This window comes from Balaenoptera ricei, chromosome 3 (assembly GCF_028023285.1).
Source record: "Balaenoptera ricei isolate mBalRic1 chromosome 3, mBalRic1.hap2, whole genome shotgun sequence".
Taxonomy (NCBI): Eukaryota; Metazoa; Chordata; class Mammalia; order Artiodactyla; family Balaenopteridae; genus Balaenoptera; species Balaenoptera ricei.
Window position 1 is genome coordinate 92,630,753 of NC_082641.1, and position 576,716 is coordinate 93,207,468.

Consider the following 576,716-nt stretch of genomic DNA (forward strand, 5'->3'; position numbering starts at 1 on the left):
TGCTCTCCTAACACTGAAAATGTATCATATACCTTTTGTTCTAACCATACAGGCTGTGCTCTATATATTACCTTAATGCATATAGTGTTCTATTTTTGCTTTAAGATCTTTTTTCTAAGAGCAAATAAAAAATAGTTAACGGAATTACAAAGCAAAAATTAGAATGCTTTTTGGAAACCACCTACTTAATGCAGGAATCTTTTTTTTTTTTTTTTGTCATCCTAAGAGATCTAGGCTCTGTTTAAATCTCTGCAGTGATAACACCTATCCTTCTGAAACTCTTCCAAAAAACTGCAGAGAAAGGAACACTCCCAGACTCATTCTATGAGGCCACCATCACCCTGATACCCAAACCAGACAAAGATACCACACACACAGAAAAGAAAATTACAGGCCAATATCACTGATGAACATAGATGCAAAAATACTCAACAAAATACAATGATACATTAAAAGGATCATACACCATGATCAAGTGTGATTTATCCCAGGGATGCAAGGATTCCTCAATATCCACAAACCAATCAATGTGATACATCACATTAACAAACTGAAGAATAAAAACCATATGATCATCTCAGTAGATGCAGAAAAAGCTTTTGACAAAATTCAACACCCATTTATGATAAAAACTCTCCAGAAAGTGGACATAGAGGGAAACTACCTCAACATAATAAATGCTGTATATGACAAACCCACAGCTAACATGATTCTCAATGGTGAAAAGCTGAAAGCATTCCCTCTAAGATCAGGAACAAGGCAAATATGTCCACTCTTGCCACTTTTATTCAATATAGTTTTGGAAGTCCTAGCCACGGCAGTCAGAGAAGACAAGAAATAAAAGGAATCCAAATTGGAAAAGAGGAAGCAAAATTGTCACTGTTTGCAGATAACATGATACTATACATAGAAAATCCTAAAGATGCTACCAGAAAACTACTAGAGCTAATCAATGAATTCAGTAAAGTTGCAGGATACAAAATTAATGCACAGAAATCTCTTGCATTCCTATACACTAACAACAAAAGATCAGAAAGAGAAATTAAGGAAACAATCCCATTTACCACTGCATCAAAAAGAATAGAATACTTAGGAATAAATCTACTTAAGGAGCCCAAAGAGCTGTACTCTGAAAACTATAAGACACTTATGAAAGAAATCAAAGATAACACAAACAGATGGAAAGATATGCTGTGTTCTTGGATTGGAAGAATCAATATTGTCAAAATGACTACACTACCCAAGGCAATCTACAGATTCAGTGCAATCCCTATCAAATTAACAATGGCATTTTTCACAGAACTAGAACAAAAAATTTTTAAATTTGTATGGAAACACAAAAGGCCCCAAATAGCCGAAGCAATCCTGAGAAAGAAAAACGGAGTTGGAGGAATCAGGCTCCCTGACTTCAGGCTATACTACAAAGCTACAGTAATCAAAACGGTATGGTACTGGTGCAAAATCAGAAATATAGATCAATGGAACAGGATAGAAAGCCCAGAAACAATCCCACGCACCTAAGGTGATTTAATCTATGAGAAAGGAGGCAAGAATATACAGTGGAGAAAAGACAGCCTCTTCAATAAGTGGTGCTGGAAAAACTGGACAGCTACATGTAAAAGGATGAAATTAGAGTATTCTCTAACACCATACACAAAAATAAGCTCAAAATGGATCAAAGACCTAAATGTAAGGCTGGAGACCATAAAACTCTTGGAGGAAAACATAGGCAGAACACTCTTGGACATAAATTGCAGCAATATTTTTTTGATCCACCTCATGGAGTAATAAAAATAAAAATAAACAAATGGGGTCTAATTAAACTTAAAAGTTTTGCACAGCAAAGGAAACCATAAACAAAATGAAAAGACAATCCACAGAATGGGAGAAAATATTTGCAAATGAACTGACTGACAAGGGATTAATCTCCAAAATATACAAACAGCTCATGAAGCTCTATGTCAAAAAACCAAACAACCCAATCAAAAAATGGGCAGAAGCTTTACATAGACATTTCTCTAAAGAAGGCATACAGATGGGCAAGAGGCACGTGAAAAGATGCTCAACATCACTAATAGTCAGAGAAATGCAAATCAAAACTACCATGAGGTATCATCACCTCACACCGGTCAAAATGGCTATCATCAAAAAGTCTACAAACAATAAATGGTGGAGAGGGTGTGGAGAAAAGGGAACCCTCCTACACTGTTGGTGGGAATGTAAATTGGTACAACCACTATGGAGGACAGTATGGAGGTTCTGTATATAACTAAAAATAGAACTACCGTATGATCCAGCAATCCCACTCCTGGGCATTTACCCAGACAAAACGATAATTCAAAAAGATACATGCACCTCTATGTTCATAGCAGCACTATTTACAACAGTCAAGACATGGAATCAACCTAAATGTCCATTGACAGAGGAATGGATACAGATGTGCTACATATATACAATGGAATATTACTCAGCCATAAAAAAAGAATGAATTAATGCCATCTGCAGCAACATGGATGTACCTAGGGATTATCATACTAAGTGAAGTAAGTCAGACAAAGACAAATATCATATGATATCACTCATATGTGGAATCTAATTTTAAAAAATGATACAAATGATCTTATTTACAAAACAGAAACAGACTTACAGATATTGAAAACAAACTTATGGTTACCAAAGGGAAAATGTGGGAGAGAGGGATAAATCAGGAGCTTGGGATTAACACACACATTGTTATATATAAGATAGATAATCAACAAGGACCTACTGTATAGCACAGAGAACTCTACTCAATATTCTTTTATAACCTATATGAGAAAAGAATCTGAAAAAGAATGATTACTTGTATATGTATAACTGAATCACTTTGCTGTACACCTGAAACTAACACAACATGGTAAATCAACTATACGTCAATAAAATTTAAAAAAAAAATCTCTGCTGCGACAAGGAGCTCACTATTCCATAATGTAGCAATTCCATTATTAAACTAATTGTTGGAAAGTTCCTTCTCTATTTCCGTTTATTCACCTAATTGATATTTATTTAGCACCTCCCACTGTGCTGGGCACTTCAGATTTAGCGGTGAACAAAGTCAACTCAGTCCCTGAATGTACAGAAGTTAAAATCTGCTTCCCTGTATCTTTGCTGTGAGTATGTGCAACTGGAAACAATGTAGAAAAAGACCAATGTCTTTTTTCTATAGAAGTCCGCTGAAGTTTGAAGAGAAGCTTTAGATTTTTCCTTTACCAGCACAGCTTGTGGAGTCGGTGAGGATTCCTCAGCTACAAGCAAACAAACTAATGAACAAAAGCCCTGGCTAAACATGGATCTATTTGAGAGAAGTGGGGTAGCTCAGAAAATTGAAGGGGGAGTGGAAGAATCAGGCCCGGAGAGAACAGAACAGAGGCAGCTTTGGGGATCCAAAGAGCAGGAACCAATGGACAGTATTTTCAAGGTGCTGCTTTTGTTTCAGCAACAATTGTTTTTAGTCTTTTGTCTCTGATCAGGGATTCAAATTTTAAGGAGAATCTGATTGGCTGGCTTGGGGCCCATGCTCACCCCATGCTGGAGGTGGCAGTGGGACTTCTTGATGTTCACAAAGAATGTAGCCAATTAAGCAAAGCATGTTCCTGCAAAGAAAGATTAAGGAACTGCTGCCAGAAGGAAGAGGAATGGATGCTGGTGGCGACACCAACAAATGACCACAATGGTCGCCATCTTAACGACTTGGAGACAGGGACGCAAAGAGAAAACTGAAGCTCCTCCCTTAGAAAGGAACACTTGGCTGCAAGGTCGGATAGATTTATCTCATCTCTCTAGTAATAATCCCTGGGTTTGCTTATCTTCTGTATCTGATCATCAGGATGACCTTGATGACTTCTTCCTTGTTGGTCTTACTTCATCCTGGATTCATTACCCTGGGAGGCACAGGAGGAGCCTACCTGGCAGTGATGATTAAGACTCGGGTTTGCTCTCTGCTCTGCCTTTTGAAACCCGCCTGCTGGGTCCAGCCCAGGCACCAACACTGCCTTGAACTTACTTGCCTTACTTCCAAACAAGCATATTTACACACCAAAATTGTGAGCCTCATCCATTCCTTATTTCACCGTTTTACCCACGAGCATGTTGTAGAGCACTTTGCAAATGTAAACGAGCTTAGTTGGTTCCACGTGCTTGTTCTTGGGAATCAGGCAGTTTTGGTAAATGTCACAAGGAACGTCCGAGACTTTTGCTGGAGATTAATGTGAAGACTAAATATTCGTATACCCATTTTGAAAAGGGAAAAATCTTTAACGTCCTCCACTATTCTAGTTTTTTCTGGAGATGACTACAGTATCCCAAATCACATCTGCAGGTTCCTTCAGTGCCTTGGAATAGAATTCACTTGGGCCCAGATGTGCTCACTCTTGCATTTATGTGACATACCTTGCTTCTACCCAGTCTAATTTGAATACCAGTCTCCTTGCTGAAAGAGGCCAGAAGCTATTACCTAGATCTGCCTTCACCTTGCAGAACTGTGCTATTTAAAAGAACAATGGCTTTGCAACCAGAAAGACCTGGGTTTAAGCTTATTTCTGTCTCATACTAGTTTGTGTCTTTAGTTCTGTTTCTCATCTATTCTATGTTTCCATTTTCTCATCTGAAAAATGGATATACCCTCACAGGGTTGTTGGATTGATTGTATCAGTCAGGAGACAGAAATCACACCAGGTATTTTAACAGAGAATTTCATATAAAGATGCATCAAACAAATACTGAAGAAATGAAAAGGGAAAAAAGAAACACTAAGGAAGTAGCTGTCTTAGGACGCAGCTACCACCCACCCTAAAACCTGGGGAATAAATGGCAGAGTTTGGGACTGTTAAGGTTAGAAGCTTGAGGATGGGTCCTAGAAAGCTGAGACTCAAGCCTCTGAGCAGGTTCACTGCTCAGCTGTACTGTTGCCTCAGGAGCTTGAAGGCGGCATCCTTGGGTGAGGCCCAGACCTCTGAGGAGGGGGCACTGACTAGCTGGTGCTAGGGTCTCTAGGGTATGTCATGGTGCTGGTTCTGTGAGTGCTGTTAAAAACGATCATTACGTGGGATCCTGAAAAGGAACAAACAAACAAGATTCTGGATAAGCTCAAATACCAAGGATAATTGATTTGTAATTATATAAGTATATGGGTGCTTTTCAATCTAATAAGAGCAGTAAGGTTTATGTGTTGCAAATTTTCAATGTTTCCCAGTTTGTAGTTGGCCTTTCCATTTTTATATAAAAGAGTTTAAAATGTTTTATTTGAGGCTAATTTGTTGGTCATTTAATCAGAAACAAACTCTATAAATATCCAAATAACATTTCTTATACTTCTTTGGATTCTTTGAGTCTTCGTGCTGTAGAGTCAGGGCAGGGCTGGCAGGAAGTCAGAAGCCAGTTCCAGCTGTGCTCCCAACACTACCTAACACGCTGTGTGTGACTCTGGGTCTCAGTTTCCTCATCTGTAAAGTGAAATGAGTAGGTGAGATGATTTCAAGGTCTTTTTCATTTTAAAACTATGATATGAAATGACAAATGGTATGATTTCATATGATGTGACTGATAAAAGGATAAGGCAGGGACTGAATTAGCTAAGGACAACCATAACTTTCACATTTAAATTCAAAAATTTTTAAGCCTAACAGATTTTTTAAATGCTCAAGATAAAGCAACCATCAATTAATCTGAAATAAATACGGTATATCTGATCTCAGTAAATCTTGGTTCTATTTCTCCAGAGAATTGGCAAAAGATCTCCAATATTTACTGGTAGCAGAGAAATTCAGTCTGGGAGCTGGCAGCCAGAAGCACATGGCTGGTTACTATAAAATCCATACAGCCTACTCAGATTACGCTGAAGGGCGTTACAGTGGGTTTTGTTTGATTCTCTATCTTGTCATGGCCGGATCAGAATGCCTCTTTTAATAATAAACATAAACAGTGACTTCCTATACTCAACACAGTGTAACTTGAAATATGAGTAAGAAGATGGAGCTAGAGAAAGGTAAGGAGGAAAAAAAGAAAAAGGTCTTCGATGAAGGGTGTCCTGTTATATAGTTTTATGTGTGTGTTGGGATCTGGTCCAGCACTCCTCTCGGGAGCTCAGACGCTTGGAAATACTTCTGAAAAGAAAAGCAGAGACTGGTGTGGGAAAAATGTGGCTCATTCATTTCTTGTCCTGAGGTACCTGTTCATGTTGGGTATGTGGATCCAGGGAAGCCAGACACACAAAGTAAAGCAAGAGGCACAAGGAATAACTTGACTGAATTCTGGGATTCTGGCTTTGAGTTGACAGTGTGAAGGACAGTGTCTGAATCAGACTCCCTCCCAGAAGACCAGGGTGCTGGCCACGAGGCCCAAGTGGGGATTGGATTTAGAATTCCAAGGTGGCAGGCAGGGCTCATGCTTCGCGAGCTTGCAACCAGTGCAGATGTGCAAAGTCTTCTGCTCAGAAGGATGCCATGCTTCAAGTTTAACGCTCTGTGATCGCCATCTTGAAATTTTTAATAATTTAATTTTTGAATTTATGTTTTATAAGTGACGTTGGATGGGACAATGGAGCACGAACCAGGGACTTGGGGCTTCAGCTCATAAGCCATCTTGCTTTTCACCACTTCTTGCTCCCTGCTTCTCAACTGCCAGTACCCCCAGCATCCATTGGTTGGGGCCTGGGCATGAGGCAGGAAGGGCTGGGGCCAGGCATGCCACACGCGGGTCACCTGTTGAGTTGTGGCACTGGGTCACACTCGTCCCTCAAGTGTCCTCAAGCATGAGGGAGTGCAACATCAAGCAGCAAATAAAAAACACCATGACGAGTCAAGAGGGGGACCACAAAAAAAAGGGGAAAACTTTTTCTTCTGCTTTTTAAACAAGAGGCCTCACTTTTTCATTTTTTCATTGGGCTCCACAGATTATGTAGCCAGCACTGGTGAGAGGGTAGATGATGACTGTTCAAGTAGTGAGGGACTGATGTCAGACACAGCGGGGAGGAAAGGCGAACACCAAATCCATGGGGCAAATATGGAGGCCGAAGCTGGGCAATGGAGTCAGGAGTTTGAAGCAGGGGAGATAAGAGAAACAGAAGGAAATTGAAATCGAGATGAAAGCATGGCTAGGGTATTCTGAATCCAAATTTAAACAGTGCTTCAATCTTGTTTATGTGTGGGTGAGGGACCGTCAGACTCATATGGCCAAAAATGAGGCCGAACAGTTCTAAGCCTATGCTAGTCATTGAGAGGGGAATTAAAGACAGTTATACATTTCTGATTCTGAAGGAGTTTATAGAAGGCTGAAATTTTTTTTTAGCCCTCCTTTGTGATGGAATGAATTATCATCATGAAAATTCAGTTGTCTGTTAAGCATTTAATATGAATGTAATTCTTAAAATGAATGACTACTGTATCTCTTAACATTCTTTTTTTGTGTGTTTTAATCTGTGGGGAAGGAAAAAAAAAAACCCTGATCGTTTCTCTCGTAAGCCTGTCATCTTTAGTCATATATGGGGGACATTGATGTGGGCTGTTGCTCCTGATAACGAAGGCTGAAAGCCAGACAGCAAACTCTCCCCATCTGGGACTCCGTGATCTTGCCTCTGAAGTTGTGCAGAGATTGGGAAAGAGGTGCAAACAATGCTCAGTATCTCCACTATTTTTAACAAAACAGAATTTAATTAAACACAATTTTGCTCTCTATTCTTTGGAAACCTTTATAATTTCAGTTGCTACTGCTAACTTCAGGGTAGTGGTAGGACAGTTTTTAACCATATTTTGAAACGGAATTTACTTATCAGGAGGGCGGGGGAAGCAGAGAGGAAGTTTGGAAGGAAGTAACATCTGGCTTGTCCGACACCTTAAATTTTTCTTTATTTAACACACAAGCATATCGTGCTTATGATGGTGTCAGGCACTGTTCCAAGTGCGTTACAAACTCTCATTAATTTTGTACTCATAACAATCAGGGCCGACTTACCCAGTAGGCACAGTGCCTAGGGTCCATGCAAAAAAATGTTTTAATTTTAATTTCTTTTAAAGTCCAAGAGGAAAAAAATTGAATGTAATAATAATGAATACATAAAAAGGAATCTAGCCTGGATTAAGTTTGTCTTTAGACCAGTGCAGTTGTAAAGTACAATTTTTAATATTATTTTATGGAAGAAGGGACCCGTGAAAGCAAATGTATGCAGGGCCCATGAAAATCATAATACGGTTCTAGTAACAACTTTACTATTATCTTAATTTGATAGACGAGAAAACTGAAGCATGCTTAAGTGACTTGCCAGTGTCCCAGCTGGTGATAATAGCTGAGCCTCGGGCCAGGAAGCCTGCTTCCCGTGTTCCCTAGAGCACTGTGCTAAGCTAGGCTGATACGTTCTTCAATGAACTATTTCACTTGACTTTTCCAGATAGCTAAAAAATGAGCTCTCTACCAACCAAAACTTTTTGTTTAATAATTTTGGGAGAGGGTCTGCCATACATTTGTTACTTACTTCCTGTCTTATTAATTAGATTATCCTGAACATAATCTACTCTTTTTCAGGGATGACACAGTACCCTCACCCAGAGATAACCTTATTGAGTATTTTTTATGTATGTGGCACCCTTCTAAGTTGTTGTTGTTGTTTTTAACAAACGTTAACTCATTGAATCCTCATAACCCTATGAGGCAGGTAGATTTTATAGATGAGGAAATCCAAGTTAAGAGAGGTTAACACACACACACACACCGATATACATAAAAATAGAAAATAGATAACCAACAAGGACCTACTGTATAGCACAGGGAACTACACTCAGTATTTTGTAATAACCTATAAGGGAAAAGAATCTGAAAAAGAATGGATATATGTATACGTATAACTGAGTCACTTCGCTGTACACCTGAAACTAACACAACATTGTAAATCAACTATACTTCAACAACAAAAAAAAAGGAGAGGTTAAGCTACTTGTCCCACTTCAACCAGCCAGTTGGTAACAATGGAACCCAGGCATCGGGCCCCAGAGCAGACCCTCTCAACCAGGGAAGAGCAGCAGCTTGACCCTGTGCAGAGTAGAGTGAGGCTTTCAGGAGCTTTATTCCCACCCTTAATATCTTCAGACCAAGGTGTTATTTTTAAGTCTGTGTCAACTCTTCAGGATATCTGCCTTCTCTCTTCCTGTCAGGCAGTTGGCTGATAGTTTTAGCTGTGTTTTGTTTCCAGTATTCATATATATCACTTGATAAATATATGGAGTGCCTACTAAGTGCTGTGTTGTATTCATTTGCTGCTTCCAACTTCCTTGAATTGAAGAAACAGAGAGTCCATTTTCTCAGCGTTGTGTGTCAACTAGTCTCTACATGTGCTGCGTGGAGGGAGAGATGCCCCTCTAAACAGCCTTGTGGTCCTTATTGCCTGGTCTTGCAAAGGTAATTTTGGATGCTTTAAGGGCTTTTGTTGGTTAATGTTATTTATTTCTTGGTTTTCAGTTAAGTTTTCAATGGCGAGTGCTGGTAAGTGGTATGGCAGATATTGTTATCTGTAAGGGGGAAATACCTGGCATGAAACCTTAATTGAGCAAGTGACTTGACAGAATTCATTTGCAGGGTAACTGCACTATCTTCATGGTCTTTATTGAATGGTGATAAAAGTGATTTTAAGTGAAAAACAAGACTCCATTGGGTTATTCTGAATTATTCTTCCCTTATGGCTCAACCTGAATACTAAGCCTGAAGCTGGGAGGTATTCATCTTTTTAAATGTGTATCTGCCTCCCAATGTCTTTATGTGGAATAAATGCTTTTTATTTGTCTTGAACCCTGCTGAAACCCATACCCAAACATCACATTAGGCATAACCTAAATTTGGCCCCCATGACTATTTTAAAGTTTATAATCCAATTGGCCATAACTCTAAGGCTTGAAGACCACTCCAATTTGATTCTTTTCTATCAACCTCATTTCAATTCTTGGCCTTCACAGCCTTCTCAGGAAAAACTGCTATAAGGCCTGAGACCTTATTCTTTGTGACTGGCCCCAGAATGCTATGCTGATTGGGAATCAGTTAGCAAGTCTGCAGAGGCTTGACAGTTTCTGGGTCCTAATAGCTCAGTCATCATGGCAATACCTAAAGCCTTTTGTATGCTCTGGAACACTGACTGATATTTTGGATAGGAGGAAAACAGGCAACAGATGAGTAAATTTCCTGAAACATCTCATCTGTTTTTAACAGAACAAATTATTCTAAACTACTACCTAAGTCAGAGCTTGCAAACTGGTGATCCACAGGTTGAATCTGGGCCATAGACATGTTTTGCTTGGTCTGCATCTTAAACTACAAAAAATTTTAAATCAATTGCTTTCATTTAAAAATCAGGAAATTACACCAAAAATTTTCCAGACCTCTAACTTCCTTTGAAAATTGAGTGATGACAGCATTGGACCCATATTCCTGCATAGCAGCCATTAGCTAGAGTTGCTAATTGGGTAGCACCTGGCCACTTTAGACAGAGCAGGCACTGCCCCCTTTGCCATAATCTATTTGCAGCCCAGTTTGCTTACTTACATTACCTGCCTGTGCTCTGGAGGCATTTGTTTTTGTGTCCCCCACTATGAGTCAATGAAGGCTATAAGCTCAAAAGTTCAGAACCACAGTACCTCTGCTTAGCTTTCTGCTTAGTTAATATAATCTTAAAAATTAATATTGAGGGGCTTCCCTGGTGGCGCAGTGGTTGAGAATCTGCCTGCCAACGCAGGGGACACGGGTTCGAGCCCTGGTCTGGGAAGATCCCACATGCCGCGAAGTAACTAGGCCCGTGAGCCACAACTACTGAGCCTGCGTGTCTGGAGCCTGTGCTCCGCAACAAGAGAGGCCGCGATAGTGAGAGGCCCGCGCACCGCAATGAAGAGTGGCCCCCACTTGCCACAACTAGAGAAAGCCCTCGCACAGAAACGAAGACCCGACACAGCCAAAAATAAATAAATTCATTAATAAATAAAAATTTTTTAAAAAGTGTTTTAAAAAAATTAATATTGAAAAGTAATACATGCTCATGAAAAATTAAAACAGTACAGAAGTGGGAATTCCCTGGCGGTCCAGTGGTTAGGACTCTGTGCTCACGCTTTCACTGCCAAGGGCCCAGGTTCAATCCCTGGTTGGGGAACTAAGATCCCACAAGCCGCGTGGCACGGGAGAGGAAAGAAAGGAAGGAAGGAAGGAAGGAAGGAAGAAAGAAAGAAAGAAAGAAAGAAAGAAAGAAAGAAAGAAAGAAAGAAGGAAGGAAAGAAAGGAAGAAAAAGAAGGAAAGAAAGGAAGGAAGGAAGGAAGAAAGAAAAGAAGGAAAGAAGGAAAGAAAAGAAGGAAGGAAGGAAAGAAGGAAAGAAAAGAAAGGAAGGAAGGAAGGAAGAAAGAAAGAAAGAAAATTAATTAATTAAAAAAACAGTACAGAAGTATACACTGTAAAAAGTGTAAGTCTGGTGACCTCATTGATCAAAAAATTCCCTTTCTTCACTCTCCAGAAATAATATTGGTAACAGTATCTTTTGTATTCATTTAGAAATTTTCCATGAATATGATTTTTAATCCAACTGGGGTTACCTACTTTTTGTAAGACTGTATGTGTATATAAATATTGGGTCCCACACATGTGCAAAGAGTGATGTGGTATATTAAAGTAATTATCTGTATAATTAACAAAAACTCTTGCTGAAATGTCCAAATGTTAGAAAAAAATGTTTGTTTTTTTTAAAAATTTATTTTCTTATTAGTCATCCATTTGATACACATCAGTGTACACATGTCAATCCCAATCTCCCAATTCATCACACCCCCCCCCCCCACCACTGCTTTCCCCACTTGGTGTCCATACGTTTGTTCTCTACATCTGTGTCTCTATTTCTGCCCTGCAAACCGGTTCATCTGTACCATATTTCTAGGTTCCACATATATGCGTTAATATATGATATTTGTTTTTCTCTTTCTGACTTACTTTACTCTGTATGACAGTCTCTGTATGTTTAATTTAAAAGGTTTTAATTATCTGGCTAATTGCCTTAATTCATCATCCTTTCAGCTTCTTTCTTTATGGAAGGAATCCATCCATTCATTAGACATTCACTCATTTCCTATTACGTCCAAGGCACTCTGCTAGGTAAAGTAGGAAATGCAGAGATGAAATGGAAATAAGATCAACAACATTAACATAAGAAATAAAATGATTAATTTTCTCCCCAAAAGGAATGAAATGAAGGTATTGGATTTTGAATTAAACATGCCCTATTTTTAGTGGACCAAGTCTAAGATTTGAGGGATTGCAAAAATCCCAGGAAGAATCCAAACCTGAAAAGATAGATCAAAAGAAGAGGTTCAGCTGAGTGGAGAGGACATGGGTGATGCAGAATTGGCAGGAGGTGGACCAGTCAAGCACTGAGCCATGAAGTGAGGTACAAAGGCGTTCTCAGTGATAAAGTATGACTTGCCAGGGTACAGACCTGCAGGCATTTGGTCTGTGTTCAGGCAGATAAAAACCACACTGAGCATATGACTGCTGTTCCCCTTCTCTCCCAAGTAGATTTCAATGACAATTTTGCTAAAATGAGAGAGCTACAAAAGTAGAAATAACATCAGAGATGTGCTCATGAGAGATTTAAAGAAAAAGAAATTTTGCCTTTGAAGTCTTGTATCACAGTTACCTGGAGACAATTTTTTGTTGTTGTTGAATATTCTCCTTGAATTAGAAAATAGTAAAAGCTGCCAATCTTTAAGGAAATAAAAAACCAGTCAAACCAAAAACCCATATGGTCACCCTAAGGTTTTATTCTCCTGTAGTTTTCCAGACAGTTAGGGCCTCTTAGAAATAATAGAAAATAAAATTTGTTATAGATCTGTGGTCGCTTGTGGATGAAGCATTAGGGGGGACCCATAGCATACCCAGAGGTTTGTTTGTTTGTTTTTTGATTGATTGATTGATTGATTTAGCTTTTTATTTATTTATTTATTTAAAACATCTTTATTGGAGTGTAATTGCTTTACAATGGTGTGTTAGTTTCTGCTTTATAAGAAAGTGAATCAGCTATACATATACACATATCCCCATATCTCCTCTCTCTTGCCTCTCCCTCCCACCCTCCCTATGCACCCCTCTAGGTGGTCACAAAGCACCGAGCTGATCTCCCTGTGCTATGCGGCTGCTTCCCACTAGCTATCTATTTTACATTTGGTAGTGTATATATGTCAATGCCGCTCTCTCACTTTGTCCCAGCTTACCTTTCCCCCTCCCCGTGTCCTCAAGTCCATTCTTTACATCTGCGTCATTATTCCTGCCCTGCCCCTAGGTTCTTCAGAACCTTTTTTTTTTTTTTAGATTCCATATATGTATGTTAGCATATGGTATTTGTTTTTATCTTTCTGATTTACTTCACTCTGTATGACAGACTCTAGGTCCATTCACCTCACTACAAATAACTCAATTTCATTTCTTTTTATGGCTGAGTAATATTCCATTGTATATATGTGCCACATCTTGTTTATCCATTCATCTGTCGATGGACACTTAGGTTGCTTCCATGTCCTGGCTATTGTAAACAGAGCTGCAATGAACATTGTATACCCAGAGTTCTTTCTAAAGAAGTATTACTCTTCAAAAATCCTATATTTTGATCTCCAGCAACTTGATGCTTTTATAGGCTCAACATGGATGAGGAGTTTAAGAGTTATGCAATTCTAGTTTTGACATATATAATGACTATATAAGATATTAACATTATATAAAGCTTGGTGAAGGGTGCATGAGGCCCTCTGAACTATTTTTGTAATTTCTTGGAAGTCTTGAACTATTTCAAAACATAAAGTTATTTTTAAAATGGTCATACAACCAATTTTCACTTTGCTTTGAATGTTGTATCTTTTTTGTTTTGAATGCCTCAATTAGAGGTTCTAATTTTAAAACTTCTTACTTAAATGATTTTATGGTAATGCTAATTGAAATATCAATGAAATTGTCTGAATTATTCAGCCAAAAAATCTGTTATTAAAAGAAGAGCATTTTATTCTCTCTGAGTCACCTAGGCTAGAGGTCTTCAATGACAAACTTCACAGGATAACTGGGCAGCCTCAATTTCTCTTTGCTTTGCTTTAGAACTTTAGGTATGAATGGCTGTCTTCATTATAATTCCATAAGTCTAAAATTTTTGGTTATTTTTTCTAAATAGTATATGAAGAGAGCTATTCAATGATTTTATTTTTATTTATTTATTTATTTATTTATTTATTTATTTGACTGTGCTGCATGGCATGTGGGATCCTAGTTCCCCAACCAGGGATTGAACCCGCGCCTCCTGCAGTGGAAGCACGGAGTCCCAACCACTGGACCACCAGGGAAGTCCCAAAAGAGAGCTGTTTAAAATATCAGCAGTACCATAATCAACAACTGTTTATTGGTATTAGTTTCCCAACAGTTTTTTCTTCCACAACACGTTACACCAGTCTATAAATGCATTATGTTGTATAAAACCAATAAGTGTCCGATTTTCTTAATTCTGTACATTAAAGATGCTCTAAATCCATTTAGAAATAACATTATAGCCCATTAAAAAAATTTAACGCTATGGTATCCAAAATAGGACTCACATGTCCCAGGGGATGTTCAGGTTGATTCATACTAATTGTCTAATTTGAAAAACTTAGATATAATCCAAAGCAGTGGTAGTATCAATATACCTGTGCCAATGGTCTTCAAAATTCTTAGCCAACATTTCTCTACAAGAATCTTCATAATAGATTAAGAAAGCTTTTCTTAATTCATATTTCTAGTAGGTAGTGACTATTCTTTGGCGGGGGGCATGTATCAGTAATTTACATATTTCTATAATTTTGTAAAAAAATACAATGGCCTTGTTAGTGAATCATCGGAGTAACTGTTCATCCTTTTCATTCAAGAAAACATATAATTTCTGGTTAGAAAGGGTTTTGATGTTATCCAGCCCTATTGACAGCCTGCTACTTGAATCTGCTTTCTGAAATCCCCACCAAGAATTCCTCTGCTTTAGAATTTCATGCTATGATCTGCAGAGCCTCAGGCTCTCAGAGGCAGTGCTTCAAGGGCTACTATAGGGAGGAGGTGGGGGGAACTGGGAAAAGTGAATGCTGACTTGGCATAGATCCAGTTCTCCTCATTCACTCATTGAACAAGAGCAGCTGGGATAGCATCTGATTCCCTTAATCAGCTTCTGCATCTGATTTAATTTACAGAAAGTGTTCCATTGCTCAAGGAAGGGGCTCTTGAGCTGAGTCCTAAGGATTTGTAGGAGTTAGCCATGCAAAAATATGGTAATTGGATACAACCATTTGAGTGGCAAAATATGTCACCTTAAATAAGCTACAGAGGAGTGATGTTAGAGAAAATGGCAGAGTAAGGACCACCACAAATTCTTTATAAAAGGAATAAGAAAACTGCTAAAAATTTTCAGTCCACTTTTTCAGAACTCTAGACATAAACCCCAAGCCTTGCAGCAATCTGAGGAGTGTTTATTCAGGAAAAAAATGGCTCAATCTCAGTAAAAACAGTGAGATTTGTGGCCTTTTAAGCTTGCCCTCTTCCAACCCCCTTCTCTAGCTCCATGCTGCCTTGAAAACAAACAGCTTGCAATCATCTCAAAAATTGGTAACCTGGCAGCCACTGGAAGTTGCTGAATGGAGTTAGACGCCCTTCAAAGCCTCATTTCCAGAGAATTATCATCCTTTGACTTGCCTGGTGGTTCCTGGAAGATCCTACTTGCAAGGCTGTCTATATTTGACATGACTCAGTGTGGAGTTCATCTAGTGGGAAAAGCATTTTCCACAGGGGTGTTTGGCCAAACAATTAGTGGCAATTGTTTAACTCTCTGGCTGCCATGAGTGACAAATAAAGTTGGGATAAACAATACGCTAACCAAAAAGCTTTAAAGGAAAATATGAGGAATAAGATGTCCATAGGGACTTTGAAAGCTCTGACATATACCTAAGAATCTAGAAAGTCAAGTGTATGTATGGGGCTATGTATGCCCAGAACGCCATGCATGCTGTGGAAAGACCTGAGGAGGTCCTTAGCTCTCAGTTCTGGATGACCTTGAGGGCCCACACAATAGAAAGTGGAAGCTAAGGCAGAGTTGTTAACTTCCTGAATGAATGTTGAAGGCATGCTCCAACACGCACACAGAGCCCTTTGGCAAAGACTGGGAGATTTACTGGTTCCAGGCATCTAAGGAAATCTCTGCCCAATGATTACCTGACCACTAAGTTAACTGAGCAGAGACTTCAGCAACCACACACAACAAAGAATACAGAACTTATTGTTCAGAAAAGTCCCTAAAACAAACAAACAACAACAAACAGCAACAACAACAAATGCTGGGAAGGGGAGAGAATCTGATTTTCAGAGTTGCCACAATTTATTATTTAAATGTCCAGTTTTTAACAAAAAAACTACAAGTGTGCCAAGAAACAAGAAAATATGGCCTTTTAAACAGGAAAGAAAATAGCAAACACACTGTAATAGGAACGGTCCCTGGGGAAGCTCAGATGTTGAAATCACCAGACATAGACTTTAAATCAGCTATTAACCAATAAACAAGTGAAAAGATGCCAACATCATTAGTCATTAGAGAAATGCAAAGCAAAAATTTCATACCCACTAGGATGGCCATGATAAAAAAGACAGGTAATAATAAATGTTGGAGAGAATGTGGGGAAATAGGACTCCCTCATACATTCCTGATGGTAATGTAAAATGGTACAGCCACTTTGGAAAACAGTTGGAAGGTCCTCAAAATGTTTAACATAGCATTACCGTACAACCCAACAATTCCACTTCTAGGTATATACCCAAGAGAATTAAAAACATATATTAAAGCAAAAAATTTTACATGAATGTTGATAGCATCATTATGCATAGTAGCTAAAAAGCTGAAACAGCTCAAATTTCCATCCACCGTTGAATGGATAAACAAAATGTGGTATATACATATAATGGAATATTATTTAATCATAAAAAGGAATGAAGTACTAATACATGATACAATGTGGATGATCTTTATGATAGCTAATTTTATGTGTCAACTTGACTGGATCAGGAGGTGCCTAGATACTTGGCTAGACATTATTTCTACATGTGTCTGTGAGAGTGTCTCCAGGTGAGATTAGCATTTGAACCGGTAGACAGTAAAGCAGATTGCCCTCCCCAATGTGGGTGGACATCATCCAATCTACTGAGGGCCTGAATAGAGCAAGAAGGCAGAGGAAGGAAGACTTTGCTTTTCTGCCTGACTGGATGAGCTGAAACACTGGTTTTCTCTTGCCTTTGGACTGGGAATTGCACCATTGACTCCCCTGGTTCTCAGTTCTTTGGATTCAGACTGAACTACACCATTGGCTTTCCTGGGTCTCCAGCTTGCAGATGGTGATCATGGGACTTCATTTATATGACATGTCCAGAATAGGCAACACCATAGAGACAGAAAGTAGATTAATGGTTGCCAGGGATCATGGAGGGGGTAGGGGGGGAGAAGGGAATGGGACGTGATTCTAATGGGCATGGAGTTTCTTTTCGTGGTGATGAAAATGTTCTGGAATTAGACAGTGGTGATGGTTGCCCAACCTTATAAATATACTAACAACCACTGAATTGTACACTTTAAGAGGGTGAATTTTTATAACTTGTAAATTAATATCTCAATAAAAAATAAATTAAATAAACTACATCCTAAATAGACCACACTGAAATTATGTTAATAATATGAGAAATTTTGCTTTTTAAATGTGACCTTATGAAAAGGATGAGCAATGAAGAGAAGAACAGTAAATATTCAATGAGGATCTTTTACATGTCAGGCATTGTAATGGGTGCTGAGGACATAGAGGGAATAGTTTATAGTCCATGCCCTTAAGGGGTCCAGTCCAGAAAGTCTAAAAGGGATGAATTATGATACAAATCAAGAAATGCTGTTGGGACTTCCCTGGTGGCACAGTGGTTAAGAATCCACCTGTCGAATAAAGAGGTAGACATAGAGAATGGACTTGAGGACATGGGGTGGGAGGGCAAAGCTGGGGTGAAGTGAGAGTAGCATCGACATATATACACTACCAAATGTAAAATAGTTGGCTGGTGGGAAGCAGCAGCATAGCACAAGGAGATCGGCTCGGTGCTTTGTGATGACCTAGAGGGGTGGGATAGGGAGGATGGGAGAGAGGCTCAAGAGGGAGGGGATACGGGGACATGTGTATGCATATGGCTGATTCGCTTTGTTGTGCAACAGAAACTAACATGGTATTGTGAAGCAATTATACTCCAATAAAGATCTATTAAAAAAAAAAAAAAAGAATCTGCCCGCCAATGCAGCAGACATGGGTTCTATCCCTGGCCTGGGAAGATCCCACATGCCGAGGAGCAACTAAGCTTGTGCACCACAACTACTGAGCCTGCGTTCTAGAGCCTGCAAGGCACTGCTACTGAGCCCGTGCACCACAACTACTGAAGCCCGCGTGCCTAGAGCCCGTGCTCCACAACAAGAGAAGCCACCGCAATGAGAAGCCTGTGCACGGCAATGAAGAGTAGCCCCTGCTCGCCACAACTAGAGAAAGCCCATGCACAGCAACGAAGACCCAACACAGCCTTAAATAAATAAATTTATATATATATATAAAAAGAGAATGAGAAACAAACCACATACAGGAAGAAATGCTATAAATTATATATCTGATAAAGAACTTCCTTGCAGAATATATAAAGAAATCTCAAAGCTCGAAAATAAGAAAATAAACAATCCAACTTAAAAATGGGCAAAAAAAAAAAAAAATGGGCAAAATATTTCAACACATACTTCACCAAAGAAGATATATAAATATAACTAAACACATGAAAAGATGCTCAACTTCATTAGCCATCAGAAAAATGCAAATTAAAACCATACTGTGATACTACTACAAACCTGTTAAAATGACTAAAATTAAAAAGACTGGCTGTGGTGGGCTGAAAAATGCCCCCTGACCAAAGCTATCCACATCCTAATTCATGGAACCTGAGACTGTTACCTTACATGGCCAAAAAGGGGGAAGGGTGTCTTTGGAGATGTGACTGAGTTAACAGTCTAATCCTGAGAAGATTATGGACCCTGAATGGGTGGACCCTGAATGCCATTATGAGTGTTTTTATAAGAGAGAGGCAGAGGGAGATTTCACAGACAGAAGAGGAGGAAGCAATGTGATCACAGAAGCAGAGACCAGGATGATGCAGCCACAGGTCAAGGAATGCAGGCAACCACCAGAAGCTGGAAAAGGCACGAAACAGATTCTCTCTTACAGCCTCTCTTACAGGGGAATGTGGCCCCACTAACACCTTGATTTCAACCCAGCGATACTGATTTTGGACTTTTGGCCTCTAGAGCTGTGAGAGAATACATTTCTGTTGCTTTAAGTCACCACATTCATGGTAATTTGTTTCAGCAGCCATAGGGACTAATACACTGATCACACCAAATGGCATAATCACTTTGGAAAACAATGGCAGTTTCTTAAAAATGTTAAATATACACCATATGATCCAGCCATCCCACTTATAGGGAAATGAAAGTATATATCCATAAAAAAGACTAGTACATGAATATTCATAGCATATAGTTCCAAACTGGAAACAACCTCAATGTTTCTCAACAGGTAAATGCATTTAACAAATTATGGCATATCCATACAATGGAATACTACTCAGAAATAAAAAGAAACCAACTATTGATATATACTACGATGTGGATGAAACTCAGAATATTTACTCTGAGTGAAAGAGGCCAGACGCCCCCCCTCCAAAAAAAAGGTACACACTTTATAATTCCATTTATATAGAATTCTAGAAAATGCAGACTAATCTATGGTGACAAAAAGCGGATCAGTGGTTATCAGTGCAGGGAGGTGGAGCTAAGAGGGCATGAGGTGATAAATATGTTTATGATCTTAACTATGGTGACAGTTTCACAGATGTATATGTCAGACAAAATTTATCAAATTCTATAGTTTAAATTTGTGAAATTTATTATACATCAATTATGTATCAATAAAACTGATTTAAAAAAAAGTGCACTATAAAAATCATACACAGGGAGCTGTGGTAGCATAGGAAATGAGGGTTTCCTGCAGCTGATGGGCCATAGGTCTGGGACTGACCTAGGGTCCTGCTCGGTTACGTATTGAAAATTAAGCCTGATAGCTATTGTAAATCTACCAGTCAATTTTGATTTCTCCTGAATGGCCTTATCATTCCATCATTTCATGCGATATTTCTAACTGGGAGCAATAAGTCACTTTTTATTATATTAACGATTCTGTTGGTGATAAATGTGGCCGTTGCCCTTGGGGTCAGAAAGATGGATTCAGGTGTTGCCAGGTGTTTGACTAGTTGAATGTGTCTCATTCTGCTTTTTACTTAGGAGAGAGTACATTTTCTTAAATCAGACAGATTTCTTGTTTCTATCTTTTCCAGTTAGTCATTGAAATAGTTGTTGGTGACTTTCAATAAAAATTATCATTGTTTTTATTTTTCTTCTCTGTGTTATGTCTCAGTCAGTAGTTACTTCTAAGTACTTGAATGATATCTTCAAACACAAAGTACAAAACAGGAGATTCAAATTGGTTTTAATCTTGAGACATCCAGAAAAGCAAAAGTCAAGAGCACTGTATTGGCATAGGATTGGTGTCAAATGAGTGATTTTGATAATTGCCTCCTATCTTCTTATTTGCATATCTTATACTGCAAAAAAAAAAAGTTTAAAAATAGAATAGAATATTGTATATGTTTTTGGCATGTGTACCTAATTGAATTTTTGGTACTTCCTGAGGCAGTTCTTTACTTTGTTACATTTAGAGATTTTTATCCTCCAACCAACTCATTTAATGAGTGGTCTTAGAAAAGGTCATCAGCACCTTCCTTTCCTTCCTCAAGGCCTCAGAGCCCTACATTGCTGGAGCCACCGGGATGCAGAAAGCTGGCTGCCTTCTCTGGCAGATGGTCAGCCTGAGCACACCCCACAAGCCTATTCTTTATTGTTTCTTGTTCTTTTTCAAAATCTCCAATCAAAGAAACTGAAATTCAAAACAAAATCAATTGGAATTCTTGACTGAAATAAGATTGGGATGATAAGCCTCCAATCTAGAGCTGCTTTCTAAGCAGAACCTATTTTAGTGTCTGATTAGTCAGATCACTCAGTCACTGCAGGTTTGTACTGGAGTGGAACATCCTATCCTCTTGAATGTAAAAAACTAAAGAAAGAAAAAAAGGTGGAGGAATAGATGAGTCAATCTTAGGAGACCAAAAATATACCTTGAGAGATGATCAGTATTTCAAAGGATCGTTTTAATTCTTTCTTAGCAAGTTAATAAACAGGCTTTGGTGTTAGGCTCCAGAAGCCCTACCTGTGTTAGCAGGGTTTTCTCAGCTGAGAGCTGTTTTCTTTGGTGGATTTGGGGTTTGTGTCCTCTCGCTGCCACTACAGGTCCTGCTCCCTAATGGTCCCCTGTGGGGCCCAGCCACAGTCATTTGCTTGGCAGCAGGGACTTTGGCAAGTCCCAGCAAGGATGTCAGAGAGGAGTCATGAAAATATCCAATTTGGGATGAATTTAATTGTTGTTAAAGTCCATTTTCTGATTGGAAACTCTAGTAGTTCTAGACCTGCTGTCCTCATCTCCAAGCCCTAAGAGTTATGTTAAATACCCTGCATGTGACCCTATCAATCCTCCAAAGGGAGTCTGGGTTCTAGCTGGTGACCTCAAATTACTATCATGAAATTCACCCTTTATCATTCCTTTCTCTAATCAGAGCTTTCATATTTTAGCTCTGTAGCCGGCAAATTCTCAGTTTTGCTTTTAACAACTAAGCTTGACTGATACTTTCATTGAAGGATAGGAAAAAAAATTAACTAGAAACTTGATGATTGAAAGGGGTTAGTATCAGCTGCAACACAAAATCACCTGCCAGTTACAGAAGGCACCTTCGGTTCAAAAAAGCCAAGAGTCACAAAAGCAATCTCTCTGGACCTCAGTTTCCTCATCTGTAAAATGAAGAGGTGGACTACATAATTTTTTAGTTTTCTCTGACTTCTAACATGCTAAGAATCAGTAGATTCATTTTTAATTAGGATTTTAGGGTCTCCTATTTGCTTAAATCATACACCTTTTTTCTATCTTCATTCTCATTGATTTCTCCTGTATTAGAAAATGGCTCTTTATTAATTTGGTAAATATTTATTAAATGCCTACTCTGGATCAGGTACTCTTGTAGCTACTGAAAGTACAAAGACCCTGCCCTCAAGGAGCTTGTGGTCTAGTTAACAGATGCCCTTGTCCTTTCTTTCCTCATCTCACATGGTAGTAAATTACTACTATTTACCCATCTCTTTCATGATCCCTTCTCGCTCTCCTCTGATGGCTCCCCTTCCTTCTTGCACGTTTAATTAATCCTAAGGATCAGTCATCCCTCTGTCCTTATTTCCCTACACCTTTCCCCGAAGACAGCTCTACTAATGGATATTAAATATATATCTTCAAAAATGCTTATGCCCTTGATTTCTCTGACCTTTTGGCCTTAAGTCATTCTGTCAAACCCACATGCCAGGACAATAATGCAAGGCACAGACACTCTAGTTCTATTTCTTTACCAAGAAGATTCATTACATCTCCCCTGACCTGCTCTAGTCAATTCCACCTCATTCCTAGTTTTTAGTTTTGTCTCCATTTTTGGATCTTCACCCATCTTTCACACTGCTCACTGAACCTAGTTTCTGTATTAGTTTCCTAGGGATGCTGTAACAAATTACCACATACTGTGTGCCTTAAAACAACAGAAATTTATTCTCTCACAGTTCCGGAGGCCAGAAATCCAAAACCAAGTTGTTGACAGCGCCATGCTCCCTCCAAAGACTCTTGGGAAGAATCCTTCTTTGCCTCTTCTAACTTCTGGTGGTTGCTGCCAATTCTTCACACACCTTGGCTTATAGATGCATCACTGGAATCTCTGCCTCCATTTTCACATGGCCTTCTCCCCTGTGTCTCTATCTGTGTCCAAATTTCCCTCTTCTTCCCTTACATTGGATTTAGAACTCACCCTAATCCAGTATAACTTCATCTTAACTTTATTACACTTGCAAAGACCCTATTTGTGTATGTGTGTGTATCTCTCCCCCTCTTTTTCCCCTACTGGATATATCCTACTGGTTCTGTTGCTCTGGTGGAATCCTTACTAATATAGCATGTAATAAACATTGGTTGAATGAATGAATTAAATGCAAAATGAACAAGCAAGCTTTCTATAGTTAGGCAGTGATCTCATTTTTCCAGCTTTAGTATATTCTGCCTTCCACTAATAGATCAATCTCCTTTAACATCAGTTTTATCAATTTATTCATTTTCCAAGGCATTGACTTCAAACTCATTGCTTGGATTTCCAGGAGCTCATAATGTGAGTGCTCTATCTTATCTGCAGTAAGACCTAGTGATTATAAACATGTTCTATGGCATTAAAAAGACATGAGTTCAATCCAGGCTTCACTGTTTACTAAATATGTGATCTTGGATGCATTATGTTATTTCTCTGAGCTTCATTTTACTCATCTGAAAAATGCAAGTCACCTCAAAGAATTATGAGGAGTAAATAAGACAATATATCTCAAGTTCTTAGCTGAATGCATGAAAGGTACTAAGTACCAAACAAACGTAATAGTCTCTTATTATCATCTCTGCTCTACTCCAGTATGAACTCGCCATTCTAGTCAAGCTGGTCTGCTCACAGCCTAGAGATTCCCAGCCTCATGTCCTCCTAGAAGTGCCCTCTTTTTTTCCCCTCTCATTTCTCCTCTTCTTTCTTACTCTCCTCATTTACTATTTTTGAAAGCTAGATTCAAACCTGTTTCTACCATCTCAATCCTCATTAGCTCAACCTGCTTCTCTGTGGACAACATCTTATTTATACTGAAAATGTTAGTTTCACTTCCAGGGAGAAGGAGTAGATGTGTTTTTCCAACACATCAGAAGACTCTGGAAATTACAGAGAAAAAGTCAAAACAGCTAAAGACTTGGGGACACAAAGAATAATACAGTGGTGAGTTCCCTGGGTTTTCTTTTTGTCTCATATGCCCGAACTTGGAGCTGAAGCAGCGAGGAACTTAGAAATGCTAAATAGGCAGACTGAAACAAAACAAAACAAAACAAAACCCCAACAAAAGACTATATCCAAAGGACCAAGAAAAGGGAAATCTGGCAAGACAGAAAACTTCTAGATAATAACAGCTCTACTCCAGCCAAACATCACAGAAAACACTACAGCTTCACTCCCACCCATGCCAGCAAAGGCCAAATGGGGAGTCTAGGCTTCCATACTTGTGAGGCTGTAATGAGACACCCAACACTCTGAGTGGGGTGGTGTCAGAGAGGGTCAACTAGGGAGTTTGGGCTTCCATCCATCTCCCTTTCCCTGGAGAGGTCTCAGAGGGGGCCTCGAAGAGAGTCAGAACTTTCACAATTATCCAATGGTAATGAGGTCATTCCTGTTGCAGTGAACATGTGAAAATCAAAATTTAAAATGCAATACCATTTGTAAATGCTCAAAAAAAAACTGAACAAACAAAAAACACTTACTTAGGTGTAAATCTAGCAAAACGTGTATAGAGACATACCAGGTTCATCGATTAGAAGATTCAACATAATAAAGATGTCATTTCTCTCCTATTGATATACATGTTTAACACAATTCCTGTCAAAATCCCAGCAAGATTTTTTGTAGATCAAGACAAAATTATTCCAAGATTTATACGGACAGGTGAAGAAACTACAATAGCTAAAAAATTTTTTGAAGAATAAAGTGAGAGGAACCAACTACCTAATTTCTAGACATTATATAATGAAAGTAACCAAGACTATATGATATTGGAAGAGAGACAAACACATAGATCAATGGAAAAAAATAGAGAATCCAGAAATAGACCTACACAAATATGCCCAACTGTTTCTTGACAAAGGTGCAGAAACAATTCTATGGAGGAAAGATAGCAAAACAAATCATGCTGGAGCAAGTGGACATCCATAGGCCATAAATAAATAAATAAATAAATAAATAAATAAATAAAAGAGAAGAAAAGAAATTTGACAAAAGTCTTATGCCTTATACAAAAAATAACTCAAAATGGATAATGACTTAAATGTAAAATGTAAAGTGATAAAACTCTTAGGAAAAAAGCATAGGAGAAAATCTTTGGTATCTAGGACTTGGCAATATGTTCTTAGACTTGACACCAAAAGTATGATCTATATAAAACAAAAAAATTGATAAATTGGGCTTCATCAGAATTAAAAATTTTACTCTATAAAAGACCCTGGTAAGAGGATGAGAGAAAAGCTACAGACTGAGAGAAAATATTTGCAAGCCACATATCCAAACAAAGCACTAGTATGTACAATATGAAAAGAACTCTCGAACTCAAAAGTAAAAAAGCAGACAGTTCATTTAGAACATCAGCAAATACATGAAGAGAATTTTCACCAAATAATATAGAAATGGCAAATAAATACATGAAAAGATGTTGACATCATTAGCCATTAGGGAAATACAAATTAAAACTACAATGAGATATCACTACACACCTATTAGAATGACTAAAATAAAAATAACGACAACACCAAATGCTGACAAGGATGCGGGAAATGGATCACTCATACACCTTTGGTGAGAATGTAAAGTGGTACATTTACTCTGGAAAATGATTTGGCAGTTCCTTCAAAAGCTAAATGTGTAGCTACCATACAACCAAGTAATCCAACTCCTGGGTATCCCAGAGAAATGTAAAGTATGTTCACAAAAAAATAATTTTACATGAACATTTATTAGCAACTTCATACATAATAGCCCCAAACTGGAAACAACCCAAATGTCCTTCAACAGGTGAATAGTTAAACAGTGATAATCCATACCATGGAATATTACTCAGCAATAAAAAGAACAAGCTATTGGTACTCACAATATCCTGGATGAATCTCCAAAGAATTATGCTGAGTGAAAAAAGCCAATCCCAAGTTGCTACACATTATATGATTCCATTGAAATGACATATTTATAGAAGTGGATTACAGATTAGTGGTTGCCAGGAGTTAAGGAGGGGGTGGTATCAGGAGGAAAATGGATGTGTCTATAAAAGAAAACTTGAGGGATCCTTGTGCTCACAGAAATGATGGAAATGCTCTGTATCTTGACTGTTTCAATGTCAATATCCTGGTTGTGATTTTGTACTATGGTTTTGTAAGATATTGGCATTGGGAAGGAACTGAGTAAAGCGTTTTTCTTACAAATGCATGTGAGTCTACAATTATTTCAAAATAAAAGGTTTAATTAAAAGAAGTTATCATATATTATAATCTCTTCCATATTGTTTACTGTTTGTTCCAGGTAAGATTATCTTGGCTCCGTAGTAGATTTTAAACTACTGAGAGTAAGGACTATCTCACCAATCTGATCTCTGTCATGGTGTTTGGCACAAAATAGGTGTTCAGACAGCTGGGTGAATGAATACTGTTGAATGAATGCTCCGCTGTGCCTAAGATAGGTAGATATAGCATACGGCTTGAGCTCATTTGTCAAGCCAGATGGAGGGAATTGGGGGAACAGATGTACTTTTAGCACTGCCAACATCCATGTTACTACCAAGGATAAGACATAGGAAACAAAGCAACACAGAGCCATCACAATATCCATGCCCAGACAAACCCTCTTCAACACCACCCCATGCCCCATTGAAATGCTGAAGAAAGAGAAAATGAGCTAAATATCTCAGTAATCTTTCTCCTGCTCAGAGAAGCTGAGAAGAAAGTTGTAATAAAAATAATCCAGCAGAAAGTTCATAAAAACCCAATGTTCCAAGTTTCAGCAGAGAGTAACCAAGTAGAAGTTTCTCTGTTATTTCTTGCTGTGCTGTCTATGTGTTTTCCTGGTCTGGGTGCAGCCCCTTAAAGGGGCTAACTGAGCTGGATATAAACCAGAACGTTTTTAGGACATAATTAATAATACACCTTCTTTTGATTCATGTTTCTAAGGCTCAATTTAGGGAAAGCAGGTTTTGTTTCTTTTGTTGTTGTTTGTTGTTATTTTTTATCTCTTGTTGCTTAGCTTTTAGTTTTTTATGCATGTCCATATTAAATGTTAATATCTGTCTCAATACTGATAAGAGTAAAAATACTAATTGGGTCCTAAAAGACGTAACGACTAGTGACAATCAAATCAATAGAAATTCACCTACGTTGTGGCTAGCTGCATGGATGGCTAAATTAAGATATGATTAGATGGATATTTATAGGTTAGATATTAATTGGTCCTTCATTGAATGTTCCATATTGTAGAGCATTAATGAAGATGAATAAGACATAATTTTTTTTCCTTTGAAGAGCTCACAGACCAGAAGATAGACATATAAAAACAATTACAGCCCTGTAATAAAAGCTATAACAGTGGTGTATTCATGGTGTTAATGGAAAGATAGAGGAGAAACTAACTTAAACTGTATACAGTAGCTAGTTTCTAAGAGTCATAGAATCCTACGGTTTCCAAAAAAATCTGAGTTTGTTCCCCAGCTCCAAAATGGTCTCTTTACTTAACTGTGAGAAATTACAGGACACCATGTGGTTTAAAATTTAGGATCTGGCATTTCTAACATGTGTGCTATGCCTGAACCTGCCTGAGGTCCAACTGTTTCCAGGTACCGCCCGGAGAATCAGTGGGTGAAGGTAAGAGCCCAGAATTTGGAGCCAGACTCCTTGAATTGAAATCTCAGCACTGCTACTTATTAATGGCCAAGTCACTTAACCTATCTGGACTTTACTCTTCCCAGCTGTAAAGTGGAAGTAATAATGCTACACTTATCCCTCGCTAATTTCTGAAACCACCCATGAATTTAAATGGTACAGCATTTACCTCATTGCATTCTTATCCTATTACTTTCGAACATTTACATGACCTTTAGCTGTATAACAATAATAATACACTCAGCTGTATGATAATGGTGATCCACAATTTGTTTGATTCTCCATCCACTGTATAAGATAAATTTCAAGTTTCTCAAAATTTTCATGACAGTATGCAATTTTCTAAAACATATATACCTACATACACATTTGACCAGAAGCAAATAAACTGGAAGTTGTAGTAATTAGAACTCTGGCAGGAAATGGAGAGCATAATGCATGTGGGTAATTTGAGGGGAGTTTTTGAAAGGGACAGAGATATGAGGAGGGTGTAGGGAAACCACAGGGGACACTGTGGCCCCCAGGTGGAGTAATGGCAGGGAGCCATTGCCACTCTTAAACCTGAAGGGCAAGGGGAGGGAGCAGTTATCGGAATTCAGAGAAAGGCCATTCGACAGGAGCTATGACCTTTGATAGGCCCACGGCAACCCAGCAGAAAGCTATCTAGGGGAAAGATACCCTGATTTCCCTCTCCTCTCTCTGTGACCTTCTACCAGATTCTCCCTACCATTGGCCAAACCCAACAGAAAGCCAGCCAGCAAGGGGATCATTGAGGCCATGCATACAGGTCAGCTTCCCAGAGCACAGAGCAGGGCTGAGATGAATAGAGCATAGTTCTGGAAGGCAAATGATAGAAGCTAATGTAGAAGACTATTTTATGGTGAAATTCTATTGCAACAACAACAACAGCAAAATGAAACAAAAAACAAACTCAAGACTGGTTGACAACTGGTCCCTAACTGGCCTCTTAGCCAGAATTTAAACCTAGAGAAAGATTTTCAAAAGCTGAGAAACCTCTAGGAAGAACATCCTCCTAAATGCTCACGTCAGATGTGGCCACAAGAGACAGTAACTAGGGAATGTCTTCTCCAAATGTATAGCCATGGGGCAAAGGAAAATAAACAAAGAGGATTTCCCCAGAGGGCAGAGCCAGGGTCAGAGGAAAGAAACTCCATTGCCTAAGCACAAGGGCCTCATTCTTACTCTTACTGTCCAGCAGGATGTAATATGGACTGTGTGTTTCCCATCTGTACCTTCCCAAATGGGAGTTTTTAAAATTGTAGTTATCCTGTTTCTTCCTCCATCATCATATACTCGGTGTATTTGGATCAGATATCATTAATTTTAAACTTATGTTTACCAAGTCACAGGGAACTACAGCCAGAACTATTGAAAAGGACTGGATCTTACATAGAGATACTAGACTTTGACCTGAATGTAGTAACTAGAGTTATATTCCTTGGGAGAAGAAGTAGATGTATTCCACATAAAATGAATACATGAAAATAAGGAAATGTGTGAATTATGTGTAGCCAAGGGGGTAGACTGTGGTGGACACCCTGGATGGACTATCCAAGAGGCTTTCACAAACCCCCTTTTCCTTGCCTTTCTCTACTAAAGAGACTGAAAGCTAAAATACACATCTTTCAGACTCCCTTGCAGCTATAGATAACATAATTGTGGCTACTGAAATGTAGAGACTTCTTTCTAGAAGTCTGTAAGGCTGGGTTGCTGTTCTTTCTCCCTAGACTATAAACATGATGCCTAAAGTTGGAACAGTCATCTTCCGACCATTAGCATGAATTCCGTGTGCTAAAGATGATAGAGCAAAACAATAGATGAAGCCTCGTTTCCTGATTACTATTTAGCAAGAATTTTGGTCAATGTAATTAATACAGACTTACCTCACAAAATGACTATTCAGTTGGTGCTTTTTTACTATATAGCTCTTTAAAACTCATCCATTTTTGGGCAAAGACTCCTTTTGTTGTCTTCATGACTTTTTCACTCCAGATGCACTAAGTAGATATACTATAAGAAGTGATATTTTGACATTACAGCTTCAGGCAAAGACATACTCAAGTAAATCCTGACCATGAAGCTATTAGTCAGAGAATATCATATAGACCAAATATGAATTGTGCACCATATTGAGAGGGTTAAATTCATTAAAATAGGAAAAGCATTGAGAACAATGACTACTACATAACACAATCAGGGCCAGCTTCATAAGGCAGCTTCATGGGCAAGCAACCTGTGGAGTCACACAGGGCTCAGTGCTTAGAAAGATACCATGCTTGGTTTAATGCTCTGCTGCTACTGTCTTGATATTCTTAATAATTTTATCTTTGAATTTTTGTATTGTAAATAAACTCTGATGGAACAATAGAGCACACACAGGAGCAGAGGAGATACTTGCAAACTTGGGTGTCCTCCACTCCTTGCTGCCTCATTTGCATATTGTACCTGTGGTACACCATGAGCACAGAATGCTGGTGGTTGGGAGTTGAGCAAGACTCAAAGCAAGAACAAAGTAAGCATGCTACATCTACAACAGAGTAAATGATGGCATTGACAGCCCCAGGAGACCATGTTCTCTGTTTGAACCAAAATTTTCTTCAAATGCGGAAAGAAGGCAAAGGCATTCTAAGAAATAAGAACAACCAAGGAACTCTATCATATCCTTCTTATTTACCAATATTAGCCAACCTGCACTGAAAATTATGACATAGAAGAAAAGAGAAATATAGGGCAACCCATAGTTCCTTTTCCTTTCAGTCCTCCTTCCCTCAACAGAAGGCTTAGGTAGAGAATGTTAATAGAATATGTAGGTATCAAGAAGCAAAATAAAAACAGTTGAGTTAGTTTTGTGCAGTGTTCCACTGTTCAGGTAAGAACAAAATGCATATACATGTATAAGCTGCAAAATGCAAATGGTATAATTTCAGTAATCCCATATACAAGTTAAATGTTCTTGTATTTGCATTTAAAACCGGCATCACACAATATAAAAATGAATGGCAAAAATTCATGCTAATAATTTAAAATCTTAATTTTTCTTTACTTAGAATAAGTAGAAATTTATAAACATAGGGTAAGTTGAGAGAGAGCACACAGAAGAAAAGAAAAAGCTTTATATTGTAGTACCTTTAATAGTATTTTGTTTGTTTGTTTGTTTGTTTTGAACAAGGAGCGCTATATTTTCCTTTTGTTCTGGACTCTGCAAATTTTGTAGCTGGCCTTAAATGATACACATTTACACACAGAACATAAACTGTAACTATAAGCTAGCTATAGTAAACACTAATTAGACATCCAATTAATAATGCCCCAATAGGGCTTCCCTGGTGGCACAGTGGTTGAGAATCTGCCTGCCAATGTAGGGGACATGGGTTCGAGCCCTGGTCTGGGAGGATCCCACATGCCGCGGAGCAACTGGGCCCGTGAGCCACAATTGCTGAGCCTGCGCGTCTGGAGCCTGTGCTCCGCAGCAAGAGAGGCCGCGATGGTGAGGGGCCCGTGCACCGCGATGAAGAGTGGCCCCCGCTTGCCGCAACTGGAGAAAGCCTTCGCACAGAAACGAAGACCCAACACAGCCATAAATAAATAAATAAAACCAAAAAAAAAAAGTTATAAAAAAATAATAATGTCCCAATAAATGGCCTTTTAATAGAGGGGGAAGAAAACACAACTTTGCTAAGAGAGCTTATTCTATCTGTAAGTGTTTAGTCTAGCTTAAGACCCAGATCCTGTAATATTTGTGAAAAAACAAGTTCTCTCGCAAATCCAATGTCAGAGAAAAGTGGAGAGACAAGAGCCATAGGTAGGGATTAATACGGGACCCAGGACTTGACTCCCTGAGCTCTTCCATGCAGCTCCTGCCCTCTGCAACAGGGACGATCACTCTCACCGTGAATGTCACCTTGGATGTGGCTGCAGAGAAGGGGCAGATTAATGGTTTTTGCCTTACCTCTATTGTTTTAAATTGTCCTGGGGCAGAGGCCAAAGGGGTACCATAAAACTAGCATAGGCACCCAGGCCTATTGGTAGGCTAAAAATTTTTGAAGTCCAGGTTCTATATCCAAAGTCTATGACTCGCATAGATCTAAGGCATTGGTTAATAGTCCATGGGATGGAAGCCTACTATGTTTTTTTAAGGAGTATCATGGTCAGAAAACCCCTAAGCATGGTTCAACCTGCTCGAGCCTCTAGGACTCGCACCAATAGAAAGTGGTTTCAGAAAGACCTACAGCCACCAGAACAGCCCCAATTTCCATTGTTGTTCTGGGTTATTAGACGAGGGAGGTCTTCAGAAAGGAGAACGAGTGGTCAGGGAAATCTATGAGCCAAGGAGATGCCTCCCAAGATCAGAAGCTGGGGCAGCTGGTGGATAGATCAAGGACCACCAGGGCACGGAGTTCCTGCTATTCCTGTCCAGCAGGAGAGAATATACGCTATAGTCCAGGGACTGCTGTGTTCTCTCTTTTCCCAAATGAGAGATGTTATTGAAGTTATTCTCTTCTCTTTCCACTATTTTATATAGGGTTGCTTGACTTGGTTAAACATGAAGAGCTACATTTGAAGGGGGACTGGACAGCACTCAGAGAACCTGAACCTGGAGTTGCTTGAAGCACATAGAAGATACATGATTTAACTTCCGCTCGGGAGTTTGCAGGATCTGGCTTGTTAATATCCACTGCCACTGTCACAGAGGCTCACTGAGATTCTACTGATGTCCTGGCCGAGGGGGCTGTCTCCTGCCTCCAAAGCTGCCCGTGAATGGCTATGCTGCCCTCTTTGGGATGTTTTGTGTTCTGAAGGCACACTGTGGCCTGTGCCGGACTGGGGAGAAGGTGCTTCCCCCTTATCTGGGCATAGAAGCAGCACTGCCTACATCCTCGCGTCTCAGTGTCACACAGAGTCCCTTATATAAACAGCTCCTTCAGCCTCTGCCTGCAGCCACTCTCTCCATTGACTCAACCCCTGCCCATGGGGCTGGCCAAGGAGCATCACCGAAACTCTACCCCGTTCCCCCACATCACCTTCCCTCTGGGACTTGGGATCCTGCTTCTCTTCTTTTTCAACCAACAAAACAAAGCAGACCCTCTGGCAGGCCTGCCTTACCAAATCAGCAGACAAGTCTGGTCCCGTCTGAATCCCCGGTACGAATCACTGCAGAAAACAGACTGACCTGAATATTCGTATAGTCTATTTAAGAAAGTCTTAGTATCTTGGAGTGATTGAGCAGAAAACCAAAACTACTTGAAACTGACTTGCCATTTGATTTTTAGGGTAATCCACTGGAATTGAGCAGAGACAGTAGAGGAATATTATTTATTAACGAGCGAGGGGTATTGTGCATAACAGCAAAGAGGATTTTTCTTAATTTCAGTTGAGAACAAATTCATGGCAAGCGGACCCATGTTTTAAAGAGAGGTGCTAGACCATCTCTATAGGACTTGTTAAGAGGTGACTCCAAACTGGCTCTGCTGCCTCTTCCAGGTTTAGCGAAGGATTGAGAATGAGGCTTTCTTGGAAGTCTGCTGGGCGCTGAGCTCTGTGGCATGGCCCTCCCCTCCCACTGGGACAGAGATGGTGCTACCCTCTCCCACCTCCAGCCAAGTGAGGGGGCTCCTCCGTAAGCCCTTACAAAGCTATGGTCCTGGAATGGCCACTGGTGAGAGCGTTCACAGAAGACTGTGACACATGACTCCCAGCGTTTAGAGCATCTGGGGTCTGACTCCTGCCCGGAAACTTCTAAGGTTCGAGGTTCTCTGGACCTGCCCCTGAAGCAGGGCAAGGGGAGCAGCTGCAGTGAGGCAATGCTGGCTGTCCTTCCCTCGAGGAACAGTAGATTCCCTGGGCCGGAGTGGCCATCGTGGGACATTGCAATGGAAACAGGATTTGGGGAGGCGGGAACAAGTAGTCGTCTGGGGAGTGCACCACCCACATCAATGCACACATAGTGCTGGAGGTATTTGAGGGCAAAGAACCTCCCAAAAGAGAGCCAGCTTTGGTGCATCTGCCACGCAGGAGTCACAAGCACCACATTAGAACAGCACCCATTCAGTCATAACTGTTTACCTCCTTACCTGTCTATCTCCTCTCCCTGCCATCTCCTCCAACCCTGGAGGAGCCAAAGGGTGCACACTGAGTAGGAGAGGAAAAGTGGAGGAGCCACGTCGGGGAATTGTGAAAATATGGAGTAGATCAAGCCCCTTCCTCACTGCTAGTCTGTGGATGGTGGCAGGGAGAAGCTGGAGAGATCAAAGTTTTCATTTTATCCTACGGGATTTGTTAACATTGTGCCTGAAAGTAAAACCTTTTAATCTCTGAAAGGGACTGCAAATCTATAGGATCTGCTTAAGCTCTCATCCAGGGGCCAAGAAGGGAAACCAGATGGGAGATATCTGAAGATCAAAGTGGGAGAAAAATGAAGGTGCTTCCTGCCTGCATCCCCTGGAGTCCAACACATTCTACAAACATTTTACATCTGGGATACTGGGGAGAAACTGGAAGAAGTAGTTAACATGTATGGATTTCAAGTAAATGCCCTGCTGGAGATAAGTGGAATTGATGTTTGCAATGTTGTAGCTCACTATTAAATTTACAGCATTAGATTGGGAGGCATTAAATATGGCTCTTTCTCATCGTTTCTATCAATGACAACCAAAATTATTTCCCACCTCAGTAATTCATTCCTTTGGGAGAAAAAAATCTAAGAACTTGCTTTTTATACTTAACATTATATCATAACTATTTTCCATGTTATTTCATATTCTTTTGAGTGCAGTTTTAAATGACTTTATAACTACATCCTATAAAAAGACATTTTGATTACTAACAGTTTTTTTTTTTTTGATGAATAGCAAAGCATGTAGATAGGACTTTTCACATATTTTAAAGCTTAATTCCTTTGCTTATATTCCAAGAACCAATGGGACTCTTAAGTCTCATTATTATTTCATTTTCAATTTTTGACAATTCAAGGTATAATTGATTCCTATTAATTATGATTGAAAGTAGTTTTTGTTCTATGAATTTCATGGCCTTACTGGTTAGAAAAAGCAGTTTAGTCTAAAACTGATCACTTTTTAATTTTCTAAATCAAGTGCTCATAAATTAACAATTTATTTTTGGAGCCTTCAACTTCTGATTTTAGCAATAAATTATTTTGTGTTAAATGGCTTGTGTTTATTGTCCAAAAAATACTAGTTTATTTTAATCCTCATTTACATATTATATGTACTACATTAAGAGTAAATTATCTTTAAAAATATTTTGTGATTAAGAATTCTCACTTCGTAGAATAGCCATTTCCTTACTGTTGTCAGTTTGTGAGATTTTATCATAACATGCTTATAGCAAAAGACTCAGAGTTGTTTTAAGAATTCAAAGTAATTTGAATTCATTGGCTAGACAGTTCTGTGGAAATAAAGTAACTCATACTACATATGAGAAAGTTTGAGTGAAGTTATTACTTATTAAAATTCCCTTATATTTAATAATAAAATAATACTAAATACATTGTATGAACAGAATAAAGCATGTTCCACATTATTTTACTTATAAATGTAGTTTCATAAAACAAATAAGGTTTCAATTGTCCAAAAAGAGGAAAGAGAAGAGCAATGATAATAAACTATGCCTGATCTAACACAATGATGTGGAAATTTTAAACAATGTCCACACATATGACTAATATTTAAGGACCTGCATTTGGCATCGTTATTTTTAATGTGTGCAGGATAATATGCATAAAGGTAACGTAATTTTAAAGCTTCATTAGAATTTTTGGCCCTATGTCTTTCAGCAAACTAAACTGGACTCTTTCCCCAGTTGCCTTTGGCAATAAACACTACAGTGACTGATCTTCATGACCTCATCCTGGAATTTGGCTTGAGTGACCAGTTTTAATCAACCTGAAAATAATGCCTCTTTGTCTATTGGAAAACGAATGGCGACAGATTGGCTCTTTCTGCTATAACCATAGCTCATCTGACTAGCTTTGTCCATGAAAGCCTTAGAAAAGTATGAAATACAATTTGAGGAGTTAGTTGTGTGTGAAAATCTTAATGAACTCAGTCACCTTGTAATTTAATGGCCAAGAAGCAGCTGTCTGAACAGATTAGCCATTAAATCTCAGATGTGGGGCTGTTTGACCTGAATTTACATATTTTTAAAATCCAGTTTTGCAGGATGTGGTCGGCTCTCTGAGTCAAGTGGGGAGTCTCTGAGCAGTGCCTCACTCCTATCACGTAACAAGGCTACAGAGCAGAAGCTGAGCCAGTCACTAGTAGAAAAACAAAAGGTGACACTGCTTTCCTTTGTTTTACGTAGTTTTAGTAAATTAAAATGGTTTTATACAATTAGCATTCCCTCACCGGCCACTTGTGTTCTCTGAAAGGCTGAATTAACATTCAACTACAGCAATGGTGGGTAATAAGAACATCACTTATGTTGGTCTTTACAGTGTATTTATTTCTGAATACAGATATGACTGTTGTTGGGATAAGGAAAACTGAAAATAAAATAATGAAGACATTCAAATAGTGTCGCCAAAGGAAATTCCCAGAAGAACTGGGCAGGTGAAAAGTTGGGTTGTACGAGAGACTACTAATGGACCTCCAGGATTAGCAATAGAATCCTGCTCAGAACATACACTACACTTCTCAGGCTCCCTTGCAACTAGGTGAGGCCACGTGTTATGGACTGAATTGTGTCCTCCCAAATTCATATGTTGAAGCCTACCGCCCTCCACCCTCCCCATCACACCAGCACCATGTGACTGTATGTGGAGATAGGGCCTTTAGGAGGTAATTAAAGGTAAATGAGGTCATAAGTGCGGGCCCCTAATCCAATCGGACTGTGGCATTCTAAGAAGAGGATGAGATCTCTCTCTCTTTCTCTACCATGTGAGGACACAGTGACAAGGCTGCTGTCTGCAAGCCAAGAAGAGAGCTATCACTAGAAACCAAATCAGCCAGCACCTTGATCCGGGACTTCCCAGCCTCCAGAACTGTGAGAAAAAAAATTCTGTTATTTGCACTGCCTTGGTTATGGCAGCTTGAGAAGACTAAGATACCTTGTGATTAAGTTCTGGCCGATGTGGTATGAGCAGAAATGATAAGGGTAACTTCTGGGTTGTGCAATTATGGAGAATGCACACACCCTCCCCTTCTCCTTCTCTCTTTCTCATCAGCAGGAACCTGTTCCTGGTGGTAGTCAGCCATCTAGGACCACCCAGATGAGGACAATACCTTGGCTGAGCAACAACACAGAAGGGACCTGGGTCTCACACACAACAAGTCTGTCATCCTAGCTCTGTAATGCTTATGCTAGAATTATACTACATGAGAGAAAAAACAAAAGCATTCCATTTAAGTCACTGTTACTTTGGGTCTTTGTTTTAAGAGCAGAATCTATTTCTTAATTCACATAGTATATAAGTCAGTTGAAAGGAGGGGTTAAAGTCCTAAAAGCATAAAAATACAAGCTTTAGGAAATAATGTGCTTGCAAAAACAAAAGCAAACAAGAAATCTGTCTTAGGATAGATTGAACTAGTTTGCAGTTCTGGCTGTCATTTTTCAGTCTCTTTTCTGAAGCCCAGACTCAAGAATCCTTAGAAAGCTGCCACATCCCACCCTTTTCCAGGCTGTTCAAAGCATCCCTCTCACATAGCCTGACAAAGGTGATTCTGCCTGTCAATCCTTTATAAGATTTAGACCTAGGGGTGGGAGCATATAGTTTAGGTCCTTCATTATTGACTGGCTGATTAATTGTGAAGACAGGAAGTTGAAAACCAAGGACCATGGGTGTATGAGGTGCCAAAAGAAAAGGAGTTTGAGGATGGATTGGAGAGAAAGTACCCCTGGAGGGGATGGGCACAGGACCACCCCTTACTGTTGTGTAGATTGTGTATTGCACAACTGTAAGGGAGCCCATTCATGAAGAAGTCAGAGATTTGCATGTTCTGACAATCTCCCAACAAGTTTTAATGAAGTGCCTTGGAGCCAAGGCTCCCTTTGTCTAATTTGTACACTGTTGCAGTAAGGGCTGCATTAGCTATAGGGTGGGTGTGATATGCTGGCTGGAGCTGAAGACCAAGAGTGGGAGACTTTCTGGGAATATAGAGAGAGAAGGTGGCAATTGCCCCCGAAAGGAAAAAGTGACTTACCCTTTGTAAAAATCAGTGAGGTTTTGCAGTGCCAGGAGGGCCTGAGTTTCAGCATACACATCCACTATGTAGATCTTGAGACAGCCATGGGGGGAAAAAACCCACAAGAGGACCAATGAAGTGTGGGTGGTAAGGACACTTGATTAGAAAGGTTCCTATCTTTACAGTCATTTCATAGGAAATCCCAGGCACCCCAAATGGTGCTAGGGGATTGGGGTAGGGAGAGATTTCCAGTAACATATTCCAAACATTTAAAAAAACTTATTTTATGTCAACATATTGTAAGAGTAGCTGTTCCATGTTTTAGATATTTCCAAAAGTTGAGGGGAGAGGGAGAGGGAAATGGCAACGCTTTGTGAAATTCACTGCTTGTGTTTTAAATATTGTACTATACTATGTTCTATTGCAGAGGTTGTTATCTGGCTGCTCAGGTCGAATTTGGCCTTGCAGTCATATTTTGCTGACACAGTATTTTTTAAAAATTGTAATTAGTTGTCAGTTTTTAAACAGAAGAAATTTCTCAATAAAATTGGGATGCGAGGCTTTTTTAAAAACTGGAAAATGTGGCAATACTGAACTCATGCTCCCTTATGGTAATAACCAATGGAGCTGAATAAAGGCAGCCTCTTTTTTTTTTTTTTAATTGAAGTATAATTGATTTTCAATGTTGTGTTAGTTTCAGGTGTATGGCAAAGTGATTCAGTTATATATATATTCTTTCATATATATATATATGTATATATATATTCTTTTTCCATTATAGGTAATTACAAGATATTGAATATAGTTCCCTGTGCTATACAATAGGTCCTTGTTGTTTACCTATTTTATATATAGTAGTGTGTATGTTAATCCCAAACTTCTAATTTATCCCCCTCACCCCCTCTTCCCCTGTGGTAACCATAAATTTTTTTGTTTTTGTTCTGAGTCTGTTTTAATTTTGTAAATAAGTTCATTTGTATCACTTTTTAGATTCCACATATAAGTGATATCATATGATCTTTGTCTTCCTCTGTCAAGGCAGACTCTTTGCGATGGAGCCTCTACTCTTCAGGCCACCACAATTCCCAGTTCCCCCTAGCCTGCCTCATTTACGTTACCTGCCTGCTTCTATTGGCATTTGACTTGACTACCTCTGCTAGATTTCCAACAGGGACTGTTTTTCCCCACGAGGACCTAGTGTATTGCTGATGGAGTATGTGCTCGATAAAGCTTCATTGAATAATGAATGAGTGAATGAATTGATCCTGCTCAGGGTTCACTACAGTCTGACGTCAGTGATCATCCTCAGGCTAGAATAAGTTATGGACCAGTGTTTTGATCTTCCTGCCTGGACCTCTGCTTCCAGCCAGGAGACAGGTGAACCGTTGAAGCCAGATGTCATGAATCCATCTCCAGGGAGGCAGCTTTTGCAGTTATTCAGGATGAGTTTGTGGGACTTGGGGCTGCCCTTCATTTTTATTGAAAACTTTATTTTCTGACAGCCTACAGTCCTGTATTTAGGGTCTGACCTAAGTGATTTCTCAACCGAGGCCTTTCTGTTTGTGTGTCTTTGTAAAGCTGCGTTAGATTCTTTGGTCAAAAAAGATAACTTTTGCCTGGTGACCTGATTTTGCTTATCAGCTTATTCAACAATTCCGTGATTTCAGTTATTTCCTCAGGAAACTGTGTTTGATTCCGAGTGAAACACTGAAGTGCTTTATCTGCACGTAACACACAATGTGGCCCAAATGCACGGACTTTAATTTATGAGTCATTTAAGAGAAAGGTCTACTAAAGGAAAACTGGGGTGGAGGGTAGAGGGAGGGAAAGAGTAGACAAGAAAGGAGAGGTTGAGGTTGTTTTGTAGATTCAGCAGAAGGAACGGGGTGGGGATCTTGAAGGAATAAACTAATCTTGAATTACACTGGGGTATACAGGCATAAATTCAAGTGCAAAGCTCTTCTAAGATTGAAAGAAAACCATCCAATCCATGCGTTGGGGTGAAACCTCTCTGATTCTGGTTTAATATTTTTCGGCCATTCTACTTCGCCCAGTTGTTGTGGACTCTGCTCCTTTTGGTGGAAACAAGGAAGAAGTTCCTCTAGAGTTCTGCAGGCTGGTTGGTGCTTCATAAGCCAGGAAGGATTTTATAAACTCCTCCCAGAAGGATACAGTATATTAAAGAAATAACATTAAAATTTTAGTTGCCTCATTGCTAAGATCTTTTATATCCCTATGTGCTAGGCATATTATTTCCTGGTAACTAAAAATGGCTCCCTCCATACAATTCATGAAACAAGAAGCATTTCCTCTTCTCACCTTGAGTGTGTATTTCCCAAGTCCTTTTCCAAAGCTTAAAATTTAAGGCAGAGAAAGGCATTCTTCTCATTTTGAAAGCATTTATTAAGAGTCTCTGGTGTACTGTACTTATTACCTGGCCAAACAAGAGGCAGAGAGTGGTGGTTGGAAAGTGATAAAGGGGCGCAAGACAATACAGAGAAATCCTACGATGAACTAGCTCCTGATCAAAAAGCCAGTCTTTGGGGGCAAATAAAACTTACATATTTTATTCTTTCAATTCATTCACTCATTCATTTATCCATTTTTCTTTAAACATTTATTAATTTATACTTAGAAAACTGTAACATGAACAAAATCAAAGACCTAGAACTGACTGGGGAAACAGTGCCTGGCACATAAAAGCATTCAGTAATGGTTAGCTATTATGTTTACTAGAAAATTAAAAAGTTAGTATCACAGAGAGCTTCTACAAGTTAATGAGAAAAGGATAAACACTCAAAGAAAATTGAGCAAGGATTATGAAAAGGCAATTTATAGAGGAGGAAATCTTAATCTGTAATAAACATATAAAAATATGTCCAGCCTCATTAGAGGTCAGGGGAAAACATCGATTTAAACAACAATGAGATACTAGTTTCAGACATCAGGCTGGCAAAATTTTAAAAGGCTAGTGAGGATGGGGAGAAATAGTTGCTACAACTGTGGGAAAAGAAATCTAGTAGAATCTATTAGAAATAAAAGTACACATATCCTCCTTGGGCTATGGTTCATTTTGGCTAGAACTTGGTGAGTGTGTGTTTGTGGGGAAAAGTACACAGGATGAGAACTGGGTATGTGGTGGGGAGCTTGTATCTGCAGGGGGAACCCCTGGCAGAATTTTACCTGGGGAGTGGAACGATGAGATCTAGCAGGTGATGAAGATCAGATGTAGTGCTTCAAAAGGATGCTCTGGCCGCAGTGCAGGAAGAGTGATGGATAGTCACAGGGCTGGAGACAGGGAGACGAGTAAATGGCTGTGAAGAGAAGTCCGATGCAAGAAGATGAGGGTCTGGCACTAGGGCAGTGGCTGGAGAGGAGTGGGTACTATCAAAGCAAGCATTCAGGATGCGAAATCGACAGGCCACCTACATGAATACTGAAGGTCGGGGTGGTACAATGCAAGTGCCTCAGGAGGCAGAGGTGAGAACAGACTGAAGAGTCCAGGACACAAGACTACCCTAGACCAAACGGTGAAATAGCTCAAACGTACGTTAAGCTCTTCCTCTTACCTTTTGGTCTGAGCCCTCATGCCATCCTGGATTACCCAGAACTCTTGACCACAGGGTCTCCCACTGGCAGTGCTGCAGGCTTCAAAAGGCTCTAGGCATTAAGCTGTGAGCCACTGGAGGGCAGGGATTGCAACCCATTCGTTACTGTGTCCCACCCTCTAGCCTGTCTGTCACATTGTAGGTACTCAATAAGTATTTTCTTATTTTGCGCTTTCAATTAGTTATTGAGAGGATAATTAACTAAGTCATACCAAAATACGCAAGAGAGCAACTTAACATGTGACCTTCCTAGAGTCGGTTGTTAACCCAAAGGAATGTATTAGTGATGGTGAAATTTCTGGGAGATGGAGAGGTTTTGGAATCTGTGTCTTCCTGTCAAATCACACAACACAGGCTATCACCTAGATAAAATGTATTAACCTGGAATGGCAGGAGAAAGTCCTGATGCCATGGCTGGTTATGAGAATCCAATGAAATAATCTACCAAAAAATGTTTAGAAGACGGTAAAGTAGATCAGAGATTCAAGTTCTGTCACAATCCAATTCCTGCTCTACACAAAGTCACATATGGAATGGCAGAATCTGGGCATATTTGAGGGTTTTGATTTAGTTACATCAATCCGTGGTACCCAAACATGAAAGTTTACGTTAAGAGCTCTCTAGCTTGGTCTACAATTTCATATTGTCGCTGCTTTGGGCTTTCCACGATCCAAACTTGCCCTGGGCTGATGAATTGCTCATCTGATTCCACTGACTGTTTCTTTATTTACCCCTTAGTGTGTTCCCAGCTCCCCTGGGACCAGCGATGGGTCTCCTCTGGGTCCATACTGGTGTGTGTTAGTCTTTTCCCTGTGAGCAATAGAACCAACTCCTGGAAGGCAGAGGTCTGTTCTCATTAGTGTGTCTTCTACAAGGCACACAGTGGGAGCACAGTGGGAGCTCAATAAACGTTTGCAGATTTCAATTAGAATAAACCATGGACAAGGGCAGACTTTCAGCATCTTCTGATTAGGTTGAAAGGGAGCTGTATCTAGAGATAGAGCAGATCTATTGCTGGTCCCCAGAGAGGCCAGGCTCTTGCCTGCAAGGTACTCCACTTTTATATACCTCATTCATGTCACCTGCTCACAACTTCCTTGGTGGTCAATAGCCACAACGATATCATAATGTAGCCATTTATTGTTTATGGGTCAAGCAATATGCCTAGCATTCTTTGTATATATTAATTGTATTCTCACAACAACCCAGCAAGAGGAATTATTATTCTTGTTTGATCACTGAGTTAATACCAGAAAGGTTAGAAGACTTGCCCAAGGTCACTGGACTAGTAAGTGATGGAGTTTTTTGGTCTCCAGATAAAACCTGTGCTTGAGTCACAGCAAGGAGCTGTTCGTTTGCTTCTTCCCATCCCCATCTCCACTCACATTTATTTATCAGCGTGTCAGGCAGTTTCCTTGATACTGGAAAGGTAAAGGAGTGTAAGCAAATCATTTATAGTAAAGTGCTTAGTGCTCAGATAAAGCAATGTAGAAAGTGCTATGGAAACCAAGGCAGAGATACCGAAATCAGACTGGGGTCGGGAGTAGGGCAGTCTTCTCAGAGGAAGAAATCCATGAATATAGTTCTGAAAACAGTAGGAGTGTTATAGCTGGAGAAGGGAGATAAGACTTGTTTGGGGAACTGCTAAGCATTGGGTTTAAATCCTGATTTATTTCTGCACTAGCTCTGGGATCTTGAAAAAGTTACTTAAACTTTTTGAAGTCTCAATATATTCATCTTAAAATGAGGCAATGATTTGCCTTATGCAGGGCTCTGGTGAAAGCCAATGGGAAAACATAGGTAGAACACCTGGCTTATTGCCTGGTGTGCAGAAGGTGTTTGTAAATGGCAGTGATGGGGGATGGTTTTTATCAACATGATCGAAGGAGGAGGCTTGTGTGGAGCCCCTGGACAGGCGAGACTGGTGAGGGGGCTACTGAGTAACCAGAGGCAGGAATGATGAAGCCTGGACTCAGGCAACAGATGTGGGGAAGGAGAAGAGGGGCAGATTTGAGAGAGATTTCAGAGGTTGTAGGTGAAATAGGAATAATCTGGTGATTGTTTGGCTAGATTATGAATTGAGGGAGAGGGAGGAGACTTCTCCAAGTTAGTGGCTCAAGTGCAAGGGTGGGGGCAGCAGAATAGGGAGAAAAGATTTTAGCGCCTCCACTGTTTAGAGCCTACCACCCTTTAGGGTCAGGAGAGTCTTAAACCCAGTCACTTGGCATTTACACAGTGACTATGAGAAGGGGCTCAGCATGACCATAGGGGTTGGGAGGAAGATGGTGCTGCGTATTTCTAACCCCTAACCTCATGTCCCAGTTAAAATCTGTGATCTTGAAGAAATGTTAGCATGTTGAGACGGTAATCCCAAAATTACTTGGGATGACATTGTTTCCTTAGTTATAAAGCATCTTTTACTCTCAGGAAGATTCAGAATTAAATACAGAGACAAATTTAGGACATCAATAATTTTTGTCTTAAGGGACCTGTGCATATTTCATACTTTAAGTATTTGTTATATTTAAGGGAACTGAGCCTGTTAGAGTCAACAAGTAACCTTGTTTCTTATATAAATTTATAATTGAATAATTGATTTAAACCTGTGACTTTAAGTTGGAAAATATAAGGATATGTTAGTAAGTCTAAAAACAGGATTAGAAATCTTAAAACATTTAAAAAATATGCTTAATAGCCATGTATGAGTAATTTAGGTTCTTAAAAAGGGTTGGCTTGTTCTTTAGATAGTTGAAATACTTAAGATGGAAATAAAATGTATAAACGCTGTTTAAAATGTTTGAGGGTTTTTTTTTATGAACTCAGTTTGTATATTAATTTAATACATTAATCAAACCTTCCTTAAAAGTGACTGTTAAAATTTGTTAGTTGTATGAACAGAATAATAATATTTGTAAGTGAACTAAAAGCTCTAAAAAGACCTAGACTTCCCATATTTAATTTTAATACATAACTTATCAAAAAAATGAAGTTCCTCAATAATCTTTTCTATTTACAAAAGCCTCTCAAGGTACCAAAAAACACCAGTAACACACTGACATGATGTATGCCTAAATTAAAAAGAATATTATATAGAGTTTCTCAGATAATATATTGTATATAAAAATATTTCTATATATAAATATATATTAAATATATTATAAATATTATATATAGAGATATAAATAAATATATAAAAATAAATATAAACATATTTATATTTACTATATTACTAATAATGTATACTTCTGTACATAATAATATTGTCCAAATATATATTTGTGTGCATATGTTTGTGTATTCCTTTTTCCTCTCATAGAAGAAGCAATGGTATGCAAACATTGCACACTAAGGGTTGGATGGTCTTGTCTGAAAGCTGTTTGCCACAGCTCTGATATCCAGTAACCTAAGTAGAGAACAAAGGGGTTTTGCTCCATGAAGCTTAATTGCCTGCTGAATAAATAAATAAATAGATGAAGTGCTGCAGGCGTCAAATGAAGGTAAATATTGACCTGACACCATATGTTTGCTGGGGTGCCAGCTGAAGTGTGCTGGCAGGTTTGATCAGTCAGGGGGCCCGCCAGCCCAGCAAGCAGGGGCCTTGGTCATTCAGAAGCACAGTCTGGGAAGAGACTGAAATATCAACAAGGCTCTCCTGTTGGTACCTTAATCCACCCCCACGCCCAATTCTTTCACCAAAGTCCACTTGTGAAATCTGAAATCCAGAAAAGGAAAAATAGGATGGATATTGATTGCCTAACCTCAAGATGGTCCCATGGGAGGCTTTGTTAAATCAGACTGAGGAGAAGCATACCTTTGTTTTATTTCACCTTTACTTTAAAAAGGAGGAATTACTTGATTGGGTCAGACCCATGAGTGTGTAGGCAACTACAGCACGTCCAAGTGGAACAGACCCCCTCTCCCCACAACACCACTGGCTGGGGGAGTCCTATCACCTCTCTGAGCCCCAGTTTACTCAACCTTACAATGAGGATAATACTGGCCCTGTCTTTGTCACAGGGTGTAGAACCTCAAGTGAGGTTAATTATACAACAGGCCTGGGGAAAAGGGCTGTGGATTTTAAAAAGCTACTTAAAACGATTTCTGAGTAACAAGAAGTAACTCTGGAGTATCCCCTCACCCACCTTTGCTTTCTGCCCCCGTTCCCGTTTCCCAAGTCCAGAGTGGCCAAAGGAGGGGCAAGGATAGTCAGGCTGCTGCTGCAGGTGGCCATGGTGACTTCTACAGAGGAAGCAATCCCTTCTTTTCTCCTAATTTTTTCTGAATTAATTAAGAAGTCTGAGTAATAGATTTTCAAAGAAATGGAATTTACAAATTTTAAGGATATACAGAATCAGAGAAGTTAAATATTTTCCTTCAATCATAGACAAAACTTATTTTCAAGGAGTGGCAGAGAGCACATAAGTAAGTGGTCCTTAAAAAAAAAGGTGTGTAGGTTGTTTATTTAGTTCTTTGCTATCCTATACAGTTCGAAACACGGCTGTGGGTTTCACACAGGATTACATTTGGCCACCTGTAACAAAAAGGCAAAACAAACCCCAAACAACAAACAACAGGGGTTTGAACAGGTGGACGTTTCTTTCTTCCTTTCTCATAAAGAAGCCAAGACAGGCTGCCCCAGGCTAGTGTGGTCCTTCCATGTGTGCTGGGTGTAGGCTCCTTTCTTGTTCCCTGCCATTGTCTTGACCTGGCTGTTTGAGTTCCAGCCATCCATTCAAATGCCAGCCACCAGCAGGGATGACAGATGGTGTATGTCTCCTTTCTTCTTGTTAAAGACTTTTAGGAAGACTTTTAAAAGGCTCTCAGGAAGTGCCATTGAATACTTAACGCTTATACCTCACTGGCCAGGTCTGAGCCACATGGATGTATCTACTAGCAAGGGAATTTGGGGAAAATGCCCAGTTAAAAACTGGGGTTTAATTTCAGAAGCAGATTATATGCCATATTTTGCTTTGATATATAGGTAAGGGGAAGGTAAACTTTAACCTCAAGATATCATAAACTGCAAAATCAGAAGTATCTTTTGGATAAATACTCAGGAACTACTTCTTCCTCCCTAACTCTAATCCACTCCAGCCATGCATACTACTCGTTTGGAGTAGAGACTAAATTGATTCATTAAAAGCTGGGGATACATATGATGTGCCAGGCAGTACTTTAGGTGTTACAGGTAAGAAGCGGAATAAGGTGCGGCCTCTGCCTTCAAGCAGCTCATAGTCTAATAGGGAAGACAGGCCCATAAAAACATTTATAATTATAATACTGGAGTCAAAAATAATCTACTCAACCCCCAAAATTCACATAATGATCTTCTAGAGTCTTATTTGCACTTCTATCTTATACAATAGTGATCTAACTAAAGGAAGATTAATGCTTGCTAAGAACTATCATTCTGTGAGACTGCAAACTCCATGAGGGCAGAAACCATGTGCAGTTTGCTCATTGCTAAGCATGGTACACAGTGGGTTGTCAATGTCGTGATTGAGTAGTAAAATGAATGGAAATATGTGAGGAAAAGGGGAGTCTGAGTACCATTTTTTAAGTGTATATTTCATACAACATGGAAGCTTGGTACATGAAAATAGGTATTTGTCAAAGATATAAGGCAAAGGATGATTATTTATCTTGAACACATGGCCCTCATTTCCAAATATGATTTGTCAAGCAACCCTGTGTATTTAAATCATGATTTGGGTAGTGGACATTTGTTGGTTACTCCTACCTGCTTTCTATGCTTCAAATGCCTAATTATTCCTTTTCAGTGCCCCTATTTGGGGATACATGTGATTCCAGAGAAGCAAATGCTGCCTATCACTCGGGAGGTGACTTCTGACCTAGGCTAAGCCTTTCAGTACATTCTCCCTCTAGCCACAGTGATTGTTTCAGGGATGAGCAACACCATCATCATCATCACCACCACCACCACCACCACCATCACCATCACCATCATCATCATCATCATCAACATCATCATCACCATCATCATCACCACCACCACCACCACCACCATCACCATCACCATCCTCATCATCATCATCAACATCATCATCACCATCATCATCAAAAATACTTTCATAGGATGTACTAAGTGCCAGGCACTGTTCTAATGACTGCATTAGTCCATTTAACCCTCACAACAACTGCATGAGGTAGGTGCTATTATAACCCCCTCTTTGTGCTGCTCTGAGTCTCAGAGCTTGTAAAGAGTGAGCTGGGTTGGATTCTGAACTCAGGTGGTTTGGCTCTGGAATCTGTGCTCCTAATAACTCCACTGAACTGCGTGTGACTCAAGCTGGTCCATCAGAGTGAACCCCGGGCCTCCAACTAAGAAAGTTAGGATGGTTTACACCCTTTTCTCTGTGTGGTGTGGAGAACAGATGTGAGTATTGGAATTACTCCAGCATCTGATTGCTTCAAGAGAAAACAGGCTGAGTTAAAGACCAATACATGGAGGTGGTATAGGTAAAAGGTCACAGGGAATCAGAGTGAGTTCTTGGATGATGCTTGAAATTTGTAGTCAGCAAGGCAATAAACTCTATTTTAAAGATTGGTTTAAGTTGGGTTTTCAAAAGCATCCTCCTATCATTTGATTTACAAAAAAAATTACATACATGTATTTTTTCTTGTATACATGTTACATGAAAATACTTATATCTGTGTCCTTCACTTATATTTACCAATGAGCATGGTATAAATACAGAGACATTTGTAACATTAATCAGTTATTTTAGCAGAAAAGAGTAGTATAAACATGATCCTAATTATCATCATACTTTGTTAGTTTTCAAGATGACATTTTTTCCCACAGGTTAGTATTTCTGAAATTGGGATATCTCTCATAATTGATAGTGTCATCAATTAATTCTTTCTTTCTTGGTGGTAAAAAAATAAGTTACTAATGGAATCAGTGGCATCTTAGAGTCAATGAAATATTGTAATTTGATTATGGTTGGATATATACCCCCTCTTAAATATTGCTTTATCTTACCTACAACCTGGACTAAGCATATTCACTGTTCATATACACTATTGGTATATATAGTATATGTATACACAACAAAGCTTAACTTCATACTTTCCTAGAGTTTGGGGTGATGTTATATTGCATGTAATGGTAAATTATAAATGAAAAAATTAATTAATTAAGACTTAAGGAGAGGGAGATCAAGATGGTGGAGTAGGAGGACATGGAACTCCCCTCCCCCCACAAACACTTAAAAAAAATCTACATATGGAACACTGTCATGGAAAACTAACTGGAAACTGGTAGAAGAACTCCTATACAACAAAAGCTACAAGAAAGCTCTCAGTGCAAGTGGGTAGGATGGGAATAAAAGGCATCAGGTCAGGACCTGTGTCTCTAGGAAGGATCTATAAAAAGCAGAAGGTCCACATGGGTGGACCCTTGCCCTGGGGACTGAGCAGGATAAGCTATAAACTGGACATCTCAGTCCAGGGGTCATGCACAGAGACAGCCCCCTTGCCTGCTGGGAAATCTGCTGAGACAGATAGAAGGGCTGGAGAAGCTGAGGCTCTACTGAAGAGGAGTGCATATGTGCTGGCCTGCTAAAAATCAGGGCAGAGAGAGCCTTGCATTGGCAGCTGCAACCTTGTGATACCTACCTGACACTACATCCCCCCAAACCAGAATACACATTCTTTTCAAGCATGCATGGAATGTTCTCTAGGACAGACCACATACTAGGTCACAAAACAAGCCTCAACAAATTTAAGAGGATAGAAATCATTTTAAGCATCTTTTCTGACCACAAATATATGAAACTAGAAATCAACCACAGAAAGAAAAGTGAGAAAAGATGAACACATGGAGACTAAACAACATGCTATTAAAAAAAAAGTAATGGGTCAATGATGAAATCAAAGAAGAAATTAGAAAATACCTCAAGACAAATGGAAATGAAAAAAACCCCACAAAATTGATGAGATGCAGGAAAAGCAGTTCCAAGAGGGAAGTTCAAAGTGATACAGGCCTTCCTCAAGAAATAAGAAAAATCTCAAATAAACAACCTAAACCACCACCTAAAATAATTAGAAAAAGAAGAACAAACAAAACCCAAAGTCAGAAGAAGGAAGGATATAATAAAGATCAAAGAAGAAATAAATGAAATAGAGATTTAAAAAAATAGAAAAGATCAATAAGACCAAGAGCTATTTTTTTTAAAAGATAAACAAAATTGACAAACTTCTAGCCAGGCTTACCAAGAAGACAAGAGAGAGGACCCAAATAAACAAAATGAGAAATGAAAGAGGAGACATAACAACAGATACTACAGAAACACAAAAAAATCATAAGAGAATACTAAGAACAGTTACATGCCAACAAATTGGACAACCTAGAAGAAATAGACAACTTTCTAGAAACATACAGCTTGCCAAAACTGAATCGAGAAAAAACAGATTATTTGAACAGACTGATCATTAGTAAAATAGAACTTGTAAAAACAAAACAAAAACAAAAACAACTCTGTGCAAGCAGAAGTCCAGGACTAGATGGTTTCACTGGGGAATTGTGCCAAACATACAAAGAAGAACTTATACCTATCCTTCTCAAACTATTTCAAAAAACTGAAGAGGAGGGAACACTCCCAAATTCATTCGATGAAGCCACCATCACCCTGATGCCAAAACCAGACAAAGACATTACAAAAAAAGAAAATTACAGGCCAATACCTTTATGACTATAGATGCAAAAATCCTCAACAAAATATTAGCAAACCAAGTCCAACAATGCATGGAAAGCATCATACACCATGATCAAGTTGGATTCATTCCAGGGATGCAAGGATGGTTCAACATATGCAAATCAATCAATGTACACCACATTAACAAAAGTAAAGGTAAAACCACATGATCATCTAAATAGATGAAGAAAAAGCATTTGAAAAAATTCAACATCCCTTCCTGAAAAAAACTCTCCCCAAAGTGGATATAGAAGGAACATATATCAACATAATACAAGCCGTTTATGACAAATTCACAGCCAACATAATACTCACGGGTGAACAGCTGAAAGCCTTCCCACTAAATTGAGGAACAAAACAAGGATGTCCACTCTCACCACTTCTATTTAACATAGTATTGGAAGTCCTAGCCACAGCAATCAGACAAGAAAAGGAAATAAAAGGTTTACAAATTGGAAGGGAAGAGGTAAAACTGTCACTATTTGCAGATGACATGATACACTATATAGATAATCCTGAGGTCTCCACATGAAAACTATTAGAACTAATAAATAAATTCAGCAAGGTATCAGGATACAAGATTAATATACAGAGGGCTGTTGCATTTCTTTACACTAATAATGAACTATCATAAAGAGAAATTTAAAAAAATAAACCATTTAAAATCATATCGGGAATTCCCTGGCGATGCAGTGGTTAGGACTCCATGCTCTCACTGCTGACAGCCTGGGTACAATCCCTGGTCGTGGAACTAAGACCCCACAAGATGCACGGTGAGGCCAGAAAAAAATAAAAATAAAAGTCATGTCAAAAAATATTTGTAGGAATAAACTTAACCAAAGGTGTGAAAGACCTACATGCTGAAAACTACAAAACACTGATAAGGGAAATTGAAGATGATTCAAAGAAATGAAAAGATAACCCATGCTCTTGGGTTGGAAAAATTAATATTGTTAAAATGGCCATACTACAGATTTAATGCAATCAAAATAACCATGCCATTTTTCATAGAACTAGAACAAACAATCCTAAAATTTATATGTAACCAAAAAGGGCCCAGAATTGCCAAAGCAATCCTGAAGAAAAAGAACAAAGCTGGAGACATAAAACTTCCACACTTCCAAACAGCATGATATTAGTACAAAAACAAACATATAGATCAACTGAACAGAATGGATAGCCCAGAAATAAACCCACACACCTACAGTCAATTAATCTATAACAAAGGAGGCAGGAATATACAATGGAGAAAAGACAGTCTCTTCAACAAGTGGTTTTGGGAAAGCTGTACAGCTACATTTAAATCAATGAAATTAGAACACTCCCTCACACCATATACAAAAATAAACTCAAAATGGTTTAAAGACCTAAATATAATACATGAAACCATAAAAATCCTAGAAGAGAACACTGGCAAAACATTCCTGGACATAAATCGTAGCAATATTTTTTTAGATCAGTCTCCCAAGGCAAAAGAAATAAATGCAAAAATAAACAAATGGGACCTAATTAAACTTAAAGCTTTTGCATAACAAAAGAAACCATAAACAAGCGAAAAGACAACCTACAGACTGGGAGAAAATATTTGCAAATGATGTGACCGACACGGGGTTATTATCCAAAATATTAAAAGAGCTCATATAACTCAGTATCAAAAAACAAACAACCCAATCAAAAAATGGGCGGAAAACCTAAATAGACATATTTTTCCAAAGACGACATGCAGATGGCCAACAGGTACAGGAAAAGATGCTCAGCATCACTAATTATTAGAGAAATGCAAATCGAAACTTCAGTGAGGTAACACTTCACACTGGTCAGAATGGTTATCATCAAGACGTCTATAAATAATAAATGCTGGAGTGGGTGTGCAGAAAAGGAACCTTTCTACACTGTTGGTGGGAATGTAAATTGGTGCAGCCACAATGGAAAACAGTATGGAGGTTCCTTAAAAAACTAAAAATAGAGCTACCATTTGATCCAGCAATCCCATTCCTGGGTATATATTCAGAAAGGATGAGAACTAATTCAAAAAGATACATGCACCCCAATGTTCATAGCAGCACTATTTACAGTAGTCAAGGCATGGAAACAACCCAAGTGCCCATCACTAGACAATTGGTTTAAGAAGATGTGAAATACACACACACACACACACACACACACACAATGGAATACTACTCAGCCATAAAAAAATGAAATATTGCCATTTGCAGCAACATGGATGGACCTAGAGAATATTATATTTAGTGAAGTAAATCAGACAGAGAAAGACAAATTCTATATGATATCACTTATATGTGGAATCTAAAAACTAATACAAATGAATCTATATATAAAACAGAAACAGACTCACAGACATAGAAAACAAACACGGTTACCAAAGGGGAGAGGGAGGGAGGAAGGGACAAATTAGGAGCATGGGATTAACAAATATAAACTACCATACAGAAATAGATAAGCAACAAGGATTTACTGTATAGCACATGGAATTATATTCAATATCTTGTAATAACCTATAATGGAAAATAATCTCAAAAAATATATAATTGAATCACTTTGCTGTTCACCTGAAACTAACACAATATTGTAAATCAACTATACTTCATTTAAAAAAAAAAAATTAAGGGGCAGGAGTCCTGTGGTTAAATCCAACTCTGCCAAGAGTTAAACACTTCATCTCTTTGTGTCTCAATACATTCATCTGTAAAATAATTAAAAGGTAGGATTAGGTTATCATTAAAATTCCTTCCAGATTTCACATGCTATAGGTCTTACGTAATTATATTGCTTGTCGCTGTTTTATAATATTACCAACAACAACAACTCCAATCATAATATCAATACAGCATCCTCTAAACCCAGATTAAATGACTTATTAGGGACTTCCCTGGTGGTGCAGTGGTTAAGAATCTGCCTGCCAATGCAGGCGACACGAGTTCGATCCCTGGTCTGAGAAGATCCTACATGCTGTGGAGCAACTAAGCCTGCGCGCCACAACTACTGAGCCTGTGCTCTAGAGCCCGTGAGCCACAACTACTGAGCCCGCACGCCACAACTGCTGAAGCCCGCGCGCCTAGAGCCCATGCTCCGCAACAAGAGAAGCCACCGCAATGAGAAGCCTGCGCACCGCAACGAAGAGTAGCCAACGTTTGCCGCAACTACAGAAAGCCCGTGCGCAGCAACAAAGACCCAACCCAGCCAAAAAAAACCAAAAAACAAAAAAAACGCTTATTAGAGATTAATCCTCATTTTGGGGAACTCAACCAAGCTTTCTAAAGGAACAGATTATTGTAACTCTTTTATCAGTATCATCTTGGATATCAGCTCAACTGCAACTTCTAATAGTATTTGGTATTTATTTAATACACCTTGAGCATAAACTCTGGTCTGTAAGTTTGCACAAAGAAAGCCTGACGTTTTCACCACTGCCCTAATTGCTCATTCAGGTTACTTTCTATGGAAAATAAGGGGATATCTCACAACACTTCTGAGATCCAAGCGCCAACCACAAAACCCAGTAATACACAAGGCAATGAGAAGCCTCAAGGGTAAAGTGCACATTTCAATATATGACAAAGGTTGTATGCTTACTCCAACTCTTTATTACCACATCAATAAAAGCTGCTTTTGGTTGAGAATATAGATAGCTGGCAAAGTAAGAGTTTTTTTGCAAGGGAATCAAGTCCAGTTGAGGGTGCTCAAAAGAAATGTGCAGGTAGCATGCCACAGATGCAGCTTGTACAAGCGATCTCATTCATTCATTCAACACATATTTATTGAGAGTTTACTGTCAGTCAAGTACTGTGACAGGTGCTTGGGACATAACAGTGAACAAGCCAAACATGGCGAGATTTGAGGAACTACAGTCTAGTAAGGGGGTGGTAATAATGCAGATTAGATTGGGACCCAACACAGACCCAGGAGTCAAAGGAGTTTCCTGGAGGAGGGAGGGCAAAGTGGATACCTGAGCAGAGAGTGGACTTACTGAGCTGAAAATGGGGCAGTGGGTGGAGACTTTGAAAGAGGAGGATTTTAGGAAGAGGAGGGTTTTAAGCTAGGAAAACGGCTCATATTGTGAAAGGGGATGAGGACTGAGGGGCTGAAAGTCAGTGATTCCCAGGCCATACCCTGAGAGCATCACCTGAGAGCAGGTGATGTGGTTGCTAATAGAGATTGTGGAGATTGTGTGATAACTTCCCCCCTTGTTTTTTTTTTTTTTAATTTATTAATTTATTTATTTTTGGCTGTGTTGGGTCTTGGTTTCTGTGCGAGGGCTTTCTCTAGTTGCGGCGAGCAGGGGCCACTCTTCATTGCAGTGCGCGGGCCTCTCACTGTCGCGGCCTCTCTTGTTGCGGAGCACAGGCTCCAGATGCGCAGGCTCAGTAGTTGTGGCTCACAGACCCAGTTGCTCCGCGGCACGTGGGATCTTCCCAGACCAGGGCTCGAACCCATGTCCTCTGCATTGGCAGGCAGATTCTCAACCACCGCGCCACCAGGGAAGCCTTCTCCCCTTGTTCTGATGTGCTCATTTGGCCTCCTTTTGCTCTTTATTTCACATTTTTATTTTGTAAGATTAATGCTTAACATTAAAAAGATTTATCTGGCCACAGGGGTGATATTCATGGAAGAAAATTTACAAAAATAAATAAAATCATAGAAAAGAAAACAAAATTCGCTCACAGTTCTACCACAAAGAGATAATCACTGTTATTTTCACATATATAAATCCAATCCTTAATCTATCCGACCCATTTAAAAAGATGAGATCATAAACTCTACTTTGTCTTTTTAAAAGTGACTTTAAAATACTTATTTCTGTAGTGACTAAGTAACACATGCACAGAATGAGGCTACAAAACTCCAAATGTGTAAAAAGGAATATGGTAAACGTTGTCTCCGTTCTAGTCCTGTCCGCCAATCTCCCTCCCTGTAGAAAATGACTGTATTCAGTTTTTCTTGACAATTTCCTAATATCAGAATCAGAAGGTTAGACATGAGTACAGAGGCCATCTACTCCAGATGTTTCTTTGCCAGATGTTACACTGGGTTGTTCCTTTGGGAAACCTTTGTCATATATTGTTCCTTTTCCTTACAGAAAGAGCAATGTGTCGTTTCTAGAAGAGAGGGATGGGAAAGCAGCATGCTGGGCATGAAGATCAAGAGGCACCATAAGTCCCAGGTCCCTTATTTTATAAATGATGGGACTTCTCTAAGGTCACATGGCTCATCTAACGAAATCAAAATAGTTGCATGTAACTAAAAGCTAAATTCCTTATCCTTTTCCTCAAATTTGTTTAGGTGGATTAATACCTGTATCACTAAATTGATGTTAATAAAGTTAAATTGATATGCCTTATTCAGGGTGCAAACCAGAATATATGAACCAGGCAAAATAGTCAACACATTGTAGAGTCCAGGTTAGGACATAGAAAAGGCATTCATTCTTAAATGAAGGCCAGTTTCACTAACTGGTAATTTGACAATTATTCCATATAAAAATTGATTTTTGTTTTAAACTAATTCATGCTCATTGTAAAAAATCCAAACATTCTTTTAAAAACAAACAAAAATGGATGTTTCCGTTTGCACTATTATACAAGCTGCTCTTTTTTTACTTCACTGCTTACCTAAGAGAACTTCCATGTCAGTGCATATACATGACTCTCATCTTTTCTAACAACTGCTGGGTATTCTATTATATGCATACACGAAAATTAATTTAATAACTCCCTATTGTTGGGCACTTGGATTGTTTAAAAAGTTTTAATATTATAAACATGCTGTAGTAAATATCTTTTTACATACATCTGTGTCTATTATTTGATAAGGATAAATTCCTAGAAATTGAATTTCTGGGTCAGAGTGTATACATATTTAAATTATTGTATTTATGACATATTGCACTTCAGAAAGCCTGAATCAATCTATAATTCCACCAACAATATATCAAAATACCCATTTAACTCACACTTGCCAATCTTTGGAATCTCAATCCAACAGGCAAAGATGTTAATCTGTTGTTTAAAAAACTCAAAAAATATCCCCAAAGGAACTAGACTTATTGACTAGCTCCCTTGCTTCCATATTTTGCTAGTATATATTTGAACAGATAAGGGGAGACTACGGTATTTCAAAGTCAAGTTTCCAAACCTTTTATACCAAATACGAACCATACTGATGCATTCACCAACAAGGATTAAAAACTGTGCAAAAGGGACTTCCCTGGTGGCGCAGTGGTTAAGAATCTGCCCACCAATGCAGGGGACATGGGTTTGAGCCCTGGTCCGGGACGATCCCACATGCCGCAGAGCAACTAAGCCCGTGCACCACAAGTACTGAGCCTGCGTCTTAGAGCCATAACTACTGAGCCCGTGTGCCACAACTACTGAAGCCCGTGCACCTAGACCCTGTGCTCCGAAACAAGAGAAGCCACCACAATGAGAAGCCTGTGCACCGCAACGAAGAGTAGCCCCGGCTCGCTGCAACTAGAGAAAGCCTGTGCAGAGCAACGAAGACCCAACACAACCAAAAAAAAAAATCAAAACTGTGCAAAATTAGAATTTCCCCTAAACCCCAAAGAACATTTATATGGAGATCACAAGGATGAAGAAACAGCTTAGATAACTATCTTAGGACATGATTTCCCTTGAAATGTGAGTAACACCTTTGAGGCATTTCAACAAATGGGATCTAAAGCTTCACTACTTAGAAGAGAGGCTAGCTGGTTAATGACATTTATATGAAGTGAGTCAGAAGGCAGGATGGGCTTAAAAACTGGATGCGCCTGGGCACATACTATATGAGAAAGAAAAATGAGGAGGGTATCTGAATAGACTAGGCCATAATATGATGAAACTCAAACAGGGATATCTCCCTTCCTTAAAAACTACTCTTTGTGATGTAACCTACTTGGCAAGGTCTTCAATACTCTTTTCTTTGACAGGCATTATTTTGATGGATGAGGTAGAGTAAGAGGGAGGCTGCTGGTAAAGAATGAACTTTCCCCTTTTAAAATACTATTTGTAGGTAATTAGGAACAACTTTTATTATTTTTTTTGAGAGATAAGCTCTAAAGCAGTGGTTCTAAGTGTAGTTCCCAAGCAGCAGCAGCAGCATTCAGCTGGGAACTTGTTAGAAATGCAGATTCTCAGGCCCCATTCCAGACCTGCTGAATTCAAAAATCTGGGGATGGGGCCAGAATCTGTGCTTTAACAAGTCTTCCTGGTGATTCTACTGCATAGCCTTCAGGTATTGAAGTAATTAACTTATTTATGTCAATGTTTTAAAAGTGTTTTTTCTTTTTTCAAATTAGTTAACTTTCTGAAATTTGGAAAATATAAAATTATAAAAAGATGACAGAAGACATAGACTGTTTAAACACATCTTAAAGAGAATATGGTGCTTTAAACAGAATGCTGTGTCTGGCATTTTGAAGTGCATGTTTCAGCAAAGGGTAGGGGCCTGTTTTATGTAAAGTGAAACTGCTTCTTCCAGGATGAGATTCCTGCAGTCCTTCACAGATGGTCTACATATTTCCATTAAATTGTATCTACTCTGAATTTGTTTGTCATTTGACTCATCTACATGGGCTTATTACGACAAAATGTCATCTTGACCAAAGAAAATATTTTCTTAAAAATCTCTGAAGAGAGATCAAAGGTTTTGACACGAGGCTTTAAATAGACTGTATTATGTTATGCACATGTTGAAAAACTATATGATTTTCCTGGGGAGAAAATGTTTGAGTAGTACCTTGTTAATTTGTTTCTCTGGATAGGCAGAGAAAGTTTTCCTCCAAAATCCTGTGGATGGTTATATGTTCAACGTTTTGAGAAACTGTCAAAGTGTTATCCAAAGTGGTGGTACCATCTCACATTCACACCAGCAGTGTATGAGAACACAAATTGTTCCTCACCCTCACCAACACTTGGTATGGTGGTGTAGTAGCCATTCTATTAGGACTGTAGTGGTATCTTACGGTGATTTGAATCTGCACTTCCCTGATGACAAATAATTTTGAGCATCTTTTCACGTGCTTATTTGCCATTTGTCTATCTTCTAGTCCAATGATTCTATTCTTTTCTATTTCAAAAGAAATAAAAGCACATGTCCACACAAACACAAGGATCCTTGCTATGGACTGAACTGTGTCCCCTCCAAATTTATATGTTGAAGCTCTAACCCCTAAGGTGACTGTATTTGGAGACAGGGCCTATAAGGCAGTAATTAAGGTTAAAAGGATCATAAGGGTGGGGCCCTGACAGAATAGGTTTAGTGTTCTTATGAGAGAAGACACACAGAGCTCATGCTCTCCCTAATAGCTCCCAGCAAAGAGGAGATCATGGGAGCACGCAGTGGGATGGCAGCCACCTATAAGTCAGGAGAAGAGGTTTCAACAGAAAGGAACCATGCTGGCATCCTGATTAGACTTCCAGCATTCAGAACTGTGAGAAAATAAGTGCCTGTTGTTTAAGCCACCCAGTCTATGGCTTTTTGTTTTGGCGGCCGGAGCTCACTAGTATAGTCCTGGTAGCAGGATCTGTAATATTTATATTATTTGTAATAGTCAAAAACTTGAAACCACACAAATGAATGGATAAACAAATGGTGGTATACACATGTTCAAAGGAATATTACTGAATAATACGAATGAACAAACGATTGATATACACAACATGGATAAATATGACAATAATTACGCTAAATGAAATAAACCAGACCAAAAGAAAAGAGTTGGCACTATTATTCCATTTATATAAAACTCCAGAAAATGGTGATAACTGATAGTGACAGAAAGAAGGTCTGTGGTTGCTGGGGAGGTAAGGTGTGGTGAGGAGTGACAGGGAGCGATTACAAAGGTACCGGAGCAAACTCTAGGGGGTGATGGACAGGTTTACTAGCTTGACTGTGGTGATGGTTTCATGTATGCATAAGTCAAAACTTACAAACTGTCCTTCAAATATACACAGTTTACTGTGTGCCAGTTATAGTGTTCCTGAACCAAACTTGGGTCCGCTAGCCCACCCAAAGTAAAGCCAATCTCCCAACCGGGTTGTGGTGAATGAAAGTTCAGTGTTTATTGCAAGGCCCCCAACATAGGGCCAAGCAAGGAGAATGGGCAGCTCATGTTCACAAAGACCTGAACTCCCCGATGGCTCTCCTGGAAGGGTTTTTAAAGACAAGGTGAGGGAGAGGGTGGATATCCTTCTGAATGGTTGGTGGTGAGGTAACAGGGTGGTGTTTCAGAAGCTAACATCACCAACCTTCTGGTTTGAACTGGTCTGGGGTCTACATGCAGTTAACTTCTTCCACCTGGTGGGAATTTTAGCATCTTCAAAACAACTCAAGGATATGGCTCAGAACATTATGTATAAGCCCTTGAGGAGGAACTAAAGGTCCTTTGTTTTATGGCTAAACTATTATTATTTTGTCTTGCTTCACTGTTTTCCTCTGTTTCTGCATTTTCTCACTTCTCTGATTAAATTTTCCCTTTGGAACTTGGGGAAGGCCTAGGAGACTAAAGCTTTTCTATAATATAAACAAGAGGCGAGGGGACATGAGGGTGGGGTCTGTTCCCAGGAAGGCCCCACAGTGTCCTGCTTGGTTTCCATAGCTCAATAGGCTGTTTAACAACAACAACAACAAAACACCTGTGGAATTCCTATTTTCTCCAGGAAACTCTAATTTTGTGTTAAGTGGATTTTGTTTTCTCCATCCCAATAAAGACATGGAAAAGAAATGTGTCATCCAGAAAACGCTGTCATATGTACAGGACTCCATGGCTTTGTACTTTCCCTTGTGAGGAGCCTAGAACAGAATCCCTGCCCCAGCCCAAACCCCCAGCCTTTCCATTACCATTGGAGGTAAAGCGAAACAAAATCACAAAATCAAAGAACATAAAACAGGGGGCAGCAAAACTCAAAACTGGCAAGCAAATGATTACACTTGGGCCTTATCTTTTGTTTTTGTAAGCTTAGGTGGCTCTATTGGATATTGTGGTAAAGAATGAAAATCTGTTACGCAATCTTTCAGTCACATTTGGTAATTTGTGTGAGGAATTATATTACAGAAAAGAAAAGCTTCCCCAAGTAAAGACACTAAAATCTAGAATAATAAGATGTCAGCTCATGGGAAGCAAAACTTTGCCAGTGCAACCCAAAGTTGGACACAGAATTTGGTTAGAATTTCGAAACCTGCTTCAATTTCACAGTAAGTTTGAAAGATAAAGCAGGGTTTGATTCTTAGCTTTAGGTAAAGTTCATACCAAACATAGTGGGTTTATCACGCTTTGGGGGTTGTGCTAATTTATGTTAGATGGGGCTGAGACAACAGGGAAGGAGGCTTTCTACAGAAGGTCCTTTGTGGCAAACCACTATGGGAGGAAATTCCTTCTAAAGTTGGCATTGTGCATTTCCATTCTACTGTGCTGTGGATGCCAGGTGGGTTTTTTTAAATTAATTAATTAATTAATTAATTTATGGCTGTGTTGGGTCTTCGTTTCTGTGCTAGGGCTTTCTCTAGTTGTGGCAAGTGGGGGCCACTCTTCATCGCGGTGCGCGGGCCTCTCACTATCGCGGCCTCTCTTGTTGTGGAGCACAGGCTCCAGACGCGCAGGCTCAGTAATTGTGGCTCACGGGCCTAGTCGCTCCGCGGCATGTGGGATCTTCCCAGACCAGGGCTCGAACCCGTGTCCCCTGCATTGGCAGGCAGATTCTCAACCACTGTGCCACCAGGGAAGCCCAACCAGGTGGTTTTTGTTTTTTGTTTTTTTAAGTAGTAGCGTCCTAGGCTTTAAGCAAATTTTTCGCACTTGGGCTCCGTAGTTTAAAAGTGGTAGAGTGGAGAACTCAAAACCGTCTGAAACCCAAACTCTGGCTCTTTCTAATACTCAATGTAAAGTAGAGAAGATTTCTGGGAGGCCTACCGTCCACCCTGGCTCGCGTCCTCCCCTTGTGCCTCCTATTTCACTTGTATTAACTTGCTTCTGGTTCCCAGCTGGAGTGCACAAACTGCACCTGCTCCGAAGGCCAGCGGGGGCTTTGCCTCACCCGCTGCTCAGCCTCGGTTGCTTGCGCACGGACACGAGTTCCCACCAGGGGTCACTGCAGCCTCAGAGCTATTGTGCCCGCCAATCCTGGACACAGCCGGTGCCGCGGAGGGCGTGGGACTGGGAGCACAGAAAGCCAGGGTCCGACCCTCGCTGCGCCTGCCTTCCTAGAGCAAGCCTCCAGGTCTCCCCGGGAAACCGATACAGCGAGCCGGGCCAGGGCCCGCGACGGCGAGGCGGACCCGCTCCTGCGTAGCGCAGGTTCCTGTGCGGACCTCTCCGCACCTCGCCATTTGACCACCTCCGCTCCACCCTCCATCCCCGGCAGAGACCCCGCCCAGAAGGGGCGCCCCCTTCCCGGCCACTGGGTCCCCGCTTCGCTCCAGGGCCGTTTGCAGACGCCCGGCTCAGCTGCACCTGGGCTATTCCCGCCCGGGGCGCCATCCCTTGCACCGCCAAGAGAACTTTCCCGGGAGCCGCTGCGGCCTGGCGCGCCCAGGGCAAACCCCACCAGCCCGCCGGCCGCGTTCCCAGCCGGGGCGGCCGCTCCTCCGCCCGCAAGTTCCCCGACTGCCCGCTTCTCTGAATCTCCCGGGGAAGCAGCACTCCGCCGCCCGGGCAGAGGGTTCTCGGAGGGAAAGCTTCAACTTGGCCACACGTAGCCCCGTGATGAACTCGGGGATCCCCAGACGGGAGCTGCGCCCCGCGACGAGCTGACCTCCACTCGCCGGTCGCGGTAAGGAGTCCAAACCCCTTTCCGACCCTTTTCGGGCTTCTCGGTGCCCGCGGGTTGGGGAGGTGGAGGTGGAGGTAGCCGACTGAGTGACGACCCTCGCCCACTGCCCCTGCAGTGGGGCCGGGACGTCGTGGGTACCCCTGACACAAAGGAACAGCTGAGTGCTCCCCAGTCGGCGGACCGGACCCGGGGCTGCGGGGTGGGGTCGGAGCTGGAAGTGCGCGTCCGCTGGGGACCCCGGAGGCGGAGAGGAGGTCGGTGCGTTCTGTAGCGCTCCAGGCGGGCGTGGGTGGAGGCGGCTGCAGAGCTTCTAGGGGCTTCCAAGTAGGGGGACGGCCTAGAGCTCTCGTGTCTCCCTTTTCTTGCCTCTTGTCCCCTTTGACAGGCGATTTTTGTCGTCTCCAGGGCTGCGGTTGGGGCCGCGGCCCCCCCGCCTTCGGAGGAGCCGGAGCCGCAGGATGCGCGGGGACGCGCCGCCGCCCTCTGAGCCCAGTTCCTCCGGCGCTTCCCTGGCCGCTCGCGGGCGCTGACTCTCTCCCGGGCTTCCCCGCCCTCCTTACCTTACGTCCGCGCCGGGCGGCTGGTCCGCGCCGCGCTGGACCCCGCCGGGAACTGGTCCTCTCGCCCTCGCCGCGGTGCGGACAATAACTTAATGCCTCGCGCTTGAGGGGAGGGGGCGGCTCGGCGCCTGGGTCGCAGCTTTCTCCCCTGGCTGAGGCCGGTCACAGCCGACATGGGCTGTTTCTGCGCTGTTCCGGAAGAATTTTACTGCGAAGTTTTGCTTCTGAATGAATCCAAGTTAACCCTCACCACACAGCAGCAGGGCATCAAGGTAGGCGCGGGCCGGGGGCATGTTCGGGGTCGGGGGTGCGTAGCCGGGCAGGCTCGGGGGTTCCGCGGCTTTGTCCCAGGGCTGTCACCCGGGCGGGGCGGACGGCGGTGGCGTCTCTGCACGGTGGGAACGAACGGCAGCTGCCTCCCGCGCTCAGGTGGAGGGTGGACGTGTCAGGGTGAGTTAACTTTGAGTCCTTCATAAAGGAAAGTAAGTTTGACGCCTTGTAGGAGGGTCCATGCACCAGCTCTCAGCTGCAATCCACTGTCCTGCAGCTGAGACCCAAACTTCCCTACGTCGTTTTCCTCCAACAGCGTTTAAGGCCCCCGCAGCTCCCAAAGAGGCGCAGAATCGATTGTACGGGCAGCATACAGTGTTGAAGGCACGATCTCCCTCGGCTTTGTTGAAGACCTTTTTTCTTGATAGGATTATTGGGGAAGTAAAATAATTCACTCGTTGAAACACATTTATTGGGTGGTTGTGATTGTGTCGCCTGTATTTGTGGTTAGGTAATGCTACGTTTGGCCGGAAAATAATTTCCTTTTCCAAAAGCAACCTGGTTTATCCCAACATTTAAGTAAACATCTCTCCAAACGAGGTAATAACTTTGCGCCTCTTCGTAGGTCATTATAATGCAATTACTGGTATTAACCTAGAGAACCCAAACAAAAAGGCTGTGGGAGCTTACAGACATTCACTTCCTTAATTTTGGCGAGCTCTTATGTTTACGGTTGACAACCTGACCGACGCGCCTGCGCGCTAGTTTTTCTCTCGCAACAACGTAGCTACCTAGAGATGATCGGAATCCCGAGTGTTTTGTTTCCCTTTCTCCTTCAGTTTTAAATCATTTAGGCATTTTAGATACCTCAGCAGCTGAGTCTGATGAAGGGAAACTGTCCCCCTCCCCCCGCCAAGGAGGCTGTCTGAGAAATCAAGTTCAGGCTGCCAATTGTCTTGTCGTAGTCTTGTCATCTCAGAAGTTAATCCTAATGGCGTAGGCTCTGGGCATTTCCTTGTGTGAATCAGATTTTACATAGCTTTATGCACACTAGAGTAAATGTTCTTGGCCAAAAGCTTCAGCTTTGTTATTATCGTTCTTGGTGTATAGAATTTTAATTTTACAGCTGTCTTTTTTTTTTTTTTTTTTGCCGGAGAAAGAGGGCAAAAATGATCAATTAAAGCCACAAGATACAGTTAACCCTTTAGGAAATTGTTTTGAATATTGTTTCTCCTGTAATTGTAATAAGCAAAAGTCAATCAGATTCTCATTTAGTGTTTCCTTTCAAGGACAATAAAAGACTCTTTGGTGGGGAGAGTGTTCATTGTATATTTTTAGCTTTTTATGTTCCAACTCTCAATCCCCCCCACCCCTATGAAATCAGGAAAAGAACTTACTTTACAAGATGACGTAACATTCTTTGGAGTACTGTGAGCACAAAATAGACAAAAGTAAAAAAAATCATACATTTTTGATAATACAGAGATTCTCTTTGGCTTCGAAACAATTAGAGAAAGATAACTGATGATCTGATACTAAAAAAAAAACATAGAAATCTTTCTGAAGTCTAAAGTCATCTGGTGTGTGAGCTTCCTATTTAATCATGAAAGCCCTGCTCCTGTCAGTTGTGGAACATGTACATTATTCTGTCACGAGAGCAGCCAAGACTTGGAATCAAATGGAATAATTTTGTCAAAGAAACATGAATTAAAAATCCTGATCCATAATTACTTTTTATATCCTGATGGTGCTTATCTTGTTTTACAAATAGGTTGAAAATTGGTGAGGGATTCAAATGCAATAGCAACTTTATAATGCTGTTATTTTGGATATGTGCCATTTAACTGAACAATAATTCAAGCATGCTTTTGTTGGAAGTAATCATTTTGCAACAGGCTTGCCCTCTTTCAGTGTCACAAAAGCATGCCACAATTATTTTGATGGCCATATGTGTAACACAGATGTCTGCTGAAGTTAACCACATTATCTGTAACTACCATGCTACCATAAAATGCATGTGTTAAGCACCTATCTGCTTGTGGTATGTACTAAATTAAACACATATATATATTTACAAATGGTATAACGTATGAACAGCATCTTGCACGTAGATGGTATTCAAACATTGAATGAATGTATGTATATTATTGTTCTGTACATACTTGGCATTTTCTTTAACTCCTACTTTATTATTATTATTATTTTCTTTAACTCCTATTTTAGTTTGTAAATGAAATAGTAAGCAATTACTCCAAACTTAATAGCCAATAACTACTATTACAGTGTTTTTCCTCCCCAGGATAGTACTCTTGATAATTTTGATTATCACTAATTAAAGTCGAAGTTAAGCATGTGACATTTTTCCCTGAAATTAAAATAGAAAAATCTTTTTTCAAAAATATTTATTTTGAGATGACCCCTTTTCACATTTTATCTCCAATGAAGATATCTAATTTTGTGTTAAAATTATTCACAAATTTATCCCTTAATGGAAGGAATTTTACTGATTCCTAAATGGTTACTTAAGAATTTGCTGGCATTACTGTTATAATAATGCATTGTAGGTTAAAGAAGATTAACTGTAGTAAATTTAAGTAGAAAACATATGAGAGAAGCTTGGTAAAACATTTTTTTCTGTGTGCTATTTTGAAAAACACTCTCTGGATTTTTAACCACCAAATTGCTCATTGAAAAGTTAGTTATGAAGTGATTTTTCTGCAACTCAGATCAAAGTTTTTCATCGACTTTAAAAAAAAAATCAATGTGTTTGTTCCCATGGAAAGCATTTCAGCCTGAAGACAATAGTTACGCATCTTATGTGTTAAGATGAGTAGCATTTAAATGGAAAATAATTTTCTTTTTCAAAAATAATTAGAAAAATAAAACCCAGTGTCTGTATTCATACTAATGTGATGTAGCAGTTTGCCTTCTTAAATTGCTTTAGAGCTAACCTCACCTTGTCAAGCAGAAAGTCTTTTGCGTGCAGTTTGTAGTTTGAGCCCTATGCAAGATTTAAAAACCCAAGTTTATATAAACTGAATGTTATTGGTTGTGTGTGGAGCCACACAATAGCTTTTAGCTGTTTGTTCTCTGCTGCTATCTCTGTTGTTTATTTTAGTAAGAATTTCTGCTGTGGTTGGTCTCTTGGTTTTTTGAGCAGTGTTTGTTCAGGGAAACTTTTGTTATGTCCTGGGGGAGGTAGAGATCCTTCTTTTTGTTCTCTTAGAAAGCAAAACTTGAATGTGGCTCAGACTACTTTTATAAGTTGTCATTTGATTAGCAAAAGATTTTTAGGGAAAAAAATCACAAGGTTTGATGATTTAGTCCTCATAATTGCTGCTGCAAATGTGAACTAGATTAGTATTTTCATTTCAGCAAGATTTTAGTCCTCTGAGTAGTAATGTAATAAACACTGAGGTGCTTATTTTTCCCTCAATGTATTTGACTAAATTAATGAAACCAATATGACAGCAAGATGGAAATTCCATTAACTTTCTTAAAAAACTGCTTTATTGAGATATAGCATACAATTCACAAAGTTAAATTCATCCATTAACTTTTAAATGAAGTTATTTCCTAATCATCCTGAGGTTCCTGAGGGAATATTATGAGTCAGTTTTGATGTTTTGATCAGAAACTTCCTAATAAACTAGAAAAACAGAAGTTGGGGACTTAAATTATATGCGTCTCCCTTACCAAGAATTGTAATTTTCACTCCATTTGGACTGGTAAAGAAAACATCTGAGAAGATTTGGAAAAAGTGAAAAACAGTAGTTTTTCACAAATCATATTAAGTGTATATCTATATCTTTTAATATCAGCTACATAAGATACACATTCAAGGACCTTATAAACATAGGTTGAAGCAAGTAATCATACACCAACATTTCTGTTAATATAAGATTGGCTGTGGGTCTTGACTGGTTAGTAAATTAGATGTGACTGGGATAGAAGTACCCCTCTTCCACACTGCATCTAGGTTTCTAAAATTCAGATATGATATCCATGTTGTGACTGTTTAAGATCAGCTACTGTATAAATGCTCCTTCATATTTTTTTGTTTTTAAAAAATGAAAGTATTTTTTTCAGCTGTATTGAGGTATAATTGAAAATGAAACTGTAATATATTTAAAGTGTGCAACGTGATGATATAATATACATATATATTGTGAAAGGATTCCCACCATCCCACCATTGAGTTAATTAACATGTCCATCACCTCACATATTTACCTTTTTTTGTTGTTGAGAACAGTTCAGTTCTATTCTCTTAGCAAATTTCAATTATACAATACAGCCTTATCACCTATAAATACCATGTTATACATTACATCCTCAGACTTAAATGCCCCCTCAATTTTACAAGAAGTTTTTCTTGAAAAAAAATTTTTAAAAATGTCATTTATCATTTATGGCTTAAAAGTGATTTAAAAACAATATAATGGGGAAAGAATTGTTTGTTACCTCTAGCAAGTAATGGCTAGCTATCCTTTTATAGGGACTTATACTTTTCTTGGTTGATGGTGAATCACACTTTTTGCAGCACCATTAATATAATTGTCCTTGAATTCTGCAATGTTAAGGTTAAACGAACTTTGAACTAAACTTAAACTAATGCAGAGCTTTTGTTTCTTTTGAGCATGGGTGGTGTCTTAGTCTGTTCAGGCTGCTGTAAGAAAATACCACAGGCTTGGTGGCTTATAAACAAGAGAAATTTATTTCTCATAGTTCTAGTGTCTGGAAGTCTGAGATCAGGGTGCCAACATTGTTGGGTGACGGCCGTCTTCCAGGTTGAAAACTTGTATCCTCATGTGGCAAAAGGGCCTAGGGAGCTCTTTTGGCCTTTTTTAAAAATAAGGGCGCTAATCTCAAAGGCCCCACCCCCTAAAAAACATTACCTTGGGAGTTAAGTTTCTGATATATGAATTTCAGGAGGGCACAAATGTTCAGACCGTAGCACATGGCGGTAGAGTTAAACCTAAGTTGCAGGGTCAGAAGTCCAGACTTGACTGTCCATTAGCTGTATGGACAATGGTTGGTTATTTTTATTAAAAAACAAGATGGGAAACTCATCTTTTCTTCAGTGGTTTGTGTCAGGTTGTATCTTAGTCCGGCCAGACAGTTCTTTGTTGTGGGATGCTGTCTGCTCCATGTCAGGATAATTAGCAGTATTTGTAGCCTCTGCCCATGAGATGCCAGTAGCACCTCTTGCCTAGTTCTAACAACCAAAAATATGCCTAGATGTTGCCAAATGTCCCCTGATGGGCAAAATCACCCTCATTTGAGAACCACTGCTGTGGAGGGTAGCAGTTTCCTTTATTCTTCTTTATTTGGTACACATTGGATGCAAACTGACTTTTGGATGCCTTCTTGTTTCTCTTTTGGAGGAGTGAGTCATGTGCCTTATAGGTCAGTGAAAACAATATGAAATGTGTATCTTTAACTTGCTTAATATTCTTAGACTAGGAGCAATATACTGAAGTGATGAAAAGCATGGGCTGTAGCATCAGACCACCTGGATTTACATTTTGGCTCCACTGATTACGTATTAGCTGTGGGGCCTCCAGAAAGATACTTTTCTTCTCTGAATCTCAATTTCCCCATCTGTAAAATAGGAACAAAGTCATACCCACTTCATAAGTTCAAGGTGCCTTGCATGTGGTAAGCCCTCAGAAAATGTTGGTCTAGGTTCTTTCTCCTCCGTTCCTCATCCTCTCCTTCTTCTTTTAGTGCTTCATTCCTGTCTGCATATAAAGTCCACCCTTCACTGTCTGATTTGCCACCCTACCTGCTCTAGACCTTCAGCAGTTCTGTGTGCCTACCCAAATGACTTGCTCTATATGGGCATGCACAACTGCTCAGTCTCCCAAACATACCAGACTTGCTTGTGCCTTACGCTTGGGATTCCCACTGAGTGGTACTGTTTTGTGTTTCCCTAAGCACACGCTCATCTGAGCTCATCCTTTAAGACTTGAACCGAGTGTCCCATCCGCTAGAAAGCCTTAGACCCAGCGTGCCCTCGCAAAGTTAAGTGCTTGTCAGTGTCTTGCGGGCTTCTTGTTATAGCCCTTACCACGCTGCAGGCATTATTTCTGGACACGTCTGTCTCCCCCAGAAGCCTGAAAGCCCTTGCCCGTGATCCCCAGCAGCTAGAGCTGTACACCACATGTAATAGATGCTTATTCACTGTAATTTGAATAGAAGAATGAATGGAGTGTTACCGTTGGAATAGGCCATAGTGAAAATCTTCTGGATAATGAGGTTCCTTTGCCATTTTATTTTTACTCGAAAAGACCTAGAATAAAGAGAATCTCACTGTGAAAAATCTGTTGCCAAGATACTCTAATTTTTATATTGATAATGGGTAGAAAATGAGATGGTGCAGTGGACTGAGTGCATGTAGCGCATTGAAGAGCTGACTAGCAGCCAGTTTAGAAAACATGAGTTACCAACATCTTTGTAGTGTGGAAGTAACTACTGAATCCTTCCCTCTCTCTCTCTTTTTAAAAAGTGTAACTTTCCCCTTATAGCTTGAGAGTCTTTTGGAAGAAGGGCGTATCTCACGAATGGATAATAGATCCTCACACTTTGCTTTTCTTCCTTGTCTCCTATTCTGTAAACCATTGGAGAACAGTATCAGTTGGTTTCACAGTGTGGGTTTACACCATCGGGGACCATTGGTATAATTTTTAATCTTGCTGTACCACCCATTTTACTCCTGAACCTCGTCTGACACTGCTCTAAGGCATGATGGAAAACACAGGGTCAAGAAGTTAAATACTGGGTTTTTATGACAAATGTTAAGTTTTTCATTCCGATGCACAATGGATTTTTCTGCAGGCCTGTTATAAACAGGGCACATCAGACATCAGATTTGTCATAACCCTTCAGCTTCTCTGGGGTTGACTGCTTTGACCGAGCTTTGTCTCTGATATTTTAGCCACGCGTACAGCTTATACATAATGCTCCTGGATAGCCTGCTTTGGGTGGTAAGAGTAACTGACGTTTGCTCCTGCGTAGCAAGATTTGTTTCTAAGTCTCACATGTTAAGTTGAACCAGGCCTCTGTTATCACTTGTTTGGGTCTCGACTAGGTGTGTTAAGGTCAGGAACCAGCCAGTTTAGTTTGTGACTCAAAAAGCCTGTTACCACACTTGGGAGAGTCTGTAGCATTCTCAGAAATGTGGATTGCATTCCTGTGCCCTCTGAACCATGATTTCCTGTTTTGTTTTGTTTTTCTTTTTTTTTTTTTTTTTAAAGTGAAACCGTCACTTTTCCTTAGTGCCGCCTATTGTTAATCCATTTCTCTGTAACTAAACACTCTTGCTGTATCCCCAGAGGCTGAGATGGCTCTCTGCAGAGGCTCTCCCAGTAATCGCTGAAGTCATGAGAGGGCCTGGCAGTGGCTTCCAAAGGGGTAAGAAGTTTGTTTTCAAGGATACTGACATGCCAAGTGGAAGTTAAAACAAGGGAGAGCGAGGCAGGCAGGGAAACCCGAGAGGTGCTGAGTGCTAGCCCCCATGGTCAGTGACCAAAAGTTCAGACGGCAGAGGAGGAATCAGCCGACTGAGGCCAAGGAGGGAACCAAATATGGCAGCAGATCGTCGAGAAATGCCACGTTCTGAGCACGTGAGGAAGCGCAGTTAGTGATGCTGAGCGCTACCAACTCTGTGGGCACAGCGTCCCGGAAGTTGGGTAGAAAGTACCTTGTGTAGAATACAGCTTTCCGTAGGAACAGTGACGTGACTGGGGGTCAAGTTCCTGAGCTAGCCCACGGAGACCTTGAGCTTTTAAACCACTCACGTCCCACTTTGCCCTTCATTCAGAGCCGTGTTTGAGAAGCGGTCTTGGAGCCTCTGCTGCCTTAATTATCACTTGTCAAAATTGGTTTTTATCCACCATCCTCACTGCTCCCACTTTGCACCAACCAGCCTCCTAACTGGGGCGCTGTGTGGTCATCTTCAATCTCTCCCCTTCCCCTATCCTGCCCTGTGTTTAAATCCTGGTTTACCATGAAATTATTGGTCTTGGGATGGACCCCAGGACTCTTCTTTGAACTAGCCTCCCTTTCCTCATTTGTAAGCTGAGGAGTGTGATAACTGCCTCATGGGATGACTGTGCAAATCTGAGAAAAGAATTTTAGGCATATAGGATAAAAGGTGCTCAATAAATGATAGGTATCATTATGTGTGATCTATTATTTGCTAATAATTTTTTTTCTGAATTCCAATTTGGGATATCTAATCCCCCACGCCTGCCCAAAGTGACACTGGCTCCCTGAGAGACATGGGTGGTTGTTAGAAGTGGGGGGACAGTGGTGGTTCGATATCCATAGATACCAGTGACTTTTCAGATCTCTGTATTTTTATTCACATTGCCTCAGCTACCACTGGGATGCTGAAACTTCGCATCTGTACCCCTAGTCCAGACTTCCTCACTCTTATCTGACTTGTATTTCTGATTGCCTACTGGAGGTCACACTAGATGTCTAAGCCCTGCTATTCACTCCAGACTCTCTCTCCTTGTGCTGCCTAGTTTGGTGAATGAGGCCACACTCCGTCTTCATCAGTTAAGATGCTTTGATTCTCGGTTGCAGAGATTCCATTGCAGATTCTCTTAACGTGAGGAAGTTTGTTTGTTCACATCAGGTTCCCAGCTTCTCTCCATCTCTTCTGGGCTCTGTCATCTTGGGAGACAGGGTCATATGCCAGATGGGTAATGGTTCTAGAGATGATATTTGCACATGGCAATATGTGAGTTGGGAACAGAGACAGGCTCTTCTTTAGAAAGGAGAGAAGACTCCTTCTCCCCAAGTTCCCCATCAGACTTTCCCTTGTGTCTTTTAGCAGAACAAGTCTTGTGGCCATTCTTGAGCTATAATGGCAATGGGATCACCTTTAAGGCAACAGATTCTCCCTGGGACTGGGTGGGGGTGGAATCCATTTTCCCAAGGCAACTGGCAACTGGGGGAGGGGTTCAGTCAGGAGGAAAGGTAGGAGTTGTGGGTGCTATTGGCCCTCTGCCCCTCTGGTCAGGATTCTGGCACCTGGGCTCTCCTTAAATTTCCACAACCTTCCAGGTGTTGTAATTCCACCTCTTAAATATATTCCAGATTCATCTCTTCTCCCCTCCTCTGATTGCTCCTGCCCTGATCTGGACCACTCTCAGTTCTCAGCTGGACACCTGGAGTAGCCACCAGCATGATCCCCTGTGACTGCCTCTAGCGTGGCCTTTCTCACCCTGGCTTGGATACTCCCACGGCTTCTCAACCTCCGTGGCTTAGTTTATATTCCTGAGCATGATGGCCCTTCATGATCGGACCCCCCCCCCCCCAATCTGACCTTCCTCCCACTGCTACCATATACCTCTCACGCATTCTAGCCAGACTGAGCTGCTTTCTAGTCTGAATTCTCCACATTCCCTCTCACCCTGGTCTTTTTCTGCCCGGAAAGCCCCACCCCACCTCATCTTGTTTGAGTGAAGTCCCAGCTCTCATCAAGCAGGGTTTTGCTCAAATGCCACCTTCTCTGAAGACTTCTCCTTGGTGAAGCACTGGAGAGGCCCTCTGCTGATCTGAATCAGGCCTGCATTTCATTGCAGGAGTTTCCGTACTTTCCTGCCCACCTTGCCCTGGGAGCAGTGTAGTAAGATGAAGAGAGAATGGGTCTAGGTCGTAGATAAATCTGGCTTCAGGTCTCCTTTCCATGTGTTAGTGCTGTAAATGTGGCCAAGTCACTTACCCTCAGAGTCACCTTCCTCATCTGTAAAATTAGGGTCAGGCTCTCCAGCTTATCCTGAGATACTGCACGTGAAACCCTGAGCCCTATGCCTATTGAGAGGGAGCTGTTGTTACTAGAGATGGAAAGCCTTGAGGGAGGGGACTATATCTTTTTTATGGGATCCCCAAGTCAAGCCAAGTTCCTAAGGAATCAATGAACGATTGTTGACTGGGTGAATTAATCTGAATAAGAAAAGTACTTCCAGCTCGACATAAGCAATGAATCTGAGAAAGAAAAGACATCTTTCACCTCTTTACTTTCTAGGTTCCCTGGTACAAGTAGTGTACCTCCTTGACTCCTTAATTTCTCATTAAATTTTTAAAAACAGGTTTATTGAGATATAACTCACATACCATACGATTCAGCCATTTAAGGTGTGCAATTCAATGGTTTTTCATATATTCACAGAGTTGTGCAACCACCATCACAATCAATTTTAGAACATTTCATTACTCCACAAAGAAGCCTTATACTTATTAGCAGTCACTCCTCATTTCCTCCCAACCCTCTTACCTGCTCCTGCTAGGCAAACACTAATCTTTCTGCCTCTATAGATTTGCATATTCTGGACATTTCATATAAATGGATTTGTATAATATATGGTCTTTTGTGACTGGCTTCACTTTGCATAATGTTTTCAAGGTTCATTCATAATGTATGTATCAGTATTTCAGCCATTTTTTTGCTGAATAATAGTCCATAGCATGGATATACCATGTTTGTCCATTCATCAGTTGATGGACTTTGGCTATTATAAATAATTTTGCTATGAAGATTCATGTGTAAGTTTTTATGTGGACATGTGTTTTAATTTCTCTTGCATATGTACCTAGGAGTGGAATTGCTGGGACATAGGTTTAACAGTTTGAGGAACTTGCAAACTGTTTTCCACAGTGGCTGCACCATTTTACATCCCCACTAGCAATGTCTAAGGGCTTCAATTTCCCCACATTCTCACCAACACTTGTTTTAATCTTTTTGATTATAACTACCCTTTTGGATGTGAAGTGGTATCTCATTGTCATTATTTTTTTAAATTAATTAATTAATTAATTAATTTATGGCTGTGTTGGGTCTTTCGTTTCTGTGCGAGGTCTTCCTCTAGTTGCGGCAAGTGGGGGCCACTCTTCATCGCGGTGCGCGGGCCTCTCACCGTCGCGGCCTCTCTCGCTGCGGAGCACAGGCTCCAGACGCGCAGGCTCAGTAACTGTGACTCATGGGCCCAGTTGCTCCGCGGCATGTGGGATCCTCCCAGACCAGAGCTCGAACCCCTGTCCCCTGCATTAGCAGGTGGACTCTCAACCACTGCGCCACCAGGGAAGCCCTCATTGTCATTTTGATTTGCATTTTCCTGAAGAATAGTGACGTTGAGCATCTTTTCATGTCCTTATTGGCCATTTGTATATCTTCTTTGGAGAAATATCTATTCTTTGCCAATTAAAAAAATTGGGTTATTTTTCTTTTTATCAGTGAGTATAAGTGTTTAAAAAAATCTATCTATATATATATATTCTGTATACAAGTTTTTTGTCAGATACTTGATTTGAAAATGTTTTCTCCTATGTGTTGTTTTTTTTTACTTTCTTGACAGTGTCCTTTCATGTACAAAAGTTTTAAATTTTGATGGAGTCCAATTTATCCTTTTGTTTCCTGTGCTTTTGGAGTCATATCTGAGCAGCCATTGCCTACGCCAAGGTTATGGAGATTTACTTGTATATTTTTAAAGAGTTTTTTGGCTTTAGCTCTTACATTTAGGTCTATGATCCATTCTTCGTTCTTTTGCGTGTGGATATCCAGTGGTCCCAGCTCATTTGTTGAAAAAACTATTTTTTCCCATTGAATTGTCTTGGCACTGTTATCAAAAATCAATTGACAATAAATATGAAGGTTAATTTCTGGACTCCCAATTCTGTTCCATTGATTGACATGCCTATCTATGCATCTTGTTTAGTTTTACTAATTCCTTGGTAGGGTAGGTGTGTGTAATTCAGCAGAGAAAACACTCCCAGTTAAAACAAATTTGACATTTAATATTTTGAGCAAAATTTCCTGTAAACTTCCTGGTGGCAGTTAAGTATTGTATATTTTATTCACTTTTAAATCCCTGAGAGCCTAGAAGAGTGGCGGGCACATGGTGGTGCTCAGTAAATATTTGTCATATTTGAAGAGAGACTGATAGAAGGATTGTTTTAGTCATGCTGCTGTTGCTTTTGTAACTTGAAACCTTGGTTGTTGAATATTTAGATCTCCAAAATCTTTTCTGTATAAGCTTTTGAGTGTTGCTGTTTATGTTGTGTAAAGGATTTGCCTTTGGTCCTTCCAGGCTCTTTCTGTAAATCACTTGATGGAGGGCTGGAAAGGAGTATTAGCATATGTTTTATGAATAACTTTCTTTGTTAGTTTTGGTAGGTGAAGATGTAGCATGTTCAAAAAGTTAATGTCACTTAAGTAGGTATGTGGATTTCATCTATTACTTGGCAACACACTGAATTTGCTAGAGATTTGTCCTGAGAGTGCAATGTGCAGTGTTCTCCTCCTGGGAAAATAATGTAGGTGGCTAGAAGACCACTTCTGAATGCACACATCCTCCCCAATCCCCATGACTTCCTTTCAACCTTGAACTTCCAGGATTTCTAGTGTGATTGCAGGTTAAAGCCTGGGGAGCAACTGTGGCTTCATGGAATTGAATTCCCTATGACTGAGGGAAATGGTAGCAAATCTTAGTGGTATTGAAAGTGGCCTAATAGAAGCTTTACAGCTTTTGTCTGGATTGTGCATTTTAAAATTGGTAGTATTCAAACACTTGACAAATCCCAGTACATATGCAGGCTACAGGCAGTTTCCTCTGTGAAGAAAATTTCAAACATCTAGAATCTAGATAATGCCACAGCTGTGTGTGTCAAAATCTTTCACACAAATTGGTTTCTACTTGTCATTGCTTTTTTTTTTTGCCAGCCACTCATTCTTTGCCCAGTAGTTCAACTGTCTGGTTCTCTGCACCAAATCTGAGTGTGGTCACACGTCCTTAGTTAATTCAGCCCTGTGATGCTGCTCCAAAATGCAGCAGACACCCGGGGAGAACGTGGAAGAGATGACATGAGTGACAACAGACTGGCTTTCACTTACCGCAGAAAGCTAGACTAGGCATGGGCATTTAGAATCATCTAATCCTGTCCTCCTATTCCACAGCTGTGGGAACAGGGACCCAGGGAGGGGCAGTGATTTGCCAGAGCCCAGCACATGGTCCTAGAACCCTGTCTCTTGGTTTCCTGTCTGGTAATTTCTCAGTGCTCACCCACCCTCAGTTTCTTTGAAGTCTGCAAGGGAGGAAGGGCTGAGAGCTGATTATAGGGGAAGAGGTCAGAATTTATTGAAAATCATCTAGGTTTATTGCCAATCCCATCTCTTCCATGCTCCCAACCCTTCCCCGTTTCCTTCCTCCCCCCCCCCCGCCCCCCTTAAATTAAGTCCTTCTAGGCCTACATCTGGCTTGATTGCCTTCTGCAGTCTTGGCATTTGGATTTGTGGAACTCTTTCTGGGTAGATTTTATGAGGGAGAGACTCTTTCGTCCTAAAGAATCTTTTTTTTTCCCCCCTCCCAATTTGGAAAAGAGTTTGCTTATGTGGAATTTCTTTTCAGAATGATACCAACTGCATTGCATTTTAATTTTTTGGCTTTTTTGAAAATGCTTATTTATTTAAAAGGCCTAGAATAATTTATGGTTATGGCCATGGTTTTAGAGCTCGTATCACTCAGAGTTTTTCCTTGGTCTTTATTTGTAAAGTCTTTATCCTGAATTCTTATAGCTCCATTCTGGTATCTCTCCAGGAAAGAGAATTAAAAACTGATTAGTGACCCTTCTTATTGCCTGAGGGAGGGTGCAAGAGAGGAAAGGTAAAATTGCTCTTTTGCTGAAAGGTTTCAGATGGGCCAGTCATCAGGAGGCTAATAGATCTTTCCCCCGATAATGATTATTTCATGCATCTGCTGCTGTTTACAAGGGCACTTGGAGGATGTGCAAATTTTCCAGAATTCCTCAGAGAGCCAGCTTCTTTTTCTTTCAGACGCTGTTTTTACATAATGATCTGTGGTAGTTATATGAAGATAAATAGGTTTTGAGTGTGAGGGTGTATGGGGGTCTGGACCAGTGCTGTGTGTCTGTAAGTGTAGGTATTGCTTTGTGAACTCACTTTTAGGAGATTTTATTCAGAGCTTGTGTACCCAGTAGCACCCAGGATTTCTGGTAGGGATGATGAAATAGAGGGAACACTCTTGCCTTTTTTTTTTTTCTTTTTCCTTCAAACATAAGTATGGGTATATTTAATTCTTTCAAGTGCATACAAGACAGTATTACACAGCAACAAATCTTTTGTTCAACAGTGATTTGATTCATAGGTATTTGAGTGAAATTTACATAACTTCACATCCAGACTCTTGCATTTTTAAGTACTCTAAGTAAAAAAGCTCCCCAAATAACCAATTCTTATATTTCCTACTTATCCCTCTCTATATCCACACTTTAAAAAGTTACAAACTGAACATTATACAGAACATATAAGTCATGTTTAAAAACTTGAGGTTATAAAATCATTGTACTCCAGTACAACTCAAAAGAGTCCCCATGCTAACAAATGCAGTCCTAGGTGGTAAAATAAATTGGAGGAGGGGAAGAAAGAAGAGACAGACACAAGTTTGCTGTCTTAATATTTTCCTAATCCTGTCAGTTAAAAATGGTGATGTCATGAGAAATGACAGTTTAGGTTTAATATGAGGAATGGAGTTTGCCTCACAATTAAAAGAAGTTTAAAAAGTTAAAAGAAATTTAACTTTTAGGTGGAAAGACAAATATTTACTTATAAAACGACAGAATTCAATACAGTTCATAATCAAGTACTGGGTTATATGGTGGAGATTCTAAGAGGTATAGACATTCTTATAAGAAATGATGTTTCTTATATGCCGAGGTGGGATTAATCAGGAAAGGAGTTTTAGAAAAAGTGAATATAGGTTTGCAGTGCCTTATCTGAAACCCTTGGGGTAGGTGTGTTTGAAGATTCAAAATTTTTCAGATTCCAGCAAGGTAATATGGTATATAGACCATCCGTTATGCAACATCCCTGGCCAGGTTTGGGGTGATATCTCATAAAACAAGCACAGTAATACTTGCACAGCTTATCATTTGGATATTCACAATAAGTGGGGTAAATAGAGACTATAAGTTGCCTTCTGCCAGTTTATAATAGATTTTGTCCCTGTATTTAGTTATCTATTGCTGTGTGCCACGTTACATCCAAAACTTAGCAGCTTAAAAGAACAAACATTTATCCCAAACAGATTCTGTGGGTCCGGAATCCAGGAGTAGTTTCGCTGAATGATTCTGGTTCAGGGTCTCTCTGAGGCTGCACTCAGACTGTGCCTGAGGCATTGGTGATCTGGGGACGGTGGGTCTGCTTCCAAGCCCACTCGCGGGCATGTTGGCAGGCCGTGGTTCCTCACACCACATGAGCCTCTTCATAGGCTCCTGAGTGTCCTCACAACGTGGCAACTGGCTTCCCTCCGAAGCAAGCGATTTTAGAGAGAGAGAAAGCCCAAGATGGAAGCCACAGCCGTATATAATATCCTGTTACTTCTGCGGTATTTTGTGGGTCACACCAGCTAACCTTGGAGTGAGAGGGCGCTGGATAAGGGTGTGAGTACTGGGAGGCGGGGATCACTGAGAGCCGTCTTGAAGATGGACTGCCATAGTCATCAAGTGAGTTTTGGCGTCAAACGTAAAGCTTTCAGCTTTCATATCTTTTTGGGTTCTGGATTGAGGATTTATGTAGACTCTGGCCTCCTCAAAGTGATGACTTGAGAGGATGAACCGTGGCTCTGAAGGGGGTCAAGGACTGCAGGGTAGCGTGAACATAGAGAAGTGAGTTTGGTGGAGGAAGATGAGCGTCTGGGGAGTACGCAGTCTCATAGTGTGCTCTGTGCCAGGCACTGTACCTGACGTCGGGGGGTAAAAAGGTGAATTAGATACATTTTTAACCATCTGGAGCTAGAATTATGCTTTGAGAAGTCTAGAGTTTTGTTTTGAAAATACTTGTATTGAGGAGTTACAGTGAGAAAGAAAGCCTGCATAGTGAGAGAAGCAGAGAATATAGACTCAGAAAATCTGGATTCCTTTGCCAGTTCCTTCATTTCCTACCTTGCAAAAGTCAAAGTTTTGGAGCCTTAGTTTTTCCATTTGTAAAATTAAACTGATGCTTATGTTATTCCATCAATATCAAAGTATTGTGAGACCCAAAGGAAGATAATGGCTGAAAAACCTCTTGCAAAAGTTTAAAGTGCTTTGGAGTGTTAATAATTATTATCCTGTGGCTCTGTCATTTACTAACTAGTGACCTTTTGCCTCAGTCTCATCATCAGTGAAACGAGGATAATACTACTATCTACTTCATAGATTGCTATGAGGTTTGAATGAAATAATACACGTAAGGGCTGAGAATAGTACCTGGCACATGATAACATGAGAAATAACAAATATTAGCTGTTATTATTATGTCATCATATAGTGCTAAACCTTATGAGGAATTAAAAGAAAAGTGAAATGATGACTTAGAATGTCCTTAGAAAGTTTTAAACAATGAGAAAAAAACCCAGTTTTCCTTAAAAGGCCTTTTATTATTTGTATTTGCATTTGCTGACTAGAAAACTGATTTATTTGGTTGGACAGAGATTATTTTGAAAACAGCTACCAGCTTCCTCCCTCCTCCTTTTCTTCTCTCTCTCTCTCTCTCTCTTTCTTTTTTGATGTTGACCTTCACGTACAGCTTTTCAAATTTTTAAAGGTCATAACTGAAAATAAATCCCTTTGCACTTCCGGTAGCATAGTAGTCAGCTTGCCTGTCCAAGCAGAAAGAGCTAAGTTCAATTTAGATAATCCTCATCACTTGATAAAGATGTGTTTCAAAAATGAAGCTTAGATTTGGAAGCCTGGCAGGATTTACTCATTAAAATTCCTTGTTGGAGTAAATTATGAGTCAGAAATGAAGACTTGCAATTCTTTTGTTGAGTTCTGTGATGAAGACATTTAGTTTATTATGATTTAGCCTTTGTAAGAATCTGAATAGCCATTTTTTGAGGATCATGAGAACTTCAACAAATCATTATTTTCTAAAATCTTTGTCTGGCAAACCCTGAAGAACTTTCCCTTAGAATGTCTTTATGCCATTACATGCACCCAGGGATAGCAGGCTGTGACAATGTCATGGAAACATCAGTATTGACACAGCCATTATGGTGACTACCAAAGAACAGCTATAAAGGAAACCAGACCCCAGGCTGACAGCAGATCAATCCCCTTAAGTCACGAATTTCCTTTGTGAATGGTGGTGAAAAAACTTGAGCTTCTTGTGTGTTTTCAGGTTAAAAATTCTTGAGATTTCCTTCTGCTTGAAAATGCTGAACTGTGTGTGTGTGTGTGTGTGTGCGCGCACGCGCACGTGCCAGAGGGAGAAAGATAAGTGACCTTGTGTTTAACTACCATTTTAATATTTGGGTAGTTGTGTTTAAGAGTAAATGTATGTAGAGAACAGACTTGTAGTTGCCAAGGGGGAGGGGATGTGGGAGTTTGGGATTAGCAGATGCAGACTATTACATATAGAATGGATAAACAAGGTCCTATGTATAGCACAGGGAACTATATTCAATATCCTTAAATAAACCATAAATAAAAGACTATGAAGAAGAATATATATGTGCATGTATAATCACTTTGCTGTACAGCAGAGACTAACACAACATTGTAAGTCAACTATATTTCAATAAAATAAATTTTTAAAAAAGTAAATGTATGACTGCTCTCTAGGAAACCATTTTTCTTGCTTTTAAATGTTGTTTTCAAAAGATGAGCAGTATTTATGTTCTGAAACAACATTTTCTTCAAGTGTGAGCATTGGGGCTACTGAAAACAGGTGTGCATATTCAACAAGATGTACCTTGCTTTACTTAAAAAAACTATTATTTTGAAAAGTTTCATTGTGAATTGATTCTTGTTTTAAAATGCTTCCCATCTGGTATAATTGAAAAGTTGAAAACGACACAGAGATTTTTTTTCCCAAGGGAAGGGTGGTGATTTTGTGTCAACTTGCTTACAGATCACTGGGTCCTCCTTGTGCTTTTCCGTTTGCTTCAGTTAGTGCTGAGTTGAGCAAAGCCAAGTTCCTGACAGAGACTGCTGTGGTTTTCAGCACAGGCCTACCTCTGTGTTGGCTTTACCAGTGTATGTTTCCACTTTTGTCCTCAAATGGTTAGATAATTTTGTGCTTTCTGCCTGAGGTTGGGATAGCAAAGTGACAACAAAATGTACCATTTCTCCCTACATTTAATAAATTCTGCTGCTCTGAGTGGAACCCATGGCTTATTAGACATGTCAAGTTGCTAGTTTTCTAAGCACGTTCAGCTAAAAATGATGAACAAAATGGCTTAAACTGGAATATTTTGGGTCTCTCTGCATGTATAATATTTGTCAAAGAGTTTGGCTCTAGTTTATTGGCCAATCTCTTCACGGAAGATTCATTGACACCACTTGGGTCAATTTGGCTGCCATTTCTTGTGTTAGGTTGTGTTAGAGTCCTCTTGCAGGAAAAAAAAGGAGTAAGAGCCAGTAAGAACCCAAATATTTATTATTTTTAAAAATTTATTTATTTTATTTTTATTTTTGGCTGTGTTGGGTCTTCATTGCTGCATGCGGGCTTTCTCTAGTTGCGGCGGGCGGGGGCTACTCTTCGTTGCAGTGCGTGGGCTTCTCACTGCGGTGGCTTCTCTTGTGGCAGAGCACGGGCTCTGGGCGTGTGGGCTTCAGTAGTTGTGGCACGACGGCTCAGTAGTTGTGGCTCATGGGCTTAGCTGCTCTGAGGCATGTGGGATCTTCCTGGACCAGGGACTAAACCCATGTCCCCTACACTGGCAGGTGGATTCTTAACCACTGCGCCACCAGGGAAGTCCCAGAACCCAAATATTTAGAAACATCTGTAATTTTTATACCGATTACTAATAGATTTTCCACTTCCCCATAAATTAAAACTTTTGGGCTGAGAATAAAGCATATACAATCCACATGTATATTTGTTATTACATGAATCTGGTATTTCTGGTTGTGTCAGTGCATGCACGGATAATGTTTAAAAAAAGATCTTCAAAATTAATGAGACAACCTTGACTGAGAAATAGTTTCCTTACACAGGAACTTTTAGCTCTTAACTGAGTGAAGTGTGAGGAAAGGATTCTGCAGACCCTGGGTAGTGAATACGTTAATTGTATGTTTGACACAAGCATTTGACCATCAGAATAAATAGCTGAGCTTCCTTCTAGCTCTGAAAGTCTGATGGGTTGTGTCTAAGGTGGCTGTGATGACAGGTGCAAGTTTTCATATCTGGAGGTCGTGTCTGTGGTTTATCTAGTCTGGAGCCACAATCAGCTTTTCATTACTCAGGTTTCACAGATTACGGTGGCTTGTTCAGCTCCCCACATAGAGTGGACAGGGCCCAGGAAAAACAATTAGATTTCCTGTTTTGAGCAACCTGAATGATTGATTTGGTAGTAGGGAAAGGAGAGTGAAGCTGCCTCTTCTTTCTCAGACTCATGAGCATTTTGGATTTTTGGTTACTCCATTTTTTGGCGGGGTGGGGGCATTATTATTTTCTTCTTTAAGGCTGCTTCATAGAGTAAGCGCATATGCCGTTAAAGGCTGCCCATAAGAAAATGTGAGCCAGTCAATTCAATGGATGTTTTAGCAGTACTTACCATGCACGTGGATATTTTATACCACATGAAATGTCTAATACCCAGTGATGTTCAGTAAATGTGACCTTTTCCTTCTTTTTGACACTAGTCAGCCTGTTATGGGTGATACAAAATGAACATAAGTGAAATTTTAAGAGAACAGTTAAATCTATACTAGGGCTGGAAGTATGATATTGACGTGTGGGACATGAAGGGTCTCATGGAGAAGTGTGTCTTGAATGTAACTTCTAAGGATAAGTGGGCTTTAGATACACAGAAAGTGAAGGGTTGCCCAGTAGAACTCCTGGGACACTGAGGCTGGCTGAACCTGGAAGCAAAGGGGAAAACCAGATGGCATCCAGTTGGTGTTATTCAGTAAGGGAAGGACTTGAAAACCATGAAAAGGAGTTAAGACCCTGCTGAGTGATAAGTCAAAGCAGAGGAGAGTCCTGGTGGTATTTTAGGAAGATAAGTTGACAGGTAACAACTACAGACTGGACTGGAGCGAGAGGAGCCTGGAATCTGGGAAAGCAGTCAGTGGTGAGGTGATGAGAGCTGGGATTCCACTGTGGAGTGGAGTAAAAAAAAAAAAAGATAGTAAGGATGTTTTGGATAGTCATTCACAGAACAAATATATTTGGAGAACCTTCCAGGTGTCAGGCACTGGGCTGGGCCCTGGATGCAGTGATGAGGCCGACTCACACAGTCTTGACCTGCATGGAGCTTATAGCTTAGCAGGGGAGCAGGTGTGTGAGCGCCCAGGTGTGTGAGCACCCAGGTGTGTGAGTGGCCAGGTGTATGAGTGCCCAGGTGTGTGAGCACCCAGGTGTGTGAGTGGCCAGGTGTATGAGCACCCAGGTGTGTGAGTGGCCAGGTGTATGAGCGCCCAGGTGTGTGAGCACCCAGGTGTGTGAGTGGCCAGGTGTATGAGCACCCAGGTGTGTGAGTGGCCAGGTGTATGAGCGCCCAGGTGTGTGAGCACCCAGGTGTGTGAGTGGCCAGGTGTATGAACGCCCAGGTGTGTGAGTGGCCAGGTGTATGAGCGCCCAGGTGTGTGAGCACCGAGGTGTGTGAGTGGCCAGGTGTATGAGTGCCCAGGTGAGTGAGCGCCCAGGTGTGTGAGTGGCCAGGTGTATGAGCGCCCAGGTGTGTGAGCTCCCAGGTGTGTGAGCGCCCAGGTGTGGGGAGGAAACATTGGCAGTGACACGAGAGTGTACAACAGGGACTCTGATGGAATGGGAGGGAAGTTTCCTGAGGGAGTCATACTTGGGTTGAGTAGGAGTGATAGGGAAGCAGAAGTTCTAGGCAGAGCGAACAGCTGGTGCAAAGGCCCTGAAGCAGAAACAGAAAGAACCCAGTGTGTCTGGAGTACAGTCAGGAGGATAAATGAAAGAGATGGTGATATGTTACTATCCGAAGTGAGGGAGGGTGTTTAGAGAAGAATATTGATGGAAAATGAGTGGCTTGGAAGGTTTGATTTGGGTAGGGGTGAGAGTATCTGGTAGGGGAGGTGGGGAGAGGATGGATTCAGAATTCCATTTCTGCTGATTGACTGCTTCTTGCTTCCCTCCTCTCACCTGTATACTGGTCTCCCTCTAGAACCCCACCTACATGCTAAAGCTCATTTCCTGGGATGACTGATTTGTCTAATTATAATTTTACCTTCAGCAGGTGTCTTACTGAATGTGACCTACCTGAGATCAAGGTCACAGCAGTTTTATTTAGGTGTGCTCGTTAATGGGTGTCCATTTTCTCGAGAAACGTGCCCTCAAAACGCTGTGTTTTGTGTTTTTGGATGGCTGCTTTAAGCATGAAAGGCTTTAGGTTTACTTTTAAAGAGAATTCTTAAAAGACAGGAACTTCCCTGGCGGTCCAGTGGTAAAGAATCCGCCTTCCAATGCAGGGGATGGGGGTTCGATCCCTGGTCGGGGAACTAAGATCCCACATGATGCAGGGCAACTAAGCCCGCGCACCACAACTACTGAGCTTGCGCGCCTCAACTAGAGCCCGCTTGCCTCAAACTGCAGAGCCCACACACCCTGGAGCCCGAGCACCACAACTAGAGGAGCAAAAACCTGCACGCCACTACTAGAGAGAAGCCCGTGCACTACAGTGAAAGATCGCGCACACCTCAACGAAGATCCCACCTGCTGCAACTAAGACCTGACGCAGCCAAAAATAAACAAATAAATAATAAAGACATCTTAAAAAAAAAGAGAATTCTTAAAAGACAGTAAAATAATTAATGTTAAGTACTCTGAGTTCTAAGGCTTAAGAGTCATGAAGATGTTAGGAGTAAAGTCTACTTGTTTCTCATACACGCAGCTGGTCTCTGCCTTCGGGCCTTAGCTCCTGCTGTTCCTTCTGCTGGGAATGCTTTTCCCTAGAATTCTGCCTGTCTTACCCTCATCCCTTCAGGTCTCTGCTCAAGTGTCTCCTTTCTGAGACCTTCCTTGAGCCCTCTGCATACACTTTCCCTAAGCCCCTTCTGCTTTATTTCTCTTCATCATACCTACCACCTTCTAACGTAGTGTATAATTTACTTACTGATTTTGTTTGTTGCCTGTCCTCTCCACTAGAATATATACTTCATGAGGGCAGGAGTTTTTTTAGGATTTGTCCACTGAGATCTGCTCAACATTGACTACAGTGTCTGGCACATAGTGGGCTCACAGTAAATACTTATTGAATGAACACCTCTTTTTTTTTTATGCTTTCATTTTTTACATTTATTTAAAAATTTTTTTATTGAAGTATAGTTGATTTACAATGCTGTGCCAATCTCTGCTGTACAGCAAAGTGACTCAGTTTTACACATATAGACATTCTTTTTAAAATATTCTTTTCCATTATGGTTTATCCCAAGAGATTGGATATATTTCCCTGTGCTCTACAGTAGGACCTCGTTGTTTATCCATTCTAAGTGTAATAGTTTGCATCTACCAACCCCAGCCTCCCAGTCCATCCCTTGGGAGCCACAAGTCTGATCTCTATGTGAGTTTGTTTCTGTTTTGTAGATAGGTTCATTTGTGTTATATTTTAGATTCCACAGATAAGTGATATCATGTGATATTTGTCTTTCCCTTTCTGACTTAATTCACTTAGTATGATAATCTCTAGCTGCATCCATGTTGCTGCATATGGCATTATTTCATTCTTTTTTTATGGCTGAGTAATATTCCATTGTATATATATACCACATCTTCTTTATCCATTCATCTGTCGATGGACATTTAGGTTGTTTCCATGTTGGCTATTGTGAATAGTGCTGCTATGAACATAGGGGTGCATGTATCTTTTTGAATTATAGTTTTGTATGGGTATATGCCCAGGAGTGGGATTGTTGGATCATACGGTAATGCTATGTTTAGTTTTCTGAGGAACCTCCATACTGTTCTCCCTAGTGGCTGCACCAACTTACATTCCTACCAGAAGTGTAGAAGGGTTCCCTTTTCTCCACACCCTCTCCAGCATTTATTTGTAGACTTTTTAATGATGGCCATTCTGAGTGGTGGAACACCTCTTTTTAACGTGGGCTAAACACATTTCTCTTCTGGCTCTAGTCAAGATGTACTGGAAACCGCACCCACCCCTCCACCCCTTTTTTAAGGCTAGGCTCACAATAGCTTCTTCCTTTCAGAAAACACCCTGACAGTAAGGAAAAAAAGTCTCAGAGGTACTGGATGAGCCACTTAGAAGCCTATGTTTTAAAGCCCATGTACGTTTTACTCCGAGCCTATGAACTCAAATCAGCAACAGTCACACAAGTTAGTTGTAATTTCTGACTCTATAGCAAAGACAGGCCTCCTGGGAGGACCATATGTGAAAGAAAGAAAACCCAAGTTCTAAAAATGCATTTATTTTGGGGCTGTTTATTATAGAGGCTGATAGACCTTCCCTCCCATTAAACTCCTGAGTTTGGAAATTGGGCAGTCCTAGGAAAAAGTAAGGAAAGGCCATTTTTTTTTAAAAGAGTCCCCCATGTCTCCCCACATTGGGGAAAAAAAGTTAGATTTTTTTTCATATTGAATAATCATCCCTGTACAGTGAATGGGTTGGACTAAGTAATCTCTAAAGCTGCCTTCCGTCTTGAAAACTGTATGATCCTGTTCTAAATATTCCACTCTGGCCAGTTTATTTTATACACCACTGTATGAACATGCTGCATGCATTCCTTAGCTTAGTGGCTTAGTTTATGATTGTCTCCAGCCTGAGTACTCTAGAAGGGGGATTTCTGGATCCAAGTGCTTGGAGATTTTTGAGGCTCTTGTTTCATAGGGCCAAATATTTTCTAGATAGGCTGCACTTTAGGGTAAGGTTTAATGTTTAGGATATTGAGTTAGCACAGCTGTGGTCAGCCCTGGCCATGTGCAGAGTTTACCAGATCCCTTTGCCAGCCATGTGCAGAGTTTACCAGATCCCTTTCTCTTCATTTCTTTCATACCTTCCTTATAGGATAGTGATGAAGATTAACTGAGAATGCACCCTGGCTGCTATTATTATTATCATTATTATTTTATTTTGTACTCTTAGAGTTTTCACAAGCATAGAATATTAGCATATAAAATATGCTTGTCAATTTGTTAAGGAAAATGTGAAGTTTTTATATTTTTGATTACTTTTGAGTGTTTTTTCATGTTCATTGGTTATTTACATTTTTTTTAATTAAAAAAAAATTTCGACTTCATTTTGGTCACAATTCCTTTCTCTAAGTTTAAATCCTTATTACACCCATCACTCAGTTTACATGCATCTGGTGTTCTTAAGATCACCAAACATAGCAGGAAGAATGCACAGGTGGTGTTCAGGAGATACTGTATACATTTTTTAAACATATAAGATATGTGTATAATATGTGAAGATTATTTTGTTTTGGTAAAAATTGTTTTTTGATCAAGTCTATCGATAGCTTATTAAATAAATGAATATATATTTGGTTTTAGAAGAAAATCCCTTGCCAGTGGCCTGGTGAGTGAGCCATTTTGGAATTTAGTCTGTTGACCCATTCAAGCCTTCAGTGGACTGCAACCGTGGCTGATAATCTGACTACAGCCTCATCAAGAGACCATGAGGCAGAACCACCCAGTTTATTAAAAATGCCAGTACAAATCTATCCCCATACAGGGAAGTAATTTTGGATGAAATATATTTCTCATATTAGAAAATGTTAGTTTTGCTTTTTAAATTATTGTACTTTCTTTTGTTTTTTTACCCCCACTCTTGTGCTCTGAACCTCCTGCTAAGCCCCAGACATTTGGGTTTTTTCATGTCCAACAGTTCTCTTCTGGGATGAGAAGTTACTTTAGCATAAGTTCACAGCTCATTAATTTAAGAAGCAACTGCTTCAGAGACCCGCAAACCTATAATTTACTCTTAAGTGTGTGTTTATGTCTGAGAACTCGTAGCAGGGGGCTAAAAGGGGAGAGTAATGAGCCTGGAAACTCCCTGCTCAGCTGGCTCACCAGACCCCTCACCGGCAGTGTTTCCACAGTCCCTCTCTGTTTTCTGGGTTCCCACTAAGATGCCCTTTGGAAGATTACAGACAGTTGTTCTGCATGGCACTTAACGATAGAGCAACAGAGCAAAGAGAGAGAAGAGCTTGGAGCTGACCCTGCACACAGAAATGGACCAGGTGGATGTATGGCTGGGCCAGGCCTTAGAGAGAGCCTTCTGCTGCCCAAGTGGGCACGGAACAGCCTTATGTCAGGGCAGCCTGTGGACTTGAGGTTTTTTGAACGCAGGTTTTCTGTTCCTGCCTTCCAGTTTCCTTTTTCACTCCTTCTCAGGCCAGTGGGGCTGACCCCTGATTGCACAATAGTCACTTGGGGGAGCCTTGAAAACAACTGGAGAGGTTCTGATTCAAGTGGTCTGGGTGGGATCTGGGCTTGGATAAAGTTAAAAAACCTCCCGCTAGTGATTCAGATGCACTCCAGGACGTGAGAGCCAGGAACCCAAGCCAGGTTGGTCCACTGATCTGTTTCCAGACTTAGCCTTTCCAGCTCCTCCCCTACCATTTGCCTTCCTTAAATCTGCTCTAGCAACAGCTCTGCCCTGCACTTTCAAACTTCGACCTTCGGCTGCTTGCCCTTTTAAATGATGGGAAGGAAGGAGATTGGTGAAAATTCGCAGGTTGTAATCAGGTAAGGGTAAGTTGTTAGTTTGCTACCCTGTTGGGTTTTGAATTAATTTAATGATCTGTGAATTTCTGCTGAAACAACTAGAATATCTAAGTCTCCTTTGTGGCAAAGCCCCTAGTGAGAAACTCTTGGGTTTGGTGTCTTAAAACTTCTCTCTGCTGGTCCTCATGTGCTGGTAGAAGATTCAGGTGGTTTATTTCCTTTTCCCTTTATTATTGTTGTTATAAATTGGGCACACAACTTTTAGATTTCTTCTTAATGCAGTGAAGGTGGAACATTAAGAATGTGTTTCATGAGTTTTGAATCAATCTCTTAGGGTTAATCTGAATTTCTAAGTTTTCTCTTTAATGTGATTGTACAGGAATGCCTCAGCGTTCTAATGAAACCTATAATCTGCAGAACTGTTTCATATAAAATCTCATTTATAGATAATGTATATTTGATGATGTAGAAACTTTCCAAATCTACAGTTCGGAGGACTTTGTGATAAATGTTATATTATTTGGCAACTCAAAGGAAATTTTGCAAATTATTTAACACAGTTTCATTAAAACATAGCCACTTAGTAAGAAACTGTTATTAGCCCATTCTAGGCAAAGTTTGACACTTATGTTCTAGTGGTGGTTCATTACCTTTGAGATACTTAAAGTGATGGGAAGGCTTTGGAGCCCTGATGGAAGCTGGGGTGTCCTGTGGGGATGGTGGTCGAGGTGGGCTCAGGGAGGGCCCCTGTGTTGGACATGGTCAGCCTCAGGTACCCAGACTTCATGCAGCTAGCTTAATCTCTTGTTGCATCTGGATCTGGCCAAAGTCTGCAGCCATGTGAGTCAGCCTAGGGACTTTTTTGAGCAGAGTTTGAGGGTTGAGACCATCGAGGGTCTCCAATTCAGTGAGCTTCATCCACAGTAGCGCAGGACCCTGAATCAGTCCCTTGGGGCACTTGCTGACAAAGCTGAAGGGCAAGCAGCCTTCAGGCCTTCCTCCCCCGTGTCTGAATGGCTAAGTCTTTGCAAGTCAGTGCTTTTATGCTGTAGTTAGTCCCAGTGGGAAGGTAATTCTCTTCTCTGGGCTTTAATTTTCTGTATCAGGTGTGAGGCCCATGTCTCTTGGGGTAGATGTGGGCCCTCCATGTGGACACACACACTTAAGGGATCCAGGTGGCAATTTGCTCTTATTTTCATTTTTTTTTTTTCTCTTCCTTTAATCTTTTTAGCTAAAGTGGGGACCCACTGGTAGGCTCTCTTAATGGTAAGGTCAGTGTCAAGTAGGGTGGTGGAAGGGAAAAGGGTCTACCACCAGTGTTTGTCGTCTCTTAACTCACTTGCTTCTGCTTTCTCCGTTTCCACTGAGCCTCTCCATCTATTCAGTCTTCCAGTGTCATGTGTATAGTATCTTCCTTTACTGTCCAATCAAAGTAACTGGAATCTATAACCTCAATTTTGAGATGTGTCCTATATTTATGATCCTAAATATGGGATTAAAAAGAAAGTTGATATCAGAGATTTGTTTTATGTTTTATTTTTTAATTTTTATCAATTTATTTATTTATTTTTGGCTGCGTTGGGTCTTTGTTGCTGCACACCGGCTTTCTCTAGTTGCAGTGAGTGGGGGCTGTTCTTCATTGCGGTGCGCATGCTTCTCATTGCGGTGGCTTCTCTTGTTGTGGAGCACGGGCTGTAGTCACACGGGCTCAGTAGTTGTGGCTTGTGGGCTCTAGAGTGTAGGCTCAGTAGCTGTGGCACACGGGCTTAGTTGCTCCGTGGCATGTGGGATCTTCCCGGACCAGGGCTCAAACCTGTGTCTCCTGCATTGGCAGGTGGATTCTTAACCACTGTTCCACCAGGGAAGTCCCAGAGATTTGTTTTAAAACTTTATTTCTACAATCTGTCCTGAAGTTAGAGCTCAGTCCAATTTTTTATATCTTTCACAGATCAGAGCCTGACAGTTAAATTCAACAATCATTTATTAGATTAAAACAACCTGGAAAATTCAATTACCCAGAAAACCCATTCCCTGAGCATCCTTTTAAATCAATATTGGGCCATATAGATGAACTGGGAAGTCTCTGTATTCCTTAAAATAATTACTGTGGATGTGTAAGCCTTTTAGAATCTATCAAAATCAAGTGTTAATTTTTAAGCTAATAAAATGTATTACTGAAGGTTTGATGTCCCATTGGAAATAGTTTAGGATCAGACAGGAGTAATTTGCTGTAAGGATATTCTACATAAGGCTTCAGCAATTTCATGGAATGGGTTATGAGGCTGGTGCTTCAGGGGCTGTTTCTTCACTGTATGTTTGCAGGGTTTAACATATGATGCCCATTCGTGGGTGATAGTGCCTTCGTTAGGTCTTAGTGCAAACAGCTGTGCTTCATAAAGACAGGCCTCACAGCTGAGAGGATGCACGGCATTTCTTCATCCCATTATGCCTTTTAAAAATATAAAGCGCTGGGGCTGAATTCTTTATTAAAGTAGCTAGAAGTAAGTGTAACTGAAAGGACTAATTAAGCCATATTAAAAAAGTTAATTTGGCTAACAGTGAGCTCACAACTTTATTTCTGAGACAGTAAAGCTTAGGGGGAGGAAGGAGTAATGTTCTAGTGACAAAGAAATCAATACATGGTGCTCACATTGTTTTCAGAAATTCTACCAATTTGAACACCTACCACAAGCTTGTGAGGCTGAAATCTCCTCTGAGTGATATATAGTATTTGAAGATTTGAGAAATACAAATTTGCATCTTAAAAGTTCATTGGTGAGGTTAGGTATTACCCATTTGTTTCCCTCTGTTGAGGTTTCTGTCCTTTGGTCCAATGGAGTCTCTCTTAACATCTTCTGGGTTTGGGGCTGCCTCATCTCTGTCACTTAGACTATAATTTTAATTCTTTTAATCTCAGTGAGGAGATAATTTCAGTGAATGAAAAAACAGAGACTGGTCAACGGATTTTATTTTTTAATTGATTGTATTTTGGCTTTAGGTAACAGGTTTATTTTTCTCTGGAGGCAGGCAGTTCAGGATTGGTTCAAGGTTAACAGCTCTGGATTGGCTTTTCTGTGTTTCTTGGCTTTTTTCATGGTTGTCTGTGGTGGTTACAAGTTTGTTACCAACTGTGGGATAATGCACTCTCTAATGGTTTTCTGTACCGTACCAATACTCTACAATACCCTTTGTTAGACTTTCCCAAATTATACAACCTGAGTCCACGCTGTGTTTCTTCCAGGGACCCTGACTGAGACAGGTACATCTCTTTTCATAAGAGGGGAGCATTTTCCCCAGAAGCAGCACAGCCCCATCAGACTTCCTTTTCTGCAGGTTCCATTGGCTGGGACAGCTCACACTGTCAAGCTGTAGGCTGTCGGGGGGAGTACCTGGCAGAGTTCAGAGGAAGGTAGCTTCTGCTGACAAGGGCTTCTCCAGGTCTTTATAAAAGGTAGAGATGAATCCATATCCCAGGATCATATGTGCTATTTACAGCTTCTTCCTGAAGGTGGGAAGCTTCAGTGGATTGAAGGGTCATGAGGTCATGGAATGATCAAGACTGACCACAGAGGCAGTTTCAGAGATACTACCCTAGCAAATGGATGGGTTTGTTCTTTGTATTATTTTTCCCAGCATATATTGAGTCCTAGGGAAAAATTTATTTACCGCTCATGCTGAAATGTCTTCAAACCCAGGCAAAATCCCATCAGGACTTTTGTTTTGCCTTTTTAAAAGAAATTTAGATAAAGCCGCTTCAGTCAGGGTTTTGACAAATTACTCATTCTTCTTTAGTTTGATATCTAGGAAGTATATACCTTCTACACCCATCTGCTTCCATAAGAAGGAAAAATTCATGTATGTGTGTGGCAGAAATTTGGCTGTAGTCGAAGGTTCTCAGCCTCTAAATGGGCATTTTACTGATAGTCCGCTTCACAACAGGATCATATTTTTATTATTATTTTTTTAATAGTAAAGTTAGCCTTGGTTTGCCATGTTAATTGCAACACGTTTACCATTATTTTGCCTTTAAACTCAGGTTAAAGAAGTTGTAATTTTTTTTTGTTGAGGTATAATTGATGCATAACGTTATATTAGTTTCAGGTGTACAACATAAGGATTTGATATATGTATATATTGTGAAATTATCTCTACAATATTAGCATCCATCACGCATAGTTACACTTTATTTTTTCTCATGATGAGAATTTTAAGACCTCTCTTAGCAACTTCCAAATGTGCAATAAATATTAGCTATACTCACCACACTGTGCATTATATACCTGTGGCTTACTTATTTTAAAACTGGAAGTTTGTACCTTTTGATCACCTTTACCTGTCTTACCCATGTGCTACCCCTGCCTTTGGCAACCACCAATCTGTTCTCTGTATCTGTGAATTTGTTTATTTGTTTTGTTTTAGATTCCATGTGTAAGTGAGATCATGGAGTACTTGTTTTTCTCTTTCTGAATTATTTCACTTAGCATAATGCCCTCGAGGTCCATTCATGTTGTTACACATGACAGGATTTCCTTTTTTAGTGTTGAATTACACACACACCCCACACCTTCTTTGTCCATTCATATATTGACGGACACTTAGGTTATTTCCATGTCTTGGCTATTGCAAATAATGCTGCAGTAAACATGGAGGTGCAGATATCTTTCGAGATAGTGTTTCCGTTTCCTTCGGATAAATACCCAGAAATAGATTATAAGGTAGTGCTGGATCATAAGGTAGTTCTCTTTTTAATTTTTTTGAGGAACCATCATGCTGTTTTCCATAGTGGATGCACCAGTTACATTCCCACCAACAGTGTGTGAGGGTTCCCTTTTTTCCACATCTTTGCCAATACTTGTTATCTGTTGTCTTCTTGATGATAGCCATTCAAACAGGTGTGGAGCTATATTCATTGTCGTTTCAATTTACTCTTCCCTGGTGATGAGGAGTGTTGAGTGCCTTTTCACGTGCCTGTTAGCCATCTGTATGTGATAGAAAAATGTCTATTCAGATCCTCTGCTGATATTTTAATTGGATTGTAATTTTGCTGTTGAGTTGTATGAGTCCTTTATATATTTTGGGTCTTAACCCCTTATCAGATATATGATTTACACATATTTTCTCCTGGTTGGTAGGTTGCCTTTTCATTTTGTTGATGGCTTCCTTTGCTCTGCAGAAGTTTTTAGTTTGATGTGATCTCACTTGTTTGTTTTTGCTTTTGAGTTGTTTGTTTTTGGTGTCAAATCCACAAAAACATTGAATAGACTGCTGTCAAGGAACATATCGCCTACGTTTTCTTCTAGGAGTTTTATGGTTTAAGGCCCTGTATTCAAGTGTTCAATCCATTTTGAATTAGTTTTAGTGTATAGTGTAATATAGTGGTCCAGTTTCATTCTTTTGCATATTGCTGTCCAGTTTCCCCAACATCATTTTTTGAAAAGACTGTCCTTTCCCATTGTATATTTTTGGCCCTTTTGTTGTAAATTGATTGTAAATGTGTGAGCTTATTTCTGGGCTCTGTTCTGTTCCATTGATCTATGTGTCTTTTTTATGCCAGTACCATACTGTTTTGATTAGTATAGCTTTGTAATGGAATTTGAAATCAGGAAGTGTGATGCCTCTGGCTTCTTCTTTCTCAGGATTGCTTTGGCTATTTGGGGTTATTTGTGGTTCCATACATACTTCAGGGTGTGTTTTTTTTTTCCCTCTATGTCTGTGAAAAATGCCATTGGAATTTTGATAGGGATTGCATTCAATCTATATAGATGGCTTTGGGTAGTATGGGCATTTTAATAATATTCTTCTGATCCATGAATAGAGGGTATCTTTATACGTGTCTTCTTCAATGTCTTTCATCAAGGTTTTGTAGTTTTCAGTGCACAGATCTTTCACTTCCGTAGTTAAATTTATTCCTAAGTATTGTTTTTGATGCTGTTGTCAATGGGATCATTTTCTTTATTTTTCAGATATTTCATTAGCATATAGAAACAAAATTGATTTTTTGTGTTAATTTTATATTGTGCAACTTTATTATATTCTCTGCAAAGGAAGACAATTTTGCTTCTTCCTTTCTGACTTGGATGCCTTTTATTTATTTATTTTCTTGTCTGATTGTCCTGGTTAAGGACTTCTAACACTGTTGACTAGGAGTGAGTGAGGAGAGTGGGCACACTTGTCTTGGTTTTGGAGGGAAAGCTTTCAACCTTTAACTGTTGAATATCATGTTAGGTGTGGACTTTATATGGATCGCCTTTATTATGTTAAAGTATGTTCCTTCTTTACTCAACTTACCGAGCAACTTTATCATAAAAGAATGTTTGTCAAACGTTTTTCTGTGTCGATTGAGATGATCATATTTTATGATATCATAAAAATGAAAGATTTTTATCTTTCTATTAATGTGTATCACATTTATTTGAGTGTGTTGAACCATTCTTGCATCCCAGGGATAAATCCACTTGATCATGGTATATGATCCATTTAGTGCTGTTGAATTCAGTTTGCTAGTATTTTGTTGAGAATTTTTGCACCTATATTCACTAGGGATATTGGTCTATAGTTTTCTTGTTTTGTGTTGTCCTTATTTGGCTTTGGTATCATAGGAATTCTGGCCCCATAAAATGAGTTTTGAAGTGTTCCCTCCTCTTCAATATTTTGAAAGAGTTTGAGAAGGACTGACATTAAATCTTCTTTATACGTTAGGTGGAATTCACCGGGGAAACTATCTGGTCCTGGAGATGGACTTGTCTGGATTGGCATGTGTCAGCTCTTGCTCTGGACTTTTCTTTCCAGCTTCTCCATGGGTCACTTCTAGCTCTTCAGACTGCTTTGTCATGCTTCTGCAAGTCTCTGTCCAGAGCATTTCCCCCTCTGCACTGAGCTACTTCTAATTCAAGTCTGGATTGGTTGTAGTTCTTTTAAAAATATTTTTTATTCAGGATAATAGTAATATATTTTTTATATATAAGCATATTATATTATATATAAATATACAATATTTTTTAAATTGAGGATAACCTAAAAGAATTAGAACGCAGGTGAGGAAATTTGACAACTTTGTATCAGACACACCTGTTCCTATAAGCTGTTTCTTTTAGCTGCAGATGAGAATCCCCTCTCCTTTCCTCTGTTGAATCCCTGGGCACCAATCAAGTTTCATATGCTCAGAAGAAACCCAAACATTCAAAAGATGTCATAATTATTCTTAAAGAGATTTTCCTGCATTATAAAATGGAATATTTAACGCCCAGCCTGAATAACTGCATTTGAATTACTTCACCGGGTCAGAATTTCCCCAAGAATAGCCAAGTACTTGACTTCCACAGACAGGATTCTTTCAAGGGTAGATTTTAGCCTCTGTGCTGGGTTGCAGACTTCATCCTCCTTACAGGTATACAGTGTCCTATCATTTGCCAAATAATGACGGTTTGCTTTCTACTTTCTGGCAGTTGTAGCCCTTCTCTTCTGACAACTATTGGTTAGAACTTTTGAATGACATGGAGAAATGGTGGTGAGTGATTAAAATGTTTTTGTCTTGGTTTTTCAAATATGATTAAATTGAAGTGAAGAACATCAGGTTAATGAAAGAGCTTTCTCTTCCTAACTTACTAGAGTTTAAAAATCAAGAATGGATGTTACATTATATCAAATATTTTTTAAAACACCAATTGATTTATTTATTTAAATTTGACTAATGTGAATTATCCTATCATAAATTTCTTAAAATTAAAACAATTTTATTTCTGAAGAAGTCCTACTTTATTGCATGCCATTGAGTATGATTTGCACATATTTTATTTAGAATGACCACACTGTTCTCCCCACACCTTTTAGGGGGAGGTTGCCCGTCTCCTGACACTCCTTCACTTTGGGAAGAGCCCTTTTTTGGTGTGGACTTGATGAGACATGCTGCCTTTCACATTATGAAAGCATGGAGGCAGCTGGCTGAAGCTTAACCAAAGTGCTGGGACTTTGAATCTGCCAAGACAGAGAGACAGGTTAGAAAGTTTTCATAGCTGTGCCTGGTTGTCTAGAGTCCAGCAGCAGTAGTGATGTGTGTCCTGCCATGGCAGGGTAAAGACAGCAGTAGAGGTGAAGATGTCCATAGCAGTATCCTAATTTCAGGACTTGATGTTGGTTGTGGCTTCTGCAGCTTAGCCTTCCTTAACTTGTGTTCACTTGATGAGCTTGGTTCTCCAGGTTTCCCATCTATTCTGTAAGCTATCAATATGCTTTCAGAACATTGCTTCTCTGCTTAGATTTGCTAGAGTTACTTTCTATAGCTTGCAATCAAGAACCTGACTATCGGACTTCCCTGGCGGTCCAGTGGTTAAGACCCCATGCTCCCAATGCGGGGGTGGAGGGGCACGGGTCCGATCCCTGATTGGGGAGCTAAGATCCTGGAAGCCTCATGGCGTGACCAAAAAAAAAAAAAACAAATGTGACTATATAACAGCATGGTGGATGGACTTGGTGCAAGTCCTGTGCATGGTGGAAGGACAGATCTTGATTCAAGTCCTAGTTATTTCATAACCGGCTTTGGGCAAGTCGCTTAATCTCTCTGAACCTCATTTGTAAAACCTTGCTGAGTGGTAGAAAGAGTTATTTGCCAAGTGCATCATCCCTCAGAATAGGCATTTGATGAATTATCGGTAATTAACATTATTATTTATAGAATGTTCTGTAACAGGTCAATAATCCCTTCTCCACAATTCTGAAATCCAAAAAGTTCTGAAAACTTTTAAATAACTCATTTGAGGGACTTTCCTGGTGGCACAGTGGATAAGACTCCACGCTCCCAATGCAGGGGCCCCGGGTTGGTTCCCTGGTCAGGGAACTAGATCCCACATGCATGCCGCAACTGAGAGTTCACATGCCACAACTAAGGAGCCTGCCTGCTGCAACTAAGACCTGGCGCAACCAAATAAATTAAAAAAAAAAATTAAAAAAAAATAACTCATTTGGTTGTAAAACCTGACCTGACTTGCGAGTATTTAAAGACCTGACTATGATGTGAGGCAATTTAAAGTTTTTTATTTATCACATTATTGTAAACATTCCCTTTTGCTGCAGAAATACTGTAGCTGCCCCAGGCCCTCTGAAGGGTGAGAAATATATTGCATATGCCCCATAGTGTCTTCCCGGGAAGTTTTTGAATCTTGAAACGTATCTGGCCCCATGAGTTTTGGATAAGAGATTTGTGAAGGATTGTTGACTTATACTGATTCTCAATCAGGGAGAGTGTCAGAATGGTCTGGGGGAGTTTTTAATTTTATTTATTTATTTATTTAAAAATATTTATTTATTTATTTGGCTGCACTGGGTCTTAGTTGCGGCATGCAAACTCTTAGTTGTGGCATGTGGGATCTAGTTCCCTGACCAGGGATGGAACCTGGGCCCGCTGCATTGGGAGCGCAGAGTCTTAGCCACTGCACCACCAGGGAGTACCCTGTGAGAGTTTTTTAAAGCATCGGTGTCCTCTGGGCAAATGAGACAGGTACTTTCCTTTCCCTTTGGCTGAGTTGTGTGTACACGTATCTGTACGTGTAGGGCGATGGTTTCTCTGGCTGTTTTGGTACCGAGGTTCTGCCAGCATAAGAAAATTAATCGGTGACATTTCAGTCTTTCTCACATGCTTTGTAATACATTGTATAATGAGAAACTTACTGTCTTAGTGTATGTTAAACTATCTGAAACTAGAGGGTTTTTTATTTGTTTTTTTTTTTTTTTTCTGTTTTTGAGGTTATTCTCTGGGAACTTACTTGAGTATGCCAATTATTAGGGAGGATTTTTTTTTTTTTTTGGTCAGTTCCCATAAATTCATCCATTGGTCAAAGAATTTTCAGGTGGTCACATTATGGATGAGAAAAAGTAAGTATCTGTGGTCAATTTCTATCTTTATAGTTATTTTAACATTATTTTACAGAACATCATGAGTAAAGTTATAACAACTAAGTAATATTTTGCTAAAATATAAAACAAGTAGGGAGAGAGGAAGCATTATATTTAAATATAGGTAAGTACGTACTCTGGGAGAGTTTTCTTACTGATCCTTAGTTGTTTTCAGTCACTTCTTAATCTAACTGTGGTTTTTCCTCAGGATTCGGTAGCATAGAGTGATGCTGTTTTCTAATTTGGCATGAGACCCTTTTAACTACTCCTTTATGGTTCCTGCTCCCTGGGACCAGGGCTGAGCTCTCTGCTAGTGGGGACACTTTTGATTATATAGCCCTTCTCCTTCAGGTAATGATGATTAATCTGCCGGGAAGAGTAGATTCCATTTTGATCCGAAGATCATCAAATAGAGAAATTCTATGGCTTTTAATTTCCTTAAAACAGTCATCTCAACATCTACTGGGTCGGTGCTCTGAGCAAAAGGCACCTCAAGTGGCATCTCCCTGGCCTTGTAGAATTTCAGTAACTAATCGTATGTTGGCAAAAGTGATTGGTTCTAGATTTGGACTGATTCCATTATGCAGCAATCTTGACAACTCTCCTGTGAAATACTGGAGAAGGTATTGTGCCTTTGGGTGAGCCTGAGATCAAGGCTCTCTAGGTTAGTATGGGAAATGCTGCCCCATAGCTTTTCAGAATGGCTGAGTTTCATCTCAGAGTAGATGGTCTTTCCATGCAGTTTGCGACTGGCGAGATCTCTTGCTCCCTTTAGATGAGAAAGTAGGCGTGATGAGGCTCATGAACATTCCAGTGTTCCTCCCTTACTCTCGTTTATGGGCAGACTCCCGGGATGGTGGCAGAGTGTGGTCTTAGACTCGGTTCCTGATGCCAGCTCTCCTCCTCTTCCTGACATTTCTTCAGCCTGGTTTTTGTGTTCTTCACCTCTTTGTTTCATCAAAACCAGTCCTTAAAAAAGGCAATTTTAGGGCTTCCCTGGTGGCACAGTGGTTGAGAATCTGCCTGCCAATGCAAGGGACACGGGTTCGAGCCCTGGTCTGGGAAGATCCCACATGCCGCAGAGCAACTAGGCCCGTGAGCCACAACTACTGAGCCTGCGCGTCTGGAGCCTGAGCTCCGCAACAAGAGAGGCCACGATAATGAGAGGCCCGTGCACCGCGATGAAGAGTGGCCCCCGCTTGCCACAACTAGAGAAAGCCCTCGCACAGAAACGAAGACCCAACACAGCCATAAAAAAAAAAAAGAAAAAAAAGGCAATTTTAAACTTTCATACTCTTTCGAAAAGTATTTTGATATTATGCCCTAACTTTATTTATGGAACACAAGTCCTTTTTTTTTTTTTTTTTTTTTTTAATAATGAAGAAATTTTAGGTGTTCAGAATATGTGGGGGAAATATTTTGGCACTGCCAATTGCTTTTTAGGTTTATTACATAAAAGGAAGTGCTCAACAAACTTCTAATTGTTTTAAGAAGAACTTTCCAAATGTTTGAGGGGAGATATATATGTTCTTTTGCCTCCATTCATGTCCACTGAAAGCTGGGGGCTGCCTTGGCTTCCCCAGTGTACTGGCCCCTCAGAGAATGAGTATCTGCAGAGACAGTGAGGAAGCGCTGGTTTGGTGCTGGCCTGGTGTGCTCTCCACTTGTGTAAAGGTGTTCATGGATGCTCACACCTGCACACACCCAAGCCACAGTAGGACAGGTAAGGATTTACAGGGAGCACATCACAGTGGAATGGTTTCCATATTTAGCCCTTGACGTAAAATAAGACTTAATTTTAAGTCAAAATTAGACTTAAAAAATACCTTTAGAAAGGTTCCCCCCTGGAAACTGCCCTACCGGCCGTTAAACACGGCCCGTGTTTCCTCTTGCTTTGGAACTATTACTGTATGTTCAATTGCGCATCAGACAAATGAAGAAGGAAGCTTGTGTTTAGAGGCTTTGTGTTGTTAAAAAAAAAAAGAATGCACCTGAACCACTAAGATCAGACTCTGTTTCAAAGCACACCTGAGAGAGGCGTCGGGGAACTGAAGCTGCAGGAACGGGAACGGCCCCTGGAATTTCCTTGTCTTTCAGATTGATCTAGTTCAATGTGCGTAAGTCAAATGCTGAGTACTCTCTGACCCAGCCAACCTGGCATTCTTAGGAGTGGCTAACATTGTGTGAAAACGAATTCCTCCGGTCATGAGAGGGAACAGACACAATTTTTACCAAGATGTGATGCAGAAGATAGCATGGCTTCACAAATGAAGGTTGTGAAGTATCAGAATAAGCAGTGGAATGAATTGTAGATATTCCCTCTCTGGAGTGTTTTAAATTCAGGGTAAGTTTTCACTTTCCCATGTTGAAATAAGTTACTCCCTGTGGATGAGGTACATGGATTCTTATGTCTTGGAAAGTTTTAATGACTATCCTTGTAGGTAAAAAGTGAAGGTGGCAGTTTTTTGTATTTGGACCCAATAATTGTGGATTCAGAATCCTCCAAATGTGAAAATAGATGAATTCTTGTTGTCCTAAATACACTGTAGAGTAATATCCTTTTTGGTTTCCCCTGAGAATTGGGTTTGTGATAGGAAAGATGAAGCATTAGGAGTAGTGACTTTTTTTCCAGTTCATATGAAAATGTTATTCTGAAAGACCGGACTGGAAAGGTCATAGTACTGGACAGATGGGCAATTTGGCATCTTTCACTGAAGAGATGGAAGAGAACAAAGCAAGTAGCAGCATAGAAAATGGTCACTAGAGGCTGTGTGTGTCATAGGCTTGATAGCTAATATTATGTTGAATGTCACCAAGGAAATATTAGTCTTGGCAAGGCTATGGGGTCCCCTCCTTTACTGAATAAAATTAGTTAGGTTGCTGGGACTCATGAATCATGGATGAAATGTTAGAGCTAAAAATGGCCCATAAATAACAATCTTGAATATACATAAAGGTCCCTTCCAGGTACTTGCTGTTCGCTGTATGTTGCAGTTAATGTTCAGTGGGCCAGTAGCCTTTTTTTTTTTTTTTTAAACTTTTTATTATGAGAGAATTCACATGCAGTTGTAAGAAATACTACACAGAGGGCTTCCCTGGTGGCGCAGTGGTTGAGAATCTGCCTGCCAATGCAGGGGACACAGGTTCGAGCCCTGGTCTGGGAAGATCCCACATGCCGCGGAGCAACTAGGCCCGTGAGCCACAACTACTGAGCCTGCGCGTCTGGAGCTTGTGCTCCGCAACAAGTGAGGCCGCGATAGTGAGAGGTCCGCGCACCACGATGAAGAGTGGCCCCCGCTTGCCGCAACTAGAGAAAGCCCTTGCACAGAAACGAAGACCCAACACAGCCAAAAATAAATAAATAAATAAATAATAAAAATAAAGGGAATTCCTTTAAAAAAAAAAAAAAAAGAAAGAAAGAAATACTACACAGAGAGAACCTGTGTCCCTTTATTCAGTTTCCCCTGATGGTAACTTCTTGCAAAACTGTAGTCCAGTATCACAGCCAGGGTATTGACATAGATGCAGTCAAGATCCAGAGCATTCCCATCACCACAAAGCTTCCTCATAGTGCTCTTTTACAGCCACATCCACGTCTCTGCCACTTCTACCTCTCCTTAAGCTCGCTACCACTAATCTCTTCTCTCTTTCTATAGTCTTATCATTTCAAGAACGTTCTGTCAGTGGGGCCATTTGGAAAGGCTTTTTTCATGCAGCATACGTCTCTGGAGATTCATCCAGGTTTTGCGTGTATTCCATGGTTTGGATGCAACCACAGTTTGCTTAACTATCCACCTGCTGCAGGACACTGAGTTGTTCACAATTTTTGGCTTTATGAATAAAGCTGCTACAAATATTCATACATACATTTTATGTATGAAAATAAAAATTTCATTCCCCTGGGATAAATGCTGAAGAGTACAATCACTGGGTCATGTGGCAGGTGCATGTTTAGTTTTTTAAAAAGCTGCCAAACTGTTTTCCATAGTGGCTATACCATTTTATAGTCCCACTAGCAATATGTGAGCGACCCAATTTCTCTGCATCCTCGCCAGCATTTGGTGGTGTCACTATTTTTATTCAGCTGTCCTGTTTGGTATGTAGTGATATCTCATAGTAGTTTTTTGTTTGTTTGTTTGTTTTGTTGTTGTTGAACAGAGAATTGCTCATTGTAGTTTTAATTTGCGTTTCCCTAGTAGCTAAATATGTGGAATATCTTTTCATGTGCTACCTGTATATCCTCTTTGGTGAAGTGTCTCCTTCTGTCTTTGCTGACTTTCTAAATGGATTGTTTGTTTTCCTACTGTCGAATTTTTCGAGTGCTTTGTGTATTCTAGGTATTAGTCCTTTCTTTGGATATGTAGTTTGCAAATATTTTCTCTCAGTCTGTAGCTTGTCTTTTTATCCTCTTTACTGGATATTTTGCTAAATAGAAATTATTAATTTTGATGAAATCCATAGCAGTTTCTACTTTCATTCTTACTTTCTGTGTCTAGTCAAAGCCAGCCCCTGGGGTCAGTCCTCTTGTCCCTTCTTCACATCTGAAGCCTTTGGAGACACAGACACTGTCAGTCAGTCCCCAGGGGGGTAGCTCCCCTCAGTGGTCCTCATCTTTGACTCATTCAGCAGTCTCATTCAGAAAGTCAGATTAGATCCATTAAGACAAAGGCAACTTGGTCCCTGGTGGCGCAGTGGCTAAGAATCTGCCTGCCAGTGCAGGGGACACAGGTTCGAGCCCTGGTCCGGGAAGATCCCACATGCCACGGAGCAACTAAGCCCGTGAGCCACAATCACTGAGCCTGCGCTCTAGAGCCCGCGAGCCACAACTACTGAGCCCACGTGCCACAACTACTGAAGCCTGTGCACCTAGAGTCCGTGCTCTGCAAAAAGAGAAGCCACCACAATGAGAAGCCCGTGCACCGCAACAAAGAGTAGCCCCCGCTCGCCACAACTAGAGAAAGCCTGCACGCAGCAACGAAGACCCAACGCAGCCAAAAATAAATAAATAAAATAAATAAATTTATTAAAAAAAAAAGACAAAGGCAACTTACAGTGAACAGGCCCTAGGAGACCACAGGCCAGTGTACAGCTGGGATGGAGTCCCATGGGATCCTTCCCCCAAAGAAGCTTCCCAGCCTATACCAGCCCACACCTGTACAGTTCTGTCTGGGCTAGCGATGAACGTACTTCAAGGACCTGAAGAACGTGGTAGCATTTCCCTCAGTTTATCTAGCGTCTTCATAATGGCTTCTTGAAGAATTTTTATCGTGGCTACGTAAAAATCTTTGTCAGATAATTCCAACATCTCTGTCATCTTGATGTGGAAATCTGTTGTTTTGTCTTTTTTCATTCTGTTGGAGATCTTCTTCGTTCTTGGTGTGATGAGTGATTCTTGAACAAAACCTGGACATTTTTGTATTACGTTATGAGATTTTGGATCTCATTTCAACCCTCTGGTTTTGATCCCACTTGAAAGGGGAAGGGGGGAAGTTGTCACCTAATTACTATCTGTGTCTCCAAGGGGTTCTTAGGAAGAAGGGGCAAGAGGATTGACCCCAGGGCTTGGCTTTAGTGGTCCACCATCACTCTGGGGCCTTGCTATTTCTTTAGTATCCTCTATTCAGTGGTTCTCAACCCTGTCTACCCGTTAAAGTCCCCCGGTGGAGCTGAAAGCAGCAACTATACATGATGGTCCCTTCTTCTACCCTGAGATTTTGATTCAGTTGATCTGGAGTGGACCTTAGGCAGTGGTATTTTTATAAAGCTCCCCAGGTAATTGTAATGTGCAGCTGGAGTTGAGAGCTGCCATTCTGCAGACAAGAAGAACCTGAATATTGACCATCACATTATGGATTCTTAAATTTTTTAAAAGCCTTGGCCTTAAACTCAAAGTTTTGTTTATATCCATTCTCAGTGGCAGGGATGGGGGGTGGGGGAAGATGTGAAAAGTCACAGGATAAACTTGACCCATCTTCCTGGAGTGCCAGTTCTGCCCGATAGAAAAATCATGTTTTAAATTACCTTGCAAAAACGGGCAAGAAAATCAAAGCAGATCTTTTTTTAGAGTAGAATGTAAAGTTTGCATGCATTTTTAAAGAAAAAAACCAAACTAGGTAGGACTCTAGAGAAAGCTCACGTTAGTGGTAAGCCCCAGCGCCCAGGGATGGGTGTTAGGGCTCTCTTACTGGTGGAATTGTTTTGAGATGCACCATGAAGGCCTGGAAGGCAAAATACCGCTGTCTGTGAGTGATGTTTATAACTCCTATTGTTAGGTAACCTAGGTGACTGGACTAATGCGATGCTTTATAGTATGAATCATGTTTATTTAGAAGACTTTACCCCTTTTCATCATCTTTAACTGTCAAAAGTATTCATCCCCCTGAATACTGATATTTCATACACACACACACACACACACATATATATATATTTTTTTTTGGTCTGGAGCTCTGGGTGATAAGAATCCCATGGTTCTGAATTCTAAATTTAGGAAACACTTCTGCTCATTCTTAGAGGGTTAAAGCAGGGGGCTGTTGGATAATGAGAATATTCTCGGGCTTTTGTTTCCAGCCCCCATCACTGTCAGCGTGGATGAGCTCCTTCTGTATGGCCATAGCTTGTAACACCAGCTGAACAGTCTTGTTGGGGGCCTGTGCTCTTCCGTGTGGAGGCTTCTGACATTTGAAGAATGCCATTTATTTCTGAACTGAGCACTCATTCCACACTAATAATTCTCTTTGTGGGACGTTCTCACAGAACATGGGTGCTTCCTCCCTGCAGACTTGCGCTCTGGCAGAACTGACAAGTACGTGCCTGCGTTGCTCTCTTTACCACATACTCAGTGAAAAATGAATGTTTTCTCTTCTTCCCCTATTAACCTGATTTTCTGGAAGTGATCCAGAACTTGATGGAAACAAACTCACGTAATTTCAGCACTATAGAAACCATATAAACATTCACCTCTACATTTCCCCATTAAAATATACAAGTTGGATACTCCCTCTTTCCATTGAATCATGGACCTTTCGGTGGTTGACTGCGGTTGTTTCAGTTTATTCCTGAAGAATGAGTAACTAAAATGAGGCTTTGAAGAGGCAGCTCAAGTGGTTAAGAGCCTGGGGACCATGGGCAGACTGGCTAGTTCTAATCCTGCCTCTGTTGCTTGCTAGTTACTTAGCTTTTTAGTTTTTCGGTGTCCCCTTCTATAAAATGGGAATAGAATTTTTCTGAGGATGACATTAGTTAATACATTGAAAGCTCTAAAACAGTTCAAGGTGTGGATGAAAAATGTCGCCTGACATATCAGTAAACAAAGGATGTTGTGACCACCCAGCCAGCAGGTACTGCAGCCATCCCCAGCTGTGTGCACCCTGAGGGGATTCAGGATGGAGAAGAGTAGGATACTGGCCCTAGATAGTTAAGGTGTATATCAAAGGAATGATTTCAATTAGCCCAGCCTCTTGCATCTACCCAAACATAGAAAAGCGCTAAATTCATTAATTTGAGGAGGTGTCTGGTTTTCTTTAATTAACAGTGGTATTTTGATGTTCGATTACCTGGTTTTTGTTGCAAAACTCCTATTCCTGGTTCTTCCTTCACCTCTTTGAAGCAGTCCCTCAGAGCTGTCTGAGAGACTGTCTTCTGGGCTTAAGTCCTCAGTTTTGTCAGCCAAATAAAACATAATTCTCAACTTTCAGGTTGTATAATGTTTTTTTAGTCGACAGTGGCATATGACAGCAAATGCTCAATAAATTAGCTCTTTGTATTGTTTAAATGGACATGAAATATGGGTGGCTACCAGTTTCTGCACGTTTGACATATATGTGAAAAAAATTCCAATTCCAAATTGGGCGGCAGGTGACTTTGTACCTGTAGCTTCCTACACTTGGGACGTTCTCCTCGTCTCATGACTAGTGCACACTCAGCTCAGATATCCCCTCATGGAAGGGCCTTCCTTATCATTTTGCTCATTTCCTTCCTAATAATACCGCTGTTGATAGTTACTTATTTACTTGCTGTTATCCATCTCTTCTACTAGAATATAAACTCCACGAGGTCCGTGTTGCAGGCTGACTTAAGTCAGTCTGTCCTTCCAGCCTTGTTGGGTTCTTTTGTTTAATATTGGAGACCTCCAAAATCTAGAAATAAGTGGGTGCTCTACAACCCTCTCTCCAGGCTTTGGCTTCCAGCTGGGAAATTACAACGAAAGCAGTTTCTCATCTTAATTCTGCCAGGCTTACAGTCATTTATGAGAAAGCAGTGCCAGCAGGTCCAGAGCCACATACCATCTGGTCACTCTGGATGAGTCCCCACACTGTCCTTGGGCGCTGAGGTTCCTCCGGTACAAGTGCAGTGATGATTTTCTGATGACGAGGCTGGCGAGCTGTGACTCAAGTCAAGCAAGAGAGTCTCCTGAGGGGTGGAGAGAAGCGGGACAAAGGTTCCAGATCTTGAGCTGCACATTACAGGTGTCAGATTTTTGGCCTTGCCAGAGTTTTGATGTCTTGGCCTTGCAGAGATGGTGGAGTCCGTATAATCTTAACCAACCACATATCTCGGACACCACTCATTTCACAAATCAAACTTACTTCTCATTCCTTCACACAGTTTGCTAATTAACAAACCTTTTGTTGTATTTTAAAATAATGATACTTAAAGCGCTAAGCAGGAGTGTGAACTCCTGATAACAGAACTTGAAACACTAACTAACGACTGCTAGGGTGTCCCTAAGTCATTATGTAAATATACAATACACACAGTGCTCGTTGTTTTTACCAAAGTTTTCCTAAATTACAGGAATTGTAATAGATGGGGACCTTCTCTGTTTTATTTCCTACAGTATCTCCATCACTTAAAACAGTACTTTGTACATGATAGGTGTTGCGTGAATGAATAAAATTATTGCTGATAGGAAAAAAAAAAAATCTATGTTCTAAACGACCAGTTTACAGACTTTTGGAGCATAACTGACTTTTGAGGATTTGTAACTTGAAAAATTAATCTTTTTAAAGAAATCCATGAATATTTTTATTTAATCTAGACCAAGTCGATGATTTGGTTATCAATCAAATATCTAAATTGATTAGGAGGCCATTTTATGAATATGGGAAACACATCCATTACCATCCATATGCTTAAAAATGCTGTGAAAATGACAGAAAAAATACTTTTTGAAGAGAAAAAATCTGGGAATTCCCTGGCGGTCTATTGGTTAGGACTCGGCACTTTCACTGTGGGGACCTGGGTTCGATCCCTGGTCGGGGAACTAAGATCCTGCAAGCCTCACAGCACGGCCAAAAAAAATATAAATGAATAAAAATTTTAAAAAGGAGAGAGAAAAAATCTGTAAAATTCAAGAAAGGTATAGAATGCCACTGACAGATGAAAACTATGGAGTAATTCCTGAAAGATGGAAAAGTTACCAGTTCTGTAGAGGAGCAAAAGTGATTAAAAGGAGCCAAGGATTGCTACAGAGTAGAAACAGTTCTGCAGACCTACATCCCAGAGTAGGGAAGCAGCAGAAGCAGGTAAGCAACCCCGGGTGTTCATCAGAGATTAATGCAGAGCTTAGAGGCCAGGGAGCCTTCCCCAAGTTTCAGTACCTTTTGCTCCAGGCTAAGTGGACCAAGGGGTCTGTGCCCAGGTGTCCTCTTGTCCCATCAGAAAGCTCAGGACTCCCAGAGGATAAGCTGCCCCACCTCCCTGACAGCATTTCTGCTGCCTCCCAGCAATTTCCGGTGGCACGCCGGTTATTTCTCAACATTTCTTCAGTTACACAATAGAGATAAAACAACTATCTTAAGAATTTGGAAAATATTAAATAAATGAATGAAAAAAACCAGCATAGCACGTGGTGCTCATTATATTATATAAAGATCCCCAAGTTTGTAAGCGGTCTGTATTCAGTGCTGTGTAGAAACACTTAATGTAGTATGAGGACATTGGCCTTTCTCAAGTAGTGGAACACATGTGGATGAATTAATTTAGGTTTTTTGGAAATCATTTCATGAGCCATGTTTCTTAACATTAAACTAGGATCATGTTGTCATAAATCATCATTTAATATAAGCAAAGCATTTGAAAATAAAGTCACAAGATTTATGGCTGCTGCAGATAAACTCAAATACATTCCTAAGTTTTTCTAATTCATTCATTAAAAAAACATCATATCTAGATCTGATTATGCAGCTGTTTCTTCAAGTCCCTGAACAGAAGAATGACTACAAGAGAAATAAGTCTCCTTTGAAAATCTATTGCAATAGAAACAATGAACTGTGCTGGTCTGATTTTTGGTATTGTTTTGTTTGCAGTTATAATGAAGGAAAAGATAGTGTTCTCAGGGCTCACCAAAGCTTTTACCTCCAAGAATTTTTCTTTAAGTCCTCTTTATTTACCAGTAATTTGATCCAAATCTAAATGATATTCAAAATACCCCTCAGATGTTTTTAATCATACTAACTTTTGCTTCAAGTCCAATTACCTTCATTAAGGCTCTTTGATTCAGTAAACATTTCTTGTGCCTCTGTGCTATGCTATGCCCTGAGAATACACCACTAAGTAGGACAGGGTCCCTACCCTCTGGAGGCAGCACACAAACAGGTGAATTTAATTAGTGAGGCCAAGAAGGCTACCTAGAGGAGATGTCACCTGAGACCAGAAGAATGAATATGACTTTTTCAGGGAAGGGAGGGTATGAGGAGAATTCCACAGAAGATCAAATAGCATGAACAGAGACACAGAGCCATGGCATAGCCCTGGGGAACACAGGCAGGTGACAGCAGTCAGTTCTGTATTGCTAGAACATGAAACCAAGTAGAGACTAGGTGGGACATAAAGCTGGGGAAGTAGGTGGGCCTGGAACGGGAGTACCTTTATGCTGTACGTGCAGAGTTAATGGAAGGTCCTCTTAAGGGTTTTGACTGGGCTGCTAAGAGACATTTGTGTTTTCAGTAGATCTGGCAGGGCTGTGTCAGGGAAGTGAAATGAAGGAGGTTCAGAATTAAGGAGAGCCGGGTTCAAAATAAGGAGAACCAGGAAGCTCTGTTAGAGACTTTGCAGTGGTCCAGGTGAGACAGTAAGAACCTAAATTAGTATTGGGAAGTCTGTGTGGAAAGGAAGGTGGGGGGATGGGTTTAAAAATACTTAGGAGGTAAGACTTGCAAGATTTGGAAAATGAGGAAGAGGTTAGGATGATTCCAGATCCCTGGCTTGCCAGACTAATGGCGACTAGACTACCCTTGGGTATTCATGTTGAGTCTGAAACACTGTAGGCATCAAAGCTGCCATCTAAGTATATTTCTGTAGCTGGAGAAAGGACTTAGGGAGCCTTTAGTGAAAGGTGAGAGTTAGAACCGTGGAAGTGGATACAACTGTCTACTCCAAGGAGAGCTTGGAAAGAGTGAGGAGTGGGCAAGGCAGTGGGAGGGATGAAAGAGAATTGTTGACAGAGGGGTGAGAAGGCAGAGAAAAAGACAGAGGCAGTATCAAAAGAGAACCATTAGGGACAGTAATGTTTAAGGAGTGGGCAGAGAAACACCGAGAAAGCACAGTAAGCAGGAATGGTTAGAGAACTCCAGAACAACCAGAAATGAAAAAATTGCATTATAGTAGTCACGGGAAGGAGATGTCAGTGGTATCAAACATGGCAGAGACGGCCAGCAAGACACAGGCTGAAATGTATTCAGTGGGTTTGGCATCTACAAGAAATTGGTGGCCTTTGGGAGAGCAGATGCAGTAGCATGATGGTGTCTGGCCTTGGCTCAAGAAAAGGAGGGGCATGAAGTAAAGATGCAGGAGGCCAGAGCACCAATAGTCTTTCAAGTGAGAAGGAGGAAAGCAATGGCAGCAACTGGAGGGACTTACATACGGGCCAGGGAGATTATTATTGGTTATTTTTTCATTTTCATTTTATTTATTTATTTTAATTTTTTGGCTGCGCCACGCGGCATGTGAAATTGAACCCGCACCCCCTGCGTTGGAAGCGCAGAGCCTTAACCCCTGGACTGCCAGAGAAGTCCCTATTGGTTATTATTATTTTTTTAAAGGATTTGAGTGACTAAGGGGTATATATGAGCCATAAAGAAAGTGTGAGTCAATGGGGACAAGATGGTGATAGAAGGGAGGGGACAACAGATGGCCAGAGGAGATGAGAGAATGGTGTCAACCATAGTATGGAAGGAATGGTGTCCAAGAAGAGACAATCCATGCTCTTAGATCAATGATGAGGAGGGAATAGAAGTATTTTACAAGTGAAGGCAGAGAGATGAGATAGGTATGAAGACGTTCCGTTAGAAGGCCAATCTGTTCTGAAAGTTTACTCCTCATATCTTTAAAAATGATAATTGAGTAATAAGATTAATAAAAGACTTAAAAGCTACAAAAATTATTTATTGTTGGCTGCTTTTAAATTATTTTATATCATAAGCCTTATGAGCTATTTTTTCCTACCAAGTAGTCTCTGTACAAACCCATTTTGATAAATTAAATGCAATTATTGATCATCTCCTTTTAGAAAGAACAATATTAAATCATCTGCTTTGTATTCCTGGTAAGGTGAACATAATAGCTCGTTGCCACACCACTGCAGAGATTTGATTGTGGGTGATGGTATTTGGTGTTCTTTGTTTGATGGCGCAGGCTGTTCATGGTTTGCTAAAATAGCGACTTGGAACTTTATTGACGGCACGATCGTAATGAAATGTAAACGTCATTCCTGTGGTCCTTCAACCTTTCATATTTTCATTGCATTTCTGAAAAGAGGAACGGGTGTTTTTATTAAATGCAAAGGCATTTGTGCACAGCACATTGAGCGCATGAATTCCTTAGGCACTTACTGTGTTGCCTAGTACAGTGCTGGTCTGCAAGGAAGTCAGAAGAAATAAGGAGGCATCTACTTATCCTGGAAGGAGCTGCCAGGTAGGGAATGTGGAGTGGAAAGTACCACCGCGAAAGATGGCAAGGGTCCCAAGGCAGGAGGGCAGGGGAAGGATGGGGAGGGCGTTGCAGGGCCTTTATTCAGGGAGCTTTATGCAAGTAGTGGGTGATAAGGGAAGTCTGCTGTTTATATAAACATAGAAGGTCTAGTACCTCATTAAAAGTCTCCAGACAACTGGTTTTATAGGCTCTTAAGCAAGACAAATTATTTGGAGAAGTGGAGTGAAATGTAAATGAAGTTTTATTTTGTTCTCAGTCTATCAAGTGTAGATTCAAGGTCCAGCCCTGGAGCTTATGAAGTATTGGGCAGGATGATCCAGTGGTTAGGTTCTTCCTTGTTAGAACATAGGTGCTGGCCTGGGACCACAGGTGCAGACTCAGTTCTGTATTGACATGGGGTGTGGGGCAGAGCTGAGCGGTCAGTCTGGGTGCTTGTGAGCCTTCCCTGCAGCAGAATCATGCTGTCGTGGACCCAAGTTCCATCCTGACTAGTAGATGAGATGGGTATATTGCATCTCTCCTTTCAGATAGACCTCCATGGCCTACTAGGAGGTTTGTGTTGGACCTAAGATTATTTCTGTAAATCCCCGTCTTCCAGGAGTTCACAGTACAGTAGTGGTGATACGACAGACGAACAAATATCAAAACGCAAATAGCTATCTGAAGGGTGCCTTCCTTCCGAACTGCCTGTCTTTTATTGGCCCCTCCAGATCCTTCCCCATCCTAATCCACTCTGTTCTGTGCTCTGGGATGCTGACCTATGTAGTCAACTCGTTTGCCTTCTGGTCTCCTTGGTTCTGGCCGATGGAAGGCTCTAGCAGGGTGGGAGGACAGGAGAGTGAGGTGGGAAAGTCTGTTCCCTGAAGCTCCTGTCAAGTAGCCCTTCCCCAGTCACTATTCTCCCAGGATTTTAGCATTTCCTTTCTTTCCTTGTTATTTCAAACTCGGTGTGGAGCAGCTTCCCATGGTTGCATACCCCAGGGTACTGTACCGTCTCAGGTTGGTTTCTCTGCCCGCATCTCTGTAGATGCTCCTTGATTAATCTCAGTTACTCTGTTGGTAATGCTCTTTCCTGCTGGGACCTGACCACTTTCTCTTCTTTCTCTGAAAATGATTAGAGACAGCTTACAAAGAAGGACAGGCTGCAATGAATAGCTGCGGGAGAGTGGGGCAAAGGTAGGTAGTGGCAGGGGGGCAACAGTCATTACAGTTCCTGTAGTTGAACTCTAGCTTCAGAGTGATGCCTGGGGCACAGTAGGTGCCAGGTGAGTTTTCTCCCAGCTCTCCCGAAATGTTTCCTTGGCTCTTAGTCTTTCTCAGTCTCACTTTCTCTAGGTTTCTTGTGATTTGTCCCCCAGCAACACTCTTCAGCTTAATTTCCTATTGCTTAAGTTCTCTACCTGCAGTCTGGAATTTAAAGCTGTAGTTGGCTTCGTCCCAGAATAGTGCATTTTTCATTGAATAAATGGGGAGATAAAGGACAAAATGTTTGCTTTGTACTTTGTCCTGTCAGAAATCTTTGAGTTGAATATTTTGAAATTTGATGTTTGCAAAACCAAAGCCTTCTAGGAAAAACATAAGACAAATCCAAATTGAGGGACATTCCTCAACTCAGTACTTCTCAAAATTGTCAAGGTTATCAAACTTAAGGCAAGTCTGAGAAACTGTCACAGACCAAAAGCTAAGGAAATGTGATCACTAAATGTAATATGGTGTTCTGGATAGAGTCTCAGACATTAGGGAAGAACTAGTGAAATTCGGATAATGTCTGGAAGTTTGTTCATAGAAATGTACCAGTGTTGGTTCTTTAGTTGTAACAAATGTACCATAATAATGTCAGATGTTAACGGTAGAGGAAACGGGGTGCCAGGTTTATGGGAACTCTACGTCATCTTTGCAACTTTTCTATAAGTTTAAAACTATTTTAAAATAAAAGTTCACTTAAAAAATCAGTCTTTCAGAGAGAGAAAAGCAAGTATCGTATAATAATGCATATATGTGGAATCTAGAAAAATGGTGTAGATGATCTTATTTGCAAAGCAGAAGTAGAGACGCAGACGTAGAGAACAAATGTATGGATACCAAGGGGGAAGGGGTGGGGTGGGAGGAATTGGGAGACTGGGATTGACACATATACATTATTGATACTATGTATAAAATAGACAACTGATGGGAACATACTGTATAGCACAGGGAACTCTACCTAATGTACTGTGGTAACCTAAATGGGAGGGAAGTCCAAAAGGGAGGGGTTATCTGTATATGTATGGCTGATTCATTTTGTTGTGCAGTGGTGGCTAACACAACATTGTAAAACAACCATACTCCAATAAAAATTAATTAAAAAAATCAGTCTTTAATATCTAAATAACCTCAGTGGAATTGATATTAATGGTAAACTGAGGTCAGTGTTTTGCTTGACTTTTAAAATTAATGGTCTGCTTGTTTTATAAACTTAATAGTCTAATGATACACAAGCCCATTTGGTTTAGTATAGTAAATAACCTAAGAATTTAAAAGTTTGCCTTAATGGCCTGGCTTATCAAGAAAGAAGAAAAAAAAATGTCAACATAATAAAACATTTTTAGAATTGGATTTGCTTATTTTCCTTAATTACTTTTGTTACCCTAAAACTGAGTTTCCTCTTGGTGGGTGTTGAGCCAAAAGACACAAGCAAGCCAAAGATGGGGAGAAGGAAGGATTTATTATTTGCAGCAAGTAAGGAGAACACCAGGAATCTCTCCCAAAGCAGTGTCTCCCCATCAGCAGAACTGGGGAAGTTTTAAGCTAAGGGTACATGCATATTCATGAAGGGGCTTGGGTGGTAGGCAGAGTCCAAGCTTTAGTTGATTGAAGTCATGAGGGTCAGAAAAGGTCGACATCATCATCCCTTAGATTTCAGTTGATCTGGTGAGTGAGCCCCCAAGGGGGGGGGTGGTGATTTAAATTCTGCAGAACAGCTCAGACAGTGCTTTAGTCTCATCTTTACCACTGATACAGAATTGGGAGTCTTTACAACTGATTTGCTATCTTTGCTATTGTTACTTCTCTTGCCTGATAAGGTTGTTTCTGCATTCTTTTGTTCCCATGAGATCGTTGTTACTGAGACCTGTTCAAGGACAAGCTTTGTGGCCAGGCTTAAATCACACTGGCTTAGGCCAAAAATGACTTCTCTTATGTCAAGAAAGCCATGCCTGGTTCTCTTTCTCCGGGGACGCCGCTACCCTATCTGGTTACATTTTTACAAATGTATTGGATTTCTATTGGATCTAGTCTGGACAAGAGTTTTTTTAACAAAATGTAATTTTAAGTAATTACAGAGTTCAAATATATACTTTGAAATTTGAAACATAGTATGTTGAGATAGAAAGGGAAGATGGTGTATCATAATAAGGCTAACATTTTAAAACATAGTGATACATGACATATTTAACACAAACTCATCAAGGCTTTCAAGGACTTTTTTCCTACTTATCCTTGAAACTGAAGCAGCAAGTAAGTTGTTTCAAATTTGAAACTCAATCATTGTTATTCCAACCACATTAAGATTAGAGAGCATAAGGAAGTGAAAGCTTTTGAAATCAGCTATAGTAGATAATTGGCTGCCTCTGGCTATGTAGAGAGACAGAAGTTTCTCTAAGTAAGCACTAGGCTGAAAATTTGAATATCTCTGGCTTTCGTTATCTTTGTTGGACCTATTAGAGAACCTGGAAAAAAAAAAAAACCTCTGGATTCTCTTCTAAGAATATGTACATATACATAAATCTTTTAAGAACAATTTTATGAGGGTATAACATACAGTAAAGTACACAAATCTTAAGTATATAGCTGGATAAATTTTTACATATAAATACAATTGTATAAACACTGTCCAGATCAAGATGCAGAATATTTTCAGTTCCCAAGGAGGATCCCTTGTGTACCTTTTCAAACAGTACCTCTCTCCCCCTTTCACTGACCCACCCAGAGGTAAACCGCTATTCTGACTTTCAGCTCTGTACCTTAATTTAGTCTGTTTTTGACACTGCATAAGTGGAATAATAAAATATGTACTCTTTTGTGTGCTGCTTCTTTCACTTAGCATTATGCTTTGGGATTCTTTCATGTTATTGCCTGTAGCAGAAGTTCTTTGCTTTTTTCTTTTCAATTTCTGTGTGGTATTCCATTATATGAGTATAATACAATTTATCCATTCTGTTGACAGTATTTAGCTGTTATATATAAAGCTATTCTGAACATTCTTATACATGTCTTTTGGTGGATATGTGCACTCACTCATCTTATGTGTATAGCTAAGAAGTAGAATTACTGGGTCGCAGAGTACGTGTATGTGCAGCTGATAGTTTTCCAAAGTGGATATACCAATTTATGCTCCAAATTGCAATATATGAGAATTCCGGTTGCTCCACGTGCTTGTCAAACCTTGGTATTATCAGTCTGATAAATGTTTGCTATTCTAATGTGTGTTTTTTCCCCCCCATATGATTGCAGGGGGATTTTAGGTTTCCTAATGATTAATCATGTACTCACATCAGGATTTCAGATTAAGAACTTCATAGTTGGGTGATAGTTAACAGTATCTGTCTCTGGGTGTGGTTATGATCTCTTCTAATTTATTCACAATTTCATGGAATATTCTGTAATCTAGAAACTAAACTGTAAAGTTCACCACCATGGCGAATCCTTCTTAAAAAGGATAGAGAAAGAAGTGAGGAAAAGCAAATAACATGGTGTATATGTGTATATGTGTGTGTGTGTGTGTATAAGTTGGACAGAAACAGGACAAATCATTACCTGCTCCTTGATGGAAAGGGTCCAGTGTAATCCATCTTCCACCCAGTGGCTGCCTCATCCTTCAGGGGAAGGGGGACTTCCCTTGGGGAAGTCTTGGGGACTGAGGATTGGTTTCTTCTATTGGCAAGTTAGGTACTCACTGTTGGCAGGAGCCAGGTTAGCCTTTGTGAGAAGTCCTTGTGTGGAATCCATGCGTAGCCTCTGCTACGGTCACCATGGCCACTTCTAGTCAGTCTGTTGAGGATGTCCTGGGGGTGGCTGGTGACAGAGGCTAACTGACAGCCAGAGATTTGTAATTTTGTTTACTTGATTATTGAGAGGCCCCTCTGCGGTGGATGCCCTTCAGTGTACATCCACACGGGAGAAAAACATTTGTCACATACTGTGATCATCCTGAGAGGTCCCTCCATATATACCTCTTTCTAGATCTTCTTGTACCCTCTCTCCCAATACTGTTTTTTCCCAAGTTCTTGACCATCCAAGGTAACCATTAGCACTTGCCCATGATTCGGTGTAGATCCATAATTCTGGCCATTTCTCAGTGTTGATCAAGTGGACAAGCGAAAGTAGTGGTCGCAGTTGTGTCTGCTAGGATGATTTCTCTTCACAAAGTGTTTCAGGGATGCTGTTCATTGGAGATGTGAGGCTGCAACAGTCCTCTTTTGCTTGGTGCCAGATACCGTACAAACTATCTCTTAACCAGGCCCAAGTTTCCTTCTCAGTCAGCTGATCATAAGGAATTCTCCATGAAGCTCTAGGTGTGGTAATATAATAGGAGTAGGCATTAGAGGTGTCTGAGCCATCTGCTTATGTGATTTCTTGTGCCCCGTAGACCTGCTTTAGCCCAGTCTCTTTTACACCATTCACTTTTGATGGTTGATTGCTTCTGCACAGGCCCAACCTTACAGTCTGGTGGGTCAGATAACATTCAGATCATTATAGGCACCTCAGGTCACAAGTCACTTGATATCTTTTCATCAGGCTCTGCCAAAGGCTAGTTGCAAGCCAGGAGTCTTTTCTTAAAAAGACAGTTATCTGCAGAAGAGGGCATGGCTTTGTTCAAGAACCTTAGAGGTTTGTGCTGTGATTCTCTGGATTTTATTGGACGCAACTAATTGGACCTGCTGCATCTTAAGACCCAAGTGGCATAGCAGTTGGTACTGCAGACCAGACATGCTGCATAACCACCTCTTGCTCTGGGCCCTACTCACCACTGGTGATCTTTAAGGTTACCTAGTAAAGGTAACCTATAAGTGTGTATAAATGTATTGTCTTTAAAATGTAAAGAGGCTCATGAAGTGTTGTGCCTCTTTTTCAATAGTAAGCGGTTCCAGGTTCAGCAACTTGCCTTTCACTTTGGAGGGGATGTTCCAACATGTTCTAGACCACTGTATCTCCAGAAACTTTACTGACGTTGCAGCCCTTGAATTTTCATGGTGTTTTTTTCACCATCAAGCTTGGATGCATTATACTAAGACACCAAGGAATTTATGTCCTGTTCAACAAGTCTAGTCTGCATGGTGTAATCAATGCAGCAGACCAGTGTGATGGTCTGTAGGATGTGAAGACAAGCAAGGTCTCTGTAGACTAAGTATGGCAGAGAGGAGAGTTGTTAAAACCCCGAGGCAAGAATGTTGAAACTGTATTCTTGACCTTGACCTGAAATAAAAGTAAATGGTTTCTTGTGTTCCTTGCATATTGGTAGAGCATTTTCCAGATGAGTAGCTTCCTATCAGGTGTCAGGAGCTGGATTTACTCCAGAGAATGTACCTCATCTGGTAAAGCCAGCCACATTGGAGCCACTGCTTGAGCCATTCTCTAAGATCTGTCTGTTCTCTGCACGGACCAAAGAGGTGAATGTGATCCTTGAAAATTTCAAGTTTTTGGTGGTGGTATTAATGTCTACAGTTTTCCCATGGATGTAAAATTTCCTTTGGTTTACTATCCTAGTAGGGAGGTCACTTTGTCATTCCTATCATAATAGCCCATACCCAGTGGTCATGGAGCCATTGTGGGAAGTCTATCAGTGGTCGAGCATGTTTACTCAATAACACATTCAGAAACTGAAAAATAACCATAGGGTGGGTCCATGGATTTATTGGACCCACTGTGCGATGCAGGAGGCCAAAATATGATTCACCTGACTACAATAAACTTGACTTTGACTGTTAGTGTGGTGTTTTAGGTCCCTAGGATTTAGTGGAGCTCTAACTTTTCAAAAGTGGAAGGGGAAGGATTGCTGTCTGAGGGAATCAAAGCAAGTGGAACGTGGTTTGTTATGCTTTTGTTTCCAGCTCCAAGATCACTCAGTATACCTGTAAGAAGGGCAACCCTAGGAGTCGGTAAGGGCCAGCAGGTGAAGGAGTGGAATTCTTCGTGGGTGGTGGTCTGTTGCAAAAGGTAGTTCCTGCGGAGCTTGTAGTTGTGTTAGGAGAAAGCTTGAAAGAGCGTGTTTGTTTTCAAACATTCTTAATGCTCTCAGACCAGCTCCTAATGAGGAACCAGAAGTGACCTTCATCATATTGGAAATTGAGTTTCCGTTGTGAAACTCAATTTGTGCTGTACATAAACACATGTAGCACTCCACAGCCAGTGAAATATCAGTTTGAAGTGTGAAACATGCTTGTAGAAAAGAGGTGGTTAGGTGTTTCTTTTTCTGATGAGGAATAACTAGTTGTAAAGAAATTTCAGACTTACTATTTTTTTATTCAGGCAGTAATCTAAACGCAGTGGATTCATTTGAAACACTTGAGCTCCGGGCATTGCATTGCTTGAATTCAACCACTTTAGTTGCGTAGAAACTGTCTTTGAAATAGCTTTTGACTTCCAGTAACTTATCTTACTAGTTGCAAATAAATGTGAATACTTTTTAGCTTCTTTTCTTTTGCAAGTTGATGAAATAGATTATCTGGTAGTGACAATGAAATTTGAGTATAAATTTGTGTTCATTAAATTAATGTCTCTATGTGAAATTCTAGGGAAAAAGAAAAAGAACCTGCGCCCTAAGGCATTTGTTGGTGGTCAGATTTCCCTTCCTCCTACTTCTCTCCTTCTATTTTAGGGTTTTCCCTCTTTCTTCTGTTTGTTGTGTTACCTGTTCTTAAATCAAATTAAAAAAGAAAACACAAAGCTGCTTTCTTTAGTCATGAGTAATAGTTTTTCTTACCTGATGGTAATATGCTATGCTTATTAATGGCATTAGTGTTCTCTGAGACTTATAAAAGACATAGTTAAAAATGAAGATAAAACAGGTTTGCTAGTAGCGTCTTGGCATATATTTTGCAAAGACTTCAGCATCCATAAGCCATGTTTGAACTAGACCAACTATGAATCATGAAGTATTTATTGTTCACTTGTGCAGAGGCGGCTGTTTGTTTTGGAGTCCTAATCAGAAAATGGGATTTTCATCAATCAGAAGCCTTTCCTGGATATTTTTTGTACAGGGTAACTATATGGCAGGGAAAAACAAACAATACAAAAAGCGGTACTTGGCTGATAGTTAACTTATGTTCACTTTTTTAGGGGAGTGGGTGGGGTTTTGTCAAACTGAATTAAATGTTTCTTCCATGTCCTTCCTTACCTTGCCTCACATTTGGCTTTCTCCTGACATGCCTCTCCCCATCCTCCCTTGCCCGATGGTAGTATATCACTTAGCCAGGGAGTGCGGTCTGCTTTTACTTGCCTTATCACTGCCCCTTCCAGGTTGTTTCTCTTCCCTTCGTTTAGTGTCCTCTCTTGCTTTCTCCTTATCTTCAACTCAGTCTATTCCTGACATGTGGGTTCCTCCTCAACACAGATTTAGGTGGTCGGCAGCTCACACCCACTGTTTTCCCTGTAGCTGTCAGCCTAGGTGACTCCAACAGCCACCTGGAATCATAATAACTAACATTGAATGAGTTCTTGTTATGTGCCAGGCACTGTTTTTATTTTTTTTTAATTTTATTTATTTTATTTAATTTTTTTGGCCTCACTACACGGCATGTGGGATCTAGTTCCCCGACCAGGGATCGAACCCATGCCCCCTGGGTTGGAAGCATGGAGTCTTAGCCACTGGACCACCAGGGTAGTCCCCAGGCACTATTTTTATTTTTTTTAATTTTATTTATTTTTATTTTTTTGGCCTCGCTAAGCAGCATGTGGGATCTAGTTCCCTGACCGGGGATCGAACCCGCGCCCCCTGCATTGGAAGCACCGAGTCTTAGCCACTGGACCACCAGGGAAGTCCCCAGGCACTATTTTTAAAGCACGTTTATATAAAAGTCAATCCTCAGAATAGCCCTCTGAGGTAGGTACTGTCATTATTCCCATTACACAGATGAGGTTATTTGCTTGAAGTCACAAAACTCAACCAGCAGGTGTGGGTTTTGAACTCAGGTAATCTGATTCCAGAGTCCATGTTCTTAACCAGTGTATCCTGGGAGCTTTAAAAAGGGCTGATGCTTAAGGCACATGCCTGAAACTAATAAGAATCTCTTAGGAGCAGGACCCAGGTAGCTGTACTTAAGTCTCCCCAGGTGATTCCACCGTGCAGTTAAAGTTGAGAACCATTGCTCTACATCTGCACTACTTAGTATGGTAGTTTCTAGCTGATTGTGTTTATTTAAATTTAAATAAATTAAGGTTGGGGGCTTCCCTGGTGACGCAGTGGTTGAGAATCTGCCTGCCAATGCAGGGGACACGGGTTCGAGCCCTGGTCTGGGAAGATCCCACATGCCGCGGAGCAACTGAGCCCGTGAGCCACAACTACTGAGCCTGCGCATCTGGAGCCTGTGCTCCGCAACGGGAGAGGCCGCGACAGTGAGAGGCCCGCGCACCGCGATGAAGAGTGGCCCCCACTCGCCGCAACTGGAGAAAGCCCTCGCACAGAAACGAAGACCCAACACAGCCAAAAATAAATAAATAAATGAATGAATGAATGAATGAATGTTGAAATAAGTAAAAACTCAGTCCTTCAGTCTGCTTGGCACATCTCAAGTGCTCCGTTGCCCCCTGTGGCTAGTGACGGCTGTATTGGACCAGGTAGATACAGAATATTTCTGTCCTGGCAGCAGTTCTGTTGGACAGTGCTAGCTATACTATGACGCCTTCCATCCCTCACACTGTCTGCTTCCTTGACCCCATGAGCTTCACTGTTCCTTATAGCACTGACGTGGCTTAACCCTGGCCTTGTCATCACTTGGAACTTGTCTGCTTTGCAAAACCTTTAACTCATAAATCCCTCTTTAACCAGAGCCTCCTATTCTGTCTTCTCTCTAGCTCATTTACTTAGTCAGCCTCTCCGCCTACCCATTTTCCCCGTCAGCTTCCTCCAGGCTTTCACTCTTTTTTTCCATTCAGTTTTGGACTCCAGGATCGGTAACGTCCTGGACATTTCCTCTGTGTCTTCTGTTTTCTCTTTCTTTTCCTGCTGTGCCCACAGTGGCCAGCTCTGATGCTGGATGTGGAGGTGTTGACGTTCCTTGCTACCCCTGGCTCCAGTGCTGCTAGAGAAAATCATCTGTCTTCAAATAGATGTTGCCTTAATTTTTCAGTCTCATTTGGAAACTCATATCTGCACAGCAGTCCTTTAAGTCAGCGGTCCCCAACCTTTTTGGCACCAGGGACCGCTTTCATGGAAGACAGTTTTTCCACGGACTAGGGGTGAGGGGGTGGGGGGATGGTTTCGGGATGATTCAAGCACATTACATTTATTGTACACTTTATTTCTGTTATTATTACATTGTAATATATTATGAAATAATTAGGCAACTCACCATAATGCAGAATCAGTGGGAGCCCTGAGCTTGTTTTCAGTTGCCACTTGCTGATAGGGTTTTGATATGAGTCTGCAAACAATTGATTTATTATGGTGTCTGTGCAGTCAAACCTCTCTGCTAATGATAATCTGTATCTGCAGCCGCTCCCCAGCACTTGCATCACTGCCTTAGCTCCACCTCAGATCATCAGGCATTAGATTCTCATAAGAAGCGCGCAACCTAGATCCCTTGCATGTGCAGTTCACAGTAGGGTTCGTGCTCCTATGAGAATCTAATGCTGTGGCTGATCTGACAGGAGGCGGGGCTCAGGCGATAACCCGAGCCATGGGGAGCGGCTGTAAATACAGAGGAAGCTTCGCTTGCTTGCCCACTGCTCACCTCCCACCTCCTGCTGTGCGGCCCTGTTCCTGACAGACCACGGACCATTACTGGTTCTTGGCCCAGGGGTTGGGGACCCCTGCTTTAAGTCACACTTATACAGCTCTCTCTTTTCCCCCATAGTGGCTGCTGCAGACCTTTCCACCCCTGGCAGCCCGATCTCCCACCTCTGCCAGCCTCAGCAAATGCCCCCACCTCTCACCTGGAGGCAGTGCAGTGTAAACTCCTGTGCTTCCCTCCCCTCCACCTTCACACACCTCAGGAGCAGCGCCCACTCTTCGTTCCTTCCCTCATCTCAGAAGAGAAGCCCCACTCCTTTCTAAGGCTCACCTCTCCAGCAGGTCACCCAAGCCCCATCTTCCTATACTGGGGCTTTGCCAAGTCTCTCCTATCCTCTCCAAAAAAGTGAAAACAATGATACAAATGATCTTATTTACAAAACAGAAACAGACTCACAGACTTAGTAACATTATTGAACAGGGTGAGGCTCTAGGATGATTCTGTACTGGGAATACATAGCTTGCTTGGAGATAACTTGAAACATTCTTGATTTGCACATGTGTGCTTCTGAACGGACAGATGGAGTCCCTAATAGATGTTTGGGGGCTCACTGTCGAGGTTCACTTTCTCTGTCCATAGAACACCTGACCGCTTCATTAACACCACTGTCACATCACTCGTCACGTGCTGTCTCACTTTGCAGGTCTGCCTTGATCTCAGCCCCCTGCCCCCCACACACCTGCCTCACACACCTGCCTCCCCACTGTCCCTGCAGAGGGACTCATGGGACTTCCCAGATGTTTTAGGTTTTGTCTGCAGCTAAGAAACATTGAGGACTATTGTGTTTTTACATCACATTTTCTAATAAAATGGCTTTTCATGAAATAGGATTTGGGCCCGTTATTATTGATATCTGAAAATGATTATTTAGCAGTTTAGGAGGACTATCTTTGTTCTTAGAGATATAAAGAGAAATAAATAAAACATGAAAGCCATGGCTTTTGGGGTGATTATAAGCTATTAGGAAAAGAATATATGTGTACCATTGATTCTAATACAGGCACAAGGTGATAAGTGGACAGAGGTGGGGCATTTTATAGAAAGTTTCATGAAGGAGGTGGTTTGAGGAGAACCTTGAAGGACAGGTAAGAATTTCAGTGGGCAGAGACTAGAGTGAGGCTGAAGCAATCCAGGTAGAGGGACACCGTGAGTCGTGGTGGTAAGAAGTGTGGCACATGCTGGCTTATGTTGGATATTTCAGTTTGATTGATGCAAAGGTGTATTGGGATATTCACACAGAAGGATAATTTGAGTCACAGAATGGGGTGCCAGCCTATATAGTGCCGATGTGGTAAGTGGTAGGGAGCCTTTCAGGGCTTTTGTCAGAGGAAAAGTGTGAAGATGGGGTGCTGGGAAGATGCTCTGGCAGCAAGAAGGAAGTTGGAGGGTTTATGGGAGGGTTTGAGGCTGGGCATCTGTGGCTGGGTGAGGAGCCCAGGGAGGTGATGGTACTGGGACTCCTTTATTTTTCTGCTGGAGTGTGGGAGGCACAGGCTAGCCCTTGTCTGTGCCCCACTCCGATCTGACATTGAAACTATGGCCTTTGGATGCTCAGCTTCTCAAACTTAAGCTTTTCTCCAAATTTCTGCTAGTTCAGTCTTTCTGTCACCACTCTGCTCCACAAGTATTCAGTTATATTTTAAATGGATGCTCAAGGGTCAAGCAGTGAAAAGGGGGAAGAAGAGAAGCCACTTATAAAATGGATAATTAAAAGGAGCATGAATGGCTTTCATGGTGGCGCAGTGGATAAGAATCTGCCTGCCAATACAGGGGATACGGGTTCAAGCCCTGGTCCAGGAAGATCCCACATGCCGCGGAGCAACTAAGCCCGTGCGCCACAACTACTGAGCCTGTGCTCTAGAGCCCGTGAGCCACAACTACTGAATCCCACATGCCTAGAGCCCATGCTCTGCAACAAGAGAAGCCACTGCAATGAGAAGACCGCACACCGCAACGCAGAGTAGCCCTCGCTCGCCGCAACTAGAGAAAACCTGTGTACAGCAACAAAAACCCAATACAGCCAAAAATAAATAAATAAATAAATAAATAAATAAATTTTAAAAAAAGGTGCGTGAAGGTCCAAACGCATGTTTTTAAAAAAATATTTATTTATTTATTTATTTATTTATTGAAATATAGTTGATTTACAGTGATTCAGGTATACAGCACAGTGATTCAGTTTTATATATATATATATTCTTTTTCAGATTCTTTTCCATTATAGCAAACAGAAACATTTTTGAGAACAGAGGATAGAAATAAAATTATATACTTTTTGAGATATTTATTGTCTAACAAATTGGTTTATTATTATGGTGAACCTAAAAAATAACATATCTGATATAATGAAGTTTTTTAAAAAAATGTTTATTTATTTATTTATTTATTTTCTTATTAGTCATCCATTTTATACACATTAGTGTACACATGTCAATCCCAATCTCCCAATTCATCCCACCCCCCCACCCCCACTTCCCCCCTTGGTGTCCATACGTTTGTTCTCTACATCTGTGTCTCAATTTTGATATGAACAGAGCAAACACATGCTCTTAGCTGAAGCAAGTTAATGGCTCCAAGATGCTTGCAAAGTCATGCCTGTAGGCGATGGAATTGGGGGAGTGGAGAATCTGTAATTAAAGTATTAGTACTTACCTAAATTCTGCACTTTAATAAGCAGATATGAATTATCTACACCACTTGGTGAATTGCCAGCGTTGCTCAGTTTTTAAAAATTCAACTGATTCCTTCTGTATTTTTTTCATCTTTTTACCCACCATTGCTTTTCCACCATCAGTGCAGGTGTCAACACAGTGAAAGAGGCAGATAATGTGGGCCCTCTTAATGGATCACACTTTGAAGATGTTGGTGTGTGTGTATGTGTGTGTATCTAACCATCTTTTGGTTATTCCAGCTCACTTTTGTGGCTAGATGCTGCTACTCGTAGCTTTCACTTGCTTTGCTATTTGCTTATTGTTTCCTTACAGAACTATTTGTAGACCTCAGTGGTTCTATCCATACTGTGGCTCAGGGCACTGTTGGTTTACTGGTTTTGTGCCCAACTTTGGTTTGGGATTAGGGTCAGACATACAGCTGGCTATTCAGGCTGTAACTGTCAAAATGCCAAATGTTGGGCATTCACTCTCAGGTCTTCTGGCTTGGTGTTAAAAAGCTGTAAAGAGCACTGGGGATTTAAGAATTCATCTGGATGTAGCTCTCCTTTTAAAGCTGTGGCCTGAGAAGTCTCAGAGAGGATTTCTGTGCCTAAAACTTGTGTTCTCTGATGGAACAGGGAAATGATGATTTGCAAGTTTTGTTTCACTAACATTTATTTTTGGTTATGACTATAAAATAACATTATAAAGTGTTGATAGGCTTGTACATGGTATACAGGCCTATATATAGTATGCTGGGCTGCCATACCGTAGTATGGTGTACGGCTGCCATATTTCTGTTTATAGTGTGGTGCAGGGCTATAGTATGGTGGGCGGCTGCCCTGTTTCTGTTTATGAACCTCTATGGATAACATATTTTTATGAAAACCATAAGGCAGTATCTATTCTCACAGTTTAACTTCTTTCAATTTCTATTTATTAAGCTTTAGGCATCGTACAAGTTCTTTCGGGTTTTTTTGTTAGGTGAAAAGTATCTAATTTATCTAACTTTGAAGATCTTTTCTATCAGATATTTGATGAAAATATAACATATAGTTATATCTGTGTGAATAAATGATGAGGCATTCCAAATTACTGGAAATCTTGGAAAGAGAACGCAAAAATAATTGTGGATTCTTGTGACTAACAGTCTTGTTCCCAGTGTTTCTAGTAACCTAAGATTTCTGTGCAAATGAGTTGATCTCCCTTGTCCTTGTCAGTGAAATCAGAGAACTGTCTATCAACTCAACTCTACAAAATAGCTTCACAGCGACACCTAGATAAGTGATTGAAAAACTGGGGACTGTAGACCGGCCATGTTGACTCATAAAGGTGTGACCGTCACACAGAATATGTTAATGAACTGCGCTCATGTGCCCTCATTTCCCCCTGCAACGACCAGAAACCACTTTTACCTCACCCACACCTTCATCCACTTCTCCCCTCCCTATTTTATTTTGAGGCGGATCCCAGTCACCATACCATTTCATCCACAAATGATTCAGTAGGTATGTATTTCTAGCCCAGTGCCGTCCAACAGAATTTTCTGCTATGACAGAAGTATTTATTCTATATCTGTAGCCACTAGCTACATGTAGCTATTGAGCAGTTGGAATGTGGCTAGTGAGACTGAGAAAATAAAATTTTACTTGTGTTTAATTTTAATTAATTGAGAGTTAAACAGCCACAGGTGGTTAGTGGCTATGGTACTGGAGACCATGGCTTAAGAAGGTAAGAGCTCTTTTCATATAACATAATCCTGTTATCTTGCCAAGAATTTAATAGTTATTCCTTAATATTATCAAATATCCAGTCAGTATTAACATTTCCACTTTTTTCATAAGTGTGATAAAGTATGTATTTTTTAATAGTTTGGGTCAGACAACAAAGAGAAAGTACCTTGCAATTGGTAGGTGTGTGTGTTTTCAAAACTGTAGGTTCTCTTTCTCTGATTTACTAGTTATTTGTTGAAAATGTTGGGTGATTATCCTTTTTAGATACTGTATCCTACTCGTTTTATAGATGACACGGTCACGGGTCGGTTGTGTAAGCTGGGCTCAAAGCCAGGTTTGTCTCCAAATTAAGGTTCAAAGTGGGGCTGTCTGGATCCAGAGTTTGAATTCTTTTTTTTTTTTTAATTAATTTATTTATTTAATTAATTTATTTTTGGCTGCTTTGGGTCTTTGTTGCTGCACACGGGCTTTCTCTAGTTGTGGTGAGCAGGGGCTACTCTTCATTGCAGTGTGCGGGCTTCTCATTGTGGTGGCTTCTCTTGTTGCGGAGCATAGGCTCTAGGCGCGTGGGCTTCAGTAGTTGTGGCACGTGGGCTCAGTAGTTGTGGCTCACGGGCTCTAGAGCTCAGGCTCAGTAGTTGTGGCACACGGGCTTAGTTGCTCCGCGGCATGTGGGATCTTCCTGGACCAGGGATCAAACCCGTGTCCCCTGCGTTGGCAGGCAGATTCTTAACCACTGCAGCACCAGGGAAGCCCCAGAGTTTGAATTCTTAATCACTATGCTGCATGCTATATTTCCCCTTAAACACAGGGATGAGAAATTAATCTTGGTTGCCTCTTAGGAACCTCAACATGTTTGAAATTATGAAGCCAAATTTTACTGAGGACTTTCCAAGGCTATTGGGAGAATGAAACCAGTTAATGCTTGAAAGCACTTGAGGACCCTTAATGTAAAAGACTGTTACAGAAAGTGTTTACTTGTCTGTGAAGTCAACTGCCTACTATTCCCAGATTCCTATTTGTGTTTTGTATGTCAGTTGCTTTAAAATGGAATCTGTTCCTACAGGCCGCATTCTGAATATGACATTTTTATTTTAAATCGCTTAAACGTTATAGAAATCCTCTAAGAAACCTGTTTAGAAACTCTTCTGTTTGAAGTGCCTTGTGCATTTTCTAGATTGTTTTTCTCTCCTGGGTTAGGAGAGATTTGTTTGTGTCCATAAGGTGGAATGCTAAAATGCACTCTTGGGACTGAAAGCCTCTGAAGTTTAGCAACTTGACACAAAACCTGAGTGTCTACGTGTGCTGGAATTTTCCTATTTTGTATGCCCATCTGCTAGCTGGAAGCCTGCAAGCTAATCCCCGTGAGTCTTAGTGGCCGCCCTTCCCGCAAGACCACCCCTTCCTTCCTCAACCCAAGTGGCCGTGGAGCCTGCTGCAGCTCAACATGCCAAAGAGGAGGAGACGCCTCCAGCTCTAATTCCTTTCACGTGTATTGGATTAAACTGGTACCTAACGCAGCACACGGGGACATTGCCTGGCTGATAAACGGGTCTGGAACATGTGCCTGGTGCAGTTGCTACTCTATGAAACCCCCTGTCAGCCCACCCACTCAGGACTGCCGGGCATCTCAAACCCACCCCACTGGATTGGGCTGATCACAGTTTCTAGAAATACATGGCAGTCAATGCTTTAGAAAAGTTATCTGGAGGTACCAGTGATAAGATAAGGTATATTTCATATGTCTACAATTCAATGGAAAGAGAGATAGAAGGAGAACGAATAGTGAAAAGGAACGAAGAAATGGAAGGAAAAGAAATTGACAAGCCAGCTGGGACAACATTTATTGTGTCCAGGAAACATGGTTGTCTTCCTGCACACTGTATGTGGTATTTCTCTTTGTTGCCCACTATCTTTAAGGAAATGGTCTTTAATGGAAAGGGTTACTTTACTGATTAACCTCTCTTTTTAAAAAGTAAAGTTTTTAACAGTTCTTATTTAAGTGTCTCCCAAGAATATATTTCTCTGACAATTTATAGTTTCCAATTGCAGATAACTTTGCATGGTGTTTTATGAATTATTTTGGTCCGTTCTATAAGATGGAATTGATATTTGGCTTTAAATAAAGATATTTGAAGGAATTTTGACATAATTAATTGCACATTCAATCCTGTTATACTGTCTTCCCTAAGCTGATATACAGAATTTTAGATTACTGTCCAGAAATATTTTTCAGTATTTTTTTTAGATACAGGATTCTGTCTTTAGAGTGCCCTACTTTTCAAGGCATGTAGTTAAGGATGAACAATATAGCTTTTAATATTTAAAATGACTTCCTTTCAGATAGTTGGATGTGAGCCATCAACAAAGATGTTTATAATAGTTTACATGCTTTGTTCATTTGTGAGGTTATGAAAGAGGTATTAGAGCATCCTACTACCATGATATGACATGACATGACAACTAAAGCGTCAGAGCTACATTTGATGACCTCTGGTATTAAAATCATTGTCTGTATGCACACAGAAAATATGTATTTTTGTAAACTTATTTCTTGAAGAATTGGTTGTGAGGGAGGTAAGCAACATTTGTATTAGTTTCAAGTAGGAAGTTTAATGCATTATAATTGAACACAATGAATTATATGTGGGATTTTTGGAATCTGATAAGGATTTATTCAATAAATTCAACTAAAATTTATGAAGTGCGGTATCTGCCAGGCTCAGGGGACAGAGTAATGAACTAAAACAAAGTCCCTATTCCATCTGGCAAGAGGAGACCTATTACAGAATGAAAAAATTATATACAATAAGTGTTAAGAAGAAGAATAAAGTTGGGTGAAGGGGCTAAGAGTGATGGGATGTGGGGAGGATTGCTGTTTTAGAGCAGTAGTTGGGGACTTTTGATGAGATAACATTTGACCAGAAACTTGAATGAAGGGAGAAAACCATCTGGCTATTTGTTAGAAAGAAATATTCTTGCACAGTGAACAGTAGGTGTGAAGGTCCTTGTGTATATGTAAATGGATACTTATTTATGAACAATACTTAAGTTTATATTAGGGCTGAATGAATGCTATGGGCTTGCTGTCTAATTTGGATCTTTATCCAGGGAGTACATACAGGAGTAAGATAAACTGTACATCATTTTAAGTGGATCATTTGTAAGCAAAATTCACATCACAAAATAAAATTGGCAGACATGCATATATAGTTGTATGAGAACTAGTAAAGGTGAAAGGTAAAAATAAAACCTTAATATGTTGTTATTTAGCATTGAAAAAATTTATTATATTCAGAGCAGGGATCTGTTTTTGTTACTATTTAATCTTTATATGAGAACTGGAAAATCATATTGAAGGAAGCAATCTAAGACAGATTCCCTGTTAGGCGTTGGAATGGGTTGAATTGTGTCTCCCCGAAAGATACTGAAGTCCTAACCCCCAGTACCTGTGAATGTGACCTTCATTGGGAATAGGGTCTTTGCAGATGATCTAGTTAAGATGAGGTCATTAGGGTGGGTCCTTATCCAGTATGGCTGTGCCCTTATAAAAAGAAGGAAGATGATGTGAACACAAGGAGAATGCCATCTACAAGTCAAGGAAAGCCTGAGGCTATGAGAATCTAAGAGAGAGACATGGAATAAATTTTCCCTGTAACCCTCAGGAGGAACCAAGCCTGATCTAGGACTTCTGGCTTCCAGAACTGTGAGACAATCAGTCTCTGTTCTTTAAGTCATCCAGTTTGTGGTACTTTGTTATGTCAACTCTAGGAAACGAAAACCAGCATTAAGAAATATTTCGTTTTCTTCTCAGGCTGTCAAAAATGAGAAGATAAACCTTAAGATGCTTTCTGTATCTTGGCACCTTGACAGTTAGGCGTATAGTAGGGCAAATATAAATGCCTGCAAACCCCAACTGGATCAGAGCCTTTGCCCGTTCACTGTCTCCCTACATGTGACGGATACTTCGTACTTGGTTATTGATTTCTTTATCTAAAATGGGTAATGTGATTTTTGGTAACGTGGCAGCCACATAAAACGTATAACAGTTGAAGAATCCTCAAGAGAAGTGTAATACTTTTCCAGGAATTCTGTCTCTCTATTATGTATTTACCATTTTCTGCTTGTTAGTAGTGCTTTGCAAGACTACTGCTCTACACACGGTGTCCTCCTGGCCACTATTATAGGTTCAGGAGTGAGTACATACATCCTGAATTGGCTCAATCTGACTGCAGAGGTGGACTTTTCTTTCCAGGGCTGGAGGAGAGTGTTTCTCCCTCTGCCTCTTTCTCCCTTACCCCCTCCCTCGCTGTTGATTGGCAACAAGAAAGCATGGTGCCCCACGTGCCACTGACAATGCCTTACGACCACATGAAGAAAGCAGTCCAAGAACACAACTCATACACCAATGGTGGTAGAGCAGAGAGAGAGAGAATGAACCTGAACTTTATGATCGAGCTACTGGATCGACCAAACCTGAAACACATCTTACTGCTAAACTTATTACATGAGATAAATAAATGCCCTAGTTCTATGTTAAAAAAAAAAAAAAAAAAGACTGCTGCTCTGTTATAACACATGAGAAAAATGAACTGAATAAACTTTCTTCTCACTGAGAAACTGAAACAAGCACATGGTCGTGCCTTCAGAAGAGGCCAAATTTTGCCTTTCGGAGGGAGGGAAGGGAAGTGGTAAGTTGAAGTTTTCTTAAGAAACAAAACTTGAAGATGCATGGTCCTTTTTTTATACTGGGAAATAAAGGCCTGAGGATGGAGGCTGGGATCATTGCTGGATGTGGTCAGGCAGCTTTAGAATGCTTGTGACTTGGGATCATTGAAATCTGGTTGTACGTTTGTATGAGGAGGTGTATAGTTAGGAGCACGGGCTCTGAATGACATGGCTTGTGTTTGAATCCTGGCTTCATGGCTTGTTGGCTGTGTGACCTTGAGCAAGTTGTTTGACTTCTCTGTGTCTCAGTTTTTCCTCCTCTGAAAACTGGGATAACAGTATTTCCAACCTCAAAGGGTTGTTGTGGAAATAAAATGAGATGATCCCTGTAAAGTGCTCTAGAATAGTGTCACATTAAGTTCTCAGTAATTTATGGCCATTATTAGTAGGAGGAGGAATAGAAAATCAAGTTAGAAGGCAAAATGTAATAAGATGGAAAGATAGGGCAGATGAGGCAGATCTGTGAGGAAGAGGCATAGATGCATTGGCCAGAGGAGCTCTAGGGAGGAGATGGCTCTAGCCAGCCCCTGGTGACTCCCCAGGGAGTGGGGACCTCAACGATGCTGAAGAATGGAGGCCTTAGTTGGTTCTAAATCCTGTTTGGAAGAAGTAGGATTTGTAACAGTCCTCACTGACTCTCCCAGGTTTCTGGAGCTGGCTTTAGTCTTCGTGATAGGATAGCGGGGGACGGGGCACGGGGCACGTCCAGGCTCCACAGGGGCATCCTGACCTTAGCAGATCCATGAGAGCGGTGACAGTGACAGCTAGCATGGAGGACACCTTAACGATGAAGCAGCACGTGCCAGCCACGCACAGTACAGGATCTTGTCATTTAATTCTCAAAGCCATCCTCTGAGGCAGTTCTTATTACCAGTTGTATTTTTTTATTTTTTTTATTTTTTTTGGCTGCGTTGGGTCTTCGTTGCTGCACAGCCTTCTCTAGTTGCGGCGAGCGGGGGCTACTCTTCGTTGCGGTGTGAGGGCTTCTCATTGCGGTGGCTTCTTGTTGCAGAGCATGGGCTCTAGGCGCGCAGGCTTCAGTAGTTGTGGCACGTGGGCTCAGTAGTTGTGGCTCGTGGGCTCTAGAGCGCAGGCTCAGTAGTTGTGACACACGGGCTTAGTTGCTCCGCGGCATGTGGGATCTTCCCGGAGCAGGGCTTGAACCCGTGTCCCCTGCATTGGCAGGCGGATTCTTAACCACTGCACCACCAGGGACGTCCCTACCAGTTGTATTTTTAAAATGGGAAATCTTGTGCTTTGGAAGGTTGCTTTTCTAAAGTTACACGTTAAGGAAGTGGTGGAGCTGGGTTTCGAACGAGGTCTGTCTGATTATAGAGCCGGAGCTTCCAGCCAATTTCTCCCCCTCCCCAGCATCTGGTTCACCAATGAAGATCTTTTCTTCCTGAGGCAGGGACCTGATGACCTAGATTTAGTGCCGCAACACTGTTGGTTTCATGGGAGGATTATAACAAGAGGAAGGTGATGGCGAGTCAGTCTCTATCATCTGTTCTTTTCCATATGTATACATACATACATACACAGAATATATATATTCTGTGTGTGTGTGTGCGTGTATATATATATATACACGCACACACACACACACACATAATTTTTGTTTGATGACTTAGACCTCAATCTTGCAGTTATAAAATCGAGAAGACCAATTTTAAGAATATCATAACTTATGTATCTATGCATATTTTTCAGCAGACTTTGTACATATAATAATGGTACTCCCACTATTGCTTAAAGAAATCAGTCTTACTTTCAATGTATTTCTTGTTTTTTAACTAAGAAATATCGTGTTATTCAGTGTACTCAACTCCTTTACTAAGACTGGTCTTCAGATAATTTTTTGGACTTTTCCCAACTTACAGCCACCCTCAAATGGCCATTTGCAAAAGTTGAGGATATTTAAAGAATGTGCTACATTCTCACCAGGCAATTCTAGAGGAAGCACTAAACTGTTTTGACAGTTTGTCTGCCCTATTGGCAAAACAGCATAATAATCACAGGAGTTGTTTGGAGGTAGACAGCGCTCATTTTGAGACATTCATCCTGACACACTTGCAAAATTATTCATTGCTTGACCTCTAGAGCACTGGGCTTGTCACTAATGTCTGGATAGATTCTGTGCCCTTCTGTCTGCTCAGACGTCTGCCATTCTTTCCTGTCCCCACCTTCTGTGCTCCCTCACTAAGAGTGGCTCTTTCCTCTGATGTGTTGTGAACAAGCTCAGGTTCTTTCATCTTCCTTGAACTTACAGTTGCCACTGCCCTGTTTCCCCTCTTCTTTTCATAGACAGACTTCTCAAACTGGTGGCCAAAGAGAGAGGTGAAGATCCAGGTGAGAGAGGAGTCAGGAAAGCCACAGGACGGGTCAAGGTCAAATGCTGCCACAGTGGTTCCCAGAGTGTGATCTCTGGACCTGCCGCATTAGCATCACCTGGGAACTTGTTAAAAGTGCACTTGGGCCCACCCCAGACCAACTGAAGAGGAAACTCTGGGGTGGGCCAGCCATCTGTTTTAACCAGGGCACCAGTTGATTGTGATGCAGCCTAAATTTTGAGAACCACTGTGCTATAGGAAGGTCAAGTGAAAGGTGGGCCAGAAGTCCCCATTGGCGTTCCTCATTGGACAGTTCTTTGTTTCCCTCATTTGCTCCCTCAGTCCTGTGCAGTCTTGCTTCTGTCCCCAGTGCTTCAATGAAAGTGCTGGAAGTCGGCAGGACCTCCCTCCTGACTCCTCGTGCTGCTGTGAGCACTGATGATGGGAAGAGCCCCGGGCCCCTCGGCAAGAGTTCTGGGTTCTATTCCAGCCTCCTCCTCTTAACCAGCTGGGTGACTTAACCAGTCTGGGTCCTAGTTTCTCATTTGTTAACCCAGAGAGTAAGATTTGCTAATCATTAAAGGATCTCCTCCATCAGGTCTAAGGTTTTCTATTTGCTTATAAACATTTACGCATTTAAAATTTATAAATTGGCTTATATGTATTTACTTGTTACTCTGTTGTTAGCCGTTCAAATTTAAGCATGTTATCTCTGGTTACCAAAACTTTGAATCTCCAGTATATATTTCAATCCCATAATAATGGAGCCAGTTTGTTAATAGGGGCTGTGCTGTGGGGCATTGACCGACCTTGCCAAGGAGCCTGACACCTTCATTTCACACCCATCAATGGGGAGACAGCCAGCCCTGATGCAGAACTTGTGTTTGTGGCTTGATTAGAACCTCGTCCTTTGACTAAGGAACACAGCCAAGTTCGAAATCCTTCTGTTGCGTGATTCCTTCTCTTTTTGCTGGCAACTGCCCGCAGTCACCAGGCCTGTTGATTTCCCCTCCGGCCTCTCTTGCATCCATTTACTCCTTTCCTTTCACACTTCCCCCTCCATCTCCCTGTCTTCCATTTAACAAATGGTTTCTGAGTGCCTGCTGCTTGCTAGGTAATGCAACAGTAGGTCTGGAGGTAAACTGTGAGCACAGAGGGAGAGAGAGGCAGATTGCTTGACACTCGAGAGCATGGCTGGCAAACCTTTTCTGTAAAGGATCAGGTAGGAAATATTTTAGACTTTGTGGGTCATGAGGTCCCAACTATTCGACTCTGCCATAGCAGTATGGAAAATAATGGGGTGCCTTTGTTCTAATCAAAGCCTAGGCGGTGGGCCAGATTTGGCCCATGCATTATAGTCTGCCAGCCCTATTGTGGAGATTGAGGTAGGCCTTAAAAAATACACAATAAAAAATGTGTGTGTGTCTTTCTGTGTGTATATCAAGTTGTGATAAATGCTACGAAGAAAATAAAGCAGTGTGAAGGGAATGAGGCAGGCTGGGGTATGTGTGTAGGGGGTGTTCTTTTTTACATAGGCTGCAAGAGGAAGCCCCTTCATCTGGAGAAAGTGTGGGAACAACTGCAGAACATGTGGTGGGAGAGGTTTTCTGGTGCTGGGAAGCCAGTGCAGTGCCCCTGGCATGGCCACGTGGTAGGCTCGTTCAGGGAACAGCAGGGAGGCCGGACTGGCTGAGGTGAGCCAGGGCGAGGGTGGGCAGCGGCTCTGGGACAGCTGCCAGGGGAAGGGCTGGTAGGAGTTCACCAACAGACGAGAGAGGAAGGCCTTCCAGAGAGAGGAGGTAGCCTGTGGGAGGGTCTGGGGCGTGAGAGAGGACAGTCTGCTTAGGGGAAGGAAGAGATTTGGTTTGGCTGGGGAACAGGTTAGATGGGATATTTGGGAGTGAGAGGCGCGGAGACATTGGTAACTTGGCTTTGAATATCATACCAAGAAGGTTTGACTTTATTTGTGGGCAGGTTTTTCGGGAGAGGAACACTGTCAGCGTGTGTATTAGAAAAGGGGACAAGGGGGCAAGAGGCGGGGACGTGGGCTGGAGGAAGGATGAGGGCGTGACCTGAGACCGAGGGGATGGAGAAGAGGTGATGTGTTCAGGAGGGACCTTGCACTCGGCCCAGTGGAGTCCTTTTCTGTCTCTTTATGTGCCCCGTGCCTTCCTACAGTGGTGTCTTTGTTCCTGCTGTTTCCTCCTGCAGGAATGCCTGATCTTGACCTTCACTTCCAAGGAGTGGCCCAAAGGCTTCCTTCTCTGAAGAGCCTGCCCTGATTATGCTAATGAAACAGTCCACTTCCTCCTCCCAATTCTGATAACATCTTCTTGCTGGCAGTTTTTAAAAATTAATAAATAAATAAATAAATAAATTTATTTATTTATTTATGGCTGCGTTGGGTCTTTGTTGCTGTGTGTGGGCTTTCTCTAGTTGCAGTGAGTGGGGGCTACTCTTCGTTGTGGTGCACGGGCTTCTCATTGCGGTGGCTTCTCTTGTTGAGGAGCATGGGCTCTAGGTGCACGGGCTCAGTAGTTGTGGCTCGTGGGCTCTAGAGCGCAGCCTCAGTAGTTGTGGTGCACGGGCTTAGTTGTTCCGCTGCAGGTGGCATCTTCCTGGACCAGGGATCCAACCCGTGTCCCCTGCATTGGCAGGTGGATTCTTAACCACTGCACCACCACGGAAGTCCCCTGGTAGTTTTCTTACAGTACAGGTCAGAGAAGGCTATTTGTTTACATGCTTTCACCACTTCTTAGGTATTTTCACATTCTTGAGGGCAAGGGATACTTTACTGATATTAGGATCTTAGGATATAGTATAGTGGGGAATATGAACTCAGGAGGTTTGCTGTCCCACCACGTACTGTGGCACTGTATGTGAATGGCTTTGCTTCTCTAAGCCTGCAGTTTCTCATTGGTGAAAGGAGGTAGGAGTATTATGAGTCTCACAAGCCTCCTGTGATAACTGAGATACTGCATGGAAGCACTTAAAACAGAGTCTGCTCATTTTAAGTGTTCAGTAAATGTGTCAGTTATTAGTAGCGTTACTGTTACGTTACATTAGTACTTAACACAGTGCCTTGAATAAAGTAAATGCTCAAAAAACATTGGTCGACGGAGGGAATGTGGTCCAGATAGAGTCTGTGCTAGATGGATACAGACCAACCCAAATTGTGGCAAAGCTGACTAAAACGGATCAGTTAGGTCTCTATTAAGATCAAATTATAGGCTTTAAGAGAAACTTAAATATAGTTAGATATCTTAGAAAGTTATAACAGAGGAAAAGCAATAAATTCTAATTCCTATGTGAGTGAAAAATCTCAGTATACATGCATCATCAGTATTAATGATCAAATGTTCTTGCATCTTACAAAATCTGCATGTGACAGGTTTGAAAGACAAATATTGAGGGATAATAATGTCGTCAATGCATACTGCTTCCGGGTTGAGAGAGCTAGCTTCTGTGCTTGGGCAGGAGACCAGCTAGGAGGCAGCTGCGGTAGTCTAGATGGCTCGGACTGGGTGGTGGTGGTGGAGATGGAGAGCCACAAACAGATTTGCGTCAGGAGATCTTGTCCTGATCATCACAGTGTCTGGCTGGTATAATGGGGTAAAATGAACCATCTGAGAAATGCCAATTTGTGGGCCTGGGTTAATAGACTTGAATATCTGGAAGCATCCAAACCTATTTGAGTGATTTTATCATATTCCTCATTTCCTTTGGTTGTATAGATCTGTTTTTTTTTTAAAAAAGACAAGTTTCAAACAAAAAGTAGTGGTGATATTTTTCTGCCTATAAATCTATATTATGTTTACCTTTTCCTGGTTAAAGACAATAGATTAATTCTTTATAAGACTGAAAAGATTTCTAACTGCTGAGGAAGGAGTGTCCTTCTGTGAGTTTGGTGCTTGGGTGGATTCATACTCTAGTGGAGGTGCCTTTGGTTTTCTGCCTTTCAGTGATGGAGATCTTACCCCTGCTCTCAGGTCCACCGTGCAGGGCCTTGGTCGGGTCCAAACAAGGCATCCCGTGTCCAGGCCTCTTGTGCCCAATCAGTGCAAAGCCACCCTGGCTTTTTTTTCTGATGACAGAGTAGTTCTTGTGCTACTTAAACTTAATGGAAATGAAAAATCCCATTCTAGGCCAGAATTTAGTAGTATGTTTCCTAAGGTTGTCACAAATGTTTTTTGCAGTTCTTTTCCCTTTCAGAATTTAATGTTTGGCTTTGCCCAGTGGGGTGTCTGTGAAACACTCACACCCCTCATCTCTTACTTTTCATTTTCTTAGACTCACTGTTAATCATGCTTTGTGGTCCTTGAGATGACCTGAAGTGGGTGCTGAGTAAGCTGTTTATGTATACCTACAGGGGAAACCGATGGTAACATCACGGAGTGTGCACATAGAATAATTCAATGTGATACCCCTCCTGGCTAATCAGGGGCCCCGGCAGGCAGCTAGGCTGCCAGAGAAGCATTTATGCAAAAGCCGAGCTGGTGACATGTGTCCTGGAAAGAGTGGGATCAGAATTGCTGTCAGTATGTAGCAGTCAGAGAGAGACTCTCTTAACAGCGTGTATGTGGAGGAGAGAGTGGGGGAAGCCAAGAGGACCAGAGGAAGTCAAGCAATTTGGGGAAGATACATCTTCCCCTTGTGGCCAAGCTATCCATTTCTGAGAACAGGGAGTGCAAACATAGCGTCTTGGATCATCTCTGCTTTGTCTTGTCTGTGTGTGTTTGTTTAATATTCATCAACACCCCGTCTCCTGGGGTTTGGTGTCACAACCATTATCCTTCCGTCTGAGGCTGGCTGCAGCTTCCCGTGGAGACCAGCAGTGAGGCTCCTTAGTCGGCTGGTGGGGTCAGCAGAGCTGACATGCACATTCCTATCATTTTCCCATCCCCCCTGCTCGACGTCTCCCCCCACCACCATATGTTTCCTAGAGGGGAGGACCCAGCAGAACCAGGAGGAGTTAGGGGTCTTGCCTGGGAAATGAAACCTGCTCAGGGATGTAGCTCCTTAGCGAGAGGCTCATTCCCAAAGTGATATACTTTAAGCTTTTCAGGGATGCCTCCATTTTATTATTATTATTATTATTATTTATTATTATTATTTTGAAGTGTCGTTGATTTGCAGTATTGTGTTAGTTTCAGGCATTAAGCTGATGGAGGGAAAAACAGTCCTGCAGTTAGGGCTCCTGCTCAGCAAAGCGGCTACTAATGATTTCAGTATTCTTAGCATTTGCAGGTGTTGGGAACTCTATAGTATTAAGAACAAACATGAGTTATGCTTACATATCAGTACCCACCATCTCCCTGTTCTTCCTCTACCACATGCTGTGAATGATCTGAGTCTGTGAAGAACCTTTCCCCAAACCTTGAACACTAGTCTCTTGATTGGTATGTTGTGTTGCTTTTAAAACAGTAAAGGAAGAAAGCCTTCCACTGTTCGTAAAGAGCCACAAAGTACATAAGCAAAAGTACAAAAATAATCATGTGCTTTTTAAAAATTAGGTCAATTTTTAAAAAGCTATAGTTCTACCATATCTGTGTATGTTTTCAATTCCTAACGTTAACTGTACTATTGGTAATCCATGTTGTTCTGAGAGCTATCAGTGGGGCTTAAAATATAGCTTGGGTTGTCAGTCAAATATAAGACTTATTAGGAAAGAAAGAATGCACAAAGAAAGAGAGAAATGAAAGACAACCAGAAGTGGAAAAAGAGTGCCTGGACTGGGGAGTGGAAGGGTGATTTCAGAGAGGGCCTGGTGTCATTCAGGAGCAGCAGTGCCCACATCTCTTGTAGTGCAGAGTTTTATTACAGATGTTATATTTATTGATTGATTGATTGATTGATTGAAGTATAGTTGATTTACAATGTTGTGTTAATTTCTGTTATACAGCGAAGTGATTCAGTTATACATATACATACATTCTTTTTTTAATTTAATTTAATTTATTTATTTATTTTTGGCTGCATTGGGTCTTCGCTGCTGTGCACAGGCTTTCTCTAGTTGCGGAGAGAGGGGGCTACTCTTCGTTGCTGCGCGTGGGCTTCTCATTGCGGTGGCTTCTCTTGTTGCTCTAGAGCGCAGGCTCAGTAGTTGTGGCTCATGGGCTTAGTTGCTCGGTGGCATGTGGGATCTTCCTGCACCAGGGCTCGAACCTGTGTCCCCTGCATTGGCAGGCGGATTTTTTTTTTTTTTTTTTTTTAAATTTTTATTTATTTATTTATTTATTTATTCATTTATGGTTGTGTTGGGTCTTCGTTTCTGTGCGAGGGCTTCCTCTAGTTGTGGCAAGTGGGGGCCACTCTTCATCGCGGTGCGCGGGCCTCTCACTATTGCAGGCTCTCCTGTTGCGGAGCACAGGCTGCAGACGCGCAGGCTCAGTAATTGTGGCTCACGGGCCCAGCCGCTCCGCGGCATGTGGGATCTTCCCAGACCAGGGCTCGAACCCGTGTCCCCCGCATTGGCAGGCAGATTCTCAACCACTGCGCCACCAGGGAAGCCCCAGGCGGATTCTTAACCACTGCGCCACCAGGGAAGCCCATTCTTTTTTATATTCTTTTCCATTATGGTTTATCACAGGATATTGAATATAGTTCCCTGTGCTATACAGTAGGACCTTGTTGCTTATCCATTCCATATAAAATAGTTTGCATCTGCTAACGCCAAACTCCCAGTCCATCCCTTCCCCCCCTTCCCCCCCTTCCCCCTTGGTAACCACAAGTCTGTTCTCTATGTCTGTGAGTCTGGTACAGACTTAAAAAAATAAAAACCCATAAGCAGTTATTTCATGGCAGACCTTGTCACACTGAAATGGTCCTGGGTGGTCCCTAAGCCAGATGATTACTCCAAATAACAGAAGTGGTACCACCCCACCTAAGGCTGTGTGTCAGCAAGAATGGTTCAAGAGTAAAATAAGTTGATGAGATCGTTTTGGATTCGAGAGCTAAAACCAAGAAGACTGTTTTACTTTTCACCTTCTTAAGATTTTGGAATTAGAGCTTCAGAGGCAGAACTCTTGTAATGTTGTGCCCGCCTCCTTGGGGATAGAAGTGGAGCTCACGCATGTCTTTGCTTTCATTCCTGCTCCCACAGACCAGATCCCTTAGGTTTCTTCAGTTTCTGTTCCCAGTTCACCTGTTTGGAGAGGGAGCTGCTTGGTAGCATCCTGTTCCTTAATAAGAAATACTTGCTGTGATTCTAATGCCTGTCTGCCCATTGGCAGTTGCCTGGACGGCTCAGGGTTGGAGGTGAGGGATCAGTATTTTGCAAAAGCAATCCAGGCCGTTCTCACATGCACCCAGAAGCAGGCACCCCTTGGGTACCATGGACAGCAGATCCTCTGTTGAGTTAGCTGCCCCCCAGCTGCTGCTGCCCACATTGGTTGGGGGACTGGTGGGTGCTTATTCCTGGGGGCTGAGACCCCTTGCCTGCCAACTCCTGTGGCTGTGCTTGTGAAGATCTGCTGACCCTACGCCAGAGTGGAGGCTGACAGCTTTGCTCTGATGAGACTTATCAGGATGCAGCAGCAGTACCCAGAGGGCCCTGGATTCCCAGTATTTCTTTGGTTCAGCACCCCAGTGGGAAGCAGGACGTACCAGCCCTCTGAAACCCCAGGGAACCCTCACTTCTCCAATGCTGGGGGATCCTGAGCGCATGTGTCCACTGCCTATTATAAATAAGGAAACCAGGAAGCAGAGTTAACCTCCAGTTTGGGGCCATTTGTCTGGTGCAGCAGGTCAACACATCTCACTGTTTTATGTGTAAAACCAGCAGATCTGAGTAGTTATAAAGGGGGATGGAGCGGAAGTAATATTCTTCAGCGATGGCTGGGCACCAATTTGGGACCGGATTCTTGGCATGCATTGATCTTCACAGCAAGCCTGTGAGGAAGGTGGAGTTTTTTCCTTGTAGAAGAAGCAGCTGAGCACAGAGGGCTAAGGAAGTTCTCCAAATGTCCATGAGTATTAAGTAGTGGGAATTGGAATTTGGGCTTGGGTTTGTTGACGCAGAGTCAATGGCTTTCCTGCTATGTTGGTTTAAGGATTTGTAAGAATAGAAAGGTAGCTCCTTAGCGTGTTGAAAGATGACTTCCCTTACTTAAAATAGTCTGTGGACATAAACAAGGTGCACAAGGTCAGAAGCTTGAACCAGCACAGGAGTTTATAGAATGAAGAGTAACAGCCTCTCACCCTGTGCACACCCCATCCTGCTAACTGCTCTCTCTGAAGGTAATCACTATTAATAATTTCTTCCAAATCTATATAAAATATGCATATGTTGACACTTAACTGATACATAGACGCATAAGTATTAGGCCTTTTTATTTCTACCAAGAGAGTATACTCTGCACGTTGGCAGCAGGTGTGAGCATGGACTGCATAGCCAGGTGGCCTGGGGTCAAGTCTTGTTTCTTCCTACCACATATAAGGCATAGTTACTCTCTACACTTTAGTTTCCTCATCTCTAACATAAGTTGTTCTGATCAAATCTGATAATATTAAGAATGTGGAACAATTCCTGGTGCATAGTAAATGCGGGATGAAGGTAAGCTGTTTATTACTTGGCATCGTCCTGTTTTTTTTTTTAAACTTAAAAAATAAGAGATCTACATCTATTCTTTTTTTCACCTAAAAAATAAATGAATTTAGCCAAGTATCAAACTGTGCCCTTATTATCTTACAGTGCCGCAGAGCCCGGTTAGCGCGGAACACGCTGTGATTGTGCACAGGCTAGCATTTTATGAAAGGAGTGAGACCGTGACTGTGTATGTGGTGCTTTGTGCCTTTCAACAGCTTCCAGAGAGGTTTTATTTGATCTTCCAAACCAGCCCATGATGTGGGTTGGGCAGGTGTTATTAATACGTTTTGCTGGTGAGGAAACTGAGTGTGACCATGATTCATCAGACTTGCCTTAGGTCACACAGCCTTGCCTGGAGCTCTGAAGATGCCCAGTACTTTGCCTCCCTTTGATGTTGCAAATAGTCCCGTGGGCCACCCACTGTGGGAAAGTCCTCTCACTTTCAGCTGAGGAGGGGGTCGGGGTGCTGAAAATATCCCCCGTGGTGGGATAGGTCTGCTCAGTTTCATCTACACTCTCCTTTTCCTGTAGAGTGACACCCATTTTCAGGCCGGTCCCTGGGATTGGAGATGCAGTGTGGGGTCACTGAACAGATAAAATCAGGAAAGCGGTGTGATGCAGTTGTGCAGTGAAAGGAACAATGAACTGGAAGGCAGGAAATGTGGTCTCAGTGTCTTCATTGTTTAAAATGATGCCTTGGTATTAGTTCTCCAGGTTTACAGATGAGGATTTAGGGCTGGAGAGGTTAAGGGGCAGCTTTGGGTCACCCACCTAGTTAAGATCAGAGCCAGGACTAGATAGGGAGGGTCTGTCATAAAAGAATTAGTTATCAGGACTGTCAGAACCCTTTGGCCAACCCAGGGAACCAGCTGTCAGCAATTGTGTTCCTTTATCAAGAAAAGCTTCAGTATAGTGCTGTCCAAAAAAAATATAATGTGAAATACATCGATAATTTAAAATTTTCTAGTAGGTACATTTAAAAAGTTAATTTTAATAACGCTTTATTTCATATAACTAATATATCTAACCAATATATCTAAAGTATTATTTTGACATATAGTTAATATAAAAATTATTCTGTTTTTATATTGTCTTCAAAATCCAGTGTGTATTTTATACTTACGGCACCTCTCAATTTGGACCAGACACATTTATTCAATCGCCACATGTGGCTGGCGGCTACCCTATTGGGTGCATAGCTCTCAGGGGATAGGGGCTGCTTAAGTGCACATTGTTCAAGTTGCTTTGAAACAGAGACCATGCCTCTTGGCCCTTGTCAACATTTCCCTGTGCATTTTCGTTAAACTCCCTTAGAATGGAGAAATTGGATGAACTGTGCTTTAATAAGTGCCACAGAAAAATTTATCTGTAAGACCTGTGATTTAGGAGTTGGTGGTTCACATTCTTTTTATACATTTGTATTTCCTTCTAATGTATTAACTGTTTTACCACCTGCCCCCCCCCGCCCCAAAATCCAAGGAATTGAGAAGTTTTATTAGGTGCTTTGCTACTTGGGGATTAATGAGTTAAGTATTAAAATTTCAGGGCTTCCCTGGTAGCGCAGTGGTTGAGAGTCTGCCTGCTAATGCGGGGTACACGGGTTCGGGCCCTGGTCTGGGAGGATCCCGCATGCCGCGGAGCAACTAGGCCCGTGAGCCACAATTGCTGAGCCTGCGCGTCTGGAGCCTGTGCCCCGCAATGGGAGGGGCCGCGATAGTGAGAGGCCCCGCGCACTGCGATGAAGAGTGGCCCCCGCTTGCCGCAGCTGGAGAAAGCCCTCGCATGGAAACGAAGACCCAACGCAGCTAAAAATAAATAAATAAAGCTATAAAAAAAAAATTTTTTTTTCAGAAAAAAGTCAATGGTACAATATAGTTTGAATGATGAAAATTTGATTTTCTTGAAACTTTTTAGGGCAATATTGGTTGCTTACAAAGTGTTTACAAAGTGACCAACATTTTAAATGAGCGGGATATACATTGAGCAGTTAGGAGAATTGGATTCCAGTCTCAACTCTGGTTATTACTCAATTCTGGGGCATTCTTAAGTTAGCTCTATTTCATTAGTTTACAACAAAATCCAAAATCACTTCATTAAAAAAAAAAAACAGTTTAGATACAACCATTAAAATAGTTATCAGATACACAACCCTTTTCTGCACAAGGACTATCAGATACATAACCTTTTCTGCAGTAAACAACTCTTTATTCACAATATTATTTCTTTGGGAAACTTGAATTCAACTAAGATTATTTTGATTCATAGGATCTTTCTCTCCTAATGTTTTACAGCATCTTTTTAAAGGACTATAACTTGCCCAAATATTAGAAATAAAATGAAGATATGAAGAAGAAATAAAATAAACTGATAGTGGAGACTGCACGTAATTAAAAGTTGTAGAACTGCAATGACCATGAAGGGTGGATTGACTGGACAACCAGACCCCACTTCGAATCCAATGCTTGTCTGTCCTCCTTTCATTTCCTATCTTTCTTTCTGTATCCAAGAGTAGTTATTGAGTGTTCACTATATTCAAAGTGCTTCTATTTACAGCTGAAGTTTGTAGCTTACAATTTCTATTAAATAGAAAAATGTCTTACTGAGTAGGTACAGATAGTTTTGACATTTTCTATCCTTAAAAGGAGCTTTAGAAGATATTTATTTCTTAGAATCATTAAATTTAAACATGGAGGGTCCTTCTGTAAAAAAACCATGTTTACTCCATAATGTGTTGAATTTCTTTTCTTTAAGGAAGCCTTTTCTAATTGTTCTAGCCAGAAATACTGTCTGCTCTTCTGAACCTTAACATCATGTTCCGGAAGGACCATGACCATGAGCCCTTCCTCAGGTGAATATCTCAGCTTCAGCACTTAACTGGTTCCATGGCTTTGGCAAGTCACTCAGCTGACCTTCCTGAGCCTTAGTTTCCCCATATGTAAAATTGAGGTTACTACTGACTTATGCACTTGTTGTGAGGGTTAAATGAGCTATTGAAAGTCTCTAGCACAGTGTATGGTAGATGCTCAGTGAATGTTTGTTCAGTGAATAGATGATTGATTCTGTGATCCTGTTAGTGCCCTATTGCCTCTGAAGGTTTTTGGTTGACTGTAGAACTTACATGGTGTAGGTGTGTAAGTGGCTTTAGTCATTTGGTTGATTCTTAAAAGTGGAGAGCAGGGACAAGAAAAAGGAAGTAGGGATGAAAACAAAGGAGACAGGGTGAGTTGAGAGCACCAGCCTTTGCACTGTGAACTGCTGTACATCGCATACTGTTCAGGAGTGCTGAGGTAAGAACACTAAATGAAATAACAGGGCACTGGAACAAGACCCTGTCTTTAGAGGCGTGGTGAGTAGAAAGCTTTCAATGACTAAAGCCAATTTGTAAAACTTTTTGTTTTTTCTTTTTTTTTACTTCTGTTCTGATAGTACTCCCCTACCCCCTTTTTTTTTATATATCTTTTTCAGAAATTTGAGACGAAAAGAAACATAATTATTTTGAATTACCCCTTGGCCAGTAATACCAAGGGGTATTGCCGCTTCTATGAAACTGGGAGGACCCTGTTTGACGAAGGGACTCCAGTGAACAGTTTCTGTGCTGTCTCTGTGTGGATCTGGCTGTTCTCTTGATCACCCCCTCGTGGAATTTCCTTCTGGTTGGGGATTAGGCACGGCTTTCAGGTGGACTGGTGACACTCACCCTTGCCTAGATTTTGGATGAGTGTAAGTTCACAGAGAAAGAGGCCGACAGTGTGGGTTTCCAGAGGATTCAGTCTACAGCTTTTGTTACATATTCATTGACTGCCAGAGCCGGAAAGGATCTTTATTCAGTTCAGTGATCCCATTTCGCAAATGAAGAAACTGGGACCCTGCGTGGTTAAGCAGCCTGCCTGAGGTTCAGTGAGCCAGGAGCAGAGCTGGATAAAAGCCAGGTCCCTGATTCACCTTCAGCTGCCTCTGAACACTGATCTGTGCTGTTCTCTTGCCAAGGAGTGACCTCCCTACCACCTTTTCTTTTCTTTTTCTTAGATGGTTTTGAAGTTACAAAATTTGAAATTGCAAAAGTAAAACATACTGTTCTAATAAATTAAAAAAATGTAGAGATGCATAGAGAAAAACTTAATTCCTCATCACCCACTTAAAACACAACTCTGCTTTTATAAGTAAAATATCTTATGAATATCACTTCAACTTAGCACATATTTATTCAGCCCTTTTTAAAAAAAATTAATTAATTTGTTTATTTTTGGCTGTGTTGGGTCTTCGTTTCTGTGCGAGGGCTTTCTCTAGTTGCGATGAGTGGGGGCCACTCTTCATCGCGGTGCGCGGGCCTCTCACTGTCGCGGCCTCTCTTGTTGTGGAGCACAGGCTCCAGACGCGCAGGCTCAGTAGTTGTGGCTCACGGGCCCAGTTGCTCCGCGGCATGTGGGATCCTCCCAGACCAGGGCGCGAACCCGCGTCCCCTGCATTGGCAGGCAGACTCAACCACTGCGCCACCAGGGAAGCCAGTTCAGCCCTTTTTAATTGTTGCATAATTTCTCATTTTGAATGACTATTGTTTATTCAGTAATTCTTCTGTTGGTGGCCATGCAGGTTGGGGGATTTTATTTTGCCACTCGCAGTGCTGCAGTAAACATCCTTGACTATATAGCTGGTGCTTTTCATTTCCATAAAATAGATCCCCCAGAGTCAGATAGCTTGTTCTAAGGGTACCTGTGATAGCTACTGTCTGGTTACTTTTCAAAAGGTTGTCACTCCTTCACCACCATGTGATTTTATTCTTGCCATCTATTTTTTTTTTTTTTAAGATTTATTGATTGATTGATTGATTGATTGCTATGTTGGGTCTTCGTTTTTGTGCTACGGCTTTCTCTAGCTGCGGCAAGTGGGGGCCCCTCTTCATCGCGGTGCGCGGGCCTCTCACTGTCGCGGCCTCTCTTGTTGTGGAGCACAGGCTCCAGACGCGCAGGCTCAGCAGTTGTGGTTCACGGGCCCAGTTGCTCCACGGCATGTGGGATCCTCCCAGACCAGGGCTTGAACCCGTGTCCCCTGCATTAGCAGGCAGATTCTCAACCACTGCGCCACCAGGGAAGCCCCCCATCTATTTTTAATTTATCATTTATTATACTTTGTTGTTGTTTGCTCTTCTTTTCCTTTCTTTTGCTCCATGGTCACATTTCTGCTCAGTTCTCTACCAAACTCATCATTAACATGGACATTCTTTGCTTGTTCATCCTTTTAATGGTTCCTTTCCCACTGGATACTTCCAGAGCAGCTACAATTAAAAATTCTATATTAACATACAAAAATTAAATAATAAATATCCCCCCACCTTGGGTTTTACCTAGACAGGTTAGAATTTTTTATTCTCATCTGTTAAGTTTCTTCTTATTGTATGTCTCTTAATAAACATTTAAATTATAAACTATAAATTCCAAGTCATAGTAGCTTCATCCCGTTACATTGTGCCACTTCCCCCCTCTTCTTTGTCTTGCCCATCTTGAGGTCTCTGTCTAGTTAGAGCACATCTTCCAAGATCTCCTCAGGTTGCGTTCATTGGTTAAGTAGCTTCTTACTTTGCCATATTCAAGAAAGGCTTTTTGTCTTCCCTGACAGGTGAAGAACAGCTTGGTTGGGCTTTTTCTCTCAGTAGTCACTCTTTAAGTGTGCTCTAGTTTTCAGTATTGCAGTTGAGAAATCTGATGCTAATCTGATCCTTCTTCCTCTGTTAAGTCCTCTGTTCAACTTGTTTGAGTGACTATATGATTTCCTCTTAATCTTGAGTCTCTGACTGCTGACTCTGAAAAGGCTGCAGAATAACCTATAGATAAAGAAAAGCCAAGTTTATTGCTTACTGCAGTGAGGGGGACCATGCCACTGACTGAGTGTTTCAGAGGAGGGAGGACAGAGATGGGGGATTTATGAGGTTCGTTAGGGTCTGGTTTGAGGCAGGCTGTTCAGTGCAAGGACATAGAATTAGACCAAGTTTTTGATAAAACAGTTTAAGAGTGGTGGGCTAAGTAAGGGGTATTTACTCTAATAAGGATTAGTTGAGCTGTCTATTATTTAAATAAATGGGTTTTGGAAAGTTCCTGAAACAATAAAATTATTTATAACTTCATCTTTCTGGGTAAGGGTTTCTTGAAATAGTAAAGTCATGTTAATGAACACGGTAAGATGTGTGGTTGCAGATGATTTTCCTTCTCGGTTTAAGTATTTCACAAGCCTAGGCATGTGTCTTTTTTATTCCTCATTAATGCTGCCTGAGCTTTCTGTGAGCCCTCTCGGTCTAGAGAATTATCCCTTCTTTCAGTTCAGGGAGGTTTTCTTTTGTTTTGTCCTCTCCCACTTTCCCTTCCAATTTATTTCTTTTTTGTTTGTTACTGTTTCTCCTCCTCCAGGAAAACCTGTTTTCTGCATGTTCTGTCTTCTGGTTATGTCTTCCATTTCTCTAGTGTTTTCACTTATGCTTGTCTGATCTTTCAGAACACTGAATGTTCTCAGTACTGATCATGCCCTTTTCCACTGTGTCTTTTGAAATTTTAATTTGATTTTAAAAGGCCTTTTTTGGTGTGTTCTAATAGTATCTCCTTGAAAATCCCCATTGCCTTTTCTCCCTTATTTTCTTTGGTCTTTTTATAGACACTGTTCTAGTTGTTCATCTTGGTCTCCCTCACTCAAGTGGCTTGAGACTTCTTACTTGGGCTGTAATTTTTCTTTGTCTTTTAGTGGATGCCTTGTCCTCAGACAGGCTAAGAGGACTCTTGGGCCATGGTAAATCAAGTACTGGAAGATAAAAGTGTGTGTGTGTGTGTGTGTGTGTGTGTGTGTGTGTGTGTGTGATAATGGATGAGTATAAGCCATCAAACTGGGACCCATCAACTGAGGTATTTGGAGGAGATGATTTGGTCCTTGAGTGGTTTAAGTCACCAGTACAGTGACCCTTGATGTCTGCTGGCATCAGTAGGGTGAGACAGCCCCTCCGAGGACCAGTCACAGTGTCTTTCCAAGTAGAACCAACTTAGATTTCTGGCCAGGTCATTTTAGGGAGCTTTAAAATCTGTGGTTAATCCAGGTGGGTCCTTTGGCTCTGACACAGATTTTAAGAAACTTTCCCTAGGAGTTTTGAGAGAATTCTGGCCTCACACCTCTTCTTCAGCTTTCTCAGTACAGTGTGAGGGCGTTTTGGAGCACAGGTTCTAGAGCCAGACAGCCTAGGTTTTAATCCTGGCTCTGTCATTTACTGTTTGTGTGCTCTTACTTAACCTATGGGTTCTAATGATCTTATCTGTAAAGTGAGGATAATAATAACGTCTATTTCCTTGAGTTGCTATGAGGATTAAATGAGTTTGCCCTTTATGGAAAGATGTGGTGTTCTTAGAACAGTGCCCCAGTGCATGGCCGATAGCAAGTGTCGGCTACAGTATCATCTCCAACTCACAGGGCGGCTGTGAGCATTGAGTTAGTATATGTAAAGTACTAGTATGTGCCAATAAGAATTAGTGTTAGCAGTTTTGTTGTTTTATGTGATTTTGGCTTATATGACTTTGAATTATTATGACATAATAAAATATTACCAAAGCTTCACTTTATCTTTTAAATTTGGAATTTCCCCCAAATTAAACAAATTTCATAAAAAATCATATAATCTTAAAGTTGGGAGGCTGAGTGAATTCTAAACAGTGTAAATTCAATTACCCCTCACCCATAGATGCAGTTATCATTTTACCACATAGGTTTTATCATTACTTTTTCTCTCTCTTACTGAACCATTTGTAAGTTGAAAACATGACTTTTTACCCCTGAATGCCTTAGTGCAAATTACCTACAAACAAGGACTCTCTACTACATAATTGTGGCACAACTGTCAGCATCAGGAAATGAGATACAGTCTGGCTACTTAATCCAAGGCCTCGTTCAAATTTTGTCAGTTATCCCAATATTGTCCCCTTTAGAACAAAATAATCCAGTCCAGATTATTCATGGTATCTTGCTAACATGTTGTTTAACTCTCCTTCAGTCTGGAATGGTTACTCAGTACTTCCATGACCTTATTATTTTTGAAGAGACTAGGCCAAGTGTTTCGTACAGTATCCCTCAATTTGGGCTTGTCTGATGTTTCCTCAATATTAAATTCAGCTTAAGTATCTTTGGCAGGAAAAACACAGAAGTGGTGCTATGTTTGTTGCATCCTTTCAGGTGGTTCATGGTGTCAATTTGTCCCACTATTGGTAAAAATAACTTTGTTGGTTTGACTGCCAGGTTTTTTTTTCACTGTAAAGTTTCTCTTTTATAATAAATAATTTTTTGGGGAGATATTCTGAGACCTTGTGAAATATTCCATTCCTCCTCTGACTTTTCACCCATTCATTTTAGCATTGCTGATGATTCTTGACTGAATCAGTTATAACTGATGGTCATTTTCTAATTCTGTCATTCCTTCTGCATTTATAAGTTGGCATTTTATTATAAAAAACATTTTCTCTTCTGTTTATTCATTAATATGTTTGTATTTCACATGGACTCAGGGATTCCTCTCAGAGTATTATAATCTGATGTTTTCCCTTATATTGATGTTCAAATTGCCCCAGATTTGACCAGTAAGAGTCCCTTCAAGCTAACACCTCTATTCATTTGAAAGGACCCCATCATTCTTTGAGCACTCCATTCCTTTCTGGTAATAAAAAAACATTTTAGGCCTTTTACTTCCCTGTCCCAGTCTTGAATCAGTCTGTTTTCAGAGGAGTAGAGGATGATATTTAGAAACCAAAGATCTAGGCACCAGGTTGGTCCTTGCTATCCGGGTGTCACTGCTCCCATGCCATCTCAGGGGGCAGATCTAGAGGAGTGGGGTGTGTACACATACACACCTATATTAACCTGACCATACTAAGTCATGTACTCATATTGGTACCTCCATGTCCACAGTTTTGTTTTCTCGTTTTTGTAACTCCCTTCTCGAACAGAAGAAACCTGGCTCCTATTTTTCACCGTATACTTAGGTATTGCTTAATTCCTCTGTGTGTAACCGGCCTGCCAACTCTGGCCGCTGCCTTCCTCAGCGGCCATCCCTACTCAGACAACTGTCTGGCTCAACGTCCAGCCGCACCAGATAACCACTACGTATCCCTAACAAGCATTGAGGAAGGGACCCTAGTGGCTTTTCAATGGAATGTTTCAGTTATTCAGGAAGGAAGGGAGAAGAGGAGGAACTAATTTCTTCCACCCCTGTAAGTGTTTGAGACATGAAAGTAAAAGTCATCATTCATTTTGGGGTTATGCATTTTAAATCTGATACCACTTTGTGATTGTACTGTGGAGTCACAGCTGCATGTATGGCTCAGTTATAATGGAAATGTAGGTTATATGACAGTTGTGCAATGTGAATAGAATAAAATAAATGCATGTAAAATAGAAAAAAAAAACCTACAAAAAGTACAAAAGCCTAATCTACTTTCTAATACCAGATAAGAGCTAAGTTACAAAAAAAGAACAGTATAGTAAGTTACAAGAAGAGTTTGGGTGTCCTGTACAAGTCATACTGCCTGTCACGTGATGTATTTAAAGCTGATGGAAGAAAGGTGATCTGCTCTATCCAAACATATATAGGTGTACCTTGGAGATATTGTGTGTTGGGTTCCAGACTACCACAATAGAGAGAATATTACAACAAAGTGAGTCATGTGAATTTTTTGGTTTCCCATTGCATATAAAAGTTATGTTTACACTATACCATAGTCTATTAAATGTCCAATAGCATAAAGTCTTAAAAAAAGGACATACCTTAATTAAAAAATTCTTTATTGCTGAAAAATGCTAACCATCATCTGAACCTTCATCAAGTCATAATCTTTTTGCCGTATAACATCGAAGATCACTAGGACAAATATAATAATAATAAAAAAGTTTGAAATATTCTGAGAATTACCAAAATGTGACCAGAGGCATGAAGTGAGCAAATGCTGTAGGAAAAATGGTGCCGATAGACGTGCTTGATGCAAGGTTGCTGCAAACCTCCAAATTGTAAAAGACTCAGAATCTGCAAAGCACAATAAAGGGAAGTACATTAAAATGAGGTATGCCTGTAATTTGAAACATTACAGTGAAGATGAGTTCAGCAGAGGAAAAAAAAGAATATAACAGGTACAGAGAGAGATCAGGAAGTGAAATATGGTAGATTGTCTACAAAGATGACCACCAGCAATTCTTCCAGTCACTCCCTGTGCGTTCATGTCATTCCTCCTTTCAAGAGATGGAGTCTCTTTCCCTTCCCTTTCCACCTGGGCTGCCCCTGTGACTGACTCTGACAGATAGGGTGTAACAAGAGTGACGCTCTGCTGGGCCTGGGCCTTGAGAAACTGGGCAGTGTCTCTTCTTGCTCTCTCAGAGCCCCCAGGCAACATGTAATGAAGTCGGACTGCCTTGCTGGGAGAAAGGCCTTGGAGCAGGAGAGACTGTGAGGTCGGGGAGAGAGGCCCCACCAGCCCCCAGCCATATCCAGTCACCTGAGGTGAGATGTCACTATTGAATGAAGCTATCTCAGGTACTTGAGCCCATGGGAACCTCTTTAGCCAACAGCAGACAGAGCAGACACTAGCTGTCCCTTCTGAGCCCTGCCCACATGGCATAATCATGAGCTAATTGTGGTGGTGGCTTGAAGCCACTAAGTTTGGAGGTGTTGGTTACACAGCAATAGATAGAAACATTAAAGTCTGAGAAAAGTTCATCAGTGTGAACGAGCTTTTATGTATGAAAACCATAGGTAGTACCTTGAAAAATAAACACATTTTAATTCCTTCACCTAAAGTGAAGGTAACTCATAGTCAAAAACATTCAGATGGGGACTTCCCTGGTGGCACAGTGGTTAAGAATCCGCCTGCCATTGCAGGGGACACAGGTTCGAGCCCTGGTCCGGGAAGATCCCACATGCCACAGAGCAACTAAGCCTGTGCACCACAACTACTGAGCCCACGAACCACAACTACTGAGCCCGCGTGCCACAACTGCTGAGCCTGCGTGCCACAGCTACTGAAGCCTGTGCGCCTAGAGCCTGTGCTCCGCAAGAAGAGAAGCCACTGCAGTGAGAAACCTGCGTACCACAACGAAGAGTAGCCCCTGCTCACCGCAACTAGAGAAAGCCTGCGCGCAGCAAGGAAGACCCAACGCAGCCAAAAATAAATAAACTAATTAAAAAAACAAAAAACCTTCAGATGGTGGTTAACAGTACTTGGTCTGAGAAGCAATTACCATTGGTGCCTGAGGAGTGTCTCCTCCATTGCCCCTGCTTTACCTTATCCTAACGGGCCTGAGCTAAAAAAAAAAAAAAAAAAAAAAAAAAAAAAAAAATATATATATATATATATATATATATATATATATATATATATATAACGTCGTTTCTGCTTTCCCAGAGAAACTGAAATCTATTATGTCAAAAATATTAAATAAAAGTATAGTGAATTTTTATAGGCTTAACATTAAAGAATTTTTCGAAGGGTTCATTTCCCCTTTGTGAAGCAGTAAGCTGTTTGTGTGGAACGTAATAGTTATCATTCTGTGCAGCTGGTAAAAACCTGCCTTTCTGGTTTGTAATGTCATGTTAATTTGCAAAGGTGTTGTTACTCATTTGAAGAATCCTTTGTTCTGGTTGAAAGCCTCACGGATGGTATTTTCAAATAAACTTACCCTGCCTGGGAGTCTTTCTCTGTGATTATAAGGCTCTTGTAGCTCCATTCTTTCCAGAATGTTGCTAGGATGTCAGTAATGAAAGTAATCTATTTCTCTATTTGCTGAGCTTTAAGTGGCATATAATTTACCATCCAGAAATATGTCACAGGCATTTATTTACTTTCATTTGAAATGTAAATTAATAAATTGTAACATTTAAATGAAGTTTTTCTGAATGGAGTTATAAAAAGTCAGAAGCTTCCTTTATTTCTTTATTTTCTTCTTAACTGCCTCATATCAAATCTTTTTTGTTTTCCTGATGATGGAAATCCAAATTCTTGTCAGATTGATTTTATTGCATAAAGAAAACTGTGTATCTTCATATTTTATGTATAAAAATTGAATATCAGGCCTCTAATTTTTTTGTATCTTACAAATTTCAAATGTAAGATACTTATACCAACGTCATAGTCTATTGAGTCTTTTGAGATTATATTAACACTGAAACAAATGTATGTTTTTCAAATTAAACATAAACTAAGTAGCTTTGAATCAGTGATTATACTGAGGTCAGCAGGATAACTGAATCCATCCATCTTTCTTCACTGTCATAGGTTTGATTGGTCAAGAAAAAAGGAAATCTTCGTTGAGAGACAGGAAGAGAAGTTTAATTCACAGGCCACCACGTTTCCAATACTGCATCTTTCTCTTCCTTGTTTCTTGGCCCTTAGTATTTATTCAGTGAACTTTCGGGAGGTCTTACTGTGTATGGGTTATCGGACTGACATGGAAAGGAAGTGGTGTGTAACGTTCAGCACCTGCTTTCAAAATGTCTAAATATTGGTGGCAAAGTTAAGAGAAGTATCAAGTGTCTTTAATAAAGGCAGAATAGTGTGAGTCTCAGAGAAGGACAAAAGTACGACACTTTGTAGGTCCAATGGAGGCCGAGGTCATAATGAGGTTAAGGGAATATGGACAGGCTTTATGGAGAAGGTGGTATTTGCACTTGGTCCTGAAGGATAAGTGGGGCTTTGATGAGGACAGAGAGGAGGGAAGATGTTCCACAAAAAGGGAACAGTACAGACAAGCCAAGATGCGGGGAGACCTCATGAAATTCTTTTTCTATTATTTGTGTTGGCACTCAACTCATTCTCTCAAAAGTCTCATTAGTGGATGTTCCTTATCTGTCTATGACAATATTTTATTCATTTTCCAGAAAATCCTTGGGCATGTTGCCAAGTGCTTTGGTTATAGTTATGTCTTATTTTATAGCATCTTGTTGATTTTCTCATTTTGGCAGAGATTTCTTCTAGAAATGGTCAGAAAGACTTGGAATGGTGCTAAATACAATCACATTCATGAGTTTCCTTTGCCAAACACTGAAAGAAGTAAAGTTAAGAAATAAGTTTATATTAAACTTAAGGTGAAATGAACCATCTCTCTTGGAAGTGAAGCCCGTGTCTCAGCGTTTCAAGGACTGGGGGCACTTGGCCTCCACACTGGTATATGATGGCCTAGAATAGTTAGGTCTGCCTGCTCAAAGGGCTTGGGAAGAATTCAGATTAAAAAGTCTTAAAGTCACTGTTTTGAAGGATAGGAGCGTGAATTGTTGGTGTAAACGTGGTCAGAATGTTGACAGCTCACCATCATAGTGCTATCTTCTCTCTCCGCATTTTCCGTACTTAATACCTCATAGCACATGAGCCAAATCTACAAAATAACTATAGCTGTGAGCAAGAAAAAGATAACGACGAGTTCCTACTTGGCATATTTTTGCTTTAAAAATTGTTTTTACTCAAATAGGACGTGCATAGTTACTAGACAAATGTACAAAAAAGCTTCTGAAAACCAAGTCCTTCCTTGTCTCACTTTCTAGAAGTTTCTTATTGCTCCATAGCCCCCCCGGCTTCTCCAGGGTTCTGATAGGGCAGTCACCTGCTTCTTCCATCAAGGTTCTTGGTATTATATTCCAGGTGCGTCTGACTCTCCTACGGCAGTCTTTTTTTTTTTTTTTTTTTTAATTTTTTATTATTATTAAAAAACTTTTAAAAAAAATTTTGGCTGCATTGGGTCTTCATTGCTGCACGTGGGCTTTCTCTAGTTGTGGCGGGCGGGGGCTACTCTTCGTTGTGGTGCGTCGGCTTCTCATTGCGGTGGCTTCTTTTGTTGTGGAGCGTGGGCGCGGGCTTCAGTAGCTGCAGCACGCAGGCTCTGTAGTTGCGGCACGCAGGCCACAGGTTGTGTGGGCTTCAGTAGTTGTGGCATGCAGGCTCAGTAGTTGTGGCACATGGGCTAAGTTGCTCCACAGTATGTGGGATCTTCCCGGACCAGGGATCAAACCCGTGTCCCTTGCATTGGCAGGCAGATTCTTAACCACTGAGCCGCCAAGGAAGTCCCTCCTCTGGCATTCTTATTAGTGTACTTTTTCCATCTTATAGATATTAATCACTTGCTGGCATGTAAGAGGTACTCAATAAATGTTTGAATGAAGTCATGTTTCTTTCATAATATCCTTGATGATATTTTCTTTTCCTTTTCTAGTAATAAATCCTGGACTGGCCTGTTCCTTGCCCAGTGTGTTTCTAGTTTGTTCTTTGGCTCTCATGTCAGTTCTCTATCAGTTCTTAATTTCTTTATTCAAGGATGATTTCTTCAGAAACTGAAGACTTTCAACTCAAACTGCAACATATAGCCCACAGGCAGTCTCTGTGAAGAACCCATGTGAAGAATGAAATTATCCGTAAGTGTAAAAGCAGAAGACATCCCAATGGAATACAACTGAGGAGGAAGGGGACTGAAAGGGGTCAGTTAGTGTAGGATGGGCAGAAGTGTGAGCTGGTGGTGTCACCCTGCCCCAGTAGCTGATGTATTGCTGGCATGCAAGCTTTCTGAGTCTTGTCATATTGCAGTATGACAGATGAGAAGTTAAGCAGTTTTCATGTACATGTTTGCTTGAAGAAGTGACAGAAATATAGTATTTCCGAGGTCCACCTGGCTCTGTTCCAGGCATGTGTGCAGACACACCTGTAACATACAGAAAGCTGTAGAGGGAATCATGAAACATCATGTTTTTTTCTTAGGTCAGCTCTGGATTCATTGCATAACAATGCATGCTTTCCTTGTGGTTTCTCTGTAGAGGATAACATATGCTAAAGGCTAATATTTGTAAAGTATTTTCAGCACCAGATTCTATATAAATGCAAAACTGTCACAGAGGATCAACAGACTTACGTTCTGGTATTTTTCCAATGATAGTTTTGGAGACGGTGATTCTTGCATGACATTTTTGCAATCTCCATAGACTTTCCAAACTTCTAAGCTGGTTTTCCAAGCTTGCCTTTGTGTATTTTCTTCATAAGCAGGGCATTTTTTCTTTTTTTATGCTTTTTGAGTAGATGATATGTGTGAAAAGGCTAACATTTCTTGTGGAAATAGAGGTATAAAATGTTTTTGTATAAAGACAGCCTTGATTTAGATGTATATTTTTAAAAATCTTCCCCGTTTCAGTGCTGTAATTTCAAGCATAATTCATTCCTCTTTTTTTCGTGAAGCACTTTTTTACCTGCTTGGGACAGAAGGATTAGGTGGAGTTCTGTGGCTCTACCTGTTCCTGTCTGTGCCTGGATAGGAGAACGGACCCAGAGGGGAAATGAGATCAAGGTGGAACACTGGCTGGTATGCCAGCCTTCCAGAACTATTTTGAATAGGAAAGATACAGGTGCATTTTCCAGAACCACCTGAAAAATAGGCTGGTCTCAGTTGGCCAAAAATTGTTTGAGAAAAATTCCTGAGACGAAAAGGCAAATGTAAAACAATTGAAGGTGAAAACCGTAGCCCAGAACATGGGCAGGAGAACCATGGGAGGGCGTATTGATGGATTAAGGATTGCTTCAGGTTTAGTGGCTGTGGATATTAGGATGAAGAGAAGACCCAAGCAACTGTCAGGTGGTATCTGTAGAGCCTGCAGGGGAGAAAATCAGTTGCTTTCCAATAGATTAACAATAGCCAGTCAGAAAGTATAATGTAACAGTAAAACTATAAAAAAGCTAAGAATAAGCCTGTATTAGTTTTCTATTGCTGCATAACGAATTACCACTAATTAGTGGTTTAAACGTACTCCTGTTGGTTATCTCACCATTCTGAAGGTCTGAAGTCCAGGACTGCATGAGTGGGTTCTTTTCTCAGACTCACAAGGCTGAAATCAAGGTGCTGGTCAGCTGGTCTCTTATCTGAAGGCCCTGGGGAAGAATATACTCTCAAAGTCTTCCAGGTTGTTAGCAAAATCCAGTTCTAGTGGTTGCAAGCCTGAGATTCCCATTTCCTTACTGGCTATCAGCTGGGGATTACTCTCAGCTCCTTAAGGCTGCTTAACATGGCCCCCTCCATCTTTCAAGTGGCAAGAACCTATGGAGTTGTTCTCATGCTTTAAATATCTCTGACTTCCCTTCTGCCTTCCTCTTTTGCTGTAGAAAGTGCTTTGCTTACAAGGACCCAAGCGATTAGGTCTGACGCACTCCAATATTCTTCCTATTTTAATGTCAAAATTGTGACACATAACACAATAAGAGGGCTGATATTTTAACATACTCACTGGTTCCAGGGATTAGAGCAGGACATTTCTTTTGGGGGGAGGGGGCATTTTGTAACTTTTGCCTACCACAAAGCCTAAGTAGAATTTTGTAAGACCGACATGAAAAAAGTATAAAATTTCCTTGATGAATATAAAAGAAAACCATATAGGTTTCACTTTGTAAATATCATATCATTACCTCCCAAGTTGTCCAGTCTGTCAATTCAATTTAATTTCAGTCAAATTCTTAACAGAATTGTTTATTAAATTGGCAAGCTGGTTCTAAACTTCCTGTAGCAGAGAAAAATGTCTAAGAATTGGCAGAGACAAATTGGAAAGAGAATGATAGATATCAACAAACTATATTAAACTAAAGTTAATAAAATCTTGGAGGATTAGTCCAGGAATAATCCATGGAATAGAATGAGGATTCATTTAGTAGATGATAAAGTTGCTTCAATCAAAAGGGAAATGATGGCCTTTTAGGTAAATGGTGGTGTAGTTGTCTATCCATTTGGAAACAAAATTAGGCCCTTATCCCAAGCACAGAAATAGTTTCCAGATGGAGTGAAGAACTAAATATACTAAGTGAAATTGTACAAGTATTAGAAGTATTAAAGAGAATTTGCTTATAAACTTTGGGTTAGAGAATAACTAACCAAAATGCTAGGAATTGGTTAGTCAGCACATGATAGAGCACTTACTTCTATCAGTGTTAGGAAAATGCAAATTAAAATAATTACCCCCTCCCCTCTTTTTTGCTCAGTCAGATTGGAAAAATTTTGCTCAATCCAAATGCTGGCAAGGGTATTGAGACATGTACTCTCATTGAATGAATTGTAATGATCTTTTTGACAGTACCCATTGTAATTTTAAGTAGGCCTATCCTTCGAATAAAAATTTCACCAACAGATTTTTACCTTAGTTAAAGACATAGGTACATGAGCACAAAGAGACATTTTCTGGATGTGGCATTGTTATTATAGCAGAAAATGTCTAAGAACCTGAAGATTTATCATGGAAGGGCTTTTTGTTTATATATTATCTAATGGATTTTGAATAAAGGACCAATTAAGTTTAACCAAGGTAATTTAGAGTAAAACGAAATATCTGTGGGATTTTTAACAAGAATTGTCTTCTCACAGTGTGTGCTTTTATCACCTCTTATCACCCATTTCATTATATATTTAATCAAAAACATTTCCCTTATATTACAATACATTTTCTAAAAACAGTGCAGTGTTCTTATCATACGTGACTAAGTGTGTAATGGTAATTCTTTGAGGAAAGTGCAGCTGAACGAAGCCCTGCTTCATTAACATAATGTGTGACATCTTGGGGATTTCTTTTACAACCCTGTTGTACCTGTCATTGATGGGAAAAAAGAAAGGAAAATCTGTATCTGTACATACACCATCAAAATGGATTCTTTTCAAGATTAATGTGTATATGGAGTAATGTTTGCTGATTAAATGTTTATCTTATGTGTGAATAACATTTAATGTATTAGATGATAATCTTCATTTAAAGACGATGTAGTGAGAGGGGGAGAAGAGAGATTAGATTTTTTAGACAGGTATTAGCATTTACCAAGCAGATAAGGGAAATATTTTCCTTATGTCTGTGCTTATGTGAAAGAGATAAAGTCAAATATCTTCACAAGGGCTTTTCAGAACGTTAACTTTGGTGGTTTTTATCTTTAGGTTTATTAGTTAAGGATTGAAAATAAAAGCTTTGGTGATAGTGGCCAAGATGGTAGAGTAGGAAGACGCTGAGCTCACCTCTTCCCATGGGCACATCAAATTACAACCATTTACAGAGCAACTACCTCTGGGAACAACCTGAAGAGTTGCAAAAAAGATTTTCCACAAGCAAAGATAAAAAGAAGGAACCACAATGAGATGGGTAGGAGGGATTCATTACAGTCAAGTCCTACACCACTGGGAAGGTGACCCACAAATGGGAGGATAACCACCATTGCAGAAGTTTTCCCTAAAGAGCAAGGGGTCCAGGTCCCACATTGGGTTCCCCAGCCCAAGGGGTTTGCATTGGGAAGACAAGCCCCCAGAATGTCTGGCTTTGAAGGCCAGTGGGGCTTACATATGGGAGAGCTGGAGGGCTGTAGGAGACAGAGACTCTACTCTTAAAGGGTGAATGCAAAACCTCATATGCTTTGAGTCCCAGCACAGAGCCAGTAATTTGAAAAAAGCCTGGGTCAGACCCACTTGCTGATCTCAGAGTGTCTCCTGGAGAGGCAGGAAGCAACTGGGACTCCCTTTGGTGACATAGATGCTGCAGCAGCCATTTTTGTTCTACCATGAAGACACAGGTGCTGGCAAGGGACATTTTGGAGTTTTCCCTCTAGCCTGTTAGTGCCAGGTGTTTACTTGCTCACCAGCAGGCCAGCACCAGTTCCAGAACCCTCAGGGCCACAAAGCCACCTATGCTGGGACCCAACTCTGCCCAATGTTGGGCTGGCAACCACAGCACAAGGCAGGACCTGGCAGCCAACTGAGCTGGAGGCCAGTCTTGCCTATTACTGCACCCACAGTAGTTGGACCCACCACCAGAGAAGGGCAATGTACAGGAGAACCCTAGAGCAAATTGCTCTGGTGACTAGAGGGGACTATGCTGCTGGGACCCACAGGATGTCTCCTATATAAAGCTACTTATTCAAGACTGGGAAACATAATCGACCTACCTAATAAATAGGAATAAACACAGAGAATTAGGCAAAATGAGGAGACAGGTGAATATATTCCAAATGAAGGAACAAGGCAAAACCTCAGAAAAAGAACTAAATGAAGTGGAGTTAAACAATCTACCTGATAGAGTTCAAGGTACTGATCACAAAGACGCTCAATGAACTTGAGGGAAAAATGGATGAACACAGTGAGAAGTTTAACCAAGAGTTAGAAAATATAAAGACCCAAGCAGAGCTCTGAAGAATAAAGTAACATGAAAAATACATTAGAAAAAAAAAATACATTAGAAGGAATCAACAGTAGATTAGATGATACAGAGGACCAGATCAGCAACCTAGAAGACAAAGTAGTGGAAATCACCCAAACTGAATAGAAAAAAAACAAAAAAGAAAGAAAGAAAGAAAGAAAAATGAGGATAGTTTAAGACACCTCTGAGACAACATCAGTTGTACTAGCGTTTTGCTTTATAGGGGTCCCAGAAAGAGAAGAGAGAGAGAAAGGGGCAGAAAATTTACTTGAAGAAATAATACCTGAAAACTTCCCTAACCGGAGAAAAGAAACAGACATCCAGGTCTGTGAAGCACAGAGTCCAAGCAGGAAGAATCCAAAGAGGTCCACACGAAAAAATATTTTAATTAAAATGGCAGAAATTAAAGATGAAGAGAGAATGTTAAAAGCAGCAAGAGAAAAACAACTAGTCATATTCAAGGGACCTCCTGTAAGACTGTGAGCTGACTTTTCAGCAGAAACTCTGCAGACCAGGAGGGAGTGGCATGATACATTCAAAGTGATGAAAGGAAGAAACCTACAACTGAGACTATTCTACCCAGCAAGGCTATCATTCAGATCTTTTTTTTTTTTTAAATAGGAAAGCATTATAATGTGCTTATTCTTTACTTGACACATGAAATTTCATTATTTTAACTATTTTTAGAAACTATTAACTAATTAATCCCTGTACAGTGTTTTAATCAACACATCCCTCTTTCTTCCAAGCTCAGATTCATTTCAGTTAAGAAAGTTTAGAGTATTTGTTGTTTTAATGCAGCTAATACCTGTGTTTTTTTTTAAATGTTTATTTATTTATTTTCTTATTAGTCATCCATTTGATACACATCAGTGTACACATGTCAATCCCAATCTCCCAATTCATCACACCACCCCCTCCATCCCCCACCGCTTTCCCCCCTTGGTGTCCATACGTTTGTTCTCTACATCTGTGTCTAAATTTCTGCTCTGCAAACCAGTTCATCTGTACCATTTTCTAGGTTCCACATATATGTGTTAATATATGATATTTGTTATTCTCTTTCTGACTTACTTCACTCTGTATGACAGTCTCTAGATGCATCCACATCTCTACAAATGACCCAATTTCGTTCCTTTTCATGGCTGAGTAATATTCCACTGTATATATGTACCACAACTTCTTTATCCATTTGTCTGTCAATGGGCATTTCAGTTGCTTCCATGACCTGGCTATTGTAAATAGGGCTGCAATGAACATTGGGGTGCATGTGTCTTTTTGAATTATGGTTTTCTCTGGGTATATGCCCAGTAGTGGGATTGCTGGATCATATGGTAATTCTATTTTTAGTTCTTTAAGGAACCTCCATACTGTTCTCCATAGTGGCTGTATCAATTTACATTCCCACCAACAGTGCAAGAGGGTTCCCTTTTCTCCACACCCTCTCCAGCATTTGTTGTTTGTAGATTTTCTGATGATGCCCATTCTGACTGGTGTGAGGTGATACCTCATTGTAGTTTTGATTTGCATTCCTCTAATAATTAGTGATGTTGAGCAGCTTTTCATGTGCTTCTTGGCCATCTGTATGTCTTCTTTGGAGAAATGTCTATTTAGGTCTTCTGCCCATTTTTGGATTGGGTTGTTTGCTTTTTTAATATTGAGCTGCATGAGCTGTTTATATATTTTGGAGATTAATCCTTTGTCCGATGATTCATTTGCAAATATTTTCTCCCATTCTGAGGGTTGTCTTTTCATCTTGTTTATGGTTTCTTTTGCTGTGCAAAAGCTTTGAAGTTTCATTAGGTCCCATTTGTTTATTTTTGTTTTTATTTCCATTACTCTAGGAGGTGGATCAAAAAAGATCTTGCTGTGATTTATGTCAAAGAGTGTTCTTCCTATGTTTTCCTCTAAGAGTTTTATAGTGCCTGGTCTTATATTTAGGTCTCTAATCCATTTTGAGTTTATTTTTGTGTATGGTGTTAGGGAGTGTTCTAATTTCATTCTTTTACATATAGCCGTCCAGTTTTCCCAGCACCACTTATTGAAAAGACTGTCTTTTCTCCATTGTATATCCTTGCCTCCTTTGTCATAGATTAGTTGACCATAGGTGTGTGGGTTTATCTCTGGGCTTTCTATCCTGTTCCATTGATCTATATTTCTGTTTTTGTGCCACTACCATATTGTCTTGATTACTGTAGCTTTGTAGTATAGTCTGAAGTCAGGGAGTCTGATTCCTCCAGCTCTGTTTTTTTCCCTCAAGACTGCTTTGGCTATTCGGGGTCTTTTGTGTCTCCATAAAAATTTTAAGATTTTTTGTTCTAGTTCTGTAAAAAATGCCATTGGTAGCTTGATAAGGATTGCATTGAATCTGTAGATTGCTTTGGGTAGTATAGTCATTTTCACAATATTGATACTTCCAATCCAAGAACATGGTATATCTCTCCATCTGTTGGTATCATCTTTAATTTCTTTCATCAGTGTCTTATAGTTTTCTGCATACAGCTCTTTTGTCTCCCTAGGTAGGTTTATTCCTAGGTATTTTATTCTTTTTGTTGCAGTGGTAAATGGGAGTGTTTCCTTCATTTATCTTTCAGATTTTTCATCATTAGTGTATAGGAATGCAAGAGATTTCTGTGCATTAATTTTGTATCCTGCAACTTTACCAAATTCACTGATTAGCTCTAGTAGTTTTCTCGTGTCATCTTTAGGATTCTCTATGTATAGTATCACGTCATCTGCAAACAGTGACAGTTTTACTTCTTCTTTTCCAATTTGGATTCCTTTTATTTCTTTTTCTTCCCTGATTGCCATGGCTAGGACTTCCAAAACTCTGTTGAATAATAGTGGTGAGAGTGGACATCCTTGTCTCGTTCCTGATCTTAGAGGAAATGCTTTCAGTTGTTCACCATTGAGAATGATGTTTGCTGTGGGTTTGTCATATATGGCCTTTATTATGTTGAGGTAGGTTCCCTCTGTGCCCACTTTCTGGAGAATTTTTATCATAAATGGGTGTTGAATTTTGTCGAAAGCTTTTTCTGCATCTATTGAGATGATCATATGGTTTTTATTCTTCAATTTGTTAATATGGTGTATCACATTGATTGATTTGCATATATTGAAGAATTCTTGCATCCCTGGGATAAATCCCACTTGATCATGGTGTATGATCCTTTTAATGTGTTGTTGGATTCTGTTCACTAGTATTTTCTTGAGGATTTTTGCATCTATATTCATCAGTGATATTGATCTGTAATTTTCTTTTTTTGTAGTATCTTTGTCTGGTTTTGGTATCAGGGTGATGGTGACCTCACAGAATGAGTTTGGGAGTGTTCCTTCCTCTGCAATGTTTTGGAAGAGTTTGAGAAGGATGGGTGTTAGCTCTTCTCTAAATGTTTGATAGAATTCACCTGTGAAGCCATCTGGTCCTGGACTTTTGTTTGTTGGAAGATTTTTAATCACAGTTTCAGTTTCATTCCTTGTGATTGGTCTGTTCATATTTTCTATTTCTTCCTGGTTCAGTCTTGGAAGGTTATACCTTTCTAAAAATTTGTCCATTTCTTCCAGGTTGTCCATTTTATTGACATAGAGTTGCTTGTAGTTGTCTCTTAGGATGCTTTGTGTTTCTGCGGTGTCTGTCGTAACTTCTCCTTTTTCATTTCTAATTTTATTGATTTGAGTTCTCTCCCTCTTTTTCTTGATGAGTCTGGCTAATGGTTTATCCATTTTGTTTATCTTCTCAAAGAACCAGCTTTTAGTTTTATTGATCTTTGCTATTGTTTTCTTTGTTTCTATTTCATTCATTTCTGCTCTGATCTTTATGATTTCTTCTGCTAACTTTGGGTTTTGTTTGTTCTTCTTTCTCTAGTTTCTTTAAGTGTAAGGTTAGATTGTTTATTTGAGATGTTTCTTGTTTCTTGAGGTAGGCTTGTATAGCTATAAACTTCCCTCTTAGAACTGCTTTTGCTACATCCCATAGGTTTTGGGCCGTCATGTTTTCATTGTCATTTGTCTTTAGGTATTTTTTTATTTATTCTTTGATTTCTTCAGTGATCTCTTGGCTATTTAATAATGTATTGTTTAGCCTCCGTGTGTTTGTGTTTTTTACGTTCTTTTCCCCTGTAATTCATTTCTAATCTCATAGCGTTGTGGTCAGAAAAGATGCTTGGTATGATTTCAGTTTTCTTAAATTTTCTGAGACTTGATGAATGTTCCGTGTGCACTTGAGAAGAAAGTGTAATCTGCTGTTTTTGGATCGAATGTCCTATAAATATCAATCAAATCTATCTGGTCTGTTGTCTCCTCTAAAGCTTGTGTTTCCTTATTAATTTTCTGTTTGGGTGATCTGTCCATTGGTGTAAGTGAGGTGTTACAGTCCCCCACTATTATTGTGTTACTGACGATTTCCTCTTTTAGAGCTGTTAGCAATTGCCTTATGTATTGAGGTGCTCCTATGTTGGGTGCATATATATTTATAATTGTTATATCTTCTTCTTGGATTGATCCCTTGATCATTATGTAGTGTCCTTCCTTGTCTCTTGTAACATTCTTTATTTTAAAGTCTATTTTATCTGATATGAGTATTGCTACTTCAGCTTTCTTTTGATTTCCATTTGCATGGAATATCTTTTTCCGTCCCCTCACTTTCAGTCTGTATGTGTCCCTAGGTCTGAAGTGTGTCTCTTGTAGGCAGCATATGTATGGGTCTTGTTTTTGTATCCATTTAGCGAGCCTATGTGTTTTAGTTGTAACATTTAATCCATTCACGTTTAAGGTAATTATCAATATGTATTTTCCTATTACCATTTTCTTAATTGTTATGTGTTTGTTTTTGTAGGTCCTTTTTTTTCTCTTGTGTTTCCCTCTTAGAGAAGTTCCTTTAGCATTTGTTGTAGAGCTGGTTTGGTGGTGCTGAATTCTCTTAGTTTTTGCTTGTCTGTAAAGCTTTTGATTTCTCCATCGGATCTGAATGATGTCCTTGCCAGGTAGAGTAATCTTGGTTGTAGGTTCTTCCCTTTCATCACTTTAAGTATATCATGCCACTCCCTTCTGGCTTGTAGAGTTTCTGCTGAGAAATCAGCCGTTAGCCTTATGGGAGTTCCCTTGTATATTATTTGTTGTTTTTCCCTTGCTGCTTTCAGTAATTTTTCTTTGTCTTTATTTTTTGCCAATTTAATTACTATGTGTCTCGGTATGTTTCTCCTTGGGTTTATCCTGTATGGGACTCTCTGTGCTTCCTGAACTTGGTTGGCTATTTCCTTTCCCATGTTAGGGAAGTTTTCGACCATAATCTCTTCAAATATTTTCTCGGGTCCTTTCTCTCTCTCTTCTCCCTCTGGGACCCCTATAATGCGAACGTTGTTGTGTTTATTGTTATCCCAAAGGCCTCTTAGACCGTCTTCATTTCTTTTCATTCTTTTTTCTTTATTCTGTTCCACAGCCCCGTGAATTTCACCATTCTGTCTTCCACGTCACTTATCTGTTCTTCTGCCTCAGTTATTCTGCTGTTGATTCCTTCTAGTGTAGTTTTCATTTCAGTAGTTTTATTGTTCATCTGTGTTTGTTTGTTCTTTAATTCTTCTAGATCTTTGTTAAACATTTCTTGCATCTTCCCGATCTTTGCCTCCATTCTTTTTCCGAGGTCCTGGATCATCTTCACTATCATTATTCTGAATTCTTTGTCTGGAAGATGGCTTATCTCCATTTCATTTAGTTGTTTTTCTGGGGTTTTATCTTGTTCCTTCATCTGGTACATAGCCCTCTGCCTTTTCATCTTGTATATCTTTCTGTGAATGTGGTTTTTGTTCCACAGGCTGCAGGATTGTAGTTCTTCTTGCTTCTGCTGTTTTCCCTCTGGTGGATGAGGCTATCTTAGAGGCTTGTGGAAGTTTTCTGATGGGAGGGACTGGTGGTGGTTAGATCTGGCTGTTGCTCTGGTGGTCAGAGCTCATTAAAACTTTAATCCGCTTGACTGCTGATGGGTGGGGCTGGGTTTCCTCCCTTCTGGTTGTTTGGCCTGAGGCGACCCAACACTGGAGCCTACCCAGGCTCTTTGGTGGGGCTAATGGCAGACTCTGGGAGGGCTCAAGCCAAGGAGTACTTCCCAGAACTTCTGCTGCCCGTGTCCTTGTCCTCACGGTGAGCTACAGCCACCCCCCACCTCTGCAGGAGACCCTCCAACACTAGCAGGTAGGTCTGGTTCAGTCTCCTATTGGGTCACTGCTCCTTCCCCTGGGTTCTGATGCACACACTACTTTGTGTGTGCCCTCCAAGAGTGGACTCTCTGCTTCCCCCAGTCCTGCCAAAGTCCTGCAATCAAATCCCACTAGCCTTCAAAGTCTGATTCTCTAGGAATTCTTCCTCCTGTTGCCAGACCCCCAGGTTGGGAAGCCTGACGTGTGGCTCAGAACCTTCACTGCAGTGGGTGGACTTCTGTGGTAAGTGTTCTCCAGTTTGTGAGTCACCCACACGGCAGTTATAGGATTTGATTTTATTGTGATAGAGCCCCTCCTACCATCTCATTGCAGCTTCTCCTTTGTCTTTGCATGTGTGGTATCTTTTTTGGTGAGTTCCAGTGTCTTCCTGTCGATGATTGTTCAGCAGTTGTGATTTTGGTGTTCTCGAAAGAGGGAGTGAGAGCATGTCCTTCTACTCCGCCATCTTGAACCAATCTCCTAATCCAGATTTTTTAAAAAAAATAAATTTATTTATTATTTATTTTTGTCTGCATTAGGTGTTCCTTGCTGAGTGCGGGCTTTCTCTAGTTGCGGCGAGTGGGGGCTACTCTTTGTTGCGGTGCGCGGGCTTCTCATTGCTGTGGCTTCTGTTGTTGCAGAGCATGGGGTCTAGGCGCGTTGGCTTCAGTAGTTGTGGCACGTCGGGTCTAGAGTGCAGGCTCAGTAGTTGTGGCGCATGGGCCTAGTTGCTCTGTGGCATGTGGGATCTTCCCAGACCAATGCTCAAACCCGTGTCCCCTTCATTGGCTGGCAGATTCTTAACCACTGTGCCACCAGGAAAGTCCCTATCATTCAGATTTGAAGGAGAGAGAAAAATTTTTACAGACAAGGAAAAGCTAAAAGAGTTCAGTACCTCAAAACCAGCTTTGTAAGAAGTGTTAAAGGGGCTACTCTAAGCAGAAAAGAAAAAAGACCACAAATAGAAATAGGAAAATTATGAAAGGAAAAATCTAATTGGTAAAGGCAAACATAAAGTAAAGGTAGTTGACCAACCACTTATAAAGCTAGTAGAAAGGCTAGAAGATATAGAAAATTATCTATATCCACAAGAAGTAGGTAAGAGATACACAGAACAAAAAGATATAAAATATAATGTCAAACACAGTAAACAGTGGGGGGGGGAGAAAAATGTTAGAATGTGTTCAAACTTGAAATCATCACGTTAAAATAATCATGTGTATATAGGTTGTTAAATATGAACCTTATGGTAACTGCAAACCAAAAATCTATCATAGGAGAAAGGAAGAAAAAAGAACTACAAAAACAACCAGAAAACTTAACAAAATGGCAATAAGTACATACCTATCAATTACTTTAAATCTAAATGCTCTAGTCAAAAGACAGCTTGGCTGAATGGATAAAGAACAAGACCCATGTATATGCTGCCTACAAGAGACTTAATTGAGATCTAAGACACACAGACTGAAAGTAAGAGGATGGAATAAAGTATTCTATGCAGAGGGAAATGAAAAGATAGCTGGGGGGTAGCAATGCTTGTATCAGGCAAAATATACTTTAAAAGAAAGACTGTAACAAGACAAAGAAGGACAGTATATAATGATCTAAGGGATCAATTCAAGAAGAAAGAAAATACAACAATTGTAAATATATATGCACCCAACATAGGCACACCTAAATACATGCAGCAAATATTAACAAACATAAAGGGGGAAATTGACAGTAACACATTAATAGTAGGGGACTTTCACATCCCACTTTCAGGGAATTCCCTGTTGCTCCAGTGGTTAGGACTCCACTCTTTCACGGTAGGGGGCATGAGTTCGATCCCTGGTTAGGGAGCTAAGTTCTCACATGCCGCTGGGCACAGGCAAAACAAAAACCAAAACAACACCCCACTTACATCAATGGACAGATCATCCAGACTAAAAATCAATAAGGAAACAGTGGCTTTAAAAAACACATTAGATCAGAGAGACTTAATAGATACAGTTAGAACATTCCATCCAAAAGCAGCAGAATACATTCTTTTCAAATGAACATGGAACATTCTCCAGGATAGATCACATGCTAGGATACAAAACAAGTCTCCATAAATCTAAGAAGATTGAAATCATATCAAACATCTTTTTCAGCCTCACTGGTGTTAGACTAGAAATTAACTACAAGAAGAAAACTGCAAAAAACACAAAGACCTGCAGACTAACCACTATGCTGCTAAACAGCCAATGAGTCACTCAAAAAAATCAAAGAGAAAATTAAAAAATCTGGAGACAAATGAAAATGGAAGCATAACAATCCAAAATCTATGGGATGCAGCATAAACAGTTCTAAGAAGGAAGTTTATAGCAGTACAAGCCTACCTCAGAAAACACAAAAAATGTCAAACAATCTATCCTTATACCTAAAAGATCTAGAAAAAGAACAAACAAAGCCCAAAATTAACAGAAGGAAAGAAATCATAAAGACCAGAGTAGAAATAAATGAAATAGAGACTGAAAAAACAGTCGAAAAGATCAATGAAACTAAGTGCTGGTTCTTTGAAAATATAAACAAAATTGACAAACCTTTAGCCAGACTTATCAAGAAAAAAAGAGAGGGCCCAAATAAATAAAATCAGAGATGAAAGAGAATTTACACCTTACACCACAGAGCTACAAAGGATCCTAAGAGATTACTGTGAACAATTATACACCAATAGAATGGACAACTTAGAAGAAATGGATAAGTTCCTAGAAACATGCAGTGTTTCAAGACTGAATCAGGGAGAAATTGAAATATGAACAGACCAATCACCAGTAATGAAATTGAATCAGTAATTTAAAAAAAACTCCCAGTAAATAAAAGTCCAGTACCAGATGGCTTCACCGGTGAATACTACCAAACATTTAAATAAGAGTTAAGGGCTTCCCTGGTGGCACAGTGGTTAAGAATCCGCCTGCCAATGCAGGGAACACGGGTTCGAGCCCTGGTCTGGGAAGATCCCACATGCTGTGGAGCAACTAAGCCCCTGCGCCACAACTACTGAGCCTGTGCTCTAGAGACCGTGAGCCACAACTACTAAGCCCTCATGCTACAACTACTGAAGCCCGCACGCCTAGAGCCTGTGATCTGCAACAAATGAATCCACCGCAAAGAGACGTCCATGCACAGCAAAGAAGAATAGCCCCCGCTCGCCACAGCTAGAGAAAGCGCACACACAGCAACGAAAACCCAAAGCGGCCAACAAACAAACAAACAAATAAATAAATAAAATTTAAAAAAAAAAGAGTTAACATGGGTCCTCAAAGTATTCCAAAAAATTTCAAAGGAAGGAATGCTTCCAAACTCATTGTACAAGGGTAGCACCATCCTGATACAAAACCAGACAAGGACCCCACAAAAAGAATTAGAGGCCAATATCACTGATGAATATAGATGCAAAAATCATCAATAAAATATTAGCAAACCAAATTCAACAATACATTAAAAAGATCATATACCATGATTAAGAGGGATTTATCTCAGGGATGCAAGAATGGTTCAATATCAGCACATCAATCGATGTAACATACCACATTAACAGATTGAAGAATAAAAGTCATATAGTTATCTCGATAGATGCAGGAAAAGCTTTTGACAAAATTCAACCTCAGTTTATGATTAAAAAGAAAACTCTTCACAAAGTGGTTATGTAGGAAACATATCTCAACAAAATAAAGGCCATATATGACAAACCTACAGCCAACATCATACTCAATTGTGAAAAGCTAAAAACATTTCCTCTGAGATCAGGAACAAGACAAGGAAGCCCACTCTTGCTGCTTTATTCAACATAGTATTGGCAGTCCTTGCCACAGCAATTAGATAGGACAAAGAAATAAAAGGAATCCAGTTTGGAAAGGAAGAAGTAAAACTGTCACTATCTGCAGATGACATTATACTGTATATAGAAAATCCTAAAGATGTCATCAGAAATCTATTAGAACTAATAAATGAATTCAGTAAAGTTGCAAGATACAAAATTAACATACAGAAATCTGTTGCAGTTCTATACACTAACAATGAACTATTGGAAAGGGAAATTAAGAAAATAGAAAACAGTCTCACAGTTATATCAAAAGAGTAAAATAGGTATAGGCCTAACCACAGAAGTAAGACTTGTACTTGGAAAACTATAAGACTTTGATGAAAGAAATTGAAGATGACACAAATAGATGAAAATATATACTGTGGGACTTCCCTGGTGGCACAGTGGTTAAGAATCCACCTGCCAATGCAGGGGACATGGGTTTGATCCCTGGTCTGGGGAGATCCCACATGCTGCGGAGCAGCTAACCCCGTGTGCCACCACTACTGAGCCTGTGCTCTAGAGCCCATGAGCCACAACTACTGAGCCCTCGTGCCACAACTACTGAAGCCTGCGCACATAGAGCCCTTGTTCCGCAACAAAAGAAGCCACTGCAATGAGAAGCCCGTGCACCACAACGAAGAATAGCCCCCACTCGCTGCAACTAGAGAAAGCCTGCATACAGCAATGAAGACCCAATGCAGCCAAAAATAAATAAATAAAATAAATTTATTTAAAAAAAGAAAATATATACTGTACTTATGTACAGAAAGAATTAATATGGTTAGAATGACCATACTCCCCGAGGCAATCTATAGATTTATCACAATCTCTATCAAAATACTAGTGGAATTTTTCATAGAACTAGAACAAATAATTCTAAAATGTGTATCAAAATACAAAAGACCCCAAATAGCCAAAGAAGTCTTGAGAAGGAAGAACAAAGCTGGAGGAATCACATTCCATGGTTTCAAGCTATACTACAGAGCTACAGTAATCAAAACAATATGGTACTGGCACAAAAACAGACATATAGATCAATGGAACAGAACAGAAAGCCTAGAAGTGAACCCACACTTATATGGACAATTAATCTATGACAAAGGAGGCAGGAAAATATACAATGGGGAAAAGACAGCTTCTTCAATAAATAGTGTTTGTAAAACTGTACAGCTACATGTAACTGGACTACTTTCTCACATCATATACAAAAATAAACTCAAAATGGATTAAAGATGTAAATTTAAGACCTGAAACCATAAAACTCTTAGAAGAAAACATAAACAGTGGGCCCTTTGACATCAGTCTTAGCTATATATTTTTTTGGATCTGTCTCCTCAGGCAGGGGAAACAAAAGCAAAATAAACAAATGGGATGACATCGAACTAAAAAGCTTTTGCACAGAAAAGAAACTGTCAAAAAAGTGAAAAGACAGCTTACTGAATTGGAGAAGATATTTGGAAACAATATATCCAATAAGGGGTTAATATCCAAGGTACACAAAAAAGTCATACAACCTTAATGGCAAAAAATCAAACATCCCGATTTAAAAATGGGAAGAGGACCTGAATAGACATTTTTCCAAAGAAGGCAAACTGATGGCCAACAGATACATGAAAAGATGTGCTATATCACTAATCATCAGGAAAATGCAAATCAAAACCACAGTGAGAAACCACCTCATACTTGTCAGAATTGCTATCATCAAAAGGCAACAAATAACAAATGTTTGTGAGAACATGGAGAAAAGGGAACCCTTGTACACTTTTGGTGGGAATGTAAATTGATTCAGCCACTGTGGACAACAGTATGGGGGTTTCTTGAAAAATTAAATGTAGAACTGCCATATAATCCAGCAATTTCACTCTGGGTTTACCTGAAGAAATCAAAAACACTAATTTGAAAAGATATATGCACTCCAGTGTTCATCGCATCATTATTTACAATAGCCAAGATGTAGAAGCAACCTAAGTGTTCATTGATAGATGAATGGATAAAGATGCAGTGTGTATATACACAGTAGAATACTGCTCAGCCATAAAAAAAAAAAAAGAAGCCTTGCTATTTGTGACAAAATGAATGGATCTAGAGGGTATTATACTAAGAGCAATGAGTCAGACAGAGAAAGACAAATACCTGTGGAATCTAGAAACAGAACAAACTGATAAGACAAAATGAAGGCAGACTTGTAGATACAAAGGACAAATGGATGGTTGCCAGAAGGGAGGGGGCCAAATTGGCGAAGGGATTAAGAGGTACAGACCTCCAGTTACGTAATAAATAGTCACTGGGATGTAATATACAGCACAAGGAATATGGTCAATAATATCATAGTAACCGTATGGGAAAAGATGGTTGTTAAACTTACTGTGGTGATCATTTCATAATGTATGCAAATGTCAAATCCTTATGTAGTACACTTGAAACTAACATAATATTGTATGCATACTATATTTCAATTAAAAAAATAAAACATAAAACCTTACTAAGGAAAATAAGAAAAAATTTTAAAAAGCTTTGGCTATTGTTATTTTAATTTTATATATCTTCTGCATTAGTTGTGAGAGTAATGATGTAGGTGAAAATCGCTTTTTTTAAAAAAAAATATTTATTTATTTATTTATTTTTGGCTGTGTCGGGTCTTCATTTCTGTGCGAGGGCTTTCTCTAGTTGTGGCAAGCGGGGGCCACTCTTCATCACTGTGCGCCGGCCTCTCACTGTCGCGGCCTCTCTTGCTGCGGAGCACAGGCTCCAGACGCGCAGGCTCAGTAGTTGTGGCGCACGGGCCCAGTTGCTCCGCGGCATGTGGGATCTTCCCAGACCAGGGCTCGAACCCGTGTCCCCCTGCATTGGCAGGCAGGTTCTCAACCACTGCGCCACCAGGGAAGCCCGAAAATTGCTTTTTAAAGTGAAAGAACTGTGGGATTTTAAACCAAAGTAAGTTTTTTTGATGAATTTATTAGATGTACTTCATATAAACTGTTATCTTTATTAAAATAATAATTTTGTCTTAAAGGTATTTTACAGTCCTGTAAGAAAAGAACCTTATATTAGTTTAAAATGTACAACAATTAAAAAATTGTTTTCCAAAGCAATTCATTTAATACTGAAATCCCTTTCTTTGTAATTGAGGCAAAACTTAAAGAGGGAACTATGGGCTAATAAAATTGTTCCCATGTGAACAAAGCTAATAAAAGATGAGAACTGTGACTGTGTCCCACTGAGAAAGACAAGGCACCTTATTAAAACAAAACAAAACAAAACTGTGAATTATTTTTGCAGAAGTCAACGAAAGGTTCCGTTGTCCTTGAGCACGTATTCCGTCACATAAACCTTGTGGAGATAGATTATTTTGGGCTGCGTTACTGTGACAGAAACCATCAGACGGTGAGTACTATGACTTCATATTAAATTTTTCTTGTATAAATTTCACTGTATCTCTGGCTTTTCCTGATCTTTAGGTTTTTGTAACTGAAAATGACTGAAAAACTTAAACATGTTTTCCATTGCTAATTTCTTTGCATTTTTTCCACTTCTGCCAAAAGTTGTAGAGTTGTAGGATTCATAGCTTATGTGTGTGCAGATTTCTTTGTAGGTGGCTTACATAGTTTCTGTTTTTTCGCAGCCATATTATAGAGAGTACTTTCCCTTTGTGCTGTTAGGAGGACTGAATTAGCCATTTCATGTGTGTTAGGAGCCAAGTGGCTAGTCTCTTGAAGTGATAGGCATTATTGCTTTTTAAGAAAGTAAATGGTTAAAGAGTATTTAAAGAAATACAGTGTAAAAAGGTGCCGATCTAAGTTTTATAAGTTGGACGAGCAATTATAAAATAAATAGGGGTTTTCATTCCTGAGCTTCATGGAATAAGAGTAATAATGGCAACCAAACTTTTGGTGTAGGATGTCATTTGTTCATGAGGATTTAACTGAAGAATTCCTGACTGGTTGGATGGTAGAGAGGTACTAAGAAACCTACCACATTGGTTAGTATAGATTCTATTCGGTAAGACTGAAATGCTGTCTCTTGGTGATGAACAGAGGAAAGACTTTGGAGGTGATGATTTTGAGGTACAAAAGTATATTCATTAATGTGACTTTTGGTTTAAAAGTCTAAGACAGATCTTAACCTCAGATAGACAGTCTTATTTATGCTTATAATGCTTATATGCTTACCTTAAAAATACCGTATTTGACATATCTTTTATTTTTTATCCTGTTAAAATAGGTTTCCTCCTCTTTCTTCCTCAGTTGTCCCAGCCTCCACTGGGTCATCTGGGTCTGGGGTCTGTTCATTGAGATGCATGATTGTCTAAGTGGGCCTTTTCTGTCCTGTTCCCAAGAACGTTCTAGGATGAGAAGAGGCAGACAAGTGGAATGCTATTGATGGCGGTAACTTGTGATTTTTCTTGAGCTTGTTCCATAACCTATTTTGTTTCACATGAGCATTTCACAAAGTAGGAATAAAAGATTGGGTGTGTTGGTTAGCTTTCCATAGGAAGGAATTGCTTTCTAAAGGCGAGTGGTCATTAATGCATAATGCAAAGAAAGGGAGCGGACATACTCAGAAGTTCACTGAATTCTGTCTTGTACAGGCCATAAGTCAATATAGCAGAACTGTAAATCTGTACTGAGAGATTAAATTGAAGGCTATAGAAGATATCTTGCATTACATTCATATTTTTGAAATACCATTTTTCCTAGCAGAGGGAAATTCAGTTTCCTGATTTTATCTAGTATGTCAGACCTTGCCTGGAAAGATCGACTGTCTTGCTGAAATTATATAGACCTTATCTGTCCTTTTTTTTTTTTTTTTTTACATTCCAAAGAAAAAGATGTGAAAAGCTAGAGAATTTTAAACAATGGCTCATATCATTGCAAAAGAATTAGCAGTTGGTATTGGTAGTTAAAGTTTTCTAGGGCTTATTCAGAACAGAGTTTCTTTTCTGTTACCTTTATTCCTAAGGGTTCGCGTCTGTGATACAGGTTTTAGGAGAAAATAAATTACACAATTAGAAGGAGAAAAATGTTAAGTCATGCTTTTTATGTGGTAAAAACATCAGATGTGTAAATCACATGAAAAACTATTTTTTTTTGCCTCCTGAATTTATTTCTTTCTAGTAAACTCAGATAAAATAAAGGTGATTTGTAAACGTGACTTAGTCTTTGTACGTTCAAATGTATTCTCTTATTTTCCTTTTAATTGTAGGAAGCTATGAGAATAAGTTCATTAAAATTTACTCTTACTTTAGGTAACCATTTCTTCAAGGCCTGTCATTTCTGCAGCGCTGGGAGAGTGTGTCTGGGTAGGAACACATGATTCCATTCCTGATGTGCTCCTCTTGGGTTCTGAGGTAGAAGTTGGGATCTCCCTCAGGAAGAAGTGCAGGCAGCCTTTTCACTCTGGAAGGGCAACCTCCCCAACTGTAAGTTTCTGAGGAGATTGTTGGTAAACCTAACTTCATATTTCCCTGTTCACTCTCTATATCCCATAGTTGCTTATGGTAAATAAGAATAACTCTATGTTAGAATAGCACAGGCCATGGGGAAAAGTCCTTGTCCTAAAAATAGAGGAATGATTTCTGTGAATATGCCTGAATTACTGTCCATTAGATGGGATTTTGTTTATTGCTTTACTCTTTCTGCACCCGAAAGTTGATTTTAATGGGGAATGCCTGTGTAACAATCTTTAGTGTAATTAAGATCTACATAGAGAAGACTTCGAGGCCCTAATGGGCACCACTTAGATCAACTCTTGAAGCAAATAAAAAGAGATAGTGGGAAGAGGAGCTGGGGATAAAATGGAAGAAAGATGACAAGGAAAAAGAGATGGTTACATCAGTGAAAAGCTCTCCCTCCTCCTCCCTCCATCAGCAGTGGACCATGCCTTGGGGCCATGCCTGAACTTTGGCTGGGGGTGGGGGAATAAACTGGGCAGCCTGCAGCACTGATAGTCAGCCTGGTGTGGTCGAAGTATAAGCATGCAGATGTAAGTGAGTTAGACTGGCAGTGGCTGCAGAGCTGGCAAGGAAGGGTTAGGGAGGGCTTTATGCCCACCTCAGAGAATTAGTGTGTGTTGCATGAGAAGATGGGCAGCTACCCTAGAGAATTAGGGCGCAACATGCCTGATGAATCTGTCCCTGGGACATGTGGACTCCCACATGGCAGGGAGCTTGTTGTCTGTCCTGGAGAATGGGGGTAACCGAGAGGCCTCAGCCTGTATCAGCCATCACCATTGTTGTCATCAATGTATCAGGAACTGTTGAACATTTTCTTGTGTTCATTACATGCTCAGGACAACTGTACAAGTTAAATATTATTATCTTACCATCACAGATGAAGAAACGGAATCTAAAAAGATTAAACAGTTTCTCCAAAGTCACATAACTAGCAAGTATTAAGATCAGAATTCAAACCCAGTCTTCATGTCTCCAAGACTTTTCATCCACTATAATATCCTGACTTGAATGTGTGTAAGATAAAGAGGTTTTGCATACTTTGGGCACTAAAGAACTCTCTTTTGGGCTTCCCTGGTGGCACAGTGGTTAAGAATCCGCCTGCCAATGCCAGGGACATGGGTTCGAGCCCTGGTCCGGGAATATCCCACATGCCACGGAGTAACTAAGCCCGTGCGCCACAACTACTGAGCCTGCACTGTAGAGCCCGTGAGCCGCAACTACTGAGCCCGCAAGCCACAACTACTGAAGCCCGTGCGCCTAGAGCCCATGTTGCACAACAAGAGAAGCCACTGCAGTGAGAAGCCCGCTCACTGCAACAAAGAGTGGCCCCCGCTCACCGCAACTAGAGAAAGCCCACGCACAGCAATGAAGACCCAACAGAGACAAAAATAAATAAATAAAATAAATAAATTTAAAAAAAAGAACTCTCTATGCAATTTACATATTAATGTTTGTTGAGAAGAGTTACATGGTAATTTCCAATAAGCAAACTTCTCAGATTAACCTGTGGCAAGAGAGCTCATTTAGGCCTTTGTGTGTTGCCACATTCATGTGGTCGTTCAGCTGTTATTTAATGAATACCTAATATATGCAGGCCATGTTCTGGAGCTTTCTATGTTTTTCATGTAGTCTGAGGAATTCTGAGGAAAGTGAATTTACTGCCTGGAATATTAAATGAAAAAATACAGATTTTATGTACATTCCATGGAACCAAGTCCTGGGAAATTCATGTAGCAAACGCATTGATTTAGGTGTTATGTATGTGTAAAGAGTAACAGCTGGACAGAAATAAATCTTGTTAAAGCTAACGTCTCTCTAAGGGTACAGCTGACTTGATTTGGAACACTCTGGGCATCATAATTTCTTAACTTCACTTCTCAGGATGGGTCTGTAAAAGAATCTCTGGAAAATAAAAACAGTTCTTTGTGAAGACACGGTTACTGAGACTGAATTAACACAGTGCCGCCTGCATTACCTCAGGCTTTTTTTTTTTTAGAAAGCACCCTCTTAAAGATGAACCACGGGGGAGACTTCCCTGGTGGTCCAGTGGTTAAGACTTTGCCTTCCAATGCAGGGGGTGTGGGTTCGATCCCTGGTTGGGGATCCCACATGCCTCGCGGCCGAAAAACCAAAACATAAAACAGAAGTAATATTGTAACAAATTCAATAAAGACTTTAAAAAAATGGTCCACATCAAAAAAATCTTTAAAAAAAAAAGATGCACCGTGGGCTTCATGTACTTGCAGTTTCTTTCCTTAAAGACAGCAATAGTGAGAGCACTTAGCCTGGGCCTAGAACCTCCGTTCTCTTCTGCTCTGGCCTGTGTCATCAGGTTCGTTCTTAATCCAGACTGGTCTGTGCGGGGTATGTCTCTTTTATATCTGGGCCGTGGTTCAACTTACAGAAAATTTCCAGCCGTGATGGAAGGTGTCTGTGAGGCCGTCTGTCATAGGGGTTACAAGAACACACCAGCTTTGTCGAATGACCCTGCCACTTACTAGCTATAAATATTTAAAATTCTCTTAAAGTACTGACCCTTAATCTAGAACAGCAGAACTGCCGGGAGAGTGGGCTGCGTCCAGTGTGTTCTAGGCCTGCCTATCCCCAGTTGAGGGGCCGTTCATTGGGAGCACCTTCCTGTTCTCCTCATGGCGGGTGGCCAGCAGCTCAGCTGGGAGTGTCTTTACTTTGACTGGGTACCAGCTTCCTCTGCTCAGTGTCCTAATCCCCAACATCTGTGAATATGTCACCTTATATGGCAACAGGGACTTTGCAGATGTGGCTAAGGATCTTGTGATGGGGAGATTATCCAGGTGTGACCAATATAATTACATGAGTTCTTACACATGAAAGAGGAGGCAGGAGAGTCAGAGGAGATGTGACAGTGGATGCAGAGGTCAAAGTCATGTATTTGCTGGAAGGAGGCCTTGATGCCAGGAAGGCAGGTAACCTCTAGAAGTTGGAAAGGGCAAGGCAAGGGTTCTCCCCTGGTTCCTCCAGAAGGAGCACAGCTCTGCCTACACTTAGGTTTTTAATCCCGGTGTCTTAGTCAGTTTGGGCTGCTTTAACAAATTACCACAGACTGGGTGGTTTAAACAAGCAACATTGATTTCTCACAGTTCTAGAGGCTGAAAGTCTGAAAGCAGGGTGCCAGCATGGTTGGGTTCTGGTGAGGGTCCTTTTCCAGGTTGGGGACAGCTGACTTCTTGTAACCTCACATGGTAAAAGAGTTCTTACAAGAGCACTAATCCCATTCCTGATTGACCTAAGCACCTCCCAAAGACCCTACCTCCAAATACCATCACATTGGGATTAGGGCTTTAACATGTAAACTCCTGGTGGACACAAACATTCAGTCTGTTATACCTACTGAGACCATTTTGGACTTTTGGCCTTCGGAATTGTAAGATAATAAATTTCTGTTGTTTTAAGCCACCAAGTTTATGGTCATTTGTTGCAGCAGCAGAAAGAAACCAATACAGATGGTTACTGTGGGAAGCATTTTATCTTGCTTGCTCAGTGGAAACTTGAGGGCCTTCTTGTTTGGTTTCACCACATTAGGCAGAAACCTGAGCTGCTGTTACTTTCCTGGGTAATAATAGCATATATCCTTCTGCAGGTGCTCAGGATTTCTGTGATTAGGGCTGCATGTTTATCTGCAGATGTCTATGAGTAATATTAGTTGCTGCTTCAAGATTATCTAGATTCCTTATTATGAGGGAGGGATGGTAAGATCTGTTAATGATGGGCAGAGAATTGAAATTATGATACAGGCCTATCCCCTTTAATAATTAGGTGAATTTGAAATTACTCTGAAGCTGGAAGGAACATGAGCTGCCTTTGGGTGTTCAGAAGTTATTATAAGTGGGGTGTGTGTGGTAGAACAGACAACTGCCTTTGGAGTCACAAGGTAGGTCTGAGTCCTATGTCTGCTTCTAAGAATGGTCAAGTCACTTCATTTTTCTGAACATTGAGAATAATGCCTTCCCTGACCCGACATTCAGGATTGTTGTACGACCAAATTAGAGACCACACATATTGTATAAGGTGTTAAACCTTTTGAAGGCCTTTCCTGTTGAAACTAGGATGGAGGAAAACATTGCTGGTGATACATATTTTTAAAAGGTGGAATAGAGGAAAGAAGGAAACAGTCTGGGGGAAAGAAGAGAGAAAATCAAATAAGCTTTGGACTCTGAAACAGCTTTGGAGATTTTTGAAGATGAGTTTTGTTGATATTGAAAGCAGTAATAAGAATAAATGTGATATCTCAATACTACTTCTGGTTTTAAAATTAGTAGTTATAATCACATCCCATTTTAACGTTAGCACTTGAGGTGTCTTTACAAATTACTCCTTCAAATGCAGATTCTATCCAGGTAGAGCTTTTCTCAGAATATGGCATTCAACCTGCTGAATCTGCTGTCCTATGACTTCAGAAGTCAAAGAAGGAGGGAGACAGGTAGCATACAGATTCAGTCAGCATGTGAATGTCCTCTTCGCCAGTGAACTCTTCTTTTCTTCACCAAGACAATAAAAGAAATCAGATGGAAGCCCCCTAACTCCTTAACCCTTCTCACACACTTAGTTGCTCCTTACCCATCCTTTCCTCTCCTCTCAGTGGAAGAGCCCCAGTGCCTCTCCCCTGGATTTTATCACCTCTCATTTCTTCTGCATCTTCAGCCCTCTCCCTCTCTGTTCCCTTTCTTCTGTCAAGGTTTGGGCATGTTTAAATCTCTCACTTTTAAAACCACCCTTCCCCCACTCCCATGTGATCCTTTGTCTACTGCCGTATTGACTCCCTCTGTGTCACACCTAAACTCCAGAAAGCTTTGCCTAAATTCATCACCTCCACTTCTCAAATCTAATTCATCCTTTTTTTAAAAAAAAAAAATTTATTTATTTATTTAGGCTGCTCCGGGTCTTAGTTGCAGCACGCGAACTCTTAGTTGCGTGCGGCACGCACGTGGGATCTAGCTCCCCGACCAGGGATTGAACCTGGGCCCCCTGCATTGGGAGTGCAGAGTCTTACCCTCTGGACCACCAGGGATGTCCCCATCAAATCTCATTCATTCTTAAACTTCTCACAGTTCAGCTTTGATGTCCATCATACACTGAAACGGTCCTCAGGGTCGTCACTAGTTGCTACATCCAAGTGACGCTTTCAGCCCTTATCTTCCTTTCTGTTGTTGCATTGACCCTTGTTCTTAAAATCTTCTCATTTTGCTCTTCTGACAACACGTTCTCCTTTTTTTTCTCTTTTCAAGTTTTCTTCTGGTTATTCCTATTCAATCTTCTTTATGATCACTTTTCCTCTGCCTTTTCCTAAAAATGTTGATATGATTTTGTCCATAGTTTTCTTATGTTCTGACTGAATATGCACACACTTAATGCTACTTCTTCTGGCCCTATTTTTTTCTGAAATAAGTTCCTTAAAAATAATAGAAACTAAACTGTGTATATATTTGTATCCTCCCCACCGCCCCCAAAAGCTCTGAGGATTATTGAGCAAAAATGATCCCATCCATTGAGCTCTAGCAGGCAGGCGCTGCCATGAGTAATGGTATTCTTCTTTGCATTACGATTTGTTGTATTTTGCGGTGTGAGTTTGAGGTTTCACTTTCTGTAACTTTAGCTTCTGGCAAATGCCTGTAATGACTGATAAAATGTGTGTAAGTGATCACACAAGTCCTATTGCAAAGAGAGAAATTAAATTTGTCATGTTGGATTATTACAAATTGAAACTTTTATAGCCAAGACATGGAAACAACCTAAGTGTCATCAGTGGATGAATGGGTAACGATGTGAGATATATGTATGTATAAATAAAGTAATGGAATGTTATTTAACCATAAAAAGAAGGAAATCCTGCCATTTTCAACAACACAGATGGATCTTGAGAGCATTAGGATAAGTGAAATAAGTGAGACAGAGATAGGCAAAGACTGTATGATCTCACTTATATGTGGAATCTATAAAAGCCACACTCATGGATGCAGATAACAGATTAGTGGTTGCCAGAGGTGGGAGGTGGGGGATATGGGTGAAGGTGGTCAAAAGGTAAAATCTTCCAGTTATGAGATGAGTTCTGGGAATGTAATGTACAGCATGGTGACTATAGTTAACAATACTCTTTGTGTATTTGAAAGTTTCTGAGAGACTAGATATTGAAAGTTCACATCACAAGGAAAGAAGACTGTGTGAGGTGATGGATGTTAACTAAACTTAATTTTGGTGATCATTTCACAGTATATACATATATCAAATCATTATGTTGTATGTCTTGGACTAATACAGTGTTTTTATAAACAAATTTCAATGAAGTATAGTTGATTTACAGTGTTGTATTAATTTCTGCTGTACAGCAAATTAACTCAGTCGTAAGTATATATATATTCTTTTCCATTCTGGTTTAGCACTGAATATAGTTCCTTGTGCTACACAGTAGGACCTTGTTGTTTATTCATCCTATATATGCTAGTTTGTATCTGCTAATCCCAAACTCCCAATTCTTCCCTCCCCCACCCCACTCCCCCTTGGCAACCACAAGTCTGTTCTCTATGTCTGTGAGTCTGTTTCTGTTTTGTAGGTATGTTCATTTGTGTTGTATTTTAGATTCCACATATAAGTGATGTCATCTGGTATTTGTCTTTCTGACTTACTTCACTTAGGATGATAATCTCTAGGTCCATCCATGTTGCTGCAAATGGCAGTTTCATTCTTTTTTATGGCTGAGTAATATTCCATTATATATATATATATATATATATATATATATATATATATATATATATATATATATATATATACACACACCATATCTTCTTTATCCATTCATCTGTCGATAGGCATTTAGGTTGTTTTTATGTCGTGACTATTGTGAGTAGTGCTGCTGTGAACATAGGGGTGCATGTATCTTTTTGAATTACAGTTTTGTCTGGGTATATGCCCAGGAGTGGGACTGCTAGATCATATGGCAACTCTATTTTTAGTTTTTTGAGGAACCTCCATACTATTTTCCATAGTGGCTACGCCAATTTACAATCCCACCAACAGTGTAGGAGGGTTCCCTTTTCTCCACATCCTCTCCAGCATTTGTTATTTGTAGACTTTTTAATGATGGCCATTCTGACTGGTGTGAGGTGGTACCTCATTGTAGTTTTGATTTGCATTTCTCTAATAGTTAGCAATGATGAGCATCTTTTCATGTGCCTATTGGCCATCTGTATATCTTCTTTGGAGAAATGTCTATTTAGACCTTCTGCCCATGTTTCAATTGGGTTGTTTGTTTTTTTGTTATTGAGTTGTATGAGCTGTTTGTGTATTTTGGACATTAAGCTCTTGTCTGTCGCATCATTTGCAAATATTTTCTCCCAGTCTGTAGGTTGTCTTTTCATTTTGTTTATGGTTTCCTTTGCTGTAGAGAAGCTTGTAAGTTTGATTAGGTCCTCTTTGTTTATTTTTGCTTTTATTTCTATGGCCTTGGGAGACTGACCTAAGAAAACATTGGTATGATTTATGTCAGAGAATGTTTTGCCTATGTTCTCTTCTAGGAGTTTTATGGGGTCGTGTCTTATATTTAAGTCTTTAAGCCATTTTGAGTTTATTTTTGTGTATGGTGTGAGGGTGTGTTCTAACTTCATTGATTTACATGAGGCTCTCCAACTTTCCCAACACCACCTGCTGAAGAGATTGTCTTTTCTGCATTGTATATTCTTGCCTCCTTTGTTGAAGATTAACTATCCATAGGTGTCTGCGTTTATTTTTGGGCTCTCTATTCTGTTCCATTGATCCATGTGTCTGTTTTTGTGCCAATACCACACTGTTTAGGTTACTGTAGCTTTGTAGTATTGTCCATAATCTGGGAGGGTTATGCCTACTGCTTTGTTCTTTGTCCTAAGGATTGCTTTGGCAATTCTGGGTCTTTTATGATTCCATATAAAATTTAGGATTATTTTTTCTAGTTCCGTGAAAAATGTCTCAGGTAATTTGATAGGGATTGCATTATATCTGTAGATTGCTTTGGGTAGGGTGGCCATTTTAACAATATTAATTCTTCCAATTCAGGAGCATGGGATATCTTTCTGTTTCTTTGAATCACCTTCATTTTCCTTTATTAATGTTTTATAGTTCTCAGCATGTAAGTCTTTCACCTCCTTGGTGAGGTTTATTACTAAGTATTTTATTTTGTTGTTGTAGTTTTAAAAAGGATTGTTTGTTTGCATTCCCTTTCTCATATTTCATTGCTAGTGTAAAGAAATGCAACCGATTTCTGTATGTTAATCTTGTATCTTGCTACTTTGCTTCTAGTAGTTTTTGTGTGGAGTCTTTAGGGTTTTCTATATTTAGTATCATGTCATCTGCATATAATGACAATTTTACCTCTTCCTTACCAATTTGAATACCTTTTATTTCTTTTTCTTGTCTGATTGCTGTAGCTAGAACTTCCAATACTATGTTGAAGAGAAGTGGTGAGAGTGGGCATCCTTGTCTTGTTCCAGATTTTAGCAGGAAGGCTTTCAGCTTTTCACTGTTGAGTATTATATTGGCTGTAGGTTTGTCATAAATAGCTTTTATTATGTTGAGATATGGTTCCTGTATATACCCACTTTGGTAAGAGTTTTTATCATGAATGTATGTTGAATTTTATCGAATGCTTTTTCTTTTCCTTTCTTTTTTTTTTTTTTTTTTTTTTTTTTGGTTGCGTCGTGTGGCGTGTGGGATCTTAGTTCCTCAACCAGGGATTGAACCTGTGCCCCCTGCATTGGAAGCGCAGAGTCTTAACCACTGGACCACCAGAGAAGTCCCTACATTTTCTGCATCTGTTGATATGATCATGTGGTTTCTGTCTTTTCTTTTATTGATGTGGTATGTAACATTGATTTGCATATGTTGAACCATCCTTGTGACCCTGGGATGAATCCAACTTGGTTGTGGTGTTATATGTCAATTATATCTCAATAAAACTGGGGGGAAGAACCTTTACTATCTAAGCATCTTCAGGTATCTGGTGAAGGAATAGGGCAAAGATCAAGAAGCAGAAAGGTTTTCTTCAGTAGCCCTTTGACCATCATAAACAGTGCAGCAGCCTGGGAGTACTGATGACAAAACATCAAGGGTACCTGGAAAAAAAACCCACAAAAAACATGGCTGGAGGCTCTTCATGAGTCCAGAGGCCTGGAAGGGAATGCCAGAAGCATCTTCATAGTGACCCCCAGCAGTGAAGCTTCTCATTTTCCTGCTGTTGATTATGTCACTCTTCCTACATAATCTCATCTGCTCACCAGGGCTTCCCTGGTGGCGCAGTGGTTAAGAATCCACCTGCCAATGCAGGGCACACGGGTTCGAGCCCTGGTCTGGGAAGATCCCACATGCCACGGAGCAACTGAGCCCGTGTGCCACAACTACTGAAGTCCACGTGCCTAGAGCCCGTGCTCCATAGTTTAGATTACTATCTAAAGGCTCAGTTGACCCTCAAATTTGTATCACCAACCCAGACATCTCAAGACATTATACTGTGTACAGACTCTCTGGATTCATACAACTCTATACTTGGGAGAGGTGTGTGGCATTGGGTGAGTCTTCTCATGGGGATAATAATAGTACTAGCTTCAAAGGGTGGTAGTGAGGGGTAAAGGAGTCTATAAACACCCAGACTAGTGCTTTAAATGGTGTGGTCAGTGCAGTATAAGTGTTTGCTCTTATTCTATACTTGGATATTCCTAAGGTCCCTCCAACACAACATATTCAAAACTGAAGTCATCATCTCTCCCTCCAGATGTGCTCTTTTTTTTTTTTTAATGTTCTTAAGAGTAGTGATTTTCCAGAATTAAAGAAAAAAAACTATGTACCTGTGTATAATTTTAGGTTGAGAATAAAAATTTTATCCTAAGTTTAAATAGATGCAAATTTTTGGTTTATCATGAGTACCAACATTGTAAAATCTGTCACATTACTCTTAAATGTATACTCTTAAATGCATCTCTATATCATAGCAATTTTGGTACTCATCGTCAATGTTTAAAAAGTAAACATGAACAAGTTCTACATTAAAAGTCAGAATTGTCTTTGTTCCTTTTATCTTCTTCGTATTCTACTTTCTTCATAGAATTTTCTCATTATATTTTTATTAACAAAATATATTTATCCATAACAATATTTTTTATAGAAATTGAAAGTTAAAAAGTTTATTTCATGAGACCTTAAGGCTTTATTATTGAGCCATAAGAATAGTTATTATTACCAAGGTTTTCAATTAAAACAGCAAAATGTTATACATTTTAATAACTCTTAAACATAAAAAGTGAACATTTATTGGAAGTGCATCTCAATGAAGTAATGGGCTGCTTCTTCTCAGTTAGTTCATGTACCCCTGAATGATTATAATATATTCCTGGAGTGAGATAGGGCTCAGTATCAATTTTATTCCTATTTCTTGTCTTTATAAGGATGAGCACTGAGTAACCTTATCTACTAAAGGAGTTAGATTGAAAAGGAAGAAGTTTTGATAAAGGAAGATCACTTACTTCCTTGAACTCTCCTGAGTTACACGCCAAAAAAATCACATAGCGATCTGTCATCTAAAATTATTTTCAGTAATCTGTCAGGTATCTCCAAGGCACTGTAGTCATCACCAACCCCTCTCAATCTGCTCTGAGAGCAGAGATTTCTCAGACCACTCACTGGGTTCTCCTTCAGTTTAGTTTGAAAGCAATGAAATCAAAACCTCTTGAGTGGCGAACAATTTGTTAATCGTTATAGTAATTCAATTTCAGAATTTCTGGGAGATGTATTCAAAATGCTTTACCAAGATTTATCAAAACAGTATTAATTATGCTTTTTCTCTTTTACTTAGAAGCATCTGATGTAATCTACTTTGGTTTTAAAGGATTAGGAAAATTAAAAATGGTTAATTTTAACGAACATTTGCCAGTACATGATTTTTGGTAAAATGCTTTTATCTATATTTATGTACTTTATGTTTTTATCAGAATTGTGGAGCTGCAGATTTAGTTAATCCAGTTTATGGAAAATGTCCTACATATTACTTTGGCAAAGCCAGTTACTGTCAAACCACTGAGCTAAACCAGTGTACATTCTGTCATTTGTCAATTTAAATAAAAATGTTAACATGTATTCTGTGACGAGTACTTCACTTTGGAATTTGATTTCTGAGATGGGTAGACAGATAAGGCACAGTGTTTTGTCACTTAGATGAGATAGACTCACTAGGGCTTTCATTTGTTTTATTCTGTGGGACTCTTCCTCATGAGCTAGGCATATTTTTATATATTTTGATAGTAGCTGGACAATGGAAGTTGCAAGATCATTAAACAAACTCCCTTTGCTGCTTTGTTCTATAATATCCCTGAATTCCCAACAACCCAGCCAAGGACCAAAATACCATGTTTCTTTCATCTTGCCTAGTCCTCACCAGAAAGGCGTGTAAGGTAGGGAAAGACGGAAAGCCCTGTTTTTCTGGTTTAGGGTGTTTTATTTAAGGCAACTTTGCTGACACTGGTATTTAAAAATGTTTCTATCTTTCTGCTCAGGAATTTTCTACATCCTGGGGCAGTGCGCCCTAGAGTTTGAAAGGGTGAGAGGTGCCTTCCTGCTGTAAATGGGAAAAGAGGGTTGTGAAAGGGGAGGGCAGAGGGGAGAGCTGGCAGGACCTCTCATCAGGTCTGTGCTCACGTAGATCAGGTCTAGAAAGAGTATGTGTGTTAAGAGGGTAAATAAATCCTGAGAGTTCTCATCACAAGGAGAACCATTTGTTTCTTTTCTTTTCATTGTGTGTATATGAGAAGATGGATGTTAGCTGAACCTATTGTGGTGATCATTTCACAATATAGGTAAATTATACCATTGTGCTGAATGCCTTAAACTTACACAGAGATGCCAATTATTTCTCAAGAAAAGTGGGAAGAAAAATGTATATGGAAGTTGAGAATCTGGGAATTAAGTCCCTTAAAACTATCTGTTGTCTTTGTACCTTTTAGGAAGTCCTCATGGTTGCATCCCTGAGGTGCCTGCCCCTCTGTCTGAATACCTTAGTGAATGCCACCACTCACGCTAGGGTGTCATCCTTAACTCTACCGTCTCTCCTTCTCCTCAGAGCTAACCCGTCACCAGGTCCTGTCAGTTCTACTCCTTCATAACTAGCATGACTTGTGTAATTCATCATCCAACCCAGGGTACTTTTTTTTTTTTTTAATTTATTTATTTATTTTGGCAGAGTTGGGTCTTCGTTTCTGTGCAAGGGCTTTCTCCAGTTGCGGCGAGCGGGGGCCACTCTTCATCGCGGTGCGCGGGCCTCTCACTGTCGTGGCCTCTCCCATTGTGGAGCACAGGCTCCAGACCTGCAGGCTCAGTAGTTGTGGCTCACGGGCCTAGCCGCTCCGCGGCATGTGGGATCTTCCCGGACCGGGGCACGAACCCGTGTCCCCTGCATTGGCAGGCGGATTCTTAACCACTGCGCCACCAGGGAAGACCCCCCCCCCCCCAGGGTACTTTTGAGAGTGAAAAGGGTCACTGTTCGTAACTAAGCTAGGACAGCAGTTGTCAGCAGGACTTACGGTTACCTCTTAACCTCCCAGCCCTGAATCCTGGTTGAGGTGCCAGCACGGGAGCCTGGATTTCTGCAAAAGCTTTCTGACTGGTCTTCCTGTCTTTGCTCTTGCTTCCTCCCATGTTTTGCCCCCTGCAGTTGCAGTTTTCTTTCAGAAAGACTACTTTAAGGATGTCTCCTCTGTGGCTTCAGATTCTTTAATGGGTCCCAAAGGGAAAATGCAGGAATTCCTTAACAAGGATTACAAGGTCCTTCAAGAAATGTGACCCTTGGTTGCTCTAGAGCTTTTCTTGCATGGTAATTCTTCAGCCCCCCTCCAATCATCCTCCACCCAAACCCACACTCCAGGTACATGAAAGCTACACTCAACTACCTGCAGCTCCTTACCTGAACTGTAGTGTCTCCGTGATGTACCTGCTGCTTCCCCGGCCTGAATACCCTCCTCGTCTTCCACGCCTCATATTTACCTGTTGATCCTGTTCTTCCTTGCCCCCTGATTGAGCAGTCTCTGATATTAGTCTCCTCCTGAAGCTCTCTCTCACCCCTGCAAGTGCCCTAGGCTAACCACTGTCGTCACACATTGTATTTTTCTCTTAAATAATATCCCCCACTTGACTGGAAACTCCTTGAGGGGAGGGATTATGTCCTGTTTCTCACTATGTTACCACCTCTGCCACTGCCAACTAAGTGATCTCTCACCTAGACAGATGGCAGGCCAGAGAGAGGTCAGGCCTTGACAAGAATGCTTCTGCCTTGCCTTTCTGTGTCTGCTTGCTGCCTCCTTTCCCTGCTGTTCTTTGAATTTATTGCTTTGGTTCTCTTAAGAAAGACCTCTACTGCTATTTATTTTAACCAGACTTCGGAGATATATATATCTATATATGTATGTGTGTATTTATTTTTTTTAAAGCTTTACTGAGATGTTAGGAAGTTACGTTGGAAGTATCTGGAATTGCAAGAAATTGCAGATACATGCTATCCTTAGTGTGCTGGCAGCTACTGGGTGCTGTTGAGAGTATTCCTGTCTAGTAAGAGGCAGCGTAGTGTGTGGTAGAAGGAGGTGTATGAGGATTTGAGTTCAGGTAATGACACCGGCGGCTGTATGGTTGTGGGTCCCATGGTTTTTAAAAATTTGTTCGTAATAAACTCTTCTTAATAAGACAGGTTTTTCTCTTTCTCTATAGTTGTTGAACAGTTTCTATTAAGAAAGGAAGTGATGGTGCTCTTCTGGAGCCGGTTTCCGTTCAGAGTGGGTCTGATCTCTTCTGAGCTCAGTCATGTGCTGCCTGGTGAGAATTCAGGAGCGGGCCTGCTGGAAAGAACCCCAGGAAGTGCTGAGAGAGGAACCTGTCCACCTGCCAACTGCTCCTGCTTTCCTCCCTGCTCTAGCCCTTAGGGAGAAGCAGAGCTTGCTCTGATTGTTTGTTGTGTGTGTTGATTTTGCCATGGTTTCAAAAATGCTTTTGAAGGACCTAGATGTGTCTAGAGTTGGCTCCATGGTGTATCTTGAACCTAACCCTCTTGTAGTTCTTTTTTTCTCTTCCTTTTCCTTCAGATGGTTGATCATAGTAGGCACAAATGTGTCTTCCATGGGTCATGTATAATGAAATATTTTATCCTGCGGCTTTCGTAAATTTGTCTTCCAGCTTTAGCAAGTTGAGACACTGAATTCTATCTTTTTTCATTAATGGCACCAGTGTCTTTTTTTTTTTTTTAAACCAAAAATAGATTAAAAGGAGAAACACTTGGACATGATAAAGGTACAAAATACTTTAAAACAAAACTATCTGGAATGGTACAAACTTCACTGTATATACATATCCACATATATTTGCATATGTAACAAAGTATGCAGGTATGCTAAGTGTTCTTCTTGTCAATAAAACAGGTTTTCTGTGACCAGTTTCTGTGACCCACACCTGCTTAGCTATATAAGTGCATGAGAAGAATATTGCTGATTTCCTTACCATGAAGATTTTATTAGATTATCCTTCTACCTGGTTAACTCAGAATGAGCTATACAGGATGGAATTTCAGACAGTTGATTGGCTAATGGAAGAGCAGCGGTTTTAGAGTTAATGATTCTAGACATTTTCCTGATAATCATAGGAAACTAGGTTTTTTTTTTTTTAATCTAGTGTTTTGATACAAACCTCTGATAAGTTGACCTTGATTTAACCTTATGCTGAATCTTAAGCGGATTTTCTTCATGAATATAAAACAGATTTGATTGGGATGTGCCGGAAGCATACTGATAAAATGCACTATTTTCTATATTATTTTGTCTTGAATTTCATAAAATGTCAAATATATTGCATGTGCTAAAAGCTAAGATGACTTGTTTGTCCATTTTTGTGTGACCTGTTCCAGTGGGAGAGATGCTCCAGGAATTGCTCAAAGTTGGGCAGGTACTTTTTGGGGTGACAGAGACAAGACTTACCCACTTTCTCTTTTGGACTGTGAATTTTGCAAGTAGCTTTTTGAGTTAACTAAAGTAGGCCCTTTAAAAGCTGACGATATACAGGAGCTTAATTTTTTCTTGCCCGATGCTCACCACTTTTTTGGGGTTGCAGGATATTTTATAGAGAATATTCACTTAGGAAACTTCTTGTTTACAGTGTGATATCCTTACTGTCATCAACGCCCCTGACCTGGGGCTGTGAAGAGATAAGAGCATTTGCTATTTCTCATCTCCGCTGAGTCATGGAGCAAATACTTACTGGGTAACCACTGTGTCTCAGCAACTAGGGTGCAGTGGTTGGCAAGAGACAAGGTCCCTGGCCTTAAGGAGTTTATATTCTAGGGAGAGACAGATCGTAAATATGTTTTCAAATATCATGTAGTGATGAGTGCTTTGAAAGTAATATAAGATGTGCCAGAGTGGCTGGGAGGCTCTTTCTGTTGAGTGGTCAGAAACAGCCTCTCTGAGATGACATTTAAACTGAGACTTGAATGGCAAGAAGGGAGGGGCATGGCAGGCAGAAGGAACAGCTGTTCAGTGGCCTAAGGCAGGGGCAAATATGAAGTCTTCTAGAACTGAAAAGAAGACCAGTGGTGCTAATAGTAGTGAGAAGGAGGGTGACAAAGTGACTGGTAGGCAGGGTCTGTATTACAGAGTGCCCAGCAGCCTATGGTAGGCCGGGTGTATGGGAATCTATTGAAAGTTGAAGCTAAGGAGTGATGGGACCTGATTGAGGAGCTGGATTTTGGGAGTGGGGAGTCAGGTGAAGCTTGAACAGGTGAAGCTTCATATGCCCAGTGGACATCCGGGTGGAGATGTTAGGCGAGTAGTTGGGCTCCTGAGAGGTTAGAGTCACATTTGGGAGTCCCTAGGTTTTTAGAGTCATGAGACTTTAAGGTTTTTAAAGGTCATTTAGGGAGAAATAGACTATAAATGCAGAGAAGAGGGGCAGGGCTGCCATGTACACCTTTGCTAACCGTGTAATTCGGGCCTCTGGAGTTAGGCACAACTGTGTGTAGTGGTGCTGAATAGGAACTCCAGGTCCTATTTACTGCATAACCCCTTGGGTTGGCTTGGCTTCTCTGTGACAAATTACATGGTTACTTAAAGCCATGTTTACATTCAGTTACTAGAACAGAGTTTAAAAACAAACTCTAGTTTAACCACCTATGTATTATTTCAGTTACTACAGTTTCAGAGCATGGCAGATTTAAGATTTTATTTCAAGATGAAAATGATTCCATAGTGTAAGCCGTGATGCCTCACTTATCTAGATGTTAGAAATGTGTAGGTAGCAACTTCAGTTACCAAAAATGTAGACAAAACTTCTTGAAGAAGAACTAAAGTCTCTTGAGCAGCGCAAAATTGATATCTTAAAGTTCACTCACAGGATTCAGGACTTTTCTCATAGAATCTGTCATCCTTAAGACCTGTTTGTTTTTATTTTTAAGAAGAAATCCAGGGACTTCCCTAGGGGTGCGGTGGTTAAGACTCCGCGCTCCCAATGCAGGGGACCCGGGTTCGATCCCTGGTCAGGGAACTAGATCCCACATGCATGCCGCAACTGAGACCCGGTGCAACCAAATAAATAAAAAAGAAGAAGAAATCCAAACTCACTTGTGATTCGATACACTGGCCCCTGAGAGATTAGGACAGCCTGTTAGATGCAATTGTAGAGCAGCCTCACTGGAGATAGTCGTGACTTGGCAGGAAGGCATGTCCAAGGGATGATCTGTGGACTTCTAGGAGATAGAATAGTTGGTCCCTATAATCCAACATGGTTCTATTAACAACCAAAAAACCAACTCATGTCTGACCTCTTTATTTGTGATAAAACTAGTATATTTAGAATTCAGAAAGATATACAGAAAAGTTGATATATTTGTGGATTAAATGAAAAAATGATGGTTAGATTGAAAGATAGTTTAGTTGGTTAAGCCTTAAGCAGAGAGAACTGATTTTTGAATTATACCAACTTAGAAGGACGTCTCTAGGTACGTTCCAGGGCTTACAACACTGATATCAGTACCTGGCATGAAGCTATGGAGGGCTAGGGCATGCTCACCAGGTTCACAGATGATTTAAGCACAGGAGGAAAAGCAAGCATGTTGTATGCAAGAGTGAGGAATCAAAGAGATCTTGATGAATTGGCACATGTTCCTGGTAATCATGGCTGTATAACAAGCCACCTCAAAATTTAGTGACTTAAGACAACTCCGGGAATTCCCTGGCAGTCCAGTGGTTAGGACTCTGCGCTTTCACTGCCAAGGTTGCGGGTTCAATCCCTGGTTGGGGAACTAAGAATCCCACAAGTCATGTAGTGCAGCCAAAAAAGAAGAAAACATGCAACTCTACTCATAAACCTGTGGTGAGGACAGGGCTTGGCAGGGACAGCTCAGCTCTGCATCACTTAGTCTCAGCTGGAGAGGCTCAAAGGCTGGAGGCTGAAGTTATCTGAAATCTCAGCCATGTGTCTGGTGGTTGGTGTTGGCACTGGCTTGGGCTTGGCTGGTGGTAGAACACCTACATCTGGACTTTACATGTTGTTGCTTGCCTTCCTCACAGGGTAGAGTTTGGGTTCCCAGGGCAGGCATCCAGAGGAAGATAGGGAGGGAGGAAGGGGCAAAAGCAGTATCACCTTTTATGACTAAGCTCAGAAGTCAGAGAGTATTACTTTTGCTGTATTCTACTGATTTGAAGTAAAGAGAAGGCCAGCCTGCATTTAAAGGGAAGAGAGATTAGATTATCCCGTTTGATGGGAGGAGTGTCAACTAAATTTGCACACATGTTTTAAAACATGAGAGTCTATCTTCCAGACAAAAATTATTTCTCTTCCTCCTACATATAAAATGCACCTATCCCTCCCAAGGCTTTCGCAAATCTCATTTATTATGGCATTGGACTCAGACTTAAGGTCCAAGAGCTCACCAAGTCAGACTCTTTGGGTATTGTTCTTCAAGTTCAATCTCTTGATCTGAAGACTTGTGAATTAAGAGGGTAAGAAGTATATATCCACATACCCCCACCACCATTCAGCATATAGTGATGATGGGACACACATGGGATAGGATAATTGGTGTAAAGAGTTGCATTTAGAATGAGGGAAAACAGGAGGCACATAGCAATCACTAGTCCATAACAGTTCTGAAATCTAGCTAGGCACAGGTAGCCGTTTCTTTGATTAGAGCTGGGTCTTACTTCTTGTGACAGTTGGCTCTGCCCTCTGGGCTTTTGGTTCTGTTCTCTGAATTTTCCTTCCCTTTCTATAAAAAGTAATGTATGTTTGCAGCTGAGTAGTATTTTCAGTCTGCTTTTTGCCTGATGAAGACTGGGGTCCAAAGACCTCTTTTCAGTGTGTAGGATCTCTGTCCTTTCAACTCTAGCTGATATAATTCCTTTTTAAAAAAAAAATTATGTGTTTATTTATTATTTTTGGCTGCGTCAGGTCTTAGTTGCGTCACTCAGGATCTTCCGTTGCGGCACACAGGCTTCTCTCTAGTTGTGGCATGCGGGCTCAGTAGTTGTGGTGTGTGGGCTCTGTAATTGTGGCATGCGGGCTCAGTAGTTGCAGTGTGCGGGCTTAGTTGCCCCGCAGCATGTGGGATCTTAGTTCCCCGATGGAACCCACATCTCTGCAATGGAAGGCGGATTCTTAACCATTGGACCACCAGGGAAGTCCCCTGATAGAATTTTTTTAAAGAACTTTGTGGATTTCATATGAATCAATTTATAATCAGCTTTATTAGACAAGGGCAACATTGACAAATCACTTTGAAATAAGCTCTTCTATACCTTAGATTCCTAGTAAAACTTTTGGGAAACAATGCCCTTAAGATTCTTAGAGGACCTTTTCTTAGTTTATGAGGCATCATATTAGATCTTTTGAAAACTTAATAAAGTTTTACAGTTACATTCATAATTTCCTGAGAGCACTCTGGATTCAGTCTTTGCCCAGGAGCCATTTCTTAATTGTAGCATCATTTGCCTTCTGATAAGTCTAGGGGTGAGAGAATTTTATTTCAAACCTAGTAAGTCCTGGATCCTTTATATTTCACAGTTTGTTTTCAGCTTATCTCTTTCCTTTTAGATTTCATTGTCCGGGGCAAAAGAAGTCAATCAGCACTTTCTCCAGTCTGCCTGGAAATCTTATCTGGATCATCTAGTTCATTAGGTGCATCTTTTATTTTCCATGTTGCCCCAAGCAACAGCATTGCTGAACTTTCTGCCTGAAGAGTCAGGTCTTCTTTCTTCATGCTTCCAACAGCTTTCTCTTCTCTTTCCTTTAGGCCCCCTTGAAGGCCCTGCGCCTTCCACTAACAGTCTCCTTAAGGTCCTACCTGCTGCCTCATTCTCAAGACACACAATGGAGAGTGAAGGGGAGTAGGGCCAGATCATATAGGGCCTTATAGACCATCATAAGGACTTTGGATTTTAGTTGAGTAAGAAGGGAAACCACTGGAGGATGTTGAGAAGGAGAATAAACTGATCTGATCTACATTTTAAAGCATTCCTTTAAATGTAGAGAAGAAGAGATACCATTAATGGAGTTGTTTAAGAAATCCAGGTGAATGGTGATGACTGCTTGGACCTGGGAGTGGTAAGTATTTGACAGATCCTATTTATATTTTTAACATAAGCCAACAGGATTTGCAGATTGATAGAAGAGATAGACGATAAAGAGGCATTGACTGGAGCCAGTGGAAGAGTTTTGTACCATTTACTGAGATGGGGAAGACTGCAGGGGAACAGGTTTTTCTGGAAGGGAGTAGAATCATCATTTCCTCTTTGAACATGGAAACTTTAAGATTCTAATAGGCATCTTAGTGGAGACGTCAAGTAGGCAGTTGGCTTCAGGGGACAATTCTGGTCTGGCCATGCATTTGGGAGTTGTCATGTATAGATGTCATTTAAAGCCAGGAGCCTGGTTGTAAGATGTGAGCCCAGGGCAATCCAGCCTTTCCTGGTTAGGAGACAGTGAACAATCAGCAAAGGAGATTGTGAAGATGTGGCCAGAAAGGTAGGAGGAAAGGACAGAGGGAGTGGTGTCCTAGAGACCACATGACAAAGGTATTTCAAGACAGTGAGTGAAGACTCTGCACCTGTCATTAGATTTAACAACTATTGGAGGTCATTGTAGTAGGAACTAGAGTGGGTTCTAAAGTGGACTGAAGAGGGGGTGAGAGGCCTTAGCCCTTGGATAAGAAATTATGATCAAATTTGGGAAAAATAAATAATGAAGACTAGAAAACAGTTCACATAGCAGAGTTATTCCACTTGAGTGAAGGCATAGTGAGAGAGTGGAGATGATGTATATTTTGGATACAGGCATATTTGAGTTTGAATCTCTGCTTCCCAGTTGGCCCATTGTGGAACTTTGGGCCATCATTCTATGTCCATCTATAAAATGGGGATAAAAGTACTTTCCTTAAAAGGTTGTCAAAAGGATGATGTGAAAAAATAATATGCAAAACATCTAGTACAATGCCTGGCACAAAGTAGGTGTGCTAGACATGTAAAATACCATTGTTTTCATTTTTCAAACTACAAATTAGAGTTTTCCATGACCCTGATTTTCTTCTCTGGGTATTACTGGTGTGCTAGGGCAAATAATGATGTTAACCCATAACTGAGACTGTCTAGTCCACCCCACTGCACTTTTAGTCTTCCTTTTGGCTTGGTTGTATACTTGGCCAGTGGTATTAGGATTAGAGGAAAGGGTACTGACCCATTGTCAGGAGACTTGAGTGATTCCCTAACTCATTTGCAATATGACCTTGAACACATCACTAGGCCTTTCAGAGACTTAAATACCCCATCTGTAAATAGGGACTCATAATCTAAGCTCTGTACTCTATCTGTTTTTTTAAAGTCTTCTCTAACCTGAAACTACTCCCCAAATTAGCACCGTACATGAAATTCCCAACACTCCCCATATGGCATTTTATAATTTAGAAAATGATTTCACATTCATAGATTCATAACAAGCTCTATCAACTGATTTATCTGCCCAGTACTGTGATGTGAAGAAAAATCAAACTTCTGTTCTACTTCTGTTCTACTGAACCTTTTCAATTGAACCAATTAAACGAGATAACAAATACAGAAATGGGCTTAGAATAGTTCCAGACATACAGTGAGGCCAATAAAGGCAAGCTACAGTTGTTAAATCTCAAATTCTAGGATTTTTGATTAATGGGGCCATGTTTTTTATCTTGCCATGTCTTTGCATCTGTGCACATTCCAAAGTAGATAGGACATTGCTGGGTATAGAAGGGATGCATCCAATAAATCAATACTGACCAAATTGAAAAAAAAAAAAAAAAAAGAGGGGGTGAGAGGAAGTAGACTATAGAATTTTTTTCCCAGAGATTTGATTTAAAGTACAGAAGTAAAATGGGTAGATATAGGGATCAAAAAGTTGTGTGTGTGTGTTTTAATATGGGAGAAATAAAAGCATGTATTTAGCCAGGAATGATTCTATGGAAAGGGAAACTGATGGTGCAGGGAAGAGAGCGGAAAATTTGCTGGAACCGAGTTCCTGAATAGATGGGAAGGGATGGGCTTAAGTGGAGCGTGGCCATTCATCCACAGTAATAAGGCAGAGAGAAGACAGGACACCAGCACAGATGCAGGCAGGTTGGTAGATGCTGTGAGAATGCATACATGTTCTCTCCTCATGGCTTCAGTGTTCTCAGTGAAATAAGCAAGATCATCAGCTGAAAGCGAGAAAGGGGGAGGAGAAAGTGTGAAGGAGTTATCCAGGCAGGTGAAAGAATAAAATATGGTAGGACTCTGGGTGGTACCAAGGGTTCCCGATAATGACTTTAAAGTGAGCCCATCTATGATTGTACAATTTGAGTCTCCAGTCATGGTCAGCCTCTCAGGTTCTGGCGTGGAGAAGGCAGAGAGTTGGCGGGTGTTTTTTTCGGTGGATATCATGGAGGGAAGATCGTTCAAGGGAACTGACGACAACTGCGAGTGAACGAAGATAATGGATCGCGAGCAAAGTGAGGACATGGGTTGGGGCAGGGAGGAGAGACGATGAAAAGGTAGTAGGATCTCTGACATGCGTATCCTGGTGGAATCAGATTAGTAGGGGTGAGCTGGGAAAGGAGGAGTTGGTAGTGAGTTGAATGTACAAATCTTGAAATTGAGATTATGCATTCCTTTTAGGACAATATTCTTGAGAAGGGCTTGGTTTGAGTGTAAGATGGAAGGGGCTTCAGTTCCTTGGACCTGCTGTTCTGTATTTTGGGGCAAGTTGTTTAATCAGTGGTTCAGTTTCCTCATTTGTCAAGTGGTAATTATAGTAGTTCCTAATTCATCGAGTTTTTAAGAGGACGAAATGAGTGAATGAATGTAAAGTCTTCAACAGTGCCTGGCACATGGTAAGCATTTAATAAGCTTTAGCTGTTACTGTGGTTACTTTTCTAGGTCTTAGGTGGCGCCAGGGTCCATGGGAAAGAACTGAGGAATAGTCCCTGGGGCCAGTGACACTTCTTGAGGAGCCAGATGGTCCAACAGTAATTAATTGGAATCCACTTTTGTTGAAAAAATGGGGCCCAGTTACGACCCCCCACACACACACTTCCCTCAGTGATGGCCTAACGGCAAGCCCTGGTTTCTGTCCCTGCTGTGAGTTAGCTCTGTTACGGTGGTTTTACCTGAGGTCCTAAGGCTTCTGTGATTGATGCCGAGGAGCAAATTAAAACCACGTCCTGTGAATGTTGCTTAGAGGGCCTGAGATGTGTCTATACAGGGGCATTGGAAAATGGGTGTGGACAAAGCACAAATAGCTATCACCACAGTCCTGGATTTCTGGGAACCTATGTGCAAATTATGTCGTCCTAGAACTCCCCAGGAATGAGCCGTAGTATCCTTTTTTGAGATCTTTTTGGCTCCATTGTCACTTATAGATTGTCAACTTTTCATAGTCCCTTAGATCAAGAAGTTATTTTGTTATATTGATGAAGACTGTGTGCTTTTAAAGTCTTTTTTCTTTTTTGATCTACAGGAAACATTATTAAATATCATTGTGGTATTCTTAAATTCTCCAAAGGTGAGTCAGAATTATACTCCATGTTAAATAAGATGTAGCAAAGCTCTTTTTATTTGATGCTGTCCATGCTTTATGTAAGATGTTTTAGGGCTTATTCTACTATTAGAGCTCTAGGAGACTCCAGAAGAACAGTTGACAAATGGAAGGTTGGACCCTGAATTTAATACATATCTTTTGAAGATTAGGATATTGGTTTACTGGACAGCGTTAGAGTTTTAAAATCTAATTTTGAGACTGTTACGTAGGAAATTGATGAAATCGAGACATGATCAGCCAAGGTGGATAAAAGACGCTCAGGGCATTTAGCCAGGACTGTCAGAGAGTAAGAAGGAACTTGTGCCCATCTGTCATTTCTCTTCGGGTTGCATAAATGCCATTATTAAGATTGACAGGACTGAAGAGGTAAGGCCACCTAACTACTGGACTCCTGCACCCTGGCAAAGAGTCATTGCCAAGGAGGGCTTGTTATCTTGACTCCTTAGCGATTGGGTATTGAGGTAACAGTTTGTTAACGTTCTCCTGTGTTAGGAAGCCAACTGTAGAAATCAGGATGAGAGAGCAGGGTCTGTTTTGGTTAATTGTCACCTTATCTTCATGCAAAATAGGATCTAATTCAGCTTGTGAGGATACACAGAACTATAGGATATAAGTTTGAAATAGGAGAGAGAGAAGAGATGGGGGACAGGAAGGGGGCAAGATGGAAAGATTTTCCTAGAGACTGAACAGCTTGAATGTTGAGAGATGATGAGAGAGAGGGGGCTGTCTCTCCTCGTGACTGTCTAGGTAGCAAGCGCAGTTCAGGAAAGCTGTTCTGTAGCCCAGCACCACAGTGACCACTGCTCAGCTCTCTGCTTCTCTCTTTCCCCCAACCCAGGACAGATGGGAAGACTGAATGGGACATTGCTTCTGGAAGTCCGTCAGGTCTTCTTTTTCTGGAAGTCCTTCAGGAACATTGATTTCTTAGCTGCATAGTTACTAGCTATCGGGTAGCACTGATTTCAGGAAGTCCTCAGCTATAAAGGACTTGGAGTATTATGTTCTGTGTTGTCACTTAAAAATGGATCCATTAGCTTTAAGAGCAGTGGAGCTGTTAGATATCATTCTTATAAAAACTTAGGGCTGTGTTCTCCATTTCTATTTTGGGAAAGTTTTTTTATTTGGGAGCATGCTGTTCAAAGGTTTTCTCTTCAATGATGCCTTCCTGTACTTACCCTGAAGAGCTCATTTTCTTTTTACATCATCTTTTTATCTCATATGTATTCATCTTATACACATGATCATCTCACCACATTATATTTCAACTCTGTGTCTATGTGTCTGGTAAACTGCGGGTGCCCCACGGTTAGGGAAAAGTTTCAGTCATTTGTGTTTTGCTACACTCCCCAAGACAAGATCTGACATGACATATAAAGAATATATGTAGTGGGTATTCCACAAATGTTAAGTGAATGAATGGTGTCACAGTTTTAGAGCCTACATCCATTCTGGATATAGGTGAATATTCTGAATGTAGACCCTAAAACTGAAACTGTGATACTGTGTTCATTGCCAAATTCTGTGCCCTTTTTTCTCACTGGTGATGGAGCAGCTGCCTGACGTGTTTCATGGTGATCACACATGTGCTATGTTTGATTGCTTGTTGATAATGTGTGGTGACAAGTGCCATCATGGGATGGCTGCTTTGGTTCCAAGGTCATTTCTTTCCTTTGGCTGAGCGTAAGTGGGTTTTACATTTTAAGATGCTAGCTTATGGAACCTGGTGGCTCGTGTTTTATTATGTACGTTCTGGGGCATTTATCACTGTCTGACCTCTGTAACCCCTGGTTTCCATTTAGATCAAATGCAATGCGTGCGTGGCGAGCGCTGGATTGATATTTGGCGTATCTAATGTGCAGTGAGCCAGCCTTTGGCTGAGTCTTGACTCTTCCTTTTTTGCTGCAAAATTGTAATTTCTTACTCGTCTCAGAAACTTCATTATACTTTTTCACCTCACAGATCTGATTGCTCTCAAGGAAAGATTTATTTTAAAAGTGTACAGACTATCATTAGGTGAAAAATTTTAAGAGATTAACCAGTCTTTCCCATTACATTTAGTTTAAAATTTCCTTCTTGTTTTCTTTACCCAGCTTTTTAATGACTGAAAATCATTCTGGAGGGGAAAACAAACAGACAACGATTTGGTTTGAGGAAAATGTTTGTAAAGTTTGTTTTGGGGGGGAGGATGATGTGAAATCTTTTGCAATTTCTGTCTTCTACTAGTTTCGAGATGAGATTAGACAGAAGAGGAAGACCAGAGGCCTCTTCCCTCCCCTCCTTTCTTGCCCCAAGCACTTAGTGCAGTGTAAGGCCTAAAATTAAGGCCTAGTATTATGTGTGCCTTGACATCTGGAGAAAACTGGGAAGGCCTCTCATGGCCCAACTCCAAGTCTCCTCCCAAAAGTGCTCTTGTGGGTAGGGTCTCCTCCCCAAATAACCCTCCAGGACCCCAGCCAGCTGACATCTTGATTTTGGCCTTGTGAAACCTAGAGCAAAGAAACCAACTCATCTGCAGACCTTGGAGTTAATAAATGGGTGGTGTTGTAAGCCTCTACATTTGTGATAACTTGTTATGGCAGCAATAGAAACCTGATGCAAGTGTTTATGGTTGAGTGTGTTTTCCTTGGTTTTATCTTACTTGAAAAATCCAGGGATAGTCAAACCCTTTTGTTTAACATGAATTGCAAGAAACAGTCCACCCACCTAATGTTTCCATTTTGTGGGAAGCAGCCATAGCTTTATATACCTAGAGGAAGGGGTCTGCTCTGTGTCCAACACACGACTGAGCATTTGAATTGATTTTACTTGATTTGGATGAATCAGTGTTTCCCTGGGAGCCATTTATTTTAACACCAAAGCCACATCTTTAGCCATTGTGGGCTTCAAAAGCAGTTCACTGATTATGGCCTCTTCTTCAAATATATCTTTTTTTACTTTAAAAGTGAGTGTTTCTAGACCTTCAAAAATTGAGACACGATAAGGAGCGGAATAATGAACATTGTGTCATAAGTTGCTACGCATTTATATTGGTTACCTTTTGAAAAAGTTGGAAAATCTGAAACTGCTCTAGGAGTTGCAAATAGTGAAGATTATGTGTACCTGAATAGAGTTAAGTATTGTACTAAAATCTTACAATAAAATGATTATGACATTCATTTAGGGTGAATGATTTTTATATGTAATTAAGAATAAAAGGTAAGGGGATTGTATAAAATATTATAATTACTATTTATAATTACTGCTACTGTTATATAGCAGAGCAAGCATTTCTGCCCTTAGTGGAGGGGCAGGGAAAGGGAAGCTGGGCAGGAAGGTTCTCTTAGACTCCTTTTGTGGCTTGTGATTCTTGACCCAGTGTGGTCAGGAGAGTGTGAATGATTTCACCAGGACAAACACAAGAGTGCGAGGAATGAAGTGGCTCAAGGTGGACCAGCTCCTACCTCCCTGCTATGAGATTTGCTCCTTCTTCATCCAGGAACATGAGAAGATGGAAACTGGTTAGCTCGGCCCATGGAATCTCCAGCATTTGGCAAGAACATCAGGGTGAAGGTTCCACCTTGCCCACCACCCCCGACTTTCCAGGCAGTGGAATCCCTTCGACTGTGTGCTTCTATGGGAGCCCCGGGTGCCCCCTTTGTACTTGGTTTGCTTCTCCCCTCCTCTTCCTCCACATGAAGATGAGGCAGAAGGCTTGTTTCTTTTTCTTTCAGTGATTTTATTTCACAAAGGTGAGATTTAAAGGAAGGCCTCTCCACAGAGCCCCAAATTCTCCCATCACTGTCTAAAATTCTATTCGTCAAAAATTAATTTGAATTAATAAGCAAGTACCTTAGACTGGCTAATGGCACTTATTAAGAATGACCATCACACCTTAATAATAATCATCACTAGCATGTGTTGCATGCTTAGTGTGAGCCAGGGGCTATTCTGAAGACTTTGCATGACTTAATTGATTTAATCCGCCTAGCAAGCCTATGAAGAAGGTTCAGAGAGAGAGGTCCAGTAACTGGTTCCAAGTTACATGGTGATGATGAGGGGAGAGGCAGGACAGCATCCAGACCGGTCTGCTCTGGGACTCGAACCCTCAACCACTGTGCTGAGCCACCTCTCCTGGATACTTAATGAGGATTTGATTTGATTTGATTGCTTTCTTCCTTACCTCTAGCAGCAATACCTGTAAGGGATGGGACTGGACATGAAAAGAGTAAAGACATTTTAGGGGTAGACACGTCTGTAGGGGAATTGTTATAGGGACTCTGGAAAGAGATTGGGGGGCATTCTCTGCAGCCGTTGTTTTCCCACCAGAGGCGGTAAGAAGCTCACTCACTAGCATCTTGATGTTACTGATCTTATAACCAGTACGAGAATTCAACTAAGAACCCGGCATAGGTTCTCTCCTGTTTCTCTTCTCTGCTTCTCTCCAAACACTGACATTTTTCTTTTCTTTTAATGTTCTAGCAGCAGAAAACTCTTATGTAAGTTTACGTGTATATATCATAAATGAAATGTTTTACTTATTATTTAAACGTTATTTAAAAAAATAACACTTTCCAAATACTCTTGAAGCGAAGGCCAATGAAAAGCAACTAATTTCTGTAATTACCCTTTTCTTCCTCACACAGTATTGGCTGGATCCTGCGAAAACCCTAGCTGAACACAAAGAACTGATCAACAGTAGGTATTTGATTTTAACTTTGTTAAAGTTTGAAAACAGTATAATGTCCATGATTAGATGGGTGCAGAAATAGGCTTTAATACTATGTAGGTGAATATTAGCACTTGAGTGCCAGAATATGGAGATGGGTGTTTGTACATCGCCAGGTCTCTGCAAACTCTGATTAGATTTGTGTAGATAAAGACTCTGAGTGGATCTGAGTATTGAATTTGGCTTTTGTGTGCACCTGGCCTGAACTTTTGTCTGTGACTTTTCCATTGTCTTTAAAATTTCACCTTCAGATAGAAAAGGCAGAGAGGCACTGGTTTGAAAAAGAGGTGGACATTCGACCTTTTAAAGTGCTTGGGTTTCTTGGGTTAAGGAGTGGTTTTGCCCTTCACAATATTCAGTTGGCTGAGTCGGTAATTAAGGAGTGCCCTCGTAACCTGAAAGATTGCTATGGCTTCAGAAAGGACCCATCTGTTTTGGTTTTAATTTTATCAATATGAATCTTACTAGGTGACTCAGAGTCTAATTAAGGTTATATTCATTAATGTTACTTTCCATAACCCAAGTTTTTATTTATAAATGTGCATGTGCACACACACTTGCAGCCCTTAAGTATGCAGAAGAGTAGTTATTTTTAAATCGTCTTTATGAAAATTATGGTAAAATATCAGTATATAACATAAGGTGGACCACTTGGACCACTGGGGGGTGTACAATTCAGCAACGTTAAGTACATCCACATTGTTATGCAACCTTTACCACTGTCCATCTCCAAAATGTTTTCCATCTTCCCACACTGAAACTGTATCATTAAACCATTTTGCTTTAATGTACAAATTATTGCTAATAAGATCTAGTGGATTCTTCTGGCCTTTCTTACCCCCATTCTGAGTCTGTACTTTCCATATGTATTGGCTCACTCCCCGTGGTAAAATGGGTCACATGGTGCTTTACGGACCCCAAGGGCAGGAACCGAGCTGTGCCTCAGAAGGGAATTGGGAACTAAGAACTGCAGCACGAACGGTCAGGAACTCAGTACTGTTTCTGTGAACATCAGCATCATTTTTGTTTCTGTCTGTGGCCTGGTTCTCTTTGCCCCTCCATCTCTGTGGTGGAAGCCTCCTCAGTTTCCAAGTTACAGCTCTAGCCACAGGCAGAAGTGCACTGGCTGTCTCTGAATTGCAATTCCGAATTCTAGGGCGGGCGTCGGACCAGCCCGGTTTGAGTCAGTAGCTCACGTCAGTCCTGTCAGCTATGTCTAGGCTTTTTGCAAGGTCAGTGCACACATAGCTGCTAGGGGGCCAGCATTCTGGATGGGAGTGGGCAACAGGTTTCAAAGATGGGACTGGAGGCCTATGAGATGAGAAAGGACCCTCAAAATATATACCTTAGACATCATCAAGTTCTGCCTACTCCGCCTACACAGGAGTAAATCCTAATCAGAAACAGCTTATGACCTGCCATGGATGAGAAGCTGCTTGACAGCAGAGGGATGACTGAAGTCCTGACCTTCTGACTTCTAATACCACGTGCTTCTTGAGTGAGCAAACTGCCCATTAAAGGCTGAGGGGAAGCAGGAAGTTCATGTGATTAGATGTGAATGCAGATAACTTCCAAGAGGTATCCTCGTGTGAATGGTAGGCACTCCAATTTAACAAGTCTCATCCCTTGGGATCTAGAAATCTGCACTTTTCCAAAAGATTCAGGTATAATAATAAATACAGTAAATATCTGTCTTGTCTATTTGAACCACTTACTTTAAAAATAGCAGTTCAACTAGATAAATGGTACAGATGAACCGGTTTGCAGGGCAGAGATAGAGACACAGATGTAGAGAACAAACGTATAGACACCAAGGGGGGAAAGTGGTGGAGAGGATGGTGGTGGTGGTGTGATGAATTGGGAGATTGGGATTGACATGTATACACTAATATGTATAAAATGGATGACTAATAAGAACCTGCTGTATAAAAAATAAATAAATAAATAAAATAAAAATACCAGTTCAAAAATTTCAGGAATTGTTATTTTAAAACAAACGCAAAGGTTTTTTATAAGAAAAAAGTTGAGATTTCTACCCAAATGATGAAGAAAAATACAAATTATTTTATTTAAGGTGTATTATTCAAGTGTTCCTAAGAGCATTTGAAGTATATATTTCATTACATGGCATGAAATATTATGTTTAATATCTATAATCTGTAATGCAATTACTTTCTCATCCTAAATAAATGTCATCCTGTTAAAAATTTGATGTACAGGAAGAATAAAACACTGATATTACAATCGAAAAGTTATGTAAGTGAATAATGCATAATTTTTTATCTCATAAGATAGTTTGATAATTAATGAGGGAGAATGGCTCTCACATCTCCAGCAGATAAGTCAGAAGGAATATCTGTAAAAATGACAGAATATTTGCTAGTCGCCAGGATTCTCATAGGTGCCTTATGATTTAGTTATCCTGAGCTAATGGGAGACTATTATCATTAAAGGCCTTGAAATTAGTCTTCACAAAAGGTAGATTAGAGGATTCCCAGTTTCTGGCTTCTGTCTATTTTGCTAGAGTAAAACAATATTAACTTACTTTACATAAGGATTTCTTAAAGGTAGGCTCTGTGGAAAGACGTAGATCAAGATGATAATCTAGGAATTTACTTCACCAGCACCTGATATGTATAGTCAGTCTTAGGCTAGGAGGCCAAAAAATACTTGGGTAGACATATCCTTGCTCCAAAATCTCCATTTCTTTAGCCTTTGATTGATCTATAAAACAGTGATGTATAAATGAAGTATTTGCTTGCTCTGAAGGTGTTACATTTTTTCCCTGAGAGCCTGTATGGAATAGTGGCCAGCAGGCACTGAACTCTAAGTACTAGCAAACGTGGTTCTCATCATTGGGATCTTGGGCGAGTTGCTTTACCTCCTTGGAGCTTTTCCTGCCTTGCATATGTTACCAGATGCTTGTTGGGAATCAGATGTTTAGGAAACATTTTTGCACATTATCAAATACAGTCGAATAGTAATTTATATATTTGGACCCCAGACACTTTGTATGTAAGTGGGAAAGGGAGGGCTGATTTGGGCCAAAAGTCCTAAAAGAAAATTAGTCCAAACAATGTTTTTAATTATATATATTTCAAATTTCTGCTTAACTGCTCGTCACTAAATACATTTCGACTATCTAGGCTTGGTCAATAGGGTGTAATCTGTCATGTTCCAGAGAATAAAAGCAGCTCTGGAGTCTGGACAAGGCCTTCCTCCCTTTGTGCACCATCTCAGCAGCATCTGTGCTCCTCCTGCCCCCACATGCCAACCCTCGTGTCCTGCAGGTGCAGGTGGACCCATCTGCTCAGTAACCCAGAGCTTGATTGGCACAGATCAGCAGCGGGTGGACTTCCTGGCTCTTCTAAATATTTAATAGTCAGTGCCTCCTTGACATCTGTGTTCACGGGTAGAGGTCTGTTTGTCAGAAATAGAAACACAGGGATTAAGGAAACATAGAACTCAGGACATATGGAATCAACTCTAATGATAAATTGTAACAAAGTTTCTTTTAAAATTTAGTTTCTAAAAAAGCTCCAGCCTAGGAGTGCATTACACAGGAAGGCATAGCTTAGGGGAGCAGGGCGAGGCCCTAGTGTTGCTTGCCTTCTGTGTGCCAGGAACAGGGGTTTTATACACATAGCTTGTGTGTCATAATAATAATAAATAATAACATAGTTCATATATTATAAATTCATTATGGCTTTGTTATCTGTTGTTCTATGTAACTTCCTCTCCCCAGCTTCTAAATTGGTGACTTTATTTACTTAGTTAAAAATGAAAATAAACTGTATGTCTGTTATACAGTATCAGAGACTTGGGATAACAGTGTGTGGGTGGAAGTATTTTTACACAGGTGCCTGTTTTGTATCTTTTTTACTTGTGTGAGAGAGCTTTTGTTGGAGAAAAAAATTAGAAACTATGACCACCGATTGGTGCACCAGGTAACAGATCCATTTTAAAACAGATTTAATATAAGATCTAGTTACCACATTGCTCAGAAGTATGCAGTTTTGGAAACAGTGCAGGTTATATTTGTACCTTCTGAAATAGAAATATTTCTAGTGAAAATATAATGTGGTTGGCAAACGAAGGGGCTTGTGTCCTCTTGCACAGTATGAGTGTTTTAATTATATTTTATATTTTCCCAGGTACAATTCCAGATTTTGTTTCATATATGTTTGGTATTTGTGCATGTAGTTCTTCTGTGTGGGGTAAATGACTGAGATGAGAAATGTGTTCTTAAATATATAAGAACATATTTTTAGATTCAGAAAAGTTTAAGAATGAAACAAATATTGCTCCTAATCCTACCACATAGCCTCACTGATAATTTTGTTTTTAAATGGTAAGAGATATACATGGTAAGAAGTTTCTGACTTATCAGTTTTGCTAAAAGTAGAATTTAAGTGTCCTCACCGAAAGGAAAAGTTAGTATGTGAGGGGATGGATGTGTTAATTAACTTGCTGGGGAGAAATGCTTTCACAATGTATACTTTTAAATATCTTATAATTTAATTTGTCAATTATACCTCAATAAAGCTGGGCAAAAAAGGTTTACAGCCCCTCTTCCCAAAGTTTGCCACTCTTGGTAATTTCTTATGCATTCTTCTGTTGGGGTGTGGGCCCATATTTTAACAGATAACTTTCTTTTACACACAAAAGGCGTCATATTTCTGCAGTCAGAAATAGAGCTTGGTGATCTTTTCCCATCAGTACGTAAAGTTCCCCTCTGCCCATTTAAACGGTTGAATGGTACCCTGTGTATGTCCTGTGGTTGACTTAAATGGCCCACCTGCTGCTGAGCATTGAAATTGTTTCCACCATTTTGCAGATTTTGGGGGTTGCTTTTTACAATAGTTAGTGGTAGGAGGGTGGTTTTTAAAACTATTCATTTTGTTTATCAGTAATCTTTCTTCATTATGAAAAAATACATATGTTGTAGAAAAAGTGAAAAATGGAAAAATTAGAAATAAGTAAAACTTGTGCTTATCTCACGAACCAGAGATGAGAAGAACTGGCAATATTCTAATGTATTTGGTCCTGTCTTTTTTCTTGTGTTTATGAGCACATAGACCCATACTACATAGATAACGACATAGTTGAAGCCTTACTATTGCCCAATTCTGAACTCTTGTTTTTTCATTTTGCATTTTCTGTCTTTAGAAATTCTTGGTGAGTGTAATTTTTAAAACAACTTTGTTGAGGTATCTTTGACATAAAAAATTTGTATATATTTAAGGTGTACAACTTGATGTTTTGACAGATGTATACATTGTGAAAAGAGCACCACATCAAGCTAAATAATTTATCTATCACCTCTGCATAGTTACCGGGGTGGGCGTGGGGTGAGAAGATTTAAATTAAGATCGATCCTCTTAGCCAATTTCAAGTATGTAATACAGTAGTATTATACAATAGTTAACTATTATCCCCAAGCTCTACATTAAATCCCCAGAACTCATTCATCTTGCATAACTGACATTTTTTACTGTTTGACCCACAGCTTCCCATGTCTCCCTCCTCCTGGCCCTGGGCGGCCACCATTCTGCTCTCTGCACTTAGGCATGCGACTGTTTTAGATTCCACATATAAGTGAGATCAGGCAGTATTTGTTTTTTTGTGTCTGGCTTGTTGCACGTAGCTTAATGTTCTCCAGGTTCATCCATGTTGTCACAAATGGGAGGATTTCCTTCTTTTCATGGCTGAATAATATTACATTGTGTATGTATATCCCATTTCTTTGTGCGCATTCATCTACTGATAGGTTGTTTCCATGTCTTGGCTTTTGTAAATAATGTTGCGGTGAAAATGGGGGTGCATACATCTCTTGGAGATCCTGATTTCATTTCCTTTGGATAAATACCCAGTAGTGGGATTGTTGGCTCATATGGTAGCTCTGTTTTTAACTTTCTGAGGAACTTCCATACTGTTTTCCCTAATGGTTTGATTCATTTCCATCCCACCAACAGTGCACAAGGCTTCCCCTTTCTCCACATCCTCACCAACACTTTTGTCTTTTTGACAATAGCCCTTCTTGCAGGTGTGAGGTTGGCATCTCACTGTGGTTTTGATTTGTGGCATTTTTCTGATGATTAGCCATGTTGACTATCTTTTCATGTATCTTTTGGCCATTTGAATGTTTTCCTTGGAAAAATGTTTATTTAGGTTCCATTATTTTAATTGGGTTATTTGTTTTTTGCTATTGAGTTGTGTAAGTTCCTCATATATTTTTGGATATTAACCCCTTATCCAGTATATGGTTTGCAAATCTTTTTGGTGAGTGTAATTTTTAGTAGTTGTGTAATATTACACTACTACTTTGACTAATTTATAATGTGAAACTTAATTTCTATTTCTTATTTTTAGCTGGACCTCCGTATACTTTGTATTTTGGTATTAAATTCTATGCCGAAGATCCGTGTAAGCTTAAAGAAGAAATAACCAGGTATAGTACTGACTTTGCTTTTGATCAGTACATGTATGACATATACAAAAGGCTTTATTTAAAACAAATTGGGGTCAAATATTTGGATGGGTGTCTGCAGGCATTTTGTAATGGGACTCCTGTGAGAGTTAAATTTAAACTAGCATTGCGTGAGGCAGTTCAGTGTCTGACGATAGATGTGTTTGAACAATGGCATGGACCTGGGTGACATGATAATAGATTCTGCATCTGCTGTGATGGGATATTTCTGTATTGTTACTGTGAAGGATGCATTCAGTCTTTGTAGTCCTGTAAACGTAGCCATCTGAACTGCGTAAATGGAGGATATATTTTTTTTTTAATTTATTTTATAGAAGTACAGTTGATTTACAATGTTTTGTTCGTTTCTGCTGTACAGCAAAGTGATTCAGTTATACATATACATATATATTCTTTTTCATATTCTTTTCCCGTGGTTTGTTACAGGATATTGAATATAGTTCCCTGTGCTATACAGTAGGACCTTGTTGTTTATCCATTCTATATATAATAGTTTGCATCTGCTAATTCCAAACTCCCAATCCCTCCCTCCCCCACCCCACCTCCCCCTTGGCAACCGCAAGTCTGTTCTCTATGTCTGTGAGTCTGTTTTTGTTTCATGGATAAGTTCACTCATGTAGGGACAATATTTTGATGCTGAGTTTGCATACGTAATTATAAACTTGAAGAGCCACTCACTTGTCTTTAATTGTTGTAGCTTAAATATCAGCTGTCCAGGGATTTCATTCATCTCTATGGAAAATGAAAAGATAATTGCTTTTAGTATTAAGGGAGAGAAAAAACCCAGTGTTTTTTAATGCATTACTTTACCTTTGTCATCAAATATCTTATTTTCAGTTAAAACAGAATTTCTGATTGGTATTGATTATATTGTTAAAGCAGCCCATGCCAGCATTTGAAAATGGCTTATAAAGAGCAGACAATAGCATTATGTTTTCACTTATTCCACTAGTGACCTGCCTGCATGTGGTAGCAAAAACAGAAGCGTTTTCCCTAACTTAACTCTAAATGGTCAGTTTTCCTAGTGAACCCGTCATTGGCTTGAGTAAAGCCTAATGCATTGCTCAGAAAATTGGAAATCATCTCCTTGATAACTAAGACAGTCTATGGTCTTGTTTCTATTCTATCCTTTCATCTTTTTCCTTAGACTTTCTTTTGTCTTGATTCTGCACCGCACACAGAAGAGTGAGAAGAGGGTCAGCTAATCAGACCTTTTCTCTTCCGCTCTGAAGTGCTGTAATTAGGCCTCATTTGTAGAACTGTGCTGACATCTATCTGCTTTGCAGCGAGCACTTGCAAAGGCAGGGCTGCCTGTCCAGGGTTTCTCCGAGCACTCCTCTATGGGAGAAGGGACACTGTGTTGGGGAGAGGTTGAGGTGAGGGGTCATGTTTACATTAGAATTTCATGAAGAGTCTTTGCATTCAAGAGGGATTTCTGAGTTGAGGGCTTATGGGGAAACTGAGTCCAAGTGGTATAAATGCACATTTATATCTGTAACTCATTAGGGAATTACAGGGCACAACATTATATGAAAATACAAGGAAAGTTCTTCATTTTGATTTTATCAGTAACCTCTCTGTGCTCGATTTCCTCACCTGTAATATTGGAGATGTACCTGTCTCGTAAGGTTTTTGTAAGCATTAAATGGAATAATGTTTGTAAAGCTCTTATAAGTTGGTTGTTTCGGCTCATAGTTAAGTGCTTGATAAATGCTAGCACTTATTATTTCGTTCTCTCTTTGCTCTGGTGGTTCAGTCAGTTACGTCTTTTTTTTTTTTTTTTGGCTGCATTGGTTCTTCATTGCTGCGCGCGGGCTTTCTCTAGTTGCGGCCAGCGGGGGCTACTCTTCGTCGCGGTGCTCGGGCTTCTCATTGTGGTGGCTTCTCTTGTTGCGGAACATGGGCCCTAGGTACGTGGGCTTCAGTAGTTGCAGCACTCGGGCTCAGTAGTTGTGACACGCAGGCCCTAGAGTGCAGGCTCAGTAGTTGTGGCGCAGGGGCTTAGTTGCTCCGCGGCATGTGGGATCTTCCCGGACCAGAGATCGAACCCGTGTCCCCTGCACTGGCAGGCAGATTCTTAACCACTGCACCACCAGGGAAGTCCCCCAGTGAGTTACATCTTAAATGAGAGTTAGATTCCAAAAGATACTTGATTTAGTATTAAGAAGGGGGGAAAAGGGCAGTGTTTTATAATGCATTACTTCACATCTGTTTACCAAATACTGATGATGAAGAGAAATTTCCCTTTAGAAACTACTAACAGCTCATTAGCAGAATATATGGATTTGTGTGTAATCTACAACCCCACAATATATTGAATACAACCTTGTTTTCCTCAAGTTTTAGACCATTTCATGTAAAGAACCAGATGATATTGTTGGCTTACAGTTAGTGGCCATGATCTATAATAATTTGTTTTTAGTGTACAAAACATAGAGTCGAATTTAAGTAAGTTAAACGAGCATTTAATGTGATATTATTGTACACTGACTCTTAGTATATCCTAGAGATAAAATCATTGATTTGCATGAATATGCTAACTTAAATGGTTAGGCATAATGGACTTTAAAAAGGGAAGGGAGTCAATTACATGAGATAATTTTGGCAAAAGCAAAAACTGAAACCAAAAGACAGAATCCCCCAAAATAAGCTACTAAAGGAAAAGCATACTTAGGCCAGCATTTTCAAGTCGAACATTTATCTTGCTTCAGTTCGTTGGAAAATTGTTCCAACCTACTCTGTACTGGCTCTTAGGTTGTTTGTAATTTTTTTCCTTCACTTTCTCTCTTCTATTTCTTTTTTCTTTTTTATGAAATTTAATTTAAAAAATTGAAGTATAGTTGATTTACAGTGTTTCAGGTGTAGAGCAAAGTGATTCATTATACATACACATATATATTCTTTTTTGGATTCTTTTCTGTCATAGGTTATTACAAGATATTGAATATAGTTCCCTGTGTTATACAGTAGGTTCTTATTCCATCTATTTTGTACATAGTTTGTAATTTTTTGATATGAAAAATAAAGCTACAGTAAACATGCTTTTTTTCCCTGAATTTTATTTTATTATTTTATTTATTTTTTCTTTATTGGAGTATAATTGCTTTACAATGTTATGTTGGTTTCTGCTGTACAACAGTGAATCAGCTATAAGTATACATATATCCCCATACCCCTCCCTCTTGAGCCTCCCTCCCATCCTCCCTCCCATCCTCCCTATCCCACCCCTCTAGGTCATCACAAATAAACATGCTTTTTTTAAAAAAAAAATAATTATTTTTATTGTGGTGATTCCATCTAAGAACAGTTAAACGACAAAATACAGTAAAGAGTCAAACACAGCTCCCTTTTTTTTTTTTTTTTTTTGGCACGCGCATGTGGGATTTTAGTTCCCCAGCCAGGGATCAAACCTGCACCCCCTGCATTGGAAGCACAGAGTCTTAACCACTGAATTACCACCAGGGAAGCCCCTAAACATGCTTTTACTTATTCTTCCATGTACAGTTTTTTTTGAAAGTCACACAATTTCCTACATACGGTTAAAGACATCTTTCACCATCTAACCCATTTGTTTTACTCCTGCCCTTGTGGATGACTACCCAACTTGTTTCCTTTTTAAAATTATATGTGATGCTGCATTGAATCTTCTCATGTAGATAAGTTATCATGCTAGATGACGTATTCCAGAAGGACATTGTATCTAGGGGGAAATTTTTTTAGATGAATGGGATGCATTAAAAAATAAGGCTCTAGACTATGAAAAATATAAGTTAATAGAATTGCTTCAACTTGGAGTACCTGCTATGTGCTCTAAAATGTTTCCTGAATAGATGAAGTTGGGGGACTCTGAGGTCATATATCCTACCCTCCATTTTTATAAAAAGTTCCTGAGATGTTAGCCAGCTTCTTTCTTCTTAAACATTTTGAAGAGAGGAAACCTTACTGCTTCACAAAGCAGTGGAAGTTCAATAAGAAAGAAAAGATCTCTGGAACTTCTGACATCAGCACTAGGTTTTCTTTCTAGGTTTATGCGAAATAAATCTAACCTCTTTTCTCTTTATCAGTTTTTTAAATAATTTGTGTCCTCATGACATCTGTTAAACTTATTTTCAATTCTGATTCAAAATATTATGACAGCCTTCCATGTATTATGTGTCATTCATAGCTATCTTCTGCAGATTCGATAAGCATAATGCACATATTCGTTAAGAAGGCAGACTTTGGAGGCAGACAGGCTGGGTTTTGCAGCCTTGCTCTGCCACTCACTGGTTGTGTTATCTTGAGAAGATTACATAACCTTTAAAGTCTCAGTTTTCTCATCTGTAAAATGGCATTATAGTATTTCTTCAAAAATATGATGGGGGACTTCCCAGGTGGTGCAGTGGTTAAGAATCTGCCTGCCAATGCAGGGGACACGGGTTTGATCTCTGGTCCGGGAAGATCCCACATGCTGCGGAGCAACTAAGCCCATGTGCCACAACTACTGAGCCTGCACCCTAGAGCCTGTGAGCTACAACTACTGAAGTCCGCTCACCTAGAGCCCGTGCTCTGCAACAAGAGAATCCACTGCAATGAGAAGCCCGCGCGCATCGCAACGAAGAGTAGCCCCTGCTCGCTGCAACTAGAGAAAGCCCGCGCGCAGCAACGAAGACCCAACGCAGCCAAAAATAAATAAATAAAAGATGATGGGAGGAATATATAAGATAATACATGCAAAGTACTTACCATAATGGAAAAATGAAGTGTTCAGATGGTGGGGGTAGCTAAAATAGAAATAATGATTATCTTATATTTTCAAATTACTGACTGAAAAATGAGGGAGGAAAAGACCAACTTGGAGCCCTGGCGATAGGTCTTCCGGGTTAATGTCAATCCATTAATCAGAATATCCTACTACTGCCCTCTAGCCTGCATTTCTTGAATTTGTGCATAAAGACAGAATTCACTCACTCATTCACCCTCCGTTCAATAACTATGTGGAGCATTGTTGTCCAGTGCACTGAGGACAAGGAGATTCCATAGTGACCAAAAGTGAGCTATGCTTTCAGTCCTCCAGAGAGCGAAGACGGAGAATGAGTGAGTCTGAGTGCGTGAGTCTGCCTGTTGCTTTGCTGACAACCCTATGTGTGATGACACTGACATTTTAACTCTTTCTAAAAAGAGAATAATGTTCGTTCCAAATGACTTGTTCATGATGAATACATTTTAGCTTCTGAAAACAGGTGTTTGTTTTTAAATATTTTATTGTACTTTGTTGGGGATTGACATTAAGCTCGTCAATTATTTATTATTATTATACTGGGTAATCAATATCCTTCTCTTTGTTAAGGTTAGTGTGTTTTAGCTTCTTTATGAGCTGAGTGGCCTTCAGTCACACAGTCTCTTCCGGTGTCCCTGTCTCCTTCTCTAAGTGAAGTTAATGGGTCTCAACACATCAGAGTTGAGCTGTGGGTCACATTTCAGTATGGATGCAAAAGACATTGTGACCTTTAAAGGACTATATAAATACAGGGTGATACTGCTACTCTTTGCTCCTGTATGTTTATCATCAGTTTTAAACTGCAAAAATGTTATTCCCAATCTTTGTCATTTTCTCTTGAGAGTCAGTGGGTGCTTTCTCTCCTGCTTTTCTTTTTCTTAAGTCATACATGCTATTTCCCCCACAGTGTTCAGTACTATGTTATTATTTAAACCTTTCCTTCTGTCCTGCACATTAAGTTTCACCCAGAATGATTAGGCTCCTGTCACAGGCTGCATGCATCCTTCTCTGTTGGATGCAGGAAACCGTCCTGCCTTTCCTGTAGGCAGGTGCTCTCCTCTCAGATGTCTCAGTGTCACATTTTGCTGGCACCAGAAATCAAACTTCTACTTGTCCTCATATCTTTCAGTTTCCTCACCAGGGTCTCAAGTCATTGGAAGGTGCACTTCAGCCTTCGTTGCTGTGAGCCTTCCTGGCTGTCTTGGGCCCCAGAAATCTCAGGAGGACCTCATGTTTGGGCTCTGGAAAGAACAGCATTTCTGACACTTGCTAAATTGTCTATGGTCCTTAGCAGCTTGTACATCCTGGGTGTCAATTCAGCTCTATTCTATGAACATCACGTAAACGCAAAATGGTGAGACCAGTATTTCAGGCCCTTCTCTTGTGTTGTACTGGTTGTACTGTTGTGATGAGTGAGGATGGGGTGCAAGACGGAGGGCTTCTCCCCCAGGGCTCATAATCTAGTTTGGGCCACAGTGCATGTACACCAGTTTGGTAATTTACATACAAAGATAACCAGTAATTGCTTTATGCGGCCTCTGCTTTGTACCAGAGTGTGTTCTGGAAAGCTTCCTTATTAAGAGGATCATGTTAAATCAACATTTTTTTTTTCCCCCAATGTGGGTACAATGTAACTAGGGTTACAATATAATTTATTGTTCAAACCCTAACACTTGGGAGAATGATGAAGAGAGTTATTAATAATAGGGAATGTGTAACAGACTTAAGCTAGAACTGTCCTAGGCAAACTGGGATTTATTGGGTTAAGACCAGAGATAAACAAGGGCTCACACATGCAGTGATAGCCTTAATCAGAATGATGTAGAAGGAAAGACTCAGGAACTCTAAATCTGTAATTTAAATAAAAAATTGTAGTCTAGGTCCCATAAATGGACAAAATAAGTTATATATAGTTAAAAACAAGCCCTGAGATAAGATAAAATGTTCAGCATATAAAGATATGATTTTACCATATCATAGGTTTGTCTTATACACAATTAATATGATGCTTGCTGTGATAAAAACTAATAAAATTATTAGTTAAAAATAGTTTACTTGTCTTCTTTGATTTTAGTGGATTATTTTTTTTTAAGGAATGACTTAAAGATCTCTAGTATCTTTAAAAGGCAGGCTACCCAGGGAAGTTTGAACAGATGTCCTTTTTTTCTTCATGAATTTCTCAGAGACAACAAAGAATGTTCATTTTTTTCCATTTTCATCTGTCTGTCTATCTGTTCATTCATATGTCTATCATCAAGTCAACAGCTATTTACTGAGCAGTTACTGTGTGCTAAACCCTAGGTACTGGGAGTACAGTCACCAGTGGGGTCTGGTTCCTTTTTCTTTGTACCGGCTTGTCTTTCTCTGTTTCAGCTCTGTCTTTGTAAAAGCAAGGAGAAATCATCTCCTTGGTTCTCTTTACCTTTCTCTCTGAAGCAAAGTCTTATGGGATTAGGTCCCTCAGTTTCTTTATTTGGCAAAAGATTTTACTATTCAGTCAAATGTTATAAAAGTCTTAATGGAGCAAGACAAATATGCCTCTGTGACCCATTTACTCAAAAAAATACACTTTAGGAAAAGAGATTCCAAGTTAACAATAGAGGAAGGGAGTGCAGCTAAACACAATTTTCCAGCGAGCAGTAGTAATTCTGGGGAAATGTCTCTATATTTTTGCATTTCAGTTCTGCTAATGTCACTTTACTCTGCTTTTCTCCTCTTCAAGAGGAACCCAGATGATTATAACAAAGTGGGTTTGATATCTAAGATGAGCATTCAGGGAACGGAAAGTAGTTAGTATGGCTGGGAAAGTAAACGCAACTTAGGGAGTGGGGTTAGCCATTGGTAATGGCAAGAGATTTGGCTCAAGAAGTAAGCAAGTCTTGTAAGCTATCTTAGGGATCTTGAACTTTGTCCTGAAGGCAAAGGGAAGTGTCTTAAGTTTTGTTTGTTTTTAAATCAAGGGAGTGACATTATCCTAGTTACCTCTTGGAAGTGTCATTTGCAAGGGAGATAAGTATGACTAGTGGCAAGGATAGTGAAGGTTTTAGAAACCCAGTGGTTAGTGACCTGGACTAGGAGAAGGAGGAAAGTGTATAGACTCCAAAAAACAGGTTTAGTGATTGAACGTGGGTGCCTGGGGTTACACATTGTCCTGGGTTTCCCTTGCTTATGTGTCTGGAGAACCGTGGTGACATTTACTAAATGAGTAGTGGAGAAACACAGGGTGTTAGGCAGATTTTCACTTAAGCCTGTGGGTACAAAGTTGATTATCAGTCTTCTAGAAATAATCAGAGTAGCATCTAAAATTCACTAAGAACTTTGGTTGTGAGCCTTGGGTGAAGAAAAACTTACCACGGTTGATTTTTATAATTAATTTCCTATGCTTTTTTCCTGCCATTCCCAATGACAGCAAGCGTCACCTTGCAAAGAAAGAGAAATCACAGAAGACAGCCTGGTGTGTGTGTGTGTGTGTGTGTGTGTGTGTGTGAGAGAGAGAGAGAGAGAGAGAGAGAGAGAGAATAAGTGATGGTGGCTGAGGATGGCATGGATGGTTCATTGTATTGGTTCATAAACCTCTGGCCTCTTTCACCCACTGGCAGAAAGGCTGAATGGGAGGGGTAGGGGGAAAGCTAGCTAAGGTTGCATAACATCCTGACTAAGAGAGTGCTAGGGTCACATTGCCTGGGTTCCAGTTCTAGCTATGCTACTTAACTAGTTGCAAGATCGTGGACAAATTTTTTCATCTCTTTGTGTCTGTTAGCTTCTTCATCTGCAAAATGGAGATAATAATAGTACTAACCTCATTTTAAAGTCTTAAATAAGTTATTGTCTGTAAAATACTTGGAATGAGTTACTATATTTACAATGTTTAGAACAGTGGGTAGCACTATTATTTATTTATTTAGTTATTCATTCATTCATTCATTCATTCATGCATTTATTTATTTATGGCCGCTGTGTTGGGTCTCCGTTGCTGCGCGTGGGCTTTCTCTAGTAGTGGTGAGTGGAGGCTACTCTTTGTTGTGGTGCACGGGCTTCTCATCGCGGTGGCTTCTCTTGTTGCGGAGCATGGGCTCTAGGTGCATGGGCTTCAGTAGTTGTAGCACATAGGCTTCAGTAGTTGTGGCACGCAGGCTCAGTAGTTGTGGCTCACGGGCTCAGTAGTTGTGGCTCACGGGCTCAGTAGTTGTGGCGCACAGGCTTATTTGCTCCATGGCATGTGGGATCTTCCTGGACCAGGGCTCGAACCCATGTCCCCTGCATTGGCAGGCAGATTCTTAACGACTGCGCCACCAGGGAAGCCTGGTAGCACTATTATTATACAAGGTTTTCTTTTAGCAGATGGAATGAGCAAAGCCGCAGATAATGGGCAACATCTTAATAAGTGGGAGGATTGATGGAATTACATTATAATGGCCTTTCTGTCCTGTATCCATGATTTTAGACCCTGATAACACGTAGCATATTGGCTGGGTCCTTGTAATTTGTTCATCCCAGTGAGAACATGTTGTAGTGTTAGTGGCAGTGGCAGTGATGAGAATGGTGAGACTAGCTTGTATGAAACCTCCACGTCAACCTGATGAGGTGTAGATACTTCATGATCTCACTTTTACCCTTGAAGAGCCTGGCTGTTATGTGAAGCAGCTGCCCAAGGCCAAGAGCTCGTGAGTCCTGGAGCTGGGATGCAGTCCAGCTGGTTTAACTTGAGAGCCTGCACTCTTTAGCCACTACCCTGATTGCCTCTGCAGTGTGTGTAAATAGTCCTTGTTCACGCAACGGCCCCCTCTCAAAAGAGCAGAAAGTGGCTTTATTTTCATTAAAGGTGATGTGTTTCAGGGTCTGAAACTACAGGTCAGGGTAGTGGAAGATATCATTAATCCCTCTTTTCCATTTCTCTTTTAGATATCAGTTTTTCTTGCAGGTGAAGCAAGATGTCCTTCAGGGCCGGCTGCCCTGCCCCATCAACACTGCTGCTCAGCTGGGAGCGTATGCCATCCAGTGTAGGTTCCACTTCAGCAAATTTGCTTCAGAGCTCTTGAGAAGAATGTTTGAATTTTTCTTTTTAAACAAGTTTATAAAGTTCTTGTTATCAAATGACATTTTGCTAAAAAGAAATTGAATTTAGTCAGAATTCAAGTTTTAATCAGTGTGCCTTCAGAAGGGGTAAAAGTGAAGCCGGTTACATATCCCTTGTAGTAAGTTGCATGGAGTTTTAGTCACAGGAATAGCACTGATTCTTGATTCAGTGGAAGGTCTGAAAATTTGTTCTAGTCTACATTCCACCGGAGTTGATTGATCCCTCTGAGCTGCTCTGCCTCAGAGATCCCACTGCTTCCAAGCGGCTGTTGTGATGACCCCACGTGGGCAGGTGCCATCGCCAGTTTAGAGCGTGGCCCACAGTCCGCAACCATTGTCCATCAGCTCTTGCCATCAATATGGCGGCCATGGGGGCAGCTCCAGGTTGCACTGTCGTTTTGGAGGCTGAAGCTGAGGCTGTTTCCACTTATATTTACTGAGCCCCTTCTAAGAATCAAGCAGGGTATGGAGGGGATAAGACAGCATGTTCCTTGCCTGTGTGATTCTTGCAGACCATAAATAGTTTAGAAAAAATATTCTAGGAAAAATGTTGCGTAAATGCACTGGGGAACTGGTTGGGTTTGGAAGGTGGATTAATGTAGGGAGAATTTTTATAAGCATAACATAGTGAGCTCTCTGGTTTCATTTAGTTTCTTTGTGTAAACTGTAATGGGGTTATGTGTAGCATTGTATTATATTTCCATGACCATTATGTGGGGCAAATACGTTTTGAACCACATGATTTATCTCTTTGTGTCATAGCCTGAGAGAGGATATGGTTGTTTTTCACCTCAAGCATTTCCATTATATGTACTTTAAATTCTGTTTACAACATTTTACTTCATATAAACTGGTAAGAATAACTTAAATGAAAATGATAATCATAGTCTTGCCGAAAGCAAAAATTTTATCTTTTTAAGGTAAGATTTTGTTTATACTATCCATATATTCTCATCAGAGTTGTTTTAAACTAAAATTAGTTATTATCTTATATAAATTTATTAATAAAACATTTGAAGAAAATGTTTAAGCATGAGAAGAATACTTTTATTCCTGTATTTTTAGGAATATTTTCCTAAAATGGAAAAAAATTACAGTTTCTTTCTTTTTTAGCGGAACTTGGAGATTATGATCCGTATAAGCATACTGCGGGGTATGTGTCAGAGTACCGGTTTGTTCCTGATCAGAAGGAAGAACTTGAAGAAGCTATAGAAAGGATTCATAAAACTCTAATGTAAGAATCACATTTTATTAACAATAATCAACATGTTGTACATTAGGCCCCCAGAACTTCATCTTGAAACTAGAAGTTTGTATTCTTTGACCAACATCTCTCCATTTCCCGCACCGCACCGCACCGCCCCGCCCCATCCCTACCCACCCCAGGCCCTGGTAACCACCGTTCTAGTCTCTGTTTTTGTGAGGTTGGCTTTTTTAGATTCCACATACAGGTGGTGTTATACAAGAATTTGTCTTTATCTGTCTTACTTCACTTAGCATTATGCCCTCAAGGTCTATCCATACACTTGAAAGTTGCTAAGAGAGTAGCTCTCAAATGTTATCACAACAAAAAAGAAATGGTCATTATGTAACGAGATGGAGGTGTTAGCTATGCTATAGTGGTGATCATTTTGCAGTATATAAATGTATCAAATCAACATGTTGTACACCTTTAACTTATATACTGTTATATGTCAATTATATCTCAATAAAGCTGGAAGAAAAAGAATCCCACTTTACGTCGCGTCGCCCATCAACCATCATTTTATGCTATTGACAGGCTTAAGAAAAGTTTCTTAACAAATCCTTCATCTGTGCCTTGAACATTTTTTAAAGTTTTTTTTTTTTTTTTTTACTGCTTATAACACTAAAATGCACATAGGAAACCCAAACAGTTTAAAAAGTATAAAGGAAAAAAAAAGTGTAAAAGAGAGAGTAAATCCCAGTACCTAAAGTCAACATATTTTTAGTTAATGGCCTTTCAGACCTCTCTCTTTGCATGATTTCCCATAGAGAAAATTTATTTTATATAGATTTATGTATGTATGATTTTACAATGAAATCATTCTGTACATACTGTATTTTGCAATCTTCTATTTTTTTCAGTCATCAGTACCTTGTGAAATTTATTTTTTTTAAACTATAAATATATGTTATTACCACAAAAGCCTTAATGTATTCTGGATTTGCTCTGTCTTAAGTATGTAAGTTCTTCACAGTTACAAGCAAAGCCCTATTCAGTCTCTAGCGATGAATCTGGAGATCATGATGCCAGTGTGGAGCCTCAAGGGGTATTATGTTAACACCACATGCGCTTCTGAGAAATAAACACACTCCACTAGTAGGATTTTCAATTAATGGCCTGCAGCATTGAAGTTATAATTTAATTATAGTTATTTTGGTTAAATCCTCTATACTGATTTTTGCTTTATTGCCTCTTATGTAACATTCCCCTTTGAATTTGCTTGGTTTCTTTCAGATGTATTATAGTTCAGGTGAAAAAAATGTAGAATTAATCTGGTCAACAAAAAATGTTTGCCTAAAGGATCTGTTTCGGTGAGTAGCACCAGAAGTCAGTTGCTGAATTGCAATCAGAGAAACCAGGCTCTCCACCTTGTATTAACATGCCCCAGAATGCTCTCCAGCCTGGTTCTAGAGTCCTTCGTTTTAAGGTTTCACTGAAGTGGGTGCTAAGAGAGTACTTGTTATAACATTATGAAGGGCACCGTGATTGGCACATTCTGAGAATACTGATTCTGCTAGGAGTTTCCAAGTACACTTATGTTTTGAAATTATCAGGGAGCTTTGATAAAGGGCCTTATCTGTTATATGGCATGGTGTTGACAGCGTGACTGCTATTTCTAAGAGACTAAAGCTTGATCAAGGTTTGGTAGCTTTCTTGTGTCTAATTTGTGGTAAACATTCTTCTTTATAGATTTCAAAAGTATTATATTGCTGGACTTTCCAGGGTACCATGGCTGAAACATGGGATTGCATCGAAGCAGGATTTCTTAATTTTTAAAAATTTGTGACTCCTTTCGTTAACCATTAAAAATCTCTCTCTCTCTCTCTCTCATACACACACACACACACACACACACACACACACACACACACACTTCCAGTCATCCATGGGGATTCCTGGCAGATGCTTACCCTCTTTAGGGATGAATGCTGTTTTCTGTATATTGTCACCAATGGAGATTTTGGGAAGATTTTTATACTTTGTATTAAGAAAGTGACAAGTACTTTTACAGTTTCTAAAGAACGACACGTGTGCTCAGGAGATGCTGACGAGCCCCGGTTGGGTGGTGAGGGCCCATTCTCTTCTTCCCTCCAACACTGCTCTCCTTCGTTTGCCTCCCGGTGGAGAGCTTGCCGGTACACAGAGACGTATAACTGTCTGTAAAGTGTATGCTTTTTAATTTGAGTGCTTATATGCTCAGTAATCTCTTTGGGGGTTTCTGAAACTGAGACTTTTTAATATATGTGGGGCTACTGGGATCAGCTATAATGAGCAAAACTAGATTTGGTAAATGAAATTAACTTACAAGTATCACCTCGGAGTATTAATTCTGTCACCACGAAGGCAAGAGTCTTCTTGAAATACAAAGGCTTATGTTTGCATTAGCACAAAGGATTATTTATTTTTCCAGTGAATATAGTGAAAGTGGCTTCTCTTCCCTGTGAGCGCAGTAGCTATCAGTAAAGTAAGGCTCTTTGTTTGTTTTTATGCTGGGCATAGGGGTCAGGCTCCTTCTGAAGCAGAGCTGAATTACTTGAGGACTGCTAAATCCCTGGAGATGTACGGTGTTGACCTCCATCCTGTCTATGTGAGTAACATTTAATTAACACAAAGTATTTTAAGCTGATGACATTTTCTTAAAAAGTCACTGGAACTCCCAAAGGAAAGCAGCAGTCCTGTTGTTTAACGAGCAGATGATACTTCTTCATCTGTGTTTTTGAACACAAAGAATCTCTTGCATGGATTAAAGCCTAATGAGTTTTGCATAAAAGTCTGTGATTATATTTCCGTGTGTAGGAAACAATTAACGGGGCTTGAAAACACAACCTGGATAACAGCTCCAGAGGGCTTAGCTAAACATCAAAATCGTTTTAAATTGGTCTGTAATTGATTATATTGGACAGAAAACAGGAGGATTTTCCAGAAAATAGATTTTATGGCTGAAAAACAGTCATAAAATCACCTGCCTGCTAAAGTAGACTTTAGGCAACAGTATATGTGTAACTGTTGGTGGTTCTATGTTGGATATGCAGGTTCTGTCAATATTAGGGTTACTGCCTACTGTAGTTGTTGCCACTGCATAAATAGGAGAATTTTTGCAGTTTTTCTTCAGTGGCTGATGAAAACTTGCGGAATATGATCAGTGGGCACTTACACTGAATCTGTACTGAGTGTTCAGGATCCAGGTCTTCAACTTTGAGCCACTTCTCTAAGGTTATCAATTGGTTATTCTACACCAGTGAGATTGTAATGTCATTGTCTTTGATTTTATGAGAGTTCACTTACCAAGAGACAAATCTGATTATTTGAGAAAATGGACCAGGTGTCTTATTCTTTACATGAAGTGAATTGCTAAAGATTATACGTAGATTGAATGTTTGTCATTTGGATTATGGAGCTCAGTTGGGTTGTTTTGGAACTCAATTTTTAAGAAACACTGATAAGACTTACTGTAATGCAAACAGCTCATTGACGTATTCATTTTGTAATATGTCTTTTGCTCATCAGAGTTTCCTAAAACAAATCATCTCATATTATTTGTAAAGAATTAGAAGCATCCCTGGTTATACTGTTAGTATGGCAGTAAAAGTTACATATTTGGGAGAAGTAGTAGTTCCCTGATAAATTACAGTCTAATCTCATTAAACCATTAAATGCTCCATACTACTGTCCTTTAAAAATACTTCTAAAACTTTGTGGAGTAATTTTTTTTTTTTCTTCTAGCCACATTAATCTTGTTAGGTTTTCAGTTTTTTAAAAAATACATTTTATAGGAAATGTATAAAGAGAGTCTTCTGCAAAATGCCTCTGCATTTGTATAATGTTTATTCTAATTCAAAAATATTTTTTTTGTGGGAGGTGGAAATTTATGGCAAATGAACTGAATTCGTTAGAATCTTCCATACATTCCTTTAAAATCGAATTTTTAGAACTGAAAGTGGGCAACAGCTGATATTTTTTGAAAATATATTAGTTATCTTATGTTCCTTGGTAACTTGACTTTGCAGGCTGTTATTTGACCTTAGGGTAGAAAAAAGATGGATACAAACACAATTCTCTGTGTGTTCTTGGTATCCACTCTGTTTGTGACCTTTTCATTTCAGAATCCCATTTTCTTAATTGGGATTTGTTATTGCCCAGAAATGAAGGGTTTCCAGTCTTTACCTACCAGAAGAGATCGTATTTTAAAATTTTTGAGCAGTCTTAAAGTCACAAATGGAAATAGGAAGCAGCATGCTGGAGACCTCAGAAAATCCATGTGTATGTCTGCAGGTGGCTGCCTGAGGTTTCTGGGGAGGGTGGTGGTGAACCAGGACTCATGATTGTCCCGATCAGAGAGTAAGATCAAGACGAGTCCTTGGAAGGGGCCCTTGAGAGCAGCCAGTGGTTGTCAGTTCTTGGCTGCACAGGAGAATCACCTGGAGCATTTATGTGTTTTTGATACCTGGGCCCCTTCATTACACATTCTTATTTAACCGGTTTTGATGGTACCCAGGCATCAGCATTTTAAGCTGCATGAGGGATTCCAGTTAATGTGCAACCAGGGTTGAACACCACTGTAGAAGCAACGTGGGGTGAATCAGTCAGTGGCTGGATTGGTAGGTAGTCCAGGTTCTCTTAATGAACTGAGGTGACCAGTTAGAAAGCACTAAGAAAAATTTTCTTAAAAACTTTGAAAAAAATGAGCAGCACATTAGCTACCATGATAGCTTAGCTAGCTTTCTAAGCTGATGTCTTTCAAAAACCAGATCTAGTATTTATGCAACAGATTATGTGTGTATGGCTAGTTACAGTTTGAGAAAGAGTTTTTACATGAACAAATTTATGGTTATAAACATATGTTTGTTTTTGTAGGGAGAAAACAAATCTGAGTATTTCTTAGGATTAACTCCGGTTGGTGTTGTTGTCTACAAGAATAAAAAACAAGTGGGGAAGTATTTCTGGTAAGTTTAACTTGAGGGCAGAGTTGGTATTAAAGTTGTACACTGTATGTATTTGGCTTATGGGACTTGTATGTCATCGAAAGCGTTGGGGAAAGGCAAACAGGTACATTTCCAGTGGTTGACAAGTAAATGAGTGAAATTGGGTATAAGTTTTCTTCCAATGCATATCAGTGTATCTTTTCTCTGTAAATTTCAGGTATTTTGATTCTGGACTCTCTTGTCCATGGAAGCTGTGTGTAGTAGGATTTCCTACCCATTCCAGGGTAGGCTGTGGGCCCAGGACTCCTCTGAGTTCTAACTCTAAATGGGGAGGGATCTGAGAGAGATAGGGGAGCCCATAGCACTCACTATGTCTGGGAAGGCAGCACCACCAGGGCCTGGGGACTCCAAGCTTGTCTGCATTTACTGGAGAAGCCCAGGAGAGTGAGAATGGAGTTTTGTTCAAGCAGGTGTCCAGAATAAAGGATGTACAGGGAACTCTCTACAATTACAGTAGCAGTCTATAAACCAGTCTTTTTCTACTGAATACTTCCCACTATCTGTTTTGCTTTTCAGGCCTCGGATTACAAAGGTTCACTTCAAGGAGACACAGTTTGAACTCAGAGTACTGGGAAAAGATGTAAGTTTGTGTTTAGTGCTTAGCTTCCTTGAGACAGGAAGTCTTGTCTACTCATTGATAACTTAGAAGACACGGTGAAGTAAAACCGCCATGTTTTCTTCAGCTGCAGCCACATGGAAGGAGGTTAATTGACTCATGTGAACAACTTGTCAAGGAAGGGAAGGGGAAATGAGTAGAAATGAATGAGTTGATAATGGAGAAATGTCACTTCAGTTTTAGCAAAGGAGAAAAAAATAACCTTTCTAGGGCACAGGAGAGAATAGGATGTGATTATCATTATTAGTGTAATTCGATCTTCAGTATGGTCTATGAAGGTAAGATTCATGTAATCAGAAGGGTGCAGCCTGCATGCAGGATAAAACGTGTCCTGATTTTGTCCCGAAGTCAATTGAACAACAACCTGTAGGGAGTCACACTTCTGTTCTTTCCCTAGTTGAGCGTGGTAGATAAACCAGATGGGAAATTCTGGATGCTTTCAAGGGACAGTGGAAGCCAAGGGTGCAGAAATGCTGACGGTCACTCTGCAGGTTGGCAGTGACCTCCAGGACTGTTTGGGTAGTGGGTACAGTGTTTGTCAGAGCCTCAGGGTGCTCTCGTGCATTGACAGGTAGCTTTTAGGAAACTGGGCAAAAGAAGACAGGATGTGAAAGCTTCCTTTTAATCTCCCTGTGAAAATAATGCTCCCTTGAAGTGCTATTCCTATAATTCATGTTTATGGGATATGCGGGTGAAAATATGACGTAGGAGAATTCATCCTTCTGTCTCTTTGATGTTAACTTTATGCTGAAAAAAAACTTAAGTGAATAGTGTTGAATTGACTTTCTAATAAGATACTTGTAAAAAGAAGTAAACAAAATCTGCTGATGCAGCCACAAGCTGGGATACAGGAAGCAAAGTGGCTGCAACCACAGTTGGAACCTGGTATCTGGCTTAGTGTCCCACATGTAGCAGGTGCTCGGTAAATACCTGTGGCCTGATAAGTGAATTGATGTACTGGGATGGTGGGCTGCCAGATCAGAAAACCTGATACTACTATTGGTTCTTCTTCTAGAAAAAATACAGTAATCCCTCCCAGAACTGTGTGATATGCTGCCAATTATTGATGAAACTAAAATTGGATTTTTGACTTGAGTTTTAACTTGTAAGGAGGGGAAATTCCTGGTTTTTAAAGGAACAAATAGTCTAAAAAGCTTATAGTAGTTCTCAACAGTCTAGTCTGAAGAAAGTCCAGTTTTCTTCAACCTTAAAAGATGTGCTGATAAAAGATTGAATTAAAATTATCCAAAAGTATTATAGAATAGCTCATTAGATAGTAGTGTTACACAGTTTTCTTCCTATCCTGCTGCTGGTTTCACGTGACTTGATAATGCAAGGAGTAAGGTCTGTTTAATACTTGGAAATAACATTTCAAGTTTTTAATAAGAATGTGATATTGGGAATTCCCTGGCAGTCTAGTGGTTAGGACTCCGCTCTCTCACTGCTGAGGGCCTGGGTTCAATCCCTGATCAGGGAACTAAGATTAAGATCCCACAAGCTGCACAGCCAAAAAAAAAAAGAGAAAGTGATAATAAAATGATAAGGCTTTTCATGAAAACAAAATAAACAAAGGGGTTACATCAATCTAAAAAGTTTTGGCACAGCAAGGGAAACTATCAACAAAACAAAAAGGTATTCAGGAATTCTGAATAAGTCTAAAATTATTTTTAGACTAAAATTAGTTTAAGTCTAAAAATATTTAAGTCTAAAATTATTTTAGACTTAAATTATTTTTAAGTCTAAAATTATTTTTAACTTAAAATTAAATCAATCAGTAGCCAAATTCCAACTCCTGTACTCCAAAAGAAAATAAAAATAATAATGTCATCATTGCCATGGTAAAACTTGTACGTATTACATTAGATTCTCCTCTCAAAGAATTCATTATTTGTTGGGGGGGGGTGGTAAAAATGGATAAAGGGGGTCAAAAGGTACAAACTTTCAGTGATAAAATAAATTGTATATATTTGAAAGTTGCTAAGAGAGTAGATCTTAAAAAGTTCTCATCACAAGAAAGAAAACTTTTCTGTAACTATGTAAGGTGACAGAGGTTGACTTACTGTGGTGACCATTTTGCATTGTATACAAATATCAAATCATTATGTTGTATACCTGATACTAATATAAGATTATATGTCAGTTATACCTCAATAAAAATATAAAAAAGAAAAAGAATTTTCATGGAAGCATTACTATTATTCAAAGTCATTTTTCCATTTAGACCTAAGTTATTTTTGTGAATGAGGCCCTTTGGTGAACTCCTTGTACATTATTATTACAGTGCCTTAAAATGTCTTCTACTACCTTGGGATAAATATTTGGTAAAGTTGCAGCTAACTCGAACTTTCAGCTTCTTACATTTCTTCATTATTAAGCGAAAACAACAACAAAATTGATGTCAGCATGTGATTTTTTTTAAAAAATGGCAGTCTCCACAGGGTGGCCTGGTTTCCTACACACACAGCTCAGTCCCTTTGCTGTAGCATCTCTGAGAAGGCACGGATGTTTGTTTGTGTGCAGCCTGAGGCACTGCGTGCTCCTGGGTCATTAAGCTTAGTGGCAGTGGTCTCTAGTAAGGTGCCAAAGCAGGTCACATATAACTCAGGCTTGAATCAAAGGAATTTTAAAATTTATTTTATTAAATAGCACATTAATTTAACCAAAGCACTCCATTTTCTGAGAATTCCGGCTTTGCAGACTCTTCTTTCTCCACCAGGGTATTTTTGTGAGGTGGTGATTTACATAATGGTAGAATGAAGTTGATTATTATGGAGGCCTAACTGTAATCATAGATTAAATAAGAAAGGCCCCTGAAACCCATTACCTGGAACAATAATCACAGTCAGCTTGAAAAAGGATTGAAATCTTTATTCTACTGGTTTTCCAGTCAGCTGGTCCGGTCAGAGAGACTTAACTGTCTATGTTAGGAGCTGTTAGGGCCAAATTCAGAGATTCAGTTACCAAAAGAACAGCAATGTCCTACAGATAAGAGATTTTCCTGGTGCCACACTATGCCACTAACACTGTCCAATTCCACTTTTTAATATTTACCATGTCCAACAAAACTCATTGACATATCTTATTAGATAGTAATAATGTCTAACATCTGTTTATATATTGCTTTGCATCCACAAATAACAATCTCATCTTTTTTCTTTTCAATATCCCCACCAATATTTTCTTTTTTTTTCTTTCTTTTATAAATTTATTTATTTATATTTTTGGCTGCGTTGGGTCTTCGTTGCCGCGTGCGGGCTTTCTCTAGTGGTGGTGAGCGGGGTCTACTCTTTGTTGCGGTGTGCGGGCTTCTCATGGTGGTGGCTTCTCTTGTTGCGGAGCATGGGCTCTAGGCACGTGGGCTTCAGTAGTTGTGGCATGTGAGCTCAGTAGTTGTGGCACACGGGTTTAGTTGTTCCGCGGCATGTGGGATCTTCCCAGACCAGGGCTCGAACCCATGTCCCCTGCATTGGCAGGTGGATTCTCAACTACTGCACCACCAGGGAAGTCCCAGGAGCCCCATTTTTAACATGATGAGTCTGAGGTGTCTGTTAGACTTCTGAGTGGGGACATTTAATAAGTGGGCTCTGTGAGTCTGGAGTTCAGGACCAAAGTCTTTGTGCAGAATATTCAAATTTGAGAATCACTGACATATCCCTGGATTCAAAGCTATGACGCTGTATGAGGTCACTAGGAGAATGAATGTAGATGAGAAGAGAAGAGGAAGAACCAGAAAAGGAGGCTGAGAAGGAACAATCAGGGAGGTAGAAGGAATCCTAAATTGTCCTCACCTTTGCCAAGTGAAATTCATGTATTAAGCAAGGTTCAAATGATGCTGAGATGTCAAATTAGATAAGGACTGAGAATCAACCTTAGGAATGTAGGAGGTCCTTGATAAGACCAGTTTCAGTGGATTGAAGAGTGAGTTTTAGCAACTCCACTCTTAGCTCTTTGTACCCTAGAGAATCACAAGGGACATGGATATTCCTTGCAACACTTACGTGAAAGTAAAAAAGGAATAAATAAAAAACAGAGACGTTCATTCATAGGAGAATGGACACCTAAATTCATGCATGTTAAGAAAAACAAAAGAGGTAATAGGAGGAGTGGAATTGGAGATGGTGAGTGTGGACAGCTCTTCTGAGGAGTTTTGACACAAAGAGGAACAAATAGGGAGATACCTGGCGGGGGAAGTGGGGCAAGAGGAGGTGTGTGTTGTGTTGTTTTGTTTTGTAAGTTGGAAGAAATAATAGCACATTTATACCCTAATGAGAATGATCCAATACATGGTGAAAACTTGATGTAGGAGAGAGAAATGCTGTAATGATATTTGCTGAGTAGAGGATAGGAGATGCCAGCTGTTGTACAAATGGAGGCATATACATGGTTTCAGAGAGCAGCCAAGGCAGTTCATCTCTGGTTTGCAGGCAGGAAGAAGGAGTGTGGGAATGTATATTGGGGAAGGTGGTTGTTCTCTTATGACCATTCTGCTTTTTATTTTGAGGGAACTAGGTAGCACGGTCTGCAGTTGAGACTGAGGTTGGGGAGGATGTGTTGGGGTCTGAAGGAAGAGGAAGCTATTAAATAGTAATTTGGGAGAGAAAATGGACATGGGACGTGTGGTTTGATGATGTCCTATGATAGTTTCATGGTGTGAAGTGGCATAATTTAAAGTGAGCCCACTCATGGTGTGCTTTTCTCCAGCCACATTCAGTGGCACTGGGGCAGGCACGGAGCAAGTGGGGAGTTGGTTTTGTTAAGAAAGCAATACGAAGAAAGAGAAGGGCAAGGGAACCCAGGGGGGCCAGGGGAGTGATTATAGTGATTTGCCATGGAGTTGAAACTGGATAAGGAGGTAACTGAGGACAGTGAAAGAGTGGTCGAGTCTGTGGGTGGAGGTCCTGGTTTGGTTGAAAGATTGTTGGGGGTAGAGTATTGGAGGGAGTTAGCTGGAGAGGGAGGTGGTGATCAGAAAGTTGGGTGCTAGGCATTGAGATTAGGGAGGAGCTTCAGTTATTGTAAACGGAAAGTCCTAGGGCAGTGGTTCTCCTGGGGGCAATGGCCTCTCATCCCCTGCTCCCCAGCCCTGGGGATGTTTGGCAACATCTAGAGATACTGTTGGTTGTCACAGCGCTGGGTTGGGCAGGGATGATGCTGGCTTCTAGAGGGTAGAGTTTGGCTGTGCCGCTAAACTTTTCCCAGAGTGCTGGGTGTTGGTACAGGAAGGCCCTCCTCCCCCAACAAGTGTCAGTAGTGCTGAAGCTGAGAAACCCTCCTCTGGAGTTAGGAGCATGGCGGTGAAGGGTGGAGAGAGGGGGCAAGACAACCTTGTTGGAGAAGAGAAGTTCAGGGAACTGAGATGTCTGGGAGTGGGAGGGATCTTTTTTTATATATTAAAATTTCCAGTAGTTAATGCAAGAGTAGTATTGGAGAGAGTGACAGAGACTGTAGTAGCATCAGCCTGTGAGGGAGATGACTTAAGGGCGACAGCCACCATAGAGATCACAGGTGATATGTATTATCTGATGAGATTCAAACCTGGGAGTCCTATGGGGAGGGAGAGAGAATGGTCTGAAAGTGGCAATGGGGAGCAAGGACGATCCTCCCCCGCTTGCAGGCCCAGTGATGTGAGAAGAGTGGGGACAGAAGGCACAGCACCACATCAGCACCGCGGTGCACACTGTCCTCAGGGGAGAGCCTGGGTTGACTGGCTCAAGAGGGTGAAGAGAACAGATTGGAGCTGGGAGATTTTGCTGTTGGTAGGCTATGAATTCCAGAGGGCACCAAGGAAGTATTTCAGGATGTGGGTAGCAGTGGAGGAGGGGGACAGACAAGGGGATATGCTGAGCATTATTTGGGGGTAACTGACATAAACAGATATAGGGGACATAGTGAGATGGGGTCCAGTGGGTTCCAGGCAGATGAAGGCGAAGAGGCTATGAAATTCGAAAGGGAGTGAGGGTTGGTTTTCCAGGTCTGCTGTCCACCCTAGTGATGAGGGTAGAAGGCCTGAGGGAAGTGAGATGGTCCCAGTGCACTAGTGCAGTCCTCCCTTTCTTGGGAGAGGACTTCTCTGATCTGTGTGCGTGTGCTGGGTCTTGACGCTGACTGATGGACGGGAGGACTGCTGGGGGGACTGGGTGATGCATCAAGCCTAGGGCCTCACCCACTGTGACCAGATTTACCTTTCAGAAAGAGTACTCTGGCTGCAGGGTGAACGTGGAGGTGAGAACAGAGACAGACAAGTTAGGAGACGGCAGACTGATCAAGGGGAGATGACGAGGGGGTAGTCACCACAAGGAAGGAGGCAAGTGGACAGATTTGAGGGGCATTTAGGAGGTAAAATTGCTTCTGATTGGTAGCAGATTGAATTTTTTTGTGCAAAATAGGGAGAAATTCAGGATCATACCTGAATTTCTTGGTTTCATTAACAGGGAAAGAACGCAGTCCCCAGAGTAGGCCCGGAAGTTGGCATGTACTAAGCACATTTGTTGAATAAGTGGAAAAAAATAATGCTGTGATTACATTTACATGAGATGCATCATGGAACTAACCTCAGCCAAACCTACCCAGCGTGACAGGATGTAGAACCAAAAGGTTTCTGGCAGCTCTGGCCACGAGTAATTAGATCCACTTGGCCGAACTCTCAGCCTGCATCGAGAAGAGGAAGTAATGGTGGCCAGGAGTTGTCACTGTTTGTCAACAAGCCCAAGAGGTTTTGCTTACGTAAGCTAGGGGTTCCTTTCATGTTTTTAATAGAACTACAGATTTAAAAAATTTTTTTTTATTTGAAAATAATTCCAAATTTACCAAAAGTTGCAAAGATTAAAATATTACAAACAACAAGTTTCCCTCATTTTACTCACATTCACTTGTTAACATTTTACTCCATTTCCTTTTAACTTACCTCTCCACACACACACACTTCCTTCTGAACAATTTAACAGTAAGTTTCACATGTCATGTGTCTCTAAATACTTCAGTGTGTGTTGCCTAAGATTAGAGATGTTCTGTACTGTGACCATAGACCACAGTACAGTTATCAACTTAATTTATGTTGGTAGAATACTTCTTTTTTTTTTAATTTTTGAATTTTATTTTATTTATTTTTTTATACAGCAGGTTCTCATTAGTTATCCATTTAATACATATTAGTGTATATATGTCAATCCCAATCTCCCAATTCATCACACCACCACCCCTCCCCCACCACTTTCCCCCCTTAGTGTCCATACGTTTGTTCTCTACATCTGTGTCTCTATTTCTGCCCTGCAGACCGGTTCATCTGTACCATTTTTCTAGGTTTCACGTATATGTGCTAATACACGATATTTGTTTTTCTCTTTCTGACTTACTTCACTCTGTATGACAGTCTCTAGATCCACCCACGTCTCTACAAATGACCCAATTTCGTTCCTTTTTATGGCTGAGTAATATTCCATTGTATATATGTACCACACCTTCTTTATCCATTCGTCTGTTGATGGGCATTTAGGTTGCTTCCATGACCTGGCTATTGTAAATAGTGCTGCAATGAACATTGCGGTGCATGTGTCATTTTGAATTATGGTTTTCTCTGGATATATGCCCAGTAGTGGGATTGCTGGATCATATGGTAATTCTGTTTTTAGTTCTTTAAGGAACCTCCATACTGTTCTCCATAGTGGCTGTATCAATTTACATTCCCACCAACAGTGCAAGAGGGTTCCCTTTTCTCCACACCCTCTCCAGCATTTGTTGTTTGTAGATTTTCTGATGATGCCCATTCCAACTGGTGTGAGGTGATACCTCATTGTAGTTTTGATTTGCATTTCTCTAATAATTAGTGATGTTGAGCAGCTTTTCATGTGCTTCTTGGCCATCTGTATATCTTCTTTGGAGAAATGTCTATTTAGGTCTTCTGCCCATTTTTGGATTGGGTTGTTTGCTTTTTTAATATTGAGCTGAATGAGCTGTTTATATATTTTGGAGATTAATCCTTTGTCCATTGATTCGTTTGCAAATATTTTCTCCCATTTGGAGAGTTGTCTTTTTGTCTTGTTTATGGTTTCCTTTGCTGTGCAAAAGCTTTGAAGTTTCATTAGGTCCTCTTTGTTTATTTTTGTTTTTATTTCCATTACTCTAGGAGGTGGATCAAAAAAGGTCTTGCTGTGATTTATGTCAAAGAGTGTTCTTCCTATGTTTTCCTCTAAGAGTTTTATAGTGTGGTCTTACATTTAGGTCTCTAATCCATTTTGAGTTTATTTTTGTGTATGGTGATAGGGAGTGTTCTAATTTCATTCTTTTACATGTAGCTGTCCAGTTTTTCCGGCACCACTTATTGAAGAGACTGTCTTTTCTCCATTGTATATCCTTGCCTCCTTTGTCATAGATTAGTTGACCATAGGTGTGTGGGTTTATCTCTGGGCTTTCTATCCTGTTCCATTGATCTATATTTCTGTTTTTGTGCCAGTACCATATTGTCTTGATTACTGTAGCTTTGTAGTGTAGTCTGAAGTCAGGGAGTCTGATTCCTCAAGCTCCGTTTTTTTCCCTCAAGACTGCTTTGGCTATTTGGGGTCTTTTGTGTCTCCATAAAATTTTTAATGTTTTGTTCTAGTTCCGTAAAAAATGCCATTGGTAACTTGATAAGGATTGCATTGAATCTGTAGATTGCTTTGGGTAGTATAGTCATTTTCACAATATTGATTCTTCCAATCCAAGAACATGGTATATCTCTCCATCTGTTGGTATCATCTTTAATTTCTTTCATCAGTGTCTTATAGTTTTCTGCATACAAGTCTTTTGTCTCCCTAGGTAGGTTTATTCCTAGGTATTTTCTTCTTTTTGTTGCAATGGTAAATGGGAGTGTTTCCTTCATTTCTCTTTCAAATTTTTCATCATTAGTGTATAGGAGTGCAAGAGATTTCTGTGCATTAATTTTGTATCCTGCAACTTTACCAAATTTATTGATTAGCTCTAGTAGTTTTCTGGTGGCATCTTTAGGGTACTCTATGTATAGTATCATGTCATCTGCAAACAGTGACAGTTTTACTTCTTCTTTTCCAATTTGTATTCCTTTTATTTCTTTTTCTTCTCTGATTGACGTGGGTAGGACTTCCAAAAAACTATGTTGAATAATAGTGGCAAGAGTGGATATCCTTGTCTTGTTCCTGATCTTAGAGGAAATGCTTTCAGTTTTTCACCATTGAGAATGATGTCTGCTGTGGGTTTGTCATATATGGCCTTTATTATGTTGAGGTAGGTTCCCTCTATCCACTTTCTGGAGAGTTTTATCATAAATAGGTGTTGAATTTTGTCCAAAGCTTTTTCTGCATCTATTGAGGTGATCATATGGTTTTTATTCTTCAATTTGTTAAGATTGTTTATCACATTGATTTGTGTATCTTGAAGAATCCTTCCATCCCTGGGATAAATCCCACTTGATCATGGTGTATGATCCTTTTAATGTGTTGTTGGATTCTGTTTGCTAGTATTTTGTTGAGGATTTTTGCATCTATATTCATCAGTGATATTTGTCTCTAATTTTCTTTTTTTGTAGTATCTTTGTCTGGTTTTGGTATCAGGGTGATGGTGGCCTCATAGAATGAATTTGGGAGTGTTCCTTCCTCTGCAGTTATTTGGAAGAGTTTGAGAAGGATGGGTGCTCTTCTCTAAACGTTTGATAGAATTCACCTGTGAAGCCATGTGGTCCTGGACTTTTGTATGTTGGACGATTTTTAATCACAGTTTCAATTTCATTACTTGTGATTGGTCTGTTCATATTTTCTATTTCTTCCTGGTTCAGTCTTGGAAGGTTATACCTTTCTAAAAATTTGTCCGTTTCTTCCAGGCGGTCCATTTTATTGGCATAGAGTTGCTTGTAGTAGTCTCTTAGGATGCTACGTATTTCTGCGGTGTCTGTTGTAACTTCTCCTTTTTCATTTCTAATTTTATTGATTTGAATCCTCTCCCTCTTTTTCTTGATGAGTCTGGCTAATGGTTTATCAATTTTGTTCATCTTCTCAAATAACCAGCTTTTAGTTTTATTGATCTTTACTATTGTTTTCTTTGTTTCTATTTCATTTATTTCTGATCTGATCTTTATGATTTCTTTCCTTCTGCTAACTTTGGGTTTTGTTTGTTCTTCTTTCTCTAGTTCCTTTAGGTGTAAGGTTAGATTGTTTATTTGAGATTTTTCTTGTTTCTTGAGGTAGGCTTGTATAGCTATAAACTTCCCTCTTAGAACTGCTTTTGCTGCATCGCAGAGGTTTTGGATCGTCATGTTTTCATTGTCATTTGTCTCTAGGTATTTATTGATTTCCTCTTTGATTTCTTCAGTGATCTCTTGGTTATTTAGTAACGTGTTCTTTAGCCTCCATGTGTTTGTATTTTTTACGTTTTTTCCCCTGTAATTCATTTCTAATCTCCTAGCGTTGTGGTCTGAAAAGATGCTTGATATGATTTCAATTTTCTTAAATTTACTGAGACTTGATTTGTGTACCAAGATGTGATGTATCCTGGAGAATGTTCCATGCACACTTGAGAAGAAAGTGTAATCTGCTGTTTTTGGACGGAATGTCCTATAAATATCAGTTAAATCTGTCTGGTCTATTGTGTCATTTAAAGCTTCTGTTTCCTTATTTATTTTCATTTTGGATGATCTGTCCATTTGTGTAAGTGAGGTATTAAATTCCCCCACTATTATTTTGTTACTGTCGATTTCCTCTTTTATAGCTGTTAGCAGTTGCCTTATGTATTGTGGTGCTCCTATGTTGGGTGCATATTTATTTATAACTGTTATATCTTCTTCTTGGATTGGTCCCTTGACCATTATGTAGTGTCCTTCCTTGTCTCTTGCCATATTCTTTATTTTAAAGTCTATTTTATCTGATATGAGTATTGCTACTCCAGCTTTCTTTTGATTCTCATTGGCATGGGATATGTTTTTCCATCCCCTCACTTTCAGTCTGTGTGTGTCCCTGGGTCTGAAGTGGGTCTCTTGTAGACAGCATATATATGGGTCTTGTTTTTGTATCCATTCAGCAAGTTTTTGTCTTTTGGCTGGAGCATTTAATCCATTTATGTTTAAGGTAATTATCGATATGTATGTTCCTATGACCATTTTCTTAATTGTTTTGGGTTTGTTTTTGTAGGTCCTTTTCTTCTCTTGTGTTTTCCAGTTAGAGAAGTTGCTTTAGCATTTGTTGTAGCGCTGGTTTGGTGGTGCTGAATTCTCTTAGCTTTTGCTTGTCTGTAAAACTTTTGATTTCTCCATTGAATCTGAATGAGATCCTTGCCGGGTAGAGTAATATTGGTTGTAGGTTCTTCCCTTTCATCCCTTTAAGTATATCATGCCACTCCCTTTGGCTTGTAGAGTTTCTGCTGAGAAATCAGCTGTTAACCTTATGGGAGTTCCATTGTATGTTATTTGTCATTTTTCCCTTGCTGCTTTCAATACTTTTTCTTTGTCTTTAATTTTTGCCACTTTGATTACTATGTGTCTCGGCGTGTTTCTCCTTGGGTTTATCCTGTATGGGACTCTCTGTGCTTCCTGGACTTGGTTGGCTATTTCCTTTCCCATGTTAGGGAAGTTTTCTACTATAATGTCTTCAAATATTTTCTCTGGTCCTTTCTCTCTCTCTTCTCCTTCTCGGACCCCTATAATGCGAATGTTGTTGCATTTAATGTTATCCCAGAGGCCTCTTAGGCTGTCTTCATTTCTTTTCATTCTTTTTTCTTTATTCTGTTCCACAGCAGTGAATTCTACCATGCTGTCTTCCAGGTCACTTATCCCTTCTTCTGCCTCAGTTATTCTGCTATTGATTTCTTGTAGTGTAGTGTTCATTTCATTTATTGTATTGTTCATCTCTGTTTGTTCTTTAATTCTTCTAGGTCTTTGTTAAACATTTCTTGCATCTTCTCCATCTTTGCCTCCATTCTTTTTCCAAGGTCCTGGATCATCTTCACTATCATTATTCTGAATTCTTTTTCTGGAAGGTTCCCTATCTCCACTTCATTTAGTTGTTTTTTTGGAGTTTTATGTTGTTCCTTCATCTGGTACATAGCCCTCTGCCTTTTCATCTTGTCTGTCTTTCTGTGAATGTGGTTTTTCTTCCATAAGCTGTGGGATTGTAGCTCTTCTTGCTTCTGCTGTCTGCCCTCTCAGTAGAATACTTCTATCATCTACTTTCTATATCGCAATTTTGTTGGCTGACCTAATAACTTTCTTTATAGTATTTTCCTGCTCCAATGTAGAATCAACTTATCTTCCTTTAATCTGGAACATTTTAGTAGCATTTTTGTTTTTTATGACATTGAGATTTTTGAAGACTACAATTCTACCCAACTTTTTGAAAATACAGTTGACCCTAGAACAAGGAGTTTGAGCTGCGTGGGTCCACCTGTAGGTGGATTTTTTTCACTGGATAGGAAGTACAGGTAGTTCTTGATCTGTGGTTAGTTGAACATGCTGAGGCAGAACCTTGGATCCAGAGGGCCGACTGTAAAGTTATACCAGATTCTTGACCGTGTGGGGATTGGCACTCCGAAGCCCCTGTTGCTCAAGGGTGAACTGTGGAAAGCTGCTCAGTTCATATTTGTCTGTTTCCCTGTGATTGAATGAGGTTCTGCGTTCTCTGCTGGAAAGCAGCACAGGTGAAGTTGTGTCTCTCCCAGGGTGTCACATCTGGAGGCGCATGGTAACCGCTGCCAGCCTCCCATCGGTTATGTTAAGTGTGATCACCCAGTCGTGGTTGTCCCAATTTTCCACTCGATAATTACTAGGTTTTTATTTTTCTCCTTTGCAAGTAATAAGCGATCTGTGGAGAGATAATGTAATTCAGTGCAAATGCCCTGCTCTTCAGTATTTACCTTAGGTCTAGCATCCATTGAGGACTCTTGCCTGATTCGAGTTTTTACTATGATGCTTGCAAAATGCTGATATTCTAGCTGTCCTGCTGCCTCCATATGTATCAGTCAGCCCTTGGCACTCCGCTGTAGGTGAGAGCCTCACCTTCTCCCCTTTTTATTTGTTATCGGCATGGACTGACTCCTATTTTTTCACTGGTTTGTAATACACTACTGTACCTAACTATTCTGGTATTGAAGTTGTTTGTCCTAGATTCGGCCGGTGGGATTCCTTTGGGACTCCTGTGCCCTTTTGACCTGCCCTTACCATTGTTTTGGTCACTTTCTTCCTTTTTTGATATAGCTTGGTATTTCAGGTGCATCTTGTACCTACCCTGCATCCAGTCTGTTATCAGCCATTTCTCCAAAGAGCCCTGGTTCTTTCTACTAGGGAAGGGTCAAGATCTGGGTGTTAAGTGTGGTCATTGCTATGGGGGTGACTTTGCGTCTCGGCCTTTCTAATGGACAAAGCTAGGGAATACAAGCATGAATATACACATGTGTACAAATATAAATACATATGTTCACACACACGTGTGCATATGAACATGCTTCTGCACATTTTAGAAATCATAAGTTCATGCCATACCTCCAGTTTCCATCCATCCCCACGGAGCTTGCTCTTCCTTCCCTCATTTCATTTTTTAAAAAAATTATTATTGTATTTAATTGAACATTTCCACTTTTTTTTAATGATTGCTTCAGTAGTTGTGGCTCGCGGGCTCTAGAGCGCAGGCTCAGTAGTTGTGGTGCATGGGCTTAGCTGCTCCGCAGTATGTGGGATCTTCCCGGACCAGGGCTCAAACCCGTGTCCCCTGCACTGGCAGGCAGATTCTTAACCACTGCGCCACCAGGGAAGTCCCCCTCTCATTTCATTTTTGTACAGGCTTCCTTTGGCCTGGGAGAACCATGGCTCCCAATAACCGTAACACATTTACTTGTGTGCTCAGTCCTAAACTGCATCTCAAATATTTTCAGAATTGCTTTGGTCAAACCACTGAAATTGACAATTTTTTTGTGTGATTCTTTCACTCATGTATATCACCTTGCCAAGACAGTATAGAGTCTAATACCATGTTCAAAATTTACTTGGGTTGGCCCTTCCTTCCTTCCTTCCCTATTCCTGTGGCTTTGGGGTTCATTTGAGATCTAGTTAGGTTTACCTGTTTCAGTTTGCTTTCAGTTATAGGCCCCCCCTTCATATCCTCTTTTCTTTGATTTTAATTTTTGAAGATGTAGAAGATTAGCATGCTTCCAAAAGGCAAAAACTCTGCAAGAAGGCACACTCGGAAGTATTGCTAACTCCCATATTCCTTCAGTTCCGTTCCCTTACCCTTCTTTGTAGGTAACCACCTTCAGTGTTTTATGGTTTATCCTCCTCCTTGTATTTCTATTTATAAAGATAAGCATGTTAAAATTTTTTTCTTTCTTACATAAAATATAGCATACTCTATGTGGTCTTTGCACTTTTTCTTTCATTTAGTGGTATGTCCTAGAAATCTCTCTATATCAGTTCATTGGGAGCTTTCTTGTTCTCTTGTACATCTGCATAGTACTCCATTGAGTGTCTGTAAAGTAGTTTATTCAACCAATCTCTTATGCTGGGACGTTCAGGTAGTTCTTGATAGTTTGCAATTAAAAATTTTCCTTCAGTCAATAACTTGGGGCATATGTATTTTTATATTGTTGGAGGGCCACCTTCGGGGTAAATTCCCAGGAGTAGGAATGCTGGAAGGGTGAGTGTATGTGTAGATATGTTAGATATTGCCTTATTCCCCCATCCCAACCTTCACCCGCAGTTTCTGTGCCATTGTACATTTCACCTACAGTGTTTGAGTGTACCTGGAACTATAGGTGTTATATTTTCCCCTAAGTGTTCCCAAGTGTGACTCTGTTAGTAACATTTGGATCCTGATTCCATATGACAGTGTGGTTTGGAGTCTTTTAGATTCAGTGATGGATTACTAGACTAGTGGTCAGATAGCATGGTGTAAGTCCAGATCTCCCACTTCTCTAACTTTGGACAATTTCCTGAACGACATTTAGCCTACATTTCCTTATCTAAGAAGTGAGGATGATAAAATCTGTCTTACAAAGTTGTTGTGAGGTTGAATGAACCCAGTCCAAAGTTGGACTTGTAACAGGCACCTGGTACACATCTCTGAGTCAGAAGTGTCTTGCCTTCACGCACTTAGAGCTCTTGAAGTTTTGCACAGGAAAGGGCTCAGGCAGCACCTTGTTCTTGACCAGTCTTGGCTGGTGAATAGCTCTTGCCAAGGCAACAAGGGGAGCTCAGGTCTTGCAGGCCCATGGAGTTTCCTTTGCTTCATTTGCTAGTATGTTTCTCCATAATTAAGTGAGCCATTTGTTTGGAAGGAATGTCTAAATTCTGGTGTAAAATTTTTCTACATTAAGAGTATCAATAGATCTTACCAGATATGCCTTCATTTTAACAAGCTTAAGTAACATTTGTTATTAAAATTTTTTAAACATTTGTAAGACTGGCAATAAAGATTAGTTACCATTAAAAAATGAAATCTGCAAATATAAGAGAGAAATGCTGACATTTTAGGAAATCCTACAGTTTCTTTAAAGAAAAGATGAGGAAAAGATAGAGTAAAAACAACAATAACAAAAGTAAGACATCTGGAATCCTGGGTTTGCATCTGTGCATTTTTTCAAGTAGGAAGCAGAATAAGCTCAATGAAATAATTTTCAGAGTTTACTGAAACATGATATAAATATTCTCTAACGTTTTGGCTCCTATTTTCTCCTTTTGAATTCTTGGGAGGAAAGGGAGAAACGGGGGATGCAGCACAATTTAACACATCCTTTCCAATTCTATAATTTATGTTTCTGTGAACTAGAAAGATTTATAAACAATTATTCATCAAGCAATTAATTTATTCATCTGTAAAAGAGGTAAAAAGGTTTTTCATCTTTAGTGTATAGTTTGAAATATAACCCACATAGCTGATGAAAGAGTTCTGGAATATTTTTGCGGTTTTTGTTCTTTTATTGTAGAATACAACATATAGGTAGGAATGGAAATTAATGTTATTCTTCCAGTGCTCTGTTGAAATGCACAGTGATTTTTGATTCAAACCATATTATGTGCATTTCAAAAAGAATTTAAAAAATAACTGGTGTGTGTGTAGGGATGTTTATACTTTCTAAACCAGAGTAGTTGAAATAAAGTTTTTGCTCATATAGATCAGGGAAACACCAGCTACCTTACCAGCTCTTGGAGAGTCACAGTACGTATTAGCTCAATAAAAGGTCTGAGTGTTTAACCCAGTGTTTCCCAAACTTTTTTGACCATAGAACTCTTTTTATGCCAATATCATAAGACATTAATGTTGTAAGAAACACTTTTTAGGGAGCACTCTGTAAAGAAAAAACTTGAAAGAACAAGATAATATTTTACTCAAGTGTTTTAAAATTCCCTTCTAACTTCCCTTTCCAAATAATAACAAGATTGATAATTTTTTGGTTGCAGGGGTTACTCTGAATTCTTTATCTGGCTTTGTACTCGGGATGAGAAAGCAGTGGAAAATATGGGGAAAGTGATTAAAACAAACATCGTGCCCACTGTCTCACATACACAAACGTAGTTAAATTTTTACAACTGCAATCATTCAGGCTTACCATTTATAAAGACAGAATTTCTCTAATACTTAAAATTTTGTGATATTTCTTTGGTATTTCTATTTAGTTCAAGAATAAATTTTTTTTCTGTTCCACCATTTGCCTTCCTTTGCTTTATCAGTAATTAAGTTCTTTCAGTCATTTGCTATTAGCCCCCTGATTTTTATTTCATCTAGTGTCTAAAGTAAGCTAACAATTGCCAAGCACATATAAATCTTATAGAGACTGAATATTTGAAAAAAGATCCCATAAAACTGTAGGCTTGTAATCTTTGCACTTCTTTTTAGCCTCTCCTCTGCCTTTATGGATCATTGATAAGAAAACTCTCTGTTGTAGGCCTTTCCAACATTTATGTAATGATTGCATCTTACTATTTTTAGAAGTACTACTCTCTCTACTCTTAAGTATTTGACCTTTGCAGTATACCTTAGGTTACTTCTATTGACCGTGGAGGTGGGATGAATATATAATGACAGGATTGAGAAAATGTTCGTCCTCATAATTCTAGGGAAGCTGGGGAAGGCAGATTGTCCAGTTGTGGCTGCTTCCCAAGACGGAAGCAGAGGGACCAGCTAGAGTAGGGACTGTGTGTGGCAAGCCCATTGGGCGTGGGAGAGGCAGTGAAGCTGGAGCCCAGGGAGAGTTAGCTGCTGTGCATCTTGCAGTGTGAGCCCCTCCATGGCCCTGTCAGTAAACTCAAGACGCTTCAGAGAAGCCAGGCTAAAGTAGATTGATTTCTTCAAGGTTGCAAAGAGAAACATAGCCAGCAAAGATGGGAAAAGAGTGAGAAGAACAGAGGGAGTTAGGTTGGGAATTCGTCCATATAATCTAGGTCCTGAATTCTCACAAATGATGGAATTGGGACTTTGAGCCCAGTTTACCTAGAGATCCACAGTGTGATGAAGCCCCATGTGATATCTGAGTTAGAGGTGACTTAAGCTTGATCTCTTTATAAAAGAAAAAGAAATAGATTTAGACCATAGCTTTGCTTCTGGCATAAAATGACCAAAACTCTGAAGGTGTTTGAGGAATTTTGCCAAAAGCAAGCATTGGATGCTTGGATAAAGTATTTTAGCGATAGGTTGGAATGAACTTCTGAAGTTAAGCAGCTACTTGTCTTTGTGTGAACGAATGGAAAGGTGCTAATTGTCCATGTTCCTTGAGAAGAGGTTTAGTAGGTAGCAGAGTTTCAAAAAGAAAGACATTTGAATGCCGCATCAGTTACATTCATGCCAGCAGTTATTGTATGTGGCAAAAACACACAGAATTTATTCCGAATACCTGGCTCTTTTTTAAATTTATGTTAACTTGCCTTTTAGTATTTGGATCATTCTGCTAACAATGGGACAAAAACCAGGCAGCTGGTGTTCAAGCCCTGTATGAATGGGGGAATGAGTTTATACTTGTCATTTGCACAGGGCAGAAGTAATTAGGGAGCCTGTGGGAGGCTCTTTTTTTCCTTTAATATATTTATACCCACAGAAACTTGAGAAAACCCAATTCTGGTTGGATCTTAAATACCTTTTATCCTTTCATTAGGTGATGGTAGTTTTAAAAAATATATTAAAAGTTAGATTTCCTGTGACCAGGTCTCTATTTGAAAAGCAAAAGAATACAGATGTTTATGTGATGAATAAAGTGAAAACCAGTCCTAGAAAAGTTTAAGGAGATGTACTTTGTTTTCAAGTTTGAACATTTTTTTGTTTCTCCTCCACTTTTGGAAATCTGGATGATAATATGTAATTAAATCACTTGGTGAAAATTCGATTTAGTATGTCAATTCCACCTTATTTGTGATGCTCTTGCTAAAATGTGAAGGTGTCTGTGTCACAGAATAGTCATTAGTAGCCACCATTTCTTGTCAGTGACAATGCCCAGTACGTTAGTCCTAACACACTTTGTGTTTCCGTTGTTGACAGGGAGATGGGTGCATATACTGAGGAAGGTGGTAGATTGGGGAGCGGAAGAGCAGCCTGTCCTGTACTGGCTTCTTCTTTTTTTTTTTTTGGTGAGGCTTGCTGGATCTTAGTTCCCCTACCAGGGATCGAACCCATGTCCCCTGCAGTGGAAGCCTGGAGTCTTAACCACTGGACCGCCAGGGAGTCCCACGTAGTGGCTTTCTCTTATTTATCCTGATACACAACCAGAAGCAAAATTATCTTAAAATTAATGACCTGTGTATTATATATTCAGATAATCCAGTGACTTTAAAACACCGGCATGTTATATGACAAACTCTTAATAGTGGTTGCCTCTGAGGAGGGGAATTGGGGACAGTGGTAGGAGGGAGATTGAGTTAGAATTGTGTTATCCACTTTGGTAACTTTTGGTGTTTGTACCATGTGTATATATTTAAAAAGGAAAAGTAAAAGAAGAAAAATTCCCCTCTAAGCGTTCCCGTCTCCTGACAGGAGGCTTGGTTTCTCACTCTGCCTCCAAGGATGTTCTGTGATTTCCTCTGTGCCCCCTCCTTCTCACCTCCCCCCTAGTTTCTTTTGCTTTTGAGGAAAACACTTTCTGAATTGATCACCTTTTCTTCATCACCTCTAATTTTGTAATCCTTACCCCTTTCACGAAAGCCAATGAAGATTTCTCCCCATAAAATGCAGTGACCTCTTTTCAAGCCCTGCGACCTTTCTGGGTCACTTGAGACTTGCCCTCTCTTCCAGCCTCTCTGACACCACTGCCTTGAGGTCCCTTTTGACCTCTCTCACTTCACCTTCACAAGCATCTTCACTGTGATTCCACCGTTATCCACTCTGTGCTCTCTCCCTGAGCAATCTGTTTTAGATTCTCAGGTGAAATTATCTGTGCCAGCAGATACGACCTCTCTCCTCAGCTGTACCCTTGCATGTTTACTGGCCCATTAGGCGTGTTGAGTTCCTAGTTCCATGGGCATCTCAGAATCAAAATAGCCTGAACTTAATGTCCATTCCCACCCCCCATCCAATTCCCCAATTTTTTTCCACTTACTGTATTTTACTACTTAGCAGCACCCAACTTAGAAACCTGGGACTTGCTCTAAGTTCCTTCCTCCACCTCACAAGGTTTTGGAATTACAAAGCCTTGCTGTAACATGCATATATTGGCTCAGTTTCCATCACACCCTTTCATTTTGCAAATAAACTCCTAAATTGGACAGCCTCATTCTAGGTGGACTTGGGAGAAATTTCATGCATATAAATGTTCTGTCCTTGTTAAAAGTGTGTGTATAGGGGGAGGAATCGTTTCAGTTATTCTTCTGCATTGACAACTTTGTCTTTATGAATCCATGGAAACCTTATTCCAGGGACACTTCTGCATTTGTGACTTGAGTTTGGTTTTTATTTGAGACTAAATTAGCAATTATATAACTTCACAGAGCTTGTGGTTTATTATTATTTTAGTACGGATACTTTATTTTGCTTGGTTTCCTATTCAGTCACTTAAAAAAAAATAGTATCTTTTCCTGCACAGTTAAAATTACCTCTAATATTGCCTTTGTTTCTTATGTATTAAAATAGATAAGTAGCTGTGAGATTAAAATGATAGTTAAAATTAATTGTATACCTAATATATGGAACTTCACATCTGTCATGTTATTTAATTTATTTCCCCCAATAACTTGATGCAGAATGGAGAAACTCAGTCCTGAGACATTATTTAACTTTCCCAGATCACACTGCTGTGGTGGTCACACCTCCCAGCGACCCCTCTTGAGATTCTTTAGTTTAAGTGTGGCCTGTACTTCCCTGAAAAAAATACAGTTAAAAACCGGGTTTATGAGTGTCTTCTTTTTTTGGGGAGTTGATTTTCACACGGTCAGTATTTTTCCTGTTTTGGTGCCCATTGATGACAGAAGAGTTTGCAGTGCTTCAGTGCCATCACTCTGATTATCCGTGGTCATGGGGTGTTGTAGAAGAAGGTAATAAAGGTGATGGCACTAAGATTTACATGGAACTTATATTTTGTATTTTTATCAAGAGATAATTATTTTTTTAATATGTTAACAATAATTTCTCTGCTTACTTGAATTTTTGGTACCTAGAAGGGTGGCTGTCATCTGAAGAATGTTGTGGTCTGTAATTTATATTCTCTCTCTTTTTCTCTCTCAGTGCAATGAAACCTCATTCTTTTTTGAAGCTCGAAGTAAAACTGCTTGCAAGCATCTTTGGAAGTGTAGTGTAGAACATCATACATTTTTTAGGTATGTTAATGTGAAACCTTTGTTCATTGTCCTAATAAATGAAAATTGCATTTGTTTTTGTTTTTTTTTAAATTTTTTTTGATGTGCATTTGTTTTTATAACAAGAATTCTATCTTGTCTACAAGAAGAAATTTACAAGTGTTTCTCTTTTATTAACATTTTTACATGCACACATATATAGATATTTTCTTTGCTCATGCTACAAGAAAGGGTCAAGGACAATTGCTTTTGACATTTATGTAATAAAAGTGCAGCTTTGGTATTGGTGGAAATTAAGTGTTCTACCGTGGACATACTAAATTTGAAATGACTGTTAGCTTGGAGGTACGGAATGGGTAGCTGGGTATACAAGGCATGCAGGATAGACCAAGGTTGGTCATGTAAGTTTCATAGGTATTAAGGCAAAGGGGATTGGATGAGGTCACCTGTGGAAGAAGTGAAGAGAGAGGAGCAGAAAGCCAGGGACTGAGCTGTGGGACCCTCCCAGCATTTAGAGGCCAGGAAGAGCCAGCTGGGAAGTATGAGAAGGAGTAAGCAGTAGGGTGTGGGAAAATGGAATATGAGGAAGAAAAATGTCTTAGTGAATAAGGAGCTAGCAGCTGCGTTGCATGCTCCTGGGAGGTCACGTAAGATGAGGGTAGAGAATTGACCATTGGGTTGTGGGGATCCTGTTTGTGTCACATTGTGTCACATGGTGTAAAGATAAAACTCAATTTTATCAGATAATACTTGAAACTCTATTTTTGGTTTTTAAATTTAAAACTAGATTAACTCTTCCCCTTATTCTTGTTTGATTTGCATGGAACAGTTTCCCCAGATAGCATGATGCTAGAGAAGTAGCCTTATAAAATGACCCATGTCCGTTGTGGAGTTTGTATTAAGAGAGGGATATAGCCCAAAAGGTCTGAGGCATTGCCTCTCGTCTAGTGGGGCTGGGCCTAGGAACTGCACGTGGAGGTGTGTGTTGAAGGTACCCTGGAATGGAAAGTACAAAGAAGAGTGAGCCACCCCATCGGATATGATCAACTGCCCTGAGAACCTTGGCTTGGGTAAATCAACGTAGTGACAAAAGTTCCCAAGATAATTTAGTAGAGAAATTAAATTGATTCACAATAAAAGCTTCCTTGTGCAGGCAGTGATGTATCTGATAGTCTTCAGGAAGTATGAGTGTTTTGACATGATACAGATATAAAATACTAGAATGTCAAGTATTAGCTTAAAAATAATCGATTCTTATTCCTACTAATATGTAGAATGAATAAAATATTTTGACTGTGTTAAGCAGTGTTGCACTATTACATATTTCTACACAGCTTTTGCTCAAGTGTTGCATAAGTATATTTGTGAGTCTCTATCTAATTTTCTTTTAAAAATTCATTAGAATGCCAGAAAATGAATCAAATTCATTGTCAAGAAAACTCAGCAAGTTTGGATCCCTGAGTTATAAGCACCGGTATAGGTAAATGGCATTTTTTTTCCTCTGGTGTGTGTGTGGGGTGTGTATGAATAAATATTTAATGCAACTGTCCACATACATGCATGCACATTAAAGTTTGTGATCTAATTTTTTCCTTATTTTTCCATGTGCCAATGAATTTGATAAGCAATAACAGTCTATTAAACTGTCTTGACAAAAATGATTTTCTAGGTTTAATTATTTAAATTCTACATTAGCTAGATTAAGCTTAGGGTTTTTAGAATGTAGTAGAGCTTATTATCTTCAGAAAATCATTTTGATCCAATTATCAATTATCTCTAATTATGTTGTGATTATGAAACAAAGTAGATATTCTGAATAGTAGTTTTTTGGTATTCTTGGGACATTCAGTTGATCCCCTATTGTAACACAGTGTATACTTTATATCAGCGGTCCCCAACCTTTTTGGCACCAAGGACCGGTTTCGTGGCAGACGGTTTTTCCATGGATGAGGAGGGGATGGGTGGGGGAATGGTTTTGGGATGATTCAAGCACATTATATTTATTGTGCACTTTATTTCTGTTATTATTACATTGTAATATATAATGAAATAATTATACAACTCACCATAATGCTGACAGGAGGTGGAGCTCAGGCGGTAATGCAAGCAATGGGGAGTGGCTGTAAATACAGATGAAGCTTTTCTCTCTCACCCACCGCTCACCTCCTGCTGTGTGGCCCGGTTCCTAACAGGCCACAGGGATTGGGGACCCCTGCTGTATATTATGGATCAACTCAAATGTTTTCTGTAGCATAACGCCTACATATAGTAATGCTAGCAAGTATATCTTAACTTTACAGAGCAGTTACTAAGTGCCATGTATTGTGCTAAATGTATTCCATTTATTGCTTCATTTAATCATTGCAGTCCTACTAATGTTATCCTCATTAATATGTGAGGAAACTAAGGCTCAGAGACGACAAGTCACTTCTCAGGGAAACCCAGCTAGGAAGAAGTAAAGTGGGGTCCAATCCCTGGCAGTCGAACTCCAGAGCCCTTTCCTTTTAACCATTAGTCAGCCTGTTAGCATGTTACAGGAAAAGCCTAATTGTCAAGCAGGCAGGCAGGTGCCTGTGTCTTTTTGAAAATGGGAGCCTTCTGTGTTTTGAAAAAGAATTTGTTTTGTTTCAATTCGTTCTGTTAAGTGGAGAGCCTGTGATGTGGAAAGCAGGGTGTTAGGTACCCAGAGGTACAAAGAATTAGATCTCACCATCTCTGCCTTCAGAGAGCTACAGTATTATTCAGGCAGTGAGGCGGTCCCAGGCCCTGTAAAACCCAAGCAGGGTGCAGAAATGGCCCTCGGGAGGTGGGACACTGTTCTTTCAGTTCCACTGGAGACATCACCAAATGAAATGCTTACTTAGGAGACTTAAAAAAAAATCCAGGTCAAGTGTTTGCAAGATAATGATATGCCAGATTTTAATTCCTCTTTGGTGAACCACTTTTTTTGTCTTGCTTGAAGCCAGAGATAATCAATAAAGGAGTGATTAATATTAAATGTTCAGTGCATTAATCTTTACATATTATTCACTTGGATATTTGCTGATTAGCTGACTTAAAGTAACACTTAAGTATTATTGTGTTACAGATGTTCTTGATATTTGTAGGAAAGTATTCATTGAAATCTAAAAATTTAAACTTCAGGTTATCAAGGTTCTTCCCTAGATAGTGATATAATTACAGGAATTTAAGGAAAGAGTATTTACTTTTATATTGAGAAAAACAGCTCATAGTCAGTATTTGGGCTGTTCTTCCAGTTGGGGCATAACACATTTCAGGGGTTATAGAGTGAATGTGTAAATCTGTCTCTTTGTCACTGAAATGAAGCTGGTGAAAAAGCATCTGTCTTAATATCCTTACTGTTAAAAAATGTAATTATACTGTTTAATGTATGCTGTAGTTGGTTTCTACAAATTTACCCATACCTGATTTCTCAAATTTATTGAAATGCAAATGCTGTGGTTACTGGGAATTATTATTAGAAAGTTATTGGATTTTGCATATTGAATATCATTTCTTCCACAAAAGTAATTAAAGGTAACCTTTGCAAATTGGAAGCTCTGCTAAATCTATTCAGTTTTGTGGCTGGTGTTAACTGCTTGGTAAGTCTTAATGAAATCCAAATCTCAGTGTCTGTATGTAGGAAGCACTAACATTACACCATCTCTGAAAGAAAGATGTTTTCATCCCACTGCCCAGAGCTAGGCTTACGCAGAGATGGGTCTCTGACTGCTGGGTGGTCGCCAGCACATGGACTGTTAATTGGCAAAAGAGTAATAACAACCAAACTTTAATAAACATCATATGCCTGTTCCTTTATTTTGAGGCGTTCTAGAGATATCCTGGAATGAAGGAAGAGCTCTGGAAACATAGGTAGCTCCTTCCTTTACCCTGTAGGGTTTTAGAGCATGGGGCATAACGAACGGCATAACCAGTGGCTGCGGTGTGTGAGTGTGGGTGTCTGTGTGTATAATTGTATATGTGTTTATAGTGGGATGTATGTGATAGAGAAAGACAGAGTTCTAGTCTTTACTCTCTCTCTTGCATCTTAGGGCTTGCAGAATACCAAGGAGAATCCAACAGAAAAACTAGTCATTACTTAAGAGAGGGGCAAATTAGATAATTTTAGTGAAATGTGACAGGCAATCCTTTCAAAATTTAAAATTAAATTTTGGGGAAAAGGCTGAGCTTAAATCTGACAGTTGAATTCTTTTGTTGCTTTATTATCAGTCACCAATAATCTGAAATAGAGATTGATTAAATCTTTGGTTAAATATTTTGTTACACTCTGCTCTCTCTTTCTCTGAGCCCCTTAAAAGCTAATCTTGCCTCTACCTTTTGTTAAGTTTGTAGGGGACCCCTGGTTTTGATGAATGAATGAGTTATGTAGAATTTATACTCTAGAAATGACACTTAGACCTAAGAACCACCCCTCAGGAACCCTGATGACCTTCTTGTAGAACTTAAATCACACGATCTTTCCACATTTCTTGAAGTATGGAAGAGAGACCAAGTTCTCCTGAGAACCTCCTTTGTGTCAGATACTTTCACCTGTGTTATTTTATTAAATCCATTCAGTGACCCATCAAAGGAGGTATCATATGCTCATTTGTATAGACGAGAAATGTGAGCCCCCCAAAAGTAAGGTAACTGAACTAAAGACCTTTAACCAGTAAGTGGCAAAGTTGGGATTTGAACCCAGGTGTCTTTCCTCTGGTTCTCTTCCCTCTACCCCACTGATGGCCGATTGTATCCTCACTTTGAAGCTGAAGGGCTGCTGGCAGTGCCTCTCATCATAGGATGGGAGTATGTGTGCCACAGTGTGAGGGGCAGGGAAGTGGGCGATCCTGGGGACAATGCTCTGTCCTGTCACTTTGGAGAGCCACCGGGTGTGTAGAAGCTCTTACACCGACACTGAAAATCTCTACAGTTGTCAAGCGCTTTTTGCTACAAGAAAATACTAAGAATACCGTACAGGAGTATTTCTGCTAGGAAATAGTCTGAACAAGTATAAATAAGGAAAATGAGGCTCTAGGAGATTTAAAAAATAATCTGCTGAAGACCACACACTTATAGCAGAGCTGCGTTTTAAACTGGGCTTGTAGCTTTAAACCAGATGGCTCTGCACTCTGTCCCTTTTCCCAGGCTGCCAGGCTCTGCCACACTGGCCAGCTGGAGGGCAGAAAGCTTGTTCCAGTCCCAGGTCCCGTACAGCCTGTGCCAGATCAGTTTATGTTTCCGGACTTTAGTTTTATGAATCTTGTGATATGATTTTCCCATTTCTCCTTTATTCCTGAGAGAGAAACCATGAGGAAAAATTGAATAATAAAGTAAAATCTCATTATAAAATGCCTCAGCGGTCCACATATTATTGGGTTATGTTTTTTTTTTTTTTTTTTTAATTTATTTATTTTTGGCTGTGTTGGGTCTTCGTTTCTGTGCGAGGGCTTTCTCTAGCTGCGGTGAGTGGGGGCGACTCTTCATTGCGGTGCGCGGGCCTCTTATTATCGTGGCCTCTCTTGTTGCGGAGCACAGGCTCCAGACGCGCAGGCTCAGTAATTGTGGCTCACGGGCCTAGTTGCTCCGCGGCATGTGGGATCTTCCCAGACCAGGGCTCGAACCCGTGTCCCCTGCATTAGCAGGCAGATTCTCAACCACTGCGCCACCAGGGAAGCCCCTGGGTTATGTTTTTAGGGCAAATATTTTTTCCTCTATGCAGTGAAGTACATACTACCCAAGTCTTAGAGTAAGTTTGTTGTAAGTAGATGTTATCTTCATACTCCAAACCATTTCTAATAATGGAATTTTGTTCTCTATATAGAATTTTTTTAACATTTTCAGGGGGGGAGATGTTGCTATTTGTGTTACCTTATGTACTACCTTTAAAACAAATAGTTAAAACTGTAGAAATATTCTCAAATTGATTATTTTTAAAAAATTATTTACTTGTATTTAGTAAATAATGATATAATATTTTTATGTGCCTGGCATTGTTCTAGAAACTGTATAAATATTAATACTTAACATTAATAATAAACCTATGAAGTGGTCATTGGTATTATTCTTACTTTAGTAATGAAGAAATGGGGATACAGAGAGTTTGAATAATGTTTCCCAAGGTCAAAGAGCTAGGATATGACATCGCTGGGATTTGAACCCAGTCTCCAGAACTTGTCTATTAACAATACATTAATATGTAAAAGAAAACAGCAAAATGAAAGCTGGTAAATGATAATTTTCTTATCAAATAACATTATTAGATTTTTATATATTTTCATTATATATAAGGAAAAAAGAAAGTAGTTAAATTTCAAGTGAAAGAAAACCTCTCACAGTTTGCCCCCTACTCCCTCCCCTCCCCCTGGTTTCCATGAAGTCTTGAATATGAAGTACATACACTCATGGATGGAACCTGTCATTTTGATTCCTCATATCAAGTCATGTCCTCACTTAGCCTGATGAGAAACTGCTTTTTATGAGTGTTTTGGGCCTCTCTTTATTTCTAATAAAGGTGGATGAGGTAGTAAGGAGGGGAAGCTTTCACAGAAGAATGTAGGAGGTGAATTTGGCTTTATAAGTCTTATTTAATCTCTTTTAGGGAGAGAGCCACCAATATGTATTCTGTAAATGTAGGATGAATGGGATTTGTGGCCAATAAAAGACTTTTTTTCTTCCCATTAGGTGGCTCTTACTGTGGTGAATCAAATTATTGATAGATACTTAGAAATGCATTTTCTCTGTACCTAAATGATACTTTCTGTCATGAAAGCCAGAGCTGTTCATTGGCTCAAATTCAGCTGTGTAATAAACTTTTCGTAGGATGAATGTTGACTGAAATACAGCAAATTAAATTACATAGTTCCTTGAGTAGATTAGTTTGTCCCCAGGGAAAGCTCTCCCTGTTGCATCCTCACATACTCTTAAGGAAGCGGTACTGTGCATGGGGTTTTAGGCTGCTTTAAATCTTCCTGGGCACTTCCTGACTCAGGTGAAGTGGGCGTAATCAATGGTTGATTGTGTCACAGGGTTCAGAGTGAAATCACACTAAGTGGTCCAATTGGGGAGGCTCTATGACTTGCCTTATAAGTACAGCACGGGGATGTGTTGATTCACGTAGAATCATTGCCTTCTGTAGTTTAGCCCAACACAATTTCTTTACGATTTAGTTGTAGAGCTGGAAGACCATCAGCAGCCTCTATTTCTAGCCTATCGTTCTACTTAAATCAAAACCTAGCTCCTCCTTTAATAAATCCTTTCTTTCCTGGTTCTCCCTCTGAAAGATCTTCCTTGTGTCGGCTGAGGGAAAAAAGCGCAACGTGAGAGCTGTGAGTTGTCTTATCTGGGGCTTACTGAGGACTAGAGGCCGAGAGAGAGCCTCTCAGCTCTGAGGAGCTGCTCCTAGGGGAATGCGTGCAGTCCAGCCCACACCTCTGTAGAAGGTTGCTGCTCGTCATGAGGAGCAGATGTCTCCATTAATGCTTTTAGCGCTTTTCTAAGTATGAGAAGATGCAAGAAACTGGGTTCATACAATTTTCTCCTGAAGACACCTAACTATCTGAAGGCCTGTTTGGCCACTTTTTCCCAGCCTCATTCCTGATCTCTGTCCTGACCTCCTTTCAGAGTGTGTTGAAGGTCAGCGACTTTAGTGGCTAGTGACTTCATTCTTGTAGAACCAGATGGCGAGCGACATTCTTCAGTTGGCGCTTCTGTCTCACCTAAATCTTTCCTATTAGAGTTTATTACTTCCTTGGTTAACATTGCAGTGAGAATCAGTTGAAGGCCCTATATACTTATAACCTGTGTGAATCTGTGTTTTTTCTTCTCTCCATACATTGCAGATATTCTCCATGAGCTGTGGTGTAATTTTGTGACTGTGTGGTTTTACCTGTGTTACTCAAAATGTTGTTTTTTCAAGTGGCAGGACAGCGTTACAAATGAGTCGAGATCTTTCTATTCAACTTCCCCGGCCAGATCAGAATGTGGCAAGAAGTCGAAGCAAGACTTACCCTAAGAGAATAGCACCAACACAGCCAGCAGGTAAGTCACAGAGCGCCCCCAACTCCTCATTGTAACCTTGTGTTTCCTTTTAGGCTCCTGGTGTAACATACACTTAAGTGGTGACTGTAGCCCTGGAGGTTTTTAATTGTTAACACTAGAATTTTTAATTTGACCCAGAAAATGTCCACGCAATCAGAAATTATTAATAAGCAGGCAGGTAAGCAAGTTGAATCACCATAGCCTGCTTAATGCCTACACTTAATTCTTTTTTGAAGGGATTAAGTAAAATCTCAACTGCGTAATTTCTTAGTTTGGTGCAGCTGAGATTGGAATCGAAACAAAGTCTTTGGCAAAAGTCTTAAAAAAAAAAATACCGTTGACATAACAGTCTGTAAAGAATTTAGTTTTTTGTTATCGTTGGTCTTTCTTTTATTGTGAACTATAATAAAGTGCATAAAGTATACATAGTATATACCTGTGCACATACACATAAGTGTATGTGTGTTTATATACATATATAAATTTTTACACGGGCGTGCACATGCACACACGCACAATTTAACATAGCCTGCAGCCCCTGAAGTCCCTGCTGTTTGCTTGGTCACATCCTCACCTTCTCCTCTCCCCCCAACCAGTGAAAACCTCTATCTGACTGTGTGATAATTATTTCTTTACTTTTCACTATAATTTTACTACTTATGTAGACTTCTCTGAACAAAGTAGTTTGTTTTGCCTATTTTTAAAACATTATATAATTGAATCAAGGGGTGTGTTCCTTTGTGTCTTGCTTCTATCATTGTTATATGTAATATATACTAAAGTGCATTCATTTTTCTTGCAGTGAGTTTTCTATTGTATGACAGCTTCTTATCCATTCTACTCTTTTTTTTAAATTTAAATTTATTTATTTTTATTTATTTATTATTTTTGGCTGTGTTGGGTCTTCGTTTCTGTGTGAGGGCTTTCTCTAGTTGCGGCGAGCAGGGGCCACTCTTCATCGCAGTGCGCGGGCCTCTCTTGTTGCGGAGCACAGGCTCCAGATGCGTAGGCTCAGTAGTTGTGGCTCACGGGCTTAGTTGCTCCGTGGCATGTGGGATCTTCCCAGACCAGGGCTCGAACCCGTGTCCCCTGCATTGGCAGGCAGATTCTCAACCACTGCGCCACCAGGGAAGCCCCATTCTACTCTTGATGGACATTTGGGTTATTCAGGTTTTTTGTTTTTAATGCACACCACTTCTTTAATAAACCACCTCATCAGTCAGTTTCAATCCATGTTCAGTGTTCAGAGCTCACGGAATTTTACTCTAAAGTGATCTTACCGACTTTGGTTTGTGGCTTGCTTACAGATCAGCCTTGTCTAACACTCTCCACGGGCTTTTCACATATATTATTTCACTTGAGCCTCACAGTAATCCTGTGAGGTAGGGCAAGGCAGACACTACGTTCCCATTTTACAGATGAGGAAGACATAGTCCCAGTAGCTAGAAAGGGGTGGGGCTGGGACGAGAGGCCAGATCTCCTGGCTCTTTCTGCCATATTGTATGAAGAGAATGGAATTTTTAATAACAATAATTAACATCTGGGGGGTGGTGGTGAGATGAATTGGGAGATTGGGATTGACATATATATACTAATATGTATAAAATAAATAACTAATTAAAAAAATAACATCTGAACATCGCATGACAGTTGGCAAAGCATTATGACAGCTGTTGTTTCATTTAACCCTCATGACAAGCCTATGAGGAACGTGTTTTGAGTTTGCTCCACCGCTGCTGGCTGTGGGAATGTCACCTGACTTACAGTTTCTAAAGTGAAATTAAATCTGATTGTAGGTCCCCTCCTCTCACTGGGCTGAGAGGAAATTAAATTCTTTCTGATGGTTCTACAGTGGCAAAAATAAGACATGATTTAATTTTGCAATGGGTTACCTGCCACATAAGTAATATCATTATCCCTATTTAGCTGATGAGGAAACTAAGATTATAAAGGTAATTTGGCCAAGATTACATAATAAGCAGGTGGCTTAGGACAGAAATTCTAGCTTTAATATTTAATATCTTTATCTTAATATTTTGTGATTATCTTTGAATATGATCAGTCTTAAATCCCATTTGGATCAAGTGCAACGTGGTATAGTTGATAAGCAAACTTTCAGATCCTTTGCTATTTCTTAAACACCAGGCCTCATGAAATTATTCTGAGACCAACCAAGAATTTCAAAAGCATTCCTCGCGTCAAATCAACATTTCATTCCACTTGAGATGCTGGAATCACACGTGCTTTTTACACAGACCTGCTCAGGTTGTTCCTTTTCTTCTCTCCTCCTGTGCTCTTAGAAAAATATCTGCCTCTGTAACATTGTGTCTGTCTGTCTGTCTGTCTGTCTGTCTCTCCTTGGAAGCCGAAATTCCAGAAGCTGATTTATTTAGGGACAAGGGGTTTTGTTTTTGTTTCTCTCCTGGCTTATGTAGATCCAGCCAAATGCAGTTTTCACAGAGTAGCCTGGAACTGTACTGAGCCCTGGCGTCCGTCTCCCCTCCCCACTAGTGTTGTATTAAAACACTCTCCCTCTAGGGTGGAGGCTGAGGAAGTGGGAGGTGGCTAAGGCACAGCCTGGAGTGCTCGAGGACAGCCTCTCAGCATCAGGCTGAGAATCTTTTAAAAAATGCGGCACATGTTATGCTTTTACTATTATAAACATACATCCTTGCTTTAGGAAATTGAGGAACCTCAGAACTCCCCCTCCCCTGCAAAAAGAATATCTTTCATATTCAGTTCCATTCTCTTAGTGCTAACACTATTTTATATAGCCTTCTGGTCGTTTGCATATCTTTTCTGCAAAAATGATATAGCAGTGTTTTTATTTACCTTTTTATTTAATAATATATCATGAATATGTTCTAACAAATTTTAAGTGTTCTTACATAGCACCATTTGAATGTCCAAATAATTTTCTGCTGCATAGATGCATTGATGTGACATAATTTATTCAACCAGTGGTTAGTTTTTGGATATTTAAGCTGTTTCAAAATTTGAAAAATATAAATGTAACTAAAGTGAATATTTTTGTAGTGATATCTCTAAGTATTCATGCTGATTTGTTGTATGTATTTTAAACAATGATATATTTTTATAATTTTTACTCAAAAAAGAGGATCATACAGTGCTGTGTTTAAAAACTGAGACTGGCTGTGTGTACATTTCACTTTGATTTTGAATTACTTTTCAAGCCTGTGTTCCAGAAAACTGTGATGTGTTCTGGGGACCCAGAGATGACCCTGCCCTTGACAGCATGATTGTCCTGGGTGGGGAAGGACCATTTAGCAATGCCTATGGTGCAGAGTTATTTCAGTTGCTGTCATGCACATATGAAGAATGCTCTGGGGGCAGGGATAATGTTCTATGTTTATTTGAATGTTACATATTCTTTTTTTAATTTAATTTAATTTATTTATTTATTTTTGGTTGTGCTGGGTCTCAGTTGCGGCAGGAGGGCTCCTTAGTTGCAGCTCACGGGCTCATTAGTTGTGGCATGCAAACTCTTAGTTGCAGCATGCATGTGGGATCTAGTTCCCCGACCAGGGGTCAAACCCGTGCCCCCTGCATTGGGAGGTGGATTCTTAACCATTGTGCCACCAGGGAAGTCCCTGAATGTTACATATTCTTTTTCCTCTAATTCAAATGTACTCTCTGCTTTGAGCCTCAGTTGAACCCAGCTGGTAGAGAGACCCAGTCTCTAAGGTCATGGTGGGGTTCAGACTTGGAGTGGAACACTTGAAGAGGGCAATCAGTCACTCTGTGCTCCTTATCCCACCCAGCGGGTCCCATGAAGCAGGGCAATTCTGTGTGAATCTGGGCCACTGTGAGTATGAGAGGGGAGGGGTTATTGGTAAGCCCGGGAGCCTCCTGTGCTTAGGGTCAAGCCTGCACCTTTAAGGCTCTGCTGTGGCGGGTGGTGGAGGGGAGGATGATGTGAGGGAGTGGCCTGTAGGTCCCTAGGTTGCTGTAGCCCTCAAGCCTCCATCTCCTTCCCACCAAGCCTTTTCTGCCACTCCAGGCAGCTCCTGCAGCCCTGTCACTTCTGATTCCCACACTCTCAGCTCCAGAGTAGCCTCCTTGCTCCAAAGCTCCCTGGTCCTGAGATTCGTTCATGGGTGGCTGGGCAGGAAAGGAACAATAGCTCAAAACAGGAGTTTTTTTTTTTTTTTTTTCTAATTATTTTTTATTGACCAAAGAGAAGCAAAAGTATTACCTTACTAAATATTCCTGCCACAATTACTTAAATTTTTATTTGAAAATTTTGACAATTAAAATGGTAGAAAGCTTATTTTAAAACATAGAAAAAGTTTATTAGATTGTACTGCGTTTGGCAAAAATGGAGTTGTGGTTTAAAAAGAAGATAGATTAAAAAAAAAAAAAAAAACTCTAATGAGGCCAGCTATGAATTTTCATAAATTGAATTCTGGTAGGCTCTCTAAAATAAAACTTTAGAACTACAGTTCCAAGAGTCATTGGCATAAATTCTCACCTCTCATTGAACATTTATAGATACTAAAAAACAAGTTGTGATAGAAAGGAGACTTTAGCTTTTTGTTAGTTTATATCATTAATGTATACTACATGACCTGTAACTTTAGAAGACGTTATTTTATTTCTTCTGAAGTTAAAGTAATTCAGTCAAACTTGATGACCACTGCCCTTAACCTGCATCTCAGTTCTCTGCAGATTTAAAAAGCCTGTGTTTTCATTTCTCCGTCAGGAATAATAAATGCCCTGGTAGCTCAAAAGCCATTGTGTTTAGAATCCACCAAGATTAGACCTTGGCACCTCTATGAGGAAGTGCATTCCGGAGTCAGGAGCCCTGCGCCCAGCCTGCCTTCTGCCCCACCCCCCCCGCCCCGCCACCCCAGAGGAGTTCAGCGCCAGGGCAGGCAGCCAGAGCATTCCTGCAAATCTGCTCGGCAGAGGAGCTTGCGGGTAAAGCAGGAGGCGAGATGGCAGGAAGGAAAAGTGCATGTTTTGTACAGCCCTTTCTCTGACAAGCTCTTGGCAGCTCACGTAGGTGGGTTCCTGTCAGAAAAGAGTTTTTGCTGTAAGAAGACAGCAGTAAAGACAGAATGTAAAGACAGGAAAGACAGAATGTTTAGCTATAATCCATAATGAGCTGTAAGAAAAGTAATGGGTGAAACCATTTACAGTGGATAAACAATGCTGTGATTGTCTGATGCAGCATTTTGAGTTCTTAAGCATATCGTACTGATGAACAGAGAAATAAATAGTTGCAGTGTAGTCTTCAGACAACTGAAAAGCCGGTTCGGGTGACATTTTGGCATTCCCACTCTGCATCTGTGGAAGACGCTGCAGACACAATGCCCGAGGGATCCTGAAAATGAACTTGTGAGTGAGGATGGTTTGTGCCTGGTCTGGAAGCAGAGAGCTACCGCTCAGGCCAAGCCAGTGTTTCTGTGCAAGAGAGAGGACCCAGTGTTGTCAATCTTCCACTGTCTTAAGGGAAGCACGAAATTTAGATATTTATGGAAACTTTCCAGAATTTTAAGTTTTGGCAATTGATTTCAGTTTGAAGAAAGTCTCTGTGTGCTAAATCAAACATTCCTAAGGGCCCAGTATGGCTTGAGGGCTGCCTCTTGAGAACCTCTGATTGACAGAGCTGGTATGAATGGCCAGTCCACCTGTCCTGGGGTCTCTATGGGTTTCTGCGGCATCCCCTGTGGAGGTCACTGGATCAGGTTCTACGCTCCATGACTCCCAGCAGGAACACTTTGTAGTTGGTAGGTCGGTTGGCCAACTCTAGGGGATGATGGTGCCACACAGGTCTGAACCCCCTAGCAAATGATTCACATGTGGGTACCTGACTGACATTTACTGGTGACCTGAGCTGGGTGTAGCCCAAAGCAGGAGAGACGGAGAAATGCTTTGATATAGCGAAGTACAGTTTCATCAATTTGATGTAGTGTAAAGCTCTGGGCTGCTGAGACATAGTAATGTCAAGAGAGTAATAATCACTTATTGAGCGCTTGCTCTGGTTGGCACGTTGTGTCAGACATGAGGTCAGCAGAAACCCAGCTTGGCTTGTGGCGATCAAAAATAGATTAAAAAAAATTTTTTTTTTTTTAAACACAGACAGAAGGCAAGCTATGTGAGTAGAGACTGGCATATCAGACTGAGCTACATCTGATAAATCTGGGTTCAGCCTCAGTCATCCCTGTACTAACTGTGCAATGTGATGAAGTCACTTAAGCAGGCTGAGCCTCAGTTTCTTTGTGGGTCCAGTGGGGGTATTACCTCCTGCCTCACTGGTTGTTGTCATGTGGGTTGGTGTCTGCATTGGGCACAGCATCGTGTCAAGAACGTGGAGGGGCTTGGCACACTTTAGTTTCTTTCTCCTAAATCAAAAGGAGTCTTTCTATACATAGTGTGGACCAGCCTGTGAGTCCACCTGACAGTCTTTGAATTATGTTTACCATATAGCATCAACTTCACATGCAAAGGATAATATAATTATATGAGGGAGGTGTGGTCTTTTGAGATTGATGGGTGGAGAGAGTCATTCAAGTGCAGTGAATGGGCTTTGGAAAGACATCAGTTACCCCTGATTTATTCTAGAAGATTGGGTATAAACAAGTATGAGGGAAGTGGACAAGTCAAAGGGCCCCCTGTGTGTAGGTTTCTTCTTTCCTGCGTGCCTGAAGATCTCTGGGTACACGAGGGCAGCTGTTGTCAGGCAGTATTGGGAGCCCAGAGTTGGGGATCGTCCTACTTACCCTGTTCCTACTTCCCAGAGTAATCATTTTTCTCACCTTATTTTTACCCCCACTCCATGCTCACCACTCTCCAGGCGCTCCAGCACCACTGGGATAGTCTATGGCTATGAATTGGGAATAACAAACGCGTTACAGTGAATCCATAATAATGATGAGATTGTATGCTGGTTTTAAAGTTCACATAGTTGATCATTTCATCTTCTGTGTAAGGTGGTTTTCCCTATTTGAGGTAATCAGGTACTAGGCCTATCCAAGTCCACTTTTCATGTCAGGCAGGCAATGGAAACAGAAGACAAAGGGCCAAGCTGAAAGGGCTTGGGGAGGGAAGCAGAGTTGTTGAATGAGGAGTAAACAGAAGCTGGGGCTGTGGATCTGTGATTTCATAAGTCAAGTCCCAACCTCAATAAGCTGTTAGATCAGCAACCTCACTTCTGCAGTATGAGCAGGGCTGTTGCTGTGTTTGTCATCACAGAGACTGGAAACTACCTAAATGTCCATTAGTAGGGAACTGGCCTAATAAAATAATAGATCTGTACCCCTAGGAAATACCATGTGTCTCTTAGAAGAAATCTGAGGGCAGGATTTGACGTTGTGTTGGTCCGATTCTATAGTCCCACCACGTCTGCCTTGAAAGGTCAGATCCCCTGAGGAGCTCCACAAGGCAGAGGAATGTTAATGACCAACAGTCATTGAGCCTCACTGCATGCCCGGTGCTGTACTAGGCACATGCAGATAGTAGCTCCCTAATTTCTTTTAGAAGGTGCTGTGACTCTCAGTGTAACAGGTGAGAAGACAGAGGCAAGGACTTGCCCAGGGCCCCAGAGCTAGAATATGATCCCAGGTCACTTAGAGTCTGCAATGTGGAGAGGAGGAACAAAAAAGAATGTGATAATTTGTGTTGATATGGAATGATCTCCAAGAGATAGTATAAGCAAGAAAAAAAAAAAAAAAGCCAGGGGTGGGGGCCAGCAGCATGTAATACGCTCCCATTACATAAAAATACAATTAAAAAAAATCAGAAATCAGGAGTGGGAGAGAGATTTATTTTTACTCTGTATTCTTTTTCTTTTTTTTTTTAATTTTATTTATTTATCTATTTATTCATGGCTGAGTTGGGTCTCCGTTTCTGTGCGAGGGCCCTCTCCAGCTGTGGCAAGCGGGGGCCACTCCTCATCGCGGTGTGCGGGCCTCTCACTACCGCGGCCTCTCTTGTTGCGGGGCACAGGCCCCAGACGCGCAGGCTCAGCAATTGTGGCTCACGGGCCTAGTTGCTCTGCGGCATGTGGGATCCTCCCAGACCAGGGCTCGAACCCGTGTCCCCTGCACTGGCAGGCAGACTCTCAACCACTGCGCCACCAGGGAAGCCCCTCTGTATTCTTTAATAGCATTTGTGTTTTTACCATGTTGTACTTTAAAAAAAAGCCCTTCAGATACTTGTCATGAATGCCTTAAGTTCACAAGATGATTTCAAATGTCCATTCAAGTTTCCAGATGAGGACACTGATATTATTCTAGGAAGCGTGCATCATAATTTATGGAAAAAGTAATAGAATGATACGAGACAGATCATACAAATTCAAATGTTAGGATTTCTACTGTGCTGTTACAGATACAGCTCAAGTCTTCAAGGCAAAGGGCATAAGACATTTTCATATCTGTACATTTAAACGTAGGCCTTAAAGTGTAGGAGATTGCACTGTAGATCCTCAAGTCAGAGCATGCTTTGTTTCAAAGGAGGAAGACTCATGTAGGACCCACAGTCCTTGGATTAGATGAAGTAGAGGACAATCGCTTTGTGTTGTAGGCAAGGAAACTGAAGCCCAGAGAGGTGAAATGATTTGCAAGTGTAGCAAGTTCTGGAACCTGGAGGGTATCTGGATGAGAATCACTAGGCACTGTGAGGAATGTCTGGAAAAAGACAGTGACGTAATAGCTCTCACACCTATTGGGCACTCGATGGGTATTGTGAAGTGTTTGCATGTTTGTCTTCCCTAGGTCAGCTGAAGACAGGAAGGGAAGAGATTAGTGAAAATTGTCATACAAGGGAATTGGAACAAGGCATTCTGACCAAGAGTTGTTATGTGGGTAGTTTTGGAGAGGATTTCTAGAAAATTTAGGAGAGTGTTAACTTTGTTTTCGAAAGAGTGTGATTATGACTGTCCTCCTTCAAACCTGATAAGTCAGAATTAGGTAATCAACTGAGGTGTGGTCCAGATCTGTGACCTCACTTTCTCTTCACCCTAAGAACTCCAGCGACTGATTATGTAAGCCTTTGCGTTGAGAAGGCATGTGGTACGGTGGCAGGAAAAAAACAAAACAAAACATGTCCCTGATTTGAGTAGACTTGAATTCCTGGTCTAACTCGGCTGTGACTTGTAACACATCATTCAACATGTTGAGCTTTCATCTCATTGTCCATAAAGTGAAGCAATTCTTTTGGTAAACCTGTGGGAAGGTGGGTGGTATCCTCATCTTACACATGAGGAAACAGTAGCTCAGAAACATTGAATACTTATTCAAAATTACACAGATAGTAAGAGCAGCAGCAGGGTTTGAACCCAGGTCTTTGGAATATTAAGGCACATCCTTGGAAAGTACATGGAAAACAAAAAAAGTGAAAGGTGATTTGAAAATAAGTATACATCCTCTGGTTTTCCCACTATTGTGTGATTCCTTTACTTCACTAGATCTGCTTATTTCAGCAGATACTCTTGAAGAGAATGCATTTATAGAGGAGCAGCAAGTCAGTCTGATATTATATCAAGTCATTTTTTTAAGAAAATATTTAAGATCTTTGGGACATTTTACCCATGAAAGAGGGGAAATGGCAGTAACCGTGTTAATTGCAAGGAGCATTAGGTTAGGTCACAGAGTCGGGTGTATGGTTTGTTCAAGGCTGTCTTCCTTTGTTGACACCCTTTTCTACTCTGCCTTGAAGCTGATGTTTATTTTCATTCTGTAAAAAATGTCTTAATATATGGCAAGCTGGTTAGATTTTCTCTAAAAAGTTAATGATTCCACTCTTTCTGGGAGTGTTTAGCATTCCACGCATAGCTATCAAAATTAAAAAAGCAAGCAAGGCTAAAGGCGTATTGTATATTCCAGTTAAATACCATAGCTTTAGTGAGTTACCATAAATGACACTTTTTATCCCCTTTACCTTCTCATTCAACAAGAATTTATTGAGTGCTTCTTTGGCATAAGACCTGTAATGTTGTAATTAATAATAAATAATCATTTGATGAAATTAGAACACTTCCTAACACCATACACAAAAATAAACTCCAGATGGATTAAAGACCTAAATGTAAGGCCAGATACTCTAAAACTCTTAGAGGAAAACATAGGTAGAACACTCTATGACATAAATCACAGCAAGATCCTTTTTGACCCACCCACCTCCTAGAGAAATGGGAATAAAAACAAAAATAAACAAGTGGGACCTAGTGAAACCTAAAAGCTTTTGCACAGCAAAGGAAACCATAAACAAGACCAAAAGACAACCCTCAGAATGGGAGAAAATATTTGCAAATGAAGCAACTGACAAAGGATTAATCTCCAAAATATACAAGCAGCTCATGCAGCTCAATATCAAAAAAAACAAAACAACCCAATCCAAAAATGGGCAGAAGACCTAAGTAGACATCTCTCCAAGGAAGATATACAGATTGCCAACAAACACATGAAAGGATGCTCAACATCACTAATCATTAGAGAAATGCAAATCAAAACTGCAATGAGGTATCTCCTCATACCAGTCAGAATGGCCATCATCAAAAAATCTACAAACAATAAATGCTGGAGAGGGTGTGGAGAAAAGGGAACCCTCTTGCACTGTTGGTGGGAATGTAAATTGATACAGCCACTATGGAGAACAGTATGGAGGTTCCTTAAAAAACTAAAAATAGAACTACCATATGACCCAGCAATCCCACTACTGGGCATATACCCTGAGAAAACCATAATTCAGAAAGTCATGTACCACAATGTTCATTGCAGCACTATTTACAATAGCCAGGACATGGAAACAACCTAAGTGTCCCTCAACAGATGAATGGATAAAGAAGATGTGGCACATATATACAATGGAATATTACTTAGCCATAAAAAGAAACGAAATTGAGTTATTTGTAGTGAGGTGGATGGACCTAGAGTCTGTCGTACAGAGTGAAGTAAGTGAGAAAGAGAAAAACAAATACCATATGCTAACACATATATATGGAATCTAAAAAAAAAAGTGGGTTCTGAAGAACCTAGGGGCAGGACAGGAATAAAGACACGGACATAGAGAATGGACTTGAGGACATGGGGAGGGTGAAGGGTAAGCTGGGACGAAGTGAGAGAGTGGCTTGGACATATATACACTACCAAATGTAAAACCGATAGCTAGTGGGAAGCAGCCACATAGCACAGGGAGATCAGCTTGGTGCTTTGTGACCACCTAGAGGGGTGGGATAGGGAGGGTGGGAGGGAGATGCAAGAGGGAGGAGATATGGGGATATATGTATATGTATAGCTGATTCACTTTGTTATACAGCAGTAACTAACACAACAATGTAAGGCAATTATACTCCAATAAGGACATTAAAAAAATAATAATAAATAATCATTTGGCCTTCATCCCCATTTCTGGCACAGAGCTCCTAAAACACTTGGAATTTCCTAAGTGGTAAGAACCCTAAAGGTGAAAGGAGCATCTTTTGTTATTCATAACAAGCCCCTTTTAACCACACCTGAGTTTATGGTAATGAGATGACTTCTGGAAAGCCCCAAACAGGGAGGGGGCGCTTGTTGCCAGGGAAACTAAACGCGAATAGAGGGTTGGAAACTTCAGTTCCACTCCTTGATTTCTGGGGAGGGGAGAAGCACTGGAGGTTGAATCAATCACCAATGGCCAGTAATTTCATCAATCATGCCTATGTAATTGATTTCATCAATCATGCCTAGGTTTTTTTTTGTAATAAACACCTAGAAAGGATGGGGTTCTGAGGGGTTGTTGAACGCGTAGATCTAGATGTGGAAAGAGTGGCGTGCTTACAGCATGGAAGTTCTGTGCGCCTTTCCATGTACCTTGCTGTGCATCTCTTCGTCTGGCTGTTTCTGAGTTACATCCTTTTATATATAATAAACCAGCAATCTAGTAAGTAACTGATTGTCTGAGTTCTGTTAGCTGATGTAACAAATGAATTGAATCTTAGGAGGGGGTCTTGGGAACCTCTGATCTATAGCCTGTTGGTCAGAAGCACAGGTGGCAACCTGGACTTGTAACAGGTATCTAAAGTGAGGGCGGTCTTGTGGGGCTGAGCCTTTAAGCTGTGGGATCTGACACTACCAGGTAGATAGTGTCAGGATAGAGCTGAATTGCAGGATACCCAGTCAGTGTCTGCTGAGAATTGAAGAATTACTTGATGGTGCTGGAAAAAACACCCAGTGCAGACCCTATTCCATGGAACATGGGAAATGAATAAAACTTGGCCCCTGATCTAGAGACACTTCATCATATAAAAAGAATACAGCAGTTATTTAGCACTTGCTAAATGCCAAGCACTGTGTAAACGCTTTCTAGAAATTACCTAATGTAATCCTCATATCCACCGTATAAGGAATTGGTGATACCTCCATTCTACAGATGAGAAAACTGAGACCCAAAGAGGTTTAATAACTTGTCCAAGATCACACAGTGGGTAAATTGGCAGAGCTGAGAAACATATTTGGGTTTGTATGACTTGTATGCTTAACCACTTTGTCAGACTGAAGAGGTAGAAACTGAAATACGGGCACACGTGTCAGGTGTCGTGGATTGGAGCACAGAAAGAGTTGTAAGTGTCCAGGAGGATAGTTTGCGTATGGCTAAATGTGTAATCCTTGATGCTGTTGTGAAGGAAGTGGATTTTGAAGGACGGGTGGATTAGGACAGAAGATTTCGAACTGAGTGTGCAGCCCCTGGTGGGGAGGAGATACAAGAGGGCTTCCAAAGGGTTATGTGGGCCCAGGCAGTTTTGATAGAATCAATTTCCAGATTCTCTTTCCTCAAAGCAGTCTGCCTGTGATAGTAGGCTTGCCCCTTCCCAATGGACGTTTTCCCATTTTCCAAAAGAAAAGCAGATGTTTTTCCCATTCAGAATCTGTTATACTGCTTTGTCTTTAAATGTTAAACCTCCTGGGTTGGTGTTGGGAAAGTAAAATGACCTGAATTGTCAAGTGACACATCCTTGCATGTCATTTTCTCATTTTGACTTTCAGCAAAATTGGTGGAGGACCCAACTGATTTGCCACCTGATAGAAAATTCGAAATAATTTTAGATGATATATCACTACTTGTAGAGTTATAGGTCTACATGTAACTCTTAGAAGTTCTTTGGGACACTGGTGATATCTTTATAGCAGAATACTTAACAGAATAATATATATCTCTACTTAATGTGAACAGGGTTTCTCAGCATTGAAAATCTTTCCAAATAAAAATAAGAGCAGAATTGTTGCTAAACTGTTTCATTTTAGCACAAAATAATATTCTTGAGTGGGTAGATCCATGTAATCATTGGGAAAACAAAACTACCCTGTTTATCTCACTAAGAATTACTTTTCAATAAAAACTTACTTTTTATATTTAATAATTATTTATCAGCATTCATATGGTGTGCTAATAATATGCTGTTAATAATTGTAATGATAACTTGGTTCAGAAAAAATTTTTACTATGTAGAGCTTTATGGTCATGGGAAATAAAACTTTTACTTTATTTCTATTTTTTTTGTCACAGAAGTAAGAGTGATGAATAAAAACTTTCAGGTATGAAACATATTACTTTGGGATACATTTTTGCAGAGGAGATGGAATTGAATTGCAACTACAAGAGAAACATGCTATGAAATTTCCAAATGCTAAACTCATTTCATGTATTTTTAAAATGAATGACTGGGTATCAAATTTCTATGGTATTTTATTACACTGGTTATATTCAAGAAAGTCATGAAACGGTTACATTTAATTAATTGATTTTTTTTTCAGTTTTAATATTTTTATTGAACTATAGTTGATTTACAATGTTGTGTTAATTTCTGCTATACAGCAAGGTGATTCAGTCATACATATATATATATATAAATATATATTATTTTTTATATTCTTTTCCATTATGGTTTTTTATAGGATATTATATGTAGTTCTCTGTGCTGTACAGTAGGACCTTGCTGTTTATCCCTCCTATATATAAAGCTTACACCTGCTAACCAACCTCCCACTCCATCCCTCCCCCAGCTCCTTCCCCCTTGACAACCACCAGACTGTTCTCTATGAACATAGAGATTGGAAACAGTTACCTTTTAAAATGTCAATATTTACTGTATGCTGCACATGGCATCCTTTGGTACTATTTAAACTTTTGATGCAAAATGTTAGATATCATCTTACAAACATGCACTGAGGTACATCATTTTCCAAATTCTTTTAGTGAGTACTTGTGTAAAAAGCTTAAAGAATACTGAGTTAAGGCCTCCTAGATATGAACTCAAATATGGAAGCAGAAAAAAACAAAAATTTTCTCAATTTTGCCTGAGTCAAATAAGCCTTTTTAAAGTGATCTTTACACACAATTATACGTATTTTACATTTGTATATACTTTATATATTACTGTAATTACATCAAATAAAACCTCTAGAGCAGTGGCCTAGCGCACTCCTCTGGAACAGAAGCAACTTTAGGTCAGCTGTGGAACTGTCCACCTGCCCTAGACCAAGTGAGCATAAATGGGGGGCTTGAGAAAAGATGGCTGGAGAAGGTTTGTTGTATGTTGCTCTAAACTGTGTCGCTTATGGGGGTTGTGGGTGGTAGGCTGGGGGGAGTGCAAGAGAGTACCAGGATAGGATGTGAGCATTTATTCCGTTTTCTTCCCTCAAACTGTGTCCTCCTATGACAGGAAGAAAAAACTTGATATCTAAGAGATTTGCCATGCTTCTTGCTTCCAGCCAACCATTCACAGAGAGGTGTTGGCATTGGGCCTAGGAGGGCTGAAAGGAAAGACGGGCTCCCCTCTGCTGTTAGTGCATCTGGCAGCCCCTCAAGCATACGCAGGTGTAGATCACAAGTTCTTCAGTTGGTACAGCCCTTTCGTTCTACCCTGAGGGCCTGAGGGAGTAAACAGATGCTGAGAAGGGCCTTTCTTGGTTTTGAACCTGGCCTTCTGACCTGCAAGGAAGTGTGTTTGTGACCACCTCTCAGTGTGTGTGCCTCTGTAGCTCGGGCAGAGGATGAAGTGCCTTCATCTCATGCCCCCACGTTGACCGTTTTGGTCATGAGGAAAGCAGAGGGATCCAGGAGAGTGCTGCGTCAGAGAAGAAGAAATTGGAAGCAGACCAACCAGGGAAGGGATCTTTCGTGCATAGACATACTTCCCTAGCATCTTTCTCATCCTCACCCACTCTTTATAATCCACCCTACAGCTTTCTAGCAGAATGCCTTGTTTGATCTTGCAGTTGACATGTAGCAAAATCAGTGTCTTAAAAGTCTGTATGTTTATGGTAAAGAAGTAACTGTGTTTAAATATCACCCTTGGGACTTCCAAATACAGAAACAGAGAAGCAGGGGTCTGGCTGCCTCTTTGGGATGAATGGGCTGATGTCAGGCATTTGAACTTTAAAAAATTAGCCACTGGACACTGAAACACTTTTATTTTCCAAATCGTGTGTTTTGAAATTTAATTGTGTTTTACGTAATTTAATGAGTGTCGGTTCTGCCAAATATAAAACCTTTCATGATGATAGGAAAAAAAATATATGAATATATGTGAGGTTTCCTTGGTCATTTTACTGTTTGACTGTAATTCATGGTGTTAGAAAAATATGTTTTATTTTTGCTAAGTTGCTCTACCATCTGCCATTTTTTTTTTCATAGGAACCCAGTCTAAAGTTGGTGAAACCAAGGCAAAGTGATTTTGTACTATCAGTATGAAAACTAGAGCTAAATTTCCAGTTATTAGCTCATTCTTAATTCATGAATATCACATTTCTTCTGATAAGTCATTCTGGGTCAGATAATATGAAATCAGATTGTCTTTACTGAAACCTAATAATCTGTTGTGTTGGGAATAGTTAAAATCTGTCCTGATTATTTGTCTCAAGCATCAGATACAGTTTTTTAAAAATATAGATCAGAAAAGAAAATGCAAAAAAGTGAGATGAAATTTAACCTAAAAGTTTACAAATGTATCATATTTGAGAGTTTTAAAAATGAAATCATGTATATATTACAATGCAGCTTAACTTATTGGCTATTTGTTCTTCTCCCCATTTAACAGAAGAAGGCATTCTCTATTTTTTCTTTTAATGTCACACGTTCGTCCTCCATGCCCACTCTGTAAATTCAAAGCAATGGCAACATTTAAATAACATCAATCATTTAACTAAGGTTGACAGGTGTAAAACTGAGCTATGAACTTTGTGAGACTCATAATAGTATTTAAATGCAAAGTGTTTTTGTAACTGAACATCCATGTGGATTCAGCACCACATCTTGAAATCTTGATATCACCGGTTGACTTTTAAGAATTGCCCCCAGACCAAGTAGCTAAACAGATCCTGGGAAAGTTGATTCTGTTTCAGACAGCCACTCTTCTTGAACCAAAGGCGAGGGTCACTTACGATGAGGGCGCTCAATCGTGAACAGACCCAAACCACACAATAGCCTGGTCGTGGTCCGGTGCACACAGGCTGGAATCATTTGCATATAGGGTGTTAAAAAATTAACAGACAAGACCATGGAGCTATGGACACTGGCACTGCACTGCTGCCTAACTGGTAGGGAATTGTGTGGGCCTGTATTAAGCTGTAGTGTCTAACAGTCCAGAGACAAAAATGATCACAGGTCATGAGCTAGATTTGGCTCCTTAATAAACTGTAGCAGTCTCCTGATAAACTTATTCTTCTAACATGTGACCAGTCTCGTGAATAAAGCCCTTTGTCTCTTCCCCAGCCCGGGCCGTGCCGTGCAGCATGCGGGATCTTAGTTCCCCCACCAGGGATGTTCCCTTGCCCCCTGCAGTGAAAGCGCAGAGTCTTAACCACCGGACCGCCAGGGAAGTCCCATGTCCTTTGTCTTTTTAGTGTGAACAATATGGAAAGTGAACTGGATGCTTCTAATTCTAACTGGTCTTGCTAGTGTTGATATTTTATGTGAAATAAAATACAGATTAACCTAGGAGCCTTAGTAACCATATGTCAGTAACTGACCTTTGTTGTAGGTGATCTGCGACTTTCATTTAAGAGAGTAGAAAAGAATTGCATGCTATGGTGGAAGGCTGCTTTTAAAGCTCTAAGAAGTAGCCCAGGCTTGTAGGATGTGGTACATGTCATCTCTCTTCCCGAATTTCCCATACGGCCACATCCAGATGTGTTTTTTTTTTTTGTCTTGGTTTTGACACATTTTAAACATAATATCATTATCCTGAATTTTCCCTTCTAGTGGAAAAAAGAGTAGAAACAGAAATACATCCTCTGTAATAACAGACCTTCACTGAGTACTCACCATGTATACGACACGGTACTGGCAATCACCGGAGCACAGTGATATGTCCTTCATTTTATTAAGATTTTGAGGGCTTATTCACTTTCATTAATAATTTTAAATTTCAATAATTGTATTATGTATATTATAAATATTTTATGAAATATGTACATGATAATTTGTGTTTCTAGATATTTTAGATGGAAAACAACTGTTTGGCCTTATCTGAAAGGAAGAGTTACACCAAATGGAGTGATTGTGTAGCGTAGGAAAATTTCCCTTAATGTTTTATATCTTGACGTGGGTAGTAGTTAAGTAACTCTTCACTTTATAATAAATTTGTTAAACTGTTCATATATGTATGTTATATTCTTTTCTGGTGGTCCATTATAATTTACAATGAAAAAGGAGTGGTGAAAAACGATTTCTTCAGCCTCAAAATTTCTCCTGGAGCAATGCCTGAAATTCCATTGTTATCAGTTAATTATTTTAGTTAATATTTGGCTTCTCCTTTTTCTCTTTAAAATGGAGCTATGGGACTTCCCTAGTGGCGCAGTGGTTAATAATACGCCTGCTGATGCGGGTTCGATCCCTGGTCCGGGAAGATCCCACATGCTGCAGAGCAACTAAGCCTGTGCACCACAACTACTGAGCCTGCGCTCTAGAGCCCGCGTGCCACAACTACTGAGCCCGTGTGCTGCAACCACTGAAGCCCATGCGCCTTGAGCCTGTGCTCCGCAACAACAGAAGCCACCACAATGAGAAGCCCGCGCACCACAATGAGAAGCCCACGCATCACAAAGAAGGGTGGCCCCCGCTTGCCGCAACTAGAGACTAGCCTGCGCACAGCAACGAAGACCCAACGTAGCCGGAAAAAAAATAAAATAAAATTTAAAAAGTACAGTTATTACTTTTAAGTGCGCATTTAGTAACATAAAGCTAATAAGTATTGCCTAATTAGGGCTTTTTAAGAGCCCTACGTTCATGAATAGAAAAGAGTAATTTATAGTTAGGATATGAATATTATGTGAATGGATACTTCAGAAGTGCTCCCATTGAGTTAAGGCTTGTAAGTGGCTTTTCTCCGTATAGTCTGTTTTCCTAGTAAGGCTTTTACACCATAGGCTTGTCCAATTCACATAGCTATAGAGGAGGAAAATACATATAAACAGACTTTTTGTTTAGTAGTACACTGTTTTGAATATAAAAGAACCATAAATTAAATTGTATTACCCTATCTAGTTATGATGTGTATATGAGAGTTATATGACTGACATATATACCATTTTATGTTAGTAAAATAGTCTTGTCAGTCAAACAGTTTATTTTGAAGAAGCCTGGCTATGGTGTTTGTGAGTGTCTGAGAGAGAGCTTGTGTGTGATTTTTTTCCCTGAAATTCTTTGGGAAAATCATAGATCTAGTGTTTGATGTCAAGAATTATGGTTTAGATATTGTGAATAACCCAATGTTGGTTTCTTTAAGAAAAAACGTATGCATATATAGTTTGAAATTTTTCTATTTTAAGATAGTGCTCAGTTTATTATCTGTTTTTTAAGTTTTTGGAAGCTTCGGAAGGAAACCAGGTGAAAGTGATCAGGCAGCCTCACTTTCCCCAAGGTTGTTAGACTAAGACTGCTCAACAATATTATGGTTACCAGGCGGGAGAGGGAGGGACGGGTAAATTGGGAGACTGGGATTGACATAGACACACTACTATATATAAAATAGATAACTAATAAGGACCTACTCTGTAGCACAGGGAACTGTACTCAGTACTCTGTAATGAAAGAGTGGATATGTGTATATGTATAACTGATTCACTTTGCTGTACAGCAGAAAGTAACACAATATTGTAAATCAACTACACTCCAATTAAAAAATAAACAAGCAAAAAAACAGAAAAGACTGCTCAGTCTAAAGAGATGAGACTTGGAGCAAACCCAGGCCTATCCACAAGCTAGTTGTGCAGGGATTCAGTTAACAGTAATGCTCGCCTTCACTCAGTGCTTCTTCCACTGCTCTTATTGCCACTGGGCATTTGAGCTTTGGTCTCCCTGCTGTGCCCCCCGCCCCCTGCCATACCCCCCAGCCTGGGAAATAGCCTTGGGTACCTGAAGGTCCCTTGCAGTATAAATTAGTAATACCTGCTGAAAACAATACCCCATTTTAAAAACATGTATTCAAAACAATTAAAAATATTGATGTTGGGGTAATTCTGTCTGGGGAACAAATGAATTAATCCCTCCTGCCACTGTCCCAGGGCCATGCCACATGGAATTCCACTTTTGAGAAGCAGCTCCATCTCCAATCTGCACCTGCAATTTTGGAATCTGCCTAGGTGATTTTTATTAAGGGTTATGGCAAAATAGACAGTGACTGGCCACTCTGATGTCTGATAGCACATGGGGTTGTTCACGGGAGTTGGTTGTGTTCCACTTATTATACCTGGTGAAATTTTCCGTAGATCCCAATGTTATTGTCTTCTAATGCCTGGATTCTGAATGTTGCTCCCACATGAGTGTATCTTTAATGCCACATATCTTCAGGTTCGCCTTTTCATTTCAGGGTTCCAAAATAGGAAAAAAATTCAGATATTGAATCCATGTCAAATTCCTTGTAATTAATAGTTGTTGGAGCTCTTATTTGAAACCACTGTTTTCTTTCTGTGTTCAAGATGTATGCCTTAATGTTTATCATTCTTGATGAGTGGCCAAACCTGCCTCCAAGTGTTCTGGAGGGAATGGCCAACTTTGGGGTGCTCACTTGTTTCTCTTGTTGTCTTTCTGTGTTGGTTGCCCTTGAGAGAGAATTCTTCTCTTAGTTGGCTATTAAATATTCTGGACATTCTTTTTTTTTTTTTTTTTTAATATTTATCTTGGCTGCGCCGGGTCTTAGTTGCAGCGTGCATGCGGGATCTAGTTCCCTGACCAGGGATCGAACCCGGGCCCCCTGCATTGGGAGCGCGGAGTCCTACCCACAGGACCACCAGGGAAGTCCCCTCATTGGACATTCTTTTCACTTATCTTCTAAAGAGTCTGTTTCTCCCAGTGGACCCTTAATTTAGACTGATTTTTGAGGATGAGGTGCAGGTGGTCATGGAAGGCTGTGTATTGTGGTGGCTTAGAGCTAAGACTCAGGAGCCGGACTGCTGGGTTTTAAAGCTGCTCCCCTCCCCCCAACTCATGACCTGTAGGACCTTGGCAAAGTCCTGTTTTTCTTATCTTTAAAAATGGTGATAATATTAGTATCTACCTTAGAGGATTATTTTGAGGATTATATGAGTAAATAGACCCGGAAGTACTTGGGACAGCACCCAACACATGGTTAAGTGCTCAGTAAATATTAGCTCTTATTAGTATTACAAACTCACCTCACGACTCGAAAACCGTTAGGGGTGATTACTCTTTGGATTGAAGGACCTGATCCGTGGACATACAAGATGCCTTTCTGAGGAAGACACACCTGCTTGCCACATGGTTAATTTAACAAGGGCTTTGGACATCCCCTCCCTGGTTTCCCCTGTACCTTGCAGAGTGAGGGGCACGCCGCTAGAGAAAAGAAGACTCCTCATCAGTGCTGCACATCTCACCCCTGCAGGCTTATCTGCCTCCCTCCCAAGAATGGGATCCAGACTTCCTGGATGGGCCCATCTGCTGCACTTTATTTGGATCATGATTTCCAACATTGTGTCTGCTGGGGGCTCCCTCTGCTGGTTCATCTAGCGTGTATGCAAATCTGCGGAATAACAGCTTTTTAAAAAGTCAGTTTTAGACTTTAAGGGATATTTACATTAAAAAACACATTTGAAAACTTTTTTTTATGTGAGTGGTACAATTCACATCTATATTACTCTGGTTTTGCCATTTGCATTATGAGTTGGAATATTTTCAGGTTCGAAATATTTTGGGTAGGTTTGATTGAGAATGAGGGTTGTCATGGCATGCCAAGAAACAGTAACTTTTTCACAACGTAGTTACCAAGGACCGATTGGAATGGCTTACATTCCAATATAATAGTACTAAATATCTTAGATTCTTATTTTAACAGTTGATGTGGGGACTTTTTTAACTCTTAAAGTCTCAAAAGGTACGATTTTAAAGTGGTGCCATAACCTAGACCCCTTTGGACATTGTTATGTTGAGGGCTTAGTACATTTCAGAAAATAGTAACTCAGATTTATTGGGCAATTCATTGTGTATATGGAATTAAAATTTATCAATACAATGTGCCATGACATCCCTAAAGTTACATTTTAAAATATTTTTTTGCTTCTTTGTGTTTTTCTGACCACTATCTCCTTTCTTTTCTTTGCCACTATTTCTTTCCCCTCTTTGCTGCTAGGATCAGACAGCATAAATCGGGTAACTGCAAACATGGAAAATGGAGAAAATGAAGGAACAACTAAAATTATCGCACCTTCACCAATAAAAAGGTCAGTCAGTTAACTGAAACGACACACCACTATATGCTGTCACAGAAATGCTTTTTTTCTGTTGGCAAGGTTAAGAATCTTTTCACTCTGATAATTAACTAGTACTTTTGATGAAAAAACTGTGGGCCAAAGAATACTTTAAAATGCCAGTGAAATATAAAACATCAGGATATGTCCCTCTCATTTGAAGGAAATGCTCCTGCTGTCATAGCATGATGAAGTCAGAGATAGTGTGTGGTCTGCCTTCTCTGAGCAAAGTGAAAATTCCATGGGATTTTTTAAATGGCATGATATAATGGACTAACTCAGAGGGACCTGGGAAGTAAAGTAGATCATATTCACATTTATTGTACTGCGTTCATTACAGCGGTGCATTGAACTGTGGCCCTAGAAAGAGGGTTTATAGCATTTAGAGGCGCAGGGTTTCAGAAGGCAGTGATTGCATATGTATAAAGAGTTGTCATGGTCCTCTGCACCAATTTTCCCAGCAGCCTCCCCCAGCGGAAAGACCTTCTCTTAATATATTACGTGGACTGTTTCCCTGAAAGATCAGCCTTGTTCTCTGTTAAGGCGCTGTTTCAGCATCACTTTTTCCTATCTCGAATTATGTTCATGGAACAGGATGTTACACATACAATGAGTAGCTTTCATCAGCTCACTTCCTAAATAGAGATTGCTCCACATGCATCATGGAGAAGTCCAAGCAGTCAGAAATACGTGACCTTGAGAGACTTCTTAGATCATCTACTCCATCTTTCATTAGTAAATACTGGTGTTTTCATTCAACTGGGTTGTTGTTACTTGGAGGGATATAGTTTATGATTTCTCAGCAAAATAATTCTAAGTTATGAAAGTTCTCAGAGTTGCAGTGTGTCCCCAGGGTTTTGCCATCATTTTGTTTTGTTTAGTTATAGGGCGCTCCCTGTACAGGTTTTCTTTTTGGAATGACAAGTTCTTTGCTTTTGCCTACACTTTCGTTTACTGTGCTTCCCTTAGTCAGCCTCACGGCTGTGGCTAGTGAGTCATCTTAATCTGTATGTACAGGATATGCTTATGGTAAGTCCAACATAAGAACAGTAACCTTGCATGAAATTCAGATCCCAAGCCTTTTTAGAATGTACAGAAGGAGTTCAATCCCCTCTGTAACTGCATTCTTGCCGATAGGACTGATACCTGAAGGGCCGCCAAATTTTCCCACTCAAGCTCCAGATGAGAAATAGCTCAGGCAGTGAATGCAATTAATTTGCCCCCCAGGTTTTCATTATTCTTTCACTGCTCTCTCAATTTCCCTTTCATCTCCCTGCTGCATTTCTCAATCTCCCTTTTCTCTTTTCTTTCTGATTTATTAAACACAAACTCTCTACTGTTGTATTAAATCTACCATATTTATTACTTTTCCTCATTTCAAAAGTAAGGTTTTACTTTAGAAATTTGATCTTCCAAATATTTTTTAACCTTTATAAGAATAATATATTGCTCATATATAAGTAAAACATACCTACTATCTACTAATGCTCTGTTACGTGCCTTTGTCAAATATCTAATTTTTTAGGCTTAGGTTGTATTAATTCCTTTATGAATATAGTATGCTAGAGTACAAGTTTATTTTCATTTTTTGAAATAACCTTGTTATTTTCTCTCTCCTCTTTCTTGACTGTTACAAAGAACTCTGCTATGACCATATTCCAGGACTATTAAATAGAGGATTCCTCAAAAAGCCAGGGTTAAAAGTGGATTAAGAGTTAAGTAGATCTATCTTTTTCTGAAGTGGAGTCTCCCGGGGAAGTGAGAGGTGACACACCTCCCCTCCTCCCCTGGTGACGGAAGAGTTCTGATGAATCCTTTCCTTGTGTCTCCCATGTGTTTCTAAAACAATTTGTTGGGATTGAATAACAACTCAGTTATATTTACATTCTTAGGGCAGAAAGATAATACTAGGTCAGGAAATAGCATTTGAAAGTCATTCTGATTTGGAAGGATGAAGCCAAGATATGGCAGAAGCTGGGGGCAGAGAAAGTCAGTTCGGGTAGCCTGAACCTGGCCAGAGCTGACCGGCCTGCATAGATTCAGACCCAAGGCCAAAGCCAGTGGTCTCTGACCACTGCTGAAAAGAGGGAGCCAGCTTCATGAGCCCAGATACCCAACTTTCTTTTCTAATCAGCCTTCTTTTCTTGGCTTGCTGGTGCCCTTTTTTCCTATCCTGCAGGTGGACTCTTTAGAAAGGTTCTTAACAATTGATGACTTGGCATTTGGTTGACATAAAGAAATAAAACTAGAAAGAAAGAAGGGGAAAAGAGACCCCCAAAGTACTGCTGGAAACAAGTATTTTTTTAAATTAAGGTAGCCACTTTATATTCTTTCTGGAATGAGTCACAGGTATAAATAAAAACACATTTTAAAACATTTGTTAAATAATTTTACTGGCGAAATAAGTATGTGAGTTAATTTCCTTTTATTTTCTAGCTAATTTACTTTCTACACTCTTTTTATTTTTTAATTGAAGCTTTAAGAAAGCAAAGAATGAAAACAGCCCTGTTACCCAAAGAAGCAAATCTCATGCGCCGTGGGAAGAAAATGGCCCCCAGAGGTAAAGAGAATCATTGTTTTTATAAAGGAGAACAGTATAAAAGGGGTTAGCAATTGCAGCTTGTTAAATAATGGAATCCAACTGCTTTGTGGCTGGTGATGACTAACTGTGGACAAGTCAGTCAGATTCCTCAATCTGTGTGACCGAGAACTTCTGAAGTAGAAGTCAACAGGATGTGTCCTAACGTGAAACTTTCTCCCGGAAAGACAGAAAGGAAAATTTGTATATACTAAGAAACTGCCTGAAAGGGCATTAGGATGGCTTGGTGGTCATTAGAATTTGCAAAATGACACATTAATGGTAATTTTCCCAATTTCATAGTTCTTGTAAAAACTTGAGTTGAAAACTATAGCTCATGAATAGTGCTTCTGGTAGACCTTTATTCCTAGAAATATAGAAATATTTAGTTTCTTTTGTTCACAACTACCATACCAGGAACAGACCTGCATCATAACTTACTGGCCATATAGTTACGGTGGTTCCAGGTCTGACCACGCAGTGGTTCAGATTCTAGCTCTGCCTGTTTCCTAGCTACTTTACTTGGCTGCTTAATTAAACATTCTGTATTTCTGTTTTTTCTTTTCTGTTAAATGGGCCTAATAATTGTACTTCGGTGATTAGGGTTGATCTGGAGAAAAGCTGAGATAACGAATATAAAGCCCTCAGCTCAGGCAGCACCCGGCATGTGGTAGGTTCATCATAAGTGCAGATTGTTGTTGTTATTGCCACCATTTGTGTGTGTTGATTTCTTACTGTTGAAGGCCAGTGAGACAAACCCGTTCCTGCAAAATGAAGATTTTTATGATTTGTTTACTTCTCCTTTCTTTCAAGAAGTCTTGTCAGCAAAGAGAACCATGTGCCCATGACCCAGTATTCCCCTGCAAGTAACAAATGTGCAGTCATGAACGCTTCCCTAGATCCAGGTTAGGGTGTTGCTCCTCCAGGCCCTCTGCAGACGTCCTTGACCTTTCCTCTTCCACTCCAGCGGACTCTACAACTCCCCGAACGACCGCACGAAATCCCCCAAGTTCCCCTACGCGCGCCGCCGAAACCCCTCGTGTGGGAGCGACCATGACTCTGTACAGCCCACCAGGAGGAGGTAAGCTGCACGACCCTTGGTTTTAAATTCCCAACAGAAGCTCTGGATCCCAGCTGCATTTTAATCACAGGTTACTCTCATAGTATCGTGATTATTTGTCTCCCCATGGTAACAGAGAGCTTATGTTTTGAGTTTTTTCTTTTTTTAAACATCTTTATTAGAGTATAATTGCTTCACAATAAGGATATATGTTTATGTTTTGTTTTTAATTGAGATAAAATAAGCTAGGGGTCCTGAAGTATTTCTCTTAAACAGCCAGAGTTTCAGAGAATAATTTCATAAAATATTGATGGGAACTCGCTTTCTGTATTGTAGTTATGACTAAATTTACAAAAATGTATATAATGTATTTTGAGAATAGATATTATATAGTATATATAATATGTGGTGTATATAATATATATTGTATTAATGGTACATATTAATACATAAAAGATTTAAATGTTTTGATCTGAGAAGATAGGATTATGTTTAGAGAGAAATCTCTTAGTTGAGACTGAGTGCTTTGCTCTCAGGACTGATATTGTTGCTTAAACTTGAGTAAAACCCCTTTCAAAGAACAGAGAAAATGAATCCTGTTACACTTTACCCAGCAGGTCACATTGTTTGTGTGATTATATTTGCGTGTGTGTACTTAACTAAAAAAAATTCATATCTAGCAGTTTTGGACTGTCTCTGCAAAACAGCCTGGGCAATATGACAGGTCCAAGAGAGGAAGACCTAGAAATCACTTACCAGAGAACCTCATTTCATTCCTACCTGATGGGGACTGTGCTTTACTTTGGGTACCTACATAAATGGTATTTTATAAGTGACTTATAATTATGAGAAGTTCAGGTCATGTTTTCAGATAACTGTCAAGGTTCTTTTTGTATACACTGTAGATTTAGAAAGCAGAAGCCCTTCTCTTTTCTCTGCCCTTGTTCGTACTCACTTGCTGGTCCATCCCTGTTTGATGTCTTCCACTTCTGCCAGTTTCCCAGAGTCTTCATCCCCAGCTTTCTCAAACCAGGTCCAACTTCACTGAAATCCTTTGGTGATTAAGAAGGGAAAGGTCATCACCTTCACCTAGTAGGACCGAGAAGGGGGAGATAGGTCGTGAGCAACATGATTAGATAGAATAATGGAAAAATAGCTGGCATTTACCATGTTCCAAGTACTGAGCAGATTACTTGCTATGTGTTATCTCATTTGATCCTTGTGATACCCCTATGGAAATTGGCATATGTATCATTCAGTCACTAGGCCTTTCCAACAGAGAGGGATTAATGCAGGGATTGGTACACAAATGTGAGCAGGACTGAAGGAACAAAAGGCAGAGAGTGGTGCACGTCTGCGACCTGGACACTGTGCGGCCAGGAGTAAGAGGAGAGACGGGGGTGTCACCCAGAGAGTCAAGGCTGCTTCCACCTTTCAGCTGGCCCTCAGGTGCCTGTACTTGCTGCTGGCACTGCCGGGGGCTCCGCCACTGTAGGAGTGACTCTTGCTGCCACTGCTGGAGGTACCACCGCCATAGCTAACACTGTGGAACCCCCAGTTGTAAGGAGTGCAACAGTGGGTGCCACAGGTGCTGCCAGAAGCAAAATCACTTGCCCTTTCCTCCTGCCTTCAAATCTCTCCTGAGTGCCTAAGTGGCAAAGGAATCCAGGAAGATGTGATATTAAGGCCTCCAGTCTTGGCAATACAGGGGAGATTAACGGTGGGTCCAGATGGGACTGAGAACCGATGGAAAATCCCTGGCCCAGCATTATTATCTCACTTTTACAGATGAGAAAACAGGCTTGGGGAGAAAATGGTAGCTGTTCCTTGTGGGTAACTGTTCCAGTCTAGAAGTGGATCGAGGTCTGTACATCTGAAAAAGGCAGGGATAATGAGTCATCACTTAAGGCAGGGGAATAGATTTTCTGCCCTCCTTCCCTACCAACAATTGGTTCATCTTGGACAACACTTAAAACCAAGGCAACATCACTGGGAAACACTTTAAAGTGTATTTGTGTGTATATATGTGTTGAGGGGATGTGGGTAGTGGGAATTGCTAAATATATTAAGAATTTGGCACTGTTTGATTGTTAAATAGATAGGTTTTTATAGTTTTTCATCCTAAATTATTAGCGTACTTTTTCAGCATTCCCTAAATAAAATAATTACACACATTGAGCAGATGGTCATTTTTATTTTAATATGCTTGAAAATGAATTTATCAAGTTTTTACATTCTTTATCAAAATTTACATTTTTTCCCCCTGAACTAATTGCTTGAAATAGTCGGGAGCACACATATTCCCAAATCCAGACTTAATGACTTTTATACTGAGATACGTTTTCTGCTGGCTTCCTGTGAAATACAGAGAAGTAATTGTGGTGCGTGGACACAGGATCCTTTCATTGGCACCATCCAGAGGAAAGGCTTTTGATTTTATAGAGAGTCTTTTTGTCTGAGCATCAGAGCCTCTGTCTGGTTCTGTGTGGTACTTGAAAGGTCTCTTATTGGGCATGTGTGTTTTGAGGAGACTAGACATTGCTGCATGTTGGTATAAAGAGCTAGAGCTCATTCTTTGTTTCTTTCCACTCTAAATACCCTATCATTGCCCTGTCCTTCTCAGTCTTGTTTTATCTTCACACATATTTACCTTGCCCTTGGGCACAAATCCCTGCATAGCTGGATAAACTCTGACATTTAAAACCGAGATTTGTCATCAGCATGGAGGAATCTCAAGGACTTAAATTTAATAATAGAAAATTCTATTTTGCAGTGCATGGCCAGGATAACATGTTTTGCAAAACATATCAAAATTTCTTATTTTGCCAGTTGTTTGTCATTAAATGGATAAATCTGTCAAATTCTGGCTGAGTCTAGAACACTGATCCTTAATCTTTTTGGGTGATAAAACTCTCTGAGAATCTGATGAAATGTTGGATTCATTCCGGAGGAGGAAAAAGTACTTAATTAAATACACGTACAAATTTTCATAGAATTTTTCAAGGTTCATGGAGACCCAGAAGCCTGCTTGTTTAAGCAGTCCTGTTCTAGAAGAAGAAAGCTAGCATACTTCCTGGCCAGTACAAGTTATTTTCACCCCTATCCATTTTCACACTCAGAAATGTTAATTAGTGCCTACTTTATGCCAGGCACTGTGTTAAACAGCACTAGAGAAAGTCCCTGCCCTTTGGGAGCTTACAATTTGGGGAAGAAATACACGAATCACACAAATGCCTATGCAGTTATAACTTTTCTATGTCCTTGAGTGGGGAGTTAATAGGGTGCTTAGAGGGATTTATAAGAACTTGTTATTGTAACCTAACATGTCTCCAGAAAAGTACACATATCACAGGTATAACAGCTTGATAAATTTTAACAAACCAAACACTTGTGTAGCCAGCACCAATAGGGGAAGTTTTGCTGAGTCCTTGAGTCAAGGAGGTCAGGGAAGTGGTCCCTGAGGTTGGATTCTTGAGCTGGGTGCTGAGACCAGAGCAGGCAAGGAGAGGAAAGATCATTCCAGGAACAGGGGCAACATATTCAGGGGCCTTGGGATGGAACAGAGTGGGGAGCATTCGTGAAAAGGTTGAAAGACCAGTGTTGCTCAAGCACTGAGTGAACAGAAATGTGTTGGAAATGAGCCCAGAGAGAAAGATGAGGCCAGATCTCAAAGGACACCTGGACTTTGTTGAGGATTTTGGTCATTAGACCAGTGGTTTTTCTAAGGGGGTGATACCACAGTTGCAATTGTATTGGGTAAAGATGATCCTTACTGTTCTGTGGAGAAAAGGTGGAAGAAGGTAGTAGGGGAAATAGACCAGGCAGCATATGAGTCCTGGCGAGAGAGAATGGGAGCTTGCGCCAAGGTGGTGATGTGGAGATATAAGGAAGTGAATGGTTTTGAGACCCTGTAGGAGGTAAAAGCAATGGGACTAGAAGGACCAAAATGAGGGGTGAAGGAGTGACAGATGTCAAGAATGAGTCCGGGCTTGTGCAGTTTCATGGATTGAGGTGTGATGCACTGAAATAAGAACCACCTGGACATTACAGGCTCAAAAAGGATAGCTCTGAGTTTGGTTGTTGATAAGTTGAATTTGTGGTACCTTTGAGAAGTCCACGTGCGGGATTTACATGGATTGTTGGATATAAGTCAGGAGCTAGATTAGCCATCTGGACTGAAATATAGATTTCTCGTAGGTGTTAGTTGAAATGTGAAATAGAGCTGAGGCTGTCTAGATAGACAGTATGGATAGAATGCAAAGACAAAGCCAGTGACAGAGCTGTGAGAAACTTTAGCATTTATTTGCTTTAGTTGAAGAGGATTAGTTTGTAAAAGAGTTAGAGAAATTGTGTCCATGTGAAAAATCAAGAGAGTGGAAAAGCTGGTTACTAAATAGCTTCCGTCTCTCTTCATTCCCAGACTGCTAGAAGCCAGGCTTATATCTCCTAGGCATGAGATTAGAAAATCTCACTGTAAGATATGGTACTAGGGAAAAGGCCTACAGATAGCAGCTTTCAAAGGATCCTCCAATGAAATGGTTGAGACTACCCACTTTACTTAGCTCCACATTGCAGTGAGGGCATCAGTTAACATGCACTGCACCATCCAGAGGGTTCCAGTCTTTTTAGTGCCTAATGCTTAAATACGAAGAGAGCCATAATCACCTGGCACTTGAGGATAGCATCTCGTTAGAAAGACAGAGACTGAACCAACAATTAGGAGTGCATGTGTGGGAACTCACAGGAAATAGAGACAATATAAGAAACAAAGAAAAATTTCTAAAAAAGTTTATTATCTTTAGAAAAGTGAAAACTGTGGTATTGAAAGGAAAGAGTGCATAAGAGTTTTCAGATTTTAAACTCGTGGGGTAGAATTTTACATAATTAATAGAAGGTTGGGAAGATAAAGTTAAGGAAATCTTTCCCAAAGTAGAACCAAAACAAAACAAAACAAATCCATGGAAATAAGGATTAAAAATGATCAAACCTGGATATCAGTCATTTGACTAATAAAATTTCTAAGGGAAAAAAGACAAAAATTGCGGGAGAGGAAACTATTAAAGAAATAGTAAACACAAAAAAAAAAAAAAAAAAAAGAAATAGTACAAGAAAATATCCCAGAACGGAATGATTTAGCTCTATAGATAGAGAGAGCCCGCTGAGTATTTGTCATACTAGATTGAAAAATTAGATCCATACCAAGATCATTAAATTTCAAAACATTATAGATTAAGAAAGAATTTTTAAAACTTGGTGTCGGGGAGGAAAATGGGAGAGAAAAGAAAGTCCATGCACAAATGGTGACAAATCAGAATCGTGGCATTGGGCTGCTTAACAGCAAACGCAGGGAAAGAAGATAATGAGGCATTGCCTTCAAAATACTGAAGGAAGATTATTTTCAATTTAGGATTCTGTGCCCAGATAAACCATAATTATATGTGTAGAATAAAGACATTGTCAGAAATTTCAGCTCTCAAAACAAAAAAAAATAATGTACCTGCCACGCAGTTTTCTCTGTCAACAACTGGAAGTTCCACCAAAACCAAGACAAGAGGCCATGAGACCTGGAAATATGGGAACCATCAAACAGAAGCAAAAGGAATTCCCTGGTTCATGGTGAAGAGAGTTAACCAAAGTGACATTTGTGCAGCAATACTAGACAGCAGGCTGTTCAGATATGAGCAGGAGGGCAGAGGGCTCCAGGAGGGATGTAAATAGAACTTGCAGATTATCTGAGTATTCATGCATCTCAGGAGGAGCTTTGCAGTTTTCTCAGAGTTGGGATGCAGAGTCAGTGAGAAGCACAAGGAAGGCTAAGCAGCTGATAGGTACGTAGAAAACTAGGCAGTTATCATCGCTAAGAAAAACTTAAACCCATATAAGAATGGAATTGTGTTCCTGAAACACTGTTTAGATCATCTGTGAACAATAGTTATATAATTGTGTTTACATATCAATGTTATGTTATTTGATATAATTATGTTAGGAAAATGGGAGAATGAAAGTCGTGAATGTGGCATTAAAGAGCCATGTCTGCCCTGACTGGAGAGCAAAGGCACGTATAACAAAGGGTAAGGAAATGGAGACCAAAGGGCATAGATACCTCTCTCAAGAAGTGTGGCTTTGAGGGAGAGAGGAGAGACTGGGCAGGAAATCATGGGTGATGTGGAGTCAAAGTAGGTGTGTGTATGTTTAAATAGGAGGGACTTGAGAATGTTGAAAAGCTGGTAAAAGAATTTGCTATGAGGACAAGTTGAATATATGTGAGTGATAGGAGGGTAGTTAGTGACAGTCACTGAGTAGATAAGAGGTGATGGGACCCACACAGCACAGGTGAAGGGACTGACCTTAATTATAAGGACAGTTCCGTAAATAAGAGAGGGAGATGTTGGTCAGTTTTATTTTTGGTAACAGGAAGAGGAAAGAGTTCCCATCTGATGGCTGGCTACTTTTTGCTTTGGAAGGAGAACACAAAGTCATCTGCTGAAGCAGTAGTACTGTGGGTCAGAGGGTTGCGAGGTGAAAAGAGTTTGAAACTGCTTTACAGAAACTGAGAGTACTTAGATCAGAGAAAGGTGGTAGGATTGCTGGGTCATATTGTAGATCTACTTGAGGTTATGCAAATGGATTTGTAGTGTAGCTAATATGCCCTTTTATATAACTTCATCCAGCACTGCTCAGCCAGCTTTTGCCGGCTGGCTCAGAGAACCTGGAGAGTTAGATTCACCCATACTTGGGGTTTTGCCAAAAAGACTGAACAAAAAACAGAGTTGGAGGAAGTTCCGAATACTGGAATACATGTTATTGAGATGATGGAAATCTGAGCTGAGTCAGGGAGGGAACGAAAAAAGGTGAGGAGCTGATGGAAAGTTGCAAGGTCTATAGACAGATGGTACTACTGAGGTCAAAGAAAGATAGAACGGAAGTCACTGAATAAGCAATAATAGTAATACTAATAATAGCCAGCATTTATTGAGTGCTTACAGTGGGCCGGGTCCTACTCTGTGCATTTTAAATATATTAATTCATTTTATCCTCATAACAACCCTGTGTGGGAAGTACTATTAAAACTGAGGCTCAGTAGAGAAGTAATTTGTTTAAATCACACAACTTAACAATGGATGGGATGGGATTCACATTCAGGACTACAGAGCCCGCATATTTAACTAGAGTGCCCCATCGAAGCTGTTTGAAGGTAAATAGGAAGTGGTATTCAGGAAGGAGAGGAGATTTCAGTCAGAGAGCAGTGTTTGCGGGTGGTTACAGATGATAGAGTCCAAAGTGTGACCATGATGGGGTTGCTGAGTTGTAGTGAAGAGGTCATTAGAGAAGATGACAAGGGACGTGGAGCCCAGGGTGTTGGAAAGGGCATTTGGGTGAGAGCTGATGTCAGATTATGGCAGAACTTGGCTTGGTTGATTGTGTTACTGAATTGGGTTTGTTTGCCCAACTTTGCAGCAAGACAAATGCTGAGATGCCAAGGTTTGCTTCAGAGAAACGGTTTATTCACGAGACAGCCAAGCAAGGTGAAGGGAGAACAAATCTCAAATCTGCCTCCCTGAAGATAGGGCTTAGGGCTATTCATGGGATAAAGAGGCAGGGTGGTCTGAGGCGTGGGGAGAGGTGACTAGAGGTAAGAAGAGGGGGGTAATTGGTGGTCTGTGCAAATGTAGTCGAGCTTCGTGTCTCTTCATAGGACACATGTTCAAAAGATGGTGGAGTTAACATGTTCTGAGGGTGGAGGTTTTGGCCCTCTGACATCAAAAGGTCATCCATTGGACAGTCATGCAGGCCCAGTTGAATGGTGAGTGGTTTCAGCTGGTCTGAACTGGGCAAGAACTAATTCCAAGTTCCTGAAAAACAACTTAAGCAACCATTACCATTGTGACCCATATGTCAGAGGTGTCATGTATAAGGAAGCTGTGGGCATCTAGTTTAAGATCAATTGAAAGCACGCGAGGCAGGACTTCCCTGGTGGCACAGTGGCTAAGGATCCGCCTGCCAATGCAGGGGACACGGGTTTGATCCCTGGTCCGGGAAGATCCCACATGCCACGGAGCAGCTAAGCCCATGTGCAACGACTACTGAGCCTGCGCTCTAGAGCCCATGAGCCACAACTGCTGAGCCCATGTGCCACAACTACTGAAACCCGTGTGCCTAGAGCCCGTGCTCCACAACAAGAGAAGCCACTGCACTGCAACGAAGAGTAGCCCCCGCTTGCTGCAAGTAGAGAAAGTCCGCGCGCAGCAACGAAGATCCAACACAGCCCACTCCCCCTACCTCCCCCCCCCAAAAAAAAAGCATGCGAGGCAGGTTAGGTTTGGTGGGCCTAATTAGGTTAGCACTCGGTTTCAACTGCAGACCTAGGAACTACAGATGAACCCCTTCATTGGATGAATGGAACTTACCAGACATGTTGTGCATAGTTATTTATGATCTGTTTGTAGCCCCTGCTAGATTGCTGGCTTCTTGAGGCCAGTTGGTATTATGTTTCTGGGAGCAATTGTAGGGCTGAGCATATATGTGTGACTGACGTGTTTGGTGAATGGATGACTATGTAAGGGATGTACGTTAACTGAAGTGAAACTCATTTTGGTATGCTTTCCTTAGCCAACTGATAATTTTCTATTCTCCTTAATGTCTTCGTTTGTTTGTTTTCCATAGGAAAGCCCATAACAGTGGTGAGGACTCAGATCTAAAGCAGAGGAGGAGGTAAAGAAAACAAATTGGAAGGAGGGTCAAGGGAGAGGGAGGGGACTTAGCAGATTAGCACAGCCCAGACCTGAGGCAGGAGTGGGGAAAATGTTTTGTTTTATTAATGGCTGCTTTAAGAGTATTGTAATTTTTTTTTAACTTTGAAATATCAATTTTGGCTTCAACTGGTTCTCAGTCTTCCTTTCTTAACATCCTTAGGAGTTTCTCTTTTTTTCTTTTTTCTGCTCCTTTTGTCTTAAAGGAGCTGTCTCAGTTATCTCTTTTTTTCTTTCTTTCTTTCTTTCTTTCTTTTTTTTTTTTTTTTGCTGCACCGTGTGGTGGCATGCAGGATCTTAGTTCCCTGACCAGGGATCAAACGCATGCCCCCTGCAGTGGAAGCGTGGAGTCTCGACCACTGGACCGCCAGCGAATTCCCTCGGTTATCTCTTGCTACATTAAAACCACCCAAAGCTTGGTGGTTGAACATAACAACAACCATATGTATCTTGTGTGATTCTGTTGATTGAACAGACAGTTTGTTAGCTAGTCTAGCTAGTCCCTGGCAGAATGGCTGGCAGCCTGGGACCTCTCTCTGCCTGTGGTCTCTGCACCTGGCTAACTTAGGTGGCTGGAAGGAAGCAGAAGCTACCAGCCCTGTTAAGAGACTGTCCTAGAACTGGCAGAGTACCCCTTACACCTTCTTCTGTTGGTAAAAATCAGTCACAGGACCAGCACAAATTCAAGGGGAGGGGAAATAAACTCTCCCTTTCTCCATGAAGGTAGGGGTTTGACAGGACTTTTGTGTCCATATTTAGTCCACCCCAGGGGCTTTTAGCTTTTCCACGTCAGAGTTCTATTGGAAGTATTTGTTTCTGTGGTCCCTTCTGGGAGCATGGTGACATTTGCTTTAATCTGCTCTCATTTCTGTAGACATTCAGATGCCTGGCTGAACTGAGAAACTCTGACTGGGAGAGGGCTACGACAGCTACTTATGTTTGGATTAGTAATTTTACTGCAAAATTAATTCTAAAGAACCAACATGAACCTTTCTGAAATTTTTCATCTGTCATACATGTGGGTTTTTTTGTTTTTTTTTCCTTTTGCTCTTATTTTGTTTTCAGGTCGCGCTCACGCTGTAACACAAGCAGTGGTAGTGAATCAGAAAATTCTAATAGAGAACACCGGAAAAAGAGAAACAGGTAATATTGGAAGGTCGTGGTTAACGGGAACTCTGAAATCAGAGGCTACCACTGGTCGTAGAAGCTGTGTGTCCTATGAATTTCTATGCCTGATTTTTCTCATCTGTGTTTAAGAAGGAATCTGGCATGATTTTAAAGCACTGTTTTAGGAAACCTCAGCTCTTTGGACTGAGTTTCTTATCTTTATAATAAGATGATTAAACAATTTGACAGTGAGGTTCCTTCTTGTTAATATAAAAAATGATGACCTATATTTAGGTACAACACGTGGTGAATTTGTTTAAGGGTGGTAAGAAATTCTACCATTTGTAGAGCGATTTCTCCCTGAAGTGTCTTTTAACATGACATCACTATCCTTTGCCCAGCCAAGAAACGAGACACTCATAATTGCATAGTTTCGGCCTTATGTATGTGTACATGCAAATACGTGTTTATACTCGTGCCAGGCGCACACAGTTAGATGGGTAAATGCAATTAGTTCATATCTTTAAGACTTATTCTTAAGAGCTTGTGAATGACATGATTTGACATGTAATCAATGTCAGTGATGGCTTAATGCACTAATCAGTTCTTCCTAGTTCCAAAATACTTATTTGAAAACAAGTAATCATGTAATGAAAGAGCACCAGTTTGGCGAGGTGAGGGATTTGGTTACCAGTTATGCCAGTTTCCAACCCAGTGGTTCTCAAATGGGGACAGTTTTGTCTTTCCCTGTGTTCCCTGAGGACATTTGGCAATGTTTTGGGATACTTCTGGATGTCACAGTTGTTGTGGGGGGGGGATTGCTGCTGGCTAGGAAGGCTGCTAAACATCCTCCAATGCACAGGACAGCCCTCTACAACAAAGAAATATCTGGCCCCAAGAGTGTCCGTAGGGCCACTGTTGGGAAACCGGTTCTCACCTGACGTGGAGTCTGGCTTGGTTGCTTTATTTTTCTGGGCCGTCTTTTTCTCCTCTGTAAAATGAGGAAGTTGGATAAGATAATCTCCAAGGTCCTTCTTTCGTGCTCAGAGCTCTTGTGCTGGTCATGCATTGAACTGGCCTCCCTCTCTAACTACAAAAGCTGTGTAATAACAGCCCAGATAGCATTGTAAGAGTGGGCCATTTTCTTAGGAAGCTTTCCATGTGGAGCCTTCTTAGGGGCTGGCATCACACTAGATAGAGGTGAGATCTCAGGGTGTAAGGACACCTTTCTCAAGGAAATGATTTCAGTTTCTTAAGATCTATAAAAAGCCAAGTGTGGAGGGTAGCTCTCCCTCAGGTACCCTCTTCCTGCTCTAAAATTCAGTATTTCTGCACAGACAACACAAAACAAAGCAAAACAAACAAACAAAACAGCCTCCCTCCCCCATTTGTACTTACTGATCAAGCCAGTATCTTAATAAATATATTTCTGTTTTGCTTGGTGTATTCTAAGTTGAGCTCATAGGTGCTCTATTCTCAACTTCTCAGAAGGTAACCTATTTAAAAACAGTGTCTTTTCAGGCCAAAAGTGCTCACGGTGACATTTGCTATTAAAATGAAACACTATTTAAAGGTTGCCAACAAGTTCCTAAATAGCTCATTACTGATCTAGGGGCACTGGCTTCAATTTTCCTTCTAGGTGTTTTCTCCCTCTACCCCAATTTCTCCTCCCACCCCAATTTCATGAACAATTTTTTAGACTGGCTTTCTTTGCACTGTATTTTAGAATGATGGTGGTTCTGAATGTTTAAATGCAAATGTACTTTGTAAGGCTATTAGTGAGAAATTGCTTTCAAAACACACTGACACAAAGGTTTTCAAAATCATTTCTTTTACCTGCAGAGATATTGCCCTAGGGTTATATAAGCTGCCTGTGTCTGTAGAAGATGAGGTCTGGACTCTAGCTCTCAGGGGCATAGCAAAAAGTGGGCAGAGGAAGAAACATGTCTTGCAGTTCCAATATCCACTCCTGAAAATCCTGGTGTAGGTACAGTGTGCAGGGAAAGATGGTGCAACACATTACACTGCCCTTGGGTGCCACGTACCCATTACACAATGCTGCCGCTAACCCCTCCGTCCCATTATTAGCCTTTAAAATTTTGCCAGAACCCAGTCATTCCACCTCGGGATACATGGGTCTGAGTATTTAGACTGCGGCCCTGCTGATGGTCCCATTACAGACACAGTATGTCTTGTGTCTGTAATGAAGGGTTGTCAAATGATGTCTGACTTTCTGCTTTGGGGGAGAGAATGAATCTCTTCAACCTCAGTTGTCCTTCCTTATTTTGGTCGGAAGCGTGACCCAGCCAAGCTCTCACCAGCGTCTTTTGTGCTTTTATTAAAGGACTCTGGTAACCCTAGAATGGGGCAAAGTGAATCTTGAACATGCTGATGTTCTGCTTCCTGCCAGCAAGGTCTCTAAATTCAGCCCTGGATGCTTCCTCACTTTGGAAACCAGAGCCTGCACCCGACACACCCCTCTTTCCTGTCTCCCCAGGGGAACTGTAGCCTGAGGCAGAGGGACAAAGACTGCACATTTACTTTTCAAGCACTGTTTTGAAGCCCATGATGTATCCACTGGAGCTCTGGACAGAGTTCCAGAGAGACTTTCTGGAGACTGTGTGTGGTCTTTGGGATGTTCTTCCCTATGCTACTCTTTCTTGCTGTTTTTTTGTTTTTGTTTTTGTTTGTTTGTTTAACATAAGGAAGGTCTCTCCTATTAGGTTTGAGACAATTCTGTGTAAGTACTGTTTTTTTCACAGTGTCTACCCATTGGATTTTAAGCTGTCTTGCTGTTCCCATGGATGACAATTTCAATATCTCAGATTTTGTGTTCGGAGAAACACAGGTTAACAAGACAATGTTCACAGATCAACTTTATCCAAAGCAGTAGTTGTGGCTTTTAACAACCATGAAAAAAAAAATCATATATCCACATCGACTCTGGAAGGCTAGTATCAGAAACAAGGATTGTTGTTTAGATTCAGTTTTAGAAAAATATGACTGTAGGTAAGCACCCCCTCTGTCAGTTTTGGGTCTAGAGCTAATGAGGCCAGATGGGTGAGGGGTGTGCAGTAACTGCAGGGTTTCATTCCACAGAAGTTTCCGACAACACCAGAGGCTTCGAGCCTCCTTTGTTTGGGGAATTGTTTATGTCTTTCTTAATCCCCTTTCACTTCAGTTGTTGTTTCCTTACTGTTTTCATAATCTGCATGGGTACCTACAGTTCTCTAGATTTTAAGATTTGAGAAAATAGATTTTTCCTCCCTTTGTATAATACCTGGAAGTTGGAGCACAGTTTCTTGTGATAACATCTCAGATGACAGAAAGTCCTTATTTTCCCCTCAGTGTCTCTACTTACACCCTCATCTTCATTTCTCTTCTCTTGCCTCCCTTTTTACTATATCACATTATTTTTCCTCACCCAGTTCCCTTTTTTTTTCTTTTCTTAGCTTCTTTCTCACTCTTTCTTTCCTGTCTTCTCTGACTTCTGTCTCTGTTTAGGAGCCAGTGATGTGTCAAAAAACTCCCAAGGGTGTGGGTCAGGGTTTTGGTTCTGCCATGTCCTGCTGTTTGACCTTGGGCAGCTCATTTAACAGATTTAAACTTAGCTTTCTCATCCCTAAAATGGAGTGCATACTACCTGATCTGCTTTCTTGAATGAGTTACTGCAAAGACCAAATGAAATCTGAGAGGTGATAGCACTTTGGTGGAGGGAGCCGGACAGTTTAATATCTAATTTTGGAGTCACTGCCTCTTTCTTTGGCTGTCGCCACCTCTCCTATACCCTCTTTCCAGCCTTTTCCACTTTTCTTTTAACCTTGTCTTCCATTTCCCCATCTTCCCTAACTTTACACATTTGTATTTTCAGACCAGGCATTCTTACCCTCTGATTGATGGGTAGGTTTTAGGGGTCTCATAACGCCAATAAATTGTATGTAACATTCTTTGTGTTTCTAAGTATACAATTTTCTGGCGATAGTCTGTAGATTTAATCAGATTCTTAAGGGGGTGTCTGACCTCCAAAAAGTTATGAAGTGGTCATTATGATCTAAATAGTGAGAGATAGATTGATATTGGGAAATGGAATTGGTAGGATTCAATTCACTGGTAGGATTGAAAACTAAAAGGCTACAAATTTCTTTTCAGATTACTTACTTTGTTATACCGATTTGTGAAAAAATCTGTTGAATTAAATTCATCAAATTGGAAACCTACCAAGTACAAAGCAGCATGAAGTTAATGTGAATATTAGATTGCATTATGTTTTACTAGTTAGAATTTTGAATCTTGTACCTAAGATCAGTCGTCTTTATGGGTCTGAGCCCCTGGGCCATGCTCAGGACTTGCCCACAGTGTATGTTGAAGGAGGACCTAAGAGGTAGACATATCAGAGTGAAGCCTTTCATAAACCAGCTTTCCCTGAAAATACCTTGAGCTTAATAAAATATCCTTCACGTTCAAAGAAACCGGTCTGCAAAATATCCTTTGTGCTGTTGATGAAAATCAGCACTCCTTTGGGCATTCACTGGGGAGGATCTGTGGATTACTCAGTCATTAGCTTTGATGTGTTGCTAGGCTTTTAGGATTTGAAGTGGGAGATTTGGAGGAGGTGGGCAGTGAGGCAGAGAACTAGTCTGGTGTTTTTTGCATAAGCATAAAAGTGGAAGTAACTCTGGAGCCTGGTGAGGATTAAAAGGGTAAGAGAGATGAGAGAAGCTGGGGGTAAAAGCTGGACTAGAATAAATTGGCAACAGGGGACCATTTGGACCTTTCCCAAATTTCATTCTGGGATGTTTGCATCATAATCACATGAGTTATGTACGTGAGGTGATGTGTGTGCACACGTGTGTGCGTGTGTGGGTGAAATAGAGCTCAGAACAAAGAACGGGGGACGGTGCGTTATGAAGTTTGAAGATGCTTTGAAGATCTCTGTGCCTAGGAGCTGGTTCCTTTACCCTCTGAGTTTTAATTTTCACACATGCAAAGTGGGATAATACCTGCCCCGCCTACCTCACGGGGTTTATAAAGATCTGAGATCATGGATGCGCTTTGAAAAGCACAAAGGGCCCTGCATGGGCAGGTCCTATTCGATTGGCGAGAATGTTCAGCGCTGCTCAGTGTTACCTGAAGTCCTGTTGGATCTGCAAAGTGGGGCCCAGCTCCCTTTAACAATAAAGAAGTCAGTATTTCTAACAGGAATTTGTTCTGCCACAAACGTTGTTAGAGTTTCCTCCTGCTTTTTAGACGTCTTTTAGAATCTGTATCTGAATAATGGATTAAGATGGTTTGAAGTATTTTAAATGTGTTCCACAGGTCTTTTATATTATTTTTCTGAAAAAAGAAAGAAACCGTCCTCTGTGGCACTGCAGCTAACAGGGACAATACATTTGAGCCGGGGAGATCTAGATCACGGCTTTGGCAGGGTTTTGTTGTTGTTAGAGTGATAACACAAAGCAAAGCATTCCTGTCCCTCTGCCCTAGGGAAAAAATGTGGTTTTGATGATGGCAAACTTAAACCAAGGGACGTTTCTTCCACATGGCCTGAAAACAGGTAACTGTTTCCTTGCAAGCATTCCCTCCTGCCTGGTCCCTGTCCTTGATTGAAGTGTTGGGGCTGGCTGCAAACCAGGTAAAAATTGCGGGTAGGGAGAGGGCAGTTCGTGCAGAGCCAATGGAAATGATGTTCACCGTGGTACAGATGGCACAGGGTTCTGATTTCCACTTTAATAAGTTGTATTAAGATTTAGACATTTGATGTGGATTATTTAGGGATTCCAGAGCATAATCCAAGTTGACAGAGATGACTGTGGAAGTGCGGAGCTGCAGCAAATGAGGAATGCTGTCAGATGACTAAAAGCAGAGCAGGTTGAACGATCCTGAAAACAGAAGGAGAGTTTGGGGAGGGAGATGGCACCAAACGCAGCCCGTTTTAGCAGGGAGAGCATAAGGAGTAAGTGGAAGAGATAGAAGCACCTTTAAGAGCAAATGAGCATAATTTATTGATGGTGGGGGAAGGTGGGAAAATGAATGAATTTTTTGCTTGCTGGTCTTCAGGGAGTATGTCGACAGATGCCTGGAACCAGCATAAATTTCCCAAGGGAAGAAAAACTACTGAAAAAAAAAGAAGACTGGTTTATAGCATGTGATCCAAAAATGAGAGCAGTGGTTGAGAAACACAAGTCCACAGTTCCCAGCTGGGAACTGCAGATTTAATATTAGCGATGGAGTGGTTGTATGAAGCAATTGTCTGGGAAGTTGTGCTATTGCTGAAGAGTGGAGAGTTTTTTTTTTTACCATGTCTGACTGGCTTATAAATAAAGCACAAATAGAGAACCATAATTTTAAAGCTGGAAAGGATCTTTACAATAATTCAGTAGATGAAGAAACAGACCTACCAAAGAAGGGTAAGCGTTTTGCCCAGGGTCTCTGAGTCAGATAATGACAGAGCTGGAACAAGGCTGAACACAGGAGCGGTGGGTATTGCTCTTATCTCCTGGAAGCGTCATTATACACTTGCTCTGTAAGATTTCTCAAGTTCAGTATTACACATGGTCTTTATCTCAGTGAATGAGAAATGAATTAAGAACTGGTATAAAGGAAGGTCCTATTAGGAACAAAACTGCCCGGGTAAAGGTAGAGGATGAAGCAAAACCCGTGGGGATTTGTATAGGAATTCATTTGGTACTGTGAAGAATTTTGCAGAAGAGGCAGAACTATAATTGGGAAGATAGGGAAGAAGAGACTAGGAACGGTCATTATCTTCATTATTGTTGTCAAACGATTATATGACGTTTCATCCTCCAAACCTTTTGCAAACTTTAATTAAGTGTCAAATGCAGTTAAAATCTAAATTGCACGGATAGCCTGAAAAAGTAGGGTGTTGAAGTTTGGTGAGACATGGAGGAAATGTATCAGAATTCTCTTATTCTGAAACATTATTAGAGAATGCTCTATTCTAGAGCGACGCTGTCCCTCGTACCTTGATTAAAAAGCAAAAACCTTCTTACGGTAAGGCTTCTTAGCCCAGTTGCTAACTCTCCTTGGTTGTACATGAGGAAATAGACAAAATGTGATGCATGTAGAGTTATTGCCTTAATGGATACAGGAAAGAAACAGCATTTTTTGAGGTTCAACTTTAAATATGACATTTGAAAATGAATACATTCCCAGTGAAAATTTCAACGGACTCCTTTCCCTCCTTAAGACTTTCATGACTATCTGTCATATAAGACATTTTGACTTTCTAAAAGGTACTATATTGATATAATGCTTACAGTGTTTTTATTCTTCATAATGTAAATACCCACATTAAAATTAAAATGTAGCAGGAAAGGAGCAAAAACCAACACTTTGTGTGTGCTACACCTAAAGAGAAATGAGACTTATAAGGTAGAATCGTGATAGGATATGTCTTTTGCGTTTAAAGATTTCTTTAGTTACTCATGCATAAACAAAATAGTTAACTCCTGCCTCATAAGGACTCAGTGTTACAATATTCTTGCCTGTAGGGCTAGGGTTTTTCCTTTCCATGTAGCATCTGTATTTTCTGGAGCAGTTCAGTGATGGAAGAAATGACACTTTCATTCTTGTAATGAGGTACCATTAACCAGAGGCCTTTTGTAAGGGTGTAATTTCAAACTTCATTACAGACTAAGGCAGCCACACCACCCGTTTACTCAGGAGAATGTGCTTCTGTTGTGACTCTCCAATGAGCCTTACATTTTTAATGTACCTTGTTAGAATATTTATGAAAGAGTATCCCCAGTAGAGGGCAACTGTCTTTGGAACATGTGGGTCCCAAGGATATTAACTGACACGGTTTCACTGCCCTCACTTTCGACTTTTTGATTAGGAAAATAAAAGTTAAAGGTACATGCCATCGTCTGAAATTCTTTCTGATTTAGTTCTTATTATTAGTAAGGTACAAGAAATATATGTGTTCTTGTCTCAGGAGTTTTAATTTTTGTTATCAGAGTAAAGCCTCAGTATGAAAGTAGCCAGCTAAATTCCACAATAGAAGAATGAGCATATACTGCTTGTGCTTCCTTTGAACTGTCTAAGGAATGTTTCTCTAGGAAAAGTATGTTTGCCTCAGTCAGGTTTCACTCTTGCTGGTAGGCTTGACCTCTCAAAAATATTTAAGGATGCTGATTTACTGATTTAAAAAAAAAAATAGTGAAATTTTGTCCTGTCCACAAACTGTGCAGCGATTTAGCTCACAATGGAAGCTGTAGTCTAAAAGACTCCAGGCTTAGGAGTTGCCAGGACCTGGTGTCATGTCTACCCCGGGCAATGCAAAGTGTGGGTTCCTGTGGGAGGGAAGACAGCTCCTTGCCAGCCTGACGCCTTCCCACTGTCTCTTCCTAACTTTGGATCCCTCAGTCCTGGGAGAGTCCAGGACAGTTCCCCCCGAGCAGGTCTGGTGGGTCACTCCCTGACTGTCACATGATACATGGAATGGCTCGGAGGTGTAGGTTCTGGCTATGAAAATACATATACATACACATGTGTGTGTATGCGCACATGGAATTTTCAAATGAGAGTGTTTGCTTCAAAGACTGATTAATAATTATGACCTCGTCGTATACCTTCTCATATTTTTCTTCAGATGTTTCTAATATTCAGATTCATTCAGTTTTCATTTCCTCTGCACATGTCATTAGAAGAGGGAACTATGTTCTTGAATTTCTGAAAAATACCATGACTGTATCCTGTTAATATTCAAATAATAGCCTATTAGGAATGAAAGCTTTAGTGAGAAAATATATACAGTTCAAAGACTTGAAGTGTGTTACAGATAATTTTTTACTTAACACAATTCCTCTTTAATCTAGAGAGATTTAAATAGCTTCTTCCTCATAAGCTACTTTTTTTTTAAAATTGGAATTTGCTTTCCATTGTCTCTGTTTAAGTATAAGTGAGATGAATATATGTCACTCGTCTACTGGTTTGCATTATAAGCAAATCCAGATATCCACCCCACAGTCTGTACTAAGTGCTGTAACAGAGCAGCGGAAAGACATCTGTTCAGTGAGAGAAATGACTCCAGACTTGTCTATTCTTTTCATTTCTGTTTCGAAGCAGTTATGCTCGTGCAGTCACAGTACTGGGATGCTAACCGCGCAATTCCATGCTGCTCTCCCACGCCCCGGGAGCAGCAGTCCGAAAGAAACACCCTGGAGCAGCTTCCTCAAGAACGTACATCAATTCAAAGTTAAAGATTCAAATAACAGGTGTTTGATTTTTGCAAGAAATACTCATGGCTTCACAGCATCATTGCAGTGCATTCCAGACATTATTTACACATTAATTAAGCACTTGCTTTAGTTAAGTACTTGGTTCCCTCTCTCCCCTGTCACACCTCACCCTCATTTTTAGAAAGACTTGATGCATCAAAAGTCCGAAACTTCTGCAGGCTGAGTGTGGTCCATGGATGGGTTTTGCCATGTTCATACAGTATTTCACATTCATAATTGGTTGCCATTACTTAAAAAATAGAAGAGTTTATTTTTAAAAAAATCCAGGTTTGTGGATTATCTTTTAAAAACTGAGAGGATGAAGTAACATTGTCCCATGCTCTTACATGGCAAGTGCCTGTGCCCCCCAGTACCCCCTCCCACCTGTTTCCCTGTCCCTCATTTTGCATTCCCCGCAGGGCCCCTGGCCACGCTGAGTGCTGAGTGCTCAGCCCTCATTCCCTCTTAAACATGCGAGCAGCAAAACCAGAATGCTCTGTGCCTACTCAGTTGCTCAGGCATTATGCCACCATATTTAAATTTTTTTATTTGTAGCTTCGTGTCTTAGAAAAATGGAAATTGTATCTGGCACTTATTGTGCATGAAAACTTGGACAATTTGTGAATTTTTAAGAGCATTTCAAAGGAAAACTATTCATTGCTGTTTTACTTAGTATATTTATATAAAATGATTTTGTTTCATGATTTAAGATTGTGTAGCAGACACCACTGTTTCTTTAGTCGAAACCTAAATATGTTTTATTTTTTAATTAATTTATTTATTTTTGGCTGCGTTGGGTCTTTGTTGCTGCGCGCGGGCTTTCTCTAGTTGCTGCGAGCGGGGGCTACTCTTCATTGCGGTGCGCGGGCTTCTCATTGCGATGGCTTCTCTTGTTGCGGAGCATGGGCTCTAGGCGCGCGGGCGTCAGTAGATGCCGCATGTGCGCTCAGTAGTTGCGGCTCGCGGGCTCTTAGAGCGCAGGCTCAGTAGCTATGGCGCACGGGCTAAGTTGCTCCGCGGCATGTGGGATCTTACCGGTCCAGGGCTCGAACCCGTGTCCCCTGCATTGGCAGGCGGATTCTTAACCACTGCGCCACCAGGGAAGCCCCTAAATATGTTTCAAATGAGTTTTGGTTTTGACACATGTCTTTTTACTAGAAAATTTTAAGCCGGGGATGAAGTCTGAAAATAACCAATATATGTTTACGTATTTATATATAAATATTATATACTTATCTACTTATGGATATATTAATACGGTTAATACATTCCTAGCTTTGAGTGATTATGGTAATATTGTGAAATAACTTTTAAAAACATGTTTAGGATGAACTGATAAAGCACCACATATGTGGATGTTAATTTTAGATGAATGGTCTTTCTTTCAGAATACGGCAGGAGAATGATATGGTTGATTCGGCGCCTCAGTGGGAAGCTGTACTAAGGAGACAAAAGGAAAAAAACCAGGCGGACCCCAACAACAGACGATCCAGACACAGATCTCGCTCGTATGTGCTCTCTCTTTATGCCTTGATTCAAAAACTCCGAGCTTTTGGTAGCATGCAGAGTCTAGGGCACATTGGGCTGTCTCTTTGAGGTCTTCTAAAGTGATTTAGTTCAACCATGATTATCCCACTGTTTATTTGTCATATATAGCTTCTTATATTTGTTATGCTCATCAACTATATCTGAAGCAGTAGAAGTTGGAGCACAGCCAAAGCAAAATGTCATAAAAAACAAGGCTATCAAAATCATGTTTCGTTTTGTTTTTAAACAAAAGTATATATTCAACTGAATAAGTAGGAGTAGTCTCCTTTGTTCTGGAGCCTGGCTGTTGGTGAAATACCTGCTGCTTATCTCAATTTGAGTCTGCAGAATCCTCTGAAGTCTTGTTCCAGATTAAACCAGATGTGAATAACTTCCCATCAAATCACCATTTGTGAGCAGTAGTCAGTGAGTGATTCATTACACCCCAGTGTTGAGATTGGCCTGCTCCTTCTGTTGCTAGGTAATGCCATGTGTGAGCATAATTACCCCATGATGAGGAGGTTGCCAGTTCACCAAATTAATTTTCTTTTGCACTGATAAAGTTTATACTTAAACAAAAATGTTTGCATCATCCAGATTTAGAGTCTCCACACCCACCTCTTGTCCCAAAGCATACCTTTTTTTGTTGTTGTTGTGCAAGAAGTAGATTTACTAATACAGGATGCACAGGCGGTCAGGCAAGGGGGCTCTGCCCTGAGAGCTAAGTGAGAAAGCAGCTTTGGTTAGGGAGATTCACACTCCGTAGTCAGAGTGTGGGCCACCTTAGAAGGTGAGAGGCCCTGGGAGATACACCTTCCATAGACAGAATGTGGTCCAACTCAAAAGGTGAGAGCGGCCCCAAAGCATACCTTTTTAAAGTGAGCTGGACCTAACTACCTATCCTTTTATGATCCTGGGTGGTTAGATGTCTGGTGTTGCCTACTTGTGGAAGGAGGGATGGTGTCTCAGCAGGGCGGTGGGAGGATGCCTGGGATTGGATGGGAGGCAGAATCTAGAGGTAGGTGGGGAGCTCTGAGGGAGCCGGGCAGAAGGGTGCCAGTTCAGTTTCACAGAGGCCAGGAGCGGGCTCCAGAGGGAGCACCCCATAACCCTAGGGGACTCTGCTCAGCCTTAGAGGCTTGCTTTCGAATGAGAAGTTAACGCATAATGTGTGTGTGTTTTTATCAGTGGTGCGTCATAACGAATGATGTCTGTTTCTTCTCTAATAGAAAATTTGCAGGTAGTCACTAAGCACTGTACACTCTATAGATTTATTCTTTACTCCATTTGTTTTTGTTCTGGAACCTAACTAAAATGTTCAATTTAAAGCAGAAGTTAATAAAAGTTTCCTTTGTCTTGCATACCACCTCTCCCTAATTCCATTAAAAAAAGAGAGGTTTAGAACAGGAAGAATCAAGCCCTAATTGTGGACAGTTTAACCAAAAGGCACAGAACCCCAAGATAGGATCCCAGCATGGTCCTGGGCATATCTTTTGCAACTATGCTTTTACCATTCCATGTGGAATCTTTTTCTATGAGGGACTTATTATACACAAGTTTTGGTAACTTGATATTAAATCTTAAAAACAGCATTCAGCTTTTCTAATTATTTCTAAAGCACTCTAAATTCAACTAAATGCCAATAATAAATTTCATTTATTAAATAAAGGGAAAAGTAAAATGAAATTAGGAAAAATCCTATATATAAACTTTGAAGAAGCCAAAATACATTTCTGGGGACAATAGTAAATAGTGAATAATCATTAATAGATAAAATTGATAAAGAGAATAATCCAAAGTTGTTGAGTATTACAGTTACTCTAATTCAGTTATATTATGGGGCAAATATTGTAGATGGCACTGTGGATTTAATCATTTTTAATTGAGTGATCTGAGATTCATTTAACACCCTAAGGAATAAACCTTTTTACAATTGAGGTAATTTGAGGTGAAATTTACATCTAGTGAAATTGCTCTCACCTTATGGGTAGAAGTCTATACATTTTGACAAGTGTATACATAGTGTATCCATCATGCCAGTCAAGATACAGAATTTAGAAAGTTCCCTCATACTCCTTCTGTTCAGTCCCCATCCCCCATAGGCAGCCACTGTTCTGATTTCTATCACCATAGATTAGTTTTTTTCTCTTACTGAATGTCACATAAATGTAATTATACAATATATGCTCTCTTAAAATGCGGCTTAGTCCATTGTATGATTATACCACAATTTGTTTATCCATTCTCCTCTTGATGGATGTTTGGATTGTTTGCAGTTTTTGCTGTTTTGTGAAAAAGCTCAAGATACTCCACACAAGTGTACCTGTGGAGTACGTTATCTTTTGCCTTGGGGTAAATACATGAGTGGAATTGCTCGGTTAGAGGATATGTCTAACCACATTTAATTTTATAAGAAGCTACTAAAATGATTTCCAGAGAGGCTGTATCATTTTATACTCCCACTAGTAATGTATGAGATTCAGTTCTGCTCTATTCTTGCCAATATTTGGTTTTGTCTGCCTTGTTAATTTTAGCTCGTCTAGTTGGCTTGAAGTAGTACCCTGCTGATGACTGACAAAGTTAACCACATTTTCCTGTGCTTATTGGTTATCCATATATGTTCATTTGAAAAGTGTTCAAGTTTTGCCCATTTTTAATTGTTGTTTTCTATTATTTATTTGTAGGGCTTTTTATATGTTCTGGATATAAGTTCTTTTTCAGATAGGTGTATGGTGAATATACATATCTGAAAAAGAATTCTCGGCTGTGGTTTGCTTTTTCATGTTCTTAACATTGTTTTTTGGTGAGCAGACATTAAATTTTGATGAAGACCAGTATACCTTTTTTTTTTTTCATTTATAGTTAAGGCTTTTTTTGCATCTTAAGGAATATTTGCCTACCCCAAGGTCACAAAGATATTCTCATATCTTCTTGTAGCAACTATATAGACTTTGCTTTTATATTTAGATCTGTGATCCATTTAGAGTTCATTGTTCATTGTATGAGGTAGAGGTAGATATTGAGAAGTGTTTTTTTTCCAGGTGTTTTTCCAGTACCATTTGTTGAAAAGACTGTCTTCATTGAAATGCCTTGGGGCCTTTGTTGAAAATCAATGGACTGCTTAGATGTGGGCCAATTTTGTTTCATTGATCTGTTGTTTGTCTAGTCTTAAGCCACCATGTTGTCTCAGTTACTGTAGCTCTACAGTAAGATTTGAATCATGCGGTGTAAATTGTCCAACTTTGTCCTTCTTTTTGTCAAGGTTGTTTCAGCTATTTTAGATCCTTTGCAGTTCTATGTAAATTTTTGAATCAGCTTGTTAGTTTTTGCACACAAAAAAGAAAAAAACCTGTAGACTTTAGATTAGGATTATGTTGAGTATCTATCGATCAATTTTGAGAAAATTAGTGTCCTACTCATCCATGTATTTAAGTCTTTAACTTCTTTGTTTCTAGGTTTCCAGTATAGTTATTGCATTTATTTTGTTTCTAGGTTTCCAGTATAGTTATTGCATTTATTTTGTTAAATTTAATCCTAAATATTTAATATTTTCAATGGTATTGAACTACATTTTGTAAAATATTATTTTCAAATTGTTTGTTAGTATATAGAAACACAAATTATTTTTTTAATATTGATATTTTATCTTGCCATCCTGTAACCTTGTTAAATTGACTTGTTAGCTTTGGAAGCCTTTAAAACATTTTTTTTCTTAGGATTTTCTACCTTTGCAGTCATTTTGTCTGTGAACAGAGACAGCTTTCCTTTATTACTAATCTTTTGCCTTTTACTTCTATTTCTTTCCTAAATGTACCAGCTAGATTTTCCAGAATAGTGTGGAATTACATTGTTGAGTCGAAGTGTTAAGAAAGCAGACATCCTTGGCTTGTTCTCTTTCTTGGGGAGAAAGCATTCAATATGTCACATTAAATATGATGCTAGCTATAAGATTGAAGAAGACCCCTTCTATTCCTAGTTTAAGAGTTTTTTTTTTAATCATGAATGAGTTTTGAAGTTTGTTATTAGCTTTTTCTGCATCTGAGATGATTGTATATGGGTTTTCTTTATTCTGTCAGTGGAGGAATTACATTGATTCAGTTTTGAATGATACATCCTTGCATTCCTGGGATAAGATCTTAGTGATTCTGATCTATTATCCTTTCCGTATACTGCTGGATTCTATTTGATATTATTTTGTTAATATTTTCTTTTCCTATGTTCGTGAGAAATTCTGGTTTATAATTTTCTTGTAGTATCTTTGTCAGGTTTGTTTTTTTTTTTTAAACATGGTTATGCTGGTCATTTAAAATAGTTTAGGAAGTTTTCCTTTTTTTCTCTATTTTCTGAGAGTTAATGTAAAATTAGCAGTACTCCTTCCATAAATATTTGATATAATTTACCTGGGAAACCAACCCTGCCACAGATTTACTTTGTGAAAAGTTTTAAATTACAAACTGAGGAATTCCCTGGTGGTCCAGTGGTTAGGACTCTGGGCTTCCACTGCAGGGGGCACGGGTTCAATCCCTGGTTGGGGAACTGAGATCCCGCATGCCACTGTGCGGTGCGGCCAAAAATAAAATAAAAAATAAACTAGTATCTCTTAAAAATAAATGAATAAGTAAATTACAGACTGAAATTCTTTAGCAGATACTGGGCTGTTCAGATTGTGTCTACTTGTTATGTGTAGGTTTAGGTAGTAGGTGTTTTTAAAAGAATTTGTTCATTTTATCTAAGCTGTCAAATCTTTTAATAAAAAATTTGTTTGTAATAATTCTTTAGTATCCTTTGAACATCTGTTGTGATATTACCTTCTTCATTCCTGATGTTGATAAGTTGTGTCTTCTTGTATTTTTCTCCTTAATTGTGTTTTCTAGTCTTTCAGAGAACTAACTTTGGGTTTAGTTGATTTTCTTTATCTGTTATCTATTTCATTGATTTCTACTCTTTATTACTTCCTTCTATCTATTTTGTCTTTTATTTGCTCTTTTTTTTCATCTTCTTAAGGTGACACTGATTTTAAACCTTTCTTCTTTTTTAATATAAGTATAAAGTTCTAAATTTCCCCTAAGTCTTGCTTTAACTATATTTCATATATTTTGATGTGTTGTTTTCATTATCATGCAGTTCAAAATTTTTAATTTCACCCGTGATTTCTTTGACCTTGGTTTTTTTTAGTAGTGTGTTATTTAATTTCCAAGTATTTGGAGATTTTTCTACATATCTCATTACTATTAATTTCTAATTTACTTATGTTTTGGTTAAAAAAAATCTGTAAGATTTCAGTCATTTCAAATTTGTTGAGATCTGTCTTAAGAGCTAGCATATAGTCTTTAACGATGAACGAGCTGGTGGACTTGAAAAGAATCATTCTCAGTTGTTGGGTGTAGTTTACAAATGTCAAGTAGATCTAGTTTGTTGATAGTGTTGTTCAGATGGTCTATGTCTTTACTGATTTCTTTGTTTACCTTTCAATCAGTCATTGAGAGAGATATGTTAAAATTTCCAATAATGATTATGGATTTGTCTGTTTTACCCTTTAGTTCTGTCAGTTTTTGCTTCAAGTTATTTTGAAGCTCTGGTATTAGGTACACACATATTTGTGAATTTTTTGGAGGGGGATCTTCCTGATAAATTGACCTTTTTATCATTATGAAATGTCCTCTTTATTCTGGTGATACTCTTTTCTCTATGTCCATTATAACCACACACTCGTGTGTGTGTATACGTGTGTGTGTGTGTATTTATATAACCATTACACCGTTTTCATGCTCACTTTTTGCATGGTATATGTTTTAATACTTTACTTTAGACCTAAGTATATCTTTATGTTTAAAGCTCATCTCTTGCTCTCTTGTAGACAGCAGTATTTGGTCTTTTTTTTTTTTTTTTAATCTAGTCTGACCATCTCTAACTTTTAAATTGAATGTTTAGGATACTTATGGGTCATGTAATTATTAATATTTTGGGGTTTAAGTCTGCCATCTTACTCTTCCTGTTTACTGAATCTATTTTTTGTTAGTTTGTTCCTCCTTTCCTATTGTATTTTGTGTTAACTGCATATTTTTTGGTATTCTATTTTACTTTTTATATTGACATCTTAACCTATGCTACTTTTTATTATTTTTTTATTTAGTGGTTTCTTTATGACTTATAGTATGGTTCCTAATTTATCACAGTCTGTTTAGGGTTAATATCATAAAATTTTATTAAAACTTAGAAATCTTAGAAAAATATAGTTCCAATTATCCCCTCTTTGTTCTTTGTGCTATTGTCCTATATTTGATTTTTGCATGTTAGTAGCCCCACATTTCAATGTTACCATCTTTGCTTCAACAGTACATTGTTTTTAAAAGAAATCAGAAAAAGAGGAACAAAATTTTATAGTTAATGTGGTAGGCAGAAAATGTCCCCTAGATATGTTGATGTCTTGATCTCCGTAACTTGTGAATATTTTGTTAGATGGCAAAGGGGAATTAAGGTTGCAGATGGAATTAAGATTGTTAATCAGTTGACCTTCTGCTAAGGAGATTATCCTGAATTATCCAAGTGGACCCAAGTAACCACAAGGGTTCTTAAAAGTGGAACAAGGGACAGAAGAGGAAGTCAGAGTAATTCAATTTGAGAACAGCTTAACCTGCTGTTGCTGGATTTGAAGATGGAGAAAGGGGTCATCAACCAAGAATGTGGGCAGCCTCTGAAAGCTGGAAGAGGCAAGGAAATGGATGTTCTCCTAAAGCCCCCTGGAAGGAATGCAGCCCTGTCAACGTCTTGATTTTAGTCCAGGGAGACCGGTGTCAGATCTGACCTACAGAAGTGTAAGATAATACATTTGTATTGTTTTAAGCCACTAAATTTATGGTAATTTGTTACAGTGGCAATAGGAAATGAATACAGTTGCCCAGTTTACTGTTACTTGTGTGTTCTGTTCCTTTCTCTAGATCCAATGTTCCATTTTCCTTCCTTTAGCATTTTTTGTAATACAGGTCTGTAGTTGATAAATTGTCTGTTTTACTTTATATGAACATGTTTTTATTCTACTCTTATTTGTAACAGATACTTTCACTATCTATCAAGTTTGGGGTTGATGGTTTTTCCTTTCACACTTTAAAGAGATTGTCTGTTGTCTTCTGATCTCTGTCATTTGTGGTAAGTTAGCCTTCATTCTGTAAACACTGTATGGAATTTGTCTTTTTTTCACTAGCTACTTTTATGACTTTTTTTCTTTATCTTTAGCTTTTTAGCTCTTTGATTATGGTGTGGCTAAGTGTGGTTTTCTTTATACAGTTGAACCTTGAACAACACAGGGGTTAGGGGCACCAGCCCTCCCATGCCCTCGAAAATTCATGTATAACTTACAGTCGCCCTTGGTATACGTAGTTCCCCTTTATCCACGATTCCACATCTACGGATTCAACCACCTTTGGACTGTATAGGTACTGTAGTATTTACTATTGAAAAAAATCCATGTATAAGTGGACCCGAGCAGTTCAAACCCGTGTTGTTCAAGGGTCAACTGTATCTATCATCTTCTTCTGTAATTTGGTATTTTTCACCAAATTGGGGACATTTTTGGCCATTATTTTTCAAATTCTTTTTTCTGACTCATTCTCTTTTTCCTTTTGGGCATCCAGTTGTGTATATGTTAGACCATTTGATATTGTCCCACAAGCAACTGAGGTTCTGTTCATGTTTCAAATTTTTCTCCCTTTTTCAATCATGGTAATTTCTATTAACCTGTTTTCAACTTCATCAACCCTTCCTCCTACCCTCATAGTCCAGTCTGCTATTAAACTCATTCAGTGAACTTTGTACTTCCTTGTTTTAGAATTTCAGTTTTGTTATTTTTATACTCTCCATTTCTCTGCTGAGATTTCCCATCTATTCATTGATTATGTTCCTATTTTCCTTTAAGGTGCTGTATATATTTATACAAGATGTTTTAGGGGAATTCCCTGGCAGTCCAGTGATTAGGACTCTGAGCTCTCACTGCCAAGGGCCTGGGTTCGATCCCTGGTCAAGGAACTAAAATCCCACAAGCCTCACTGTGCCCCCCCCCCCCGAAAAAAAAAAGATGTTTTAAAGCCCTTGGTAAATTCCCATATCTGGGTCTTTCAAAATCTATTTTATTGACTACTTACATTTTTTTTTTCTTTCCTAGATTATGACTATATTTTTCTGCCTCTCTGCCTGTATAATAATTTTTTATTGCATGCTGGAAATTTTAGAGGATATGTTTGTAGGAGGTCTGGATTATATTGTCTCTGGATTATGTTGTCTTCCTTTAAAGAGCATCAAATTTTGTTCTGGAAGGCAACTGAATTACTGTTGGATCCTCTTGATCTTATTTTTTATGCTTTGATAGGGTGGGACTTTTTAGATTTTGTCCTTAGCGTAGGGTATGTTCTTTACTTTAGGCTTGGTCCTTATTCTTAAGGCCTGGCCTTTCTGGAGTCTTAGTTGAATGCACAGAGCGCTCAGCATGGCTTCTCCACTGTGACTGCAGCAGAGCCTTGTCTGCTACCACTTCACACAGCTCTCAGCCTTGCAGCGGCTGTTTTTTGTTAGGCCTCAGAGTCCCACCCAGCTTATGTATAGATTAAATGTAGTGAATGTTCTCAGCCAACCTCTTAAGGAAAACCCCATGCAGACTTCTGGAGTCCCACTTTTTTCTTTTATCCTGCACTGTAAATTTCAGCCTCAAATTTTGATTTCTACCTCCTCAGCCCTGTGAATCTGTTGCTTCTTGAGTTTTCACCTCCCTGTACCACATTGGGAAAGTGCCCCCAGGCAGAAAACTTGAGCAAATTGGTGGGGGGCGGAGGGGGGCGGTTAACCTTGTGTTTCCCTTCTCTCAAAGATCACAGGCTTATGGTATCTGTTGCCCAATGTCTGACAAACAGTTGCTTTGTATATTTTGTTTTATTTTATAGTTTTTGAGGATGGGAAGGGAGGGTTTGTCTGATATCAGTTACTCCATTGGACCAGAAGTGGAAGTTCAAGAATATTCTTTTGAGGTAGAGTAATATCTTTGAATTGGGTATTGCTTCTATCGGATCAACTGAAATCAGAAAAGAGCCTTATGGTACTTTGAATTTAAAATCTTATTTAAACTTTCTTTTAAATCTTACCTTCATGATAAAGATATCAGATCAGACAGAGGGTTATTTCAGAACAATGCAATTGTATGAGAGAACCCCATTAGGAGTTTGATGTGTACCTTCCTGGAATTTAGTTTTAAAGCAAACCATAAAAAGACTTAGTAAATGTTTGTGGGATGACGTTGTAACTAAACTTGATTGTTTAACTGTATAGCTGATATGGCCAAAGTACAGTTAACAAAAAAATCTGTTTGAAGAGTAGTTCATTCAGAAGTTGCTCTGGCTGCTGAGTAAAAAGCAGATTGAGAAAGAAAAGGAAGCAGGAAGAGCAATTTAAAAATATTTTGGTGGTCCAGGTGTGAGGTGGTTTTAGCTCAGAAAAGATAGTGGTGGTGGAGATGAAGAGAAGTGGATGAATACACATTTTGGAAGGAGAGCCAACAGGTTCATAGTGTGAGAGATATCGTGGATGAATTTTGAGTTGATGGATTAAGTGGGTAGACATGCCTTTTTACCCACTCCATCCATGAGATGGAGTGAGGTGGTCTGGGGATGTGTGGGAAGTGACAAGATTTCTGTTCCATTAGGTTTGAAAAACCAAGTGGGTGATCAAATGGAAATGTCAGGTAGGCAACTGGATAAAAGTGTTCAAATTCTACAAGATGATGGATTACTTTATTTAGGACAAACTGGGCTCTGCCTTTTATTTGAGCTATGACATTAAAAACCTGAGGTTTGTTGACAATTAAGAACATATCTGCTGGGTGCTATCGTCAGACCAGACCTCTGTCTGCCTTCTGCGTCTCCGAGTGTTAGTTTATTACCTAACCTCCACAAACTTCTAGTGTCATGTCTACAACGCAGATGATACCATCCTCATGAGATTTTGCTGAACATTATTAAGTCAGATCACATATGTCAAGTGACAGCGTAAATACTCAATTGCAGTTACTGTAATTAGTAAGTTCTCCAGGTCTCAGTTTATCTGTATAAACAAGGTACTTGATTTTTTTTCCCTTGAAATGAGGAAGAGCTGAGAAGTGAAGAGAGTCGGGTGGGGCCCAACTCACATTAAAATTAGAATTTGAGAATTTAGGAATCACTACAGCTTTTTTTTTTTTTTTTTTTTTTTTAAGTTAAAACATGGTTAGAGCACCATCTGAAGAAAATAATTAAAATTGTTCTTCAGATATATGTATGAGTATATGTAGCACTTCAGATATATAGTAAACCACATATCTCTCAGTTACTCCCATATTCTTGAATTCCTACTACAGTGTCTGTAAATTGCCCATGTAGAGGTATCCACTGAGGATGAATGTTATGATACATCATTCATACATGATTCACTCATTGTTTTTTAAATCTCCAATGATAAACTAGAAACTTGTGTTTATTATTATATGCCAGAGACATACAGTAGTATAAAACACAAAATCTTCTCTCCTAAAACACATTAAACTGAAATATGATTGGATATCATCTAGAAAAATGTGAGAAGTACGGTTTTATCCAGTTTATTTTTCAGCTGCATTGCCATGACATTCACGTTTGCTTATCATTAGGAAACTTAGATGAAACTTCTTTTCTACGTGGATGAGTTTTTACTCACTGGGATATTTGGAGGAGGCATCAAAGCTGAAACAATTAAGTTCGCATAGGTTCAACCTGTGTGTGCGTGAAGGCTCAGGCTCCCCCTGGTGGCAATAATGTCTTACTACTTCTATTGAAAAATGCTACCGTGGAAGATGAGGTTGTCAGGGTAGAATGATGTACCCAGTTAAACACAAAACAGAAGTCTGGTGCCTTAGATAAAGATTTAGCATGAAGTCCCTGGAATTGACTCCTGAGCGATCTTCAGCAGCTAGGTTTCTGGGCTCTGTGGCTTTCTAATCTTTCTTTAATTCTGAGAGGGGGAGAGGGAAGGAGGGGAAGATTAAGACATCTCCTAATCCTATCCTGACCACTCAGGAATATGATGAGGAATTACTGAGATATATGTTAAGTGCTTTGAATTCTTTAAATAAAGATGTTTTGTAAACTTAGTTTTCTTAGTAACACATTTTCAGCTCTAAATTTCCTTCTATGGCAGTGGTCAGTATAAGATCACAAAAATAATAAGTCAAATGCTGTCATACTTATTATTTTATTTTAAGTATAATATAATACACAAAACATAGTATATTATCTACTATACTATAATATATACCATATATGCTATACTATATAATATATGGCGTATATAATATATAAACTATAATATATGCCATATATTATAGTATAATATCTTCTAGGTAATATAACTAGAGTATTTGGAGGATGCAGAAGAAGACTATAAGGAAGAAGAAAAATTATTTCTAAATGATGTCTCATCGAAGAAATTTCTCTGAAAGGTGAATATTAATTTGAGTTATTGGTATAAGGTGTGTATGAGGGATACTTTTGAAAGATATTGGACTAATACTGGACTGAATGTATATTTTATATATACATTGTACCTATGGACAACTCATGGTTCTATTTCCTTAGGAAATTATTTGGAGAGTTCAAGTAAAACACATAATTAAGCCTTTTAATTAAGAAAAATGGCTGTTAAAATTCCACAGCTTTCTGAATCCACAAAATGATGTTGAGCTGCACCTAATGAAATCATCCTAAATTATTGATGAAATTTGTGCAGATGTCAGCATAAAAATGATATAGTTCTCATTAGCATGTAGCCTGTGTTTACATTTATTAAATCACAGGTTGTCTAGCAGTTGGAGATGAGCATTTTTTTTTTTTTTTTTTTAGCCTTGGGACTTTTCCTTGTCTTAACGCTGTTTGAAACTGCTGGCATTTCAGAACTCAGTTTGGTTAAATATATGACTATTACGGTACTGTAGAATTTAAACATATAGACTAAATTCCTGAATTTTTTAAGACCAATATTTATGGCTAGAAGGACTGATGTTCTTTTAAGGTAACATTTCTGCTAATTTTTCTGAGATGGGAATGAAAGGCATTTCTTGTGGAATTGCAGCATTAATAACTTTTTTTAAAAAATTGACGTATAGTTGATTTACAATGTTGTGTTAGTTTCAGGTGTACAGCAAAGTGATTCAGTTGTACATATGCTTTTACAGATTCTTTTCTCTTATAGGTTATTACAAGATGTTGAATATAGTTTCCTGTGCTTGTTGTTTATCTTTTTTACATACAGTAGTATGTATATGTTAATCTCAAACTCTTAATTTATCCCTCCTCCCCATAGTAGCTTTTTAAAACATGAAAATACCTTTTTTTTTTCTGTTCTGATAATTAACATAAGAAATTCTCTTGGCTAAAAGAAAAAAATCAGACAAGATAGGAAAGTATAAATAAGAAAATAAAAAATTAGTTGCAATTCCAACACTCAGAAATATCTGTTGTTATCAATTTTTTGTATATTGCTCATATTCATCATCTTTCACCACCACTAGGCCTGGTGTGGTGGCCTTGGGGGGGGGCGTGTCCTTCTTGCCCCTCATTGCTTTTTCTCATTCTCCTCCCCTCCTCCCTCAAAGCACTTAGCTTTGAGTCTCATGCCATCAGATTATTCCTTCGTTCTTTTAAGATTTAGTTCCTGCCTCAGTGTCATTCTCTCCAACACTATTCAATAGCCACATAATGGGTCTTTACAATAACTTGGCCTCTTTGTTCCTTCACGAAACCTTAGCTGTTTTACTTCCTCATCATACCTTTGACCAGTGGTTTCTAATCTGGGGCAGTTTTTCCCCCCAGGGAACATTTGGCAATGTCCAGAGTCATTTTTGGTTGTCCCACCGGGAAGGTGTTACTGTGTCTAGGGGTCAAGGCTGTGGGTGCTACTAATCATCCTACAGTGCACAGGACAGCCCCTGGCAGCTAAGAATTATCTGACCCAAAATGTCAGTAGTGCTGAGGTTGAGATACCCTGCTCTAACTTGAAGATAGCCTCACTACTGCACCTTCCTGAAATAAGAATGATTCCCAGCAGAGTAGCTTCCTAACCTAGATATTATATAATACTATGGATTATTGGGTGACTTCCTGTGAGAATCAGATGCTGGTGTATAATTACAATGGAACCATCTCTCTCTGGGAACAGAATAATAGCTTAGTGCTTTTAATATTAGCACCTTCTCTGGCAGTATCATTGAATGCGTTAGCGTATTGTCTAGTGAATCAGACCAGCCAAATGTAGGAAAGGCAGATCCCATATAGGAAATCCTTCCAAAGAAGCATTTAAGTTTTTTTAAGCATACAATTTTATTCTTTATAACAAACTCTACCTTTAACAATACCATATTTTATATGTCTGAGACCAAGGCTTCATCTCCTCCCGTTTATCTTCTTTTTAAAAGAATTTTTTTTAATTAATTAATTTATATTTGGCTGTGTTGGGTCTTCGTTGCTGCGCACAGCTTTCTCTAGTTGTGGCGAGCGGGGGCTACTCTTTGTTGTGGTGTGCAGGCTTCTCACTGCAGTGGCTTCTCTTGTTGCAGAGCACAGGCTCTCGGTGCGCAGGCTTCAGTAGTTGTGGCACTCGGGCTCAGTGGTTGTGGCTCGCGGGCTCTAGAGCGCAGGCTCAGTGGTTGTGGCTCGCAGGCTCTAGAGTGCAGGCTCAGTAGTTGTGGCGCACGGGCTTAGTTGCTCTGTGGCATGTGGGATCTTCCCAGACCAAACCCGTGTTCCTCACATTGGCAGGCGGATTCTTAACCACTGCGCCACCAGGGAAGTCCTCCTTCCCCTTATCTTCTGTGTTTGACTCCTTCTGAGTTGATTAAAAGGTCTTTACAGACAGATTTTTTTTTCTCCACAAAGGAAAAAACCACTTAGTCAATTCAATTGCTAGAAAGTAGTTTATTTTATTCTGTGGGCTAGAAAGTAGTTTATTTTATTCTGTGGGCCCTACCAGAATGCCTCAGCGATGCCCTTATTAACTGAGAAAAACGAAAGCAATGATAATATCATACGCTGAAAGTAATATTGAGCCCAGAAATGCTGATACAGATTATGAATGTAAAATTCCACAGGACAGAATATCAGTGGCTTTGTTTAGCTCCAGACATTTTAATTGTTAGGGTTTGGGTCGTTTCTTTGGGCCTTTATTAGACCTTGGTTCTCTTGAAAGGACTGATGAAAGCTTATTTTCTCACTAGGAAAAAAAAATCATTCCATGGCAACAATTGCTGTGATCATAGATTTCCAGTTCTCATTGCTATTATGGGGAGTGTGAACACCTGAATGCTGGCTTTGAATTTCTCATTCTAGGAAATTAAAAGTAGTGGTACAGTTTCTGTTCAAGTAGTTCTTGGAGCAGAAGAGATTTGTGGGCTCTGTATATAGGATGGAGAAGGGCACGTGGGGGGTGGCAGCACAGACCACAGATAGGTTCCAGCTTTGTGGGCCCACGCCGTGGCCCAGAAATGCAACGTCAGATGCAACAAGAAAGGACAGTGGGTCAGTGGCGCACAGTTTGCCAATCTGGCTGTCCCACCATTTTCTTTGCCCTTGCGGTGCTGCTTCCACTAGGTAATCACAGATCATGTTGGGAGTCGTTCATATGAATAGAATCAGGATGAATTCTTTTGCCTTTTCTTAGAAGTAATTAGCAGGACCAGAAACAGAAGCCTCAAATCATTCTTCATTGTAAAACCACCACTGGGGGGTGTGTAGATTGGCCCCTGTAGTTCTAAGCTCTTTCATTAAATGAAGCCCTGGTTATGGCTGATTTTTATGTGATTTTTTTTTTTTTTAGTGGGCTAGCAGATAAATTGTCTGGTATCTTTGTACTAACCATCCCACATTAGCCTTCCCTGTCCAGTCTTTCCTTGTCTGGTGTCAGCTGGCAAATAAGGACTTCATAGTCTGGAAACTGTTAATGTTGCAGCTCTTCTAAAGTTAGAGATTAGATTGTTAGATGGAGCGTGTTTGCAGAGATGAGCGTTGTTTTTTCTATTTGTAGGAGAAGTCCCGATATTCAAGCAAAAGAAGAGTTATGGAAGCATATTCAGTGAGTACTGTTTCTAAAACCCATGTGGTTTGAAGGCATTTACAAGGAAGACCACTGACACCAAGAGGCAGCCTCGGGCTGAAGCCTGTCAGGTGGCCTTCATGGCCGTCATTTTGTGGAGCCTGGCACTCAGTGGTGGCGCCTCACCACACCAGCAGACCTCTGCCGGCAGCCCTGACATCTCCTCTCCTGAGGCCAGCTAGCCTCGCCTGTAAATGAGCCTCAGACAGGCCGATATCGTATAAATAAATATCAAGGAAAAGAAATTTTAAGAAAGAAAGACACCTGCTACAGGGGAGAGAAGCAGATCTTTTGTAGGGAAATGGGGGTGGCTGGAGAGTCATCTACATTCCGGTTATAGAAAAACTGGAAGAAGGTAGAAGAGCTACAGAAAAGGTTTTCCTCCCATTTTTTTCCTGAAATACATCCTAGTTTTAAAATCTTCGTTCCTGGCTTATATCTCTATGAGTTTTATTAACACCGTGTTTTGCAACAAGATTAGAAAGGGGGAAACTCACCTGCCAATTGTGGAAGGTGTTAGTATTTATATCAGTATCAAAACTTTAATTCTCATGCTCATTCCCTTCTAGAAAGGAACTTGTGGATCCATCTGGACTGTCAGAAGAACAATTAAAAGAGATTCCATACACTAAAATAGAGTATGTCTTTGAAAATCTTTTTTAAAAAGTTTTATTAATATTTGTAAATGAGTAATCCATTCTTACTCTTCAGTGGTGTTCCATTCAGTGCTTTGTCTTTACATTTTAACTAAAATTAAAAATAACTATAGAGGAAGAAGTAGAAAAGGAGGTATTAAAGCTAATTATTCATTCTGTACTGCAATCACTCTCTTATTAACTGCCTGTTTGTAGGTGGTCCACTTATGCTGGGATTTTTTACACTAAATAAGTACAACAGTACTATAGGATCCTGGTTGGCTGAATTCATGGAGGGATTCAGTCATGGAGGGCAGACTGTAAAGTTATATGGGGATTTTCGCCTTCGATCAGGGTTGGTATCCCTAACCCAGTATTGATCAAGGGTCAACCGTACTATAAAGTTTTATTTTCATGTATGATGGAGGCAGTTTTCTTTTGTTAACTTGTGAGATTTAAGCCATTTAGGCTTTCCAAGCTTAGAGGAATCAAGTTCTTTTTAAAACTCTCAAAGTTATTATTCCTTTGCAGTTTCAATATTAAGGAAAATCTCCAAATTACCCTGTTGTGACTTCTGCTGTGTTTGTCTCCACGGTTTTTGGTGTCTTGTTTAGGACTCAAGGTGACCCAGTCCGCATCCGGCATTCTCATTCACCTCGAAGTTACCGCCAGTATCGCAGGTCCCAGTGTTCAGATGGAGAGCGATCTGTTCTCTCAGAAGTGAAGTAAGTAGGCAAGTGTGAGTACATCATCACCCTCATGGCTCCAGAACAGCACAGTACAATAGAACTTCCTGCAGTGATGGAAGTATTCTATATCTGTGGCTATGGGGTATTTGAAGTGTGGCTCATGTGACCTAGAAACTAAAAATCTAATATTATTAATTTTAATTAATTTAAACTTAAGCAGCCATGTGTGGCTAGTGGCTGCTGTACTGGATAGCACAGACCTAGACTATACTTAGGCTGAATTATGGCCCTTCCAAGCTATGCACTGAAGCTTTTAGAAGAAAGAGAAAATGCATGAGCTATTCTATTTTGAATAATAAATGCATCCATATTTGAGAGAAGTTGGCATAAGTTTTTTTTTGAACTGATGGCATTTTGTCTTCTTTTACTACAGCAAATGTTATATATTACAGTAGTTTGTTTCTTTGTGTTATTTAGTTTCTCTTTTGAGGAAAGTGGCCATATCTCAGCTTGACATGATAGGTACTATATGTTAAATGAATGTATTAATGAAATAATTATGCATCCATTTGTAAAAGTACTATAGTCATGGAAATTCATGTACTTGGTATTGCTGGGTAGGAATGTCAGCCGTTAAACACTGAATTAAGGCTTAAAACTTTGATAAACATTAACAAATTGGGAGATAGGCTAGCCCATTGGAGAGAGATATAGGCTGGGTTTTTTTTTGTTTTGTTTTGCTTGTAAAATGTAGGCCATTGCTGTCTATAGCTCCATAGGTTTATAAAAAAAGAATAAATGGCCAGTAAGTGTTTCTCTAGAAACAAATCAAAAATCCATTTATACAACATATCACAGTAAGAAAAGCACATGGGAACCATACCTATGTTATATTCTTGGTTCTTCTAGTTATTTGCTGTGATTTTGGGCAAGTTACTTAACCTGTTGAACTTAATTCAAAAACATTTATTAAATGCCTATCTGTGTAAAGCACTGTGGTAGGCACTGTTAAGGAATACAAAGATATGTAAAACATGCTTACTTTGCTATAGCCCTTTTCCAACTCAGATTGTGATTCTAGGTACTGTCTCAGTCATTAATTCTAAAACTGACTCTCTGCAGCTCAAAAACAGATCTTGTACCTCCACTTCCTGTGACCCGATCTTCAGATGCTCAGGGTTCTGGTGGCTCCACAGTTCATCAAGTAGGTAATAAGTTTTAAGAAGGTGTTGTACTGATGACAAGTTTCTGTGTTTAAAAAACACATGTACAAAACATGGAAGGAGAAGGAAGGAAGGGTGTGTGATCAAGACAAGGCACAACCTGGGAAGAGCTATATTAGGGGTGAGAGCTAGAGGTAGTGTAAGGTCTAAAATGATCTGAGGCTTGGGGCAAAGCCAATGATAACAAAGATTGTAAGATTGTTTGGAGCCAGAATAAAGAAACAATAGGCTTCACTAATTTTAAAAAGTATGTCTAGATTAGTTTTTGAGCCAGAGAAACAGGGATAAAGTGGTAGACTCAGAGGGGGCCCATGTTCAATCGTTAACTGATGGCAGACGGAGAATTACTCAAGTCCTGTTTTATTTCTGTCTTCTTCATCAAAGAGAATTACTTTTCTTCTGGAAATGTTTAAAAAATGTGGTCAAAACGGAATTCAAGGACATGGCAAAGCATCTAGCTGCCTTAACAAAATCAGTGTAACACTCAGCTGAATTAGATAGCTGTTATCAGGGGAGCACTGTAGCAGACATATTTCAGCAAGGTGTTTGACATCATCTCTCATTGTATTTTTTTTAATGTGATAGAAAAACATGGAGGCTGTGTAAGGTTGTTGGATGGATTTATATCATTTAAATCATTACTCTAGAAACAAACTTGATGTTTATAATGGATCAGTATCAGCCTGTTGTTTGCAGTGGATTGTTTGAATTGTGGATCCCTTTGAAAGGCAATTATAACTACTGTCTTTTTCCCATAAAAATGCATGTAAGCACATATTTAATGCACATAAGCATATAATTCAGGAAGTTCATGGACAACCTAAGAACCCTGACTCCAGCGTATCCGTCATGTACTGCCCTGTGCTTATCTTGACTCATTTTTGTCAGTGACTTGAGCAAGTACAGAAAAAGCCTGTGCTAATTTAGGTTAGGTTCCCTAGGAAGAGATTCTGCAATGGAGGTTTGCATGGAGGAGGTATATTGGAAAGTGCTCTTAGGATCAACACTTGTTTGGGGAGTAATAGATAGGCAAGAGTTGAACTGAGTGGTATAGTCCCAATAAAGGCATCAGATGATCCCATGGGAAGCTCTGGAGCCAAGATGGCCCTTCTGATTCATCCCACTTGGAGACAAGGGGGCTGGGCCTTAAACACTCACCATGTAGCAAGTGACTGGGTAGAGGGTGCCCCTGGAAGGGGGCATGACCTTGAACAAGGTGGCTCTCTTCAGCACAGGGCTGTTCCTGGGGAGGGGCTCAGTTTTGGTTTTTTTAATATTTATTTCATTTATTTATTTTTGGCTGCATTGGGTCTTTGTTGCTGTGCGGGAGCTTTCTCTAGTTGCGGTAAGCAGGGGCTACTTTTCGTTGCGGTGCGCAGGCTTCTCATTGCGGTGGTTTCTCTTGTTGTGGAGCATGGGCTCTAGGCATGCGGGCTTCAGTAGTTGTGGCTCATGGGCTCAGTAGCTGTGGCACGCAGGCTCAGTAGTTGTGGCTCGTGGGCTCTAGAGTGCAGGCTCAGAGGTTGTGGTGCATGGGCTTAGTTGCTCCGTGGCATGTGGCATCTTCCCGGACCAGGGCTCGAACCCGTGTCCCCTGCATTGGCAGGCGGATTCTTAACCACTGCGCCACCAGGGAAGTCCCAGGGGCTCAGTTTTGAGCTGTATGGCAGCCAACACTCTGAGCTGCTGGGGAATGAATGCCTCAGTCTGGAATGGAGATCTGAGTGGTTAACCACAACTTCCACTAAAATCTGTGTAATTTTTGATTAGATAAATCTGGGAGAGCTAATAGTTTATCCACACAGACAATTTGTTTCAAGTCAGTAACACTTTAAAAAAATTACATTCATTATTAGTTGAGGCTTCACATTCAGACAGGACCTGCATTGGTGTCTCCTTGTCTCCAGACACCACTTGTGTGACTCTGAACATTGTTTAACTTCTAAGACTAAATTTCTTTGCAATGTAGATAATAACCTACCTCTTAAAGTTGCTGGGAAGATGAATAAGCACTGTTACTTTTCAAAGCTCTTTTTTTTTTTTGTCTTAAATTTAAGTTGGCTTCAATACAAGTGGGAATTTCATGTATTTTTGCTTTTCCAACTACTCTAAGACTGTCTAATCACCATAATTTAGGAATCTCAGAAAACTTAAATTGTACACATGAAATGTTGAAAGAATAGCCGTCACTGTGCTGCATACAAGAACAACTCACATGCATCTTTTAATCAATGGCACTGATCCCTAAGCTTGTCTCTGGGACACCTTTGATTTTGAATTCAATAGCTATCTAATGAGCACATCTAAGGAGTGACAAGGCACTCACTGGGACAGTCAGCAAACTACAGCCCAAGGGCTAAATTTAGTCTGCAGCCTGTTTCTGTACAGTCCAGGAGCTAATAATTGTTTTTATGTTTTTAAAGGGTTGCTTGTGGGGAGGGAAAAAGAATGTGCAATAGAGACAGGAGGTAGTCTATAATCTGGCCCTTTAAAGAAAATGTTTGCTAACTCCTGGCCTTGACACATAAAAGTAAACAGGCAAAACAATTAAAAAAAAAAACAACAACTAGGTAAGCATTATGAAGAAACAAAGGTCTGTGTTAGAAAACGAACATGACCTCACTTTAGAAAGATAGGGCGAAGGCCATTCAGAAAGTGACCTGTAAAGCTGAAACTCAAAGGTAGAGAAGGAGCCAACCATGTGAGTATTTGTGAAAGGCTGATGGAAGCAGAAGAAATAGCGTGGGAAAAAATGCTGAGGCTGGAAAGGGCCGGGGTGTCTGAGGTCTGAGCAGAGTAAAGGGGAAGGAGGGTGGATAATGCAGGGCCTTAGATGCCATGGGAAAAAGAGTTTGTTTGGATTTTATTCTAAGTGCCAAAAGCAAACAACTGATCTGGTTGCCGTGTGGAGAAAGGATGCAAATGATATGGGGAAGTGGGAAAGCTGCATTTCCTAAGTTCCACAATGATGCCAGAGTTCTGCTAGTGGCCTGGCCTGCCTATACTTCACCTTACTTTTTCATGCAGAAGGCTGGTAAAAGTGGGGTGGATTAGGGACTTTGATTCATTTTCCTTATTCCTTTAAGGTGTGCAGGCAGAAGAGATAGGTTCAACCCTCAAAAAACTTAAAAGTTAGTGATTCTTCTGATATATTCTCTCTCTATTCCCCTGCCCTGACTCACTCATGCTCTGGTGTCCTCCTCCCTCTCCCGTTACCTAGGAACCTGTCCCAAACAGATAATGTCTGAGGATCCAAAATTAGCTTGATTTGTACTCCTCATGCTTAGCAGAATTGTTGTTCCATTGGTGCCTCTTTGCATATGAGTAAATCAAATCAAGCAAGTCGTAGGAACAGATGAAAGACAGCCTCTTAGAGGGTAGTTTATTTTTAGCCCAAATGAATCTCAAAATAATAGAATTCTGGTGTGTAGCTCATTATGTATGGGCAGGTACTTGTGCGTTAGGAAATACACTTGTTAGCCAGATCTACTGACAGGTTGGGCCATCTCTAAAAGGAGCTAAGAGCAGGTCTGTTCAGCAGAAGAGGGAGCTGTGGAGGCACTTTAGTGTCATCCTCAGGGCCTCCACGTGTGGCTGTGGGAGGACATGACCCACTTCCAGAAGCCCTGGGTGTGGTGCTCAGGCTCTGGTAGCTCCGCTCCCATTTCTCCAGGATGGGGCCACCGCAGCTCACGGGGAGCTCTAGCCCCAAGTGATGCGGGTCCCCAGGGCATTGTGTTGTACGGGTTTCTTTCAGTGACTACTGAAAATATAATCAGGGAAGAGTAAAAATTACCCCCAGCCCCCCATGCTCTTCATCTCTCTGCCCCTCCTTGGAAAAGTGGGAGGCCTGAGAGCCTGGGTTAGCAGCAACTACCATGGAAATGACACTTCACTGGGGGAATGGGTTGAGATTTATGCCTGATTTTCATGAGTAAGATTTGTTATGCATGTAACTGTCAGAGTAACTTTTTTAAGATTTAAACACAATCATGTTGTTCATCATAATTAACTATTTAAATAAAGGGAATATTTGAACAGCTTTTGACATTACATACCTTTCCTAAATATAACTTGATGTCTTAAATCTTAGTATTTGTGTTAATAAAATTGATTTGGCTGTAGTTTCTTCTCTGAATCTTACTTTCTGTATTTTTCAAATGCATTCTTTTCTAGAGAAGAAACGGGTCTAAAGATAGCCTGATTGAAGAAAAATCTCAGACATCTACAAGCAATCTGGCTGGAAAACACACAGCAAAAACAATAAAAACTACCCAAGCTTCACGCCTCAAGATAGAGACTTAATCCTAGTGAAGGGCTAGGGATGGGGGGGGGGGTGGGAAGGGTGTGTGTGCCACCTTTACTTTGAAACTGTGAATTATAATTATTCAAGTATCTTGGACCTGCAGAAGTGTTTCTTCAGAAGAAAATAATGGAGTCTGTTGCATCTTTTAAAGGTTTAACTACAGTATATTTGTGCCTAAGGGCCTTTTAATTTGGTAACTGGAAAGACAGTATTTTAAAACTTATTCACTTGATGCCGTGTTTTCCTTCCTGGAAACTCCCAAGTTATCTTGTGTCTGCCACAACCAACACCAGATGCTTCGGTTCAAAGTTCTGGAATCCTGGACTGCAGCCGGCTAGCTGTGCAGTAGTACACCAAGTGGGATGAAAAGGTTCTTCCCAACTCTGGGTGGATCTCTGCCTGAGCACAAATGCATGACTGAAGCATCACTTTCACACTGCAGATATTTTTATTCACATAAATGTTCTTTGTAATACTGTACTTTGTGGCATTAAGTTCCACTGATTATTTGCAAATGTTAAAAAAAAGTTTGTTAAGTGCTGCTTTTAATTTCTCGTGTCCTTGTCTTGTGCTTTCAGAAAAAAAAGGCTATGTGTGGGTTTCAGTTGACCTCAGCTTATAAATTCATGACCCTCAACCTGAAATGGTCCCTCCAGTCTGCCTGGCTAATTCTCCCCAAATACTATTTCAGACATTTCCTCTCTGCAGATGACTGCAGTCTACAGGAAAAATAGAAATACTCATGCAGGATATCTTTCATCTTCCCCTTACCCAAGAGACAAGCCTCGCCATGGCTGCCATCAACCCTAGTCCTTCCCTTTCTCCTGTCCCCTCTACCTGTCCTCTCGAGCCCATCTCCTTCAGCCTTCTCATCCCTGCTCTCTCCAGTATTAATATATTCAGCCGCTTCCTCTCAGCTAGACTACCATCTAAAAAAAGTAAGCCAACCAAATTTCACAACCACAGATTCTTCTCCAAGCTACCACTTTTTTCTCCCATTCCAAGTTTCTCAAAAGGATTATCTGTAGCCAGTGTCCTCAACTACCTCAAACCATCTCTAATATGGATTCTCCCCCACTGTTCCACTAAAGTGGACCTCAAAAATCACCTTCATGTCACCAAATCCAAGTTAACTTTTAGGCTACCTTACAATATTTTGTTTCTTTAATGCATTTCCCATTGTTTCTACCATTCTGACTGTCCTTTGCAGCTCACGCTGTTCCACCTCTCCAGTTAATTAAGAGTATCTCAAATCTAGGCCCTCTTCCGCTACCCCAGTGGATCTCATTTATTCCCACGGTTTATTTCTATAGCTTAGACTAAAAACCAGTGTAGTACCAAGGGGTCACTTAGATTTCTAAGGCAATTCAAATAGAGCTAGTTGAAAATGCTGCTCCCCAGCTGGATCTGCAAATGTACAAGACTACACACCTAGCCGTCATTATGGACACATCCTTTATTACTAACTCCTGTCTGCTATAGTTTTAACTATCTCTCTTCCTTAACTTTACCACCACCCTGGTCCAAGGTGGTCATCTCTCACAGAGACAGTGGTAGTAGCCTCCAACTGGCCCATCAGCACCCCTTTTCTTGCAAATGTGCATTTCCATCATGGATTTCCCCCTGATTTATACAGAGCCTTAAGTAGTCTGGCCTCTTACCTGTTCAGCCTCATTTTGTAACACCCAGAGCTCCCATAATGGCCACCTTCAAGCCTCATTAAGCACTCAACTCTTACCTAAATGAGGACACAATAGTCAGAAATCTGGACTTATGGTCATACCCATTTTTTTAGCTCAAGGCCTCTGTACATGGCACGGGGTCAGCTTTGCCTTGCATAAATGCTTACCTACCCTTAGTCCTAACTGCTTTCTCAGGTTTCCCTGACTCGGTCAAATCCTATCATACATGGAACTTGTCTCACGAAGTTTTAAATTGTGATGACATTTCTTCCATTCAAAGGTAAGCTTCCAAAGGGAGGAACTGTGTTTGTGCACCATTGTGTTCCCAGCTCCTAGTTCAGTGCTTTCAATAAATATTTTGAATGCCCGAATACACTATTTGTTCTTTCCTGCAAAGTGAAGGCAGATTTGCTTTTAGCTTAAAAAAAAAAAAAAAAAATGCAGTAACAGAGAGCACACCTGTTACCTAGAAACCAACTAGTCTAGTTCACTTCATCATGCAAGAGGCACTAGAAGAAAGCACGTGTTTCTCCTTGGAGCCTAGCATAAGCCTATATTTCATGAGGCTATCAGTGATCAATATCACTGAATGTTAATCTTAACAGCTGAGATTTAACATAATTTTGAAGTTGCTGGGAGAGGGAGTTACCCTATGATCCTTCAGTAAAAGAATGCTATTTTCTGGCAGTTAATCACTTAGCACACAAACCTCCAAGAAGCACATTAAATTATTTTATTTATAGCCCCACTGTTTTAGATGTACATTTATGGACTATCCAAAAGCGGTATTTTTTTTTAGCAATCCTGGAAATTTTGAATACTCTAATCAACACCCGAAGATCAAGTTGTCAAGTTCCTCACCGAGGACATCCTAAAAGGAAAAATAAGGCACTCAATTTGACAAGCAAACATTTACATGCACCACATCTTAAAAACTTTCAGTACATGCTTCTTCGCTGGATAAGTTATGCACTTCTGGACTTTAAATGTCAACATAAAACATGCCTGAGATCTGGCAAGTGGTTTTTTTACAATTCACATAAAATCATGTAAAGATTTCATGACAAGCTGGGAAGAAGCTATCCCATTTGCAGTTAACAATTTGTTTACAGATGCAGCAGTACTAATACTAGTGAACCCTTAATAACTAATTTAAACTAATACCCACTAGAGAAGGCCCCCCAATCTAGAAAGATAAAATTCACATCACAAATAACTGCTGTATGACAACTTCTAATTCAAAACTATCACTCTACCTTAGGTCATCTTTGTGCTCCCAGATAGTAAGTAGTCAGCTAGCAGCAGTCTATGCTTCAAGCGTCCATCTTTCACCTGAACGAAAATTAAAACCTGTTAAGAGAAACATACACTTAACGTTGGCAGAATCAAAACCACATGTGTACATAATATAGCAGTATAACTGTTACTTGTGCAGCTCCTACACCAAAGATGTCAAATACTAGGGCAGGAAAAGGGTGCACAAGTGTTTGGTTTTCGCCTTTTTTGACACCTCATCCACTAGTTTCCAAAAGTGAACGGGCAACACAAAGGCGGCAAGAAAACCGCGTAAGGAATGCTGTGTGGCACAAAGCTGCGGACCCCAAACCAGCTGGCTGAGATGAACTGCTGCGTTGATGAGATGGGAGAGGAACTAAGCCCAGCTCTACAGTTTCCTTTACGACTCAACATCCGACTAGGTAACGAACACCGAATTAAAGTCTTTCAAATGGCTGAAACCTGAAAATGTCCAGGCAACTGGTCTTTTCTGCAGGAACACGAAAACTCGCCTGCAGAGCTGGTGATGGTGATGGTCATTCGATTTCCGCGAAGTTCTGCACCAGGACACAGTTATCAAGATCTAAATCTGAAATGGCACTTCTGCGTTGACCTGATTTCCCACCGTGACAAGGTAGGCATCCGTGCCGTTATACAGTGAGGCCTTTCCCTGTCACACGCAAGAAAGCCCCGCTTCTATTAAAAATTCCCTGACACACAGTCGATGACCAATCGACCCCAAAGCCCTCACCCCCCTCGCCGCATCTCCTGGCGTGGGAACACAGACCCGGGGCCGCTTCTGGGCTTTCTGAGGTCTCACCGACAACGTGGCGGAGGCCAGACCAGGCCACTGCCCTCCACGCGTTCAGGGACCGGGAGCCTCGGACCCGGCCCGGCCGCGGCGCCAGCCTCACTAGACTCAGGGCGGCCGCGCGCTCCTGCCCTGCGCCCCAGCCGTCGGAGGCCAGGCGGCCACAGGCCCGGGACCGTCCAGACCCTCGCCGCCATACAGTCCGAAAGAAAGGGGAGGTTAGAAAGAGCGCGCAGCCTTCCCACAATGCTTTTCTATGACTGGAAGGACCCACTGCTCGAGGGGCGCGGGGAGGACGGACTGTACCATCGGCCACCGCGCCCCGGCGAGACGCCGCCGTGCGGCCGGAGGGCGAAGTGCCCATTGATTGGCCGAGGGGCGGGGCTGCCCGGGGAAAAGAGTTCTGAGGAGCGCGAGTTCGCTGAGCGCCGGGCCGTCGGGCGGGAAAATTTTTCCGCGCAGGAGGAGGGTTTATCTAGTGTGGATACCCAACCGCCCCTCCACCCGGTGTCAAGAGTACACGGTCAGCGCTGAGCTGCGGGTGTAGCCCAAAGGACTTCAGACCTCGTGTTCTGGGAGAGGACAGAGCTCACCGTCTCCAGCTGAGGAAGAGTAAGGTCATTAATTCCAGAAATATTTATTGAGTACTTACTGTGCTTCACGCTGTTCTAAATGCCTGGGAATCCGCTGTGAATGAGGCAGAGTTCCTGTCTTACGTTCTAGTTGGGTGAGACAGACACTAAACTAAACAGATAACGTGGACACTGTTAAGTCCAGATAGTGTAAGTGCCAAGGAAACAAAGGAGGGGAAAATGTGATAGAGTCGTGCTGTCCGGTAGGAATCTAGTGTGAGCCACGAATGTCATTTTAAAATTTTAGAAATGCCACATTAAAAAGGAACAAGTTAAATTAAGAGAAACTCAACATGTGCTAAGTATAACCGTTTCAACATTTGGTCACTATAAAATTATTAGTGATATACCTTGCATTCTTTTATTCCTACTAGGTCTTCAAAACCTAGTGTGTATTTTATACTTTCAGTACCTTTCAGTTCAGACTAGTCACCTTTCAGGTGCTCAGAAGCTAGACCTCGGCCAGCGTGGCTGGAGCCGCGTGTGGAGTGTAAGGCGGCGTCAGAGGCAGCGGAAGAGACAGGCAGGAGCGAATCATGTAGAGCTTTGTACCTGTGGTAAGGAGTTGGGATTTTATGCTGGAAGTTTAGAATTGATTATTACCACCGAAAGAAAGCAGAGGTAGTTAATTACTTTCTTGCTGATACCCATAACTCCTTGAAGGGATAAAGACTACGGTGATTCGGACTGTGTGGTAGCACCTGGGTCTCCTTGCACATGTGAGTCCTATAGAGACTCACCCAGAGACCACATCCCAGCACCTTTCTTTGTTTCTTTGAAGCTTATTGCAGAAAGAGACGGAGGGAGGGGAAGAAAGGGAGGAAGGAAGGAAGGAAGGAAGGGAAAGAAAAAGAAAGAGGGAGGGAGGAAAGAGAGAGAGAGGGAGGAAGGAAAGAGAAAAAAGAGAGAAAGAGGAAAGAAAGGAAGGAAGGAAGAAGAAAAGAAAAAGAAAATTCAAGCCCATAGCCCAGTGGTCATCACACAAGGACTGGCCTGAATGATAACATCACTGTTGGGACAGTAGGGACAGTGATTTTACAGAAGTAAATGTGTGTGATAATAAGGAGGGAAATAACTCTGAGTCCTTCATTAGGAATTCTCTGTAACATCTGGGGAGAGAAAGGTTGGGGAAGGAGAATGACACCTCAAAGAGTGTTATTTAAATACACTGGAAGGGTACCGTTTGAGGATTATAACAAACTTCAATCTTGCCTTCTTGCTAGGGAAAGTCAGGGAGAGGAAATTTCCTTGGACTTGAGCAGCCAGCAGACCTAGGTTTCGATCCAGCTCTTTGACACTTGTGCTTTTGGGTATATGACCACCTCTCTAAGCCCAGGTTCCTATTTTACATGATAATACCTTTACCTATGTACCACATAGGTTAGTTTAAAGAATTAAGGAAGGTTTGTTGAATTATCTCACACTGTATTTTACACAGTGACACCCAATTAATGACTCTCATGAGCTAGACTCTCCTTGTTGACTGCCACCCCAGGTATGGAAACTTCTTGGGTTGAGTTCTTAAGGAAGGGGAAACTATGCTGCTGTTTTTCTTTTAATGGCTTGACATTTTGTTCCCACCCCATTCTTTCCTATCTGCCCCTTGTAACTCGTCCCTAAACTCTGGATGATTCAAGAACAGATAGAGGGGAGGCATTTGTTTCAATTATTGGATAATGTTGGTGTTAGGAAATTAATTCTAAATTCTTCATCTTCCTGTCTGCTTCGACCTCACGTAGCCTGGGAAGGAAAATTCAGTAATTCAGCCAACACAAGCAGAAAGGACATGAGAAAAGGGGGATATTTTCTACCCTGTTGGAGCAGAGACATTATGGAAAGATGTACAAACAACATACAGTGTTAGTGCAAGCGTGGAACAGACCCAGTTTCCTTGTTCTGTATGGTAGGCAGACTAATTGTCCCTCAAAGGTGTCCACACCCTAATCCCCAGAACCTGTGAATGTGTTCCATTGCATAGTAAAAAAGGGGCTTTGCAGATATGATTAACATGAGGGACCATGAGATGAGGAGATAAAAAACAAAGAGGAAAAGTGGGGAGTCAGAGATGTGGCAGAAGAGAAGGCAGGAAAGGGACTCAACCTTCCATTGTTAGCTGTGAAGATGGAGGGGGAACATCTTTGAAGCCAAAGAATACAGACAGCCTCTAGAAGCTGGGAATGGCCCTCAGTTGACAGCCAGCAAGGAAACAGGAACTTCATTTCTGCAGCTGCATGGAACTGAATTCTGCCAACCACCTGAATGTACGTGGAAGCAGATTCTCCCCTGGAGTCTCCAGAAAAGAAGTCTCCAGCCCTACTGATGCCTTGATTTTAGCCCAGTGAGACTCGTGACAGAATTCCAACCTACAGAGCTGTGATAATAAATTTGTGTTGTTTTAAGCTGCTAAATTTGTGTTAATTTGTTATGGCAGCAAGAGAAAACTAATGCACCCTGTAAGGGGTGGAGAGTGAGAAGTGAGCTGTTTTTCTTACCCCACTCCTTGTGCCATTCCAGTTTTCTCATCAGAAGCATAAGTAAGATTTTGCATATAAGCGGTGCACATTTCATTTTAAAGTGCTTAATCCATAGGGGGTTGACATTTTGTTTATGTTGGGTGTTAGGGATCTGATTTAATATACAATAGATATTAAATAATTTGAATACTTTTTATAATTTAGAAGCATTTGTAGATTTTCTTTGGATTTTCCCTTTAAACAGTCATATCATCTGTGGAAGCTTTCTTCCTTTCTCCTTATACTGTGTGTGCATGCACACATGTGTGTGTGTGTCAATGCTGAGACTAGGACATCTAGGGCAATGTTGAATAGAGTGATAATAGACATCCTTGTCTTGTTCACGGCTTTAAAGGAATGCTCTTAAAGTTTCAGCATGTATGTATGACGTGTATGACATTTTAATGCATTTCTTGTTGTTTATTGGGTTAGGGAAGTGCCCTATTTTTATTTTGCTTGTAGTTTTTTTTTTTTTTAAATCATGAGTGAATGTTGGATTTTATTAAATGTTTTTTTCCGGTCTCTATTGAGATGAACATAGGGTTTTTTCTTGTAATGTGTTAATGAAGTGAATTGCATTAATACATTTTCTAATGTTGAACCAATCTTACATTTCTGGAAGAAACCAAACTTGTCATTTCAAAAAATATTCTGTTTAGAATTACTGCATTTATGTTTACGGACAAGAGGGGACTGTGGTTATCTTTCTCATACTGTCTTTGATAGTTTTGATGTTAGAATTATACAGATATCTACTTAATATTAGTAATTTGTTTCTGAAAATCAGATGTTCTATGCAAAAATATTAATTGGGAGCCTATTGCGCTCCGTTTTAAATGGTAAAATTATAATGAGTTACTTGTTAACCCAAACCAACTTCCTAAAATGTAACTAAAATATAGTAAACAAACCTCAGTTAAATAACAAACTATAACATTAGGCTGTAAATGTCTATAACTTTGCTTCCTGATCACCAAACAATATAGTTGTTAACAAATAGTTGCTTTGTCAGCAGTAACATATTCTCTTTCATTGTTACTGCTTTTCTGTTTAGTTTGCTTCTTTTTCATTAATCTTTAACATTTCCTCAGCTTTTTTGGTTCTCATAATACAAAACTAGGGGAAAAAAGGGTAATATGAAATATGAAAGGCACTATGGAAATGTGGCAGAGAATGATTCACACTGAGGATGATACTTTAGTGCTTCTTTTATCACTACTGGCATCTATGTGAATATCCCCTTCATTGATATTCAGTGTGTTTTTTGATTTCCTGACACATGATGCTGAGAACATATTGTCAGTTGTGTTTGTAATGTAACTCAGGGCATTTCCCACACCTTTGTTGTTGTTGTTTTTGTTGTTGTTATTGGTAAAAATGTATTGAGTTTTGGGTCCTAAATATATTTTTTCCTATATACATAGTTGAAATGTTGTTTTGAATGATATATATGTTATATGATGTTGGAGTATTAAATACAAGAGTTAATTTATTGGAAAAACATTAATCAGGGAAATGTTCTGTGGAGTATGCCTATACTAGCTTTATAAAATTAGTTGGAGAACTTTTTCCTCGTCTCTGAAAAATTTAATGTCAGAATTAAAAAATAAAGCTTGCTTTTAGAAGTATCTCGATCTAGTATTTTCTTTGTAGGAAGATTTTAAACTACTGAATTAATTTCTTTAATGGTTTTAGAAGCATTCAGGTTTTTTCTTTAGTCAGTTTTGTTAAGTTATCCTTCCCAGGAATGTATCCATTGTGCCCTGTTTTGAAATTTGTTGGTCCAGGAAGCAGATAGAGTTCCAAACAAGGTCAGCCTAAAGAGGATCACACCAAGAAACATTTTAATTAAAATGGCAAAAAAGTAAAGTTAAAGAGAGGATATTAAAAGTAGCAATGGAAAAGCAACACGTTTCTTACAAGGAAACTCACCAAAGGCTACTAGCTGACTTTTCAGCAGAAACTCTGCAGGCTAGAAGGGAGTGGCACGATATATTTAAAGTGATGAAAGGGAAAAGCCTACAACTAAGAGTACTCTACACAGCAGAGCTTACATTCAGATTTGATGGGGACATGCAAAGTTTTATGGACAAGCAAAAGCTAAAAGAGTTCAGCACCACCAAACCAGCTTTATAAGAAATGATGAAGGGACTTCTCTAAGGGAAAAACAAAAGGCCACAATTAGAAATGTGAAAATTACAATAGGAAAAAGCTCACTGGTAAAGGCAAATATACAGTAAACATAGTTAATCAACTCTGTACAAAGTGGTAGGAAGGTTAAAGTACAAGTAGTAAAATCATCTATATCTACAATGGTTAGTTAAGGGATATACAGAACAAAAAGTTGTAAGATATGATGTCAAAAACATTAATTGTAAGGGGAAGGGAGCAAAAAATGCAGTCGGCCCCTTGATATGTGTTAGATTAGAAGCCTACCCCTCAGGTCATAGCTATCAAAGTATGAAAATAGGCCTCTTTTCTGGAAAGACTGGGCAGGTTTCAGTCTGCTGGTTCTGTGCTGGGCCTGGGGGGTTAGCCATTGTGAGTCTGTGGGAGCCCTTTAGGAACTATCTTTTAGATCCCTATGGCCTTGTAGGTCTTATGGATGCAAGCCCCGCTGGTCTTTAGGGCACCTGTCTCTCAGGTGGAGGTCTTAAAAGTTGGGGCACCAGATTGGGGGGTGTCTGAATCCCTCACTCCTTAGGAAGAAGCTGGGAGTAGTGAGTTCCCTCCCAGTTGGGTGTTGCTGCACCAGGGGTGGGGTTTATGGCGAGATTGTTTCTCAGCTTCTCCTACTTAGCTTGATGCGGGTTTTTTCTCATTTGCCCAATGAGTAAGAGTCAGGTAGTTTCTGGATTTCCTTCAGAGGGAATTGTTTCGTATGTAGCTGTTGATTCCGTGTGTCTGTGGCAGTATGAGCTTAGGAGCCTCTTACATTGCTATCTTGAGCCGGATCCTATACTGAGTTTCTAATGTCAATTATTAGAAATTATTTTTCTAGCATTTCTCTTTGGTTCTTTTTCAAAGATGTAGGTTACTTGTGATATCTTTTGTTCCTTTCTTATGTACCCCCTTTTATTTCTCAAAAAGTGTATTTGAGACTTATATTTAAATATAAACACACTCATTTAGATATTCTCAAGGTCAAAAATGGGCATTGTCTTAACTGTTTCCACTCACTGTCACATGTTGTTTTCTTATAGGTTTATGTTTTGTTTTTAAACTGTAAGCATATGTTCCTTGGAAACTAAGTTGTGGTAATCATTTGGGTGTGTTCCTCTAGAAAAGATTTATGTCTGGTGTTGCTAGGCATTTGGGGTACTTGTTACCCTGGGAGCACTGTCAGAACATCTCATCCATTCCACATAGAATAGGCTGTGCTCTCTCCTGCATGAGGGAAGGCTGGTGTTAGTCACTTTCAAGGGAAACGTTTCCCCCGTTTTGTCCTTCTTAATAATAAGTGGGTTAATTATCTCCACTATTTCTCTCTGTAGGGTGATTCACTCCCCCCCCCCCACCATACCTAATTCACTTACTGAGGGTGTTACCTTTCAGGGGTCACAACTTTATGCACGGGTCATTAGTTCTACTTTCCACTTGTTCAGGCCTCATGTCCTAACTCCCAACTGGCCCTATGAAGCCTAAGCTGCAAGCCACCAGGGATAGGTACGTAGATGTCCCAGGCAAATGCCAGCTCCAGAACTTACTTTGGGTTCATGCTATCTCTTATGTGTGACCTCTGAGGACTTCCCTTATTTTTCAACCAACTCAGCCATGCATTTAGAAAGTTATTTTTAAATACTTTATCCAGCATTTTAAATTATTCTGAATTAGGGAATTTCTCTGCATGCCTCCTGCCACATGGCAGGCACAAAACCCAGTCTGAGTTTCTTCATCAGTTTGTTCCTTGAAAAGCGGTCCAGCTTCAGAGCGTTGGAAGGCTTATCACTAAGCCTGCTTTTTCTACTAACAACCTATCTTTAAAGGTAATAATTCTTACCCAAATAATTTATAATTTAGAGCAATTCTCACAGAGTCTCTTTATTAAAGTAACTTGGTTAAATTGTTTGGGAACTTCACAAAATTACTCTGAAGTTCATTTGGAATAAGAAACTGATGAGAATAGCCAGAAAAATTTAGAAAAAGTAGAGTAATGGTGGAGGACTAACTCCTTACTTAACACTAAATGTTAAACAAATATTCTAAACTTAAATATTAAAACATTCTCAACTTTATAAGGTAATTAACTCAGCGTGGTATTGGCACAGGCACTCACTGTCAATGGAATGGAAGATATAACTGATAACAGTTCCTGCTGTATGTTACATCTTAATGTGTCTTAAAGCAAGCATCACAAATCAGCAGAGAAGGAAGGACTTTGACCCACACCTGTCACTGGCAAGAGGGATTTGCCATTTTGGAAAAAATAAGAGTATTACTTGATATGAATCAAAATAAGGCCTGTGTAGTTTAAGGAATTAAATGGAACAAAAAATCAAATAATAGAAAGGCTAAGTGAAAACATTTGTTTGATTGTAGAAAGGACTTCCTAAACTTAACAATCAGCGACTGTTTCTGGAAGAAACTGGTTATAAGGAATGGTGATGTAGTAGAAAGACTTTCCTTGTTTTGGCCATGAGAACGTATTACCTTTCAAATTAATAAATTATCTTTATTTAAAAAAATAAATAAATGGAAGGAGTAAAACACTAATTGATAATCTTGATTTGGCAAAATTTGAAACTTCTTTATCTTCAGTAATTAAAGGGAAATTCCATGTATCTACAGGCCAAAGTCTTATAATAGATATAATTTAACAAATATAATGTTTAATAATAAAATATTCATGTTAATCTTTTGAATGCTGAGAACACCGTGGGACCTAAACCAAAAAGAGAAATTTCACAAAAGAGAAACATGAGTTCTGAAATATATCAAGAAGTATTAATACCTTAAGGGATTCTATGAAAACTATTTTTGTAACACTACTCATTTGCATAAACACAAGCCCCTAAATTTCCAGTTTGGTTTTCTGATATTCATATATATATATTTTTAAAATAAATTTATTTATTTATTTATTTTGGGCTGCGTTGGGTTTTTGTTGCTGCCTGCGGGTTTTCTCTGGTTGCATCGAGTGGGGTCTACTCTTTGTTGCGGTGTGCGGGCTTCTCATTGCGGTGGCTTCTTTTGTTGCGGAGCACAGGCTCTAGGCGCGTGGGCTTAAGTAGTTGCAGCACGTGGGCTCAGTAGTTGTGGCTCCTGGGCTCTGGAGCGCAGGCTCAGTAGTTGTGGAGCACGGGCTTAGTTGCTCTGCGGCATGTGGGATCTTCCAGGACCAGGGCTCGAACCCTTAGTCCCCTGCACTGGCAGGCGGATTCTTAACCACTGTGCCACCAGGGAAGTCCTATTTATTTACTTATTTATTTTTTACTAAAAGCTCGGCAGGCCTATGTTTAAAGAGGCTTTGTCTCTTTCTTTCATTTTGTTCTTCTTTTGTGGTGTGATTGGGCTTAAATTTTTTTCTTGCAGACTTATTATTATTAATTTACTAATCATTATGCTTATTGTATTTATATATAAATGATGTGTTTGAATAAGATGGGGTTCGTCTTAACTTAGTTACCAGAGACTTTATGTGCAATCTCTTCTGCACCACCATTTTAGAGATCTTACAGAAGTACTGACTTGTCAATGACAGTGATACTGCAAAGAGACTGCTAAGTGAATGCTAATTCAGGAAATTCCTTACACGTCTGATATTAGTACAAGCAGGAAACCACCAGGTGGCAGTACAAGCCAAGCGCAAAACCTGCACTATAATTTATAGATGCATATTCTCAGTTACACTTTAATTGGAATGAAATTAGCAATCGAATATCCACATTTGAGTAGAATCACCCACTTCCCTAGGTGTTTTTTAAACCTGGTTTTATACTAGTTTTTCAGAGGTGATGCTTTGATTTTTTTTTTTTTTTTTTTTTAAATATCTGGTCAAGTTGCATGGGAAAGACCTGTATGCTACTTTGAGTAATCCAAAAGAACATCTTATGTATTCCAGTCCAGACAAAAATGAGACATCTTTCAGTGGTAAGATTCCTGTGCTGCAGAACTATATGTCCTAAGCCGATCAGGAAAATAAAGCTGGTGCGTTTAGTCAGGAGCCAGCCTGCCAGGAAATATACATAGCAATTGGAGTTGAATTATTAATAGATACTTCTTTTGTGGGTTAGACAGCTCAATCTGTCTCAGTTTTTTTTTAAGTCAGGTATGACTTGATTGCAGCACTTAGTCACTTTCTGGAAATAAATAGTTGCTAGATAAAAATAAGATTTTTTATTTTTATAACTAAATATATGTGGCATGTGTTTCATATCTGTACATTTCCAGGAGTATTCTTAGGAACATCTGTTTCCATATTAGTAACTTTTCTATTTGGTGGTGCTAGAGTTTTTCTTTGGGGGAGCAGACAGCATTGGAAGATCTTCTGTGAGACTGGTGCTCCTGTGAGGCACAGCATAGCTCCAACAGCACAAACCCCCAAACCTGGGTTTCTAATGAGTGGCTTTAGTTGTGTTCTTTTTTTTGAATTTTATTTTATTTATTTATTATTATTATTATTATTAACATCTTTATTGGAGTATAATTGCTTTACAATGGAGTGTTATATTTATTAATTTTTATACAGCAGGTTCTTATTAGTTATCTATGTTTTACATATTAGTGTATACATGTCAGTTCCAATCTCCCAATTCATCCCCCCACCCCACCCCGCTTTCCCCCCTTGGGGTCCATATGCTTGTTCTCTACATCTGTGTCTCTCTTTCTGCCTTGCAAACTGGTTCATCTGTACCATTTTTATAGATTCCACATAAAGTTAATATACGATATTTGTTTTCCTCTTTCTGACTTACTTCACTCTGTATGACAGTCTCTAGGTACATCCACATCTCTACAAATGACCCAATTTCGTTCCTTTTTATGGCTGAGTAATATTCCATTGTATATATGTACCACATCTTATTTATCCATTGATCTCTCAGTGGGCATTTAGGTTGCTTCCATGACCTGGCTATTGTAAATAGTGCTGCAATGAACATTGGGGTGCATGTGTATTTCTTTTTTTAAAAAATAAATTTATTTATTTATTTATTTCTGGCTGTGTTGGGTCTTTGTTGCTGGGAGCGGCCTTTTCTCTAGTTGTGATCAGCAGACGCTACTCATTGTTGTGCATGGGCTTCTCATTGCAGTGGCTTCTCTTGTTGCAGAGCATGGGCTCTAGGCACGCAGCCTCCAGTAGTTGTGGCATGTGGGCTCAGTAGTTGTGGCACACAGGCTTAGTTGCTCCGCAGCATGTGGGATCTTCCAGGACCAGGGCTCGAACCCGTGTCCCCTGCATTGACAGATGGATTCTTAACCATTGCGCCACCAGGGAAGTCCTGCATGTATCTTTTTGAATTATGGTTTTCTCTGGGTATATGCCCAGTAGTGGGATTGCAGGGTCATATGGTAATTTTATCTTTAGTTTTTTAAGGAGCCTCCATACTGTTCTCCATAGTAGCTTTATCAATTTACATTCCCACCAACAGTGCAAGAGGGTTTCTTTTTCTCCACACCGTCTCCAGCATTTGTTGTTTGTAGACATTCTGATGATGCCCATTCTAACTGGTGTGAGGTGATACCTCATGGTAGTTTTGATTTGCATTTCTCTGATAATTAGTGATGTTGAGGAGCTTTTCATGTGCCTCTTGGCCATCTGTATGTTTTCTTTGGAGAAATGTCTATTTAGGTCTTCTGCCCATTTTTGGATTGTGTTGTTTGTTTTTTTACTATAGAGATGCATGAGCTGTTTATATATTTTGGAGATTAGTCCTTTGTCCGTTGATTCGTTTGCAAATATTTTCTCCCATTCTGAGGGTTGTCTTTTCGTCTTGTCTATGGTTTCCTATACTGTGCAAAAGCTTTGAAGTTTCATTAGGTCCCATTTGTTTATTTTTGTTTTTATTTCCATTACTCTAGGAGGTGAATCAAAAGAGATCTTGCTGTGATTTATGTCAAAGAGTGTTCTTCCTGTGTTTTCCTCTAAGAGTTATATAGTGTCCGGCCTTACATTTAGGTCTCTAATCCATTTTGAGTTTATTTTTGTGTATGGTGTTAGGGAGTGTTCTAATTTCATTTTTTTACATGTAGCTGTCCAGTTTTTTCAGCACCACTTATTGAAGAGGCTGTCTTTTCTCCATTGTATATTCTTGCCTCCTTTATCAAAAATAGGGTGACCATATGTGTGTGGGTTTATCTCTGGGTTTTCTATCCTGTTCCATTGATCTATATTTCTGTATTTGTGCCAGGACCATATTGTCTTGATTACTGTAGCTTTGTAGTATAGTCCTAAGTCAGGGAGTCTGAGTCTTCCAGCTCCGGTTTTTTTCCCTAAAGATTGCTTTGGCTATTTGGGGTCTTTTGTGTCTCCATACAAATTATAAGATTTTTTGTTCTAGTTCTGTAAAAAATGCCATTGGTAGTTTGATAGGGATTACATTGAATCTGTATATTGCTTTGGGTAGTATAGTCATTTTCACAATATTGATTCTTCCAATCCAAGAACATGATATATCTCTCCATCTGTTTGTGTCATCTTTGATTTCTCTCGTCGGTGTCTTATAGTTTTCTGAGTACAGGTCTTTTACCTCCTTAGGTATTTTATTCCTAGGTATTTTATTCTTTTTGTTGCAATGATGAATGGGATTGTTTCCTTAATTCCTCTTTCTGATCTTTCATTGTTAGTGTGTAGGAATGCAAGAGATTTGTGTGCATTAATTTTGTATCCTGCAACTTTACCAAATTCATTGATCAGCTCTAGTAGTTTTCTGGTGGCATCTTTAGGGTTATCTATATATAGTATCATGTCATCTACAGACAGTGACAGTTTTGCTTCTTCTTTTCCAATTTGTATTCCTTTTATTTCTTTTTCTTCTCTGATTGCTGTGGCTAGGACTTCCAAAACTATGTTGAATAATAGTGGTGAGAGTGGACATCCTTGTCTCATTCCTGATCTTAGAGGAAATGCTTTCAGTTTTTCACCATTGAGAATCATGTTTGCTGTGGGTTTGTCATATATGGCCTTCATTATGTTGCGGTAGGCTCCCTCTATGACCACACTCTGGAGAGTTTTTATCATAAATGGGTGTTGAATTTTGTCAAAAGCTTTTTCTGCATCTATTGAGATGATCATATGGTTTTTATTCTTCAGTTCGTTAATATGGTGTATCACATTGATTGATTTGCATATATTGAAGAATCCTTGCATCCCTGGGATAAATCCCACTTCATCATGGTGTATGATCCTTTTAACGTGCTGTTGAATTCTGTTTGCTAGTATACTGTTGAGGACTTTTGCATCTATGTTCATCAGTGATATTGGTCTGTAATTTTCTTTTTTTGCCATCTTTGTCTGGTTTTGGTATCAGGGTGTTTGTGGTCTCATAGAATGAGTTTGGGAGTGTTCCTTCCTCTGCAGTTATTTGGAAGAGTTTGAGAAGGATGGGTGTTAGCTCTTCTGTAAATGTTTGATAGAATTCACTTGTGAAGCCATCTGGTCCTGGACTTGTGTTTGCTGGAAGACTTTTAATCACAGTTTCAATTTCATTACTTGTGATTGGTCTCTCCATATTTTCTGTTTCTTCATGGTTCAGTCTTGGAAGGTTATACCTTTCTAAGAATTTGTCCATTTCTTCCAGGTTGTCCATTTTATGGGCATAGAGTTGCTTGTAGTAGTCTCTTATGATGCTTTGTATTTCTGTGGTGTCTGTTGTAACTTCTCCTTTTTCATTTCTAATATTATTGATTTGAATCCTCTCCCTCTTTTTCTTGATGAGTCTGGCTAATTTATTAATTTTGTTTATCTTCTCAAAGAACCAGCTTTTAGTTTTATTGATCTTTGCCATCGTTTTCTTTGTTTCTATTTCATTTATTTCTGCTCTGATCTTTATGGTTTCTTTCCTTCTACTAACTTTGGGTTTTGTTTGTTTTTCTTTCTCTAGTTCCTTTAGGTGTAAGTTTATATTGTTTATTTGAGATTTTTCTTGTTTCTTGAGGTAGACTTGTATAGCTATAAACTTCCCTCTTAGAACTGCTTTTGCTGTATCCCATAGGTTTTGGATCATCGTGTTTTTGTTGTCATTTGTCTCTAGGTGTTTTTTGATTTCCTCTTTGATTTCTTCAGTGATCTCTTGGCTGTTTAGTAACGTATTGTTTAGCCTCCATGTGTTTGCGTTTTTTACACTTTTTTCCTTGTAATTGATATCTAATCTCATAGTGTTGTGGTCTGAAAAGATGCTTGATATGATTTCAGTTTTCTTAAATTTAGCAAGGCTTGATTTGTCACCTAAGATGTGATCTATCTTGGAGAATGTTCCATGTGCATTTGAGAAGGAAGTGTAATCTGCTGTTTTGGGATGGAATGTCCTATAAATATCCAATTAAATCTATCTGGTCTATTGTGTTATTTAAAGCTTGTGTTTCCTTAATACTTTTCTGTCTGGATGATCTGTCCATTGGTGTAAGTCCCCCACTATTATTGTTTTACTGTTGATTTCCTCTTTTAGAGCTGTTAGTGTTTGCGTTATGTATTGAGGTGCTCCTGTGTTGGGTGCATATATATTTATAATTGTTATAGCTTCCTCTTGGATTGATCCCTTGATCATTATGTAGTGTCCTTCCTTGTCTCTTGTAACATTCTTTATTTTAAAGTCTATTTTATCTGATATGAGTATTGCTACTCCAGCTTTCTTTTGATTTCCATTTGCCTGTAATACCTTTTTCCATCCCCTCACCTTCAGTGTGTATGTGTCCCTAGGTCTGAAGTGGGTCTCTTGTAGACAGCATATGTATGGGTCTTGTTTTTGTATCCATTCAACGAGCCTGTGCCTTTTGGTTTGAGCATTTTAATCCATTCACGTTTAAGGTAATTATCAATATGTATGTTCCTATTACCATTTTCTTAATTGTTATGGGTTTGTTTTTGTAGTTCCTTTTGTTCTCTTGTGTTTCCCACTTAGAGAAGTTCCTTTAGCATTTGTTGTAGAGCTGGTTTGGTGGTGCTGAATTCTCTTAGCTTTTGCCTGTCTGTAAAGCTTTTCATTTCTCCATCAAATCTTAATGAGATCCTTGCCAGGTAGAGTAATCTTGGTTATAGGTTCTTGCCTTTCATCACTTTAAATATATTGTGCCACTCCCTTCTGGCTTGTAGAGTTTCTGCTGAGATATTAGCTGTTAACCTTATGGGAGTTCCCTTGTATGTTATTTGTCGTTTTTCCCTTGTTGCTTTTAATAATTTTTTTGTCTTTAATATTTGTAAATTTGATTACTACGTGTCTCGGTGTGTTTCTCCTTGGGTTTATCCTGCCTGGGACTCTCAGCGCTTCCTGGGCTTGGGTGGCTATTTCCTTTCCCATGTTAGGGAAGTTTTTTACTATAATCTCTTCAAATATTTTCTCGGGTCCTTTCCCTCTCTTCTCCTTCTGGAACCCCTATAATGCAAATGTTGGTGCATTTAATGTTGTCCCAGAGGTCTCTTAGGCTGTCTTCATTTCTTTTCATTCTTTTTTCTTTATTCTGTTCCACAGCAGTGAATTCCACCATTCTGTCTTCCAGGTCACTTATCCGTTCTTCTGCCTCAGTTATTCTGCTATTGATTGCTTCTAGTGTATTTTTCATTTCAGTTATTGTATTGTTCATCTGTTTGTTTGTTCTTTAGTTTTCTAGGTGTTTGTTCTTTAATTCTTCTAGGTCTTTGTTAAACATTTCTTGCATCTTTTCGATGTTTGTGTCCATTCTTTTTCCGAGGTCCTGGATCATCTTCCCTATCATTATTCTGAATTCTTTTTCTGGAAAGTTGCCTGTCTCCACTTCATTTAGTTGTTTTTCTGGGTTTTTATTTTGTTCCTTTATCTGGTACATAGTTCTCTGCCTTTTCCTTTTGTTTATCTTTCTGTGAATGTGGTGTTTGTTCCACAGGCTGCAGGATTGTAGTTCTTCTTTTTTTTTTTTTTTTTTTTTTTAAATAATTCTTTATTTTATTTATTTATTTTTGGCTGTGTTGGGTCTTCGTTTCCGCGTGAGGGCTTTCCCCAGTTGCGGCGAGCGGGGGCCACTCCCCATCGCAGTGCGCGGGCCTCTCACCATCGCGGCCTCTCCTGCTGCGGAGCACAGGCTCCAGACACGCAGGCTCAGCAGTTGTGGCTCACGGGCCTAGCTGCTCCGCGGCATGTGGGATCCTCCCAGACCAGGGCTCGAACCCGTGTCCCCTGCATTGACAGGCGGACTCACAACCACTGCGCCACCAGGGAAGCCCCTGTAGTTCTTCTTGATTCTGCTGTCTGCCCTCTGGTAGATGAGGCTATCTAAGAGGCTCGTGCAGGCTTCCTGATGGGAGGGAGTGGTGGTGGGTAGAGCTGGGTGTTGTTCTGTTGGGCAGAGCTCAGTAATACTTTAATCCGCTTGTCTGCTGATGGGTGGGGCTGAGTTCCCTCCCTGTTGGTTGTTTGGCCTGTGACCCAGCACTGGAGCCTACAGGCTCTTTGGTGGGGTTAATGGTGCACTCTGGGAGGGGTCACACCAAGAAGTACTTCCCAGAACTTCTGCTGCTAGTGTCCTTGTCCCTGAGGTGAGCCACAGCTGCCCCCTGCCTCTGCAGGAGACCCTCCAACACTAGCAGGTAGGTCTGGTTCAGTCTCTTATGGTGTCACTGCACCTTTCCCCTGGGTCCTGATGCACACACTACTTTGTGTGTGCCCTTCAAGAGTGGAGTCTTGGTTACCCTCAGTCCTGTTGAAGTCCTGCAATCAAATCCCACCAGCCTTCAAAGTCTGATTCTCTGGGAATTCTTCCTCCCGTTGCCGGAACCCCCAGATTGGGAAGCCTGATGTGGGGCTCAGAGCCTTCACTCCAGTGGGTGGACTTCTGTGGTATAATTGTTCTCCAGTTTGTGAGTCACCCACCCAGCGGTTATGGGATTTGATTTTACTGTGATGGCGCCCCTCCTATCGTCTCATTGTGGCTTCTCCTTTGTCTTTGGATGTATGGTATATTTTCGGTGAGTTCCAGTGTCTTCCTGTCGATGATTGTTCAACATTTAGTTGTGATTCCAGTGCTCTTGCAAGAGTGAGTGAGTGCACATCCTTGTACTCCACCATCTTCTCAGGAAATTTTTAGAAGACGTCCACTTTACAACATAGAATAGTAGCTATGTTTCTCGCCTCCTCCCCACCGCCATGCCATGGGGAGAGGGCAGGTGGGTGGACTGGCGACACTGCGCTGGCAGCTCGTGGCTCCCTTGCCCCAAGCTCGGCTGGCTGCCCTGCCCCGCTCTGCTCTGCCCTGCCGCCGTCGCCACCACTGCTGCAGTTGCTTTAGCTGTATTAATGTTAATATTTGTTTTAGTCACTGAAAGAGAATTCCAAGTTGCTCGATTAGAGATCTGAAGTCTCTCAGCCGAATAAATTAAATCCCTGAGTACTGAGGCAACTTGAAATTGACCACACAGAACCTCTGTCAGGAATCTGTGAGACAACATGGCGAGCCCAAGAAGGGCTGAAAGATGGGAGAAGTTTGAGGATTCTGATCCCTTAAACTTTTAAAAAGAGGAAGAAGTAATTTCAATAAACTCTGGTCTGTAACGACGAACGTGGTCTCAATTCTGTAATGTACTAACAAATAAGTGATTGGTGAGTCCTTAAAAGCAGCATCACTTATTCATGAGAAGCCAGAATGGGTTTAACACCCATCACAGCAAGATTTCTTATTTTATAAATGCTTTTTTAAAAAAAATTTATTTATTTATTTATTTATTTTGGTTGCACCCAGTCTTAGGTGCGGCATGTGGGATCTTCACTGCAGCATGTTTAGTTGTGGCATGAGGGATCTTTAATTGTGGCATGCAGGCTGTTAGTTGTGGCATGTGGGCTTAGTTGTGGCATGCGGGCTTAGTTGCAGCACGTGGGCTCTTAGTTGCGGCATGTGGACTTTTTAGTTGAGCCATGCGAACTCTTAGTTGAGGCATGCATGTGTGATCTAGTTTCCCGACCAAGGATCAAACCCGGGCCTCCTGCTTTGGGAGCATGGAGTCTTACCCATTGGACCATAAGAGAAGGTCCCCCAAATTTCTTTTTTAACAAGGCATCCAGACCTCCAGAGCTGGGAAGGGTGGAGAACCTAGAAATCTGAATTTGAACAAGACATGACAAAGTCTCTTATCATACACCTCTGGCTGAAATGAAACGTGTCATTGTGTATATTGATAATTAATTGAATAGGTACCGGGGGTGTTGTTTATAGGTTGATGTCAAATGGAGGGATGGTTCTAGGGATGTCTTTGACCTTTTCTTTTAATCCTTTTTATTGGTGATCTGGATAAAGGTGTTGAAGACACTCTTAACAGTTTGGGATGATATGAAGTTAAAGAAGATAAATTAAATGGTCAAACAGGATCCTAAAATCTTAGGCTTGTTGAACTTGATGAGTGTTAAAAGAATGATTTTAAAGAGCATATATGTAAAGACCACTACTTGTGTCCTAAAATCAACAGCATGTGTACAGGATAAGTCATATCTTAGCTGTAGCACACCTGGGAAAGACTTAAGGGAATGTTGTTGGCAGTGAATATAGTATAAATCAGCATGTACCATGGCAGTCAGCAGCGTAAATGTTAACTTAGGTTTTATTAATCAAAAAGTGTGCCATGCTGAAGGAGAGAGATGTTTCCTCTTCTCTTGCCTGGACCATCCTGTCTTCATTTCTAGGCGTTATACCTCAGGTGGGCCATAGACAGGCTAGGGACTATTCAGGAAAAAGACAAGCAAGATAACAACAATAGAAGCTCTTATAAAGGAAGTGGCTGAAGGAACTGGGTATTAGAAAGTACATTATAGAAGATGGAGTGACTCTGGCTTCACATGTTTGGAAGTCTGTCCTGTGAGAGGGGGATTAGACTTGTTCTGTATGATGTCAAGGGATCAAATTAATATCAAGGGGTGGAAACCTTAAAGAGGCAATTTTGACTTTCATATGATGACTGATGGTTGGAAGCAGTCCCAGATGGGCACAAACTGTTGAAGAGTTGGTGAGTTTCTCATCATTAGGGTGTTCAAGCATGGACCGGTAAGAGCTTAGAAATATCTTAGCAACTGATACATAATTGAATGAGTTTAAAAATCCCTTCCAATTCTGAGAGTTTATGGTTATTTTCTTAATGCATTATTTAGCTAACAGAACTCCTTAAGAACAGGCATCTTTAAAGATTTCTCAGTATTAATTTATCCAAATAATCCTAATATATGTTGTTTTTTCTTTTCAATGTCTTTAGTCAGCACAGGCAGTATCAGGATTTTAAATGTGACCTTTATTCTTGTTGCCTCAGAGATATGGTCAAAGCCCCAATACCAAGATAAACACCCTAGTTACCAAGTACTTCCAAATCCTGAAGAGATTACCTAAGCAGGTTGTGTTATATGACTGGGCAACCATTTCTGCCTATATTAGCCCATTGCTCACCACTGGGTTGGGGCCTAAGAATTGGCAATGAAGATTGTTAGATAGAGTCATTGGCATGCTGCAAGATCTCCGTCTGTCCCCCTGGGGGGAACTGCTGGGAGAACTTGATAGATATGGAAGTTTGGGAGACTCAAGGACAGTGACGCTCACTAAGAGAGACTGTGGCTGGAGCCACCCATGCCTGCAGTGGCTCAGAAGAGAGAGAGAGCTTTGATGGGAACAGTCTCCAGCACCAGGAAGGGGGTGGCAAAGGTGCATGTTTCCCCTAGACCACAAGTGAGGTTATTTTAAAAGGTTGCCTGGAGGGGTGGACTGCCAGCAAGAGGGCCTGATTGAGGAGACTAAAAGGAGGTCAGTGAGAAGAGATTAACTGACAAGAGCCAGACCATCTAGGTTCAAATCCTGGCTCTGCTGCTTATTTGCTTTGTGATCGTGGACAGAGGTGGAGCAAGAAAGGTAGAAGAACCCAAATCTTAGGAAGATGGAGCCAATTTAAATTAGACAAGATTTTTGAATTTGGACAGTAAATAAAAGGGGCTTTTAAAATACCCAAGTAAGACTTTTCTTGCAACTTAAAGGGATAAAGAGAACTATGGGACCTTCCCAAGTTTCCAATCAAAGGTAGAAAATGAGCCCAGAAAGCAGGTTTGAAGAGGCAGTGGAAAAAAGGATAAAGCTGCTTTCTGTGTACAGCCTGTGCAGACCAGCTCAATAAATAGATGAACTGGTTACAGCAGTGAGTGGAAACGCCAGAGCCATGGATAGATTCTAGGTGTGGTTTTGTCACCAAATAGCCATGTCAATAGCAAGTCACCCTACCTCTTTGGGTCCTAAATTTCTTCACCTGTAGAAGATCTCCTGGTTCCTTTTAGCTTTGTAATTCTGTTTCCATTTTACTTCACAACCAAGATTTGGTATCTATCTATCATCTATCTATCTATCTAATTTAGTATTTATAAATATTTACTTATGCAGAATTTTTTCCAGAAGAGATTTAATTAACTGAACTTTTGTGTTTTCTTCCTATTGGCATGCTGATTGTGTTTTGTGCCTAAATGTAGTGTTAAGATTATCTTCTGTGTTTCTCATTTCTCCAGTAGTTTTTCTCTCTGCTAAACTTAATATAGATAAGCTTTAGTAAGATACGGCATTGTGAACACATGCATTTTAAGCGTCTTACCCGTATTAACTCTGCTGATTCAGTCTACGTGTGTTTTTTACATTTTATAGATGAAAAGGCACAGGCAAACTAAATTCAAGGAGGTAAAAGCAATGGTCAATTAAATACAATTAAATATTAAAGAATTTCTCAGACTTCTTGGAATTCATGAGATAGTTCTGCATTTTCTTACTCATGTGCAGCAAAAAATAGGCTTAGTTTGTCCTTGAATTTTAAGTCTCTTCGTAACACAACTGCTGTCTAAGGTAATATAATTATCTGTAAATTCCTGTCAGAGTCTCTGACATGGCCAGGAAAGGGTTGGCACAAGCAAATCATTTCTTTAACTAGTTTAGCTATTTAAAATTATACAGTAAGGTGTACATTTCAGTTCAAACGAAAATGAGACACTGATTAGAGCATCATAAAGTAGGCAGAATGAGTAGGCAACATACATTTTAATCTGCTCACTTCTTTGCTGGAATTCTTAATTTCTGGATTGGTCTCTTCAACAGTAGCAAGTTTGTTATAAGTTATACTAGTTTGTATAACTAGTTTGTAAACTAATATATATATTAGTTTTAAATTTTATAAGACATTCAGTCTTTGTAATGATACTGAATAAAGTATTTCCAAAGTTTAACACTATACCTGGATTACACATTTATACATACAGCATCTGTGTTACACATTGAACAAGAACAGCAGTAGCAACAATTGCCCCATCCATGGCCCCAAAGCCTGTAACTTGAGATATCTTTTCTGTTTTCAGCCTATTTATTTATTTGTTTTTTAACATCTTTATTGGAGTATAATTGCTTTACAATGGTGTGTTAGTTTCTGCTTTATAACAAAGCGAATCAGCTATACATATACATATATCACCATATACCCTCCCTCTTGCATCTCCCTCCCACCCTCCCTATCCCACCCCTCTAGTTGGACACAAAGCACCGAGCTGATCTCCCTGTGCTATGCGGCTGCTTCCCACTAGCTAGCTATTTTATGTTTGGTAAGTATATATGTCCATGCCACTCTCTCACTTTGTCCCAGGTTACCCTTCCCCCTCCCCGTGTCCTCAAGTCCATTCTCTATGTCTGCATCTTTATTCCTGTCCTGCCCATAAGTTCTTCAGAACCTTTTTTTTTTTTTTTAAGATTCCATATATATGTGTTAGCATACGGTATTTATTTTTCTCTTTCTGACTTACTTCACTCTGTATGACAGTCTCTAGGTCCATCCACCTCACTACAGATAACTCAATTTCGTTTCTGTTTATGACTGAGTAATATTCCATTGTATATATGTGCTACATCTTCTTTATCCATTCATCTGTCAATGGGCATTTAGGTTGTTTCTGTGACCTGGCTATTGTAAATAGTGCTGCAAAGAACACTGGGGTGCATGTTTCTTTTTGAATTATGGTCTTCTCTGGGTATATGCCCGGTAGTGGGATTGCTGGGTCATACGGTAATTCTATTTTTGGTTTTTTAAGAAACCTCCATACTGTTCTCTATAGGGGCTGTATCAATTTACATTCCCACCAACAGTGCAAGAGGGTTCCCTTTTCTCCACACCCTCTCCAGCATTTGTTGTTTGTAGATTTTCTGATGATACCCATTCTAACTGGTGTGAGGTGATACCTCATGGTAGTTTTGATTTGCATTCCTCTAATAATTAGTGATGTTGAGCAGCTTTTCATGTGCTTCTTGGCCATCTGTATGTCTTCTTTGGAGAAATGTCTATTTAAATCTTCTGCCCATTTTTGGATTGGGTTGTTTGTTTTTTTAATATTGAGCTGCATGAGCTGTTTATATATTTAGGAGATTAATCCTTTGTCGAGTGATTCATTTGCACATATTTTCTCCCATTCTGAGGGTTGTCTTTTCGCCTTATTTATGGTTTCCTTTGCTGTGCAAAAGCTTTTAAGTTCATTAGATCCCATTTGTTTATTTTTGTTATTATTTCCATTACTCTAGGAGGTGGATCAAAAAAGATCTTGCTGTGATTTATGTCAAAGAGTGTTCTTCCTGTGTCTTCCTCTAAGAGTTTTATAGTGTCTGGTCTTACATTTAGGTCTCTAATCCATTTTGAGTTTATTTTTGTGTATGGTGTTAGGGAGTGTTCTAATTTCATTCTTTTACATGTACCTGTCCAGTTTTCTCAGCACCACTTATTGAAGAGGCTGTCTTTTCTCCATTGTATATCCTAGCCTCCTTTGTCATATATTAGTTGACCATAGGTGCGTGGGTTTATCTCTGGGCTTTCTATCCTGTTCCATTGATCTATGTTTCTGTTTTTGTGCCAGGACCATATTGTTTTGATTACTGTAGCTTTGTAGTATAGTCTGAAGTGAGGGAGTCTGATTCCTCCAGCTCCGTTTTTTTCCCTCAAGACTGCTTTGGCTATTCAGGGTCTTTTGTGTCCCCATACAAATTTTAATACTTTTTGTTCTAGCTCTGTAAAAAATGCCATTGGTAATTTGATAGGGATTGCATTGAATCTGTAGATTGCTTTGGGTAGTATAGTCATTTTCACAATATTGATTCTTCCAATCCAAGAACATGGTATATCTCTCCATCTGTTGGTATCATCTTTAATTTCTTTCATCAGTGTCTTATAGTTTTCTGCACACAGGTCTTTTGTCTCCCTAGGTAGATTTATTCCTAGGTATTTTATTCTTTTTGTTGCAATGGTAAATGGGAGTGTTTCCTTAATTTCTCTTTCAGATTTTTCATCATTAGTGTATAAGAATGCAAGAGATTTCTGTGCATTAGTTTTGTATCCTGCAGCTTTACCAAATTCATTGATTAGCTCTAGTAGTTTTCTGGTGGCATCTTTAGGATTCTCTATGTATAGTATCATGTCATCTGCAAACAGTGACAGTTTTACTCCTTCTTTTCCAATTTGGATTCCTTTTATTTCTTTTTCTTCTCTGATTGACGTGGGTAGGACTTCCAAAACTATGTTGAATAATAGTGGTGAGAGTGAACATCCTTGTCTTGTTCCTGATCTTAGAGGAAATGCTTTCAGTTTTTCACCATTGAGAACAATGTTTGCTGTGGGTTTGTTGTATATGGCCTTTATTATGTTGAAGTAGGTTCTCTCTATGCCCACTTTCTGGAGAGTTTTTATCATAAATGGGTGTTGAATTTTGTCGAAAGCTTTTTCTGCATCTACTGAGATGATCATATGGTTTTTATTCTTCAATTTGTTAATATGGTGTATCACATTGATTGACTTGCATATATTGAAGAATCCTTGCATCTCTGGGATAAATCCCACTTCATCATGGTGTATGATCCTTTTAATGTGTTGTTGAATTCTGTTTGCTAGTATTTTGTTGAGGATTTTTTCATCTATATTCATTAGTGATATTGGTGTATAATTTTCTTTTTTTGTAGTATCTTTGTCTGGTTTTGGTATCAGGGTGATGGTGGCCTCATAGAATGAGTTTGGGAGTTTTCCTTCCTCCGCAATTTTTTGGAAGAGTTTGAGAAGGATGGGTGTTAGCTCTTCTCTAAATGTTTGATAGAATTTACCTGTGAAGCCATCTGGTCCTGGACTTTTGTTTGTTGAAGATTTTTAATCACAGTTTCAATTTCATTACTTGTCATTGATCTGTTCATATTTTCTGTTTCTTCCTGGTTCCGTCTTGGAAGGTTATACCTTTCTAAGAATTTGTCCATTTCTTCCAGGCTGTCCATTTTATTGGCATAGAGTTGCTTGTAGTAGTCTCTTAGGATGCCTTGTATTTCTACAGTGTCTGTTGTAACTTCTTTTTCATTTCTAAATTTATTGATTTGAGTCCTCTCCCTCTTTTTCTTGATGTGTCTGACTAATGGTTTATCCATTTTGTTTATCTTCTCAAGGAACCAGCCTTTGGTTATATTGATCTTTGCTGTTGTTTTCTTTGTTTCTATTTCATTTATTTCTGCTATGATCATTATGATTTCTTTCCTTCTGCTAACTTTGGGTTTTGTTTGTTTTTCTTTCTCTAGTTCCTTTAGGTGTAAGGTTTGATTGTTTATTTGAGAGTTTTCTTGTTTCTTCAGGTAGACTTGTATAGCTATAAACTTCCCTCTTAGAACTGCTTTTGCTGCATCCCATAGGTTTTGGATCGTCGTGTTTTCATTGTCATTTGCCTCTAGGTATTTTTTGATTTCCTCTTTGATTTCTTCAGTGATCTCTTGGTTATTTAGTAACATATTATTTAGCCTCCATGTGTTTGTTTTCTTTACCTTTTTTTCCCTGTAATTGATTTCTAATCTCATACCACTGTGGTCAGAAGAGATGCTTGATATGATTTCAGTTTTCTTAAATTTACTGAGGCTTGATTTGTGACCCAAAATGTGATCTATCCTGGGGAATGTTCCGTGCGCACTTGAGAAGAAAGTGTAATCTGCTGTTTTCGGATGGAATGTCCTATAAATATCAATTAACTCTATCTGGTCTATTGTGTCGTTTAAAGCTTGTGTTTCTTTATTAATTTTCTGTTTTGATGATCTTTCCATTGGTGTAAGTGAGGTGTTAAGGTCCCCCACTATTATTGTGTTACTGTGGATTTCCACTTTTATAGCTGTTAGCAGTTTCCGTATATATTGAGGTGCTCCTATGTTGGGTGTATATATATTTACAATTGTTATATCTTCTTCTTGGATTGATCCCTTGATCATTATGTAGTGTCGTTCTTTGTCTCTTGTGATAGTCTTTATTTTAAAGTCTATTGTGTCTGATATGAGAATGGCTACTCCAGCTTTGTTTTGATTTCCATTTTCATGGAATATCTTTTTTCATCCCATCATTTTCAGTCTGTATGTGTCCCTAAGTCTGAAGTGGGTCTCTTGTAGGCAGCATATATACGGGTCTTGTTTTTGTATCCATTCAGCCAGTTTGTGTCTTTTGGTGGGAGCATTTAATCCATTTACATTTAAGATAATTATCGATATGTATGTTCCTATTCCCATTTTCTTAATTGTTTTGGGTTTGTTATTGTAGGTCTTTTCCTTCTCTTGTGTTTCCAGCCTAGAGAAGTTCCTGCAGCATTTGTTGTAAAGGTGGTTTGGTGGTGCTGAATTCTTTGAGGTTTTGCTTGTCTCTAAAGGTTTTAATTTCTCCATTGAATCTGAATGATATCCTTGCCAGGTAGAGTAATCTTGCTTGTAGGTTTTTCCCTTTCATCTCTTTAAATATGTCTTGCCACTCCCTTCTGGCTTGCAGAGTTTCTGCTGAAAGATCAGCTGTTAACCTTATGGGGGTTCCCTTGTATGTTACTTGTTGTATTTTCCTTGTTGCTTTTAATATTTTTTCTTTGTGTTTAATTTTTTGTGTGTGTGTGTGTTTAATTTTTGATGGTTTGATTAATATGTATCTTGGTGTGTTTCTCCTTGGATTTATCCTGTATGGGACTCTCTGCGCTTCCTGGACTTTGACTATTTCCTTTCCCGTATTAGGGAAGTTTTCAACTATAGTCTCTTCAAATATTTTCTCAGTCCCTTTCTTTTTCTCTTCTTCTTCTGGGACCCCTATAATTCGAATGTTGGTGTGTTTAATGTTGTCCCAGAGGTCTCTGAGACTGTCCTCAATTTTTTTCATTCTTTTTTCTTTATTCTGCTCTGTGGTAGTTATTTCCACTATTTTATCTTCTAGGTCACTTATCTGTTCTTCTGCCTCAGTTATTCTGCTATTGATTCCTTCTAGAGAATTTTTAATCTTATTTATTGCACTGTTCATCATTGTTTGTTTGCTCTTTAGTTCTTCTAGGTCCTTGTTAAACGTTTTTTGTATTTTCTCCATTCTGTTTCCAATATTTTGGATCATCTTTACTATCATTACTCTGAATTCCTTTTCAGGTAGACTGCCTATTTCCTCTTCATTTGTTTGTTATGGTGGGTTTTTACCTTGCTCCTTCATCTTCTGTGTGTTTCTCTGTCTTCTCATTTTGCTTAACTTACTGTGTTTGTGGTCTCCTTTTTACAGGCTGCACGTTCGTAGTTCCTGTTATTTTTGGTGTTTGCCCCCAGTGGCTAAGGCTGGTTCAGTGGGTTGTGTAGGCTTCCTGGTGGAGGGGACTAGTGCCTGTGTTCTGGTGGATGAGGCTGGATCTTGTCTTTCTGGTGGGCAGGACCACCTCTGGTGGTGTGTTTTGGGGTGTCTGTGAACTTATTATGATTTTAGGCAGCCTCTCTGCTAATGGGTGGGTTTGTGTTCCTATCTTGCTAGTTGTTTGGCATAGGGTGTCCAGCACTGTAGCTTGCTGGTTGTTGAGTGGAGCTGGGTCTTAGCGTTGAGATGGAGATCTCTGGGAGAGCTTTCGCCATTTGATATTACATGGAGCCAGGAGGTCTCTGGTGGACCAGTGTCCTGAACTCGGCTCTCCCACCTCAGAGGCACAGGTCTGACATCTGGTCGGACCACCAAGACCCTGTCAGCCGCATGGCTCAGAGGAGAAGGGAGAAAAAAGGAACGAAAGGAAGGAAGGGAGGGAGGGTGGCAGGGATTGAGATAATAAAAAGAAATAAAGTTATTAAAATAAAAAAATTTAAAAATATCCAAAATTTTAAAAAAGTAATAAAAAAAAAAAAAAAAGAAAGAAGGAAGAGAGCAACCAAAGCAAAAACCAAATCCACCAGTGATAACAAGCAATAAAAACTATACTTAAAAAACCCCCAAAAAACAGACACACAGAACCCTAGGACAAATGGTAAAAGCAAACCTATACAGACAAAATCACACAAAGATGCATACACTTACACACTCACAAAAAAGGGAAAAAGGGGATAAAAAATCTAAATATATTAAAAAAAAAAAAAGAAGAGAGCAACCAAATCAATAAACAGGTCTACCAGTGATAAGAAACTCTAAATACTAAACTAAGATAAACCTAAAACCAGAGACCATTCAGCTGCATATAGCAAACCCCAAGTGTAGAGTTGCTTCCAAAGTCCACTGCCTCAATTTTGGGATGATTCGTTGTCTATTCAGTTATTCCATGGATGCAGGGTACATCAGGTTGATTGTGGAGATTTAATCTGCTGCTCCTAAGGCTGCTGGGAGAAATTTCCCTTTCTCTTCTTTGTTTGCACAGCTCCGGGGGTTCAGCTTTGGATTGGACCCACCTCTCCGTGTAGGTCCCCTGAGGGTGTCTGTTCTTTGCTCAGACAGGACTGGGTTAAAGGAGCAGCTGATTAGGGGGCTCTGGCTCACCCAGGCTGGGGGAGGGAGGGGTACTGAATGCAGGGCGAGCCTGCGGCCGGCAGAGGCCAGCGTGACGTTGCACCAGCCTGAGGCGCCCCGTGTGTTCTCCCGGGGAAGTTGTCCCTGGATCACGGGACCCTGGCGGTGGCGGGCTGCACAGGCTCCCAGGAGGGGAGGTGTGGAGAGTGACCTGTGCTCGCACACAGGCTTCTTGGTGGCTGCAGCAGTACCCTTAGCGTCTCATGCCCGTCTCTGGGGTCCGTGCTGATAGCCGCGGCTCACAGCCGTCTCTGGAGCTCGTTTAGGCGGTGCTCTGAATCCCCTCTCCTCACGCACCCCGAAACAGCGGTCTCTTGCCTCTTAGGCAGGTCCAGACTTTTTCCTGGACTCCCTCCCGGCTAGCTGTGGCACACTAGCCCCCTTTGGGCTGTGTTCACGCCGCCAACCCCAGTCCTCTCCCTGGGATGCAACCTCTGAAGCTGGAGCCTCAGAGCCCAGGCCCCACCCATCCCGGTGTGTTAGCAGACAAGCCTCTCGGGCTGGTGAGTGCTGGTCGACACCGATCCTCTGTGCGGGAATCTCTCTGCTTTGCCCTCCGCACCCCTGTTGCTGCGCTCTCCTCCGTGGCTCCGAAGCTTCCCCCACCCCCCACCACCCGCAGTCTCCGCCCACGAAGGGGCTTCCTAGTGTGTGGAGACTCTTCCTCCTTCACAGCTCCCTCCCCGAGGTGCAGGTTCTGTCCCTATTCTTTTGTCTCTGTTTTTTCTTTTTTCTTTTGCCCTACCCACGTACGTGGGGAGTTTCTTGCCTTTTGGGAAGCCTGAGGTCTTCTGCCAGCGTTCAGTGGGTGTTCTGTAGGAGTTGTTCCACATGTAGATGTATTTCTGATGCATTTGTGGGGAGGAAGGTCATCTCCACGTGTTACTCGTCCGCCATCTTGAAGGTCTCCCTTCACCCAATTTAGATTTAAGTGATCGCTAAGTTTTTTTCTGTCTCTGCAATCCTATGATTCAGTTCACAAGAGACATCATCTTTAAAGTCTGGCTATAAATTCAGCCATGGTATCTTAAACCTCTAAAATCTCAGTATCCAGAACACCAAAAACCCTGTTAGAATGCAATGAGAATATTTGTATGTTGGTGACAGAATGGATAGTTAAGTATAATAAAGTGCTTTTCCTTAAAAGTACATATATGTTCGTTTAATTTCCTTTATGTTCCCAGAATTGCTCCATATCGTGGTGGTTAAGAGGATTATAAAGAGTGATTATAGAGAAAGAAGTAAGCAAAAAGCCCAAAATTCTATTTCTGAGGGCAGATTATCTTCTTTCTGCCTTACTGGACTATAGACTACAAGTCCAAAGATGTAGTCCAGTAATAATGAAGGACAATTGCGTATGTAATAAATTGGAGGGTAGCAATAACGTATTATTCCAGGCTTCTGGCACTATTATTTTTGCAACTCAGCACATTTCCTGTCCTTTTCTACTCCTTTAGTGCAGACTGCTTCCTCTCTTCACACAGGGATCAGCACAAGAATTAATAGGGGACTTCCCTGTGGTGCAGAGATTAAGAATCCACCTGCCAATGCAGGGGACACAGGTTCAATCCCTGGTCCGGGAAAATCCCACATGCCATGGAGCAACTAAGCCCATGTGCCACAACTACTGAACCTGCACTCTAGAGCCTGTGAGCCGCAACTCCTGAGCCCATGTGCCGCAACTACTGAAGCCTGCGCACCCTAGGGCCCACATGCTGCAACTACTGAACCCGTGTGCTGCAACTACTGAAGCCTGCACACCTAGAGCCCATGCTCTGCAACAAGAGAAGCCACCACAATGTGAAGCCTGTGCACCGCAACGAAGAGTAGCCCCTGCTCGCCACAACTAGAGAAAGCCCGCACACAGCAACGAAGACCCAGTGGAGTCAAAAAAAAAAGGAACTCGTAGGGTCTAAGAGCTCCGTTCACCTGGCTATTGTGGTTGGTTCAGATATGACACATGACCCAAGCAAGGCCAGTGAGACCCCTTGTCTAGGACTTTCCTATAGTGGAGTCAGTAGGGAAAACTGCTTTTGCTTCTGTGTTCCTGGAACTGGAAGGATATCTGTGTCTCCAGCAGGATAGCGCAGGCTCGCTCACATGGATGTTGTAGGTTTCCAAGAGAGTGAGTGGCACATGAAGTCCTCTCAAGGCCCAGACTAGGCACTGGTACTTCACTACTTCTGCTGCATCCTATTGGCCAAAGTACAAGGCCAGCCCTGACTCAGAGAATGAGGAAATAGTCTCTAGTTTTAATGGGAGGAGTTGGAAGCCAAAGGGAATGAGTATAGGCAGGCATGGAAAAATGGGAGCATAACTAATTTACTAAAAAAATTATTATGGGGCTTCCCTGGTGGCGCAGTGGTTGAGAATCTGCCTGCTAATGCAGGGGACACGGGTTCGAGCCCTGGTCCGGGAAGATCCCACATGCCACGGAGCAGCTGGGCCCGTGAGCCACAACTACTGAGCCTGCGCATCTGGAGCCTGTGCCCCGCAACGGGAGGGGCCGCGATAGTGAAAGGCCCGCGCACCGCGATGAAGAGCGGTCCCCGCACCGCGATGAAGAGTGGCCCCCGCTTGCCGCAACTAGAGAAAGCCCTCGCACGAACTGAAGACCCAACACAGCCAAAAATAAATAAATAAATAAAGTAGCTATAAAATTAAAAAAAAAAAAAAAAAAAAAAATTATTATGTACATGTACTTCAAAAGTTAAGAAATTTCCTCAAGGTCACATGGCTAATAAGCGTTAGAGACAGGATTTGAGCCTTAATCTTCTGACTGAAAATCTCACTCTTTCAGCATTTCTCTCTAGTCTTGTTGATTGATCTATGTAGTCCAGATGTCACAACTTAATTAGTTTCTAAAGTCCTGTTCTTAGATCACTTTTGAATGACTTGTAAGTTATTATGATGAGTTCTTTATTATAGTAAAGGTATTAACTGTCCATGAATTGGTTTTTCTTGAGCCATACTTAAAAGCATTTTTATTCATATTCATATCCACAACAAAAGGAAGTTCATATTTTTATCTTGCATCACAGCTATGATTTGAAATACCAGATGTTATTTTAGGAGAATAGATAAAATAACTTGTAGTATGTAGTAAATTCTTAAATGATACTTAGATGTAGTGAGGAAACAATGAGTTCAGGCAAGTGGGAAGGTGGAAGATGCTGAGAGCTATAAAAAGAGAAGAAGCCTGTCAACAAACAGAAGAAAGAGACAGTGGACCTCAATCCTGTGGGATGCTGAGGAGAGTAGTGGTGGTAGTGGCTATCATTTAAGCTGAGGAATCTTATAGCCTAGGGTGAAAGGCTCCATGCATATTCCAGGGAAAGCTCTCTCCAAGGATCCTCAAAAGGATAGGTTATGGGGAGCAGAGACAGGCACACAGAGCCTGGTATTGCACTCTAAGACTCAGATGCCCCATATTGTGCCTCTACCAAAATAATTTGGCTCAAACCCTCTGTGAATGCCTAGCTTAAAAGTCTGGGTGTTATGATTCTTCCTTTAGAACAGTCCTAAGGGTGTTGGGGGAAAGGGATGGCCACATAGGCAACTTTATCTCATGAAATTCAGTGATTAAAATGCACGATTGCTGTGAAGAAAGGAAGATTAGCAAGGTGTAGAAACAAACAGATTGTGGAAAATGGAAGGAGACAACTGTCAGAAACTTTCTTTCTGCAATTGAAGTAAGGGCTTCTCTCAGAAGGTAGCAGTAGTGATTAGAACTGAACACTTGTGAACATTTCAGAGATCATCTGGTTTGAGGTAGGATGACTGTAACTCACACCTGGGATATAGGCATGAGAAAGGGAGTGTTCAAATGGTTCAAATGAGACAGGAGTAGGTGCAGGAGGACAAGTAAGACGACATCTCTGGATTGGTGAGAAAAGCAGATGGTTTTATGCCTTAGAAACTGGCTAGTAGGGGAAAAGGTCATATATATAGTTTTTAAACATCATAGTAGCCTATATCTTCACCTTCTTTTCATTACATTGGTGAACATGCCAATTTAATACAAGAATAGGTTCTGATTTTAGAATCTGGTGGTCAGGAAATGATGGGGTATCAAAAGAACTGTAGCGTCTTCTCCTCGGAGGGAACAAGACAGGGATTACACTCTCCCTGATGAGCTTTCTAAGTGATTTATTTTAAGGAGGTTTGTGCATTCTGTGTTTAGAAGCACAGAGAACCTTGGAATGGAGAATCAGTTTTCCCTCTTGTCTGTTAGTCTGCATTCTGGCACTGGATGACTCTGCCTAAGTCAGAGAAATTTGGCCTGCAGTCAAGGCTGGATCCCAGGGCTGTGGGACCTGACGTTTCTGTACCCCAGGTCTGAGATTTTGTCTGTATCAGATTGTCATCTGATTGCAGACTCTTTCCCCTACACTAAAAGGTGCAGGGTTCTAACTATGAAAGTGAGAATTCTGTATAAGCCTGAAATCACTTCTCAACATGAACCATTTGAGATAATAGATCACATTTTACGATATTAAGGAAAATAACCCAAGGAAATTAAAAGAAAACAGATCCATGGCCATTAGATAGGACTGTCTCAGAAAGAAGACCAAAAAACAAAAAAGCACGTTCAAGTAGGGCAACTTCATATAATCATTTTAAGCTTTTAAGTCACAGGTTTGAGCTGTAGGAATGTCTTTGTTGATAAATACAGAGGAAGGATCAGCCATTGGAACCATTTATCTTGCATTTGTTCAAAGCACTGAATAAATTACAGCAAAATTTTTAGAGTTTGGAATTTTACTGTGATGTGACAAGTACTCAAAATCAAAGAGTTGTTGAATTTGCAAATAATATATATATATATTTACAGTGATTGACCCTTCTTCTAAATCTGTAATTTAAAAGGGGAGGGGGGCTTCCCTGGTGGCGCAGTGGTTAAGAATCCACCTGCCAATGCAGGGGACACGGGTTCAAGCCCTGGTCCGGGAAGATCCCACATGCCGCGGAGCAGCTAATCCCGTGCGCCCCAACTACTGAGCCTGTGCTCTAGAGCCCACGAGCCACAACTACTGAGCCCACGCACCACAACTACTGAAGCCCATGCACCTAGAGCCCGTGCTCTGCAACAAGAGAAGCCACCGCAATGAGAAGCCCACGCACTGCAACGAAGAGTAGCCCCCACTCGCCGCAACTAGAGAAAGCCCGCGTGCAGCAATGAAGACCCAACGCAGCCAAAAATAATAAATAAAATTTAAAAAATAAAAATAAAGAAAATAAAAGGGGAGGAAAAGTAACCAAACAAAGCAATTTCACATTCTTCACTTCCAAGTTCTGGTTGAAGGTATTTGAAAGATCAGGATGGTTTTCCATCTCTGGTGATGTAGACATGCTTTCAAAAACCAAAAGTAATCCAAGAGTATTGTTATTAATATACGTGTTATTCTTCACAAATTTATAGATAACAGCTGCCACCAATTTTGCTGGCTACATAGGGATATCTGTCTGTGGACGCTTCTTTTTATGGTTTCAGTCTCTGAATATTTATGTCATAAGCCAACTTTGCTTAACTATTTTATTAAGTACACTTCTTATTTTGGAATAATTTTATGTGTATAGAAAATTTACAAAGAGTGTGTAGCAAGTTCTCATATACACTTCACCCATCTTCCCCTAATGTTTAACATCTGTAAGTGGGTGGAATCTTGGCCTGCAAAATATATGTCCACATCCCAACCCCCGGAATCTGTGAATGTGACCTTATTTGGAGAAAGAGTCTTTGCTGATGTAATTAAATTAAGGATTTTAAGATGAGATTGTTCTAGATTATCTGAGTGGGCCTTAAATCCAATGACGGAGATCCTTATGAAAGACACAAAGAGGAGAAACATATAGAGAGAAGAGAACAGGGCTCGTTTTTTCACCAATATTCCTTTTTGGACCTAGGATCCAATCCAGAGTACCACATTGCATTAGTTGTCATGTCTCTCTGGTCTCCTCTGGTCTGTGACAGTTTCATAGTCTTTCTTTGTTTTTCATGATCTTGATAGTCTTGAGCAGCGCTGGTCAGATATTTTGTAGAATATCCCCCACTATGGGTTTGTCTGCTATTTTTTTCATGATTGGACTGGGTTATGAGTTCTGGGCAAGAATACCACAGGGTTGTAGTGCCCCTTTCATTACATCATAAGGGATATATATATCCATATGACTTGCCCCTGCTGATGTTCATCTTGATCACTTAGGTATGGTAGAGTTTTCCAGGTTTCTCCATTGTGAAGTCACTATTTCCCCTTTCCATACTCTATTCTTTGAAATAAGTCTTTAAGTCCAGCCCACACTCAAGTAGGTGGGAGATTAAGCTATACCTCCTTGGAGTGTGGGGAGGATGGTATGTATTCAAATTTTTCTGTAAGAGATATGCCTTCCTTCCTCCCTTTCCTCAATCATTTATTTATATCAGTATCAATATATGTATATTTATTTTATAATCCAATTCTACATTATGATCTAATACAACATTATTTTTTTGCCCAGATTATTCTAGCTTTTCTGGGTCTTATTTTTATTATCATTTTTATTACATTGTATGGTATTAATTTAAGCTTTTTTTTTGTTCCTTGGTCCATTAGCTATCTGTTGCCACATAACAAATTACCCCTAAGCTTAGTTGCTTAAAACAGCAAACATTATTATCTTAGGGTTTCTATGGGTCAGCAATCTGGGTGTAACTTAACTGAGTGCCTCTGGTCCCTCACAAGTCTGCAGTCAAGGTGTGAGTTGGATCTGTAATCTTCTGAAGCCTCGACTGGGGAGGATCTGCTTCCCCATGCTGACACACATGTTGTTGGTAGCCCTCAGGTCCTTGCTAACTGTTGTATGTAGCCATAAGCTCCTTGCCATATAAGCAAGAACCAGTCATAGACAGCTCACAACATGGCAGCTGGCTTCCCTCAAAGGAAGAGAGTGAGAGAGGGTGCCCAAGATGGAAACTGTAGTCTTTTTGTAACCTCATCTTGCAAGTGACAGTCTGTCACTTTTGCCCACATTCAAGGGGAGGGGATAATAGAATGGCATGAATATGAGGAGGTGGAATCCCTGGGGGCCATTTTAGAGGCTGCCCACCGCACCCAGTGTTGCACTCTTGTAGTCACTCACTTTACATCACTAGAACGGACAGAAGGAGAAGAGAAGGGGGAAGCTTTGAAAAGCAAAACCCCAGTGGATTAAATGTTTTGCTTGCAATAATTTTCAACATCGTGTCACATACTACATGGTATCTACCTCTTATTATTGGTCATTTGCGCATTTATTTATTCATTCATTTAGGAGTATATGACATGTAACTTCAAATCCAGTGTGACATTTCTGACCCCAGGATGTGATCTGTCTGAAGTCTTTGGAAAACCTGTTTTTCTTAATTAGACAGCACCTGTGTGCTTATACGTCATTTAAGCCCAAACACCGCAGTCCCGTTTCCACCAGGTGTCATGTGAGCAGAAGTGGAACAGTTATTAATTGTAATTGAAGCTAAATGTAATTACTTTTGTAACCTTGAGTTGTTCACATTGAATTCATAAACATTTCATAATGAAACTAGGGAATTACGAAGAATTACTGACAATAGCACCAGTAATTCTTCCATTTGAACTCAATTCATCTTTAGATCCATAACCTTTAAATAAAATCATTTATTTGTGTCTTCTAGTTAAAAAAATAATTCATGCTCCCTGCAGAACACTCGAAAATGAAGAAAAGCCCAAAGGAAGACAACAAAACCACTCCAAATTTTATACCATAGTGTTAACATTTTTTTTTTTAAATTAATTAATTTATTTATTTATGGCTGTGTTGGGTCTTCATTGCTGCGTGCGGGCTTTCTCTAGTTGTGGTGAGCGGGGGCTACTCTTCGTTGTGGTGCACGGGCTTCTCATTGCAGTGGCCTCTCTTGCTGCGGAGCACGGGCTCTAGGCATGCGGGCTTCAGTAGTTGTGGCTCGCGGGTTCTAGAGCGCAGGCTCAGTAGTCGTGGCGCACGGGCTTAGTTGCTCCGCGGCATGTGGGATCTTCCCGGACCAGGGCTCGAACCTGTGTCGCCTGCACTGGCAGGTGAATTCTCAACCACTGCGCCACCAGGGAAGTCCAGTGTTAACATTTTGATGCATAGAATTTCCACATTATTTTATACATATTTATGTATACATATATTTAACACCATTGGTATCAAATTTGTAGAATATTTAGAAATGTATTCTGAATATTTTCCTAACTAAATCATTATTTTAGCAAGGATCCACTTGGCACACCATTATTGTCACTAAAATTCCTATGCATGTGAGTTTCTGCTCTGTGGACACCTCTGCACTCATCCAGTAAACATATATTAACTGCTTACTATTGGCCAGGCAGTGTGTTGATGGCACATCATAGAGAGCCTAGTGCAGTGGAGACCACCTGCCAGGGATTTGGAAAGCTCAATATTTCTTCCAGTTCTGCTACTAATTGTCTCATGTCATTGGACAGATAAAAACCAATAGCTAACATATATTGCTAGCTACTGTTCAAAACCGTTCATTTACACTCTTCACTTATTAAGTTTAATCACAGCACCTCAACAATGTAGATACTATTATAACCATACTCATTTTGTAGAGGAAAAGATTGAGGCCAGAGAGGTTAAGGAATGTGCCCAAAGGCACATAGCTAGTAGGTAGTGAAGCCAGGATTTAACCCTGGTAGCTGATTCCAGAGGTTATGTTCTTAATCACTACTGTATACTTTTGAAGTGACTATGAACCCTCTGGGCCTTAGTTTCCTCATTGGCAAAATATATGAGTTGTCCTAAAATAGATGGTCCCCTATGTCCTCTGCTTGTTTGTATGTATGTATAATAACATTTTATCATATGCATAATTAACCTACTCAACTTCAAAATTTCCTCAAATGAAGAGAGCAGGAGATTGGTTCAAGATGGTGGAGTAGAAGGACCTGCTCTCACTCCCTCTTGCGAGAGCACCGGAATCACAACTAACTGCTGAACAATCATTGACAGGAAGACACTGGAACTCACCAAAAAAGATACCCCACGTCCAAAGACAAAGGAGAAGCCACAATGAGATGGTAGAAGGAGCGCGATCACAATAAAATCAAATCCCATAACTGCTGGGTGGTGACTCACAAACTGGAGAACACTTATACCACAGAAGTCCACCACTGGAGTGAAGGTTCTGAGCCCCACATCAGGCTTCTCAACCTGGGGATTCCGGCAACAGGAGGAGGAATTCCTAGAGAATCAGACTTTGAAGGCTAGTGGGATTTGATTGCAGGACTTCGACAGGACTGGGGGAAACGGAGACTCCACTCTTGGAGGGCACACACAAAGTAGTGTGTGCATCAAGACCCAGGGAAAGGAGCAGTGACCCCATAGGAGACTGAACCAGACATACCTGCTACTGTTGGAGAGTCTCCTGCAGAGACGGGGTGTGACTGTGGCTCACCATGAGGACAAGGGCACTGGCAGCAGAAGTTCTGGGAAGCATTTCTTGGCGTGAGCCCTCCTGAAGGCCACCATTAGCCCCACCAAAGGGACTGTAGGCACCAGTGCTGGGTCACCTCAAGCCAAACAACCAAGAGGGATGGAACCCAGCCCCACCCATCAGCAGACAAGCGGATTAAAGTTTTACTGAGCTCTGCCACCAAAGCAACAGCCAGCTCTACCCACCACCGGTCCCTCCCATCAGGAAGCTTGCACAAGCCTCTTAGATAGCCTCATCTACCAGAGAACAGACAGCAGAAGCAAGAAGAACTATGATCCTGCAGCCTGTGGAACAAACACCACAGTCACAGAAAGATAGACAAGATGAAAAGGCAGAGGGCTATGTACCAGATGAAGGAACAAGATAAAACCCAGAAAAACAACTAAATGAAGTGGAGATAGGCAACCTTCCAGAAAAAGAATTCAGAATACTGGTAGTGAAGATGATCCATGACCTTGGAAAAAGAATGGAGGCAAAGATCGAGAAGATGCAAGAAATGTTTAGCAAAGACCTAGTAGAATTAAAGAACAAACACCTAGAAAAATTAAAGAACAAACAAACAGATGAACAATACAATAACTGAAATGAAAAATACACTAGAAGGAATCAATAGCAGAATAACTGAGGCAGAAGAACGGATAAATGACCTGGAAGACAGAATGGTGGAATTCACTGTTGCGGAACAGACTAAAGAGAAAAGAATGAAAAGAAATGAAGACAGCCTAAGAGACCTCTGGGACAACATTATACGCAACAACATTCACGTTATAGGGGTCCCAGAAGGAGATGAGAGAGAGAAAGAACCCAAGAAAATATTTGAAGAGATTATAGTAAAAAACTTCCCTAACATGGGAAAGGAAATAGCCACCCAAGTCCAGGAAGTGCAGAGAGTCCCAGGCAGGATAAACCCAAGGGGAAACACACCGAGACATGTAGTAATCAAATTGACAAAAATTAAAGACAAAAAAAATTATTAAAAACAACAAGGGAAAAATGACAAATAATGTACAAGAGAACTCCCACAAGGTTAACAGCTGATTTCTCAGCAGAAACTCTACAAGCCAGAAGGGAGTGGCATGACATATTTAAAGTGAGGAAAGGGAAGAACCTACAACCAAGATTACTCTACCCAGCAAGGATCTTATTGAGATTCGATGGAAAAATCAAAAGCGTTACAGACAAGCAAAAGCTAAGAGAATTCAGCACCACCAAACCAGCTCTACAACAAATGCTAAAGTAACTTCTCTAAGTGGGAAAGCAAGAGAAGAAAAGGACCTACAAAAACAAATGCATTACAATAAAGAAAGTGGTAATAGGAAATACATATTGGTAATTACCTTAAATGTGAATGGATTAAATGCTCCCACCAAAAGACACAGGCTCGTTGAATGGATACAAAAACAAGACCTATATATATGCTATGTACAAGAGACCCACTTCAGACCTAGGGACACATACAGACTGAAGGTGAGGGGATGGAAAAAGGTATTCCATGCAAATGGAAATCAAAAGAAAGCTGGAGTAGCAAATCTCATATCAGACAAAATAGACTTTAAAATAAAGACTATTACAAGAGACAAAGAAGGACACTACATAATGATCAAGGGATCAATCCAAGAAGGAGATATAACAATTATAAATATATATGCACCCAACATAGGAGCACCTCCATACATAAGGCAACTGAAAACAGCTCTAAAAGAGGAAATCAGCAGTAACAAATTAATAGTGGGGGACTTTAACACCTCACTTACACCAATAGACAGATCATCCAGACAGAAAATTATTAAGGAACCACAAGCTTTAAATGACACAATAGACCAGATAGATTTAATTGATTTTTATAGGACATTCTATCCAAAAACAGCAGATTACAGTGTCTTCTCAAGTGCTCATGGAACATTTTCCAGGATAGATCACATCTTGGGTCACAAATCAAGCCTCAGTAAATATAGGAAAATTGAAATCATATCAAGCATCTTTTCTGACCACAACATTATTAGATTAGAAATCAATTACAGGGAAAACATGTAAAAAACACAAACACATGGAGGCTAAACAATACGTTACTAAACAGCCAAGAGATCACTGAAGAAATCAGAAAATACCTAGAGACAAATGACAACAAAAACATGATGATCCAAAACCTATGGGATAAAGCAAAAGCAGTTCTAAGAGGGAAGTTCATAGCAATACAATCCTACCTCAAGAAACAAGAAAAATCTCAAATAAACAATATAAACTTACACCTAAAGGAACTAGAGAAAGAAGAACAAACAAAACCCAAAGTTAGTAGAAGGAAAGAAACCATAAAGATCAGAGCAGAAATAAATGAAATAGAAACAAAGAAAACGATGGCAAAGATCAATAAAACTAAAGCTGGTTCTTTGAGAAGATAAACAAAATTGATTAACCGTTAGCCAGACTCATCAAGAAAAAGACGGAGAGGACTGAAATCAATAAAATTAGAAACTAAAAAGGAGAAGTTACAACGGACACCGCAGAAATACAAATACAGTCTCCTAAGAGACTGCTACAAGCAACTCTATGACAATAAAATGGACAACCTGGAAGAAATGGAGAAATTCGTAGAAAGGTATAACCTTCCAAGACTGAACCAGGAAGAAATAGAAAATATGAACAGACCAATCACAAGTAATTATATTGAAACTGTGATTAAAAATCTTCCAGCAAACAAAAGTCCAGGACCAAATGGCTTCACATTTGAATTCTATCAGACATTTAGAGAAGAGCTAACACCCATCCTTCTCAAACTCTTCCAAATAACTGCAGAGGAAGGAACACTCCCAAACTCATTCTTGGAGGCCACCATCACCCTGACACCAAAACCAGACAAAGATACTACAAAAAAATAAAATTACAGACCAATATCACTGATGAATATAGATGCAAAAATTCTCAACAAAATACTAGCAGACAGAATCCAACAACACATTAAAAAGATCATACACCATGATCAAGTGGGATATATCCCAGGGATGCAAGGATTCTTCAATATATGCAAATCAATGTGATACACCATATTAACAAATTGAAGAATAAAAACCATATGATCATCTCAATAGATGCAGAAAAAGCTTTTGACAAAATTCAACACTCATTGATGATAAAAACTCTCTAGAATGTGGTCATAGAGGGAACCTACCTCAACATAACAAAGGCCATATATGCAAACCCACAGCAAACATCATTCTCAATGGTGAAAAACTGAAAGCATTTCCTATAAGATCAGGAATAAGCCAAGGATGTCCACTCTCACCACTATAATTCAACATAGTTTTGGAAGTCCTACCCACGGCAATCAGAGAATAAAAAGAAATAAAAGGAATCCAAATTGGGAAAGAAGAAGTAAAACTGTCACTGTTTGCAGATGACATGATACTATACATAGAGAATCCTAAAGATGCCACCAGAAAACTACTAGAGCTAAACAATGAATTTGGTAAAGTTGCAGGATACAAAATTAATGTACAGAAATCTCTTGCATTCCTATACACTAATGATGTAAAATCTGAAAGAGAAATTAAGGAAACACTCCCATTTACCGTTGCAACAAAAAGAATGAAATACTTAGGAATAAACCTACCTAGAGAGATAAAAGATCTGTTTGCAAAAAACTGTAAGACACTGATGAAAGAAAGTAAAGACGATACAAACAGATGGAGAGATATACCATGTTCTTGGATTGGAAGAATCAATATTGTGAAAATGACTATACTACCCAAAGTAATCTAGATTCAATGCAATCCCTATCAAATTACCAATGGCATTTTTTACAGAACTAGAACAAAAAATCTTAAAATTTGTATGGAGCCACAAAAGACCCCGAATAAGCAAAGCAGTCTCGAGGGAAAAAAATGGAGCTGGAGGAATCAGGCTCCCTGACTTCAGACTACACTACAAAGCTACAGTAATCAAGACAGTATTGTCCTGGCAAAAACAGAAATATAGATCAATGGAACAGGATAGAAAGCCCCGAGATAAACCCATGCACCTATGTTCAACTAATCTATGACAATGGAGGCAAGGATATACAATGGAGAAAACACAGTCTCTTCAATAAGTGATGCTGGGAAAACTGGACAGGTACATGTAAAAGAATGAAATTAGAACACTCCCTAACACCATACACAAAAATAAACTCAAAATGGATTCGAGACCTAAATGTAAGACCGGACAGTATAAAACTCTTAGAGGAAAACATAGGAAGAACACTCTTTGCCATAAATCACAGCAAGATCTTTTTTGATCCACCTCCTAGAGTAATGGAAATAAAAACAAAAACAAATGGGACCTAATGAAACTTAAAAGCTTTTGCGAAGCAAAGGAAAGTACAAACAAGATGAAATGACAACCCTTAGAATGGGAGAAAATATTTGCAAATGAACCAACAGACAAGGGATTAATCTCCAAAATATATAAACAGCTCCTGCAGCTCAATATTAAAAAGACAAACAACCCAATCAAAAAATGGTCAGAAGACCTAAATATACATTTCTCCAAAGAAGACATACAGATGGCCAAGAAGCACATGAAAAGCTGTTCAACGTCACAAGTTATTAGAGAAATGCAAATCAAAACTACAATGAGGTATCACCTCACACCAGTTAGAATGGACATCATCAGAAAATCTACAAACAACAAATGCTGGAGAGGGTGTAGAGAAAAGGGAACCCTCTTGCACTGTTGTTGGGAATGTAAATTGATATAGCCACTATTGAGAACAGTATGGAGGTTCCTTAACTAAAAACAGAATTACCATATGACCCTGCAATCCCACTACTGGGCATATACCCTGAGAAAACCATAATTCTAAAAGAGTCATGTCCCGCAATGTTCATGGCAGCTCTCTTTACAATAGCCAGGTCATGGAAGCAACCTAAATGCCCATTGACAGACAAATGGATAAAGAAGATGTGTTACATATATACAATGGAATATTACTCAGCCATAAAAAGGAACGAATCTGGGTCATTTGTAGAGACGTGGATGGATCTAGAGACTGTCATACAGAATGAAGTAAGTCAGAAAGAGAAAAACAAATATCGTATATTAACGCATATATGTGGAACCAGAAAAATGGTACAGATGAACCGGTTTGCAGGGCAGAAATTGAGACACAGATGTAGAGAACAAATGTATGGACACCAAGGGGGGAAATTGGTGTGAGGGTGTGTGTGATGAATTGGGAGATTGGGATTGACATGTATACACTGATGTGTATAAAATGGATGACTAATAAGAACCTGCTGTATAAAAAAAAAAATAAAATAAAATTCCAAACAAAGAAAAAGAGAGCAAGAGAGAAAGAGAGTAGGAGATTGAGAGAGAGAGTTTAAATAATGCAGGGGATTTAAATAGTCAGTAGTCAGTGCAGATTGGTCAAAACCTATGGAAATAATGTATAAATGATTTCATTTAAAAAGTTATTCTTATCATTGACATTGGAAAGAAATGTATTATTTAGGTGACCAGGTAAATTAGTGGTGATAGGTTCACCTACACTCTTGAAGTAAGAGTTGAAGAATTAATTGGTGAAACATTTACAAGGGATTAATTAGGTAGCCAATAAAATCATCTTACAGAGCTGTAAAAAAAATGCATTCTATATTTTTTAAGCAATGTAAGATATTTTAAGGATACATAACACTGTATGTGAATTTTTTCCACTTAACTGACTTTAAAATCAAACCTACAAGTAAGATGTGAATCTATTTTAATGGATACCTCTTCAAATTAAAATTTATTGGAAAGATACAAGTTTATATCACAGAATTTGAAAGTAGAGGTTCATTCTGGCCTTACAAGGGACTGTACTATGACCAAAAAACCATTAGGATCCAAGTAACAGTTTTCTGGATTTTTTTCTTTATTTCTCTGCTTCTGTATGGGGACTTGCCTAACTCTTTTCTCTTTTCACCCAAGCTTTCTTTGCTTCTCCATGCATGGGTGGAAAATGGGCATGCTATGTAATTTTTGAGACCAAGCACTCAGTGGAGAATGACTAGTGTTTCTGAGACTTAATTCCAAATATTCTGAAGGATGTGCAGTCTTAGACAGGTTTGTGGGTCCCAAGCGAGTATGGCTGTATGTCCCACTTTCCAGGAGAAACCACGGGGAAGGAATCAGATCCAGAATGGGAACTGCTACGTGGTGTGTTTCAGCAGCCAGCCACCGATGGCCTCACAGAGGTTCCTGGATCCCTCAAGCAGGGCTCAGAAGCAGAGGGGAGAGTCACTGAACTCGCCAGGGCCCTGTGGACAGAAGTGAGGGAGGTCTTAATGGTGGTGAGAGAGTACCAGACAGGACATCAGATGACTTAGTAGGTGACTAACAGCATGGCACTGTGGAATCCTTGGAGACTTAGATGCAACCCAGGAAAGTGAAAGTGTGAAATGAAGAATGCTAAGCCAACAGATTAAATTTTAACCCCTCCAGTGAAATGGAGCTTGAAATAAAAGCTAGACTGAATCACAGAGAAGTAATATTATGTTAGCAGCACACCTGCTTTGAGGGTTGAGACTTGTATCTAATACCCATGGAGACCTGTCTGGAATTTCTGTGATTCCTCATGCAGCGTATTTCTGGACTAGAGATTGCAGACACACTCCAGAATTAGGGTCAAGTCACTTTGGGGGCAATACTCATGATCCCATGCAGAGATAAGGTTAGTACTCAGAAGACACCAGGGATCCGAAAACTGTGGACTGCAGTGAGATCAAGGTGGCAAGAGTTCTGCAAAAATGCTTTAAAGGTTTTGGGCAACCTGAGGGTGGTGGGCAGAAGGAAGAGAGGACAAATGTAACCTTAATAAAATTAATGGATGGATTTGAGTTCTATAAGTGTCAGGAAAGTAATTATAAGGTTAGGTGCATGGGATGTTCTTCTCAAGGCATCTTTCTCAGACTTTGGATGTAAAGAGTGGACGCTGAGGAGAAAGGAGTGATTCCAGGCAACACCAGCTCAGACCCTGCCAGATGGCATAGATGGCATACTTAGCCCAGCAGCTCTTTTGGGATGCCCTTACCTAGGCTGTTTGTAAGGTAGCTTCCAAGGCAGAAGGATTCTGTTGCTCTGCCGAATGGGTGTCCCCTTACTGTGTTACGGATTAATGCAATGGCCAGGGCCACAGTCAGACACTGTCTTGGGGAAAGAGACAGGACTCTGAAGCCTCTAGAGGGCACTGCTCTGCATTGGAGGACCTTTCTAAGACTGGTGAAGCACAAGCACGCCACTATTTTGTTTTGTTTGCAGGAAAAAAGGAACATTTTAATGGCGACTTTGCCTTAATGGAAACCCTCAGCCACTAACACTGGAGCTAAGGCTTGCTTGGTGAGGGTAGGATGAAAGGGTCTCAGAAAAGTTAGAGGACCAAAGAATAGAGCCACTTTGTACCTAAGAAAGCGTCTGGGCGCAGGAAACCCTTACATCTCTTTTTTTCTCCAGACCTCTGAAGCCCAGAGATATTGTAACAGATGTCGGGGATGAAGTAATGGTGGAAATTCAGGTTGGGGGGCCTGCTCACACACCTGCTGCCTTATTTAAGTCAATAACAGTTTTTCACTTCTTGGGTAAAGTGGGCTCCTTAAGTCAGTGGAAATGATGGGTTGGTTTGGGAAGCAGGTGGCGAAGGGATTATTGATGGGAGATGGGAGAATTTCCTGGGTGACCTCAGATAAGGAGAATTATAAGGGCAAAAATCACCCAGGGTCTATTCTTGTATAAATCACCTTTGGGAGCCCAGAGAAAATATCACTCCTGCGGTCAGGGGCTGCCTTGTACACAGCAGTTCTCATCCTTCTGAGATTTGGACCCAGGTCTGAACTGTGGTGTGTGTGTATCTGAAGGGGGCATTTGGTGAGGGTGAGGAGTGACGCCTGCACGTAGAGTAAATTTTCTTTGCAGGAATGTAAATATTTAATTCAGGAGGAGAATATGGTGGAATAATATCTTTGAAATTTATTATTTTATTTCTTTTGGCACATCTTTCCTCTCTCCATTGGAGCAGATGGTCAGCTGTGAGCTCATCACCTCGGGAAGGGAAGTGACAGTGTAGAAAGAGCCTCTCTAGAGTTGTGTTCCAAAACCCTAAATCCTTAGGAAACTAAGAGTATTTTGGGTATGGACAAAATATTTAGAAGCTGTAGGGGGAAGAAAACAGGCTTCCCCCAAGATTAGAGAAAGATCCCCTGGGCTGGAGGGTGAGAAGGGGAACAAGCTGGGCCTCAAGAGAGGGGCCGCATGCCCTGGTGCCTGAGTGCAGTTCTGGAGGAATTGTTGCGTGGAATGCCTGGCAAGTGGGACCAAAACAGCCTCTCCTATGTCGCTAGGTACCAGGGGCCTGGGAGCAGCCGACGGTTTCCCATAGGGGATTTCCAGACGGTACCTTGTTCCACTTGTCCTGTGGTCATCCATCCACGTGGGTCTCCACATTCTCTCCATTCTTTTTTTTTTTTTTTTTTTTAATTTTTATTTATTTATTTTTGGCTGTGTTGGGTCTTCGTTTCTGTGTGAGGGCTTTCTCTAGTTGCGGCGAGCGGGGGCCACTCTTCATCGCGGTGCGCGGGCCTCTCACTATCGCGGCCTCTCCCGTTGCGGAGCACAGGCTCCAGACGCGCAGGCTCAGTAATTGTGGCTCACGGGCCTAGCTGCTCCGCGGCATGTGGGATCCTCCCAGGCCAGGGCTCGAACCCGTGTCCCCTGCATGCATTAGCAGGCAGACTCTCCACCACTGCGCCACCAGGGAAGCCCTTTTTTTTTTTTTTTTTAAATAGTTACTTTATTTATTTATTTATTTTATTTATTTTATTTTTTTGACTGTGTTGGGTCTTCGGTTCGTGCGAGGGCTTTCTCTAGTTGCGGCAAGTGGGGGCCACTCTTCATCGCGGTGCGGGGACCGCTCTTCATCGCGGTGCGCGGGCCTTTCACTGTCGCGGCCCCTCCCGTTGCGGGGCACAGGCTCCAGACGCGCAGGCTCAGTAGTTGTGGCTCACGGGCCCAGTTGCTCCGCGGCATGTGGGATCTTCCCAGACCAGGGCTCGAACCCGTGTCCCCTGCATTAGCAGGCAGATTCTCAACCACTGCGCCACCAGGGAAGCCCTCTCTCCATTCTTTGCATTGGGTAGTTTCCACAGCCCCTTGGAGTGAGGTAGCTCTCTCTGATTTTTCCTCTCTGCCAGGCTAGAGGAGGTAGCTTGTGTACCATGCTAAGACACGGCCATCTGTGTGAGGCAGTCGGTGGCCCACCTTCCTCGATGTACCTCAGTCTCTGTTTGAGGCCCTGATACCTCTCTGAGGGAGGTCCCACTTTGATAACCAGGTGCTGGGACCTTCAGGTTCTTGGGTTCTTACTCATCATGTTTCCTCTGCAGAAACCACAGTGAGGCTCAGAGGAGCATAAGAGCTTGCTAAAAGGGAAAAAATGTTTTATAGGAACATAAAGGTATACATGTTTTCACTTATATTGGGAATTCTCTGTGAGTCATCTCCCCCACTCCCACTGCACTCATGAGAGCAAATTATGGTCAGAGGTCTCCAGATCACTCCCTTTCACAGTAACAGCTCTTTAGGCAGTCCAAGGGAGTTTTTAGAGGCAAAGAATTCAGGTTCTGAGATGCAGACAAGTTTCTCCTACAGTGTATCAAGAAATGCCATATCAAGCTCCTGCTACAGACTTTCAAACCACGTCAGTCTCTCCATCTTGTGAACTTAGTATGACCGTGGTCTGCACTAGCCTGTCACACAAAGGAGGGTCACATATTATTTTGGTTTGGTCATGAAATCAACACTTAAAGCAAAAATTTACAGTGACCACGACCCTAAAACTTTCTTAAATCTTCAGTTGAGCTTCATGTGAAGTAGGTGCCTCGTATTTAGGGACAGTGTTGTATTTTAAAAGTTTCTTTAAATTCTGGAATCAAATTCAGTGTGGTGAGATGCTCACACTATGAGAAGTAAATTAAGGGAAGAGCACTTTACATTTCTCAGGTTAATCTCAGTTTGGGGTGTGAATGAAATGTGGGGCAAAGACATACGCATTATTTATTACATTTATTATAATTCTCTCTCTTGGTAGAGAAAGTACAGAACAGTGTTAGACATGGTTGAAGGTACAAAGAAACATCCAGGAGCTTGATCTCAAGGGATACACTGTTTTACTCCTGAGATAATTAAATAGTAATATAAGAAGTAAATGACAGTGTAAAGGTCTCCCAATGGGCTTGCACATCTCTTGGTTTTGGATCATTCACTGTGGCTTCATTCTTGGGCTTCATGTATTGGAAATATGTCTACCAGGTCATGTCCTCCCAGGCTGTGCCCAGTAGAACAGAGTTTGTCTTTGTCAGCAGTTCCAGCACATCTCCTTGCATCTCATTGGACCTTATCGGTTCATATGCTCATTCTAAATTCATCTTCACCACAAAGTGGAATGGATGGTAAGAGGAAGGGGTGTAGAATATAATTCTTTGATTGATTATGCTTTAATTTTAGGCTTTAATTCTGGAGACAGGGGTGGAGTTAACTCCATTATAAGAAGACAGAATGAGGAAGAAGTTGGTTTCCCAGAGGAAAATTAGGGTAATGCAATCTGGAAAAAGGTGAATGGATATGGGGGTAGAGAAATGACACTCTTAAAAAAGTTTAAAATATTGGAAATTTCTGGGCAGAAGAATGATACTCCATTGTAAAGCCTTAGACAATAGGTAAAAGGGAAGTCGGATGGGAAGGAGAAGTCAAAGAAGCAAAGGGCTACACTGAACGGGATTAAGTTCAAGAGATAAGGGGGGATGGCACCTTGGGTCATGCCTGGGAATGACATGGATAAAGCATAGAATTCAGAGGTAGGCAATGAGGAATGAACTAATTTCTGGGTCCCCGTTTGAATTTTGGTGCAAAGTTGTTTTGTATTCCTCTGTCAGTCCTAAGCCATTTCCCTTCTGGAGTGTTTGCAGAGGGCCTGAGACTTTTAAGGGTGTCTCACCAGAAGAGCTGGAATCTAGGTGGAGGGTTTTACTGAAGAATGATAAAAAAAAAAAAATTCCAACAATTATTAGTAGGTTATAGTGCTTTTACCTTGCTCTTTTACTCTCTCTCTCTTTTTTTTCCTGATTAGGGAAACTATTTGAAAACCATGTAGAACAAGTGCAAGATTAGGTTCTCAAAAGATCATTGGAGCTTTCTCCTACATTTTTTGCAACACAAAAATGGGGTTAATTGAAAAATGACAGAATTGAAGACATGTTTCACTTGCTTTGAGCAAGTCCAGCTTTAATATAGAGTATTTGTATCATTCATTCTGAAAACAGTTATGAGCTAATTTATATATTAGAGAATTGCTGTTTAAAGCCATTAAATTATCCAATTGAGTTCCTACAGAACTCCTCAAAAAATTTATAAGATGAAAATAGGAACATTTAACATTCTATATGTTATCAGGTGAAACTGTTAATTTTGTGGCAAGGTCTATATTATTATTGCATTTAGAAATACATGTTATTATTACGTTGGAATTGTCCGCAACTTGGACTGAGGACTTTTATTAACAAAAATAAGAATGGAAGCTTCTTTTCTATGAGAGTCTTGGTTAGTCTTACGTTTGTTTTGGAGATCTAATAGCTGCCATATGTTAGACTTATTAAATGAATGATGTAATTTAGGCTGCCTGTTGTCCTGCCAACTGCTCCATGCTGCCTCCTCATTTTTAGCGTGTGTTACTCCAATATGTCCATATATCACCCAGCAGTAGTTTCTTATACAGTCATGTTAGTCCTTGTGCCCTTAACCCCATCCATCACCTACATAGGCTCTAGCTCCTTCCTTCCAGAATTGAAACTAATGAAAAATAACGGTAAACCTTGGCAAAGAGTGTGCTTTAAGGATGATAATCAACCCAATATTCTGCCTCTTGAATAGAAAACCAAGGAGAGTGTTGATGCTTCAGACAAAAATCACAATGTATGATGAAGAGAATTCAACCTTCTTCACAATATGAAAGACAGAAAAATGCTTTATCTTTTGTGGAACATTAGATGGTATATTTCTCCACCCTAGTGAGCGAGATGATATAATGAAGATGATGAGAACAAAAATAAAGTCACTTATATTGTATGCCCTTTTCTTGTACCACTTCTGATGGCTCCTATCCAGGAAGATAAAAAGTTCAATCTGAGTATCTCAAATATTTATGTAGCTATAAACCACATATTTTCCATTTTTATAAATGGGGAAACAGAGGGCCAAAATTGATTAATGAGTTACTTCAAGTTGCTGTACACGTATCAGTGTTTTTTAGAAGAAAATTTATATGTATTAAAAAATTATATTGGGAAAAATCCATTATCTATTATTCTATCAATTTAACTGAAATCTATTTCTTACCAGCCTGGGTTGCACTATGCTACAAATATCTTAGGACTGTTTCTGTTGCCATTTTCCAGTGAGTAAATCGGTTAGTGAGACTTCTTTAAGCATTAGAAAGGAATCCTAGAATTTGCCACGGAGCAGCTTCAAAGACTTATGTCTTTGTATTATGTCTTATGTATTCAAATGTTAAGACTACTTATTTTAACTCAGTATCTTAATATATTTTCAATATGGCAGATTTCTTTTTGCTACTTTGCATCTTCATGTATTTCAACGTTCTTCTATTTTTTTCTTTAAACCTAGGAACAGATAGATAATTTTCTTTAATTTACACCTTTTGAATGGTCCAGCAGGACCTAAAATTAATCCTTTCTTTTACTGGGAGTGCTTAACAGTTGTACTCTTATGTAACCTGTTGGCTCCCACTTGTCATCTTAATGAACTTCCCCGTTTCCTACTGTTTTACAATCTGTCCTTTTGGCATCTTAAAACTTCCTGCACCCTTCTTCCTATGGTAAGTGTATTAGTTTGCTAGGGCTGCCATAACAAAGTACCACGGACTAAGTGGCTCAAGCAACAGAAATTAATTGTCTTACAGTGCTGGAGACTACAAGTCCAAGATCAAGGTGTCAGCAAAATTGGTTCCTTCTGGTGATCATGAGGAAAGGATCTGTTCTAGGCCTTTCTCCTTGGCTTGTGTATGGTTATCTTCTCCCTGTGTCTTTACATTATCTTTCCTCTGTACGTGTCAGTATCCACGCTTCCTCCTCTTATAAGGACACTAATCATATTGAATGAGGGCCTACCCTAATGATCTCATTTTAACTTAATTACCTCTGTAAAGACCCTATCTCCAAATATGGTAACATTCTGAGGTTAGGACTTCAACTTATGAATTTTGAGGGGACACAATTCAGCCTCTAACAGTAGGAAAGAAGAGCACAGAAATATTTAATGTCACATGGCATTTCTGGGGTATTGAGATTCTTTGGATCTCAAAAATACAGATCTTAATTATCAGGCAAGAAATATATGAATATGCTGCATAGTGGTATTAGTCTTCTAGCGGTCAAAATGCTAACCTGGTAGGATTTACCGCCCCCTCCCCCATATATGTCAAGAAAACAATGCGAGTTAGCAAATGTGTGGAGAGTAGAGATCCTAAAACAGAAATGGGGAAGGAGATCCTCCAGAGCCTTGCATACCAAATGGTAATGAAATTTAGATATTCTTTTTAATAATGTAGGGGTATTTTCATTCAGGTTACAACACATTCATGTAAACCAACTCTCACCCATCCCAACATTTCACATTCATATATTATGTTGAATATATGCTATTTCATGGGAGTCAACAATGTAATTTCTCTATTGTTTTCAAGTCTTTAAATGTAGAAAGAGATCCCGAAATAATTATAAATGACCAAACAGATCAGAACCTATTTCTTGCAATTGTTATAAAGCATCGAACTATGTAAAGAATCACATATTACTAGAAGGCAGATGAGCTGAGAAACTCTGTCAATAGCTTTGACTTTTAATGACATGATTTCCTCCTGTGAATCAGAAGTTGTGATTGTACTAGAGATCTGAACTTTCTTTCATCATGATCTAGTGAAATGACTTAGGGGAAGGCTGGTGGGTGCTTAAATTCTAGAGATGGAAGTTAGCTTGGGGGTTGATCCTGGGGATTTTTACCAAATCAAATATATATCTGTCTGCTCTGATTGCTGGGCTTCCAGGTTAATTCTGGGGACAGCCCAGGGAGTGAGGCCCTGAATAGGGGAAGTGAAGGGTGGAAGGGGGATGTCCCAGCCTCATCCTTCATGAAAATTGGCCGGGTCTCTTAAAGGGTCGCTCTGGATTAAGAATGCCAGATCAGTGGATGAGCTGAACCTACTTCTATAGTGGTCATATTCAGAGAAGGAGACAGGGAAGGAGATAGGGACTCCAAATAGCTCCACTTAGCTGCTTCTGTGAAAGGTTCTCAAAAAGGCTGGCATGTCATATATTCAAATTTAAAATGTTCCCTAAAAAGCATACATTTCTGCATATTGCCCATTTTGCTTCAGTTAGTTCTGTATAAGGATTATATTACACCGGAGTGTTTTTAGCAGGGTCTTAGAATTTCCTATATTAATCTGCTTGGTGTTCTTCAGAAGTCACATTTTTGGAGTTACGTTTAAAATAGGGTGAGTTTACCTTAGAAACAGTGGGGATTACTGTCAAGTGTTTTCTAAGCAGAATTTTCTTGAGCTATTATAAAGGATAGTACTCACTAATATGCTTAAGTTGAGAAATTGCTGTTTCACTAATGGATAAAAATTGGATGGCTTATCTCTTTTCTCAGAAAGTATTAGTGATTTCCTGTGGGAGGAAAGAAGTGGGAGAAAACCCTTCCTACACTCTTCCCCAGTTTCCTGTTTTATTTTCCGTGTCCTAAAGAGAGATGCATCCTGTTCTCCTTTCCCAGTTTATCACTTCCTCTCTTATACTCAATCCCCACACACCCACAGGGACTGATTCTCACTTCTACTGTTTTTGTTGTGCATTTCATTTATTTCTATAATCCTTCCAAATGACTCAAAAAAGTGGATGTATATGTATTCTTAGAGGTGTCATCTCACTTGTGTTTTTAAAGTGTAACACCAAGTGGAATTTTAATCAACCTTCCTAGGTCAGTTAAATAAAAAGTTTTGGTATAAACCAAGAGTTATAGTTACTTGTATTTATGGAGTTTTCAATAGTGGGGAAAAGATTATGGTTGTAAATGATAATTCTTCACCTTGCAGGTTAGGGAGTAGAATGATCTAAAGGCTCTCTCCTGTCAGTTTTATCCACGACATGAAGAGATCAATTCAATGTGTATATTCTTCAGATTCTCAAGAGTCTTCACTGAAGGGAGGGCCTGAGCTCATTGTGCGTGTGTACTATCAGTCCTTGGTAACGTGGTGGATATCCTGGACTCTTGTATTGACATTTTGGAGATTTGGGTGCCTTTTTTCTTTTCTTTTTAAAAGCAAGTTAAGCATATGCTAGAGTCAGTGGCTATGTTAGACTATATAGTTTTAGAGGAGAATCAGTAGGATTTGGAAAGGTCTTTTAATGAAAGCCTTAGGGAAGTATCTTCTTATTTTCTGGAGCAGAGATTAAATGAATTAGCCAGAAGGTGATTGGAAAAATAGGCATTTATTCCTCTCTATGCTTATATGAGGGCAGAGGGCTGAAAGGAAAATATTTACAGGCATGTTGATTGATCTGGGAATGAATTGGAAAGCATTGCTAAGGATAGATGGTTTTTGATAAATGGTAACCATCCTCAAGATGATAAAAACATGAGGAAGATAGGAGACAATACATCTTTCCTTTTTATAGGACCAATCAGTATTGCTGTATAGTTCAACCAATTAAGCCTTTCAAAGAGAGGGTTCCAAAGAAATATGCAAATACATTTCCAAAAAGAAAGGGACGATCTGTTTAAAAGCAAGAGCTTTTAATGTCTTTGCTGGTTAACAGGTCAGGGATGTATCCCAAAGTCAACTAAATTATTAGTTGGTGTTGCTGTCTGTGTAAAATGGCTTTACCTGGTTAAGAACCTTTCCTCAGAGACATGAGGAAAAGGGCATAAATAATGACTCAGAGAGGCTTTTGAAAAGTAGGCAAAGCTAGTGTAATCCATCAGAAATTTATTAACAATTTATTGGACTCAAGGTATATCTACTATTTCTTCTCTTCAGATGAGCTAAGGACCCACAATGTTTCTTGGTCTGTGAGAAGAATTTATTGGAACTCTAACATGTCAAACTATTCTCAACATTCAAATAAAAAGATGTTTTAGGCAAATGAAAGGTGCAGAGAAAAATGAGACTGGAGGTCACATAGCCAGAGCCCAGGAGACCACCACCACTAACTGAGTCAGTGCAGGTTAGCGCAGGGCAGCCTGAGATTCATGGAAGGAGCTTTGGAGTCAAAAGGGAGATGCTATTCCCGACCCAAGGGCCCAGAGAAGGATTAAGATCCCAGGCTTGGAAACGTAAGACTCTAACTATGTTGCAAGTTCTGTAAATGATGGACTGAAACCTGGGCAATCTGAATATTTGAAGGATAGGCGCGGGGAGCCCCACAGAATAAGAACAAACTGCAGAGAAATTACACTGACTTTTGGCAAAAATGGGTGACCATGAAGCTGAAACCTAACAATGAAATAAAGAAGCCAACGTATTGGATTTAATGTCCATGCAGTCCATATCTGTGTCCAGTGGGACTGTGAATCAGGAGGTGGGTCCAGCATCCAGTCTTATCATAACTGGGATGCAGCTATGTCCCATGCTTAGCTGAGAAGGAAGCCCAGGAAGGGGGCATGGAAACTGCAGCCCTCATTCCCATCATGCTTCTCTGGAATATGAGGGCATGGCCACTTTGTTAGCATTCTTGGAACTGGCATTTTGTCATGATTATATTTGTTAAGCCTTGTCATTTTTTACCTGCAGAGAAAAATGGTTGCAAAGAAAAAAAATGTCATTTGCTTGTTTCAGAGACAGGCAGTATGGGAGATCTTGGGTGGGAGAGGGGGGTCTGTACTGGCTTTCAGGGAGAATCAGGGGACAGAGGTGTCCATGGCAGTGATTCTCGATGTGGGGATGAGGTGTTTTGTCCCAGAAGAACATCTGGCGTTATATGGAGACATTTTTGATTGTCAGGACGTAGGAGAGCATGCCACTGACACCTAGCAGGGAAAGGCCAGGGTTGCTACTAAACATCCTACAGTGCACAGGAATCCCCACCCCCACCAAAAATTATTGGATTCAACATGACAGTAGCGCAGAAGTCAAGAAACCCTGATCTAGAGGCAAGTAGATGATTTAGTTGAAAACAGGGAGAGGAGTGATTCTTACCACCAGGACTGGTGCAGAAAAGGAGGGGACTGAGACCCTGTGGGTGGGAAACTGCTAGAAAGCAAATAGTGTCGCCAGGTGGGTGGGGGGTAGGATGGAATGGAGTGGAGAGTATTTGGAGGAACATCCTTCATTCCTTAACAGAAGTTTCTGGAGGAGAAGCCAATATCTGTTACTTTAGAGAGGAAGTTAATTTTCTCCCGGTTCCTTTTCTGGAGGGATCTGTGGTGAGAACACTTCTTGCCTATTAATGCTCACTTTTTGCTGTCTTCAGTAAAAGCCTATGCTTCTTCCTATTCCACTGAGTCTATGCATCAAAAGTTCACCAATGCCCTCCACTTTGCTCTTCTAGCATCACTTAATAGTTTTTATTCTGCTTAACTCTCTCTTTCTGCTGACACTGTTGTCCACACATTTTTTCTCCTTGAAATTCTTTCCTTTCTTTTGTTATCTACACCCTTCTGGCTTCTCTTTTCCATCCCTAAATCCTTCTCTTGCCCCTTTTCTAGTTCAGTGCCTACTCCTGGTCTTCGTAGCTATGTCCTCTGTCCTACTTTCTTTAATATATTTTGCTAGTGATGTTGCCTCTTCACACTCCTCCATCAACTCACTGTGGATAATTCTTTTATCTTAAATGACCAGTCCAGTATTCTCTCTTAAGTTACAGACCCTTAGTGCCAACCTAGTGGACAATCTACTTCATTTCCAGGCCATGTTTGGGTACAAAGCTGATCATACTCTTTTTTATCAGATAGGAGGTTGCATGATTCTTTTAATAAGCCCACAGAGCAAAACTCCTCTGATGTGTACCTGATTTGCTTCTTTGGTGCCTGGCTTTCTCTGTAGCTCCTGAATCAGCTTTGCTTCAAGACTTTGGATTTTTGCTCCAGTGGGAAGATTCATTTTTCCCCAGTAAGTGAGCACCCATACTCACTATGTTACTTATCTACCAAGGTTCTAGTCTAGTGACCCTGTACCTGCCTCATTTTACCCATACAAATATATTGTAGATGACATTTCAACTTTAATAAGCTTAGATTTCTCAGTCTCCCACTAATGTGTCAATTCACAATTCTTTTCCCTTCCACTTAAATCTTGCTATCCTATCTCTCCTCTGCAATACTGGTATTTAGGCAAGAGTCTGTACTTCCTTGGGTCAAAGAGTGGAACCTATAGAAATTTCTGGCTCTGAGATAGAAGCCAGTGGGCAAAAATTGGGGTGGGGGGGGCGGGTAGGGAAGGCTTTTGGAACTTTTAAAATCACATGATGCTGGCAGCTGCCACACATAAGCTTGGCCCTGGCACCCTTAATGCCTCTTCTGTTTAAGTCTTCCTGCTTCATATGGCAATTACTACCCTACAGAGCTGGAACAGTCAGGTCTTGAGAGCTTTTCGGTAAGAGTGAAGGAAAAGGATGTGGGATGGGGAGAAATAGAAGGGAATTAAACCAACTTCCAGGGTTTCCTTGTTCTAGCTATCAGGCAAATAATTTAATAAGCCTGATGTGCTTTACTTTAAATACAGTTTTGAAAATTTGCGTAAATGAATTTCTGCAAATAAAGTTCTATTTCAAACATACTATTTAAATTTTGCTCTGGTAAATTCCACTGGGTTACAAAGAGTGCATAAAAAAATAATTTAGCTTTCATTTCATAGAAGCTATACTTATTTATTATCAAGTTTGTTTGCATTTATTCCACATTTGATTACATAATCACATGTCCACGAAAATAATTTCTGTTCTGCCACTGGTCAATAGCTATATTAAAACTGCTTGCCTGAAGCTGGCTCAAAGAGAAGTAAAAAATCTGATCTTACTTCTGCTTGCTTTTCTCAGTATTGAAAGACAGGATGAGAAATTTACGCTAAAAGTGTATTCTGTAGACCAATTCAGGAATACTACATCAAATCCTTAACAGATTTTCACTTCTCTTTGTGCTGTTACATTTTATTCTTTGATGCCATCCAGCTTTGTCTTTGCTTCTCAGGAAAAAAAAAAATTATTAGAGGTTTTTCCTTTCTTTCCTTTCCTTTTCTTGTCTTGTAAAGTAAGGGAAATTACTGAAGGTAATGAGAAATAATGTGATATTGTATTTAGGCTACACTAGGTAGGCATTTACCTCAATGCTTGATTAATTCACAAAGGAGGATATGAGCAAGGTCAGAAATTCACTTAGTTCAGAAAGACGTATAATTTCTGTTTTTCCTAGCATTTTAACTGTATTTCCTGAAACATTACTTGTGGGAGAGAAATCACGCTAGACTTATTAGTCATCAACAGCATTGGGTATTCCTTACTGTTGGCAGAAAAGTTCAGGAAAGATATCTGAAACACCCATAGTAATTCGGTTTAATTGAATTTTTTACTTTTTAGAACTTCAGGTTAGATCCTATTGTTTCTGTGAGTTGATACTTGGCAGAAAAAACCCCACCACATTTCATCCAACAATGCAAAAATTAGAGGGTTTTTGGTTTGATTTGTTTGTTTTCTATTTCTGTGGCACACCACTGTTAGGGGTAACATTTTATCCATCTCGAAAAGTGCTATTTATAAGGCAGATGAAATTCTATTACTGCCAGTTTATAGAAGCATGAATTTCATAACGGCAAAAGCAAAGCTGAATGCAGCCAGCAGGTAGCCCTGTTTTCTGATTGTTTCATCTTGTAGAAAATGTCACCAAAGTATAATTTTGCTATTTTGCTTAGAAATTATATGGTGTGCCTAGGTAAAGTCCACAGAGTACAACATAAAGGCTTGGAACAAATCACTAGGGTCTGAGGAACAAGTGAAAAGGAAATTCCATGTTGCAATCTGAATCATCAGGATTCATTTATTCCTTTATTTTTATTAATATGATAATAGCAAATCTTTTATTAATATGACACTAGCAAATCTTTAGTTGCAAAATAGAGATATAAGTTATTTTCATGTGGGATTATTATTTTTTTTTGTAAAAAATTCAACCCTCAGTTTATGAACTGTCCTCCTTAGGTCCACATGAAAACATCCGTGGGTAATTATTTGCCAGGTTCTGACAGATTTCCAAATTTCTCTCCCACATAGTCCATTCTCGTTATGGAACCCCAAATAATCTTTAAAAAATTTAAATCAGGTCATATCATTCTGCTTAAAAAACCTTCAGTGGATTTTAGTCCCATTCAGCTTCAAGTAAGATCCATACTCCATACCATACCATGACCTACACCAGCTTTCTTATTTATTTTGGTCTTGGGACCCCTTCACACTCTTAAATATTATTGAGGATACTCAAAAGACCTTGTTTACGTGCGTTATAGCTATTTAGATTTATTATATTAGAAATTAAAACAAAATTTTAAAATTGAAAAATATTAATTCATTTAAAAACAGCAATAATACATAGTACATATCACATTTTAATGAAAATAACTATTTTTCAAAACAAAAAATTACTGAAAAGAATGGCATCGCTTTATATTTTTGCAAATTTCTTTAATGTTCAGCTTAACAGCAGATAGCTGGATTCTCATATCTACTTTTTCATTTAATTTATTACAGTAGCACATATCCTTTTGCTCAGGTCCTCTTCACTTTGGTCTGCACAGAGAGATCTTCTTTTTCCACCCACCTATACAGTCACCCTGTATCCCATTACTTTGTTTTACTTTCCCCATAGCATTTAAAATTGTACAAAATTATATTATTTAAGTCTGTGTTTATTATCCATGTCTACCCACTCATTTGTAAGCTGCACTTAGGCAAGGACCTTGTTTGTGTTGTAAATCATAGTGTAATAGTTTTCTATTGTTGCTTAACAAATTACCCCCACATTTAGCAGCTTAAAACAGCAAATTTATTATCTTACAGTTTTTGTGGGTCTGGATTTATGTGCGTGTGGTATAGCTGGGTACCTCTGGCCCAAGCTCTCTTTTGAGGTTGGGTCGTAGGATTTGCTCTCAAGCTCATTCCTGTGGTTGTTGGCAGGCCTAGATGATCTACTTCTAAGCTAATTCATGTGGGCCAGGGCTGCCTCTGTCCCTGGCAAGCTGGCTTTCCCTAGGGTGACTGGTGAGAGAGAGAGAATTTGAATGAACCTAAGACAGAAGCTACAGTATTTTCATATTCTAATTTTGGAAATGACATCCAATCACTTCTGCCATTTTTAGTCATTAAAAGGAAGTCACTGGATCTAGTGACTCGGGGAGGGGATTACACAAGATGAATAACGGGGAGTAGGGATTACTGGGGGTGAGAGGCTGCCTGCCGTCAACTGTATCCTCAGGGTCTAGCATTATGTCTGGCACATAGTAGGTGCTCAGTAAATACTTGTTGAATGAGCATAGTGCCTATAGAATACTTAGTTATATGCTTGTTGTCAGAGACTTTAGCCTTGTTTTCTGAGCAGAAGGAGGATTATTTGCCTTAGAAGCCTTTTAAAATCCATGCTATTATTCATGGCTCCTCTAGTATGTTGTATTATTTAGGTAGTTGATACAGGCCTACATAGAAGGGAAAATATTAATTTCTTCTATGGAATAAGAAGACTTGCTGGTGTCTTCTGGGGCTTAAAGTGAGAAATTGGGTGAATACATTAGTCCGGGGGCTGTGATGTATTCCTGCAGGGGAAATAGAACTTCCTGCCCAATAATGTATGTTTGCCCATTCTTCTTACTTCAAATTTTATCATCTAGCGAGATTGTGCTCTTGTGGGGCCATTGCTCTCTCTTGGTGTCTTCATTTGCCTTCTCTAGGTTAAGGAAAACATTGAGTTGTCTGGTTGGCCATATTTGTTCTAAGATGCAGGAATTCCAAATTCATTAATGTTATCCATGAACAATTGTAATCATTTTCTAAATAAATATAATATGTTTAATTAATTTATTTACTAAATAGAACTGCCTTAGAGTATCTCCATGTATCTCTCTACACTATAGTACTATTTTATTTTGGTCTTTTGAAGGAAATTATAGCTAGTCTTCACTTTCAGTCACAGTATAATAATTTTGTTTTTACACCTGTTTCCAGGGCTGTGTACATAGGTTACATATTGGTATGAATCATTCTTTAAAATTGTTTTCGTGACACTTAGCTGAGACTACGACAACAGTGATAATTTCAACTGAGAGTGAGAATGGAGGAAGAGATACTCTCCCCGCAAAGATTCTGTGGGAAAATACATGTAAAACAAATGCTAACATATATACTCAGTGTTCATATTGGTAGCTCTCTTTCCTTAGGTGAAGTTTGGCCAAACACCCCATTTTCAGGTTGGAGCGTTCTCTTTTTGTGGACACATCCAGAGTTTAATTCAGTCTCTATTTGCAACCCAATAAGAGCTGTCCTTAAAACAAAGAAGATGATCAGATTTGGCTGTCATTCTATTAGCTACTTACGATCTCCATGTATTAAAAATATCTCTGGGGAGTTATAAGCATGACAAAAATCCAGAAAATATCAGATTGTTCAGTACGTGTGGTCAACTCCACAGTTAAAGTTGTCATCAAACATCAAGATTTCTCATAAATTATGGAAGTGTTTTGAACAAAGCCCCTGATTGCTATGAAAGGAGAGGAAGTTCTAGATAATGAGAGTTATTGATATATGGCTAAGTTACTGAGGGCATTTGTAGAGTCTTCAGACAGTCTCAAATACTGTTTCAGCTCAATTAATCTATGATTCCCATGAAACAATATTTTCCAGAAGTATTATGGGCAATTGGTTAGTCTTTATGCTGTTTTTCAAAAACTTAAAATCATTCATAATTTCTAATTATGAGTTATTTTGAATATATAAAAATTATAATAGACGTATATTTACTCACCACACACTGACATATAAGAGATGTTCATATTTTGCCATATTTTTTTTTTTGTGGACTCTCTTTTTAACTAGGTTTTACTTTTATAGCTAAAACTCCAGGTTTATCTCGTCTCCCGCCATTTCACTATATTGAAGTCATTCCATTTCCATTCATGTTTTTATTCTTTATTATACATGTGTATATCCATAAAGAATGCATGGTTTTGCTTTTGTGTTTATTAAAAAATTTTACATGAATGGTTTCATATTATATATGTTGGACTTGCCTTTATGCTCTTCTGCCATCTCCATGATAGCATGCCCTGGGTAACCTGTTGGGCCCAAGACAAGGAAAGGCACAGACCTGGAATCTAGAATGGACTTAGAATCATCTAACAGCTTTGTGTCAAGCCTGGCCATGCCAGGCCTTTAGCTGAAGCCCGACTGACCTGCAGACAAGTGAGCAAGCAATAAGTGCCTTTGTTGTATATCACTGAGATTTTGTGGTTGTTTGCTATGCAGCAAAGACTGACTGACATATATTTTTATTATATATTGTATTAGGTATAACAGCATGCAATGTATTTATCTGTATTGTTCCATATGGTTAAGTAATTCATCCAGTTTTATTCATTTTCTATGAGAGAGACTTAAATTTCTTACTGGATGTATTTTTCATAATGTCTCTGGAAACTATTGTCTTTATTTCATGGTATTTTATTTCCGTAAACCAAAAATATTTGTTCCGAAAAGAAGGTGTTTAATACTAGGTACGTTGTGATTCCTTCCACCAGTGGACCCAGACAAAATGAAATACAGGACAGTTATGGGTTAGGAACTGAGGATTGGCTTATATAATTTCTTAATTATATACTTAAAGATCTCAAGTATTGTTAATTCATGACAGTTTATTTGGTATAAGAACTGGAATAGCAAAGAGAAATTTAAAACTGTATTGTAAAATTACTAGTATGGTTAGAAAAGCCATTCACTCTAATGTGTGGTTGGTGTACCTTTGCAGAGAAAAAAGCATCTAGAAGAATTTCACTAATAAAAATATGTTTTGTACCACAGATGACAGTGTTTTTGAAATGTAGGAAAGCATTTCAAATATTGAGTTTCCTTCTCAGCATTGGTAACTGATGCTGTCTAGGAGGCTTACAGGATGGAAATTATGTTTGTTATAATCATGCAGTTATTTTACATTTGAAACAAGAGATACATAAAACCTGCCACTCAGACCAAGACATGTGAAAGCCATTAGTGGTAATGAAAAATAGACTAAAATGAGATTAGCCCATTTTGCATTTCCATACTACAGTTCATGGGAATAATAGAAACTAAGTCCAGTGAGTCACAAGTCTTCTAGGAGGCCTGCTTTAGGAAGTCTCTCTGAAGGGATCATTCAGGCCTGTGAATTCTTACCAGTAAATCATAACTTCTCAGAAACCTTTAGGTTGGAAAGGGATGAAGCCGATCCTGGTCATTTTTACTTTTTTGCTCTAGTTGAGGGAGAGAATGGGAATTGGCTAGATGACTGTCATTGTTTCAGCTTTTAGACTCTTGAACTAAAAATAATAGCTAACACTTATTGACTACTTACTCTGGCCCAGAAACTGTGCTTTTTTTTTTTTAAACGTAAACCTTCATCCTCAAAAGAGCAAGGTAGGGATTGATAGGGCCCTTTTGCAGATAGTGAAACTGAGGCACACAGAGGTAAAATGACTGACCCAAGGTCCGTGGCTGGTAAATGAAGGATGCTAGATTGAACTCACCTCTATCTGGCTCTCTGTGCTCTTAACTTTACACCCATGCCCCCTCTTAGTGGTCAACATGAACCTAGTGGCTGTTATATGTGGACAATTATGTAATATTGTAAAATGTACAGAGGAAAGCAATTCTATTTTTAGGCCTTTTTCCTTATTTGAGAAAAGTTATACGATGCCACTGTCTACACCTTTGAATTGTAATGAATGTATCTCTCCCTTACAACTAGCAGTGCAGAAATATGCAGATATATCTTGTCTGAGATGAAAAAGCTTTGAGTTTGGTTAAATGACTGTTTATAACTTTGAGAAGGAGACTCGGAAATAGGTTTGCTAAAGGGGATTCCTTGACTTATGTTGACTATACCAGAACTGTTTGTTGCCTGGCCCCAAACTTTTTCCACCATCTCCTCCCATTTTGTTCACATTTCACGTAGAGAAAATGATCTGAGCCACGGGACATGTGCTGGGGGCTCCTGGGAAAGATTTCTTTCCTGGTGAGAGAAAACTACCCTTCCCCATGCTTTTTGTCATTGAAAGTGATGTGGAAATGTGATATTTGGAGCTTCTGTATTCACTATGAGACCATGAAGAACAAGAGAATTATAGAGTTGCAGCTTGAAGTCATCTGATTATCAACACTGAGCGAGAGTTGGAAGTGTAAGCCTCTGACTGAGTTGGCTCTTGAAGGTAGTCATTTATTTTACCATCCTTGTTGTTGGTAAAAACTATACTTTACCTCAACTCTTCTGTTTACTAGATGTTCATGAAAAAGTTCTAGCTTGTAGTAATTCAAATATCAAATTTTGTGATCTATATAATATTCACATATAAGTTTACTATAAACTTTTGCACAATAAGCCAACTAAATACTTTATTTGTTGGTGATGAGGTCACCAGATTCTTATCTTAGTGGTCTTTCCAGTTGTACAATTTTAAGTCATAATTAGTAATGACAAATAACTTTAATGTGAATTTTTCCCACAGAGCCAGGAGCCTGATTTTCTCTTAAAATCTAGACCTTTAGTTGAATTTTACATTTGGTTATGTTCAGCATTGCAACTACACTTTCAAATAGTCTTGATACCGCAGGAGCAAACTCCACGATTCTCTCTTGAAAAACCTCTCAGGACTGTGTGGGACCCTCTGCCTTTTTAGGAACCACCCCTTTGTCTTTGCTTGGTGAAGCCAGGCAACAGTCAATACTTATTAAGCAGAGTTAAGCAGAAATAAACCTAAAGTCAATTTATGGAAGGTGTGGTTATATTAATGGAATGGTGCACGCATGAGAGAGAGAGAGAGGGAAACAAGAACGAGAGTCACTGTATCTTAGATCACATTCATTAAAGGAAGAGTCCAAGACACAGATTTAGGTATATGTGAGTTGATGAGGAAGTGCTTTTCAGGACAGATCTGTAAGGGAGTAAAGGAAGCAGGATAAGGAAGGCAGAGAAGTTGAGCAATGATAAAGTCTTGGGTAAAGTCTAGCCTTAACCTGATTCAGAGGGCTCTGAGGCATAAATGATCCAACCTGGAGCTGTCCTGCTTTGAGGCAAGAGGACCAGACTCTGTACCCCATATCGACCAATAATTGGCCATCCACTGGGGTGGACATAGTGGGGTGGTTATGGTGATATAATTTCCAAGGCATCTCCCGCTGAGGCAATGCTCTGGAGAAGGTCACAGGTATAAGCTGTTAGCAATAGCAATTTGAAGAGCTGGGAAATGGGCATATTAACCTGTAAAAGGGATTTAAAAGAGGCACCCACATCATCTACTACAGTTAACTTTTGGGTAGGAGCCTGAAGTTTAAGGAAAGAGTTAAATTTAATTCAAAACAAGTTTATTGAATGCCTACTATGTGCAAAGCAATATACTAGGGCAAAGGGGGTTACAGTGTGAATGATCTGTTGCCTTCAAGAAGTGCAGTGTATAAGAAATAATTAAACATACAAGCATTATTTCTATTCCTGAGATTTGTTTCCAGTATCAGGCTTCGTAAGTTATAAATTCCTATAAAGATAGTTACCTTCTATACTGTAGTATTCCTATAAAGATAGTCAAGTGAATTTGAAAATGTCTACTCTAAAATTAGATATAAATTCTCTCTGAGATTATTTTTGAAATTATAGCCTACAGTTAATATAAAGAATTGAGTTGACTCTTCAAAAGTTTAGACTATTTCCATGCATGTGAGAAGAACAAAATTACATACTTTTAGAAGTGTGGAGGTCTGGCATTTTTATAGTTCCTTTCTTTTTGGTTTTGTTCCACTGAGTGAGAAGAAATGATTGGCTTTTATGTGTTACTCAGAGAAATCTGTTATACTTTATACTCTTTATTGTGCACACAAGACATGTTTCTGCTGTGGCCACTGCATCAAATATCTTGATGGTTCTATAGATGACCTTTCTTAAATTGAAAAAATTGATTAGTGGTTTTCTGGAAGCATTCTGTCTGGTCGTCTAAACTTGAGCTGAAAAGGTACGGTGTATATACGTGGAATTTTTCTACCAATGTTGTTATTGTAGAAAATTCAGTATTTATTCTATAACATGAGGCGATAAGAAACTATTGTATCCCCTTCATTTTTCCAGGTCAGATTTTCTCCAAGTTCCCATCCTGATGGACTGCCAAGAAATTAAATCTTAATCATTACTAAGGCTCTTTCCCTGCCACCTTGATCACCCAAAGGTTTTAAGAGTTCTTTACAGTTCAAAACATTATATTCCTCAGTCTTTAGTCTTTTTTTATTTATTTATTTTTTTATATTGGTAGAGTTGGTTTACAATGTTGTGTTAGTTTCAGGTGTATAGCAAAGCGATTCAGTTATACATATACATATATCCATTCTTTTTCAGATTCTTTTCCCATATAGGTTATTACAGAATATTAAGTAGAGTTCCCTGTGCCATACAGTAGGTCCTTGTTGATTATCTATTTTATGTATAGTAGTGTGTATATGTTAATCCCAAACTCCTAATTTATCCCTCCCCCCAACGTTTCCCCTTTGGTAACCGTAAGCTTGCTTTTGAAGTCTGTGTGTCTGTTTCTGTTTTGTAAATAAGTTCATTTGTATCATTTTTTTTTTTTTTTAGATTCCACATATAAGTGACATCATATTTGTCGGGTTTACTTCACTTAGTATGATAATCTCTAGGTCCATCCATGTTGCTGCAAATGGTATTATTTCATTCTTTTTTATGGCCCTCAGTCTTTAGTCTTGACTGTTCATATCCTAAGTTACATTATAGCATTGTCATTTCTGTGCCAAGACTGGGCATAAGATCTTTCCCTAAGGTTCCCATGGACATGATTCTTAGTATTCTATGCCCATCACTCTTCCACAGGTTACCTTTAAGAGCCATCAGAAAGCTACTCACCTTTTGGAAAGAGGGTGTGTGGATACATCTGTGTGGAGATGAGCTGTGGTCCTCCACCTCTTTAAGAGAAGCTCTCCTACTTCCTCCTCCCCCTACCTCAAAGCCCTCAACTTTCTCTTCTTTTTCTTTGGAACCCCAGTAATTCCTTCTATGAGTTTAAGTTTTTGAATATAAAATCCAGGAGAAGGTATTATATTCTGGGTCCTCAAAAGCTTCTGTTTTATATTTGGACACGAAAATATTTGAGGCAAGGCAAGGGGACACATAAACTTAGAAAATCTTGGGATGGAGAGGGGAAAATACCTATGGATGGGAGAATAAAAAACACATAGTGATATTTTGATAAATTATTCAGCCTTTTATTAATATTATTATTTGTTTTTATTTAAGACCTTATTATTTTTTAGAGCAATTTTAGGTTTAAAATAAAATTGAGAGAAAGGTCAAAAGATTTCCCACATACCCCTTTTACCCCACACATGGATGGCTCGCACCACTACCAATATCATTCACTAGAATGGTACATTTTTTACCAAGTATAAACATTGACCCACCATAATCACCCTAAGTCTATAGTTTACCTTAGGGTTTACTCTTGGTGTTGTACATTCTATGGGTCTGGACAAGTGTATGACATATATTCATAATTATCATATAGAGTATTTTCATTGCCCTAAAATATCCTCTGTGCTCTGCCTATTCACCCCTCAACACCAACAACCACTGATCTTTTTACTGTCTCCATAGTTTTCTTTTTCAAGACTGTCATAGAATTGGAATCATACTGTATATTGCCTTCTCATATTAGCTTTATTCACTTAGTAATATGTATTTAACTTTACTCTGTGTCTTTTCATGGCTGGATAACATTTTTCCTTTTAATGCTGAATAATATTCCATTTTCTGAATGTACCGCAGTTTATTTATCCTTTCACCTACTAAAGGACATTTTGATTGCTTCCAAGTTTTAGTAATTATGAATAAAGCTGCTATAAACATCCATATGCAGGTTTTTGTGTGGATGTAAGTTTTCAGTTCCTTTGGTTAGATATTAGGGAGCACAATTGCTGGATCAAGTGGTAAGAGAATGTTTAGTTTTGTAAGAAACAGCCAAACTGTCTTCTAAAGTGGCTGTACTATTTTGCATTCCTATCAGCAATGAACAAGAGTTCTCGTTGCTCTGTATTCTCACCAGCATCACGTGTTGTCAGTGTTCCGGAGTTTGGCCATTCTAATAGGTATGTAGTTGAATCTCATTGTCGTTTTAATTTGCATTTCCCTGATGACATATGATGTAGAGCATATTTTCATATGCTTATTTGCCATCCGTATATCTTCTTTGGTGAGGTGTCTGTTAAGGTCTTTGGCCGTTTTTTAATAGAGTTGTTTGTTTTCTTATTCTCATATTTGTCTTCTTCTTGAAAGAATAAAAAACAAAAGACATATTGATGTTCAGTGTTTAATTGTTGGTATTTGTTCTTTCAAAATATGTTAGGAATCAAAGATAACCTTGTTCTAGTCAACAGGTCCTAACCAGAAGAAAGTTCCTATTTATGTAACTTCTTTTCCAAAGAACGTTAGAGAAGTTGAGCCAATAAATCAATTGAAGGTAGAAATAAGGACATAAGAGGAAACTTTTGCTTGATGATGTGTAGCTTTGTGGAAATAGGACCATTCAGAAGCAGACCTATAATGCATGCTGCGAGGGGATCGTGGTGGAAATGGGGATGGGAATTGGTAGAACCAAAAGAGGTTCAACTCTGAACTGGACTGGCCTGGACTACTATGTTTGGCCCTCTCTCCATCCTATTTAGGTAATTCCTCTGGCTTTCCATTGACATGTGTCTGCAGAAAGGGACATAACATGGGAAACCCAAGGGAGAATTTACCTTTAAAAGGAATTTAAGGACATTATGAGACAACCACGTAAAAAAAAATCAGATGCCTTCTAAAATTTCTGTGAAGTCTGTAGGAGATGACTATTTTGTAAATAACCACAAATGGATAAGGTATGCAGAGTTAAATTTGTTCTTTACTTCTAGGTGTTTTTGACATACCATGTTACTGCTTCATTGCCAAGTTGGAGAAATAGAGAAATCTGAATCTTAATAATTTTCTCTTCATTCCTAATGTCAATTTTTGCAGAAAGGCATAAAAACTTTTGGGTAAAAATTGAGATCTAATCACAGCAGAGATTGTTTACAGATATCTACAAGAAAAATATTACCACGCAGCTAGATAATGAGAACTCCTTATCACGTAATTTCTAATTTTCCCTGTGAGTAAGTGCCTTGAAGAATGTACCTTGTTAAAAGAATGAATTCTGGTTACTCATTTTGTGTTCAGTGCCTATCAGGCCTTCCTAGTGGATGTGATTTCAGTTTTTCTTACCAGATAGAACAGCTGCTCTGCTCATCACAAAGCAGTGTGTTTATATTCCAAGATTTGTGATTTGATAACTTTACTAACCTACTACCATTCTGTTATTACTAACTAGTTGCTTTACATGGTTATTGTATTTTATAGTGTAAAACTGGAATTGGGACTTTAAAAAGTCTGTAATTCAGTGGTTTCCTTAAAATTCCCTGTGGTGCCTTTAAAAATATTCAAATGTTTATATTCAAATATTCAAATGTTGAATCAGAGTCTCTAGGAACCCACTAATCTTGTCCCTCACTGTTCTTTCAGAAATGATACAACCTAAATCATCTTATAAACCACATAGTAAATTGATAAGTGTGGGGATACTGTAGCTTTCTCATTCAATCAGACTTTAAATATATAAGCAGAGAATTGTAAAATGAGAAAATGGCCTCAGAATAAAGACAGTTTAGTTTTAAAGGTCTACTTCATAATCTCTTTGTGTTTGAAACAGAAGATCTCCAAGTATTATGAGGCTCTATGAAATCTTTCTTCACTAATTGGAATAAAAAATGCTGTTGTCCTCAATTGCAGTCTCTTAATCTGCCATCAATCACTATGGGATAAAATATGGACCTACCCTTATGTTTACGGTGTTTAGCGGATGTTTTTGTAATGTTTAGTATTTTTTCATCATTTATATTGACATTTCTATCAAGAGTTTTTTTTTTTTCTTTTTAACTTTCTTTGAATAAGAATTTGGTAAAATAAAGTGCAGAATGAAGATAAAGATATTGATGGTGTCTATTTTTAGAGAAGAAGGGCTTCTTTCCCAGCAAAATAATCTTAAACTTTAAAAATTAAAGATTTTATAATAGGGACAAATTGTTAACCATGACATTGATTTTGTTTTCCCTTTAAGCGAGTAATCAAGTCAGAGAAGAGTTACTTTGTTTAGTTTTGCCTATTTGAAATCTATACATGTAATCATTCTATGTACTTCTGTACCTTCCTTTTACTGTTCAGTGATAGGTTTTTGAGATTCTTCTTTATTTATACTCTTAGTATATAGCTCACTCATTTCCACCGCCATGGACATGGCAGAGTGTAAATATTCAAGTTTATTTATCTGTTCTACTGTTAATGGATATTAGGATTATTGTCTAAATAATGTGTTGTTACAAACACTATTGCCGTGAATATTTTAAAAAATATTTATTGATACATAAATACCACAAAGTTCACTCATTTAGAGTGAACATACAGTTCAATAGTTTTTATAATATTTATAAAATTTTGAAAGTCTCACCAAAATCTAACTTTAGAACATTTCATCATGCCAAAAAGAAGCCCTGTACCTATTAATAGTCACTCCCTACCCCCACCTCACCTCTTCCTTCAGTCCCTGGAAACCACTAGTCTACTTTCTATTTCTATAGATTTGCCTATTCTGGACATTTCACGTAAACAGACTCATATAACATGTGGCCTTTTGTGTCTGGCTTCCTTCATTTAACACATCGTTTTCAACATTCATCCTTATTGTATCAGTACTTCATCCTGTTTTATTGCCAAATAGTAGTCCATTGTATGGATAGATCGCATTTTGTTTGTCTTTACATCAGTTGTTGGACATTTGGGTTTCCACTATTTGTGAACAAGTTTTTGTGGAGACATAATTTTTTATAAGTTTCATATGTAGATACCTAGCAGTGAAATTGCTGGGTTATATAGTAACTCTATGTACCATATTTTGAGGTACTGCCAAACTGTTTCAAGAGTGTCAGTATCATTTTACATTCCCATTAGCAATGTATGAGAGTTCCAGTTTCTCCACCTCCTTGCCAGCACTTATTACTGTATGTCTTTTTGATAACGGTCATCTTAATGGTGTGAACTGGTATCTCATTGTGTTATTGATTTGCATTTCCCTGATGACTAATGATGTTGAGTGTCTTTCCATGTGCTTATTTCATTCATATATCTTCTTTGGAGAAAGAAGGTATATTCAAACCCTTTTCCCATTTTAAAATTTGACATTCAATTTTTATTGTTGAGTTGCAAGAATTCTTTACATATATTATATATATGTGCTAGAAACAAACCCCTTATCAGGTATATAATTTAAAAATGTTTTCTCCCATTCTGTGGGTTGTCATTTCACTTTCTTTTTTTTAAAATATTTATTTATTTATTTGGCTGTGTCGGGTCTTAGTTGCAGCACACGGGATCTTTGTTGCGGCATGCAGGATCTTTCGTTGTGGCACACGGGCTCTAGAGCACGCAGGCTCAGTAGTTGTGGCACGCAGGCTCCAGAGTGTGCGGGCTCAGTAGTAGCGGTTTGTGGGCTCTCTAGTTGTGGCGTGCGGGCTCTAGAGCACATGGGCTCAGTAGTTGTGGCGCATGGGCTTAGTTGCCCCGCAGCATGTGGGATCTTAATTCCCCAACCAGGGATCAAACCTGCGTCCCCTGCATCAGAAGGCGGATTCTTAACCACTGGACCACCAGGGAAGTCCCTTATTTCACTTTCTTGTTGGTGTCCTTTGAAGCATAAACATTTTAAATTTTAATACAGTCCAACTTCTCTTTTTCTTTCATTGCTTGCACTTTTAGTGTCACATATAAGAAACCAAAGATTTCTTAATTCACAGTCCCCAAAACTACTTCAAAGTCCCAAAGACTTATGCCTAGGTTTTCTTCTAAAAACTTTATAGCTTTAACTTTCACGTTTAGTCTTTGATCAATTTTTGAGTTAATTTTTGTATATGGTGTGAGCTAGGGTCCAATTTCATCTTTTGCATGTAGATATTTGGTTGTCCCAGCGTCATTTATTGAAAAACCCCATTGAATTGTCTTGGTACCTTTGTTGAAACCAATTGAACGTAAACGTAAGGGTTTATTTCTAGACTCTAAATTCTATTCCATTGACCTATATGTCTATTCTTGCGCCAGTACCACACGTTTTAATTTCTGTAGCTTTGAAATCAGGATGTATGCCCTTTATCTTTTACATTTAATATGATAACCCTTATTTGATCTCAAAAGTTTTACATTTTAGTAGTATAAAATTATAAAATATAATAAAGAAAAAATGAATAATACTCATAATACCACCAACCAGAATTAGTACTTTAGGACATTCTTTTGGTCTCTTTTTAAGCAGCATTGTAAATTGAATTTTCAGTTGATCCACATGCAGTGTGATAAGCAGTGAGCATATTTTTCTTCCGAGACAATCTTCATGAAGTTCTTGTATAATATTTAAACTTTTATATTTTAATAACTTAGATATAATTGAAACACGTAAATGTCAATTAATGACAAAGTAAGTTTTCTATTTGCACCTTATTTTTATGGTCTTCAATGCTGTTTGTAAGGGGAGACAGTTTACTTTCTTATATAATGCAGAGTTTTTACTGAGCTCAAGTAAGATTACTTTGAATTATATGGTTATTTTTACTTTTATATAACTTCTATACCATTACACAATTTCTGTTATAATCATAATCAGAGCTGTAAGTTTGCCACTTAAAAGGGCTTTATGAAGATTGTCAAAACCAGTGGTTACTCAGTTAAACAACAAAGATAATCAGAAAAATTATGAAACATAAGCATATTCAAATAGAATCCACTGGATTCTAAATATTTACAAATATCAACATTCTACTATATTTCCCCAAAGAGAAGTCTTTTCCAGGAAAAGTGAAGATTCAACCTTTTTTTTATGTGTGATTGATTCCTAACTCTAGGCTATGAAGTTTTAATGCTTATGTGAGACCTCTGCCTCCCCAGGCCTTTGAGAAAGTCCCTTTGAAATAATTCCTTTGGGGGGGATGGGTGATCCTCCACCAGGAGTTGGGGCAACAAGGGTACAATAGCCCTGATGATGTGAAATCAGCTGTACTGACAGATTGGTGAAGTGTGGGAAAAGTATACTCATAAAATATACTCTGAATTAATACAGTAGAGATCCAAATTCCTCATACATAGAGAAAAAATGACTCAAAATAAAATTATCTCTAATTGATAGAATGCTAAAACCAAGAGTCATTCTTTCTTTTTCAGCACATATCGGATTTATCACTGAGTCTTGTGGACTGTACCTTCAAATATATGATAAATCTGTCTACTTTTCTCCATCTTAGAGCTCTACCCTAAGCCTAGCTATGTAATCTCAACACTACATGTCTTCTGGCATCTGCTCTTGCATACTTAATCCATTCTCCATACAGTGTACAGATGTTTTAGAAATGTAAATTGGGTCATGTTACCTCCCCATTAAAAACCCTCCGATGTTTTCTTGCTGCACTTTCATAAAAATCCTGAAATCATTAAGAAAGTGGCAGACATGTTCAGTGAAGAAATATGTGTACTAAGAGAAACACTCAGATAGATTTATCTTCATTCCTAAGAGTATGTGAATAATATAACTTGAAATATAGTAATGGTTTAATGATGATCCAGAAAAGTCTTCTAATCCAATTAACAAATAAAATTTCTTATTATTACTTCTTTGTAGTGTGGCATGTCTGGCAGTCTGCATAATGGAAAGTGGAAGTATAGAGGGAATAATATTGAGAAAGCTTAGTAATAAATTGCCATCATGCACATGTAATATTCTGCTATATTTCTAATAACCTCTAAGCCATAATTTTCTAATGGAGTGAAATAACTGTCAGAGGCAAAATCCGTACTTTCAAAGTACACACTAATGTTCTGTGAAATTAGAAATTGACCTTTTTTGCTTTCTTTTTTCCTTTTAAAGAATAAGTACGAGTGGGTTTAGATATTTGGAGTATATACAGCACTTGAAATACAAATCTCTTGATGATCTCTGCTGAAAAATAATGTGTGTTGTTATATGTCTTCTTCCTTATTGATAATAGATTATAAATAAAACTTGTTTCTATAAAATATGGTTAATAATCAATTAAGACAATTTTTGTTTTAATATTTGGCAGCATATGTTGCTCAAATTACAACTTGAATAGAAATGAAATATTTTAAAATTAAACACTAAGCAATTAAAAAGTGAACACTATTTTCTCCCACAATGCTTATGCTTAAAATTCATACTAACTTGGAGTGAATATTCATATGAGATCTACTGTATGATAAAAATTTTTTTTGCCACAGGGAACAAATTGTTGACTATAAATCAAGCTGCTATACTAGCTCTATGAAGTAGCTATGAAAACATTTTAGGTTTTAAGTTTTTTTTTCTTTTTTCTCTAGTTTTATTGACAAATAATTGACATATGTCATTATATAAGTTGAAGGCATATAGAGTGATGATTTGTTTTACATATATTGTGAAATGATTTTGTATAAGTTCTTGTTGAGATTGTTTAGTTGCTCTTACTGCGTTCAAGCCATTTGGCAAGTTGTTGTTCTGGCTGGGGTTGTTTGAAAGGAAAGGTGGATGTTCCACATAAAATAGTACAGAAGTTTCTAATTCCATGGAATCTATCTACAGATTGTTAGATTGGCACATATTCAAGATATTTGTTACTTTTCAGTTTCTATCACTATAGTCTCTTTCATATTTGCTGCTATGGAGGTGGTATAGTATAGTATATAATTAAGGCATTGGCTCTGAAGCCTACGGGGGCTCAAATCCTAGCTCCACCAGTTACTAGTAATGTGACCTTGGACAAACTATTAATCTTCTGGGACACAATTTTTTTCATCGGTAAGATGGAGATTTTAAAAAAAGTTCTTGGGCTTCCCTCGTGGCGCAGTGGTTGAGAATCTGCCTGATAATGCAGGGGACACGGGTTCGAGCCCTGGTCTGGGAAGATCCCACATGCCGTAGAACAGCTGGGCCCGTGAGCCACAACTACTGAGCTTGCGCGTCTGGAGCCTGTGTTCTGCAACAAGAGAGGCCGCGATAGTGAGAGGCCCGCGCACCGCGATGAAGAGTGGCCCCCGCTTGCCACAACTGGAGAAGGCCCTCGCGCAGAAACGAAGACCCAACACAGCCATAAATAAATAAATAAATTAATTAATTAAAAAAAAAAGTTCTCATGGGTTTCATGAGAAGATGAAGTGGGATGTTGCATGCAAAGCACTTAGAGCTATTTCCAGTAGGTAATAAAGCACAGCTCTCAGAAGGTTTTTGCCTACACTTTCTCATCTTTCTCTACCCCTAGGTGATCTTAGCTTTGGGAGAATGGAAGGAAATACATTCTCCCCCAGATTAAGGAGATGGGGCCTGAGATCTGCTTGACTCTTAGGACAATAGGCGTGTACAATATCATGAAGTGAGGAGAGGTTAAGGGAAAAATGGAAGAGATGTATTGCAGTGCCAGGAATATTCAACCCATAGAAGGAATACACGGACCAGTGAGGAGCAGCCTTTAGGGAAGCATCATCAATGTGAGCCTGAAAATTCCCCTACTCTCGTTCTTATCTGGTTCACCTTCTGCCGTGATTTACGATGCTCTACACTTTCATTCTACAGTTGACCCTTGAAGAATGTGGGGGTTAGGGGCATGGAGCCCCCAACCCCAGTCAGAGATCCATGTATAACTTTACAGTCATTCTTCTGTATCTGCAGTTCCAGGTCTGCAGATTCAACTGCTGGACCATGTAGTACTGTAGTATTTACTATTGAAAAAAATCTGTGTATGAGTGGACCTGTGCAGTTCAGACCCATTTTGCTCAGGGTCAACTGTACTTTGCTGTTGTTGTTGCTTATTTTTGTTTTTTTCTTACTAGTGAAAGTTTACATGTTAGCTGATAATTTGGGGTTTTACAGTTATGGAATTGTAGGTTCCCTTAATCAGAATTCTTTTTTTTTTAAATTAATTAATTAATTTATTTATTTTTGGAGCACTCCACTTTCTTCTGGCATTCAGTATTGCTGTTATGAAATTTGATACCATTCTCATTTTCATTCTTTTATATTGACAGGCTTTCTCTCTCTGGCAGCTTTTAGCATCTTCTCATTATCTCTGGCATTCTGAAATTTTGAAATGATGCATATTCTTTCATTGCTCTAGTCACTCAGTAGACATTTTTCAAACTGTAGACTTTTGTCTTATAGTTCTGGAAAAATGTCTTGTGTTACTTCTTTGAGCTATTTCTCTCCATTGTCCCTGGTCTCTCATTTTCATACTCCTTTCATTCATTGGCCATCCTGGATCAATTCGAGAGGGATTTTTGTGGTTTGTTTTTTTTTTAACCGTTGTTTTCATATTTTCTGACTCTACTTTTTTGTTCTAGTTTCTTGGTGATATGTTCTGTTTTAACTTTCAACCATTTGATTTCTTTTTTTTTGTTTGTTAAGATTCAAATCTAGTCTAGGAGACATTGAACTTTTTTTTAATAAGTTTTATTTATTTATTTATTTATTTATGGCTGTGTTGGGTCTTCGTTGCTGTGTGTGGGCTTTCTCTAGTCGCAGTGAGTGGGGGCTACTCTTCGTAGCAGTGCATGGGCTTCTCATTCTGGTGGCTTCTTTTGTTGAGGAGCATGAGCTCTAGGGTGCGTGGGCTTCAGTAGTTGTGGCACACAGGCTCAGTAGTTGTGGCTTGCAGGCTCTAGAGCACAGGCTCAGTAGTCATTGCACATGGGCTTAGCTGCTCCGCAGCATGTGGGATCTTCCCGGACCGGGGATCGAACCTGTGTCCCCTGCATTGGCAGGCGGATTCTTAAACACTGCACCACCAGGGAAGCCCTGATTTCTTTATTTTGGATGTTTTGTGATGGCTAATTCCCAAGAGCTCTTTCTTATCCTCTGATCGTTGTGTAGCTTACCCATACTGTTTTATGAATGCAGTATCTTTTATCTCACTGAGGATGTTATTTATAACTTATTTGAATTTTTCTCTGCTTTTGCTTTGTTTCTGTCTCTTCTATTTTCCTTTGAGCTCTTTATCTTTTTCTTTCATGTTGGAGGCAGGTTGAGCAGGAAAGGGTTAACTGAGCAGGCCTGGATTAAAGCCAGCACATTTCACAGAAAGGCCTGTCTTCAGAGCTGGCCCTTGGCTGGCTCCTATAAGATAAATTCTGAGCCCCTGGAATATTCTACTTGATAAGATTGATTTTGTATGCTTGAGGCCTTGGGCTACACTGTACCAGTGTGATCCAATAGTTTGTGCTAACACTGTGATTTATGGTGAATGCCTGGTTTTGTACTGGGGGAGGGAGGCTGAGGTCTCAGTAGCTGAGGTCAGTCATACAAGTTCTGCTTGACTACATGACTGACTCCCAATAAAAACCCTGGATACTCAGGCTCTGGCGAGCTTCCCTGATTGGCACAACTTTACATGTGCCACATATCATTGCTGGGAGAATTATGTGTATCCCTATATGACTCCACTGGGAGGGAAGCCCTGGAAACTTGTGCCTGGCTTTTCTTGGACTTCACCCCACATACCTTTTCCCTTTACTGATTTTAATCTGTATCCTTTTATAGTAATAAAATATAACCATGAGTATAACAGCTTTTCTAGTCCTGTAAGTCCTTCTAGTGATCATTGAGCCTGAGGGTGGTCTTGGAAAACGCTAACACAAAAGTTATTCTTAATTAACTCTTCATATTTTTAAGTAAGTGACTAAAATGCACAAAGAGTTCTCAGAACATAAAGATAGGGTTTGTTCATTTGATTATAGGGCAGTGATTCTCAAAGTGTTGTTCGAGGACCCCTGAGATCTCAGAGAAACTTGCAGGGAGTTCATGAGGTCAAAATTATTTTCATGTTAATACCAGATATTATTTGCTTTTTCACTGTGTTAACATTTGCACTGATGGTGCAAAGCACTGGTGGATGAAAGTGCTGAAGGCTTTTGCCATGAACAAAGGACATGGCACCAAACCATACCAGTATTATTCACCACTACAAGCTATTGGAAAACATGCTGGATTCACTTAAAGTAGACCTTGGTGAAATAGTAAAATTTATGAATTGAGTACACATTTTTTTAACATTTTGTGTTAGAAAATGGCAAGTCTGCCTAGGGCACTTCTGCTACATACTGTATACAGTGGCTGTCTCAAGGAAAAGCACTAGTGCAATTGAGTTGAGAGTTGAAGTTATTTTTTTTCATGGAAACCATTTTTATTTGCAAAAATGAGTGATAGACAAACTATGATCATTCACAGTTGGATATCTAGCAGACATTTTCTTAAAAATGAATACAGTGAGCATGTCACTTTAAGGAAAACAATTCACAATATTTTTTGCCAATGATAAAATTCAGGCTTTCAAGAAATATCAGAAGTTTGGAACATTTGAATTGGTCACTGGGAACTTGACAGCTTACCAATACTTACAGAATTTTCTGATGAAATCAGTGGTAATATTAACAAATGTGATTTTTTTGGATATTGTATAGTGAAATGTGTCAACATTTGGAAGATCTCTGTGACTCAGTGAGCAATGATTTTTCCAAATGATAAATGCACGATGTTACAGAATCAAAAGATATGTTCAAAGTACAAGATCGACCAATGGACTTTAATGTAACAGAGTACAAAAAGTTCACTGATATGGTTTCAGATTTTGCCTGAAGGTAACCTTTAAGAAACTACTGATTTTCAAGTTGTGGTGGAGTTTCAGTCTGCACTTATCCAAAAAGGGTGTTCAAATACTCTTCCATTTTCCAACTATATATTAGTGTGAGGCTGCATTTTCTTCATATACTTCAGCAAAACAACATGTTGCAACAGATTAAATGCAGGAACAGATATGAGGACCCAGATGTATTTTATTATGACAGACATTAAAGAGGTTGCCAAAACACCACTCTTCCACTAAATATTTTTTGTTTTGAATAATTATTTTCCATAAAAATATGTTATTTATGTTGTGTAGTAGGTTTGTTATTGTTATTTTGAAATGAATTAACAAGTATTTTTCTTAATTCCCAATTTAATTTCTAAAATGGTAAAATTTGTTAGCTATAATTTGTATAAACACGAGCTCTTTTGAGACATCAGTAATTTTTATGAATATAAGGAGGTGCAGGGACCAAAAATTTGAGACATGCTACTGTAGGTCTTAAAAGGAGGACCTTGTCTTTTCATTGGAATGCCCCCAAATGTTATTACTTGTAGATGCATATTTCTGAAATTGTTTATTTTCTTCCGGAGAGGAATCCCTCATTTCTTTGACCTTTGGCTATACGGTGGCATTTTGGGAGTGGGTCAGAGGAAGGGGGCTGCATATCCCTTAGTTCGCTACACTTTGAATTCATCCCCTAGTTTTCATCCTATGCCACACTCCTCTCCTCCATTCTATTTGATGGCCGTAACTGCAAGGCCTTTCTGACTTTATTTCTCCACAGCATAATCTGCTTTCCTGTCAGGTTGGGAGAAAGACACTGGATAAATGCAGTGGCTCACTTTTTGTTAGTATTCTTTTTTCCATACTGTTTTCCACAGTGACTGCACCAATTTACATTCCCACCAACAGTGTGCAAGTGTTCCCTTTTCCCTGCATCCTCACCAACATTTGTTATTTGTGGTTATTTGTGTTCTTTTTGATGATCGCCATTCTGACAGGTGTGAGGTGATGTCTCACTGTGGTTTTGGTTTGCATTTCTCTGATGATTAGCGATGTTGAGCTGCTTCATCTACTTTAATCATCTAAAAAGTTGTCTTTTCTTAGATGCTGTTGATTCTTCTCCTGATATCTTTTTAGGCATGTGGTAGGGTGAATAACGGCCCCCCTCGAAAGAGATCCATGTCCTAGTCTCTGGAAACTGTGAGTGTTCCCTTATGTGGCAGAGACTTTGCAGGTGTGGTTAAGTTAAAGATCTTGAAATGGGAGACTATCCTGGATATCCAGGTGAGCCCTAAATGCAAACACAAGTATCCATATAAGAGAGAGGCAGAGGGAGATTTGTTACAGACAGGAGAAGGGGATGTGATCATGGAGGCAGAGGTTAGGATGGTGCAGCCGTAAGCCAAGGAATGCTGGCAGCCACCAGAAGCTGGAGGAGCAGGAACAGCTTTTCCTCTAGAGCCTCCAGAGGCCCTGCAAACACCTTGATTTCTATCCAGTGATATTGATATCAGATCTCTAGCCTCTAGAATTGTAAGGAAATCAATTTCTTTTAAGTCACCGAGTTTGTGGTAATTTGTTATAGCAGCTTCAGGAAACTAATATAAGGCATAGTTGTTGTTTTTTCTCCTTCCATGTCATTTTAATGGGGTTTTGCGAGTTAGGCTAGGTAAATGCATGTGGTCTTCAGATGTAACCGAAGCTTTGCAATGGGTTTCTAACTGCCATAAAGATGAGGCAAGCAGGGGAGAACGGAAATTTTGCCAGAATAGATAATTTTCTGATACTTTGGAATGACTCAGCTGTCTCCAGGGATAGGGTGGGGGTGGGCCTTAGATTTCAGTCACTTTTTTTTGGATTCTGAGGAAAGGAAGCATGTCCAAATGGCTGTAACTTATCTGGGATTTTTAGAAATAGCCAACAACATGCATGAATTCTTGATCCAGCCCTAGAAGTTGGAAGAGTTTGGAATATCATCAGGTTGGAGTAGGGGGATGAGTTACATTTCACATTTTCTATTGCCCTGGTGTGGGAACTTTTACAACTAGCCATTTGAGACATATGATTTCTTTCTATATGACTGCCTTGTGAGCCTTTATGCAGTTTAAATAAAGGAAGAGGGATTGCTGCTTCCCCACCTTTCCCCATATTTGATGTTAATGATGCTTCCCGCTTATGTTGTCTGCATAAGAGCCAAAGATCACGGAAAGCAGAAAGGGAATAGGGGTCAGGGACAGTGAGAGCTGTAACAGCACAGTGCAGGTATCCCGAGACCAGTGGATGGACTGAGTGACGGAACTGGGCCCTGGAAGGGGTGTCTTCTTTTCACAGTCAACAAATATTTAGGTAGCACTCACGAAGTATAAAGATCTTAGTACCACAGCCTCTTTGGTAGGAAATGGTAACCTTTACCCTATCCTTGCTCTTATCTTACATGAGTAATCACGATACATAAGAAACTGTAATGCATTAGTATACTATGTACCTGAAGGAATATTTTTCAAATTACTTGAGTTCCTGGAAATAATGAGAATTAAAGCAAAAAGTTTAACATCTAGAATTTACAACATTAAAACCTATAAAAAGACTGTTATTCAAATTGTCTTGATACATTATTAAAGAAATAAATCTCAGAATTTATAACAAAGTTGGGACTCAGATATTTTCTACAAATTAGATTTTTCTTTTCTTTACATGATTAGAGTTGCTTGGGAATTTTTAGTGATAGATATAGGTCTTTAAGAATAATGATGAATAAGTGATGACAAATAAAACCTAAATTGGCAGGGTAAGCCAAATATACAGAATTATATTAGACAGAAGCCAGAAAATGACCATTTTAGGCAGCATGCCCAGTGGGCTGTAATTAGGTCTAATGCCGTTGTTTCTGTTACTTCATATGCTCCTGGTGGTCAATGAAAGTTTAAAACAATCAGAAACATATTCTGCAGTAATAAATTTTATTTTTGCTACACAGAGACATAAATACACATATTACTGCCTACTAATTCAAAAAACTGCTTCCCCCAAACAAATGACTCCCCTTAACTAATACGTCCCAGTTTCTTGACGACATTGAAAGAACTACCTAATATCAAGAACTGCATTTTTTGAAAACTTACTGAATATTGGATAAGCTGATTAGCGTTCCTGATAAAAGTAGGGAAGAAAGATTGGAAACTACAGGATGGGGGGGGATGACAGATGAATAATGTGTGGAGTCATGAGGGCATATGTTAACAGACAACTAGAGTACTAAATCCTTGACTTAGAGAATCCACAGTTTCTTTCTTCTACTGCCTGCCTGTTCCAGAAAGATCTTACATTTCCAGATGTGTGTGTGTGTGTGTGTGTGTGTGTGTGTGTATGACTGTATGACAGTTGGGGGGAAGGAGAGAGAGAAAGAGATGGGAATGAGAACAAGAGAAAACAAAATGATACAATTTTAAAGGAAAAGAGAAGTAAGCAAGACAAAGGCATGGATATTAAAATGGAGCAAGAAATAACATTAATAATTATAATAATTTAAAAAGTCAACCACAGAGATCTACAAAGGCCCTTATGTTTATGTCTGATATTTTAGAAGCCATTCAGAAAAGAAGCATATGGAGTCAGTTGTACATACGATACGAACATATCTGTGGCTCCAGAGGTACAGAAATATCCCTGAGGCTGGGGACAGGCAGCTGTTTCCTGAATGAAGACTTAATGGAGATGGCATCTTGTAATGTAAAGAATGGTATTCTCAACAGAATTCTGTGGTGCACTGATAATTTCTCAGGGTTGTTGATTATCAGTGGCTTCACATCCAACAACAGTTCAGCAAAATCACTCCTACCAAAGGCTGTTACACTACAAACCATGTATACAGCTGGATGGATGAACCACAATTTGCTTCTGAGGCAAATGTGCTCTGGAAAGAAACAGGTAGAGACAGCTGAGACTTGCCATCTGTACTCCTTCAGTGCTTGAGAGTCATGAAGTGACTAAATGTATTTACTTATATGGAGAAAGAATGACTGTCTGCATAGAGCAAGAAAAATGGAAAGTGCTCATTATATACACTTAAGCAGCCTAGAGCTTCCTCTTCATTAGTTTTATAACTCCAAGTGTGGACATAGAGTAGATTCTTTTTCCTCTGGCTGAGTGGGTAGTTCTACAACCACAGGCTCATAGAGTATGGGTAAAATATAAATAATGTTTTTGTTTTATTTATTTATTTATTTATTTATTTATTTATTTATTTATTTATTTATGGCTGTGTTGGGTCTTTGTTTCTGTGTGAGGGCTTTCTCTAGTTGCGGCGAGCGGGGGCCACTCTTCATTGCGGTGCGCGGGCCTCTCACTATCGCAGCCTCTTCTTGTTGTGGAACACAGGCTCCAGACGCGCAGGCTCAGCAATTGTGGCTCACGGGCCCAGTCGCTCCGTGGCATGTGGGATCCTCTCAGACCAGGGCTCGAACCCGTGTCCCCTGCATTGGCAGGCAGATTCTCAACCACTGCGCCACCAGGGAAGCCCTATAAATAATGTTTTAATGATCCATCTTTACCTCCCAAGACAAGACTCAGTGGGGCTGATCAAGAGCTACCCATATTGCGCAACTCCAGAGGTCATCATTTAAATGGGGGTCTATGTGAATGTCCGTGGATGCCTGGAATTGTGCTACTTAAAAGCTCTAGGAGGACCTTTTGTCAAAGGAAGAGCAGATATAAGGGCTAACATTTTTCCCCATTTCAATTAGGGTAGAGTGAACATGATGTTAGGTGAGGAATGATTGTGCCTGCCCAAGTAAACTGAGTCCTTTTTTGTTAAGAGAAGAGTCAGTACTTCCATGAGTAGGTAGTAGAGATGCAGTAGCAGCACAGACCAGGGGCAAGCCCAGTTGCTACAGGCTTTTTTGGAGTGATGACTACTGGACCCTCCTGTAAATAAAATTTTCAAAGTTAGAAGTATAACTCATACAAATATAAACAACCTGTCAACAATATCACTTAGCTTATCAAATAATGAAGGAACCAGTAAGATGAAAGGCTGATTACAGTAGCACTGGACATGTACAGAAACTGGACATTTATAGGAAATTCAGTAAGAGAATCTTAGAATGAGATTTGTAAGTTAGATTGGAAACTGGTTAATGGCCTGAAAGGCAATACACTGTAACATATGGGGTTATTTTTTCTACCAGGAAGAAATCATTTGGATAAAATTTGTTAATATGCCTTTTACAGAATCAGTTGGGTGCAGTCTTGATCTTTATCAGGAGTTGCTGGGTATCCTAATCACAGTAGAGCTGATTTAGGGTTGGGATGCTGTTGGATTTTAATATTTGTTTTTATAAATTTTATCCTAAATGCATACGTAAAGTATTGTGGGTAAGAGAGGTTTCTTAAGCACATCAACCCCTTTTGCCCCAGAACTCACCTCTAGGGTGATGTGATAAAAGTCAGGACAAGGGGGTTCCCTGGTGGCGCAGTGGTTAAGAATCCGCCTGCCAGTGCAGAGGACATGGGTTTGATCCCTGGTCCAGGAAGATCCCACAGGCCGCGCAGCAGCTAAGACCCGTGCACCACAACTACTGAGCCTGCGCTCTAGAGCCTGTGAGCCACAACTACTGAGTCCGCGTGCTGCAGTTACTGAAGCCCGTGCACCTAGAGCCCGTGCTCGCAACAAGAGAAGCCACCGCAATTAGAAGCCCACACACCACAACGAAGATTAGCCCCTGCTCGCTGCAACTAGAGAAAGCCCGCATGCAGCAACGGAGACCCAACATGGCCAAAAAATAAATAAAATAAAATAAAAAGTGATGTTAAAAAGAAAAAAAGCCAGGACAAATGTCCTACTTGAGCTGCTGAACACTCCATAGGTGAGAGACAAGGAAAATGATTTTTCTCTGCTTAAAATGGGGAGGAGACAGCTGTACTCCTCCCCTCCTGAAAATGTCTCCCTGGAAACGTAATGGGCCTGAATCTTTACTTCAGCCCTTTGGTTTATAAATAAAATCTCTCCAGGAGCCAGAATGCCATGTGGCCTTTGCCACCAAGAGATGTCTCCAAGTTTTGGAGCTCATGCCTCTTTGAAATGTAAATACCTAGGGAGGTAACACTCCAGGCTGAGCAGTAACCATTTAGGGTCTTTTTGGATCAGAGCAGTTAACTCCATCATTAGGGAGACAAACGATTGCAGATCTAATCCTTATGGTATGTGAAAAAATGTTTCTAGGAGAAATGGAAGCAAACTTTTTCTTCCTAAGACTTTTCTGTCTTTATATTGTATGCATTCCTGTATCTCAGGAAGCTAGGGCTTTTGCAGGAGCAAATACTTTAGGCCAGTGGTTCTCAAAGTGTGGTCCCTGGACCAGCAGCGTCAGCCTCACTGCGAAATTTTTAGAAATGCAAATTTTCAGGCATTACATTACACCAGACTTATTGAATTAGAAGCTCTGGGTCCAACAATCTGTTTAATGAGCCCTCCAGGTGATTCTGATGCAGGCCACAGTTTGAAAACTGCCACCGTGCACCATGTGCTCAGGAGCTAGTCCCAGTCTTCCTCTTTATTTCCTACAGCTGTCTCTTTGCTCCCTACCATGCATTAGTAATTCTTTACCAACTTACAAAGTCTATCTGCTGCCATGATAAGGTCTACTCATTATAGTGAGTTTGGTAGTAACCCAAAGAGCAAATTTACATGTAGGAAGCATTTTGGTGTAATGAGGTTTTTTTTTTTTTTTTTTGTAATGAGGTTTTGAGATCCCTGTTTTTGAAAGGGTTTAAAAACTAGATAAGCAACCACCTGTTTTGGATGATTTAAATATGGATGCCTGAGCAGCAGGGGGCTGGCCAAAATGACTAAACTTTTTCAGTTTCCTCAAGGCAAACGATATTTGGGACACCAAATAATAAAAGTTTCCTGATTGAAGAGTAATTGAGCAGGATTATCCCTTGTAGATTCAACATGTGGAAAGCAGACATTCAACATACATTATATTGCATATTGCATCACTAGTACATTTAGGAAATAATAATGACTACTTATACATGCTTCATAGATGTTTTTATGCTTTTAATTGGTTGGAATTCTGGTGTCATCTGTCTCTCTTGATACCAGAATTGTTTAAGGTGTTCTGTGGTGTCTGCCACTTGCCTTCTGCTGTCTTCACAAGGGTGACATCAGAATTCCCTTTATCTGTAAACAGTGTATTCTCTTACACAAAAGTGGGTTCAGTCTTACAAGTGAGAACTCCAGGGGCCTAAGAGAAACTACCCATTTGTTTAGAAATCTGTCCTTCTGGAAAATTAGTAAATGATATCTGATCATATAAAATTCAGTTTCTAAAATCCCCACATGATCTCTTGAAATTCCCTTCCAGCTTTATGAGTCTAAGCAAACAGAACATGTGGGATCCATTACAAACATTTCCAAAATTCTTGTTATAGTTCCATGAACATAAATCTGATTTGCTTGGCTTTCATGGGAAAGATCATAAGAATTAATCCACAACAGAGAAGAAATGCATCTTAAGGAAAATATAATTACCAGCATGTGTGTTTCTGTGCTGCACGATTAATGTTGACCCAAAAACACATGTGAAATAAGAAAAATAACAAAGAAGAAAAGAGACCTAACTTTAGATAGCACTATTATATTCCCTAAAATTAAAGAGGGAATAATCCAGGTTAATATAAATACTAACATATGACTATAAATGCTTCAGAAACAGAGAATGTTTCCTGTTTCTTGTAATACATGAGTATCACCCACTTTCATAAAGCAGAATTGTTTTTATGGACTGCTCAATTACTCCTTGCAGTACTATACTCTTTGTTGCTTCTGAAATTGGTTTGGAAGGGAGCAGTCGTTACTTTAAAAATTGCCAGTGTCTATCCAGGTTTCTGTGGCCATTTTGTTGAGGTTTTCAAAAGATGTTCCAAATATGAATATCCAAATATGTGCAAAGTACACAAATCTTTTTTTTCCTTTTCTCCTTGGAGGCTTGTTCTTGGGAGGGCTATTAAAGAAAGTTTCCTTTAGGGGGAACTTCTCTATATGAGGATTCAGTCAGTTGTAATTTCTCCTATCCACTTTCCAATTCTGGTATCCATGGTCTTTTGATTTTGAGACTGTGCAACACACCAAGTTGTGGAGAATTACTTTATCTCTTTAGTTTAAGGGGGCTTTGTAGTTTGGCTTGGTAGGCCCACATTACCAGAGAAGAATAAATGCTACAATAATCTCTACCAACTGTCTTAGTAGGGAGAGGTGGTCTGGCCATATCTCCTTTAAAATGGAGAAAGTCAGAAAGATTTTTGTGTGACATGACCTTGCTGGGTTAGGTATGCTTGCTGTGGCATGGCGCTTTACCTAAATGCAAACCTGTTGGCGTCCTTTGGATCATGCACCTGTAACTGCTGTGGTGCAGTGTTCTCCCCACTCACTTCAGCCTGGCCCAAATATCCTCCCAGGGCTCTGGTGTTCTTTCTTGAAGGTCTTCCTCTTTACCTGAACCTGGAATCCTTCCTTGTTTAATGATGCTACTGCATACTTCTTTTGTGTGTGTGCGTGTGTTTTTCCTCTTTCCATGATTCTGGCTGAGGATTCAGATGCAGCCCTTTGAAAACTCCTTTGCTTTCTGTACCTAAAGACAACACAGAATCTCTTTATTTTAATGGTTTAACAACTAATCATGACAAGGGGGAAAGAAAGGAGATAATAACATGAAACTCCAAGAAGTTAGAAGTGTTTAAGAAATCTGACAAAGTTTCTTGGCTCCTATAGGTCCCTTTGTAATTCTCCGTTTTTCATTGTCCACCTTGAAAACCAATTCTAGGACAGCAAGAGTCATAGAATTTATCTATGTCTTATATACTAAGAACCCAGAAAACAAATCCTGACACAACAAAGGAACAAAAGATGTTGGTTACAGAATACATTTTTACTAAAAACAAGCTTGGCCAAAGGGTGGAGGGCTTAGATATTTTGGTTATAAAATTGATTTCTAGAAATTAACGTAAGTCTCTTTGTCATAGAATTTCTTAATTAAAACAGAGCCTAGAAAATACAAAACAAAATCCATTTCTTACTGAAACCGAGCAGAATGTAACCTCACTTTGTAGCTAAAAATAAAAAAGGGCCGAGGTGATGACTGAGGGTGTCTTTGTAGATTTCAGTACCATCATAACTAAGATTTACAAATACCACATTCTATACTGCCCCAAGGAAACCAGGATTATCATCTTCCTGTCTGCCCCATTGTCCTTCTGACTTGTGTAATTTGTGTACTTGTGTACTATGATTATCTATCTTTCCTCTCCAGCTAGTACAGTTTCAGTGACTCCTGGAAGTACATTTCTCTGTGACTGCCTGGCGCTGAGCGGTATGTCCCGAACCTGATATTGTGCTCTTCCTTAGGAAGAAAACTAATAATGCTAACTATAACGTTAACTCTAGCACAGTAAGCCGTCTGCATTTTATGGTTCTGAGTTTTTATTCTTGGCAGTAGAAATATGCTTGGTAGTTAATTTTACATCAGGCTGCAACCCAAGAGTTTGTGTCTGACAGCTTTAAATAGAGAAAATGAGTATTTTTAAAACAGCCCGGCAACTATTGGTATGAATCAAGTAATTTTGGGATACAAATGGATAGTGAGTAAAATCTACTCTATTCTGTAATTTTGTTGCAACTACCTGCTTCTGACATGAAAAGAAAAGTGGGCACTAAATCTAGAACACATTTTCTTTGGCTCTGAGGGTGCCAATGGGACCTTTTCCTCACTAAAAGATACACTGCACTAAGCTTTTCTTTGGCTTCCTAAAGCACCCAACTGCCCAAGGTAGTGAAGCAGGACGAGGCACCAAAGACCTGAGTGTGACTTCCTGACCTGGGCATAAAAATAAAACCTACCCCGTAAGGTGTTTTTGGGATTAAATGAGAAATGTGTGTAAAACTCAGCACAGAGCTGGTGCAGCCTACTCAGCAAATGTCCTAGCCATCCTTATTATCAGCTTCATTCTTGGGGGGTTTACATAAAATTGCTGAGTCTCAGTTTCCTTACCTGTGAGATTTAGAATGTATGAATCCGTACTGAATCATTAGGTTGTAAGGATTAAGGGCCCGCACTGAGTGTGGGCACAGTCAGTCCTCACCATCTGTTAATTTTATTTCGTCAGGAGTCCCAGAGAGTGTAGCTCTTCTGTGCTAGATCCAGAAATGTTACCATGCAACCAATTCATTGGTAGGATACCAGCAGGAGCAATTTTATTTCATTATTTATTTTCACCTTGCCCTCTATCAGCCCTTTCTGTCTGATCTCCCGTATCCACCCCCGGAAATTATCTAGGACAGATCTCATCGTTTTCTGGTCATATTCAGGCATTGGAGACAGTCTCATTTTCAGACATTAGAAAGTTCAGTCTTGTCTAAATGCAACGTCCATCTCTCACTCAATTAAAAACTTTCCCCTTTCACAGCTTGCTCCTGTGAAACCTATAGTAGGCCAGGGGTGCACAGTTTGACCAATGATTACCCCTCCTGGGCTTTCCACATCTTTATCCCTGTCCTTGAGGTTGTTTCTGCTTCTTCTGGCATGAGGGTGGGGAGGAGGACAGAGGGGGAATGGGACATGCGAGTCTAAACTGACCGGGTTGGTGCTGGTGTTCCTCACAGCAGCTGTTCCTCTCACAGGCCACCCTGGTGAGTTCTTAGGAAGCTTCACCGAAGGGAATCTTCCATCTGCGCTTCCTTGGTGCAGGTGATGTTCTTCATGCTGACGCTTTTAGGTTCACCCTCAGGTCCAGTCCCTGATGGTCCACTGCCACCTCCTTCTGGTAGAACTGGTCCCCTGCAGGCAGTGTTCTTGCCTGCCATTGGTGGATGTGTGCCTGCGCCCATCAGGGGCTCTTCTCACTCTCAGTGAGGGCCAGCTGACGTCTTCAGGTGAGAGGGGTAAACCGAGCTCTGTGACCCCCTGGTTCCGGGGAAGATGATCAGGTTCTCTCAAGATCTCCTTCCCGCATGCTCTGCTGTAGGCTATGCTGGAGCCCTTGGAGCCTCCTGACCTGACAGCAATGCCATGTCCCCGTTGTTCTCACCTTCCCTCATAAATCAGTGGAAGGAAGGTGGTGGTGGGTGGGTGACAGGTGGGTACAGAGCCAGGGTGATGGTGAGTTCAGTGTAAACGGCCTGACAGCTCAGTTTAGGTGTATCAACTCTTAACACAATGAGTTATAATTCTGATTTATGTTGTTCTTTTAAGTTATCTAGTTTTCTTAACAGCTTCATTGGATCTGGGAAGTCATGATTAGATCTGTTTTGTGCTTATGTCTTTCTAGTATGTTTTCAGTGTCCAGAGGGGTAGTATATGTTTTTTCTCTTTTTTCCTCCTATAACTTTGTATTGGATTTGACGTAGGTCCTTTTCTGTTGCTCATATTTATGTGAAACTAGTTTTCCTAAATTTTTAGAAGTTATGGCTCTATTGCTCAAGGTAGTTTTCTTAATTTTTAGTGCTCCCACTTCAGTTTTTATATTTTTTGAAACATTAGAGCATATGTTCACTTACTTTTTGAGATTTCCTGGCTCTCTTTCCCTTGCCCTATTTACCTGGGCCCTGTCTTTCATTTTTCTATATTGTCCAAATTTTTCCTGAATTTTTATTTCATTCTAAGAAGTTTCTCCCCATTGTGGGGTGCTCTCTCGAAAGGAAATTCTGGCTGTTTGGTCTTGACAGTTCATGTGACCCACACTGCTTCAGTCTTTTTCAGACTTTACTGTGGGTCCCTTGCAATCATCTACTATTGAGTTGGGCAAAATGCTTTCCAGTTTTGGCTGCTGTTTTCAAATTGGCTGGTCTTGTTTCTCAGTGAATACCTGTGCACTATTTTGCTCTTTCATTTTTCAGATCCACCAGATACCCCATTTCTTCTCTCTGTCTTCTTCCACACAGACACTGACACTATGTACATCTTGTGGATGCTGTTAATTTATTGTTACCTGCTATGTTTAGGGATATGTGGGTCTTTTTTGTCGACTGGTTTTGTTGCAAAAGTTGTTTTGTTCTCCTATCTAGTTGATTGCTCTTTTTATGTGCAGATTCTTTACAAAAGTATTTTATTATACTGTATAAACATGAACTGATAGCCCTAGTAAAATAACAAATTGGATTCTGTTATAAACAATATATTATCTTATACTTCTGTTTTTAAAATCAAGTGTTGTGATTCAGTGGAAAGAATAATGATAAATTCTCTCTCCCCCATTTCAATAGCCAGTAAGAGCCAATGCCTAAGCGTTTCTTTTATTAAGTCTGATCTGTTGTAGAATTCTGTAAGATGTCAAGGGTAGCGCAGCAACCTGGAGCTAGGAATAGTGGAGCTGTTACCACCCCTAGGCTGGAAGCTACAAGGGGAGATGTTAATGGAAGCCAGAAGGATGAGAGTAGGGCATACTTCCTTGAGAGAACCAATGACTTTCTTTTGAGGGACGCAGCCAGGTTGAGGTGATTTTCCAAGGAGAGAATTAAGGGCGTAATACCCTGACCATATTCTCTTCTCTCTTTATTTTCTGCCTGAGCATCCCTGTTGGCTGAACACAAAATGCATGAGAGCCTGTGGGGTAAGAGCAGGGTGAAAGGAGAGATAAGGTACCTGTATTAAGCAAATATAAAATATCCAGTAAGCTGGCTAACTAGAACAGAACTAGCTCACTAGAACAGAACTGTCTCAGGCTAAACATGTATCCCCATGTTATATGGTACATCTGTGGCTTATAAACATGTCATTGTTGATTCAACAATATCTCCTTCCCATTACTAAAACAGAGAGAAAGCACTCTTCTTACCTATATACATGCTGTTAACCACATGAGGGTGAATTTATATTTTTAGCTCCATCTTCTCTCTCCTTTGAATATTATTCATTAAAAAAAGTAAACCAAAGTATTTGGAAATAAAAGGCAAATTGAAAAAAACCAATTATTAGTTTATGTAAATTATCTATAAAGATCTTTTTATCCACCAGTTTATATATGTGCTCATTTATGTGTGTAGCCAGCTATGTCATGAACTTTATTCTAGATTTGAAATGATAATACTTCGCCCCCAACTCATCTTTGTGGGTCATAATGATGACATCAAAAAGATCTTTCATTTTTTACCATGATAATTGATTAAGTATATGCATTTTTCAAGACAGGTTGGGTTATGCAGCCGTAACAGATCCCTCAAATCTCAATGGCTTAAAACCAAGAATACACCCAGTGAGGTCCGGCAGTAGACCTCTACTCTTCACAGTCATCTGTGGTCCCAAGATGAAGAATGTACTACCATTTCACGACAGTTTCATTTCATAAAGTGTTTATCTGGTCAGCACAGCAGGTAGAGAACTCTGGAGGGTCTCATGCCAGTAATTGAATATTGCTGCCCTGAAAAGGCATGCAGCACTTCCAGTCATAACATTGACCAGAATTAGTTATTAGACCCTGCCAAATCACAAGTGTGCCTGGAGGTGCAGTATTATGTGTCCAGGAGGAAGACCTGGATATTAGTGAGCAGTGATAATGTCTATCAAAGTATGAGCTTCCTTTTTGTCCTAAATTGAATGAGATCAAGACGTCTTATGAATTACCATCTTTTCTCTTTTGTACATTCTCTATGGATACTCAGCCATGATCTGCCTCTAATCTTAACCCTTGAACACCTGGTACCAAAATTTCTTTCTTTCCCAGGTCAGCCATGGTGGAGTTTTACTCACAGAGTGTCGTAATTTTGGATCTGTCTTAAGATGATCACATACTTCAACTTGAAGGCTAAACTAGAAACAGACTACAAAAGGCAAGGACTACTTTACTCTAAACACATAAGTGAGGTTTGAATTAAAATGACTGTGAAGTACAGCTATCTAGCAACTATAAGAGATGTCACCCAGAAGATGAGAACGATATAGAGAAGCAAGCTGTTGCTTTTCTTCACGGAGGACACAGAGGACCATCCAAGGTCTGTATTCAATACACACACCCCTAAACTATATCCAAATTACAGAAAATGGGTTGATGTTGACTTCAGTTTCTTTGAGTCATCTCTATGCTTTTCAGTGGGAAGAAAATTAAATCCTCAGAGAACTTTGACTCTCTGTCTTTGAAATAATTTGTGTATTGATTGGGAGAATTGGTTACTAAACTATTTTTTCCAAGTTCCTTTCATCATTTTTATCATTGCCTAGGCTATGAAAATATAAATATGTAGAGGCATAAACATTAATATGTATAAATCCATTTACTATATTGTTTATTATGTAGAAGTCAATACTAAATTGGATTTTTTGGGTACTTGATTGAATCAATGCTAGGAAAGATTCAAAAAATTTTAAGTCAAAAGGTCAAAATCCTCCTCTTCACTGAGCTGGGATACCAATTCCTAGGAGACCTTTTGCTGATAAGACATTTCCAAAGTGTTAATTAAGGAGCAGGACTGTCCAAGTAACTTCTTTGATTTTTAGTTTTATTGGAAACATCTCAAAGTATCTTGATGTAAACAACTTTCTGTTCCTTCCCCAACAGAATTCTTAGATTGCTGACTTGGCAAAGTACAATCATTTTCATTCCTTTCAGATCATTATTTATATAACTCATTGCTAGCTTTACATCATTTCTTGTCTAATGGTTTGTAAAATCAACAATCTGAGCACTTTGGGGAAATAGATTGTGTCAGTGTTGGGTGTTAAGGGGTAAAGCTTTGATGGAGACCATTGCATTCTCCTCTATTTTTCTAGTGCATGAACAGAGGGGATGGGATGGTCACAACTGGGATGGAAATCAGAAATTTTATCTATGGGAGCTCTAGATATACACTTGGCAGGAAAAACTTGGCAATGAAATCAATGTAGAGGAAATGCTGTCTTTCTAAGCTTGCTTGCAATTTCATTTTACTTTTGAAATATTTGATTTCAAAAATAATATTTTCTTCTTATTAAAAAATTAAGTGCTACACAAATATTTAATAGTAAGGTGAAATTTCCTCATCCTCCAGAAGTAACTGTCACTAACAGTTTGTGTATATTCTTTATATTCTTCCAGAGTTTATTTTTTATTTTTTATAGGACTCTCTCCCTCCTCTTCCTCCTCTCCCCACTCCTCTGGCTTCCTCCCCTTTTCCTTCCCTTCTTCCTCTTCCCTTCATTCTACTGTCCTTATTCCTCTTCCCCGTATCTCTCCATTCTCATTCCCCCACTCCTCTTCTTTCTGTACTCTAAATTAGTACATGTGGCATTGCTAGATCAAAGATTCTGAACTTTTAGAGTTTTAGTAGATTGTCAGTAAATATTTTGCCAATTGATATGTTATTGATTGCTCTGCCAAATAAAGTTGTATTAAGCTACACCTGTCTAGACACTCATTAATACTGACTAGTATCTGTCGTTGGTCTTTATTAATCTTTGTTAATTCTGTTTTAATTTAAATTTCTTTGTTAGGTTTAGCTTCTCTTTATAAGTTTATTGGCCCACAGAATTTCTTCTGTGAGTTTCCTGTTCATATGTATTTTTTTACTGTTGGGTTATTTGCCTTTTTTTTTTTTTTTTAAGATTTTTAGAAATTTCATGTAATGTCTGAAACATTTATATTAACATATTTCCATACAAATAACCCAATGAAAGTTTAGTATTAGTTGTTTTGTTTATTTATACTGCAGGTTCTTATTAGTCATCAATTTTATACACATCAGTGTATACATGTCAATCTCAATCGCCCAATTCAGCACACCACCATCCCCACCCCACCGCAGTTTTCCCCCCTTGGTGTCTATATGTCCATTCTCTACATCTGTGTCTCAACTTCTGCCCTGCAAACCGGCTCATCTGTACCATTTTGCTAGGTTCCACATACATGCGTTAATATACGATATTTGTTTTTCTCTTTCTGACTTACTTCACTCTGTATGACAGTCTCTAGATCCATCCACTTCTCAACAAATGACTTAATTTCGTTCCTTTTTATGGCTGAGTAATATTCCATTGTATATATGTACCACAGCTTCTTTATCCATTCGTCTGTAGATGGGCATTTAGGTTGCTTCCATGACCTGGCTATTGTAAATAGTGCTGCAATGAACATTGGGGTGCATGTGTCTTTTTGAATTATGGTTTTCTCTGGGTATATGCCCAGTAGTGGGATTGCTGGGTCATATGGTAATTCTATTTTTAGTTTTTTAAGGAACCTCCATATTGTTCTCCATAGTGGCTGTATCAATTTACATTCCCACCAACAGTGCAAGAGGGTTCCCTTTTCTCCACACCCTCTCCAGCATTTGTTGTTTGTAGATTTTCTGATGATGCCCATTCTAACTGGTGTGAGGTGATACCTCATTGTAGTTTTGATTAGCATTTCTCTAATAATTAGTGATGCTGAGCATCTTTTCATGTGCTTCGTGGCCGTCTGTATGTCTTCTTTGGAGAAATGTCTATTTAGGTCTTCTGCCCATTTTTGGATTGGGGTGTTTATTTCTTTAATATTGAGCTGAATGAGCTGTTTATATATTTTGGAGATTAATCCTTTGTCCGTTGATTTGTTTGCAAATATTTTCTCCCATTCTGAGGGTTGTCTTTTCGTCTTGTTTATGGTTTCCTTTGCTGTGCAAAAGCTTTGAAGTTTCATTAGGTCCCATTTGTTTATTTTTGTTTTTATTTTGCTTACTCTAGGAGGTGGATCAAAAAAGATCTTGCTGTGATTTATGTCAAAGAGTGTTCTTCCTATGTTTTCCTCTAAGAGTTTTATAGTGTCCAGTCTTACATTTAGGTCTCTAATCCATTTTGAGTTTATTTTCGTGTATGGTGTTAGGGACTATTCTAATTTCATTCTTTTACATGTAGCTGTCCAGTTTTCCCAACACCACTTATTGAAGAGACTGTCTTTTCTCCATTGTATATCTTTGCCTCCTTTGTCATAGATTAGTTGACCATAGGTGCGTGGGTTTATCTCTGGGCTTTCTATCTTGTTCCATTGATCTATGTTTCTGTTTTTGTGCCAGTACCATATTGTCTTGATTACTGTAGCTTTGTAGTATAGTCTGAAGTCAGGGAGTCTGATTCCTCCAGCTCTGTTTTTTTCCCTCAAGACTGCTTTGGCTATTTGGAGTCTTTTGTGTCTCCATACAAATTTTAAGATGATTTGTTCTAGCTCCATAAAAAATGCCATTGGTAATTTGATAGTGATTGCATTGAATCTGTAGATTGCTTTGGGTAGTATAGTCATTTTCACAATGTTGATTCTTCCAATCCAAGAACATGGTATATCTCTCCATCTGTTGGTATCATCTTTAATTTCTTTCATCAGTGTCTTATAGTTTTCTGCATACAGGTCTTTTGTCTCCCTAGGTAGATTTATTCCTAGGTATTTTATTCTTTTTGTTGCAATGGTAAATGGGATTGTTTCCTTAATTTCTCTTTCAGGTTTTTCATCATTAGTGTATAGGAATGCAAGAGATTTCTGTGCATTAATTTTGTATCCTGCAACTTTACCAAATTCATTGATTAACTCTAGTAGTTTTCTGGTGGCATCTTTAGGATTCTCTATGTATAGTATCATGTCATCTGCAAACAGTGACAGTTTTACTTCTTCTTTTCCAATTTGTATTCCTTTTATTTCTTTTTCTTCTCTGATTGCCGTGGCTAGGACTTCCAGAACTATGTTGAATAATAGTGGTGAGAGTGGACATCCTTGTCTCGTTCCTGATCTTAGAGGAAATGCTTTCAGTTTTTCACCATGGAGAATGATATTTGCTGTGGGTTTGTCATATATGGCCTTTATTATGTTGAGGTAGGTTCCCTCTATGCCCACTTTCTGGAGAGTTTTTATCATAAATGGATGTTGAATTTTGTCAAAAGCTTTTTCTGCATCTATTGAGATGATCATATGGTTTTTATTCTTCAATTTGTTAATACGGTGTATCACATCGATTGATTTGCGTATATTGAAGAATCCTTGCATCCCTGGGATAAATCCCACTTGATCGTGGTGTATGATCCTTTTAATGTGTTGTTGGATTCTGTTTGCTAGTATTTTGTTGAGGATTTTTGCATCTATATTCATCAGTGATATTGGTCTGTAATTTTCTTTTTTTGTAGTGTCTTTGTCTGGTTTTGGTATCAGAGTGATGGTGGCCTCATAGAATGAGTTTGGGAGTGTTCCTTCCTCTGCAATTTTTTGGAAGAGTTTGAGAAGGATAGGTGTTAGCTGTTCTCTAAATGTTTGATAGAATTCACCTGTGAAGCCATCTGGTCCTGGGCTTTTGTTTGTTGGAAGATTTTTAATCACAGTTTCAATTTCATTACTTGTGATTGGTCTGTTCATACTTTCTATTTCTTCCTGGTTCAGTCTTGGAAGGTTATACCTTTCTAAGAATTTGTCCATTTCTTCCAGGTTGTCCATTTTATTGGCATAAGGTTGCTTATAGTAGTCTCTTAGGATGGTTTGTATTTCTGTGGTGTCTGTGGTAACTTCTCCTTTTTCATTTCTGATTTTCTTTTTTTTTTTTCTTTTTTTTTTTTTTTTTAATTTTTTATTTATTTATTTATTTTTTTTATTTCTGGCTGTGTTGGGTCTTCGCTTCTGTGCGAGGGCTCTCTCCAGTTGTGGCAAGTGGGGGCCACTCTTCATCGCGGTGCGCGGGCCTCTCACTGTCGCGGCCTCTCTTGTTGCGGGGCACAGGCTCCAGACGCGCAGGCTCAGTAGCCGTGGCTCACGGGCCCAGTTGCTCCGCGGCATGTGGGATCCTCCCAGACCAGGGCTCGAACCCGTGTCCCCTGCATTGGCAGGCAGACTCCCAACCACTGCGCCACCAGGGAAGCCCCATTTCTGATTTTATTGATTTGAGTCCTCTCCCTCTTTTTCTTGATGAATCTGGCTAATAGCTTGTCAATTTTGTTTATCTTCTCAAAGAACCAGCTTTTAGTTTTATTGATCTTTGCCATCGTTTTCTTTGTTTCTATTTCATTTATTTCCGCTCTGATCTTTATGATTTCTTTCCTTCTGCTAACTTTGGGTTTTGTTTGTTCTTCTTTCTCTAGTTTCTTTAGGTGTAAGGTTAGATTGTTTACTTGAGATTTTTCTTTTTTCTTCCTATAAACTTGTTTCTTTCTATAAACTTCCCTCTTAGAACTGCTTTTGCTGCATCCCATAAGTTTTGGGTCGTCGTGTTTTCATTGTCATTTGTCTCTAGGTATTTTTTTATTTCCTCTTTGATTTCTTCTGTGATCTCTTGGTTATTTAGTAACGTATTGTTTAGCCTCCATGTGTTTGTCTTTTTTACGTTTTTTTCCCTGTAATTCATTTCTAATCTCCTAGCGTTGTGGTCAGAAAAGATGCTTGATATGATTTCAATTTTCTTAAATTTACTGAGGCTTGATTTGTGACCCAAGATGTGATCTATCCTGGAGAATATTCCGTGCGCACTTGAGAAGAACGTGTAATCTGCTGTTTTTGGATGGAATGTCCTATAAATATCAATTAACTCTATCTGATCTATTGTATCATTTAAAGCTTCTGTTTCCTTATTTATTTTCATTTTGGATGATCTGTCCATTGGTGTAAGTGAGGTGTTAAAGTCCCCCACTATGATTGTGTTACTGTCGATTTCCTCTTTTATAGCTGTTAGCAGTTGCCTTATGTATTGAGGTGCTCCTATGTTGGGTGCATATATATTTATAATTGTTATATCTTCTTCTTGGATTGATCCCTTGATCATTATGTAGTGTCCTTCCTTGTCTCTTGTAACATTCTTTATTTTAAAGTCTATTTTATCTGATATGAGTATAGCTACTCCAGCTTTCTTTTGATTTCCATTTGCATGGAATATCTTTCTCCATCCCCTCACTTTCAGTCTGTATGTGTCCCTAGGTCTAAAGTGGGTCTCTTGTAGACAGCATATATATGGGTCTTGTTTTTGTATCCATTCAATGAGCCTGTGCCTTTTGGTTGGAGCATTTTAATCCATTCACGTTTAAGGTAATTATCAATATGTATGTTCCTATTACCATTTTCTTAATTGTTTTGGGTTTGTTTTTGTAGGTCCTTCTCTTCTCTTGTGTTTCCCACTTAGAGAAGTTCCTTTAGCATTTGTTGTAGAGCTGGTTTGGTGGTGCTGAATTCTCTTAACTTTTGCTTGTCTGTAAAGCTTTTCATTTCTCCATCAAATCTTAATGAGATCCTTGCCAGGTAGAGTAATCTTGGTTATAGGTTCTTCCCTTTCATTACTTTAAGTATATCACGCCACTCCCTTCTGGGTTGTAGAGTTTCTGCTGAGATATTAGCTGTTAACCTTATGGGAGTTCCCTTGTATGTTTTTTGTCGTTTTTCCCTTGCTGCTTGTAATAATTTTTCTTTGTCTTTAATTTTTGCCAATTTGATTACTATGTGTCTTGGCGTGTTTCTCCTTGGGTTTATCCTGTATGGGACTCTGCGCTTCCTGGACTTGGGTGGCTATTTCCTTTCCCATGTTAGGGAAGTTTTCGACTATAATCTCTTCAAATATTTTCTCTGGTCCTTTCTCTCTCTCTTCTCCTTCTGGGACACCTATAATGCGAATGTTGTTGCATTTAATGTTGTCCCAGAGGTCTCTTAGGCTGTCTTCATTTCTTTTCATTCTTTTTTCTTTATTCTGTTCTGCAGCAGTGAATTCCACCATTCTGTTTTCCAGGTCACTTATCCATTCTTCTGCCTCAGTTATTCTGCTATTGATTCCTTCTAGTGTAGTTTTCATTTCAGTTATTGTATTGGTCATCTCTGTTTGTTCTTTAATTCTTCTAGGTCTTTGTTAATCATTTCTTGCATCTTCTCAATCTTTGCCTCCATTCTTATTCCGAGGTCCTGGGTCATCTTCACTATCATTATTCTGAATTCTTTTTCTGGAAGGTTGCCTATCTCCACTTCATTTAGTTGTTTTTCTGGGGTTTTTTCTTTTTCCTTCATCTGGTATATAGCCCTCTGCCTTTTCATCTTGTCTATCTTTCTGTAAATGTGGTTTTTGGTCCGCAGGCTGCAGGATTGTAGTTTTTCTTGCTTCTGCTGTCTGCCCTCTGGTGGTTCAGGCTATCTAAGAGGCTTGATGGGAGACTCTGGTGGTGGGTAGAGCTGACTGTTGCTGTGGCGGTCAGAGCTCCATAAATCTGTAATCCACTTGACTGTTGATGGGTGGGGCTGGGTTTCCTCCCTGTTGGTTGTTTTGTCTGAGGCAACCCAACACTGGAGCCTACCTGGGCTCTTTGGTGGGGCTAATGGCAGACTCTGGGAGGGCTCACGCCAAGGAGCACTTCCCAGAACCTCTGCTGCCAGTGTCCTTGTCCCCACGGTGAAACAGAGCCACCCCCCGCCTCTGCAGGTGACCCCTCAACACCAGCAGGTAGGTCTGGTTCAGTCTCCCCCAGAGTCACTGCTCCTTCCCCTGGGTCCTGATGCACACAGCCCTCCAAGAGTGGGGTCTCTGTTTCCCCCAGTCCTGTCGAAGTCCTGCAATCAATTCCCACTAGGCTTCAAAGTCTGATTCTCTAGGAATTCCTCCTCCCGTTGCAGGACCCCCAGGTTGGGAAGCCTGACGTGGGGCTCAGAACCTTCACTCCAGTGGGTGGACTTCTGTTGTATAAGTGTTCGCCAGTCTGTGCGTCACCTACCCAGCAGTTATGGGATTTGATTTTACTCTGATTGTGCCCCTCCTACCATCTCACTGTGGCTTCTCCTCTGTCCTTGGACGTGGGGTGTCCTCCTTGGTGAAGTCCAGCGTCTTCCTGTCGATGATTGTCCAGCAGCCAGTTGTGATTCTGGTGTTCTCGCAAGAGGGAGTGAGAGCACATCCTTCTACTCCGCCATCTTGGTTAATCCTATATCAGCAGTTTCTATTTGCCTTTTTAAATACAGACTTTTATATAATGTTAATATATCATATATTAATATGTTAACATATGATACATAAATATATTATATATATTAATATATATTAGGGCTGTTAGACTTTTGTCTTTTCTGTGTATTGTCCATACTTTTCTCTGATCGACTCTGTCTTCTTCATTTTGTTATGATATATTTTGCCTTGCAGAAGTCTCAGATTTTCATGTGAACGTATGTGTTCATTATTTATTTTATTGCTTCTAGATTTCATGTCATGCTTGGAAATAACCTGCTGCATTCTAAGTTTATGACACATATTTGCCATTGTTTCCTTTAGTTTATTTGTGAATTTACTTTTTGTGCCTTATATGTAAGTTTTTATTCTTCTGGAATTTATTTTGTAACAAGATATAAGTCATGGATTCAATTTAATTATTTTCCAAATTGCTATCCTTTTCCAAATGACAGGTTCATTGTACAACCTGCTTCTTTCAATAGTCCATTTTTCTCTCCACTGATTTGAAATACCATCCTTATCAAATACCATGTTTCTATATACTTGAGTCTTTTCTTTTATTAATTCTGTCTATTTCTGTGCTGATCCTGGGATGTTTTCATTATGGTGACTTTAATATATTTGAATATTTAAGAGACCTTCCACTTTCCTTTACTCAAATTTTGGACCCAACTTTAAAAGTACAGTGAGGATATTGATTTTTGTAACACTAATTTATAGATTAATTTGATAAAAAATGATGCCTTTAAACTCTTGAGTCTTTCTACCCCAAAATAAAATAAAACTCATTTTTCAAGTCTTTTATGGCCCTCATTGGAATTTTATACTCTTTTCTTATAGGGAAAATGTATTTCTGGTCAGTTTTCCCAGGGTGTTTTGTAGTTTTCGTTTCTATTATAAATATTTTTTTCACTGTGTTTTATAAGAATATATAAAGTTTTTGATTTTTGTATATTAATTTTGAATCCAGCTCTGTGCTGAATACTTTGTTTCCTGCTAGTACTTTTAAATTTGCTTCCCTTAGGTTTTCCAGAGAGACAGTCATACAGTCTGTAAATAGTAATGACGTTGCCTTTCTTTTCTGTATTTCTAAATCTTAGTCCAGTGCTCTGTTCCCTGACTTTTTCCAGTGCAAGGTGAAGCTGTCATGGTGATGTTAGGCATCTTTTCATCCTACTGCTTACTTTAAGATTTATGCTTCTGGTGTCTTAAATTAAGCATAATGCTGGCTTTTGGGTCGTATATGCTACCATGTTAATTAAATAACTATAAATGTTTATTGAAATTTTAAAAAATCAAGAATCAATGATTGATTTCAAACCAATTTTTATAAATAAATAAATTTTATCAAATGTATTTTTGCTATCTATTTAGATGAGTATATGGTGAACATTATTAATAGAATTCTTAATTTTAATCCATCCCTGCCTTTCTGGAATGGCTATCACTAGATAAATGAAATTAACCTATATTTTCTTTTTTAAAGATACCTTTGTATGATTACAGTAGCAGTGATATCTATTTTATAAATGATCTAGGAAGCATTTCTCTTTTTTCTTTTTACTGCACTCCAGATCATCTTTCAGTTGGCTCCATTAAGAATTCATGTATATTTCTTTTTCAAGAAGAGCTTTTAGTGTTTTTATTCCTGAGGTATTATCACATCAGACACTACAGCCTGGATGGATATATAGTGTTTAGATCCCATTCCTTTCCCTTCAACCCTCTGTAGATGTAGTTCCTCTGTCTTTTTTGGCCTTCAGTGTTGCTGAAGTGAAGTCTGAGATTATTTTATTTTATTTAACACTTGTAGGGGATCTGATTCTTTTCCTCAAGTACTTATAAGAGTCTTCCTTTGTTTTGAAAATTTAATAATATCATTAGTAAATACAATTCTTTGTTTTTTCATGGAGCACAGTTAGCCCTTTTAACGTTAACATATAGGTGTTATTTTAGGAAAGAAATATTGGTGAATAATTTTTACATTCTATTCTCTGCTTTATGTATTGACTACCTTAGAAGTTTATTATCTTCACTTCTCTGTTATTTTCCTGAGCTTCCCTCCACATTACAACTGTATTTTCACCAGTATTAGTTCATTGTCTTGCTGCTTTCAATTTATTTTTTACTTCTGTAATGGTGTTTTCTCCTTAGCTTTTCTGGCTCCCTTTTATAGCTTCTTCACTTGAAATAGCATCTCTCCTTTGTTCTTTTGCATCTCTTCTTTTTGATCCAATTACCTATTTAAGATGTTTTGCCTAAAATTTTCTTCTGTTTTCTGGAGTATCTCCCATTTCAAAAATCTTTTCTTCATCTGTTATTTGTTGGGTATGTTCCTTTATTTCCTTAAAAAAATAAAAACCTATCAACCATATTAGATTTTTTTCTACCGCATTTTGTTGACTTTTGACTGATGTAGCAGTGAGAGTTAAGCTGCAGATAAACGTAGGTATTTTCGTTATTTTAAGCACAAGGAATTTATGGCTGGAACGTTTGTATTATGGCATCTGGAAAGACATGAGGAGCAGGTTTTAGACTGGGTCACCAAGAATGATTCCCAGACTAGCCCTCGAGAACTGGTGTACTATGGGAGCTGCTTCGTCTGTGAAAGTCAGGAAGCTGCTGTGGTAACAGGTGACATATGTAAGACTGGCAATAGGGTAGATGTGGTAGTAGGAGTTTGTGAATGTTGTCCTCCAATTGCTTCAGTTTTCATAGTGAAGTTGGAAGCAAAATCATAATCAAGAGTGAGGATGCAAGAGGCGATGATGGAAGTTTGAGGAGAAATGAGAAAAAGTAAAATGAATTTCTAGAAGAGTAGAAAATGAACAGGCTACAGAAGTGTAGTATGATAGCAAGAGAGCATTAGGGGATTGTTTGAGGTTTGTGATCATGAATTCAAAGTGATACCAATCAAGGTAGTTGTGTGGTTTTTTAAAGCCACATCCAGCTTCAGAGGTGCATACATGTAGTGGTTGAAAGGTTAGATTTAACCAGGGTTAGAAATTTTCCAAGTATTTATAATGATGGAGGAGAAGGACAAGAGAGTTAAGGATTATGAGAGTAAAGCTGGTTAAAGAAGGGAGAGAAATAGCAAGAAGGTGAGATACAGTGGAAGTTGGTAAGACCAATAATCTGGAGTCCTAGTGGGGCCAAAGGATTGTTGCAGTTTGCATGCTAGATAGAGTGAGAAGAATAAAAGGAGGTGGTTATCCAATAGTAGAATATGTGAAATAATGCTATGGAGAGGCTGAAGTTATAATGACAAAATCTGTGGGAGCAGATGGCTAAAATAATGTGGAAAACAGTATCACTAGAGGAGAGGGGTTCAGGGAACTGAGAAGCTAGGGACTTGAAAAGATTATCTACATGTATGTTGAAATTTCCAAATATTAAGAAAGGAGTAGTCTGGAGAGGAGGACAATGAGCCAGAAGTGAAAGTCTTTGAGACACAAGAGTGAATAAACTGGTGGAAGATCTGTAGATAAAGCAATATTGAGGGGTAGGAGATAATATAATCTGATGCCATGAAATATACAGCTGGAGGTTTTTAGGTAGTGGAACTGAGAAAGGAATGAGCAACAGAGAGGATATCCACCTCATTCCTGTGCTCAGGGACATAAGGGCTATGAGAGAAAATCAGCTGTCACTTGAGAGGGCTGTGCAGGAAGCAGTGTGTTCAGGGCAATGCCAGGTTTCCTTTAGAGTAAGAAGATAAAGAGAATCAGAGAAGGGGCTGGTGATGTTTGGGACCATGCCAGTAATGGAGTTCAAAAGTCTAGTAATAGGATTACAGGAGGGTTGGGAGAAGAGAATAGATGAGGAGCTAGCAGAACCTTGTGGGGATTACAAGGTAGGAGATAAGGGTGGACCTAGACACCTGGGTCTAAAGATTGACATATACAAGGCTAAAGGCTATAGTGAGATTCATTCTCATTGATTCAAGGCAGAAAGTGGTAGCAAAGCTGAGTGTTTTGGGCAGGAACAATTGGGTGTTTGAAGCTCCCTCTTGATCCCTATTGACAGAGGCAACAGGAAATGAGGAAGTGGGTCTTTGACCCAGTGTATGGACTCCAACTTGACATTGTATCATAGGGTTAGAAAGCCTAAGGGATGCATCTCCCTGAACTAGACACAGTCTGGGATTTGCTATTTATTGATGGGAGAGGGTCTGCCTTGAACCTTAGTGGAATGGGAATTCTGCAGGAACTTGTTACTTAATGTGCAAAGACACTCCCCCCCCACCACCACCTTTATCACTGGTAATCTAGGTAGAAGGCCTAGAGGAGGACAGGTCTCAGTCTCTGTGAACAGGCCTCCTTGATGCCTGATGATTGGGGTTAGGGTCATAAATGAAGACTCTTGATCTGCTGTTTGTCAGAGAGTGGATGGGATCTCCATTATGCATATGTAGGCATTGTTTAAATTGTCCCATTAAAACTTAAATGGAAAGTAAGATTTTATGTGTGTGTGTCAGGGGTGGGGGGCAGTGATGTGTGAGCTAGGATAGCAGCCAGCTTGTAGCCTTAGTTCAAGTATGTTGTTTCTAAACATTTTCCAGAAATGATACATCATCTGCCTTTAGACATGTCTCACTCTGGGTGTGTGTGTGGGTGTGAAGTTGGGGTAATAGATGGGAAAGAGGTACTGCCTTCTAATTTTGTTTGTTTTAAAGATCATAATGATGGATTGCCCCAGTTAGGTTCACACAAAATAAAGATGACACAGGGCCCAGTACCATCTTCAACCTTGTCTCATTGTTTGTCCTTGGATGTGCAGATATGACTCTAGTGGATGCTTTTTTTCTTTTTCAAGGTTCAACCTGCCATTGGTATTTTCCCTTTTTACTTTTAAGGGATGTTATCTTTTTAAGAAAAACAAAAATTGATCAAGATTATGGAGATGGATTTCATTTTGAAGTATTTAAAGTATTTGGGTCCTTCTCAAATACTTTATTTTCTTGCTTTCTTTAAGTTTTCTTTCTGATCACAAGGCCTATTGCTTTACAGTGCAGTAATATTAAAAAAAAAAAAAAAGGTTTCCATGGCTCTAATTTAGTCAAAGGACACATGCAATGAATTTACTTTGGAGACCTGCCTCTGGAATTTTTCATGACTACTCTTTCCCTCAGGGCAGAACTCATGATTCCTTGATGTGTTTTTCTACTCTAGTCATTATTTAAGTTTCTCAGACTTACTACAACCTGTAATCTCCACTCCCTTGATTTATTTAAGCTTCTAATCAAGTACGTACTGTATGGTTCATGTTTATTGAATGAATAGCAGTTTCTGTTCCACTTCATCTTGTGGCTATTTAGGGGGGTGTTTTGGTCTTTTCACAGTCATTTTTAACTCTCAGCTATCCCAGAGAAGTAGAATACTGTGTCTCTTTGCCTACCTTTATTACATCTATCCTAAAGTATTTTTTTCTAATTATCATAAAGATTAAATTCCTTTTTTGGTTTGTGTTTCTTAATAAGCATTGTTTCTTCTTTTTCTTCTTTATTATTTTGCATTTTTTCCTATTCCAGTGAACTTTTGTGAATAGCAGGGAGTGTCCAATGAGAGGAAAATTACCTTCAGTAGATGTTCCATCATAGTTTGTAAACAATGTTTATCTCATAAACTAACACTTTATTAGGAAAAATAAAAACTTACACCCTATGAAAAGTTAAAACTGAATTACATTTCTTTAAGAGACTCAATATTTTTATAAATATCTTCTTAATAGTCACTGTACAGTATTTTCAGTTTTCCACCTGGACCAGTGGAGGGACACAGATTAAAAGAAAAACATCATAAGGTTTTCTGAATGTGCCAGATGCTTTCCCTATAAACTTCTTCAATATTTCATAAGGAAAATTTCACAAAAATATGTGACATTGCTTTATAAGCTCTGCCTGGGGCCTGAAAACATGAAAATTAAGAATAGAAATGTCTGAAATGGGAGACTATAGTGAAGAGATTTACTTGAATTATACCCCTTTAGCCATGCCACCAGTGATCTTGCTTTGATGAAGTACTTAAGCACAAATACATTTCATTTAATGTGAAATCTAATCGTGCTAATTTGCCAAAAGAAAATGTCCAATTAGTGATTAATTTGCTTTCATCAAAATGTTTATTGGAACTTGATTATATCAGGATATATGAAGCAAATATAGTTTCTATATTTCTTAACATCTCGGTAGTATATCCTTGCATATCTTACCAGTTATACTAATAGATAAAAGATAGGTTACTTAGTGTAAATTTCTATTTTACACAGTTGACAATTTTTAATACTAAATCTATAACTGAATAAGGAAATATATAAAGAAAAAGCTAATTTATTATTGATGGTTAACTTCCTAAGTATTTTTTAAAAATCATATATTGTGGGAGAATTCTGGGTCAGCTGATTCCAATGTATGTGTTGTATTAATCAGCTATTTCCACAATAATACTGCATAAATACTCCAAAACTTCATGACTTAAACAACAACATGAAATTATTCTCATGCTCAAAGGTGTATATTTGACTGCAGAGTGATCTAGACCAGAACAGTTGGGCAATTCTTCTTAAGGCTGCTACTTGGAGTTATATCATTTTTCTGTCCCTTTCACTGTCCTTGGACCAGTTTCTGCTCAGAGCACTTTTTTGTGGCAAAGAGCAGAAACTCTCTACACCCATCATCCTCTAAGGTTCCTCTGGCCAAAGTCAGTCACGTGGCCAAGCCCAGAATCCACGGGGCAGGGGAATATACAAAACCCATGGAGGAGTGAGGAAGGGTAGGAGTTAGTGTTTATTGAAGAGTAATCCAAATTCTCTTGTAATTTTTATTCTTTATGATAAATTATATGTAAGATGGAAAGGATCCCTATTTGTGAAATCATGTGCAGATACACTATACAGTATCCCTTCTTTTTCATGGCATCCAATAAGTTTAAGAGTAAATTTAACTATAAATTTGCCTATCCTTATTTTAGGACCCAAGATGAACTTTTTAGCAGCTGTTTGTTTTAGCAGGTATTTGCTTCATTTTTGGTTGTTTATTTACAGATAGAGGTATATTTGGTGGCTCAGTAGAGTCTGTTTCTTTTTGTGTTTTTTTTTCTCTTATTTTTTCTCTAAGAATGAACATATCTCTTGCGGGAGAGAAGAAATGGAAAAATGGCTACTCCACTAAACTGCTGTTCTAGGGCAGAGGCCACATCTGTCTCTATTCGCTGCTATGTTTCTGCACTCAGCCCAGTACTTTGCTCTCAGTAGGCTCTCAATAAATATTAAACTGATTACCAACTTGCAAAAGGGTCCTCTTGTGTCCCACCTCTATTTCTGCTTCATTTTGTGTTAATACATACACTCCCTGAGAATACAAATTGATGTTTTCTTTATTGTGGTAAAATACACATAGCATACAGCTTACCATTTTAACCATTTTAAAGTGTACAATTCAGGGGTATTAAGTACATTTCATAAGGCAAACTTCACAAACATGATATCGCTTTATGAGCCCTGCAATACCATCGCCACTATCGAGTTCCAGTACTTTTTCATCACCTCAGATGGAAATGCTGTCTACATCAAGCAGTTACTCCCCAACCCTCTTCCTCAAAGCCTGTGGTAAGAACTAATCTGTCTTCTCTCTCTATGGATGTGCCTATTTTGGACAGTTCATACAAAGGGACTCATACAATATGTGGCTTTTTGTGTCTAGCTTCTTTCATATACGTTATGTTTTCAAGGTTTATCTATGGTATGTAGCATGTGTCAGTACTTCGTTCCTTTTTGTGGCTGAATAATATTCCGTTGTATGGATATGCCATATTTTATTTATCTATTCATCAGTTAAGGAATTCAGGCAAGTAATATTTCATATACATGCTAATTGATTCTAGATATCAGATGAAGTCTAATAGGTTAACAATCTCAGAGGTTTTACTTACTTCTCCCTGTAGAATATATCAGTGGAGAGGAATTTTTTTCAGAACTTGGTTGGAAAGGGAAGAGGAGAAAACTGGAAGACTTTCTAGAACAGTGATATGACCACAGTGTAGAGTGAATTCCCACTGCCCAATTAAACTGTGGTACTGTGTTGTTGTTGTTTTTTTAACTTCAATCTAGATTACTATGATCAGGTATCATAGTCATTTGACAGCAATTTGGTAGGAAACCAGGAATCAGCAGCTGGTTATTTTAATTGTGACTTTAATCTTGCATCTTTTCCTTATTTGCTGTGATACATGCTTTAATTTTCTCTTTTATAAAATAATAACAATACCCAAACAGTACTTTCCTACTTCTTCCCATGCTTTCTGTGATAATATTATTTGTGCTTTCCAGCCTCCTCCTGCTCTCCAAAAATGTTTTAAACCCCAGGTCATTTGAGATTCTGATTTAAGATTTAAAAATACTTCCCTCCTTGAATGTTTATTACCCAATTGGAATCTGAAAGGGACTGCATGACTATTTCATTATCCATAGAGTCCAAGAGGAGTGCAATGGAATTAATTTAAAAGCTTGGGAAAATAAGATATATGAATAAAATTAAAGGAATTGGCATTATGTAACCTGGAGAAATGAGGACTGAAATCTTTAATACATGAAGAACTATCATATAGAGGATATAGAGGAGGATGAATGATTTTTCTCTGTCTTCCATGAGAACAGAATAAGAGGAAATGGATTTAAGCTATAGCACACAGGATTTAGATTAGAAATAAAAAGCTTCCTAACTCTAGGGAATGTAAGGCATTTTATCAGTGTCTTTGTTAAATCCCAAAAGGGATTTAAGGAAAAGAAATAGGAAGAATTACTTTTATTAACATTGTTTATTAAGAGATGTTCCTAAATACCCTTCCTTGTGAATGTTTAGAGGAGGATAGAGACCTACCTATTTTGGGTGGTCTCGGCTCCTGAAGAAAAGAGAGGGCACCGTACTGTCATGTTTCTCCTCTGTAGAAGTGTGGAGCACAATGCTTTGCAGGCAAGACCTGCTTAATAAAATGTAGTGAAATGAATAGGCCCCTCTTCTTAAAGACAAGAAAACCTAGGTAGTGTAATAACTATATGCTCTAAGATCTAGCAGCTGGCTGCTTCTAGGATCAAATTCACACAATTATTTAAGACAAAATGTAGATTTGAGCCAGAGAATAGATTTCTACCTGTTTTATACCTAGAACACTGGATGAACAATCCAGAACTAGACTCAGGCGCACTCTCTCCCTGCTATACCCTGGATGCCTGGACTGTTTCTGGATCAACAATTTAGTAATAAGCTATGAACTAGTTAAGTGAGTCAATGACCTGGTTCTAGTGAGCAATATACGTACAATACTGAGCAGTTTATTTCAAAAATGATTAAAAATAATGTATTCAATAATTATTCTTTGAGTTCCTATAGCATATGAGGCATTACGCTAAGTCCTAGGCAGTGCATAAAATGGAAAAGATGTCTGTGAAATAATGTGGAGATAAGCTGTCCCTTATTTTTAAAGGCATCTGGCAATATTAAGGCTAAACGTCAGGAGAAGGTAGATAGGAAAAAACCAATGGAAACAGCTTTGTGTTTTCTCAGAAGGTATTGGGGTGTAGGCTTATAAACTCCACATCTGTTCCCTCCCTGGCATCAGCCTCTTCCCTTTGTCACCCACCCCTTTGTCAGTCCGTGCAGGCAGACTGACCTGCTCTTCCACCCCTGCACTGTACACCGCTTCCCGCATGTGCTTGCCATATCACCAGCTCGTGCACAGGCTTACAGCCAACATTTTCATTCTCTTCACTCTTCAGCCAGCAGGAATTCAAGGGTCCTGAATGGAGAGTAATTTGATGGCATTTGAAGGCCTGCTGTGGTGGTGGGAGTGAGCAAGGCCCTGTGGGGCAGAGGTCCACAGTCTAGAGCCTTGGGCCTAAATTTGAGGTACCAAGTCTAGAAATTTATTTTAACTTCTTTGACGGGAATAAAGTGATGAGAATTAAAATCTACCATGGAGTGAAGAAAACTGTCAAGCAACACCGGCAACAGGCACTGAGAAATAAAAAAAGGGAAAAAAATTGTTTAAAATGCTGGTTACGATAAATATATAAACCAATCTTCAATGATGCACAATTACTGGTAACATAAAATCACAATAACAATGATTCATCATTAAATATGCCAGATTAATTTTGCATATGTTTCATTTCATTTCAATTTAAACTATTCATGTGACTCAGTTTTCAAAATTTCTTGGTTTTGTAGCATGGTTGTCTGTTCAGAGCATATAAAACAATAGAGAAGACAATACCCACCCATGGAGTACCCACCCATATAATTATTCATACTGTTTGGTTGATGTTTCATAAATAATGCTGGTTAAAAAAATTTTTTTTTCTGTTGAAATGGAAGGAGTATTTCAACGATATTCGAAAAGACAACAATTGGCATATTGTTCTGATTGCCTTAGCTGCCTTCCCTGAAGGAAACATGCTTGTTTTCAGGGCTGGCTAATCTTGGAATAATAATACATTGTTCTCAATGTTAAGTTGAGAGAAATTTAATCAGACTGCTTTCATTTTGGCAATTTCAGGATTTCTAGCTTCCATTTCCTGCGTCCCCAGCAAAAACTGAACAGAGAATATTGGATTTTCTGCTTGTCAGATACTTCGCTCAAGCATTACTTTTTTTTTTTTTTTTAAATAAGATTTAATCAAAAGTAGTCTCTCCCTTGGCCATCCTCATCCTTGTCAGGCACTGTTTTTAACCTTGATAAAAGCAGTATTAAGTCTGTATTTTGATTTTAAGGTTGAAAAATTAATGTAGGCAACTAAAGGAATCAAAACAAAACTTGGGGATTAACTTTTACAATTAAGGGAAGAAGAAAAGCAATTAGTGGCTTGGCTATCAGATAGGCCTTCACCGACCCATTTAATGCAATTTCTTTAACCCACTAGTATCTTTTATCTGGATTGAGCAGTGATTCTTTGTCGGTCATCAATTAAATTTTTTTCCCTTCCCCTTGAAGGAGTTATTCCAGATTCCTGGCAGCCTTGCTGAACTGCAGTGGAGCCAAGGACTTTTATGTATGCAAATTCTTAATTGTAAACATTGTGACAAGCATCGGCAAACTGGGATTTGGCAGAGTTGGTGTGATGTCATCGAAAAGAATTTCCTTTGTTTTATTTAAAAGTGGTTTCCAAGTTTTTCCCCAGTTAGTCTGGCTTTTATCTCAAGCTCCAAGAAAGCCGTTTACCAGATGTCAGAACCAAGACATAGTCTTTGACTTCTAAGGACTTTATCCAGGCTGACCTGGATTACTCCCCTTCATGGATTGAATACAAACTTCTTAAATAACACTCCATTTCTCCAGGCTAATGTTCTCTCTTTTCCTTCCATTTATCTTACCCTGTCTATCCTCATCCTTTGTCTTAGGCAGAACTTTCGCGTCTCAATTCCCTTAGCATGAAAGTGACTCTCAAACACTGTCATCTCCTTAAAATATTTTCAAAACGAGGTTTTGATTCCCACCCTGATTTCATCCTGTATAAGCAGTCAAGTTACAGGTTGATGAATCTGATGTAAGTTAGTGGCAAAATCCTAAAACAGAATATTAAACAAGTGGTTTGTTAGCACTTAGGGAAAAAGTCAGTGATAAATTGTGAGGGTCTGAATGAATTTTCTAAGAACAAATGGCAAACCAATCTCTCCCTTAGATAGGTTCCCTGCATTGGGAGGTCAGAGAAACTGTATAGAGCATTTTGATTCCAGCAAGATATTTGAAGTAGTTACTCAAGGTGGCTTCATGGACAAGATGTAGAAAACAGCTGGGTGAAATGGTCAGGTCTGGCAGAACAGCTGTGGCTACTTAGTGAAATTATGTAATTTAGGAGGTGATTTTTAGAGGTGTGCCACAGACTCTAGTTGGCCAAACTTCAATAAGTGTTTTGATTTATGGTTTGGATGAGTCATGGAAGGCCCTTTTCTATTTCCTGTTTGATTGTCTATTTGATCTTCAAAACACCACCTCAGAAGTCTTCTGTCATCCTTCAGTTTGATTTAGAGATCTCCACTCTGTACTGCTATAGTAGTTTTTCATAGAATTTACCACATTGTTCTGTAATTCCTCATTTTTCCTGCCTGTTTCCTTTTGTAGGCTGTGAAATTCTTGAGGTCAAAGACCAATCTTATTTAACTTTATATCCCAGAGCATCTGGTACTCAGTAAAAAAATTTTTGAATAGGTGAATGAATGAGTGATTTAGTGCCAAGTTTAGCATTACTTTCATGTAATACAAAAATGCAATATAGTTAATAATAGAATTAAGATTCAAAAAGAGTTGAGTGGCTAAAAAAATGGCTCCAATTAAAATGATGAAGTTCAATACCTCGACTCCATTGATTTTACCGACCACCTTTGATTGTCTCTTACCCCCTTGCTGTTTTCTATTTCCTCCTCACCAAGCCTAATTTCATGGTTGATCATTATAATCACTCCCTTGCCCATCTCTTGCCTTGTCCTTTACAAAACCACAACCCTGGGTAAATCCAAGTCTCTACATGGATCCATGGATAAACAGGACTGAAGAAAAGCCCACCACCCTGCAGACTTGCCTCACTCTTTTTTTTTTTTTTTTTTAATAAATTTATTTATTTTATTATTTTTGGCTGCGTTGGGTCTTTGTTGCCGCACATGGGCTTTCTCTAGTTGCGAAGAGCGGGGGCTACTCTTTGTTGCTGTGGGAGTGCTTCTCATTGCAGTGGTTTCTCTTGTTGCAGAGCATGGGCTGTAGGCGTGCGGGCTTTAGTAGTTGTGGCATGAGGGCTCAGTAGAAGTGGCTCACAGGCTCTAGAGCACAGGCTCAATAGTTGTGGCGCACAGGTTTAGTTGCTCTGCGGCATGTGGGATCTTCCCGGACCAGGGATTGAACCCATGTCCCCTGCATTGGCAGGCGGATCCTTAACCACTGTGCCACCAGGGAAGTCCCACTAGCCTCACTCTTAATTCATGACCACTAACCTGAAGTGAGCCCTTAATGCTGCCACTGATCATTTTGTATGTCCCTAATCTCTTCCCTCTCCAAGTCTGTCACATGACTGTTTAGACTTTTTCTCTCTCTCCTCAAACACTATCACGTTCCCCATTCTCACTCTCAGTTGATGACCTTCCTTCTTTTTCACTGAAAAAAATGTAAGCAATCTCATGAAAACTTCCACATCACCCATCATCTCCTCTGCACCCACATACTTTGCCTTCCTTTATGTTACTAGAGAGATAAACTGTTACAACCAGACATAAAACCATCATCATATACACTGGATTCCACCCCTTTCATTTACTCAAGAAAATAATTCCAGGAATTCTGGGATTTCTTACAATGTCTTTTCTTTCTTCACTTTCTACTATGTCACATTCACAAGAATATAAACATACTATTATTTCTTCTACCTTAAAAAGTCTTCTTTAGATCTTCTGCCCTAGTTCTTTGCAGCAAAACTCCTCAGAGGAGTCTATTTGACAATGTCTCTAATTCTCTTTTCCCATTCTCTATTAAAGCCACTCTAATCAGCGTTTTGCCCCCATAATTCTTTTAAAACTGCTCTTCATCCTCATCTTAGTTGATTTGTTAGCACCCTTTGGTGCTTTGATTACCTCTTTCTTTCTGGTTGATATATTCTTTCTTTGACTTCCAAGATACCATTCTAGTTTGTTTTTACCACTACTTTATTGTCTACTCATTTTCAGTCTGTTTGCTTGTACTTCTCTTCTCTGCAGCCTCTTCTTCTTTATGAGCCCTAGAAGTAGGGCTCACTCCTTGATTTTCTTCTCTTTCTGCATTTATTGCCCGATGATCATCTGGTTTCATGGTTTCTGTATACTGATGACTTCCAAATTTGCATGTCCAGTTTAGATCTCCTTCCCAAATGCCTGATTCTTAAAATTGTCTAGGAATGATTTCCCCCTGCCAAGTCTGCTCCATCTATAGCATTCCCCATCTCTCATTTAATGGCATTCTATCCTTAAAGTTTTTTGGGCTAAAAACCTTGATTTTGTCTCCCTTTCTCTCACGCTCCATATCCAGTATATTGAGAAAGCATGTTGACACTACTTTCAAAATAAATCCAAAATCTCATCACATCTCATCACCTCTACTGTTACCACCCTAGACCCAGACACTATTATCTCTAGCCTGGATTATTGCAGGAAACTCCTCCTGGTCTCTCTGCTTCTACTTTTGGTGCCTTCAGTCTGTGCTCAATATAGCAGCCTCTGCTGAAAATCCTGCTACATCTCACTTAGAGGAAAAGTCAGAACCTTGCAGTGGCTGCAGGAGCCTGCATGCTTTGCCCTTCCTCCCATAACTTTTACTTCATCTTCTGCTAGACTCCTCCTTGCTCACTCTGCTCCAGTCACAATGGCCCACTTGCTGTTGCTCAGACACACCAGTCGCAGTGCCACCTTAGGGTCTGAGTTGGCTCTTCCCTTTGCCTGCAGCACTCTTCCCCCAGATACCTGCGTGCCTTTCTGTAACCTCCTGCTTAAATGTCACCTTCTCGGTAAGTCTGCTCTGGCACACTATTAAATACTAATGATTGCACCCCAACTCCCAGCGCCTCTGATCCTGCTCTATTTTTTTTCTTTTTATATAACACTTGTTTATTTTTCAGTATACTATGTTATTTACTTATTTATCAGATTTATTGTCTTTCTCCCCCTGTAGAATTTAAAAACACTTCACAATTACATGATGGAAGAGTTGTGACTTACCATTTGCTTATGAGAAAAAACAAGAGTTTTAGATGTAAATACAAGACACTGTTATCTTCTCATTGCTAAAAAAGTTAAGCATCAGGTTGTGTTAATAGTAAGTAAAGGGAAGTAATCATTTTTCTATTTGTTTTACAAATATTTATTAAGTACCTCTTATATGTTAGTAACTGTCATAGGTTCTGGAGCTACAACAGTGAACAAAACAAATAAAAATCCTTGACCTCATGGAGTTATATTCTGGTATATTTTATTGTACACTGCTGTATCTAGTGTAATACACTGTATTCTGTATGGGCTATGCCAGACCAATCATACTGCATTTCCTTTGATCATTACTCTTTGGATCACACTGGTTAAGAGCATGGGCTTTGGAATCAGAGAGACAAGGATTTGAATCTTGGCTCACTTTGACCTTGGAAAAATTACTTAACTTCTCTGAGCCCCACTTTCCCCATCAATAATGTGTGGGTACTGATACCTACAGTAAAAGATCATTTAGACTGTCAGGACCTGACCCATTCCAGATTAATATTTCTTACTTTAGGTATCTTAACTCCAAAAGAGCGCAATGATTTACAAAAGGCATTTTAGTCTGACAGTTTTGGTATATAATATGAGATGTCAAGTATGATAAGAAATAAACAAATTTAATATGCATAGATGTCTTACAGAATCTTTTTTATTACTTGAATGCCATGCAAATTACTTAAAGAATTCATTGTGTATCTGTGGATGTTTTGAATGAAAATATTTGTTTACCTGTGAAAGGAAAATATGTATCACATAAAATATAAATATTTAATGATGTAAATGTTGTTATATATAACTAATATATTTTGCCCACCAAATTTTTACTGCAAAATCAGACTTTATAAGCCATACTCATTTCCTTAAAAACATGGCTAAAAAAAGTCTGGTAATTATTTTAAGCACAAAATTTATTTTAAAAACATGAAATTTGTTCCTAATCTGCAGAAAGAGGTTTTGTAAGATCACTAACCATCAGGATTTGCTTTTTCTATAGCAGCCACAGGAGAGGATGATAGGTCTTTGGAAAAGATCAGGCAGGGGCCTCTGCTTGCTTGTGCCTTCCTTCATTTTCAAGGTTCTCTCCCATCCTATGCATTTGGAGTAACTTCTGTTTACCAATGAATACATTTTGTTCCATGGGATTTATGAAATTTTCACAACATCAAAGACCCTCATCAGAATCATTTTCTAACCATCCTTTATAATCCTCACTGCCTTGTCCATTTTGTCATCACCTTCCTGTCATTTGCAGCCTTGGAGGTCACACCATCTCTTAGCACAGACTATTGTAGCAAAATGCTCCTCTGTTATTGCATAGTGTAACTAAAGATGGACAATCATGAAAAACCTTTTTTTAAGAATAAATTAGTTATTTGAATGCTTACAGTATTTAAACTTTCAGATAAATTATCTTAAATACAATTGGTATGAGGAATTCAAGAAATAGTAATGTATATAAAGAATTTCTCACAATGTATGGCACAAGGTAATTGCTTAATAAATAACTTTTAATTATTATTATTGTACAAACAGATTAGTATATATTTAGAGGAAAATTCCCAGGACTATAAAGGGATCAGTATAATGTGAGGATTTTTTAAAAAAGTAATTGTCTTAACTATATACATACAGTTGTAGATTCATATTTCCTTTAGAGTTCTCTTCATACATTATCCATAATAGTTGATGAGTTTCTAGTTGACAAGAACCATGCCAGTTTAACTTGTTTTTTTTAAATTTCTAACCAAGCACTAAGAATTTTATAGGCACATTCTGTTTGCATTAGATAAAGCTAATTTAATATTTTTCTTACCACTGAAGGAGATTGGGAGTTTCCAACGATTCTTGGAAATCATTAAATTAGGATTAATGATTATATAGAGAATCTATACTGCATGCATTAATGTTAGACAAGGTCAGGGATCTACATTATTCATTCATTTATTCAGCCTGTCATTTTCAAATCATTCAATAAACATTTATTGAGCATTTTGCACTCCTTATTAAGTATACTAGATGTTGGAAAATTAAAAATAACTTTTAGGCTCCATTATTAATATGATAGATATTTGTGCTGGAAGACTATTTATATGTGAGACATCTGTGGGGGAGTTTAGCTTTTACGATCTAAGGAAGGAGACTAGATTATACCATAAAGTTTTATCTTGAATATACTTACATACAAATTCAGGATTGTATTAGAGTTTTTTAGTTCAAGCAATAGGAAACCCAATCCAAATTGGCTTAAGCTAGAGAGGGAATTTATTGGCCCATATACATGAAAAGTCCAGGGTATTTCTTGTTTGAGTACTGCTAGATCCAGTGTATTGATGTAATCAGAACCAAATCACCCTTTTAATCTTGGTTTCGCCTCCCTCTGGAAGTTGGCTTCCCTCTCAGGTAGGCTTTCTCTTTGAGCTGTCCCGTAGCAGCTCAGACTTAACATCTTTCATGCTGCAGAAAGGAAAGAATTCTCACCCTGTGCCCATGACCAAAGGCCTGGAACTTTCTGATGTGGACATATTCTCTTTGCTTAACTGATTACTGTGATTGGGAGTAGGCGGATGATGTTCTGATTGTCCCTCAAGGATCAAGTGTCCACCTCTAGGCTTGAGGATGGGAGGATGGAGTTGGTTCCATGTGAACCACTTAGTCTGAGAGTTGGTAAGAAGTACCACCCAGGCCCCTTACTCAAGGAAGAGGGATGCATGATGAGGAGTCACACAAGGATCCACAGCAAAGGTCCTGTGACAGGTGTGGGACTGTTCCAACTGATGGGGTTGGTAAGAGAGAGGAGAAAGAGCTTCAGATTAACATTAATCTTAAGTATTTTGCCATTTACATTGGTGATCAGACACCCTGTCTAGAAAAACTATCACTGTGCTTTCGATTTCTTTAATTGTAGTATGAAAGATCCCTTTCCAGAACCTCCAGGTAGACATAGAGGTTTTGATGTGCACACCTATATGAAAAGTGTGCATCTAAAGATGCTTGTTCTTTGTGTAGCTAGATGTGTGACTATCCATGAATGCGCATTTCAGACAAGGAATTTTCCAATTTTTATAGTATCCATGCTCCAAATATCCCTCTTGAAACTGCTGAGGACATAGTCCTTCTACTTTATTTAAAAACAAAAATCACAACAAGAGCAATAGCAACACAACAAAATGCTCCATTTACCTTTAAAGGTACACTGTGAATATGCATGTTTGGTTGTTTTGGGAGGGGAAGAAATGTACACTTGAATTCAGTGTTATTTGAGAATCTTATGGATGCATTGCAGGCACCTTCACACGCCAGACACTGAATTTACAAACTCATAGGATTATCATAAAGCCCAGCAAGGCAGATCTGATCTCTGTCTTTCACATATCTCAAATGTCTAATCTAGTCAGTCTTGACTATGTTTATATTTATGAGAGAAGCAGTAGAATACTGATTGGAATTGGTGTATTTGGCTGGGTCTTACCGATTGGTGGATACCATCAAGATGGTCAGCAGGATTTTCCCTCCGGATGTGAGATTCTGTTGATTTTTATTCTGGAACAATTCTTCTCAGAAAGAGGATCTTCCAGCTTCCTGCCTGGAGGGTATAATGATGGCTTTTAGCATACTAAATGTGGGCAGGCAGAGGGGCTTGGGAGTTTCACCGTTTATTATGCTGATAAAATGTAATCCTCCAGTTTTCAGCAAGGCACCACCTCTCACCCTGCTCTGTGCTTGGTGTCCCAATCTAGGGCCCTCTGGTTCAGTTTTTGTTGGAGGTGGAAGAGGTATGTTGCCTGGTTATGGAGGTGGGGACCTGAACTTCTCACTGCTCCTCGTAGAAATTTTCCAACTGGCTTCCTTAACAACTGCTACCTCCATTTCCTAAGACTTTCGAGGATTCTAGGATAGAGATGGCTTGCTTCTCATTTGTATCATGCTGTTGTAGACTTAATCTTCCTGCTGCCTGCTAAGCCATTTACCATTTCTCCATCCGCTCTCGGCTTTCATATACTATTTGGTTCAGGGTTATAGAGAGCCTCAGTCGTACTGAAGTCACAGTTTTGTGTCTGTTTTTTGTTACCTATGCTTTTTGAGAATGATTTTTAAAAGAAGAGGGCAAAAATATTTTTACTATTTTGAAGCCAGATGTCATCTAATTTATAATTCTCTTGACCTCAGTGTCCTTATCTATAAAATGAGCTAGATAGCTTCTAAAGATGTAAATGCCATCATCATTATTGTTTTCATATTAATATAAGTGTACATGTATTATTTTAAATTTCTAGTTCATTGATTTAGGATAAATTTTTCCTGTTGAGCAGGCCTGAAAAACTAAAACGTCCTATATGTTAATTAATTTTACTTCAGGCATATAAGTACAAATACAGTTGTATCCACTATATTATAGGGTGTCCCACATAAAAGCAATTAGTTAATTGAAGCATATTCTTTAAATGGGGCATCAACCAAACAGATCAAACCACAAAAAAAAAAGGAATGTGATTGTTTACTAACTGCTCTAACATAAGATCCTTAGAGCTTTGAAGAAAGTGACTTTACCAAATGCTAAACTTAATTTTAGGTGATGCAACTACTTAGTTTTAAAATAGTTCAGAAATACTAACTTTATATGAAACTCTAACACATTTTTTTAGGTGAGCCATTTATTCTGTAATGATTCAGTTGCTAACTCATGAGTTAGAGAATCAATTATTTTTAAAACAATTTTTTAAAGTTCTGTGCTCTTCCATTGTTAAATTGTGACATGTAATAATAGGTCCATTTTGGGAATTTACTCTTAATAAGACAGTTACAAAAATAATACAATATAAAATTTCAACCTATATTTGGGATTTGAGTATAACACACTACTCTGATGCATAAGCCCAAAGGAACACATTTCTTATTTACATGTTTCTATTATCCTTTCCTTCTCCTCTCTTCCCTCCATTTCTCCCTTTCTCTCCTGAATATCCTTAGTTCTATTTTGTCACTAAGAAAAAGTTTCTACATATCTGGCCAAAGGCCAAAAGTGAATACCAAGCAAACTCAGTCACCTCTTTGAGGATTAGTGACGGGATATTTACCCAGCATGCCCTAGGTTTGCAGTGTTTCTTTTGCCAAGATAAATCTCTGGGCAATCCAGTACTTGTTTGGAAGAAGACTTGAGAAAAGTTTAATCATTTGTGGAGTTGATTTTTTGACAGGTCAGCAGAAAACTGCTTTTTTTTTTTTAATCCAGATTAATGTGTTTAAGTAAGACTCAGGAAATAAAGAGTACTGGCTTTGGCAACAGGTTTGGGCAACAGGCAGATGCAGAGAGTTCTTGGAGAGGCATCAATAAGCATATGCATCTCTGGGGAAAAAAAATCCCACGGACCTATAAAGAAGCCAGTTTTTCAGTTATACGAACATTAAGTTTAATTGTTTCTAGACACGGTTGGATAGAGAAGGAAAAATTGGGGCCTGGCCTAGTTTTATCATGTGACCATAATCTCCAACAGCGACAACAATATCAATAAAACCGTGGGTTCCCAGAAAACCCTTCTAGAACCTTTAGTGAAGACCTTGGAGTAGAAGAGTAACCGGAAATCGAATTACCATGCAATAAGGATGGAGGAATAAAAATGGAAGTGCAGGTACTTAACAACAGCTAAGTGGAGAGGAAGGAAATGGAAACTTTTAAAATGCTTTGAATGGACATGTGCTCCTGCATGCAGTCATCTAAAAGAGAGGCCAGCTAAATTTGGTCATCTTTTAAAGTTCCAATGACTTGTATTTCCCAGGAGTGACCAGGCCCTGAGAATGTGACTCATGCTTACCAAACTACTTGCATGACTGAGGTAGACACAGAATGATGATTTATTTATTAACAAAGGAAAATATAACTATTGTGTGGCCTGGGCGTGTATGTGAGAGCATGATCAACACAGTCCTTCTCTGTAGACAAACCTTCTTGAGAAGCTTTATCATGGTTAGAAACCATGGGAACAATACAATGATTTCAGGAATAAAAGTTATATTATCAGTCTGTTCTTTTCCTAAAGTTAAACAACTTGGGAATCACAGTGTCATGGTAATCCCAGACCCGGAAGAAGGGGGCTTTAAATAAACTCAGTGCACAGTGGTACCATTCCAGGGATATGTGATGTCTCCATCTCTTGAGAGGAATGGTTTTGCCAGATGGACCAGGGCAGTCACAGTCTGATGGCATGTGCTTCCAAGATCCTCTCAGCGATAGAGTGGCTTTGCAGTTGGACCGAAATAAGTATAAGCAATCTCCTTTTCAGTTTACTTGGATTCTCAGAACTGCTCAAGCCTCATCCTTAAGTCTACTTCTGTTTGATAATGGAGTGCTTCTGGGAACAGCCTTACTTGATGGATTATGTTCACCCACTGTTACTCTCCAGTATCCATCCATCTTTCTTCAACCAACCAAACTGGAGAATTAAATGGTAGTAGAATAGAAGCCACCACCCATTCATTTCAAATCTTCACTGGTGTTACCACATTGGCTAGTCCTCAGAATTGCAGTATGGCTTTTGGTTGAATATTGTGGTAGGGATACATGTTCCAGAGTATTTCATTTGTTACTTAGTCCTTTATTCTTTACTCTGTGAATCAGGAAGCTATCATGGGGGGCTCTATGATTAAGGATATCCATTCTTCAGCTCCTGAGTTTGTATTTGTTTGTAATTCAGGGTCCTCCTAAACCCACTTGGAGGCTGTCAACATTCCATTTTAATCTGAATCCATATACCCTCTCTCTGACCAGTAGTCTAGAGTGATATTCTGGGTCCTCAGGAATTAGTGTTAGCTCAGAGCCAGAGTGCAGTAGCATTGATATAAAAGTTTGTTTCACATTCCCAGTTAATGCTGTAGATTTCCGTGTAGATGGATAATAGGAGTAGATGACACTTACTGAGCACTTATTATGCATCAGGCACTGTGTTCTGATTCTTGTTTCTAAATGTTCTAGGTGCTGGTATGTCTTTCACCAAATATCCAAAATCTTTGGCATAAAGAATATTTTTGTGGGCCCACCCAGGGGTACATAGAGGAGATGGGCAAGTCACATGTTAAATCTACCAAGTGTTCCTAGCTTGTGAAAGGAGAATTCCCTTCAAATAAGAAATGGGGGGACTTCCCTGGCAGTCCAGTGGTTAGGACTCTGCACTTCCAATGCAGGGGGCGCGGGTTCGATCCCTGGTTGGGGAGCTAGGATCCCGCATACTGTGCGGCACAGCCATTAAAAGTAAATAAATAAATAAATAAATAAATGCCTCTCAACTCAAACAAAAGTACGACTAGAAAATTAAAAAAAAGAAAGAAAGAAATGGGTCTGCAGGCTGAATGGCCAAAAGCAAAACAAAATATAGAGACCTGGTAAATGTCTGCTACACACATACAGGTCCACCTCATTCCTTTAACTGCCGCATAGTATTCTATTGATTTGATATTTCATAGTTTATTCACTACTCCTCCATTAACACGGTTTCCTTATTTATTGCTACTTCAAACAATACTTTATAAATATTTTTATATGTCTCTGAGCACATATCTGAAGATTTTTCTATGATTTGTATTAAAAGAAAGGTTTCATTATCAAGTGTGTTCATATTTTGCCTCTGTGTTGGAGAGGCTGAGTCCCCATATCCTATCCTTTTTTTTTTTTCCAGACATACACAGTGTTTACTGGTACTTTTGTTTTGAGCTCTGTAACAAAACGGTGTTTGGAAACAATATTTAGGATAAACAGTTCATTTGGCTAAAAGGTTTTGCTTTGTTTTTGAGAAGAGAAGATTCAAAGTAACCATAGTTATGAACTATGGCAAGCAGAGACAGAGGGCTGTTCAGGAAAAACCGATGAATGGAAAATGAAATTCCTCCAAATAAATGAATAAAAAAACCACACAAGCAAAAAAAAGCAAAAAAAATACAAATGCTTTAACCAACAATCTCGTCCTAATAATGAGAATCAATCTCATGTAGGTATCAGAAAACTGAAAAAAGCTAAGATAGACAAATCATGTCCCCTAGAATCTGAGTAGGGAAAATTAAATAGGTTCCCAACTTTTAAAATACAGATTTTAAAAACTTTAGCTTTCTAAGCCAAATGTATATAGCATATGGTTTTATATGTCCAATGCCCTCATCTCTTTTTTTTCCCCTCTGAGCTTACAGGAAAACACTGTGTTTATTTCTGACATTTGGGAAAGCTGTTTCAGCCCCAGTGTTGATTGATAGCAGTACATACAAGGATTAATAAAAGAGATGTGTTCAGTGAGTCACCAGCACAAGAGCTAAAACAGGTCACATCCCAAGGTAAACCACGCAGGTCCCAGCATCACCCCATAGAGTTTTAGAGCTGTGATTGAGATTCAGAAAGGAGGAATGTGTGTTTGCCAAGAAACATCAATGCTTTTGACTTCTTTAAACCTAGACTGCTTGGTGGCATTTCCAGACGGCTGATGAGGTCTGGAGGGGAGAGTGTAAAGCTAAAGTCAAAAACCCTACTGAAGTGAATTTGCTGTAGTTTTTTGTTTTAAATGCATGGATGTTTCATGGTGAAAAATTTGAAATGGAAGACGTTAGATAGCATGAAGTGATATGCTAGTCCTCACTCATATCTTGGCAGGTCTGCCTGATTTTTCAGTAAGGGTCAAAATGCCAGGAAATTTCATGTTACTCATATTCCTACTCATATGCTATTAATGATATTCTAAAAAAAAAAAAAAAAACTGAAAAAAGAAGCCAAACACCTCAATCAACAATCTGATCCTAATAATGAAAATCAACTGCTATTAGAAACCAGAAAACTGGAAAAAAGATAGTATAGACAATATTATTGATTTGATATCCCAATCATAATAATACCACAAATACTTTATCATATTTTCCAGTAAAGGAGCTTCATACATAATTAACTTTGATCTCATCCTAAATAATCCTAGATTATCTGTTTACTTTGCAATTATTAATGTTTCTCTAATTTGTTGATGAATCTATACCTTTGTATACTATTATTGTTAATATGAATTAATAAGGCCCACATGCAAGAACCAGTGTGTCTCCTTGAAGTTGCCACTGCTTCTTTTCTTGTCAAGAATATGTAGAATTTTTTCTTTCATCGAGTGTGGGCTCTTGCTTGACATTTAATTCAGTTGTGTGGGCTCTGGTAAACTTATTTATTTAGAATTCAGTGGTAAGTCTCCCCGCCACCGCCCCCCTGCCCTCATCCATTCACTGCTGCTCTCTTTACAGAAAAACCTAGCAAAAATAGATAACATGGGGCTTCCCTGGTGGCGCAGTGGTTGAGAATCTGCCTGCCAATGCAGGGGACACGGGTTCGAGCCCTGGTCTGGGAAGATCCCACATGCCGCAGAACAGCTGGGCCCGTGAGCCACAATTACTGAGCCTGCGCGTCTGGAGCCTGTGCTCCGCGACAGGAGAGGCTGCGACAGTGAGAGGCCCGCGCACCGCGATGAAGAGTGGCCCCCGCTTGCCACAACTAGAGAAAGCCCTCGCACAGAAATGAAGACCCAACACAGCCATAAATAAAATAAATAAAAAAAAAAAAAAAAAAAAAAAAATAGATAACATGTGTTATGGGCTGAATTGTGTCCTCTCAAAAATACATATGTTGGAGTCCTAACTGTCAGTACCTCAGAATGGGCAGAATGGGACCGTATTTAAAGATAGAGTCTTACAGAGGTAATTAAGTTAAACTAAGGCCATTAGGGTGGTCCCTGATCCAATATGACTGGTGCCCTTATAAGAGGAGGAAATTTGGACACAGGTACAGAGGAAAGGCGGCTCTAGAAAGCTAATACAGCACAGGTGCTTTATTCCCCAGACTTTCCTGCCTGAAACACCTCATACATTTTTAGATTTATCTGTCCAATACATTTCTATACACAAATAAAAGATCGTAATATAATTATTTCTTTTTCCAAACTCAACATAACATGACACACAGTCTTCACTGGAAATATTTTCAACTTAGGCCATCAAAATGAAGTTGTCTTTGCATATGATTTATGTATCATTTTAACTTTATTTATTTGTTTATTTTTGGCTGCATTGGGTCTTTGTTGCTGCACGCGGGCTTTCTCTAGTTGTGGTGAACAGGGGCTCCTCTTCGTTGTGGTGCGCGGACTTCTCATTGCGTTGGCTTCTCTTGTTGCGGAGCACGGGCTCTAGGTGCCTGGGCTTCAGTAGTTGTGGCACTTGGGCTCAGGAGTTGTGGTTCGTGGGCTCTAGAGCACAGCCTCAGTAGTTGCGGCGCATGGGCTTAGCTGCTTCGTGGCATGTGGGATCTTCCCAGACCACGGCTCGAACCCGTGTCCCCTGCATTGGCAGACAGATTCTTAACCACTGTGCTACCAGGGAAGTCCCTTATGTATCATTTTAATACTGTCAGATCCCTGGCTTTCTGGGACCCAAGGTAGGTTTTTCTTCCATTGCATATATACTGTAGGATCTTCTGCTAGCATGAGCATTTGCTTTCTTCAGATTCTTTCTTTTCTACCTTAGTGGTGGCTTGCTATTAATTTATAATTTTGGGGGTAGCCTAGTGTGACATGGCTGATTTGAGAATGTCTCTCAGTTCACAGGGAAAAGATAATCACAACCTCTGGCACTACCATTACAGCTCTATATCCATCTCCTGGTGTTTAGAAATGCTTTAAACTTACCTTCATGGCCTTTTGGCCCATTGGTTAATTTTATAGTTTGCTGCTCTGGGCAGTCTGGACAACTTACCATTTAATATCAAAGCTCTTTGCTTTTCTCCCTTTATATTTTTGTCCATGTAGAATGTCATCTTCCATCAACTCAAGACCAAATTGAATGCATGAATATGTGACAGACAAGTTCTTGTTACAGGTCACTTTTTGCGCCCTATTTACCATCTAGATGTGAATTGGAAATAGGATAAGGAGATTCTAAAGCCCTTAGTTTTGAGTTTACATCACAACTGGATGGTGTGTATATATATATATACACACACACACATTTATGATTAATGTTGTGGTGAACACATAGAATTGGTGTGTGACTTATGAGTGATTCCTGATTCTTCACTATGGGCAGATGGGAGATAGTACGTACCTGAGTGATATTTACAAATATCAAATTATGTGATTTCAAAATTCAGTCTCTAAGGGAAGCATGTATGCAGATTAATAGGAGGTTGTAACCCTCTGCCAGTGGTTCTGTGTTTTGGCAAGAAACAGTTTCCTTGTGTAACTAGTAACTTCAGATGGTTGATAACCATTCAAGAGATTGAGAATTATTAATGTAGGTTTTCACAATATCTTGCAGGCATCGTTCTTATTATAACCTTATATGACACAATAGGCCATGATGATGGGTTCACTTTACGTTTCTCTGGGACTAAATATTTTGAAAATGATAGAAACTATTATATGTAGTCGAATGGTGTGCTTTATCAACTCTAGCAATGCTCCTCTTTACCAAAGAAGATACTTGTCAGATAGAACTTCTTTCGTTGAAAAAGAAAATAAAAAAAAGAATGGTCAAATATAAAATATAATTCCTCTATTTATGCTTTCATGAAGAAACAGCTGTCATTAGCCTTTGAGTTTTGTGGCTTTTTTACTCACTGGATTCTTATGTATTTTAGGAAAGGTGTGGTTTAATGTTTGTGTTTGTGCCTGGGGTCAAATGTATCAGTGGTTTAATATGGGAGAAATCTAAGAGAAGTTATTGTAGGAGATTAGACTGACAACATATCTAAATTTCCTCTTGTCTTGAATCTCTTATGTGGCTGAATGTGTATATATATATAAAATATATGTATGTATTTGAGAGCAATGTTGGAAAAGGAGGAAGAATGTCATCAGCAGGCAGAAAATTTTGAGAATTTTTGTGAATTAGAGAGAATGCAATCCTGAGATCCTCCAAGTTGAGAGTGACCTAATATAGAGGAGAGGGAGGTGAAGGAATAGCCCTCTGAGTAATTAAACAGGAGCTAAATCTGAGCAGCAGAATGGTCAGTCCTTTCACTTCCCCCACTAAACTAAATGACAGGCACAAGTGAAATTCAGTGTCAGGGTAAGCCTGAAAAGTATTATCAAAATAAAGCCTTTAGGAGTCTGAGTGAGAAGGAGAGCAGATCATGTGGTGACATGAGACGCACACGGGCACAGAGGGAAAAAAGGGAACAGACTGCTCTGCCAGGAGTTTCAAGCTCTGAAGTGCTTCTCTGCCAATGTACACATCTTCCTAAGTTGGCAAGGTGTAGAGCAGATGGGTACCCAGCCTGCCTGCCTGCCCATGCCCAGGGAGCCTGAAGGGGTGTTGTCTGCTTGACCCACCCTAACAATTTATGTAAAAACTAAAAGCAGTCTTTTCGATCAAAGTTGAGGCCTGCTGGAACATTGGAACTGTATCACTGCAGAAGTAACCCATGCCAGCTATTAATGGACAACCACCTATCACCAGGTAGTTGATGAAAAACAATAGAAGGAACAAGATGAAGTAACAGAACCACAGATCTAAGGTTATAAAAGAAATAATTCAAGAAATGGATGAAAACTTAATAAGAAACACATAAAAAATATCTTTAGAGAAAGTCAAGTGACTATTATCCATTAAAAGAAAAGCAAAGAAGGAGGAAGATGAGGAGGGGAGAGAGAGGGGGCGGAAAAGACTCTTATGAAGATGAGTAATTAGAAAACACAAATTGGTTCTAGAAATTAAAAATCTCATTGGCAAAGTAGGGGAAAAAAATCAAATGCAAGGGCTGAAAAACAGGATGAACATTGCTGAAGGCTGAATTAGTGTTCTGGACAATAAAATATTCTAAAATTTGGAGAAGAAAGAGAAAGCGATAGGAAAAAATGAGTTAAAAATTAAAACACAAGCATTTTAATCCTTGATGTTAAACACCCATAGAATAGGAGTTTCAGTAAAAGAGAACATAGGAAATGGAAGTGATGAAAAGGAGCTAGAGGAATTTCCCTTGAGCCAAAGGTTTTGGGTCTTCAGATTGATAGAATGCCCTTAAATAGCTACATCCTAATGAGGTTTCTGGTTTCCAAAGTCTAAAGCTTCCAGAGAGAAAACCAATCAATCAATCACACAAACAGATGGCCAAGAAAGGAGTAAGAGTCAAATTGTAATCAGACTTCTAGTTAGCAGCGCTGGATGCTGGGGAAGTAGTTTAAGGAGGCTTTTTCTGTCTGTGAGCAGATGGAGAAATCCTCTCCCCTTTTTTATGCCCACTTAGAATAATTTTAGTTTAGCCCTCTGTTTCCCAAAACTTCCTGATCATCCAGTCACCTGGGAAACTTTTGAAAAATTCAGATGCGTAAGTATACCAAGAAATATGGGTGAAAGAGATCCAGGGAATGGTCTGTGAATCTGTATTCTAAAAAGCTCCTCAGTTGGGAAATAATTGGCTGAGCCCCTAGACACTGATGACTCAACTCCATTAGCTGTTTGGTCCATGTGACTCTACTCCATGGACCTGAGCTCCAATCTAGGGCTAATTCCTCCTTATTCTAGACCACAGTGCTGACTGACTCAGTGTGCTCTGTCTGAGGCCATATATGTCTCATGTGGCCAGAACCCAGGCCACAGTAATAATATTCATGGCTTCTGCTTTATTTTAGACTAAATGTGTACTAGATGACAAACTAACAAAAAATGTGAAATATTTTTGTAAATGCAACTCTATTAGAAACTGTTATCTTTCATTTCTGACCCACCAATCATTGTTTGAAGCCTTAAGTTTCACGAATAGGATGAAGAACTTGGCAAGAATTTTCCAGTTAAATTGCAGCTGTTCAGTTCACATGGATTTAACTAGGTCTAATTAAATTAAAAATTAAAGATTTATCAGGTAGCACTACAGAATTGTCATATTCATAGAGAAGCCCCTAGAGTTGCCTTTTAATTCTATCAAATTTGTCATTAAGAGAGAATGTCTTACACTGGCCATATCATCGGAAGTCACATTAAGTAAAGAAGTAGCTTCTAGAATGTGGTGCATGACATGAGCACTGAGAAGTAGGGTCAGGTACACACAGGAATCAACATTCCATAATCTTGTCAGATCAATACAGTTTTGGCAGATCTTATTCACACTGTGGATGATTGAATCCACCACTCTACTTGCATGTTTAAAGACAGAGAATGTAGATTCTATGCAGAGGGCGACTAAGAAAAGGTTTGCCATTCCTACAATTGAATGCTGCAGCATTAGGTGGTATAAAACTAAGTAATTTTTTTTTTTTTTTAACTCAAAGAGTTATTGTGAAGATTAGGAAAGAAAATGTGTGTGGGTGAAAGTGCACTGTAAGTTCCAAACACAAGTCAGATGGGAGCTATTTATATTAGCATTATTTTTATTGTTATTGAAGCATTGGTGGACTTTTGAAGGCTCTCTCCTTTCTTTCCTGTTTTAATTTATTTTCTTATTACACTCTAATACATGACATAGATGCATCAAAAATTTTCACCACATTTCCCTGCCATGGCTCCTTTTCCACCCTCTGACTTCCCTCCAGTGAGCTTCTTCTTCCCTTCCTCCAGTCTCCTTTTAAAGCTCCTTCTTCTGACTTTCTTCAATATTAAAGGAGAAGGAGAAAAGTACAAAAGTTGAAACATTTATATAAATCAATTTTATTAGTAACTGTTATCCGTTATGGCTGAACTGAGCCTATCGTTAGTTTATGAGTGTCCTGCCTAGCTAGCAGTACTTCCCCTTGAAGGCATAGCTAGCCATTCATTTCTTTGATACACCTACTGGTTAAAGAGTTTTTATTTTCATTTCTAATCAGAAAAGAGGGCTAAAATAAAATTTGGCTCCAAAGAAATCTCTGTGTTCACCTAAGCCTATGTTGGAATTTCCAAAAGATTATACTCCTCTTAGGTCCAATAAGTTAGAGGGAAATTTTGATTACCATGCCTGGAACTTGTGGTCAGTGAGATTAAAAACTGTAAAGGTCTATCAAAAGATGCAATTGAGATAATGACTATAATTTTAGGACTTAATAAAAATCATGACCTCAATGTTTCTGAATTTCTTTCAAAAAGTAAAGAATATTTGCTTTACCTCAGGAAATAAAAACAAATAAAAGTTTAGTTTATATGAGAACCTCAGAGACAGTCCCAGTGATCAGCTCCTAATGATTGTGTGTTCAGAGGAGAGGAGACCAAGCATTCCTACTTTAACCTTTTAACCTTTAACCTTTTATGGTATTTATTTTATACACGTTAAAGGGTTAGTATGACATTGTTCCGTTTTCTTTCTTCCTTTCTTTATTTTTTTAAATACATATTTATTTATTTATTTTTGGCTGCATTGGGTCTTTGTTGCTGCACGTGGGCTTTTTTTAGTTGTGTCCAGTGTGGGCTGCTCTTCGTTGCGGTGCGCCAGCTTCTCATTGCAGTGGCTTCTCTTGCTGCGGAGCACAGGCTCTAGGCGTGCGGGCTTCAGTAGTTGTGGCACACAGGCTCAGTAGTTGTGGCTCACGGACCCTAGAGTGCAGGCTCAGTAGTTGTGGCGCACGGGCTTAGTTGCTCCGCGGCATGTGGGATCTTCCCAGACCAGGGCTCAAACCCGTGTCGCCTGCATTGGCAGTCAGGTTCTTAACCACTGCGCCACCAGGGAAGCCCTCCTTTTCTTTAAATTGAAGATACATTGAGTGCTATCAGTACATTATAGGAATAGAATACTAATTTTATTAGAGAAAAAAAAAGTGGCATTTACTTGGTCTTGATTTAGAGAATAATTTATGTAAATTTTTTTAAAGGGCAGGAGATGTCAAGCTTTCCTGATAAATTTCAAACTAGATCAACACATTCATTGGCTCATCACCAAGGGATAAATTGTGCATTGCATCCTGTATATATTTGTTCTAAGGTTTCTGATTATATTTGTATTTTTGTTAAGAGAAAGCTATTAAAAAATAGTCTGGTCACATCTTCCAGGTAATGAGTGGTCATCTTGACCTCACTCTTGGCACTTTTGTCATTTGACCCCTTGTATTTGAAAAATGTCTGGAGCTGGCAACATCATTGATGTGCAACTCACTTTCTGCATTTCCATAAACTTATCAGAAGTGGATTTGATGTCCACAGACATATGTTAGAAGGAGCTTTTAAACTATAGTACCGTAGTAGCTTCATGATAGAAGCAAAATGATGGTGAAAGCTAAAGAGTAATAGCATAAATCAGGGGGTGGAGGAGGGAAGGGAATTGGGAGACATTCACAAAAGGAAGCCAGACTGATCCCTGAGTCTTTAAGGATACCCAAATGGGGACTAGAAATCAGTCGAATAAGGGTGGGTGTGACTGTAAAAGGGCAACACAACGCTTGTAGTGATGGAATTTTTCAGTATCTTGACTGTGGTGGTGGATATAGGAACCTCCAGAAGTGATGATACTGTGTAGAACTAAACACACACATACACACACACACACATACACACATACAGGTTCAAGTAAAACTGGGGAAATCTGAATAAGGTGAAAGGATTGGATCAATGTAAATATCCTGGTTTGATACGCTATAGTTTTGTAAGGTGTTACCACTGGGGGAAATGAAGCAAAGTGTACAGGAGCTTTCTCTGTATTATGTCTTATAACACTGCATGTGAATCTACAGTGATCTCAGTGACATTAAAACAAAAACAATCTAATTATGTGGTACTGAAAATTGGTTTACATGGCCATATACTTGAGGGCAAATACAGTGACATATATTTTTGCACTCGTAACCTCTAATGTGGTGACAGACGTATGATAAGTGCCCAGTAAATTATTGCTAAATTAATTAATTTGGGGGACAAAGGAGAGTGAGGAGTCAAAGATGGTTGACATTTCTATTCTGAAGTACTGAGAAGATGGTGATACCTATAATTAAAAAGACATAAAGAGTACAAGGTACAGATTTGAGTTGAAGTCTCGCTCTCTTTCTCTCTCGCTTTCTCACGCTTTTCTTGATGCACTGAATTTGAAATTTTAGTGGGATATCCAAGTATAAATATCTAGAAGACATCTTCAAATATTTTTATTCTTTTTAGTGTTCTTGTTAAACAACAAATGTTCTAGGTGTGACTCTATGCTTCAGGGTTATATGTACTCATTACGTTTCTTGAAAAGGACTTAATTAAGCTTTCATAGTTCATTTTCTAGTCTGTAATACTGCATATTCAACCTGACAGTCCAAATTAAAATATAGTTGATTATCACATTCTGAATAGTCTCATTTTATAGCTATAATCTGTTTATTGGCAATAATTTTGATACAGAGTTTAAATTCTTAATCATTTGTCAGAGGGATTATCAGATGTTTTCACTTAAATCTAAGGGGTTAGGTATTGCTTTTAATTAAATCAGTTAAAAAATGGACATAAGAATATTTGCCATGAAATCATAATATTAGTCAATGGGCAAATATGTCACTTCTAACATCACTTGTAGGAAACTGTTGATTGTAAAACTAAGGTACAGGTTTTAGTATCACAGTCTAGAAAGGAACTTCAGTAATCATCTAGTTCTATGATCATAACAATCATAACAATCTTGAATAGCAGTCAATATTATTCTTGACAATCTCTAGGCATTTATATATTATATATGTTCCTTCAGCCAGTTCTTGAGTTTTATCACCTAGTTGGTCAAAGGAGTTCTTTCTTATGTTGAAATGAAATGCCTTCTACTGGCAGAGACTATGTTGTAATTCATCTTTGTGCTTCTGCAATCTCCTATTGTGTTAGGCAACAAGGCAGTGGCCTGTATTGTGTGTTTTTATTGATTGAAACCATGCCTAAATAAATGCTTTAATTTTATCCCATTTTTCTTCTGTCTAGGCCTTTAAGGGAAAGAAAAGCATAAAGCCACTCCTGATCATAAAGATAATAATCAAGGAAGCCCTTAGTCTTCTCCAAGTTAAAGCTGGAATTAATTTAACTTTTTCTCATAGAACCTAATTTCCTTTCCTAATTAATCATCCTTACCATTGTCCTCTGGATCTGCTTTAGCCTTCACATGTCCTTTAAAAATTTGTCACCCATTGGACACTCCATTCCAATAAGGACCTCATTAATTTAAAATATATCAGCTTGATTACTTCATGGATTATGTACATTATTCATTTGTTACACAGTTTTTGTCAGGCCACACAACCCTGTGACTGTTTCTGCCACATTGTAGGCTCTCAATAAATATTTGTTAAATGACTGAATTTGCTTAAGATTTGGTCATGTTAATAGACCTGTCGCTTAGAGAAAAGAGTACCAAGCTGTGGTCCTGTCTGGTCCAATAACCTATAGATGTTAGTGAAAACAGCTCTTTCTGCTTTTACACAAAGGACAGAGGAAACTTCCAATTGATTGACAAGGCTGTCAGAATTACCCGCCTCTGACAGCAAGTGCATTTCTACCAGGCCAGGCTTACCTACCTAATCCTGTCTTCATGACACCGTCTTAGCAAGAGGCTCCTTTGGTTGGATTCCTGGTCAGCCTATTAAATCAAGCCTGTGGAATATCAGGCACATCTGAATTCTAACAGTGAATGTGGGGCTTACTCTGACACCTTTGTGCCATATTATAATATCATATTAACTTTTTTTTAAACAAAGGTATTATTTAGATTTTTAGATTTTTAAATTTCCTGAAAAGCAGGAATTGTGTTCCACTCACCTTGGGCCTTGCACATGACATGCACACAGTTGGCACTCAAGTATTTTTTGAACTAAAGGCTGTTGAATGGCATTTTCAGTTTATGATAGTTTAATGAATGTGACATATTTAATTTTACTAGTAATAGCAAACAAATATTTGCCTATTGATTTAAGCTGATATTTTAATGCTATTGATATAGCAACTTTGGCAAATTATTATTTTAGCATTCCTGGGTTCTATTTAACTTACAGTCTGTCATTACACCAAGTAGATGTTCAGTATTTTCCCAGTGTTTTCTACACTGGGAGTTGGTTGATCAATAGGGCGATCATGGGCTGTTCTCAGGAAGTCACAGAGACTGTAGCCCAGTGCTCCAAGTAGCTATTTGGAGAAGAGGCAGTGAACTATGGGTGACCTGGCATTCTTTACCTACTGCCTCCCCTTGGGCGCTTCCTCCTTTCAGATTTGATGTGATACTGAGGGTGAGACCAGAGCTACTGCAGAAACTCTGTACAGTGAAAATGGAATTTATTTTTCTGTGGACAGTTGATATGAGTCATGGAAAACCCAGGGGAGTTTACAGGATGAAAAAGTTTAAGAAGTCCTGAGGTGACCTCAGGCTGATGCTAATTGAATTCCCTTGACAAAAGATCTTAAATGATGTAGAGCAGTTACTATTTTTAAATGAGTGCAGGGAAAACAATTTTCCCAGGGTGTTTCATTGGAGACCAAAAGGTCACTCAGGTTCTGTGGTTACCAGTTATGTGCAAATCAGTCTTTGGGTTAAGTGAGGACTCAATCCAAGGGATCTGGAATTAGAAGACCTGGATTTGTCCTGGTAATTGTCTTTGTCTTATTAGTTGAAAACAATGTGATTTCATTTTAGCATCAAGGCTTAAAATGTCAAGTAAAACATACAGATTTCTATTATCTTTAACAGAAGGAGTTCAGGATAGTTCTAAACATCTAGTCTATTAAAACATTTGGCAACAGACTTGATTTATGTTTGTTGTATGTGTTTCTCTGTGTTTTACACATCTCACAGAACAACCTCACCAGGCTCATGATTTCCACCATCCTCATAGATAGGGTTTTCTCCAAACTTACTCATTTTATGCCTATTTCCTGGGGAAATTATTAATAGCCTCCTGCCTATCATTCTCAAAACTCTTATAAAGAATGGTTTTTTGAATTCTAGACTGATGGGTCTTTTTCTAGACACCTGAATGTTGAAATAACATAGACATTTTACCCTCAATGTGCCTAATACTGAACCAATTATATCCTCAGCACTCCTTTCTTTCCTGTATTCCTTGCTTCTTGTGACATTCCCTATCCCCTGTGATCTCCATCTGCGTGTTCCTCCTTCACTGATGTTCATGGCCCTCTACTCTTCTCAGAGTTGTTGCCCAGAAACTTTCTGAGTACGTCTCCCCATTTATTGAGGATTCTGGGTAGATCCTTCCTCATCTTCTCTTCCCCATTAGTCCACCATCTATCTGAATTACTTCAATGTCCATGTATATGACTGTGGCAAACACCATTGGTTGCCTACCCCAAACCATCTGTTGTTCCATCTTCTTCCCAGACAAATGAACTCTGCTTTTGTTCATGTGGAAGTGTGCTTAGCTCCAGAAAATGAATCATGATTTGTCTAACTAGTGGTTCTCATTCCTGGTTACCTATTGGGATCTTCTTGGGAATTACAGAAAAATACCACTGCTAGGAACAGTCTCAGAGTTTTTGACATAATTGGTCTGAGATGGGCACAGATGTTGGTGTTTTCTAATTTGCTGTTTACTCTGCAGGTAATTCTAATATGCAACCAGGCATGACAGCCATGTTTCCAAGCCCATCATGGCAATCTCAGTTTCCTTTGTGATTGGTCCAAGGCTATACACACAACCAAATATGGGAATTTCTACTGACGTTTTCTGGGAAAGCTTTGCTTTCATGATAAAAAAAGAATTTAATAAATTCAAAGTCTCCTTTGCCCTTTACTTTCCTTCTTTTATGGATGCTGTCCTGTGAGGATGCTTGTAGCTGTTTAGCCATCTGAAAACTCTGAACTGGTAAGTCAACCTGCTGAGGATAACAGAGCGGAAAAGTATAAAGAACCTGGGTCTCTGATGTCATTGTTGAATCTATGAACCAACTAGAACCTGGCTGACTCTAGACTTTAGGTTAGGAAAGCAATAAATGTTCTTATGTTAAGGCTGCTGTCTTTCATGTCTTATGTATTTTGCTGAAAGCATACTTGTGATAGAGTGCCCTATCTAACCTCCCAGACCAAGGGTCAAAAAACTTTTTCTGTAAAGGCCCAGATGGTAAATACTTTAAGCTTTGTGGGCCATATAGTGTCTTTTGCAACTACTCAATGCTGCTCTTCTAGCACAAAAGCAACCACAGACAATACATGAACAAATGAATGTGGCTGTGTTCCAATGAAGTGTACTTATACAAACAAGCAGAAAACCAGATTTGACCTGTGAGCTATAGTTTGGGGATCCCTGTCCTAAATCATCATTAAGAAATGGCAGGGTATCAGATTCTAAAGGGCTAACTACATCTTTGATATTTCTTGGACAAGATAAGATTAGTTCCCTTTTCTGGGGCAGTATAGGAAATAACTGCAGAATTTGGAACTGAGAACAAGGGAGGGAAACAGAATTGAATTACCTGGACTCAAAAGGTAAGAGAGAGCACCATTTGGAGGCAAGAACCTTAGACAGGGTTACCATGGAAGTTTTAGATGGACATTAGTAATTCCAGAGATTTTGTGTCATGGGTGTAAAGAGGAGGAGATATTACCTCCATCAACAAAAGGCTTATGGGATTTCTCAAAGCCTCAAAGTCTATTTTGGCTCAGAATCTCAACATTTGTTATTTGGAGAAAGAAAAATTTACTGGGGTATATAAATGATGGTGGGAATGATGCCAAAAATTGTCCACTGTGAACCAGTACTAAATCAAATCTCAGAGACAGAGTTTTGGGTGAAGTAGAAAAGAATAGCTGTATTGTTTTGCCAGGCAAAGGGGACACAGCGGGCTCTTGCCCCTCAAAAATTTGTGTCCCAACCTGGGAGGATTTGGTGAGGAGTTTTATAACAGTGGTTCAAGGGCAGGGTTGCTGATAAGAATCAGTGTGTGTGCAGGGCCTACACTTCTTTAATCTGGTCTCAGGTGGTCTCTTGTTGAGCTTCTCTGGAATGAAGAATGCTAACATCTTCCATTTGTTGACGTTTTAGTTCGATAAAGAGCTCAAAGATATTGTTATGTGTATCACTTAAGGCAGAACCAGGACCCTGCCCTAAGGCTGCACTGTTATTTCTTGGCTGCTCCTCCCTTGTCTGCATTCCCTCTGTTACCTGATTAGCAACTGTTTGAAAGGCTTCCATGCCCAGGAGCCCCACTGGGTCCTGCTCAGTTTCAGGAGGACAAAATGTCTAGGTGGGATTCTGATTTATCAGGCTGGGCTTCTGTGGGTTCCCTAATGAATGAACAGATTTTTCTTCCTGTAGCAGATTAAAATAACGAGACAGTGTTTGCCATGAGATCTGTTCTTTCTTTGAAAGAGGCACCAGCTAACTTTAACTCACCAATTCACAGTTGTTAGTTGTGAACAAATTATTTCATCCCTCTATGCCTCTATTTCCTTATCTGTAAAATGGGGATTAATGTAGAGCATACTCAGAGGACTGTTGCAAGGCTTAAGTGAGGTCACATGGTGAAGCTCTTAGCACAGTGCCTAGCAAGTGTTTAATACATGTTAGCTATGATTAGTATTACTAATCAGTTAGCATTACTGATCTTAAGACTTTTATATCTGCTACTATATATCTCCCCCTGGATTGCCCCATAAGTACCTCTAACTCCTGGTTCCTCCTGTCTCTCTCCTTCCCACAGAATGCCCTTCATTTGTGCTAATTAGGAAAATGCCTTGGGTGTAGCAGAAAGAAATGTGGTGCAGTGTGTGAAACTGTGTGTTTGGGCTTGGATAGACTTAATTCACAGAATATGCTATGTGTTGTCTGGTTATCCAAGGAACCCAATAAAAACTGATCTCATCCTATTGATTAAATTTTCTGACACTCTTATCATTTCCTTTTGCAATTTTATGGTCCAGAATGATTCTGTTGCCAGTATCTTATGATAGAAGGAATTACTTTTCCAGTCAGTTGCAATCATGCTGTTTATCAAAAGAAACTTTGGACAATCAGAATGGACTTCAGAGCTGTGTCCTGAGCCATCTGGCCAACACTGAGCAAGAAACTTTGTCCTTAGAGACTGAAGTACTAACAGAATTGGAATGAATGGAGTTGAAATTATTCAGCTTTGTATGTGAAGAATAACTTACTGTTTATGCATATGAAGGGACATTTTTAAAGAAAGGAAGCAATTATAGGCTGTTTGGTGCCTGCCTCACTGACCTCTTCATTTTAACCTTGCTTTTTTTACTTGGGGGATGTTTTTACTCTGTGTTTATTAATCTGTGTCTATGAATGCCAACACTTTATGTAATGCATTCATTTATTCAATATTTACTGAATGCCAATGGTCCTGGCACTGTTTCAGGTGCTGGAATAGAATGGGGCTCTTGCTCCAGTGGAGGCTGAGCCCTGGCCTTGAGGTATGTTGAGGAGGAAGAAATTTTCTTTCTAAGGATTAAACTGTCATGAGACAGATTAGCAGGAGAAAATCAAACAGAAGATTAATAACATGTATACATGGGAGAGACCCAGGAACAGGGAGTAACTCACCAAAATGGCCGAAACCCTCACCTTAAATACAGCTAAAGACAAAAGAGGATGTTGGGGGTAGTGGTCTGGGACTTCAAAGGGGAAGAAGGTAATTCACATGGAAATGAAAAGCAAATGTTTGGTAAAGTAAATGTTTGCTGGGCCATGTAGATACATGAGATACAGAGATGAATTGTAACAAACAGACTTTGCTAGGTTCCTCCCTATCACATCTAGTTCAAACTATAGTTATCTATGGTGATAGCTCCCTTCCTGGAACAGTCCTCTGTCTACATTCTTTTGGGCAGTTAGGGGGAAGAAAAAAGAAAGACTTCCTGAGTCTTCAGTTTCTTAAAAATGATCAACCTAAATAAATCCTTACGACAAAGAGATACATTTTGGGGTGGCAAATTTTGCTCCCCTACAGGTATATGGTAGAACAGACTTGGGTTGAAGGCACTGGGGTGCAGCAAAGAGTAATGTGCCAGGAAACAAATGTCAGAGTTATTCCAAAAGGAACACTGGATGTAGAATCTACATTTCTTTTCTTTTTTTTTTTTTGCTTTTCGAAGTAAGTCAATGTATTTTTATTGAGCACTTCCTAGCACAAAGAGCTAACTACGGTGAAATGTATTATGTGATTTATTATGAGAGACTATGACTAGTGCTCTTATAAGCACATAAATGCATTTCCATGGAAATGCAGGGAAAGGGAAGAGTTAAAGCCTATTGAGGATCCGTGAGAATGTATTCTGGGACATATTCTACTTTCCAGCTCTGGAAATATAAACGTGCCAGTCACAGATGTGGAAATTGTTTGAATAAGACTAGAATCTGCATTTCTTAAAGTGTCAAGGATGCCATAAAACAAATACCAGTTTTTCTATCATGCTTCTAACTACACTTTTCACTATAATATTGAAATATTCAGAGCTCCTATTTAAGTCAGAAGCTGTTATACAATTTTTTCTGAATGAAGGCAGTAATGATTCCTTATAATACAGTTTATTATATGAAATTAGTAAAATCTTAGGCCTCAAAACATAATATGTACCATAAAATCATGATATAACATAGTTAATCTATACTTTGGGGTTAGCTCAGTTCCACTCAATTATCATTAAAAAAAGGTTTCAACTAGAAGAAAAAGCAGCTTAATTTGTAAAACAGTTCTATATGCTGCCTAACTTAAAGACAGAAAAGCAAGAGGATGGAATGTGCATTTGATGAAACACTGGCATAGAATACAAAGCAGTGGTGAGTCCTTAAGATAAATGCATTTCATTCTAATAATTGCAGGTGAAATTAATTATTTTAGGGAAGAATAACAGGAATGAATCAAATCTATTTTAGGTTAGCATTTTTTTTTTAATAAATTTATTTATTTATTTATTTTGGCTGTGTTGGGTCTTCGTTTCTGTGCGAGGGCTTTCTCTAGTTGCGGCGAGCGGGGGCCACTCTTCATCGCGGTGCGCGGGCCTCTCACTGTCGCGGCCTCTCTTGCTGTGGAGCACAGGCTCCAGACGCGCAGGCTCAGTAGTTGTGGCTCACGGGCCCAGTTGCTCCGCGGCGTGTGGGATCTTCCCAGACCAGGGCTCGAACCCGTGTCCCCTGCATTGGCAGGCAGATTCTCAACCACTGCGCCACCAGGGAAGCCCCCAGGTTAGCATTTTGAGATGAGTTTTTTTAGCATTTTTAATTCCAAGTTAAGGAACACAAAATGTGGCGGTTTTAGTTTTCAGTGTGAACGTCTATGTTTATGGATATTGTTTCTATATGTAACATGTATATATTTTTAGTATATAACCATTTTATTTTTCAAACACTTTTCTTAGAACTACATCCTTTCGTAAACGACCCTGCTTCCCTTACATTAATCCTTAGGCTTCCAGATCTACTGGTCATATACCCTATCCAGTCAGTGTCTTTCTCAGGGATTTTAGAAATGGGAACAAAGCCTATTCTTCCTCTCTCTGAATTGCTGAGGCTGTAAGATGTGTACTGGGGCAGTGTTGGCATCCATGTTTCTTACCATATAGTTTGGTCTGCAGAGTGGAAGAGAAGATGAAACATGAGCCCAGAGGAACAGGAAGACAGACAAGAGTCCTTGGTTCCAGTTGTTCACAGGTTCTGTGCCAGATATCTGTTCTTGAATTGTGTAAGACACTCTGCTATCCTGATTTCCTCTTTTTGGTTCAACTAGTTCAAGTTGAGTTTCTATCATATGCAACCAACCAGTTCCCAAGTATTGCAATCATCCTCACTACTGCCCTATATAAGCCCTTCAATTAATTCAGGTGCTTCACTCAACTTCCTAAACTTTATTTGTGTTCCTTCCTCCACACCTCTGGATTGGGCCTGTCACCAGTCTCTCCCCGTATGGAGGTCCAATCCTTACTAGCATCCAGCTCAAGTTCCACTTGCCTTCTGTATCTTTTCCTAATTACCAGGGCATCCTTTCTATCCTCAGCACTCACGTAGCCTTTGTTCTCAGTAAATGCTTACTGATACTTTCCTTTTCCTCAAACTGGATTGTAAAATCCTTGAGAGCTGAGACAATATATCCTACCTTTGTGTCTCTCCAGTGCCTTAAACATTATAGGTGCTTGGTTTTGATAAAGGTGGTGTTGACAACTATTATTTTATAGGTATACGATAATCTTGAAAATGCAATTTAAGTGGAAAATGAATTTAAATATAGTGAACTCATGTTAGCTGAGTAATTATTTTAATATTAGATTAAATTAAATAGCAGTAGTTCTTATAGTGATGAGCTTTATATAAAGATGCTGTTGTATGATGTATGCACACAGTTTGGCAAGGAGGATGTGTTTTGGGAAATAGGACTGCTAGCAATGTCATATCAGGTTGTTGCAGAACAGCTGTCAACACTATGAATTCCTGGCACTTTATGTTGACAATACATCTTCCACTCTCTTCAAATGACATGAAGTCAAGACTGCTGGTGGGCCGGTTTTCTTTGAGGTGTTTTTCCAACAATGGTAGGTCAATTATCCCAAACTACAGAGATGTTTATGATACCATTCTAATGTCACTGAATTTCCACCAATCCCTGAATTGTCTGCCTAGCTTCACCCTATGTTTCCACGTCTATTTCTTTGAGGGTAACATCAGTTGCCCTACAACTTGTATAAATACAGCATAAAACATGATATTTTCCTTGCTTTCTTTGGGAAGGTCCAACTCTATCACTTTCAAACATTTTGTGAGCCAATAAGAGTAAAAATCTTGGCCAGAGCCAAAATAATTGGTAGAAATAAAGACTGGGGAAAGAGGAAGCCATACAGAACATACTAGCTATAGGAAAGCAAGGCAACAGACTCAGGTAAGGGTTTTTTCAGTATGTGTCTCAATTCTTGTTGGCCTACAGCCTATAAATGTAGGTAGTACTCAGAGCATGAGGAAAATGTTCAGTGATAGAGAACTGAAATAGAGCGCGTACATATATATGTATATGTCATTTGGGGAAGTATTTCAGAAACAATTTGCTTTATAACAAATTAGGGGCAGATAAATAGCATTAAGCCTGATAACTTGGATAGAAAAAGGAGAAATTAAATGTAAATATACACTAAATAATTTACAAATATGCCTTTTTTACTAAACACAAATGAAGGATTCAAGACTCAGGACTTTGATTTAGGCTTGTGAAAAGAAATGAAAGATGCTCAATATCGCCAATCATCAGAGAAATGCAAATCAAAACCACAATGAGAAATTACCTCACACCTGTCAGAATGGCTATCATCAAAAAGACCACTGATAAAAATGTTGGCAAGGATGTGGAGAAAAGGCAACCCTGGTACACTGTTGGTGGGAATGTAAATTGGTGCAGCCACTATGGAAAACAGTATGGAGGTTCCTCAAAAACCTAAAAATAGAACTACCATAAGCTCGGGCAGTCCTACTCCTGGGTATATATCCAAAGAAAACAAAAACACTAATTTGGAAAGATACATGCACCCCAGTGTTCATAGCAGCATTATTTACAATTGCCAAGGTATGGAAGCAACCTAAGTGTCCATCAACAGATGAAGTGCTAAATAAGATGTGGTGTATATATATCTATACACACATACACACACAGGAATATTACTCAGCCAAAAAAAAAAAAAATGAAATTCTGCAATTTACCACCACATAGATGGACCTGGTGGGTATCATGGTTAGTGAAATAAGTCAGACAGAGAAAGACAAATACTGTATGTTATCACTTCTATGTGGAATCTAAAAAATAAAACTAATGAATATAACAAAACAGAAACAGACTCACAGATAAAGAGAACAAACTAGTGGTTACCAGTGGGGAGAGGGACAGTGGGGAGGGACAAGACAGGGGTAGGGAATTAAGAGGTACAAACTTCCATGTATAAAATGAATAAGCTACAAGAACATATTGTACAGCACAGGGAATATAGCCACTATTTTACAATAACTTTAAACGGAGTATAATGTTTAAAAATTTTAAATCACTGTGTTGTACACCCGGACAGTGGGCAGCAGTGTATGCACCAAGCGTTGCCCTGTATGCAGTCTTGGTCCTGGGACAGTCTAGGGTGACGTGAGACCTGGAGGGAGCCACTGGGGCCAGGACCCAGTCTAGATTGGCGGTGGTGACAGCCAGTAGTGCAGCCTTGGGAAGGCTGTAGTACTGAGATGGGGCTATGACCCTGGCTTGGCTGTTGTCTTAGGAGCTCGTCCCTAGGGCTTTAGCACAACTATTAATTCTCTGGACTGAGCGCTGGTATAGGAACTGCCAGCAGTTAAGTAAATTTTGCTAATAAATATCTGCAAAATAAAAGTGTACACATGGACCTTGCAATAAAGCATATTAGGGAATTATTATTATTTTTTCAAAGAGTTTAGAATCCCTGGGTTTGAAAGCTGCGGCAACATTGTAAAGCACATAGTGATGCCAAAAGCTCAGCTTCTCTGTACACTGGTGCAGAATCGAATTTCGAAGACAGGAGTTTTGGGTGAAGTAGAAAAGGATAGCTTTATTGACTAAGATTCTCAAACTTTATTTACAGCAAAGAGTAGCTATGTGTGTTGTTAAGAGTGTTTGGCACACGATAGGCCATCAAAAGTAAGGATTATTATTTTTAAAGTAAATATTCACATTTTTTCCTTTTATCTAGACCTACCTTTAAATTGTCTTAACAGCTACATTTGGTGTAAAGATTCACTGTTTTTGCTTTGGCTGTTGTTGTTGTTATTGTTCAACAATAAATATTTTTGCCCCATCATGGAACTGACAATCTGTTGGAGAGTATCTGGTTAGGGAACTCTGATATTACTGAGGAACTATTAAAAAAGAGCTGAAAGACTGGGAAGTCTTTACACCACTTTCTCTTTTCAGTTTCTAGAAATATAGTTAAGTTTAAACAATTGAACATTTTGTATGGGGATAGTCATTTACAGGTCAGTGGAAGGAGTTCAACTGTTTTTAAAAGGGTTGAAGAAGCTGTAGCTTAACTCCCTAAGAGTCAGTATTAGGTCACCTTGTTTGCTAGTCTTTCTTTGACGACAGCTTCTACTTTCTTTTTAACATTATTTCCTCTATACCTCAGAACTGGTACCTGCATTTCTGCTCCTCTGTCTAGCCTCACTCCTAACCACTTTCCTACCCCTGCTTCTCCAGGACAAAGGAAAGAAAACTGAGACATGGTCAAACATTGCTGAAGTTGCTATATCAAATGTGGCAGTTTGGAGAGACTCAACTCTGAACTAGACCCGTCTAGTTGAGTGGAGCAGGTTCCAAAAGAGCAGACTATTTTGCTATAGAAATCTCAGAATTACATGGCTTTGTCCCCAAATATATGATTCCTAGTTGTTTCTCATACCGATTTTCCCATTCTTCATCATAATAGACTTTTAAGCTGGGCATATGGCTGCCCAGAATAAAGATTACATTTTCCAGCCTCCTTTGCAGCTAAAGGGTATCTCTGGTACCCCGCCTGATCAAGGGGATGTATGCTAAGACTGTAGCAGCACCAGATAAATTTAGTAGCACTAGATAGCTGGTGCATACTTTTTGCCCCATCCTCCAGGATTCTGCTTGAAAAGTGAATGTGACATCTGGAAATCTAACTTAGCAGGAGGACAAAAGGATGGTAAGCAGAAAGCTAGACTCTGTTCTGCCATCAGCCCAGAAGAGAAAGTTTTTGTGATTTAGAAAAAAACATCCATTCTATAAGCCCTTTATTGCCTGATGCAGGAAAACTGTCATAATAAATTCACAAATCTGTTTTGATTATTATATGAAAGGCGTCCTAGAGTTGTGCAGTGCACATTCTGCACAGCAAAACACAACAGTCTGATCTAGAAGGAGCCTGGATCCCTGAGGACCACATGGAATAAAGTTACAGTATCTGCCCTAATTAACCTACAGGTGGACTTTTATGTGTGAGAGAAACTTTCTTGTTTAAGCTACTGTTATTTTGGGTCTCTGTTGTTTGAAGCTGAATCTAATCCTGGTATGATGACTTATGTTGCTTGTCACTTTTTCATGTGCTCTAGCACAGTTGCTTCTCAAATCTTAGTGTTGATATAAATTGCCCAGATATCCTGTTAGAGTGCAGGTTCTGATTCAGTAGGTGTGGAGTGGGGTATTTCTAACAAGCTCCACACAGATCACCATTTGAATAGCAGATATTCATGAAACTACATTAATTGCTGTCTCTTCTTGGATGAGGGAGATATCTTTTAACCAATCATTGTTACAAAAATGTAGGTCATCAACAAATTTTCTCAGGTCTGATGAGAAAAAGACCACATAGTACATCTCTTCATTCCAATTTAGAATCCTTTAGAGATTGTTTCTCAGTGTGTAATCTGTTGACCTCCTGTGTAAAAAAATTAAAAAAAAAAAAACCCTTCTAGGGGAATTGGGGTTTGTTAAAAATGGTGTACCCCTCTCAAGGCAGCTATTAAATGAGAACAGCTGAGGATCGGATCTTGAAATCCATATTTTTTAACCAGCTGTCCAGGTAATTAAGAAGCACTCTAAATGTGAGAACCACCACCTCAAGAGAAAGGAAAGGCAGGCAAATGAAGCTATAAGAGATCTGGCCAGCAAGATTTCTAGACGTATCTACTGCCTCAAAAAATGCATAGTGAAGTGGTGGGAATGGAAAATAAATGCAGACTAGAGGCCAGGAAGTCCCTAGGAGCCAGAGAGAATGAACATGTCCTTGGATTGTTGATACAAAACCGGCACAGGTAAATCCTGAAGGAATGTTGGCCAAATGCCTGTCACTGACATTGAGAACTAAAACACTCAGACCGAAACCATCATTTTGACATTGATGTAAGAAGAGGAGACCCATGTATGTGGGCAGATAGCTTTATTTTATTTGATGTCTTGGGAACACAAAAGAAATTCAAACAAAAAAATAAATTTAGAACCACACATTTTAGTTCCAAGGAACAGATTTATTCTACAATTTGTTGTTAGGCTCTTACTTATTACAGTTGAAAAATTACTCCTGAAAAATGCCTAACAAATCTACATTGTACACAGTTTAGAAAAGAGAGTTTGCTGATCAGGTTTAGGAAGAGAAAACATTTTAAAGTTTTTATAAAGCATACAATGGAAAGAGAATTTTCTCTATAATTCTGTTAAATTTTATTCCAAATGAGTGTGGAAGTGCAATTCATCTCTAGTAAAATTTGTTGAGAGACAGCCAGAGTTCTGCTTCATACTTTTTGAGGATGGAGCAACTTTCCTTCACTAATCCCCACCCTGCCCAATCCACCACCATCACAGCTTTACCCAGTGACCCCCAGCTTTGTGGGCTACTCCAAGTCGTAGAATCTCAGAGTTCAAAATACCTACCTCATTCACTCCAGTCACTTCTCCAGGACGTGAATCCAACCTACAGCATGTATAAAACATCCAGTCTGGTAATAGAGGCTTTATTCCCTCCCATGGATGTTTGCACTGTTAGGAAGAAGAATCCAAATTTATCTCCTCATATATTTTACCCATTGTGTGTCAGACCTCTGAGGGCTGCTTCTACATGACACCTCTTTAAATATTTAAAGAGAGCAATCAATCCACCTTCTTTCTTCAGGCTAAATATCACCAGTTCCTTTGCATTTAGGTTGTAGAGGACAGAGGAACATTTATCTCCTTTATTATAGCTACTGTATGTCTATTAATACAACCCAAGGTCATATTAGTTTCTTTTTGGAGAGAGAGTCACATGTTGACTTATATTAAGTTTGCAATTGAGTGAAATATTTATGCCTTTTCCACAAATGGTTCTGCAATATCACTGTCTTCCTGTCTTGTACTTTTGTAGTTTGGTTTTTGAACTGGTTGAATTTCATCTTCTTTTGTTCCATCCAGCATCCCGGCTTCCTGGCTTTTTGTCTCCTGTCTCTGCCATTTACTTTATTTGCTTTCCCTCTCAGCATCATGATCTGTAAATGTGATGAACATGAGTTCCATATTTTTAAACATGTCATTGGACAAACAGCATTCTGTGATCCACCACTGGAAATCTCTTTTTAGGCTGGTAATTATCCATTAATTAGTCCTTGATGGTTGCTTTTCTAGTTACAGATTCTCCTAAATATCCTAGTATCTGGTTCACATTTCTCTAACTTGACTACCAAGGTCTTAGGGAGACTTTGTTAAATTCCTTTATACTATCTGGATGCATTTTCTATTGATGACATTCCCCCAACTCAGTCCTTTAACTCCGTTAAAATCTTTTTTCTAAATAACAATAAATTTGGAAAAAATTGACCTATTTTACGTCAAAATATTTACTTATCCACTGGGGTGGGGGAGTAGGTTGATGGTGGTGTGCAGATTGTGAAGGGCCTTGAAAATCATGCTAAGTGGTTATGACTTTGTTTTGGACACAGCAGGGGACTCCTGCAGTTGAGCAAAGAAGCAACATAATTACATCTAAATATGGTGTGTGAGACTGGTGGCTGCCCAGATGCTGAGAGAAGCTGGCACCCAGGGGTCTGAGTGACCAAGGATATGAAGTAATGGGGCTGCCTGTGTAGTGTGCATAAGACATCAAGGAGGGAATGCTGAAGACAAGGCCGTCAGTTTTTGATTAGGGCACATTTTCCTAACTGAAGTGATGGTCTTGAAACATTGCTGAAGGTCCTTCAAAATCAAGTGGAGGCAGGTCTCTGTCCTTATATTGAGCCAAAATCTCACTCCTGGCAACTGCCTCCTATTTGTTCTGCTTCTGTCCTTGTGAGCAACTTTGAAAGTTTATCTATTCCCCTTTCTGTGTAACAACTTCTTAAATATTTTTAAATAGTGCCCGTGTTTCTTTTATTCAGACTGAACGTTTTCAATTTCTGTACTATAAATATTGACTTAGCATTATCAGAAATAAGGGAGTAATTCTCTTCTGCAGTAGAGTTTAGTGGAAAAATGTAAACTCAATTTTCGTATTTTATTTTAATCTTATTTTTTGAGTCAGTAGGTTTCAGTATATTAAAAAATTTCTCCCTGCAGTACCTTTTTTAAAATTTAAAAAAACCCCAATTTTAAAAAAAGATGTGAATGATATCTCCCTAAGTTTCCTTGCCTCCAAACCAAGATTTTCATGAAAGAAAATCTCCATTAATTAGACGAGTGGAAAATGGAAAAATTATGATTATGTTACTAAACCAAACTTGTGTCTACCTGGCCCAAGTTGCAGCAAAACCAACCTACTGACACCAGGTTGTGGTGAAGGAAATTACAGTGTTTATTGCAGACACCAAGCAAGGAGTACAGGCAGCTCACACTCAAAAGACCCGAACTCCTCTATGGTTTCCAGGGAGGATTTTTAAAGGCAACATTTGGGGTGAGGGTTGCAGGAGGCATGACTTTCTTCTGATTGGTTGGTGGTAAAGTAACAGGGTGGTGTTTCAGGAATCTTAATCATCATCCTTCTAGTTCCAACCAGTCTAGGCTCTGTGTGTTTGTGCTCAGCATGTAGTCACCATCCTCTACCTGGATGTGGGTCTTGGTTCTTGCAGAATGACTCAAAGATATGCATCAAATTGTTATGTATATCCCTTGAGGAGGAACTAGGACTCTGTTTTATCACTGAACTATTGTCATTACTTTTCTTGCTTAACTACTTTTCCTTTGTTTCTGCATTCCCTCACTTACCTAATTAGTAATTACTTAAGTCTGCTCTTTGGAACTCAGGGGAGGCCTAGGAGACTAAAGCCTTTTTCTACAAACAACAAACAGGGGACACAGAGGGCTTTTTGTACTCGGGAGGGCCCCACAGGGTCCTGCTTGGTTTCAGTTCCCCCTTTCCTTTGATACTCCCCAGTCCTGAGAGGAACAGGGGGCAGGACAAGAAGGAGAATAAAGTTTTGGATAGAGAAGTTAATCATAAACTTGTCAGGGGAACTTGGTTTTAGGGGGACTCAGTTTCAATTAGCTGACATTGTTTTTGCCTGAAAATATTTTTTTGTTTCAACCTTTAATGTTGAAAACAGTTTCCTGACATAGAATATTAGAAGGAACATACTTAAATTTTTTTCAATACATGAATTTTATAGTAGATTCTGCTATTGTCCCGCTTATCACAACGGAAATAACTGAAAGGCAGTCGGGTTTTTCAGAATTATTCTTTACCAAAGCAGCAAGAGACAACCAGGAGGCAGGTTGAATAAGGTAAAGGAGGTAAAAGGAGAAAGATGTCTTGATGTCTTGGCTGGAGCAAAGGAGCTATGGGGATTTAAGGTGAGATTACAAAAGTGAAGAATTAGCCATTAATGGATGATGAGTCTGGTGTCAGGATGAGGGCTTTAGCTTTGACATCATAGGAAAACAGAAGCCATTGCCATTCTTTAGGTGAGAGGGGTGAATTACAATGTCAGAAAAAATATTAGTCGGACAACTGTGAGCTTATGAACTAAAATGGGCCAGGAGATCATTTGGGAGCTTGCAGTAAACTAGAAGCGAGATGTTAAAGCATGCATTTTGATTGTGGTGAAGGTAATAACAAGGAAGGAAAATTGTAGAGAAAGAATTTATTGGACAAAGGAGAGAGAAGTCCTTCTGTACATGTTAATGATGCATCGTGGGCTGATGCCTTGGAATTATTCTGCATCTCCATCCACTAGATGTGGGATTCTCAACCTGGTCCTATTGACATTTTGTGCTGAATAATTCTTTACTGGGGGAAAGGGGAGCATTCTGTTCATTGTAGAATGTTTAGAAGCAGCATTGGCCTCTACCCACTAGTTGACAATAGTACCTCTCCCTTATTGCTACAAACATAGCCAGAATGTCTCCATACATTGCCAAATGTCCCCTGGGGGGCTAGATTGCCCTTGTTGAGAACCACTGTCCTAGTCCATTCAGCACATCCTGCCATGCCCGACTCCTGGAGAAGCTGTGCTGATAGTAAACATTTTTTTCTGCTCATTGAACTACTATCTCTGACTTGTGACTGTCAGACAGAAAAAAAATCGGTTGGAAAGGTGGAGACAGAGGACAGCAAACTTTATTTATTTATTCTTTTAATATTTATTTATTGATTTGGCTGAGCCAGGTCTTAGTTGTAGCATGCGGGATCTTTCAGTTGCAGCATGCAGGCTCTTAGTTGTGGCATGTGAGATCTAGTTCCCTTACCAGGGATCAAACCCCGGTCCCCTGCATTGGGAGCGCAGAGTCTTAACTGCTGGACCATCACGGAAGTCCCAGGAGGACAGCAAACTTTAAAAAGTTTTATTATTTAAAAAAAATAGTCAATCCCTTTTAGCCCATGTTTTCTGCTTAATTAATCTTTGCTTCTCTCATTTCTTGAATTTTGCCTTTATTCTGCTTTGATGTTTTTCCAATCTTATCAAGTCTATATATTTTACTTTGTTACTACAAATCATTTTTAGAATCAGGAGAGTTATTAATAAACAATACCATAAAATCTTATTAGCACTATATCACTTCTCCTGTTAGTTTATCTCAACTCCACATTTTTTTAAAAATCACAATTTCAAATTCAATACCAATCATTTCAAGTATTTACAACCTAATTTTAAAAACTAAATGTAGATTAAAAGCAAAATTGACTACAAAGAAGTGGTGAGTTGAAGTCATTATCTTTTATACTTTTTATTTTAATCAATAGGGTCATTTGCCAGAGAATTATAAATTTCTGGTCTTTTGCCATCTTTATTAATCTTTTGCTAATGGTTGGTTTCTTAAAAACAAATTCTTGCTGCAGTGATATTAGCATTAATTTCATGCTCTTCCCCACCCAACTTTTAATGATGCTCATTTCTTTGTGATATGCTTTCCCTAAGAAATCTGGATCCTTAATATTTCTTGCCCTTTGAGTGACAGAGGTCTTCTAGATTGTAACCTGCACATTTCTAGATGTGGCCACTGACCATGGTCCATGAGTCTTTTAGGAAGACCTTTCAGGGCCTGGTTGAGGCCTGTTAGTTTGGGGGCTCCAGCCTGTGCTCACATTTCCTTAACTGCCCATCCTCCTCATTTACAAAACCCTGACTTTTTTTCAAGAATACCTGGTCCTGCTTAGGAGATATATCAATCAGTTGGAATGTTTCGGCCTTATTTGGATCTCAACTCAAACAAACTCTAAATACACACACAGACACATACACACACACACACACACAAACACACAGACATACACACAGATACATATTTATGAGATAATTGGAAATGTTTGAATACTAACAGGATATTTGTTGACTTAGGAAACTTTTTTTAAAGATGTGATAATTGTATTGGGGCTTTGTTTTTTAAAAGAGTCTTTATCTTTTAAAGACATATACTGATGTAGTTACAGATGAAATAACATGACAGCTGGATTTATTTCAGAATAATCTGGGGAGAGAATGGGGAGATGGATGGGATATAGATGAAAGGAGATGGGGCATGAGTTAATTGTGAAGCTGGGAGCTGGTTTCATGGGCTGGTGTTTATTATTCTATTCATTATGCTCTTCTACAGGTTTAAAGTTTCATTTTCTACCATAAACAAATATATCATTATGTTTAATGATAGCAAAATTTAAGGGAAAAAAGATCAAGCATACAACCTCATTCCCATGGCTAGGTGCTCAGGGACAGGGCCTGTCACCAGCCTCTGAGTGTGTATTGAACACCTTGATTGGCTTAGAAGAGTTTTATTTCCCTATCCAGTGATTGATTTAGGCGGGGCAAGTGATGTAATTCTTACCTATGAGGTGAGAGAAAGTTTGCTGGGGGCTTCAGGGAAAGATTATGTTACACTTAAGAGAGAAACATTGGAGAAGATGGCCTCTTTTTTCTCTGGATGTGATCATGATTGGATATGGTGTCTGAAGCTATTGTAGCTATCTTGTGATTATGAAAGACCTAGCCTGAGAACAAAGTGAGAGAGATATTAAGGATCAGAGCAGGAGATGGAATTGCCTGGGTCCTTGATGTCATTGTTGAGCCACTGAAACAGATAACACTGGATTTTACCTATGCCTTGATTTCTTATTATGCAAAATAGTAAATGTTCTTATTGCTTATGCCATTTTAAGTTAGAGTTACATATTTTTTCCTGCTGAAAGTGTTCTAAGTAGACTATGTGCACACTCTACAGCATAGAAATTGTATTCTGTACAGATATATACCCTAAAGATTAATAAAATATGACATGCTCACTTAATGGAGTATTAAACAGCAACAAAATGAACAAATTATAGCTTTACACATCAACTTAGTTGAATCTTACAAATATACATTGAATGAAAGACGTCAGAAATAAAAATTTATGTATAATGATGTGATCCCACTAAATAAACAAAACTAAAAATATATTGTTTAGGGATACAGTACCTAAGCAGTAAGAGTATAAAGTAAAGTAAGTAAACAGTTGTCACTAAAGTGAGGGACTAGTTTCCTTTGCAGGGAAGGAAGAGGGTGCAATTAGGAGGGGCATGTGAGGGTTTCCAAGGGACTGGCAGTGTTTTATTTCTTTACATGGGTGGTGCTTTCACAAGTTCTTGCTTTATTACTATTGTTTTTTTAAATGTACATTTGTTTAATTTGCTTTCCTATATGCATTGGTAATACTTCGAAAGAATTTTTTAAAAAGCCTTTACCAGTGGAGATAGAGTAGTAGAAAATGAACAAGATTGCCACTCACCTTATTTGAGCATGTCACTACCAAGGGCTCAGTTTCTGTTTCTATAAAACGAGGGAGTTGAACCAGTAGAGTCACTTCTTACTGTGATTTTCTATTTTTCCATCATGTATCACTTCATTCTACGTTTTCTTCTTTGTCAAGCTTACTAGCTTTTGGTCTTGAGTACAGACTATATGAAACTTGTGAATTTGAGTAGGGTGCCATAGAAACATCTGTAATAAATTCAGCTGTGAAAACAGCATGGCCTGTTAGAAAGACCTAAAATACATTTATGGACAGGGCCACAGGGAAGAAGTTCAGTCTTGTTTAATTGACTGCCTTCAGTTCTCAAATTGCTCTGTTTCCTCTTATTCTGAACTGGGTTTTGATGATCCATTTTAAATATCTCTTGTTCTGTGTTTCTGTGGTGGAATGATATTTTGGTACAAGGCTTATAGCTTCTGCTTCAGAGAGTTTCTCTGAGATGCTGTCACTCTCTGACACGTTCACTGAGTATTTAGGGAAACATCTATTAAAGAAGAAAAGAAAAAGTACTTGACAATGTCTTCTGTGATACTGATTTTTCAGCAGAGTAGATTATCAGGGCTGAGGATTGGAAAACGTGAGGAATGTTCTGAGTACATCAGTTTTATTATGTGGATTACTTTTCATTGGCTCATCCACCATATCAGTGATTTCTTTTTATTTATTTATTTATTTATTTATTTTTAATTGGAGTATAGTTGCTTTACAATATTGTGTTAGTTTATACTGTACAGCAAAGTGAATCAGCTGTACATATACATATATCCCCTCTTTTTTGAATTTCCTTCTCATTTAGGTCACCACAGAGCACTGAGTAGAGTTCCCTGTGCTATACAGTAGGTTCTTATTATCTATTTTATACATAGTACCAATAGTGTATATATGTCAGACCCAGTCTCCCAATTCATCCCACCCCCCTTCCCCCTTGATATCCATACATTTGTTCATCTGTGTCTCTATTTCTGCTGTGTAAATAAGATTATCTATACCAATTTTTTCAGATTCCACATATATGTGTTAATATACGATATTTGTTTTTCTCTTTCTGACTTCACTCTGTATGACAGCCTCTAGGTCCATCCATGTCTCTACAAATGACTCAATTTCATTCCTTTTTATGGCTGAGTAATATTCCATTGTATATATGTACCACGTCTTCTTTATCCATTCCTCTTGCTTCCATGTCCTGGCTATTGTAAAGAGTGCTGCAATGAACATTGGGGTGCATGTGCCTTTTTGAATTATGGTTTTCTCTGGGTATATGCCCAGTAGTTGGATGGCTGGGTCATATGGTAGTTCTATTTTTAGTTTTTAAAGGAACCTCCATACTGTTCTCCATAGTGGCTGTTATCAATTTACATTCCCACCAACAATGCATGAGGCTTCCCTTCTCTCCACACCCTCTCCATCATTTATTGTTTGTAGATTTTTTGATGATGGCCATTCTAACTGGTGTGAGGTGATACCTCATTGTAGTTTTGATTTGAATTTCTCTAATAATTAGTGATGGTGAGCATCTTTTCATGTGTTTGTTGGCCATCTGTATGTCTTCTTTGGAGAAATGTCTATTTAGGTCTTCTGCCCATTTTTTGATTGGGTTGTTTGTTTTTTTTTGATATTGAGCTGCATGAGCTGTCTGTATGTTTTGGAGATTAATCCCTTGTCAGTTGCTTCATTTGCAAATATTTTCTCCCATTCTGAGGGTTGTCTTTTCATCTTGTTTATGGTTTCCTTTGCTATGCAAAAGATTTTAAGTTTCATTAGGTCCCATTTGTTTATTTCTGTTTTTATCCTCATTACTCTAGGAGGTGGGTTAAAAAAGATCTTGCTGCGATTTATGTCAAAGAGTGTTCTGCCTGTGTTTTCCTCTAAGAGTTTTATAGTGTCTGGCCTTACATTTCGGTCTTTAATCCATTTGTAATTTATTTTTGTGTATGGTGTTAGGCAGATTCAGTGCAATCTCTATCAAATTACCAATGGCATTTTTCACAGAACTAGAACAAAAAATTTTGCAATTTGTATGGAAACACATAAGACCTCGAATAGCAAATGCAATCTTGAGAAACAAAACTGGAGCTGGACGAATCAAGCTCCTTGACTTCAGACTCTACTACAGTAATCAAGACAGTATGGTACTGGCACAAAAACAGAAATATAGATCAATGGAACAGGATAGAAAGCCCAGAGATAAACCCACACACCTCTGATCACCTAATCTATGACAAAGGAGGCCAGAATATACAATGGAGCAAAGATAGCCTCTTCAGTAAGTGGTGCTGGGAAAACTGGACAGCTACATGTAAAAGAATGAAATTAGTGATTTCTTTTTTAATGATACAAGTTTAGGGTAGTTTCCTCTTAGCTAATGATAAAGAATGAAGGGGTTTTCCCAGGCAAAAATAAGGTGTAAGAAAGGAAATGCTGTTGGTTAAAAACAAAGTTTGGTCATTGTTGGTCATGGTATTAGCATGAAAAGTATGGTATTAGCATGGTATTAGCATGAAAAGTATGGTATTAACATGGTATTAGCACTGGACTACTGAGGCAACCTGAACTTTGTGTTTATGGAGGCTGCTATACCTTCCCTGAGATTTGACTCTGCCCTTGACTGGAGCCCTAAGTTATAGAAAGCAGGACCTTCATTTCTAAAGGACCATCTCAGTTTCTCTCCCCTTCTTCCTTAGAGTTTTTGCTAATTGGTCACTGATATTCTCTCTAACACTCCTGTTAAGTTTCTACATGTTTTCAAAATCCATGTAGAACAAAAAGACATGAACCTGTTCACTAAGTCCTCATCACTCCAAATTGTCTCTTCACATGTTTATGTTATTGCTTAGTCCCTAAAAGCATTCAAATTTGGAATCTCTAGTTTATAGATTCAGGAGACTTTAGGGAATTATCAGTATTTGACACTTCCTAAAGTGTAGGATTTACAAACAGCAGAAATTATACACAGGAACTATAGGACTACTTGAAAATCATAAATGTAGAGTAAATAAAAGGATGTATTTTTCATGCTAGAAATATGATAGACTCAACTCTAAAATACCATATAAAACTCTTTAAAGTTAGTTTAAATGAACAGAAAATATTATAGATGAAATTAGAATATTTTTAGCATGTTTTTACCATTTGTGTCCCATCAAATGTTATTTCATTCTACTGTCAGATTAAGAAAGCTCTGGTAAATTCCATCGCAGAATCCAACCTCTTTCCATTCCTGTTTGTCACAAGCACTCCAGTGAGCTACTTCGAGTGGGCTCTAGACCTTTATTGTTTTTTGATCCTCAACTTTCTTGCCTATTTAGGTCACTAGCACTGTACTCATATGCTATCATATTCAAATAAAGATGAAGCTTTTGACCCATCCACCGGATTGTTTTTCACATCAATGATGGATTTGTAATAATCCATCCACCTCCATTGCCATGCCCTTGTGAACAATGGCACACATTTTTAAAGACCTTACTGTGGAATTAAATCAAGCTAACTGACCTTTATGCCTCAGTCCCCTCAACATCCATTCACTGAATGTGTTAAAGAATGAGTGAGTGATTAGTTCAGTAGTTACAGCGTGAAAGGTTCAGTCTGTGACTTTGATCTGCTCGGAACTGCTGTGGTATGGAGTAGAATAGTGATACCCAGACTTTGGGATGTCAGAGATCAGTGAGATTTCAGAAAAAAAAAAGTTGGGGATACACACGGGTTTGCCAACTTTTACTTTTGCTAGATGCAAACATTAAAAAACAGCCACCATTAATATTTGGTCACCATAATTTATAATAGAAAGAGCTTTTCTGTACTAAAAAAAGTTGTAAGGACAATCTCAGAATTTAAAATATTAAATTATCAGATTGGTTTTATGGAAAACTTGACTCCTTTGTTTCTTCATTTGGTTCAGTGAAGAGCATGTCTTGGGCTGGCAGCTTTCCAGGTATAGCATTTTGGTATTTATTCCAAATATTTTATTGTTTTTACACTTCATGAAAACAAAAACCTGGTTATAAAACATGAAGTTGATTGAAGAACCCCCTCGTGAATCACAACATGCAGTTTGAAAAATACTGCTCTATGATGTATATGCAAAAGTGGAGTTAGTGAGTTGTAAGGTATATGAACTTTCAATTTGTATAGAAACAATGCTAAATTGTTCTTCAGTATGTTTAAAGTAGTTTATTTTTTCACTGATTTCGTATGAGAGTACAGTTTTCTCCACTTCTTTGTGAACTCTTGATATTTGAGTTCTTAAAAGTTCTTATCAGTGCTATAGGTTAAAAAAATTGGTACATTATTTTAATTTGATTTCGTGAGGTTTTACAAAAATATATATTCTGGATACTCAGTTTCTTTGATATCTAATCCAATACCCTTCAACACTGTTTGCATTTTAATCATGTTTAGATATCTGTGTTTACTTAAAATTTTAAATTTAGTTAATATACATACAGAAAAGTGCACACATATGTACAGCCTGATGTCTTTTCAAAAAGTGGAATCATCAACCAGATCGGAAGAAAAAACTTCACCAGCACTCAGAGGCCCCCCGCTATAAACTTCTCCAATTATTACCCACCCATCCCTTCCTCAAAGGTAACCACTATTCTGATTTCAATCACCATAGACTAGTTTTGCCTGCTCTTAAAATTTACATGAATGAACATATGGAGTAAGTTAGAGTATATTTTGATGTTTAGCCATTGTATATTTTATTTAGTCGAATATGTTTATCTTTCCTTTATGACTTTTTTTGTAACTTACTTAAGAAAACCTTCCCATCTGAAACTCATGTTGTCTTTTAAATAGGTTTGCAGTTTTAATTTCCACATTTAGTTCCCTAACCCATCAGATATTTTCCTTGTATGAAGTAGGAAACAAACACTTCTGCACACAAATTTTATTACATAATGAAAAATATCTCCTTATTCTTGCTTTCAGAAGAATGCTTCTAAAGTTTGTCATTACATAAGATACTTGCTGTTAGTTTTTGAAAGTTCCCTTATAGAAGTTCTCTTCTGTCACTACTTTGCTGGGTGTTTTTCATTGTTTGAATCATGAATGAGTATTGTTGATTTTTTATCAAGTATTTAAAAAAATCTATTGAGATGATCTTTTAAAATTTTGATGTCACCAAATGTATATGTTTTGTTCTTTATGCTTTTCTTGTGACTTTTAAAATCTCTATTTTCCCTAATGTATTTAACTTGATAAGTTTTCTAATGATGAACTATACAGCCAAGCCTACTTGATCATATTGTATTTTGTTACATAAAGCTATATATATATTTAGATATGAAGTTAGACTGCCTTAGCTAATATTTAAAGTTTTTCATTCATGTCATACATGGAGATTTCTTTATAATTTTCTTTTCTTTTCTTTTTTTTTTTTAATTTTTATTTATTTATTTATTTATGGCTGTGTTGGGTCTTCGTTTCTGTGCAAGGGCTTTCTCTAGTTGTGGCAAGTGGGGGCCACTCTTCATCCAGGTGCGCGGGCCTCTCACTGTCGCGGCCTCTCTTGTTGTGGAGCACAGGCTCCAGACGCGCAGGCTCAGTAATTGTGGCTCACGGGCCTAGTTGCTCCGCGGCATGTGGGATCTTCCCAGACCAGGGCTCGAACCCGTGTCCTCTGCATTGGCAGGCAGATTCTCAACCACTGCGCCACCAGGGAAGCCCTAATTTTATTTTCTTGTACTCTTTCTTGGTTCGGCATAAATTTACTAATGTCATAAAATGGATAAGATAATTTTTTTTGCATTATCTGGAAGAATTTATATAAGATAGGGATTATCTGTGCTTTAAGCTTGATAAAAGTATACTGTTCTGGCTTTGTGAGAAGGAGTAAACTGCTCATTCAATTTTTTTAATATGTATTGATCCACTGAGATTTTAAAAATCCCTTATGGTTCAATGTTAGTAGTTCAACATTTCCTAGAAAATTTCCCATTTTAACAAATTTTGAAATTTGTTGACATTAAATTGGTAAAGTACCTATATTATTTTGTCAAATCACAATTATATATGATGTTACCCCTTTTTTTCTGATATATACAATTTGTCTGTAAACCTGGCCCCCACACCCCTTGCCCCCAGTGTTATTCTTTGGAAGCAATCTCTTTTTGTCCTATCTGGGAAATTGAAAATTTCTCTTTAACTTTGATATTCTGCAATATCACTACACTGTATGTCAGTGTATTTAATTGGCATTTTAAAAATGAAGACTCACATATTTCTTTCTTTTTTTTGGTGTTTTTATTGAAGTATAGTTAATTTGCAATGCTGTGTTAGTTTCAAGTATACAGCAACGTGATTCAGTTATATATACATACATATATACATTGGGTTGGCTAAAAAGTTCATTCAGGTTTTTCCATAAGGTGTTATGGAAAAACCTGAACGAACTTTTTGGTGAACCCAATATATATTCTTTTTCAGATTCTTTTACATTATAGGTTATTACAAGATATTGAATATAGTTCCCTGTGCTATACAGTAGGTCCTTGTTGGTTATCTATTTTATATATAGTAGTATGTATATGTTAATCCCAAACTCCTAATTTATCTCCCCCTCCCCACTATCCCCTTTGGTAACCATAAGTTTGTTTTCTGTGTCTGCAATTCTATTTCTGTTTTTTAAATATTCATTTGTATCATTTTTTTAAGATTCCACATGTAAGTTATATCATATGATGTTTGTCTTTCTCTGTTTGACTTACTTCACTTAATATGATAATCTCTATGTCCATCCATGTTGCTGCAAATGACATTATTACATTCATTTTTATGGCTGAGTAATAGTCCATTATGTACATGTACCACATCTTCTTTACCCATTCATCTGTTGATGGACATTTATGTTGTTTCCATGTTTTGGTTATTGTAAATAGTGCTGCTGTGTACATTTGGATGCATGTATCTTTTGAAATTAAAATTTTCTCTGTATATATGCCCAAGAGTGGGATTGCAGGATCATATGGTAACTCTATTTTTAGTTTTTTAAGGGAACTCCGCACTGTTCTGCATAGTGACTGCACCAATTTACATTGCCACCAATAGTGTAGGAGGGTTTCTTTTTCTCCACACCCTCTCCAGTATTTATTATTTGTAGACTTTTTAATGATGGCCATTGTGACTGGTGTGAGGTGATACCTCATTGTAGTTTTGACTTGCATTTCTCTAATAATCAGTGATGTTGCACACCTTTTCATGTGCGTGTTGGCCATCTGTATGTCTTCTTTGGAAAAATGTCTACATAGGTGTTTTGCCCACTTTTTGATTGGGTTGTTTGTGTTTTTGATATTAAGCTGTATGAGCTGTTTGCATATTTTGGAACTTAATCACTTTCAGTAGCATTGTTTGCAAATATTTTCTCCCAGTCCGAAGGTGGCCTTTTTGTTTTGTTTATGGTTTCCTTTGCTGTGCAAAAGCTTTAAATTTAATTAAATCCCATTTGTTTATTTTCGATTTTATTTCCATTACTCTAGGAGACAGATCCAAAAATATATTGCTGCAATTTATGTAAAAGAGTGTTCTGCCTATGTTTTCCTCTAGAAGTTTTATAGTATCCAGTTTTACATTTAGGTTTTTAACCCATTTTGAGTTTATTTGTGTATATGGTGTTAGAGAACGTTCTAATTTCATTCTTTTATATGTAGCTGTCCAGTTTTCCCAGCACCGCTTATTGAAGAGACTGCCTTTTCTCCATGTATATTCTTGCCTCCTTTGTCGTAGATTAATTGACCATAAGTGTGTGGGTTTATTTCTGGGCTTTCTATACTTTGATCTATATTTCTGTTTTTGTGCCAGTACCATACTGTTTTGATGACTGTAGCTTTGTAGTATAGTCTGAAGTCAGGGAGTGTGATTCCTCCAGCTCAATTCTTCTTTCTCAGGGTTGTTTTGGCTATTCAAGGTCTTTGGTATTTCCATACAAATTTAAAAATTTTTTGTCCTAGTTCTGTGAAAAATGCCATTGGTAATTTGATAGGGATTGCATTGAATCTGTAGATTGCCTTGGGTAATATGGTCATTTTAACAATGTTGATCCTTCCAATCCAAAAACACTGTATATCTTTCCATCTGTGTCGTCTTCAATTTCTTTCATCAGTGTCTTACAGTTTTCATAATACAGGTCTTTTATCTCCTTAGGTAAGTTTATTCCTAGGTATTTTATTCTTTTTGATGCGATGGTAGATGGGATTGTTTCCTTAATTTCTCTTTCTGATAGTTCATTGTTAGTGTAGAAATGCAACAGATTTCTGTATATTAATTTTGTATCCAGCAACTTTACTGAATTCATTGATGAGCTCTAGTAATTTTCTGATAGCATCTTTAGGATTTTCTATGTATAACATCATGTCATCTACAAACAGTGGCAGTTATACTTCTTCTTTTCCAATTTTGATGCCTTTTATTTCTTTTTCTCCTCTGATTGCTGTGGCTAGAACTTCCAAAACTATGTTGAATAAAAGTGGCAAGAGTGGGCATCCTTGTCTTGTTCCTGATCTTAAAGGAAATGCTTTAGCTTTTTATAGTTGAGTGTGATGTTAACTGTGGGTTTGTCATGTATGGCCTTTATTATGTTGAAGTAGGTTTCCTCTATGCCCACTTTCTGAAGAGTTTTTATCATAAATGGATGTTGAATTTTATCAAAAGCTTTTTCTGCATCTATTGAAATGATCATATGGTTTTTAATTTTTTTTAAGTTTTATTTATTATTTATTTTATTTATTTTTGGCTGCATTGGGTCTTAGTTGCGGCACATGGGATCTTTCTTGAGGCATGTGGGGTCTTTTGTTGAGGCACGTGGGCTTCTCTCTAGTTGTGGTGTGTGGGTTTTTCTCTTCTCTAGTTGCAGCGCATAGGCTCCAGGGCTCATGGGCTCTGTAGTTGTGGTGCACGGTTTCCATAGCACATGGGCTCTGTAGTTTGTGGCACACAGCCTCTCTAGTTGAGGTGCGCGAGCTCAGTAGTTGTGGTGCGTGTGCTTATTTGCACCGAGACATGTGGAATTTTAGTTCCCTGACCAGGGGTCAAACCTGTGTCCCCTACATTGTAAGGCAGATTCTTTACCACTGGACTACCAGGGAAGTCCCGGTTTTTTATTCTTCAATTTGTTGATGTGGTGTATCACATTGATTGATTTGCACATATTGAAAAATCCTTGCATCCCTGGGATAAATCCCACTTGATCACAGTGTATGATCCTTTTAATGTATTATTGGAGTCAGTTTGCTAGTATTTTGTTGAGGATTTTTGCATCTGTGTTCATCAGTAATATTGGCCTGTAATTTTCTTTTTTAGTGGTATCTTTGTCTGTTTTTTTTATCAGGATGATGGTGGCCTCAGAGAATAAGTTTCGGAGTATTCCTTCCTCTGCAATTTTTTGGAATAGTTTCAGAAGGATAGGATCCTATCAGATTACTGCTTTTGCCCTTGGTCACAGTGTGCATGAGATTTTGTGTGTGCCCTTTAAGAGTGCAGTCTCTATTTCCCCCAGTCATGTGGAGCTCCTGCAGTCAAGCCCCGCTGGCCTTCAAAGCCACATGTTCTGCGGTCTTCTCTTTCCAGTGCTGGACCCCCAGGATGGGGGCCTGATGTGGGGCTCAGAACTCTCACTCCTGTGGGAGAAACTCTGTAATATAATTATTCTCCAGTTTACAGGTTGCCCACCTGGGGGGGTATGGGATTTAATTATACCATGAGTCCGCCCCTCCTACAGTCTCATTTTGGTTCCGTCTTTATGTCTTTAGTTGTAGAGGATCTTCTCTGGTAGATTTCAGTCTTTTTCAATGATGGTTCTTGTGCAGATTGTTGTGATTTTGGTGTGCTTGTGAGAGGAGGTGATCTTAGGGTCCTTCTACTCTGCCATTTTGGCCGCTCTCCTGAGCTTAGAGGTGGTTTTGTAGGACAGGAAGAAAGAGGACTAGAACTTCCAGTCCCGACAGCCCCTTATTCTAGGTACCTTTGCAGAGCTTTTTGAGTTGGTCCCAAACAAGGGTCCTCCTGCCTGGTGTCCTTCATGCCAGTAGAATGAGAACAAGTTCAGTTCAGAAGCAAAGGAAAGTTTTATTCTTTGATCAAAGAATGGAGAGGAATGAGCTTGAGCTCTAGAGCACAAGCTCTCCACATCTTTCTTCACTTCTGAAAATTTTCAACTATTATCTTTTTGAATGTTGCCACTTCCCAAATTTACTCTCTTTTTCTGGAATGCTTCTTAGATGTGTTTTGGATCTTCTCATACTCTCTTTCATGTCTCTTAATTAAAAAGAAACATTTTTTTTCAACTCAATTAATTTTTCTCTTTCATTCTGGAAATTGTCCTTAGGTTTCTCTTCAAATATATTAATTCTCTTTTTAATTGCTTTAATATAATATTTAATCTATTGAGCTTTTTAATATCAATTTACTGTTTTATAATTTTCTGGTTTTGTTTCACAAAAAACAATTTCTTCATATCTTTAAAGACTTTAAAAGTACTCATTTTAAAATCTATTTCTCATTGTCATATTATTTCTTTGCTGTGAGTTATATGTGTTGTCTGTTTTCTGGATGCAGACATTCTCATGTGTTGTGTCATCCTTGTCTGTGAGTTCATTTTCTTGGAACATCATCCTTTCTCTGAGCTCCCTCATGTATACCCTGGATTGTGGACATTTCCCCTTGCAGCTTTACCTAGGGGCTGTCACTGTCCCTGGGCAAGTTCTTACATTTGTGTTTTGGCTCTGGGTTTTTTGGATTAAAATAGTGTAACTAGGCAATCATATCACACAGATCCAAGATTCTGGAATTCCATGGGAAATTATATCCAACCATGGCTTGAGTAGATGGTTTGCTTACCAGGTCCTGTTCTCTCACAGGAGGCCCAAATTTGGTTTTTCACCACAGGGGTGAGATGTGTAACTCTAACTCTCATCCTCATGTTGGTGTTGAAATACAGACCCCATGGTTCTGTTTACTCCCAGTATCTGCCTCCTATACCATGAGCTGCCAGAACTCAGCCTAAAATCACTCATTTCTGGCACCTGGGTATTTCTCATTATTCCTTTCATCCAGGTTATGTACATAAAAATAAGTATAATTTATGTATCTTATTTGGTAGTTTAGTTATTGGAGTGGAAGTGAGGACTTAAGTCCTTAAGTGTACTTAATATGTCATCTTGACTTGAAAACCTCTAAAGTGTTTCCCTCATACAGACACAGAAAGAAATTACTTATGGGTCTCTACGTAAGGACAAGTTGTGTTTCTTACCACAAATCTTGTAACTGAATGTTTTCTTCTCTGTATTAGTCATAGGTAGTTTATAGCCCAGTTAGTCACTCACTTCTAGCACCTGTAGATACAGAGTCCTGGATGGCCTGCATCTATGTGAAATTTTTCCTTTTTTTATGACTTTCTCAACTATTAATTTTATATTTCTGCATTATATAAATTTTTATAAAATTTCTAAATTGTTTTTGTAGAATGAGGTGGCATATAAATAAAATATTCAATATTATTATTATTTTATTAACTTATATCTGTTAATCATAACAGATTATGACCTTAAGAAGTATAAGAATGGTATTCCTCTTCGGATATGTACAGACTGTGATCGTTCTTTGGTTGTAGCTGGTGCTTAAAAAGTGCTGGTTGAGGGAAGGAATGAAGCACTGGGAGTGTGACTCTTACCACAACCCTTTACATATGCTTCCCTATTCCATCTACATGTCAGGCAGGCAGAGGGTAAGTGTGATTGTAGAGGAGAATATCAATGCGTGCGGAGATACATTTTCCTTACTAGAGCAAACAAAACATCCAGACTCACTATCAATTTCATTTAGCCTTCTTCCTCATGTATCTTCACTGGGAACCTGATTTGTTCTTTGTCACTTAATACAAAACATGTTTCAGAAAATTATTATGTTCTTAAGCACTATTGTGGGCCTTGAGTACCCAAGTATGAACAAGACATAGTCCTTGTCTCAAGGACCTTCCGGTTTAGTGGTGGAAGAACACTTGCTGGCAGATAGTTTAAGCTCCATTGGGAAGCTGTGCTGGCAGAGTGGCCCACTCAGAAGCCTGAAAGCACACAGATGGATGGGGCTGGGGGAGAAGGATAATCATACTCAAGTCAGTGTATAGGAGAGGGTCAAACTGGGGCAAACAAGAGAGTTCAAGAGGGTCAAGTCTTTGTGTTAGAAACTGACAAATAGCAGGTCCATGAATAGAGTTCAGAGTTCCAAAGGCAAGAGTTGAAAAGCTGACTATAAAGCCAATAAATATATAGTTATTTTGACAAATTGTAAAAGGCAAAAAAGTAGGGTGTTAGAGGTCAGTTAGATGCCACAGGACATGCAAAGTAGAGATGAGAGTGAATTCTTTGGAACAGTAATGCAGGCACTGCTGTCTTTTGTCTGGACCTGTCTCCCTGTCTGTTACATACTGTTATGGACTGAATTGTGTCCCTGCAAAATTCATATGTTGAAGCTGTAACCCCCCAATGTGACTGTATTTGGAGATGGGGCCTTTAAGGAGGTAATTAAGGTTGAAGCCATCAAGGTGGGGCTCTAGTTCAATAGGACTGATATCCTTTACAAGAAGAGGAAGAGACACAGGGATGTGTGCACACAGAGGATAGGCCATGTGAGGACACAGTGAGAAGGCAGTCATCTGAAAGCCAAAGAGAAAGGCAAGACACCAATCCTGTTGACACCTTGATCTTGGACTTCCAGACTCCAGAATTGTGAGAAAATTAATTTCTGTTGTTTAAGTCACTCAGTATGTGATGTTTTGTTATGGCAGTCTTAGAGGACTAATACATATACTCTGTCTTTTTCTTCTTAAAATAATCTATCTGCTTCTGACAATAGGTGAGTCCTTATATAATCTGCAACATTATGCACTTAGTCAGTCTTTTGTATTGGTTACCAATAGTCATGAAAATGTATTTTTCAAAAAGTTATTTAACATCCTGTTCTTGCCCTCTCTTTGCTCCTAGCAGAAGGTGGGTACAGCATGGTCTGAGGGCAAGGCCCCAGACAATCTGGGGACCCAGCTTCTAGCTCTGTGCAAACACTGGAGGCATTTAACTGCTTAGACCTCCCTGTCCTCATTGTAACATGAAGGGAACCTGTCACTTTCCATTTCATGTATTTATTCTTATTTTGCATTTCTGACCCAAACCAGTAATATGTTTCCCTGTAACTTTCATTTATTAGTTCCAGCTCTTCCTCTGGATCTGGGCATAAAATATGAAATCCATCTTCTACCCGACAGTTCTTCCAATATCTGAAGATGATCACATGATATACCAAATGTGCCATCATAGAGCCCATGTTTTTCCATCTTGGCCAGAATGTCATGAGAGAGTTAATCATGTGCCTGGCTGAAAATTAGATATCCATTCACTTTAATTAAATTCACATTAGTGAGATGTGCGGGGCCCTAGAGAATAATGTCACAATTCCTTAGCTGTCATATACCTCACTCTCTGGCCCTAACCCATCTTACACTTGCTGGTACTTCCACAGGTACCTGTGCTCGTATTTCAAGGACATGAAGCTAGGAATTCCCACCCCCTAGGAGTGGTTATTTTAAAAGGATTTCTCCTAAACATGCCATGTCTTTCCACATCAGTGTGCCTTTACATATGCTGGCCCTTCTACCTGGACTATCCTTCTCCCCTTTCACCATTATTTTTCACAACCCAGCTCAAATCTTCTGAAAATATACCTCGATTCCCCCAGGAAGAGTATATTTCTCCATGCTCCTGGATCTAGACACTTGCTTCATGTTCTCCTCCTTGCCACTCTGTAATGTGACTTAAGTGTCTGTGAAATTTTTGAGGGCAGGGACCATGTCTTTTTAAATTTTTGTTTTCCAAGTACTTAAGCTCATTTATTGAGCTGGCCCTCCATAAATGTTGGTTAGACACATGATGCCCAGAGAATGAAAGCAAGCTCAGATAAAGCTTAAAAGCCAGACATTTTAGAAGACAACTAGTCTGATAGAAAAAAAGACAGTAGTGGAGGAGGTTGCCAGTAATGCAGGAGAAAATCTTTGGGAACAAAACTAATGGCCTCAGATGGTCCTGTACCCACGCACAGTGTTTAAGCGGAAATTCATTGACTCATTCCCAAGGTGTATCATGGCCATGGCCATGTCTGCTGCGGAGTGGCCTCCCTGCATACCACACCTGCTTCCTCATTGCCCCTCTGGGAAGTATGTGCTTGACAGAGCTTTGAGCTATGCTGCCCTGGATCACTCACCCCCATGGTGGGAAGTTCCTGCCTCCTGTCCTTAAGTATCAGCACACGTGCCTGTATTATGATAGCCCAACTTGTACCTCACCATGGCTGGAGTTATGCTAATCATTACTTATCGTATCTATTATTAATTGCTCTCTTCTTCAGCTTCTCTTCATGCTGGTTTTCTCTTGTTTCATCGTGACTTCCTCTCTTTCTTCCCTCACCCAGTTTTCCCTCTTCTCTTTTATCTGCCTTTTCCCTCTATAAATTCACCTAGATCAACAGCCTTTACTGCAAAATTGAAGCATAACTTGACATTTCATTGCTCTGAGTATGTGCCAGTAACTGTCACATATAAAATTCTTCCTTTACTTCTTGCCCTTCCCCTGCTACCCTCTTGCATCATTTACCTATCCAGGTTATAGAAATATCCATGAGGAGGAGAATTTCCCTTATCACAGCCAACTAAATAAAAGAAATAATAATAACCTAGACTCTTGTAAATCAACACCTGTGTTCCAGAACAAAATTACAGGCCCTGGGAAGATAAAAAGCTGATTTCCTTCCATCAAAGAGCTTAATCAAAACTGGATAATGCGGAGTTACCTAGACAGGGAACCTCACCTTCAGGTAGCCAGAGGCACAGCTGAATCCTTCCTTCTCTCAACATATTCTCACTGCTGCCTAGCTGGTTGGCCTCATGTGTAGGTGGTAGAAATTGCCCTTCAGAGATACAGTGTGGAGACCATGTGTCCCATACTGAAACAGTAGGACTTCTCTCTTCTCTTCCCCCTATTCAACAAAAACCTCTGGGGGACTTCCCTGGTGGTCCAGTGGTTGAGACTTCACCTTCCAGTTCAGGGAGTGCGGGTTTGATCCCTGGTCGGGGAGCTAAGATCCCACATGCCTGGCAGCCAAAAAACCAGAACATAAAACATAAGTAATATTGTAACAAATTCAGTAAAGACTTTAAAAATGGTCCACATCAAAAACAAACAAAAACAAAACAAAAAAAAAACTCTGGGACTATGTTTCATCGTGCAATTTATCTGTGAACAGAAGGAGTAAAAGGAGTATTCAGCAGATATCAAATTATGAGCTATAGAAGAACTTGGTACACATGATCTGGACACACAGATCCTTAGAGATAGTGTGCCTGGGGTCAAGGTGTTGGGAAAGAGAATGGGATGTAGTGTTTGTGACGAGGAGCTCTAGGTGGAAACAAATAGGGAGATGTCCACTGGCACTTTTGTGCCTCAGCCTGACCTTGGGATGGAGTTATACCATTGCTCTACCATTTCAGTTATTACCTTGAAACATACCTCACAAATATAGACATGAACCATTATAATAAATCCAGGATATTTGAAATGAAACTGCAAAATAAATGGACGCAATTTGAAAGTTTTTGAGATTTCAAGTGTTGGTGAGGTTGAGGAACAATGAGAATGGGGATGTTTTTATATTATTGAAGAGAGTATCAATTGGTACATTACTTTGGGAGGCCTTTGGCAACATTTGGTAAAATTGAATACTTACGTAGTCTTCAAACAGGTGACTGCTAAGTTTATACCCTAAAGTAGGGGTTGGCAAACTTTTTCTGTAAAAAAGTCAGATAATAAATATTTTCAGCTTTACAGGCCATAGATTCTCTGTCACAGCTACTCAATTCTGCCACTGTATTGTGAAAGCAACCATAGACAATATATAAACAGATGAGTATGGCTGTGTTCCAATAAAACTTTATTTACAAAAACAGATGACAGGCCAGATTTGGCCCGAAGGCATAGTTTGCTGACTTCTGCCCTAAAGAAACATTTAATTATATACACAAAGATAAGTAAATAAGAATGTTCATAATAGCATTGTTGGCAATAGAACAGATTAGAAATAAACTAAATGTTCATCACTAGAAGGATAGATAAACGAATTGTATGTATGTGCAATGAAATACTATATCAGAATAAATAAATAAACAGGAGCACTCTATATCATCATGGATAAATTTCACAATGTTTAAGCAAGAAGGATGCAGACAGTATGATACAATTTATTTAAAGTTTTACAAAATAATTACACATATTGTTTTAAGATATGTATATATGTAGTAAGAGTATAAAGACATTTATGGGAAAGACAAACACCAAATTTAGAATGGTGATAACCTAAGGCAAGAGTAAGGATAGTGCTGTCAGGGAAGGGCACATAGGGGCCTTAAATTGCACTTTTAATGTTTTAGTTCTTAAGCTCATGGAGGAGACACAAATGGGTAAATGAGTGCTTATTATACTATATCCTAGACCTTTTTGTTTGTCTCAAATATTTTATAATTTTAAAAAATTTCTAGGGTTTTAAATTTTGAATGCCTTTGTGTTGGATTGCAGGTTTTGACCCATTGTTGACAGACAGCTGCAATTACCTTTAATCTTAATGTCTTATTCAGTGGTGTGACCTACATGCTCCATCCATGGAGCCTGTGTGACAGCACTTTTAACATGAGAACATTTGTGTTGGGCAGTGAAAATGCTTTCAATAGCCTTGGTCTTCCAGGAACACTCTTATTTGTGATTAGAATAGGTTGCTATGGAAAATTGCTGGTTGAGGGGAGAAAGGGTTTTCATGATTTTGTTTTGTTTTGTTTTTTCATTTATTTGTCTTTATGTACTTTACTATTACTTCAGTTTTCTTGCCCAGATTCTATGGTTTATTTGTTGTTATCTGCATTTTCTCTTTGAACATTCTAGTAAGAGATTCACCAACAATCTTTGTACTTTATTTCACATTTTAGATGGGCATGTTTTGGTCACCAAAACTCAAGTTAGGTGACTTTCTTGTTCTCCAGAGAGAATGAGAAAAATTGGAAATGTCTTCTACATAGGGAATTGATTAAGTTCAGATTTTTCCCACACTGGAAAGATGCTGATTTGGATTCACAGTCATGATATGAGTCAGCTGCAGCTGGGAACATGTTGTCCACTTACAGTGAGCTGTTCCATGCTTGGGAAAGGTGACAGACTGACAGGGCAGGAGAGAGAAGTGCTGGATTAGTGTTTAGGAATTTTTTCCATGAAGACATGCCTTGGACTTGGACTACCACTTTTGCATGGCCCTTAGGCACAGCTGTCTGGGAAGGACTCTTGTTTTTGTCTCTGGGCATATATGACAAATGGTCTTTGAACTTGATAGAACTGAGTTAGCCAGAACAGATTCTAGCCTAGTGATTGTTGACATAGAAGCAAGTACCACCAGGGCATCTCTCTCTCATATCCTGTAAGGGCAGGGCTGAATTACAACGAAGACTGGAAGTATATAGTTTGTATGGTTGTTGTTGTAAAATAGTGAGAATTCATTTTATTGTGTTTTGGCCAACATTTATCCAGCACACTGCCTTCTACTTTCTCCACAGCTGTTCACTGCCATACATTTCTGATCCAAAATACAAAGCTGTCCAAAAAAATGTGGAACACACTGACCTGATCTTTCCACCAGGGAAATAACACTACAGGAAAGATGATATTATTAGAATAAGGCTTTTGTGGGAAACTAAATATTTCTGGATTTATAGGGATGATTAGTCCCCTACCTCTCTCAACAGCAGTTTATTATTTAAAATTTGGGACCAACAAATGTCTTTTTCAACAAATGTAACTTTGATATCTAAAACATTTAATATGGCTCATGAAAATTGAGGTGGCAGCAAATGTTGAATTAGAAATTATGAGAAATGTGAGTGAGGGTTGCAGGTATGGAATATAGCATGTGAACTTAAACTGATAATAAATGAAGTAGCAAAGTCTAGGAACCTCTCAGCAACTCATAAAAAGACATTTATAAGACATCAAAAAGAAATACGTTTACTTCAAACATTACACGAATACTAAAATTTTCACGATAACTAAAGTATGTTATCAAGATATTCCTTGCCAAGATGCCTTACTTTAAGGTATGTATAAAAATAATTTAAATTTACCACATCAATGCACTCTTCCAACGAGTGGTCACCTCTTAGAAGGAGGAAAAGTACAGTGTATTGGTTAAGAGCCTAATGTTTGAAGCTAAGGTCCAACCTGTATATATAACCCCTGAGTGGTTTCTCTCTGAGATTTAGTTTTTGCATCTGTAAAGAACAGATGAAAGTAATTGCCTTATAGATTTGTTGTGAGGATTTAACAAGATAATATAAAGCAGTTAGCATAATCCCCAATCAGTACTCAATAAGTCATATCTATCATATTACATTATATAATTGATATGTAAATGATAAAACTAAAAACTATTTTTCAAAGTTGATAGATATCCCTCTATAATGTACCCACGATATTACCAATATTACCCACGATTTATCATGTCACATTTCTTATTAATATTATAAAGGTAGACAATTTATTTCAGTTCTTAATTGAAAGAGCACAGAATCTGAATTAATGAGATCTGAATTAAAGAGGTTTTTCTCTAGCAAGTTTGGTATTTAGGATCTCCAAAGACAATGTTTTAATTAATTTTAAGCAAGAATTTTAAAGTAGCTACTGTGTACAGACAACTGTAAAATATTGTGGAGGAGGGAATACAAAAACAGGGACTTCCATAGTTATTACTTCCACATTATTTCTTTGAATTTATACCTTTTGAAATGTCAAAGTTATTTTTATTGAGAACACTTAAACTGTAAACTGTGCTTCTGAATCTTACAAATAGTCACTGCCCTAGGATAGTTAAAGTTCACTATATTGTAGGAAAGAAAAATTTGGATTAATAGTAAGGAGATTGGAATTTTCTTATTTTTCTTAGTTAGAAGAAATTTTATATGTTTCTTGGTCGGTTGGTTTTGGTTTTGATCTCTCAATCGGTTGACTGTAAAACTCTAGAAGATGTATGTCTGGAAGAGAAGCAGAGGTAATTTTGGAGGAAGTTGTGGCTGCTCTTGGCACGGGGTCAATGGGGATTTATTTTTTAGCTGGGGAGGAGAGTAAAGAGGAAATGCGGTGTCCTCTAAGCAGATGTCAGCCCCTTAACAAAATGGGTCCTGATAGAGGCAGTACTGAGGCACCTCCATATGCCTTCTTTACAAGTGACTTTGTTGGAAAGAATGAGAGGAGGAAGCAAGGAAATGACTGATTCTACTTGACAGCTGAGAAGTTTTCAGGGGACGATGGCCTGAGAAACAAAGCATTATGTGTAAAATGAAAAACTATGTATTTCATGGTGATCTTATTCACATCAAATAAGACAACATGAAAGTGCTTTAAAATCAAAAGCTCCGTATATGTATATGAAGAACTTCAGTGTAAGGCCCATACTAACCTCTATAAACTTTTGCCATTTGTGATGTTGGCAGTACTCTGTCAAGGTTCATCTGAGGATCTTGTTTTTTGGGAGCAGCTGGTGGCATAAATTCTATGCCCATTTTGTTGTGAAAGAAAGTGAAGTACAAAGAAAATTGAATTAGCTTGACAAAATCTCACCAGTGGATGATTAGCAGAATTGGCAATTTCAGATTAGTAGATTACTCTGCTCACTAGCTCTTTCAAGTTTAGTTCTTCTTACATAAATGTGTGTTATGCCATATCAAAATCTCTTTGGAGTGTCTCCTCTCCCCCAGTCTCATCCATTTGGTTTAGTGGGGCTCACACTACCTAGCTTCAGGGATGAGGATGTGTCCCAGATCTGCTTAATGAGTGTACCACTTGTCTTTGGTCACAGTGATTGGTTCAGAATTGGGCATAAGATCCAAAGTGAGCCAATCAGAGTTAATGATAGAAATTTGGTGATGCTATCTAAATGAGCTGGCTATAAACTGGTTTAGATCTTTTCCATCTTTTTACAGAGACCCTGCATAGAATAAAGAAGATACTAAGGAAAACAGGGCTGTGAAATAGAGAAAGACACAGTGTCCTAATGATAGCATGTAAAAGCCTGGATCCAACTATCCTGAAGCCAGATTCAACTCTTGCATTCCTAGTTATATGTGCCAACAATTTTATTTCTGTGGTTAATTTATTTTGAGATTGGGTGTCTGTCATTTCCAGCAAAAATACCCTTCTTTTAAATTTTTTTTCATTTTCCTCTCTTCCATTTCTTCTTTCTTCTTTCCTTTTTCATTTTCCTTCCCTTTCCTTTTTATCCTTTCTTTCTTCTCTTCCTTTTCCCCTTAGTTTAAAGGTCTTTAGTAAGAAACTAAAGCAAATACAATCAGATCATACAGGGACTTGAAAATTAGGATAACAGTGTTGGACTTTATCATTTATACCCTGAAGTTTTTTAATTTTGGAAATAGCGTGATAGAATTTGTACATTAGGATGATTACTCTGGTAGAAGTGCATAGTAGACATTGAAGAATGAAGAGAGTACATTCATGAAGAGAAATTAGGGTGTTTTTCAAACTTACAAGGAAGAGTTCTGGCCTTTGATCATCAGTCTATTAGAATAGAGATGTAGCGATAGATACAGCATTAGTAGAAATTGTTAACTAATGAAATAAGAGGGATAAAGGAGAGTTGAAGATGATTCTGAGGTTTTGAGTATATATGACTGGGATTTTGATGGAACAAAGGTTTATTACAAATCAAGAAATGGGGGAGTGAGCCAGTTGAAGGCTGCAGGAGATTGTATGTTGAGTTTTATTCTTGCTGAATTTGAGTAGAAAGTCGTCCTAATCAAACTATCTTTTTTTGGTAAGATTTATTTATTATTTATTTATTTTATTTTTGGCTGTGTCAGGTCTTAGTTGCAGCACGGGGGATCTTCGTTGAGGCAGGCGGGATCTTTCGTTGTGGTGTACGGGCTTTTCTCTAGTTGTGGCATGTGGGTTTTCTCTCTCTAGTTGTGGCGTGCAGGCTCCAGGGTGCTGGGAGCTCTGTAGTTGTGGTGCATGGGTTCCAGAGCACATGGGCTCTATAGTTTGCAGCACATGGGCTCTAGTTGAGGCGTGCAAGCTCAGTAGTTGTGACGCGTGGGCCTAGTTGCCCCGCAGCATGTGGGATCCTAGTTCCCCAACCAGGGATCAAACACGCATCCCCTGCATTGTAAGGCGGATTCTTTACCACTGGACCACCAGGGAAGTCCCTCAAAGTATCTTTGAAGTCTTGGGCCAGAGTTGAGTCAAGGAAAGCAGTCAAGATAAGGACAGATGTCCAAGACTTTGGCTGTGGGAACAAATACAACTAGAAGGAAAAAGGAGGAGAAATGAGAAAATAGGAGAGAGGCATCAAAGTTGAAAAAGTAGGAAGAAACCTAAAAGTTCTATTGATAAACCAAGGAAGATGCAAATTTTAAGACAGAAAAATTGGTGGTCTCAAATATTTCAGAAATGAAAAAGACTGCTATCTAGCCATTTCTCATCCAACCTATTAAGAAGATTTGGAAATCTTCATAAATTAAATTTTACTAATACCTCATCAAAATAAATTCCAAGTAGAATAGAATGAAACATAAACAAATAGAGAAACTGGAAGACAAAATTGAATATTCATCAGATCTCCTGATAGAGAAAACATTTGTAAATTTAGAAGTGGTAGAAAAAAATTCATGGAAGGAAACATCATTAGATTTGATCATTTAAAAATAATAACTTTCTGAAATGCAAAAAAAAAAAGTTACTAGATAAGAAAATATCTGTAGTAAAATATGACAGAGTTAATCAGTTTTATAAAATGCTAATGAAAAAAATCCCAAGAAAAGAATACACTTAATTATATAACTAATGATAGTATTAAAAAGACAGAAAATTAAGTATGGCCTGTTTACTTGTTTCTTCTACTGTATACTCCAGTTAGATTCTAAGTTCTATGAGGACAGAGCCCATTTCTACGCTGTTTACTTTTTCAACTCAGCTTTTAACACGTTCCATCCTGGGATGGGATGGGGATGATGATGCTTTTCTTCAGACAGGAATGCAAGATAGGAGGGGGTTTGGTGTGAAGATGAACTCAGATTGCCTGTGCTGGCTTTGTGGTACTGTGGGACATCCAAGTTGAAATGTTCAGTGCACATATATAAGGGTCTGGAGCTCTGGGGAGCAGTTCAAGCTGGAGATACAGCTTTGAGAATGTTCAGCATATAGTTGGTGACTGAAGATATGTGATCTTCACCACCCAAAGGAAAATGTACAGAGAAGGGACCGGGAAAGAATGCCAGGGGAACCCAGTGTTTAAGAGAAAGGAAGAAGAAGCAAGGAAAATTAGGACAGTATGTTCCCACATGGGTTCAGGGAGGACACTGATTTAGGACAGTGGGGTATATACTTCACAAAAGGATGCATAACAGGAACATAGTGAAAGCTCAAAAAATGTTAGCTATTATTATTATTATTATTGAAGAGTAATAGCAGGGTGCTTTATTAATGTGTTATTGAATTCACCAGGGGACAGAGTGGAGATGCAAAAGGAGAGCCAATTGTCAAAGCTGTGTAGAAAGCTGAAGGTGGGGAAAAAGGAAAAAGGAGGACATGAGAGAGCAGTGATGAGATGGGAGTGAGATCAAAGGAGAGAAGGAGGAGGAGAAGATAATATTTTAGCCCCATTACTGAGTGCTGCCTAGTGCCAGGTGTTGTTCTTAGTGCTTTAACTGACTCAGTCTCACCACAGCCCTACAAAGCACTACATTTGTCCACATTTTACCGTTGAGGAAACTGAGAAACAAAGAGTTCCGGTAACTTGCCTAGCATTTCCTTTTACTAAAGGGTGAATGCAAGATTTGACCCCAGGCATTCTGATTCCTGAGTCCATGTGCTTGACCTCTTCTCTGTACATCCTCTTAATTATATGGGTACTCATAGTAAAATATTTCTCTCTCTCTCTTTTTTTGAACCAAATCTGGAGTGCAAAAATCTATTTCCAAGGCTTCTTTAGTACCATAATCTAAAGCTATTTTTTTAAAATTAGTGTTTTAGAAGTCTTTAAATAGGAATATCAACTTATATATCGTTTCATATTTCTTTGCAATTATTTTGTAACCTATCTCTGATTTTTTATCTTGGTGCACACTTGCTGTTGTTATTTGATAGCACAAACTGCTTTGCAATGAATAAAAGACACCTGCAGTGTTGCAGATGTAGTGTAATAGAGCCGAGACACCAGGAAAAGCAACAGAACCTATTTTAGAGACTGTTTTTAACCTGCACCAGGGATCTGAGCAATGACTGTATCACATGTGACCATGATTCTCATTAATCAGATGGGAATGCAAATCTCATGAGACTTTTTAAAGTGAGAAAATTCAGAATGCCCACAATTGAAGCAGATATGAATCATTTTGATTTTAGTGTTATTTGGTGTCATTCTCAATAAAAATGTTAAATGATATTAAACATTTTATGGTAAGCATCAGGTTAAAATTTTATTAACAAATAGCTATTAAATACTGGTAGTTTTTCCTAAAATAATTACCATAAGAAAATAGAGAAAAATGTCTTTTGTGAGGCTAAATTAATATAGTTATTTTTGTAAGGATAAGACAAGATAGTGCCTTATGGAATTGATCCCTGAGACAGGTACTCTTATCACAGAAGCAAAGAAAAAAAAAAAAAAGAAAATTAGTTTTGCTCTTCTACAAAATGTTGGATTGACTGTATCAAGAATCAAATCCAGAGTCCCCACATGGTGTTAAAATGCAAATTAAATATTTTGTATTGATATAAAAGTTAAATATGTTCAAAAAAGAAGACATAACTAATTAGGGTAGAAACCTTGTAGAGAATAACACAATTTAGAGATTTTTTTTTTAACATCTTTATTAGAGTATAATTGCTTTACAATGATGTGTTAGTTTCTGCTTTATAATAAAGTGAATCAGTTATACATATACATATTTAGAGATTTACATTCCGTTTTTTTGATTCTGTCAAGTCAACCTCTTAAATCAGCTTTAAGACATGTATGCCATGCTCTGGGCCAGAAGCATTAAGGCTTTTAGCTATCAGTTTAGCCCATTCTAACATCCTGTCTTAAAATGCTAATACCAGCCTTGCATTTGTTAATTGTAGAAGTGTTTGGCTGAATTGTGTTCACTGTGGGCTCCCCCCTCCCCTCCCCCCACCCCCCTGACATTCCTATGTTGACATTCTAAACCCTAGTATCTCAGAATGTGACTGTACTTGGAGATAGGGTCTTTAAAGAGGTAATTAAGGTAAAATGAGTTTATTAGGGTAGTTCCTAATCCAATAGATTTGTGTCTTAAAAGAAGAGGTTAGGACACAGACACACACAGAGGGAAGACCACGTGAAGACTCAGGGAGAAAGACAGTCATCGCCAAGCCAAGGAGAGAGGCCTCAGAAGAAACCAATCCTGCCAACACCTTGATCTTGGACTTCTAGCTTCCAGAACTGTGAGACAACACATTCTTAGTTGTTTAAGCCACACAGTCTGTGGTACTTTGTTATAGCCACACTAGAAGACTAATGCAAAAGGCTGTGATGTTGAGCTTTCACTCCAGGTATTAACTGCAGATTATAACAAGATAATTAAACTACCAGAAAATATGACTGTAATTCCCAGATGATTTTCATTGATTTCCTCCTTCACAGTTTGCAATTGTTTTAGGAAAGAAAAGTTTGATGTCCATTTATTCATTGTAACCCAGAGGTTGCTGGGATCCCATAGTCATTCTCTGCATCCTCTGGTTTTCCCCAGCATCCTTGAATCAGGAATCAGAGTGTGTTTCATACCCAAAAAAGAAACCTATTTCTTAGAATATCAATGCACTTTATGGATTTTACTGAAGATTTCGTGGAAAACGGGGGAGAAGTTTTACAGCACACACCACTCAGCAAATTCTCATTAATCATTTTGTCTTCTCCACTCATGATCCCTCCCCTCCCCCATCCAAAGTAGCTTCTAATTCCTCTCCGTGAGCTCTTTTTTATGCAGAGCTGCTTAATTTTATGTTATCCTAGCCCTTTCACTCTTTGAAGCCAACTGACATTCCAGGTTATCAAAACATTTATGCTACATAATGCATGTCTCTTTAGAGAGGGATTTTTTTTTTCTATTAAGGAAATTAAAAAAATTTTCTCCATATCATACATGTTTCTGAGAAATAAATATCTGCTGTTCATAGCAAATCTCTTACTATGGGTGAGATAAAATGAAGATAAAATACATTATTTGTTTATGGCACCTATGACTCTTTAGGCATACAGCCCATCTGAGTTAGACTGAATAACGGACCCCCAACTGTGTCAATGTCGAATCCTTGCATGCTGTGAATGTTGCTTTATATAGCAAAAGAGGCTTGGCAGATGTGATTAAGTTCAGGATCTTGAGACGGAAGGTTACCCTGGATAAGGGTCCTTATACCAGGGACTCAGGAAGAGTCAGGGTCACAGGAGAAGGCGATGTGATGATAGAAACAGAGAAGGGAGTGATGTGCTCTGAAGCTGGAGGAAGGGAATGCAAGCGAAAGATTCCAGGTGACACTAGAAGCTGAAGAAAGCACGGAAATGGAGCCTCCTTTCAGGACATTCAGAAAGAACAGCCCTACAGCTTCCTTGACTTTAGCCCAGTGAAACTGTTTTTGACTTCTGACCTCCAGAACTCCAAGAGAATACTTCTGTGTAGTTTTTAGCCACTAAATTTGTGTTAATCTGTTACAGCAGTAACAGTAAATTAGTACACCATTCCATCTCCTTCCGCTGGTCTATGAGATTCATGCCTTCACTCCTCTGCATCTCACCGGCCCTAGGTTCACCAGGCAGAGATCCTTCTGCATCAGTCAAAACATAGTGGCTCTTGGGCTTGTGGAAAGGAGGAGCAGCTGTTTTTGTCACATGCACAGAAGAATGGGCAGAAGTCTCTAACCGGATGTGTAGCAAAGGATTTACCTTGCCAAAGAGAGGTTTGGTTTTTGCCCCTGACTCCTGGGAAGTAAATTTTAGCCCTTGGAATGTCCTTCCTGATAAAAGTGTCTGTTCACCTGGGGGCCTTGAGTGATGGCAGATAATCTGTGGTGACAATGTGATTTATGTTGGGATCCCTGGGTCACACAATATGGTTGTCTACCATAGCTACATGACTGAGCCCCAATAAAAACTCTGGTCGCCAAGGCTAGGGTGAGCTTCTCTGGTTGGCAATACTCTGTACTCTGTGTATTGTCATATATCTTTGCTGGGAGAAATAAGCACTGTTTGCATGACTCCACTGGGAGAAGACCACTGGAAGCTCATACCTGGAACACTTTTGAGGCCCTATGTGCCTCTTCCCTTTGCTGCTTTTTAATCTAGTGAATTACTCAACCTGAGGGTGTTCTTGGGGAAACTGAAACTTGTAGGTGATGCCAGAGTTGGGCTTGAGGGCCCCCAACCTTGCATTAGGTGTCAGAAGTGAGGGTGGTCTTGGGTGATCCCAATCTTTGCAGTGGGTCACCTGTGTCTCTCTATCTCAGGGCCAGGGCCCATCCCTGTAACTCTGACCACCCTCCTTCCCCACTGGGATGGAGTAGGTGGTGGTGAGTGATAGAGAAAACCATGCCTGCTTTTGCCCTCTCCTCTAAGGCTTCTATAAGTTGTAAGAGAAGGGAGATATGTGAATACTGAGTTATTTTCCTCTGGGCCTGGAACATAGGGAGATAGACAAATAGACACTCTGATCCCCTTGTCAGTATAGCCTCATGCCAGCTACAGCTTGTGGTATTAGAGAGACAACGGCAACTATCTGGTGGGTGATAGGGTAGAGGGGTGACATTTAAATCAGTAGGTGGAAAAGGGAGGGAATAGTACTTCAATAATGATTTTTATGTTTTATCCCTGTCCTTAAACTAAATTTTGTCTTTGCTATCTCAGAGTCCTTTTTCACATAAGGTGGATTAGACATCTTTATAACAACAGGCTGGATACCTTAATTCAGTTTTTCAATTTATGTAACAAGTAAATTTACCTTGGAAGAGTAGTTTTGTTTTGACAACCTAGTGCACTATGCTTGGAGAGTGGCTAACAATGACAATTCTTCTTGGAAAGAATTAATTCAGATTTGGATATACAGTTGATTCTCATTATTTGTTGCAGTTATGTTCTATAAAGTTGCCACAAACACTGAATTAATGACTACTGGACCATTGCCCCTGGGGGAAGTACAGGGTTAAGCTCCTGCAAACCTCTGGTCACAGCATTTTTGTCAACTGATCAATACATAACCTTGTTTTACGTGTGTTTCTGTTTGAAGACACCTTATTTAATGTATTGTTGATTCAGTAACTTTGAACTCATGGCCAACAACACTATAACTCGTGCCTGAAGGAAGCTTGTCTAACATGTATTTTCTCCCTAAGGTAGCCTTCTTGCGCTCAGGAACACTAGACGGCAGTTCAGCACTACAGTTGGGAAACATTTTAAAGAGTGACATCACCAACAAAAAGCACAAAAATGCAAAAAACATGTACTAACTAGATTGTGAAAAGGAAGCTTGTTTATAGTATGAGAGCTGAAATAAGAAGGCAGAATATTGCCTTGTTTGACCTCAGCTGGGAACTTGCACGTGGGGCAACTCAAAATTTTTGTACTCCATGCATGCCCACTAATGACTGAAAAAGTGCTGTGAATAAGGTTTGGGGGTTACAGATAAATTTGAGCAAGTAGGCAAATTCACAAATATGGAATCCACAAATAATGAGGATCCACTCTATCATCTGGGGAAAATGCTGATTGCTCTAAAATATCTTTAAAAGGAAACTGGTACTCTGCTTATGATGTTCATGTCTCTGGAAGACATGAAAGCTCTTTATATTTTTCTGACGCACCATTCCAAAGGGGATATTGCCAGAATCTCTGCCCCTCTAGCCTACCTAATGCATCAGATGTTTACCGTGAGAAGTCATCAGTCTTGATAAGGAATTTGGTTGGTTTGCTAGGCTGGAGGATGTTGCATGCTGGAGGATGTGCAGATCCTTGGACTCTTGGCCAAGAATGACAGTATTTGTGAGGAGAGCAGGAGAAAAGGAAGGAAGACCAAGAACAATAGAGGTAGTTTCTAGGTACTATAGACCAAAAAAAAAAAAAAAATCCATCTGAGATTCTATCCCAAATACATTTTGAATAAGACAGTAAGATTAGGGTCTCTATAGATGGACTGATCCAGGCTGCTCTTTCAGTGTAACCCTGGCAGCAGGGATATATTCTTTTTTTTCCCAATAAAGAAACTACTTCTTCATATTTTGTAAAGAGACTTCATCATCTGTCTTAATTGCTTTGCCAGAAGATTCTGAGTGTATTGTTAGAGTTCATGGATGACCTCTGAACTGATGACTGTGGTAGACTGAGCCTCCAATCAGGAACAATGATAAGGGTAGCTAGTATTCCCAGAAGGCTTTTTAAGACCTAAATTCTGTTTCAAGTGCTTTATACATATGAAGGCATATTAAACCTTACAGTAGGCATTTAAGGTCAGAAATCATATCATCCCCAGTTTGCAGATGAGAGAAATGAGGCAGGCATAGGTTAGGTAACTTGCTCTAGAAATCATACAAATTACAAGTATCAGATTTAAGACTCAAAGAAGGCCATGTGCTTACAGAGCCCATACACTTAGCCATTGCATCATTCTGTTCTTTCTCAAGGAGGAAGTGAACTTTAAAAAATTTTAAGTTCAAATTTCACTTACCTGGATGTTAAAATTAATTTAAAAAATTGAACTAAAAGGTACATAATCTATTATAAAATAAAATAAAAATAGGACACAGTTATTGATGATAACTTCACACAGTGTAGATTCGGGTGTTTTTGGTTTGTGAAATGTCTTTCCAGTAGTATTCAGTAGTCTGGTGATCCATCTGATAACCCTCTTATAGAGCAATAGACCTGGGAGAGGAGTGTAAGGAACAGTTGGTGAAGGGCTTTGTATCACAGACAAGGAATATGGGTGAGGAAGTAGAGAACTACCAGAAAAAATCCTACAAAAAGTACTCTTTCTTTTCTAGGCAGCCCTGTCATGCCCCTCCTACCCACCCACCTCACCATGGTTTGGGGCCACATCCTGAATGTATGCGTTCCTCAAGGACAGTAGCTCCCACAGGCCAAGAAGCATCTGGCCGTGTGGGTGATATATTCTCCAGCCTTTCCAAAGTTGTGTAGGTAAGTCTGGCTGAAGTTACTGTCTCCCTCATCTGGGGGTTGCTGTTTGTTCCCCCAGGAAGTTCTCCGTCCTTGCTCGGCCACCTGTGTTGGCAACACTTCTCACCTAGGATAAACCTTTGTTTATCCTCACATAACAGATACTGAGCATACTGCTTAAGGCGTTAGGCAATGTGGGCTAGGTCCCAACATGGAACTACAGCCACGGCTTCCTCCTCCTGAGAGTCAGTGAGGAGTCTCTGAGGTGCTGATGTCTGGCTCCAGGGGGAAAACAGGCTAAGGAAGCCTAGGTCTTTTTAGGTTCTGTGTGGCTCCACTCCATGGACCCTCTCTGGTTTCTGAGGCCATCTAAGTTCTCCCTAGCTTCTAGATTAGTAGCTGTGGTTTCTGTTTAGGAATGCAGTTTACCATGTAGTGTGATGTCCATCTTTCCCTCAAGCAAGGCAAAAACAAGTGGTGGAGGTGTCCTTAAGCTCTTAGAAATTCTGGGACTGAGTAGTGCCCTTCATGGGTTGGCTGACCAATTGGATATGGGAAGTTAGGAAAGCTATAGATGAGGAATCTCTCATATCAGAGAAAAAATGGAACTTAGAGTATTGGGGGTTATGGGGGTGGGTGAGAAAGAATGTAGTCATTCCATCCTTGACCCAGATGGTAATACCCTCTCTCAATAAAGGATTATAGGCAATGGGTTAACCAGTTAATGGGTTAGCTAATAGAAGAAACCAGGAAAATGTCCAAACAGATTTACCAGCCATTAGGACCACAGTCTAGTTGTAGCATCAGAATCACGTCCTTTTGAAAATTGACCACTCAAAGATTGCTCTGTAATTACTCTGTTTCTTTTCTTTAGGGGTCTTTTTCCTAAATGACAGTATATCTCATTTGTACTGAGGAAACTAAGGAAAAGCATTCATGTCCTCCCTTGAACCAGAGTTAAAAAGAAATGGTCTCCGTTCCTGGGTGGTAGGCATGGTGGCAGCTACAGGAATCAAAGATGGAGAGCCATGGGGATGGAGGGGGAAAGTGGGGTTTCTCATATACCTGCGTGCATATATTCATTTCCATAGATCCCTTCTCTGCTGAGTCTTAAAGGGTTGATGATTTGATTTTAAATGGCAAAGAAATTCAAAGTTATAATTAGGAGAAGTTAGAGGTATTCTGGGCATGTCAGATTTGGCCTAGCCCCAGGACAGAACCATTTACCTTATGGGACCTTGTCTGGTTAGAGCAAGTCCTAATTGACTGCTGTGAGTGATATTCCTATTCACTCAGGAGTGTGGGGCTTTGTTCACTTGGCTTTGGGGCTTAACAGGATAGAATCCAGGGACTGACACTGCCAGTCAACAGGGCTTGGCTTCCTTGGCAATACTGGCTGCCTTGTTAGTGAATGATTTGACCTTTTCGCAGGCATTGGCATGCGAATTTGGGGTTCTATACACCAGAAATGGATATTTTAGCAATCTCTGTAAGAAGTTCTTTTCCTTTGACAAACATTTGAGAGGAAAAATTCTCCTGAAATATTAAAATAAGAAATTTTAAAGGAGGGAGCAAAAATTTTATTGTTTAATGGAAAAGAAGAAAATCTGAAAGTTTGGATTTTGGGAGAAAAATGCTAATCTTTTTGAGTAAATGTGCATGAGTCCTATTTTGCACATTGCACATTGCTAATTCTTGTGCCATTTCTGACTTGAAATACAAGTCTAAACTTAGACACTTTGAATTACTCAGATAATGGAGGTGACTGTATCTCCGTAGGATGGCTATGGTATTTTGAGTATAGAGTTGAATTATTTTGATCATTCATGTTAATACATTCATTCAGTGTATTGTCATGAGCACTTTCTCATCCACACTCATGTTTCTCTGTGTCCTAAAGAACATTTATGTCCCAAGAAATTATCATAGGTATTTTTGTTGGGAGAAAGGAGCATCAGAGGATTATCCATAGTCACCCTAAATTTGAGAAATTCTGAGTTAAACAAAAGTTAAGCAGATTTCTTTACAGAAAGAATTCTCCAAAGTCTTCAATATGCTCTGTGTATGTTTTAAATCTCTACCTCCTCCCCCCCTTTTTTTGTAGAATATCTGTTAATATTATTCAGGATACTTTTCCTGTAAGAAATTTTGGGAAGCACTACTCAATTCCAAGGATTCAAGATGCAATTGGTTTAATCATAACCAGAGGATTTTGGCCTCTCACCAGATGGTTGTTGAAAGTAAAGCCCTAGAACAACTTTCATCTCCTTTTATGGAAGGCCTTATGAGAGTGACTTCTTTTTGTCTCAGAGAGCATTATATGCTCTTTTAAAGAAAGAGGAAAATGAACCAGAGGACCCCTGGAAGGCCCTCTAATTCTCTGGCTTTAGGATACAGTCTTTTAGAACATTTTATCAATTAATGTACCTTTGTCTGAAAGTGACCTCAGCCTCACCACATGGGCCTCTCCTTAGGCTGCTTGGGTGTCCTCATGACCCGACAGCTAGCTTCACCTACTATGAGTGATCTGAGAAAGAGTGAAGAGGAAGCCTTGGCACCTTCCAAGACCTAGTCTCTGAAGTTAGTCACTTCTGCCTTATTCTATTTGTTAGAAGTGAGTCACTAAGTCTAACTCATACTCGGGGGAGATTTAGATTTCATCTCTTTTAAAGAAGAGGATCAGAGAATTGTGGCATATTTTAAAGCCACTACAGAAGGTTGAAATAATAAGGACATGAGAAGGGGCAAGATAGGTCAGTGCCTGAATTAATTTCGTTCAGCATCTTTGTGACGTTGTCAAGGATCTGAATTCTTTCCACCTTCTGTTCTGTCATGCTTGGTGCCTTGGCTTTGTGCTCCAGTTAGCTCCCCACATAGTTGCCAAATGACTGTACAAGTACTGACTACCATGCCCCATCACAATATCCAGCAGGAAAAATGGTTTGTGTCTTCCTTGTGACATGTAAGAAAACCTTTCTTGGAAGCTCTCAGTGGTTTCCTGCCTTGACTCCCTGACCAGAACTGTCTCACATCCTCTAAACTAATGACAAGCAAGAGGCGTGGGATTGCCATGAGTGACTTACGTAAATCAGGATGTGTTCCCAAGCTAGGGATCAGGACGCTTGTCCTGAGGCAGACACTGAAGCAAATTAGAGTTCCCTTTGCAAGGAGGAGAGGGAAACGGCTACTGGGTTGGCAAAAACAGGTAGCTAGCTTTGGATCCTTGACCTCCTTCCATGATGGTCTTCCAATCACCATACCATGTGAACAGGGCAACATCACCTCCTTTGTAGAATATAAAGGCTTACACTTTCGACAGAAGACCAAGTCCAGGCAGCCCCTCAGTAGCTCTTGATATAATACTCATTCTAGTTAAAAGGTGTAAAAAATTCAGAAAATACAATTTCAAACTACATGTTTAATAATATTCAGTGTTGGTGGAAGAGAGGGGTTAGAGATTAAATTAAAGTCACCACTTACGAGGGAATCATTATATCATTGGGGGTGGGGTATAGGGGACTGTTTCTTCTCATTTGGTGTTAGTAACAGGTAGAGTAAATTTGTCATTTGTCCTTATGAGACAGGCTGGGACCTGGGACCCTTTGCTGCAGTGCTGCAATGCTTGCACCTGGACACACCTCTCCTCAAGCAACAAAATACAAAGAAACTGTATGTGACTAAAAATAACTAGGTGCATGTGCAGTTGGGGCAAATTCTGGACAAAAGATACAAAGAGACCAAAATAACCCAACTGCCACTTTTGAAGAGCCCAGAGCAAAAGCAGGGTGTCAGGAGCAAAAGCAGGGTACTGAGCATGCCCCCGGCACACGACACCACCAGAGGGGTGGGCAAAACACCTAAGCCACCCCTCCAGCCCCACCCCTGGACACACCCCTACCCTCACCCCATATAAGGAACAAGCTCACCCCACCTAGGGAGCGAGCAAGCAAGGGAACCTGTTGTTTGTTCTCGCTCCCCCCTGCTGCAGCAGGGGACCCAAAAAAGCCTTGCCTGAATTTGTTGTCTGGCCTCTGATCAATTTCTATTGACTAAGGAGGCTAAGAACCCTGGCCAGTAATACTTAGGGGAGTCTAACATCTAAAGGGAAGTTCTGAGCTGTGTATTAAATGGTCTAGTATTGCATTGGTTGTCTTATATTTTGTTTCACACCCTCCCTCCTCTCCAGTGCTCTTGCTCAATCAGAGCATAAGACAGGCCATTGAGGGCCATAGGCCTTGATGCTCTTGCCTCTCTGTGCTCCTGAGACCTGCAGAGCTATTCAGGGTGACTTCAGCATTGCTCACTCAAAGTGCGTCTCCACAGCGGTTTGTCATGTCTCATCTGTGCTCTGTTTTAGTCATTTCATGGAGCTTTTACAATTGCTGGACGATTGCCTGAAGACAAATTTAGGGGAACAGAAGAAACGTTTAAAAGATAATTCGAATAATTAGATCCCTGCTCTTGGAGGTCAGGGCTCAGAAGGAATGAAGCCCAGAATGGGATGGAGAGCAGGGACTGTGAAAAGGTCTGGAGCTATATATGTATACTGTATGCCAGAAATCACAACATTTTCAACTCTTTAAACGTATGATAAAAATTCTAGATGTTAACTTAAAGATCTGCGGGATGTAGATAGTTTGCAGAATTCTTTTAGGGGCTATTTGGGCAAAAGTATTTGAAGAGTACTGCCCTAGAATGTCATATTATCTTAAGGTGAGGAAAAACAGGAGTAGTCCATCACAAAATTGTCAAGTGAGGAAGTGTCTGGCATTCATGCCTTCTCCTCTCTCCACTCTGCTTTTCCCCTGAAGTTTTCCTCACAGAGATTTCTGGCAGCCAGGCTTCCCCAGTCCAAGGCCCAGTTGATACAGTTGAGGAAACTGGAGCACACAGAGAGAAGGTAACTTGCTCATGGTCACACAGCAAGTAATTGGACAAGCCAAGGTTTGACCCCAAGGAATCTGACTCTAGAATCTCAGCTGTAAGTCACCATGCATAGGCACATGGCCCAAGTTCAAACAGTCAGACACAATCACTGCAGACTGTTATTCAAGAGCTGGTGCCTCAGGGAACCAGTGATAGGAGATTCTATCTGGGACTGGGGAGGGCCACTGTGGCCACCACATAGACTGTCCCAGGGCAACATGGCAGTGATGGCCGGCAGTTGGGGTTGATGGCTGGCTAGGGGTGCTGGCGTATACAGTGTATCTTGGAGTGCCAGTAGGGACAGCTGAGGACCACTGCTGGGGTGTGACTATGATTGTAGCTCGTGCCATGCAACTTTCTACACGGTTCTTTCTCTTTCCTGGTGCTCCTGGGAAAACTACCATCTATCTATCTATCTATCTATCTATCTATCTATCTATCTATCTATCTATCTATCTATCTACCTACCTACCTATCGGACCCTGCTGGTGAGCTTTTAAAGGTGAAGATGGGTGCTTTTTTATGCTTGTGTCTTTCTTGGCTCTCAGCAAAAAAACCTGCATGGAGCAGGCGCTCAAAACACGTTTCTTACCCGAATAATGAGCTGACGCACAGCAAGGTGTTAGTGGGTGATAATGACTTATAGGGGCAATGCTTCTAGTAATATTAGCATTTAGATGCAGGCCCTTAATGTCCCAAGGCACTAGTTGCAACCCATTAATGGGCCCTGAAATCGATTTAGTTGCTTGCTGCTAGCATTTTAAAAAATGAAATAGACTCAATTATACCAAAACAATGGAAAACAGAGTGCATCAGAGGTAGGAAGATTAAGTATTATTTCACAAAATGTTTGTTTTGATTGTGTTTACATGTTTTGTTTATATGTGCATATGTGGGCATATATTGGGTTGTGGTATTACTATGGGCCAAAAATAGATGTGACTATTGGTCAGTGTGTCACATCTTCTGGAAGAAGAGAAGAGGGAAGGATTTGGAGTCAGGGTTCTGAATTTTCTCAATAATTACGTACATCATAAAACATAAGACAGGCCCAAGGAACATGTGAATATGCACTCATACTCTTTAAGATGGAAAGAGAAGGCCACAATTCACATTAACCCTCTCACTCACTTCCCCTTCACACAAACACTTTTTTAAACAAGACATATTTTTTCTCATTCATCTCTTCTAGAATACAAGGTAGCTCTACCTATGTGAAAGGCTAATAAAAGTAGTAAATTGTTCTAATGTTCTGTTCTCATGAACATTTTCCATATTATATAATCGCTAGTGTATTTTCACATATAAAATATTTACAGTAATATGCCAATGTATCTGTACTTTATAAACCTTTTTTCTACTCCCCTTCAGCTTAATTCACTTGTGCACTTTACAACTTACAGGTTGTGTGTGTGTGTGTGTGTGTGTGTGTGTGTGTATGCACCTCTGATGAAAGGGTACGCGAGGGTGACCAGTCTTCTACCTCTGACCTGTGTCCTTGGGCATGCCTGCCGGAAGTTTGAGAAGGCTGTCTACAGTGAGGGGACTGGGGAAGGTGCTGCGAGAAACACACACACACACACACACACACACACACACGATACAAAGTGTGAGTGGCATGGAGGTGCAATGGGGAGAGAAGCACTAGGACCCAAATGCTCTTGAGTTCCAGTTCCCAAGATGGTGCTGTGCCTTGTATGTGTGTCTGTGATCGCCTCTTGCCGTGTTACCCAAGCCACTCCGGCCATTTTTTATTTGGGCTGGTGTCTTAGGTCAGGTTCCCTGGAGGCTGACTCTGAGGTGAGGATTTATGTGCAAGTAATTGACTAAGGAAGTACTCCCAAGAGAAGCTGGAAAAAAGTGGAGAAAGCACTATAAGAGAAGAGGAGAGTAAGTTGTGATTTCAGGCAGTCTATGGAAGGTAGCTTCAGCCTCAGTGCTCTCTTGACCTGAGGCCATAAAGCTGGTCTTTCATTGCCCCACACCATCAGTCATTGGCTCAGGGCTCAAAGGGAAGCAAACTCCCAGGCATGTCCAGCTCCCTGAGAGCACAGCTCAGTAGCTGGAGGGAGTCCTTGAAAGAACAATGGCCACAGAAAGCAACAGACAACAAAGCCAGCACAAAAGGGGCATAGAAATGGCCAAAAGGATCTGAGGGCATCAGGCTGGAGTAATAGCATTTGCTAGCCCTGGTTTGAGTGGTTATCTGTGTCTACCATTAAAAGAACTTTTATTCATGCGTGGACATAGTTCAAGAGAATAATCAAAAAGAAAAGCAAGATTTTTACAAAAATGGAAAGACCACTCCCTGAGAGCAACTTTGGGGCACATTCCTAAATTCATATCAGAGAAAGTTGCGTGTTTAAACTTCTTAAGCTTTTCTAACCACCTAAGATGGAAATGTTCTGCCTTAAGGATGTTTTCTGTAAGCAGAGAGAAAGAGAGGCCAAGTACTCCCTTTTGCAATAAATGCTTCAGCTAAAGACATACCAGCCCTTACGCTTAGATGGCTCTTTATACTGATCCTGGGACCTGAAGTGGGAATATGGCCCTTAGCCTAGAGCCTACTTTTGCACCAGACTGTCATTTCCATTTAAATTTTTTTCTATCAATGAACTCAAATCTAAAAGTACTATTGACCACAAAATAACCTTACTTTTTGATGCCTATAGATGGTTACATTTCCTTTATCTCCTAATTCAGACTGGGCATGCTTTTAGTTTTTAAAGTAAATCTGTGGCTTGATTTGAATTTATGATACCCTCATCCATCATTAGGTACCTTTAAGTGGTGATATTATTTCAATGTGAAACTCTTCTACTTCTCTTATCCTGCCCTACCCTTTTGTCTTTTGTAGTAATAGTACCATCCCTATAATCAGAGCCAGAGATGAGAAAAAGAATAGAACTGGGAAATTACCCCTTCTCTCTTGTGAAGTAGAAAATCTTGTTTTCAGCACCCATCCCTTCTCTCCCACCCTGTTCTCTATTAGTTCCTTCTTTTGGCTTCTGGTTCTATGTCTCTTCTGGTCATTAAGTGTCCTTATCTTACTCCTCGGTCGTGTAGGGCATTGAATTACAGGCTTATCCCCCTGTTAATCTGGGAAGATGCCTATTTGAATCTTCTTAAACTTCCTTTTCTTCCATCAAAGTTAACCCATCCTGAGTTCTATTTATACAAGGTTGTTCTTTCTGCTAGGAGATAGCTTGCTTGATGGTCTTGTCAGCTAGTTTGTGGTAATGGATTAAAGACAACATGCTAATTCTTCATCTCCTGAAAACACCTGCAAGTTTTAAGAGGAATATTTTTATAAGACTCCCTCAATAATGAGGCAGTGTGGTATAGGAGAAAGTGAAGTCCTGCTTTTGGAATTAAACGGACATTGGATCAAATCCATCTCTCCTTCTTATTTCCTAAGAGATCATCCACAGTTACTTAACCAACCTGCCTAACCTACCTTTTCACACCCATAAAAAGGGGATACTAACATTTACCTTCCATGTTTTGGGGGCTATTTAATTAAAAATTATATAGAGTACCCAGGTTAGTGTCTGATACATAGTAGGTGTCTTACAAATTGTAGCTAATATATTAACAATACTGTAAACCAAATAAGTAACTCCAAGTAATGCTGGTAATCTTAATAAACAAATATTTCTTAGATACTCTGTATAGTAGGAAAGAAATACAAATGGTACCTCTTAAATTAGATTCTCCTTCACCTATGCACTATACTAGCTCTTCTCTAGTCTATTCATCTACCAGCCAACTATCCATTCATTTATTTATTAACTTGTTTATGTACTTACTAGGTGCAAAATGCTAGAATGGGTACTCTGAAGGATACAAGATATGTGGTACATAGTCCCATCTTGACTTATAATTGAGTGTGGTTTAAAAAAAAAAAAAAAGTCTTTAGGTATTTTGGATATTGGAAAGACAAGAAAGAGAATATCTCAATCCCCTCTGAAGTTTGTCCATGAATATTCAGAGTCAAAGTAGAGACACATAAATATAACCTTCTGGAAAGTTGAGACAGAGATCATTTTCAGAGATATAGAAAGAATATATTTTGAGTCAAGCTCTAGTCATAAGCAGGGTCAATATATGGACACAATAATATGCATCAGACCAGTAGTCAGGGTCATCAGGAGAACAAGGGGAAGAGCAAGGCTCTGAGTGGGTGAAGGGAGGAGGTTCACCAAGCAAATCCATGTCCACTTGAAATGTGACCGGGGAGACCCGAGCCATTTTGCCACGGCGGGTTCAGTCACTTATGGGAGCCACACCAGACTGGATGAAGGAGTCAGAGAGAAGAGCACGATGAACAAAGAGCAAGAGGAAAAGCCTGGAGAGTGTTGCCATAGCAACTTGTACCAATTCATAAGCTTGGAAGAAAATTAAAGTGGCCAACAAAGTGTAAAGACTGCTCTAGTTTAAATATTGGATATTCTAGCATAGAATTTATAATATCAGAGAAGCCTGGTGTACTAGATTTACATCTTTACAAAGTAGATGGTGCAGTGCTTATCACCCGAACTCCAGAGGCAGAAAGAAAGGAGATTACGTTTTGTCCTTGCCACTTATCAGCTGTGTACCTTTGGACAAATTATTTAGGCTCCCACAACTTAGTTATGCCACGTATAAAATGGGGTAAAGACTAGAATTTGCTCACGGGATGGTTTTGGACACTGAATGAAAGACTGTGTATATGTCTTAGCACGGTGCTTGGCACATAGTAGGTAGGCAATGAGTACAGGTTCTTTTGGGTTTGGATTCTACATGTATGTCTAGAGGTCTCCTCAAGCTTATGTAACCTCACCTGTCATATAGTTGTGCCTATTTTTATGTCTATAGCTGGTCATAAAAATAACTTTTAGACCCTATGACTAAAGCCAAAAAGAAGTCAAGTGGAGCCTGAAGAATAGTAGCACACTTATGAGCCATTTTAATCTCTTGGGCATCTCATTTTCTCTCTTATTTGCTAATTATTTATGGGATCTGTGCTTTTGGAAAGAAGTCCAAACCTATCTCCATCTCCCTCAGGCTCCTGGAGGGTCAGTTCAGGATCCAGAAGGCTTTCTGCCACATAGTAGATGCTCAGTCAGGGTTTGTCTGGATGGATGGCATTGGAAATGTGGATAATAGCCATGCAGATATTTGGTATTCGTTGGGTTGAACTAGCAAACAGGTAATGTTTCTGGGGAAATGCATAACTAAAAAACACAAAATACGGAAAGTAAATGGGTCCTTATTCATCAGTTTACTCAGAAGAGCTTGCTGAGCAGTTCGTGTGTGGCAGACACTGTCTGTACGCTGGAGACCCTCAGAACAGTGGGTGCGGGGTGGTCTAGAGCAAGTGGCCAGCGGAATAGACACTGATGGTGATAAATCAGCATCCTGGGGTGCTCTTCTCTGCCAGGCAATGCCTCTCTGAAGCATCCAGGACCAAAAAAGGGCTGGGGTGATAGGAGACCATTTGGGGGCATGCACAACTGTAGCTGTATATGGACTAGTGAGAAATAATAATTTAATATTTTGAAATCTGTGTTTTAGAAAGCTGGTCACACTAATGTATTCTGGCAGTGAACAAGATAGACAAGGTCCCTTCCTCATGGGGCTTTCTTTTTTGGGAGTGACTCCAATGGCATCAGAGGGCTTATCTCCTGGGAGAGCTTTGCGTTTCTTACAGTCACAGAGGCCAAGTTCCTCATCTCCCCAGCCTGGGGCCTTGATGGTGCCAAACGGCATCGTGTCTACACCCACACTTGGCAAGCATTCTTATCCTTAGCACCTTTCATATTTTTTTAATTTTATCTTTGATACAATTTAAAATTTACTGTAAGTTTCTTTTCATGGAGAAAGCCAATTATGATAAGTATGTGGGTCCTTCCGAGTTGTTCAGTTCTTCAGGTCTTTTTGGTTGTAAGGACACTCTGCTAACCAATCCGCCATAATACAGCAGCCAATTAATTCCCACATCTTGACCCTTTGTGATGTTCCCCATGAGAACTCTCATTATGGAAAAAAAGATGATTTAGCTTACCCTTTTAGAGAAGTGGCAAGTTTTTTATTTAATCTATATTTATAAAAATTTTAAATGCTTCCACGTCAGAGACTAAAATGAATGTTATCTTTTGTTGGTATCCAGAGTGAAAATTCAGGGAGGTATACGGACAATCAGAAGTGCATATGGTCTATCCAGGGTATAATCAGGATAAATTTGGCCAGCTGAAGATAATTGAATTTAAGGAAATGAAAAATGTAACATCACTCTAGTCTACAACAAATTCAGTAATTTATATTCTCTTGTAAATGTGCATTATATGATACAGTAAATTATATTGTGCCTTCCTGAGACTTACTAATCAAGTCAGTCTTATACATGGAAAGAAAGAAAGAAGTCACAAATAAAGCTGTGGCCCAGACATTTAATCATAAACGCCTACTTAATCCACAAAACATGGATTTTATGGTTAGAATTGCAAGAATGATAACGCAGTGATGGCAGAGCTATCTGTATCCAATTGTTCCTCACATGTTCATCACAAAACTGTCAGATGAATTGTTACTGCTAGATCTGTTATCTGGCGTTGACAGGAAAGGCTCCGAGAACACAGCTTGGTATTGAGGCTCTGGGTGGATTTTGTATTAGAAAATGAAAACTTTGACATATAGATGGGATACATTTGATGTGCAAGCCATTACAAAAAGATAATTGGGGATTCACACAAAAGTACTTTCCTGCTGTAACCTCAGTTCAAGTATCTCTGTTCTCATTTTGTGGTTTTAGATCATGAAGACTTAGAAGCCACTTGTGCTAGCAGTAGGTTTGCTTCACATGGGGAGAGCAAATTTACATGCCAATCCACTTCCCATCATATCTTGAGCTGCTAAACACAGTTATAGAGAAGCAGATCTTATTTCATTTTGTAAATGCATCAAATAGCTCTCTTTAATACACACTAAATCCTTTAAACAATCATCAATATAAAAAATGAAATTGTTTCAAACACTAATAACAAAACCAAGCCCAGATGTGCAAATTAGCATTTTATTTGTTGTTCTGCATTCACTTAGGGAAGAAAGCCAGCTCTGTGTGCATCTTTTTGCACCATCTTAGTTTCTCACAGGAATTTGTCCTTCTCCGTGTGTGTATGTGAGGGGGTAGGGGCTCATATAACTATGTAAGTATTTTGTTTAATCTACACTAGTGAGAAAGGCAGGGCAAACAAACGTTATACAGATAAGAACTGACACTTACAAGCTCAGTTTTTAAGAGCAGTTTTAAGAAATAAAACATTTCTCTGTTCTTTGTTTTTAAATTATAGGCTCATCATCATATTTTATATTCTCTCAAATTTGAGATTAGTTAGTAGATGTATTAGCCTATGTATTTGTCCTAAGCAGTATAAGTATTTCCTTATTTGTAGAAGCAGGTGTACTAAATGATTTTCCTGTCCCCTCTCTCCTTCTTTCTTCCTCTCTATCCATCCCTCTCCTTCCTGTCCTTTCTTCTTTCTTTTTAAACCAACAGGTATTTATTTATTAGGTACTCATTATGTAAGATTCAGTAGTCTATACTTTATGGATATAAAACACTAGGATCAGATGAAAATGTAATAACTAATATTTACTTAAATGCTTATTTGGTTATTGCAGTTATGGAGAATAAAACATGTCTCTGTTAAATCACAGGGCTCATTACCTACAGACAGGAAGGCTAAATTGCATATTAATTTTCTTAGGCTTCTTTGTACTTCTGTGGCATTGCTCACATTCCTAAATAGGCACTTTTCACTTTGCAATGCAGTTGAGCCTTTTAGTTAAATTATGCTACTGCTTTGCCTAAAACTCTCCAGTGACTATTTCATTTCAGTAAAAGCTAAAGTTTTCAGAATGGCCTACAAGGCCCTACACATTCTGCCATGTTGCCTCTCTGAGTTCATTTTTACCACTTTCCTCCAAGGTTATGGAATGTGGCCACTTTCCTCCAAGGTTATGGAATGTGGCCAAAGTTGTACTTTGAGTAAAATTCATAGACTTGAATCCCTTTACTGTAAACAAGAATAAATTTAAAATGTTAACAAGCATTCAAAAGACAGCAAAAGTAATCAAGCAATCATATTTTACTGATATTTGATTAGTGGGAATGTTGGTAATTTATATTTTCTTTCTTTGTTCTTTTATGTTATTTTCCACAATATCATATATTAGTTGTAAGATCAGTAAAGAAAACATTTTGTCAGTGCAGAATGAGACATTTAGGTTAGGAAAATGAGAGACTTTATTAATAATGGAGAGCAAAGGTAGAGTAAACTCACTAAGCATGGAAAAGGAGAAAATATAATTCAATTTTTATAGTCTGTACCACTGTTTTGGTCATAATAAGATTGCAGTAATCAGGGAAAGGTTAAGATGCCAGCAAGGCAGTCTCAGGAAGATGTTAACAGCTAGGATAAAGACAAGCCAAGAAAGCAGACAGAAAGATAGCATGTTGAACATGGAAGGCAGACACACAAATTTTATCAAGCATAGAAAATTAGATTACAGAGAAGGAACATAGGAAAATATGCCTGGGTTGAGGACCAGCTCATACCATCTTCAGGAAAAAGTCAAGAGTTCACTTTTGGTGTCATATATTGTGAGTTACACTGTCATAAATGCATTGGCAGAACACTTTCTACTCTCTCAGTACTGAATTAAAGTTGTCTTATACTAGTGTTCCAATACTTTTCCTAACATTTACCAACTGTAGGACAAAGGGCAAATTATTTAATCTAACTGAACAACAGTTTCCTTATTTTAAAATTGGTGTACAAATATCTACCTTTTCTATGTCATAAAATTGTGGTAAAAATAAAATCTTACCATAGGAAGTGCTTTGAAAACCACAGTGTGTTATTTAAATATAAGATTTCCTTTATTATTAACAGTAGTATATACTGACACCTGTTAAAACCAGGTTTGAATCTAATGGAGTAACACATGTCCTCCAAGACCAATGAGAATTTAATAATAGTAAATGAAATGATGACAAAATGCATTGAATATTTTAAAAACAGACGGTATTTAATTGTGGGGTCCTGGGCTGTCTGGGACTAAGAGTAAGGAATCATATTGTTACCCACGCAACTATGAGTTTCTTTCCATGCCCCTGTCCCCATCCCAGTCCCTAACAGATTTGCATTCAATTTTGCATTATCAGGAAATCCTTGGAAAGTGCACAGGAGTATTTGCTCAAGATTTTTCAGTAAAAAATAAAGTACAAAGGTCGGTCTGTTAATTGAAATTAAATGAGGCTAATCTTTGTAAAATGTAGGGAAGAAATTGAAGGTTATGGGAGACAGGCCATGAAATATACAAGTCAATCTTTATAAAATGAGCAGATACACTGATTTAAATGGTTGGTGGCCTCTCCTGTGTTGATTACCTATGTAAGCATATACTTCTGGGTATCAGTTGTTTCTATATTGTATATGCTGGTGATTATCAAATTTATTCAGACCTCTAGACTCAAGTTCCCAGCTGGTGCTGGTACCTGTTAGACAATTTCATTTAGATGTTTCATTGGCATCTGAAACTTTAGCATACCTAAAAAAATTTTTTTGATTTTCCTTCTGAAATCTGATCTTTCCCATCTTTATAAATGAGCACCATTCACTCAATTGTTAAGCCCAAACTTAGTTATAATCCGTGATTCCTCAGTTGCCCTCCACCTATAGAATGTATTGTAGTCACTTTGATTTGTCTCCAATGCTGTGACTGTAGTTCAGGTCACCAGCATCTTGCACATAGATTTCTTCAGCCTCCTACCAGTGTCCCTGCCTCCTCCTATGCTGCCCTGCCGTGAAATCTATTCTCTGCTTAGCAGCTAAAATGGTCTTTTTGAAAACATAAAATAAATCATGTCACTTTTTGTCTTAATAGACTGATAGGAGTCACTAGTGTAGCTTTCTATCACAATTATTATAAAATTCGAACTCCTTACCGTGCACTATAGCAGGGCTGATCCAGGATGCACCAGTACAGTTTATGGGTTATTTACAGACAGTGCCTGGTCTGAGTGGCTAGTGCTCTAGCCACATGAGTTGTTCGATATTTTGCCTCTTGCTCCTGCTCTAAGGCCCTACATGAGCTAGTAGTTCTCAACTGGAGAGTCTCAAATGTTCTGAGGTACAGTTGGCGATACCTGGAGACATTTTTGGTTGTCACAATTGGGGAGTGCTACTGGCATCTACTGGGGAGAGGCCAGAAACACTGCTAATATCCTGTAGGATGCAGAACAGCTCCCTGTAACACAGAATTATCTGGTCCCAGATGGCAATAATGCCCAAGTCGTGACACTGTGAGATAACCATCTTCTTCCTGCCTGCCTCATCCATAGCACTCTCTTCCTCACTTGTTATCTCCACTGCCTTCTTGCTCTACCTGGCAAATTACTACTACCCCAGGGTTTCTCTATCACATCATCTATTTAATTTTTTTTTCATAGCACTGAAACCATCTGATATTACCTTTTTTAGTTATTTTTGTTTCATCTCTGGCTCTCCCACCTAGAATGTAAACTGCATAAGAAAAGAAATATTTCTCTCTCCCAGCATGGAGAACAGTGCCTTAATATTTTCTGAATGTTTATCTGTCCTCTCTCCATCCTCCCTATTCCCTACACCCAGCCTCACTTATTTTTCACTACCACCAATTCCTGAGCTCTACTCTGCGCCCAACCTGTAAAGGGTTTGGTGAGGTTTAAGGACAAGATAAGCATGTCTGTTTCACACATCACTGGGTAATAAAAACAGCTGAAAGTGTATTGATTTGTTTTTAGTCCCCATCAGATTGTCTCTGAATTAAAATGACAGTTTCTTTAACATCCCCAGGATCAGCAGCATAAAGCAGCCTCAAAAGGCATGAGAGCCAAAGCCATGCCCCAGAACCTTCTATTCAGATGGTGTTCTAAGAGCTATTAACACAGATTGTTTTGCCTAGGCATCCTCTGCTTGAGTTATGACTTCCCTGGTGATTAAACGTCTTAACAATGTTGTTGCAGAGGATCCGATTTCAATTTACTGTGATAGATAAATATATAAATATTATGATGACTCTTCACTTCATGTGAATGGCCTCCCCATCCTGGCCTTGAGATTACCCAACTCTGGTCATAATCTGAAGGCCCACACCCATAGGGTTGTCTGCTGTTGTGCATCAACAATCATGTTTTCATTGCCTGAAAATAAAAATCATTCAATAAAGAGCTGGGCCAAGGCCTGAGTTGCTTTGAATCAGTAGGTTAATTTGTCTTGGGAATTAGAAAATCATGTTTCAACACACAAGTGCCTGTGCTTTTGGGAAGGTGCTGGTTTTCCATTTGTTTTGACTTTAAAAGATCAAATTTCAAGGAAAAGCACAACTGAATTCCCAAATCTCACCAAATTTACTTTTGTTCTAGCATAACCTCATACTGGAAAAAAAAAAAAAAAAAGTAGAAAAAGAAAATCCCTCAAGGTTATGCTGACCGAAAACCTAATTAGAATCAATTCATTCTAAGTCTTAATCACAGAACTGTCCATTAAAAAAGCGAATTTTCCCTTGAAACAATAAAATTGTTTATCATAAACATAGCTATTTAAATGGATTCTCTTCAGTACACTATACCTGAATTAAGATTAACCAAGAGTTTTTATTTGGAAAATTTATCATTATTATATTATTATTTGCTAAAGCTAAAGTAATTCCTAGGTTAAAGTCATTGCATTTTTTAGACCTCTCTGTAAAAATTCTGCTCCCGTCCATTTATGCCTCATGACGGGTATAAGATTGTAAAATGAATTTTGAATGCTCAGGTCTCCCCAAAATTAAATGGGAAATCCCAGCAACTTAGATTCCTTACATCCCTTAAGATGGATGTATTTGCATACATCATTTTATTTGGCTTTAATTTTCTATTTTTATGTTCTAAACTTAGTGTACAGTTCTCTTGTTGTAAATAGTCTTTGCTTTGCTTTGGAAATATGGAATAAAGTTTTTCTAGAAACCTTTCAAAACGATACTTGAATGTCAAGTATAGTTTAGAGATAGAGAAGAAAGAAAAGGAGTTTTAAGGATTTACCCATTTAGTCTTTGCTCAATGAAACAACTGTTTCCTTTCTTAAAAGCCCTTAATTATTTTCTTTACTCAATTTACAGTGTATATAGAATCTGAGTATTGCTTAAGTTAATGTTTTTGTGTTATTTCCCTATTTAGTTCTGAACGTTTGTATGATAATTGCAATTAAAGCAAAAAGCCATCCTGATGACTGGACAGAAATTATTTGCAGCTGCTAGGGTTTTTACCCTTTGTTTTGTTTTCTTGGGATTTGGATGGTATCTTCATCTAGACAGGAAGATCTGGCTGCAACTATCATACAACAAAGCAAATCCTCTGACTGACCTGGACTTCCTGTGTAGTATCATGAGACCTGCTGCTGGTACTTCAGTGGCAAACATGGGGAATCAATAAAGCTGTTTTTCCACTGGAGTTCTAAGTTTTCTCCAATTCAATGATTGCTTCAGTTAATCAGTATTTCCTTTCACATAGTAGAAGGTTCATGTTGCTGGTAGGCTTGACTTTTGTTAATAAAAGATCCTCTAACCTTCAGATCCTAAGAAACCCAAGTTTTTATAGGGTTTATGGAAGCCCAAACCAAGGTCTTGAAAGGCTGCCCTGTGGCAACTGCTCTCCAGAGCCTCTTCTTGTGTTTTCGGAGTAGTTTTCTTAAAACATACACAGAAAGTCAAGTTTTTAAATAAATAAGATTGTAGGCACTCTGCATGTTAAAATCTTAACCTACATTTCTTTCAGGCATTCTCTCCCTATTGGTGTGGGGGTTTTTTTGCAAAAAAGGGAGCAAATTGAATTTTTTTCAATGTATCGCAACCCTTCTTTTTCTTAATTTTCATTTTTTAATCTAAATGATGTATGCACCTTGGTGAAAAAATGAAATTATTTAGACTTGCTTATATTGAAAAGTTAGAGTGCATTTTCAAGTAATTTCTTATATATATAAATAAATGTGTGAGATCATCTTGATGTTATAGTACATAGATTGATTCCCTCCCATTTTGAGATGTGGCTTCTTCCCTGTTTCATCCAATCCATTCCACTCAATGTATTTTTCCTATAGGGTCCCAGGCACGATATGCAGAGCACATTGTTACTAGTAATTTAAGCGAGTACCTTCTATTATTATATTTTTTTTCCTTCTCCTCTAATCTTTACTCTCATTTCTTTCCATCTGCCTCTCCCCCATAGGTACCTGCAGTAATGTATTTACATGTCCTTAAAATATGTATGTAATTTTTAATAATATGCACTGTTGTGTTTTAGAGTCTTTAATTTACACAAATGACATTGTGCTTTCTCGTTGTTTTTACTTTTCTGATAAATTTTCACTTATTCTGTTTCTAATTTCTCTACTTATTACTGCCCAGTGTTTCATAGAATGCATTCACTCCTCTCTAATCATCCTTTCCCTAAGTCTCTTCCTGCTCCCCACTACCTTAATGGCCATTGTGTACATGTGCAAAGACCATCTATGTACACATTCTCTGCGGACCTAAATGAGAATTTCTCTGACATATATCCCAGGAGTGTGATTACAGTGTCATAGGCCATACACATCGTTCCATTTTCTGGCTTTTGTATATTTGTTGAAATCCACCAATTCACTAAAAATCACCACCCCACTCTTGATCTCTTTGCTGCTATATGTTTCATTGTGCGCTCCTAAAATTTTATTTCAATGGAGTATTGAGAAAGACTGGAGGCAAATGTGTGTGCTCAGTCCAACATTTGAACTGCAGCTCAACCATCTCCTTTTCAATGCATTATAGTTAGCTTGGGGTGTGGTACAAAGATGAGGAGTAGGAGAGAGTGATTAAAAGACATTCCTATTGATGGTAAGCTGTGTGCAATTGGCCGTAAGCTTTTCGTTGAGACCCATTACCTAGGAAGTGGGACACAGACTAAAATGAAAGCTTGCATCTAACTAAAGGTAGGTGCTGGCAATGATCATTGTTTCATAATTTAGAGGCAACAGCTTGACTTTCAATCCAAAAGCATGATAGCATTTCTGAAACCAAAGGCCTGTTGCCTGACCTGACCCCCGGCCCCAGCCTACAGTCCTTAATCCCATTCTGAGGTTACTGTTTTTCTTCAGTGCTACAACAAACTGTGCTACGTAAGGCTTGTAAAGTACAACCATTTTAGTAGTTCGTTTGCCAGGACTTTCCCTTCTATTTCAAATGGTTTTATGATTGCTCTAACAAGGTACCTCTGCAAATACTGCTATGAAGTAATCAGAATTGTGTGTTCTGGGCCCATCAGCTGGGTGGCTATGAGAGGGCCGAATCCAATTTGTACTTGGACAGAGTTGGAGCACGACTTTATAAAAAAGGTGAATGTGTATCAGGTCTGCCTACATCTCAAGAGCAACACCCATGGCAATGTCAGCACTTTTTAAAGTTAGAGTTTTCTGGGTAAAATCTGTCAGGGATGCCTTTGGTTGGATTTGAACAGCCTCAGTGAAAAATAGTCAAGCAAACCACAGATGACAAGGCATTCAGCTATATTTCAAGGCACTTAACCTCCTTTTTTCTGTTCTCCGTACCAATTGTCCAAAGTACAGATTCCTATTCTACAGTGTTCAGAGCAGTTGTTCCACCACAGCCCTACTCTGTCTTGCCCAAATTGGACCTCAGCAGCTCGTAATTGCATCTCACTGAGATTAGTGGAAATGACAGCTTGTAGAGGCATTGTGATCTTGGGGATTGAGCACTTGATTTGGAGTCATGATTCTGCCTACTGTTACCTGCAGTTTTCTTATCTGTACACTTTAGATAAGGGTAATACAAGTCTCCCTGCTATGTTAAAAGTTACTATGAAGACCAATAAAATAATATACCTGAGAGTTTAAAAGGTTTGCATTTCTGGTGTTATGGTCTGACTTGTGTCTCTGATGTTTCTTTCCCTCAACTTCATATATTGAAGTTAGAAATCCCAGGACTTCAAATGTGACTATAATTGGAAGTAAGGTTTTTAAAGAGTTGATTAAGTTAAAATGAGACCTTTAGAGTGGGCCCTAATCCAATATGACTGGTGTCCTTATAAGGAGAGGAAATTTGGACACATAAAGACAGATACCAGAAATGGCAGCCTGAGCAGACTAACACAAGTACTTTCTAGTGCATTGGAGTATCAGTCAGGCATATCAGATTCTAAACTTCTTACTGTTTTCTACTTGTTTGCTCTTTTTAAAAAGGTCTGTTTACTTGGGGTTTTAAAAAGATGATGCAAAGATTAGTAAAAAACTGAAACTACTCTATGAAACAAACTTCTTATTTAGCATATTAATATTTAACTTTAGCAGGCATAGCAGCAAATGATAAATGTTATACAGATAATCTTGGGCCTAACAGTCAGTTCCTCACTGTGGTATTGGTAAAGGCTTTTACCAGGGGAGATTTTAGCCCAGCCTCTGGCATAGTTCTAGCCTGAGTCTTCTTGTTCAGTTGTCCCATTCCAAAACTCCCACCTGAATTACCCACAATTTAAACTGTCCTCTTTGCTTCCAGTATCAATGAGGTTATTCTCGCTGGTGATCACCTAAGGGATTTCCCACTGCACTTATCTCTTCCTAGCTGGGGCCCCATATTCCAATGTGGCTCTGTTAGTGTCCCTGGCCACACTGAATTAGCCAGGGGAAACTCGGTCATTGACTCAACTTGGTTATTGAGCTGCTCCCCTGAGAGCTCAGTCAGATCTCTTTGAGTCTACAACTATGCGATCTAAAACTCAGGAGTTACAGCGACCATGCCTTCCATGTTCAGCCAGAGTGATGAATGGAGCAAAGCTGAGCAGAGGGGGGATTCCCAACAGTGTTCACGGCCTTAGTTCAAATTGTCCTGCATCTCCAGCTGCATTCTTAAGCCTGAGTTTTGTAAAATACTCTGGTATTATTATAAGATTTTCCTTTTCACTTAACTAGTTCAAGTTAGTTTCTGTCATATGTTTACAAACGCAACCTAGTTAATACAGCGTCCAGCATACCTGCCTTCAGTGGCTCAAAGTTTATTTTTCGAGGTGCAGGCTTTCTATGCTAATTACACAGACTTGTATTTCAAACATCATTTCAATTTCTCTCTAAAATTTTTTATTGTGCAGAAAAAGAAACTGTGATACACACAGCTTTGCCAAGAAGTTTCACCTTGACTGACCCTGAGTGCGGCAGTGGGGAAGGTTTTATAGGCCTTTTTGGCTTTAAGCAGGAAAAGGATGACCTGGATGTGGTCTGTGCTGAGGTTCCATTTCTTGACATGAATGTCACCTCTAAAGACACCCACTCCTGCTGCTCTGTCCTGATGTGGAGTTATCTGTTTCATGGAGCTTTGTAAACTCAAGATCATTCATACAGCAAAAATTGGTCCAAAATTCTCTCTGTTCCAGGCTCTATGGTAGAAGTAGAGGTAAAATCTGAAAAAGACAGGTTTTGCCCCCAAGGAGTTCTCAGTGCGACAGGGGGGCAGACAGGTAAACAAACAACTACAGTGCTATCTGAAAAGCATCGTCATGGGGCAAAGAGTTAAAGGAGGAAAGGATTCATTTGCTTAGCATGGTGTATTTGAGGAAGGCCTCATGGAGTAGGCAATATGGGAGATTTGCCTCAAAATATGACCCTTCGCCTCAATGCAAATGGCTTAGCACAGCCATGGCATGGCTGAGTATTGTGGGAGAGCAAGTGAGAGAGGGACAACAGGAGAAGAGACTAGAGTGTAGGTAAGACAGAATCCTGTGGACCTTTGTACCCTGCAATGGGGGTTGGAGTTTCCTCAGCAGATCTATACTGCTCTAAATTTAAGTGTATATAAAAATCTCCTGAAGCATTTATCAAAATTCAGACTCCTGGGCCTCATCCCCAGAAATTCTGACTCAGTAGGGTCTGGGTGACAGCCACAAAACCTTACTTTTAAAAAGATCCTTAGATGGACTTCCCTGATGGCACAGTGGTTAAGAATCCACCTGCCAATGCAGGGGACATGGGTTCGAGCCCTGGTCTAGAAAGATCCCACATACCACGGAGCAACTAAGCCCGTGCACCACAACTACTGAGCCTGTGTTCTAGAGCCCGTGAGCCACAACCACTGAGCCTGCATGCCACAACTACTGAAGCCCTTGTGCCTAGAGCCCATGCTCCTCAACAAGAGAAGCCACCACAGTGAGAAGCCCGCGCACGGCAACGAAGAGTAGCCCCCATTAACCGCAACTAGAGAAAGCCCACGTGCAGTAACGAAGACCCAACACAGCCAAAAATAAATAAATAAATAATTTTTTTTAAAATTTAAAAAAATAAAAAGATCCTTAGAATGACAAATATGTTGGTGGTTCATGAGAAATAATTGGAGAGACCCTGGTATAGAGGATGGGAAATCATGAGAGGGTTTTTATCAGTGGGAGTAGTATGATTAGCTTGTGTTTTAGGATCATTGGAGAAAGAGTGGATAAAGGATGTGAAAGAAGCAACAGGGCATCTGTGGGGGAGGCTGTTGCAGGGGCCCAGATAGAGCTGACAAGGGTGTAGCAGAAGCAAGAGATAAGAGAGGAAAGACTGAGAGACATGTAGGAAATAGAATTGACAGATAAAAGTGATAGATTAGCCTTCGGGAATTAACATGCAGGTATCTGGCTTAGGGTAGATGGGTTAGATGGTTATGTCAGTAACCAGAATCAGTAGCATAGGAATAAAAGCAGATTCTGAGAACAAATTGTGATTTCAGTAGTGGAATATTGAGCTATACAAAATATGCCACTATTTTATTATTAAGGAATGAGAGCCAACTATGTAGAATAGTTAAGAACAAAGACTGCCTGGGTTGACATCCTGATTCTACTGAGGTATATTTTAAATAAAAGAATGATGTTGGATAGTGTCTCCTCATGTTGGTGGATTGTGTTTTCTTTTGTTTTGCTTTAGAAAGTGGAGGGATTTGGTACTCCCAGCCCAAGAACACCAATTCCCCTCCTGGGACTGTGCGTGGGAATTTTACGTCATTGGAGACCAAGGGACTGCCCTTCTGAAGTGCTTTGGGATTCATGGTCAAGGGGAAGAGAGTTGATAAACTGGTACCCAGGCTTCACTCTTAGTTCTGAGCCCCATCATCACTGATGGCCAATGAAATTTGGGTGTGGTTTCCACACCTGCAAGAGAAAAACAGAAATTTCCTCAACCAATTAGAAATTAACCTCTATAGATTGGGGAGAATGAGGATTAGGGAAGAGGCCTTTCTGGTTTCGCTTTATATATTTCTGTATTGCTCAAATTATTTTTACATTAAGCTCGTTTCATGCATTTCTTTAGTACTTGTAATATTTTAGGATGTTGTGTGTGCATTTTAGATTGCTGCCAACCTCAAGTAACTCTTATCATAAGTCAAATTGAACTTATTTAACTGAATGTATAGGAGTAATATAATATTGGCCGACCAAAAATGAAAAAAAAAAAAAAAAGAAATTAACCTCTACCAGTCAGAAGTATCATAAGAGTTAAATTGAATGTTCCAGAAGTGATGGGTTAACTTGATTTTTTCTGAATGTGGTTTCTGCATTATAATGTTTTATCTATAATACAAGGAGATGTACTGAGAGGAAAAAAAACAAAAAACCCTTGGAATAAACTTCTAAGAAATTAGAGCCGGCAGAGCTTGGTGTCCAAGAGCCATTATGTAAACTGTTGGTATATTCTGAGTGGTGGAGACTACAATAAGCCTCCCATGTTATCGAAATTTTACTTTTTTCTGTTACATTTCTGAAAAGTGATCCTCTCAGCAAAAATGCAATGAGGGCAATTTTTTCTTTTGTTTTGTTTTTTAATGACAGCTCCAGATCTAGTGGAAAGCATTTTCTATCTCTTTTTCTATTCATCTCATAAAGCCTATTATTAAAAGATGTTTTTAGGAATAGTACTATTTTAAAATTGAATAGTTAAGGGGAAGTTTAGGAAGAGAAAATTCTAAGAACTTTTAGCAAAGAAAGTCACAAAATGAGGAAAATATTATCCCTTGGCAAAATTTTGAGGTAGGTGCACCTTGTCTTTGGTTCTTCCAATTTTACTGTTCTGGAAAGCTTACTTCCATTTTTACTCATTCTCCGTAAATCTCCTTGTAAAAATCTATTCTTTGGAAAGGTTCTGATAAAATATTCTCTTGTTCAAGAGGTGAGTGGCTGGTAAAGTTTGTTTCCCTTTACCTGTATTTGCATTTTAACAGAGTTTGGAGTCCAAAGAACAACTCTTTAGTAATTTGATTTCAGACATTCTAGTCAACCCAAGGATAGAAGGACATTATGGTTTTAGAGCTCATGTTCCAAAGCCATCTGAATCATCCTATTTAAATCATTTTATTAGTGGAGAGTGTAGAAGACAGTAGGGTCTTTCAGGCACTCTGCTCTGTGACAAATGACCAGAAGCAAGGCTACACTGAGATAGGCCTAAAATGGGTCATAAGGTACTAGGTAGCCTACTTCACAAGTAACTCAGAGTGGAGGGAGAAATGTCTCTCCCACTCAGCCCACAGTTCCATGCAATCCTCAGAAGACGTCCTGCAAAAGTTTATGCTACCTGCCTCTCTGATTTGTAGTAAAAAATACTAGGCCCCCTACATTAGCAGCTTCAAGCAAACTAATCTAAATAAAGCCTGTTAAACCACAAAACTTTCTCCCTAGACCGGGCCAACCTTGCTTGAACTCCACAAATCATGAAAAAACTATAATGGAAAAACCCTGCTTCTTAGGATCAAAGCATTGGATAAAGGAACATTCACCTAAGAATCAAAACCCGTAGATCTCAATCAGTGAAGGAGTTTACATGTTCTTATCTTGGACTTGTGAAATGATTCTTTTTCACTTTCTTCCACATTTGGCTCTCAATCTTACCATAGAGCACACATGTAGTGTTAATACAGGTGACTTGCTTTAGCATTTTGACTAATAAGGAGAACGGTATAAGGAGAGCTTTAAAACATGGCTTATATTTTCACCTGTATCTGCAAATGAACATGTCCTATCTTAGGACTTTATGACACCTCAGATGCCCCATAGGGACTGGGCTCTGGTACATGTGGATTATTTTCTTTTTACATCTAACTCTCCTCATCAATATCTAGGCCCCCAATTCCTGAAGAGATGAGATTATACCACCACTCAGAACAAAAATCACCAGCCCAAACAATGTGGTCCTGTCTTAACACTGTGTCTTTGTCTCCACCTGAGACACTTTGACTGTCTGGGTTTGTGGAGAGAAAGTTGGGCATGGATGGGGTGGGAGTGGGGAGAAGATGTCTAGATCAGGGGAAGATGTGAGGAGATTTCATGGAGTTACTAGGACTCCACCTGCCCTCTCTCTCTCATTCCTTGTGGTAGGCAATGTAATGGTCCCCTCAAAGATGTTCACGTCCTAATCCCTGTAATCTGTGAATATGTTACCTTATATCAGGAAAAGGACTTTGCAGATGTGGTTACGGTTAAGGACCTTGAGATGGGGAGATTATCTTGGATTATCTGGACGGGTCCAGTCTAATCACACAAATCTTTAAAAATGGAAGAAGAAGTCAGAAGAATGGGTTAGGAGATGAGACGTGAGAAGGACTTGATCAGCCATTGCTGGCTTTGAAGATGGAGGAAGGAGGCCACAAACCAAGAAATGCAGGTGGCCTCCAGAAGCTGTGACCAGCCCTCAGTAAACAGCCAGCAAGAAATTGGGGGGCTTCCCTGGTGGCGCAGTGGTTGAGAGTCTGCCTGCCAATGCAGGGGACACAGGTTCGAGCCCTGGTCTGGGAGGATCCCACATGCCGCGGAGCAACTAGGCCCGTGAGCCACAATTACTGAGCCTGCGCGTCTGGAGCCTGTGCTCCGCAACAAGAGAGGCCGCGATAGTGAGAGGCCCGCGCACCGCAATGAAGAGTGGCCCCCACTTGCCACAACTAGAGAAAGCCCTCGCGCAGAAACGAAGACCCAACACAGCCATAAAAATAAATAAATAAATAAAATAAAATAAACCCAAAGTTTAAAAAAAAAAAAAAGAAATTGGGGACCTTGATTCTATAATTGAAAAGAACTGAATTCTTCCAAGTTGAATGAGCAGAAAACAGATTATCCCCTAGTGAGAGCCTACTAGACTTCAGACCTACATGACTGTAGGATAATAAATTTGTGTCTGTTTTAGCCTCTAAATTTGTGGTAATTTGTTACAGTACTGATAGAAAATTAATGCATTCCTTGTTCCCTCTGTTCCTTTTATTATCACTCCCATTTGCTCTCCTCGGTTATTTTTCTGGCCTGTCAAACATCATTTAAGATTAAAAATAATAAGGACAACTTTTAATGAGTGCTTAAAATGTGTCAGGTCTTATGATAAATATGTTACCTGAATTATGATATCTAATTTTGAGGTAGATACTTTGTTTTCCCCAGTTTACAGGTGACTAAACCAAGATTTGGAAAGGCTAATAGCCCAATGTCAGATTGCAATTACATAAGTGATATGACCTAGGTATCAACTGGGAATGCCTTATGCCTCTGATCCAAGTAAAAATGGCTGGAATGCTGACAGTTTCTCAGTCTGTGAAAATCTAAAGCCCTTCCCAGAGATTTGGTCAAGTATGACTCTTACATTCTTTTCGATAGCTAAAGTAAAACATAAGAAATTTGAGAATTGTGAGGTTTAACTACTTACTCTCGAAACTTGCCATCAGGATATAAATTAAAGCAAGTCTCACCTCAAATTCTGCCACAAATACAAACATTTATTAAACAAATATTCATTAGGATGCAGAGCCAACACAGTTCATAAATTAGCAAGTTCCAATATTTTATCCTTTAGATACTCCAACCCCGCGTTGTACAAAAGATTCACTCAGGCGGATGTAACTACATTCCAGGGACAAGATTCTGTTACCCTTAGAGGTGGCACAAGCAACTATCAATACACCTAAACTAATGATAGAGCACATGATTTCCACGAGATCAAGCGTGGATGCTGTGATGTTAATTTTATCTGTCAACTTGACTGGGCCACGAGGGGCCCAGCTATTTGGTCAAACCTTATTCTGGGTGTTTCTATGAGGTTGTTTTTGGATGAGATTAACATTTAAATTAACATTTAAATTGGTAGATTGAATAAAGAAGATTCCCCTCCACAATGTGGAGTCATTGTCAGTCATCCAATGATCTGAAAGCCTGAATAGGTTGACTCTCCCCTGAGTAAGAGAAAATTTTTCCAGCCTGACCACCTTTAAAGCTGAAATCAATTTTTTTCCTGCCTCTGGACTAGAATGTAAACATTGGTTTTTCCTGTGTCTCAAGCCAGCTGGCCTTTGGACTGGAACTATACATCGGTTCTCTTGGGCCTCCAACTTGCTGACTCACCTTGCAGATTCTGGGACTTGCCACCTCCACAATCATATGAGCCTATTCCTCTTAATAAATTCCTTTATACATACACACACACACACACACATACACATGACCTATCAGTTTTGTTTTTTTTGGAGAACTCTGACGATTATGAATGCCATCCCTAAGGGTGCAGGGTATGATCCTCTCCAAAATCTTGTATCTTGTTGTGTTAGTTTCAAACTGATAAATGACCACAAACTAGATGTCTTAAATCAACAAAACTTTATTCTGTCATAGTTCTGGAGACTAGAAGTCGAGAATCAAGATGTCACCAGGACCATGCTCTCTGTGAGGCTCTGGGTAGAATCCTTCCTTGCCTCTTCCTAGCTTCTGGTTTTCAGTCCTTGGCATTCCTTGGCCTGCAGCTGTGTAATTCCAATCTCTGCCCCCATCTCCACATGGCAGTCTTCCTGTGTATATCTCGCTCCTTATTCGACATAAGAACACCAGTCATTCTGAAAATGACCCACCTTACCAGCATGACTTTATTTTAGCTAATTAAATTTGCAGCAGCCCTATTTCCAAATAAGGCCATCTTCTGAGGTACTGGGGGTTAGGAAATCAACATGTCTTTTTTGGGGACACAACTGAACTGACAGTACTTGTTTATGAAATATTTCAACCAACCCACATATAATGAAGACCTTTAATTTCACCAATGAAATCCATTTTCAAAAATGCATCACGCTAATTAAGCCTTTAATTTCACCAAACAAAATCCATTTTTGATGTGCTAATTATCCATGTCAGGCTAAAAACCCTCAGATGTTGGGGGAGATACGGAGAGCTGTAGGAACAAGCTGGCTGACCACTCCTTCATGGTGCATTAAGGTCAATAGTCTGCCTCTAGAGTTTTAAACTATTGGATTGGCCAAAAAGTTCATTCCAATTTTTCTGTAAGATGAAAGAAAAACCTGAACGAACTTTTTAGCCAAGCCAATAATTGGCTTATACACAATATTGCAGAGTCTATGCTGAAGAAGTTTAAATCATAGACATTCTAATGTGTTCTGTCTTTTTTGCCCTGTATCAACTTGGCTGCACATACATATTTCTCTATTAAGAAATTCACTCCCAGAAAACACATCTTGCATTTGGTCAACTTTAGGCTGGTTCTTCCTATTTTTACTTACTCTGTCAGGAAAGAAACAAGTTCTTCTCCTTGTCTCCTACTTCTCTTGTTCTTGAGCATACTCTTAGGGTCTCACTCTTTCTTCCTTAGCATTTCTCAAAGCATATCCCTTCCAAACAAATCCGTTGTTCCTCTTAAGAAGAATCCTCATGACTCCATTTGTTCGTCCTTTCCATATGAGCATTTTAACCCAGGTCTCTCTGACTTTAAAACCTGAGCTTTTAGCCATGACATTGTACTGAATCACATGTATTACACTATTTAACACCAAGAACAGTATGACTATAAAACAAGTACAGGACAGCATGCAACTGCTCATAAAACTTGGGACATTTAGTTAAAACTTGATTAACACTGATTAATTTAAGAGCAATTATACTACTGGGTTTTAGAGGAGAAATGAAATGTAAACAAAATAATTTTGGAAAAGTCCTTGATTTCATATTTAAATGGTAGAAATATATATGTTTGAAATAACTTCAGTATAGTTTCAAGCTGCATGTTAACAAATGGAATTTAAGGAAATTCTAATTACTGTTCTTTGAGCAAATGGGTAATTTTGGGTAAACCTCTGTCCTTCACAATTGCTTCCTCTGATGTTGGTAAATTGTCTCTCCTCCTTAACTAGTATGAGTATGGAAATTCTATAACTATACCTCCTTATCTGTAATTGTATCTATGTGAGAGAGATACATATGCAAATAGACTTAATTTTGTAAACTATTTGCTATTGCTCAAATTATTCCCACCTCATGGCTCCTACATATTTCTTATTAGATTGTAAGTGAATTGTATGTACCTATGATGAGACCCAATGTGCAGTGACTGTTTGCCACATAAGCAGAAATTTTTGTGTACCTTTCAAAATAGTCCGGTTTAGTCATTGGTCTGCCACTCAAAAACTGTACTTTTCACTCAAGTTGCTAGATCTATAGGGATAGCAACTATCATTCATTTTGAGTATGGAAAATTCAAGATTGTGCAAAAAGTTGGATGATGCTTCAGGTTTGCCTGCCATTTAGATGGCTTTGTGCTTGAAGTATGATTAAAAGAATACGCCTGTTTAATCTCTCTGCAGAGGCTGTTGTACAATAGGAGAAGCAAATTCAAGCGCCATCAGGGGCCAAGCAGCTAACACATGATGGAAATGGACTAGATGCGGGCTCTAGTAAACTCGGTTGTGCATGATTCTTTCAAAACCAGCAATTGTCTCTCACCTCGGCTGTAAGGGCCCAGAGGTGCCACTTAACCTAGTATTTTTTTGAGTGAAGCTAGAAATGTATACGTTTTGTGTAAAATTTACAGATATTACATTATTGGTTCAGTTTCTTTGGAAAATAAAATCTATCTGTGATTTTGGTCCATTTGTTGTGAAAAGCCACCAGGTTGCAACTGGTATTCTACACTGATAATTAAGATAAAAAACAAAACTTCCCTGTTGGTGCTCTATCCATCCTCTTTGCTTGCCAAAGAAATCTGTCAACAATTTAATTTAGAATTTCTTAAATGTATTTCAACAAAAATCTGTTTCTTTGTTGAGGAGGGTATATGAGGACATGATATCCATAATTTTTTTTAGCTGTTTGGTATTATGCATTTAGAGATACCCTGGAAACAGAGATCTGCTGCATGATCTCTGACTCCATGTTTCTATGAAGTTGTCCTTTCCACAGCAAAATAAGACAAAGACTCAGTTCTCTATGTTAAACTCTCTCTGAGTTAGTGGTACCAGTACCTCCTAAAATAGTGCCATTTTTTTTCCTCAGTGGAAAGAATAAGTGCACCTTTGTAACTTTTTTTTCCTGAACTTTAAAAGACCAATGCCAGGGACTTGGGTTAGGGGCAATAGAGAGTGACTACTTAACAGGTACGGGGTTTCTTTTCTGAGTGATAAAAATGTTCTGGAATTAGATAGAAGTGATCGTTGCACAACACTGTAAACATACTGGAAGTCCCTGAATTTTACACTTTAAAGTGGTTTAAGTAGAGAATTTTGTTATGTGAATTTTGCCTCAATTTAAAGAAAAAAGCCGTTGCCGTAGGGCCAAGATGCATCTTTATCATTAGAGGGGCATAAAGTATCAGATAATGGTACCATATTTTCTTCTGTTTTGTTTTCTGAATAGATGGCTCCATTTCTCAAGCTCTCCTTATGTAATTCTTAACCTCTCTAATAGTCAACCTAAATTTTTCTTGTGAATATTTAAATATTTCTTATCTCTGTTTATAGATGCTGTGGACTGAATTGTGACCCCCTCTTCCCCCCAAATTCATATGTTGAAGCCTTAACCCATAATGTGACTGTATTTGAAGATAGGACTTTTAGGAGGTATTTAAGGTTAAATGAGGTCATAAGGGTGGGGTCCTAATCCAATAGAATTGGTGGACTTATAAGAAGAGAAAGATTCTCTCTCTCTCTTTCTCTCTGTCTCTCCATGCATGCACTGAGAAAAGGCCATGTGAGCATATAGCAAGAAGATAGCCATTTGCCAGCCAGAAAGAGAGTTCTCACCAGAACTTGACCATGTTGGTATAATGATCTCAGACTTCCAGTCTCCAGACTGGGAGGAGATAAATTTTTGTTCTTTAAGCCACCCAGTATATGGTATTTTGTTATGGCAACCAGAGCTAAGATAGTAGTTTAATGAGAATTAACCACCATTCTCTTTCTAACAACTCCTATCTGAGTGTCCATAGAGAAACACGCAAAGGAGCTACATTTCAAGGCAATGGAGTTCATCCAAACTTTGCAGGGAGTAGCTACTATCCCCTGGTGATTTTTGGCATTAGCTTTTATGCATTGTTGAGCAGAATTTATGGTTTAGGCTACACCACATATGTTCACATTCTTTTTTAAATGGCAGTTGTGACCAGAGTTGCACTTGATATGACCTGGGAGTGAATTTGGGAAATGATGGATGATCTAAGTGGACTTTCAAAATTATTTTCAGTGCTTTGTATCCACAAACTGTCTGTGGAATTTCTGTGCAATTAAGTCAGCTTCATCAATATCAGTTGGGATCATTGGAGGGAGATAGGAACTCTGACGATCAAATAGCCACTGTCTTGCAAGGCCAGTATTAGGCTAAGCCATAACTGTTTACCGCTTCCAAGTCTCCTCCTTATCCTTTCAGGCTGCCCTGTATTGGTTGTAGTGGCAACGTGGCACCATGAGGCCTGTGCCGCTGGCTGCTGCTTGCAACACTGGGCGAGACTGATTCCCTCCTTAGGATGTGGTCCAGCTCCCAGTGCTACATGATGTCATTCACACACCAGGGTCAAGTCTAATGTTGCTCTTCTGGTGACTTCAGCAGTCAAAGAGCTACAACCCTACTGTGGATTTTCAATGTTAGAGGAGCAGAGATTACAGCAAGGACATATCTACTTGGCCAGTTTTCCATATGTGTGTGCCCAACTAGAAGAAGATTGCCAAGCGTCTAGCATGGCTACATTCTTCTGCAGTGTAAGTTGGGGCATACTGGTACATGTAAAAAAATTTTTTTTACGAATTTGGATGTTGCTAAGGACTTTTATTGTTCACATTGTATCTACTTCTCTGAATCTTATAGCTGCTTCTCCTATCCTGGAGTGTGAAGGAGGGAACACTTTAGCATGAGAGAACTCCAGTGATCCTTCACACCCCTGGGAGAGGAACATGCTCTCTACCCCTTCAGAATGAAGCAGGTACCCACACAACCTGTATTTCAAAACTGTTTACCTTGAATATATAGTAATAATTGACTTTTAATGCTTTGCATAAAATGTCACTTTACCAGCTTCCCTTTCAAATAGTCAAGATAAATGAGTGAAATTGTTAATTACTTGCCCAGACTAGCCCTTTAAAAGTGTAAGATTTATATACACTGTAATATATGCTGAAAGAGCTTCTATTTAGTAATACTATATGATTAAATAAAATGGATAACCTTCTTTTTAAATTTTATTTTTTAATTTAAATTTTGATGGATACTATCTTCCCATGGTTCTAATACCAAAAATATGAAAGAACATACACTGAACATTCTTATTCTCATCACTTCCTTCTCCCAGTAGCTCGTTTCGGCTCTCTCAGGCAACCATATGGACTCATTTCTTTGCATACTTCTAGAAAAGTGTTTCTCAACCTTTTTTTCACCACCACTCTCCTAAGGAGCCTTTGAAGACATTTTTTCCTGATTATTGGTTCCCCTTTTAGTTTGAATACACAGGTATATTGTATAACCTTTTTTGCACTATATGTATAATCGTGCTTTATATATTAAAACATTGATTCCTCCCACACAAAAACCAATTTTTACCCCTTCAGGGATGATATCACCCCAACGAGAATGCTTATTCCAGAAGTGTTTTGTGCAAATACAAGTAAATACAAATGCATTTTATTTCCCTCCTTTTACACAGATGGTAACATATTATACACATACTAACCTTTGCTTTTTTTACTCAAAATATCTCATGGTAATATTTTTATAATGTTGTATTAAAAGTATTCCCGTTGCTTTTTAATGGATGCATAGTATTTAATTTTATAAATTTAAATTAATTTATTTAAGATAATTTAAATTAATTTATTTCATCCCAATGATGAATGTTTAGGTTATTGCCAATCTTTTCTGCTTATAAAACATGTTACCATGATTAGGATTATACATGTCAAATATTGAGGTCTGTGGTATATTAAAGATGTCATGATTTCTCTGACAGTCCTCCTTCAAGAAGTGTGGTCTGTGTCTCATACTCTTGAATCTTGGTGAACAACATGACTGCTTGACGAATAGATTATAGTAGGGATGATGTTGTACCATTTTCTGGGCTCAGACCGTAAAAGACTTCCTGTATCTTGGAATACTTGCTGATGGAGCTGGTCGCCATGGTATGAGGAAGCCCAAACAGTCCCCATGGAGTGGTTCACATGGGAAAGAACTGAGGATTCCTGGTGATAATTCTGAGTTTCCAGCTGAAGGCTAGCACCAGCTTGCTGGTCATGCATATGAACCATCTTGGATAGGAATAACTGATAATGGAATAAGGTCTTTATCGTCTTCAACTGCTCATCACCATTTGACATTAATTATAGTCACTTCTTGAAATATTCACTTCCCCTTGATTCAGTGGCACTGCACTCTCATAGTTTCTCTCTCATTTCTCTGGCTACCATTTCTCAGACTCTTTGTCTTACCGTATTCCTCTCAAACTTGAGATGTTAAGAGTTCCATAATGCTTTGTCCTAGACCACACCACCATCCTCCTCCTCCTCCTCTTCTTCTTTTTTTAAAAATTTTATTTATTTTTATAGAGCAGATTCTTATTAGTTATCTATTTTGTACATATTAGTTTATATATGTGAATCCCAATCTCCCACTTCATCCCACCACCACCGCTGCCCCCCCATCCTCCTCTTCTTCCTCTCCCTCTCCCTCTCCTTCTCCTTCTCCTTCTTCCCTCTTCCCCTTCTTCTTCCCCTTTCCCTTCCCCTTCTTCCTTCTCTTTCCTTTTCCCTTCCCCTTCCTCCTAATATTCTCTGCAAGCAAACTCATCTGTGCACAAGTCTTCAACCATTTGGAAAGAGACAATTTCAGCACAGACCTCTTTTCTGACTTCCAAGACTGTGTATTCAACACCCATTTATCCACCTCAGTCTCTCTACTTGGGTGTTTTATGGGTATCTCTCATACAGCACATGCAAAACTGAACTCAAATCTCTCTTTTTTTTCCAATGTAATCTACCTCAGTGAGTGGCACTGCCAACAAAGGGTGACCAGGAAATCGTCCCCTCTTTCATTCACTCTCCACATTTAATCTATCACCCAATCAGTTTGATTTTAACTCTTACTCTTTCTTACATTTTTCACTTTTATCTATCTCTACTACTATCATTCTGCACCTCGCCACAACCACTTTCACCTGGACACTACCACAGCCTTCTAACTGGTCCCCTAGGGTCCATTCCTTCCTCCTTGAATCTATTTTCACCCAGAAGCCAATGTAATCTTTTACAATTGCAAATAAAATCATATTATCCCCTGACTAAAGCTTTGAATGGCTCTTAGAATCAATATTAAGATATTTAATATGTCTTCTAATGCCCTAAATAATCCAGCCTCCTGATTACCTTAGAAAACCTACTCTGGTGTCACCTTTCTCTTTGTCAGATGAAATGAGCTACACTGGTTGTCTCTTGATTTTTAAACATAACATGCTCTTACCTGACTCTCTTCCTTGTTATATATGTCACAATTATAAACAAATAATTGTGCAATGAGTAGTTTTATGTCTATCATCTTTAACAGATTATAAGCCCTGTTTGTCAGATTCCCTGCTCTGTTCCCAGAATGTAGCACAGGACCTGGTACAAGGAATTAGGTAATAAAAGTTGATGCATCAATGAATAATGTTTACCTTCTCCTGGCCTATGATTGGTAACAGATTTATAAATGTGTGAAAAGATATAGCATGGTCCAGGTAGCCAATTTTTCTAGGACATTGACAGCTGTTTAAAAGTCCATTCTTAAAATTGCGACAGTCATATATCTCCATTCTCCCAATAATCCTGCCTTGAGTAAGAGAACTCCACGTCCTGGTGTTGTGCCTCAGAAGGACTGAACCTTCCCTGGGAGCCTCACTGTACTCTCCTTCATGCCTCAGAGAGAGTTACAGCTTCCTTTCTTGCATAATGAACTAGGTACTAATAATAAGGTGCTCACACTTAGCTGGCTTCCCTGCTATCTGACCTATGTCCTTGGAAATATTTCAGTGACAGTCTGTTTTCCGTACCAATATGCCCCATCATCTATCAAGCTACCAACTACTGGAAAAATTTACATGCCTCATGCATGGATAATTTGACTATCCTCAGGGGGTTTTAATTCTTGTCCAAAATATAGACATTTCACCAAACTTATAATTTCCAAGTGAATTCATTGTAAATTGGGGCTTTATACAAAGAATTGCACTTGGTTCATTATTTTCTGATATAGTATGACAGTGCATTTCTATTGATAAAAATATATATGCTTTCAAAATTATACTCACAACTTATTAAAAATAAGCAGTTTTTCTGTTTAGGGGAATATAAAAAATATAGTCATTATGCTGAAAAAGTAAATAAGAAAATCATCATGTGTAAATGTACTATTTGCACCATTTCATTTATTTCATTTTTTTACTTGGTATTTGAATGGCATAATGTCCTCACCCCCCTTGTGTATCTGTAGCCATCAGCATCACTACCAAACCTTTCAAACCCAAACATCCCAGGCATTAGCCCAGGTACAAAGACTTCTGCAGCCACTACTTGGCCCAGGCAGAAGTTAGAGAGGGGACACCGCACATCTGGCTGTTCCAAAAGCAGAGCCCAAGCCCACCACCATAGCAGTTGCTACAGGAACACTTCCTGTTCCCTGTCCCTGAAGCTTCTAAGCTCAAGGTGCCTTTGACCCTTTCCATTCTCAGAGCTGTTCTCTTTGAAATGCATTCTAGGCCGTGGTTTTCTCCATTATTTCTTTCTCGTCTGTTTTCTTTCAAGGGATTCCTCATCATGTTTTGTTTTTCTTTGTTTTCAGAATTTTAAAATTCTTTTCTGTCACTTTTAAGGATCTAGGGCAGAAATAGACACAGCCTTGTGTTCTCAGAGCACCACCTTGATCCAAACTCCAGAGCATTTGTTGTTGTTTTATGAGCAGTGAACCACAAAATTTTGTGTAAGCCATGTTACAAATGTTTCCCAAGTGTTCCTGAGAGATTTTTTCTTTAATTCTTTACATTGATATAATGTTTCTGAATACATTAAGCATTTTCATATGAACTATCCTATTCTTTCCTAACACAATTACTTTTCACTTTGCTCTTTTTAAATGATATCTATTGTATGTTGGGTGATGAATAAGAAATACAGTTAAGATATGGAATACAAACCTTGTTGGATTTTGCTCTGGAAAATAGGCAAAAAATTTTTTTTCCTGTGTATGTAGATTGGAAACTGAGTTTAGGACAGAATGAAGGAGGGAGAGATTGGAATCTGGAAGGTCAGGTGGGAGATTTCCACAGTAATCTAAGCACTAAACTGATGAGACCCAGGATTAAAGTGCAAATAGAATGGACAAGAAGGTATAAATGGAAGAAATATTTCAAGGAAACACATGATAGGTCTCTGCGAAATGTTGTATGTGATTGATGGGAAGAGGCAATCAAAGGGGATGCCAAGGTTTTCAATGTAGTCTAAAGAAGACAGTGGTGTCATTTGTGGAGACAGAGAACTCAAAGGGAGCGTGTCCTATGCCCTGAGTGCACACACAGTCACACTGGTGCCTTGATCTCATTCCTATAAGCCTTGAATTCAGTGTAAGCTGATTTCATCTTGGACCCCATCCAAGAAAGTTTATTCCTGGAAGTCCTAGAAGGATTTCATTACAACATCACTTTTCACTTAACAACATGATTATGCAACTTGCATGTAATAGGAAAGTCATAAGTAAGGCTCCAGAGTATTTGCCTGCCCTGTAAATTAGCCCAAAGACCTGAAGTCTGAAAGAAATTTTGGTGAGCCTATAAAGCCTAATTGATGCAAAGTAAAAATGCTAATAAAAATGTACAACATGACCTGTGCATTGATCCTGAATTAGTTTAGGTTTACATTCACTGCCCAAGGAACATTACCAGTCACTGTTAGTAGTAGGATGACCTGATTAAAAAAGACTGGGCAGATAAAGTTGCCTGTGGGATGGTAGATATTTTTGGACTTCTCAGCAAGATTCCTGGAACCATTCTGTTTTCAGCCTGGCCGCGCGTGACCTCCTCTTGCAGCCCTTGGAGAAATCAATACGGCCAGGTATGGTAGGGGTAGGAGAGCAGTGAGCCAGCAGGGCCAAGGCTGTGCCGGGCTCCAGATCCCCAGCAGATCTGTGAGCACATTAGCATTGTCCTTTTTTTTTTTTTTTTTTTAGAACATTGCCCTTTTAAGACCTGTCCTCCAAGCTTCACCCTCAAGGCCTCTAAGGTGCTTTGGTGGCCTAATTTACACCAAACAGCAAGAGGAAATGCTCTGGGGCACAACTGCCTAGCACACTCTCTTCACTTACTCAAATATTGCCTTTTTTCCTTGGCAAAAATTTTCATTCTGAAAGCAATTTCTTCTTTCTAAACTTGTTATCTTTTGCCTTTCAGTGGATGGATCTTTTGCTGCAACATTTCAATTGTGCCTCGGGTTTTCTTTGGCTAGCTAGAACTAGTGTCTGTCTGCCTAATACCGTGGAGTCCCTTTTTGAGTGTCTAGCAGCCAAAGACAAAAATCTTTGCTCAGAATGACTCCTTCATAGATAAAGGCTCTCCAGCCTGAGAGAGATAAGGGAACATGCTGTCTAAGCTGTAATTCAAAGTGTTGGGAATGATCTCTTTAAGCCCCTTTTCAGGCCCCAAAATTCACATTCTCTTATCAGAGGCACGTGGGCAGCAGGATCTACCCCCAGGGCTGTGAAGTAGGAGGTAGAAGAACTTTTCCTGCTTTTTGTCATTTGTTTTTCAAGACCAGTCCTTTGGCTGGTCACCCATATGTGGCCTTTCACATTGCTTTGGCTTTCTTGGGAAATGGGAATGAATACGGCAGTTTTTGTGAGAATCACTGTAGCATTAAAAGGTTCCATGCACTCTTGTTGGTGTTCAAAGTTCTGGAAATATACATCTTAAGTGTAAATGTAAGGTTATGTGGAGCATGTTGCAGTAATGGTGGGAAAAGCTTGTTTATGAGTGGCCAGACTGAGTTCTAGTCTTTTAAATGTATCTCTATTTGGTGTCTGCTAAGTTAAGTCTCTTTGATTCATTTTCCTCCTATGTAAAATGAGTGATTCAGACCTTACGACTTCCAAAGCCCCTATGGCTCCTGCATTCTTATGAACGTATGAACGTTTGCTAAAACTTAGTATCTAGAATCGCCTCACGACAGTTACCCTACTCCCCCCCAGAAAAAAGCTGGACACAGCTGCTTCCGGGACATACAAGACAAGACAAGGTGATCTGGACTTGGTGGGCAAAATCCGGGATGTGGAAAATCTAGACCACGTAGGTAGAGGAAAATAAAAAGAAATAAAATAGAAAGGAGCCTTACTCTGGGCATGGTGGGGAGGTGCAGAAGCAAGAACTGTGGACCTCAAGTCAGTGGTTCTCAAACTTCAGCCTGCATCAGAATCACCCGGAGGGTTGTTAATACCCAGATTGCTGGCCTCACCTCCAGCATTTCTGATTCAGTAGGTCTGCTGTAATACCTGAAATTTTGATTTCTAACACGTTCCCAGTGATGCTGGTACTGCTATTTCCAGGGACCTCCTTTGAGAGCCATTGCTGTAAGTAATTTTCTCACTTTTAGGTGCCATAATCTGTAGGAGAGTGTTCTAGCTCTAAAGTAGATTCAAATAGTAGAGGATTGAATGGGCTATTTTTTCATGTCCTTTACAGTCGATTCCAGGCTTGGTATTGGAAGGGACTGCCACTTGGGACAGTGGCTACTGCCACTTGGGACAGTGGCTACTGTCACTTCCTATTGCATTTATGTACTATAGGAAGGTGGGCAGCTACTCATTTCCTCTCTGCCACCATTCAGAGGACAATAAAAAATAGCACATGCGTTCATTTTTCCATTCAACAAATATTTTATTGAGTTCTTACTATGTTCCATTCACTTTGCTAGAAGCTGGGGATCTAGTGATGAAAAAGAGAGGCAAAAATCTGTCTATTCATGGAGTTTGTATTCCAGAGTGTAGTAAGGAGAACTCAATGCAAGCAATTCCCTTTGTCCCAAGGAAGACATTTTAGTCATCAGATATTTTTAAGGTTTACCTACTCTACACCCAGCACCCTAATACACAGCTCACGCTAGGTAAGAACAACAAAGAATCCACACACTCAAGAGGCTTAAGGTTTAGTGGGTTGTTAACACCAAAACACATGAAGGTACCAGTTTGGTTCAGGGAGGACTTATTCAGGATGCTCCATTTTTCATTAAATGCTAAGTTGTGTGATACTAATTTTAAGGTCAGTAGTTAGGAGGGGAGGCGCATCATGTAGGCTGAAGAGCCGTCAATTTGGCTTTTAGGTTCTGCTCCCTCGTCTGTGATGAGTACCACGGGCTTAAGGTGAAGCCAGTACCACAGAGTGCCACGCAGCTCCGCGCTTCATGGCTCCAGTGTCCGGCCTAGTTCCTGCCCAGATGAACTTCTGGATGTTGTGACCTCTAGGTCCAACAACATGGGGGTGACAAGCACTCACTTGTGTTTTCTAAAGACTCCCACAATTACTCTTGGCTCTCCCAACCCTACTTTCCAGGGAAATGTGCAGGGTAACATCCATTTGGAAATCCAGCACATGCGCTTTGAATTCTGCAGAAATTTCCTATTACAGCTGTATTTTGTCATTGTGTAGCAATAGTTAACTAGCGTGTTTCTATAAAAAGAAACAAATTTGAGGTAAAATTTACAAAGAGACTCAATTAAAACATACAGATACAAAAGTGACTTAAAATTAAGGAATACCAAAGTTGGCATCAAACTTACAAAAGCAATCTAGCACACAGTAGATCAAAACTGTATGTTGAAAGTATGAATTGATCAACCTATCAATACACTATACTGTCCCTTTTTTGTCAGAGGGAAGCTGAAAAGAAGACAAAGGCTTGAGTTTAAATGTTCTTTCAGTGACTCTGGAACAAATCATTAAATCCATTTCATTTTGGTATCATAAAATGGGTAAATTTGAATGCCTTGACAATCAACATGGTAATTATTTGGGATAAGCCCTGTCAGGTGGTCAGGTAGTTGAGCTAAGGGTGGACTGTTTTCTTTCTACTGTGGAGAGCTGTTAAGAACTTGGCTCTGGAATTCAGACTGAGGTTGATGAAAGTCCCAGCTTCTGTTCTTAATCACCCACCATACTGCTTCAAACACAGTCCTTTATACAGAAGACCAAAGTCCAAGGCAACTGTCAGAAAGAATTCATGCCTTAGGAGCCTCGATATAAGGATCTGAGTTTGTTTGTTTAATTGCCTTATTACATATGGAAAGGACAACTGGGCTACAAAACAGGACACTTGGGGTCTATAGTGGCTCTGACACTCCTGTGTGAACTTAACTCTCTGGGCATCAGTATCCTTTTTTGTAAAGATTTGGGGGAAAAGAAAAAGAAAAACTATGTTCATATTTTATATTTAATGACACAGCTAGTTTCAGTGGCCCTTTGGGGGCAGTTCCTTCCTCCTAAGTGGAAACATCCCAGTTCCTTCACCTGGCTTCCCCCTTCCTCCGTGGCAGGTGGCCTAACATACGAGTAGCAAGAGAGGGAGGGACAGGCCAGAGCGGGACCTCTGCAGCTGGCGCTCAGCAAATTAACCAAGACTGGTTCATCCACAGTCTGTTCCTGTTCACGTCCTCACTAGTAACACAGAGGAAAGTGGACAGAACAGGAGTTTTGTCTTTTTACAAACATTCTTACAGCTGCAGATCATTTTCTTTCACCTTTCTTTTCCCCCCTCCAAGCTGTCTTCGGTGTTCATTTTAACCTGATTTCACCTGCATGAAAGAGGAGAGGCCCCGGGCGATTTGTCCTGTTCTGCAACCCCTAGGGATGGACTTGCACGTGGAGTCAGGGTGGCCTGTGTCCTAGGTGGTTTGCTTCTTAAATATTAATGAAATCAGCTTCCTCCAAGAATGTCCTCAAATCCCCTGAAGGTTCTTAGATGGTGCAGTTTGCATTTAGCTATTTACATTAGCAAAGACTGTTGTACAAACAGGCACTGGCAGCCTGTCAGTCAGGGCTCTGCTGGCTTCACTTCAGAGAAGGACTCAGAAGTGTGAGTTAAATGAGCCCAGCAGGCATTTAACCTCTGGGTCTGGAAAAATCGTGACTCACGGAGTGATTCTCCAGAAGTGGGATGGCAGACCAACTTCGTTAAGAAGCTTAAAGCTCCTCAAAACAAAACCTAGTAAAAATGATGATTAAAGCTAATGTGGAGCAGTTACTCTGTGCCAGCAACTGTCTAGTAAACCGCAGAGAAACCTGTCATACATTTTACTCCTATTTTAATATGTGGAAACTGAGGCACAGAGAAAATATCTTGACCTATGTCCCAGAACTCTGAGTGGTGGCATGAGGGTAAATGCATGCAATCTGTCTCCGATCCTGTGCTTTTTTTTAACCATTATTCCACAGGACTCTGTGAAAATGTACTTCCTACAGGTGTGTCATTTGGCATAGACAGTTTCTGGAACAATTTAGTAATACCTATGAAAATAAGCACTGATTAACTAATTCAGCAGTTCCACTTATTATTGTCTCCCTTAGAGATATGCACTCACTCATTCACCATGAGGCATTGGTTGTACCACTGTTTGTATAAGCGACCTAAATATCCATCAGTAAAGGTATGGATAAATAAACCACAGTTCTTCCACTGTGGAATAACATAGAGCTGTTATAGAATGAAGCACATTATGGAGAGATGTTTAAGACCTATTATGGAGTGATAAAGCAAGTTGCAGAAAGAAGCAAATAGTATGATACCGCTTAATGTAAAAAAACAAACACAGTACTGCCTATATTTTCTCTGCATCTATATGGCTGTGGAAATATCTGGAAGGATACCAGCAGAATAATAACAGTGGTTACTTCTGGGAAGGGGTGGAAGGAAAGGTAATGGAGATGTTAATCAGAGGGGTCTGGCCTTATGTGTAAAGTGTTCTCTTTTTTGCATGTTTTCTTATTCATATTCATTTTCACATCTTCCATGTTTTCCTTATACAATTAAAAATAGAAATTAACAGATGGATAAACATAAATAAATAGATTAACTAAAAGTATTTTTAATGTAGTATTTCAGTCCTGGGAACCCCACCCCCACCCCCTGCCGGTAGGAATTTAGAATCACAGGATGGTGGGGCTGGAAAGGACCCTAGAGATTTTTAAATCTCACCTGTTCATTTCATCAATGAAGAAAGTGAAGCTCTGGGAGATTATGTAACTTGACTGTGGTCCCCCAGAGAGTCCTCATCATGGTGAGCCTGGGTTACAAGCCTTCTGGCTCATAGGGAGGGCTCACACCCCTCACTCAGCTCAACTACCAGTGCTCCATCGGCAGGTGACCCTGCAAGGTGCTGCCTGACAGAGCCACCCGGAGCCTGGTCCCATCCGTGCTCAGTGAACTTCGTGTACATGCTCTAATGATCCTGAGCACCCCAAAAGCTGCTGAGCCCCCCAGATGAAACAGCCTCTGGCCAGATTGTTCACAGACTTTGTGACAATCCTCCCACATGCATATTCATCATGAAGGAGAGTGTTTCCATCTTTGAAACTACATTTTTTTGTTTGTTTTGGGTGGCTGTGTGGCTTGGATTTTCGTTGTTAATTCTTCTCTGAGAATAAAGAGAAGGAAAAATCCTACATTGCTTTCAGCTTATGCAGCCTCCCCAGAGGTGTGAGATATAAACACAGTCTGTTTCCTGTATGGCTTTCCCAAGGGCACTGAAAATGTGATGATATTTAATTGGCTGTTCCATGTCTTCAGTGCCTTGGTACAAAAGCCGATACGATCATGAAATGAGAAAGAGCATCTGTGGCTGAATCATGGAGAAGGAGAGCAGCTCGGGAGAAAAGAGCAGCTTCCACAGGCAGTTCAGGTCTCAGAGGGATGATCCGAGAGGAGACATCTATGAGATTATAGTCCCCTTTTAAACAAAGCAATATTTAAGAAGTCTGAGTTGGGAGGGACCACTCTTTGTTGCTTGCTTGTACACTCTTATTCCCCTAAGATGCAACCCAGGCCTAGGTATGTTGGTGTGCTTTTAAGGAAAAAAACCTCGGTTGTTGTTTGCAAAGAAAGGGATAGTAATAATAGTAACTAATTTACTAAGTGTTTGTTTCTATTAAGTACTTGTTTTCTTTTTTGTTTTGTTTTCTTAATAAACTTTACTTTTTAGGGCAGATTTAGATTTACAAAAGTTTCAGTGGAAAGTACAGAGATTTCCCACATGCCCCTGTTATTAACATTTTTCATTCCTGTGGTACATTTGTTACAATTGATGAGTCAAATTGATACTTTATTATTAACTGAAGTCCACAGTTTATATTAGGGCTAGCTCTTTGTGTTGTATATTCTTTGGGTCTTGACAACTGTATAAGGACATGTAGCCACTGCTACAGATTCAAAAGAATAGTTTCACCGCTCTAAAAATCCCCTGTGCTTCACCTATTCATCCCTGGCTCTCTACCACCAATCCCTGCCACCACTGATCTATTTACTATAGCTATAGTTTTACCTTTTCCAGAATATCATATCATTAGAATCACACAGTCGACCTTTATTTTTAAAATTAGGGTGTTTTTTTTTTTTAGGTAAATTCACCCTTTTTAGGTGTATAGTTCTATAAATTTTAACAAATGTGTGCAGTAGTACCACCACAGTCAAGATATAGACTGCTTTCATCACCCCAAGCAGCTCCCTCATGGCCCTTGCTATTAATTTTTTCATATGTATTTTAAATCCTCTCTACAGACCTCTGAGGTAGGTGTTCTTCCCATGGCCACTTTATAATGAGGGATCTAGGCACAGAGAGGTTTCCTGATTTGCTCAGGGGCACACAGTTACTAAAGAGGTAGGGCCAGTATGTGAACCTCAGTGATCTGACTCCACAGGCCATGTTTTTACTGTCTGGTTGCAATGTCTTAATGTCCTGCTTGTATACTCCGAAAACAATGTAACTGTATTGTGTCATAGAGCATAGTACTCTAAAGAAGAATCTCCTAATTTACTAGTAAAGTAAATAAGCGCCCCCCCCCACCACCACAAATGGAAATGGCTTTCTCAAAGTCCCAAAGTGAGTGGTAGGATGGAACCAGAACCCAGGACTCCTCACTTTAAATAAAACCTCGAGGGCATGCTTTGCTCCTAATAGGCACTTTATAAGTATCTCTTCAATTGAATTGAAACATATTCACATTCTCAGGGGACATGATGACAAGTCAGGGTGACTGTAAGTCTGAGAAGCACTAAGATACTGCACAACTCTAGGCTTTGAGGCCCTGTCAGTGTTCTCATCCGCGCCCCCGTCAGAATGTTGTGAAGAAAGCCTGACACGCAGGAGAATCTGTAGGGCAGCAGCACAACATTATGGTAACATGCCCTTTGGGACTTTGGCTTGACAGCAAGAGATACAAAAAAGTAGATTACACATATGAAGGTGGAAAAATTACACTGCACAGCCTCACTCCACCCCTGCCCCCCACTTTCCACCAACCACTGGGAAAAAAGTTTGACTGTTGACAACCCATCCCCGAAGGTGATCTAGAACTGCCTCCCGACTGAAGCTCTTTAGGAGATTACCTGGCGGCGTCTCCATAGAAGTGGCCCTTAGGAAATGATTCATGTTGCGCAGGACATTAAGTCTTTATTGTGAATATTCAGTGTGGGGAGGAAGGCTAAAAAGATGGTTCCAATCTCCAACGATATTTATGTAAGCAGTTAAAGATGGCTTGTTGTATTACCCGTTAGTATGGCTGTAACTTTTGTTTACCTTGATTTAAACTTTTCCTAAACCAGAGCTGAAGTAATCAAAGAGGCTTCCTTATTAAGTGATAAATATTGGAGTTGAAGTTATTTTTTTTTTAAAACAGCAAAGCTGACTTTTTTCTTTTGTTTTAATTAATTTATTATTTTTTTATTTTTTATTTATTTTATTTTTGGCTGCATTGGGTCTTCGTTGCTGCGCGGGCTTTTCTCTAATTGCGGCGAGCGGGGGCTACTCTTCCTTGCGGTGCGCGGGCTTCTCATTGCAGTGGCTTCCCTTGTTGCAGAGCATGAGCTCTAGGTGCACGGGCTCAGTAGTTGTGGCTCACGGGCTTAGTTGCTCCATGGCATGTGGGATCTTCCCAGACCAGGGCTCAAACCCGTGTCCCCTGAGTTGGCAGGCAGATTCTTAACCACTGTGCTTACAAGGAAGCCCCTGAAGTTATTTTTTTAAGCAACAGTATTTGTCAGTCTGCTACTAAAAGGGAGGGTATATCAAACTGGAAATGGCAAGGAGTGTAATTAACAAATTCTCCTGCTCTCAAGTAGCTTATAGACTATGCGAGAAAATGGCCAGCAAACAACTAGGCAGCAACCAGGTTCTCAGTGTTAGGACAATAGCTGTTTAGAGGAGAACATTCAGTTGTCACTAGAGTATCTACAGAGGCTTCATGGAGCTTGACACATCATAAGGGATGAACAGGATTTAAGTAAGTGGCTGAAACAGTGCCTGGTACCTAGAATGCTCTCAATAAATATTTGTTCAATAAAAAAAAAGAAGGAAAATATGTATCTTACATGTGGAACAGTATGGGCAGAGGCACAGAGATGAAACTGAGTGCAGTCATCCTGACCAGGGCAGAAAAAAGTGGAACTGAGATGGGCTGGGTAGAGTAGCACTAGACTGTAGTTGCCCAACAGGGAGATGACATTTACTGACACCTTCCCTGCACTGCAAACTACAGTAAGGATGACTTATCCCACTTGAATCTCCAGATATGAATTCTTACTATCTTTATTCATATATGTAACTATTTAAGCTTTGAGCAGTAAAGGAATTTGCTCAAGATCACACACCCAGTGATCAACAGGTTAGTAGTTCATACCCTGTTCTGTCAAACTCTAAAGCCCTGGTTCTTCCCACTATGTCACACTCTTTCTTAGGAGATGGGTTTGGAAGTAATGTGATAAAGCCTTATCACTTCTATTCTTAGTTCTTAAGGAGGGAAAAGGAAAGGTAGTGATTTAGGAAATTGTTCACTGGGTCCATACTCAAGACAGAGTATTAAAGAATGAGAAAGGACTTTGGGGGCCCAGCCAAAAAGGCTGAGTTGAATAGTGGCAGCAGTGATGGGAGGGACAAATATTAAAGTTATTTGAGACAAACCAAAGTAACCAAGCTTAGCGACAGGTTAGACATAAGGGATGAAGGATGAGGGGAGCAGTTCAAGTTAATCATAAGATTTGGGGGCTGACAGAGTAGAAGAAAATGATACTGCCTTGGAACAAAAAGACAGTTCTGGAAAATGGAATCTTGTGGGTGAGGGGAAGAAGATGACCGCCTCAATTTGGGACATGTTGATTTGGGAATAATAGCTGGAGACATAAATGGAAATATGCTACAGGCATCTAAAAATATGAGTCTAGACAAAGATCAGGCTTAAATATAAAATTGGAAGCCTTCTGCCTTGAATAAAAACTCTATCAACAGAGGAGTATAGAACAGAGCCTAGAATCATACCCACAATGAGACAGAAAGACGAAGAGAATCCAGGAAATCTACTACACAGGGAGTAGTTGGAGAAGTGGAAGGAGAACAGAGTTGATAGCTAGCTAGACAGATAGACAGGTAGAGAATTTGTCATAAAGAAGAGACAATAGACAGTGTATGGGGGAAATGACTAGCTCCCAACACTGTCAAATGACATAAAGACTGTGTTAGAGTATTGGCTGAGATTCTGTAAATGAAAAATCAAAATGGCAGCGTTAAGTGCTGGCAGGGCTGGTATGTTGATTCCGCAGTCATCAGAGTCCAGGGATCCTTGTAATTTGTTGCTCTGCCTCCTTAACACTGGATGCAGTGGATTGAATGTTTGTATCCCTCAAATTCATATGTTGAAATCCCAGCCCCCGATATGATGGTATTATGGGGTGGGGACTTTGGGAGGTGAACTAGGAAGTTATGGGTTAATGCTCTTATAAAAGAGACCCCAGATCGCTCTCGTTCTTCTTCCACCATGTGAGGATAACACAAGAAGGTGGCAGTCTGCAACCTGGAACAGGGCGCTTACCAGAACCCGACCATTATGGCATCCTTATTCCAGCTGCCAGAGCTGTGAGAAATAAATTTCTGTTGTTTGTAAGCTACCTAGTCTATGGTACTTTGTTATAGCAGCCTGAACTGACTAAGACACTGGGCTTTCTTCTCATGGTTTAAGTTAGTTCCTCCAGTTCTTGCCATCACGTTTGTATTCAAGCCTGCAGAAAGGAGGAAAAGAGGAATGGGAAAGGCCTACCTTGGTAGTTGCACACCTCAGTTTAGATTCCATGGCCGTACTTGGTTACAAGGGAACCTGGGAAATGTAAATCTTTGGGCAGCCACGTGCCCAACTGAATTTCAACTTCTTACTGTGTAATAAGGGAAGCATGGATATTGGGGGCCCACTAGCCCTCGCCATCATGAATAGAAAGGATAATAATAATTCAGAAAAGACCCTTGAATTTGACAAGCAGTTGGCTACTGCCAAAGCCTGTTTAACTTTTCTTCCTGCCTCCAGTCTTGCTGTCTTCCAACCCATTGTCCATGCGACAATTAGAAGTAATTTTTCCAAAGTGTCACTCCTCTGCTTGAACACTTCATTGACTCCTCAGCACTTTTAGGATAAAGTCTAAAACCGTAAGTGTAGCTAGGCTCTTGTGATTAGAACCTTACCCACCTTTGAAGACTCACCTCTCTCTACTCCCCTCCCTCACACAGCCCATTAAACCCTACATTCCTCCCTCACTCAGTTTCTCACATTGACTGGAATGCCGGGTTAATTTCCTCTCCCTCCCATGTGTTGAATCTCCTCTTCCCCCTTCTTAGTATACTTTCCCCACTTTGCTTGGATTCTTCCTGTCTTCTTTTAGCTTAGATACTATGCCCACCGGGACACTTTCATAGGCCTTCCAGGATAGAGTTCTGTGCCATATCTACGTGTTCCGGAAGAACCCGGAGTGTCACGTGTACTACTTATCCAACTCTGCCTTGTAAGGCTTGGCTTCTCCGTGTCACCCACTAAACTCAGCTCCTTTGAAGAAAAAGGAAGCCCATTATGCAAATCTGTGTGCCTGGAGGTTAGCACAGGTCCTGTTACAGAGTAGGAGACCCAAAAGTATTGGTTTCATGAAAGAAAGGCATAACTCTAATGAGAGAAAAACTTAAAAGCTATTATTTATCGAAGGAGGTGAAAACACTTTGGATTTCCTGCCCATTTACTGTTGTTTCTTAGGCTCAGGCCCCTCTGCTACATAATGAGGAACTTGTTAATATGCTGACAAATGGCAAAGAAAATGAATTACCTTGACAAGAAACATTAGAGTGTGGCATTTATCTTACAACCTGAAACATTGTTGGATGTCATGATTCCATGTCTTAGAGCTAGTCAGATTGTTTTTGGCAATTCCCCATTTCAAGGGAGGGAAAATTGCCTATTGTAAAGGAAGCATCCACAACCCACTGTTTAGCAGAGCTGTAAGAGCTTATTTGCTTATTACCATGGCAACCACCAGCCCAACACTGCACATTAGTGTACTAGTCTAGACAGTACCAAATTCATCAGCACTTCCTCTTTTGTATGCTTGATTTTAAATAGGCAGGTGTAGATCCAAGGTGCTCCTGGGAAAGAAAAGGTTTTTCTTTCCATGTGGGCGAATGAGAGTGTTGAAGGCATCCTGTGAGCATCTAAATGGCTAGCATTGAAATCTGCACTAATTTGAAAGCTCTAGTTAGTCTGTGTTTTTCTTTTTTAATAAAACCTTACTAGAAATAAAGAACTAGAAATACACCCATATGGTCTGCCAACTGTGTCTAAAAATAATTTATGTGAAAGAAAGCGTACTAACTTTTAAATTTATAACAAACCAAGAATCAAAAATGTCTTTTAATTACACTTTTCTTCTTGTCATCAGTATTTGGACACAAAGACACCCAAAGCCATAAACCAGACATCTATTGACTTAGAGTATTTGTGGTGTTCCCTTCAAAAGAGGAATCTGAGCAGGACGCAACCCTGCAGACCCAATCTCTTGAGCCGTGCTCAATCACAGGGTCGGACATTCCTCAGACAGAGCCCTCCCTAAGACTTGCTTGGTCTTAAATCTCTGGCAATGCTGAAAAAGCCACCAGCAAGTGTCCTCTGGGAATATTTTGGAATGGAGGACCTAGAAAGAACACATGTATATTTACCCTCAGAGTTGATGCAACCAGTGGTTTTGACTAGTTTATGGGTATGAATAGAAACTTTGAATTCTATTTGTATATAGTTAACTATGTGACTGGTAACTCTGTATGCAATTTATTCTAATCTGATAGAAAATAACTGGGGGTAGGCAGGGACATTTGGCCCAGGCCTCACGTTCACAAAGGGCAGCAAATTTAGAAATTTGACCTTGTCTCCAAACAAGCATATACAAAGAGTCAGAGATGTGCTTACAGAATTGGAACCAGACAGCATTCATCATATATCTAAACTTGGGTTCCTTGCTGGATCATACTGCTTTGCAGAACACTATGAGATAGTACAGTTTATAAATTTCATCGTTATTGCATGGAGAGCATAATTATATCACATTAATTTGCATGTGTCCAAAGCATTGGTTTGTTAAATGTAAATATTTGACATGGAAAACAAAACACGTTTCTCATGTCTTCCTTTTTGAAAATATATCCATAGCCTCAGGAAACTGAAGAGGCCACAGCTCTCTCACGGCTGAGAAGCCTCTGAGATCAGGCATCACCTTGATTGGTGTTTGGTCCCCTAAGTCTTTGTGCTTGACTTTATGACATTTGTTGGATGCTTAATAAAACATTAGTTTAATTCATATATGAATGAATGAACCATGAATATGAATAAACACATTTTGGTTTATAATCAAGGTTTCTTAAATTATATACAAATAGCATTAAATATGCCTTAGGCAACGTTACCTAATAAAAGAAATGTCATATTCAGAGAAAAAAACCCAGGCAATTTTGGTATCATCTCATTGAACTGTACAGCCAGAAAGTCACAGAGAAGAACACTAAAATATCACTGACTGAGCAAAAAACAGTGGGAATGGTAAAGTTGAATTAGTGGAAAGTGAACTGCAAAATATTTTATAAAAGAAATAAAGTTTTATTCTTCTCAAGTTAATGTAACTCAGTATAGACTGTGGTCTAACAGAGGTCAAGCTATCTGCTTAACCAAAGCATAATAACAGCAAGAAACCCTTTGTGCTGTTTCCTGTGGCCGCTGTAACAAATTTCCACAAATTTAGTGGCTTAGAACAACACAGATTTATTCTTTTATAGTTCTGGAGGTCAGAAGTCCAAAGTCCATTCCACAGGCTGAAGTCAAGGGCTGGTTTCTTCTGGAGGCTCTAAGGGAGAGTCTGTCTCCTTGCCTTTTCTAGTTTCTGGAGGCTGCCTGCGTTCCTTGACTCATATCACTCCAGTCTCCTGCCTTCATCGTCACATTCCCAGCTTCTTCCCTTCACCTTCTTGCCTCCCTCTTATGACTCTTGTGACTACATTTAAGGCCACATGGATAATCCAGAATAACCTCCCTTTTCCAAGATTCTTAACTTAATCATATCTGCAAGCCCCTTTTCCCATGTAAGGCAACATTACCAGGTGCCAGGGATTAGGATGTCAGTATCTTTGGGGCTATTATGCAACTTACCATACCTTTGTATCCCATGAATGGTTGTATCAGGCACCTTATTTTGTTTGGGTATTATTTTCCTCATCTGTACAATGAGGAGGTTGTATTAAAGTAGCTCCCAACCTTTTCAATATTTTGAAATATTCCCCTTCTCACTGCCCTCCCCCAATACACCGCCCCCCCCAACACACACACCCACACACCCACATACGCACCCCAGAGTCTAGTTAAGAGCACAGGTTCTGTAGCCAGTCTGTCTGGCATAGTACCTGCTCTCCACTTACTAGGTATGTGACCACAGTTACCTTACCTCTCTGCACCTCAGCTTTCCCACCTGTAGAATGAGGATAATAATAGTACCTCCTTCTTAGAGTGGTGTGTGGCTTAAATCAGTTAAAACACATAGTTTGGTTTTGTTGTTCAGTAACTGCTGGCTCTTAATATTAATTACTATTCTTAATCCACAGAGTCATCCATAATTGCATTTAACTTATGTAAATTCAAGTAGCTCAGCAAAAAGAGTGGCCACAACATAAATAATGAGAATAATTACTCTTGTTGTTCTACTCAATTCACAAATGCCCGAGAGGGAGGGTGAAAGGGAAGATGTGAGTCACTGCCCATCTCAGCTCCCCCGGTCCTTGTGCTTCCCTAGTGTAAGCATCTTGCAGCCTTCAGAGTGATTCTAGAGTTTTAGTATCTGGTGTTTGAACAACATTTTCCTCCTAATGCAAGCTAATCCGCAGCTCAAGAAGAAATCTCACTCACCCAAGGAAGAGAACGTGGCTCCACCAAGGGTGAAGATGGGGCTATGCTGTACCACTTGGGAGATACTTAGGCTTCTTCAGCAGAGCTTCTTCCCAAGGGGTTTTCAAGGGTGACTTTGCCTGTACCCAGCTGACTCTTAAGCTCATCCCTACGTAACCTCCTCCTGCATAAGATGTGACTCTGGTGCATGTACAGGCTCCTGGACTCCTTACAGTAATTCTCAGCTGGGAAAGGCTGTGTTGTCTCCACTAGCCAAACTTCTAGGGCCTCAATTTCAATCATGAATTTGGAGCATGGACATATTTTCCCCTAGAAAAAGGAAAATACAGGCATACCTTGTTTTCTTGTGCTTCACTTTACTGCTCTTCGAAGATACTGCATTTTTTACAAATTGAAAGTTTGTGGCGACCCTGCATCGAGCAAGTCTATCGAAGTCATTTTTCCAACAGCATTTGCTCACTTCGTGTCTCAGTGTCACATCTTGATAATTCTTGCAATATTTCAAACTTCTTATTAGTATTATATTTGTCATGGTGATCTGTGATCACAGCTCTTTGATGTTACTACTACGTCTCACTGAAGACTCAGATGATGGTTAGCATTTTTAGCAATAGAGTATTTTTCAATTAAGGTCTATACTTTTTTTAGACATAATGCTATTACATACTTAATAAACTACAGTATAGTGTAAACATAATTTTTATATGCACTGGGAAACCCAAAAAATTTGTGTGACTCACTTTATTGTGATATTTACTTTATTGTGGTGGTCTGGAACCTAACTTGCAATATCTCCAAGGTATGCCTGTATTAGACATTTCAGTAACAGAAGAGCATCATAAGTTCAGTTAAGTAGAAATTAGCATTAATTTCATCGTTACCTATTACAGGAATCATGTGAAAATGAAATGAGATGATATATAGAAGTCAAGAAATGATCAGTGCTCAACAGTGGTGTTCAAGAGCAACAATATGATCCCACCAGAGGTTTCCATCCAGAGGCCCCTGGGTGTTTCAGGGCTAAAGCACAGAGTGCTAACCAGAGAGGCTTGTCACTGAACACATCTTTGACACTGGCCTTCCAATCAAAAAGCATGAAACATTAGCAATTATAAATAGTTGAAATGTGAACCCCAACCCAATATTTTCTTGCCCTTACTCTGCTTATTGCCCAGAGCAGGAGTTTCTAACCTATTGGATCACCGAGCGCTCTGAAACTCTAAGACCTTCCACTAAGAAAAAAATGCATACCCACACTCACATAAACAAACCTCTACATAAAATTCAGCAGTGTACCCAAAGTAGAACCTTCCACCAGAATTCAAGGCCTTTTCTCATCAAGTCCTATCTATCTTTCTAGTCTCATCTCTAGATGTTCTCTCTTCCATCAAAACCATATCACAGTGTGCCAGACCACCTTTTGTGCTTAGCTTCATATCCCACTGGTGTACCTTTTATTCCAGCTATTGCTGCAGAGACCAGCTTCCTGCATGTATAACTAAATCTCTTATCTCTTGCTTTCTGTCCTGGGACTTTTCTGGAAGGAAGGCAAGGATGCTATTGATAACTTTCTTGACATTAGCACGTGTACAAACCTGAAAGTACACAGTAGTTAACAATCCCTGGGGCACCCTTGACTGATGGAGGACAGGAGTCGATTAATTAGCACTCTCATTTTCCAGACCTCAGGTGGACAGTTATGAGGTGTATTTTACACAGTCCCTTGGAGGGTCCCAACAAGACTGCACACAGTAAGGTCCCACTTGATAATGCCCTTATGTGTCGGCTTTCTCCCAGTCCTTGCTTCATCCTTCCCAGACTCTTACACTTACTCCCTGGGATCATGTACCAAAATAAGTGACATGCATGTGAGCCCTTGTCTCAGACTCTGCTTTTCAGGAGAAACTCAAACTCAAGCACACAGAAATTACACTAAACAATTTCTGGCTCCACTTTTTATTCTGCTATACCTTAAGCCTAAAATACCCTCTCCTTTTCTATTTGGTAAATCTCCTTATCCTGAAACCCTTGCTCAAATATCATCTACATCAGAGGTCATACACTAGATTTGGCCTGGTTTGGTCCACAGTTTTTCCTGTAAACATCTCTTCTATCTATACTTGTTTACATGTTTGAGACTTGGCTTATGTTCTGTGGAACTAAGTAGAAGCATTTTGTCCTATTCATCATTGTATTTCCATATAGTGGCAATTTGTAAGCTTTGGATAAAATGTCATTGACCATTGAATGGATGAGGCAGCTTTGCAAAGTGTAAAGAATAATTGACTTAAATTAGTTTTCTGTATGCCCCTAATAGATTGTGTGATCTTGGGAATGTCATGTAAACATCCAGTCTCAGCCTCAGTTGGGAATGCATTTGGCTGTAGGTAACAGAAAACTTACCTGCATTAGTCTCTTTATCAAATAAGGGTTTATACTCTCACATAATAAAATCCAGAAATAAGCTGGCAAACCAGATTTTTTTTTTCTTTTCCTTCCTGGTCATATAATGGCTATGGCAGTTCCAGTCCTCACGTTCACATACAAAGCAGGAAGGAGAGTGGAGGACAGAGACAACTGTATTAGGTCCTTTAAGCAACCATTTTTGTTGTAACCAAACAAAAATGTTCCAGAAACCCTAGCAGATTTCTCCTTTATGAGTCATGAGCCTGAACTGTAGCACATACCCCTAGCAGCAGGACTGGGAAAAACAAATACCTAGACTGAAGCAGAACAATTTCTCTCTCAGACACAATCAGGATTTTGTTAGCAATGAAGATGGGATGGCGGGATGAATGGATGTCAGGTAGACACCCAATTGTGTCTGCCACATTCCCAGTCTGCAAAATGAAGTTAATAACACCTAACCTACCAACTCTGCAGAGTCCTATAAAGTTCAAGTAGGATCACATATGTGAAAGAGCTTTGCAGAATGCCATGCAAGCTATTAAGTAGTTTATTGTACACACAAATAGGAAAATATTATTCTATCCCACACTGAGCTAAGTACATGGTAGTTACACAGTATTTATTTAGATTTTATGTTGAAAAATACATTTACCTTCTACTTCTGACAGAGGACCTTTATAAAATAATGTTATACACTGGGCTGGTGTGGTTTTTCTTCTTTTGGAATGTATAGGCTATCACCATAGCAATAATGGTAACCATAACAACAAGACCATCAGCACTTCATTACAATTTAATGGCAGGAAGGAAGGAAAAATATCTTGTCATTTTAGTTGTATGGGAGAATTTTGGTGAGAACATACTGTAACTTGGCCAGGACATCTGTACTCTTAAGAAAACAACATGGAGAGCCAAAATATTGGTTTTATAGCTTATTTGAAAAAGTCATTATTCTGAGGTATAGTGTCCTTGGGTGTCATGTGGAGACATGGGCCAAGTGGGGAAAAACTCACATTTTGAATCATCTACATCACTTCCTATGACTCTGGTCATTGCCCTTCATGCTCTGGAAGTAGAATGCCTTCTGGTCTCTCAGCTAGTGAGAGCTAACTGCATCACAGCCTTAGATTCCCTCTCATTTAATTTTTTAAGACCAATTTATCATGCAGTAAAGCTGTTAAATATTAGGCTAAAACTTTGTTAACTATTATTCGTTATGCTAGAGATAACGTGGTTTATGTCCATGGGGATGATGGCTGGATTTATTGCCTTCATTTCACTAAAGGTTATGACTTCATGTAGACTTAGTCAATAGAGTATAATCCATCATCATCATGATATCTCATCCCTTAATACTTCAAACGGCATCTCTAAAAAATATTGATGTTTTCCTCCATTGACAAATTTACATTTTCCCACCTATCAAAACTGACAATAGCTCCTTAATTATTCAAGAAGTCCATGTTCAAAAATTTCTAATTGTCTCTAGCATATCCTTTAGAGCTCATTTATAATATATAAACACAGATTATATATAGATATCATATATATGTGTGTGTATATATATGTGAAAACCATACATACATATATGAAACATACATGTATGTATATGAAAACCAAGGGATCGGTTTATGGGATTGTGGGAGCTGGCAAGTCTGAAATGTGAAAGGCAGGCTGGCAGGCTAGATGCTCTCAGTCAGGAGCTTCTCCCTCAAGGAAACCTCAGTTTTGCTTTGACGGCCTTTCTGCTGATTAAATGAGGCCCACCCACATTACCCCAAGGATAATCTCTTTTCCTTAAAGTGATGTGATAGTAGATATTAACCACATCTATGAAATACATCCACAACGACACCTAGATTAGCGTTTGGTTGAAAACTAGGTACTGTAGCCTAGCCAAGTTGGCACATAGAGCTAAATGTCACAGTGTTGTTTAGCTTATTCTCCCAGCCCTGCGGTGTCCTGTATGGTAGCCACCAGTTTCTGAGCACTTGAAATGTAGTTAGTTTGAACTGAGATGTTCTGTAGTGTACAGTCCACACCAAATTTAGAAGACATAATACAAATAAAAAGAGTATAAATAATCTCATTAATAATTTTTTATTATTGCAGATTATCATTAATTATTTTTATTATTGTTTACATGAAACGATAGTATTTTAGGTATGCTGGGTTAAAAAATGTATTAACTACTACAATTAATTTTATCGTTTCATTTTACTTTTTAAAGTGGGTTACTAGAAAATTTTAAATTATATATATGGCAACATTTTACTTTTGTGGGGTAGTGCCGCTTTAGCCTCCTATATTTTCGGTAACCTAGAAATTAGACTCTAAAGATTTGATTAGATTAAACTTAAACTTTCCCAGTAAGATTACATTGTCATGGTACTTCATATAGGAGTAGAAAGTATTATCTTGTATACTATTAGTGATTTAGAGTTTGGCCACAGGATTAAGGGGATGACCCTTTGAATCTTCCATGGTAAAATTATGGTTTTCTCCTTGTCACCAGAAAGTAATCCTCATGGTGTTAGTTTGCTGCCATAAGAACATTCCGTTTCTAATCACCAATTCACCAATGATTTCAATAGCCATTGATAATTCTTGCTTAAATCAATAATTTTATCAGAGATTTCAAAATAGCTAATGTCCAATTTTGTCACTCCTTACACATAATTAGTTATCATTAATCTGTAAAGTAGCGGTTTCCTGTTTAACTGAGACCATTTGGTTGCTATGAATACTTATTGGAAAGGTGGGATAAATTCTTATCTCTTACCTTTAATTGCCAGTTTTCAAAGTAAGGAATTGATTTAATGGATGCCATAAATGATGATAAATTACTTTTTTCTTGGTTTCTCTTTTTTGAATATTATAAACTTGTGGATTTTCTTCATATACAGAATATCTTTCAATCAACTTCAATCATTATTTTCTTTGTTGCTTGAATCTTTACATTTAAACTATGGGAGGGCCTTCAGTATGGTTCCAGTGCCCTTTGACACAACCTCATCAATCCTGGAAAGCTTTCTTGCTTTCTGGGAAAGCAATGTTATATCCCAGACTCACTCTGTGCCTTCCTGCTCAGGTCTTGAATCAGTAATTTCTATGAAAAGCCTTGTTTTAGAAAGTGTGTTTAGAAACTGCAATCTTGTGCTTAGAGTCATAACTTTTCTTTATTTACTTGTAATAATATCTGAATTTTACAGTCATAAACTTAAGGGTAAAAAAAGTGGAATTTTATTTCCCTATAAGCAAACTCAATTTCCACTGATGTCAGTAAACTAAATCTTTCCAGTCCAAATAAATTTAGTCCCTTCTGGATTTTTCCTAGGCTTCGTTGGATTAAAATTCAATCAAATTTAGATCTCTCTCCTTCTTCGCAATCCTTCCCTTTTCCGCAAAGTTGGTATAGACTTGGGGTCTAGGGGCGTAAGAGTGTTTTATGTTGTCCTAGCACCTAAAAGGAGGTGTCTTATTCATGTGTAGGATGCCAGATTGTGCAAATAAAAACACAGGATGCCCTTTTTCATCAGTATCCACGACTAAAATGTACATGCTCTCTCTGCTCCTTGGTCACCAGGTCTTTGCAGACCACTCTCTGTGTTCCTTGTCCCAGCTGCTAGGAATTTCTAGGTCTAGCCATCCATTCACAACCACTGCCACCTGCATCTGGGATGGAAGAAAATTTAGGATGCTCTCTTTCCCTCCTCTGGGGCTCTGAAAGGTTCAAGGGACTGTCTTTCTATTCCTCACCACATATTTCTACTTTAATGCTGGCTTCTCTTGAAGTGTTTTGTGTCCTACCCAAGGCAATAAATATTCACTAATTTTGGTGTAGAGGGCCAAAAGAAAGACTAGTGTTATTGTTTCCAATTTTATTTTGCTGCACATCACTTAGGCGAGATTTGCTATTCCCTGCCTTAGCGCCTACCATTTTTCACCTCCAGAATTTTGCTCACGTGTTCTTTTTGCATAGATTGACCTTTCCCACCCCCTCCCAGTCTCTGTATATTCAGATCCACCCATTCTTCAGGGCCCACACAAACCTAAAAAATAGTCCTTTCTCCTTCTATGCTAATTATACTTCATTTCTGCCTTTCTTGTCGGACTTATTATTTTATTCATTATTCATTCTATAAACATATACTAAGAAGTTTCTTCCTGCTAAGGTTTGTGCTTTTTAAATCTGAACTAGATTGTAGATTCTTTGGAAGGAGAATCAGTGTCTAGTACACCATTGTATTTCTGTAGTCAGCAAATATTTCTGAAGGAAGGAAGGCAGGAATGGCTAAATGAATAAGCATGAGAATTGCTGACCACCCGGACTGCAGGAACCTTATCTTTTCTCTAGCTCCTAGGGCCAAGATGCCTAAATTCTTAGCTTTCCACACTTCTCTTTCAAACTTACTTTTGTCTGCATCTATTTCCTCTTTGTCTTTTTAAGAGGAAGAAGAGATCCGTTTTCAATCTCAGACTAGCCTTTCTGCTCATCACCTGTCTAGAAACCATCTTCTAATTTCCCTGGCATCTCGATTCAGCAGTGATCTCCCTTTCTCTATCTTTACCCTTTCTATTGGTTCCTTCTAGTCAGCATATAAACAGGCTCAAGTGTTTCAAATCTTTTAAAACCCTCTTCCTCTCTTGCCCCCAAATGTTCTTACCTGCCTCTCTATCTTCGTCTCCTGTTACTTGCAACCCTAAAGCTATGTTTCAGCCATACTGAAATATCTGACCCTCTATCTTCGTTTACCTGTCTTTTTTGCTTTTCACATGCTCTTTTGCTTGAATATCCTCTCATTCTTTGCCTCATTCTTTGCCTCCAAGTCTCCCTCAAGCATTCTCTCCTCTGAGGAGTCCTCTACAACTCTCAGAGAAGAGCTGGTCATTGCTCCCTTCTATAATTTCACCAATTTCAGATGTGTTATAATTATCTGTTGATTGATCTGCCTCCCCAAAGTGATTGTGGGATCCTTGTGGGCAGTTACACGGTCTTATTAATAACATGTGTATTCCCAGTGGCTGGCTGTAGTAGGTCCTAAAGGCTATAATTGATATACCGACTAATGAATAAACCAATGAGACTGACCATCTCATTGCCTATAGCTGCTGCACTGTGCTCAGGAAAAATCCCATGATAGTTTAAGCCAATGTGTGTTCCTCCTGTACCAGCTCTGGCAAGGGCACCCTGACCTTGGCAAGGTTGTGTCATGTATTGAATAGGAAATCAACTAAATTTCTTGTTTGTGTAATATGCTGGCCAAAGGAAAGATGGTTGTGTGGGGTGAGGGCAGCAAATGAAAAGACCTTCTGTGCAAGGAACGTTCCTCTCCTACATTACATTTCACAGGAGGTGCCTCCTTGAAATGTAAACCCTAATTCAAGGAGGGTTACAACAAATCTTGCTCACAAGAGCTAGGACAAGTAGTTGGTTGTGGAAATCTTTATTCCAGTGTCTGAACTTCCCACTAAAGCAAATAGGAAAAAGAAAAAAAAATAACCTTATAATTACCCATCTTGGCTAAAAGTTCTTTTCTACCATTCATTGCAAATAAGAACTAGAAAAAAAAAAAAAAACGCTCAAAAATCATCCAACAAAACCCATTCATTTTGCTTACCCTAATTCACATTTTAAAGATGAATAGTCTAAGGTCCAGAGTAATGGGAGGAGACCTGTCTAGGGTCTCACAGCCAGTAATTGGCAAAACTGGTATTTGATCTCAGGTTTCCTGATATTCCACCCAACACTTTTTCAACTTCATTACGCTAATTAAGTGCATAAATAGAAAAAGTACATGAAGAGAAAAAGGGATGACCAAGCAGATGGAATGTATTATGGTACAATAAGATAGTTTAACAACTTACATATGATTCCGAACAGTATTGCATTTGTCATTTCCTTACATTGATCTATGACCTGGTGTTGATTTTTCCTGATACTTAAAATATTTTAGTTTGAAAATAACTGTTTCACATTTTGGTTCTTCAACTACAAAATGCATGGTTCTACTTTTGGAAAGATCATGAAGTCAATGACAGGATTAATAGGAGCCACAGTATTTGATAATGAAACTGCCAAGTTGCCATTGGATAGCTGTTAAGAGCTTGGAAGGGTCTGAAGTTTTACCATACTTGTGCTCTTTCAAGTCAGCTTCATGGATGCTGATGGAAGACACAAATCTCCTGGGTTAGAATCAAAGGACTTTATCACTCCTGGCAATAGCAGTAGCCAGAGTATCAGCATTTGTGCTGGTTTCCTAAACCCCAATTCCCACGGGACAACACAAAGAAGGCCGGGTGACATTGGCACTCACAGTGGGTTGGTGTGATAGGAGAAGAACCTGGAGGCTAGGGAATTTGAATCTTCTATAATAGGCAGTAAGGCTGACTGCCTTTTACTTTAGAGGGAGACACCATCTCTATCTCCCAAGGCTGTCTGCTGTACAAACAGAAAAATATCCTTGAAAAGATAATCTGAAAGAGAGATTTGTCAGTACCTCTGCTCACAAAACATGTGTAAACAAAATGGACCCACAGAATATTGTCTCCCACTAATACCTACCTACTCATTTCTATACTGCCTTGGCTTCTGGTGAATTTTCCCATGAGTATGCCACTCCATCAGCCACTCTGCTTAATCTGACTGAGAGAGGCTGGCACTGAATCTGTGAAGTAGTTTTACACAGCATTTAATTAAGGGTACTCTTATCAAAACTTCAAGCAACAGGATGAGGCCATCTGCAGTGCTTACTTTAATTGTGCACCCAGGGTCCCACCTAGCTAAACAAATCCCATAAGCGATCAGTGTCTATTATAGAAAGTCAGGTGGTTTCTCCTTAAATTGCTTGGCCTGAGGCATTAATCCAGGTGCAGCAAGATGTATTAGTGACTGGACAGATTCCATCTTGGCCTGCAAGGAGGAAAGAAGTCTAGGATGATTCTGTCATCCAGACTAACTCTGGCCTGTGGACTGAGACTGACTTAAATGCCTTCCAGTGCCAAAGTGAGTCATCAGTCAGTTCAACTAAAGTCAGGGGAAAAATGTGTATTGTCTTTTGTAATTGAAGGATTCCTGTTGTAGGGAAAACTTTCTTGAGGGTGCCCATAGATAACAAGTCAGTTCTCCCTCTGAGAATTTTCCCTGAGGAACTAAATGTAGCCTTATTTTGGAGAGATCATTGCAATTGTCTGAGGGCTACATGATCTAGAGGTGTTTCTTTAAACACTTTCAGGTCTCGTGTGACCATCTCTAAGGTGCAAAGCACTGTGTTTTAAGGAGGGAGGCAAGTTAGTTCCTGGCTTCCACAAAGAAATACAGTCCTGGGGAGGTAGCTGTTGTTTACAGTCCTTGGGGCCCACCAAGTTGGGCCAACTTCAGTCAGGGGCACAAGCTGACATTTCTTCATAGCCAGTGTGTCCTCAGGGCCAGCCCAGGTTCCAAGTTTACTTAGAGTAATGTAATCCTTGCTTTTGGAGGAACTGCCTGAGGGCAACTTGACCTATTTGTCCATGGCGCCATCTTGGTGGCATTCATCCAACCCACTGAATGACTGAGTATTAGCTATGGGAATAGGAATAAAGAGATCCAGAGGTGCTGGCAGGTATTTTGCATGGAAAGTGCAGAAGCTGGGGCCTTTTCCCGCTATTTCTGAGATTGCTCAGTAAGGTTAAAGGAAATGGTAACTAAGTCAAGTCCAGAACCGTCGGTGGGGAATGGCAGAGCCAGCAGTCAGGTAAATTTAAAGTACTTGCAACAATCAGGGAAAACTGCACTAGGGCATTTTCCTTCCTGAGGAAGGCGCCGGGGTGGTTCTGAAAGACAAAGGTAACTATTATCCCTCCTTCTCGTGTACCTATCGAGGTCTAATGTGTTCCTTCCTCTGGGGCCAGAGTTCTACTGCCGTAAAATTGGCAAGTCCCATTCCAGTCCCATCTGTAGCTTTACCTTGTTTAAAATCATCTCCTCCTTACCCTTAGACCTTTCACCTAGAAGGTTTCAATGTGAGAGGATAAAGAGTTGTAAGACTTACAGAGACTGTTTACGTCCACCACTTTGACCTCTATGGGTCACTTGGCAAGCAGTGTACCCAACCAAGTAGCCATTATCCTTAGGCCATCCTAGCACCATGTCAAACCCACAAGAGAACCAGATGGTAGCACCAGAATTAAGTTTGGATCCTCTAGGTTCCCATTAATCTGGCTGCCACCAGGAAGTTGTACCAACCAGGTTGGTCTGAGGTTGCCATTAGGGGAAAGAAAGAAGTATCTTGTCCAGGAAAGGTCAGGATGGAACCTCAAGTTTTCAAAACAGATGTACGTAATTCCTGATTATTACCCAGGAAGTGTCTGAGAGAAGATGATTCCTTTCTGGGGACAGCCACATTTAGTGAACAAACCCCCTTGCTAAAATATTGTAGACCAGGAGGTGAGACAGGTAGAGTCAGAAATCTCTGGGGGTTGTTTTTTGAGAAGGTCCACACTCCACAATGCAGAGTGTCTATGGGTGGTAAAGAGAGTGAAAAGTCCACTGAATACCTTGACAACCAGCCCACTATTGAGTGGTTTTTGCAATAAAAGTCACGCATTTTCAAACTCTAAAAAACAGAAAACATGACACAAGTTAGTTTCAAGGGTGCAATGGTGTGACCATAGTTGACTGATGGGACTGGAACAATAACACAGGATTCTGTGAAAGTTTCAGTAGAGGAAGAAACCACCAATAGCCCCAAGTAGGAATAAAAAATCCAATTTAGTCAGTCTTACAGGAGCAGACGGAATCCACGTGCACACAATGTGGTCTCTCTCCTTCACCTTGAGACAGACAGGTCAGCCTTTGGCAGGAGTCACAAATCTGGCATGCAGCAGTAACCTTGGCGTTAGAAAAAGTGTTCTTTGCTTTTTGCCCATTCCATGTTGGTGGCTATGTTTCCATATCTGGTAGAACATGGATCTAGACAGGAATAGTAGCAAAGTGGGTGGTGCAGGCTCATCAGCAGCTTGATTATAGTTGGTCTCATAGGAGAACAAGCCCTTACTGTGGGTTTCTACAGGAGTGACCCAGATGGTTGAATCAGCAGCTGTAATTTATTTTTACTGTTCACAGCCCCAAAGAGGGGCTGACCAAATTGCTAGGCCGTTGGTAATAACCCAAGAGTCAACAAAACTGAAACAAGGTTCATCAAAGTGAGTATTGGACAAAGAACAGCCTTGAGTCCTGCTCATTGAGAGTAGCAACCATCACGTCCACTTTTGGTTCTGCATTGATGGCATTGAGATGGAAGTACCACAGCAGAACTTGGATGCCATTTGGTTTTAGCTGAGCTGAGCCATGGGTGAACCAGTCATTTAGGGGAACTTCTGTGCGTTGATGATCTCATTGAGCTAGTGGCTTTGCTTTAGGCAGTGTGGTGGGGAATAAAGTTTCCCCCAGGAGGATAACTGCCATTTCTTCATGTCAAGCCAAGATTCTCCTTGTGCTAGGCTAGCTGTGTTCTTGAACATTCCATTTTCATTTGACAAGTGAGGCTTGATGTGCCCTTCACATCTTGTTAGTTGTTGAGTCTGAGTTGATCCACCCCAAAATGGAATTTTCAGTCTAAAGAGTTACAAGTTTTTCATGGGTCGGGTGTTCAGTGTCAACAAGAGCCCAGTAACAAACTAATAGATGCTTCTCAAAAGAGATGTACCCAGTAGCCTTGTCAGGGAAGTGATGAGTCCAGAACCATAGGAGTGCCCCTGGTGGAGGCTTCCAGATGAAGGCATCTTTCGCCAGAGGCTTCAATGGGCAAAATCATCAGTCATAGAAACTTGTAGCTCAAAGGGGCCATTAAGGTTGTTGAGCCCTACTTGGGATGGGCTAGAGAGATGGTTGGAAAGCAATTTATATGTTTCACTAACACTTCTCTACGTGCAGCTTTTCCTAATCAGAATTCCTTCTGGCACTTATGGAACAAGAAAGTACAAGCATATAACATTAGTTCTTTTAATAGTGTCAGTTTTAGAAGCAGCAACAACAGTACATTGAATTGGCGCAAAGGGCCCCACCCATAAAGTCACATTAGCTTCCCTGTCCCGCTGCAGGCCCTGCCAGTACTTATTAGTAGAATTCTGAGGTCCCCACTCCTCATGGAAGTAGTAGGATGGTGAATTGGGCACCTGTATACAACAGTCATAAAAGTTTGAGTCTTTTTTTCTCCCTGAAATTCCCCAACATACTCTTATGGGTGTATCTAGCCATTGGAGACCAGAAGACCTTGGCCACACCCCTAATCACACTTTCTTTTAAAGTCATTTAGCCTGGAGAGAAGGGAGGCATCAAGGGGCATGTAGGGAGAAAATGGCTCTGCGCCAGTGAACACATCTTTGCATTCACTTTCTGGTTAGAGTGTTGTGGTGGTGGATCATGATTCAATCAAATGAACTTCCAATATTTTGGGCTCACCTAATCCTCTATGTCAAAAGATGAGATCCTCATGGCTGATACCATCATTTCAGTTTGCGGTACCTTCTGACTCAGCAGTGGCAGTCACACTGCTTTCGAGCTTAGGCTGTGAGATTTGCACCCTTTGCCTGATTGGGCTTGATTCTTTGTCACTTTTTTTCTTTTTTTAAAGGAATCCTCTTTAATTTGGGGCATTTCCTGATCCTTTGTCAAAATAACATCTCTTAAATTTTCACCTGGTTTTAACATGTGATCTAGGGGAATTTTCCAGGGAGGCAGGGCTGATCATAACACTTAACTAGATTACTTTGGGTAAGTTTCTCATCCTCTAGTGAATCACCTTCATCAGCATTGTAAACCCAATACAGGGCAGTAAGCAGTCATATCATAGTCAATAACTCATCTATAGTTTCCCCCAGGAGTTTGTCTATGGCATAGTGTGTGGGTGAGGTAGCTGAGTTTAAAGGGCCAGGAATGGGTTGGACAAATTCAGTAGCTATTCAAAGTCCAGATCCTCTGTCCTCTAACACAGAGGAATAGCAGGATGAATGGGGTGCTAGCCCTCAGCACAGGCGCTGAGTTCAGATAAGGTCTGGACTCACAGGGTCAGATACCAGGTATTTACTAGGTATTTGCTTTCTGAGCTCATCCATTGTTAGGTAAGAAATTTAGTGGGGGACTGAGCTTACAAGAGAAAGAGTGGATATAAAGGGGCAGAATCTGGAATCAAAGGCTGAAAACCCAATGGGAACTTGATATATTTGGGTACAGATTGGGAAGAAGCCAGAAGTATCAGCAACATTGTCTTTATGGGCCAGTGGGTGTCAAGCTATCTTGGAGGAACAGGTTCAAGATAATCATCTCTCACTGGTGTTGTGAAATAAAGTCTTAGCTAGTTTCCCTGACTCCAGACTCTTCCCCTGCCAATACCTCTTCCATGTGGCTGCCAGAGTTCCATTTATGAAGCCCAAATCTTATTATGTTAGTTCACTGCTTGAAAACCCTTCTTTGGGCTCCCACTGCAAAATAATAAAGTCTAAACTCTTTTGTAGGTCATGTATCATCCCTACACAAGCTTGACAGTCTGCTTTGCAACCTCATCTCTTGAGTCTCCCTAACATGTACCCAATGTTCTAGCCACATAGAATTATATGTTCTCCCCCAAATACACTGTGCTCTTTCATGCCAGTTTGCCTTAATTGTCTTGCCTGGAATGACCTTGCCTTTCTCTGACTGGAAAACTACTAGATTCAGCTCAGTCTCCCCCTCTAAATGGCAGGCTATGCTCCCAGGGTATCATATGTACATCGATTATGATGCCATGTTAGTGCAGTGGTTATGTCTGTGTTGCCACCAGACTGTGACCTTTTTGAGTGAACTTGTCTTATTGATTATGGTAGCCCCACTACCTACTATAGTCCTTGGCATATAGTAAACATTTATTCAATATTTGTGGAATACATTTATATCTTTATGATGTACGAAATTATTTCCTTGAAGATTGCTCAAGAAGTGTCTCATTTTATCATGTTAAAAAATCAGATGAGGACCCAAGAGTCTGGATTATTATAAATAATCCATCAAGTATAATATTAATGCCTTTATATTAGATATCCATTTTTCATTTCCAAAGCAATCAGCAGTAACTGCTGTAATTAAGCACTCTAATCTTTAAGGTTATTAAATGTGAAATTAAGCTAAACTCATCCAAGGGACAGCAGGTGAACATTGTTTTAGAGAATGAATGTTTGTGTATGGTTTTTTTTTAAAGCGACACAGGTTATACACATACTAAATAGATTTTTTCTGTGATGCTCTTACTTGGTCCCAAAGGCAGTACCTCCGACCCTCCACACAACCTTCCTCTTCATCCCTTGCCTAAAAGACAAATATCCAAAAGAAATAGAGATTTTGTGTCAAATTATCCATAAATACAAAAGATATTTATGGAAGCAGTTATTTGAAAGGTTGTCTGAAGGAACATTTGGAAAACATACTTCTTGTGCACTTTGTAGTGTATTGAATCTCCAGAGGATGCACGGCATTTATTCATCCTGAAGAACATTTGACTCGACCATTTTCTGGAAAAGCACAGTAAACGGAAGATCTTGTTACTCTGGAGGAATAACCTAGTTTCTCAGTATCTTAGGCATTAGGTGGCCATTTTGTGAAAAAAGTTCTTTGATTCTGACAGTGACCCTTGTCTTCATGCTAAATATTGTTGAAGGGAAATTAAGAAAAAGTTCAGCCTCCCTTAACAATCCTTCTGATGTAACACATTGATCTTCAAGGTTCCCCGACACTAAACTACAACTATATATAGGAAGCAAACCAAAAGTGTTCATCCCCTACATTGATAAATATTGTGCAATAGTGCCCATTTTTCCACTAGGAAAAAGTTATATATTTAGAGCAATAATGGTCCTTCAGTATGTGAGAAGGACATCACCAATCAATCACAACATTTTCCCACTGGACATGGGAAAGCCTGCTACTAATAAGCAATTAGAATTGCCTTTCAAGAAAATATCCATTTTCTACTTTTACTCTGGTCCACAAGAATACATCTTCAAATAAGAAAATAAATCCTGGTTACAAAGATGGAAATCTAACAGATACTAATTGAGTGTTGTAACAGATTTTGTACATGAAGTCATTCACTTCCCATTTCAACCTTCTTCCAACTTGTCTTCTTCCACTAAAGAGGCTGAAAAGGAAAAAATCATACTTGCATACCCCCTTGCAATTAGACTGCAGACCTGTGACCTAGGTGCCACCAGTCAGATGGTCCTGAAGGAGACTTGAATACTAAAATGAGAAACTCAAGGCTGTGGTCTTAGAGAGAGAATAGATCTTCTGACATGCACAGTGGAGCTGGAAGCTGGTTCTTTTGGAATAGCTCTGGTAGAAGTTGTGGTGTTCATATTTTAGCATGCTCAGTGCTAAATTTTGGGCTGCAGCTGCAGTGGTTTATTAGAAGTGTCTATGGTATGAATTAGACATTTTTCCTACCTTCATTGTACCTGGCTAGGTAGTATGCGAGTCTGGTTCTCTAGACCTCCTGGAGATTTGTAAGCTACCAAAAATCCCTTCTGTTTCAACAAACTAGAGTGGCCTCTGTTGTTTGTAACCAAGAATTCTGCTTATCTTTGGTGTACTAATCACATATTCTCTGTGCTTTGGTACATTCTAGAAGGGGAGATAGATATTAAACATAAACAGAATGAAAAACATGTAACTGCAGTTGAGGAGTTAAAACTGGTGAGGATATAATCCTGTTAGGATTTTCCTGTTTTGGAAAAAGCATAGGGAGATATGGAAAATATTGGGGTTGAAGTTTGCAGCTGTAGCCCTGCTCTAATCTCCCAACCCAAATACCCATCAATCCACTTGCAACTAAGGACTAGAGGAAGAAACAAACGAGCATCTTGCTTCAGTATGAGCATTGCTAGCTGGGTCTCTTCTGAAAATATAGA

At 39.6% G+C, this 576,716-nt stretch overlaps 1 protein-coding gene, 1 long non-coding RNA gene and 1 other non-coding gene across 5 annotated transcripts; 1 reads left to right on the forward strand and 2 right to left on the reverse strand.

The window, feature by feature from the left end:
- The first annotated feature begins 61,450 nt into the window (after positions 1-61,450).
- Positions 61,451-325,292, forward strand: EPB41L4A (erythrocyte membrane protein band 4.1 like 4A). Of its 3 annotated transcripts, XM_059916886.1 has the most exons (24): positions 61,452-62,063; positions 62,469-62,895; positions 174,885-174,989; positions 204,801-204,852; positions 211,256-211,334; positions 221,035-221,132; positions 222,322-222,442; positions 224,954-225,041; positions 227,309-227,397; positions 227,953-228,016; positions 248,680-248,771; positions 250,153-250,230; positions 256,666-256,787; positions 278,377-278,467; positions 280,971-281,054; positions 282,040-282,153; positions 290,797-290,844; positions 291,948-292,025; positions 302,617-302,736; positions 317,822-317,869; positions 318,460-318,528; positions 319,140-319,250; positions 320,337-320,418; positions 324,614-325,292. In XM_059916886.1, the coding sequence occupies exons 2-24, from the start codon at positions 62,797-62,799 to the stop codon at positions 324,740-324,742; spliced, it is 2,061 nt and encodes a 686-aa protein (XP_059772869.1). In that variant the 5' UTR covers positions 61,452-62,063; positions 62,469-62,796; the 3' UTR covers positions 324,743-325,292. The 3 variants fall into 3 exon arrangements, with proteins under 3 accessions (XP_059772872.1, XP_059772869.1, XP_059772870.1); XM_059916887.1 differs by lacking the exons at positions 61,452-62,063; positions 62,469-62,895 and adding an exon at positions 156,710-156,800; XM_059916889.1 differs by lacking the exons at positions 290,797-290,844; positions 291,948-292,025 and having other exon boundaries at positions 61,451-62,063.
- Positions 325,293-327,143: 1,851 nt separating this feature from the next.
- Positions 327,144-328,745, reverse strand: LOC132363721 (uncharacterized). The gene is made up of 3 exons (XR_009502649.1): positions 328,521-328,745; positions 327,682-327,775; positions 327,144-327,296 (listed from the first exon to the last, which is right to left on the reverse strand). It is a non-coding gene; the product is annotated as an uncharacterized LOC132363721 (long non-coding RNA).
- On the reverse strand, positions 327,844-327,978 carry LOC132364209 (small nucleolar RNA SNORA13). The gene has a single exon (XR_009502755.1). It is a non-coding gene; the product is annotated as a small nucleolar RNA SNORA13 (small nucleolar RNA).
- Positions 328,746-576,716: the final 247,971 nt, after the last annotated feature.

What these genes read in the sequence shown, in the direction of transcription:
- EPB41L4A (XM_059916886.1), top strand. Translation starts at nt 62,797, where the DNA reads ATGGGCTGTTTCTGCGCTGTTCCGGAAGAATTTTACTGCGAAGTTTTG. An exon ending in GTGACAGAAACCATCAGACG is followed by an intron (nt 174,990 to 204,800) that starts GTGAGTACTATG and finishes TTCCTCACACAG; the next exon opens with TATTGGCTGGATCCTGCGAA. An exon ending in ACACAAAGAACTGATCAACA is followed by an intron (nt 204,853 to 211,255) that starts GTAGGTATTTGA and finishes TCTTATTTTTAG; the next exon opens with CTGGACCTCCGTATACTTTG.